This window comes from Crotalus tigris, unplaced genomic scaffold (assembly GCF_016545835.1).
Source record: "Crotalus tigris isolate CLP2741 ecotype Arizona unplaced genomic scaffold, ASM1654583v1 scf7180000024508.2633422, whole genome shotgun sequence".
Lineage (NCBI taxonomy): Eukaryota > Metazoa > Chordata > Lepidosauria > Squamata > Viperidae > Crotalus > Crotalus tigris.
In genome coordinates this window covers 181,911-758,626 of record NW_024100680.1, presented here as the reverse complement: position 1 = coordinate 758,626, position 576,716 = coordinate 181,911, and the positions used below count along the sequence as shown (strand labels likewise).

Here is a 576,716-nt window from a genome sequence, read left to right as displayed (position 1 = left end):
AGCCAGGGGTTTAAATGTCGTATGTGTTATCTGTGCACTGGGAAATTTTGCACTGGGAAATCTTAGACCATTGCACTGGGAAGTCTTAGACAAAAGTATCTGAATAGGCAATTCGTTTGTCTATTTTAATTTTATTGAGTAGTTCTGTAATCATAGCCCCTTCCAGGAATCAGATCAGTAGAAAAAAGCTAAATAAAATGATGAGACTGTGATGGCTAATCACCAATAATGAGTTAGAAAAGTAAAAGAGACAGTTGGGTAGCTTGGTAGGTTGGAGAAGGGGCAATGATTAGGCAATTGCTATTAGATTTAATATTTTAGGTCCTGCATGTTCAAGACTATTTTGCCTGCCTGCACAGCTGTCCTCTTAAAAATATATTTGGGGACACTTGACTGTAAGGCTCATTTAAGAGTAGACCTATACACCCAGTGTATATTTGGAAGAAGAAAAGTATCATAGGCTTCCTAACATAGCCACCTAATTCCTATGGATTCAGTCTTTTTTCTTGACGCGGGATCATTTCTGGTTTTGTTACTGTTCATGTGTAATGGAGCCTTCTGTATTACATAGATGTAAAGAACATGGGTAAACATTGAAAACACTGGCAATTCACTTTGGGTTAAAGGAAACTTTTGTTAGATGAGGAATGTAAGATTTGTGAGAACCATGACAATTTTAATATTTTGGATTGGTCTTTACATGCTTTAAATTGGGATGATTTTTTTTAAATAGCCTGAATTATTTTTAATATAGATTATATGAGTGTCTTTCACAATAGCTACCATGAGACCCTTGAATATTTGTAATAGGTGGAAGCATTCTTCATTTAATTCAGCTACTTCTGCTTGTGTGAAATCATGTTATTTATAGTTTCTATCCTCTTCAAATGGAACTATCTCACTGAATTGTCTGAGAATGAAATTCTTGCAAAAGGATTGTGTATTTTGTTTTAAAGTATTAGTTCACTGTTCATGAAAACTAATCCTAAATGGAATGAACATATGTAATAATAAAATAGTTCCTTATACATTGAATGTGTTAAGCATACATTATACTTATTTTTCATTTAGGAAGCTCATCCTCTATGCTGTTCATGATGTTACACTCCTCCCATTGCTGATAGCGATGGGGGTCTTCAATTCAAAATGGCCTCCATATGCAGCAGACGTGACTCTGGAACTCTATCAGTATTCCAAGGATTGGTTTATACGACTGATCTATAATGGAGAGGTACAAATTCTGGGCCACTTCTACTACTATTACTACGTGGCTATCCTTAGCAAATGTCAGTTTGCATGTTTCATATGAATATTTGAGCAATATAACAGATCATATCACTTTCTAAAAATGGCATATTGGATCTTTGCCATCATGGCTTGTTCTTATCTCTGCCTTTTTAAAAATTGAAGCAATCAGTACTATTCCTGTACTACAATGCTTTTGAAGAAATAACTAAGAATGATATGCCCTATAAATTACAGGTATCAATCTCCCCTAAATGCCATTTGGGCTCTGTGCCTCATTAGATTATTGTTTTCATAGGGCAATTGTTTTAAGAATGGGCAAGCTGCTTTTCCTCCCATGCAACTAACACATCCATGTAATGCATTCAAAATTTGAAATGAACCCATTTACCAAAAAGTTGGGAGTTGTCCTCAAAAATGTATCCAATGGCAATTCAAAGTACCAATTATCATCTTTATATGGCATGGGACCAGATCACCCATGGAACTGCTTTTCCCTATGCACATCTGTCTGTCCCACTAGTTTGGTAGATGCTTATTCCAGGTCCCCTCTTTTAAATGTTGCCATTTAGTGGGGTCTAGGAAGCAGGCCTCTTCCATAGCTTCTTCCACAGCCTTCCTCTTGAGTTGCAGAGTCTCTTTCCTCCTCACATTCTGGGTAGCTGTTAAGACTTGGATTTTACTTCAGGAGCTAGATCAGGAGGGGATGAGAGCCCAATATTTGTGATTCTGCAGTGAGATTATTATAGGGCTTGGTGGTTTGAGTTTAATTAGTCTTTTGTTATTTGTTAGCCATCCAAGGTTATTTTATATAAGGATTGCCATTTAAATCTCTTTTTGAAAAATATTTTTTTTTTATAGGAGCTGATTCCAAGAGGATGTAAAGATGGCTTGTGTCCACTAGAAGACTTTTTAAATGCTCTTTCAGTATATAGCACAAAGCCACTGGTGTATAAAATGATTTGTTCCCAAACAGAAGAGGCAGTTTTGCAACACAATTGATCAGGAAAGCACATTACTTTTTCTAAATATTGTAAAAATAATGTATTAATCACTGTTATAATTTAGTAGCTGAAACAGCAAGAAAAAGCTTGTTATTTATAGAACAGGGAAAAAAAAGAAATGGAGTTGTTCTTCAAAGAAAACAAAAAAGATATAACATTATAAAATGTATTGGATACAGCCAAAGCATACTTTACAATATGTACTATTAAAAGAAAAAATTGAAAAATTAGAATCAGAACTGCAAATGAATCCGCAAAAGAAGATTCTGAAAAGAGAAATGGAAACAATAAAACACAAACTAAATCTGTTGGATTCAGAAAAAATAGCACAGCAAATAAAAAGAGCAAAACAATTTTTTTTGAAAATGCAAATAAACCAGGAAGATGGTTAGCATATAAACTTAAAAAACAGAAAGAGAAGAAAATGATAAATAAGTTAGTAGATGAAAAGGTTGCCTACAATTTAAAAATGAAGAAATAAAAAAGATAATCAAAAAATATTACCAGAAACTATGATATAGAAGAAATTCCAAGAGAGAGAATGATCCAGTATCTAGAAGAAAATAACCTTCCAAAAATTTCAGAAACCTGTAAGAGTATGTTAGAGGAAAAAATAACAATGAAGGAAATAACACAGGCCATAAGACAAAAAAAAATGAGAAAACACAGATGGACTACCGGCGGAGTTGTATAAAGCTTTACAAGATATACTAAGTGAACCGCTGAAAGATGTTTGCAATGAACTTTTGTTGGAGGCTAAACTCCTAAATTGAGGGCAATAGAAGAAGGGGACGACAGAGAATGAGATGGCTGGATGGAGTCACTGAAGCAGTAGGTGTGAACTTAAATGGACTCCAGAAGATGGTAGAGGACAGGAAGACCTGGAGGAACGTTGTCCATGGGGTCGCGATGGGTCGGACACGACTTCGCAATTAACAACAACAACAAACTCCCAAATACATGTATTGAAGCAAATATTACCTTAATACCAAAAGAAGACTCAGATTTGATACAGATAAAAAATTATAGACCGATACCGTTACTGAATGTGGATTATAAAATTTTTACTTCAATAATGGTAGAGACTGAAAAAATTCTTAACTGACTTTATACATTCAGACCAAAATGGTTTCTTGCCAAAGAGACAAATTAAAAATAATTTAAGAGTGATAATGGATGTATTGGAATATTATGAATTACATCCAGGGAAACAACTGGGCACTAATATTTCTAGATGCCCAAAATAATGTTTTCTGGGAATTTATGATTCAGCAATTACAAATAATGGACTTTGGACAGAACTTTATAAACATGATGAAAACAATATACAAAAAACAAACAGCAAAAGTGATTGTGAACAAAGACTATACTGAGAACTTTGAGATAAGAAAAGGCACAAGGTAAGGATGTCCATTATCTCCATTGTTATTATTTTCACTCTGGAATTGCTGATGATTTGGTATTTATTTTAAAAGAACCTTTGGAGATGATTCCTAAACTATTGGGAAAGATATTATGGAGAAATGGCAGGACTGAAAATAAACAGAAAAAACCAAAGTAATATTTCAAAACCTTACAGATAAACAAAAAAAAAATGTCGGAAAAAACAGAATTGCAGATAGTTAAAAAGGTCAAATATCTGGGAATATAACAGCAAGATGTTCAATGATAAAAAGATAATTACACAAAATTATTTAATCAAATAAGACTGGATCTGGAAAAATGGAAAAACTTGCAATTGTCAATATTAGGAAGAATTGCTACAGTGAAAATGAACATACTACCGAAAATCTTATTCCAAATAATACCTATAAAACTTGAGAAAAAATTCTTAGAAGATTTAAATTTACTAATATTGAAATTTATTTGGCAAGGAAAGAAAGCTAGAATTAAGATGAAAATGTTACAAGATGCCAAGGAAAATGGAGGTCTTGGTCTACTGGAGTGGGTTTTATATTATCAAGCATCTGTATTAACATGGGCAAAAGAATGGATAACTCTTAGAAATAAAAGGTTGTTATATCTGGAGGGGCATGATTTACAATTGGGATGGCACGGAAAAAATAAAGTCCATAAAAATTTCCAAAATCATTATATAAGAAATGCATTATTTACAACGTGGGAAAAAATAAAATGTAAAATATATTTGAAAATTTCAGGGTGGTTGTCAACAATGAAAGCATTTGTACACCCAAATTTAGTGAACTTTGAAAAAAATCTGTACATATATAGTCTAAACTCTTGTTTAAAATCTAAACAAGAAATGGAAAATCAGGGTATCAATCCATCATGGTAGGCACATTTACAAATGAAAACTAGATAGGATAAAGATGTTAAACTTTGTCAGAAAAAGAAATTTGGATTTGTAATGTTTCGCAGTTGCGACTTGAGCCTGCTTAACGCCCCTAGTTGGGGGCTGCAAGGCAAAAGAGATTGTAAAAAGTAAAACTGCAGTATAGCAGTTAAAAAAAATGTCAAGGTGTAATCAATTAGACATCTGTCTGAAAAACTTCCTGCATATACTCCCTTGACTCATCTGGCAAAGAGGGAGGAGAGCCTGTGGCTTGGTGGTTAAATCACTGCCTAGTATGTAAACTGCCCAGGTTCGAATCCCATAAAGGGTGTGGCTAACTGACGAGAGCAGAATGAGCTCGAAATGGCCATCTTAGTCTCCCAATTTAATTCTTTAATTCTTTGTCAGAAAAAGAAATTTGGAGATGTTAAACTGTATGGATTTTATAAGGAACAAACTTTGATAAGATTGTTAACTTCTGATGAGAAACTAATTAAGAAAATGTATAATTTTCTATTAACTTTGAAAATGGAAAGCGAACAAGTTAAAGAAACAATGATAAGATGGGCAAAAAAAATTGGATATAATATAGAATTAGAAAAATGGCAAAATCTATGGGAAAGAAATTACACACTGACAATGTCAACTTCCTACAAAGAAAATTTATATAAAATGTTCTATAGATGGCACTTGCCACCAGCAAGACTAGCAAAAATGTTTAAAAACATGTCAGAGATGTTGGAAATGTAAACATAAGTCAGGCACTTATTACCATATTTGGAGGACATGTGACAAAGAGTTATTGGAAAAAGATACATACCTGGCTAGAAAAGATGTTAAAAGAACATTTAGATTTTAAACCTGAACTTTTTTTATTAAGTATAATGCCAAAAAAGACTAGCAAACAAAGCTTATATTTGATTTTGCATTTCACAACAGCGGCAAGAATTATATTTGCGCAATACTGGAAAAATGAAAGAATACCATCAGATGAAGAAATAATTAAAAAAATACTAGAATGCGCAGAGATGGATAGACTGACTATGAGACTGAAAGAAAAAGAAACAGAATATTATCAAACTTGGGACTTATTTTATCAATGGCTAGAGGAAAGAATAAAGGATTAGGAAGTAAATATGTATTTGCGAATGTAAACTCAGCATGTTTGTTGAAAAATTATTACTGAATGTAGGGGGGAAATCAAAAACTTACAAAAAGCTTGTTATAATGGTGAAAATGGATCATGGTTTCCTATTTTGGAAATGAGCATTAGTAGTAGAATGTAAATTATTTTAGATGGTATATACTACTTGCAGACAATATTAATGTCAAAAAGCAATTAGCTTTTTAAATTCCCTTTTGGTCTGCTTTTTAAAGTTTGAATCTCTTACTAAACGTTTTAACTTAGAGCTGAATATAATCTTTCTAGACAATTTTTAAAGTTAAGGTATAATCACAGGACTAATTTTTCCTACATATTTTAATTAACGTTAATTTAATGAAGAGCCTGCCTAAAAGTATAGCTTTTAGAAACTACTTGCATTATCGATAATAAAGTTTCCTTTTAATAGACATGTTATCCTTATTACATCAGTCAATAATAAAGCAGTTAAGGCTGAAAAATAATTTCTCATTTGAAATGGGAAAGAGCTTATTAGGTACTGTACTTAGGGGAAATGGTTAAAAAATTAGCTGTGTGTATCATTGAGCCAGGAAACATATTTTGAGCATTTTTACTGTTATTAAGAATGCAGACAATATTAATGTTGCTGAAGTAATGAATCAATGAATATTCCATGTGGCTCTTAACTGTATTAGTATTTGTGTATAGTATTTACTATAATAATAGCATTAGTATCTGATTGTGCAGTAGTATCTGATTGTGATTTATGTTATGGGTTATAGCAAAACTAGGCTACGTAAATTCACTATCTATAGATATTCTTCAACTATTATGACTTTCTAGTTGGTAAAATCTTAATTCCAGGCCCGCTCCATTGCTGAGTAGGGAAAGAATTTACATCTGATCTACAGATCTGCATAGATCAGTTAAGATGATGGAATAGGGAAGAATATTTTTGTGTTAAATTTAGGGGTGCAGATTAGTCATATCCACTACTCTTATGCAATTCACTGTATTTTTAACTTCGATCAATTTAGCCCATGGCTGAAAATATTGTTCAGTCCTGGTTAAATGTATCTTTCAAAGTGATGTCAGTTAGGCAGAAACACATGGCACAGGGTGACTTAATAAAGATTCCTCTGCAAGGAAAAAAGAATAATCACTGTGAACATTTAACCTGACATCTGTCAGCAAGACAGTAGTAATAAATCTAGATTTATTAATAGTTACTCCAAGTGCATGAAATACATGTTTTTTGGAGAAAACAGATCATTTATTTTATTAATATCCTGCCTTTACCACTTTTATAAATAGCTCAATGCAGCTATTTCTTCCCCTTCCTCTTCCTCCTTTCCCAACAGTAACCCTGTGAGGTGGATTGGGCTGAGATGTTTCCCAACCAGCTTTCAGACCTAAGACAGGACTAGACGTCAGTCTCCTGCTTTTTAGCTTCATGTGTTAAAACATTAGAGCAGTGGTTCTCAACCTGTGGGTCGGGACCCCATTTGGGGTCGAACGACCATTTCACGGGGGTCGCCAAACAACGCAGTCCACCATTTTTCCCTTTTCCTTAGCTGTGCTACTCCCTTTTATTCTATTGGCTTTTGAAAGCCAATAGAATAGACTCTCTTGAATAGAGTCTAATTCTATTGGCTTTCAAAGCCAATAGGAATTGTCCAGGCTGTCTCTGCCCTGCTGAGCCCGCCAAAAGTCCCATTCTGCAAATGGTGCTGCACCAGTTGAGTAGTCCTCGACTTACGACCAGTTGAGTAGCCCTCGACTTACGACCGGTTGGGGGTCGCGGCATTAAAAAGGTTGAGAACCACTGCATTAAAGGGAACTGTCCCATCTCCAGACGCATAAGTTTCAGTTTCCAGAATCCCTCAAGCCACATGGCAATTGGTGAGATTTCTTAAGAGAAGTCTGTACATTTGGAAGACCAAATATGTGGGAAGTCTGCTCATATTTAGGAAGGTTACACCGCTAACAGTGATATGCATACATTCAAAATATAGTTGCCTACAAATTTAAGTACCTCTAATCAATATTTCAGTGAATATTAAGTAAACAGCTGACACAATTTCTACATAATGCAGATTTGAACTTGAATCTTTCTGCAAACATGAATGTGTTATGATTTATATTCAGCTTATAAATTCAAAATAAAGTAACGCATACAGAAGACATTTACATTTGGACATCTTCTCATTCAGGCTTTGTAACACCTTTGACTTCAAATGTTAGCAGTAGTGATCTAGGAATCTCGGTATTGCTTTTCAGATTTTTCCGCACTCTTATCTTACCTAAGTCTTGTAGCTCAGAAATACTCTTCCAAGAGATATCCATTGAAAAAACTTGGTATATATTTCATTGTTAATTTTGAGGCATATTTTGGATCATTCTTTTTGAAATATCCAACCTCTCTTCAGTCTCATTTGTCCACTGACTATAGGACATTAGCTTCTGATAAGAGGAAAATGTTTGCAACTCAGGGATGAAATGAGGGGTCCTTGAAGCTCTCTGGGCTTGGTTGCTTTCTTAACTAATGTTTCATTTCCCAAACTAGATAACATCAGTGATGGTAGCAAGTGGGGTTCGCTCTCAATTTATATTTTAGTGGCTTGCCCCTCACCAACACTGACAGGCAGTTGTTTCAAATGGTTAGAGGAGCCGAAACTTCCTGAAAGAAGAACACAATTTGAGAGGTTTGCCAACTTAGGTGTTTGGCATCATAGAATTGGAAAGGTCCTTCAAGGTCTTCTAATCCACCCTGCTGCCCCAGTGCAGGCATCATCAAGCCATCTCAAAAATAATTGCCCAATTTTTTGCTTAAAAACCTTCAGCTCAAGGAGGCAGAGTAACTCTTATGTCAGAAAATTGTACCTTATTGTGAGTTTGGATTTCTGTAAGGATTCTTGTCCTATCCTTGGGCACTGGTAAATAAATCCACACCTCTTCCCTATAGCAGCCTTTCAAATACTGGAAGACTATTGCTGCTGCTTAGTTTTCACTTCTCTAGGCTGAACATTCCTAGTTCCTTTAATAGATCTTTGTAGGATTTAAAGTTCAAATCTCTCTTTGCTTTCAAACAATCTTTGTTTCTTTGTAGGGATTCCAATACATTTTTCCTTCCGTGTCGATATATTAAAGACCATGCACTGTATTTAATTTGTACCAAGCAGAGGCTGCTTTGTCAGTTTGTTTGCTTAGGCAAGCTTAATTGCTTCTGTTTGCTTAGGAATTCACTGGAAAGTTCAATGAATTCGTAAGTTTTTGCATGCCATGGTAGCTCTTCAAGAACCTTTTGAGGCCACAATATTGTTTCTGTTACTTTGCATGGTAAACTGGTCTATAGTTTTAAGATGAAATATGTATTTTAAATAAATCTTTACTCAAGTTAGTAACTATTCCAGAAGTACAAAAACTTTACTATACAAAGCAAATTTGTAAATAAGTGAAAATACAAGGCAGCTATAGACTGTAGCGGAATATTATGAAACTGATTCATATTTTTTTTTTTGTAAGAAACAATATATTTTATTTTTCTGACACCACAGCCCTGGCAAGTGGTTTTGTACCAAATTTAATGGAGGTTACACAGAACGTTTTACGCTGGGGACAAAGAAAAAAAGCCACAAAAAAGTCAGGATAACTTTTAGTGTCTGTTCCACTCCCACATTAATGTCACGGGGGGGGGGGAGGAGGCAGGGGTGCTGAGAAAATAAGAAATAGTAAGACTACTTTCAAGTGTAACAGTGTCCAAGTCCAGCCTCTTCCTGAAAGTGGTACACTCTCAGCACAAGAAGGGGCTCTCCTAGATATGCTCCCCAAAATAATACAATGTATTGCAGCTGCCAGAGGAGGAGACAGTAAAGGGGTGGGAGGGAGAGACAAAGTGCTGGACAGCACTCATAATCTGAAAAATATGTCCTTAACTTATTTTTTTTTAAGTTTACCCCCCTCACTGAACTTCAGTTCCTTTTGTGCTTTTCATTAATACTCTGCTCTGAGGTTGTAGTTTGGTTTTTCTATAGATTGAGTTGAAGGAAAATAGTCCAAAGTTCTGAAGATGGATTTTCCACCTAAAAGTAAACAGCCTTTCACCCCCAAGACTAAAGTCTCTGCTAAAATCCCTTTTACAATATAGTACAGTACACAAAAATAATCCCCAAAGATAAGTGAGTCCTGGGAGAAGCCAGTCCGAAGGACGTAAACATACAGAGAATGGTGCAACTCGTGACAAATGGCAATTCTCAAAATACAGCTACAGATTTTCAAAGCAGGTGCCATCACAGGATATCCAAGTACACAAAAATAATTTTTAAAAAATAAATTTTAAAAAAACAACCTGTTAAAATGAATTCATTTGTTTTCAGGAAATTCCATACATTCGAGATTTTCCAAAGCATCCTCTGGTCTGTTTTCACCTATTGCATGATCAAACTGTGCTCCTGGAATCTCATCTCAACAAGGATTGGAACAATCCAGTCTTTATGTAGCAGCTTAAAACATTAAATTCCCTGGATTTCCAGGGCCTTGGCTAAATCCTCCCATTCCTACATCAGCAGCCATGCCCCTTGGCCTCATCTGTGGAGGAATCATGATGTTCTGTTGAGGTGCTATCATGCCCTGCATTGACATCATCATACCAGGTGAACCTACAGGTCCTGGATGGCTGTATAGCCCAGCAGCCGCTCGATCCTTGCCTGGAATCATGCCTACTGGGTTGCTCATTAGAGTGGGTTGGCCAGGCATTGCCGTTTGTGCTGGTGACATCATCCGGTGGTGAGGTCCCATCATTCCTTGTTGAAGAAAGGCAGGGGGTCTCATAGGATTATGGCCTGGCATTGAGGATGCTGTGCCAAGAGGAATATCAGGTGTTCCACCAGGGCCTCCCATACCAGGTAATGCCAGCCCCATTCTTGGATTCTGTTCTCCCATCATTCCCTGCATATGAGAATAGCCAGGCCCAACATTCTGTGGCTGTTTGCGGCCTGGTACTTCTCCACGAGGGAAATACTGTAATGTCTGGCTTGGCTTCTCGGATGGAATTATCCTGGACAGATCAAATTCTGGTATTCCAGTGGCTCCAGGACGAATCACTTCTTGTAGCTCTGGATCAGAAAAAACTGAAGGCATACTGTTTCCTAGAACTGTAAAAGAGTCTGGTCCCCCTGGACCTCCAGACTTACAAAGTGCTGGATCGGTTGAACTTTGGGGCATGCTGGTGGGTCGCCCCAGAGGTCCTTCCCCATGGAAGCTCATTCCAGCTGGGAAGTTGCCTTGTCCTCCACCAGGACCATTATGAGGAAATGGCACTTGCTGGGGAGGAGATTGTACTGGAGGAAATCCCTGTGGGAAGCCCAGCCGTCCTTGAGGTACCATTGGTGGGTCTTGGGAACCATGGCCCATCATTGGATTGTGTGACATCAAACCAGGTCCTACAGGAACCCCATGAGGAGGTATATTGGCTCCCATAGCATTCGGAGAGGGCAACTGATTACTATGAGTTAGTGGCTGTGTCATTCCCATTGGGCTAAGAGTTGCCATTGAGCCTGCTTGGTTGGGACCAGAAAGACGAGGATTCTGGGGATTAATGCCCATTCCTGGAGAAAACAAGGGAAAAGCACATTAGAACAAAATAAGTAAAAACATAAAATCATTTAATAGACACAAAACCACTTTTCTTCATTACTATATTATAGAGTTTCATGCAGGATATTTCTATATACCCAGTTTTTCAAATATTTGTTTCTTCCATATTATCTATTATTAGAGAAACATTTCTCTCCTAAGGAAAACACAGATGTAGAAAACACAAATATAGAAAAACATAGATGTAGATCCATATTGATCATGCTCACAACGGTCTAAATCAGGGGTGTCAAACTGCCGGCCTGTGGGCCGGACGCATCATCCGGAAGCTGCGCCCACCCCATTGCCGGCATTAGCAAAACCATCCCGATACGTTGCGCGACGTCGTGTGACGTCGCGAGTTTGACATGTCTGGTCTAAATGATTGAATTTTTTAAACTTTGGCTTCTCTGCCAAAGCAAGGATGCTACACTATAAGGGATTCTAAGGCATAAAATCTAGGCTATATATCACTTACACAAAACCAGTATTTTCAATACCACTTACAATCTCATCAGTATTTTCACAGGAGAAACCCAAACTCAATACATTTCAGAAAATATCAATACAATAATTAAATTATGCTCTAGAAATAAATGTAATGTTTCTCATACTGTTTCAGGAAGCTATAACAATTACAAGCAAAATTTCCTAAAGTAACATAAATAAGAAATCCAGACAGCTACAGCCAACCTGCTGTTGTATTGTTTTTTTTCTAAGCATTAATAACCATTGGGGGTTTCTGGATGAACCAAGATATAAGTAAAATTTAATGACTATAGATTTTGAGCTGAAACTGTTATTCAAGATTTGAACCAATTTGATCTGATAAGCAAAATTCAACAATAAACTATAATGGGAAAATACAGGATGAAAACAGGTATAGACCTCCAGAACAGTATTTCTTAAAAGTATGTTCCTCAGAAAACCATTCTTCTGAAAACAACGTGCAGGTATGCTACATAAGCATGCTTGATCCTAAGCATATAGCCTGAAGTAGCATCCAACTTCTGCTTGTGCCTACAATGTTCTTACTCCCGAGATTTATCCTTTCTTGTTTTACAGATAATTGTCTATCTCCATTACGCACCTCAGCTCCTTTCTCATTGCTGAGCCCAGACTTGAGTTGTATGCCTTGCTTTGCTATGGATAGTTTGGTTGGTGAGCCATCACCTTCTAGGGGATGTTCAATAAAAAAATATCCCGTGTATATAAAGGAAAGGTGGAGCTGCTAGCTATGCTTTAAACATTATGGCTTAACTCACCTGCCAGGAACAAGATATAAACACTATACAATGAATAAGATGGGAAATCCAGCAAAACAACACATAAAAACCCATCCAACAAAGGGCTTTATCCAGCCTAGCCTAGAAACACAGGAGATGTACATAGCACCTCATATACTGCTGATAAAATAGCTGGAAAGATTTCAAAAAGCCATGTTCTCTTGGTTTCGCTAATTTGCTCTTTCAAGTTCTACAGAATGCTGGGCAGAGATTAGATAAAGGAACTTGGAACTTTCTTCATCAGCAGAATAACTTTCTAAAAACCAAACAGAATTGGATCAAGTTTTTGTTTGGGAGAAACCAACAACAACAAAATGTTCAAAATTGGGCCAGATCAGCTAGAAACTGTAGAGAGAAAAAATTCAGAAACTGGACAGCAATCAAGAGTGGAAAGAATTATGGAAAAAAAATACTCTATTCTTTCTCTATCTTGCCTAGTCTTTCCAACCCAGTATGATATAGGTAGTCCTTGGCTAATAACTTAACTCATTCAGCGACTGTTCAAAATGATGACACCAATGAAAATAAAGATTTATGACTTGTCCTTGACTTACGACTCCTGCAGCATTCCTGCATCACATGATTGTGACTTGAGTACTTGTCAATTGGTACTAATTTAGGACAGTCATAGCTTCTCTCTCTCCTTTCCTGTCATCAGAGTGGAGTGTATGCCAGTTTGGTCTAATCGTTAAGGCACCAGGCTAGAAACCAGGAAACTCTGAGATCTAATCCCATTTCAGGCATGAAAGCCAGCTAAGTGACTTTGGGCTAGTCACTTTCTCTCAGCCCAATTCACCTCAGGGTTGTTGTTTTGGGGAAAATAGGAGGAGGAAGGAGTACTAAGTACATTCAGTGCCTTGAGTTATTTATAAAAATATAAAGTTGGGATAAAAACATCTAAAAAATGCTCTCTGTTTTCCAATGTGATGTACTCATGCACACACGGCATGAGGGAAGAGAAGAAACATACACACAGAAATATACCATATTACTTTATCACTAGGAGAAAATACAGATGCCTCCTATAGCCACTGCCAGTAAAAGGGTTGGAAAAATTCCAGATGATGCTCTGCATGCTTTTCCTGGCCTTATCTTTAAAAGAAAGGAGCATAGGATAAAAAATTAATCCTGCAGATTTTGATCAGACAAGTTTGTAATAAGTTCTGGAGCATAATTTTTAATAGTCACCAGCACCAGATTCCAAATTTCTCCATAGAGCTTATAAAAACTGCTGAAACAATGCTGGAAAACTCTCAACTTATATATAAAACTCTTCTAAAATTGTTTTAAAGAATAAAATCTTACAACAGTTTAATAATCTCACTCTCAAGAATGCCTTGTTTTTCTAGATCAGACATGTCAAACACGGGCCGGATGCGGCCCGCGAAGCCATCCTGGAAACAGTGAGGGAACGGCCCCCGCTGCCTTGGCCTTGGCCGGCCAGGAGCCAATATACAATTTTGTGGTGGCCATCTATGCTGAAACGCATTCAATCTTAGCTCCACAAGGCTGACTAGAAACACCGAGGAACCAGCCCCTGCTGTGTCGGCCCCGTCCCCTGGGTGCATGCTGGGGAGGTGTCACCCTTTGTGATGGAATGAAGAAATGGACCATGCCTTGGCGCTTGCCCCGGTTCCACCCCCTTCTGCCAGAGACCCTCAGATCTGTCCCACTCCTGCCCATGCTCCCACAGGCACCCTTGATGCGAACAATGTAGAGCTGGCCATGCCCACCCATGCCCACCCAATGTAGAGCTGGCACCCACCCTGGCCACACCCACCCGGTCCCCCAAGGGCAACCGCAATGCTGATGCGGCCCTCAATGAAATTGAGTTTGACAACCCCTGTTCTAGATGCATAAGCCTAGCTATTGGCAAAGCAAATTCTTCTATAAAAAATGTGCTTGTACGCTGCAACTTAATTTCTAGTGACATATTTTTCAGACTTTTTAAAATCTGAATTATATAGAAAATAGTCCAACAGCAAGGATGCCGTCTCAAACTCACTCAGGCAATGAAAAGAATTCATTCAGAACCAGATAAGACATACACATTACAAACAGAGAAAAAGTTTTTTTAAAAAAAATAGGTATGATTGAAGGACACTAAAAGTGCTAATGCATGCCAGACAGGCAGTACAGAGACCGATAGGCACTACAATACATGTAGTGAGAAGTGAACTAGAGTAAGGATAAAAGATTCAAGCCTATAGAAGAAAATGCAAACTATATAAGGAAGACAAACAGAATAAATCTGAATTATTTTTCTTCTTCCAAGCAAATCTGCCTACACAAATTCCAGCTAAAAACTGACACACAAAAAGCAGGATGCACTTCAGTATTCCTATTTTCAGAAATAATACAATCTTTCTTATATATCAAAGAACCTTCACACTTTCAACTTTCATAGCCTTACCTCAATCCCTTTTTACCTCAAGTCTGAGGAAATAGACAAAAATGATTGAAAATCTCTGGTCAGAAAATCCATTATTTGAATGCTCTCCAAAGTATTCTGAAACTTTCACTTGATACTTTTGATAAATTTGAACATTTGATTCAATGATTTAATTCAGTCTAATCTCCAAATCAAGTTACTTATTTAAAGTTCTGCACAACCTTATTAGCAACACTAGTCTCTCTGAACCACCAGGCTTTAAATATTTTTTTAAAAAAGTTTGGATTCTACCATTGACACTCACCAGGCTGGACATTTAAAAAAAACACACATTTGGAGTCTACCAGTTCACTGTCAGCAGATCATATACAAACAGAAGCAATTCAACACCATTGTTACCCTAGCCAAGAGTAGCTCACCAATTAAGAACAAGGGGCCTAATACTCTGTTGGTCTCAGAGAAACTAAAAGAAAAGAAAAGAAAAGAAAAGCCTCTCTTTCATTGGCAAATGTCAATATTCATAAAATCTCCATCAATAGATTACTGAACAACCATGGTACACCTGTTAGGATTTCAAGGAAAAAGACATCACCATCAAAAAAGAACACTGATAACCATCTACAGATTGTAATGGGCAATGGCTATAAGGATAAGTAGAACAATGGTTCTCAACCTGTGGTCCACAGACTTCTGGGGGGGCTGCAGTGTCATCACAGGGTGTCCTCGTAGGATTGAAGAAATGTTATGATTTGAATCTTGAGTTAAATCTTGGGGTCCGTCGTCATAAAAGATATTTAAAGGGAGTTCATAGTGAAGAAAAGATTGAGAACCACTAAGCTAAAAGGTTACTGAAGAGTATTCATGGATAGATGAAACCAAAATAGAAGCTTTGGCTTATGAAAAGCATTTTGTTTGGAATTGTACCAGCAAATTCTACAGGAAAATGTCACAGTAGCTGTCCATTAATAGAAGCTCAAGAAAAAGTTGGCTATGCAGCAAAACAACCCAAGCATACAAGTCATCCAAACAAATAGCGAATAAAGCAAAATAAAGTTACAGTATTTGGGAATGGCCAAATCACAAAGTCTGATTTTCATCCCACAGAAATATTGTGGAAGGTTTGTAAGTGGGCATTTCATGAAAGGAATCCCACAAAAATCCCTGAGTTGTTTTGTAAGGAGGAATGGGCTGAAATTCCTCCAAGTCAATACGCAAGACAGTTAATGGAAATGTTTAGTTCCAACTATTGCTGCCCACGAGACACATCAGTTACAGAAAAATATATTTGCCATACACAAATATATCACTTTTACTTTTCTCAGTGAACAAATGAACAAGCAAAATGTTTTTGACCCATTTGTTTAACTGGATTTTCTTTATCTAGTTTGACGACTTATGTGGATCTATATATGTATGCAGAAATACTAAAAATTCCAAATGTTCATAACCCTTTACTGTATAATTTAAAGCAACCTGGAAGTCACAGTGCTCCATTTTAAATATAAAGAAATATATTCAGAGAAGTACTGATGGTAGAAAAGTAAGGCAGAAAAAGAAAGGGCCAGTAAGGGGAAAGCCCTTGCATATATGCTTATAAGGAGAGTGTCCCACGAAACATATTATTAAAATACCCCTAGTATATGCCTTTTACTACACTCACTGTGAATTCATGTCTGGCTAATCATAGTCAATTCTTTGCTCTCAAACCACACTTTTTATTGTTATAACCTTAGTGAGCAAAATCCACAAATTCATATATTTTCCCACATCATAATTGTATTTTTATTTATATTATCTCGAGGCAGAACTGTATGTGATCAGGATTCTTGCTATTTACCTGAAAGATTGTTAATTGATGGTAAATTTGGGGAACGTGCTGGAGGAGAGTCATCATCTGATGAGGCTACAGTCTTGATAGCATCATGATAGAGCGGTGTTGAACTGGGCATAGCAAACTTGGACATCCGGGACATCATAATAGAAAGAGGATTTTGAGACAGGGTAGGTTCTGGAGGAATTGTATAAGGACTGCTGGAAGGAAGATTTCCAGAAAGAGTCACAGGAACATTCTGACTAACTGTTGAAGGCGGTGCACCACCTGGAAACAAATACATACAAGTTAATAAAAAAAAAATTTTTTTTAAAGTACATTGCTTAATAAACTTTATTAGAAATATATGCATTGCCAAAAGTTCCTGGGTTCTAACTTAGAAGCTCCTGCAGCCATTTGAAATTACTTAATAACATTTTTGTTTGTTCTAATCTTGCTTTATCATATAGAATTTCCCCTCAGCAGAAAAAGGCATTCCTCATCACTTCTATTGCTAGATCTTTTAAACTGAACATGCGAGGGATGAACTTAGAATCTGCTATATGCAAGGCGCACGATCTTCCATTGAGCTATTATCAGGAAAACTGTTCTACAATTTGTCTACCAAAAAACAACTGAAACAATAGTCATTCTCTCCAAAGGCCATCCTTTGGACACACTGTGTTTCAGAATAAATGATTATAGGAGACTACAAGATCTAACTATTCAAGGCTAATTAAGCTTTAAAGTGTTCTAGAATTCTGATGATGGATAGAGAAAGATGCTGTAATTTAATTTAATTGACCTTTAGCTAATTTGTAAAAATAGGATCTTCCCAATATTAGCCCATCAATCTTCAAATTAAAAAAGGACATAACCCTTGAAGAGACATATTCTGTCCTTGTTGCTTGTTTTGTTTTTTGTGATAGCTAGGTTTGTCTTCAACACAGTCATACCGAGTCTATGAGTGCCTAAATGAAAGGAAGAAAGATGGGCTACGTCTCAGCTTTTCATGATATTTTTGTTACAAGAAATGCACCATAAGAATCAAGAATTATATTATATATATGTACTACATAGGATTATGCAGCAGTTTGAAAGCAAGCATTTATCTATTAAATTTGTTTGCTGCCCATCTCACAACAAGGTGGCATTAATGAATATGGTGGTAGTAGTCACCATCTGTTTTGGTAAGTCAGGGCAAGAGGTATTGTACTTGTAGGTGGCTCTGGAAGAAAATGAATGCTTACAAAATACCACTTTCACAATCTTCTCTATTTTAATTAAACATTTATTTTGAATATTAGTTACCTTACCAGCGGAAATTCCAATGCAAGCATTACAGTTCCTTTTCGGAGGACATGGGAAGTAAAGCCGAACAAGCAGGAAGCACTTCAAAGTTCACACGCTGTTATAAACTATTTTTAATGCAAAAGGCTAACTAGCTTGTAATTTTTCTCTAATATTCTAATTTGATAGTAATTAGTGATCATAGCAAAAAATTCTAGACAAAATTGTTTTAGAATTTAAACCACATCCTGTATATATAGTAAAGCACTATATTTTAATAACTCTAGAATTAAATCTGGTTAGTATTCAGATATGACAAATAAAAGGATAAGGACTATGTGTTGGTTGAAAACATTACTACCGTCAGATTAATAATTAGAAAGTGAACCTTATTTCAGAGGGTGACTTTTGAATTTCAGAAATAACTTCTAATTCACATTCAAATGAAATCTGAGCATTTTGCTTCATCAAAGAGGTATACCATCAAATAGCTATTTGCAGAAAGTTATAAAAGCTTAAGCATAAAGGGAAAATAGGCGAGCTAAAGACATCAATGCAGCTTTTTTGCCATGTTAGTAGTAAAAGAAAGAAAGAAAAACTGCTTGTATAATGTCAGATAGTAACAGGTGATAAGAAAAGGCATGACTCCTGATTTCCTTTGAGTCTTCTCCCCAAAGGGAATTGTGTTTAAATGGAATGAAACAGAAAAGACAATGTGACACTCAAGATATATGGGTAGAGAACCCCTGATTACTATAAATTAGTTAAATCTGTAGAACCAGGTCAATCACATCTATGAATCTTGAAAAAGCTTGCTGATATCATTCCAAAGTCCCCCTGCCTGAAACATATAGTCCCAGATGACTAGAAAAGGGCAAATCTTCAAAAGAGAAAAACAGAAGTACATCCCTGATAACTACAGATGAGCTGGCTTAACTCTGATATTAGACAAAAGTCTTTATTAATTTCACTTTGCGAGCATTGGGAATACAATGGCTGCTTAACAGAAGCCAACATGGGTTTATCATGAACAAACCATGCTAAATCAACATGATCTCCTTTTTGTTAGGGTGACCAGCTTAAGTGATTGTGGTAGTGCAGTGGGCGTAGTACCTTGACTTAAACATTTGACATGGTCTCCCAGGAAATTCTAGCAGAGAAGATGCAAAAATGCAGGCTGTGCCATACTACACTAGCCGGATATACATCTAAATGAACAATATTTCCCAGTAAGTATACATCAGTGATACAATTATTTAGATGAGAAGCTAGAAGGTCACCAAATGTGCAGGTTACAAAAGATAAGAGAGACTTCTTAAAGAATACCTAAATTCAGAAATATTTTGACAAACTGGAAAAATGGGCAGAAATAAAGAATATAGCAACATCAACTTCAAAAAGGGCAAATGCAAAGTAACATATTTGGGTAAGAAAAAAACAGAAATATGAATATAAGATTGGATAACCACACTGGGCCTCAATACATATGAGAAGGATCTGGATGTCTTGGAGGATCACATATTGGACAAGAGCTAACACTGTGTTGCTGCTACGAACAACCACCACCATCAAATGCAATCAGACTACAATAACAAAAATGTAATTTCAGGATCAATTTCTGTAATTTTATCTTCATCCTACTACTTCTAGTATATAGCATCCAATTCTGGGCTCTGAATTTTTGTAAGAACATTGATAAACTTAAGGATGTCAAGAGGAAACCAATCAAGATTAGAAGAATCCCAGAAAAAGGAACAGTTGGAAAAATATACTACTATTTACTGCTGTTTATTAGAGGAGAAGATTTCCATTGAGAAATGGTGGCTTCTCCTTCATCAGCAATATCTGAACAGAGCAGAAACATAGAAAACTAACAGCAGAAAAAGATCTAGTGGTCCATCAAGTTTGCCCTTTTGAGATTTTATTTTTTAATTTTTTTGTCAGATGATGAATATGTATTTATCCCAAGCATGTTTAAACTCAGTTACTGATGATTGACCCATCACCTCCATTGGAAATTGGTTCCAAGTTTCCACTCCTCTTTCCGTGAAGTAATACTTTCTAGGGTTATTTTTGAACTTCATTTCTGTTGGTTTGAGGTTATGCCCCGGGCTCTTGATTTTTGCTTAACACTGAAAATACTGCCTTCTACAACCTTATTAACATTGTTGATATATTTAAAGGTTCCCTATTTCCCTTCTGTCCTCCAGGTTGTGCATATTCAGTTCCTCCAATCTCTCCTGATATGTGTTCGTCTCTGGATTAGTTCAATCTTATCAATATTTTAAATATCAGGAGGTCACCAGAACTGAACATAGTATTCCAAATGGGGTGTGACTAAAGCCCTATATAGAGGTATTAGGACAGTGGTGGTGAACCTAGGGCACGCATGTCAGAGGCGGCACTCAGAGCCCTCTCTGTGGGCATGCGCACCATGCCCTGGAGATGGCAACCGTCCCTCTTCAACCAGCCGCCTGCTAACTCACCAAGGTCCCACGTGGCCAGATGCATTCCAGCATAGCTGGTTTCCCTCGCCCCCCCCCCCCTCGTCCCATCCCTCCTGGCCTCGCATGCTCTCCTTTTCCTGGGTATGACCCACTGCATCACCTCCTCAGCTGTCGGTTGTCCATCCAGCTCAGAGGCGGCTTCTCTGAACTGCTGGTGGCGGGCTGCGGAGCCCCAGAGTTCACCAGTCGAGGGGCCAGCAGGCTGTGGCTGCTGATTGACAATGTCAGCCTCCATGCGCTTGCTGGCCTCTGTGTGCGGGGGCCAATGGTGTCAGGCAGCAGCCGCCCTGGCCCCTGCCTCTCCTCACCCCACTGGACGAGCCTCCTGCCCACCGCCCCACCTGCCAGAGACCCCCTGGATGTCCCCCAACCCTGCCTGACCCCCACAGGCGTCCCCACCTTGGCCCACCCAGTCTGCCATGACCACAGCCACGCCCACCCAGTGGGCCACACCCACCTGGCACCCGGCGATAAATAAGTGGGTTTTGGGTTGCAGTTTGGGAACTCCATCTCTAAAATCACTGGATTAGGACTTCTTTTTCCCCACTAGTGATGCATTCCAGAATTTTGTTTGCTTTCATAGCCGCCTGCCCACACTGCTTACTTGTTATACAGTCATCTGCTATGGGTGTACCTAAATCCTTTTCTTCTATTGTTCTGTTCAATACCGTACCCTATTCTGGCAGAGTATTCTTTTTCGCTAAGTGCATGATCTTACATTTAGAAACATTGAACTGCAGTTTTCACATTTTTTGATCAATTTTTCAGCAATGCCAAATCATTTGCCTTGTTACAAATATCCCTAGGAACGTCAACTCTATTATACACCTTTGTGTGTCATACACAGTGCTTTTTTTCTTTAAAAAAAAAAAAGGTGCCAGAACTCACACACTTCATACAACCTGCCTTGCTTACCCTACAAGGTTCCATCCAAAAAAGGTGCCGGAACTTCGTTCTGGGAGTTCTATGAGAAAAAAAGCCCTGGTCATACATGAAGGAATTCATTTTCTACACTGGGCAGGGGATTGAACTAGATGGTCTCCAAGAACTTCTCCTACACTTACATTCCATAATTTTATAAAACTTTATTCCCTTTCCTGGGTTACTTAAATAAAGTGGAAAGTGTTTAGGAGTTGGAAAGATCTATGTACGGCTGTGGTCTCACCTTTTTCATGTTGAAGATTGATAGGAAACTAGCAACACTTTCATAAATTTAAAAAAGTTTGACCACTACTCAAGTAAAAATTCTGCTGGCTTCAGAAGTACAAGAGATCCCTGCTATTAACAAAATCAGATCACTGCTCCATTGCAATGATTTCTCTGAAACACTAGAGGACAGTGTACCCAAATAATTGTCTTGGTTGCCTTCCTAATTCCTGGAATAACATGATTTCATAGACTGAATTGCTCCCAAGGCTGGATCTATCAAACAACTGCATGCAAACATTGCACATTTGAGACTTGTTTTATTACAACCTTACAGGGTGAGAATAGTCTGTTGCCTTTAACCCAGGGGTACCCAATCCCTGATCCACGGACCAGTACCAGGCTGTGGCATGCCAGCAACTGGCCCTCACAAACAAGGAAAGTCCCATCCGCGAGATGCAGGCAGCACACAAAAGCACGCACCCTCCGGTCCGCAGAAAAACCTCTCTCCACAAAACCGGTCCCTGGTGCCCAAAAGGTTGGGGCCTCTGCTTTAAACTATAAGTCTGGAAGATTAAATGGCACTTACAATTCTTCAGGGAAAATAAAGCCATGTGACTCAAGACCAAGGAATTCCATTTTGTGGAATGGTAAAATCCATGAAAATTTCAACTGCCATTTCTCTGACAATTCACAATAGCCAAATCTAAACTAAGTTCCATGTGAATGTATAGTGAGAGCGAGCATTTGTGTGAAATCTCTAAAATCCACTAAAATACAGAGAGTTTACCAAATGGTGGTTACTATCCAAACACCCACACCTGAAGCCCTTATAAACTGAAGAGCACTGAAACAGACATCCCCTAAACGCCACTGAAGATGTTACCTAGCCTGGTAATGAAACATTTGGAAACCAACCCACAAGTTCACCCTCATATTACACCATATCATCATTTATTTTACACCATATCATCATTTATTTTACAAAAAGAAAGCCAAAATGGAGAAGTCATGTGTGAAAAAACGAAGTTATATCCTTACTGCTTCCACACGTATGCAGGGGCTAAATAGCAGCCAGGTGCTGCTAATCAAGTACTCTTGATCAATTGATCATCAGCAAGTGTGACTACCGGTACCTCTATAAAAGCTGAAGTTTTAGAAGTTTGCTGGTCTCTAGCATTGAGGTGTGTGTTAACAGATTGACAAAGAGGAAAGACCTTAGCAACGATCTTGTTGCTGCTCATAAATCTGGGAAGGGTGTTAGGCCATTTCTGAACAATTTAAAGTCCATCATTCTACAGTGAGGAAGATCATTCACAAGTGGAACATTCAAGACAGTTGCCAATCTTCCCAGCAAATTCACCCCAAGATCAGATCGTGCAAATATTCAGAAAAATTGCCCCCCCAAAAATCAAGAGTTACATCTCAGACTTACAAGAATCAGTTAGCATGTTAAATGGTGAAGTTCATGACAGTATAATTAGAAAAATACTGAACAAGTATGGTTTGTTTGGAAAGGTTGTCAGGAGAAAGCCTTCTCTCTAAAAAGAAGATGACAGCACAGCTTTGATTTGCGAAGTTGCATCTGAACAAATCACAACACTGTTCTTTGGACAGATGATACCAAAATGAAGATGTTTGGCCATAATGCACAGTGCCATGTTTGGTGAAAACCAAACACAGAAAATGAGCACAAACATCTCACATCAAGCACAGTGGTGGAGAGGTAATGATTTGGGCTTGTTTTGCAGCCTCAGGACCTGGGCACTTTTCAGTCATTGAGACGAACATGAACTCCACTGTACCCAAAGTATTCTAGAGGCAAACACGAGGACATCTGTCTAACAGCTAAAGACTGGCTGACACAGGGTCATGCAACAGAACAATGACCCAAAGCACACCAGCAAATCTACAATAGAATGGCTGAAAAAAAAAAAGAATCAAGGTGTTGCATGGCCCAGTCAAAGTCCAGACCTCAACCCAATTGGCAGGATCTTAAGAGAGCTGTTCATAAATAAGTGCCCACAAACCTCAATGAACTGAAAAGAAACTGTGAAGAAGAGTGGGCCAAAATTCCTCCACAAAGATGTGAGAGACTGATAAAGTCATACATGGTGTAATATATCATGTGTTGTTCATCTGAGATTGTATTTACCTACTTTTAAGAACTGCTAAAGACCAGATGATTTTTACTATGTCCTGATACATAAAACCATAGAACTCAAACAGTGTACTTTCTGTTTCACATAACTGTATGTTCACAACTAAATTCTCAAGAGAAACAAATTGACCTGCTCAACTGCTGAGCAATTGTTTACTAGTATGAGAGCAAAACAATCTAGAAACAAGCAAGGGACACTACTGATCAAAAAGACGTAAGAAAAAAAATAAGCCTGACCTGATTCAACATTTCCCATCATGGCTGGTGAAGACATAGCAAGAGATGCTTTGTGGTTTGGTGGGATTCCAGGGCTCTGCAATGGGGGCTTTGGAGATGAAGTCCATCCAGGAGAAGGTGCAGGGAGGGATGGAGATTTGAGGTGGACCGGTGAAGCAGCAGCAGAACCCATAACTGGGGGAGATTTGATTGAAGCAGCTGCGGCTACGGTAGTTGGACCTGCAAGGATCCCTGCCAGCTGTGACGGAGTCTGGGGAGACTTGAGGTTTCCAGAAGGAGAACCCAGCATGGGAGACTGAACCTGGCGCATTGTGGGAGATTTAAGTGGATTTATGCCTGGAGAATGAACTTGGCTGGCACCAACAGAGACATCCAAGGGCTTGCGTCCAAGATTGCGTTGAACTGGAGGAGTTGTGTTGAGGCTGTTTGGGTTACTGGAGGTGTTCAGAGGTAGTGGTGGCATGTGGCTAAGACGATTGTTAGTCCTTTGGTCAGGCCCTATTTGCTCTCTATGATTCCGGAGACCAATAACTGGGCCCTGAGACATAGGATGAAAAGGTCTTGGGCCAATCCCATAGTCCTGTTGAGGATGCTCACCAAATGGCAAGGGAACCATTTTCTGCTGAGAGGGGAGCATTTCTGAGACACCTGTGCGCATCTTCATAATTTCTTCTGGACCCATTCCAGCTTCCCTCATTTTCTGAGGTAACATTGATGGATTGGAAGTCATGTTGACGTTCAGATTCACATCCCCTTTCATGCTGCTGGGGCCTATCCCAAATTCCAACTCTCTGCTAGTTGCCATCTGAGGTGGTATTCCTTTCGGAAATTCCCCCCGAGAAGGGCTCATGGGTCCCTCAACTGGCATACGTGGAAAGATGGGGTTATTGCCAGGCTCCATGTGTCTTTGAGGGGGAATCATCCGGTTCAACTCCATGCCAGGCCTAATTCCTTCTATGCTCATGCCAGAAGGAAGTCCTAGTTGTTTTTCTGCTAACTGCTGCTGGAACAAATCTTCGGCTAAACCTTGTGGATTTGGAAACCTCTCCCCTCGTCCAGGACCACTGAACACACCTGGCCCAGGAGGAAAATTGCGGCCATCTGAAATTTTTGGCACTTCATCTGGCCAAGGAACACCTGAAAGCCCAGGTCTACCTGGGGTGTTTGGGACATTGGGACCTTCTATGTCAGGGTTTATCATTCCAGAAAATCCAGGCAGTCGCATCTGACTGCTAGGTACACTGGGATGGGGGGCCATGCCTCTTGGAGGTAGTGAGTGAGGCATTGCTATGCTTTCAGGAAAGGGTTCAGGGCCTCCAGGCCCCCAGCCATCACCTGGGGTCATCTGATATGGAGGTGGGGGGCCTCTAACTAATCCTCGTGGCCCATGCTGGTGAACTATCATGTCCTGTAAGGAACACTGCTGTACAACTTGCTCTTGTTTTCTCCTTTTCTCTTCATAGAACTCCTGCTGCAATTTCAGCCAGGCTACTTGTTCAGGGGTCATGTGTTCCAGATGGTCTGGTCCTATAGGACCAGATTGTGAATTAATGGATGGTGGTCCAACTTCATCCGGTGAAAATGGCATGTCTCTGTGCCCTTGGGAACCAAATGCAGCCCCTCCTTCTGTCCGGGGTCCTGGCCCTTTACCTAAACTTTGAGATTGGGCCATCATTGCCTGTATTGGCCCTTCAGACTTCTTTTGGGAACCATCCAGAACCACAGAATTTGGCTGGGCCCCCCCAGTTTGGCCTCCAGCAAATTCTTTTTCATCTGGGAAAAGCATTCGCTGAATATCACGCAAAGTTTGTAAAGAACGTTCTCTATGCTCCAGTTGTTCCTGGGATAGCCCATCTGGATTTTCACCCATGTTTGGCGGATCTCCTCCAGATACTTGCTGGTTGGGACCTTTAGGATCTGAAGTGGAACTATTGCTCCCTTGGGAAACTGGACTAACTGCTCGATTATTGGGAGTTGAAGTTTGCCCAAATCCTTCAGCTTGTAGAGGAGTGGCATTAGCAGGACTTCCTGCAGGCATCACATTACTTTCTAGGCCAGGATTGTCTTGGTCAATAGGGCAAGAAGAGCTAGTAGATTTAGGTGCTGGTGCTGGAACTGGAATGGGAGGAGTCTGCTGCATTTTTGCATTCTGGGGAGGAGTTTGTTCTTGTGAAATAGGGAGCTGTGATGGAACTTGAGGCTTTGAATCATTTCGGAGAGGCGGAAGCTGAGTGTTCTGAAGAAAACAGAGAATTTCATATGGTTCTTGTTAAGAAGAAATTGATCAAAGATGGCTTTCACAAACATAAGATTTTATCATCTGATCTTGTTCAAGTTCTGAAGGTGAAGAATTTGTTTTGGGCTACAACATTTTTATGCAAGCCGTAAAAGCCTCCTGTTTGCCAGAACCTTCTGTCTACGTGAACCAAAACCAAAACTCACCACCCAAGTCAAGCTACAGAAAGCAAGCCTGACTCTTTTGGCAAATGAGGACAAAACTTCTCATACCTGGAAAAAATGCACGGTAATACAAATAATATAACAAATTTCTGCCCAGCTTTCTGTCTTCCATTCTCTTTTCCATTTATCAAGCTACTTACCAAGGATACACTGTTTCGTTCTGCCTTGTTGGAGATGTTCTGAATGTGAAAAGAGACAATGGTTTCTACTTGTCCCTTCAATACAGCTTCTGCAGCCCTGAGGAAAACAAAACAGATGCATCTAAGACATCATTTAGCATATTCTTCTCTGCCATAAAAATTCCAGTTCCCTTCTGTAACTGAATTCTCATTGCCCAAAAGAACAGTTGATAAATATATATATATATATAAACATGTTTTGCTTTATTTACAACTACTGCTTCAATTGAATAGATTCTAGCGGCTAATGTCAGACAAAGCAATATATACTTATAATCAAATTATTCTACAAATCCAGTGCCGTAACTTGTGTTTTTCCTCATACAGACTCTTGGCAGTTTCCCAGTCAGGTCAAGACTTCTATCACATCTTTTACTGGGCAATTCAGAACAATACTATAGTCAATGGTACTGAAGGATGATGAAAGAAGCATCAGGACAAGAGACATGTTCCCTGCATCCAATCCTGCCATAGACAGCAGCCAGTATCCATGACTAGAACTTAACAGGTGTAGATCAGGGATCCCCAACCTTGACCACTTTATGACTTGTGGACTGCTGGCTGAGGAATTCTGGGAGTTGAAGTCCACAAGTCATAAAGTGACCAAGGTTGGGAACCCCTGGTGTAGATAATCTGCTTGCTCCAAAATCCTTTCTCACAAACTTCTGTAAAAAGGAAAGGATGGTGACTAGGCAATAGTCATTTAACATGGGTGAGTTCAGGAAAGTCCTTTTAAGCAGGAGTCATACCAGCACATCTTTCAAGAAATGTCTTTAAAAGACATTTGCTGACATTCAGACTTCCTACTAGCCACACAGACCTAGATGGGATCAAGTTCACAATTGACCTTACCAAGGATTCTAATCAATTGGAGATTCACAATTTCAAGGACATCACCTTGGTCAGACTGGTTCCCAACTGAACTCTGTGCAAAAATGAGTAACTCTATCCACAAATGCCTTCACAGTAGCTCATTCCTGGTTCTGACCCAGCCTTACTCAACAAGATTCAGGTCATTTTAAAAATGCAGAATGGTAGAAGTAACAACATTTAATCTCTCTAGTCCTGTAATGATGGCTCAGAGCTAAGTTTGTATCCACATTCAATTATATTCACCTTCCCCCCCCCCATATTATCATTCTAGGTATCTTTTCTGCCATTTCATCTCAGGGAATTCCTTAAAGTACAAAGCAGAAGAAGTCATTCAGGAGCAATCCTATCAAGCATTTTTATTGTTTCAGTATTCCAAAGTTTAACTACATGCCCAACAGAACTTCCCATTCAATCATTCAAAAATTTTCATATGCTCTTTATAAGCCTGTGAGGAATTTGGAGAAACCATCTTAATTGGTCCATTCTCTATGCAGGAAATGTTGGGCCTCATTAACCCCAGAGTTATTGGAATTGACAAACTGTTAAAGGAAATGCTTTCCACCAATACGTTATCTGTTCTGAGTTGAAGACCAAATCTAACATATCTCTTTGATTAGACCCATGATAATCTCAGACCAGTCTAAGGCCATGAATTTCAGAGTCTAGCTTCATTGACAGTAGAATGGAACTCAATCAGAATCAGAAGGACAAGGGAATCAACAATCAATATACTGCTAAATGCTAGCAACTTGAACTGGAATTCAACTGTAGAACAGTAGCATTCCTAGCTTCTCCTACAAACCTTACCATACAAACAAGGCCTTACTTCCAGTCACATACAAAATAGCGCTTCTCACAAGGACTCACAGAAAATGACTGCCACTCCTCCTTCCTTGCCTAAGTATGAAGGCTAATGTAGCACCAGAAACTCAAGTGAATACATCTCAGATACAGAATACACTCATCCTTACCAATCAGTTATCAGTAATATATACCAGTATCTGTCCTCTTGTTCACAATGAGATCATGGATAGTGATAGATTTATTGCAAGTGGACCTGGCATTTGGCTTGATCCCAAGTTCTAACCATTTTGACTTAAGATTTGGGGAAGAAATCACAGAAGTAGAAAGTGGACCATAATTTTCCAATGCTGTGTAAAACTCATTTTGCCCATATCCTACCAAACTTGTCTCTTTGCTATAATTTCCCCTGACCATTCTCTTCCATCCATCTCTCATGCAGGTTGAGATTAACCTCCATATTATCTCAATCCAATGGGAAAATCTTTGTTTTCTACTTCCACTCAGAGAGTTACCACTCTTCCTCTCCTTTCCACTAATCTTTCTCTCAGCAGTTCAAGCTGCAGTACTTGAACAAAACCAGGCTGAACCAGTCCTTGCCTGGTAACTCCCATTGTTTCCCTGTGTGTCTGGTACAACCCTGGCCATACTCCTCCACTTCCTGATCCTTCCATGCTGCTTTGCCTTTGAAGTTTTTCGTGTGGTTTCTTTTGCTACATCCTCTAGCCTTCCTGCTGAATAGTGGTAAGAGTAACTCTTTATTCCTGCCACTGTATCTGCTGCTTCTCATGCTGACTGCTAATCAACCTCTGAATCCTGGCATCTGCAGATGCAAAGATTGACTGCTTCACTCACCTTGAAGACAACATTCATAATAACTGAAACCTTAATTCTTGATTTTTCAATCCATGATGGTAGGACATTCAACTGACACAACACAATTTTGGATGTGCTGGCCTTCCTCCCATTTAGAGTACAGGTCTTAAGTCTTCTTTTCACTAATTCCATTTTCTTCAGAAGTCTCCATTCTTTAGGCTTTCTTCCCTTTTCCATTTGTGCCTCCATCCTCTACCAGTTCTCTTCCTCATCCACCCACACATTCCTCAGTCACTGAAGTTCTACAATAAATGATAATCTAAACTGATACTGCCCTTCCCTGGTAGATTATCTTTTTAAATCCTGAACTGAAATATAGAGGGAGATCATCAAATATTGCACTATCATAGGTTCAGTATTTTTCGCTTTCTTACATTAAACCTATTTCAACTCAGACAAAAACATGTATCACACATATGATCTGATTGATTTATAGATAATAATTACATCAGATGTATTTATAATAGGAAGCTATGACTGGCTGTCACTTCTCCTAAGAACAATATTCAAAAAGATACATCTGGCATTATTCTACACGATGGCAATAATAAAATATGAAGATAATCCTATGTAAAGAAACCTGTGATGGAATGTGTACTGGGGGGGGGGGGGAGAGAGATCTCAATAGCACCATGGTTTCCCAGGGAGGAGCAGCACATTCCAGAGAGAAGCCCAAATTAAGAGACTGTGCAGTCCTGAGCTGAATGGAGAGAGGAAAAAGTTTAGGGTATTCCAGAATCCCTCAGGATATAGCTATAAGTTTAGAAGGTTATAGCAATTTTCTGTCCAAAAGGTATAAACAAATAAAGAATAGAATTCAACTGGATTTCACTGCCATATTCGACATTGGGCATGACAAAGACCTTAATAATTTTCCTCTACTGAATTTACAAAGGAGACTTGTCAAAGCTGTGAAAAGGGACAAAAAAAAAATGAAAAGAAATCCAGATTGCTGAAAGTAAAAGGAAAGAATATAAAATTGATTTACTTGATCAAGGTTAAAATAGATATGTTATCTCTAGTAACATTTAATGTTTTGCTGATCAGGTTTTGATGATGAGATATTAAAGATTTGTTAATAGATAAGAGATGGGATATGGGAAACAGAGATCATTTGTTGTATTTTAAGATAAGCCACTAAAATTGTTTATATTTGTTGGGACGAAGGGGGAAGTAATTTATTTATATTTTTTTCTTTGTCTTTACCATATTATTTTTTCTTCTTTTTCCATTATCTTTTCTTTTCTTTTTCTTTTCTGCAGCTTCTATATTTTTTCTTTTTATACTATTTTTTAGTTTAATTTTTTACCATTATAATTTTAATTTTTAATAAAATTATTAATAAAATTATTTAAAAATGGATCCACTTACTTGTTAGCCATGTCTGTTGAAAAAACATAGACTACTTTGGATGGAGTCTTCTGTATGCTTCCTGGTTCTGAAGTTGTAGTCTGACCATGGGAAGGTGTGGAAGACCGTGGAACTGAACTATTTGAAGGAACCATGGAGTGTGTTGTATGCGATGCATCTTGTGATTTTGTATGTTCAGCAGAACCAAGTTCTAGAGAGAAACAAGTGAAGAAAGTTCTATTTTGAAGAGTAGAATGTAGGTTTTAATTTCTTCAACAGTCCACTTTTTAATTTAAGTGAAACAGAATTTGGGGGGGGGGACTGTTCTCCATCTACAAAATAATTTATTCATGTTACTTATTAGAAGCCTTGAAGCATGGGAACATCCCAAGCAATAGGGCATCTAGCTGAAAGCTTTGGAAGAAATAACTATTTCATAAAACATTTGGGATAGGTAACACACAAAACAAGTTTCATGGTTCAGCAAACATACCAGCTGCTTCAGCTCCTTGTACTCTGCACATATATAACGAATATCATTTATAATCAACAGGATTTTAAAAAAAAAAGTTTAAGTACAAAAGAGATTCCTGGCTCACTTAAAAACTGAATACTGATATTGTGTAGGAATCAAAACTGTCCCAATATTCAGCTATTATTAAAGCAAGGAGGGTATAAAACACTGCAAAAAATTAAGTATACAACATGGTTCTTGTCTCCGGCTTACAAAGTGGCAAAATAAAGAGAATAAAGCAAGCAGGTCAATGGAGAAAATGCAGCCTCAAAATATAAAGTTCTGGTTTCCTTTACTGGTTCCTAAAGCTGTGGGGCATTTGTGTCAAAGCTTGTTTGTGTTTGTTTATTTTTATTAAATTTATTTGCCGCCCATCTCACAATTCAGGCAACTCTGAGCTGCTTACATCAGGATAAAACAAGATATAATAACAATTATAAATAAATTTATAAATTATAAAAAAATTACAAAAGCTACAAAAAAATAAAACAAACTAAAAACAAAGGTTTGGAGGAGAGAGTTCTCTGTTAGTATACCAACCCCTTCAGCCAGTAGTTTTTCCTTCAGGATCCCATGTCAGCTGGCATAGCCAGGTTTTAAGGGCTTTCCTGAAGGCTAAAAGAGGGGGCGGATCTTACCTCCTGTAGCAAGATGTTCCAAAGGGCAGAAGCTGTGGTAGAGAAAGCTATTCTCCTGAATCCCACAGCTGACACTCCTTGGCTAATGGGATCCACAGTAGGCCCCTCTGCCAGCACAAGTGAGATGGGCCAATCCCACTGGGCAAAGATGATTCCATAGTCTTAACATGCTTGTGACTAGCTGACACTTAAGCAAATTACAGGCAGTCATTGACTTACAACCATTAGTTTAGTGACCATTACACTGGCACTGAAAAAAAGTGACTTATGACTAGTTTTCACACTTAATGACCATTGCAGCAGTCCATTGTCACATGATTAAAATTTAGGAGCTTGGCAACTGGCATGTATATATATGACAGTTGCACTATCCCAGGATCTTATGATTACCATTTGCAACATTCCAGGCTGGCTTCCAACAAGCAAAATCAATGGGGGAAGCCAGATTCACTGAACAACCACATGATTCACTTAACAACTGCAGTTATTTATTTAACTGTGGCAAAAAAGGCACAAAATGGGACAAAACTCACTTAACAACTGCCTTGATTAGCAATGGAAATTTTGAGCTCAATTGGGGTTGTAAGTTGAAGACTACCTGTAATTAATTAATATTAAAAATTCAACTCATTCTAATGCATACATTATTAAAAACAGCTTTCAATATTTAAAATGGGTACAAAATTTAAAATGTTCAAATAAACCAAAAATAAGATTTATAAACAACATGTCAGCCCTTCCAGGTAAACCAGACAAGAAACATAACCAGATGAGCTAATTCAATTTTATTCTAAGGCTACCCTAGCAGAATCCTGCAAGTCTGACATTAGAAATCGCCTCTGCTCAATTTTAACCACCTGATCTATTAAAGTGGGTCTTTCCCAAGATTCTTTCTGCATATTACACAACTCTGGGGTCTCCCCTATCTTTTTTGATCATTTCCTAGGCAGCATCTCTTCACCCTGTCCCTCAAGATCATTCTCACATCCATTACACAATAAGAAAAAATTAACTAGAAACCTAATAGAAGGTAAAATCTTCTAAAATATTAATTTAAAGTGAAATACAAGTGTTTCAAGAACTTAGAAATTTACCATATATTCATAAAAATAATTCAACCTTGTCCATTTACTCTGTACATAGTTAAACATATCTTGTCTTGGTGATTCAATGTACACTATAGTTAGTACCAAGCCTCAAACAGGCAAAGTGGTTCAAAACAATGCAATCTGGAGTCATCAAAATAGAAACAACTTCCCAATGTGCGATGTAGGATGTCCTGTGTAGGACTTGAGAGAACCAGATTCAAGTCTACTGCAGTAGTTCGTTGACTTTGGGCTATTTGTTTATATTTATTTATTTATTTAGTATGGCGCCCATCTCAGCAAATAATTCTGAGTGCAGAACAACCTTAAATAAATTAAAAACAAATTCTCATCAGAGATACAAAAATTAAACTAGACAGCACCCAAGGAAAATATCACTATTAATGGTTGTTACATTATCAATTATCCCAACCTATTCTAATAGAAGGAAAAACTGGAAAAGAAAATGAGTATATGACTTCCAGGATTTAAATCTAACAAATATATATATTTGATATCGTTAAAGAAATACCCCTACACACATGAATAATATTTTAAAGAGTTGGACACTGGCCAAGCCTATTTGTACTGCAATTATAGAATTTATACTGGTTTTATGCTGCTATTATATAAATTTCCATAGCTCACACAGTTCTACAGAGGAACTGGAAGCCACCAAATAGCAATGAAAGAGCCAACAGAAAAAACATTGTTAATGGGAGTATAATTAGTCCCATCAACCAAACTTGTATTGTTTAATTACTAGGCATGCCTATCCCAAGCAGACAAATAGCATCTGAAGTCACTCAACGTACGTTATGCAGTCATTTCCTAAAGAACAATCCTTCATTTAAAAAACTCTACCAGTTAAGTTTTCTGGAGCTGGGAATTATGAGAATATAATTTACCCTATAGTAATAAAACATGTGGAAAGATCTCTCCATTAGAACTTAAGGAAACTGTAGTCTAGAATGAAAGGGGACAAGCCTTTAAGTATTCTGGCCCTATGCCCTTTAGGATTTTAAAGATCAGCACCAACATTCTTAATTGGGCTAATTGTGTGATTGCAGACTGTTATTGGTGGAGAGCAGTAACAAACAGGTTATACTGGGTTAAAAATAATTCCACACAAAAAGCTATGGGATTCGCAGGATTGAACTACTACAAATTCAGCAGCATCATTCCAGAGATAAATATAAATTCCTATAAAATGAATTTCTTACATCTGTAAAGATGTATATTAGTTCTGAATTCTGCTCCTTATGAAATGCTTATAAAATGAAGGTTTTCTCTTTAAACCTATGGAAGGAACATTCCTCCCTCACATATGCAGAAAGATAGTCCTTTCCTTTTTTGAGACAAAAGAGTCCTCTGGTAGGAAGCCACTGAGACTCTCTGCATTATGTTACTGGCCAAGAGAATCTGCCTTCCAAACAAGTATATTGAAAAAGAAAAAGACTGTTAAGAAATTTAAACATTTGTCTTGTCAGGTGTGTATGTGTGTGTGTGTGTGTGTGTGTGTGTGTGTGTGTGTGTGTGTGTATACACTTTTAGGATCCTTAATCTATGAAACAATCTACCTTCTAACTAATACATATTCTTATTAATTTACTCTGCTTTTACAGCTCATGGCTAATACATTGTTAAAGCAAAGGAAGAGAATCAATTACAGAAGCTCTCAATCAAAATCAAAAGTCATCCATATTTCTGTACTTTTGCATATTAACATACCTTTCATTTCTGATTCATCACTGGGAGTTCCAGCATCTCTCTGTTCAAACGAGTCGGCTGAAATGCTCCTTTCTCTCTTTCCTTTCCCTTTTGACCCATTGCCAGCCCCATTCTTCAACCCCATGTTTCCTCCTTGTCCTGGAAGCACTTTTGGTGTATGGGCCCCACTCTTGGGATCGCATGGAGAAGGCTGGGATTGGCCTGTTGAACCCCCCTGTTTACCCTGATTGGAGAATTTAGAGTCCAGTTGCGGGTTGCCGGATGGGGACATCACTGTAGGGGGACGGACCATCACCTCCTGTTTTGACTTAGGACTACTGGCAAGGAGAGATGAAGAGAATAATATACAACACAATGCATAATAATACACAAACCGATTTACTCAGCAATTGCTTCTAACTCAGTCTTATTATATAGTGTGGGAACTCCAAGAAATTAATTCATTATATGCTTATTGTTCAGCTCCTATTTTAAAAAGTGCTTTGAAAGAGTTACTAAGTTGTTTGAGGCATTATTACTTTAGTGAAGAGAGCAAGATAGCAACCTCCCAGATCCTAGGAACCAGTCAGTCACATGAGGATGTACCTCTTTGACTTCTGTCAATAAAGACAATGGTTTCTATGTACAAAGACGTGCCTCACGTTAAGATCAACACAAAGTAAATAACAAGACACCATAAAATTCACAAAACCACCCCTCTGGATTCAAACAGCTCAACTGTCAGAAAGTAGAAATGATTGTTCTAGTTAGAAAATTACATTAATTATAAACTTTTGTCTTAAATTACTTTTTAACTGATAGATGCAAATATATCACACCATAATAATTACTTTATATACTCTGCATGGAACTAATGTATAAATTGTTTCAAAACTATACCCAATAGCCAATATATTTAATATTTTTTGCAGAGATATATTCCAGATTGGGGAAAACTTCACTGATAACGGAAATTAATCTGGAACATCATTTTAAGTTCTCTTAAAATTTTAGTTTTCATAGAAGTACAATACTTTTGGAGTTATAAAATGCAGTCTGCCACTGCATATCATATCAACTAATCAACTAATTCTCAGATATGATGAAATTAGAATCAGCAATAAGACAGAGAAGGTTCTCTGCACTCACATCTACATGGCTTTTCATTAAAAAAATTGTTACTTCAGCTGAATAGCATCATCTAACCAAATTACTTGTGGTTTACTATTCTCCTAATAAATTTAAAATAAAGTTCAGTCATGAACAGACTGTGCTTTTACAAATATCTATGCATATAAATATAAATGCTTCCTTGGAATTTATTCTGTCCTTCCACTCTCCCCCAAATAAAGAATAGAATGGCATGATGTCCAGCAGAGTGATTAGATCTATCATTTATCCTAACATGTACCTAGCAAAAATTATGCTAAGATTCTCAATGAAGACTAAAAGAAAAATCAAGTATTAGGCCTGAATAACTTTCTCCAAGTGAAATTCAAAACAAAAGCAGAAAGCCCTGGAGAAGAAACGAACATAGATTTCAGTAAAATTTAAGAGTACTCAGTAGATAAAACATATATAGAAATATTCAAGAATTCATATTTATTTAGCAGTTATATAGCATAACCATGTCCTATCTAAAAGTCAATGAACATTTCTTACCTCTGGGCATTTCCTGATGGGGAATTTCTCACTTTGGGGTTACTGGAATGCATTGACAGAAATCCTAAGCACACAATTACACACACTGACAGGCTCTTGTCAAGTCCTTCTGTTGCTTCTGGCTGTTGTGAAACACTTTCTGCCACGTGCTTTCCTCAATGCCACTGGCCTACTTGTCTTTCTCCTCCGTGCTTCTCTTTTCTGCTGCACTGGACCTGTTCCTCTTGCAAATCCAACATTCTCCAAATGAGTGACTCCTGCTTTTGTAAGGAAGTCTCTCATCTCCAGGGCAAACTACGCAAACCAGTCAAAAGCAAACAGTTAAAAAATAATCTAGAACTATTTGAGATCAATACATGGCCATTTCTCTTATCTTTCAAATGAAAGGGAGAAATGAAAGATTTTAATCAGATCAAACATGATCACATATTCCATCATTAAGTGACACGCTCATATATTTAAAAGCAACAAACAGGTGTGCCCTATCTAACAAAGAAGGAAGAGTTTCTCTGCAATCAAATGTAAGTTTTTGGAAAAAATACATTATCTATACCTTGTTTCGAATCAACTTGAGCCTTCAAAAAATTCTATGTACCCTACAATACTAATATAACTATAGATTTTCAAGTGCCTTCCTGAATCAGACACCCTCTCAGTGCACTGGAACTACAATTTATCAAAATCCAAACAAGCACATTCAGATGACCTGGTGTCATGGCCAGTTCAGACTCAGTACTAACTGTGAGCAGCCAGTCCCAGCATTGCCAGATAAACTGCTGCCTGAGCGGCTGCAGGCAAAGACGGCTGCACCACTCACTAACCAGCTCCATTAGTCTCAGAAGGTGAGGCGTCTGAGTAGCCAGCCTCTCTAAATATAAGCGTTGCTGTGCAGAGAGGACAACAAAGAGGATGGCCAGTTTCTTCTCAAGAAAGGAACTTTGCCTTTCCAAATAAGCAACACCGGCTTTGTAAGGACAGCAATGAGCTCAAACCTTTCCATTGGCAATATTAACTTAGGCTCTGTTGTCTCTCAACTTGAAATTCTGTGATCATGATTTTGGATCTGGACTGGCTGATGTCTCTGCTACAACATTAGGACTCTTGGGACTTCAACTAATCACTTTGTGCCTGCTGTTTTGGATTTGGACTCTCTCTCAAGGTGAGCTTGTTGGACTTCAGGGGACCTGATTTTTCCGGTGCGTGTGCACGCACATGTACATTTCCACACACATTTCCTTTGTCACTTTATTTACTTGAAAACCTCCTAGCAAAGTTTGCAATTCTCTGCATGTTTGTGAGCATGTGTTCTGAGGCAGGACACTGGAGTTCCAACACATTTGGAAGATTGATTTACAAGATTTAAAATTGGACCATACTACCTCAAAAGATGTACTCATTACTTTAGAAAAACTTACATGGCAAAAGAGGAAGAGAAAGGGAGAACCTGTGTAGGGACATTTCCTAATTGCTTCTTAATAATCAAAACCAGCCTTAACCATAGTACTAATTTCTCTGATATCGTTCAAATGTGTATAATTTTGACTGAAATTGCCAAGTTTAGAGTTGCAGCACCAACTTTTGTAAGCTAGTACAGAAATTTAGACACACTATGCATGATAATATTTGAGCAGATTTTGAAACAAAGATATTGCTACTGCATTATTGTCATTATAATTACTAAATAGATACTAGTATTTGTCCCTTCAGGTTACATAATGTGTGTGCGTACATACATACATACATACATACATACACACACACAATTTACACACACATCTACACATCTCACATCTATACACAATGATGATTTTGTGCCATCAAGTCACTTTCGACTTCATACAGATTTTCTACATGATGATTGTCCCTAGCGTGTTCTTTCAGGTCTCCCAACAGTGCATATTTGTACCCAGTATAACATTAATTAAATATATGATTTAAGAAAAAATGTTCATTCCAATGCCAATTTGGCATGTTTGTACATGCAATCAAGAATCATATATCTTAAATAATATTTAGGGAGGCATGATTCATTCTTATCAAAATACCAACTTAAAACATCTCTGTGAGAACAGATACAAATATTTGTTTGATGACGGTTAATCGTTAATACTGAATTTTGTTATACTTTATAACACTGTATCAATATATTATTACAAGGCAGCATAGAAACTTCATATCATGATTGTAGTAGTTTTCAACACATTGTTCTTTCTTCTAATGCTTCCGAGTGTCTTTCTTCATAAACCTATCCCTTATCCCCTCCATTTTTGACAAAGAATCATCATATGAAATGTAGGTAAAGCATTACGATTCAGCTGTTGATTACAGTATGAGAAAAGAAATGTAAGTTAGGGCCATTTATTTTTATTGTTTAAGACAGTACAAGATATGCAATCTCATTTTCAGTGTATAGAAATGCTTTAAATTAAATGACATACAGTTAATCCTAGTGGGATCAGCAGCTACTTCCCTAAGCAATGTGGTTGTAAAGCAGAAGTCACATGACCACATCAAGTTACAATGACAGTTGTGGCAATCCTACAGGTTTGTGATAGTCACTTGCAATCTCCTATAGCTTTTCATTTGACTTTGCTTGTTGAAAGCCAACAGTGAAGATCACAAATGACAATCAGAAGACCACAGGAGTACTACAAAGGCTACAAGTACAAGGACCTATTGTAAAACTCCTTGTTTGCCACTATTGTAACCTCAAATAGTCACTGAACAAGTGGTTGTTCAATGAGGACTATTTGTCCTGGAATTGTTCTCTTTCTTTTTCCAAGGCCAGATATGTTCTCACATCACTTTCACTCAATATATTTGGCAAAATATATTAATATCCACCAATGTAAGGCATGAAAAGCCAGGTCCACCTATGAAGGTTATTAACTGATTTGATTCTAAAAGCCTATGCCCAGGATTCTTCCCAACTAATGATCAGCACCTGGTTAGAGTTAGATAAGGATCACCGGCATTCAAGGTTCTTAATTTGCTTGTGGCTGGGTAACAAATCTAAACTGAGCCCTCTTTTAACTCTTCTCTCTGGCTTTGCCAGTCCTTCTCTTATAACTAATTAGACTAGTAAAGATTATTTAGAACACAAAGTATCAAGATTATCAAGTCAAAATGGGCATATACAGTTTTTTTTCCTGGATATGTTCTGCCTACATTTATTATATGCTTTGTTACATTGCCACTGGAATGAAACCAAAGCAGGTTATAAAGATTATGATGCAGACAACTGTGACAATTATTAGAAATGCTAACCAAAGCATAATATAGGGCATCACTTCCCATTTCACCAGTTATTTGATGAAATATACAGCTTTCCTACCCATGAAACTAAGTCCCTCTAATGTAATTGTTGTATTCTGCCTGACTCCTAGAGATACTGGGCTGAAGTGACAATAAAAGTAAGAATTATATTATTGTTCAATATTCTTCTACTTTGACACAATAGTTAAGAATACTAGTTGGACTTGGTATTTCTGCCATTCTTTCAATCACTTCCCTTAGTTCTAGGAAGCTCACCAAAACTCCAGTGTCACGACATTGTGCTGATCAACCAGGAGATGGGTTCAGAATCCCTCTGCATATATATAAAGATTCTCTGAAAGGAGACAAAAAGAATACACAGTAAAAAAATATTTTAATATAATCTTAGCAACAACGTAACAGCAGGATGCACTACTTGACAAATTATCCACCCTGCAATTAAAAAACCTAAACAAACTTGTAGGCATGTTAAGAACAAAGAATACAGTTATCTTGTGTTCTAAAAAAAAACATCTCACTCAATTAAAAAAGGGAGGAATAAAAGAAAAAAAGCAATATAAAGGATCTTTTTGACATGCATACTGATTGGATTGAGAAACTTAACAAAATTAAATTAAAACTCAAAATATTAAATAGGGATGAACTCCAAATAATACACATTTGAAGACAAAACATTCACACTCCAAAAAGATAACCTGCGATAGCCAGACGCACAAACCATCTTTATTTCAGCAACAAATACATACAGCACAATGCTAGACGGTCCTGATTCAAACACCAAGTAGAAATACAGAATGTGATTGAGTTTTAGAAAACCAAAGTTTTCTAACATATAAAATGTGAAGGGGGGGTGAATAGACAAATTGGTGAGACCAGTCTGTCCCATTATGTTTATTATCTATGATGTCTTTATCATCTCAGCTTGTTCTGGGTTTTTCCCCCAAAGCACTGAATTACCAATACCCACTAATTTTACTTTCTAAAAACGCCTTTGGACCTGGATGAGGAATCTTCCTGTATTGGTCTTCAAGGAAAACTGAGAAGAAAGCATGACACTGCGTCAGAATTAAGTATGTAAAGATTGGGATCTTGACTAGATCCACTTGGTGCTTTGTGTCTGCTACATTCCATTTAATGAGTGCTTTGGCATGATTATACCTATCTAGAGTAGAAGACTTGGAAAGAAGCTCAAGGATGGCCTCTTAGATGCCACTGCCTGTTTCCATGTAAATTAAAAATCGTCTCTCATATTCAACACGGCAAAGCCAAGTGGAGAAAAAAATAACCTGAGCAAATAGTTAAGTATGACCATCCACAGTCTTGCCTCCATTTTCATCAGTCCTGTCTCTAATTGCAAGACAGCGCTAGAGACATACTTTGGGACCTGTCAGGTTGATCTTACAAATTTGGATTGTACAAGTTCTAATGGTAAAAAATTGTAAAGGCACCCACCTGGATACCATAAAAACATGTGCTATTGATTTGGTTTTGAATAATTTGAGTATAATACATCTCTTGTATTAAAGAACTTAAGGATGGTAGAAGAGTTCCTCTGGGCATTCTCATTACTTTATCAGAGTACAGTATTAAATAGAAATTTTGGATCAGGGCAAATGTCTAAATATAACCTGTAAGAGGTGTTATAGAATTCTTTTCAGATCTTCATATGGAAAGTATATTAGGTATTGCCACAAAACTGAGGGGTGGAAGTTATGTGATAAAAGTTAGCCTCCATCCCTTAGTGTTGTGGCAATACCCGATAAACTTTCCATATGAAGATCTGAAAAGAGTTCTATAAGATCATTCAGCTAAACACATTTGTTGGATCTGTGCAATCACACATTTTTATAAGGTGGAACTCCTAACTATGGTTCTGTTGAAGCTATACAAGTTGAACATGTTTAAATAACCTTTTCAATTTTTACAATAAATGTATAAAAATCTGACAGTTGGCCACACAAAGAAGGGACACTGGGAATGTCAGGGCTTATAGGCTCACTAATATATCCCAAAATGCTTTCTATATTTGCATCCACATGAATGCTTACTTACAAAATGAGATCATGTCTTATCCATAGAAATCCCAAAGGATCATCAATTCTGGATTTAAGCTGATTACATAATAGACATTGAGATTTGTAAGATACTGTCTTGGTGGCTTTTCACAATCACAAATTACAGAGTGGATTTGCCTATGAAAGCCATTCCATTAATGAAGCATATTAATATTGCTAGCAAGGAGAAAATTGCTACATTCTTATTTAAAGCACACTGCAGTTATTTTCTACTCTGTTGATATGGTAAACATAAAAAAGCAAGTTAGAATGCAGTAGTATATTTTAGCTGATCATCAGCACAGACCACAGTTCAAAGAAACTAAAACAACTAAGTATGAATAATAAATTTTTTGTACTCATGTATTCCAAACTTTAAAGTTATTTATTTTAAAATAACTTTTTTTTAAAGATACAGACTTATAGTCCCAGTTTCCCATGTGACCCCTTGGAAAAATAAATTGCCCATCCCTGTTCTAAGGTAAGGTTCTGCCTCCCCTTTCAACTCCTCCCAACTGCCTATTCCACACACACCCACACACAGACCTCTGCTCTTTTGGCTGCTTTGCACTGCCTTGAGAGATAGCAAGCAATCCCAGAACTGTGCAGCTCTGAGGCTGCTTGCTCCATTGTGCCTTAGGACAGGGGTCCACAACCCCTGGTCCATGAACCGGTTCCAGGCCACAGCATGCCAGCAAATTTTGATCACGGTACCACTAAGCCACAGTGGTTTTATTTTTTTTTCTGTGAAGTCAAGTAGAGTGGTTTATAAACCACAGTTTGTTGCTTAGTAACTGTCTTATTAAAATAACAATGTGAGAACCTACTCAAATTATATCAAAATGAGAGATTCTGCAGAATTAAAAAAGTGCTATTTTGAAACTGCAGAGTTTCCAAAGAGCTATGAAATAGAGATAACCGGGGATTTTAATTACCTAAACATTGTTGGGAGATTATCCCTATCAAACAAACATGAGTCTTCCCAAAAGTGAAACTGCCAGCAGCTTTTGTAAAAAAAATAACCATATAATTCTGGAATTCTTGATTTTAAGAAAGTATAGTCGAGTGTGCATCTTGGACTTCAATAATGTAAATAATGTTCCATGATGGAGAAGATAACGGAAAATGGAATTGAAGATGGGCAAGAGATTTTAGAAAGACAGATACTAAAAGCACAACTACAAGCAATTCAATGAAGTAAAAATATAAAATACGCGAAAAATACAATGAAGCTGCACAAAATGCTTAGTGAAAATCTGAAAAATGAAAGGCACGTAAGAAGTAGAAACGGAGACAAGTAGGGTTATGAAGAGTTTCATAGTCAAAAATACTTCAATGTGTATGCAGATATACATATAGCAGAAAGTTCTTATATCTGTGATTGGATCTTGGGAAAATATGGAACTGCATTAAGGACTTGCCAGTACAGTAAGTGCTATTAGAAAGCTGTCATACATTTTGAAGCAACATTCTCCCTTTAAATCTGAAGTTACCAAAGTCAGAATATTTATTTGAGTAACCTTTGGCACCATTTGCCTCCAAACAAACTCCATACTAAGATCAATACAAGATTAACCTAAAACTATTTCAATAATACTAGAAAGACCAAAGACTATTTTTATGAGTAAAAATATTTACAAAATATTTATTTTGTTCAAAATAAAAAGAAAAGTATCATAACATCAGCTTCCTGAGTGAAATAAAGAATACCTGAGGATAATAAATGCTGTTCCGATCATTAAAAAGGGGAGACAAAGAACTAGAAAGATAAATTTAGACCAATAACTGGAAGAATTCTAAAGATCAGAGTAAGTCACCTTCAGGAAAAAAAAACTTAGATTCATTTATTTTACTTGGACACTAGTAAAACTACCAATAGCATAAAATGTTAAATAAATTAAATGATTTGGAGTATAAGATACTGCAGCAAATGCTAAAGGTACAATAAAAAGGTCAGAAACAAATAATAATAATTAATCATAGTCATTAAAGATGACTTGCTGACCATTCAAGATCTTTTTGAAGATAAAAAATTGAAATTAAAATAATTAAAATGTGAAAAAATATAAACGGTGAATAAGAAATTTACTATTATTCCAAATATTGTCTTATTGCAAAGTTTGCAAATGTACATGAAAAGTTTTTTATTGTAATTTCAGTTATTTCCACTAGTCTCACCACAACATGATAATGCTGGAGATGCATTCAAGAGCTTCCATACCAAACTAAGTTAGTATCAAAGATGAAGGAATTCACATCAGGGAACTGGTTTATGCAACAATTATTTGGGAAGCTATAGATGAAACCCTACCGATATACCAATATAACCAATTCCCAGCTTACTAATTTACTTACTAACTTATTTGTTGTTATTGTTGTTGTTTGTATTGTGGGAAATTGGATACACTTAATCAGCATGGCTGACAACCAAAAATAAGACAGAAGAACTGGAAGGAACCAATTTTCAGCCAAAAATATGTGTAGATGCAACATATGCATCAGTTTTATTTTGTATGTCATTTATACAATTTACAGAAATTGGAAAACGAAAATGGAGACCACTACAAAATTCACCCAAGCTATATATGAACAAGTGTTATTTGATAGAATTCCTATTTCCTATCTGGAGGGCCAAACTTTGAATTAATAATATATCAATACCAAAGATTAAATTAATACCAAAGATGAAAACACATAGAACTAATATCATGGGTGATATTAATAAGCAAAATATTTGCTAAAGAAAATACTATCTTTGACTAATTTTGAATTTTTAGTAAAGTATTGAAACTCAGTTATAAAATGTTGTTAAATCATTAAGTATTTAATAATTTCTTTATTGAAAAAATAGAACTACATTAATCAAGCAGTACTTTTGCAATCACAGATTGAGCCATGTGCACTTTTCACATTAACTTCTGCTACTGCCATCTAATCCTTAAATGCATTTGCAAATATCTTTGAATAAGACTGTGTTTGGAAATACATATTTTCATGCTATAAGCCTGTCCTATTTAGAAACAAGTTTTTAAACAATAAGTTTAAGATAGAGATGGGGGAAATTATCATTTCAAGACCCTTCTAATTAATTTATTGAGGGGAGAGTAGCTGCCTTTCAGTCCACAATCATGGTATTTTTCTGGCCTGAATTTAGGAGTTGAGGATTGGCAGCGGGGGCAGGGTGGGGAGTTTGTTTTTTATCCCCCCCCCCCGTCTGCTGGGTGGTTGCAGCAGGTTTTGGTCACTTCACATGACCCAGGACACTGTGACTGTCATAAATATGAATCAGTTGCCAAGCACCTGAATGTAAATCACAAGACCCTGGAGATGCTGCAACATTCCAGCTGATCGGCGCTTCTTTTGGGCTCAGCAGAAGTGCCAGGATCAGTGCTATTTTCTAGCTGATTGGTGCTTCTTCAGGGCTCAGCAGAAGCACCAGGATCAGTGTCGAGCTCCAGCTGGAGCCTGGAGCTGATCCTGGCACTTCCACTGAGCCCTGACAGCCCTGCAGATCCAGCCATCTCTTGCTCAGGCTTGTGCAGTGCTGCCACCGGTTCAGCTCATTCCCCTCCCCCGCTACCACTTTATTAGGATGGTTGCGTACCACCTGCCAGGTGCCAATGTATCACAGGTGGTACCTGTACCACTGGTTGAAAAGCCCTGCACCACATGATGCATGAATAACAGCTGAATGCAACATCACTTACTTCTAAGTTAAATGCTGTAGCATGTTTTACATGCAAATCAGAATGTCTGGCCACAACTGATCTGGAACCAATAGATTTCTTAGTCTATGAATTAATTCTAACTTGATCTGAAGCCACTTTAGTCTTTTAAATATTTGAAGAGTGCCTTAATTCATGACTTCATTAAACTTTATTTTAGAACTTGTTATTAAATGTTCACCATTAGAAATGTTTGATTGAAATAGATCAGTGGTTCTCAACCTTTCTAATGCCGTGACCCCATAATACAGCTCCCCATGTTGTGGTGACCCCAGGGGCGTGGCCGAGTGGGTGTGGCCACCGAGTGGGTGTGGCCACTGACTGGGCGTGGCCAAGTGGCCGTGGCCACCGCCGCAGCAGATGCACAGCTGCCCTTCCTTTTCCTCGACGCAACCTTTCGCCTGCCCCAGTGACTCCCTCCCCTTTCCGGGGTCCAGGCATACCCTCTGGAGCCCTGGCGTTTACCGACTGCAGGAAGCGCAAGGTGCCCACGTAATCCTGTTCGGTTGAGGACACAGAGGCGAAGACGTAGCTGGTGGTCCGTATCCTTAGCCAGTTCCAAAGGGAGAGCACTGGTGCGGGGGGCCACTGCCCCGCCGCCGCTGCCACCGACGGCTCAGATACCGACTGCACTTCCATGGCTCCTGCCTGCCTCAGCTTCCAGAAGATCATTCCGACCCCGCTTTCCTCACTCTGTGGCTGGCTTTAGGTGCCCTCCATCTCCGAGGCGCACGCCAAACGCACCACAAGGATGGAGTCTCTTGAGCTCGACCTACCAGCAGGAGAGCCGCGCTGGGACATGGCGAGGAGGCGGCGGCGGCGGCTAGGAGGAGCAGAGCACAAACAGCGCTGAATGGAGAGAAGTGTTTCTCTCCATTCAGCGCTGTTTGCGCTCTGTTCCTCGTAGCCACCGACGCCGCCTCCTCGCCATGTGCCAGCGCAGCTCTCCTGCTGGTAAGTCAAGCTCAAGAGACTCCATCCTTGTGGTACGTTTGGCGCCCTCCATCCCCGAGGCGCACGCCAAATGCACCGCAAGGATCGAGTCTCTCGAGCTCGACCTACCAGCAGGAGCACCGTGCTGGGACATGGCGAGGAGGCGGCGTCGGTGGCTACGAGGAGCAGAGCGCAAACAGCGCTGAATGGAGAGAAAAAACGCCGCCTCGCCATGTCCCAGTGCGGCGCTCCTGCTGGTAGGTCGAGCTCGAGAGATTCGATCCTTGTGGTGCGTTTGGCGTGCGCCTCGGGGATGGAGGGCGCCTAAAGTCGAGCGGGGAGTGGAGCGTGCACCAGCAGGAGCGCCACACTGGGACATGGCGAGGAGGCGGCGTCGGTGGCTACGAGGAGCAGAGCGCAAACAGCGCTGAATGGAGAGAAGCGAGTGGTGAGTGGAGCACGCGAAGGGACTTGACCAGGGCAGTGGGTGGAGGGGAGGGTCGGCTCCAGAGGCGGAGGTGGCGCTCAGAAGTGAGGGAGGGGGTGGTGGTGAGATGAGCCCAAAACAGTAGTCTGGAGAGCGCAGCAGGCGGCAAGGGGAGAGGCCGGAACAAAGAGAGAAGCAGCTGGGAAGCCGGAGAAGCAGGGAAGATGCAGGGATTTCTGCGATAGGATGCAAAAAAAAAAAAAAAAAAACCCTTGCTTTGGCACGTTGGTGTGCCTTTGCCCTTCCGCCCCTAGGAGAAGTTGGCTTGCAAACTTGTTTGCGGTCGGTTTCTCAGTTTGGGAGATTGCGTGCGTGTAGAATGCCATGCAGTACAAAAACAGTAAGCTTTTTGTCCGCTTTATTGGATAAGAGGGGGAAGCCATTCTCTTGCGGGATGTTTCTTGCATGATTGGTTGCTGCATTTTGCTGCACGGAACTCTTGTTCCGCAAAGGCTTGCATGGAGAAGCAGTGGCTGCTTCCTTTGCAGCCAGCCACGCTAAAAAATCTGGGAGTCCCACCATTTTTCTGCAAGCAACGGACAAAATCCTTCTCACCTGGAACCTACAAATTCGGGACATGTTTAGCACAATGGGAAATAGTGAGAAATTGATGCACAAAAGTAATTTGGGGCTCATGTTGCTTTGCGATCCTTGACGCTTAGAGAGATAAGTAAGCAAGGATTTTTGATTCATTTGTTTAACTTTAACAAAACAAACTACAAACTTAAACTCCACTGAAATAATTAGAGAGTACCCGTATACGCCGGAAAATATGGTACATATATTCCTCTGCCAAGCAGAGGAAGCTCAGCGGCAGGCCAGAGAGGAAACTTACTGTTTTTAGTTGTTTTCTCTCTTGCTTTCCGCTGCTTGCTCTCTCTCGCTTGTCCTCTGTATTGCTTTCCTCCATGTGCTCTGAAACCGAAACTTCCTAACTTTAAATAGAAAAAAGCTGCGCATGCGCAAAGAGGAGGGAGGCAGGAACAGCACTTTCTATAGCCAAATAAGAGGAAGTAGAACAGTTAGAGAAAAGGGGAAAAAATGGCGGACAGCGTGGTTTGGCGACCCCCGTGAAATGGTCGATCGACCCCAAATGGGGTCGCGACCCATAGGTTGAGAACCGCTGAAATAGATAATACTTAGAATGAGTTACTGAAAGGTGTGACAGTATTTAAGGCTAGAGCACAAAACATTTTGAATTTGAAACATTTGAATTTCAATGTTTGAAATCTCCCTTATGTTTGGATCTGAAATGTTCTATGCTGTTCCAAACATTTCAGAAGTATCCTGAGCTAAAAACAATCCTCTTTCAAACTCCAAACATGTTTCAAAGTCAAAACAGTGTTAAAACACTTCTAATACAATTAGAATAACCTGCTTGAAAACAGAAATATTTTAAATTTGAAACATTTGATGCACTCTTGAGTATTCTTAGATATGTCATTTGGTATTAAAAAAAGAAATATTGGAAGCATTGTTATATACTTGTATCTAAATCACAATTTAAAAACTATTTATCTCACACACAGAGAGACATATATACTTCTGTAGCAGAGATAACTACCTATATTGATAGAGTGTTACAATTTTTTCATACTCTTAGAACAGAGGTCTCCAATCTTTTGGGCACCAGGGACCAGTTCCATGGAGGTTTTTCTGTGGACCAGAGGGGGCGTGGTTTCATGTACTGTTTGCATCCTGCGGTTGGGGCTTGTTTGCGCGGACCGGTTTCTGCCATGCCGCAGCCCAGTGCCAGTTTACGGACCAGGGGTTGGGGACCCCAGGTCTAGTGGTTAGGCACCACGCTAGGGCCAGGAAAATGTGAGTTCTAGTCCTGCTTTAGGCATGAAAGCCTGCTGGGAGATTTTGGGTCAGTCCCCTTCTTTCAGCCCAACTCACATCACAGGGTTATTGTTGTTGAGAAAAAAGGAACAGGAAGGATTATTAGGCAAGTCTGTAGCCATGATTTATTTGTAAAAATAATAAAGTGGAATAGGGTATGCAGTAAAGCCACCCTAGTAGTTAGTTGTTTTTTTTTAAGGGATGCCACAACAGAAAATGTTATCTTAATGAAACACTTTAGTTTAACGTGGCCATCCTGGCCTTGATGCCTTTCAGAAAGATTGCACTACATTTCCATTATTAGCGGGCTGTGTTGATTATGGATAATGAGAGTTGTAATTCAATACACTTGAAGAGTACTAGTTTGGGAAAGGCTGATGAGCTGATTGGGTAGTTTGCTTGTTTTTCTTAGTTTTTATAACCTACCCAAATCAAAGACTCTGGGCAGGTTATTGCACATTAAAGAATTTTAAAAACTGATAAATCAATCCTCCTCCAGGACAGAGGCCAGTAAATTTAATTAAGGTTGAAGATTCAGTAAAATGATGTTCTACATGTAAAGGAGAAGGCTTTAGGAATCTCTCAGAATAGGGAGTTCCACAGTGTGGGGCTGCCACAGAGGCCTGCCACGTCATCTATGCTCACCTAGTGTATTTCAGAAGGGGATGTCATCAGTTCTTAGGAGTTGATCAGACAAAATATTTCATACAAGATATTTCTTATGGATTATTTCAGTGGGTCTATTTATTCCTCCTATTATAAGGATAAAAAACCAAATTCCATGAGATTGACTCTTGCAGCTAGAAAAATTTGCAAGGGACAAAGGTAATGCATAACAACAGAGTTCAGCTCCTCCTTCTAGCATCTGCCTTCTGAGAAGATTGGAATGTAGTGATTGTTTGCGTGTACTGTTTTCTTGCATGCCACAGCCCGGTGCCGGTCCACGGACCAGGGGTTGGGGACCCCTGTCTTAGAACACCTTTTCCAATACAGAAGGCTTAAAATGTGTGAGGATTCTAATTCTCAAAATTCTCAACCAGGCAGTAGTTTCCATAAGTTATAATCCCAAAATAGCTGGTGGGTATCAAGTTAGAAAAATCTGCCTTATAATTTAAGACCATAAGGCAAAACAGTTTTATTATATCATTTCAAAAAACTATTACACCAATCACAGCACCAATAGTATAACCAATTACTTCTAAGAAAGACTTTCCAATGACTTCAGGTTAACAGAACTTTTACATGTTTTTCTTCTGTTTTACAATGTATTTCTGATACTTTTTATGTGTAGTGCATGCTCTCCACCAGTGAACATAATACAATTCTGCTAACAAAAAGACGAACAAAATGCATAGCTCAACTATTTTTGATACTATCTAGGGATTTGCAAACTATAATGGTTAAGATATTAGACTAGGAATAGAGAGCAGCAGTTAAAAATCATTCAGTGACTCTGAGCCAGTTACTGTCAACTCTGTCAACTCAAGCTATCTCACAGGGTTATTGCCAAACGGAAAAACAGGGTGAGGAAAAGTTGCTTGAGCAACTAATGAAAGATAAACTATCAATCTAATATATAATATTAACATACTACTCATAACGTTAACATGCTAATGAACAATATACTGAAAAAAAAATGTGTTCTTACCATGATCAGAGTATTAGACAAGTTACAGCATCAGTTCTGGATTTCTTTGGATAGTTCATCTAACAAATTCCAGAATTCAGTAGTCTATGAGGAAAAAGATGGGGGGGGAGGTTGTTTGGTTTGTTGGTTGTTTACAAGTCTAGGAACAATGGATACAAAGTCTTCTGAAGCAGCACACTTTGCTTGTTGTTTTATGTTTAAAAAAGGTTTATTAAGATCAGTTTGAACAGATTAAAAAAAGTAATTTGGTTAGTTTTTCACATGTATAAAAAGAAATGGATTTTTCCCTTCATAACAAATTTGAATAGTTAAAAACAGCAAGCATTTTTGATTTCTGGGTAACATGTATCTCAGCTATCATATAAAACTATATGTATATTTCTAGACCTATTTTTAAGAGAAAGTACTTTGAAGGTAGTAAATTCCGAACAACTGAAATTCAGAATGGAACCGGCACTGACTTCAGAGATATATAAAATATTCTAAAAATTTAACACATGCTGTAGAATAACAATGTTCCCTTCTTAAAGATAATGAAAGTTTGGTTAGAGTGATAGTAAAATAAGCAGATAGAGGCTTAACTCCTTACTCAACCCTGAGTTTAACAGATGATAACATTTCCCAGGCTAATCTTCCTTAACACAAGGAAAAAGGCAGTGAAAACATATTCAGATATTTCTCCTTGACCTCTTTATAGTAGTACATAAACAGCATGACATAAATTAGCTGAGGATGATAACATTTTGTCTAATCATGAATATTATTCATATTTCCCCTCATAGACACAGTACACTAGAGCTTTCAATGTGTCTTTTCTAATCCCAAGAATGAAGACATACCATAATTCCATGCCCCATTCCGTAAACAAAAATAACTTCAGTATTTCTTTTTTAAGTATATTTCTTATAGGGTCAATCCAACAATAATATTTCACAAGAAAAGTGGGCAACCAATGCAACTGACACTGGAACTTTTGCAAATAGAAGATTATTACTAATCCTTAATCTATCAAGGATTAAGCATGAAATTTGCTGACATATTTCAAAGTCATACAGGGAAGTAGACACCAAACACTTAGGCTTTACAGCAAATGCTTACTAATGTATAATATTAACATGTTTAAATCATAGTAAAACTGATGAACTATTTGCAGCAACTATGGCATACAGCCAGATGGACCATCCATCTCCTGCTTGTCTGGTAAGATCAGAGAAAATTGGTGCCCTTTATTCCCCCTGATCCAGCAATACCATCTATCATGATCAGGAAATCTCCTTTCACTGTTGTGAGCACCTGCCACCTGAAATGATGTCTCCCAGATCCATTTAGCTCTTTACCTAATGGTATTCAACAAATCTTTAAAATCTAGGGTTGTTCTGTAGTTTATTCCTTAGCTTCTCTGTTCTCTCTTCTCCTACTTTAAGGGTAAGCCACCCAGTCATTCTGGAGCCAGGCAGTTTATAAATATAATAAACTTTCATTAATAATTGGACAAACATTCTAATAATTTAATCAGAAAATTCCTATGTGTGAATAAAATAACTACAAAAGCATGGATGCTTACGAACATTACTAGAGGCTACAACTTATACCTGAAAATCCAGAAGCCATCTTTAGTAGTACTGTGTAATATTCAGATTCCTTTTTTAGAAAAAAAGAGCAAGGTGCCTTGGATCTGGTTTGGAAATCATTTACTCTGTCACTTATTCCTTCAATAAGCAGTGTTTCTTCTCCCCGCCTCCACTCATAGACTTAGAAAAAATTTTGAGTTAAGGTATTGGCGATAGGATGTCAGACACAACAAAGCTACACCCTACTGCCACTTCATTTACTAAATGAGTTTCTTGAGCACATGTGGTCATCATATGAATCCAGAAAAAAAAAATTATGGCCAACAATGAAGAAAGAATACCCACATTGGATATAAAGTCCCCTTTCCCTACTTTGGATCTAACTCAATTGGAGTTGGACAGCTAATAGCTAATAACTCAATTGGAGTTGGACAGCTAATAAATACTGCACACTATTTACGCTGAATTGAAAGTTAACATTAAATAATCTATTTTTTTCAGCAATGTTTCAGATTTCTCCAAATACCTTACCAGCACTTTCAAGAAATATTAAAAAGGTTCATCCATAAAGTCCAAATTCAGACGGCCAAGGAAATATGAGGATAGTTCCTACACCATGGTACCAAGGTTGGCCATGATCTACGTAATTTTGTGGAAAGTGTAAGTTGTAGGATTTGGAGAGATTTTACTTGTTGTACAAATGTAGTTTTAGCAAAGAATTTAGATTTTCATTGCTATTGCCACTGCCTTTATTCATATATAAACCATATTTGATGATAAAACTTTCTATATCATTTCTATATCATTCAGACCTCTCATCACTGTTGTCAGCAGTTCAGTCATGTCCAATCCTCAGCCACTCTATGGATAAGCACTTTCCATGCCCCTCTGTCTCGTACTGCCTCCTTCAAATCTGCTACGGTCATCCCCTGGTCAGACCTCTATATAAAATCAAATAGGTGGTCACCAGTTTTTGAAAGAGGTAACTCAGAATTATTCTGGACCTTTTTTCATCAGATTTTTAACTGTCTGACTTGTGTCAGCTTTTTTCCAGGAAGTGACCAAAGCAATAACATAAGTTGTCTATAAAAATCCTAAACATAAAGTGAAAGCCCATAGTATTAACAGTGTCTGTTTCCACTGTAAATCAAAACGGCCAAAATAATTAGTGAACTTTCTTCTCATTCAATGTAACGGACTATGATCTCTTACTCAGAAAACTGATCTGAAAGCTCAGGACACAACCAAATTGCTGATGCTAAGCCGATTCTAGGTCTGGTCAGTTCTTCACAAAAGAAAGATAGAGAAATTTATTATTGTTCCAGGTTTTCCTTCTGAGTAACAAAGATGTACAGGACCTCCACTGGTATTTTTTGCAAGAAAAAATAACACCATGCTTGCTGTGTGTGTGTGTGTGTGTGTGTGTGTGTGTGTGTGTGTGTGAACCTTAATTCTTAAAACCTAGCCCATGACAATAATATTAAAAACTTGTATTGGATTAAGATTTTCAGGAAGGCTGCTTCGTTCATTGGAACCTGCCAATAAAAAGCTCTCTTCCAACAACTAGTTTCAAATATGAAAGAATTGAAGGGCTATAGGTCTTCAGATGACAAGGAATAAAAGATTATAACAAATATGAATGGCAGGACAACATATTTAAAATACAATACACTGGGATTTTAATAGTAATGTAAAACCATGTAGTTCAGAGTACATGGAATCCTTTGTATATTTAGCTGAGCAATCAATAAAACAGCCAGGGGGTAGTTTATTAACAGAATCCTTACTCCAGCAATTGGCAATCTAATGTTATCTAAATGTTTTCTCTTATAATACCTACAATTTCTTATCACTAGCTATGCTGGCTAGGGCTGATATAATCAAGACCAGCCCATCAGGAGGTTATCTTTAATCTATCCTTGGAAGAAAATTTTAGCTATGCAAGCTGTAATCACAAAATATGCAAATTTGTGGTTAGCTAAAAAAAAAAAAGTATTTGCCTACATTCACTAGTCTTAAGCTGTTGTTCATAGCTAGGTTCCCCCAATAAGTCACAAACAAGTAAATCCTATTTATTCAGGATGTTGTGTGAATCTAAGCCCTTCAATGCAAGAAAATTTCTCAAATAAGTCACAGGGTGAAAAAAGTGGTATCAAGTAATTCTGCTTCTTCATGAATTCCATCTTCCCTCAGTGATAAGTACTCAGCAATTCACAAACAGTTGGCTTCATTGAGTCATAATGGCAATATAAACCATAATGACTATTTCATCCAGTTCCTAGATTACAGACATTATACTGAAACCATCTTACCATTAATAAATATATAAGTACAGGAAATTGGAAATCAGTATTTTTTGTGAACTGGGGTGGCAGAACGAGATAGGGCCTAGTCCTCCTTCCTTCTTATGCAGTCTACCCATTTCCTCCCCCTCAAGTGATTGTAATTGTGACTCACAAATCAATTTGCTCTTTTACAAAAACTAAATAAATCAGCTTTATTTTTCTCATTCAAATTATCCAACATTCTCCAACATCCTCTTCCTTTGAAAAAAAGGGAAGTACAGCCAATATTCATCTTTTCTCTCAAATATCCTGCAAATTAATGAATAAAACCTTTTCTTACTGATTACAGTCTCTTAGCACAAACATTGTCAATATTCCATATGACTTTTATGCTTAAACATTTGGTCTGCTGACTATTTAGAATAAAATTCTTGCAAAAGGTTGAGTTCAGCAGTTGTTATTATTGGATTTACTTCCATTTTTTTAAGATAAGAGAAGGATCACTCAGTGATTTACGAATTTACATAAACTCAAATACTTTTTAGAAATTAACACTATGCCTTGGAATTAATAAGGTAAATACCATATTCTTCTGGCTAAAGAGCTGAAAAGAGAAAAAATATCTCCATTGTTTTGTTTGTTTCTCAGATTTATGTGGCCAACTATGTTAAACAACTCTAGGCAGCTCAGAATAATAGTAAAATCAATAAATAAAACAAAGTTAAAACAATAAAAGCAGTGAAACAATAAACCAAAACCATTTGCAGTAATTGTTTCCTTTGGGATGCACCCCAACAATTTATCTGTTCTCATTCCATACCTGCTCCCTATACAATCTCAGCACCTCAATAAAAAGCTGGGTCTTGGGTCTTAACAGTTTTCCAAAAGGCTAGAAAAGTGGGTGCATGTCAAATCACCAGTAGCAGGGTGTTCCACGTAAGGGGAGGCCACAGAAGACATGATTCTGAGGTCCCACCACAGTAGATGACAAGATTCAAGGGAAGGGATCTGGAGCATGCCCATCTTATCTGATCTAGTGGAATAGACTATATTCTTAAGATAAGGCAGTCTGACAAATAACCAGGTCCTGTGTCATGTAAGGCTTTAAATGTGATAACCAGCACTTTGACTTGCAGCTGGAAGAAATCTGGAGCCAGTGCTATTTGCACAATAAAGGTTTAAATGAGTAAACCTATGGGCACCCATTAGTCTGTGCATTATAGTATCCTGGACCTCTTGCAATTATCGATATGCCTCATAAATGCTTTGACCATAGTCACATGTTTGTGCTTCAACTCCAATTTATAGTGATCCTACGTGTTCAAAAACTGGCCTTGCAAATAGTGAAAGTTCTTACATCAACTCAAATTCACAACGTAACACACTAGTTGTCTCTTGTTTCTAGGCATAAAGTTCTATAATTACCTATAAATACCTCAATGGTTCTTCATAAATCTGTTTGGCAATCATCATCCTTTAATCTGTTTGCATAAAGTTTTCAATAATAATTGACAGCAGTTGCATACTATATCCTTTATCTGCAGAGGATTATGTATCTTAAATACAGGGGAGGCTCTTTTTAGTTGCAATTTCAACATTTTAGAATACTGGTCCTTTAGACCTCAGCTGACTTCCTCACAATTTTCAAGTTAATTACAACAGCCATATATCATCTGTCAGTTTCCCCCACTCCATAAATATAAACATGGTTTAGTGTTGCTGTTTTTGTTAATAACTACCAATTTTATATTGTAATATTGCATAAATTTATAATCTATCTCATAAGCCAACTGGCAAGCTTCTTCAGCTAAAAGATAGATATGAATTTTCTAAATTAATAAATGTTGCAGACCACAAAGTAGTCCCTTGTTCAAGAGGGAGAAGTAAAGAGGTGACAATGAATTGTTCTTGCACTGCAGAGTTTCTAGAAATGCTTCTTTTCTCAGCTCCAAGGGGAACAAGGTATTTTAACCTTGTACTCAGTTTGAAGCATGTTGTCAAGATCCAAACTTGGCTTTTTCATGGTATATTTGGAAGTGTATTTCAAAATGTCATCAAGAAATCAAAAATGAATTATGAAATTGAACTAAAAGTATATCAATACATTTATGCCAAATCTCTCTACAAATCTAATGATTTTCTAGTTTCAGTGTGTACAACTATTGCAGATGTTCCAATAAGCTGTGCATTCCCACACTATAATTTGTCACAACTTCATTAAAGTGACCAAAATATGACCTGGGACCATCCTAATGCCTGATCCATGAATCAGCAGACTACATAAAAGTAGACAGTGAGTTTGTAAAATCTCCATTCGTAATTTTTGCTTCCCCATAAAGTACCACAGCCAGGACTGTGAACTTGAGTAGTCCTTGTCAGGTCTACTTCAATAGTTTATCAGAGACTCTTTAGTAAACTGAGCAGCTTTCTTAGACAAAATATCTCTACAGTGACTTCAGTTTTCATCATAAAATGTATAAAAATCTGTGTACTTAGTAGACTGTCTGATGGGGTATTGTGTGAAATGAAATTCACAGTGATCATGCTGACATATATGCTTAATCATCATTCTTATATTTTAATGTAGATGTAATGATCTTCAGCTAAGAAAAAAGGAGAATCAGTATTGGCTTTTCTCCTCCCCCCCTTATCAGTATCTATTGTTCTTAGGTCATAGAAGCTGATCCAAATATCCTTCTGGATTATGACTTTCCAGACTTTTGCTGCAAAAATGTCACTGGCTTCATTAAGGTGTCAGTGTTCTAACATGCTCAATCTGTGATCGTATTCTGTTTGTATCAGTACAGAATAAATGTAACATAGCTGAATTTGACTTTACACCTAAATTACATGACAAATTACACTAATTTCATTTAACTTACACAGACAGTTAAATGAAAACCTTTTGATATATGGCACAGAGAGCCCAGTTATGGACTTTTCATCAAATTAGTGAGGCTAAATAGATATACAGCACATATAATGTAATCTTGTGGACTGCATACTATATTTACCTTATATTCCAAATCTATTAAATTTATCTGAGAGCTATGAACAAAATTCATTTGTTAAATTATCTTAACATATTTTTATACAACTGCATGTTAAATGGGAGATTCTACTAATTATAAAATATTGCCTTGTAATACACAGGTTTGCCTTGTGTTAAGATTTTAAGCACAGACAACAATATTCAAAATGATCTGTAAAACCATACTTAGTATTGATTACAATCCTGAAATGTTCTCTACTGGAAGATATTGCATTTCCTCTCAGAATTGTAGTAAAAATTGTAAACAGAAGACACCTGAAGAATTATATAAATTAAAACTGAAATCAAATGGGACAATGTGATACGTCCCAGCCATCCACCAATTCACTTTCTACACTACCGCTACATACATGTTCTCTATTTTGTAATTAAATTACAATCTTAAAATAATTTAAAATGCCAACATTCAGTAGACATGTTGCTTCATTTTTTAATCCCATATTTGTCAGTGGAACAGAAAAGGACCGGCCAATCTAGGTAAAGTTTGATTAATTTGAAGTATCCAATACTTCAAAAAAATCAAAATTGCATTCATGTTTTTTTTCCTTCCATTTTATACCATCCATGTAGAGTATATTGTATTCAAAATAGCCAAGTAAAAAAACATACACTGTTTTATATGAAATCTCTTCTACATAATTAAGCACTAAAACTAGTTAACTCTATAATAAAATGACTGCTTACAAGACAAAACTTAGGAGCAATTTTGTCTTTCACAAAACTTGTTACTGCAGGAATGAGCATATTACCTTAAAAGCAACTGTGATGTAGTATTAGCGCATTAATTGCAGAAATAAATATTACATCCAAATCTACAATATATCTACACATGCAAATATTTATGCAATCTATTTATCATTTATAATAGAATTAACAACTATTGAGTAATGAATTGGCAACATGCCAATCTTCTAGGGGAGACCCAGGTTCCTTTCAGCCAGTCTAACCAGATGACTTTTGACCAATGACTCTCCTAGGCCAGCCACATGATTGTTATGGGGGAAAATAGGAGTAAGGAGTGCTCTACATGGCAGCTTGGGCCCTTGAATGAAAAGGTAGGTATAAACCTAATAAGTACATTAAAATATATTACTCCCTTTAGCACCATACTGACTATTCACTGTATGTATGCCTCCTTTTATGCCAATACTCTGACCTGCACTGGGGAAACAAAAAGAATTTGTTTTCCTAAGAAATTAATACAGTGGCATCAATTAATCCAACATTTTCATCCTTACCCATAAAAACTCAAACATATTTATACACTACTATATTTTTATTCTTCCAACCGGTTTACAGCTGACTGTAGCTTAAAACAGACATTCCTCTCCACCACAGAATTATGGAGCTCAGCACCTCCAAACCATGAATTAGATGCTCTTCATTCCCTATTCCATAACTACAAATCACCTCGTCCAATGATAGTTAAGAAGAGAAGACCGGAATGCAGAAAGGATCCTCATCTCCAGTTCTCAGGCACACTTCAGGTATGCTGTTTCTTGCACTTTTCCACCAATAATCGCCTCCCCCCTTTTGTATCCCCATCGCCAATATCTTTCGCCTTTTAACTACCCAAATCTCCTTCCAGTCTCCTAAACATACACAAACTCAATCACAGACAACACCACCTCTTTCCCAGGATTAACGCTCACCCCCCCCCCCGCCCGTTTGTTCTTCCCTCACATCCAGTGGTCACGCCTTCTCCCTTCGGCCTCCTCCAAAGCCTGTTTTCCTTCCTTCCTTCCTTCCTTCCTTCCTCTCCTCCCCCCCCCCCCCAGCGCTCTGGGAGAGTAATCGGAATTACCCCCACCCCAGCCTCGCTTTACCTAACACCGACCCCTCCCGCCTTATGGAGTCTTCTTTCTTCCATCCCCCACGCGCTTTCCGCGCTAGCTCGCCCGCCCGCCCCGGGTTTTTGATCAGCCCCCTAACTCTGAAACTTTCCCCCGAACAGGTCCGCAGTTATTCAGAGTCCGCCCCCCCCCACACACACACCCATTATCACCGTGTTGCCCCCTCCCTTCTCACCTCCCATGGCCCGCAGTTTCCAGGGGAGCTGGCACCATGCAGAGCCTCCTCTGTTTCTCCTCTTCACACTCACTGCTCTCCTGAACAAGGGCGGAGGTGGCCTGGCCTGGCCCGGCCAGGGGGTACCCCTCACCCCCGGGCAGGAGGGGGCGGCGCTGTGACTCTCCCCGGCGAGGGTGAATTCGCTCCCTTCCCATAAACACACACAGGCTCCATTGTCCGCCAGTCAGTCTCCCTCCTCCTCTTCCACATGGTACCGCCCATCTCCCCTCTACCTCTTCCCCCCATCGAATAAAACCGCCTCTCGTCACTCCCCCGCCGTATCCAATCAATGGAACGTCCCCTTCTTACTCACTTTCACTCCTCAACCCATAGGGCCTTTTCTCCCAGCAATGGGAATGGTATTGTCTCAAAGCAGGAGAACAGGGGAAAAGACCTGCTCCCCCTTTTTTTTCCTGTAATGGTATCAACTGGTTCCTTAAAGCAAAATACACAGGCCCTTCCTCGCCTGTAAACTGTACCGCCCTGACCTCCCTCCATTCATCCTGGCACCGCCTCTCCAATTAGCATAGACCAACCCCATACTTCAAGGTAGTTTTCGTTCCACCGCCTCTTCCTTTTAAAGATACAACCACCCAATCGCATTCTTTAAAGCAACACACAGCCTTTTCTATTCCTCTCGTCCGCCGCCAATCTTCTCCTGGAACTCCTCAAAATCACCCTAAATGCAGCACGTTCGTTGTAAACGATCGAAAGACGTAAAAGTCTCTTGTGATACCCAAAGCAGATTTTTCTGTTAAGAGTTCCTGGTTGTCTCCGTAGAAGGACCCGAGGCAAGTAGGCTAACACTTCCCAAGCCTAAAGCTCCTTCAATAGGAGAGGCATCCGAGGTTGGGAAGCACCTTCCCACCTAAACCACACCCAGCCGGGGCACACAGCATGCCCGGTTCCCACACCTCAAAGCTTCCCAACTCAGGTAAGACAACCCCATCGCTAATTGCTACCGCAAAAGGAGAGTTCCCAGAGTTAGAGCGAAAAAATCAGAAAGCAGCAGTGCAGCACAGTGTGAGCACGCGTTCTCTTCCTGGGGTTCCCCGCCTCAGTAAAGCAGACCTGGATGAAAAAAGGTTCGCGTCACTTATCTCAACGGCAGACAGACTGGAATGTGCAGAACTTAAAAAGCTATGGCCTTCTCAGGGGAAAAAGAAGTAGTCCTCGCTTCATTCCGGACTTGCTTCCCATATATTCGATCCCACCCCTCCCACTACTCCCATTTCCGAACCGGTTTCCCTTCTCTTGCGCCTCACCCGCTGATACACTCACCAATCTCTTGTGCCCTACCGCATAATCCTGCGACAATACAAATCTTTAAAATGTCCATTTCACTCAGTTCATTTAAAATTATGAGAATGGTGACATTCGTTTCGACAGACATGCGGACCTCACCCATTGTTATTATAAGTGAAACCACTACGGAAAAGCTGAAAAGGGGGGGAGATCCTATTCACATTGATTTAATACGCCAGCTTCTAGCTTGATAATTGAATAGAGTGATCCATAAACTACAGTTGTTGTTATGTCCCGAGCCTTGCAAACGGCTCGGGCGTTTGCAGGCAGTCCCGGGCAGGTGCAAAGCTGCCCGGGACCAGACAGGCTGTCGCCAGCGCCGTGCGCATGCGCGGGTGCTGGCGCAGGAAAAGTAACCCATTTACCCGGGAGTTGCCTATATAAGAGGCTGCGAGGCGTTTGGGCGAGGCTGAAGCCATCTTCCTGTAAGCTGAACGCTGAATAAATGAAACTGAGAACTCCAGCTGCTTCTTGTGTCTGTTTTCCCGCCATGGACTCAACACTGGCGACGAAGGTGGGATGCCTTGCACTACCTGGAAAGGAAGAAGTGTAAGCTTACCCAAGGAGTCCTGAGCGGCGAAAGAGGAACGGCGTCGACTCGGCAGCTGCCCGCCAATACGGTGCGCATTCGGGGGTAGGCTGGCTGATAGACCCGTCTCCTGAAGATCCGAAGATGGCGAAAATCGGAAGGCTTTCGGAATTCGACGTCTCACATCCAGAGCGGTGGGAGTCCTACGTATCCAGAATGGAGAACTACTTCAAGGCAAACCAAGTGAGGGAAGATAGCTTGAAGGCAGCCACCCTGCTTTGCGTTTGCGGCCAAGACGCCTTCAAAATCGCAGAAAACCTTGCAGCACCTGTCCCAGTAGAGTCTGTAAGCTACGCAGACCTGAAGAAGCTGCTGAAGGAGCACTTCCATCCCAAGGTGTCCGTTATCTCATGGCGCCACACCTTCAAACAAAGGGATCAACGGTCCGGTGAGTCAGCCAAGGAATACATCGCCGCGTTACGGAAGGCCGCCAAGCCCTGCGAGTTCAAGGACCTCGAGGAACGACTGAGGGACCGATTCGTGTGCGGGTTAAGGCATCGCGAGCTACAACAGAGACTTTTCGCAAAGGAAGAATTATCCTTCAAAGACGCCTTAAGGGAAGTCACCGCAGAAGAAGCAGCAGGCGGCGCCGTCAAAAACATGCGGCCGATCAGAAACAGTGCAGAGGGTGCGTCCGTGCACCAGGAAGACGTCCGACGAAACTCCGAGGAGGATCCGGACGAGGAAGTCGACCGTCTACACCCCGCGAAGGAAGAGAACCAGAAGGGAAGCTCGTCGGCTCCGCTCAAGTGCATCGGCTGTGGAGGTCGCCACAGGAGAACCGACTGCAAGTTCCGCTCCGCTACCTGCCGGGCATGCGGTAAACAAGGGCACATTGCAGCGGTGTGCCTGGGCCGACGAAAGGCACAACCCCAAGAAGAACGCCTGAAGGGTACCAGATTCCCCAGCCAGAATAGGGTAGGTTTTTGCGCTTCGCGAAGAAGCATCTGTAGAACAGGCACACACAAGCCCATGAAGAAAAAGCTGTCACTCAACGTGAAGCTACAAGGGGTTCCATTATCTATGGAACTAGACACAGGGTCTGCCCTGTCCATCATTTCATTGCATACATTTAGGAAGATTTGTTCCAGAAGTGGGTCTAAGGCCAAGTTAAGGCCTTCTGATATTGTATTAACAGATTTTCAGAACTCAAGAGTGTGTGTTAAGGGGGAGGCCACCCTTAACGTGCAATACAAGAGTTTTGAAGGTCCACTAGACTTATTAGTAGTAGGGGGTGAACGAACGAGTCTCATAGGACTCGATTGGTTTGAGGCCCTGGGGATACACGTCACAGGACTCAATAGCTTACAAACACTCGACCTACAGGAAGTCTGCAAAGAATTTGCAGATGTTTTCAGCCCCCAGCTGGGCACATTCAAAGGACCACCTGTGTCCTTAAAGCTAGACCCCACTGTCACTCCCATTAGGATTAAAGCAAGAAGGGTCCCTTTTGCTTTAAAAAGTAAGATTGACACTGAACTAGACAAACTAATCCAACAGGGAATCCTAGAACCTGTTGATTCCAGCCCGTGGGAGACCCCCATTGTCACGCCTCTAAAGGCAAATGGGGACATTCGCATTTGTGCTGATTACAAATGCACACTCAATAAGGCATTGCAGCAACATGCCTATCCTGTTCCTGTGGTCAGTCACATCCTGGCCTCTCTCAAGGGGGGGCGTGTTTTTGCAAAGCTTGACCTAGCTCAAGCATATCAACAGCTGCCTGTTGATGATGATGCTGCCATAGCTCAGACCATTGTGACCCACAGGGGAGCCTTTAAAGTAAAAAGGCTACAGTTTGGAGTGAATGTCGCTCCTGGGATTTTCCAAAGCGTTATGGAAAACACACTACGAGGTATACCAGGGGTCTGCCCCTACTTTGACGATGTCTTGATTGCAGGAGACTCCACACACATTCTAGCTGAAAGGCTTAGGGCTGTCCTGTTAAGATTCAGGAAATCAGGCCTCAAGCTCAGAAAAGACAAATGCCAGATTGGGGTGCCTTCTACTGAATTTCTGGGATTCAAAATTGATGCTGCTGGGATTCATCCTGCTGAATCCAAACTAACTGCTATTTTAGATGCACCCAGGCCAAAGTCTAAGGCCGAACTTCAGGCCTTTCTAGGCCTCCTGAATTTCTACAATTCTTTTCTTCCACATAAAGCTAGTGTAGCTGAGCCTCTTCACAGGCTACTAGACAAACAGGCTGTGTGGCTGTGGTCACAAGCGCATGAGGCTTGCTTTAAAGAAGTCAAGGCCTTGCTCACTTCTAACAGTGTTCTTGCACATTTCAACGAGTCTCTCCCTGTGTGCATCGCTTGTGATGCGTCCCCCTACGGGGTTGGAGCTGTCCTGAGTCACCTCAGGTCTGATGGAACTCAGGTTCCTATTGCATACTACTCCAGAACACTGTCTTCTGCCGAGCGCAACTACGCTCAGATAGACAGGGAGGCTCTGGCTGTTGTTGCTGGAATTAAAAAATTCCACGATTTTCTATATGGCAGGCATTTCACGGTCTTCACTGACCATAAGCCTCTGCTGGGACTGTTTACCACACGTAAGCAGACTCCCCACATCATTTCCCCTAGAATGCTTAGGTGGTCTATTTTCTTGTCTGCATATGATTTTTCATTACTCCACAAGCCTGGGAAAGAAATGGGCCATGCTGATGGCCTCAGTAGGTTGCCTCTGCCAGTAGTAGAAGCTGACCCCGCGCCAGCTGTCAACATTCTATCAATCCAAGCCTTGCCCGAGCTCCCTCTTAGTGCCAGGGATGTTACCGCTGAAACAGGTACAGATCACACACTTTCACGTGTCCGCTCCTGGGTCCTGTCCGGGTGGCCTGAGCACTGCCCTAGTCCTGAGTTTCAGAGTTTCTGGTCCAAAAGGAACGAACTGTCCCTTTCTCAGGGTTGTCTGCTTTGGGGAAACAGAGTTGTCATTCCCACCTCAATGAGGACTAGGGTCTTAGAATCCCTCCACGAGGGTCATCCTGGCATTGTTCGTATGAAGGCTCTTGCACGCAGCCACTTGTGGTGGCCTGCTTTAGATAAAGATATTGAGGCTAAGGTACACGCATGCCACCTGTGCCAACGATCTCGCCCAGAGATGCCCCAAGCTCCTGTGCATAGATGGGAGGAAACACAGTCCCCATGGTCTAGGGTGCACATTGACTACGCTGGGCCCTTTCAGGGCCAGTTCTTCTTGGTCCTTGTTGACAGCCATTCAAAATGGCTTGAGGTTGTGCCTGTCTCATCCACCACCACTGCAAAGACTATTCAGGTACTGAGGGGGATTTTTGCTGCACACGGGCTGCCAGATGTCATTGTGTCCGACAACGGCCCTCAATTCACCTCCTCCGAATTCCAAGCTTTCTTACAGGCAAACCTGATTCGTCATGCCACGTCTGCGCCTTTTCACCCGTCCACCAACGGTATGGCTGAACGCATGGTGCGCATCGCAAAGGACGCCTTGAAGAGACTCACCTACGGGGACTGGCATCACAGGTTGGCTGACTTTCTCCTTTCTTATCGCACCACACCGTCCACTTCTACAGGGAGAAGTCCAGCTGAACTTCGTTGGGGGCGCCAACTTACTACTAGACTTGACCGGTTGCATCCGGACAGACTGCCTTCATCTACCTCACATCCTAGGGCACCTAGACAACTACTTGTGGGTGCCCCGGTTTGGGCTCGCAATTACGGGCCTGGTCATACATGGGTCCCCGCTTCTGTGTCCAGGATCACAGGTCCTCTCTCCTACGAGGTTGCCCTGGACAACGGTCGTGTCCTGCGTCGGCACATCGACCAACTTCGCTCTAGGCGAGACTTTTCTGCTGAGACTCCTGGGTCTTTTCCAGGGGGGGAGGGGGACCCTTTGGAGCAAAGGGAAGGGCAAGAGCTACTGCCCATCTCCACTGAGGGAGCCACAAACGGCTCGTCCCAAGGTTCTGCAATTGCTCCGAAAAGAAAGTCATGGAGCTTACCCACACAACAGGCACTCACGCCTACTCCAGCCAGGGAGTCACCCCGGGGGCATACTCACTTTCCACACACATCACACAGCACTCCAGCAACGGAGGATACCCGGGGGCATCCCAACAAATCATTCCCCGCAAGAGAGCTGGCACACAATTCCCAAGGTTGGCCTGACCTTACCCCAAATCCTACAGGGGGTCAAACATACACAGAGCTAGTCGAGGAACCAAGTCCCGACTACAACACCCCTAGCACAAATCAGGGAACACCTGAGTTTTGGGAAAGTACAGAAACCCACACGAGCCCGAACACAGAATGGGGTTCAGGGAATGGACAGCCTCCTGACAGGTCTTGGACTGACCTAGGAGGTTCTACAGAGACGCCCAGCAGTGGCTATCACTTCAAGGGGCCTGAGGGTCTACAGCTAGGTAGGACAACCAGGTCACAAAGCAACAGAAGCCCTGGCCTGATGAGCCCGGTGGGCAAGCAAGCAGGCCAGGCATCGGGGCACAGTCCTTGGAAGACACCAGGGCACAATAGAGAGAACAGGCTCACGCCTCCCTCCAGTCAGGGGACTTATGCCAGTAACCCAGAGCTAAGAAGGTCACAGAGAGCAAAGAAATCTCCTAAGTATCTAGAAGATTACATAACATTGCTGGCAAGGCAAAAGCCAGTAATCAGTGGGAGCACTGGGGAGCAAAATGTCATATAAAATAAATGTTGTATGTTGGTAGTAGTTTTAGCCCGGGGGAAAGGGGTGTTATGTCCCGAGCCTTTGCAAACGGCTCGGGCGTTTGCAGGCAGTCCCGGGCAGGTGCAAAGCTGCCCGGGACCAGACAGGCTGTCGCCAGCGCCGTGCGCATGCGCGGGTGCTGGCGCGGGAAAAGTAACCCATTTACCCGGGAGTTGCCTATATAAGAGGCTGCGAGGCGTTTGGGCGAGGCTGAAGCCATCTTCCTGTAAGCTGAACGCTGAATAAATGAAACTGAGAACTCCAGCTGCTTCTCGTGTCTGTTTTCCCGCCACGGACTCAACAGTTGTCATAATGGATTTACAAGAGCTACCTTTCATCCTTTATATTTTTTATGCATCTTGCCACTTAAATGGCAAGACATTGAACTGAAATATTGTTCAACTCTACAGTCTAACTTGAATGTCTATCGTATATGCAAGACTACAATTACTGTTAGCCTTTTTAGGCAGACCAAATCAGGAAACTGACTCTACAGGAAGATTAGAACTATATTTTATTGTGATCCACCATAACAACAAAACCTTGCCAGCTTGGTTGTGCTTTATACTTCTTCCCCTTTATACCATATTCAATTAATCAGATAGGACCTTCCTAAGTCTTTTCTGAATAGTATCTTGTTTCCCAGGACTTAGGGAATGTTCTTCCCTCTTTTGCTCAAGGTCATGTCCCTGATTCTCTAAATCTAGCTAGGTTGCAAAAGGCCATGCTGATTGAAGTTAGCAGGGATTATTATCCAATATATTTGGTAGCCCCAAATTGGAAAACACTGCATTATATATTTCCCTAATTCCTTGTCTCACTTTCATCTTCTAGAGGTAATTTTCCTTTTACCATAACCTACAGCATAATTTTGAGGGTAGGATTTGCAAATATAAGCATCCTCCAAATGACTTGGACAACTTTTGCATCCTGTGCTGATAAGATTTGATATAAAATGCCAGAAGGACATTTTTTAGTAAATATATGCATGCTTCTTCAGTACTATTATGATGATACCTGGCAGTATATTTCTCAAGCTTCTCAACCTTGTATCCAGGCTGGTGCTGATTCTTACCCAGTTACAGCTGCTGGAGGCTCCCCATCTCTGTATCTTGGCACCAGGTTCAAGAATGGTGTTCACAGCCATCATGGTATCATGGGATTCTCTAGCCCACAGGTCGGCAACCTGCGGCTCCGGAGCCGCATGTGGCTCTTTGAGCCTTCCCCTGCAGCTCCCAGCCTCCTCTGCCATTTGCAGAAATAGAGACAGAGAGAGGAATTTGCGCTTCTCTCTCTCTCTCTCTCTCTCTCTCTCTCTCTCTCTCTCTCTCTCTCTCTCTCTCTCTCTGTGTGTGTGTGTGTGTGTGTAAAAAAAAGAAAGGGGACTCACGGTGTTCTCCAAGAGCTGAAAAGCTTACTGGGCGGAGCTCCTCCCTTTGCTGCATCTCTGCAGGAAGGAGGAAGGGTAGGAGAGAGCTAGCTAGCCCAGCTATGCTGGCTCAGGAATTCTGGGAGTTGAAATCCATGAGTCATAAAAGAGCCAGGGTTGCCTACCCCTGAACTTGTTGGAGAACAGCTTGAAGCCAGCTTGCCAGGTGAGCAGAAGATTGGAGAGAGGGGGGGAGAGAGAGAAAGAGAGAGAGAGAAAGAGAGAGAGAGGGAGGAAAGAGAGAGAGAGAAAGAGAGTGGGGGAAGAGGACTGGCAGACCAAGGGCAGAAAGAGAGAGAGAGAGAGGAAAAAGAGAGGGAGAGAAAAGAGAGAAGGAGAAAGAGGGAGGGAGAGAGGGGGAAGAGACACATCTAAAATGAAGATAACACTGCATATACCCTTTTTTACCTTTATGATATATATATATACATTCAATGATGCAATCTTCGATCTCGGGAAGAGTATACATATGGACTTAATCTAGTTTTTAGTTTGGAGAAATTTGTTTATAATCTGAAAACTAGATAACATTTCCACCTAACTTATATCACCATTCAATAATTTTCACGTTGCTATGAAGCTTGACTTTCTGACCTCCACAGAGAAGTAGTATCAGGCCTCATTGACCTCTGGAATTCAGTCAACTAGATGTTGGATGTGATGGATCCTGAACAAATCAAGGAACTCTGGAAAAGGAAGTAACTGAATATATGTTTCGAACAAGAATGATATAAAAAGAGTTGGTACTCTTTGAATGACTATACACAATAAGCCATATTTGGGTCCACATTACGGAGATAAAAATGTTAGTAGAAGTAGAGTATATCTTTTTTAATGAAAATTATCAGCACTTTTGATCAGTGATGTCATCAAAGTAAACAAACCCACATGCTGATTATGTCAGCAGGTCATGGCCCTAAACGGAAGTGATGTGCTCAGCCCCCATCCTCCGGATGTGACGTGTTGGCCTAATCCCATCGAGAGAGAGAGAGAGAAGGGAAGCACAAGTGCTTCTCTCTGTTTCTATCTCTGCAAATGGCAGAGGAGGCTGGGAGCTCCGGAGCCGCAGGTTGCCGACCTGTGGAATAAATGAACCTGGTCAGAAAAAAACCATGAAAAAATTTCTGCATTGTAAGAAGTGTTGGCAAAAAGGTAAAAAAAAATGGAAGCAAAATGGTTTCATCCTACTAGTTGAGGGTCGTGGTACAAGAAGAAAAAAGAGGATCCTGAAAGTCAGTAACTGGCTATATAAATGACTTGGATTTATAACAGTGACCCATGCTACCTTCACAAAGGTCTCCTGGAAAGAGACTGGATATATGTTATAAAATCTAGGAAGGAAATGTTTGGCAAATGTCTCACCAATATTTTCAGGAGAATGTTAAACTAGAACTAAATGGGGAAGGCAGCTAAAGCTCAGGATCAAATATGGAGCCAAGAGTGGGACCAAAAAGGCAGAACACAAAACAAGAAACAAAAAGAATGGAGATTCAAAATTTTGCAGGACAGTACAAGATAGATACCAGGAGCGTTCAAAATCTCAGGTATTTCTTCTTTCCCCTTGGATTTCATTTTATTTCTAAGATACCCTAAGAACTAAAGCTCCTAAATCAGGAAGACAAATATGGTGAAGGAGGAAATTTGGTAGAATGATGCTCTCACATACACCATTAGAAGGCTACAAGGAAAAAAAGAGAGAGTGAGGGATATTGTATTAGATATAAAGAAATATTTATATTTCTTGCAAACTTTCAAAAGTATTAATCAGAACATGGAAACCCTACTGAAAGTATTTGGGTAAGAATAGGGGAAACAAAACAGATATAAGGATGGGAGATTCTACAAAATGAGATTTTGAAGACATAACTGGGAGGAATACATGAAGAGCTTTCTAAACTTCTAAGGGAGAACGAGGAATTTGGTTAGGAAATAAAGGAAGGGGAACATAACTGAAGAAACATATTCTGTAGTATCTCTAACAGAAAAGCTAAAGCAAAGAATGATCTGAGGCTTGCAAGAAATATCAAAACTAGCAACAACAATAATAACAAAGTTCTTAAGTTATGTTGGAAATAAAAGGAAAGCCACAGGAAGTATAGATGTATTGCTAGGAAAATATGATGAAGCAAAAAAGTGAGAAGGCAGACCTATGTTGAGTCTGTTGAAGGAAGAAGATGGTTATGCCACTAGGGAAGAAGGGAAAGAAGTGTAGCTTAGGATGGATAAGAAGATAGTGAGAAAGATCTTACCATTAGCTAATTTTAATTAGTTAAAGTTTCTAAGCCAGGTAGACTACTTCCCAAGATAACTGAAAGAACTAACATAGGTAACAGTAGAAGTAGTGTATATCTTTTTTTAATGAAAATTATCAGCACTTTTATCAGTGACGTCATCAAAGTAAACAAACCCACGTGCTGATTACGTCAGCAGGTCATGGCCCTAAACGGAAGTGACGTGCTCAGCCCCCACCCTCCGGATGTGACGTGTTGGCCTAATCCCATCAAGTTTGGCAGTCAATCCTCTGGGTACATGATTAGGTTAATCCTAGACTAATTCTATGGACATTCAAAACCAAAAAGAGCTAAGTAAAGTGAATAATTAGCAGAGGCCTGTGTTTTTTTGGAAACAAGCCCTACTTTGGGGAGCTGTGAAATAAAAAATAAAAAAGGCTTTTTATTTCTAATCATTGTAGCCTAACGATGCTTTTAATTTTTGTGGCGTTTTAAAAATCAGTGCCTCAAAACCTGGGGGGAAAGGAAGCCCCTGAAAGGCAGCCAGAGCCTGCATTTAACCCCTTTTTTCTAAAAGGTATTTTTTCTAAAAGGTATTTATTTCTAGGTGGCTTTAAAATCATTTCCTCAAATGCAGGGGAAAAAAACAAACAAACCATAGCCCCTTTTAAAACCCACAGCTGGTTTTTACCTTTATAAAAATCTAAAGACACATATTTTGCCATTTGCACCCTGAATAAAACTTTTTCTGCTCCTCCCTATAGCAAAAGACAAGGAATATTAGCAGGAATTAAAATGCTCACAAGAGGCAAGCAGCCAGGCGGCAAGTAGGGGTTTAAAACTTGTTCAGGCATGTCAGGACCGCAATTCCAGGCATGTGTGTTTCTGTCTGCTAGTAAAAAAGGGGGTTAGGCTTTGTTTGGGACATGCCTGGGCATGTCATACTCCCCGTGATCTGGGCATGCGCAATGCTCAAGGGCGTGGCATTGCAAGGGGCAGGGGAGTGTGTGCGGGCAGGCCTGAACAGCTAGCGATTTAATTCCAGCAGTCTTTTGAAGATGGCAATCTCTGATGGAGATTTGTTTGATGTAAATTTGACCCACAAACCTCCCAAGTGTGAGCGCAGAATAAGAAAAGTACCTGAGTTATACAGTTTCATTGAAGAGAACAAACTTATAAAGTCTTGTTATTGCAGATTCTGCAAAACATCAAATGGTAAGTAAATATATAAAAAAATAAGAAAACAGTATTTTGATTGGTTGAAACAGCTAGCCCAGGGGTAGGCAACCCAAAACACTGAAAGAGTCACTTGGACCCGTTTCCCACCAAAAACAAAACACTGGGAGCCGCAAAACCCTTTTGATATCTAAAATGAAGATAACACTGCATCTATCCTTTTTTACCTTTATTTTTTTTTATTGTATATATATATATATATATATACACACACACAAAAAAAACACATACATCGGACAAACACATATATCGGACAAACATACATCAGACAAACCAACAGAAGAATAAGTGCACGCACTGAAGAACACAAGAACTCAGTTAAAAAAGAGGAACCAATATCTTCCCTGGTCCAACACCTTAAAGCCACAGGACATGAAATTGACTTTAAAAATACCAGAACTATCGCCAAAACTGAACATTTTAATAACAGAATAATCAGAGAAGCCATCGAGATAGAAAAATGCCCACACAGCATGAACAAACGAGATGATACCTCCCGCCTACCAGCCATTTGGAAACCCGCCCTTATTGACAAACGACTCCCTAACACAAAAAAAGACACCAGACCCACACTCACAAAAACCACACAGGATGTCACCACCACACATCCACGCAAAAAGCAAACCCAAAGCCACACCGATGATGAGGCACGACCACAAACCAGAAGCCAGACCACAGCTGCATCATTAGCCACTTTAAACCCCTCCAATCCATACATGAAGCAAACTGACACCCACCATGAAGATGAGGCACAATCACGAACGCGAAGCCAAAAAATAGCAAGGCAGCCCACCATCTTAAATCCCCCTGAAACTCAGACTAACCTGAGCACAACAAAGCCCCCACCCAAATCAGAACACAACTCCACCCAATCAGAACACAGCCAAGCTCCCACCCAATCAGTTCATGCCCCCACTGGCAGTTAAAAGGAAGAAACAGCTAAGACCACACATTGCTCCTTGAAGCACGAAGCTGAAAACACCAGCCTGAAGATGACAAATGGGACTTCGTCGAAACGTCGCCAAGACACTTCCAATTTTATGCAGGAGAAAACCCAAAGCTTTTGCTGGCATCTGCCAGCATCATCAGGGTAGTCTCCAGTCGATGGGAGAAGCTATTTATAAGTGTGGCGTTCTTTACGCCCGGCTTCTTGACCTCGTCATGGGTCCCAGCCAATCCACCTGCGTTTTGATCGTAGTTTCTGTGTTGCAAGCTGTAATTTCCTCACCTTCCTTACTTGTGCTGGTACCGCAGCTCTTCCTCTCTTCTTTGCATAACTGTAAGTCGGGGGGACTCCTTAATTCCACGTAATTAGATGTGCACTGTCTGTGTTTATGTTGTTTATTCACCTCATCCTCCTTCTTGGTACTCTCTATTTCTCTTCTCCTCCCCCTGTTTCTCTGTTTACGATCCTCTTTCAAAACTATACCCTCATTGTTTGTCTCTGTAGCCCATGATTCCATTGTGTTTACATCATCCTGTTTCCCGATCCTTCGTATCACTTTATTAACTCCCCTTTCTATTTTCTCTTCAATGGGGGTGATTTTAACACCCTCTCCAGAATTCGTGGCACCCACAAATTGATTGCTGACCCCTTTTTCCGAGGGAGCTGTCCCTTCACTGTTGTTTGTGTATTCGCTCATTACTTGGGGGTATGCAATCTTCCTTAAAAGGAGAGGGGCGGAATCCTTACGGTCGTGACTTGCATCTCCTTGTGCATTCCTACGGGGAGTCGTACCTCTCAAATGTCTGTAGGAGCGTGTGGAAGCTCTAAGATTATAGCGAACAGGCTTCTCATCTCCCCGTTGTTCTCCTGCGTTCCCAAGGCAATAACAATTCAAATGGGAAATGTCATTAGTAAAGTTAGTTGCAGGATCGCCGGTGGAATTACACGTGGCACTCCAATCCTTCGAATCATGATTGTTTAATAACCCAAAGTCTATACCAGATCGCTTTTTTGTCAAACTCCTCGCTGTTCCCGAGGAGACCCTCAATTCATCGGCACTTGGCTCTTGGTTGTCAATCCACTCCTGTATCCATGAGGGAGGGGCATATGTTTCAGCAGGTGGAGAGTTACTCTGCTGCTGGTTATTCCCTGTCTGGGTGTTTCCAAGGCCCGTCTCCTCCGTCAACCCTCTTTGCCGAAGGCACGTAATGTTACATTCGTTTTTCTCCGGAGGGACGGTCACGCATTGCCCATGCTCTTAATATTACATGTGCTGGGCATAGGTCCACATGTCTGTTGATGGATTCTTCGTTAGAGAGCCACGCCTCTTTAAGGAGCCGGCCCCCCTTCGTGCTGTCACTGGCCATCACCTGCACGTTGCTAAAATCGAACCTATGCCCAGATTCTAGCATATGCGTCCCGATTTGGGAATACTGGTCGCCTCTCCTTACTGCCAACTTATGCTCGTGAATTCTAGTTTTGACACGTTTGGAGGTCTCCCCCACGTAATTATCAGAGCAACCTTCACAGTTGATCCTGTAAATGACATTGGACTTCTCTATGGTGGGGAGTGGATCTTTCAATCTCATCACCTTAGATCGCAGCGTCTGGTTGGGGTTATGTGCCACCCTCACATCATAGGGTGCCAATATCCTAGCCGTGGCTTCTGAGACAGTTAATATACGGGAGAGTGATACGAAGTCTCTGTGATGTATGTTCTTCTGTATGGGACCTGATGGGGAGGGAGGGTCTGGATGATAGTCCATGGCGCCTGATGAACTTCATAGGGTAACCATTGTGCCTGCACACCTTAAAAAGGTGCTTCTTTTCTTCCGTCCTAGCCTTGGCAGTGCTGCAGTGGGAGCCTACTCTCTTGAAGAGTGTTCTAATACAGCTGGCTTTGTGGGCCACTGGATGGTTGCTATCATAGTGTAGAATTCTATCTGTGTGCGTGGACTTGCGGTAGACCCTGGTCTTCAGGGTTCCATTAGGTTGGTGGTGGACCAGGACATCAAGAAATGCCAACTCACCCTGGTGCTCTTCCTCTTCCGTAAACTGCAAATCCATGCACACCGAATTGAGTATGCCCACAAAGCCAGCTTTTTGGCTCCTCTTGATGATGACAAATGTATCGTCTACGTAGCGAGCCCAGAATTTAGGACAACACTGGGTCATCGCTACATGCTCCAATTGCTGCAGCACTGCCTCTGCTATGATGCTGGATAATGGTGACCCTATGGGGGTGCCCTTAACCTGCTCAAAGGTAGTGCCCTGGAATGTGAAGTATGTTCCTAAGGTCCATAAGGAATGCACAAGGAGATGCAAGTCACGACTGTAAGGATTCCGCCCCTCTCCTTTTAAGGAAGATTGCATACCCCCAAGTAATGAGTGAATACACGAACAACAGTGAAGGGACAGCTCCCTCGGAAAAAGGGGTCAGCAATCAATTTGTGGGTGCCACGAATTCTGGAGAGGGTGTTAAAATCACCCCCATTGAAGAGAAAATAGAAAGGGGAGTTAATAAAGTGATACGAAGGATCGGGAAACAGGATGATGTAAACACAATGGAATCATGGGCTACAGAGACAAACAATGAGGGTATAGTTTTAAAAGAGGATCGTAAACAGAGAAACGGGGAGGAGAAGAGAAATAGAGAGTACCAAGAAGGAGGATGAGGTGAATAAACAACATAAACACAGACAGTGCACATCTAATTACGTGGAATTAAGGAGTCCCCCCGACTTACAGTTATGCAAAGAAGGGAGGAAGAGCTGCGGTACCAGCACAAGTAAGGAAGGTGAGGAAATTACAACTTCCAACACAGAAACTACGATCAAAACGCAGGTGGATTGGCTGGGACCCATGATGAGGTCAAGAAGCCGGGCGCAAAGAACGCCACACTTATAAATAGCTTCTCCCATCGACTGGAGACTACCCTGATGATGCTGGCAGATGCCAGCGAAAGCTTGGTTTTATTCTGGTTTTATTAAAACTTTTTATAGTTTTATAACTTCCTGGTGTTCGTATATTTTATTGTTTAATATGAGTCTACCCAGGAATCACTGTTTTGTTTTTAATAATATATATATATATATATATATATATATATATATATATATATATATATATATATATATATATTCAATAATGATGGTGAAAATGCGACTCCCGGGCATAATTATAAAGGGAATGAATAAAGCGCGTTCACCAGGAGAGTTTAAAGTTAAAATACTTCAATTAAAGTATTTTACTATATTAAAAGGTTGCCAAGCTTTCGTTGGGAAAACTCCCCAACATCTTCAGGGCTGAGAGACCGTTTCTAACAAGGTGATTTAAACGGGTTCCATAGACGTCTGCGCTTGGTTCCTAGACCGTGCCAGCATTCCCCGCTGAACAGCTGATAGGTGGGAGGGGGAATCGGAGTAAAGATTTCTTCCGTCGTTCTCTCGAGCACTTGTGTTCACATCTCCATTTGAATTATCCTCCTCCATCATGGTGTCCTCCACGCTCATCTTCCCTTGTAGGTCAATATTCAAGTTAAATCCCCCCCATTTCTGTGAGCAAAAGTCTGTTGGTATTTGGGCAGATTCCCCGCTCATGTTACTTTCCCTTTTATCAAGCGAACAGGTTGTCATCACATGTTTTTTCTCCCCTCTCTGTATGGGATATTCACTTTTTTTTTTAATTGAAAATTTTTAAAAGCTTTTACAAAAACAAAAAACAATAACAATAACAACCACAACAACAAAAAATCAAAACAATACAACCCTCCCCCAACCCCTCCCAATCCACCCCCTCCCTCCCCCCCCGAGCTTCCCAGAGCAGAATATAGGCTTAATTAAAAGAAATTAAAGAAATTATAAAATGATTGACAATAAGATATATATAGAAAAGGAAATATAAACCTTAGAAAAGAAAAGGTGTTTAAAAAAAAAAGCAAAGAAAAAAGAAAAGCAGAGTTTATATACCGGTTATAAAAAAGCTAAATAATATTTTTTCATATCCAATTTAAATTGTATAAAATTTATCCATTTTTCCCATACAACATAAAATTTCTCTTGCGATTGCTCTTTTAGGAAAGCCGAAATCTTTGCCATTTCCGCCAAGTAAGATACTTTAAAAAACCACTCTTGCAAAGTAGGCAAAGATTCCTTCTTCCAATATTGACCTACTAACAGCCTTGCGGCTGTAATCAAATTCAATTCTATTATTATTATGGGTAGTGCTAAATTTAGTGGTTCTATCCTCAAATTTCTTAAGCGCTCCAATGTCATTATTGTTGTTTTCTCCAATTAAAGGGGGTGTGGTTTCCCCTTGATGTTGTTGGGAGGTTTCTGGGTAGTCTATATCAGATTGTTTCTGGTAGGGGGGAGGTGTAGCTCCTGGTTTAGAATGTTGTGGATGTTGATTGTAAGGTTTGTGATATAAAGGATGATGGTTTGAGTTCCATTTTCGTAGCGCTTGTTGTGCTGGGTGCAAGTCAATGTGACGATTGATTGAGTTGTTATTCGAGAACCAGGCTTCTTTTAGCAGCCGACCTCCCTTCGTGGCATCACTGGCTACGATAAGGGTGTTATTGAAGTCAAACTGATGGCCTTGTTGTGCCATATGCATCCAAAGTTGTGAGTGTGGTTCGCCTCGTTTTATGGCCAGTTTGTGTTCGTGGAGGCGAGTTTTCAAGCGTTTGGCTGTTTCTCCCACATAGTTGCCTTCGCAGTTTTTGCAGTTGATCTTATAAACAATAGCAGATTTCTCCATGGTAGGTAGGGGGTCATTTGGACGCATAATTTTTGATCGTAGGGTTTGGTTAGGTCTGTGAGCTACTTCTATACCATGGGGTGCTAGTAGTCTGGCTGTGGCCTCTGAGATGTTACTTATGTATGAGACGGAGATGCGTGTTTTTTGTAGGGGGGAATCCCTTCTTCGTTGGGTGGTCCGGTGCTGGAAAGTTGTACAATGTCGTTTGATAAATTTTAATGGATAACCGTTATACATGCACGTACGGAAGAGGTGTCTCCTCTCTTCTTTCTTATATTCATCCATGCTGCAGTGGGAGTCAACGCGTTTAAATAACGTTTTAATGCAGCTGATTTTATGGGAAACAGGATGATTACTCTGGTAATGGAGGACTCTATCCGTGTGGGTTGGTTTACGGAATACCTTCGTATGTAGGTATCCATCTGGTTGACGGTGGATGGAAACATCTAAGAAGGCAAGAGAATTGTGTCTTTCTTCCTCTACAGTAAACCTTACGTCAGAGTAGATGGAATTTAATATTCCCATAAATGTAGTTATATGTTGTCTTTTGACAATAGTAAATGTATCGTCCACGTATCGAACCCAAAATTTGGGTTGGTATACCTATATATACTTTATATATAGAAGGACTACCTCAGCTATAATACTGGAGATGGGGGAGCCCATCGGGGTTCCTTTTATCTGTTCATAGATGGTACCTTGGAATGTGAAATAAGTCTGGAGACATATTTCTATCAATTTCACAAGGTCTTCCGTCTGAAGGGAATCTTGGTGATGACCTTCTCTCATAGATGTCAAACGTTCTTTCAGGACAGAGATGGCTAAGTCCTGGGGAATGGACTATATATATGTAGGTCTTTGATTGTTCGGGTTTTCTCCTGCGTAAAATTGGAAGTGTCTTGGTGACGTTTCGACGAAGTCCCATTCATCATCTTCAGGCTGGTGTTTTCAGCTTCGTGCTGCAATGTGTGGTCTTAGCTGTTTCTTCCTTTTAACCCGCCAGTGGGGGTATGAACTGATTGGGTGGGAGCTTGGCTGTGTTCTGATTGGGTGGAGGTGTGTTCTGATTGGTTAGGGGCTTGGCTGTGCTCTGATTGGCTGGGGGGTTGGCTGTGCTCTGATTGGCTGGGGGATTGGCTGTGCTCTGATTGGCTGGAGGAGTGTTCTGTTTGGTTGTGCTCAGGTTAGTCTGAGTTGCAGGGGGATTTAAGATTTTGGGCTGCCTTGCTATTTTTTGGCTTCGCGTTCGTGGTCGTGCCTCATCTTCATGGAGGGTGTCAGTTTGCTTCATGTATGGATTGGAGGGGTTTAAAGTGGTTAATGATGCAGCTGTGGTCTGGCTTCTGGTTTGTGGTCGTGCCTCATCATCGGTGTGGCTTTGGGTTTGCTTTTTGCGTGGATGTGTGGTGATGACATCCTGTGTGGTTTTCGTGAGTGTGGGTCTGGTATCATTTTTTGTGTTAGGAAGTCGTTTGTCAATAAGGGTGGGTTTCCAAATGGCTGGTAGGTGGGAGGTATCATCTCGCTTATTCATGCTGGATCTGGTGTATTTATCTAAATACAGATCCCACCACCTACCTGGAAAAAACCACCAGATCCAAAATAAAAGCCTCCTCCATTAGCGAAGAGATCCAGCAAAGAATCATTCCCAGAGAGAAATCATCCAGATGCCCCAAACTCTATGGTCTCCCTAAGATACACAAAGAAGGAACCCCACTCAGACCTATAGTCAGCTCCATAGGCTCACCTCTACAAAACCTAGCCAAATTTCTCGCCAAACAACTACAGCCCTATGCAGAATCCATCACCTCACATGTAAAAAACTCATTCCAGTTTATAGAGATCATAAAGAAACAAAACTTACAGCCCAGCGACCTACTCATGAGCTTCGATGTCATATCCCTCTTCACCCAAGTGCCTATCAAAGAAGCCTTGACAGCTATCCAAAACAAATATAACCCCCCCAAACACATCTTAGATCTGACCAACCACTGCCTATCCAACACATACTTCATCTATAATGGACAAAAATACAAACAAACAGAAGGAGCACCCATGGGATCACCCCTCTCACCTGTCATTGCAAATCTCTACATGGAACATTTTGAAACCCAAGCTCTAGAAAAATCGGATCACAAACCCAAACTCTGGCTCAGATACGTAGACGACACCTTCATAATCTGGCCACGTGGGAAAGAAAAACTGGACAACTTCCTCACACACCTCAACAGCCTACACCCCAAAATATAGTTCACCATGGAAACAGAAGCTAACAACCAACTTCCCGTCCTGGATGTCTTAGTCTACAAGAAATCCAATGGCTCCCTAGGACACACCATCTACCAGAAGAAAACACACACAAACCGCTATCTGCACGCTCTCTCACACCACCACCCAGCACAGATCAACTCTGTGGCCAAGACACTCATCTCCAGAACAAAACGCTTAGCTGACGAACAACACCTAAAAACCGAACTACACACTCTCATCAATGTACTAACATCGAATGGATTCCATAGAAATAAGATTACAAACCTAATCCAAAAAGAAACCCCCACTAAAATCCAAGACAAAGAACAAGAAAACGGCAAAGCCCTCCTCCCATGCATAAAAGGCACCACAGACAGAATCAGTAAGATCCTCCATAAACACAAAATCAAAACAGCATTCTGCACAAACAGAAAAATATCCACCATCCTTAGAAACCCCAAAGATAAAATTGAATTAGAAAAGCAAGGAGTATACGAAATCCCATGCACCACTTGTCCCACCACATACATTGGACAAACCAACAGAAGAATAAGTGCACGCATTGAAGAACATAAGAACTCAGTCAAAAAAGAGGAACCAACATCTTCCCTGGTCCAACACCTTAAAGCTACAGGACATGAAATTGACTTTAAAAATACCCGAACCATTGCCCAAAGTGAACATTTTAATAACAGAATAATCAGAGAAGCCATCGAGATAGAAAAACGCCCACACAGCATGAACAAGCGAGATGATACCTCCCGCCTACCAGCCATTTGGACACCCGCCCTTATTGACAAATGACTCCCTAACACAAAAAATGATACCAGACCCACACTCACGAAAACCACACAGGATGTCACCACCACACATCCACGCAAAAAGCAAACCCAAAGCCACACCGATGATGAGGCACGACCACAAACCAGAAGCCAGACCACAACTACATCATTAACCACTTTAAACCCCTCCAATCCATACATGAAGCAAACTGACACCCTCCATGAAGATGAGGCACGACCACGAACGCGAAGCCAAAAAATAGCAAGGCAGCCCAAAATCTTAAACCCCCCTGCAACTCAGACTAACCTGAGCACAACCAAACAGAACACTCCTCCAGCCAGAGCACAGCCAACCCCCCAGCCAATCAGAGCACAGCCAATCCCCCAGCCAATCAGAGCACAGCCAAGCCCCTAACCAATCAGAACACACCTCCACCCAATCAGAACACAGCCAAGCTCCCACCCAATCAGTTCATACCCCCACTGGCAGTTAAAAGGAAGAAACAGCTAAGACCACACGTTGCTGCTCGAAGCACGAAGCTGAAAACACCAGCCTGAAGATGACGAATGGGACTTCGTCGAAACGTCGCCAAGACACTTCCAATTTTACGCAGGAGAAAACCCGAACAACCAAAGACCTACATACAAACACCCGCGAAAACCTCAGAAAACATATACATACATACATACATACATACATACATACACACACACATACACACACACACATATATATACACACAGACATACATACATATATACAGATACCTATAATAAAGGTAAAAAAGGATATATGCAGTGTTATCTTCATTTTAGAAGTCAAAAGGGTCTCTGTCTCTCTCCCTCCCTCCCTCTTTCTCTTTTTATTTTTTTCTCTTTCTTTCTTTCCTCTCCCTCTCCCTCTTTCTCTCCTCTCCCTCTTTCTCTCTCTCTTTCTCTCTCCCTCTCTTTCTCTCCCCCCCTCTCCCTTTCTCCGATCTTCTGCTCACCTGGCAAGCTGGCTTCAAGCTGTTTTCCAACCTCAGCTCTTTTATGACTCATGGACTTCAACTCCCAGAATTCCTGAGTCAGCATAGCTGGGCTAGCTAGCTCTCTCCTGCTTCCTGCAGAGACGCAGCAGGGGGAGGAGCTCCGCCCAAATAAGCTTTTCAGCTCGTCGGAGAATACTGTGAGTCCACTCTTTTTTACACACACAGAGAGAGAGAGAGAGAGAGAGAGAGAGAGAGAGAGAGAGAGAGAGAGAGAGAGAGAGAGAGAGAGAGAGAGAGAGAGAGAGAGAGCAAGTTCCTCTCTCTGTCTCTCTCTGCAAATGGCAGAGGAGGCTGGGAGCCATAGGGGAAGGCTCAAAGAGCCGCATGCGGCTCCAGAGCCGCAGGTTGCCGGCCTGTGAGCTAGCCTAAATCTACCTTATTTCCTACTTTAGAAACAGCGGAGTCTCAAAATGTCAGCATGCCTCAGATTCTGAAAGCGTGTATTATTAAAATATTACACCACTGCTTAATGGGATGTCTACAATCAGATGAAGACCATGTGGATGGTACCAGTGAAACAGAACATATTAACAGCTTATGCTTTAGACTTTCTATGCCTCATGTACTCAGGTTCATCATCAGTATTTCTGACAAAATGAATAACTTACATTTCAGCATATCGAAAAGAGCCGTAAACCACTGTCATTAATGTCAAAGACTGAATCTGAATTGCCATTATCTCTGAAGAGGTTCATATGCCAAAATGTAACAGAAATTAATTACAAGAAGCTGTTAATGCTATGAAATTTATAATAAAATGTGCTTTACAAATCACATGAAAGATGTATTATGTTTTTTCTTTTGATGACCCCTGTTTAACCTTGGCAGATGTTAAACACAATTTAATCAAAGCTCATGGGATATTATTCAATTGGGTTTTCCTGATGGGGGGGCTGGCCAGTTTTGCAAAAGTTGTGAAGAACACACCTCCTCTGATGTGATTAATTTGTGACATCACCAGCATATACAAAAGCAGGGTCCATACTGGTCTAGTCACATTTGCTGTTTTCTGGCATATCTGTACCTCCAGAGCCATTTGATCTGCTAAGAAGACGCTTTTCAGAATGGAAGCCACTATTGTAAGTAATTTTATAGCTAATTTTTGAAACACTTAGATGCAAAATGGAGTTTTGTAATATTCTTGTCTGCTTGTTTGTTTGACTGATTGGTTGTTTTATTTTACTAGAATGAATTGACAGATTCAGAATGTTTGAGGGCATGTGAAGGTATTTGTCTTTCATGCTTTCATACATTTAGATCAGTGGTTCTCAACCTGTGGGTCGGGACCCCATTTGGGGTCAAACGACCATTTCACGGGGGTCGCCAAACAACGCAGTCTGCCATTTTTTCCCCTTTTCCTTAGCTGTTCTACTCCCTTTTATTCTATTGGCTTTTGAAAGCCAGTAGAATAGACTCTCTTGAATAGAGTCTAATTCTATTGGCTTTCAAAAGCCAATAGGAATTGTCCAGGCTGTCTCTGCCCTGCTGAGCCCGCCAAAAGTCCTATTCTGCTAACGGTGCTACAAGTTGTCTGCAGCGAAGGCGAGCTGTCTGGAAGCTTCCACCCCTCCCTGCTGAGCAACTACTAAAAATGTAAGTAAAAGAGAGCCAGGGGTGGGAGGTGGGAGGCCGGCGGGCGCAGGGAGGGTTGCTGGCACGCGTGGGGCCCAGCGGGTGCCTTACTTCCCTTGGGCTGGGCCAGCTGATGGCCCAGCCAGTGGTCAGCCTGCGACATCTCTGCTGCTTGCCACCTACGCCTCGGCCGGCACAAGGGGCGGCACAACGCATGTGCGGCGCTCCTGGGCAGGGAAAGTCCTCGACTTATGACCAGTTGGGTAGTCCTCGACTTACGACCGGTTGGGGGTCGCGGCATTAAAAAGGTTGAGAACCACTTATTTAGATTCTGGTAAACACTTTTGCAACAATTCTGACCATTGGGATTTTTCTTTTCCTTCAGAATGGGAGGATGATCAGCCATATGCAGACCTCATAATTCCTACAGACCACCAATTGACAGACTCAGAATGTTTGAGGGCATATGAAGGTATTTGTCTTTCATACTTTCATACATTTAGATTCTGGTAAACATTTCTGCAACAATTCTGACCATTTGGATTTTTCTTTTCCTTCAGAATGGGAGGATGACCAGCCATATGTGGACCTTACAATACCCCAGGAGCCCCAAGGGGCCCAGCATGACATGAGCCCTCAGCCTTCCACAAGCTACACAACACGAATGCTGTTAGGAGGTATAATATCTAGCATTTTATCCAACTACAAAACCATTAGTATTATTTTTTAGAAACTAAAGGGGGGTATTACATTATTAGGAATGTTGGTGATAGCCTTTTGTTTGTTTGTTTAACCAGAGCCAATATAAACACTATTTTTCTTGCTGGGGGCTACCTGTGACAAAAAACCGCCAACCGTCCTGCATATAAAACAAGATCTTTATAGTGACCCTTAAATCTTCTTCAAAGAGGTGTATATGAGAAAAGTCAATTCTGTTTTCTGTGGAAGCCCCCAGTCTATTGTGAAGTTCCCTGGCCCTGGTAATAATTTCTTGATTTCTAACATCCCCACCAATCAGCCAGAGCAAACAGCTAGCAAAACACAGAAATTCCCCTCCCACATTGAAATCTACTAGGTGCTGTCTTTTTTCTCCAGTACTCTGGTGAGCAGCACAGTGTTTAACTTCCTAAGACTTCCCCTCTCCTTATTCTTCACGATAGTAACCACTAATTGTAAATTACCCCGCCCCCCACAATATCTCTGCCTTACTTTGAAGCAGATTTTCAACACTGGTCAGAAAATCATCAGCATTTAAATCATTCATATACTTCCTAAGAGAAAAGAGAGGATGATTTAACCCCTCTGCATCCAACCGGAGTTGAATAAAATCATTTGGACCTATGTTCTTAGCAACATTATTCAAAAGAGTCTGTATCGCATTATGAATAGCCTCTATAGCCTCTACAAAAGACTGGATTCAGTCAAGATTAACAAATCTATGGCGATGATAATATTCCACAGCCCTGAAATTTCGGATAGTCTTCTCCAATTCCTGTACCATATCCAGATAAACATTGTTCATATTCTGAGAGTTTGCAGAGTTAGGGGCTTGTAGCTGTGGCATAGAGTGACATATCTCCCCTTCTGATTGAGATACAGGCATGGAATCACATTTATGACTGTCTGCTGGGGATGCGGGAAGTCCACCTCCATGCATTTTTGCTTTTTTGCAGGCCAGCTCTGGTTAAACAAACAAACAAACAAAAGGCTATCATCAACATTCCTAATAATGTAATACCCCCCTTTAGTTTCTAAAAAATAATACTAATGGTTTTGTAATTGGATGAAATGCTAGATATTATACTTCCTAACAGCATTCGTGTTGTGTAGCTTGTGGAAGGCTGAGGGCTCATGTCATGCTGGGCCCCTTGGGGCTCCTGGGGTATTGTAAGGTCCACATATGGCTGGTCATCCTCCCATTCTGAAGGAAAAGAAAAATCCAAAGGTCAGAATTGTTGCAGAAATGTTTACCAGAATCTAAATGTATGAAAGTATAAAAGACAAATACCTTCATATGCCCTCAAACATTCTGAATCTGTCAATTCATTCTAGTAAAATAAAACAATCAATCAGTCAAACAAGCAAGCAGACAAGAATATTATAAAACTCTATTTTGCATCTAAGTGTTTCAAAAATTAGCTATAAAATTACTTACAATAGTGGCTTCCATTCTGAAAAGGTCTTCTTAGCAAATCAAATGGCTCCGGAGGTACAGATATGCCAGAAACCAGCAAATGTGACTAGACCAGTATGGACCCTGCTTTTGTATATGCTGGTGATGTCACAAATTAATCACATCAGAGGAGGTGTGTTCTTCACAACTTTTGCAAAACTGGCCAGCCCCCCCCCCATCAGGAAAACCTAATTGAATAATATCCCATGAGCTTTGATTAAATTGTGTTTAACATCTGCCAAGGTTAAACAGGGGTCATCAAACGAAAAAACAATACATCTTTCATGTGATTTGTAAAGCACATTTTATTATAAATTTCATAGCATTAACCGCTTCTTGTAATTAATTTCTGTTACATTTTGGCATATGAACCTCTTCAGAGATAATGGCAATTCAGATTCAATCTTTGACATTAATGACAGTGGTTTACGGCTCTTTTCGATATGCTGTATGAATGTCTTGAGCTCACCAAGGGAATCCTGGGTGAAATATAAGTTATTCATTTTGTCAGAAATACTGATGATGATCCAGAGTACATGAGGCATAGAAAGTCTAAAGCATAAGCTGTTAATATGTTCTGTTTCACTGGTACCATCCACATGGTCTTTATCTGATTGTAGACATCCCATTAAGCAGTGGTGTAATATTTTAATAATACACGCTTTCAGAATCTGAGGCATGCTGACATTTTGAGACTCCGCCGTTTCTAAGGTAGGAAATAAGGTAGATTTAGGCTAGCTGTTTCAACCAATCAAAATACTGTTTTCTTATTTTTTTATATATTTACTTACCATTTGATGTTTTGCAGAATCTGCAATAACAAGACTTTATAAGTTTGTTCTCTTCAATGAATCCATATAACTCTGGTCCTTTTCTTATTCTGCGCCCACGCTTGGGAGGTTTGTGCGTCAAATTTACATCAAACAAATCTCCATCAGAGGTTGCCATCTTCAAAAGACTGTTGGAATTAACTCGCTAGCTGTTCAGGCCTGCCCGCACAAACTCCCCTGCCCCTTGCAATGCCACGCCCTTGAGTATTGCGCATGCCCAGATCACGGGGAGTATGACATGCCCAGGCATGTCCCAAACAAGGCCTAACCCCCTTTTTTACTAGCAGACAGAAACACCCATGCCCGGAATCGTGGTCCTGACATTCCTGAACAAGTTTTAAACCCCTGCTTGCCGCCTGGCTGCTTGCCTCTTGTGAGCATTTTAATTCCTGCTAATATTCCTTGTCTTTTGCTATAGGGAGGAGCAGAATATGTTTTATTCAGAGTGCAAATGGCAAAATATGTGCCTTTAGATTTTTACAAAGGTAAAAACTAGCTGTGGGTTTTAAAAGGGGCTGTGGTTTGTTTGTTTTTTCCCCTGCATTTGAGGAAATGATTTTAAAGCCACCTAGAAATAAATACCTTTTAGAAAAAATACCTTTTAGAAAAAAGGGGTTAAATGCAGGCTCTGACTGCTTTTCAGGGGCTTCTTTTTCCCCAGGTTTTGAGGCACTGATTTTTAAAACTCCACAAAAATTAAAAGCATCGTTAGGCTACAATGATTAGAAATAAAAAGCCTTTTTTATTTTTTTTTTCAAAGCTCCCCAAAGTAGGGCTTGTTTCCAAAAAATGCAGGCCTCTGCTAATTATTCACTTTACTTAGCTCATTTTGGTTTTGAATGTCCATAGAATTAGTCTAGGGTTAACCTAATCATGTACCCAGAGGATTGACTTCCAAACTTGATGGGATTAGGCCAACACGTCACATCCAGAGGGTGGGGGCTGAGCACGTCACTTCCGTTTAGGGCCATGACCTGCTGACGTAATCAGCACGTGGGTTTGTTTACTTTGATGATGTCACTGATCAAAAGTGCTGATAATTTTCATTTAAAAAGGTATACACTACTTCTACTGGTAACTGCAGGGATATGCAGTTACAGCCACAATTGAGACAAGCATTTCAGCTGCTAAGCAAGGCAGTTGATACATGAGTTACACCCAATTTTGCAATCTCTTTTACTATGGTGGCTAAGTGAATCACAGCAGTTAAGTGAATTGTGGTTATTAAGTGAATCTGGGTTCCCCCATTACTTTGCTTGTCGGAAGCAAATGACGATCGTGGGAATCCAGGATTCATTCTCTCTCTCTCTCTCTCTTCTCTCTCTCTCTCTCTCTTTGTAGTTTCACTATTGTTTTGAGAATTTTAATCACATTAGATTACTAATAATGTAAACCACTATGAAGACACTTGAAGAAAAGATGGGACCAATAGCAAAACTTGTTTGAAAAAAATATACAATCAAGGTTTTTGAATAGACAAAAATTATGCCTGAAGAAGATTTAAATCAAATGAACTACCAAAAGGCAAGTCCAAAACCTATTTCAGAATATAAGAATGAGGGGAAATCCACTCCTGGATAATGTCCCAAGTACTGTATGCTAATATTTGACAGATGGAAATCTGCTGATGATTCAGAAAATAAAGCAAAAAGTAGTCTTGAATTTTCCAAAAGAATTGTATTGAAAAATGCATATGTAACTTCTTTGCTTATTTTAGAAATCCAGCCCATAGACAAAAATTACTGTAAAGTGCCAGATTATTACTTTTAATATTATCTTATGGACAGGAGCCTTTTATAAATACATGGATGTTCATTTATGCAAAGAAGTAATTATAACGTACAAAAGGGCATGAATATTTTATATAACAATTCAAGATAATTATCATCCAGTCTCCAACCTTCCCTTTCTAGAGAGGAAGATGTTAGACAACAATCACAGAGGACTTTGGAAGTATAATATCTGGATCCATTTCAATCAGCCAAAGTGGTTTACATTCATAAAACAAATTATATTTGTTGCTTTTTGAAGCAATTCTTTGGTTTTGAATCAGACCTACATACTATATTGATGTTGACCCAAGCTGCTTTTTCCAGTGCTCTCCTCCATTCTGCCTTACACACACACACACACACACACACACACACACACACACACACACAGTATACAGACACAACACACAAACATACATCAGAACTATATTTCTCCTTTAGGTTCAAAACACTTGTGGAGACAGAGGTCCAAATAAATCTATTATTTGTTTTGTTTTCTTATTTTCTTCTATATTGTCCTTATATTTAGATGCTCCTAAGATTTTACAACACTTGCTTCTTTTTTGAAGTTCTGTTGGTATTCAGCCTTGTCAACTGTGGGAATCTGTTGTAGCAACTGCCTGAGGAAAATGAATTCCCAAGGCAGGTATTCTCATACAAGAAATCCATACTGAGAGATTTCACAAACAGTAGTACATCTCAGCTAAACTAAATTGCTGCTTGACAGGCAGAATGCTGAGAACCAGGCTTAGATGAAAAGATCCTAGTCTATTTGGGTTTTTAGCAACCACTGCCAACAACTTAAACTGAGCATCAATAAACAATTACCTATTGCAAATAATATAAAAATCCCATTTCTTTTACTAAAATAAGGCTATAATTATATAGAAACACCATTAGTACTGAGGTAGCATTGTACATAAGAACTGAGATGGCATTAAATTTATCATCAGTTGTTTAGGTCTTTAGGTGCTAGCTAATTAAATATTATTAAAATGAAATAACAGCTTACCATTTCATTGTATTCTGCAGTACTTAAGCCTTTTCTTACCCATTGTCTTAATAATTCCAACTTTTAAAATCCATCAGCACATCAGATTTTCCATATATTTATCCCACAAGAAGAGATAGTACTTATCCTAATTCCTTCTGACCATTTTTCCCAATCCAGTTCCCAACTGTCCTTTTCCCATATTGGAAAAAACATGAATATCTAGAGGTAAAAGCGGAATAGAAGAGGAATTTGAGCAGAAGACAGAATATAGGGGAAGCCATGATATTTAGACAAAGTATTCTAAATGGGTATAACAAAATTCTATTTTTAAATAATTAAAACAGCTTTGTTTGCAAGATCTGCAAGACTGCTTTGGAAGCTGCTCTTGGCTGTTTCTCAATGTATGTGTATCGAAAGTGTAGTGGCCATGCATGAATACGTATATCGAAACAGCCAGAGGCAATTTCCGAAGCAGCAACAGTTGCACAAGCTTTGTACATGATATGTCTGTTCTAATAATTATATAAAAATAATCCTTTATACACATTCCTGCAAGTTCAGAAGCATTTCTGTCACACTTTTTCCAACAGTATAATATAACATACTATTGTACCTGGTAGAATACAACATAACTGAGAAAGATTTCGGCATCTGCGGCCTTTCTATAGTAGACATAATGCAGCAATTGCTAAAATGGGCCAGTGCAAATGCTCTGAAAACATCACAGAGGAAGCATAATAGTCTGATAGTATGGAGAGTTTCCATAGGATGGTGCTGCTGATCCACATGCAACATCTAAGCACCTTTAGAAAATATATAGGGGGGAAGGGAAGAACCATACTGTGGCTATAAAGTTAGTATAAAAGAACTTTGGAGGAGTTAACATGTACAGTTTGAAGTGGAGTAACAATGTTAAAGAATCTCACTATCTCACCAAACTGATAAATGAAGGTGTACAATTTAATATGACTGATACTCAGTTTTCAGAGTTGTTCTGAAAACTACAGAAAATGGTCAGCAAAGTCTACAGCTGAAACAAAGGCTTTGTTTTAATGGCATGTCAATTCAATAATAAAAGTAATATTGGTGTTTTTATGGCTTTATTGATATATTGAAAACTGCCTAGAAATACAGATTTTCCATTAAGAAAATAAATTGATAATAAATTCAACAACACACTGCATGTGTGCACATGACACATTAAGCCATGTTTGGAACTAAGGGTACATTTATTTCCTATGATAATGTACAAAAAGACCCAGCAACATATACTCAGCAGTGGTTTTCTAATTGTTTTCAATATTGGCAATAATTCAACCACTTCTGCTACATTTGGCTAGGCCAATATTTTCTGCATATTTTTTGAAAGTAGCTCCAAAGTTACTGTGTATGAAGACTGTCAAATTTATTTATTTTATTTTTTTAATGCCACCTTTATTTTTTATTATAAATCCTAATCCACTCTCATACCCTTGTTTCATGAGCCATTGTGGGGCAGTGGTTAGAATGCAGTATTGCAGGCTAATTCTGCCAAATGCCAGCAGTTCAATTCTGACCGGCTCAAGGTTGACTCAGCCTTCCATCCTTCCAATGTTGGTGAAATGAGGACCCAGATTCTATGCTGAATCTATAAAGTGCTTAGAGAGTAGTGTAAAGTGTTATGGGGTGATATATAAGTCTAAGTGCTATTGCTATTGCTTTCCCAGTTCATATATACAATTTCACATGCCTATAAGGAGGGGTGTGTATGGTGTATGTATGTATATGTATGTTTGTGCATGAAAGAAGCAATCCAGATCTTCTGCTTCATGTCTGTTCTCCTTCTCTTCTCTTTGTCCATTGGCCAAAAGGGATAAGTAGTACATGAGACCATTGTTAATCTTGCCATGCTATAGTTTAGCATTTTCTATGAATTAGATCATAATATTTAAGTTGCACATTCCTTCATGATGAACATGTAACGTGATTCCTAACTTATACACTGGAGCAACTGCATTACAGACTTATAGGCAAAATGAAAAGTATTTCTTTTAAACTATAATCTCCTAATTTGTCTAACATTGGCCCATTTGACAGATTTTTTTCTTACAGAGTATTGTTCAGAGGAAAAAGGAATATATACTCCCTTTTGATTTCGTTTTCTTAGAATTGAAGTATTTTCTATATTGATTCAGTATATATGGTAACCTGTTGCATTTTTTCTCAACCTATTTATAAGGTTTTATAGAAAAAAATAATATAGATTGAGATATATGAGCGAAGGGACCTCAGCAAGCAATTAAAAACCCTCTAGTGTTTTAGTCTGTGGATACTTGTTAAAGGTTTTCATTAATAAAAGAATTACACTGTTTTTCACTATATAGAGAAACAAATTCAGAATAATTTCTAAATTTCGCTTAAAAACCTTAGTGTACTATATACATGATTAAATTATTAAATCATTAAAATTTAGAAACTGGTCACTAGTTTGGTCTATTGACCAGTTTCTTAATTTTATTTATTTTAATGATCTAGTCACTCTAGTCTAGTGGCTAAAGCAGAAGGCTAGAAACTTGAAGACTGTGATCCTGGCTTAGGCATGAAAGCTGTCTGGATAACTTTGAGCCAGTCACTCTCTCTCAGTCCAACTCATTTCACAAGGTGGTTGTTGTGGGGAAAATTAGAGAAAGAAGGAGTACTAGGTATTTTCACTGCTTGGAGTTTCACTACTAAAGGCTGGAAACAAACAAATCTTCCAAATAATTAAAATTTCCTTTCTTTATTAAATCTTCACACTTTCCTACAGTACAACATATTCAGGACACCCAAATTGTAAGCAAATATTTTTGTATGGCTTTTGAATGAAGTAAGCATAAACAAAAAATTAAAACAAAAACAATGTTATTGTATGGACAACAACTACATATCTTAGTTTATGGTGATTAAATAGTGAAATTCGCCATCTCAGAGATGATAATCCATATATTATTTGGTCTTCAGTGACAAAGCAAAGAAAAACTGAAATACTACAAAGGAGAACCATGTAAAGTGCATGTGTTAGGTTGAAGTTGGCAGAAAAATAACTTCCGAACTTACTGATCAGGGCTAGGAATAAAAAAGATGATTGTGGAAGATATAACAATATACCATAGACTTCAATTTAGTCCTTTGAATTAGATAAAGCTATGTCCAAACTTTACAGTGCTTTATCAAAATTCTGGAAGCCATTAAAAATGCTGGTTACTTATCTATTAATGAAACTGAGTGCTCTGCTATAAATTCACACAGTAATCTAACCAAGTGTTTTGGTAGGAACATTCAAAACTCAGATTTTTTTTTCTCCCACCACTTAGTTGCAATTTCCTACCATTCCTATGATTCTGATTATCTCCAGAGTGATCCCAGAAACCAAGAAGCTAAAGTGATCAACTGATATGGAGAAATTTGTAGGTTAAATGGAATATCCAAGAATCTCAGTTATGGGTAAGCAATAGTTTATTTTAGATTGTGATCTTATGCGACATATTGCAAATACTAAGCTGAATTATCTGAAGCATTTCCTCTATTATTTTCTGCCTCCATTTGAATAAAACCCATGACAAATCAGTGTATATTTTGCTTTTGACAGAGCTTGTAGGACATACCTTTAAAAATTCTCATATATACATGTATTATACTACAGATTTTAGTTTCAACTACTTCTATGGAAATGAAGAAGTGAACTGTGACATTAGGGAAGCATAATGGGTTTCATAAGAATGCAGTGTGTTTTATGCCATGGGCACAACTGTCAATTCACAATATCACCTTGACTGGGACTGGGAGATGACTGTGATGGTTTGTGAGATCTTAATGTTAGTGAGTAACATTGCTTGGAAAGCAAGTATTTTTAAATGAAACAGGACTATAAGGATATGCTACTGCTGCTGTATTGATTGTCTAACAGTCCAAATAAAAGTGTTGGTAATGTCCTACAATGCTCTACATTGCATAGCACTGGTTACATCAGTGGTTCTCAACCTGTGGGTCGGGACCCCATTTGGGGTCAAACGACCATTTCACGGGGGTTGCCAAACAACGCAGTCCGCCATTTTTTCCCCCTTTTCCTTAGCTGTGCTACTCCCTTTTATTCTATTGGCTTTTGAAAGCCAATAGAATAGACTCTCTTGAATAGAGTCTAATCTATTGGCTTTCAAAAGCCAATAGGAATTGTCCAGGCTGTCTCTGCCCTGCTGAGCCCGCCAAAAGTCCCATTCTGCAAACGGTGCTGCACCAGTTGAGTAGTCCTCGACTTACGACCGGTTGAGTAGTCCTCGACTTACGACCGGTTGGGGGTCGCGGCATTAAAAAGGTTGAGAACCACTAGGTTACATCAAGCATTACTTTGCAGAACTGAATCTGCCTGTCCAGTGAGAACAACTCAAGAAAGCCTGTTAAACACATCAATAAACACAGACATTAATAATATCTATAGGTTTGCAAAAGTGACGATCAGCCAGCCCAACAAAAAGACCCAATCATCTCTCCACCTGCAATCAGCACCCAGATCAACATATATTAACTCCAAGGTTAACATCAGACCAACAATCAAGTAAACAATATCCCAATCAAGAAAGGTCCAAAGAAGCCAATAGCAAACAACCCAATCAAAGAATCTCTAAGATTATCCCCACTAACCCAACTATCCCCACCAACACAGGCAAGCCACTAGAATATAAAGTGACAGCAAACTGAACTCCATACTAGCACTGATGATGTTACCTAGTTTGGGTAATGAAATGTCTGCAAGAAAACAAAATCAGAGAGCATCAAGGACCCCTTCATGTCAATCCCAAGCTACAAATATTCTCCTTTATTAAAGTCTGTTAGAGAAGATAAACATTTGCCATCTTACCATGTGATTTCCCAGACATATAAACTGTACTTGTGGTGATAACATGAAGTTATGCGGCATGCGGCATGATTGTATTATTTTATTGTATTATTGTTAGATGATTGTTTTAATTTTGTACGCCGCCCTGAGTCCTTTGGGATTGGGCGGCATATAAATAAAATTAAATAAATAAATAAATAAAGTTGGGAAACAGTAGAAAAAAACAGAATATGTTTTTCATACACGTGGAGGCTCTCATGGGGTATAGATTAGAAATAGTCAAAATAACTGGTACTGATAGGAAATTTATACTGTTGAAAATAGAGTCAGAGAAGAAAAATGGCAAGTGAACAAAGATGGGATTGTGCAGTTGAATTGTGAAGAGATGCAAGTTTCAGGTGATTCAAGATCATTGAAGAGTAGCTGGAATAGAAATTGCTATGTAGGAAAAAGATGTGGCATGTTTATCTGGTGCAAATTTCCAGAGGGAGAAATTACTGAAAAGAACACAGGGATTGAAGTAACTGTAAGGATGGCCAGGTAAATTTTAATTGAAGTCCTTGATTTACTCTTTGGGGAATTAATCACAGCTGCGCTATTAGCTACAATTTAAGATAAGCATAGTATTATATTAGCAGAAGCAATACTATTACAGGCCAGGAGACAGTTAATCATGAAACGGTAGAGCAAATAGGCCATCACTACATTCCAATCTTCTTGGAAGGCAAATGCCAGGAGGAGGAGCTCAACTCTGTTGCTATGCATTACCTTTTCCCCTTGCAAATTTTTCTAGCTGAAAAAGTCAATCTCATGGAATTTGTTTTTTATCCTTATAATAGGAGGAATAAATAGACCCACTGAAATAATTCATAAGAAATATCTTGTATGCAATATTTTTTTCTGATCAACTCCTAAGAACTAATGACATCCCCTTCTGAAATAGATGAGCATAGGTGACAAGGCAGGCCTTCTCATTCTCACTTAAATGTAGAACATTATTTTACTGAGCCTTCAACTTTAATTCAATTTTCTGGCATCTGTCCTGGAGGAGGATTGATTTATCAGTTTTTAAAATTCTTTAATGTGAGATAACCTGCCCAGAGTCTTTAATTTGGGCAGGTTATAAAAACTAAGAAAAAACAAGCAAACTACCCAACCAGCTCATCAGCTTTTCCCAAACTAGTACTCTTCAAATGTGTTCAATTACAGCTCTCATTATCCATAATCAACATAGCCCGCTAATAATGGAAATGTAGTGCAACTTTTCTGGAAGGCATCAAGGCCAGGATGGCCAAGTTAAACTAAAGTGTTTCATTAAGATAACATTTTCTGTTATGGCATCCCTTAAAAAAAACTAACTACTAGGGTGGCTTTACTGCATACCCTATTCCACTTTATTATTTTTATAAATAAATCATGGCTACAGACTTACCTAATAATCCTTCCTACGTTCCTTTTTTCTCAACAACAATAACTCTGTGATGTGAGTTGGGCTGAGAGAAGGAGACTGGCCCAAAATCTCCCAGCAGGCTTTCATGCCTAAAGCAGGACTAGAATTTACATTTTCCTGGCCCTAGCATATGCCTAACCACTAGAGAAGGGGTCCCCAACCCCTGGTCCGTGGACTGGCACTAGGCTGCAGCATGCCAGAAACCGCTCCTCTCAAACAATCAAAGCCCCATCAACGGGATGCAGACAGTACATGAAACCACGCCCCCTTTGGTCTACAGAAAAACCTCTCTCCACGTAACCGGTCCCTGGTGCCCAAAAAGTTGGGGACCTCTGCACTAGACCAATGAAAGGAAAACAGTTGCAAAGTTAATAGATAGCAATTTGTGAATAATCTTTAGCAGTTTTTGGCAAACTTTTTGGTAATAATTCTTGGTGTGAAAATAAGGAATTAAATATTTGATATGTGTAATTCTAAGCAGGTTGTATGTACTCTTCTGTGCTCTGAAATATTTTCCATCAGTTTGCACAGTGCTAAGCAGAATACGTTTTGCTCAAATATGAAAAAACACATCATGATTAACATATTCCTTTTTCTAGTAAAATAATGTGGCTTCATATAGCATAATGTTACATACAATAGCATCTCAAAACATAAAATACAAAAATTCAGACAAATGATATGATGAGTTTAACTGATCCCCAATTAAAAAGAATTTTAAAAAATGGGTGATTAATATTTACATAATTTAAACAATTATACAAAAAAATCAGCATTTTTGACTAATTAAAATCTGCATTAATATCTTTCAACATAACTGGTTTATACTTATTGACCAAAATTGGAGTAGCTTAGATTGACATACTGTAATGAGCAACATTTCAATATAAATCATTGGTTTATGCCCCCAAACAAATATCTCATATTTATTCATTAGTGCATTTTTATTGCACTAGGAGGGTAATAATAAAATACAATGTCTAGGACCCTATAAATTATGTTAAATGAGGCAGGATGGTTACCAAAAAATGTTAAAACAATTAAAACTGAAGCCAGTAGAAGACTTGGAGAATTGTTTTCCTATTGTTTTCTAGTTCTACAATAAAAGCACTGAATATGATTTTGACTAATTCTGAAACTAATCCTAATATTCTTTCAGGTGTATTAAGAGCTAGAATTCGGACATATGTCTCATAGATTTAAAAATTTGGCCCCAGTATTTCTGAACAGAAAAGAGAACACAAGTGATGAGATATATTGCACCGAGGCAGCAAATTGCAGACAGAAAAAATACTCAACAAGGAAGAACAATTTTAAAGCACAATAGAAGAGATATCAAGCATGAACAAAAAGCGTATACTGTAAATTGGCTGATGTAGGAACAAAGATTGAGGTAGAAGCTGTTGTACTATATGTTGCTTTGAAGCACCTAGAGCAGTGATGGAGAACCTTTTAGAGACCGAGTGCCCAAAACTGGCCCCGCCCCCGCTCCACCCCCTACCCCGCCCCTGCCCTGCCCCCCATCTCCTGCGCCGCCTGCCCGCAGGGCCACTCACCGCCTCCAGGCCCTGCGCAGATCGCCCAGGCAGCCCAGCAGCACTATGGCGGTCATACCCTCTGCCCATGCCTACAGCATCAACTGTGCACAATGGGTGTAAGGGCACTCTTGTCTACGCTGCCTGGCTGCCATGTCCTTGGCTGCGCTGTTCTGCATGGGCCATGCTCAGGGGTGACTCTCCTTCAGGGGGCTGCTGGAGAGGAAGGAATCGCGGGGGAGGCAAGGCTGAGGCAACAGCATGTGTACCCACAGAGAGGGCTCCAAGTGCCACCTCTGGCACCCATGCCATAGGTTCGCCACCACTGATCTAGAGTATTTGACAGAAAGGCTTTAGCATATATTCATCCTTGCATTTAATTTGAAGCAGGTTTGGTTGATTTTTAGAAATTATTTACATATGTATTCATATTGCTCTATGAATATATATTCATTTATTTTTTTAAAAAAAATCATTTAGATGTTTTAATTAGATTTTAAATTGGATTGCTTAAATCAAAATAATTGGTAAAAATCATATGCCCAGCTCAAATACTGTATGCTGCCACAAACAGTAATCATAACTTTTATTTTAAAAAAATAATTATTGTTAATAGCAATACATAGGTAAATAATACATTTGATCTGCACTTTGGGTTGTATACACATGCACATATGAAGTCAAACACTTATTTCTTTCTATAAATGAAAAGACAAAGATCAGTGAATCAATGAACCGGAATGGAATTGAATGGGTCATGTCACATTGGACAAGCATCAGACCATCTACTGGTCTGATGGAACATGCGTGGATGACCATTGGGAAGGAGAGGAAGAGATGATGCCTAGGAAACAATCAGAAACCACTAGTGGATTATCAGTCACAGAAAGAAACTTAGGAAGGACTTTCCATAATGAGTTAAGCATTAAAAGTATCAGCAGGAAATTTGAATCTTCAGACTTGTAAGATTCTGTTAATGTACTTTCAAAAAAGTACAATAATTCATCTAGTCTTGTTCTCTGATTTACCTGCAGGATAGACAACTGCAGACAGGAAAATTATAGAAGAAACAAATAGCAATTTTTAAAACAAAAGGATATCAAAGTGAGTGTTTGGATATATCCCCCAAAATGACAGAATGACCTTAATCCTAATACAAGTACGTTCTAAAAATTGCTATACAGAGGGGGGAAAGCATTCCTTCCTCCCTCCCTCCCTTCCTTCCTTCCTTCTCCCACTGCAATCAAATATGACTGTTTGTAGCATATACTGAAAATAACTAAAGGGGTCATGATAAATCTGACTAAAAATGGGTAAAATCAATAAAACTATGAGGCAATCAAAAGCAAATCAATCAAAATAATTATACATACTAAACCAAAAACATCCAACATATTCGTTTCAGGCTAATACTGGATTATAAGCAGTTTACAAAACAGCTGAGTTCTAATATTTACCTAAATGCAATCAAGAGAAGACCAATCTAATCTCCATTAGAAGGTTGTTCCGAAGATCTAATGCTATTACTGAGAAGCAGCATCTTCTAGCTTCAATCATATTTAGCTCCTGTAAGCAAACTATTAATTATATGGCTAGAATGCTAGAGTTGGAAACAGCATCTGAAATAACAGGAAATTTACTTTTGTTGTGTGACACAAATCAAGAGATAGACTATGGAATTTTCCCAAGATAATTCAGTGTTTGTAGCAAACACCTTTTCCCACAACCTAAAAGATCTTTCTACACCTGGACTTTGCTGGATGGACAACATTGAGATCAAACTGAATGCATACTATGCAAATAACGGTGGGGAAGCATTAGTCATCCAGCAAAAAAAAAAAAAAAGACCTGGTTTTAATTGTGGCTCAGAGCATGAGCTTTTTCTTCCAATTTATAACTTAAGAAAACAAACAAAACTATCAGTGTAAAGGCATATGATTTTAGCAATATTCCTCGTGGTTTTGCAGTTAAAGATAGCTTTAATTGATTAGATTTTACCTGAAGAACTCTGCTTCAACTTTAATGATGCAAAAAAAAATTTTCTGCAAATAAAAATATCCCAAAATGAAAAAAGCAAAAACAAAGGATATATGGTTGGCTTTGATATCTGTTATTACTGAAAAAAGTCAGAAAACTAAAGACAACAGACAGATAAAAAAATGACCTGAGGAATCCCTGAGTTACAAAAAACAGCAAAGGGATATATAATTTAAATAGGCAATAAAATGAAAATGACGATAACAACTGAACGAAAAGGCTATGAAATTTATTAAAGTAAAAAACAAATCAGGGAAACCTTTTATGCAAACATAAGCATGATTAAGGTCAAATAAGGTAAATGTCTCCTGGAAAAAGAAGATACCAATAAGAAATTGCATGATTATATGGAAAAAGTGTACAAAATTATATAGAACTGTACAAAAAAAAGATTTGAACATTGATGATGCAGATGAAAGTCTGATTAATGAGCTGGCACTAAATATTACAAAAAATGAAATAAAATAGATCCTAGAAAATATTGGTAACAATGAAGTTGTTGATGAACACTAGCCAAACTGTTCAAAACTTTGCAAGATGATACAGTTAAAGGATAAGTTTGCAGTTGCAAGCAGGTAGGAAAAACACAATAAATCGTCAATGTACTGGAAATTTATATACCAATAATAAAAAAGGGCAGTGCTAAAACAATTCTCAAATGCACTTATCTCACATAGTACAGGTAGCCTTTGACTTACGACCATAATTGAGGCCAACATTTGTAAGACATTTGTTAAGTGAGTTTTACCCCATTTTACAATTTTCCTTGCGCCGGTGGTGAAGTGAATCAACTGCAGTTGTTAAATTAGTAACACGGTTGTTAAGTGAACATGGCTTCCCCATTGACTTTGCTTGCAAGAAGGTCACAAAAAATGATCCCATGACCCCGAGACAATGCAACTGTCATAAATACGAGGAAGTTGCCAAGTATTTTGATCACGCGACTACGGGGATCCTGAAACAGTTATGAAGTGTGAAAAATGGTCATAAGTCACTTTTTTTCAGTACCGTTGAACGGTCACTAAATGAACTGTTGCAAGTCGAGGACTACCAGTATTAGATAATGTTCTGGATTTGTAATCTCGATCTAAACAATGCATAATGTAAGTGCTGTCTGATATATAAGATGGATTCAGAAGATGCATAAGAAATTGTTAATAGCCCTTAAAAATATGAATGTATTGGTCTATCTAATTTTTCTATTGCTCAGGGAATCAAACAGCCTTGCACTGATTTATACTTCTACAGTATTTGAATAGCTCCTCTTTGAAGATTTGAAGGTAATTGGGCATGAGGACATAGAAGAAATATCAAATTTCTTTGATATTTCTTTGCTACCAAAATATTATTTCCATTATTTGGACATGGAAAAAAGGTAAAAGAGTTGCTGCTCTGCTGATTTGTCAGTCCTGGCTCCAGCATATATAAATTGCTACCCCATCACCAGCATTTTCTTCTTGGGAAAAATCACTGAGAAACTGAGGGGACTACAATTTTTGAAAGCTCTCTAGAAAATGGATTAAATGGACCCATAGCAGTCTAGTGCATGCTTAGCATAGATTGGAAACTGTTATGGATAACCTGTAGAACAGCGGGGTCCTTTTTGGCACCAGGTTCAGGTTTTGTGAAATACACGAACTTGGAGGGTGGGGAGATGGTTTCAGTTTCACTTACTCACCTGTTGTTCATCTCCAGCTGTGCAGCCTGGTTCCTAACAGGCCACGGACCAGTACCGGTCCATAGCACTATCACTAAATTTAAAATGTTTGTATTATTTAAAAATGAGTTCTTACTGAATTTGTCAGTCATATACTATAATATAGAAATGTGTTCACTGTTTTGATAAAAACTGGTGATAGCAGTTTACTTTCTTGAGTCTGACAGAAAAGATTTAAGAAAATGCATGTTGTGGTGTATATTTGCATTATTTGAAAACAAGGATTTTTTTAGGAGACACCTAAAATTCTTCTCCCTTCCGTTCATTTGAATTTCATCTTCTGGCCCAGCCAGGGAAAAAAATAAGATTTTCAGTGAGAAAAAGTGGGATTATTTGACATTTAGGTTAGGGCAGGGGTAGGCAACCTTGGCTCTTTTATGACTCGTGGACTTCAACTCCCAGAATTCCTGGTCCAGCCATGCTGGCTCAGGAATTCTGGGAATTGAAGTCCACGAGTCATAAAAGAGCCAAGGTTGCCTACCCCTGGGTTAGGGGAATTGGTTTTCTTCGCACTTTGAAAATACTAATTCAATTTTCAAAACAGTGACTTTGCTGAGAGATATGATTCATAATTGATATTTTGAAAATTAGTCCAAGAAGAAATGGGTATTATTTCACCTCTTTTTTTCAGAAAAGCAAACTTACTGAATGCTAATCTGAGTATCCACCAGACATAAACACACACAAAAAATTACCTCCTAGGACGAAAGGGTCTTGCGCTCCACAAAACTTATAACTGTCAAAGCATCATTTGCTGCATAAAAATTACTATTGGGTAGAGCAAACTGAATCATTTTAGATTGATTGTGATCATACACAGATTTATGCAGGTTTAAATAATGGATTCATGAATATAAACTATAGTCCTGAATCTGTATGCTATGAAATAAATTCCATCCTAATGTATTTACTCCCTAATAAGTTTGAGTCAATTTGCATCGAGACCTCACAATTAATAGAGACAGAACTATAGGCAGAAGCCAGCATTATATCCCATTTTACCAGGCTGGGAACAAAAAGCCTATCTATATTCCACTAAAGGCTTTTGGTCTTGCTGCTCCTTATTGGTACATTGAGTTCTGCTATCCTTCCCAAGCATTTGTAAGATTGGATGGATGGGGAAAAAAACCCCACTCATCTTGATTTTTTTTCTTTGTTAATTAAACTGACTTCAAATAAAGAAGATAAATCAAAAAGCAATGGTGTGAGTGGAAAAAAGTAGGTGAAATGTCAATGGAACAAGAAACAAACTACAGCTACTAACTCTGAAGTTATTACGGAACTGACAGGTATATAGTTCAGGAACAACATGGTTGTCTACTAAGGTGCTTACTATATTATTGAATATGTACTCCATTTTGCCATTTAATTTCTGTGAAGTTTTCACTCTCAGAGAAATAAAGCTTGCCACATAATAGCTTCAGGTCAATTTGCATATTATTTTGAGCGCTGAAGATAGAGCATTGCAGCTACAGAATTGCTGTCTATGAACCACATTTGTGTTTTATATATCCTTAAGATCCAGAATACAGCTAATCCTCAAGTTACAACAGTTCATTTAATGACCGCTACAAAGTTACAACAGCGCTAAAAAAAGTAATTTATGACCATTTTTCACACTTACAACTATAGCAGTATCTCCATAGTCACATGATCAAAATTCGGACGCTTGGCAACTGGTTCATATTTATGACAGTTGCAGCGTCCAAGGGATCAGCTTTTGTGACCTTCTGACAAGCAAAGTCAATGGGGAAGCCAGATTCATTTAACAACTGTGCTACAAACTTAACAACTGCAATGATTCACTTATGGCAAGAAAGGTCATAAAATGGGGCAAAACTCATTTAACAAATGTTTCACTTAGCAACATAAATTCTGGGCTCGTTTGTGATCATAAGTCGAGGACTATTTGTATGAGAAAAACAGTATTTCTTATCCTTGAAGCAAGAATAGGTTAGTTTATACTCCTGCAGCTTAAAACATCACAATTACAGAGCTAATAAATAATAAATAAATAATAAAATATTACAATAGAAAAAAATACAAGGCACTCAGAAGGATAAGTCCCTAAAAATCTGGGTGGATGTAACTTTTTCCTTCCAGCCCATAACACAGTTTTGCTTTCTCTTCCAAATGTTATTTGGTTTTCCCACATAGGTCGTAGCATACAAATCTGTTCCACCCAAAACTGTTTTGAAACAATTTGTTGTTGAAACACTCATTCTAGAACAACGTAAAAAATCAAAACATTATATTATTTGTGGCATAAATATTATACTAAAATCATAGATCAATTCAACTGAAGTGTTTGTATAGTGGAATCGGGGAAACGGTATGCAGTCTATCTTACACAGAGAGAGTCTATGGCAGCCAGTTTAGTTTAGTGAATGGATGTCCAGCCTTTTGGCCTCAGCCATACTGAGTGAAGAAGAACTGTCTTAGGCTGCATATAAAATATATAATATACCTAATGTATATAAATCACATAATAATGTTTACAATTTAGTGGGGCCACATTACTAGCTGTCCACGGCCACCTTGAATTTATAAAAAAATAATAAAGGCAGGATAAATATAGAGAAATAACCATTCTATAAAACATCTATGTTAATTGACTGGACTAAATGCAACAAAGAATCTTTCAGTACTTTAAATACTATTTTTTATCATTCATTTCCTTAGATGAATAAAGTATGTTATCCATAATTATCACATACACATACACACAGAGAGAGATAAATATAGCTGAATGGCAGTGCAATAAACACTTGTACTCTGTGACAATTCACAACTAAATTATACTAAAATAGAGCTTGGTTGTAATTGCATTATTCAACATACTATACTAATTAACAATATAACAAACTTCAGGATCACCTCCAGATGACAGTAAATCAGTTTTTATCCAGATTGAAGCATAACCATGTTACCAAAAATAGAGCCAAGTGCAAGGTGCATGGACCACCCACAATATTCAAATGTAGTATTTGAGAATTACATACACAGATTTTTCTCCCCACATAAAAAAGTGTGTTGCCTAAGGCCAATGAAATCTTGGAAAATGCCCTCTTGAAGTAGACCATTATATTTTTTGTTTTGAAAGCAATGGCAAAAGAAATTATTCACCAAAACTTATACATTTCTCAACATTTTTTTAAAAAAGACAGATCGTTCTCGATTTATGACTATTCATTTAGTGACCACTAAAAGTTACAATGGACTCCCAAAAGCTACTTACAATCCTATTTCAGAGTTATGACCGCCCCAAGGTTTCATGACTACATTTTGGGCACTTGGCAACCAACTCTTTTTATGGACATTTTCACCATTTTCACATGGCCACAATTTCTTTTTTACTTCTGTTGCCAGTTTACATCATTTATTTCTGGTTTCCAGAAAAAAAATCCCATTGAGTATAATGGATTCACTTAATAATGTCATAAAATTGGGTCTGGTCACATGGTAACCCCCTTAATAGCTGCAACCACTTATTACCGTAATTCTGGGCTCAGTTACTGTTGTACGTCAAGGACCAGGGCTTTTTTTCTCATAGAACGTCCAGAACGGAGTTCCGGCACCTTTTTGGGATGGAACCGTGTAGAATAGGCAAGGTGGGTTGTATGATGTGTGTGAGTTCCAGCACCTTTTTTTTTTTTTTAAGAAAAAAAGCACTGTCAAGGACTATTTGTATTGTGTTTATAGAAGTCTTCCTCAACACTCCCTCGGTTGAAGAATCTGCAGTAAGAATGAAAACTCAAATTTAGGATTGAAACCTGAATACAAATAGATACCAAGCAGAACTGAACTTAGGGCAAGAGTTAACTTAATTTTAGAAAAAGTAAAAATGGTAATATATTGCAGAGTGGGAAGAGCTAGAATAGGATTAAATATCAGGCAACAGTACACTTCCTAGTTGTTTCTACATTTGGTTGAAATTATTCAGGAGTAACCGATCTCAAAGAAAATCAGCCTCTAAGATCCTAAAATATAAACTGTTTTGCTCATCTCAGAGTCACTGAGCTGGAAAGCCAAGTTACTGTCTCCCACCCTATCCATTCTCATTTATAACCCCTCATCACTGACATTATTGAATCCATACTGTACCACAAAGCAGCCTCCCAAAATGAACTTATTTCAGCTGTCTTCAAATAAGTGCTTGGCCCAACAAAACTATCACGGAAGCTAGAATGTTATACTTAAATATTTACTCCAGATTATCAACAATATTCCTGATTCTTGACTGTGGCCAAAAAAACTTTTTGCTGAATGTACTTTTCTTATTTTGTAGGAAAATAGGATAATTTTTAAAGGCCACTTTTTTTTCAAAATAAATCTTTGTTTATTTTTAAGCAATTCATTTAGCATTTTTCCTATTTTTTTCTTCACACCCATGTATATACACTAGTCTTGAACAATAATAACTCAACAGAGAATGATGATTTGAACCGCTCATGTGGATATATATTATACCTACTGGCACCTCCTTAAATCAAATGCATCTTTTTCTGAGTGCATGGCATCATAAAAGTAGTTCAGAAGAATATGCAACTACCTTAAAGAATTTTAGATAAATGTGGCATGCATATCCATGCACACTCCAAATCACTGTTATTTTCAATAATCAGACTGTATAACAGATTTGATACATAAACATAAAGCTTTAAAAGACAGATTTGACTTGAAGGAGTTTAGATCAAATTAGCTTTTCTAATCAAATTCTGGTTCTGCACAATTTCCATACAGGCTTAGTGGTTAGCAATTTGGAGTTAGCTATATGGTGGTGATGGTAGTGGTGGTGGTGGTGGTGGTGGTGGTAGTAGTAGTAGTAGTAGTAGTAGTAGTAGTAGTAGCAGCAGCAGCAATAGTAGTAGTGTTCTTTTCTATCGGCTTTAAATGAAGAACAAGGAAATAATAAATAGATTGATCGATCTATTGATTCATAGCCTTATATGTTGTTTTCTGTCCAAATCCTACAAATTCAGGCATTAAACAAACGCACACACACCTGTCCAAAAGTAACTAAAGATGAAAAGAACAGGAAAGTTTAAAGAGTGAGCCTTATTCTAAAATATTCTGCAAATGGTTAAAAATATTCCGAGGGCTGCAGCAGGGTTGTATTGCTTCATCAAACTGCTAGTAGTGACTATAGATAAAGAGAAATTTCTAGACAGTGTTTCTAACATTAGCAAGATGATTACAAATATATGGTATGTGTTTTTTGTTACAATCTCCTATCCCCTATAAATGTGAGTAAATGAGCCATAGATGAACATACAATAAATGCCTCATATGAAAGCAAGTTCTGACATCATAATCATTACTGCAACCAACATGGAATCCAGTTGATGCATGCTAGATCAGTATTTCCCAAACTTGACAATTTTAAGGCATGAGGACTTCAACTCCCAGAATTCCACAGCAACGCTGGCTGTGGAATTCTGGGAGTTGAAGTCCTCATGCCTTAAAATTGTCAAGTTTGGGAAACACTGTAGCTAGATCAATTGATTTCCTATGGTTTCCTTCCTGCAGTAATTACAAAGACCACAATGTAGTAAGCAACTACTATTATATCATGGAAAAATCTGAATCACCAAAAAAGCAAAAGACTGAAAGCTGATCAGAATAAATGATAGTGAAAGTCAGAAGAGATATTACCACAGCTGGTTAATCCCCAAACATTCATAACAGTGTGAAGTCTGCATCAGCGACACACTCAATTTTGCAATAGCTATTTCATAACAAAGAAGTTGTAATATGCATCTTTACAGAAAACAAATGAAAAATCTTTCGAAATGTAACATTTTTACACCAAAATGAGGATTGTATCTTTTGAAACTGCAGATATATTTCAAGAAAGAAAGCTCATCGGTTTTTAATGAGCCCATATAAAATTTCCAGTAAATCAAGCTGGGAGGTACACTGCTATTTCCCATTAGAAATCCTAGTAAGTAAAGTAGTCGGGAAGCTTTTCACACAGAAGAACATTTGCAAATGCAACTTACCTACATATTTAGTATAAAGTGGCACAATTCCAAATTCCACTTCACTGTAAGATAACAGTCTATTGCAGACAGTCCTCGCTTAACTCCTAGAATTGGGACAAGCAGTGCAGTTGCTAAGTGGAAAATCAAGGCTTACAATCTTACTCCCCCTTTAGTAATTAAGCGAAACACTGCAATCAACTAAATAAAACATCACATGACTGCAAATTACAATTTTACTTCTGCCATATCAACTCTATTGTCATAGTTTGTGAACAGTGTAAATGTGGTCATGTGACCATAGGATTCTGCAACAGCTGTAAACGCAAGGTTGAGGTTGCAAATCTTTATTTACTGAGCTCATAACTTCAAATAATCACTAAAGAGGCAGCCAGTAAACACGAACTACCTGTAATGCCTTATATTAAGTCGAATTCACAGAAAACTGGGTACTACAGCCTTATTTTTCCTGATATGTATCTAAGTTCTAAAATGAGATGCCTATAAAATGAGAAGGCATTAAATAATTCACAACTATACTTTTTGTTAAAAATAATAACAACAATAATAACAATAATAATAATAACGTAGCCTCTTCCCTGACAATTTGTGGAGAAATTCAAAAACATTCTCATGTTCTTACAGGAATGACTAAGGATGGCCCAAGATCAGCAGAAGTAAAACCAAAGCTGAAAGAATTGTAATGAAATGAAACTAGCTGATTATGGGTTCATTATCACCTCCTTATGCCTTTTCACCTACAGTAGACTTAGACCACAGTAAATTGTAGACTATACTAAATTGTTGGTAGACTTACCATGTTTCCCAAAAATAAGACCTACCCTGAAAATAAGCTCTAGCTTGATTTTTGGGGGTGGGCCTAATATAATCCCTACTCCCAAAATGAGTCCTAGTTTTGGGGCGAGGCGCACACCTAAAAATCAAAAAGTTTTTTTCTTTCCTTTTTCTTCGGGAAAGGAAATAGCTGGGCCCAGCCAAATTATCAAAAAATGCACAGTAAAGAAACACTACAAATTATGTCAAATTTTCACACTACTGAAATTCAGATAGCTGGGTGGAAAGCTGCTGGGGTAAAGTCTATTTTACTGTCCACTACCCAGCCCACCATTAGCTGTTGGATAGTGTCAATCTTCCCAGGTAGATGAGGCAGAAAATACAACCAGATGAACTAATTCTACTTTTTTGTAAGACAATACAGTATTAACAGATTAACAGAATCTTGCAATTCTGAAAGTACAAATCTCCCACTGTCTCTTTTTACCATCTGATTAGTTAGGGCAGATCCTTTCTATTTTTTTTCTCTGCCCATTACTCAGTTTCAAGTCCTCTCTTTTATCTGATTGTTCCCTAGGCAACATCTCCCTGTCTTCCAATGTTATTCTCAGATTCAATTACACATCTTACTTTGAACCAAAGATAGCTGATCTACAGATTTCACACAGGTGGGACAAGTAACTCCAGCCACCTCATCCCAGCCAACTCACCATGGGACAATTCAATGTAGGATAAGTCAAGAGAGGGAAAATAATTCCTAACTGGTAGAGTGGTATTTTCCTAGCTGGTTAACCTACTTGCACAGAAAGGAAAAGGCAGCTTTGGAGCCAAGACCAAGAGAGGAGAGAAGGGGAACATGGGGGAGAGAAAAAGCAGACATGCTGGTACTCTCCCCGAAGGCTGCTGCTTCAGTCAGTTTTTCTGCATTTGATTCCTTGTGGCAGAGTGGGAACCAATGGGCTGATCCCATGAACCTTTTATTCACCGGCTAGAAAAATGCCACTGGACCAATTAGGAATTCTTTCTAGCTGAGTAAATAGCCCTGGAGAAATCTGCGATCCCTTTTAAAATGAAGTTGACAAAGAGTCCTGAGCCCACAGCTTGCCCTTCCCTTCCAGCCCTGTGCATTTGGTAAGACTGGAATCATAGGACCAGTATATGGAGGTCAGCAGAACAGCTGACCCTCAGAGCAGGCATGCCAGGAAAATGCCACTGTACCAATTAGAAATTCTTATCCCTTTCTTGAGTTATCATACATTGAATTGTCCCGTGGCAAGCTGTCCAGGCTGGGACAGTGAGCCTCCTCTCACAGACACACTGTGCCCTCAGCCTGGATCAGCACAAGGACTACTCAGGCGGGCCACGCTTGCTCCATGGTTGCTGAGCCTCAAACCTAAAGGAAAACAAAGCCTGCTGCAATTCACTTGTCCCTCTCTTGAGTTATTCTATGTTGAATTGTTCCATGGCAAGTTGTTACAGGGCAACTTAGTTGTGGCGAGTTGTCCTGCAGTGAGTTGGCTGGGGTGAGATGGCTGGGGTTCATAGAATAGAATAGAGCTGGAAGGGACCTTGGAGGTCTTCTAGTCCAGCCCTCTGCTCAAGCAGGAGAACCTACACCATCTCAGACAAGTGACTGCCCAGTCTCTTCTTAAAAACCTCCAGTGGTGGAGCACCCACCATTTCTGAAGGCAAGCTGTTCAACTGGTTAATTGTCCTCACTGTTAGGAACTTTCTCCTTAATTCCAGGTTGTCAAGATTATGATTTAAGAGCTAAACAGCTTATGTAATGATGTAATGTAAGATGGATGATGCAATAATAGAATGACTTAGCAGGTGTCTGTATCCCTTTATGAGCCTGAGTATAAAAGGGAAGGCTCCGCTGCTGTGTTCTCTCTCTTGTCCATTTCCTGCTGTAATTGCTGTGTATTGGAGTTTGCTGAATTATCACGTGTATTTTGTTTCCAATATATTTGTAGATAGATTGTAACATAAACCACCGTTTAATACAGACCACTGTTTACTGTATTTACTCCTGGGTTACCTCAGCGCAATAAGTGTGCATGCTTTGACACAGGTTGCTTCTCTCATTGATCAGTTTCCAACCATTGTTTCTTGTCTTGCCCTCTGGTGCTTTGGAGAATAATTTGACCCCCTCTTCTTTGTGGCAGTCTCTCAAATACTGGAATACGACTATCACCCCTATTTCTTCTTTTCTGTAGACTAGCGAAACCCAAATCCTACAACCGTTCTTCATATGTTTTAGTCTCCAGGACTTTGATCATTTTATTGCTCTTCTCTGAACTTTTTCCAAGGTCTCAACATCTTTTTCGTAGAATCATGACCAAAATTGGTTGCAGTATTCCAGGTGTGGTCTCACTAAGGATTTATAAAGCGGTACTAATACTTCGCATGAACTTGATTCTATGCCTCTGTTTATACAACCCAGGATTGTATTAGCTTTTTTTGCTACTGCTGCACATTGCTGGCTCATAGTCAAGTGATTGTCCACTAGGACTCCAAGGTCCTCTCACAGTTACTGTTTTTAAGCCAGGTCTTGCCCTATCTATACTCATATCTTTGATTTTTCATGCCTAAATGTAAAACATTGCTTTTCTCCACATTGAAACTCATTTTGTTGGATAGGGACCATTGTTCCAATTTGTCAAAAACTTTTTGAATCCTGAGCTTGTCTTCTGGGTGTTGGCTATTCCTGCCAGTTTAGTGTCATCTGCAAATTTGACGAGTTCCCCTTCTATTCCCTCATCTAAGTCATTGATGAAGATATTGAAGAGTACTGGGCCTAAGAGGGAGCCTTGTGGTACCCCATTGCTTATTTCTCTCCATGTGGATGTAGTACCATTGAGGACTACTCGTTGAGTACAGTTTGTCAACCAGCTACAAATCCATCTGGTGGTGATGTCTACTCCACCTTTTTCTAGCTTACCAAGCAGTAGATTGTGGTCTACTTGTCGAATGCCTTACTGAAATCTAAGTATACTATGTCCACAGTGTTTTGCTGGTCTACTAATTTGGTCACTTTATCAAAGGGGTGAGTCGACCAAGGCGAAACGGCTGTGGAACAAGTCGGAACAAGTTGTCCTAGAGCCACGGGAAGTTGCCCAGTAAAACAGCCTCTATCCAACCCAAGAATCAGATACAAACCCAATACTTGATCTTTAAGTGGTAATGAGGCTTTCCTAATATCAGCTTTCTCAAGTCAATTTTTCACAGAAGACAATCTGTAGATGTAGTCTTCTGTCAAAGCAATCTACCAATCACAACAGTATTGTTATTAAGTAAAGACATCAAAGCCAATGGGTTTAACTAAAACTTTGGTAAACATGTTAAAACATGAATGTTTTAAATCAGGACATCACTACTTGGCATTAAGCCAGATCAGAGATTATAATATTAGGAGTTTTTGTTCTTTTTAAGTATGAGTATAGGTGCTTTGGTGGCAAAGCAAGAACCAGAGACACACAAGCCAGACAGAAACATGGTACACGTATAGGCCAGGTATTTCTAGTCTAAAACTGGATAAAGGTTTGTGACTTAAAAGAGAAAAAAAAATAGTAAAAGAGAAACAGAAAAAGGGATTACCTTTGATTTTTGCAGCTTGCAATAGACATATATTATACATACATACATACATACATACATACATACTACATACGGTACATACATATTGCTTCCAATAAAGCAATACCTTTAAGCTAAGTCAAGCTATGGAGCTCCTTCTGTCAGCAAGCTAGTGAATATGGGCATAGGTTCGTGGAGAATAGAGATTTATATTCATATTTGGTGTGAAGTTTAACAGCTGTGGGAAAAGGTCCTCAAAATACCAGTAAAACATAATTCATTTTACATATGGAATCATCTTATTGTTGCACCAGTTTTACTAAACATGGGAAAAAAAGAGCATTTTAATACTGTATAAGAAATATCAAGCTGTTTGTATGTAGGTTCTGTAGAAATGAGAGTTGGGATTTAGAAAAAAAACAAGATGTTGTTAGACTAAGACATAATCATTTATTTTTCACAAAAAAATAGCATGTTATTATTAGCTAATGCTGATGGAACCACAATAGATGAGGAAACAAGAGCGGGAGAGGGCAATTCATTAGATGGCATTGCATCCTGCTCCTTTTACAAAACAATTATTATAACTAGACATAATTTATGGGTTCTTTAAAAAAATAGATTAAATAAAAAGTACATTCATATACCTGTTTGTCTAGCAATATGTCCTAATGAGTTCAAAATATCCTATTTTTGTCTGAATGGCCATGAAATTGCAGCCTTACAGGCTGACGAAAAAGTACAGATAGTATTAATAATATATAACCCAGTACTTGCTTAGAACAAGGCGATGTTATTGTCCTCAGAATTGCTATAAGCTACTCCTACAGTATAATCAGCAATTAAATTGTCTTCTATAGTTGAACAGTAGTGTCACAATTATGAAATTGAATCCAGGTTGAGATTCACCATGTTTTGAATAAATGACCTGTTATTTTATAATGCTTTACTTATTTTAACCTTTTGCTCTTATTTTTAACAATTATGTTTATTATATTACTTATTACTATTTTTATTGTTTGATTTTATTAAATTAATGGATATTACCTATATTGTTTCACTGTTATATTGTATTATGTAACTTTTTATAGTAAGCCATTTCATAGAATTAATCAGAATGAATAGAATACTTAACTATATGTATATAAGTATAACTATGTACCGCTATATGGAACAGTATGCATATGTTTGTTTCTAAAAGCTCAAGGCATATTAACATGCAATCCAACATTCAACCCACGATTTGTTTAATTATCATTGCTATTTTATGGTTTTGCGTACATATTCAAACAAAATCTTTCTACATGATGGAATTCACATGGTATGGTAGCTAAAATCTGATTGGTTGATTCAGCCACAAAACAATTATATTGTCTAGTTGACTAATCAAACTGAAGCTTTTAAGCCTCCTCAGCTATGAATTTCTTCTTTGGAGACATTTTCATAGAATCATAAAATAATATGGTTGGAAGATCTTAAAGGTTTTCTAGCCCAACCCCTTGCTCAATGCAGGAATCCTCAAACATCCCAAATGACTGTCCAACCTTTTTTTAAAAAAAAATCCAGTTATAAAACAAGGCAGGCTGTTCTATTATGTAACAGGTCTCACATTCAGGAAATTCCTCCTTCCATTTGCATGTCCTTGTCATCATCTCAGATACTCTGGAGAATAAATTGAAATCCTCTTCCTGGTGAAATCCCTTAATGTGATAAAAGATTGCTATTGTCTCTTGCCTCTTCTTTAGGTTAAATGTAGTAAGTTTCTTCAAGAGCTCTTTGTAGGATTTAGTTTTCAAGCCTTTTAGCATCTTTATCACTCTTCGCTGCATTTTCCAATTCTTCATCATCCATTTTGTACTGTGGCAACCAGAACTGGATACAGTAGTAATCCAAGCATAATCTGATTAATGTAGCATAGAGCAGCACTATCATTTCCATGATCTTGGGCATTATTGATGCAACTCAAAAATATATTGGCTACTTAGGAAATTGTAACATATTCCTGGCTCATGCTTAATCTTCTCTCAAGTACTACAGGTAAGCCAGGTAATGCCTATTGTTATAGCTGTGCATCTGTGCCTAAGTGCAGCATCTTACATTTTTCATCATTGAACAACATTTTGTTGAACAATGTTTCTTTCTAATTTTGACCTTGTCTTCTGGGATGTTCGCAAACCTCCTCCCCTCTCCTGCCAGCTTTGGGACATCCACAACTTTATAAGCATGCTTTCTATCCCCTTATTTAAGCCCTTTATAAAGATGAATTGGGGCCAGGACAGAACCCTGAAGCATATCCTGCATACCTCCCACCAGACGGACATATACTTGCTAAGGATTACACATTGATTATGGTTGTTCAGCCAACTGAATCCATAGTGGGACCATCCATCCCACATTGGTCCTGTTTATGAAGAGACCATGTTCTACTTGCTTACTGAAGTCTACATACACTACATCCACAGCATTCCCTCAATCCACCCATCTAGTCACACTGCAAAAGAAAGCAGTGAGATATGTCTGGGATGACCTATTTTTAACAGATATATACTGGCTTCAGGTAATCACCCAGTTCAGTTATAAATGTTTACAGATCCACTGTTTGATTGTTTTTCCTAGGGTTTTCTCAGGGATTCTGATTAATCTATAGTTTCCTTTTATTTTTCCCTTTCTTCCAGCACTTCCCCTGTGTCCAAGATTTCTCAAATTCTTCAGCAAGTAGCTTTGAGATGACACCCACAGTCTTTAATAATAATCCATCTGTCCCAAGAAATTTAAATTCACTCAGAGTTACTATGTGTTATCTCACCAAATCCTTACTCTTTATACGGCCCTGTAATCCCTTAATTCGGGGTAGAGTCAGGACATTTTTCTTCTGTTCCCTACAGTACTCCTTCTGACAAGTTGGAAAATACTTTTTGTGAAAAGACAGATGTAAGATTAGGCAACTCAGCTTTTGCCCTGCTGCCTGTTAAGATTTTCTGTTGCAGTGGGCCAATCATTTCCTTGTCTTTCCTCTTGTTCTAGGCGTATCCAAAAAAACCTGTTGTTGTTGTTACTGTTGTTTTAGCATTTATAGCAAGTTTTAACATGCTAAGCCTTAAACTTCCTTAATCCTTCTTTACTGATTTGGGATACTTCCTAATATTCTGCTTTTGTTACATGTTTCTCTTTCCTTTTTGAAATATGTCCTTTTTGTTTTCCATTTTGTTCAGCAGAATGTTTCCAGTGTAGCCACACCCATCTCATCAAATGACTTCCTGTTTCTTCTCTATAATACAGACATCTAAGTTTTCAGAATTTTCCAACTTTGCTGAACTATTTTTTCCCATCAAGGCTTCCATCCATGCAATTTGTGTTACTTTTCCTCTTAGCTCGTTAAAATCAGCTCTCTTAAAATCTAGGACACTGATTTAGCTACCTTCAGTTCATTCTGCTTACAATGTGGTGAATAGTAGGATTTTATTGTCATTCTCTTCCAAGATTCCTGCCACTACCACTTCTTTAACTATTTTTTCCCTATTGGTGAATATTAAGTCCAACATAACTGATTCTCTGACTCCCTTCTTCACCTTTTGAATAATGAAATTGTCTGCAAGGCATGTCAACAATCTACTGGATCTTCTGCTTGCTACAATTTGACTCACAGTTGATGTCAGGGCAATTGAAATCCCCCATTATCACAGTATATATACCTGTATATCTTGGCCATCTGGCATGTAAAGACTTCATCTGTATCTTTTTTCCCCCATATATTTTATTGATTTTTTAAAAACATAAATCACTTAATAGTTGGTAAACAGTGTGTTTGCTGGGTTTACATTTGTAAAGAAAAATCATTAACAATTGGTTTCTATAGTCCATAATCCATATAATACATTTAGTTGATTTCCCCTTTTCCCCAAAATGTCTTCTTTGCAAACCTTGAATTAATACAGTTCTTATTATTTTGATAAATAACAGTTACATATGTGATTTTCCCAATATTCCTAGAAATAATGATCACATAATATAATATTTCTTTTCTATCTAATCATTCTGGTTGCCTCATCTTATATCCTGTTACAATCCTTATTTAAATTTGTTTCTCCCATAAAGTTCAAAGTATTATTTGCTGGTTAAGATTTTCTCAACAGTTAATTACATTTAAAGATCTAAATCCATTTTTCCCATATAAACCATCTCAACACTTTTACATTTCTTAAATAGGTAAAAACAGTAAACAAAAGAAAAAGAGAGCAAGAGAAGAAACATAAAAAGTAAAATACTATTTAAAATATATATTCCTCCTAAGCTAATATATATTCATTCCCAAAATTTCTCATTTTAAATATTTTAATTAAAAATATATTTAATCTTTAAATATTCCATTTAATGTGTCTAGTCATCTAATTCTTTAACTCTTATTCAAAACATTTTTTCTTTTTTATACATTATAATTTCCCTAAATTCAAATACATTTAATTATCTAAAACATTTCCTTCATCTAAGCCATTTCAATAGTATTATATTACTTATATCAGTGATGGCGAACCTTTTAGAGACTGAGTGCCCCAAAACTGCCCCACCCCTGCCCTTCCACTCCTGCCCCACCCCATCCACCCGCAGGGCCACCCACCACTCCATGGCCCGCCGCAGATTGCCCAGGTGGCCCAGCAGCGCCATGGCAGTCACACCCTCCACCCATGCCCCACAGCACCATCTGTTTGCGATGGGGCGTAAGGGCGGAGTCTTGTCCCCACTGCCCAGCTGCTATGTCCTTGGCTGCGCTGCTCCAGGCAGGCCATGCCTGGGGCGATGGCATGTGTGCCCACAGAGAGGGCTCCGAGTGCCAACTCTGGCACTCATGCCATAGGTTCACCACCACTGACTTATATCAAGAAATAAAATAAAAAAGGGGGAGGAAAGCATACAGTATTATTTAAGGAATTCATCCCTCTTAGAATGACGTATGTATTCAAAATCTTTTCTATTTCTTTAACCATATTCAAACAAATGTTTCTTTTTTAAATATTCTCTCTGGTAGATCCCATCATCTATTTTCTTAATTTTCACTTTAATCTTTTTCCTTTGATCAGTATCTTTCTTGATCAATATGGTTTGCCAAATCAAAATGTTTTTCCATATATTCATGACTGTTGCTATAGGTACAAGAAGTAAATTGGATAAAGTGTCTTTATATGAGGCTTTTGCCTTTCCATGTTTCTTGAAAATCTTTTTCTTCTTCTCTGCTTTTCTTATCACTTCCTTTCTCTCTGATGTTTTCAACATCTCTACATTTCATTTTATGCAATCTGTTTTTTTATCCTCAGATTTATTTTGTAGTCTTAAGGGATGAGTTGTTTTTTCCATTTCTTGTGAATTTTTCCCATTAAGATTAAATCATAGTTTCTTGCTTTGTTAAGCCTCTATTTTCAATGTTATGTCCACTTATTTGTTTTGTCTGCTCCTTCTCTGTTGTTGTTTCCTGGAAGTTTTTTTGTTGTAGAGTTAACTTAGAAATAGATTAATTTATATTTTCAAATTTATTTTGGATTTCTTTGTGATTTGAACTCGTTGTTTGAATTAATTGCAGTATACTATATAGCTCCTCCTGAAAGGTATTTATGTTTTCTTGGTGTGTTCTATCTAAGTGTCTCTGATCCATGATGGCCAAAAGTTGACGTTTTCCCTCTTTTCTGCAAATAGCTTTAGAATCCCGGTTAAATAGATATTTGTAATCCAAAGAGTTCAAAAAAGATTTTTTTCTAAAGTTTATAATTCTCTCTTTGTCTGCAGCACAGATTGTTGTCTTTTTTGTCACAGCTGTTCTTTGTTATTAAAGCTTTGAAGGTCACAAACACAGATTAACTTTTCACAGGTTTTGGCAAGTTCTGTATGGACATCATAACTGTCATAATCTTCATCCACCACTAGGTGTCAGCATCTATTTAGTTTTCAATATGAACAATGGTCTTTAAAATGAGAGTCTTAACCATTCAACAATTTTAAACTTCTCCAAAATTAAATTTTAGCTTTCAAGTTTATAAATTTATTTCACTACCATATATTTTGATCCTCCATGGAAATTTTAATTCACCACTTCTGTTAGTATAAGGGTGGGGCAGAAGTCTCCCTCCTTTACTTTTGGAGGTATTTTGCTTCTTGGGAATCTTTTCCAGGAAATTAAGTGTAGAATAGAAAAGTGAAAATCAGATTCCTCACCCAGTTTCAAGCATGCTGTTTACTGTTGTGCTGGTTAGTTCTTTTGGACTTCAGTTGCAAGTAACTTGAGCTGATCGGTGAAATACAGCCTATCTTCTATCAGATTAGAAGGCTTTCCCCAAGATGAACAGAATGACCACTGTCATTCCAGAGTCGCTGGGGCACCCTTCTTTCTTCGCCACCTCTCCAGGGCGGCTTGGACCCATTAGGGTCTCCAGGCAGGATGAAAATTAGCCGCGGGGGTGCGGCAGTCCACAAGCCCATGACCAGTCGCTACCGTGGAGGACCAGAAGTCCAAGACTTCATCTGTATCTTCTGGCATGTATTATATACCCACAATAATGTCATTTTTATTTTTTTTCCTCTTAATATATGCACAGATACTTTCAGCGGTGTTTTAATCAGATCATGATTTTCATACAGATGTAGTCATTCTTTACATATAACGCAACTTCACTTCCTCTTTTTCTGGGTCTGTTTCATTCAAAAAATATATATCCTTTCAGTACTCTATTACAGTTATGAGATCTATCCCAAGTTTCATTTATACCTAAAACATCATATTTGCCCTCTTGTACTATCCTTCAGGTTCTGCCTATTTATTGCCCCTACCCTGTTCATTGGCATACAAGCATTTGAGTCTTTTAGTAATATCCTCCTGATGCAGTGATGCTTAAAAGTTTGTAATCCTTCTTAAATTGTCAATGTTTATCCATAAATGTGACCTAAAAGGTGATCTATTCTCCAGATAAGTCCTAAAACTAGAAAAAAAAACCCAATTAAATGCTTGTTCATTGATTTATTGAAGAAAATGATCTAAAGCTACATATTTGTGTCTGGCAAAAGTAGGCAAACTTCTAGGATTATCAGTTCATTTCAACTAGAAATTAGAGTTGAGTGTTCAATGAATAGGATGATAATCAGTTTGAATGTAGTAGGTCCTATCTTATTTAAAGAACAGAATTGTAGTATTTACTATCATCATCTGATCTTCACAATACAGATATCTGGGTCATGGCTAAAACAAAGGAGATTTCTGAAGAATTCAAAAAAAAATGTTGATGCTTACTAGGTTGGAAAAGGTTAAAACTCCACCAATTTACTATCAGGAGAATCGTGTACAAATCGAGTCAAGTCAACACCATTGTCACCCTCTTCTGAAGTGGTCAATCAACCAAGATCACACCAAAACGAAGGCTTGTACTAGTTTGGGAATCTCAAAGAAGTTCAAGGCGATGTTTAATAAATGAAAGACTTCTCTTGAATTAGTGAATGTAATGAACAAATATAATATTTTTGACTCATTTGTTTAACTCAGTTTTATATTTGGTTTTATGACCTGGGTGGAAACAGATCACAAATCCTGAAAAGGGGTGTTGTCTTATCTGAACGCCTTTTCTCAGCATGGAGATGGATAATCCACCAATGGGTTTAGACTGTGTTCCTGCCCAATCAGATCAGTCAGCCAAAGCTGCAATGCCTGTCCTGGGCTAGCGTCTCCCAGTCTCGACGCAGGCAAAGCCATGACTGACAGCAAGACGTGTTGGCTCATAAATCTAGCCCTAGGCCTAAGCAACCTACAAGGTTGTTTTATAGATGGCATCTGGATCCTAAAAAGTTGTCTTGTATGTATCCTAATTTACAGCCCAAATGTTGGATATGTGGTAATTTGGAAGCCACTTATTTTCATATATGGTGGACTTGTAGAAATATAAAAGCCTTTTTAATTAAGATCTGGTGGAACATTCAACAGATTTTTAAGAGAAAGATAAAGTTTACCCCACAATTATTTTTATTGGGTGTTATTACAGATTATGATGTTAAAGAAATTAATTTGATGTTGAAATTGATAACAGCTGCAAGGTTATTAGTAGGGCAATATTGGAAGAAGGATTGCTTGCCTACTATAGAAAAATACACGATTAAAGTGTCAAATTTAGCAGAAATGGCTAAGATTTCTGCTTATTTGAAGGATCATTCACAAAAAGATACATTTCGGTCTGGAGAAGATGGATAAATTATATTCAGAATAAATATAGGACTAAAAAGTTTCATTTAGCCTATGAGTGAATTTTAGAATATTATTATGAAATTATTATTATTTTTAGTATTAGTATTGTTTAACTATTTGGGGACTGTATTGTTTAATAATTAGGATATTAATTTGTTTATGTTCTCATTATTATTATGTTCATTTTTAATTTGCTTATATTTATGTTAAAGGGGAATTAAAGTGCATTATGGATTTGGTTATTTATATAGTTGGTAATGTTAGTTAGATTATGATTATAATATTTGTAACCCTGTATTCAGCTCTGGGAAGTGGGGGAGGGAGGGGGGGTTGGGTGGATTAATATTGTAATTTTTATAAAAAAATTTAATTAAAAAAAAGAATTCACGAGATCGGGTGCCCCCTTGCCAGTTCACATGTGGCTTGGCCGCCATGTTGTCCATGAGGACCAACACATGATGCTTCGCCACTGTGCTGCGAAAGTACGGCCCTGAGCTCCAGCCAGTTGATATTGTGCTGAAGGTCAGAGCAGGACCAATGGCCTTGGGCCCACTGTGAGCGAAGGTGCACTTCCCAGCCGAACAGGCTAGCGTCAGTCGTAAGGGTGAGTTGATCGGGCTCCTTGAAGTAAGACCCCTTAAGCATGGCCGACGAGAGCCACCATGTAAGGGATTGCGAGACATGGAGCGGAAGTCTCACCCTTCAATTGGAGGAACTGATGTTCAGTCTCTGGAAGGGGAGCAGGAACCACTGAAGGTTCCTGGAATGGAGCCAGGCCCAAGGTACAATCGCAAAGGCCGAGATCATTTCCCCCAATAATTGGGAGAGGCTGGCCAACGTTACCGTTTGACCCCTGCGCAATTGAAGAATTGACTCCCTGATGCTGTCCCGGTGTTCCTGGAATAAATAGACCCGGCATTCCACCGTGTCTATGATGGCCCTTAGGTGCAACACCCTTCTTGTGGGGATCAAATGGCTCTTGGAGAAGTTCACCAAGAACCTATGATTCTGGAGCAGCATTATCACTAGTTCGTGAGCGGCCTGGATCGATCATAACTGGATTAAAATGTCGTCCAGGTAGCACTGGACTCTGACTAGCACCATTCTCAGGCGAGCTGGTAGAACCGCCAGGATCTTGGTAAAGACCCTCGGAGCTGAGGATAGGCCGAACGGGAGTGCCCTGTACTGATAATGGGGCAAATCATAGAAACCATCGGTGGGTGAGAGAGATACGGATGTGGAGGTATGCCTCCGTGAGGTCGATAGACGTCAGGAAGTCCCCGCTTCTTATGCTTCCCAAGATGGACTGGAGCGTTTGCATCTTGAATTTGCGGTATGCAAGATGATAGTTTAATCCTTTTAGATCCAGGATGGCTCTCCATCCCCCCGACACCTTGGGGACGACGAAGAGGATGGAATAAAATCCCCGATCTTTCTGATCCAATGGCACCGGTTCTATGGCCTGCATGCTTAAGAGGTGAGCAATGGCCTCTCGCATTAGTTTTTTCTTTGTTGGATTTCTTAGTTGGGAACAAGAAATGAAGCAATTCAGGGGATTGGAGATGAACTCCAGGGACATTGTTTAGGACCCATGCATCCGTGGCTTCCCACTTGCGGGCAAAGAGAGAGAGTCTGCCCCCGATGGGAGGATCCACCTGAGAGTCACCCGGATCGGCGGAACGGGCGGCCGCTCCCGCGAAAGGGCTGTTTGCCCTGAAATTGTTGTCTGGCTCTGGAAGTCTGTCTATCAGACTGTCTGTCCTGTCTGATAGGGAAAGAACAGTTGGGCTGGGAGTAGTTGGACCCGATTCCAGCGCGAAAGGGCTGCCTCCGTGAGTAGGTATTGGGACGTTTGTCCGACCATTTAAGGAGGTGGTTAAGCACCTTATGTTTGTCCTTATTTTCAGTGAGGTAAGGATTCAGAGCTTCACCAAACAATTTCCCTCCCTGATAAGGAGCTGCTGACAAGCGCCATTTGGACTTGGCGTCAGCGTGCCAGTATTTCAACAGAGCATACAGCAACCAGTGACATTGGATGCCATGGCTCTGGAGGAAAATCTGGCGGCCTGGAGGGTGGCGTTGGACGCATATTCTGTAGCCATCTTACTTGGATCTTGATGTGTGTAGATGTCATCTGCCGGTATCCTGGCCTGAAGCTGTCTAAGCCAGCGGAGAGCAGACCTGTTAAAAAAGGATGCAGAGGTAGCTCCTCTGATAGCCCATGCCGCGGCTTGATGCGTTCTATGGTAAGAAAGTTCACATTTACAGTCCTCCGCCTTGAGGGCCTCAGACACGTCACCAGGAATGGCGGTTGGCAACACAAGGGGCCCTAACGGTTCATCTACCACGGGCACCTCCAGAGCCACCTCCAAGTCCTGGGCCACGTTATAAAGTTTTTTCTCGTTGCTACTTGGAAGGGGAAGGGAGGCCGGGGATACCCATTGCTTTTGGACGCGTTGAGGATCATGGGAGGACAGGGAATCCGGTGTTGTGTCATTACCAGTTCGGTGAAATTCGGATCCGCCTCCGAGTCTGAAGTTGCTGGGGTGGAAGGATCGGGTCCAAGATGTGCTGTGGAAGTGGCTTTGCGAAGCAGGGGAACAAAAAAGGCAGTGTTAAAGAGACCACTAAGTGATGGTGTCTCAGGGGGTTCCTCCTCAGACATCGTAATCTCCGGGTCAGCCTCATATTCACGAGATGACAAGTCCTCCGAGTAAATAGACTGCAAAGGAGAAGAAGGCGCGTGATAGGACTCAGTAGCCGGCTGGTGAGTGGGTTGAAAGGTGACCGCGGCAGATCTAGCCTCTTGCGACTTGGCCTCAAGAGTGTGCTCTACCACCTGTGCGATCATCTGAGCCAGGCGGTCCTCTGTGCGGAGGGGGACCGGTTCACTTGGTCTAAGCCCAGCTGCAGTGGGAGTGAAAGTAGCTTCAGGGACCACACGTTCAGCCCGTGAAGTGGGGGGGGGCTGGGTGATGGGATGAACCCTGTGTTCCCCGGTGCGGGAGATGGGATAAGTTCCTCTGTTGACCATATCGCCAGTGAAGAAGCAGAGGGCTCCAGGGGCAAATCAAAAGAAGACACTTCGGCTTGTGAGGTCTCCAGCCTGGCTAGCTTCTGTGTTTTAGAGAATTCCTTCTCTAGGGCTTGGTGTCTCCTGGTGGCCTGTTTTGGGCTCCCTTGGAGGTCTTTGGGGTAGACCGTCCCTGGGCCTTGGCCGAAATCTTACCTGCACTCTCTTGAATAGCGAATTTATGGTGTCTGGCAGTCGAGGACGGTGCAACGTTCTTTGTGGGGGGCCTAGTATCCTCCATCTTCGGGTAACGCAGGAGCATGATGGGGGACCCCTGATATCCGGAGACTGCTATTGGTTGGATAAGAACAGGCAACTATAGGGGACACCTGGTATCCAGACCAAGCTATTTGTGTGGATAAGAACAGACGCATGATAGGGGGCGCCTGGAATCCAGACAGAGCTGTTTGTGTGGATAAGAACAGACGCACAATAAGGAGCACCTGGAATCCAGCTAGAGCTAATTGTGTGGATAAGAACAGGCGCACACTAGAGGACACCTGGTATCCAGACAGAGCTGTTTGTGTGGATAAGAACAGACACACAATAGGGGACGCCTGGAATCCAAATAGAGTTGCCGTGTGGATAAGAATAGGTGCACGACAGGGGACGCCTGGAATCCAATTAGAGCTATTAATATGAGTGGACCTAGGATCCCAATGGGGTAATCCTGGTTTTCAGGAAGACCTGGAGACACCAAAACACCCAGAAACTGAATCCAAGGAAGTTAAGTGCACTTGAAAGAATGAACAACCATATAGAGTCAAACCAGCTAAGAAGGCTGAGAAATGGGTATAGCACAGACCAGAGTGGCTGTGGAGGTGAATATTAACTGAGGCCTGAGAGTCCTGAAATGGAGTTTAAGGCAAGAATCAGAAATGGGATCCTACATAGGGAATAGAAGCCCTGTGCGAGGCACAAAATGGCCACCCCTGAGGAAAAAGGAAAGCCTGAAAAGTATATAAAATGGCGGCCGCTATGAAAATGGCGACCATACACTCCCTGAAAATCTCTCCTAGATTTCAGCCCTCTGAATATTTTATCCTGTAGTCTCTTGGGATGCAAAAGAAAATGAACTGGAATGCGTTGGGGGAATGGAGGAAGGAACTCCTTCCTCCGTTGAGTTCATTTGCAAGCTCCTCAAAATGGCGGCCACATGAGGGAACTGAGGCAAGGCCCGAGCGCAGGAGTAAGGCCCTGTGGCCCAGAATACAACCAGCAGCGAGCTTGGGGCAATCAGTTACTAACAATCTCTCCGTGCCGTTCCTTGGCGAAGGAGACTGCAAACCCCCTATTTTTCGGCGTGCCTCTTCAAACGGCTGCTGCACAGCTGATTTGCGGCCACCTGAGGGAAGCCGCGATCTCGCTTAGGAGACTGTAGTCAGTAACTCCTACCAGCGAGGCAGCAAACAAATGGGCTGTTCCGATCCCCAGAGCTGCAGATGCAGCTCTGGAAAACCGAAAAAGAGGAAAAAATCGAAAACGGAGCTCCCGGACGGGGACGGCTCCAAAGGACTTCCCTCGCCTGCATGCACGTGTGGGGACCGGAGCTGCAGCCGCAGACTCCAGTAGGATTAAGGAAAGCAGAGGAATGAGTAACAAAAGAAAAAAATCTTTTGGGGACCTGGATCAGCCCTGATCCCAGACCTGTTCAGGAATAAGCAGGGAATGAGGGGGTGGGGGGTGGGGAATATCTTTCCTCCATTTCCAAATGGCACGAAAGGGAAAAGGAGAGAAATTGTCCCTCAATCAGGATAAATAATAATAATAATGAAATGGGAAAAAGGGAACAGAAGACTGAATACCAGCGCTGAGTTCAGCGCTGCTCAGAAAACTGTGGTCTATAATGGAAAAATCCACCAATGGAGACTGTACCTGCCTAAGAGCCAAACTTGCACGTCTGTTCTGGGCAAGATCAGTCGAGATTGGGAGACACTAACCCAGGACAGGCGTTGCAACTTTGGCTGACTGATCTGATTGGGCAGGAACACAGTCTAAACCCATTGGTGGATTATCCATCTCCAGTGCTGGAGAATTCAAAAGGATTCACAAACTTTAAAGACCACTATATATTCTTGATGGATCTTGGTGGCTCAACAGTTAAAGACACTGAATATCAGCTGGAAAGCTGACATACTGGATTTGAGACCTGAGTGCTGCATGACAAGGTGAGCTCCCGTCCCCTGCCCCTGCTCCTGTCTACCTAGCAGTTTGAAGGCATGCAAAAATGAGTAGATAAAATAGATACAACTTTGATGGGAAGGTGACAGAGTTCCATGTGCCTCGGCATATAGTCATGATGGCCACATGACCACTGAAATGTCTTCGGATGCTCCCTCTACTTTAAGAAATGGAGATGATCCCTAGAACCAGACACAACTGGACAGGGAAAACCTTTAGGCACATTCCCCTTTAAGAATTAGCTACTGGCTAGAAAGGAAAGTTAAGGAGCACAGCCGGCACTTAAGGAAGAAAAAAACAAATGTAGTTAAGTACTTGCTGCCGGCTAAGGCAGCCTCCCCAAATGGCTCCATTCATAAGTAAAGGAATGCTACCGGCAAAATCCATTCAGGAGAAAAATACTTCAAAATCCCTTGCAGCAAAACCTACAGCTAACAATAGCAGAGCAATAGAAGCTAACATGAGACATCAGCCATCAGCCAAATAGAAATTGCCAAACACTCCTTAAGAACACAAAGCCCTCATTGCACAAATCCCAAAACTTCAAAGTCACAAAGAACATAAGAATCCTTCCACTCTCCATCCCCTTCCCTCCTCTGTGCCTCACCTCTAGCCATTGCGGCCTTTTTTCATTCCTCTTGGAGGGTGACCCCTCCCCCACTACATTTCTTGCCTGTTTGCTGCTGCCAACACAGGTGGCTGCCACAGCAGTTGTAGATTGGCTCACGGCCAACTGGCCTGCTTGATCTCCTCTCCTTTCCCTCCGCCCTCCTCTTTTCCCTTCAGTGCAGCTAGAGCTGACTCCGCATCCTCCCAAGACTGCTTCTTTTTCTCTCTCTCCCTCTCCTGCCTGAACTGCCTCCTTTTATAGCCTCTCCTCCCCCTCCTCCTCCTTTCTCATGGGGGAGGGTGAGCCAGAAGTGAGCCTGGGGCCTTTGCCTCACCCAGCCACTCTGCAGCTCCAGAGGACTCTCTCACAGTAAGTCCTTGCCTTGCTGGCTATTTCTCTCCCCCACTACACTTGGCTAGGCAGGGCTGTGTACCACCTGCCACTCGTTAATGTACCACAAGTGATACGCGTACCACCGGTTAAAAAGCCCTGTCTTAGACCATTAGTTCAGCAGTTTAAGACCCAAGTGCCATGAGATGGAGTGAGTTTCTGTCATTTGTCCCAACTCCTTCCACCCTAGTAGTTCAGAAGCATGTAAAAGCAAGTAGATGAATAGGTACCACATATAAACATGCAGGAAGGTGACAGCATTCCATGTTTCGCCTCATGCTCTGTGCTGCAGTGTGATGTCATTCTGGTCACATGACTGCAGAAATGTCTCTGGACAATGCTGCTGTTTGGCTTAAGAAATGGAGAAGAGGCTCACCCCCTAAAGTTGTTCACAACTAGCAGTGTAAAACCCGCAGGGATACTTTTATCAGTTAAGAGCCATATTGTAGGCATGGATGTTCAGTCAACTGTAAATTCAACTGGTAGTAGAATCATTCACCCCACATTTTATCATGAAGGAGGTTATCATCAATTTTATCAAATACATCCACAGCATTCTCTTGATTTACTAGTCACTTTGTAGTTTAGTCACTTTGGCTAAAGCAGTAAGATTTCTCTGGTATAATTATGATCTGTTTTAAACAACGCATGCTGGCTTCTAATAATCATTTTGTTTCTTTCTTAGTGTTTGCAAGTTCACTGCTTGATTACTTTTTCCACAAATTTCCCAAGTATTGGTGTCAAGTAGTGGAAAAAGAAAACCTTAGGTGAAATGATTTTAGTCCAAATTCATAAGTAAAATGTTTTTACATATAACGGAGGTAGAGTTCTTCCTACCTTCTATGGTTTGAGTCACGCAGAATCCCAATGCAGTTTATCTGCTATTTACTTAACATTATATGGTATGATATTGGCTTCTGTTTCAAGGAAAAGGACTGCAATAGCTGCTAACAGAGGCAGCAAAATTGTGAATCCTTATATTCATACCTAGGTAAAAATCAGTTGGGTAACTTTTTGGTGGTTAAGGTAATGCTTAATATTTTTGAGGTACCAAATGTCACAATTAATAATTCAAAATGTATATGGCATATCTCGTATGTATCCTAATTTACAGCCTAAATGTTGGAGATGCGGTAGTTCTGACGCAACTTATTTTCATGTTTGGTGGACTTGTAAAAATATTAAGGCTTTTTGGATTATGATTTCGCGGAACATTCAAAAGTTTGGGTTTGGGGGTTAAAAATTTTTTTGTTAATTGTTAATAAACCTTTTTCAATAAAAAAAATGTATATGGCATATATAGAATTGGGAGAAGAATTTTGGTTTTTTGTTTCAATTATGTTGAGTCTATTTTTGGAATTATATAAACATTCTAGGGTATTTCTCCATTCAAAGTAATAGATGGAACTAAAGTAATTCAATCTTAAAATAGACATGTACATTTTTTAAAAATGTAGACTTTAATAAGCATTATAAAAATTACTTGTGCTAGGTCAAATAATATTGTACTATAAATTCATAATTACTTGCAACAAAGAAAGGGAGGGTGATATAAATCTAATAAACTAACAAAAATTAATTGCACATCTCTGTATCACTTTAAAGCATTTTTGGATCTTAACAATCCTATAATATGTTAGAAAGCTAAGCTGATTTATTTCTAGTTCACCCATAATGTAGCTTAAACTATTGTAAAAGGGGTGGGGAGGATGAGGAGTCTATTGATGCCTTTAGTTGGTAGTTTGCTTGCTTTTCTGGCTATGGTGTCATAGGAAATGTTTCCTTCTCCTTCTCCTAGTCCCCAGCCTTATTTCCCATTTAAAAGAAGAGCCAAACAAAGCAAGGGTGAAACTGACAACTGTTTCATCCTGCTTCTCTCTTCAGCAGAAGATACTTTAAAACTGAAGCCAATGAAATGACTTTTTTGAGTTTTTTTGCTTTCCTTTCCTAAGGAATGGGCAAAGGAAGCAAATTTTGTTGCTCCAAAACCTGCTGCCGTAACAATGATTTTCACTCTTTGTTCTCAGAATTTCATATAAATTTCATATAAAATAAATTTTCTATACTGCTTCAGTTTACTGCTTCTGTCCTTAAGTAGCTTACAAAATAACATAATACAATACCAAACAATACATTAAAAAAATAAACAACTTGCTATAATACTTTGAAAGTTTACAAACTGGCAGAAGTAAAGACAATTGTGGATACCCTAAGGTTTCGGGGAATGAAGATGGACTGTGTGGAATACTCATAGATTTTTTATATTTATATTCCACCTCTACTATCTATAAATAATTCAAAGCAATGAGCCTACCTAATCCTCCTCCTCCTATTTTCCCCACAACAGCAACTCTGTGAGTTGAGTTGGCTTAAAAATAATGACTGGCTCAAAGTCACCCAGCCAGCTTTCACGCCTAAGAGAGAACTAGAATTCACTGCCTCCTGATTTCTAGTCTGGTACTTTAATCACTAGACTAAACTGGTTTAAAATTAAAATTAAAAACTGTACAATTTTTATACATATCTAATTATACATATCTAATCATAGACAGCACACTATTTTCTGAATCAGTGTTCAATGATCTCCTTGAGGCTGCTGGACTCCCTGTTTAATCAGACATAAAACAAATCACTTGCTGAGGCAGAGGAGTATAAACTGGCTTTAATTACAATATTGTAAGACCAATTAGAGATAGATCTATTCAAGGAATGAGTAGTTCTTACTTCAGTATTACTCCCATGTTGGGATAATTGCTACTAATTAAGCTTAGAACTAATTAAGCCAAGTGATCTTATTTATATCCTCAAATATGACTTCCTAGTCCAGCAGAAATACCAGGATGATTAAAAAATAAAATATATATATTATTTGAATGTTTGCTCTTACATTTTGCTTTCACAGGGCACATTTCTTCTGAACATTTTCCTCCACTATGTTCTTCTTAGTCTCCAAGTTCTAATCTCTTTTTCAATTACTGCTCCAATAATGCCATTTATAAAAGTACATTCACTGAAAGTTGTAATATCTGTCATTCATTTTAGCTGAACCAAAATTTCGGTTCTTGTGAATGTGAAAAGGTGATATTATAAGAAATTATACAAAATTAATCCAGTATTCTATGTGTTATCCAGTCATGCTTTGGAGAGAATTCTTCATTTGGCAAACAAAGCTTAAAAGGACGAGATATGTATTTTGTATCCTAGACAAATACTTCAACAATGGACTAAGAGAAAATTGGGCAGAATCCATAAACTAGTTCACTAGAGAACGGAACCAATGCTAAATATTTCCAAATGTAATATTTTTATCTCCTTAAAATCAACTGTTTTAAATGAATAACATTAATTCAGGTATAATATGATTTAGTCATTCCTCACGGCTACAGCTTTCACATTTTGCTAGAATTATACAACTATATTTTTTAATCTTTTTAATTATTTATTTACAAATGTCTGTAAGCCTGAAATCCAATGTACATTAACCAGTGATAATTGATTAAACAGTGGCGATTTCTTCTGAGCAGCTATGGACAGAATTCGACTACACAAAAAAGATCGTACTGTGGTTGACCTGGATTGCTACTTTGAACCTGATCTTCACGGACTTTTCTTAGTAAATTTATCTCTTACATGAAATAGGAACTTAAAACTTACTAGACCTATACTGGTGGAAACTTACACCTCTAATACTTTATTCCCTGAACAGGAATAATAGAGTTTAACATAAAATGAATATCATCAAAAAAAAGCAAAAAGCAAAACAGCAAAAACGTTTCTGTAAAATGCTTCTTCATTAAATGGTAATACCTGTATAAATTACACAGAAGTGTTGCTCATTTTGTTAGTGTATTTATTAGATACAAAAATCTTCTTTAACATTATTTTAATCAAATAAAAATTCTACAATAAAAATTCACAGCCTATATCTATAAGACATGGTGGACTGTTATTTATAATATGTGCATTTTTTTAAAGAGCATTAAAAATGGACATATTTACAAAACTCTCACAGAAAGAACAAAGGAAAACCCCAAGTTCTCCCTCCTTTATGCAGCCTCCAGTTAAGAGCAACTGACTGAAGTGTCACAGCTTTAGTCTTGCCTTCTTCTCTAAGGACAGATAACTGCATATTTCAGGATTGCCGTTCCAGGGTTTGTGCTCAGTTTTACATTCATGCATAAGCACATTTAAATTCCATTCAGGATTTTCAAAAGCAGCATAATCTCCAAAAGTCAGAGCTTTCAAAATCTTCCTTCTGCTCACTGCATTTAACGTTACTTAATTGCATTTAATGTCAGAGTAAGCACTGAGTATCAATATATTCCATTTCTGAAATAACCACCATTGTTTCTCCTTTCTCATTAAAATGCACCAGGACAAAGAGCACAAATCCTGGGAAAATATTTGGCAGATATTTTCCTTCAAAATGTGACTGACCGTAGGCAATGCATCTGAATAAATTTTCCTTTGAAGAAACAGATTTACAACACACACATAGAGCTTCCTTGATAATCACTCAATATATCATTCCACAAGAATCACGTGAAATTTTACATCCACTTAATCTACACTAATAATATTTCAAATTGCTAGCAAAGGAACTGCTGAAATATCTCCCGCAGATGAGTGACAAAAGTCTATCTGTTATAAAATGCAGTTAATAACAAGGTGTGTATCTTGTTTGTTTATTCCTAAGGAGCAATGTTTATCATGGCTGTCAGGGATTATAAAAATATTTCCATGTCTTGAGACAGCTTGATGGTATGGTGTGTAACTCAATGTGTAGGCAAATATGCAGGTGGAACACTGAAATAAACAAGAAATCTTCAGTAAGAAGCTTAATTAATGCTTTCCAAGGATGACAGAGAAAGTAAGTTAAAGCCAGGAAGAGAGTGCAAAGCATGAGACAGGGACATTTCTATTTCTATTAGCATAATGATACACATAGCTGTGCCTGTATGTCATCCAGCATCATAACAAAAATGAGCATTTTACTTTTTATGCTGTCCAGATATATGTTCCCAGCCTTCTTGTTGCATCTAGCTTTGTAATACTAAAACTACTTAGAAGGGGCGTTGTCTTACCTGAACACCTTTTCTCAGCACGGACATGGAAAATCCACCAATGGGTTTAGAAGGTGTTCCTGCCCAATCAGATCAAGTCAGCCAAAGTTGCAACGCCTGTCCTGTGCTAGAGTGTCCCAGTCTCGACGCAGGCGAAGCCATGACTGACAGCAAGGCGTGTTGGCTCATAAATCTAGCCCTAGGCCTAAATCACTTGTGAGGGCGGGAGTGGATTCTCCATCTCTGTGCTGAGAAAAGGTGTTCAGGTAAGACAACGCCCCTTCTACAGCACTGGAGATGGAGAATCCACCAATGGGACATACCAAAGCCTACTGTCCCTGAGGGAGGGGAGCAGGCCGGTACGGAGTGGCACTTTGAGGTACGACCTGTTGGAGAACCCTGCTACCAAAGGAGGCCTCCGCCAAGGCGAACCTGTCAATCTTATAATGTCTTGGGAGATGGTGAAGACCATGCGGCAGCTTTGCAAACGTCCTTGAAGGACGCCTGAGTGGTCCAGGCTGCGGAAATAGCCGCACTACGGGTTGAGTGGGCCATGACCCGTCGTGGAACCGGCAATGACTCAGCCTGATACGCCCCTGCTATACATGCCCTAATCCACCTGCCAATCGTGGAAGAAGACACCTTCCAACCCTTGGAAGAAGGATGGAAGGAGACAAAGAGGGCCTCAGAGTTGCGAAAGGCAGCTGTCCGTGAGATGTAGTAAAGGAGTGCTCTGCGGACGTCCAGAAGGTGCCATTGCCATTCCAGGGCATGAGATGGGAGAGGACAGAAATCTGGGAGTACGATTTCTTGAGCCCTATGGAAAAGAGAATTGACTATAGGTAGGAAGGTAAGGCCCAGACAAAGGAGCACCCAGTCCTGGTGAAAAAAGCACAAGTCATCTCTGATTGAAAGTGCCGCCAATTCTGATATTCGTCACGCAGAGGTGATTGCCATCAGGACCTTGTGCGATACGTAACGTATATCACATGTCTTGAGTGGCTCAAAAGGCGGTCTGGTTAGAGCCCGAAGAACTCGCGGCAGGTCCCAAGAGGGATACCTGTGCACTACAGGGGGCTTGGTGTTAGTAGCACAAGCGGATCAAGGGATGATGACCTAGGGAAACCGCTGAGTCACAGGTAAGTACAGTGGAGAGAGCGGCGACTTGTCTGAGCAATGTGTTTGGAGACAAGCCCCTCTCCAGACCCTGTAAAAGGTAATCCAATATATGTGGAATTGTCAAGTCTGGAAAGATCAAGTGGTGGTTCGAGCACCACGAACAGAAGTTCCTCCATGTGGCCTCATAAATACGGTTGGTAGAGGACCGACGGGAGGCCTGGATTACGGTAATGACCCCCAGCGAGCAGGACTCCTGGGACAAGATTGGGCGCTCAAGTGCCAGACAACTAACTGGAGCCATTGGGGATCTGGATGAAGAAGGGTCCCCTGGCTGAGTGAGACCCAATCTAGGGGAATCCTCCATGGGGCCGCTAGAGAGAGGTTCACGAAGTCGGAGAACCATGGTCTCAATGGCCAATATGGCCACTAGAAGAACCTCCGCCTGTTCCCGAAGAAGCTTGCAGGAAACCGCCGGAAGAAGAGGAGGGAAGGCGTAAAGCAGTCCCTCCATCCACAGGCTCTGAAAAGCATCCGCCCGTTCCACTCCTGGAGACGGAAAGCGGGAAAAGAATCGCTGGAGATGAGCATTTGTCGGGGAGGCAAAAAGGTCTAGAACTGGCAATCCGAAGCGGTGGCAGATCTCCCTGAAGATCCTCAGGTGCAGGCGCCATTCCAAATGGTCCACTGTCGCCCGGCTCAGGAAGACAGCCTGAGTGTTTGCCTCCCCTGAAATGTGGTCGGCCTTGATGGAGGCTAGGTTGGCTTCTGCCCAGGAGCCCAGCAGGAGTGCCTCGCAATGGCCGAGATCATCTTCCCCATAAATTGGGAGAGGCTGGCCAACGTTACCGTTCGACCCCTGTGCAATTGGAGAATTGACTCCCTGATGCTGTCCCGGCATTCTTGGGATAAATAGACCCAGCATTCCACCATGTCTACGATGGCCCCTAGGTGTAATAACCTTGTTGCAGGGATCATATGGCTCTTGGAGAAGTTTACTGAGAACCCGTGATTCTGGAGCAGCATTATCACCAGTTCGAGATCTGCCTGAGCGGCCTGGATCGACGACTGGATTAGAATGTTGTTCAGGTAGCACTGGATTCTTACTGGTACCATTCTCAGGTGAGCTGCTAGAACCGCCAGGATCTTGGTAAAGACTCTCGGAACCAAGGATAGGCTGAACGGGAGTGCCCTGTACTGATAATGGTGTCCCCTGTGGGCAAATCATAGAAACCGGCAGTGGATGAGAGATGGGGATGTGAAGGTACATTTCCGTGAGGTTGATGGATGTCAGGAAGTCCCCCCTTCTTACGCTTCCCAAGATGGACTGGAGCGTTTGCATCTTGAATTTGCGGTATGCAAGATGATAGTTTAATCCTTTTAGATCCAGGATGGCTCTCCATCCCCCCGACGCCTTGGGGACAACGAAGAGGATGGAGTAAAACCCTGACCTCTCTGATCCAATGGCTCCGGTTCTATGGCCTTATGTTTAAGAGGTGACGAATGGCCTCTCGCATGAGTCTTTTCTTTGTTGGATGACAAGAAATGAAGCGATTCGGGGGATTGGAGATGAACTCCAGGGACAGTGTTTAGGACCCATGCATCCATGGTGGTGGCTTCCCACTGGCAGGCAAAGAGAGAGTCTGCCCCCAATGGGAGGATCTGCCTGAGAGTCACCCGGATCGGCGGAACGGGCGGCCGCTCCTGCAAAAGGGCTGTTTGCCCTGAAATTGTTGTCTGGGTCTGGAAGTCTGTCTATCAGACTGTCTGTCCTGTCTGATAGGGAAAGAACAGTTGGGCTGGGAGTAGTTGGACCCGATTCCAGCGCGAAAGGGCTGCCTCTGTGAGTAGGTATAGGGACGTTTGTCCGACCATTTAAGGAGGTGGTTAAGCACTTTACGTTTATCCTTATTTTCAGTGAGGTAAAGATTCAGAGCTTCACCAAACAATTTCCCTCTCTGATAAGGAGCTGCTGACAAGCGCCATTTGGACTTGGCGTCAGCGTGCCAGTGTTTCAACCAGAGCATACGGCGGCCAGTGACATTGGATGCCATGGCTCTGGAGGAAAATCTGGCGGCCTGGAGGGTGGTATCGGAAGCATTCTCTGTAGCCGCCACCATCTTACTCAGATCTTGATTCGTGCGGATATCCTCCATCGGTATCCTGACCTGAAGCTGTCTAAGCCAGCGGAGAGCAGACCTGTTAAAAAAGAATGCAGAGGTAGCTGCTCTGATAGCCCACGCCGCAGCTTGATGTGTTCTGTGGTTAGAGAGCTCACATTTATGGTCCTCAGCCTTGAGGGGCTCAGAAACGTCGCCAAGAATGACGGTTGGAGAAACAAGGGGACCTAAAGGTTCATCTACTGCGGGCACCTCCAGAGCCTCCTCCGGGTCATGGGCCACATTATAAAGCCTTTTCTCATTGCTACTTGGAAGGGGAAAAGAGGCCAGAGATACCCACTGCTTTCAGATGGCATTGAGGAAAATGGGTGGGCAAGGAATGCGGTATTGTATTATTACCGGTTCGGTGAAATTCGGATCCACCTCCAAGTCTGGAGTAACTGAAGTTGCCGGCGTGGAAGGATTGGGTCCGAGATGTGCCATGGAAATGGCCTTGCGAAGCAGGGGGACAAAAAAAGAAGGGTTAAAGAGACCACTAAGTGATGGTGTCTCAGGGGGAGGTTCCTCCACCTCAGACATCGGAATCTCCAGATCAGCCTCGTACTTGCGAGATGACAAGTCCCCGGAGTGAGTAGGGGAAGAAGGCGCACGATAGTACTCAGTGGCCGGCTGGTGAGAGGGTAGAAAGTTGACCGCAGCTGACCTAGTCGCTTGCGATGTGGCCTCAAGGGCGCGCTCTACCACCTGTGCAATCATCTTAGCTAGGTGGTCCTCCGTGGGAAGGGAGACCGGTTCACTCGGCCTGAGCCCGGCCACAGTAGGGGTGAAAGTAGCTTCAGGGGCCACGTGTTGAGCCCATGAAGCGGAGGGCTGAGCGATGGGATGAACCCAGTCCATGTCCCCTAGTGCAGGAGACAGGAGAGGTTCCTCTGTCGACCATATCCCCAGGGAAGAAGCGAAAGGCTTCAGGGGTAGATCAAAGGAAGGCACTTTGAGGTCTCCAACCTGGCTAGTTTCTGTGCGTTAGAAAATTCCTTCTCTAGGGCTTGGTGTCTCCTGCTGGTCTGTTTTTCAGCTCCCTTGGAGGTCTTTGAGGTACACCTAGCCTTGGCCTTGGCCGAGATCTTACCTGCGGCCTCTTAATTAGAGGATTTATGGCATTTTGCAGTCGAGGAGGATGGCAAGACATCCTTTGTGGAGGGCCTAGAATTCCTCCACTCTCGGGTAACACAGAAGCACGATAAGGGACCCCTGGTATCTGGAGACAGCTATTGGTTGGATAAGAACAGGCGCACTATAATGGATGCCTGGAATCCAGATAGAGCTGATTATGTGGATAAGAACAAGCGCACGGTAGGGGACGCCTGGTATCCAGACAGAGCTGTTTGTGTGGATAAGAACAGACGCACGATAGGGGGTGCCTGGAATCCAGATAGAGCTGTTCTTGTGGATAAGAACAGGCGCACGTTAGGGGACACCTGGAATCCAGATAGAGCTGATTGTGTGGATAAGAACAGGCGCACAGTAGGGGACGCCTGGTATCCAGACAGAGCTGTTTGTGTGGATAAGAACAGACACACGATAGGGGGTGCCTGGTATCCAGACAGAGCTGTTTGTGTGGATAAGAACAGGCGCACGATAGGGGACGCCTGGAACCCAGATAGAGCTGTTAATATGATTAGGCCCAGGATCACAATAGGGTAATCCTGGTTTTCAGGGAGACTTGGAGAAATTGAATCCAAGGAGGTTAAATGCACAGGAAAGAAGGAGCAGACCAGATAGAACCAGTCCTGTTAAGCAGGCTGTGAAATGGATATATTACGGACCTGAGTGGCTGTGGAGATCTAATACTGACTGAGGTCTGACAGAGCTTGGAATGGAGTTGAGGGAAAGATCTCAAATGACTGCCCGTCTCTAGGAGACCAGGTTTGGAGACACCACTGATTAGCCAGATAAGGTTGTATTTAGAGCAAATGAAGGAAGAAGGCCTGAGGAGTCTAGCAGGCCTGATCTGAGGCAACAGTGGCCGTGCAGGGTCCCTGTGCAAAGTGAGGCTCCAGGGGCCTCAAATGGTGGCCGCAGGGGGGAAAAGAGCACAGAGCAGGCCCCAAGATGGCGGCTCCAAGAAAGACCTAGTCCCAATAAGGGACACAAAAAGGCGGCCACACCCAAAAAGGCCGCCACACTCCGAATGGCAGCTTAAAATGGCGGCCACACTCAAAATGACCACAACCAAAATGGCGGCCACACTCAAAATGGCGGCCGCACAAGGCCTGGGGGTATTGCTGCCGGTACCCCCTTCCACCTTCAAGAAGAAAGGCTGGAAAAGAGGTAATCAGCCTTCCGAACACGCGCCAGCTGCAAACAGCTGTTTTTAGCCTTCGTGCGTGTCCGGGGGCTTTTCCAGGCAATAGGGAACTATGGAGGGCTGAGGAGCAGCACTGAGCCCAGTGCTGTCCAACAGGAGAAAGAGGACTGTGTTACAGAGGGGAAGCAAGTCCCCTCAGCCTCAAGCCTTTATGGTTGGAAGCGGGGGGGAGGGGAGGAACAAAAGCCTCCGTTCTAGTTAAAGGCAAACAGTTCAGCCAACTGAGAGAAAAAACACAGTGCTGAATACAGCACTATCTCAGAATACTGAAAAGAATAGAGAATAAAGAATCTACCAATGGAAACTGTACCTGCCTAAAACCCGACTTGCTACATCTGTCTTGGGCAAGATCAAGTCGAGACTGGGACACTCTAGCCCAGTGGTTCTCAACCTGTGGGTCGGGACCCCATTTGGGGTCAAACGACCATTTCACAGGGGTCGCCAAACAACGCAGTCCGCCATTTTTTCCCCCTTTTCCTTAGCTGTGCTACTCCCTTTTATTCTGTTGGCTTTTGAAAGCCAATAGAATAGACTCTCTTGAATAGAGTCTAATTCTATTGGCTTTCAAAAGCCAATAGGAATTGTTCAGGCTGCCTCTGCCCTGCTGAGCCCGTCAAAAGTCCCATTCTGCAAACGGTGCTGCACCAGTTGAGTAGTCCCCGACTTACGACCGGTTGAGTAGTCCTCGACTTACGACCGGTTGGGGGTCACGGCATTTAAAAGGTTGAGAACCACTGCTCTAGCCCAGGACAGGCGCTGCAACTTTGGCTGACTTGATCTGATTGGGCAGGAACACAGTATAAACCCATTGGTGGATTCTCCATCTCCAGTGCTGGAGAACTCAAAAATATATAGCTGATTAAGAACTACATAAATTAATAGCATATTGAATCCCATATGTAAGCACCATGATAGTAAAAACAGATGGACAGAGGCACACAGACAAATAATAGATAGATAGATAGATAGATAGATAGATAGATAGATAGATAGATAGATAGATAGACAGATAGAATAATGATAGATAGATAGATAGAGAGAGAGAGAGAGAGACAGACAGACAGACAGACAGACAGACAGACAGATGCCTACATAAATTTGTTTGCCTATTCAATTGCTGTAACTCCTAGATTTGCAGAGTATGTTAATTCAGGATAGTTATATTTTCAGGCTATGTTTTTTAAAACTATAAACAATCTGAAGTCTCGGGACTATATGTGGCTCCCTAGATATCTTCCACAAGTTGCTCCAAAATTAATAACATGACAAATTAAGGAAAACTATTATATGTATTCAATATACATGTTGATTGTATTTCATTCATTAATGTAATTTCAATGAGATTTAGAATTAATTTAAAAATAGGAGTTTTTTCCTGCCCCGGTCCACTTGGACATACTCATTTGTGCATGCTGGCATTTCACTTAAAGCTTAATGTAACCCTCAGATCACAAGAACTTGAACATCTATTTAAAAAATAGATATTTCAAATGGAGAATGTGGATCAAATATTCACCAAATTGGTCTGATATTAATAAGATATCATTGTTTGTTGATTGGTTGGTCTCATACATGCAATTAAGTTGTGACCTGGATTTAGTACATTTCATGCATCAATTTTAAGTTTTTAATTCAGCATCCTCAAATATATGTGCTACACAGGATTAGTTGTCTACCTCACAGGGTAGCCAAAGACACCAACTATAGTAGAATAATCTTTTCAGGCTACTTTTTCTTTCCTTTTTTTACTGTGATCAAATTTCATGAATCCCATACATCTTGGAAAACCTGTGATGCACCTAATGTGCAATTCCATCACTAGAAGTAAAAATATTTTGAAGATGCAAGTGTATCAGATTACAAGCTGATAAAGTTCCCTAAAATACAGCATAGCACTGCTACAGGTTCTGGGATAAATCTCACTACAAAATTATAACAGTTATTAGCAGTGTCTATCAGAGCTTGCTTAAATAGCAATAGCACTTAGACTTATATACCTCTTCACAGTGCTGTAAAGCACTCCCTAAGTGGTTTATAGAGTCAGCAGATTGCCCCCAACATTCTTGGTCCTCATTTTACCCACGCTGGAAGGATAGCAGGCTGAGTCAACCTTGAGCCAGTGAGAATCGAACTGCCAAACTGCTGACAGCCGGCAGTCAGCAGAAGTAGCCTGCAGTACTGCATTCCAACCACTGCCCCGCCATGGTTCCTCTCCATTAAAGCAGGGGTGTCAAACTGCCGGCCCATGGGCTAGTTGCATCATATGGAGGCCGCGCCCTCCTGGACAATAACAAAAAAAGCTGCGATATGTCACAACACGTCATGTGACGCAGTGAGTTTGACACCTGAGCATTAAAGCAAAGGATATGGCTGGAACATGGATTTTACTAAAAACTAAACACCCTTTGACCTGTTGGGCCATCAGTTCAGACACATTTTCCTCACCTCAACAGAGAAACAGAATAATCAAGGACAAAATAGCAGTGGGAGCAGGAGTGACTTCTGACTTCCTGCCAGCCTGACCGTGGCTGACCGCTCTCTGGCAGCCTACAGAGAGCTAGTGTAGAATTAGTCTACCTCACCTACAGTGACTGAAGGAGACTGGTCTTCCCAGGCTAGTGCAAAACTGTTACTGAACCTCCAGGCACTAGCGCAGCAGCACAGTAACAGTAAAATAAGAAATTTGCCAAATTTCAACCCCATGGGAGCCATGGGTCCAGATTTTGAACAAATTCCATTTGTGATATCTTGGTTCAAAAAATTTTGCCCTATGATAACTGTTTCATCCAGCTAAAGGTTACATGAGAGTTTTGGTAGTATATAAAGAATCTATGGCACATAATGCAAAATTATTTTCTGTAACATGCTAAAAACATGCAGAATTAGGAAAAAAGTTTTCATGATTCCTACCATTGGACCTAACACTTCCATATTTAGAAAATAAATATTGGATAGTGGTTTTAATTACTACACATTAATTAGAAGAATTTTTTCAGCTACAGATGGCCAGTTCTCTGGATGTTTTCATTTGCCCATCATCATGGTTTGAAGGAAAATTATTAGCTCAGAATAGGGTTGGTTTTCTAAATCTGTGAAATCTCATTATTTCACTTGTGAAACTGGCTGGAACTGGTATTATTGTGCTTTGCTTCTTTTTTGCAAGACCTGAAGGAAAGTAGATTGGACTTTGTTTTCAGTCACTGTTTGATTTTAGTTTCTTGTTTTCTTAATATTATCTATCTGCATTTTCACCAGTTGTAAACTAAACTGGTCCACTAGAAAAATGATATATGAATCCCTATTACTATTTTTTCTTATTTAATTCAAGAAATGGAAAACTTTAATACAATGATTATATAAGGAAATAATGTACCTTGAAAGGCTACTGTATTTCTTGAAATGCATTATTAAACATGCATTCTAATATCTGGAACACTCTTCTACACATTACCAAATGCAGAAGAAAACATGAAGAACTTTTGCTGTATTAGTCCCTTGTGTAGATGTGTCCTTAGAGGAGAATGTTGCTACTACCTGTTGCTAAGGGTTATATGAAATAAATAAGATCAAGTAGCATTTGTTTAAACACTGAATCTATGATGCAACTAGCCTTTAAAAAGCTTTAATAGCAGCAAGATTGTATTAGCCAGGGACAAAATAATCAAGGAACTATATTCTCTTAGTGTAGAGTAGATCTATTTGTTGCAAAATAAATCTTCTGTTTATCTTTACTAGTAAAGATAGGGAAGAACAATTGTAAGAAAGAATTATCAGATGGTTAGGAAAGGTTTAACTTATCTTACCACTTTTAAATATTCATAGTAAGACTATGCAGATTGAAGTCAGATTAATTATCCTTAGGAATGAAGCCCAATTTTGTGTTATCTTCCCGATCCTGATTTGCTCCAGTCAAACTACTGAAATTTTATTTTTTTTGTTTTTATTAACTGTCAGAAATAAGTACTCAAGGGAAATTTCATGCTTATTATTTGTGTACACACACTCACGCCACATATTAAATCTACCATTTAAAAAATATGCTGTCCCATCCTGGTACATCTATCCTTTTTGAAAAATGTAGTTAGATATCAAAATATAGGACAAAGATAATAAAGACATATTCTCTCAGAAAATAGTTATGAAATCTGGTTCTTAGAACTTCTATTTATTCCATATTTTACTTCTTCAAATTAGTACACTTTTAACAACACATTTAGACACAGAAAATACAGCTAATAGATATATCAAAAACATTTCATTTAGGAAAGAATGCACACAGAGCACATTTGTCTAAATGTGTTGTTAAAAGTGTACTAACTAGGGTTAAATAACTTATACGTGACCCAGTTTTCCTTCATTTTCCTTTCTCATATCCTGACAAACTGTGTGAAGCTAACCTCGATCATCTTCACTTCTGCTGGTTAGTAATGCAGCAGGAATCACCACACACTAATCTGTCTGCTTTTTGGCACAAATTACAGGATTCAGACATTGCACTGTGCCCTGACCTGCTGTAGTTCCTGGTGTAACAAAAATCATTTCATGCTATATACTGCATACAAAAGAAAAAGAAAACACATTGGTAACACTTTTTCATGCATGGTCACTGTCAGAAAGGTAGGCAAGCAAAGTATTTGTTATTTCTTCTGCTAATAATGAGCTTCTTATACTAGTATTTTTGCAACCCGAAACTTTTCATAACTTGGAAACTGTAGTAAGCAGCTTCTAAGAGACTAGAGGAGCTCAGCTTTGCTTTACTTACAAATTATCAGTAGTAAGCCTCAAAACCACCAGCAAATCTCTGAAAAAAAGCTATAACTTTAGGGAAGTGCACATCCAGAGTGCATCGAAGAACAATGTAAATCAGTGGTTCTCAACCTTTTTAATGCCGTGACCCCCAACCGGTCGTAAGTCAAGGCCTACCCAACTGGTCGTAAGTCGAGGACTACCCAACCGGTCGTAAGGCAAGGACTTTTCCTGCCCGGGAGCGCTGCGCATGCGTGGTGCCGCCCCCTGCACCGGCCGAGGCGTAGCTGGCAAGCGGCAGAGACGGAGCAGGCCGACCACCGGCTAGGCCACCAGCTGGCCCAGCCCAAGGGAGGTAAGGCACCCTCTGGGCCCCACGCGCGCCAGCAACCCTCCCTGCGCCCGCCGGCCTCCCACCTCCCACCCCTGGTCCTCTTTTACTTACATTTTTAGTAGTTGCTCAGCAGGGAGTGGTGAAAACTTCCAAACAGATTGCCTTCGCTGCAGACAACTTGCAGCACCATTTGCAGAATGGGACTTTTGGCGGGCTTAGCAGGGCAGAGACAGCCTGGACAATTCCTATTGGCTTTTGAAAACCAATAGAATTAGACTCTATTCAAGAGAGTCTATTCTATTGGCTTTCAAAAGCCAATAGAATAAAAGGGAGTAGCACAGCTAAGGAAAAGGGGGAAAAAATGGCGGACTGCGTTGTTTGGCAACCCCTGTGAAATGGTTGTTTGACCCCAAATGGGGTCGTGACCCACAGGTTGAGAACCGCTGGTGTAAATAGTGCATATGGAGAATCCTTTCAGTCTATCCAGTTCAAAGAATGCATATAAGATGAATGCAGTTGGTTTGGAAGGAGTAATTCAAAAGAATGTGTCAGTTCAGGCAAATATCGGACAGAGTTTTAAAAAATTCAAGAAAATTGACTGCTATTTTGCATTGGTTTCATCATTTCCTGTACTCAACTTTTGAGGAGTTTTATTAAAACAACTTCAATAAACAATATTTAACTGTTAAACATTTATCTGGAAATTTGATTATATTCTTGTTGTGAGGATATGGACTTAGACACATGGCATCAGAAATGCTTATCTAAATAAATATAGGTAGTCTTCAACTTACAACCACAATTGAGCCCAAAAATTCTGTTTGCTAAGCAAGAAATTTGTTAAGTGAGTTTTGCCCCATTTTATCACTTTTCTTGACACAGTTGTTAAGTGAACTATTGCAGTTGTTCAGTTACTGTGCATTGTTAAGTGAATCTGGCTTCCCTATTGACTTTGCTTATCAGAAGGTTGCAAAAGGTGATCACATGACCCTGGAACACTACAACCTTCATAAACATGAACCAGTTGCCAAGTGTCTGAATTTTGATCACGTGACCACGGGCATAATGCAATGGTTGTTAAGTGTGAAAAACAGTCCCATCTTCAAGAAAGGGAAAAAAACGGACCCAGAAAACTACAGACCAATCAGTCTAACATCAATACCTGGGAAGATCCTGGAAAAGATAATCAAAGAAACAGATCTGCGAACAACTAGAAGCAAACAAAGTTATAACCAGTAGCCAGCACAGGTTTGTCAAAAACAGATCATGCCAAACCAATCTTATTTCATTATTTGTTAAAGTGACTAAACTAGTAGACCAGCGAAATGCTGTGGACATAGTATACTTAGATTTCAGTGAGGCATTTGACAAAGTAGACCACAACCTGCTGCCTAGTAAGCTAGAAAAAGGTGGGATAGACAACAACACCATCAGATATATTTGTAGCTGGCTGACAAACCATAATCAGCAAGTAGTCCTCAATGGTACTACATCCATATGGAGAGAAGTAAGCAGTGGGGTACCACAAGGCTCTGTCTTAGGCCCAGTACTCTTCAATATCTTCATTAATGACTTAGAAGAGGGAATACAAAGGGAACTCATCAAATTTGCAGAAGACACTAAATTGGCAGGAATAGCCAACACCCCAGAAGACAAGCTCAGGATCCAAAAAGATCTTGACAAACTGGAACAATGAGCCCTATCCAACAAAATGAATTTTAATGTGGAGAAAAGCAAAGTTTTACATTTAGGCATGAAAAATCAAAGATATAAGTACAGATTGGGCAAGACCTGTCTTAAAAACAGTAACTGTGAGAGGGACCTCGAAGTCCTAGTGGACAATCACCAGTGAATCAAGATCACACAAAGTATTAGTACCGCCGCTTTATAAAACCCTAGTGAGACCACACCTGGAATATTGCAACCAATTTTGGTCACCATATTACAAAAAAGATGTTGAAACCTTAGAAAAAGTTCAGAGAAGATCAACTAAAATGATCAAAGGCCTGGAGACTAAAACATAGGAAGAATGGCTGCAGGACTTAGGTTTGGCTAGTCTAAAGAAAAGAATAAACAGGGGTGACATGATAGCAGTATTCCAGTATTTGAGGGGCTGCCACAAAGAAGAGGGGGTCAAATTATTATCCAAAGCACCAGAGGACAGGACAAGAAACAATGGTTGGAAACTGACCAAAGAGAGAAGTCACCTAAAATTAAGGAGAAAGTTCCTAACAGGACAATTAACCAGTGGAACAGCTTACCACCAGATGTTGTGAGTACTCCATCACTGGAGGTTTATAAGAAGAGACTAGACAGGCACTTGTATGAAATAGTATAGGTTCTCCTTTTCAAGCAGGGGACTGGACTAGAAGACCTCCAAGGTCCCTTCCAGCTCTCTATCCTATCCTACCCTACCCTACTCTACTCTACTCAATTCTATTCTATTCTTATTTTTTTCAGTGCTGTTGCAACTTTGAACAGTCACTAAATGAATGGTTGTAAGTCAAGGACTACCTATCTAACTGTTTAAAAATGAATTGTGGTCACAAAGAACATTTCCAGCACAAACCACCACTATATAAAATGAGAGCATTTTATAGTCTCTTCTAACACTAATGATATTATCTAGTTTGATAATGAAACATCTGCAAGAAAACAACCAAAAACAATCAGGCTCAGAGAACACCAAGAACCCCACAGTTCAACTCTGAGCTACAAATATTCAAACAAGACCCATCTTACATTACTAATCCTAACATTCAAAGAAGAAAACACATAATTGAGAAATAGTGTTTTTATCCATATGCAAATTTAGATGGTGCTAGGGAACCACAATTCAACTGTCAAGCACAGAAGATCAGGAGTCAAGGCAGTTCAAACGAATAGATAGGTTTATTGCAAGTTTACATTCTCCACAAGAATCTGAACTATTATCAAAGCAAATTGGTGGTAGATAAGAGCCAACAGAATTCAAGTAGGCAGGACTTAGATCTCTTATGGGTGCAAAGGGACTCAAGACTTATGGTGTGTTTGACCCCTCCTCAGGCTCAGCTTGGTCATCTCCTATATCAACAACTAGACCATTGATCAACAAGGTACTAGAAGTTTCTATCTTACTTTGCATGCTGTTTCTACATAAACTGGGACAGCTGATGGCATCCATCTCTAGTTCTAAGGAAGGAAGGAAGTAATCACTAGCCTTAAACATTATCTGATAATAGAATGAATAATAGAAAATTACCTAAAATTAAATTCATACGAAGTAGATACAGAGTTAGTAATTCTGGGGAGATTGTTAACTAAATAGGAAAGCCAGACGTAAGGATCAAGGTTCAACTTTGGTTTTCAATAGGATTACATTCTCTCTGCCAGATTCTTATTATTGGAATGCCTTTTTGATCCTCAATTATCACTGATCAAGGAGAGAAGCAGCCTAGAACTAAGGAGAAACTTCCTGACAGTTAGAACAATTAACCAATGGAACAACCTGCCTCCAGAAGCGGTGAATGCTCCAACATTGGAAGTCTTTAAGAAGAGAGTGGACAGCCATTTGTCCAAAATGGTATAGGGTTTCCTGCCTGAGCAGGGGGTTGGACTCGATGACCTCCAAGGTCCCTTCCAACTGGAGGAGCAACTTTGCACAATTATTGGTAGACTAGCTACATCACTTTTCAACTGGATTTGATGGTGACTATCTTTGTCCTTGTTACATCTTGATTATTGCATGCTCTCCATGGGGCTTTCCATGAAAAGGGTCCAAAAGTTGCAGTTAGTGCAAAATTCAGCAACAAGGCTTGTAACTGACACAAGATATAGGTATTGCATGTTGTCTGCAAAGAAATATCTATAGTGGTTACTTATTTGCTTACAGAGACAATTTAAGATGCTATTGCTGACTTTAAACGCCAACTGTTAAAACTGTTAAGATGGGCAGGAAATTTCTCCTTAAGATGTCTTGGGTTGTTATATTCATCTTTCTGCCTTTATATACTGCTCAAAAAAATAAAGGGAACACAAACGTATAGGATCCTATACGTTTCTGTTCCCTTTATTTTTTTGAGCAGTATAGAAGGCATTCTACTGCATTGCTTCTGACTACTGAATATATCACCTCTGGAGTTGCCTTTAGCCTCCATTCTCAGTGTTTAGGAAAATCTGCAAAGATATCTCTCTTTTTAACAGGTTAAGAGCTGTGGTGGTGATTAGAATGCTAATTCTGCTTACTGCACACTGCCAGAAGTTTGGCAGTTCGAATTTCACCAGCTCATGGTTGACTCAGCCTTCTATCCTTCCCAGGTCAGTAAAATGAGGATCTAGATTGTTTGTTGGCAATATGCTGATTCTTTAAACTACTTAGAGAGGTCTGTAAAGCACTGTGAAGTAGTATATAAGTCTAAGCACTATTGCTATCACCATTCATAGAAATATAATTTTATTTATTCCATTAAAAACTCAGTTTATTTTAAACTTTAAATGAATAAAATAAATAGTAATCTACCATGCATCCCTCCACAATGGCCTGTTTATGGCGGAACACTAGAATACAATAATCAATAAGAGTTAACAACAAATATATTTTTAATATTTAATAATTCTGTACAGGGGAACTAAATAATACTATTTTATATTTCTTCCTCCTATTTTCCTCACAACAACAGTGACTGGCCCAATTCACCCAGCCAACATAATAGATTAAAACTCAGTCTATTGCTTTCTAGGCCAACTCCTTAACCTCCATACCAAATTGGTTTGATATAATATACATATTTTATATTCAAATGCACATATTGTGTGATAGATTAGCCTCTATCTTGAAAAAAAGGTTTGAAATGATGAAGGAAAGAGTTAATCTTATACTACTAAATTGCCTCAGGTTATACCTCAAGTCAGCAAAATGCTTCTGACTAACCCTCATCCACTAGAACATACTGTCTCTCCAACAGGCCCAGTGAAGCAGAAAACAAGAACACTGTTTTAGCAGAGATATCTGAGTACATATACTATCCACATGGTGCAGCAAACATCAACAATAATAATCTTTTTTCCTGTATATGTATATGCATATTCATAAACAAAAATATCAAGAGCAAATAGAAGATGAGCAAAATAACTGTCGTGGTCTATCCATTTTTTATAAATTTGCAACACATGAATATTCTATACAGTATAACAATCTTTGTGGCTTGAATGTCTGCTAGACAGGAACTATGTTGGTGGAGCAGTCTGGTTAAAAAGAAAAAAAAAGCCCTGTTGACTGTTAACCCTAGTCTGTCCAGAATACTAATCAGAGACTTGCAGATGAATTTTTTAAAATTATTAGGCAAATGACAATCAGCACTGTTCCTGCAAATTTTTAAAAATAGTATTCAGTTTGTTTATTACATTTATCCAATATAACCTGATGACTCTAGGCAGTGTACATATGTACAATGTACAACATTGTACATATTTAGCTTCTCTTTTTTTATTTCCAATTATAAAATTGCCACGAGTGAATAACAATTGCATCAGGATATTTTGTTGGTTTGGTTTTTCCTTTAAAATCTTATCTGTAATCTTTACAAAATGTCAGGCAGTCTTCTACAAACAAGTATATTCACAATATGGGATGTTGGCAGTCTCTGCAAACCAGCATTTTCCAGGTGTGTTGATCTGAAATTTCCCTCATCCCAAGCAGTAAGGCCCATGCTGGCTGAGAATGACAGGTATTATGACAGGAATTATGGTTATCTGGAGACAATGAAAATGGAGAAAGCCACTTTATAAGATACACTTCATTCTAACAATCTGGACTACAATTTGTCAAAGAGCTGGTCTATTGCAATAGTTAAGGTAATATAGGAACATCAATTTAAGTCAACTTGCAGCAACAGACACTCACCAGGTGATTTTGAGCAATCATTTCCTCTTACAGGAGCCTAACCTATGTTATGGTGGTGCTGAAGAAAGAAAGAGGAAGGCTATCTAGATTGTCTTTTGCTTCTGAATAAAAGACAGGATATAAATCAAATAAAGTAGAAAGGAAGTACCTGTTCTACCATACTTCAGTTGACTAATCAGTGAATTTATTATTTTTAAAGGGAAGAGCTAATCAGAACAATCACTTTGAAAGAGTAAGGAGACATAAAATCTAGTACAAGGGTTTCCATTTATTTCCCTTCAAATCTATCTCTTTTAAGAAAACAGCAATACTATCCTGATGTCCTTTCTGGAAGTGAAACTTTTAGCATTCAAATGGTATCAGTTTATGACCTTGCTAACTTCAACATACTATGCAGGATTTCTTTCCTATGTTAGAGAAACTGCCACCCCATTTTTATTCTCTTAACACTTCTTGGCAACATTTATTTTCATTCTGCTACCTAGGGGCCAATTAGTACATTACTGTTGTTGAGCTTTGTGATTTATCTAGATTGAAATTAAATAGGGCATCAAAGAGCCATGAGTAGATACCAGCATTATAGGCTACATTCAAACAGGTGGGAATTCTTAATGGGAAACAATAATATGTGCAACAGACTTAGCTAAGAAGGTTTTTAATTTTTAAAAAAAACCCACATTTTAGGCATTTTAATCACTGTAAAAGAAATAAATGAAGTTATGAATGCTTTCATCAAAATACAATCAGTCTGAGATCAACATCCATTCTGTTTTTAGTTTTACGTATACAGTACATGTTTAATTGGAAAACAGAAATAATGTGGTGAATTGCTGAGAATTGTTGCCTGGAGAGAGAAAAAACAGAAAAAGCTAATAAAAGTAAAATATCTCAATCCATTTGATCAAAAGTAAGAGAAAACAGCATTTCTGGAAATGTTTTGTGTAGGTATGTGAGTGTGCATGTGCCGCTGGTGACTGCCTGGACAAGTCCCTGCAGTTTTCTTGGCAAGATTTCAGAAGTGGTGTGTCAGTCCCGCTTCTAGGTTGAGAGGATATGTCTGACTCAGGGTCACCTAGCTCAGGGGCCTGCAACCTTGACAACTGGCTGAAGAATTCTGGAAGTCCATAAGTCTTAAAGTCATCAAGGTTGCAGACCCCTGAGCTAGCTGGCTTTGTGTCTAAGGCAGGAACAGAACTCAAGGTTTCTTGATTTCTAGGATGGTGCCTGAAGCAGTACACCAAATTGGCTGTCTATTTCCGGTGAAACAGTTTTTTATCCGGTTGAACAAATTCATGGACCAAAAAGTACATTGTACTATAAGAAGCATACAAGATATACTGTACCAATACTCAACATTCCACACTATTTTACTGAATTATAAAGTTACTTTCTCCAATATGTAAATTATACATGTTTACATTTTTCTAAGGTATTTATGTAAAATATTGCCATGTACATTAATATTCCCTATTAATAATGTCTGTATCATGGAAGAAGTGTACTTTTGGAAAATGTACCTCTAAAGTCTTAGAAATGAAATATTTCACATTTGAGGATTGCTTATTCTGACACAAATCATATCTCTGAGAAACACTTAAAATTAGATGCACTTTTAATAGTATTATCAATATGAGAAAAGTGTACACAAGTATCAAACAAAATACAACAATATCTAGAAATGTTATGAGCAACAACAGGTTGCTAACATAAGAGGCAGAGATTGAGGATTATTGCTTGTTCATTACATTATTTATGCCAGTTTCTTCTGAAGTCTTCACTCATGTTCTGTAAACACTACCTTCCCAGTTCTCTTCATTTGTTAAATGTACCAATGCCTTTTCACAAACAGTAGTGTAACTCTTATTGTCAACAAGTGAAAAATGAGCCTCTTTTATGTCAACATTTATATTTAATAATGGTCATGAAGTTAGCTGAGCCTATACTGAAGTCACCCACTCATCTTATATTCAAACTCCCATTGTGTCTTGTCTTCTTCATAATGTATAATTTTGCAGAGCATATTTTAACCTATGTAATTTCACCTCTATTTCTTCATATAAATAGTTGAAGCTTCTTGATAAATGTGTACTTGTACAATGAAAAATATACAACCTTTACAATCTTTACACTTAATAGCACAGATAAATGTGCAGTTTTGCTGCCAGAGATATAGATAAAGCATCACATTTAAGGCCATTGTATAGTGCAAACATATTCACCTCTGCAGGTCTTCTATTCAGGTAAACTGCTCCCTTCTCCTCTATTGTTAAATCTATTTCCCCTCAAAATGCACTCCTTCAAATATTCCAAGTTTCTTCTACTTCTACTTAAAAATTTAAATTTATCATTAACATTATTTATAACTCTGCCTTGCCTCACTTTAGGATGTTATTGATCACCTTCTAACCATATTGTAAAGTTTCCTAAAAATATGTGGGCTACATCTAATAATAACACATATTGTATCAAAGAAAGTATACATGTGGAAGAACACTAGGAGCAAAGCTGGACATGACTGCTGCTTTACACTTTGCAGAAAGAGAAGGAGCCTCCATTTTCTTTGCTAGACTGAGGAGGGTCTCAGGGCAATTTAATCTCCCTCCCCCTCTCTCCCATCCTGCTTAGATTCTTTAACACACACACAAACAATGTTCTCCTTCAGGCCTTGGCTGGAAAAGCATGATCTCCCCCCCCACACACACACATACACAATTTTTTTTCTCTGAGTGCTTCTGTATGGCTCATGTTGTGTTAGCCTTCTGAACATCTGTACCATTCAAGACTTTTTTTATGCATTTCCAAATTCTTGTTATTTGTCCCCAAATAGAACATACTACAATGATGGCATGTGATAAAAGCAAAGAGACTTTAGGAAATTCACTTCAAGCTTCAGTTAAATGTTATCACGATTTTAAATGGACTGAAAATCCACAAAAAATAAGGGTAGTTTTTTTAAGGGAGTGGCAATGCCCTTTTAGCTTTTTAAAGACTACCTTAAAAGCACAAAGTTTGATCCAAAAAAGCATTAGTACAGTATGAATAAACAGTTTTGTTACACTGTGACCATAACATTTGGGAAGCAGTTTATTAAGTCAAAAATAACCTCATTTCTTAAATAAATGTTTTTTTTTATCTCCCAGATTCATAACTGTTCTTTTCCTCCTCTTTTCCACAAAATAAAGCTTCCTTGCAAAATTATTTATGCTTCCACTATATTCAAAAACACACAATCTGTATGTAACAATGACAAAAGATTCATGATCTCTTTTTTCCTGGCATCCCCTTTTTTTTAACATATATACAATTAGAGAGGCGGGTGAAAAATTCCAATTTCTCCTCCCACCTCATTCTCAGTATTAATCGCCTGGTAAAGCTTCAAAAAGACACAGCCGACAAGACAAGAAGCCAACAGGTGGGGGGGGGGGAAATTGCAATAATAATTTTAAAAAAGCTTTGTGTCCTTTATACAAGCGATGTACTTGAGCTATACGCCTTCCTCTTTTCATTAAAGACAGTGAACGTGCTTTCTGATGTGCGATTTTAAACACATTCGCGAAAAACCGTGACAAGTTGGGTCTTTCCGAGAACATAAAAACAAAACGACACCACGTTAACAATTTACATGGGTGGGCGTGATCCTTTATTCTTTGAAACGCGCACATAAGGGAAACCGAGGCACGCCATCGCTATTGGGAAAAGTTTCGGACTGCCTCCTCCTTTTCTGTCCTCCCGCCCTCGTTCTACCCTCCTTTCCTGCCCCGACACTCCAGTCGGAGCGCTCACGCCGTGGGGCATCTCCCAGCTTTTAGCAGCCGAGGCAAGCAACAGCAGCAGCCATACAGGCGGCGGACTGGGCTGGGTCTGGGGTAAAGACGCCACACGCGCCCAAAGCTAGGAAGGCTGTTGCTCGCGGTGCAATCACCGCTGCCAGCCCAGCAACCTCGTCCTCTGTCTGGAGCTGTGAACACACACACACACACACACACACACACCGGCCGGGGGGGGGCCGGGAAAGGGAGAATCTTTAAGCGCGGAAGCTGCGAGGCAGAAGCCTGCTGCTTTTCCGCGCGCCCCTTTCCCCCCAACAGTCCCCCGCACCCCTTTCTTTTCCCCCTGGGCTTTGCCCAACGACGTGGCCAGGGAGAAGGTGGGGAATGGGGCGAGAGAAGCGCAACTGCAAGTAATAAACAGCACCAACCCTAAACTACTTCTATCCATAGACAGACGAGCGCGCAAGGAGGGAAGAGGGCCACGCAATCCTGGGCTCCCTTCCGAGAGAGACTCTGAAACGACCGGCCGCCTGCACCAGCCACCAAGCCAGTTCTTTAGAAGGAGTGTGCCCTCTCCCGCCCCTCTCCCCATGCCAAGCATGGGGAGCTCAAGGCTGCCTGCAAAGAAACCCAGCTTTGTGCTTGTGTCTCTGTTGTTGTGGCTGCTGCTCCTGTTGCCATCGAAGGAAAAATTGTAGCCTCTCTCTTACCTTTGCCTCTTTCTCTCACACAATCTTTCTCTTTTTCCCTCTCCCCCTCTCCCTCTCTCTCAATTTCTCTCTCTCTCTCTCTCTTTTTTAAATTGTGTGTTATGAGGAGAATTTCTGGAGAATCATTCCGCCAAGGCGAATGAGGGGGGGGGAGGGAAGTGAAGAGAAATAAACAGAAAAGGCAACAGACACCCTTTCCCTGAAGTCCTTTGGTCTCCTGGCACCAAGACACCAGGACAACATCAAAGCAACTTGGGGGGAATAGTTTAAGGTCCTTTTGTCTGCGCCAGACTGCTCTGTATTTTCTTCTGCCTCCCCCTCTTGCTGCTGTAAGACTTGGTATGGTCCATGCATTCATGCCAAGTAGCTTTCACACATGGAAGCTTGTCTCAAGCAATTGCTGACAAGCCACAAACAAGACATTCTCCCTCCTTTCTCCCTCCTCCTTCCCCTTCCTCCTTTCTTCAGAATGCAAACTAAAACTCCAGCGACAGGCAGGCTTCGCCTACACGCCGCCGCCGCCCCTCCTTTACGAGCACACAGATACACATGCTCGGATCACTGCTATACTGGTGGAGTTAAGAGACAGGAAAAAGCCCAGGCTGAGTTGGGGGCAGGGAGAGAAATGTCTGCCTGCGTCCCAATAAAATGGCAGAGAAAAACAGAAGCTATGCACACGATGTTGCATACCATTTTCTTGATTCAGTTGTGATGGAGAGATTAAAGAATTAGCAACTGGAGTGGGGATAAGGAAAGCAAACTCTTCGTATTGTGGATATGGAAGAGTAATAGCTGCAAAATTTGTGTTTCAACCTCGCTTGAATGAAAGTGTGTGTGTATATATATATATATATATATATATATATATATATATGTATATGCTGTAGATTTTATTTATGCATACGTGCTCAGAAAAACAGATTAAATAGGCTAATATGAATCACCCATGTTCAGAATACTACTACTACTAGTAGTAGTAGTCTTGATATCCACAACATTCAGAAATTTTCTTTGCGTATTCACAAACATTTTTACGTTATGTCAAAGTACAAATGTTCATACCATGGTTCTGAGTTCATTTACATGTCTTCATAAGAACTTGGAGAGAGATGGGTGCAGTATTAAGAAACAGTGATTTAGAAAAACTGCCCAGTGAGCTTTAGAGACAAAAATAGCTCCCAGCCTGTCGTATATTGATCCTGAGGCTACACATTGTGCAACAGAAACTCCTACAAAAACTGTCAACTGTTCACATTACATTGTTCTAATGAAATGAAATCATACAAGAGAAAGAGGTCACTCAAGGTCATGTACAACACTACTGTAGAAAAAGGGCTAAAGTTAGCATGCAGAATTCAAATAGGATATAATCCAGATCACATCTAATCTGTCTCATAGAACTGCTTTGATTTTAAAAAATGGAGAGAACCATGCACAGTGTTCCAAGCTCTTTGGAAGGAGAAAATGACAGTTGGATAAAAGTGCAGTAAAATTTATGAAAGGTACTTTCAGAAAAAGGATTTTATTTAAAATATTGTGCTTCCATAACTGAGCCCTGTGAGATTTCTAGAAAAATAGAGCTAGAAATTATGCACCATGAAATTAAGAATAGTAATGTTCTTAGTCAATGGTCACACTCATAAAGAAAAGAATGTCTACTTCTCAAACGATCACTTGAATCCAAATACAAGTTTGTGACAGAATTGTATGTTTTCTTAAATCCTCCTATTAAGTCCCACAATATGATATTCTAAAATGAACTTTGCTAAAATTGCATAGGTATCATTGTCTGACTGGGTTTTAATTCTACAGCTCAGAATAAAGACACATTAGTTAATAACATGAATATGTCATATAATATCAAAGGTCTGAACAACAGAATAAGATGCGTTGATGCATTTCCATGTCATGTAAAGCTTTGTAAAGGGCAATAGATAAAATTATATGGTCAATTTTTATAGATTAGTAGGGGTAATATAAAAACTTTTTCCCCCAAAGGTTTTGCCATTAAAAGGTACAGTAATAAGCTACCACCAGTTTTCCTGAACTTTCTGGTAGCCAAAGTTTGTTCATAGAAACTTTTAACCTTCTACTTGCCATTCAGCCCCAAGAAAATTCATGAAATTAAAATACCTTAGCTGGTCCTGCTCAAAACCCATGTAAGAAATCTTGCGAACATCCTGGAACACAAGGGGTAGCTGTGGAACTATGCAGTCCTGCATAAGTTTAAGATTTGAAGGAGAATTTTTATACCCAATGTGGCCAAAAGTCTAGATAGAATCCCTCAATATATAAAAAGAGTTTATTAGGAAAAGGGAAACACAAGGAGTGGCAGGAAGTAACAATCACAGAAACAAACTTGCAAATAGAATCTAAACAGCATAGTTCAGTGGTGGCGAACCTATGGCACAGGTGCCAGAGGAGGCATTCAGAGCTCTCTCTGTGAGCACGCGCGCCGTCGCCCCAGTCCTAGGCCTTCAGCTGGGTTTTATAAAACCTTTTCGCTTTAGGCCTCTGCTGCTTGTGCAAAAAAAAAAAAAAGGTTCAATCAATCAGTCAATTTCAACTTCTCGTGGGGAAAAAAAAAGATCTTGCAAAGTTGGAATTGATTGATTTAACTTTTTAGTCCTACCCAGTCTGCCGTTACCACCGCAGCCATGCCCACCCAATGGCCACACCCAGCTAATGGGCCACACCTAGCCAATGGGCCACACCCAGCCAATGGGCCACACCCAGCCAATGGGCCACACCCAGCCAGCACCCGACGATGCATAAGTGGGTTTGGATTGCAGTTTGGGCATTCGATATCTAAAAGGTTCACCGTCACTGGCCTAGTTAAACTGCCTACTTAATGATTCCCTGAAGGTGATCCTGCATTTCAGCCTATGTTCAGAGTTCACTGCAGAGTAGTGTTTCTTAACATTGGCAGTTTGAAGACGTGGGGACTTCAACTCGCAGAATTCGCCAGTCATCTTCAAGCTACCAAGGTTGAGAAATACTGGTATAGTTGGAGACAGATCCTCCAGCTCTTGTGCTTGAGTATTTATAGATAGCACCTCTCCCTAAACACAATTCCTCTTCCTGTTCCTTTCCTTTTTCCATTTTAAATTTTACATAATATCTACAAATTTGAAGCAAAATATTTTGAGGCAGTAGGCTGTTCTTTTTCCCAACAAGGAAAATACTCTACTTATGATATCCTGGATCTAGAACAGTGGTGGCGAACCTATGGCACGGTTGTCAGAGGCGGCACTCAGAGCCCTCTCTGTGGGCATGCGCACCGTCGCCCCAGTCCTAGGCCTTCAACTGGATTTTATAAAACCTTTTTGCTTTAGGCCTCCGCCGCCGTGTGCAAAAAAAAAGAAAAAAGGTTCAATCAATCAGTCAATTTCAACTTCTCGCGGGAAAAAAAAAGATCTTGCAAAGTTGGAATTGATTGATTGAATTTTTTAGTCCCACCCAGTCTGCCGTTACCACTGCAGCCACGCCCACCCATTGGGCCACACCCACCCAATGGGCCAACACCCACCCAATTGGACACACCCAGCCAATGGACCACACCTACCCGGCACCCGACGATGCATAAGTGGTTTTGGGTTGCAGTTTGGGCACTCGGTCTCTAAAAGGTTCGCCATCACTGGTCTAGAATTTGATTTCCAATAAATCTGGAATCATCTGTTAGTTATATTCAACTTTAATAGATTCCTTTCATGAAATAATAAGAGTGCAGTTCAGTTTTGCACATTGTATTGGATAGGCTATTTTTGGGAGAACCAGAAGCAAGCATTACATAATTGGGCCTCTAAACATGTTTAGGAGTATTGTTATCCTATATCCTCCATCCCCACCCTACCCCCCAAAAAACTAGGAATTTGTCCTACTAGGCTAGTTGGGAACTTCCACTGTTCTATGACTTTGCCTTTTGAAAATCTGCTAATGTCATCCCCACACAATTTTACTATATTAGATATAAAATGTGACTGTTAATGAGCATACAGCACTTGTAATCATGTCAGTCCAGTACTGAAGGATCTATTCTCATGATACTCTATATTGTTTTTAAGGCTCAATTCAAGATGGTGGTTTTACTCTGGGAAGCACTGAGTGATTTAGAGCTTTTCTTCTTTGAGAGAAAGTTTGATTGTTATAAACCTGCCCAGACAGCCTCATTTATTCAGATGATTGTCTTCACAGATATGCCTGCCTTTCCAAAGCTATCATTTGCTTCTATTCTCTTGACATTTCGGAGATAAGTGAACACAGATGTTTTAATTTACCTTTTAAGGACTGTTAGTGAGTTTCAAAATCCTTTCTCTGTGACTATTACTTTTAAATGTTTTTTTTCCTTATAAAAGTTTTGTGGTGCACTACTTGTCAAAAAAACCAAAATACAATATAATACAGGTAGTCCTCGACTTACAATCACAACTGAACCCAAAATTTCTGTTGGTGAGACATTTTTTAAGTGAGTTTTGCCCATTTTATGACCTTTCTTGCCACAGTTGCTAAGTGAATCACTGCTGTTGTTAAATTAGTAACACGGTTGTTAAGTGAATCTAGCTTCCCCCTTGACTTTGCTTATTAGAAGGTTGCAAAAAGGTGATCAGATGACCCCAGGACATTGCAACCGTGTGTTAAATATGAGTCGGTTGCCAAGCATCTGAATTTTGATCACCTGATCATGGGGATACTACAATGGTCATAAGTGTAAAAAACGGCCATAAGTACTTTTTTCAGTGCTGTTGTAACTTCAAACACTCACTAAATGAACTATTGTAAGTTGAGGAGTACCTGTACAATAAATGCAGCTATGTAATATGTTGAATTTTCATAAGAAAATCTTGCAATTAGGAAATGTTTAAACTTTCAGTAGAGGACCTGCAGCTATCATATGACAAATTTTTTTTGTTGTTAATTTCGAAGTCGTGTCCGACCCGTCGTGACCCCATGGACAATGTTCCTCCAGGTCTTCCTGTCCTCTACCATCTTCTGGAGTCCATTTAAATTCACACCTACTGCTTCAGTGACTCCATCCAGCCATCTCATTCTCTGTCGTCCCCTTCTTCTATTGCCCTCAATCTTTCCCACCATTAGGCTCTTCTCCAGTGATCCTTCCTTCTCATTAGGTGGCCAAAGTACTTGAGTTTCAACTTCAGGATCTGGCCTTCTAAAGAGCAGTCGGGGTTGATCTCTTCTAGGACTGACCCGTTTGAACGCCTTGCAGTCCAAGGGACTCGCAGGAGTCTTCTCCAGCACCATAGTTCAAAGGCCTCAATTCTTTGGCGCTCAGCCTTTCTTATGGTCCAACTTTCACAGCCATACATTGCAACTGGGAAAACCATGGCCTTGACTATATGCACTTTTGTTGGCAGGGTGACGTCTCTGCTTTTTAGTATGCTGTCTAGATTTGCCATAGCTTTCCTCCCCAGGAGCAAGCGTCTTTTAATTTCTTGGCTGCAGTCCCCATCTGAGGTGATCTTTGAGCCCAGAAAAATAAAATCTGTCACTACCTCCATTTCTTCCCCATCTATTTGCCATGAATTGAGAGGGCCAGATGCCATGATTTTGGTTTTCTTAATGTTGAGTTTCAAGCCAACTTTTGCACTCTCCTTCTTCACCCGCATCAAGAGGCTCTTTAGTTCCTCTTCACTTTCTGACATTAGAGTGGTATCATCTGCATATCTTAAGTTGTTGATATTTCTCCCGGCACTCTTAATTCCAACTTTTGATTCATCTAGCCCTGCCTTTCTCATGATGTGCTCTGCATATAAGTTAAATAGGCAGGGTGAAAGTATACAGCCTTGCCGGACTCCTTTTCCAATTTTGAACCAATCAGTGGTTCCGTGTTCGGTTCTCACTGTTGCTTCTTGACCCGCATATAGGTTTCTCAGGAGACAAATGAGATGGTCTGGTATTCCCATCTCTTTAAGAACTTGCCACAATTTGTTGTGATCCACACAATCAAAGGCTTTTAGCATAGTCAATGAAGCAGAAGTAGATGTTTTTCTGGAACTCCCTAGCTTTCTCCATGATCCAGCGTATGTTGGCAATTTGATCTCTAGTTCCTCTGCCTCTTCGAAATCCTGCCTGTACTTCTGGTAGTTCTCGATCCACATACTGCTGGAGTCTAGCTTGTAGGATTTTAAGCATAACTTTACTAGCATGTGAAATGAGTGCAATGGTGCGATAGTTTGAACATTCTTTGGCATTGCCTTTCTTTGGAATTGGAATGTAAACTGACCTTTTCCAATCCTGTGGCCACTGTTGAGTTTTCCAAATTTGCTGGCAAATTGAGTGTAGCACTTTTACTGCATCGTCTTTTAAGATTTTGAATAGCTCAAATTTTAGAAAGCTATTAAATGCCATTATATTCCTTTATTGCTAGATCTATTTCTCGGATGTGTGGCCAAAGAAGACAATACAGTACAGGAATCCAGAACAAAGGGGGTAAATGATCTGCATAACATGATGGGGATTGAATGACTTACTACTACTGTAAGACATGAAATGCATACATTATTATATCATTTAGGGAATGACATATTGCATGTATTGTCATTCTAACATCATTGCACTTATAGTTGACACCATTATTTAGATTTAAACCAGGAAAGGTGCTTTAAATCCAACTTAGGCATACTCACCCTACTTGTCATTGGCTCGTTATAGAATCCATACCTTTTCCTAGTCTTGTACAGTAGACACAGATTCCAAAATACCTATTTGATTTAAGAAGACATAAAAGAAACCTGGACAGTGTGTTGTCACCACATGCCACCAAACTGTCATTGTCTCTGTGATGCCTATTTAACCCAAATCAAACCCACTCAAGTAAATGCACAACTTCCTTAATCTGCAGCTGATAGGTACAGTGAAGACACACAAACCTGACCACCCCCACCCCAAATAACCCCATTTCGGGTCCAAACGGTTGCATATCCCATGGCAGAAAAATGAAGCAAAGTAAGGTAGGATTGAATCTTTGGAGATTGGGTCTTGGATTTTTGAAGTTCACCTTATGATTTTCTTTGCTTTCTACACAATGTTAAAACTGTATGTAGGCTTACACTGCAATGTTTGAAAGTTATTCATTAGAAAGTGGATAAAATATGCCAACATTTTTTCAACAGTAATGGAACAAATTGTTTCAACAGTATAGAAAATAGGGACCACATATGACTCTGGGGACTCCAGATGTTAATTCCTAATGTATATTCATAATTAAAATTATTTTATTTGTCCTGCATGAACACATGGGTTTCCTAGTCATCAGAAATGTAGGTATATAGAGATATATAGATTATACTGTGCTATTTGTGAAAATAAATGCAGAATAAAACAATCCACAATTACTGTGAATAGATTATTTGGCATATATTTAAGCTTTAACTGAACTGTAATATATTATTCTTATTATACTGATTTGAATTTGACCACACATTTTGCAATCTTTTTCCTCCTTTACACAATGTGTTTGTATGTCTAATAACTGAAAATGATATTTGATGCATCTGATGAAATAGATTCTCATCCATTAAAAATTATGCCATATTCATGGTATAAAAGCATTTGTTAATTTAAAATGTAGGCATTCCCAAACATGCCAAAATCATCTACACCTCCTCCTCATGTGTCCCAACCCCAGTATAAACATACTCCAGTAACCATGTTTATAACTACCTCCTCATGAGGTTGCCTTTGTCTGATGCCCAGTCCATGGCTTAGTCATGTTTAGCTGCCAATATAATGTTTTCCTTGCTTTACCAACAAATATTTATTGTGGAGGCAGTTTAAGGCTCTTCATCAATCTCTGTTAGAGGTTGGGATCTGCCCAGTCTCTATTTGAGCACTTTATATTGTTGTGTCTCCTTTCCTCTAATCCCTGCATCACCTGTCTTACTTGCACAGAGATTGATTTAAATGGGGAAAGACCCTTTGTTATTTCTCTTAATGATGAGTGCATCACAGATTTATAGTGCTTCTGCTGACAAACATTTTCTACTGCAGTTATTAATTCCGTCGGTACATAATAGTACAGGTAGTCCTCAATGTACAACCACAATTGAACCCAAAATTTCTGTTGTTAAGTGAAACATTTATTAAGTGAGGTTTGCCACATTTTACGACTTTTCTTGCCACAGTTGTTAAGTGAATCCCTGCAGTTGATAAGTTAGTAACCCAGTTGTTGAACCTGGCTTCCCCAATGACATTGCTTGTGAGAAGGTCGCAAAAGGTGATCACATCACCTTGGCACACAGCAACGGTCATAAATATGAACCCATTGCTGAGCATCTGAATTTTGATCACATGATCATGGGGATGCTGCAATGATCATAACTGTGAAAAACAGTCATAAGTCACATTTTTCAGTGCCATTGTAACTTGGAATAATCCTTAAATGAACTGTTGTAAGTCGAAGACTACCTGTACTGTTTCTCTGCTCCTACACCATTTTGCCTACTCCACATGGACTACTTCTGACTGCTGCCAGCCACAGTAGCACCGTCCTTTCCTTGAAGCACTAAGAGAAACTCACTCATTATTAATCACTCTCTCAAACATCACTATACACTCCTGTTCTGTACCTGGTAGCTTTAATGATAGGCAGCAAGTTGGCAGGTGGAAGTAGACATGGAAAGGAATTGTACTGCACCCTGTGCTTCCTCTACTGGTAAGCTGTCATTGGGCTAATTCTGAACATAGATTTAACTCTCTTCTGAAAGAGACCACATTCCAAAATAGTCGACACGGTACACGGTGTACTCCACACTTGCAACATTTTAATTCAGACATCTTGAAAGTGGCTAAAAATACTTATTCTCAGGCATCTGCCTATACTTGTCCAGCCTCACATTGAGAACAGCAATTAGCTATTGATTTTCCCATGGGCAATAATGCTCTGTGGGAAAAGAAATAAAGCCAGGGGAATCCACCAATTACTTATGTTCAATCTGTAAGGACAGCACTATTCACTAAGCATAATAATGCTTAGCAGTTGGGCAATGTAATTTATGTCAACATACATTTTTGCCAACTTAACGACTGGAGAATATGAAGTTAATGTCATCTGGCTGTGCCTTAATTGCATTGAAATGAAAGCTGAGTCTATAAAGTGTATTTGTAGTTTGTCTTGTGGTGGGGTGTTTTTGGGGGGGATTTCATATTGGGGGGATTGGAATCATGATAATGTTTAGAATTTCAACACTGAACAAAACCTTCATAAATTTTGGATATCATATATGAATTTTCAGGGGCTCATTTAGCCACAAAGTTCTATGTCTTTATAAGAGAAAATGGCAATACTCTACCTTTGAAATATATAAAATGCTTAAAGCAAACAAAAGTTTCTGATCCGTAGCTTTTCAAAATTATTATGTATTTATGTATTTACTTATATTTCATGTTTCTAGACCACACATCTCCCTCAATGTTTAAAAGGATATGCTATGAAATTTCATGCAAACATCAGCTGAATTTGTGTAGGTAACAGTTTCCATTCAAGGATGTTAGTATGATTTTATAAACAGGTGTATATGTTCTTATCTCTGGTTTTGTAGAGGGGAAACACGCAACTGATTAAGTACTTTGCCATCTAGAGGAGAATGGTACCCATATCTCCTTACTGAGTGTTGATTAAATTAATGAAGCCATGAAACATGCTGCTTACTTTAAGCCTCATTCAGAAAGGGTCTGTTTTGAAGCTCCACTATTATTAGACAGATCATGCTACTACATCATGACTTAGAATTTGGCAGAAAAGAAAAAAATGTCAATCAGAAGCATGAACAATTTGGGGTGGTTATATTTCTATCTTTCAAAGGTATATGAAAAATGGAATATAAAGAGAACATTACAAAATTCCAGGTGGCATTAAAAACTCACATGAATAGGAAACCTGTATCTGAAGAAGCAATATGAAATGTTTGCAAATAAAAGATATCTTTTATTTTTATTTTATCTTTTATCTTCACGACCTGTTTTCCTTGTTACCTTCTGGGAGGAGGCTTCATGGTATCCGAAGCAGAACATCCAGATTCAGCCAGAGTTTCATTCCATCCAGCATTAACCTTGTGAACTCTCAAGCTTCCTCCTTCCGTTATATATTCAGGATGGACAATATTTAATATTTATTTGCTACGTATATGTAGGGATGTGGGTCTATATATATGTTGTTCATAGTATGTTTAGGTGTGTGTCATGTATTTGAGAACGGGCAACTAAATTTCATTTTTGATGTGTGCCATTGTGCCCACAGTATAAAAATGACAATAAAGGTTATCTTATCTTATCTTATAATCAGTTAGAATTTGTTAATAGCCAAGTGACTTGAATTTTAACCAATCTTTTTCACCATAAGCATAGTATGTAAACAAAAAGAATAATGCCATCTGAATTAGAGATATCCAATAGGTACTCTGTTTATTTTTTTTAAAATAACTTGGAAGATGTGCTTTTCTGATTTACACATGCATTACATTTTACTACATTTCTCTATAAGGTCCTTTTGAATAACCTATTGATCATTTTATGAGTTTATAATTCTGGCTCACAGTGTAATCTTAACTCAATAAAATGATCAAATCCTAATTCTTACAATTTAGATCTAGATAAATGGAAGACAGAGGGAATGCTAGAAAGAGCACCACAGAAATATTTAGAACCACAAGATTAGTCAGACTTTGAATTCCAAAATCCAGAGATGTGTTTGTACAAGACCTGGAATGTCAGGAAAGCTAGCTTGCAAAACAACTTAGAAAAAATATTCAAAATGAATAAATCATATTGTTATAGTTGCTAGGATTACTTCATACAAACATTTTGGCATAAGGAACTATATTTTAAATAAAAGAATTATCTATGAAGATTTGTTGAGAATTGTTTGAATGCACACTTATCTCTCTTGACACAGCCAGAACCAGATAAATGATTTTGTAACTCTACAGCTCTGATCTACTAGAGCAGGGCATTCTATTCACAAAGAAAACATTTCTTCCGTTGGCAGACATTTAATTTACTGAAATTACTTTCATTTTAAATTCTGGATACCATTTTACTTCTGGGCAAGTGGTCTGTTGGGACTATTAATTTTCAATCATGCTGTCATGTTGTGGCAAAAATGAACAAACAACATATTCCCTTCTCATTTTACTTATATACTAATGGATTTTAAGTTGTGATGGCTAACCAATATAATTTGATTGCTGGTCCAATAAAACAATACTATTAGTTTCCAACTTTACACACATTAGATCGAAACCCTGATGTGCTTACATTGCAGGACTAAGACTATATAGGCTGACATATAGGCAGTCACACATTACCCTAAGAAAGGCTAAGCCCCAGAACTCAAGATGACTATCCTTTTTGTGGCTTCATCTCTCCCTCCCCCCCCCTCTCTCTCTCACACACACACACACACACACACACACACACACACACGCTATACAATATTCAAATTAGAGAGCCAGCTTGATTGGTGGTTATAGTGTTGGCCTACAAACCAACACTAGTCCTGTCTAAGGCATGAAAAGTCAGCTGAACTGACTTTGGGCCAATCATTCTCCTCAACCCAGCTGCCTCACAGAGTGTTGTTAAATGAAAATAGGAGGAAAGAATATGAAGTACGTCAATTGCCTTGAGTTACAAATAACAAAAAACGAGATGATAATAATACTATTCCAGGTCCTTGGGAAGGATTTGACAGTGAATAAAAATCTAGTCTAGACATCTGGCTGACTGTGAGACCAACCATAATAATAGTGTGGATAATTGATGTCACAACACCAAGGGATAGTAGAATTGAAAACAAAGAACTGAAGAAAGTTACAAAATATTAAGATCTAAAAATCAAAGTTGAAAGATTATGGCATAAACTGGTGGTCCCAATGGTTAGTGGCACACTGGATGGCATACCCCAAAATCTTGCCTTGCACTAAGAAAATATGCACATTAACAAAATTTCTATCTGTCGATTAAAATGGTACATTGCTGGGATCTGCACATGTATTACATTGATCCATTGTGACATCCTATGTTCTTGGGAAGAACTTGATGAGAATAAAGGCCAACAGAAGCTGAAGAATTGGCAGCTGTTATTTCATGCTGTTTTATATATAATAATAATATTGCAATCCACATCAGCTTATCCCCTCCTTGGAAAGGACTCAACAGGTAGACAAAAATGCCAAATTCAGTCTGAAGGGATTGGTTGAATATGCGATGAACCATAATATTTATTTATTTATTTGTTAAATGTATTTGCTGTCTGTCTCACCATGGGACTACTCTAGGTGGCCTACAACAATAAAAAGGAAGAAATGAAAAGATTATAATCAGAAGTAAAATAATGGAACAATAAAATAAACAATGAAAAAACCCCACATCAATATGATAACCAAAATGATGGATGGGTAGAGAGTATAGAGCAAGTGGGGGAGGTAGAGTCTGCCATCAATCCAGCAGCCACCTCCAGTGTGGAACTGCCCCATTTGGTTTCCAGGACAAGCCCTTGTGGAAGGATAGGAGGGTAGGGCCAGACCTTACTTTAGAGCAGAGGTGGGGAGTTGAACTTCACAAGCCATAAAAGGGCTATAGTTTCCCATCCCTGCCTTAGAGGGTAAGATAAGCCAAAGGGCAGGCACTATAGCAGAGAAGGCTTTTCTTCTGACTATCCCAATAGTCAGACTTCTTTGACTGACAGTAGACCTTCTCTGGTGGCATGACTAGGACTGGCTTTGTCCTAGGGGACAAGCTACACTTACAGCATAAGTGTAAAGCACAGGTTCCCAACCAGGGGGGTGCAAGACAATATTCCAGGGGGTGCGAAAACTTAGGTTTTCAAAATTATAGTGTATATGCATAATTCGTTGCCGTTACTTTGGACTTTTGTAAAGGGTGCGAGAATATATCAGAAGCATTCTAGGGGTGCGGGGTATTAGAAAAGGTTGGGAACCACTAGTGAAGGGATAGGTGGGGAGAGTTATTCTTTTTTTTAATTATTTTTTTCTATACTGTGTTTTTATCTTTTGTAAGCTGCCTAGAGTTGCTGTGAGCGAGTAGGCAGCTATATAAATCTTCTAAATGAATAAATAAATACAGCATCACTATTTAACTACAAAGCAAATATATGCTCTTCATTACCAAAAATTAAGTTAAATAGCATTATCTACATTTACTGGTGACTGGAAAAAATTTATATATTTTTGGTGCACAAATGAAAAAAAATATTATTTATGCTTTGATAATTAGATACTATGTACAGGTAGTCCTCGACTTACAACAGTTTGTTTAGTGACCGTTCGAAGTTACAACGGCACTGAAAAAAGTTACTTATGACCATTTTTCACACTTATGACCATTGCATCTTCTCCATGGTCATGTGATTTACATTCAGAAGCTTGACAGCTGGTTCATATTTATGATGGTTGCAATGTCCCAGGGTCATGTGATCCTCTTTTGTGACCTTCTGACAAGCAAAGTCAATGGGAAAACCAGAGTCATTTAACAAACGTGTTCACTAATTTAACAACTGCAGTGATTCACTTAATAAATATGGCAAGAAAGGTATAAAATGGGGCAAAATTCACTTAACACATTTCTCACTTAGCAACATAAATTTTGGGCTCAGTTGTGGTCGTAAATTGAGGATTACCTGTTTTATAGAATGAAGTATGTTTAACTTTAGAGAGAGAGGTTAAATATATTTGTACTTAGAACTGCTGTGAAGAGTATTGGAAGCCACTTTATGTATTTTTTTCTTTTCTATTTTTTTCTTTCACTTTTTGTTTTTTGTTTGATTACTTTTTCTTTTTTCTACTTTGTTTCAGTTTTTAATTGTTTTTCTCTTTTTGATTTAAAGTTTTAATAAAACATATGCATATAAAAAGGAAACTCTTCAAATTGGATTAAATGTCACACTAAATGTCACAAACATACAGGTGGGGTGGGAGAGACAGCAAGAAAGTACAGTACAAACATTTGTAGTTCCTCTGCTTTTAAGAAGTCAAATAATTGACAGAAAAACTGTTAATTAACAGTATAGGAATTAATAGTCAAGTAGTACTCAAATGTAATCAATTAACTTCAAGCATCAGTTTCTTAATCCCAGAATATTCATATCACAAAAATAGCAACAAATAAAATATGAATAGAAGATGAGAGTATAATGTTTATTATGCATTCATAATAGTTTTCAAATTGGTTTAATATTTTGCTCATGTTTTCAAACTTAAGTTGCCTTTCAGAAAACACCAAAATAAATTTTCATTTAAATCAATAATTTATACAGGTAATCTTATTTTTAAAAAAAATATTAAAGAAAATATGGCATAAATAAAAAATAGAATCAGAAAATATGACACATGCCTTTACATCATATGTTAGATGTGATAGTTCAATCATATTGCACATGAATAGAATAGGAGGGTTGCTAAGGACCCCATGCATACATAGAAACAAAGGATTATGGATTCAGAAGCAGTCATTTTCTATGGGCATCTCCAAGTTTTAGAACACTTTAGCCCCTGTATCCCATGGGCTACCTGGAACCACACTTATTTTATTTATTTATTTATTATATGTCTGAACCGCCTATCTCCCTCAAAGAGAGACCCTGGGCGGTGTACAATAAAACGTTAACATATAAAACAGTATATTAAAAGTTAAAAATTTAGGAGCAGGCAAGAGTAATTAAGTACTATTAAAATTAGTTAAAAGAGGAGGGGAGGGCTTTCAGAGGATTAACCAGCCCCACAGCTGTGTGCTCCCAGAACCATGTTTAAACTCTTTTTCGAAAGGTAGGAGAGTAGGAGGGGAAAGTGTTCCACAGGGTGGGGACAAAACAGAGAAGACTCTCTTTCTGGACTCCCCCAGTTGGAATTCTTTGACGGGGTCTGCAATATATTTTCCATGCCTGGCCAGATGGAACAAGCTGATATAATGGGACAAAGATGGTTCCATAGCTTAGCCCCATGCCATGTAGGGCTTTATAAGTCACAACCAACTCCTTGAATTGGACCTTGAAGCAAACTGGTACCCAATGCATCTTGAGGAGCAGAGGTGTTACATGTGCCCTTCTTTGGGTGCCAAAAATTGAATGCATGGCTCCATTTTGTACCAGGTGAAACTTCCGGATACTTCTCAAGGATAATCTCATGTAGAGCATGTTGCAATAGTCCTAAGAGGAGATGATCAGGGTGTGAGTGATTGAATGGAGATTCTCCCTATTCAGGAAAGGATGTAACTGGCACATAATACAAACCTGAGCAAAGACCCTCCTAGCCACAGCTGCAATCTGCTCTTCAAATAGGAGTATGAGTCCAGGAGAACACACAGGTTACGTACTGGATCTGTCTGGGGTAGTGCAGCCCCATCCAAGATCAAAGTGATAAACTCCTGAACACAGAGAGGCCCACCCATAACCACTACATTTTACTATGATTCAACTGAAGTCTGTTTCCCATCCAGACCCCACAACCTCCAGGCACCACTGAATCACTCACTTCACCCAGGACAGAGATATATAATTGGGTATCATCAGCATACTGTTGTTAATTTCTGCAACCAAATGAAATGTTATTTGGTAAAATTTGGAATATAGATGAATATGAAGCTTTCTCCCTCCCTCCCTCCCTTCTGTGGGTATAAAAATACTGCATGGGCAATGAATAAATCTCAGACCGTTTATTTTGATGAGTTGTGTTTAGCAGTTCTTTTGGAAGGATTGGAGTAAAGCTGACTTTATTTATTTTCCCTGTTCCTTATGGCTTTTTAGGGTCTTTTTCTGTTCTTCTATTACACAACTGCAATCACATTGCAACAGATAATCAAACTTGTAGAGTTGTGCTGACTTATCTATCTGCGTGGTAGTCAAAAAGCCCTTTAAGATGATGTATGCATGATTCATTTCCTAATTTTTCTCATAGCCTGTCTGTCTTGTCTGACTGGTTGCATTGTATTAACTGGTTGCTTGATGCTTCTTTCCATTCTATAATGCTGGAGGAGACATTCCTAGAGCAGCCCAGGAAAGCCCATTGTTGCAAGATGTAACAGTGTTTCTAGCAGTGTGTGTAATATAAATTTTAGAAAGAATCTTTCAAAATCTTCTCTAGCTGTACATTTTACATTGATGTAGCTATCACCATGTTCCATTATTATGGCATTAGTGAGTTCATATTTTTAAAAATATTACAATTGCAATCTATTTTTAATTTGAATGTATAAATATTTTTTGATTTCTTATAAATGGAAAAATTCTGTGGGAATATTTTAGTTGCTCAAAAATTTCTTATGTTTTCACTTACTGTAAAGAATGTTGGTTCTACCAGGAATATGTCTTTTGAGAAGCTAATGCATTATTTTGTCTTGCCTGCACTCTTTTCTGTAGTTTTGCAGACTTGCATCTTCTTCTCTCTTGCACTTTGGATGCAGTTGGCTATTATTTCTTATTGTTTGACTGGGAAAGAAGAATCTGTTTGGAAGCTGAGCATTCCACGGCTTTGAAACATTATGTTCCATTTGCTTAGTTGGAAACCTTGAGACTTTCTCCCCCCAAAACTGTCAGAAGATGACTTACCTTGAAGTTGCTGCAGCACACTCATTTTTAATTGGGATTTGCAATACATTCAACAGCTATCCATAAGTTTCTTGGCAGTTTAGAAGATTGATGTTCAAAAAAGAAAGCCATGGTAGATTCATGCTTAGTAGTAGATCTCATTGTATTCAATATGAAATATTTCTTTAAATGGAAATTGCTTAATTAAATAAATAAAGAAAAATGAATTGAATGGAAAAATGTATTAATGTTCATTCATGCAGATAGATGCCAAACCTGTTGCTTACAAATCAGATCAGCAGATCTGAGTGAATCACTGAACTATAATTTCTCATCTTTAAAAGAGAAATGATTATGATCAACAGGATTGCATTGTATGGATGTTTTCAGGTTAAACTAAATAAATATTGTAAAGTGTTTTGTACATTGAAATGGCTACATGCATGAATCAGATTAGAGAGAATGCTATTTATTCAAGCTAACCTTGTGCTGATGTGACTTACAAACTTGGCCCTTATTTGCTGTCAGATTATGACTTCTTTCAGTTGTGCATACATGCTGCACTCGTGATGTGCAAAAATTTTCAGACCAACTGTGCTGTCCTGCTGCTTTAACAGGTGATGTGAAAATATCCACCTCACTTAGCAACTACTGGCTTATTTGGGACACATCTATTGATATGGATTGTTAAAAAGAAATTAAAAAGGAAAGGGGAAAAGAATATCAGTATTCTGAATATCAGTATTCTGAACAAGAATGCAGTTGAGCAAAACCTGAAGGCAGGCATGGAAGAATATAGAAGACAAGTCTGCTGTCCTTTGATGCTGCATGTAGTAAGAACAAAGACGTAGCATTATGATCACATGTAAAGATGGTGATGAAAACGGAGGCAGAGAAAGCTATTACAACCTGGGTTGTTTCTTTATCAATAATGAGCGCATTCAGATCAATCGCAAGAGAAGTATCTCTTGGTGTGGAAAAGATGGATAAATTTTATACAATATAAGTATGATATAAGAAAATACCATCTAGCTTTTGAATAATTTATATTTAAAGTTTAAGATATTTATGTAGAAGTGTAATTATTATCATTTTTTTAATTTATTTTATTTTTTTATTTTCTTTTCTGTTTTTTATATATAATGGAGTTAAAGTATGTCATAATCTGTTTATTGAGTGTAATGATATTGGTTTAAGGTTTATTTGGGTTTAAAAAAAAATTTCTTTTAAGTTCTAGTTAAGCCTGTATTCAGCTCTGGGAAGAATGGGGGAGGGTTTTGGGAAGGGTTGGGAGGGATTGGGGAAAGGGTTTTTATTGTAAAATTTTTTTAAAAAATTAATAATAATAATAATAAAAAATAATGAGCGCATTCAGCTGAAAGCTTCAGAAGGCCAAGTGGCAACCAATGTGCTAGGGCCAGCTGTTGTTGTGCCAGAAAAGATGGTTTCCCTAATGCTTTGAAGTGTTCTCTAGAGTGGATCAGATACTTCAGTTTTTATTGTCTTGAAGAGAGACTGTCCTGACAACAGCACTTTTGTTTCTCTGTAGTAGAATGGAGTGATTGCTTTGATGTGATATCCTCTGAAATTCCGGTATGCTGGACATAGTGTATACTCATAGGAACTTGTGACTTTTGTTTCTTCCTTTTCCTTTTCCTTTTGACTGGGAGTCTGACCAAGTGGGTAGGTATAAACATGTTGCATAGTCAGCAAATCCCAAATTGTTTATTTTGATGAGTTGTGTTTATCAGTTTCTTTGGAGGGTTGATCTTTGGGATTTAATGGGACAATGGATGCAGCGTCCCAGTCAAGGGATTATAGTTATAGTTCTTAGCTCTGTAGCTGGCCTGGACTGTTGTTTTCTTAGGCACTACTAGCTATTGTTTCAGTGGTGGTTGTTACAGTCAGACTACTTTAACTTTTTGTCTTGTCCTTATGTTCAAGAATTAGGGGTGTAGCGTGGTTGGTTTCACCTACCACCTTTAATGGACTGGTTCTGCTGGGAATCCTGAGGGTGGGATTAAAATAGCAGGGAGATCGTTGGTAGTTACAGTGAGTGGATATTTGTGATCTAGAGCAGTAGACTTCTTATAGGTTGCCGAGTGCTAGATGAAGGAATAACCAGGGTGGGGGGGGGATGAGTTATTGGGATGGTGCTAAGTTTGAATGTGGGGTGAGTGGATATGTTACTAGGCCTGGGCACTGAGATGGATGAAGAGAAGCCCAGGCAGAGCTGGGGACAGGGTAGGTTCTTCCATTATGATTGTGATCATCTGAAGAAGATATGGCAGAAAGCTGAGGATGGACCACTCATGTGAGCAACAGAAACAGTAGTTAAAATGTCCCATCTTCAAGCTGTCAGCATTCCCTATGGAGGTCAGGTTATTAGATCTTTCATGCTCCAGGTTATGTAATAAGAATTACATAATGAATCAGGTTATGTAATAAGACCTTCCTGTGCATGACTTAATGAAGCATCAGATCTGGCATGTATAACCAAGAACTGGGAAGGTGTCAGTTGTTATATAGAAAGTCCAGAGGCTCTTCTCTGTAGATAGCTGTGTGCAAATCTATTGTTGGTTTTCAGAGAACAATTGAACTTTCAGGGAAGGTTGTTTCCTCCCCACCTCAGGTATCTCAGGAGTAGTTCATTTGTGACCCTGATCACAGCCTGGAATGAGCAGTGATGAAGATTAGATTGCTTCCATTCAGCCTCTCACTGTTTGTCCATCCCAAGATGTTCATGGTTTTGTAAGCAAGTGCCTAGGATGGAATGCAAATAGCATTATTGAAGGAAAACAAAGAATTAATCCAGCCAAATAAATTGTCTTGGCTAGTTCATTATTTTCAATTTTTTAAGGAAAGTTGCAAGAAGAAAGTGGGGTTGTGATTAAAGTAAATCTACTCAGAGTTCTCATTCAAGACATCAGATTCAAATTATCCTCATTTGGGCATAATATGTGAAGGCCCAACTTGCTGGAAATGCTGGAAAAGATGGGAAAGAAAAGAAGAGGATAACTAGCAGCAAGGTGGAAGGTCTCAGTTTCAGTGGCGATGAGTACACCATTGGGAGACTTGAAAGAACTGGTTAGGGATAGATCATCATGAAGAAAATTTATCTGTGTGCTTGCTAGGAGTTGAAAATTACTTAATGACACTTAATCAATTAACCAGTAATGCTATTTGAAATTATATATATTTAACCCAGGCAAGCCAATTAAGGCTGTGCCAATATGGATAGGAAGAAATTGTCTCCAACTCAGTCCTACCAAGATTGAGCGACTGTAGTTTTTTAAACCTCTCAGATCTGGGGCTATTCCTTCTTTGACCTTTGGTACACAATTGGAGGACCTTCATGGGCTTGCAGTGTATGCCTGAAGAGCAGATATAGCTAGGATGGCCTTTGTACAACTTCATCTGTTATGATAGGTGCACCCTTCAGTTAGTCATACATGCCTAATCATCTTGTGACTTGAGAGCTGCAATGGGTTGCTCTTCAAGACAACTCAGAAGCTTCAACTGCTCCAAAATGTGGCAGCAGTGATGGCCATGCCTGAGTATGCCCATATAACACCCCTATCTTATAATTTTTTTTTCCCCAATAGGTCCACATTTACCCTGGAAGAGAAAAGGCAGAATCTACATTTAACTTACTGTGTATACCTGAAACACAAAACGTATTATTTACTAAAGGAGAGAACATTTATAATAATTAAGCTGCAGTATTTTATGATCATGTATTGTACAAAGCAGCATAATAAAATCATGTAAATTCTAATTGGATTTTGCAGGTAAACCTGGGCTGAATCTATAACAGTCATTATGCCAAGACCTACCCACCTTCCTTCCTTCCTTCCTTCCTTCCTTCCTTCCTTCCTTCCTTCCTTCCTTCCTTCCTTCCTTCCTTCCTTCCTTCCTTCTCCTCCTTCTCCTTCTCCTAGCAACACAAATTGGCATAGGGAATAGAGCTATATCAACATGAGGGGAAATAGTCAAACAAGATGCTTCCCTTCTGTTCTGGTTATTCTGATTCTGTTTTCTATGAATATTCCAGAAGGCTGTCATCAATTGCTTCAATGATTCATATGCAAACTGCTTGATCAAATCATTGCCTCCTGTAAAATTTTCAGTGAAGACTATTTTTGGGATTTCTATCCATCAAATTCCTAGAAACAAACAGAATTTACAAGAATTCTTACATGGTAATACATAGAACATGTACTGCTCTTACCTTGTAATCCCTTATGGGGAAATACAAGGAAGAACATAGAACACAGAAAAAATCTGTTTCAACTCTCTTTTCATTTTCAAAGCACCACTACTGCAGTCTTTTTTCCTTTGTTGTTACTGCTCCTTGTTAAGACTTTTAAAATACACCACTGCGTTTATAAGGCTATCAAATGTCACATACTATTGCTAATGTGTTATATAGTAATTCTTGAAGAAATAGATCTTTAAAAGTCATATGTGCTTTAACATATGTATATGGTATATGACACAAATCACAATCAACGGAGCTATAATTATGAAAGAAATAGGACTCTATTGCTGTTCAAATACATGCACATAGGAATAGCTATATAGGAATTTATATTTTAAAAATAAAATAGTGAACAGCTGTGCAACAATGAGATGTATTTTTAAGTCTTCCTCTCTGTTCCCATCATAAACAAGAACAGAATCAAAAGACAAATTTTCTTCCTGTAAATTTTTGGCCTCCATACAAAGATCAAAGGTGAAAACAGGAGAAAATGTTGCAAAATGTTACAAAACTGGTTCTAAAGCAGGGGTCTTCAAACTTGGCAACTTTAAGACTAGTGGACTTCAACTCCCAGAATTCCTCAGCCAGCCCAATTCTGGGAGTTGAAGTCCACAAATCTTAAAGTTGCCAAGTTTGAAGACGACTATTCTAAAGCTTTAAAGCAATACCATCAGTAGAAGTTAAAATAGTGCATAGCTACTATATACATATATAAATTACCATGTGGACACTGCATAAGAATTGCAATAAAAGTAGTTTGAAAAACCCCAAGGCAGAGAGCAGCAATGGGCAAAAGGATGCTGCACGAGTGAACAAATGCTATAGTGATGGAGAAAAAATATATATAAATTGGACTATAATGATGTAGAATTTCATTCTGCATAATATATTATTCAAAGCAAGTTTGAAGGTATTCATTCTGAGGTAGATAATGGTCAGAATCACAAATAATGGAAATATTTTCTGCTGTACATGAATCTCACATATATTTCTTATACTTTCTTGCATTTTCCCCAAAAAATTAAAGCTGAAAAATATGTGTTCTAAATATATTTCTTTACACTCTGAATCTTTTACACTGGACACTGTGGTGGCCTTAGTCATACTGTTCTGATTCATGAACTGTTCATCTTGAATCATTACAGGTAGTCCTTGAATTACAACAGTTTGTTTAGTGACCGTTTGAAGTTACAAGGGCACTGAAAAAAGTGACTTATGACTGTTTTTCACATTTATGACATTGAAGCATGCCCATGGTCATAAGATCAAAATTCAGGTACTTGGCAACTGGTTCATATTTATGATGATTGCAGTGTCCCAGGGTCACAGGATCACCCTTTTACAATCTTCTGACAAGCAAAGTCAATGGGGAAGCCAGATTCATTTAACAACCATGTTACTAACAACTGCAGTGATTCACTTAACAACTGTGGCAAGAAAGGTCATAAAATGAGGCAAAACTCACTTAACAAATTTCTCACTTAGCAACAGAAATTTTGGGCTCAATGGTTGTCATAAATCGAGGACTATCTGTATTGTTCTTGTTTGGCCTTCAAGATGCTCCCGTAAACATCTGGCAACTCTACTGGTGTAAATGGTTCTGCTGTGGCATTTCTAGACTGCCATCTTTTTGACAATCTGGGAACAGCCCGTGGAATATCTGGAAGTGATGTGCTGATGCATCAAAAAGGTAAGACTCTTTTTAAGCCCTCAGAATATTTTTTCCCCCTGACATTGGGCAGGCCACAGCACTATAACAATACAGCACAGGCTATTATTCTTATGGTTTGTCACACAGATATTTATTCATATATTTACACTAGATTTGACCATTTTGTTCACCTGTTGAGTTCTTCCTAAGGACTTGGGATAGCAAATGTTGTTACTGATGGTCTTACAAGTATCATTGCAGAATATAAGCTGTAAATACAGGTATAAGAGATAAGCTATAAGCAGGTAGTCCTCAACCTATGACCGCAATTGGGATCAGAATCTCCCTTGCTAGGCAAAGTGGATGTTAAAAAAGTCATGCCCAATTTTAATACCTTTTTTTGCCACTGTTGTTAAGCAAATCACACAGTCATTAAGCACATTTGGCTTTTCCATTGACTTTATTTGTTGGAAGTTAGCTGGGAAATCACAAATGGCTATCACATGATCCCGGGATGTTGCAACCGTTGCAAATACATGCTGTGACTGTCTTAAGTGTGAGGACCAATCATCATCTTTTTTTAATGCTGTTGTAACTTTGAACAGTCATTAAACAAATGGTTGTAAGTCAAGAACTACCTGTAAAGCTGCCTATTGCAATTGACTAAAGGTGATTTTGTCAATGCAAACAGTTTGTGGATGCATTCCAAATAATACAAGCAACAGAAGCATCAAGATGGAGAAATTCTTATATTTTTCCTGTCCTTTGTATGCCCTAACATTAATTTTTATTTTTGTGCAAGCTTTTAAGTTACTAGAATTTATTCCAGATACCAAATTAAATAACAAGGCCAAATATATAATTGAAACATGCATATATTATTAAATCTTAGATACAAATCAGCTTTTCTATTTTATCTTCACATTTAAAAAACCTTGCTCCTTTTCTCTCCTTCCAGAAACATTCATAAAATCTTAAACTAAAGAATCATAAGAAAATGCATGGATGGTGAATTCAAGTCCCACAGCTACCTCAGGCTTCTAAAATAACTTACTGTCTTTGTAAACCAGCTGCGCCAGGGGAACTTGACACTCAATTTGTCAATGTTTTATAAATTGTTTGCTAGACAGCAATAGAACTCTGGAGAATAAGGTCACAATCCATTGGGAACATCTCTTATACAAACCCAGTGGATTTCAAAAAAGTTCTTGGAAAAATTCATTTTAATCTGCCCACTGCTAAGTTTATAAATAAATTCTAACTAGTCTTGCATTGGAAAAATTACTGGCGTAGACACCCTTCCAGGAGTATTTCACAAATGACATTTAAAATAATGTGTGTGTGAATGGTAATGTTTTAATCACTGGTGCAAGTTACACTTTCATTTAAATAATAAACATGGCAATATATTTTTTCCATTATAAGCACCCTGGAATCTTTTGAAATAAAGTTACTGCTCTCCAAGATGAAAATATCAGGTACTGTTTATTTTACAATACCTACATTGTGATATTTTTCTGAAATCATTAGACTTCCCAGAAGGAATCCACAACTATTTAGTTCCTGTTCTCTTCTGAAAAAATATTTGAATTGTACTACAGGTAGTCTTCAACTTATGACTGGTCACCCAGGGACCGGCCAAAGTTATAATGGATCCCAAAAAAGCTACTTATGACCTGGATTCAAAGTTCCAATTAGTTTCCCCTCGTGATCACATGACCATGTTTTAAGCATCTGGCAATAAAACCCGCTTTTATGGCCATCTCCAGTGTCCTGTGGTCATGTGACTGTGAGTTCCAATGTTTTTGCCAAAAACCAGCATTTATACAAAAATAGCTCATAGCAAACAATGGGTTCATTTAACAACTATGGCATTAGCTTAATGACTGTGGTGCTTGTTTAATGGCAGCTTTGTTCACTAATGACTGCTACAAGAAAGGTCCTAGAATCAAGTATGATCACGTGGTGACCTACTTAATGACCGTCCCTAATTATGTCTGAAACTGTGGGCTCAACTACAGTCTTAAGTGAAGAATGTCCTGTACTGTGTTTGAGAGTGTAGGATGGATCAGTAGATGTTTTCATGGCTGCAGAGATGGATATTGCAACAAATGTTGAGGATAGCATTGTTTCCTTGCAGAGGAAAAATTAGTAGTTTAATATTAAAATTTATGAGTTAAGAGATTCTACAGCACATAACTAATTGAATTAGTTGATGAAACATTATTTTCAAAGTGTCCATATCCTAGAATGACAATTCCCTGCAATTGTTCACATTTTCCTGGTAATTTCCATTTTTCTGCTTATACCTTAAAATCTGCTTCTTTTCATTTTTCATTTTCTAAAATTGTATACAAAAGATGTCTGATCACTTTTAACTTTTGTTACCAACACGAGACAAGCCCAGGACTTTCTGAAATATATTAATCTGTGTTTAATTTTTCAATATTTGCCTGAACCCTAACCTATTGGCTGGAATTTGTATCATGTGGGAGAAACTGCACAGTTGGACAAAGTACCAGTTGTTTTTTGAATCATGAAATACTATCTTTGCAGTTAGCAATCTCTGTTAACTATTCTGCCAGTCTGGCATGTAAAAAAGGTGATTATGTCTTCTTGAATACTGAGCTACATAATCTAACAAAACTAGAATTCCACATATGGAATCTCTTAACTCATAAAAACATGTCACCAGAGTTTGTCAACGGAATCACAATATCAGCAAATGAATGAACTAGATTGCTTATATATTATTTGATATTCTTTTCTTCATTCATTATAATGCCTGGAGCAACATATAAATTCCTTTATGCCCAAATGCAGTAAGAATCTACTGAGTTAGCCATTCACAGCAGCTAGTCTTACAATTCCTATATTTCTATAGGCTGACTATTTGCTGTTGGTCATGTAGCAGGAAAGGGATCTGAAAGGAAGGTCTTCTTGAGTCTCACTTAGCATTCTGTACATTACAGTCTTTATATACACGTTGGTGAGAAAATAATGGACACATCTTTAAGGCATATCAGAAACAAAAAGCAAGACATTTCAAAAATTTCCTTCATTATCTGAAAGTTACCACTTGTAATTGATTAAATTCCTACTTTGGCAAAAGATTGTTTTTGTTCCATGAATAGAATATATAAATGGACAGTGAAGAGAAAATAATAATTATGAAGTTGAAAATTTGGTTCAAAGAAGATGAAGGAGACAACTAAAAGGGAAAACAGATAATTTTGAGAGCAAAAGAATGGGTGGTCATGAGCAAAACTGATAGGTGATCATAGTTATGCATGTTTTTGAAGAGAATGTTCACATTATATAATTCAAAACAAAGGAAATAAGGGAAAAATAAAGCAAACAAAAGAAACAATGTTTCCACTGAATAATGTTTAATGGGGGAATGTCACAACAGAGGGAACAGAAATCATGCATATATGTAACTGTCAACTACTGTACCGAGCAGCTCATAAGTACTTAGTCAAAATAGCTCAATTTTCAGAAAAAGCTGTGTACTCTAGAAACATCATCTGAAATGGAAGACAATATACAAATGCAGAGATTTTCTGCGTTTTTAAATGACTATTGACATATCTACTTCTAGACATTTATTTAGAAATCATCACCTACAATGGAATATCTCTAGGATATCCATCTGTGATTTGTTAACAGCATCTCTTGTAAATCCAACCTCTTTTATGATTTACTACACTCTTTAAGTGTAATGGAAGGGATGGTTAATCCTGTGTGATGGAACCATGTCTGAGAAGGCTGATTATGTACACAAACAGATGGTTCTAGAAGTTGGTTTTAATAGATAGTCTAAACAAAGAGGATAAGTTAATATTACATCTAGGCAATGCTGAAGCTCAAAATAAGAAACAAAAAAGGATCTAGAAAGCCAACAAGCTCTGAAAGCACAGAATACTTCTTTTGTCTTTTATTTAAAATAAAACATTTAGATGTTATAAGTTTTAATCAGTAGATTCTGTCATAGGTATTTCATCTCTATGTCAGAAAAAAAATTTTGGCTGCAAATGTAGTTAGTCTCAATTTGTGTAACATCTGAACAGTAGTACTAATGATGATATATTTTTTATAAATTTTACATTTTTATAAACTTCTTCAAACTTTTGTTTGAAATATGAACAACTAGAAGGATTATTTTATCTTGCCTGATGGGCTTGTCAAAAAATAAACCCAGTAATTTCTGGGTTCAGATATATATATAAATATATCAAAAAGGATTGAAAGCATGTTTTTTCTTTTTTGATTCTATTTGTTTTTTTCTATTACCTTTGTTACTTATTCACCACTCTTTCTTATTTCCTTTGTTTCTTTTCTAATATTTGCATTATTTTTATCGTAAAAATTTCTTCAAAAAGTCATATTAAAATAATAATGATTAATTTAAAAAACTGGTTGTCAAAAGCAGAGGATGAGCTTTGTTATACAAATATAGTTTGGGTGCAAGGGGAAAGAGAGTATTAACAATATAGACTCACACAGAACAGCCAAGAGATTATTAATTGAATTTATGAAATTAACTTCAGTTTATGAACCCACTCCCACATGATCCAGGTTCCTTCTTTTAAATCTTGTAATCTTAAGGACCTGGGAAATGAGACTTTTCTGTGGTTATCCCTGTTCTTTGATATATACAACAGGCCCCAATTTTGTTAACTTTTAAGAAAGGTTTAGGAATTATGGACAAGTTGAATGGAGTCCCCTTTTGGTTGTTATGGAGCCTGATCATGATTTGATATTTGGGATTTTATATTTATATGTCTAAATATTATGTGATTTGATTTGATTTGTTTATTGTTTGTTTTCATGCTATAAGTTGACCATAATCATATTTTTATTTGAATAGTCTTATAAATCAAATGAGTGAGTGAGTGTGTGAGTGAGTGAGTGAGTGAATGAATGAAGGCTATTAAAAAAAAACCCTTTATTCGGCTTCAGAAGCAATCAAATTTATAATTTTTCAGTAACAACTTTGTTTATCAATTCTGGTTCTCTAAACATTCTTAAGAAAAGCGCTGCCAGAAAACTTTCAGTTGCAGGTACAGACTTTTAAAGCTGCCTCCTTACTATTGCAACAATACACTTGGCATAGCGCTGAGTTATTTTTTCTTCCACCCAGTTCTTTAAAATTTTCAAGCAGATATGTTTTAGCTCAAAGATTTTGCTTAACTATAAATATCTTTTGACTAGTTAATTGGAACCATCTGCTTGCAGAACATGTATGCCAATTCTAGGCCATGGTCCCGCCTCAATTTTGATAACGGAGTAACCTGCATCATTCCTTCTATTTCAACTTTTTTTTTTTCTAACAAATGTTGCTATGGTGCTAGGTTCCCAGCTTTATCATTGCTTTTGTCTGAAATAGCAATGGTTCTCCAAGAAAGTTAACTTGATAAAATGTTTAAAATTTCTGTGAAACAAGTCATCAGAATCCCAGTCCAAGTATATTTGGCTAAGGATGATCCCAAATATTATCAACAGATGAGTATGCTTATCCAACATTTTGCTTTATTTCATATACTTTTCTCCACATTTCTTCCATATTATTAGTTGTTACCAGCTAAAGCAGCGATCCCCAAGCCCTGGGCCGTGGTCTATTCAAAACTGGGCCACACGAGTGGTGAGCCAGCGTGCACACACACGGTTTGACTTACGCAAACAGTGGGCTGGTAGCATGCTAATGCGCAATCAGCTCAACTCGCGCAAGTCTAACTGTGTGTACATGTATGGGTGAGGCTGCTTGCACAAATTAAGCTGCACATGGGTGCGTGCTGGCCTGCCACTTGCACAGCCTGGTTACACCCCCCCCCCCAAGCCAGGCTGCCAAGCCGCAAAGATTGGGGACCTCTGAGCTAAAGCAGAAAGATGCACGATGTCCTGTCATATTTCGCTATAGCAGATATTAAAGAGAAAAACTAGTTGACTAGTATCTAGTTCTACCAGCCATCAGGATATAGCATGTTAGTTCAAATATTTATTTTTTAAAATTTTTTAAAATTAGCCCATATTTATGTCAGCCACTTTTGAACAGAAATGCTCAAGAAAAGATAGAAGAGTAATTAGAATATAAATAATAATAGGTCAGGCATGATGACCCAAGTAGAAATCAGCCGAAATGCCATAATTTGGTCATTGATATGATATTTTCAAGTTTGTGGTTGCATTCCAAATAATGTACCCAAGTAGCATCTCAGCATATGCATAATTACTCAAATTGTGTTCTACAAGGATGACTCAGAGAGAGTGCTGCATAGCAGAGACAATATAAGAAAATACATGGGACTACATGAAGTCGTGTTTGGCAAAGCAAGTTGAATGTTGGCAGGCAGGCAAGGAAGATATACTATGTAAAAGAATAAAGTTGGAGAAAGCTGCAACAAATGGGATACAATTTATAGGAAGTGGTATTTTGCTAGGGCTTTGTTGTTTATGGAGTAGATGTTTGGAGACAGTTATAGGATCAAAACCAATATAAAAATCTGTTTCCATTTGCTTTATTTTAGCTACCTACTTAATAGAGTAATTTTAAACATGTATTTATTTACTACCAGGCTCTGCTGCCCTCTTGTGAGGAGGAGGAAAATATCTAAAAGAATAATCCAATTTCTTTCTTTATGGAGATTTTCATCATTTTTAAAGGCAATGCATCATAAAAATAGAATTCTCAAGTTCCATACATTTTAATTTTTAAAAAAACTACTGTTTTGTCATATGATTGGTTTCTGACATTGCCTAATAACATTCAATTCCCTTTCTCTATTTTCTGCCTGTACAGTAACCTTCCCCAATATGAAGCCTTGCAGTTATGTTGAGGTAAAAGCACTTGAATTTACAGTTTATAATTTAAGAAGCTGTATTCCCAGAATATCTGGAGAGTTCTCTTTTGAAGAAGGCTGACGCAGAGACTGACCAATGTTTTAAACCGTGAAGCCATTATCGAAGGCTGAAACTGAGGAAGATGAAATCTGTGACCATCTATCATAAGCTGTACAACAGCACAGAAATGAGAAACTTTTTAAAATTCATGGACACATTAGGAATTTTGAGAATATATTACAGGTGTTTTTATTAAACGGTTACCCTAGGAGACAAACCTGCCTATTCATAAAATGGTGGTTATGGGTGGGTATAGCCCACCACAAAACACCTAATTATTTCCAGATAAATTGATGAGACTTGTTTCCTGCCATAATGCACTCTATCCCACAATTTGCTTTTGTCTATGTTTTGATAGATGTGGTCTGCGTTCTTAATTTTCTAACATAAATATGGGCCACCTGGACATATTCCAAATATTTATGACTGTATTAGCTGATGCTTTGCTCTACCACATGCCATTTTCCAGTTTTTATTTAATTACTAAGATCTAAACATCTTTCAACTGAGGCAAGTAAATGGAGGATACTGTTTTCCCTAACAAAAGAAAGCTATCATTCCCTAATATATCTGTTCAAAATAGCTAAAAACTCCCTCCCAGTAGCAAGTGAAATATATGAGAATAGTTCTGAAAGATTGAAATCACTAGGTGTTTAAAAACTGTCTTTAATAACAAGCTTACAGTCTTTGTGATTCTATATGTTTGCAGAAAACAAAGCATCTTGCTAAAAATTGTAGGATTAGATGGGGAGGAAAGAAATTATAGTGTGAAATATAAATACCTAAGTCTAAAATGCTAAATAAACATCCCCATTGCCTATAAAGTGTCTTGGGAATAATAACATTAGCATAACATTTTGAAAAATGTCTTTTTCACATGTTATGTATAATAAAGATTTTTTTGTAAATATTCAGAGAGACATTTAATAATCTCACTCTTTGAAAATAGAGCAGGGGTAAGCCAAATGTATATGCTCTACATTGGGTGAAAGATGGAAAGTATATCAAAAATTCATAAATAAATATATACTTGTTTATTTATTAAATTTCTATGCTGCCCATCTCCCCTACAAGGTGATGTGCTTATTTTATTAAAAACGAAAAAGAAAATAAAATGCTTAGTATATTCCTTTTTAGATTTTAAGTAGGATGTTTAGGTTTTTCCCTAGGGGCAGTTATGGAACTTCAAAGAAAAGGCATATTTGTTGTTGTTAGTTGCGAAGTTGTGTCCGATCCATCGCGAACCATGGACAATGTTCCTCCAGATTTTCCTGTCCTCTACCATCTTCTGGAGTCCATTTAAGCTCATGCCTACTGCTTCAGTGACTCCATCCAGCCACCTCATTCTCTGTTGTCCCTTTCTTCTATTGCCCTCAATCTTTCCCAGCATTAGGCTCTTCTCCATTGAGTCCTTTCTTCTTATTAGGTGGCCAAAGTATTTGAGTTTTAACTTCAGGATCTGGCCTTCTAAGGAGTAGTCATGGTTGATCTCCTCTAGGACTGACCGGTTTGATCGCCTTGCAGTCCAGGGACTCGCAGGAGTCTTCTCCAGCACCATAGTTCAAAGGCCTCAATTCTTTCGCACTCAGCCTTTCTTATGGTCCAACTTTCACATCCATACATTGCAACTGGGAAAACCATGGCCTTGACTATACACACTTTTGTTGGCAGGGTGATGTCTGTGCTTTTTAGTATGCTGTCTAGATTTGCCATAGCTTTCCTCCCCAAGAGCAAGCATCTTTTAATTTCTTGGCTGCAGTCCCCATCTGCGGTGATCTTGGAGCCCAGGAAAATAAAATCTGTCACTACCTCCATTTCTTCCCCATTTATTTGCCAGGAATTGAGAGGGCCGGATGGTTTTCTTAATGTTGAGTTTCAAGCCAATTTTTGCACATCAAGAGGCTCTTTAGTTCCTCTTCACTTTGTGCCATTAGAGTGGTATCATCTGCATATCTTAGGTTGTTGATATTTCTCCCAGAAATCTTAATTCCAACTTTTGATTCATCTAGCCCTGCCTTTCTCATGATGTGCTCTGCATATAAGTTAAATAGGCAGGGTGACAGTATACAGCCTTGCCGGACTCCTTTCCCAATTTTGAACCAATCAGTGGTTCCATGTCCAGTTCTCACTGTTGCTTCTTGACCTACATATAGTTTTCTCAAGAGACAAATAAGATGGTCTGGTACTTCCATCTCTTTAAGAACTTGCCACAATTTGTTGTGATCCATACAATCAAAGGCTTTAGCATAGTCAATGAGGCAGAAGTAGATGTTTTTCTGGAACTCCCTAGCTTTCTCCATGATCCAACGTATGTTGGTAATTTGATCTCTAATTCCTCTGCCTCTTCGAAATCCTGCCTGTACTTCTGGTAGTTCTCAATCCACATACTGCTGAAGTCTAGCTTGTAGGATTTTAAGCATAACTTTATTAGTATGTGAAATGAGTGCAATGGTGCGATAGTTTGAACATTCTTTGGCATTACCTTTCTTTGGAATTGAAATGTAAACTGACCTTTTCCAATCCTGTGGCCACTGTTGAGTTTTCCAAATTTGCTGGCAAATTGAATATAGCACTTTTACTGCATCGTCTTTTAAGATTTTGAATAGCTCAGCTGGAATAATGTCACCTCCACTCACTTTGTTGTTGCTCGGATTTCCTAAGGCCTATTTCACTTCACATTCTAGACGTCTGGCTCGAGGTCAGTGACCACTGCATCGTGGTTATCTGGGACATTAAGTTCATTCTTATATAGTTTTTCTTTGGGATGATTTTAGTTGCTACCTCTTGTACAATGTTGCAAACCTCCGTCCATAGTTCTTCAGGCACTCTGTCTATCAGATTTAATTCCTTAAATCTATTTGTCACCTCTACTGTATATTCTCAGGAATATGATTTAGTTCATACCTGAGTTGCCTAGTGCTTTTCCCTACTTTCTTCAATTTAAGCCTAAATTTTGCAACGAGAAGCTCATGATCTGAGCCACAGTCAGCTCCTGGTCTTGTTTTTACTGACTCTATAGAGCTTCTCCATCTTTGGCTACAGAGCACATAGTCAATCTGATTTCTGTGTTGACCGTCTGGTGATGTCCATGTGTAGACCTGTCTACACATTGGAAAAAGAGTGGAAAAGAGTGTTTGCTATGACCATTGTATTCTCTTGACAAAATTCTATCAGCCTGTGCCCTGCTTCATTTTGTACTCCAAGGCTAAACTTGCCTGTTATTCCGGTTATTTTTTGGCTTCCTACTTTAGCATTCCAATTCCTCATGATGATAAGGACATCATTTTTTGGTGTTAATTCTATAATGTGCTGTAGGGCTTCATAGAACTGATCAATTTCATCCTTTTCAGCACCAGTGGTTGGGCCATAGACTTGGACTACTGTGATATTGAATGGTTTGCCTTGGATTCGAACTGAGATCATCCTGTCATTTTGGGGATTGTATCCCAGTATTGCTTCTCCTACTCTTTCATTGACTATGAAGGATACTCTATTTCTTCCGAGGGATTCTTGCCCACAGTAGTATACCTGATGGTCATCTGAGTTAAATTCATCATTCCTGTCCATTTTAGTTTGCTGATTCCTAAGATGTAAATGTTTAGTCTTGTCATCTCTTGTTTGACCACATCTAGCTTGCCTTAATTCATGGATCTTACATTCCAGGTTCCTATGGAGAAAATATCTTTACAGCATCGGACTTTCCTTTCACCACCAGATGCATCCACAGCTGAGCGTCCTTTCAGTTTTGACCCAGTCACTTCACTCTTTCTGCTCTTCCCCAGTAGCATATTGGACACCTTCCGACCTGAGGGGCTCATCTTCCAGCATCATATCTTTTTGCCTTTTGATATTGTCCATGGGATTTTCATAGGAAAGATACTGTAGTGGGTTGCCATTTCCTTCTCCAGTGGATCACATTTTGTCAGAACTCTCTGCTATGACCTGTCCGTCTTGGTGGCCCTGCATGGCATAGCTCATAGCTTCATTGAGTTACACGAGCCCCTTCGCCACGACAAGGCAGTAATCCATGAAGGAGAAAAGGCATATACTTTTCTTCAAATAAAAAAAATATTATGGTTAACTACTTTTCCATAAGAAATTACAATTAGTAACATTATTTCTTTTCTGAATGTCAAGTTGAAGAACAGTTGGTTCTTACAAATCAATAAAAAAGAAGGCTTCACGTTTCTTGTCAGTCTTGCAATTGCTATATATTTTCCATGAGTTTTCTATTGCTAAGGATACCACATTTTTTACCGTTGAAACAAAAATAGATATTTCTACTTGATACAAAGTGCTGTTCCTATTGCTTTAATGGAACAAAGCTATACAAGATAATCTAAATCTTAACTTGGAGAATTGAGTTACCTTATAATTGAACTTTCTATGTTTGAGCCAAGTAGTAGAGTATACACAATGCCCTCTGTTCATCTAATTGCATCTAATTGATCCAGTAAAAGGTACATTGAACTCCGCAGTTGACTTCTCAGCCAGGCATAATGAAATGAAAACATCTTCACAAAAGTGAGCCAATGATCACAACAAAGACTGAAGAACTGGTAAGTAGACCAATTCTTTGAAACTCAGTTGGGTGAAACAATATGTCACAGAGGAAGGATTATTAGAAACATAGAAAACTGACAGCAGAAATAGACCTAGTAGTCCACTGTGTCTGCCCTTTGAGGGTTGGTTTTTTTGTGGAACCATTTGTTGAATTATTGAACAAGGTACATCAGCTAACGTACAGAATACTGGAACACAATACTCCACATGAATGAAATTTGGGAGACTTGTGGTCATCTTAATGCTCCCGTGCTGCTGCTACTTCAGTGCCACTATGCTGCTACAGTCAGACACAGTCATGGTATCCTCATTTCCAGCATTTCCTGACAATTTCCAACAAGTCAACAAATCAGGTCAATGGAGAAGCCAACAGGGAAGGTAACATCCATACCTCAGCTACCTTGTGCTTGAGCCACAACAGCCAATCAAACACCACCATGCACCCTTCCTGACCCTTGCCATCCTTGACCTGCACAGAACCTCTTGTGCATTCCCACACAAAGGGAGGGAGGGACGGAGGGAGGGAGGAAGATACATTTGTAAGCTCCTGGTCAGCTTCCCACAAGGAAACTCAATGGTGAAGCCAGCAGGAAGTCAATAGTCAAATCCACTTTCACTTTCTCAAAAATCTTGAGAAACATTATTTCAAGAAAATGCTGCTTCAGCTGTCTGGTTTCCAAATGCTCAGTCTTTGTAGTTTCTTGTGATAAAAGCACAGAACATATGGATAGCATGACCTTTGCCATTGCTATAGTCAGAAATTCATGTTTTATCACCCTCCATTCACTTATTTTAAACATAAAAAATCCATTAAAATTGGCATACAACTGCATATTTGCACTATTTTGCATCCAAAAGTTTTCCTAGATGTCTTTGACAATAGCAGCAACATTCATTGCTTCTCTTCCTTTCTTTGAATACCCAAGTTATTTTGGGCATATATACTCCAACATTTTACAGTTCCAAGATTATTTTGAAGCTACTTTCATAACTTTCTTCTGGGATCCAGAATACAAGAACTGTTTGATGTACAAAAGTGGCCCTTTTACCTCCAAAGGTAAAAAGGCCATAAAATAAACATAGAATTCTGTCAGATAATGCTTGAACCATTTATTGCTCTGGGGATAATTCCTTTAAAAATGCGAAATGTTGATAATTTCTTTGCAAATTAATTTCCCTTATGTTGTATCCTGAGCCTGCAAAGGCAGGCTCAGAACATTGCAATGGTCCCGGGCTGTTGCAAGCTGCCCAGGACCAGACTGAGTGGCGCCGGCCTTGCGTGCATGCGCGAGGCGCGGAAGCACGCCAGATTGTTACCTTCTTGCCCGGGGATTCTATTAAAAGAGACAGAGAGGCCTGCGAGCCTCAGAGTTATGTCGGAGAGAGAACTACTGAGAATAAAAGGCTGTTGGAATTAACAGAATGTGTGCTCTTCTTTCGCCGTTGACTCGAGGACTCAACACTAGTGACGAGGGTGGGATCGCTTGCAAGATCAAAGAAGAAGATTTGTAAGCTTACCCCAAGAATCCTGGAGAGAGGAAGACGGTGTTAAACTCAGCACCTGAGCGCTGGAGGTAAGCTGGCTGATAGATCCCTTCCTAGAATAAGAAGCAAGAATGGCGAAGATAGGGAGATTGTCTGATTTCGACGTTACTCACCCAGAAAGGTGGGATCTTATGTTGCTAGAGTAGAAAATTACTTTAGAGTGAATCATGTTAGAGAAGATGGCTTGAAGGCCGCTACTTTGCTGTGTGTCTGTGGTCAAGATGCATTTGAAATTGCAGAAAATTTGGCAGCCCCTGCTCCTCTTGAATCTGTCACTTACAAAGATTTAAAGAAGTTATTGAAGGAACATTTTCAGACAAGTTGTTTGTTATTGCATGGAGACACACATTTGAACAAAGGGATCAAAGAGCTGGTGAATCAGCCAAAGAATACATTGCAGCCTTGAGAAGAGCAGCTAAGCCTTGTGACTTTAAAGATTTAGAAGAAAGGCTAAGAGACCGATTTGTATGCGGGCTTAGGAACAGAGACTTGCAACAGAGACTCTTTGCAAAAGAAGACATTTCCTTCCAAGATGCCTTGAGAGAGGTCACTGCAGAAGAGGCAGCAGGTGGGGCGGTCAAGAATATGAGACCTATCAGGAACAACCCAGAAGCAGTCTCCATGCACCATGAGGGAGTCCAGGAGAGCTCGGAGGAAGATCCTGAAGATGAGGTGGATCATCTCTACCCATCCAGAGAAAGGAAGCAGAAGGAAGGCAAAGAAAAGTCTTCAGCTGTGCCCAAGTGTTTCGGGTGTGGAGGTCCCCACAAGAGGACCGACTGCAGGTTCCGTTCTGCAATCTGTAGAGCATGTGGTAAGCAAGGCCACATAGCAGCTGTGTGTCTGGGCCGTCAGAAGGTACAACCTCGAGAAGAATTGCGCCTGAAAGGTACCAGGATCCCCAGCCAAAACAGGGTGGGTTTCTGTGCATCACGTAGAAGCATCTATAGAACAGGCACACACAGGCCACTTAAAAAGAAACTGTCACTTAAGGTGAGGTTGCAAGGAGTTCCATTGGTTATGGAACTGGACACTGGGTCTGCCCTTTCAATCATTTCTATCCACACTTTCAGAAAGATTTGCTCTAGCAGTGGGTTCCAGGCCAAGCTTAGGCCATCCAATATAGTCTTAATAGACTTCCAAAATTCCAAGGTGTGTATAAAGGGGGAGGCCACCCTTACAGTACAATACAAGGATTTTGAAGGTCCATTAGATGGACAATACAGGCACCAGTGCTTACTCCAGTCAGGGAGTCACCCAGGGGGCATACTCATCATTCACAACCACAATTCAGCACTCCAAGCAGGGAGAATAACTGGGAGCATCCAAACAACCCAAACAATACAAGAGAACTGGCACACAAACAAATAAGCTGGCCCAGTACCGCTACTGCTTCCAAAAGGAAGTCTACACACAGGGAGGTAGTCAGAGAGGCAAATCCTGATTCTGGTACCTCCAGCATAGAATGGGGGGCAACCGAGTATTGGGGCACTGCAGAAACCCCGGACAATCCTGTTACGGGGCTTGGGAGTGAAGGGATGCGTTCCTTTGAAAGGTCCATTGTGGACTTGGAGAGTACTACAGAAATGCCAAATACTGGCGGGCACTTAGAGGGGCCCAAGAGTCTGCAGTTAGGCAGGTCAACCAAGTACAGTGGGGAATACAGTACAATAGTCTGTACTTCAGCAGCAGCTTCATCAACAGGTAACTGTTGATAAGCCTGTGCCAAATCTAGCTTTGCAAAAACATGCCCCCCTTTGAGGGAAGCCAAAATATGGCTGACTACAGGTACAGGATATGCATGCTGTTGCAATGCCTTATTTAGTGTGCATTTGTAGTCTGCACAGATGCGAATGTCCCCATTAGCCTTGAGAGGCGTAACTATGGGGGTTTCCCATGGACTTGAGTCAACAAGTTCTAAAACACCTTGCTGGATCAATTTGTCCAATTCAGCATCAATTTTCCCTTTTAAAGCAAAGGGTACTCTCCTTGCTTTCACCCTAATGGGAGTGACAGTGGGGTCCAGTTTCAAAGAAACTGGGGGGCCTTTGTAAGCTCCCAGCTGGGGGCTGAAGACATCTGCAAACTCTTTGCAGACTTCTTGTAGGCCTAGCGTTTGCAAATTGTGTAGCCCTGTAACTTGGATTCCCAAGGCCTCAAACCAATCAAGTCCAATAAGACTCGTTCGTTCATTCCCCTGAATTCCTGTTAGGGATACTTGCAGAACCTTGGAACAGGCCTTCTTCAGCCTCTCCATTTGGCTCCGGCTGCTGCCAACACCCTTCCCTTTGCCCACAGTGGTCCCCCTCCCCCCCTGGAGAAAGCCCAGGAGTTGCAGAGGGTGTGTCCAGTCTCGTACGCAGCTGATCAATATGTCGCCGAAGGACACGACCGTCATCCAGGGAAACCTTGTAGCACAATGGACCAGTGACCTTGCATACTACCGTAGGAACCCACAGGTGACCGGGCCCATAGTTCCAGGTCCATACTGGGGCACCCACTTGCAGACATCGTGGTGCCCTGGGTTGGGTGACCCTAGGAGCCAGTCTGTCCGGATGCAACCTGTCAAGTTTGGTGATCAGTTTGCGCCCCCAGCGAAGTTCAGCCGGGCTCTTCCCAGTGGAAGTGGAAGGTATGGTGCGGTAAGCAAGAAGAAAGTCTGCCAATCTGTGGTGCCAGTCCCCGTAGGTCAGTTTCTTTAAAACATCCTTGGTGATGCGAACCATCCGCTCAGCGATACCGTTGGTGGAAGGGTGGAATGGGGCCGAAGTTGCATGACGAATCATGTTGGCCTGCAAGAAAGCCTGAAACTCAAAAGAAGTGAATTGAGGACCATTGTCAGAAACCAGAACATCTGGGAGGCCATGTGCAGCAAAAATCTCTCTCAGTATTTGAATGGTCTTGGCAGCAGTGGTGGAAGAGACAGGAACAACCTCAAGCCACTTTGAATGGCTGTCAACAAGGACCAAGAAGAATTGTCCCTGAAAGGGCCCAGCGTAATCTACATGCACCCTAGACCAAGGGGACCACCAGGGTTTAAAAGAGGGGGCAACTCTACTCCAATCTCTGCACAAGAGGAATTAGGAAGTTCTCAACACCTGAGGAGATCACAGAGAGTAAAAAGATCTCCCAAATACCTTGAAGATTTTGTAACTTTGCTGTCAAAGCAAGGAAGGTGAAGAGGGTGCCTGCTGTTGTTAGGGGAACTTGGAAGTGCAGGTGTTGGGCACTTAATTCCAAAACAATAGCCTGGTACCATGCTGTAGTGTGGCTAGTGAGTAGCTGCAACAAATGTGCAGGTTCCATGGGTTGGCACACCACGCTCGTGTTGAGGTCACGTATAACTACCCATGTGGTTTAATAAGTTTCATCCGGGGGGAAAGGGGTGTTATGTCCTGAGCCTGCAAAGGCAGACTCGGGACATTGCAATGGTCCCGGGCTGTTGCAAGCTGCCCGGGACCAGACTGAGTGGCACCGGCCTTGCGCACATGTGCAAGGCACGGAAGCGTGCCAGATTGTTACCTTTTTGCCCGGGGATTCTATTAAAGGAGACAGAGAGGCCTGCAAGCCTCAGAGTTGTGTCGGAGAGAGAACTACTGAGAATAAAAGGCTGTTGGAATTAACAGAATGTGTGCTCTTCTTTCGCCGTTGACTCAAGGTCTCAACACCTTAAATGACCACAGGAATGTTTTTATTAAAGGTTTCATTGTAAGCTACAGCTTCCTTAATTAGAAACCATAGGAAAACTAATAGTATAAAATTATTTTAAGCAAGTATTTATGAATTAACAATAGAATTGTCTTAATAATAAGACAATAATTATTAACAACAATTATAAAAAATAAAATGTAACTCATTCTAAAAAACACACAATATATAAGTGTAAATTGCAGCCTAATCTTGGATCTGTTAGTCTTTTCAAAATGGATGAATAAAAAGATTTATCTTCAGTGTAAAATACAAACAAGGAGAGGGCAGTTTAATTTATCTTGGGAAGTGTTCCATAACTGGGGCGCTAAAGCTTTAGGTGGGTGAATCATCCAATGAAATGATAAACAGAGCCTTCACAGTTGATATTAATGTCTAGGTTGAGTGGTATATATTTTAGGCACCTGGGTCCTAAATATTGGTAATGTTGTAGACTTTTTTTTCTCTGCTCAAGTTCTAACTGCCAAAGAAAAATATTTTTCTCATTTTCATTAGACTGGCCCTTACCTCTTTATTCCTAAGACTATAAATAATTGGATTTAACATGGGTGTCACAATACAATATAGAGAGGAAATCAAAGTATCAATATCCAGAGAGTATCCTGAACTAGGCCTGTTATAATTGAAGTTAGCAGTACCATAAAATACTATAACCACAACCAGATGTGAAGCACAGGTAGAGAAAGCCTTAGCTCTGCCCTTGGAGGTCTTGATCTTCAGAATGGTGCCAATGATGCGGATGTAGGAGATAAGTGTAAAGAGGCAGGGGGTGAGTCCTATCAAAGCACTGGCTAGATGGAGTACAGCTTCATTGACTGATGTATCTGAGCAAGAGAGCTTCAGAAGCAAAGGGACATCACAGAAGAAGTGGCTGAACTGATTTGACTTGCAGATGGTTAACGATGAAGCAAGAAGAGTGTGCACCAGTGAGTTTGCTAAACCACACAACCAGGAGAACCCTGCCATCTTCCTGCAAGCAATATGGTTCATGATGCTAGAATAATGTAAAGGACTACAAATAGCCACATATCGATCATATGCCATGACAGCCAACAGTACACATTCTGTTCCTGCACAAGTAACGAGGAAAAACAATTGGGCAATGCATCCTATATATGAGATAGTTTTCCTCAGTCGAAAAAAATTAATGAGCATAACGGGGATTGTGGCAGAAATATAACAAATGTCTAGAAAGGACAAATTTGTCAAGAAATAGTACATAGGTGCATGCAGAGTCACATCAGTTTTGATCAAGATAATGATCAGAGTATTTCCCACTAAAGTTATTACGTAGATTGCTAAGAACATAAAGAAGAATAGAATATAGAGATCAGGATGGTTTGAAAAACCCAAGAAAATAAACTCCTTTATAAAAGTTTGGTTTCTCATGACAACAGGATTGTTTCTGAAAAGGTAAAGAAAAAAGTCTCAAAGACCAATACAATACTCAGTTGATATAAGACATTCAAAAAATATACTGGCTGGATTCATATATCACCATTAATCTATAATATTGTTTATCTGGGTATTGTGTGAATCCAGCCTCTGTATTTCAAAAAGCATTGTTTAATTGCTTTTATTATTAATTATTTACTCTAAATAAGTATTAACTACAATTAATAATTTAACTGATTATAAAGTTACATTATAAGTATGTAAATGCACATACATATGATAGATAATAAATAAATAGATCAAGAATTATTTCCATAACTGCTTGAATATAAAGCATAAACTAGATTTAAGTTCTTTATTGTATGCATTATACACATTCTACATTCCAGTATGTCCCTAAATAGCATCGCTTTCATTTTTGCAATATATTTATTTTGATCTCTTGTAATAAAAATACATCTGCTACTATTGATTTTTTTACTATTTTAGGTTTTACAATATTTTTGCTCACTAGAAACTAAATATCCAAAATGTTTCTGTCTTTGTTTTGTTTACACGGAATACCTTCAAAGTCTTTATGTAATCTCAGTTTCATTCCTGATTTCTAATTGCCTGCTAGGAATAAAAGAAAATTGCAATGACTGAAGGAGAAATGGATTCATCAACGTAATCAATAGGTAATAATACTTATAACTATAGACATTTTTAGGGATTTGGATGGATGAGCCTTTATAAAAGATTGAAAGGGCATGTGAAAGCATTTTTAAAATGCCTTAAAATGATGGGATCTATTATTAAATAATGGATTCAGGCTATACAATCTTATGAAAAAATTCCTATCAGCCAGAGGAGATCATAGAATCAATTCCTGTGTTCAAGGAAAGCCTGGCAGCCATCTATCAGGATGCCTTAATTTGGGTCTCCTTATGGAGCAGGACCATTACAATTCTGTCAGTCTGGTACAGTGAAATATACAGCAAGAATTGTACACAGCAAAATGATTTATAAATTCTGGATATATTTATTTGTATTATAGGCTATGCCACTCTCACCCCTACTGCATTGCTTACCAAGATACAGTGAAAATATCCACAAAAATTAACAATAAGAGAATAAACACAGATGTAATAGTAACAGTAATAAATTGGGTATATAACAAATATTTAAATGTTCTCCTAACACAGGGATAGGCAACCTTGGCTCTTTTATGAGCCAAGGTTGCCTACCCCCTAACGTGTCACAGGAAGGCCTCCCTCGCCTCCAGGGAGAGTTTATGTTGGCTCTCCTCTTTGATATGCTTCAAAAGTAATCTTTCCTTCTTTTCCTTTTCCTTGTCATCAGGCTAGAAAGGGTAAGGATGCATAAGATTTCTCTTGAGGGATCTCTCAGTGTACAGGATCCTACTGTATTTCCTATTTAGTACTGCTAAGGATGAGACATTGAACTGAGTCAAAGAAAAGCTCTACATTGTGCAGGGCAGATGAGGTTAAATAACTAACCTGAGGGCATAAAAGGGTTTCAGATTGGAACCCGCCACTGAAAATTGTACACAAATCCACCTGCTGCAGTATCAAAAACTCTTTGACAGGTTTTAGCTTTAGTGCACCCAAAACTGGGGCAGCGGGGAGTAGATAGAAAGGTATTAATAAAACAGATTGTGTATTTTTTTTCTTTCTACCTTGATGAAAAGCCATTAAACAGAATTAATGAATGTTTGAGCTATTGGAAAACAGGAGTTTAAGCTAGTAGGAAGTTCAACAGATTCTGTGACTTTGTAAATTTTTAATGGACTATGGGATAGGTGAGCCTTGAGTCATGTTTGAAACTGCCAGGGATATATTCAGTTCTCCCAAGGGATAACACTACATCTAGGACAATGCACACAGAAATTAAAATATTATGTATGAGATACTCATGAAGGGGGACTCATTGAACTGAAATTTTCCTCAGAAGGGATGCTAGCAAATAGAATCATTAAGTACATGTCCAGAATTTGAAAGAGTCTGATAGCAGTTATAGATCAGTAACTGACTCTGTGAAAAAGGAAATTAAATTATGGCTTCAAATACACTGCTTTCAGAACATGACAGCCCTACTGATGGGAGTGGGTTAGAGCAATCCCTCCATATTGTGTATTTGTTAGTTTGCCTGCTTTTTGTTTATGATATTGTTAATCTCAATCTCTTCCTTTCTGCCTTAGTTCCTTAGATATGCATTTACAAAATCTCCCCTTGTAGTTCTCCTTCTGATAGGATTTAGCTAGCCAGGTGCTCTTCTTCTCTGCTTATATGGTTTCTGTAAATAAATCTTTACATCAACATTACAAAAGCTGCTTCACTAATTCTTGTTCACATTATATTCCTGCTTTACAGGAATAGAAATTCTCTCCAACATTAAATTTTCACTCTCCAAATAGAGCAAAGTTGGTTTATTGCTAAACTTGACAAAGGTATTGCTTGCTAGATATATTATTAGTAATATTGATATATTATTAATGCTAAATCCAGCAGAATTTCAGAATCATGCTTCTATAGCAGTGTTTCTCAACCTTGACAATTTTAAGGCATGTGGACTTCAACTCCTGGGAGTTGAAGTCCACATGCCTTAAAATTGTCAAGGTTGAGAAACACTGTTCTATAGCAACAACTCCATTTTATTTGCATTCAGCTTCAGTTGGTCCTTCACATCTCTTACAATTTAAGAGACACAGAGGATCTTAACACATCTAATCCAGGGCTGGCAGGAATGAGGTTTACCGTTGAATAGCAGTATAAGCCTATGTATGATCGTTTCATGCAGATATTACATAACGTGAGTTACAAAAAGAATCACCTAGAGCAATTTCTAAGGATTCAAGTGGATGTCTCCAATATTTGACAATATCTAATTGGTAAGATAAAATCTACCACAAAGTACAGTCTGATGCAACTCTCAAATTCTTCAGGCACTCTTAACGTAGCCATGGCATTCCTTTTACACTCTATGGAAATGAACGTTGAACTTTACTTAAACAGGGTAGGAGACATATTGATGCTCTTGAACTTTGGTGAGAACACTATAGACAGCCAAGAAAATAAACAAATGGATCACTAAACAAATCAACCTAGAGGACAAATGTCCAGGCTGAAATTATCCTACTTTAGTACATTACACAGAGACTGGTCTCTCTGGAAAAGGCTCTAATGTTGGGAAAGGTGGAAGGAAAGGAAAGGAGAACATGACAACCAGCAGTAAACTGGATGGGCTCAGTTAAAGTTGTGATGAGTGGTCCATTGGAAGATTGAAAGAAGAGGTTAGAGGTAGATGGTCATGGGGAAAATCTATGTAGTCTCTAAGAATTTAAGAAACTTAATAATATAATGTAATGGGGAAAAGATCATCCAAAAGACCAATTAAGGCAATCGTTCTGTCAAATCTGAACAGTTTTAGATAATCTGTTTCCTCTTATTCAATGCACAAAGGCATAAATTTGAAGTATCAACAGGAATGAAACTGTTTCTTCCAAATCAGTTTAATTTCTTCTATTTCTTTATCTACAGTATAGGATTTTAGAATATTTGACTTCTGGCATAAAATACAAAGCAAGCGATGCAAAAACAGAATACCTTATTGCTTGCCATCCTCTTTTTCTCTTTCTTTCCATCTTTCTCAGCATTGTTGATTTTTCCAGAGAGCTAGGTCTTTCCATAATGTATCCCAAACTGAACCAATTAGAATTAAGGTACAAACGTAATTCTGTTTGGATTTAGCACAAAAGTTTAAAGCAATTCATAATCAACTATGTTTAATGGAAATAAACAAGATGCAACAGACTGACCTTTGTCAAGCAGAAATATCTGAATAAGATAACATCAGATAAATTGCTGGGTTACCATCTGGAAAAGGAACAAGACAAAACAACTATTCTGCTCGAGATGCAATGAACATGCTTCCACAGTGAAGGATATAATGGAGCAAATATTATGTTATGTCATGCCATGCCATGCAATGCCATGCCATGCTATGCTATGCTATGCATTGCATTATATTATCATAATATTTGGTTTCCATAATATATCCAAAATATGATAATTTGAGCCTGGCCATTTGTTTTCCAAGTGAGAACTCTGATTTGTTCCATGATCCATTTGTTTGATTTCTCAAGGAGAAGATATCTACCACAGGTTCTGGTCAAGTGGTGACCAGAACCTGCATACAATTTTCCAGATGCTGATCAGCCATTGGTTTATTGTGATATTTGCATCTCTGAGTGCACATTGTGGCAACACCTTAATTGAACTATTTTACCATTACTACAAGATCCAAGATCTCTTTCCTGATCATCCACTCCTAACTCTTATCCCGCTCATCCCATAGCATGCTTCAGTAAGAAATAGCCCCAACTGACTCTAAAGACTAATAATTGAAGACAGTCATGTTCATAATATACTGTTACAGTTTATATTCTACAGAGTGGCTGAGGAGATCAGTTAAAAATTCCCATAAAGAAAGCAAAATTTCTAAGTTACAGTTGCCTCAAACTAGCAATTCTAAGATGCTGGATGAGAAGGGAAAATTCTTCTCAAGCATTGCACTAATATTTATTTATTTTGATATGCAACTTTGAATTCGCAAAAACAGTTATGCATCATCTAGGAATTTTCCATTTTAAAAATGTCAAGATTCATTTTTTATCATTCTTAGCATACTTGCTTCCATGCAATAAATCCCTGGCAGATAATGTTGTTTTTTGATACAAGAATAAAATAATTTATTTTCCAGATACCCACAGACTGCAATCTCAAAACAAGATGAAGTTTTAAAAATATATTATTGCATTAATAAGCATCAGGACCATTGTATACTAAATCTTTATTTTCCTTTTATTTTTCTTAATAGTGTACAACTTGACCTTATTTTGTAGTTTTCTTTCATATCGTGCAAGGTGCATATTTTTCTCATAAAAATGGCAAATTCTTTTTTTAAAAAATAAACTTTTTGTAGTGGAAATATATACAAAAATAGACATAACTTCCATCTGGACATTTTCATGAAAATTCCTCTGTTTATTCTGAATAAAATAATCACAAATCTTCTAGATGAGATAATTCTGTTTTTTGTCATACAGGACCAAATTAGATAATCCCCAAACCAAATTCATTCTAGCAGACTAAGTATATAAGTATTTGTTGTATATTTTATTATATTTTTATGTGGTATAATCTGTCCAGGAATGCAATAATGAAAAGCAAAATACTGATGCCATACAAAGATAAATACATTTAGATGATTTGACATGTGTTTCTATCATTTATTAGATGTTCAGTTGTGAGCAGACATCCCCAACCAAGTGGGTATGTGTGTAATGGTGACATGAAGAGGAGGGAGTAAGTTACAGAAGACTGATACATACTGATTTATAGAAAGTGTTAATGATTTCAGATATGCCCTATTAGTATTGCATATTAAGGGTTGTTTGTAAGATTATTATGGTTCTTTTAACTTTTCAACCAGTCGTTGTGCAGGGTACTCTTATTTTTTCTCCCATTCTCCATCCTAAGATATTTCTTCTGAAACCAACCATGCCTAGAAGAGGGACGCAATCTTTCACACAGTGAGTCCCAAGCTTCTTTGGAGCTTCAAAATTAATATCAGCAGCAATGTCAATCAAACTAGTTGCTAATACAATTGATACAATAAAAAAGCCAAAAATTCAGAATGGGGAAGTTAAGCAACTATTATTTTAATTACGTAGTTTTAGTTCGCATTGCAAATGCATTTTTATTTGTAAATAAGTCCCATCATGTTCAGGGCTGCTTTTCCTAAGAAACTCCATATTGGATTGAAGTCTGATTCATTTTTTTTGGGGGGGGGGAATTGAAAAAAAAAAACCTGGAGTAGAATCTTGCATTTCTCATGTAAAATGAAAAGAGACTTTTACTACAAGATGGATCATACAGAACTGCCCATGCTTTCCTTGAAACAGACATTTGGAAGGAATTGCATAATTTTCTAAGAAGCTGCAATCATTATTCGCTAAACAGCTTTTAGGACTCATCTAATATTATACCAGGTAATGTTTAGATCATCTGTTAAGAATTTTTTGATTTTTCTGTGTTAATTCTGCTGCAAAAATTTGGATATTGGAGGACAATGCTAAAATGGCATTTTTCTCATTTGATATCAAGAAGTAAAATAGAATAGAAGTAACTCTTACACAATAGATACTTGTTTCTAATCACATCTGAGGATAGATGGCTATTGGGTGTAGGGCAAACTGGTGTTCGTGCAGCTGAAACATATGCTCAGCATCAATTATCTGACATGGTTACATTGCTGTCTAAATGACAGAGTCATTTTACATGATGACTCCCAGTGAGTAGGCTTCTTAGTAAGCAATTTATTGTGAATGAGAGAAAAGTAATTTCCTCTATGTAGAGACTGAGTTTTTAAAAGAAATTGTATATATAGGATGTATTTGAAGTAGAATATATTAATGCCTGGTTATGATTCCATATGCAAAGTCATAGTTATAAACGTATTAAGAATAGTCAAGCTCAAAATAATATTTTACACTTGTGCTCAAAGAAAGCAGAATTAATCGTTCACATATATTACTCTGTTACTTTCTTTCTTGAATACGTCAACAGTATTCATTCAAAGGTACTATATTTGGATTATATTAATATTCCTCTTGTTGCAGTGGCGATAGAAGTTTCACACATACCACTTAGTATGAAATTTTATTTGTGCTGAAAAATTTAGTGAAGTCACACGATAGTATAAAATCTTTTGAATATTTCACAAATAAATCAATTATTATCTCCAAAATGTATATCTCATTTCTAACAATCTGCCCCTAATAAAACTTTATTTGTTTTATTATAGTTTAGGGCTCTACAGGTAAGGGAGTGTTACTTACCAGTTTCACAATCTAACATGTTCAGAAAGAATATTGCACCTACCTGCAATTGCTGTATTTACAACAGCATTGCTTCCTCTATGACTCCTATAGATTAATTCAGGAAGCATTATTTAACTATTGGGACAAGACCTGGGGGACATATTGTATTGAGAGAAGCATCTTAGGAAAACATACAAAGAACCAGTAATTAAACTGATTCTATATGCACTTGATGAAAACTATGTTCTAATAACTCCAATAGGACATAGAAGTATTGTAAACTGTTTATTATTTTTATTAGGAAAAATTATGCCATATTAAATCATACAGTATACGGATGTATTTTAATTGGTATTTAGCTATCCTATTTTCATGAAATATATATTAATAAATATCCTATACAGAATATAAACTGGATTTTATTTTAAGATCTAATATTGAGTAAAATGTTTATAATAAATCATTTTTTGCAATATTAATTGACAGTACTTCCAACATGGGTAACTTATTTTACAAAATCATTCTTTGATTTTTTTTCCCCAGTTTTTCAATTAGCCCTGATGGATAGAGGAGAAGAGTGTGGATGCAGGAGGAATAGTTTCTCCTTTATTTTGATGTTGACCATAGAATCATAACGCAGGAAGGGATCTTGGAGGCCTTCTAGTTCAACCCCCTGCTCAAGGAAGGAACCTTATAACACCCCAATCAAACTTATGCCCAGTCTATTTTTGAAAACCTGCAGTGATGGAGCAGCCATAACTTCAAGAGGCAAGCTATTCCATTGATTAATTGTTCTCACTGTCAGAAAATTTCTCCTTACTTCTAGGTTGGATCTCTTTTTAAGAAGCTTCCACCTATTACTTGTTCTCCCTTAAGAATAAGTCAATCTTGACTTCCGGTTCCTGAACACGGCGATGTCGGTCGCGCCTGGAAATTTCTCTCCAGGCTGTCTGGAGTTTCCTTCACCGATAGACCCCCCTAGGGGGTTGAAAGTCGCCCTGGAGGGGCAACCACCGAGGAGGCCTGCTGGTAGATAGGGGAGGGTGGCAGCTTCCCCCGAGTCTCCAGCTTCTGCTTAGGGCTGACGGAGCAAAGATCGACCTGCAAGATGGCCGATCACCCTGCTGCACCAGCCAAAAGTCACATCATCATCTAAGCGTTAAAGACCCACCATGCATGATCCGGGTGAGACCCCTTTTGTTCCTCTCCATACCCCTGCTGTTTTTGCCTGTAGAAACTGTTTGTGGTATTATTTCCCCGTCTGGAGAAAGCGTCTTTAGTAAACGTGGGAACAAACACGTTTTACAAAAAGAACAGAAAAAATAAATATTCATTTAAAGACTATATTCTATTCCTACTTACATTGTGCTGTAGAAAAAAATGTTTTTTGTGTTTTTTGGAGCGGTATTATATCGGCCGAGTATTTCTTTTTCTATTCTCCCTTTAAAAGATAGAAAAAAGGAAAAAATGGCGTTTGAAGAAGTCTTTTTAGCTCACTGAGGACACCTACTGGTCAAAAGTTAATATTGGATTGTTGTTTTTTGGAGATGAGAGAGTTTTGGCCTTCAAACTGCTTTTCAAGAAAAAAGATAATTTGAGCTAGCTGTATGATCTGTGGGGGTAGATAATATTCAATTGTAACCTTCACTAAAAAAGGAAAAGTATTCGTCTTCAACTATTGCTAAAATGGAGAAGCCTCAATCACATTTAAACTGTAAACTTATACTGAAAAAGATCTATGAGGCTAAAGAAGAAATATGTACTACAATAAAAGAGGCTACTACAGAACTAAGAGCCAGAATCTCTACTTTAAAATTTAAAACTGACTCCCAGATTACACCTGACTATTCTACAACACAGATTATACAAGAAGAGGTTTTAACTGAGGATAAGGAGAATCTTATTTTGTCTTACAAACAAGACCAGGAAAAGCAAAGACTGAACTTTGGACTTCTGAAGGAACAAGGCTTTATGGACAAGAGAAACAGAGGATTAAATCAGAGATCAAGACAGTCTGTATCGAATCAAGTGACACTACAAGCAACAAAAAGAGACCTATTATCTGGAAGGGAAGCTTGGTTATGGAAACCTACCTGGCAAAAGAGGAAAGCTAGAATAAGATTGAAAAATGAAATTTAAAATTTCTTAAATTGGATTAAAGGCAACCTAGAACAATGGACTGATGTAAGGATTGAGATTTTGAGTTTGAAGTAAAAAGATGTTTTAGAGTTGGAGTGAACCAATAATTAATTGAATGCTAATTAAATAAGATGACTTGTTTGTCCTATAACATGTGAAATTTAAACTCTACTTAAAAGGTTGAAATGATTTAAGGTTTGATGTTAATTTGTTAACTCAAAGAGATTGATTAAGTGAAGGATTAGATATCTATAGAATAGTTTGATAAATACATACATTTAGAAGTGTCTAGGATACATTAATATTTTTGTTTAAAAATGAGATATCTTTTTGTATAAGGGATTAAAGACAATTTAGAATACTAGGAATGTTCTTTTTAGAATGTTAGGTTTATTTCTATGAAAATTATGATGTAATGGAATGATGAAAATTGAAGAGATGTTTCAGATTTGAAGTGAACTAATAGTTAATTGAAATTTAATACGATGATATGATTTTCTGATGATATGGATGTTATTAGTCATGATAATTAACTGGAGACTTGAATTTTGTTTAATGGAATGACATGATTTAAGGTATGATGTTGGGTTTTTTTAGTTTGAAGAGATAGATCAATTGATAGATTTGATAGGTACAGGATAGATTAATATTTTACTCTAAATAAGGGAGATTAATGGAAGAAGAAACAAATAAGATTTTGATAAAATTAAGAAAGTAGAAAATATGTGGAAGGGATATTTGAACTGAAAATGTTTTTACTTAAAGTTAATTTAATTACAATAGAAATTGATGAAGCTTGAAAACAGGTTCAGGTTGAATAAATTTAAGCTAGAATTGGATATTCTAAATATAGTATGCTATTTGAGGGAAAAAGAGAAGGAATATTTGATGTATTGATTATATTATGTATATATGTCTTGTTTTAAGACGTTTGATTACCCCAGCACCACAGTATATCCTGAATATGTTGCTTTAAGAACTTAAAAAACCAATAAAATTTGTTTTTTTTTTTAAAAAAAGAATAAGTCAATCTCCTCTTCTTTATGACAGTCCCTCAAATACTGGAAAACAGTTATCATCTCCCCTCAATCCTTCTCTTTGTCAAGCTAACTTCCTCTAGCTTCCTCAACTGTTCATTGTACAATTTAGCCTCCAGAATCTTTATCGTCTTTGTTGCTCTTCTCTGCACATTTTCTAGACCTTCAACATCTTTTTTGTATTGTGGTGATCCAAAACTTGAGGCAGTATTCTAAATGTGATCTCACCAGTGCAGTGTGAAGTGATTATTTAGACATTATCCCACTGTTGATACAGCCTAGGGCTGCATTGTTGTTGTTGTTGTTGTTGTTGTTTTGGCAACTGAGGCACATTACTGGCTCATATTTAAGTGGTGGTCCACTAAGACACATAGATCCCTCTCACAATCACTACTATTGAGCCAGGTACTGCCTATTCTGTATTTATGCATTTGGTTTTTCCTGCCTAAGTGTAGCACCTTACCTTTCTCACTATTGAACTGCATCTTATTGGATAGGGCTCAATGTTGAAGTCTGTCAAGATCCTTCTGAATCTTGAGTCTATCTTTCAAAGTGTTAACAATTCCCAGGCTTGTAACATCTGCAAATTTGATGAAATCCCTTGCATCCCTTCATCTAGATCATTTATGAAGATGTTGAAGAGTACTTGGCCCAAGATTGAACCTTGAGGTACCCAACTGCATGCTTCCCTCCATGTAGATGAAGTTCCATTGAGGACTACCTGCTGAGTGCAGTTGGTGCTCAATGTGGTTGACCCATGAATCAAAATATAATAAAAGCCTTCCCTAAGCAGTACAAATATGCCTGCATCCATGATGGAGACAGCTATAAATCCTCCTGTGCTAAATATTCTTCTGATATCTCAAAGGAGCTATTTTCATGAACCTAGATGACTGAGAATCTCCATAGACATATTCTTCTGATTCCAATCAAATGCAGTGTTTGTTAGACTTTGTTATACATTAACGTGGAGGAGAATCAAGCAACTAGCAAGAGACAGTTAGAGAAAGGATAGAAATTGGCAATTGGAGCAGCAAATTCCAGACTGGTGCAGTTTTCTTATTATTTAAGTATAATAGATAGCACTTCAATGCAGCAGTGGGGGAAACAAAATGCTTCCAGATGTTTTATTGTGCAATTGTTCTGTCCTATTCATGGCATCTCACAGTGCTGCAGATAACCGTATATGCATCCTCTAGGTAACCTCCATGCATTTTCCCTGCCAATTCTTCCACATTGTTTATTTTCAGAAAAATTCTTAAAGCAGAGAAAAAAGATATTTGTAACATAACACCTTATGATTGTTAGTATTATATCTTCTGCGCAGCAAAGTTTTATTTTCCCAGAGTGGCTTGAATGTTGTTAGTTCAGGAAGTAGAATAGCATTCATATATATATATGAATATATATATATATATATATATATATATATATATATATATATATATATATGTAGGTCTTTGGTTGTTCGGGTTTTCTCCCGCGTAAAATTGGAAGTGTCTTGGCGACGTTTCGATGAAGTCACATTCGTCATCTTCAGGCTGGTGTTTTCAGCTTCTTGCTTTGAGCAGCAATGTGTGGTCTTAGCTGTTTCTTCCTTTTAACTGCCAGTGGGGGTATGAACTGATTGGGTGGGAGCTTGGCTGTGTTCTGATTGGGTGGAGGTGTGTTCTGAATGGTTAGGGGCTTGGCTGTGCTCTGATTGGCTGGGGGAGTGATTTATATATATATATATATATATATATATATATATATATATATATATATAATTATTAACCATATATATATATATTAACCATATATATATATATGGTTAATAATGCTAAAAATATGAACCCTGGGAGTATTCATATCGAAAAATAAAATGAACACCAGGGTAGTAAAACTATAAAAGTTTAATTAAAAAGCGCCAAGCTTTCGCCGTCCCTGCCGGCATCATCAGGGCTAGAGCGCCAGAAAGTGTGAGAATCATAACTAAGAGGAATAGGAAGAAGCAAACCAATCAAGCGCAGTTGAATCAATTAGGCCTGGTGACAAGATCGAGGAGCCGGGCGCAGACTCTAACTTGCCTATAAAAAACTCTCACACTTTCTGGCGCTCTAGCCCTGATGATGCCGGCAGGGACGGCGAAAGCTTGGCGCTTTTTAATTAAACTTTTATAGTTTTACTACCCTGGTGTTCATTTTATTTTTCGATATATATATATATATATATATATATATATATATATATATATATGCATAATGCTATATACTTTGGAATGAGTGACATTATGAAAAGTGTAGAAAAAGAGTAAAAAATAGTAAACCAGAGATATCAAGAGCATGAAATTAGTAAAATAAATAAAAACTCTATAAATAGAAACTCTAGTTTGTACCAAAACTGTTCACTTTCCATTCCTTTTTATTAGGAATGTGCAAAAGGTTCAATGGATAACCCATTCAATGTATGTAGCAACCTGGTTTGGCCTTTCTGTGCAGAGACAAAGTATCTGTGTCCCACTTTCTACATTTTGGATCTGGGCAAGGATTTAGAAAATGCTTGTTCCAGATACAGGTATTTTGGGTGGGTATCAGCAAGAAAAAGACAAAATCACCAGCAACAAACAGCATTTGAAACAGTGAAGGGAAGGAAAAGAGATGATCAAGAGAGGAGGTGGATGGACTGGTTAAATTTTGCATGTAAATGCTATGTTGTCAGCCCAGAGAACAGAAATGAACTCACTAGTTAGTACAACTGATTGATAGGCTGGTCTACCGGCCACGTAGAAAACAGGACCTATCAGGGATTTATTTCAATCTATATCCAGAAATCTTTGGTTTTATTTCAGCTGGATCATGACCTCTTTAGAATGAAAACAGCTGAACCCTCAAGCCACAATATATTATTTCATACATGGAACCAACATGTTTTTCATAATATACGTCTCATGATTCCCCATTTCCGTATCTAACTTCACTGCCTTTATTCCTTTAAACTACTCACTGCTATTTGAGAAGTTGCTAAATAACTTATTTTTTCAGATGTCTTTTTTTCCATTTCAATCTTCCAAGCTAGAAGTAAGGAGAAATTTTTGGACAGTGAGAATAATTAATCAATGGAATAGCTTGTGTCCTGGAATTGTGGTATAAGGTCTACTGCCTTAAGTAGGGATTTGCACTAGAAATCCAAGGTTCCTTCCAGCCCTATGATTATATGTTCTACATTCTTTTACATATTTACTTTGTGAATCAATGCTCATTCATTCTCTCAAGTAATTTGCAAAAAAGATTACCATCTTTAATCTTGGCATCAGTTATTCTTGGAAACATCTGTCTCAAATAACAAAAATCTTCACTTTCTTTGTTCATGATTTACACAATTCTTTTCATCAGTCTGGGTTTTATGTAAAGTGGAGGCAAAAATATATTTGTCTGGTCAACAAGTGATTCATGTACTATGATTTTCTATCGTGGAATGAAATTCTTTCAGAGTGATCATTTCTTTGTAATGTAAAGAAAGCTGTGTTTGCATATGTAACAACAGTATTTCCTATATCCGAGCTGCATTCTAAGCAGCAAAACTACAGATATTTCAATTGTACTTGGTGTACTGGATATGCTTCAACAACAGTTCCACATTTTCCTATGTTTCTTTCATGTGTGCAGCATGACCAACAGGTACTACTGTAAAAAACAGACATTTTTTACAAAACAGTATGCAATAGGTTAAATTACAGATTATTTTGTGATTAGCAGCCAAAAATCTATACAATATACCTTAAAATTTACAGGAAGAAAAATCTTTGTTATCCAGTGTTATATTGGTATTGACTCTTAACTACTACATAGATAGATTTGTCCATGATGATCCGTCCCTAACCTGGTCTTTCAAATCTTCCAACAATGCACCTAAAACCGCTGTAATGGAGTCGATCCAACATGTTGCTGGTTGTCCTCTTCTCTTTCCTTTTATCTTTTCCTGCTTTCGAGTCTTCTTTACAGAACTAGGCCTTTTCATAATGTGTCTAAAGTAGGATAATTTGAGGCTGGTCGCTTGTGGCTTGAGTGAGAATTCTAGGTTGATTTATTTGATGATCCAATTGTTTTCTTCATGATATTCTCAGGAGTCTTCTCCAACAGTGAAGTTCAAAAACCCTTCCTATTCACTTTTCTAAAGCCCAGGTTTTGCTTCCATAGTCCTGATCATGTTATCATAAGAGAGAAAAAAGGGACCATGGATTGGTTGCCTTTAGAGGTGGAGTCTTAAAAAAAATAGAGAGGACTCTGGGAAGAACAAAAATAGGAGAACAAGATAATTGCTGGCAATTAAAATGGATCCAGACACCTTTGGCTAATTTAGAACTTGATTTCTTAGAAAGGCTGGCTTGTGAATCTAAAGAGAAGTGGGCCATATTAGATTGATGAAGGTTTATTAATGGATTTGGAAAGCCATATATGCAATGAAGAATTACCTGAAGAAATGTGCTGAATACCAGAAGATGAGTTGTCCTGGAGATGAATCGTTCCACTACCTAAGGCTAGATCTGTTATGTATGAATTCAGCTCTAATGGAGAAGTGGTGTGCCTCTGCCTTAAGAAGGACCAAGCAATTCTGGACAACTTTCATATAGTCTCCAACCTTTCCTTTTTAGGAAAGATTGTTAAGAAAATGGCCAGTCAACAGCTCCAGGATCCTATAGGAAATGGATTATTTGGATCTTTTCCAATCATGTTTCAGGATTGGTTACAATATTGAGTTGGCATTGGTCACATTTGCAATAAGGCTTAATGAAGCCAATATGTGGGTACACTTCCCTGGTCAGAGTTGGTGTACACTTTTGATGAACTCTTGAACTGAAACTCTTTTATGAAAAGCAGATGGCAGTTGTGGAGATGTGGAGTTTTTGCACAGGCTCATCTTCTGCACCAACTGTGCCTATTGCTGGAGCAGGGGACCTGCTCATGGTGCTTATATCTTAGTTCATCTCCTGTTTGGATTACTATGCTCTATATGGCATAGAGTAAAAGATGGCAGCTGTGGATAGGAGAGCTGTTATGCAGCTGTATGTTGCTACCAGTTGCACCCATTCCTGGACCAAGAAGCTTTATACAGTTACTTACACCATGGCCAGTGTGGTTTTGGTGCAATTCAAGGTGCTGGTAGTAAATTATAAAGCTCTTCATGACATGAAACCAGTTTCTTATGGAGCAGTCTTTCCCCAGTTTTTTTTTTTTTTTTTTTACACATAATGTAGGATTCAGCAAGAGGACATGGTCTAGATCTTATCAGTTAGTCAACCTATGAGAGTCAGGAAAGCTTTTTCTGTCATGGTGCCTGCCCTCTGAAATATAATTCCTCCAGAGATGGATTTGACCCAACTCTGCTGAATTTCTGTAAGGCCTTGAAGGCCTAGTTTTGTTCTGAGCTATGGCTCTGGCTGTTTCATTCAGCCGATATCACCATTATATTAATTATTTGGGTTTTTTCCTTGGCTTCTGTATGTTATTTATCAAAGCATGTATTTGAAATGGTTGTTTATCCTCTGTGCCATTGTTTGTCCTTCTCTATTTTCCTTTCACTTTTCCAGCATTAGAACCTTCTTCAGAGAGTTACACTAGAGCTTCTCATAATGTACCCAATGTACAATAATTTGAACCTGGTTATCTGTGCTTCAAGTGAGAATTTTGGGTTTGTCTGTTCAATGATCTATTGGTTTTCTTGATTGTTTATTCTCAGTTTTTCCAACACCACATTTTGAAGGCACCAATATACTGTATGTTGTGTCTTGCTCCAGGCCAATATTTGTCTTTCTTTGGGACAAAGATTGGCCTCTTAAAAGTCATAATTATGTTGCATAAACAAATAAAAATAATTTATGAGAAAAAAATATGAGAGCTCAGAACAATAGATTAAATCTGTACCTTTTTGATTTTGCCATTTTAGATGTACTTATTTATTTAGATCAGTGGTTCTCAACCTGTGGGTCGGGACCCCATTTGGGGTCAAATGACCATTTCACGGGGGTTGCCAAATAACGCAGTCTGCCATTTCCCCCCCTTTTCCTTAGCTGTGCTACTCCCTTTTATTCTATTGGCTTTTGAAAGCCAGTAGAATAGACTCTCTTGAATAGAGTCTAATTCTATTGGCTTTCAAAAGCCAATAGGAATTGTCCAGGCTGTCTCTGCCCTGCTGAGCCCGCCAAAAGTCCCATTCTGCAAATGGTGCTGCACCAGTTGAGTAGTCCTCGACTTACGACAGGTTGAGTAGTCCTCGACTTACGACCAGTTGGGGATCACGGCATTAAAAAGGTTGAGAACCACTGATTTAGATGTACGTGTTTATATCATATTATGTTGATATTGTTGATTGCTCAAATCTTAGGAATGGGTAGAATATAAATGTAACAAACAAATAAACAAATAAAGCATAGATATTGACTTAAGACTAAAATAAATGATTCTCCAAATATTGTATTTGACCGTATGTGTTTAAAACATGTTGACCATATCCTAAAATATAACTTGTGAAGGATTCCCAAGAAGCTAAACAGTTCTTTAATTTTCCAGAGTACCTACATTTAAATAGAATATTGAATATTCTAATTATATTTCATCATGCCTTCAAATTGAGAGCAATTACTGTTACCAAAATAGCTGGTATTTTATAATATATTTAAACATTAATCTTTGAAATAATTTAACCCTATGGACTAATTCTGCATATAATTATATATGCAGGAGAATACAAATATTTTATAAAATATTAGCACATATTACAGCATACATATCAGTACCAAATATTTGACTTGAATGAGGCATACTTGAAAAGTTTTCTCCAGGGACAAATGGTAGCATTAACCTATAATATTTATATTTCAATGAAATAATTTCAGTAATGAAGAAAAATGCTAAATATATGATGTATATTTATTTATAGGTGTATATTATATGAATATCAGTCTTTTCAAGCACTAGCTCTTTTATTTAGTTCAGAAAAAGTTTTTACTGGTTTTCAATTTCTTTTGCATTTTATTATTAAGTGAATCATCTTGTCTGTGAGAAAGGCAGTTTGTCTCTGGAGTTCTGCCCTGATGCATCTGTCTGATGAGCAACAGCATCCTTAATGAATGCTCAGGGCTCTGTTTCTAATTTTGGAATAGATTAAAATGAATTTGCTGCAATTTTCAGCCAATGGAGAATATGTTTAATGTACATCCTTCTCCTGTTTATTTCTTATGCAAACAGTATCTTCTTAACAATGCCCACTGCAGCTAATTTGCAAGTATAGATCTCAAAAATATTGTCTCGTAAAGTTTTAATAGAGTCCCATGCAACTTAATTATCCGTTATTGGCAGTTTATCTCCCGGGATGATTAGTTGGAGAAAGCTATTGAACTCTGAAATCACAAAACCTCAGATGGAAGTTTGATGAGTTACTTAACAAGAGACTGCAATAGGAGGGCATGGGGGGATTCCCCAGACACTTATATTTTCTCTACGGCAATATATTTTTCTGCATTGAATAATCTCATTTAAACTTTTTGTTGAATTTTATGTAACTGGAACAGTTATATTTAAAGTACACACAGATATCAACAAAAATGAATTCCTTCACTGATGAAGACAGTGATGAGATTTGGAAGAAATTCTCCAATCCATCTAAGTAAGTCTCCTTTGTGACAGTACTGAAATTCATTCTGAATGTTCTGCAAGAATTCCTTTCTTTTTAAGTTCCTGCTATCTACAGATGTTGAGTCTTATAGTAATAGTAATAGTAGTAAAGTTGGAAGGGACCTTGGAGGTCATCTAGTCCAACCCCCTGCTCGGGCAGGAAACCCTACACCATTTCGGACAAATGGCTGTCCAGTCTCTTCTTAAAAACTTCCAGTGTTGGAGCATTTACTGTTCTGGAGGCAGGCTGTTCCACTGATTAATTGTTCTAACTGTCAGGAAGTTTCTCCTTAGTTCTAGGTTGCTTCTCTCCTTGATTAGTTTCCACCCGTTGCTTCTTGTCCTGCCTTCAGGTGCTTTGGAAAATAGATTAATTCCCTCTTCTTTATGGCAGCCCCTGAGATATTGGAATACTGCTATCATGTCCCCCCTTGTCCGTCTCTTCGTTAAACTAGACATACCCAATTCTAGCAACCGTTCCTTATATGTTTTAGCCTCCAGTCCCCTAATCATCTTTGTTGCTCTTCTCTGTACTCTTTCTAGAGTCTCAACATCTTTTTTACATTGTGGTGACCAAAACTGGATGCAGTTATTCCAAGTGTGGCCTTACCAAGGCATTGTAAAGTGGTATTAATACTTCACGTGATCTTGATTCTATCCCTCTGTTAATGCAGCCCAGCACTGTGTTGGCCTTTTTGGCAGCTGCAGCACACTGCTGGCTCATATTTAAGTGATTGTCTACTAGGACTCCGAGGTCCCTCTCACAGTTACTACTATTGAGCATTGTGCCACCTATGCTGTACTTGTGCATTTGGTTTTTCTTGCCTAAATGTAGAACCTTGCTTTTTTCACCATTGAATTTCATTTTGTTAGTTAGTGCCCAGTGTTCAAGTCTGTCCAGATCCTTCTGTATCTGAAGCCTGTCTTCTGGAGTGTTGGCTATTCCTGCCAGCTTGGTGTCGTCTGCAAATTTGATGAGTTACCCATCTATCCCTTCATCCAAATCGTTGATGAAGATGTTGAAGAGTACTGGGCCCAGAACAGAGCCCTGGGGCACCCCACTACACACTTACCTCCATATAGATGCAGTTCCATTGAGGACCACTCGCTGAGTACGGCCGGTCAGCCAGCTACGGATCCATCTGGTGGTGGTTCTGTCTACCCCACATTTTTCTATCTTGTCAAGTAGTAGGTTGTGATCTACTTTATCAAATCCCTTACTGAAGTCCAAGTAAATTATGTCCACAGCATTCCTCTGATCCATGAAGCAACTGAATCTGCTCTTGTTGTCAGGACAAAAAAGATAACTGAAAATCAATATGGAGTCCCACCAGGACAATTATGAACATTACAATATTGCAATGAATTTTACTCAGGTATGAATGACAATCACGAATTATAAATTAATTTCTTGCAATATTACATATTTACAGTAAAAATATCAGGGCTATAAAGAAGGTAAAAGAATAAGGACACAGCATGATGACCAGCAAGTACAGGTAGTCCTTGACTTACAACAATTCACCTAGTGACAGTTCGAAGTTACAACTGAAAAAAGTTGCTTATGACCATTTTTCACACTTATGACCATTGCAGCAACCTCATAGTCTTATGATTTACATTTGGATGCTTGACAACTGGCTCACATTTATGATGGTTGCAATGTCCTGGGGTCATGTGATCATCTTTTGCAATCTTCTAACACAGAGGTCCCCAACCTTTTGAGCACCAGGGACGGGTTCCATGGACAGAGGTTTTTCTGCAGACCGGAGGAGGCGTGGTTTCATGTACTGCCTGCATTCCGCGGATGGAGTTTTGCTTGTTTTGGTGCCAGTCCACGGACCAGGAGTTCGGGACCCCCGTTTTAACAAAGTCAACGGGGAAGCCAGATTCACTTAACAACAACAACTAATTCAACAACTGCAGTGATTCACTTAACAACGTGGCAAGAAAAGTCATATAATGGTGCAAAACTCACTTAACAAATTTCTCAGTTAGCAACACAAAATTTGGGCACAATTATGGTTGTAGGTTGAGGACTATCTGTATAAGACTCAAAATATATTAAATTCTTCTGATTTTTCAACCCATTCCAAACTACTTTTTAAAAACAATCCACTGAATTTAGTGAATACTTATTGTCATGTATGAGTATGTACAAAAGCCTAGTTTAAATACAAATACTTCTCCATTCTCCTATTTTTTTCTCCATTTTCTCTGTTTTATGTTACCAAGAAATATTTAAGAAGTTTTACTTAGAAATAAATATGAATAACTCAGATCTGAGCAAATACTAACATTTTAATTTATTAAAAGCGTGTGAGACTAAATTCTGAGAAGCTATGGAAAAGATAGTTTTAGCTAATATTTAGCACTTTCAATAAATACATACATTGTACTAAATTGTACTAGCAAAGCAAAAAGAGAAAGCCCAACAATTTTACCTAAGCATTTTAACTATTTGAGTGTGACGCCGTTCTCACATAACCTGATGCAGACTTTCAGTTTGGCAATAAACTGCAAAAGCGTTTCCTTTCTAATGTTCATCTACTTTGCAAAATTAAAAGTTTCCTGAATCTGAGAAATAAGAATGAAGAATATTAATGAGACATCTGCTAGTTATGTCCCTTGCTGTATCAAGCAGTTCTTCTTCAGTCACTCATGTCTTTATAATCTCTCAGATGGACCACTGCAATGTGCTCTACATGGGGCTACCCTTGAAGAATATCCAGAAGCTGCAGCCGGTGCAGAATGTGGCATTGTAAGCAATTTGGGGCACCGCTAGGATTGCAAATGTAACATCCCTGCTATGTGAGTTGCATTTAATGCCAGTTTGCTTCCAGGTCCAATTCAAAGTGGTGGTTACCTTTTAAGTTCTAAATGGCATGGGACCAGATTAACTGTGAACCATCGTGTCCCAATTATAACAACTCATTCCTCCCAATCAGGCTGGGAGGATATGTTCTGGATCCTGTAGATTAAAGAATTTTGATTGGCAGGGCTTAGGAAAGGTGCCTTTTCTGCTGTTGCCCTGCCCTATGGAATATCTTGTTCTCAGATTAGATGTTAGCTGTTATGTCCTGGGCTGGCAGGCACAGGCTGCAGTGATTGGCCCGGGCAGACCATGTGGATGCCCAGGACAAGAAAGGCCGCTTCCAGCCTTTGCAATGATTGGCCAGCAAGGTATTGTGCTGCCTGGGACAAGAAAGGCTGCTTCCAGCCTTTGCAATGATTGGCCAGCAAGGTATTGTGCAGGGGGGCTATAAAAGGGGGCCGCACCATTTTAAAACCTGTTCTGTTGGTTTTGCAATAAAGGAGACTGTTGGAACTCGTTAGTTCGTCTCAATGCCTCTTTTCCTGAAACAGAACATTGGCGATGAGGGTGGGATGCCTGCAAGGCAAACAGATTAAGAAGCCAAGCTGACTCACCACAGGGGGCTTGCAGCTCGGAGAAGTATGGCTCCTGGAGATTGACTTAGCCTGCCAGCACTGAGACACTGGAGGTGAGTTCAGAAAAGGGGGCCCCTTCTCAATCCTTGCAGCAAGAGGCATGGACGAAGTTCCTGGGCTGAAACGATGGCAAAGATAGGCCGGCTTTCAGAATTTGACACAGCTCACCCAGAACGCTGGAGCTCATTGTGGCCCGGGTGGAGAACTACCTCCGGATGAATCAAATTCGTGAAGATGACCTCAAAGCTGCCACGCTGCTGTGTGTGTGTGGGCAAGAGGCCTTCGAGATTGCGGAGAATCTGGTTGCCCCAGCACCACTGGAATCAATCACCTACACAGAATTGAAGAGGATGCTTCAAGAGCATTTTGAACCCAAGCGCTCAGTGATTGTCTGGCGACATGTGTTCAAGCAGAGGGACCAGAGGCCTGGTGAGTCTGCAGCAGAGTTTGTTGCGGCCTTGCGACAAGCAGCTAGGCCCTGCGAATTCAAAGACTTGTAGGAGAGACTGAGGGATCAGCTGGTCTGTGGCCTGCAAAGCCGGGAGTTGCAGCAGAAGCTCTTCGCGAAGGAAGGCCTCACGTTCCAAGATGCCCTGAGGGAAGTTTCAGCCGAAGAAGCAGCAGGCATTGCTGTGAAGGCCTTGTGGCTTTCCAAGCTCCCTCAAGTTCCAGCCACCATCCACCAAGAGGTTGCTCACGAAGAATCCAAACAGGATCCAGAATTAGAAGTGGACCGGCTGCATCAGACTCCAGGGAGAAGGCCTCACGGAGGGAAGGCCTAGCCAGCATCATCCCCTTGGTGCATCGGGTGTGGAAGCCACCATCGCTGCGCAGGCTGCCATTTCCGCTCCGCCATCTGCAGGACCTGTGGGAAGCAAGGCCACATTGCCTCCGTCTGTTTGGGTCGCCATAAGGAACGTTACCCATAAGAATTGCTTCAGAAAGGTACCAGGGTCCCCAGCCAGAACAGGGTGGGCTTCTGCATGTCATGTAGGAGCGTTTTTAGAACAGGGGTCCACAGGCCACTTAGGAAGAAGCTTCACATCAATGTGAAGTTGCAAGGGGTCCCCTTGTCGATGGAGCTGGGCACTGGGTCGGCTCTATCGATCATCTCCCTAGACACCTTTAACAAGGTCTGCAGCAGAAGCGGTCTACAGGTGAAACTCAGGCTGTCAAACCTCATCCTCACAGATTTCCAAAATTCCAGAGTCAACGTGAGGGGAGAGGCCACACTCAAGGTGCAGCGTAGGAATTTTGAGGGGCTACTGGATGTAGTTGTGGTTGGGGGAGACCGTACGAGTCTCATTGGACTCGACTGGTTTGAGGCCCTGGGAATTCAGGTGACTGGAATACACAGCGTGCAAGCAACAGGCCTGGCTGGGGTCTGCAAGGAGTTTGCAGATGTGTGTAGTCCAGAACTTGGCTCCTACAAAGGCCTTCCTATTTCTCTGAAGCTAGACCCAGCCATAGGCCCCATTAGAATCAAGTCACGCAGGGTGCCCTTTGCCTTAAAGGGAAAAATAGATGCAGAGCTGGATAAACTGATTCAGCAGGGTATCTTAGAGCCTGTGGACAGTAGTCCATGGGAAACGCCCATAGTTACGCCACTGAAGGCCAATGGTGAAGTCCGAATCTGTGCGAATTACAAGTGCACGCTTAACAAAGCGCTGCAGCAGCATTTGTACCCAGTACCAGTGGTCAGTCACATTCTAGCCTCCCTCAAGCGGGGCCAGATCTTTGCTAAGCTTGACCTGGCTCAGGCCTATCAACAATTGCCAGTTGATGAGGAAACAGCCGAGGAATTGCAAAAGATTCCAAGATTGCAATTTGGAGTAAGCGTGGCCCCTGGCATCTTCCAGAGTGTAATGGAGCGAACGCTCCGAAATATCCATGGCGTTTGCCCATACTTTGACAATATCCTCATCACTGGGGACTCAGCTGACAATTTAGCCGAAAGGCTGAGAGCTGTTTTGCTACGTTTCCGCCAAGCGGGGCTGAAGCTTAAGCAAGACAAGTGCAAGATTGGGGTTACCTCCACGGAGTTTCTAGGATTCTGCATTGATGCTCAGGGCATCCATCCTTCTGAATCCAAGCTGCAAGCAATTCAGCAGGCCCCAAGTCCCAAATCCAAGGGCGAACTTCAGGCCTTTCTGGGACTGCTAAATTTTTACCATTCATTCCTTCCTCACAAGGCTGCAGTGGCTGAGCTGTTACACCAGCTCTTGGACAAACAGGCCCCGTGGCAGTGGACACAAGCACATGAAAAGAGCTTCAAAGAGGTCAAGGCCTTGCTCTCTTCAAATGCGGTCCTCACGCACTTCAATGAGAACTTGCCAGTGTGCATCGCCTGTGATGCGTCCCCTTATGGGATTGGGGCTGTATTAAGTCACTTGAAGGCTGATGGAATGCAAGTCCCAATAGCATACTACTCTAGAACCCTATCATCAGCTGAACGCAATTATGCACAGATAGATAGGGAAGCCTTAGCCATAGTGGCTGGCATAAAGAAGTTCCATGACTTCTTTACAGACCATAAGCCATTGCTGGGGTTGTTCACAATGAACAAACAAACCCCACACATAATATCCCCCTGAATGCTGAAGTGGTCTATCTTCCTGTCTGCATATGACCATACACTGGTTCACAAGCCAGGCAAAGAAATGGGTCATGCAGATGGTCTCAGCAGGTCGCCATTACAGCAGATAGAGGCAGATCCAGCACCTGCCAATCGCATCCTGTCTATTCAGGACTTGCCTGAATCTCCCCTCAGTGCTAGGGATGTGGCTGCAGAAACAGCCACTGATCACACGCTAACATACGTGCTGACTTGGGCATTGTCTGGATGGCCTGACACATGTCCAGGCTCAGAATTCCAGAGCTTCTGGCAGAGGAAGCACGAGATTTCCACCTTCAAGGGGTGTGTCCTATGGGGTAGCTGGGTAGTAATCCCAACCTCATTGAGGACTAGAGTCCTGCAGTCTCTGCATGAGGGACATCCGGGAATAGTCTGGATGAAGGCGTTAGTGTGCAGCCATCTTTGGTGGCCTGGGCTCGACAAAGATGTCGAGGCCCAGGTCCATGGGTGCACTGTTTGTCAACAGTCAAGGCCAGAGATGCCCCAGGCCCCAGTTCATAGGTGGGAAGAGATTCATACCCCATGGTCAAGGGTCCATATCGACTACGCTGGGCCCTTTCGGGGCAATTCTTCTTAATTCTCATGGACAGCCATTCCAAGTGGCTAGAGGTCGTGCCTGTCTCCTCCACTACCACTGCTAGGACCATCCAGGTGCTGAGAGGCATCTTCATCGAACATGGACTTCCAGATGTCCTTGTCTCCGACAACGGGCCCCAATTCACGTCGTTTGAGTTCAAGGCATTCCTCCAGGCCAGTGGTTCTCAACCTTTTTAATGCCGCGACCCCCAACCGGTTGTAAGTCGAAGACCACTCAACCGGTCGTAAGTCGAGGACTACTCAACTGGTGCAGCACTGATTGCAGAATGGGACTTTTGGCGGGCTCAGCAGGGCAGAGACAGCTTGGACAACTCCTATTGGCTTTTGAAAGCCAATAGAATTAGATTCTATTCAAGAGAGTCTATTCTATTGGCTTTCAAAAGCGAATAGAATAAAAGGGAGTAGCACAGCTAAGGAAAAGGGAAAAAAATGGTGGACTGCGTTGTTTGGTGACCCCTGTGAAATGGTCGTTCGACCCCAAATGGGGTCCGACCCACAGGTTGAGAACCACTGCTCCAGGCCAACATGATCCGGCATGCCACATCTGCACCATTCCATCCAGCTTCCAACGGCCAGGATGAACGAATGGTATGCACAACCAAGGATGCCTTAAAGAGGATCACTCACGGGATCTGGCATCACAGGCTAGCGGACTTTCTTCTGTGCCACCGCACCACACCTTGCACAGCTACTGGAAAGAGCCCAGCTGGACTCTGCTGGGGTCGCTGCCTCATCACGAAACTGGACAGATTGCACCCAGACCGGGTGGCTTCACAGGTGTCACAGTCGAGGGCACCTAGGAGACTACAAGTGGGAGATCCGGTCTGGGCAAGGAACTATGGACCAGGACATCTCTGGGTCACAGCAGTGGTATGCAAGATCTCTGGGCCGCTGTCATACAAAGTGGCCTTGGACGATGGTCGTGTGATCCGATGTCACATTGACCAACCGCGCTGGAGGCTTCCCAGCAACTCTTCCGCTCCTAGCTCTGCTCTCAGGGGGGAGGAGGACCACAATTACGATTGTGGACCACGGTCTGTCCAACATCCCCAGGCTTTAACTATTGCTCCAAACAGGGAGTCCACAGAAAGGGGGTTCGCCATGGTGGCAGCTCTGATCTCTGACACTCAGGCCACTCCAGCTGATGGTCTAGGGCTCAAGTGGCAGTGCTCCCAAGAGGAGTCCAGTGGGGACTTGGGGAATTCCACCCCACCACTGGACTTGGGGAATTCCACCCCTCCCCCAAGGAACCCTGGCTTGGATTTAGTAGATCCAGCCAGGGAGCAGCTGGGTGGGTCCCCTGGGTCTTTGGGGCAACAAAGTCCTGGTCTGCCTAGCCTGGCAGGCGAGCTGGCAGGCCAGGCACACACACCGGCCATGAGAAGATCAGGACGGGCTAGAGGTCCTTCCAAATACTTACAAGGCTATGTACGGTCCTTGTCAGTTCATGGGCAGGCCTGGTATCTGGGTTAAGTAATGCAGCTCAAGGAGAGTGGGGAGCATGGCGATAGCAAGACTGTAGTATTGTGTATATATAGATGCAACGTACACAATGTAATGGAGTGTTGGAGTATTTAAAATAATAAGTGTGCTTTATTATTTTAGCCAAGGGGGGAGGGGTGTTATGTCCTGGACTGGCAGGCACAGGCTGCAGCGATTGGCCTGGGCAGACCATGTGGATGCCCAGGACAAGAAAGGCTGCTTCCAGCCTTTGCAATGATTGGCCAGCAAGGTATTGTGCAGGGGAGCTATAAAAGGGTGCCGCACCATTTTAAAACCTGTTCTGTTGGTGTTGCAATAAAAGAGACTGTTGGAACTCATTGCTTCGTCTCAATGCCTCTTTTCCTGAAACAGAACACTAGCCTTCTTGAACAGCATCAAGATCAATTCTGCCACTGACCTGGGGATCTAAGAGTGACATGTAATCCTGAGGATTGATTGGTGGCTTGATGATATTCTGCCTTTTAAAATTTGTAACTTTTTAACCTCTTTTTATTTGTTTCACTTTGTTTCTATGTTTCTTTTATATGACTGTATGACTTTTATTTGTAAACCATCCAGACTCACTTAGGCAAGAAGAGCCGCATATAAATTTGATAAATAAATAAATGGTGGTGCATTGTAGTGAATATAATAATATTGTCAATCTGTTTGCACAGGATTCACATCTGACCCATTTCAAAATTCCTGAAGATTTGGGATGCTTCTATATTGTGTTTCCAATATATTCTGAATCAGCTTCCTACTTAGATAATTGCATTCTTTATCTTCGTGGGGAAACAGTTTTATTTTTGTTTATTCTAAAATAACTGCAGTGCATAGGAAGTCACAGTAAAGACAATCTTCTCATTTGAAATGCTGGCTGCAACTGATGAATGTACATCTACTATAGGGATATTGTTTGAAAATCTTCCCAGAAAATAAAACAGAGGCATATCTTATGCTATTTCTTTTTCTTCTATTGTTACATAACCGAGTGCATTTCTCATCAACTAAAACAAGCTTTAGCCTGTTAAAAGAGACTTTCATCTGGCAATCTATTTGAGCAGAATGGCAGAGAGATTAAATATGTGCTATTTTTCCTCAGATCAAGGTTTTGAGTCATTGGGAGATCACTCACTTTAAACAATGCTGCCAATTTTCCTCTCTACGTATTTTATTATTATAATAATAATAATCATGCTTCAGAGCTTTCTCTTCATTGTTTAATGCAACGACCAACAATTTATGTTTTTGTTTTGCAAGGACTACCTACGAAAAAAGAGTCTTGATTATTTTAATCCCGTTTTGTTCTCACTAACCCATATCCTTCCAGTCTGTGTACAAACCGCATTGTCTTAACTGCACAAAGAAAACGGGCAACTTGATGTACTATATTTGCAAGACAACTCACCCATGATTAACAGAATCTTGATTTTTTTTTTCAAAATTTTTCGAGTTCACATAATACGTTGCAAATCAGCTAACCCGTACAGTAGGCTAAAATAGGATGTTTAATATTCTGCATGGATGTGACCCTGCAAATTTCTTAGGCTCCGGACAGTGATTAACAAACACTGAATTAGGTTTCCATACAAGTTTTCCAATGCAAATTGTAAGTTCACCCCTGCCATTTACGACAAATAGCCAAGAACATCTGAATCTTCCAGAGGTATCTTCTCGCAGTTGGCCGCGCCTATGCCTTTAGTGGATGAGGTCCTCCAGCAGTTTAGACCGCGTGGAGCTGCGGAGCGCAGCACAGATGGAAGAAAGCTCGGGTGCTGAGGGACAATGAACGGCGTCATTGGGCCGGGGCAGGAGGCCATTTTCTAACAGGCGGTTCCAATGCAATCGTGCATTAACTCCTCCCACGGTTTCTCCCTACATTGGACTTGACTTGAGCTTTCAAAGCTCAAGTAGCCAATCGTTGAGCCCAAAGGGTCGATTTTCCAGCAAAAACTGTCTGGATATCAACAAGTTTTTGTATTTGGAGAGAGCACCGAGTCTGTTTACAATTAGATGACTGTCAGTGGGGCATAATCTACATCTTCATATATTAGAATGTGGTATTAACCTGGTTCTGTTGTCAATGCGCGAAGACGCGCAACACAAAACAGCTTTTCCTGTTAATAAACTACAAACCCCATAAACCAAGGCGGCAGCGGCGGGACACCACTTCTGAGCTTGCGTGTTAACTAAGTGGAGGTGGGGCTAATGCAATCAGCTTTTCCTTTTTTCAATGAATGGTTCGGGAAGATGTGTGGGCGCATGTGTTAAAGTTGTAGTTTGGTGTTCGGCGCCATGCGGTGTCTGCAGTTGTCTCTTGGGATTTTACATGTTTTTATTCTGTTTCTGTTTACTGTGTGCTGGGGCGGTAGCTCAGCAGGTGAGTGTTGTTAGGATGATTTTTCACTGATTGGAAGCAAATAGGACAGAAATATATCTCGATACAATTTTGCTGATCTATGAGATCCAGGAGTTCTTTCTACACCATCTCATTCTTGACTCTCTGGAATCAGTCATTCATTGTTCAGAGGCCAAATATCATATTGTATTCCTTTATAGGTTTCCTTTTTATTTGCCAGAGATTTGAACATTCATCTAGAGCTTGTTTCCTAACGCGTTTAACTATTCTCAATATTATACTGTTTTGCAAATAATTAAAAATACATTTACCGAGCTAAATCACTAAATTAAGATTTTTCTACGATCTGATATCCTACAGTTTATCAGATATCTTTGGCATCACGACGAATTCTAGGAGTTTTTCTCACACATCTGGAAGCATTGCTTTTTGTATATTAGAAAACAGACTGAGGAATCTTAATCATAAAAACAATATGATAGCATTTGCTTTTGTAATTTATTAGGACTGTGTAGCAATTTGACTCAATTCCAAAATAAGTGTTTTGACATAACTCGTCTAGGTCCATTTTGCGTAGCTGCATCTTTTCCTGTGCTTGCTCTTTACCTCTGAACAACTTTTTCCGAATCAAGCGTGGAGTGCTGCTAATCCCTTAAATCTACTTTTACATTTTCTGCAGATTAATTAATGAAAAAGAAAAGTTTATCCAGATAAAATTGCATCTGCAGTTTGTTTAAGCAGTAATTTAATTATTGTTGGAGTATATCCCCCCTCCCTTTGAACATTGGAGAATAGAGCTGAAGCTATTTCTGCTCACTTGTTGCCTTTAATATCTGATAACTATTGGTCCCAGCTCCTGTTGACCATGCTGACTCCGGACTATATAGTCCCACATGTCAGAAGACTCTAGAATAATGTAATGCAGCATTATTTGTAATATAAATATGTCACCACAAAAGTTTTATTCACGATTAAATGCTACTTGAGTGCTATTGCATTTAAAACCACATCATTCTGTGGGCATAAATGTAGATGCCAGAAAGGAATTTGTGTCTTGGCATGGTCACTGTGTAAATGAAGAACTTAAAAAATACATTGGTTACTCCTACATCTTATCTACTTATGCCATACGTTGAACTTTTTAATCAAAACAATACTGCGCAAATAAATTATCATTAATGCAGGTGAATTAAACCATAATTTAGAGGCAAATTTTTATAACTTTATGACTTTTATAACTTTGTCTCTAGTTTGCAAGTCCCTTTTTTTTCAGATCCAATTAATGTACCACCATTAATCTACACATCAGCTAACTCATGTTTAGCAGAACTCAGAGCAGTTTGTATGAAAAACAATACATTATTAGTCAAGGAAAAAAGAGTGAAAATAATATCCAATGTGCTAAAGATTCAAAGGAAATTAAAGAGATACAGTGATACACGAATTTTAACTACCGTAAAAATATTGCAAGACAAACATTTTAATATACTTAGCTGATATATTTAACAAGAAGTTCATAATGTATTTCCTGCAGTTACTTAATTGTATAATTTAAGGGAAAAGACTTTAATTATTTTGGGGGTTTTTGTATGCTTTCCTATCTTTCGAACAAGTAGTATTAGAGGAAAACGTGAATACTTTTATTATAAAAGTGTAAAATCCAATTCCATTCATGTTGCAAGCACAGCATTCACAGAACATACTGTATATGAAAACCTTGTAGTACTTGCATCAACAACACAGTGGAAATAATAATAACATTTGCAAAATTGTCTGTTTAAATTTTAGATGCACGCTGGAAAAAAATCCTTGTTCAAATTGATGAGGCGGTGAAGAACTACAGGCCTTGCGTGAAAGATAACTGTGAGTGCTATCAAAGGTAAGGCAAAGGTATCTTTGATGGTTCCATCCATGACTTATGTTCTGATTACCTATTTAGTCATTAAGAACTTCATTTATTTATTTATCAAATTAGATGAATCTTCTGAGTTTGTAGGCAACTATTAGCCCTGGCTGGGTTTATATAAAATGTATATTTTAACACAGTGGAAATGGTCTGGTTACTTTGTAATTCTGTAAATTACATGAATATAGAGTTCTCATATGCTGCTATGTCATAATTGATTTTTGGTTTAGTATCTTTTACAAATCTTGCTCAGAGTCAAGTAAACTTTAGTTATATCATATCTTAGTGGAATATCAGTGCAGTTGTGATCTCCAGTCCTTCCATTTATAGCATGGTTTTATGCAATATGCTAACTGTAACATGATTCACTTAGAATTTTGTGTGAATCCAGCAATTATGATGTAAACAAACAATTATGATTTTGTCAACAAGTTAAATCATGATTTAGTATTTAAGATTTACTTTCCCTTTTCCCCGTGTAATTGTGAGGAAGAATTCAGAGGCATTTGCTTCCATCTCAGTTAAATCATTTTTATCATGTTTAATTTGAAGAAATAATCTTCAAAAACCATATTTGCAGAAGCTCACCATATTTGGGCAACCCTTGAATTTATTATATCTCTCCCTGCTGTGCAGAGGGTCAAGATTCTGTGACTTTCTAGACTTTATTAGCATATGTGATGCTAAACAAGTAAAATATATTCTTGAAATCATAGACTCCAAGGGCTTCCCCAGGCCACAGATTTAGAATAAGATAATCATTTCTTTTCCAAGCTTTTAATTGTTAATTACTGATTTAACTTTTATTGTATTAATTGTATTATATTTTATACTTCACATTTTTATTTGTTAAAGTTACTTTGTATTGGAATAAACAGAAAATTGAGGTGTATATTCAATAATAACAGAATAAAATATTTTCATTGTATTTATTGCAAATGTTTTAATTTATTTAAAACTCACAGATAAAATAAAATATTGCACTTTCTTTTAATAATCTATTCTGTATCATACTCATTTTGAATACTTTTTCCTTAAAGATAAATTATACCTTTATTAATTATACCTTAGTAAGTTATTTTGAGATTGTACTACACAATTGCTTTAATTTTATATTATTTTCTATAAACTGTCCCAAAGAGGTTCTCTAGAAAGCATAAAAACATATTTAAATACATCAACTGTACATATTATCTATAGCATTTTGCTATAAAAGATAATATAATTTCATAATGGAAACTTTCTTTAAAAAATAGTTCAGTACACAAATATTTTAGAATGAATAGAAAGAGAGCAAAATAGAACAGCAGTAAAATAAATCATTTTAAGTGAGCCTCAAGGGATCAGTGGGTCCCAACCACTGCTCATATAGGATGAAAAATGCTTAGTTATCCTAAGCCAGGATTTTATTAAATCAGTAATAGTTTTTTGGTTCAGTTAATATTAAGCAAAATCAAAGAAGCATTGAAAGTTTCTTTATACCATGTTTCTCTTGGTTACAAAATCTACAGTAGAATGGCTGAAGTAGAAGAAATTTTGTATTTTGGAGCAGATACCAGTCCTTAATCCAATTAAGATATTTTGGCATGATTTGAAATATGCAGCTGTGGAATGCCTTCCCCAAATATTAATGAGTTTAAGCAGTTTCATGAATAGAAATGGGCTAAAGGAGAGGTCCCTAACCTTTTGGGCACCAGGGATCAGTTCTGTGGAGAGACGTTTTTCCATGGACAGAAGGGGCGTGGTTTTGTGTGCTGCCTGCATCCCACAAATGGGGCTTTGCTTCTTTGTGCGGACTGGTTTCTGGCATGCCGCGGACTGGTACTGGTCCACGGATTGGGGGTTGGGGACCTCTGGGCTAAAATAATGCTGGTCTAATGTGTACGAATAATGAACAGATGTAGAAAACATTTGGTTGAAGTCATTGCTACTGAAGGAGGTGCCACCAGTTTCAAAACCTAAAGTTTAAAAAAAGAATTTCCCAGCAAAAACATGATGGTGGTTCACTGTGGAGACATGATGATATACTACTTTGTATTTGTTTATCTATACTAGCATTTAGCTGAAGGTACCATTGAGCCTTCTCTGCCTCATTTGCTACTTCATCTTGCCCACTAGTAGGGCTGGTTTCAAATCTGCACTGAATCTTCACTAGGTAAAACTATATTCCTAATCTTCTTGTTAACTGTTGTTACACTAACCTCAAGTATGTTTAGCAATGTTTAACAATCTCTCTCTCACTTTAGAGTTAGGGAACAAGATTTGGCTCCTTTTCAAAATGGAATCTCTGAGGTGTTGCTGTCAGAAGCAATCAGTCGAAAGCTTGGGACGCACTACCAGATCATTGAGAAGAAGTTGTACCGGGAGCATGATTGCATGTTCCCTGCAAGGTGAGATATAAAATCTGTCAATCATGTACACAAAAAGAGAAAGAGAGATAAACAGAAAATCTGCCTGCCCCATTAATTTATGGGTCATTGAACAGAAAGTGTTCAAAAGGGCTGAACTCTAATGTAAGGGAACTAACCAATTTTGTATTGTCTTGCTTGAAATGTGGAAATTGGATTTGCTTTTGTGAGAATATTGACACTGCACTTTAGTTGTGCAGGGAGATGATATAGGTTAAAAACTAAAAAAAAATCAGGAATAAATACCTCTGAGGGAAAAGGATAATTGTAAAGTATGACTAGTTGTAGTTGTTTGATTGTCAGACAGGCCTGTGACTTTATTTTATGTGCTCTATGATGGAGTAAAAGAAAAAGCACTCTTTATACTATCAGTTAATAGTGTGCTGCTTCCCCGTTGTTTTTTCTGTTCAGGCCAGGTTCTGATCTCTTTGCAATGATTCCATCCTATTCCTATCACTGGAATAGTGTATTTTTTATCCTAATCTCAGTCTAGTTGTTCAGTCCATTTTAACATTTTCTTTTAATCACTTTGGCTTCATCCTACTTTTGATGAATCATTTTGCCTCTTATGGAACGTCCTACCATAGGATAGGAGGTCTGTACCTCTTCTGATATTTAACAACATGTGAAAATCTTGACTCTTTGAAAGATTATTTAGGACTGCAAATTGAGTGGGTTATGTTTTTTAGATCAGTGGCCACCAACCTTTCTGGTTCTGTGGATAGTAATGATAGTGAGGGGGGAGAGGGGATAGTTTTGCATGCACCCGCCACTTGTGTAAATGGAACTTCACATACCCACCTACTGCTTGCACGGCCCTGTTCCCAAGAAGCCTTAACCCCGGTATTGGGCTGTGGCCTGGGAGTTTGGGCCCCTGTGTTAGATGAATGATGGTACGTTTAATATGTTATGAAAAAAAAATGAGCAGTAATCTTTAAAGAATAAATATTTGTATAATAACATGGAACCTCTAAATAAAGAACAAATAGAGCAGCAATCAGCAATTTTTCTAATAACCGCTTTAACCATTATTTGCTAATAAGAAGATTAGAATTTTAGCAATTCACCCTTATAGCACTTTTGAAAATACAAGAGTTAACTGTTTAGAACAACCTAAGGGGGAAATAGAACAACCAAAGGTTGTTTAGAACCTATTTAGAACAACAAAAGGTCAAAAACTTATAACCTATTGCAATTAAGAAATACACACTTTGGCTGTAAAAGAAGCTTAAAATAGTGATTTTAGTAAAGCTGTAAAGGAAAAGAAAAGGGAGGCATGGAAATCAGATAGATTTACTTTAGTTTTTATACAAGAGCTTCAGTGGAAGAACTTAAATTAGTGATATTTGACACTGGTTAGATTAGTATGTGCACTATATACATGGGCACTGTTCCAAATTCTGAAGAGAATGTTCAAAAAGAAGGTATTTTTAAGTATACACATTTTAAATAAATGTGATAAATTTATCTCCTTTTGAAAAACATTTTTTCTTTTTTCCCAAGCATTATGGATGTTATTGAGTAAATGCTTGTTAACTACTATTCAACAAAAATAAAATAAAAACATAATCTAATGTGCTTAGATTCATGCTAATTGAAATGACATAAAAACAGCATGAATAAATTGGCCACCATTTGTTTACCTTTGTCAAGCCTTGGGGATAGATCAGATCAGGAGACAGCACCACCAGAAATACTGGAACTCTACTTTGTGACATTGTGTCAGCCCCTCATGGTAGATCAGACTAAGAAACCAATGCCTTATAGGTCAATACTACCGTATCTTTATTGTAAAGCTATAATAATAGACTGATGATTCCCCTCCCCTCTTCTTTATTCTTGTGTGAACAAGGGAGAGATTTGTCTGAGAAATTTAATCATGTTACTTTCTTGCTCTGGTCTAGGGGCTTCCTGGTTTATTCTGGGTTCTGTCCAAACCTCTTTCAGAAAGAACATTTTAAAAAAGGAAAGGAAAAAAAAACAATAGTTCAAGTGATCTCCTTTGCTTGCTTTGGTCATCTGTGATGCAGACTTTGTCTTTTTTAAAAAAATGTGGTTGAAATAATCCATGGCTCAATATAATGGGTAAACACAGCTAGTCTACTCTACTCATAGATACCTTTTTGATATTTGATTGCCTACAGATGTAGTGGAGTTGAGCACTTCATTTTAGAAATTATTCAGAACCTTCCTGATATGGAGATGGTCATCAATGTGAGGGATTACCCCCAGGTGCCCAAATTTATGAAACCAAGAGTGCCTGTTTTATCTTTTAGCAAGGTGAGTGAACAGAGAGCTATTATCCATCAGTCACGTTAGACAGGACAAATATCATGTTTTATTGAATCTCTTGTATGAATGAAACATTTTGCTAGAACTAACATGCTTTGCTCTCCTTTTTCTCTCAAAGACTTCAGAATACTATGATATTATGTACCCTGCCTGGACATTTTGGGAAGGGGGGCCAGCTGTTTGGCCAATATATCCTACAGGCCTTGGGCGTTGGGACCTAATGAGAGAAAGCCTCCAAAGGTAATCTGAGGAGAGAATAATTTTGTTGTATTCTTTTTTAAATAAAAGAGAATCCAAATTTGCATTTAATAGGGCCATGTGCACCAGTTCCTCATTCTGAAGAGATTTCATTGAGCAATAATTTATACTTTGTTAAATGAAAGCTGCAGGCATTTAGTTATAGACTGTATAATTCAGAAGAAATGCATGTTGTTCAAGTTCATCTAAGGGGATATAATTGTGCTTCAGATTGAGAGAAATCCATGCAGAGGTTAGCACATGGGGAGTGGAAAGAAAACTTTAGAAAGTCAGTAGGAAATTCAGATGCAGAGATTTTAAGATGAAGATCTGTTTTTCTTTGGTGGATGCATTTCCTTGGTAGATGATGCTGGAAATTTGATTCTAGGACCGAATGCAGCAACCTACGCTTTCTTTCTCTTTTTGCCATTCTATTTAATCTCCACCCAATGAGCTATAAGTAAACAGAAAAGCAATATCAAGAGTTACAACGGTGCTTAAAAGTTTGCGATCCCTTTTTATTTTTCAATATTTCTGCATAAATATAACCTAAAGTATGATTTGTTCACCACTTTTGTTCACCACAGAAGTCCTGCAACTAGATCAAGAGAATCAAGTAAATGAATAAAAAACAGTATGTTTTTTAATTTTAATTCTGTGTACTTATCAAAATATTCTTAGCTCAGCAGAAAAATGGCCCTGGAAGAAAAAAAAATCCAAAGCCTATTTTCGAGGATCCCGGTGAGCATTTTTTTTCTCTTTCAAGTGCTTTGATACTTTGATAGTCCTAATCTTGTAAATAATTATTCTACTATATGCTTTGCTCAGGGAAATTCAATTGGTCTAATTGAAATATATGCATTTAAAGGTAATGTTTTCCTTGAGTTGATATCAGCTCCTGGGGAGTACCTGGACTTACCTCTGTTATTTTTTTGGCATCAGTGCTTTGCTACTGCTATATTCAGGAATGCTTTTACTACATAATACTATGATGCCTAGTTTAATAACTCTGGGAATTATTAGTGTTTCTAATCCAAATAGTAACCAAATCTACTTAATTTTTTCTAAAAGCAGCCAAGGCCTGCTATGTATTATTAACTCAGTATTTAGGTTACTATGTTGAATGTTATGTGTGGGTGATATCATTTTGTTTTAGAAGTAGTGGGTGATATTTTGTTTTAGAAGCCATTGAAATGCACTAGAATTTTCTCCAGATTCCAGAGAACTGTAAAATGTTTTCATGTCGCTTTATACATTTTGTTACTTAGCAAATGCTACTTAAAAAAGGGGGGAGAGCAGTAGAAATAGTAGTAGAATCAATCATATTTATTTATTTGTATTATTAGATCATGAGAGAAAAATACAATATAACAAAATTCCATCCAATAGAATTGACTTACAATTTAGAAGTCAAGCCAGTAAACAGATATTAAAAGAGCAAACCAAACACTGCAACCATACATATTTTTGTAATATGCCCTGTGATGCCATTGAGCAACCCATCTGTAATTAAAATAAAACAGGTGTGATGACTTCCAGTTTGCGTCCTGGTGAGACGGGATGCAGGAAGGCAAGGCTCTGCCTTCCACACCCGATTTTGCCCTACTGGGGGCCCTAAAAAGGGCCTAAAATCTCCACAAAGAAGCGATGAAGAGGAGGGGTGGCTTGTTGATCACGGAGAGATGGATGTTTTTCTATTCCATCCAAGGAAAGCCCTCCAAACTGGCAGGGAAAAGACTGGCTACTTTCCTGTGGCCGGACATTAGCTGCTGACAACCGAAGAAGAAAAAAGCACTAATTAATACATCGTACCAGCATGTTTGGAATTGGGTGAGAATATTGATCCTTTCTTTACTATTTTACAACTGAATTTCCTGGGAAAGGGTCTCAAGAAGCTAAAAAACTCCGAATATAAATTGAAGCAGTGTTTTAATTTTATGGGGGACAGAAACATAGAATACTGAAGTGGAAGTAATATAAAGCTACAGTTTTGATAAATTTGAGAACTGAAATAACTGTTAAGATTTTCTCTTTAAAAAAAACATTGAGGCGAAATATAAGAAATCAATCCTTTGTTTTAAGAGTGGAAAATGGACTTTGAATGACATCTAGTGGTGGATTATCACTATAATTTGCTTCCTGGCTGCTTGGTGATTCTTAGCTCGGGAGAACAGTTGGCAATAAAGTAAAATATTTTGGCATATTTATCACCCTGACCTTCTTGGATTATAAATATCTACTGAGCTTGGACTTTTAACTTTAAGAGCTAGTGGGAGACAAAGAAAAATTTGACCTTGGACTAAACCTGGCTGGGAGAGACTTTTGAGCTGCTTTCAGAGAGGTTGAACATTTTGAACACTTCGAGCATTGTGGATTACAACCTTGCCTGACTGACAGTTTTTGGATACTTGAGACAAGGATTACTATAAAATATTGCTTTCAGGACTGAACCTATACTTTGGAATCTATTGGATTATAAAGGATACATATAAAGACCAGAAAACTAGAAGAAACTTTGATCTACTCTTACTGAGACTGGTGATACTAGAGGATCTCCAGGAATGATGCCTCAAGAAAAAACAACATCTTTCAGAAAGAAATATATTATATGCTACAACTAATTCACCAAACAATTGTTGAATGCAAAGAGGACATAAAAGAAATCATAATTAGACTAAAAACAATATAGACAATATAAACGAGCAAATCTCCAAATTAAATCTACAGCTAGAAAGTTCCCAGATAATGACTACAAAGTATCAACAAATAATCCAGAAATCAGAAGACGAAACAGAGGAAATGGATTTAGAGATGGAAGAGATAAAAGAAGGGAAATATAAACAACTATATATAAACAAAATACTGCAAGACTTAGCTATAACAATGAAAATGCAAAAGACCTTTTACCCCTTAGGTCTGCAATATATATCTGATGGCAAGGGAGAAGATTTTAAAAAATGGAATATAGAGTTGTTAGGGGAAATCTCACAATTTTGGATACAGGGAATGAAAAGAGAAATGGAGAGAGAAAGTAACTGGGAGTAGTTAGGAATATAAATGGCCGGAATTACCCCCCCCCCCAAAAAAATACCGTACCTAAATTTAAATTGTCTTCCTCATGCTAAGCAATTTTTACAAAAATAGAAAAATCCTGGGCGATGTAATTGCATGGCTTGGAAAGCTACTTGGCAAAGAAAGAAAGCGAGAGTCAGATTTAAAAAACAGAAGATTTGACCTTTTAGAGGGAGCATTAACATATTTAAATATTTGTTTGAATAAGATTAAAAGAACGGATGACCCTTAGATATAATTAGACTTTTATAATGAAAGATATGATTTAGAACTAAGATAGCATTTTTTTCTTTTTTTTTGATATGGGAAATATGAAGATAGGAGGAGGATTGATTTGAATAAACCTTTAGCTATATAAATGTAATTAATATTGAGAAAGTCATAACTGATAAAGATATTTTAAATACTGATGGGAAATCAAACCTTAACAAGAGCACAAAAACAGGATATTGATTAATGAATTGACATTATTTTTTAATTGATAGTATTGTTATTTGTATGATATTAGTAAACTATGATGAAGATGCTTATATTTAACTCTGTATACATTAACAGTAGCAAAAATTGTAATGGTGTCATGAGGGGAAAATGGAAAAAATATGGAGAAGAAAGGAGGATCAGGAAAAAAATACTGGATTGTGTACTATTGAACAGATTTATATTGAAGAAGTTAATGTTAAATATTTGAACCCAGACAATATGTTGCTTACTAAGCACTAAAAACTGTAATGTTTTAAAAATTAATAAAACTTTTATAAAAAAATAAAATGGGTGTTAGCGTAGGACCTGCCAAGATTTGGGAGCCAATTAATAGTGCGAGACACTAATACTAGTCAAATAAAGAGATTTTGACATTCTGATCTCTCCAAGCAGAGTCCCAGAAAACCAGTGGATGGTGGTTATAATTTTCACTTGCTCACTTTAGAATTATATGATTTATTGACCAATGTATTTGAAAAGTGCCAGGTTGGAGAAAGCCAATCTAACAGAGTTCTGTGTAATTTCTTGGTAGGACAAGTGCAGAGCGGGATCCTCTCATTCTTCTTTCTCGGGAGAATCCAGATCTTGTTGATGCAGAGTACACTAAGAACCAAGCTTGGAAATCTGAAAAAGTAAATACTATTGAATACTATTAAAATACTATTATTACTGTTAGTATTAATACTATTATTTTTTCCTTTCTCTTAATAATTAGACAGTGAAACAGCTTGCCTTCAGATGTTATGGGTGCTTCATCACTCAAGTTTTTTTTTTTTTACTTAAAAAGTTTTATAAAAATTATAATATTAACCCACCCAAACCCCCCCCTCTCCCTCCCCCACTTCCCAGAGCTGAATACAGGGTTACAAATATGATAATCATATTTTTTAAGGTTTTTAAGAAGAGACTGGACAGCCACTTGTCTGAAATGATATAGGGACTCTTGCTTGAGCAGGGGGCTGGACTAGAAGACCTCCAAGGTCCCTTCCAGCTCTATTCTATTCTGATTATTCTGATAAAATAATCCCATTATGAAATGAGATAAAGTTTCTAATATTGATAATTGTTAGTACATTTCAAGATTTTCTATTTAAAAGGAAAGAAAATGTATATTTTAGCTATATTTTACTCTACTCCCACTGGACTTGTAAGACTTTAATATGTGGTATACAACTGATTTTATATTTAAATGTGAAAGCTTCTTTAAATACAGCATTATGCTCTTGATACATGTATAGCAGGGTACATGTTTTTAATGATTTTTTTCTGCTGTTAGTTGTTTCTTTGTTGTATTATACTTTTTTCCCAAACGAAGAGAAAATGTAAGCTATTCAGAGTCCTTTTTGATTAGGGTAGTATATAAGCTTCAGTAAATAAATAAGTAAATCAATAAATTGTATCACTCTCTTCCAATTTGATTATTCCAGCAGCCACTGTATAGTTGATTAAGCTGAGCAATTATTGTGATTATAAGAGCCGTGATGGCGCAGTGTTTAGAATGCAGTACTGCAGGCTAATTCACTACTCACTCCAGGAGTTAGATTCTGAGCAGCTCAAGGTTGACTCAGTCATCCATCCTACCGAGGTGGGTAAAATGAGGAACCAGATTGTTGGGGGCAATATGCTGACTCTATAAACTGCTTAGAGAGGGCTATAAAGCACTGTGAAGCAGTATATAAGTCTAAGTGCTAATGCAGTTATGGAACAGGGGGCTTGATATGATGGAATGTGGGAAAGACCCTGGAAATCTCTGAAACCTTAATGTTAGCCAATACTTCTACATCATGCTAGCCCACATACCAACCTGGATTTCATTAGTCCAGCATAGACCTGTCCAGTGTGTTTGAATTGCTTGTGGACTGGTTTCAAATCATACTTTCAAGAAATAAGCCTCAAAGGAAGTTTTTTAAAGATGTTTTATATGACAAGGGGTAAACATTGTTGTAAGAGATTGCTATGAGCATAGTATATTCAAACAGTTTATGCATACAGTATATTGGTGCTAATGGCATCATATCAAAGCCAGCATGGACAAATTTGCAGCCGCTTGTAACAACTTTGGCCTCTTCTGAAGTGATGTACCAGCCAGTTCCAAAAGCCCAATATCAAGAGCCTACCATCACAGTAAAGGGACAAAAACTGCAAGCAGTGAACCAATTTACATATCTTGGTAGTACCCTCTCCCGTGCAGTGACAATTGACATCGAGGTCAACTGTAGAATTGCCAAGGCTAGTTCTGCATTTGGCAGATTGCGGACTAACGTGTGGGACCGCCGTGGAATAAGTCTTGCTACCAAGCTTAATGTTTACCAGGCAGCAATGCTAACTACCCTGTTGTATGCTAGTGAGACCTGGACAGTGTACAGGAGGCACGTTAGGCAACTGAACTACTTCCACATGACTTGCCTTCATAGAATTCTGAGGATCCGGTGTCAGGATAAGATACCAGACACAGATGTCCTCTCCAGAGCAGGCCTATCATCAGTTTACACTCTGTTGATGAAAGCCCAGATGCGCTGGGCAGGCCATGTTGTAAGGATGCCAGATCATCGCATCCCTAAACAGCTCTTCTATGGTGAGCTGTCTCAAGGAAAGCGATCACACGGGGGACAAAAGAAGCGATACAAAGACATGTTGAAAGCCTCTCTTAAGTCCCTGAATATTAACACCATCTCTTGGGAACTTCTGGTGCATGATCGACCGACATGGTGCACCTTGGTGTACCAGGGTTGCCAGACATATGAACACAGTTGGCACAAGAGAAGTGAGCACTCCGCAAAGCCAGAGCTGTAAATGCTGAAGTAACATTGTCTACATTTCTTTGTTCAGTATATGGCAGAACATTCCGTGCTAACATCGGTCTTATTAGCCATCTACGGACACATCGTTGATGGCCCATAACCCACAAGATGTCAAGGTCTTTATCGAAATCGATGGACGAACAACTCATCACATCAAATAGATTATTCCACTTCTCTTTTTTATCTCTTGCTGATTGAATTTTAGTCTATTTTCCCCCCAAATCAGCATGCCTGATTTGGCACAATGGGGGGTAAATTAAATAACAATAATAATCCCTCTGATTTGTAAAAACAGAAGTTGTTTTCCTAGTGTGTTTTACTGAGCATGCTTACTCCATAGTCATGGAGTTTTATCTCTATAGTAGTGCCTATTATGTAGACAAAATGATGTAGCATGGGGCAGAAGTCTTTTCAGGTTCCAGTACTGCCACGTGATCTCATTCAGTGATGTGTTTCCATCTCCTAGATCACAAAATTACTTTAAATCTAGTAAGGTTTTGGTGGTCCTGCCTCACAATTTCAAGTCTATGAAATGTATTTTTAGAGACACACATAGTGAAAGCTTACAGTATTCATTTTTTCCTCACCAGCCCCAAGCTTCCGCTATGTATGTCTCTAAAAATACATTTCATGGACTAAATATATTGGCATCTGCTATTTTTGTCTACTAATCCATGAAGCTGATTGGAACTATTGTATATGTTCACCTGTAAGCCCATGTACGTATAAGCTGACCCTCCATTTTTAACTAAAATACCATGAAAAATGTGTTGCCCATCAATATATCAACCACATATTTATGGTATTTTTAATCAAAAGTTTTAATCAAAATTCTTTGATCCACTGATTCATGGATGGGCTTATGCATGAATATATATATAGCAAATATGGGTACTTTAAAAAGTTATTGCTATTTATATTTGTGAATAAGCCCATCTGCAAATAAGCCAAAGCTATTTTTGGAGATGCATTTTGGCATCTATAGTAAAATTCTCAGTTTATTTGCAAATTTGTACTGTACTCTACTAAAGTGTTAGTACTGGAGCTCATCATATAAAAGAAAGACGACCAGTATCAGAACTAACATTTAGGTCAAGAGGAATTCTGCATAGTTTAAGAACCTAAGGGTTTATAATTATTTCTGTATTCTGAAATATTCTATATTGAAAATAACAGTTCACAGCTGCAGTTATTTATATGGAAAATGATGAAAAGATTTGGGGCATGTAGACTCAGAGTCTACAAAAATGGATTAGCATATAAATTGAATAAATAAGCAACCTATATTAAATATGGCAGTTCTAATCAGTGCAAGACAGGAAAATGGATTAAAGAAAACCACAGCTTGTTGCATATGTGAAATAAAAATACTACACAGCATTTGTGTGTGTGAACAAATGTTTATTTGAAAGGAAAAAAAATCAATGAACATTCTAAGAAAACTTGTATATGACTGCAGTCTAAGAAAATTAATGAGCTGAATATTTAGCTAGTTAGTCTTTAGATTCTCTGGCTTATAGTAAGAGAACTTTAACTTTAATTATATATTCTATTGAAAAAAATTAGGAATAATGTGTATTACTGCATCTTTTTGTATAGCATTTCTGTTATAGTTATTAGGAAGGTGATTAGAAACAGTTCTTTAAGAAATCTTTTTTTAAAGGATACTCTTGGGAGACCACCTGCAACAGAAGTTCCACTAGCAGACCATTGTAAATTCAAGTAAGTAGTTGATTCAATCTCAATAAATATCTAATGCATGTCAGTTCAGTGTAAATATGTGAAAGCAAGTGTCATGGAATTCATGGGGCACATGTCAGTATAGCCTTGAATTCAGAAGATCTAGTGTTTACATTGGCATTGAGGGCCAGGATTCCCATCCATTAACCCTTAGCTGCTAGTGCTATTTTAATTGTTTGCCTTAACTTGAGCTTCATAGTGAAAGCTGGACAATTAGTTGTGTCCTGATTCTTTTTATAAGTAGGAACATATAAATGCTATTGGTATTAGGCAAACTTAACTTTTTCTAAATATTCTACTTCTGTATTTGGATTTTGTGCTATGAATTTCCACCATCCCCAGTTTACCGCTGTGTTACTGTATTTCAAGGAGTGCATTCCAGGAGTCTCTAAAACTCTGTATCTCCTGTGTGCCATTTGGCATTAATAAGTAATTGATATGATTAAACTCCTTAGATTGCCTGTAGTTGCTGTGATATTCAGAACCAAAGGATTTTGTCATCTCAGGCCCCTGGAGTTTTGCACCAAGAATTTTCACTTATCATGTTTACATGATAAAAGGATGCTATTGAGAGGCTGGTATTTTAAATGACTTGACATCTCTTGAAAGGAGGAAAACATTGCTAAGAATAGAAATTGGGAATTCTTTCATTTGGAGATTGTTTCCTTTCCTCGTGCTGACAGAATGTAGCCTCCATTTCTTATGGCTCCACTGTGGTTATTAAGATGTTAGTGAATATTTAGCTGAAATATACATGTTTTATGGTGTGTTCATTTATATGAACTCAGTAGGAGCAAAGATTAGACCAGATAGAAGAGTGCAGAAGATGCAACAATTTAGATTCCTGAACTTTGGATTTACTGCTTCTAATTTTGGCCTCTGTGTGGCAATATTTGAATGGAATATCTTTATCATATAGCATTAAGATTATACTCCAAACTTTCACTTTGTAGAAGAGTAAAATAAATTTACCTTTCTATAATGTAAATATAAATATGCTCATTATTGGAGAGGAGTCGTATTTTAAGGCAGGTGTTTGTGTTTTTTTTTCCCCTTTCCTTTTCTTTAAATACAAGATACCTCTTCAATTTTCGAGGAGTAGCAGCCAGTTTTCGCTTCAAACACCTTTTCCTGTGTGGCTCTTTGATTTTTCATGTTGGAGAAGACTGGCAAGAATTCTTCTATCCACAACTGAAACCTTGGGTTCACTATATCCCAGTTCAGTCTGATCTTTCTAATGTGAGGTGAGATGTTAAAACTGCTGTGGCTTAATTATTTGTGTGTATTAGTAACTTTTATGTAAAATATTAATATTACAAAACTATTTAGGATTGTGCATCATATCTGACAAAGTCATCCATAATGAGGCAGAGATAGCTGAATTAAAATACATGGGTTGCCTTCAAAGGTAGAATCATACAGAATGCATTGCATGGTTTAGTCTGGATTAAATTGTTTTTTATATGATTGAGTCTAGGTCAGGGGTAGGCAACCTTGGCTCTTTTATGACTCGTGGACTTCAACTCCCAGAATTCCTGAGTCCACAAGTCATAAATGAGCCAAGGTTGCGTACACCTGGTCTAGGTGAAATCTATTTTTATAGATGGATGTTTAATTTCTATAAAAGGGATTTCCAGTTAAAGGTGGTCCTCATTTAACCAGCGTTTGTTCAGCAACCGTTCAAACTTAAATTGCATTGAATAAGTGGTAATTTCAACTGGTCCTTGGAATTCTAGACATTGCGACATCTCCATAATTACGTGATTGTGATCTGGGCACTCAGCACCCAGCTCACAATAACAACATTTCAGCAAGCCACAGTCACAACTTCCAGTGTTCCCTTCCCACAGGCAAAGTCAATGGGGTAGCTGGCAGGGAGTCAGAAGTTGCAGTCATGTGAGGTCCTTGCTTAATGATCTCATCTTTACAGTTCTTGCTTAACAATGGCACCCAGGATGGCCAGAACCAGTCACTAAGCTGCAGTCACATGACATTGCACTTTATGACGTTGTATGGTGATGCCAATTCCTATTATTGGCCTAACTATTTTATTCCTGTTTTTAACTTAATTTATTATAATATTTATATATTGTTTTTATTTATTTGTATATATGTTTATATATAAAATATATACATAAATCCCGATTAATTGCCATCATGAACAATATATTGTACATCTCCCCCAAAAATGACCTATATTGGCAGATGTTTTGATACCTTGATTTGGACCATCAGCATTTTCAGCTTCAAACACACCTAAATTATTAGAAGTAATCAAAAAATATAATGAGACAGAAAATCCATAGTTATTTTTTATAAACCTTCTTACTGATCAATCATTTTGTCTGGCATATTTTAAAAACTGATTGGAATAAGGAATTGGCAATTTCCATGTTTAAATAATGTAAAAATGTCTTAATGTCCATATGAAATTTAGATATTTAGGTTAATTTAATTTTTAAAAATAAAACTAAAGCTTAATTGTTATTAAAAATCAATATTTCAGACAGAAAAGAAATTAGTAAATCATATTTTTGTTGGAGATCAGTTGGGAATAAACATGCCGTTAAATCGTTGTACTCTGGAAAAATTCTACAATACAATAATAAAATATTAAGAAGGTTTAATATTTTTATGCATGCATATTTTTTAAATTAAATACCTACTGCTGGAAAATGATGGCTAGATAACAAAATGAATTCTCCGCTGCCTTATTACTGCTAAGACATTTATTTGATTGGTTGTTGGTTTTCATAGCTGCCCAATTCTACTTGACTGACCTTCATATTGGAATGATAAATTTATGGTTCCAATTGCTCAGTGGATTGAAGAGCTGATATTACTTGTGACTTATGAATGAGTTGTTTATAGACACAGATTATGTAGGGATGATCATAATGGAATATCTTTCACTGAAACTGTTGTATGAGATTTTGTATGTTTACTCATAAACATGAGTATACATATACATATATAGTTGTTTTGCTTCCTTTTCCCCTTTATTTTTGTACTCTACAAATTATATTTATTTTTTTTAATTAAAGACAAATTAAAAAAAAAACATATATATGCAGGAGGCCAAATGTCTGTATGGATTGTGATTGATATTTTATTCTTGATGCCCTTCTTTTTTTTTTTAGTAACACAATTATTTGTTTATTTAACTTCATTATTTAATTATTTATTGCATTATTCTTATTTTATGTTGTATTTTATTGTACTGTTGTTGTATTGTAATGCTTTTGCTGAAGGAAGGTTTAGAGTTCTGTTGAATTAAAGCTCCAACAAATGAACAAGCACATAAATAGCAAGTTAAAAAAAAAAACACCAAAGCCAACCAATTAAACATAACAGATTTCCCCTGCTGAGATTGGTCGTATTTATTCTGCCTAAAATTAGTCTTAAGAAACTAACATTTTCTGATTTGTATCCAAAAAATAATAAAATACCAAATATATGTTTCAGAGAGCTATTGGAATTTGTAAGAGAAAATGATGATGTTGCTCAAAGTATTTCCGAGAGGTAAGCTCTTACTACTGCTATGCTTTGTCTTAATTATAGGAATTCCTTGGTATAAAATCGATTTGATCATGAAGTCCATAAGACTTTCCCAAGATTATATTTAGTAATTTGTTTAAACATTGAAAAATGTCTACAGATAGTCCTTCCTTAATATCTATTTGTTCGGTAACAGCTCAAAGTTATAGGAGAAAGAAAGGAACTTATGACCAGTCCCCAAAGTTATGGCCTTTGAAGCGCCCCTATGATCACATGATCAAAACTCAGGTACTCTGCAGTCTGCTTGCACTTACATGTGCAGGGGACCAGCCTATCTCCCCCATCTACCCTTTTGGGCCCCTGCGTTCCACAGTCGTTGCCACCCTAGCTGACATCCACTGTCTTCTTGCTCCTGCTACTGATGAAGCATGCTCCTTCACAAGACAATTGCTGGCTACACAAGGCTTTCTTTCCTAGATCATGCATCATGCACTTCCTCCAGAGACCAGGGGAAATTGGCCTTCTATAGCCAGCAGCTGCCCCACAAAGATATAGGGCAGGAACCCTTCAGCAGCAGCAGGAGCAAGAAGATTGTGAAGGTCATCTATGGCAGCAGAGCGCAAGACAGTAGAGTACCTCAGAGCACATGTTGGCAAGGGCTGGGCTGACAAGAGGCTTCATGGGTGGTTTTAGCTTTGTGCTGCTGGGCCAAGCTGGGGATGATTGCCACCTTGTAAAGCAAAGTGTAGAGTGACAAAAAGGGCAGAGGTGGTAGGGAATAGTAGTTAGGGGAAGTTGAAGAAGAGGCAGTCTCTTACTTTGGAAGAACTGAGGCTCAGGGCTAAGAGAATCAGAATGACTTGGATTTGAGAGTGCCCTTGCCTAACAACCTGAGGAATTCTGTTGACAATGGCAGTGGAGAGCTAAGTAATGTGTACATGTTGCTCAAGTACTACCTGCATTTGTATGGCATATAAATTTAGAAATAATTGCTAGGATGTGTTTATGTCTTGCAGGAGGAAGACCTTTAAATGATATTTAGTTCTAATACTGATAATTATACATCATTTAATGTTTACTTCCACAATTGGAAAAGGTTTGTTCTGTTTTCTTTACAGCAGCTGGCACTTCCAAGACTACATCAATTCAAGTTATATGTATAAGTCTGGCTTTGATTTTTAAATAAGCACTCAAATTTTAGGAATAAGTCATTAAATTATAGTTTAAGGACTTATTACTACTATTATTACTACTATGCCCCAGGGCTGTGTTCTGGGCCCAGTGCTCTTCAAAATCTTCATCAGTGATTTGGATGAGGGGATAAATGGGGAACTCATCAAATTTGCAGGCGACACCAAGCTGGCAGGAATAGCCAATATTCCAGAAGATAGGCTTAAGATACAGAAGGATCTTGACACACTTGAACGTTGAATGCTATCTTAAAAAATGAAATTCAATAGTGAAAAAGTAAGGTTATATATTTAGGCAAGAAAAGCCAAATGCACAGGTATAGTATAAGTGGTACCTTGCTCAATAGTAATAATGTGAGAGAGATCTCGGAGTCCTAGTGGACAATCGATAAATATGAGCGAGCAGTGTGCTGCAGCTGCCAAAAAAAAAAAACACAGTGCTAGGCTGCATTAACAGAAGGATAGAATCAAAATCACGTGAAGTGTTAATACCACTTTACAATGCCTTAGTAAGGCCACACTTGGAATACTACATCCAGTTTTGGTCATTACGATGTAAAAAAGATGTTGAGACTCTAGAAAGAATACAGAGAAGAGCAACAAAGATGATCAGGGGACTAGAAGCTAAAACATAAGGAATGGTTGCTGGGATTGGGTATGTCTAGTTTAATGAAGAGAAGGGCAAGGGGTGACATGCTAGCAATGTTTCAATATCTCAGGGGCTTGCCACAAAGAAGAGGGAGTCAAGCTATTCTCCAAAGCACCTGAAGGCAAGACAAGAAGTAACAGATGGAAATTAACCAGAGAGAAGCAACCTAGAACTAAGGAGAAATTTCCTGACAATTAGAACAATTAATCAGTGGAATAACCTGCTTCCAGAAGCTGTGAATGCTCCAACAGTGGAATTTTTAAGAGACTGGACAGCCATTTGTCTGAAATGATATAGGGTTTTCTGCCTAAGCAGAGAGTTGGACTAGATGACCTGCAAGGTCCCTTCCAACTTTATTTTTTTTTTTTTATTATTAAATTTTTTCAGAAATTTTACAAATAAACATCCACCCCCCCCTCCCAAACCACCCCGCCCTCCCCCCCCCGACTTCCCAGAACTGAATATAGGATTATTTAACAAATTTTAAAAATAACGTTTACAATTTATAAGATAATTAATAATAATAATAAAAATCGTAATCATAATATATATAATAATAGTATACATAACATAAGCTTTAAAGTGAATAATATATACTAAAAAAAAAAAAGAGGAAAAAAGGAAAAAGAAAAGAGAGAGAGAAAGAAAAAAAGAAAAAGGTAGACGAAAAATAAAACATATATAAAAAAGTATATGAATAATAATACATAAAGCGTAAAAAAAAAAGAAGAAAGAAAGAAAAAAAAAACAATCATTACAAGTTATAGAAAAGCTAAATAATATTTTTCCATATCCAAATTATGTTGTATAAAATTTATCCATTTTTCCCATACCGCAAAAAATTTCTCTTGAGATTGCTCCTTTAAAAAAGCCGAAATCTTTGCCATTTCTGCCAAATACGAAACTTTATAAAACCACTCTTGTAAAGTAGGCAAGGATTCCTTCTTCCAATATTGTCCTATTAACAGCCTAGCGGCTGTAATCAAATTTAACATCAATATAACCTCCTTAGCATCACAATCAATAACAATACCTAATAAAAATAATTGCGGAGTAAATTTTACCCTCTTTCTAAAAATTCTTTGAATATTCCACCATATCTTAATCCAAAAAGCTTTTATATGCTTACACGTCCACCAGATATGATAATAAGTAGCATCCAAGTGTCCACATCTCCAGCATTTCGGCTGTAAATTAGGGTACATAATGGACATTTTCTTTGGATCAAGGTGCCATCTATAAAACATCTTATAAAAATTCTCTCTTAAATTTTGCGCTTGTGTGAATTTAACATTTCTTATCCAAATAAGTTCCCAAGTATCCATTGAAATCGATTCACCAATATTCTGTGCCCATTTAATCATACAATCTTTAACTAATTCAGATTCTGAATCCAATTCCACTAAAACCCCGTAAACTCTCTTTATATGGGTTGGCCTTTGATCTCTTACTTGTTTTAGAAGAATTTCATCTTCTCTGAGCCAGCCCATTTTACAATCCATCTTCCATCTATCCACTATTTGTCTATATTGGAACCATGAATAAATTAGATTTTCATGTGTTAATTCTTCCAAAGATTTTAACTGCCAGTCTTGGCCATCCCATCTAAGTAACTGTGCATAAGAGACCATATCCATATTAACCCCTTTCCTTATGCCTTCTATGGCATGCCGAGGTATAGCCCATAATGGTATTTTAAAATCACATTTATAATACTTCCTCCACACTCTAAGCAAAGAGATTCTTATAATATGAGACTTAAAAACCCAATCCACTTTTTTATTAAATATTAAATAGGCATGCCATCCAAAAAGTAAGTCCCAACCTTCCAAATGAAGTATTTCTATATTTGTTAAATTCACCCAATCGCTGATCAATGTTAATACTACAGCATCATAATACAATTTCATATTTGGTACCTTGAGTCCACCTCTCTCACGAAAATCTTGCATTATTTTAAGTTTCACCCTTGGTTTTTTCCCTGCCCAAACAAATTTATTAATACCTTTTTGCCATTCATCTAAATTACGTTCACTCTTTAAAATAGGTAACATTTGAAACAGAAAAATAAACTTTGGCAGGACATTCATTTTAATAACTGCAATTCTACCCATAAGGGATAACTGTAAATTGTTCCAATTTTTTAAATCCTTCTGTACCTCCGTCCACAGCTTTTCATAATTATTTTTATACAATTTTACATTGGAAGCAGATAATATAACCCCCAAATATTTTACCTTATCAACAATTTCAAAGTCTGTTAACTTAACTAGAACCTGTTTATCACCATTAGTCATATTTTTAGCTAATATTTTAGTCTTATTATTATTAATTTTAAAACCAGAAACACGTCCATATTGTTGGATCAATTGTAATAATTTTACCACCGAACAAGTAGGTTGAGACAAAGTAACAACCAAGTCATCTGCAAAGGCTCTTAATTTATATTCTTTTTTATTAATTTCTATTCCTTTTATTTCTTGAGACTCCCGAATTTTAATCAACAAAATTTCCAATGTTAAAACAAACAATAACGGAGATAACGGGCATCCCTGTCTTGTACCTTTTTCTATTACAAAAGCCTCTGACAAACCCCCATTTACAATAAGTTGAGCAGTCTGTTTTTGATATATATTAGATAATACTTGTAATATATTTTGTCCAAAATTCATCTCCTTAATTAAACATAACATAAACTGCCAATTCACTTGGTCAAAGGCTTTTTCAGCATCCAAAAATATCAGGCCTGCAGAGACTTGGTTATTCTTTTCTAAATACTCTAATAAGTTAATGATTTGTCTGACATTATTTTTCATATACCTTCCAGTTATAAAACCCGATTGATCCTTATGTATAAGCTGCTGCAAGATCCCCATAAGCCTGTTGGCTAAAATTTTTGCAAAAATTTTATAATCCACATTTAAAAGAGATATAGGCCTATAATTTTTAGGCAATGTAAGATCTTGATTGTCTTTTGGAATCAGTGATATAAATGCATTACGCCAAGATGGAGGGATCTCTAACCCCTGTAATAAGTTATTAAACAATTCACACAACGGTTGAGTCATCTCTTCTACTAGAGTTTTATAATAAATAGATGTCAACCCATCCGTACCCGGCGCTTTGCCCAATTTCAATTGTTTAATAGCTGTAACAATTTCTTCCTTAGTAATTAAACCATTAATCTCTTTTTCCTGATCTTCTGTTAATTTAGAAAAATTAACTTTACCTAAATAATTGTTTATATCTGTAGTTTGAATATTAGTACTCTTGTATAATTTTTGGTAGTATTCTAAAAAAGATTTCTTAATCAATTCTTTCTGATAAACCAATTTACCATTATAATTTATTTTATCTATATTCCTCTGTTTCTGTTTCTTTCTTAACTGATAAGCCAACCATCTCCCTGGTTTATTAGCATTACAAAATGTATTTTGTTTCATAAATAGTAAATTGGTTGCAGCTTGATCAGCCATCAACATGTTAAATTGTGTTTTTAACAGTTTTATAGCTCCTTTCACCTTTTCATCTAAAGGATTTGAAATTAGGAGTTTCTCTTTTAATTTAATCTCCTCTTCTAAATCTTTACGTTTCTGAATCTGTTTCTGTCTATGCAAGTTATTCATTTTTATCAAAATACCACGCATAAAAGCTTTACTTGCATCCCACACCATTGACATTGATGTTCCCTTATTCATATTTAAAGCAAAATATTCCTTTAAACATTCCTTTAGTTTGTGAACATTTTTTTCTTGTTTAAATAAATTCTCATTCACCCTCCAGGATCTCCTGTCTTCTTTCTCAGCAAACAGTTCCATCCAAACTGGACTATGATCAGACAATGTCCTAGGAAAAATTTTTACATTCTTCACCCTGTTGTATAAATCTGTTGTGATCAAAAAAAAAATCAATTCTTGAGAAAGATTGGTGTCTATCTGAGAAGAAGGTAAAGTCCCTTTCTTCTTGGTTACGTTCACGCCAATAGTCTCTCAATTCCCAATCTTCTTTCATGTCAAAGAAGGCTTTAGGTAGTTTAGCCTGTTTAAAAAAAGTAGAAGAGCCTTTTTTGTCCTTTTGTATATCTAAGACACCATTCCAGTCTCCCATTAAAATCACAGATCTATAGTCCAACAAGGTTATTTTCTGATGTAGCAACCTGTAGAATTGCTCCTGTTGCTGGTTTGGTGCATACAGCCCCACAATAAGAATTTTCTTGCCATATAAACCAAGTTCAAGCATAACATATCTTCCATGAGGATCTGATTCTAACAGGATAGCAGATAAATTCTGCTTAACATAAATTACCACACCCCCTTTTTTCCCAGGGGCGGGAGATACAAAATGAGATCCCAAACGAGGATTGTTTAAGTATTTTTGGTCTTTAGATGTAATATGAGTTTCTTGCAAGCAGATAATATCATTGTTGTGTTGCTTTAAATAATGGTAGATTTTTTTTCTCTTTTGAGGAATATTTAATCCATTAACATTCCAGGTCAGGAGCTTTGCCATCTCCCTTGGCTTTGAGCCTGGAGAAGATCCCCTCAAATTCTGCTACTGAAGAGTATGTTGCAGAGCTTTTGGGTGTTGCTCCTCCCACCGGCATTGAGACAATTTGCTGAGTAGATTCTTTAATTTCTTTTTCTTTTTTCTGTTGTTCTTTTTCTTTATGTTTATGTGCTGCACGGGTCATTCTCTGTTCTTTAACCTCTGCTTGAGACATCCATACCACCTGTCCAGCAGTCATCGCATCTGTACCTTCAGGTTTCTGTTCCATCTCTTTATCACTCAGGACTTTGTGCATCATGGGCAAAGGTGAGCCTGCACCCAGGACCGTTTTGTAAAATTCCTTAGCTTTAACAACTGTATTAAGTCTATAACGTGTCCCCGCATGGCTCAAAACAATACCCATCGGAATCTCCCATCTAAATGGCATCAGTCTTGCTTTAAGTTCATTTGCTAGAAAAGCAAAATCTTTTCTGCTTCTTAAAATTTTAGGTGGAATTTCCTTTAAAATAATAATATCTTGGGCAGCAATCTGAAATCTTTTATTGTAAAAAATTTGCAGAATCTGATTTCTCAAAGACTTCTTAGCAAAATATATCACCACATCTCTAGGCAGATTCTTCTGTTTTGCAATCCAAGAATTAACTCTATAAATTCTTTCCACTTCCCCACGTAACTCATCTTTATCTATATTCAAAATAACAGCCCAGTCATTAATCACCATTTCCATCAAGTCTTGGGTTTTATCTTCTTTCAGGCCTCTTATTCTCAAAGCATATTCCATCTGTCTGTACTGGAACATGAGAATATCATCTTGTGAAGTTTCCACTTTTTTCTGCATATCTTGGAATTTATAATCCAAAAGTTCTACTGTTTCTTCAATTTCCTCCACTCTAGAATCCAGCTTCACGACCACTGAGGCCACTCCAGATAAAGCTAAAAGTATATCATCCCTCAAAATAGTATTATTTTGTTCTAAAAGCTCCTTCATCTCTTTCTTCATTTCTTCCTTGCTTTCAGATTTATTCTGTTCCAAAAGTTGCTTCATTTCCTCCCTAAACTGTGACACAGCATTTACCATTATTTCTTTAATGTCTTGTGCTGATGTGCCAGATGGGGGAGGTGAAGGTGGAGTAGTTTTAGGTTGCTGCACTGAGGGTATTATTTTAAGTTGTTGTTGCACAGTAGAAGTAGCAGGAGAAGAAGTTGCCTTAGGAGCTGTAGTAGCTGGTTGTCGTTTTGAAGCCATTTTAATTTATCTTTCTTTCTTCATAAAAATACCAATAGAAAATAAAAAATCCAGAAAATTAAAAATAAGGTAAAATAAAATAAAATAGAATCAATTTAAAAACTCCCAAAAAATAATAAAAAAAATAAAAAGGAAAGCAGTATTAAGCAACAGTTCAGCCAGTCCGTCTTTCAAAGGAAAAAAAAACTTTCAAAACGCCATTTTACTTTCACTCTCACTTTTCCGCCCGCGAGAAAAAAAAGAAAGCTCAAAAAATGAAAAAAAATCAGCACATACTAAATAAACTAAGTAAACTAAAAAAAAATAAAATAAAGCTAAACTATAAATAAAATCCTTTAAACAGTTCTGTCCGGTTTAAAATTACTCACGGTTACTTTAAATACGGAGATGGTAGCGGCGTTTCGCTTTGTTTCCGAAGAAACAAAGACAGCTGAGAGGCGGAGAAGGCAATGAACTCCGAGGGAGCACTCTTTCTACCCCCCTAAAATAAAAATCCAGGGAAGGTTAAGAGGTTCTACCTCTATTCATGCGATCTCTACCCCTTCCCTTCGCCCGGGAAGAGGATTGCGAGCCGCGGGCCAGCTGATGAACGCTGTGCTCCGCGGATCTGACACCGTCTCAGGAGGGCGGCTACAAAGTAGCCGCCATCTCCGCTGCCTTAACCACCGGAAGTTCCCCTTCCAACTTTATTATTATAGTTTCCTGAAGAGGCATATTGATTTGCTAAGCTTTTTTTTCTTTTTTATAGCCCAGATATGTATTTAAGCTTTTGAACTAGAAAAACAATTGACTGTATTGACTTTTGAATTAGAATTTAAAATTGAGTTTTGAATTAGAAAAGCAATTGATTTCTTTGCTTGATTGTTTGGTCCCTAGGGGTCGCCAGTTCATCATGGACCACTTGCAAATGGAGGATATCTCTTGTTACTGGGAACAACTTCTAAAGGAGTATTCTAAAGCCTTGACATATAAAGTAAAACGGAAAAGCAACTATAATGAAATACTGCCCAAACCTTTGAAAACTGAACTGTAAAAAAAAAACCCACTTCCAACCAGGGCTTATGGACATTTTGATATTAGGAAAGCAGGATTGTTCCTCTGACCAATGGAAGTTCTCTCTTTGTGTTGTCAAACTAAAAAGAGAAACATATTGTTGCTACTTACTGCAGTATAGTAAGTGATAATGGCAGACTGAATTCTATTTTATATTGTGGTCAGTAAAATTCTATTAAGAAGGGGATGGAAATTTTGCTGAGTCCTAGCATTTTAAAAAATGTCTTGATAATTGTTACTCATGTCTACTTACCACAACAATGTCATATTGACCTCATGGTGTGGGTTATAATTGCTAAGCAAATCATTAATCAATTATTAATGAAATCATCCTGAATTGTTGTGCAAAATTGAATTTCATGTTGACTAATGGACTGATATATCCCTGATACAGCTTAATTCATGAGGAAGCCCATCATTCTAAAATAAGCTACTGAAGACTTCTGGAAAGCTTGTAATCAAATACAGGTAGTCCTCGATTTACAACAGTTCTTTTAGTGACTGTTAGAAGTCACAACAGCACTGAAAAAAGTGACTTATGACCATTTTTCACATTATAACCATTGCAGCATCTCTATGGTTACATAATCAAAATTTAGATGCTTGGCAGCTGACATGACAGTTGCAGTGTCCCAGGGTCATGTGATCACCTTTTGAGATCTTCTGACAAAGTCAATGGGGAAGCCAGATTCACTTAACAACCATGTTACTAACAATTGTAGGGGTTCATTTAATAACTGGCAAGAAGTTGTAAAATGGGGCAAAACTCACTTAACAGCTGTCTTGCTTAGCAACAGAAATTTTGAGTTCAATTGTTGTAAATTGAGGATTACTTTAATTCTTCCTTATTTTGTCATTATTATTAAATACAACCTACTAACTGTATTTAAACAATTTGTAATAAGTCGTAAGTTTCTTGTCATACATGCTGTTTAATCAATTACTGATTTAATAATAATGTGAGCAGGGAGCAGTGTATAAGTCAGTAGGGATACTTTACTTGTAATCCCAGATGTAAAATATAGCAACTTTTGCAAAAGAAAAGTTATTTTTTTTCTGGGATGGGGACGTTGGCTTGAACTGTACTTACGTCTTCATGTTCTATTTTCTCCATATTAATTTCTTAATGGTTGCGACATTATGAATGTCCACAAGATTAATTCAAATTAAAAAATCAATCAATTTATAGGTTTGTGTTTTCTGAATGCATTATCTCTTTAAATGTCAGATTCATATTAGGTAGGTTTCATAAATATGCCATCTTGGATCCCTTTAGTCATATTTTATAACAAAACAGATCTGGGTTAAAAAGAACCAAAATCCAGTCCCATTTACATCTACACAATACGATAAACCTAAAATGTCACTTAAAAGAACTATTCATCGGGATTCAAATGCTATGAATTTCTTGCTGAGTCTTTTGTTTGCACATAGCCTAAACATCTTTTCCAGCTTTCATCTTCCACCTTTATATAGAGCACGGGTCGGCAACCTGCGGCTCCGGAGCCGCATGCGGCTCTTTGAGCCTTCCCATGTGGCTCCCAGCCTCCTCTGCCTTTGCAGAGAGAGACAGAGACAGAGAGAGGCAATTGCGATTCCCTGCTTCTCTCTCTCTCTCTCTTTCTCTCTGTGTGTGTGTGTTTGTGTGTGTGTGTGTATGTTTGTGTGTGTGTGTGTAAAAGAGAGTGCACTCACAGTGTTCTCCGAGGAGCTGAAAAGCTTTCTGGACGGAGCTCCTCCCTTTCCTGCGTCTCTGCAGGAAACAGGAAGCAGGAAGGGCAGGAGAGAGCTAGCTAGCCCAGCTAGGCTGTCTCAGGAATTCTGGGAGTTGAAGTCCATGAGTCATAAAAGAGACGAGGTTTTCTACCCCTGAGCTTGTTGGACAACAGCTTGAAGCTTGCCAGGTGAGCAGCAGATAGGAGGGGGGGAGAAAGAGAGAGGGAGGGAGGGAGAGAGAGTGTGTGTGTGTGTGGGGGGGAAGAAGAGTGGTAAACCAAGGGCAGATAGGGAGGGAGGGAGAGAGACAGAGAGAGACCCTTTTGACATCTAAAATGAAGATAACACTGCATATATCCTTTTTTTCCCTCTGTGTGTATGTAATTTTATTCTCTTAAAGCATTCTCTTGGTGATCATTGTTTTAATAGTATGGATATTCCCAAGAGTCATATTTTTACTTTCATTTTTAATGTGTGTGTGTGTGTGTGTGTGTATACATACACACACACACACACACACACAAACACACACACACACCTATAATAAAGGTAAAAAAGGATATATGCAGTGTTATCTTCATTTTAGATATCAAAAGGGTTTTGCGGCTCCCGGTGTTTTGTTTTTGGTGGGAAATGGGTCCAAGTGGCTCTTTGAGTGTTTTGGGTTGCCTACCCCTGATATAGAGGTTGCTTCAAGCTACTACTATGCTAATGATTGAAAGTATATTAATCAAAAGAACTATTCTGTTTTGAACTTGTATGAGTTCTGGATTCCTATGTTACATTTCCTGCATTAATCAAGCACTAGCATATTTAGGAGAATTTTTAATAATTTAAAATAGGACAGGCAATCTTCTCGGAGTGGTGAGCTATCAGTTCCCTGGCAAATGGAGTGCTCAGAATTGAACTGTGGGATTCTTGGTGCTCTGTGATCTTGGTTGTTTCCTTGCCAAACAAGGTAACAGCTTTGCAATCATACAGATCAACACATTTTGAAGGATGCAGTACTGATCAGAAGCACATGCTGTCCACCTGTATTGGAGTGGGATTAAAAATCAAAACATGCCTTGCAATTCTCACAAACTGTTCAACAACAGATCTTTGCCTATTGAGTCTTACTTAAGTACAGAATGTTTCGAAAGACGTTCTGGATTCCCGTCTCATAAGTGAGACGTGGAAGGGGAAAACGCAGGGTCAAGCCAGTAACAAACGTAACCAGTAGATCTCAGAAAAGTTAAAAGGCGGCAAGAAATGCAACTGCGGATATCACGGATGCAAGGAGGGAGCTTCGAGATGTTGGACAGAAAAAAATTGAAAGGCTAAGAAGCAAGACCTGGCTGGTGAGGAAAGGAAGAATCAAGGGTATTTTGTTTTGCCTTTTCCTGATTAAAAAGAATAAAGGAGATAACACCGAATGACGTATTTCTAACCGTAGGTAGACAGAGAGGGGAAGTAGGAGAGGGAAAGGAGGACGGAAGGTCTTTCATCTTGTTTTTTTTTTAAAGAGTCATGCTATTTCTAAAGAAAGAAAAAAAATACCGCCCGCTTTCAGCGTCGGTTCTATTTCACGCTTCTCCTAGGCGGGGGTACGAAGAGGGTGCGCTACATCCTCCAAGGCGACAGAGTGGCGCTCTTTTCAGTGCATTAATGTTTACAAGGGAAGTTCCCATAAAGACTTCCCGGGCAGGTGTCGGCAAATATGGAGCGACCGGGAGTGAGGACGGCACGGCCGCTCACAGTATTGGGTGAAGAATGCGCCGCTCCGGTCCCTGAGGTGCTCGGAGCGCTGGAGGGCTCGCCACCTTGGCTGCAGCCCCCGGTCTCGGGCTGGGAACGAGTTCGGGAGCTCTTTCGGCGAAAGTAAGTGAATAGCTAAGAGCCTTATCCTTGGAGCGACAGTGGGTGGCCGGGAGGGAACGTGTGTAGTAATTCAGGAATGAAATGCTTTTTCGAAATCCGACCTCAGCCTTGTTCTTCCCTGCATATCCCAACAATTATTATTCAAAAGGATATGGAGAATTTCATAAAACAGTTTCTGAATATGTTTCCTGAAACATTTTCTTTTTCAGTGAACAAAAGGCATACCCAGAAGAAACGATGTATATAACTAAAGCAACATTTACAGGGGGTCTTGTTGGCTTTGTCTATGGCGGTATACCTGGATATCTAAATGCCAAAAAACAGTACATTGAGCAATGTGGAGGAGAACTCTACCATAATCGGCTGGATGCTGTGGTATGGACAGATATTTGATAAAATTTGAACATGCAACAGTTGGGGGAGTTTTTTTTTTGTTGTTGTTACTTGCTGTCTTGTAAATGAGAAACAAAAATCAGAAATCAAGCACCACAGAGAGACATGCTATGTAATATATATTCACTGACAACATTTTTGAATGAAATATTGCAAATCACATATTAAAATAATATATTATTTGCATCCATGTACAAAATATAGCTCATTTATGGTATTAAATAGTTCAGTTGAACTATTTTCAGTGATGAGATTTAATCTGTAATGGAAGTTTGGATGGGTATACCTTACTTTTACAAAACAAAGTTGTATAAGAAATTTATGGAGCTTTTATAGGGTTTTTATTATCACATTTTCAGTTTGCATTAGTAATAGAAAAACAGTGCCTTGATATATAATTTTGCTTACCTTCTCCAAAGCAATCTATGCAACGTATAGCAATGAGGGGATTCATCCGATATGGCTGGCGGTGGAGCTGGAGAGTTGCTGCTTTTGTAGCAATATTCAAGTAAGTGTATTTCTTGTTATTTATGGGAGATAAACAGGGTGCTGTGCTCATGATACATGGTCCTACAATTCAACAGTAACCTACAATTCTAGGATAATATTGTAACTTATGAATATTAGATGCAAAATGAGACTACTTTGGTCATTGTGCCCCTTCTACTGTTTCCTCCATTTCTAATAGTGCATTTTCTGCATTTTTAATTCTCTCTTATTTTCTCAGTGGAGTATCTCTATTCTCAAGCAGTAAGCTGATCTAAGTAAAAGTCAGGGCTTGGTTATGTTTTCTACTTCCAAGAAGAATTGTATATTAGACCAGATGTTCCTTTACCCAAAAATAAAACAAGATTGTCAAAATTGAGAGATTTTCAAAAATTTAAATTTTGTGATGACATAGAGGCCATTTGGAGATCTGACTGGCACTGTTATTGATCCTTCATAAAAACCATTTTTCTGTTTCTGCAAACCTAGAATGTTAGCTTTCTAAAAACAGTGGTTACATTTCAAATTGGTCCTAGGTCTGTGGTGGCGAACCTATGGCACGCATGCCACAGGTGGCACTCAGAGCCCTCTCTGTGAGCACGCACGCCATCGCCCCAGTCCTAGGCCTTCAGCTGGGTTTTATAAAACCTTTTCGCTTTAGGCCTCTGCCATCGTGTGCAAAAAAAAGGTTCAATCAATCAATCAATTTCAACTTCTCACGGGAAAAAAAGGTCTCGCAAAGTTGGAATTGATTGATTGAACTTTTTAGTCCCACCCAGTCTGCCGTTACGACCAAAGCCACACCCACCCAATGGGCCATGCCCACCCAATTGGTCACACCCACTCAATGGGACACACCCATCCAATGGGCCACATCTACCCGGCACCTGACAATATATAAGTGGGTTTTGGATTGCAGTTTGGGCATTCGGTCTCTAAAAGGTTTGCCATCACTGTCCTAGGTCATTTGCTCCCTTGATGTTAGCTCAGTTTCTTCCCAATGCAAATACTTGTTTGCAAGTGGCCTCATTATTTAAGTTCTTTTCCAGCTTGGCAATTATGGGTGCCAGGACCTTAAATAAAAAGTATCATATACACACAAATATACTTGGGGGTGGGGAGGGCAGATGTGCAAGCTGGTGAAGAATCTTTAAGATTGAATTTAGGAGGAACTGACAATATTGGAAATCTGGGTTTGTACAGGATTTGTTAATATATAACCTTTTTTCTATCTAATATTTCTTTGAAATTAGGATCATCTTAAGTACAAGTTAGTGTTTCTTTTCAGAAATAAAAATTCAATGCATTATTAAACAGTAAAAACATTATCAAAATTTAATATTCCTATCTCATTTTGCTAAATTACTCTAAATTCATACAGTAGAACTGTACATTCATTATCACAAATAAGACCTACATTATATATGACCTTCCCTCTGGATAGATATTCATGAAGATAAAAAATACAGTTGCTATATCTTGTGAATTATGCTTCAAGCCATAAATATCTTCACTGAGAAAAAGATTTTTTATTGATATGTGAACTCTGATGTAAAACATTTGACAGTATATAATTATCCCATCCCATTTAAGAAAATATGTATTTTATGTGCAGATTACAAAAATATCTAGGCAGAAAAATAATGTTTGACTTTTCAGAATTTCTTCCTAAAGTTCTTGTTAATTCTTGCTTATTATTTCTCTTCTTGCAGCACAGTGAATACTGGCTTGTCTGTATATCGTGATAAAAGTACCCTTGGTCACTATACCATTGCTGGAGGTAAGACTATTTATTAGAGAAAATTAGCATCAGAGTTACTTTTTGATCTGGATTATATTTTGAGTTATTCAGATACTCAAAAATATATATCCCATGGATCCTGATCTAAATGTTCTGTGGCTATAAACTGGCTGTTTGGAAACTGCATCAGCCCTTTGATATAGCAAGGCTTTGCTGAATACTGCTGAAGTTCCCTAAAAGCCCCTGTAACTAATAAGATAAATCGAATATTTTATTGTGGCATTCTCCATAATCTGCTTTTATTTCAGCTAGAGTTGTGCAAGTATCCTGTAATAACTTATATGCTGAAATAGTGTTTTCTTATTTTTTTTTTACTTACTGCTTTGTAAATTGAAGTAACATTGCTTCCAGATATTGTTAATTACAACTTTAAATTTTTGAAATTATTCACTACAACTTCCAGTTTCAATGTTCAAGGATACTGGATGCTGAAAAACCATAAATCCTCCATACTGTTGCTGCTCTCATACATAGGCACAGCACATACACAGTATACCAGAAGATATAAGATATTACAGTTTTCCTTGGCTCTTTTTTCATATTTTTTCAGGTCTCTGAAAAAGAAAGACTAACACTTACAGTTACCAATGAAGGAGAATATTTGTAGCTCAGGATTGAAATGAGGGGTGCTTGGTGCTCTCTGAGTTTGCTTGTTTTCTTGCAAATGTTTCATAACCCTAACTAGATAAGATCATCAGTGCTAGTCTGTTGATATTGCCTAGTTTGGTTAATGAAATGTGTGCAAGAAAACAAGCAAGCTCAGGGAGCACCAAGGATCCCTCATTTACAGTTACCTTCTCTAATCCCCAACTACAATAATGAACTGAGTTGCAATTTAGGCTTGTTTATTATTCCTGCTACCGTATGTACCTATTGAGCCCAGAATTTTCCTAACACAGAATGAACCATCAAATTGATCCTGGAATCTGCTGCTTCATATATACGTCTGGAAGGAAGTGCTATTTTCCTTTTCACCGAAATGAGGTCTGCTAGCCGTTTCACTTGAATATGCTGTTGGAGGCAACTTTTTAGTAGTCGTTAATATGGGTAGTAATATTAGGAAAGAATAACTTGGAAACAATATAATTGTTTATACTATATAAACATTGTATAGATTTTTAAAAGAAGCTTGGTAGGAGAGCCATGTTCTAAATTATTTAAATAATGGCCTCATTCTTGAATTATATACTGAGATAGGACATCTATATGCACACACCAACATTCTGATATTTCCTCCATATGCATCCAGTTATAGACAGACGGATGTTTTATATATGTATGTATGTATGTATGTGAGAAAGAGTTTTAAAGATATACGTACTGCTCTACAGATGTGTATGGGTGCACACTGTCTGTACTTTATGTCTTTGCTGCAGAAGATGTTGGCCTGACTTGTGTAAAATAGATATTTGGGGTTGAATTTATGATATGTACGGCCTTGAAATTATATTTCACTAGACTAGATGAGGAAAAGGAGAAAGTTGAAATAACTTAACAGGCACTTTGGAGTACTGAGATTGAGCTTGCTTCGTCTGATTGTATTCTATTTCTAGCTTGTACCGGCAGCTTGTTCAGAATGCACTTGGGCTTGAGAGGTCTGATTGGAGGCAGTGTTATTGGAGGACTCTTGGGGTAGGTTGCTCAAATAGTGCACACATTGAACCATAGCCATTATCTGTATTGCTATCTTTTAATTGATTTGTTTGGATGACATCGAGACCTCCATATAACAATTTGCTGAATTTTGCAAAGATGTTTTTTCTTTCTTTTTCATAAACATCCTGGCCATTCATTCTGAGACAGCCTTTTAGCTTAGAAAGTTCATTATTTAATGGGCTAATTTCAATATTTTAGGCAGAGATTTAGGAGAAATAGATAATTTCAACCATTTCCAGTAAGCTACTGTCTTTTTCTTCTGAAGTATCTGATGCCTCTATTATTCTTTTCATGATGGAAGAATGAGAAAAGCTGCTGTGTTTTCCTCAAAGTACCTTAAGATAGATGTGAGTTTTAGATCTTCTGTTTTGTGGTGAACTTGTAATCCTTTAGAAGGTCCACATGAGTATATCCCTAAAGTAATATACTTTTACATAGTAAAGGAAACTAAATATGAAAAGCAACATTTATAGTAAGACTCAAACCACTGCAAAATCTGTACTTTGTACTTTGGTGAAGAAGCTGCTACAATATAACTCAGAAATAAAACAATTTAACTGTAGTTTTGAACATGGTTATTTGGAAATTAGTTTTCACTTTCTTCATTCACTGACATTGTAAAGGGAGAAATTTGAAAAATGTACATTCTTGAGTGCTTTCATTTGAAAAATACTCTATATTAGGACAGAAGGATTTTAGACTACCAAACTTAATACATTACTACATAAAAATTGTACTGTATCTTAATAATAATAAACATGTGCCTATTTGTTTTCCTACTTAAAACATTGTATACGAAGATGATTTCTTCATTTTTTTAAATGATGGATTATAAAATTCAGTTCCTCTCCCCAAATTCCTCTTAAAAGGAAAAGGTTTAAGAAAGAGGTAGAGATATAAGTGCTAGCATTTATTGTCTGAGCCTTTCATTGTCATAATTCCTGCTTGGTTGTGTTCCACATAACTACATTTATTTCCCGTGATGTTTTTCTGCAGTGGCTCTCTGGGAACATTACTAATGGGACTGCAAAAAGTCACTGGCGAAACCTTTCTTGAGAGAAAGAAAAGAAAGCAAAGTGAGCTACATGCACTTAAGATGGAAAAGTGGTAAGAAATCAGAGTTATTCCATTATACAAGAAAAAGCTGGGTCTCAGTCTGCATAACTCATAGGTCCTTGCTACTTCCACAATAATGTGACTTGATATTTGTATGCAGTCAGGTATGCAATTTGATACTATGTATAGCATGACTTTGTTAAAGAATTCATACATTTTGAGTCCTGCGACTCCTTTTATTCAGTAGATAAAAATATTTTACAAAGTAAATTATGCTAGACCATTTGTTTGTCCTTAATAGAATAAGTATAGTATATCAGGGCAGGCACAGTCAAGTTATTTTAAGGAACCCAATTCATGGTTATTTTTACTTAAATAATAGCTTGTATAGATAGTTACTTTTTAAAGTGAAATAAGTCTTCTTGATAGTTAACATTAAGTAGTACAGCTGGCAATGGAAATAAATAGCCTAATAGTTTTATCCAGCGATTCTCAACCTTGGCTTGAGTTTAAGATATCTGAACTTCAAATCCCAGCATGCCCCAGCCAGCCAGGAGGAATTTCGGGAGTTGAAGACCATGCATCTTAAACTTGCCAAACTTGCCAAAAACTAGTCTTATCAGTACAGGTACCCATGGTTTAACATTCCTAATTGGGTCCAGAATTTCCATCACTAAACAAAATGGTTGTTAGGCGAAATATCATAAGACTGTACCACTTAGCAATGGTAGTTCTGGTGATGTCAGTTCTGTGTTTAGACGAGGACTGCACTGTTGAGGATCTCATGCTTCTCCAGTTCTGCCACATTACTTTCACTCCAACTCCCCACCCTCCATCTCCACCCATCTCTACCCTCTTGACTTCTCTGTACTCTACTGCTCCTGCCACCCCAAGCTGATCTTCGCTGCTGCTGACTTATGCCCAGAAAGCAGCTGCTGGCCTTTCACAAGGTTTCCTGAGGGCTTTCTGACCTCATTCAGCAGATCATATAAAGCCTCCACAGTGCCTTGCGAAGCTGAACAAAATCCCTAGGAGGCCTTACAGAGGGACAGCAGCTGCGCATGCCTTGGCTGCGCATACCTCTTCAGAAGAATGTAGTACTACTAGTGTCGACAGTTTAAAAAGAGGGTTCTTTGGGAACAAAATCTACTCTTCATTTTGAGTTTTGTGTGAAAGGAGTGGCTTTTTTGAAGACAGGTTTTAGATTCTATTCTAATTGCAATATCAGACATTAAAAAGTTATATATGTACAATTCTGTTTGTTATTATCCAGAAATATTGAAGCCTTTTTCTTGGTTTAGGAAAGCTACTCTTGATATCCATGAAGATAGTTCAGAAGAAACAGATGATGTCCTACAGGAAAAAGATGGTAGATAATCTTGGAAATTCAAGTTTAAAAATTGACTAAAAGCCGTTTGTTGGACGAGGAGAAATTTGAATGTCTCTGGATACATAATTAAATATGTGCAGGTGACAACAGAACTTCTTGTGGCAAAAACAGTAACTTTTAATTTTTTTTAAAAAAAAAAGTTGTATAAAAATAATTTCTGGGAATATTCATGTAAAACACATTCTTAAATATAGCATTACTGCTTCCTTAAAATATATAAAAAAATCAGTAAATATTTTTGAAAAACTGTGGCTTTTATTTAGTTTAGAACCCATAACTTAAAATAAGTTTTATATCTCAATGCGTACCCTATATCAAATCCTTATAGAAAGCCAGTACCTCATATTTCCAACAATTCTTTCCAGAGTTCTCTCAAACTCCTTTATTCCTTAATGCCACTCTCCTGCCACCAGTGATAATTAGCTGAGTTTACCCTGAAATTATTAGTAAATAATTATCTCATTTGAATGAATGTTAAGAGAAAGAAAAGAAAATATTTTTATGTCCGAGCAATCTCACATCCAGCTCTATTTTGACTTTCACATTCTAGCAAACAAGATAAAAATGAGATAAAAATGAATAAAAAAGATATTTCTCTCAAATATATAAACAGGTACTGGCATCTAATTAATGCATCAACTGATTTTTTTGTCATAAATATGGCAAGAAAGGAAATTATGTACTACAGTTAGTAATTATGTGAATTAATTCATGAAGAATTATGGTTGTTAAGGATTTAAATCATTCTTTGAACCTAGTTCAACTGACCAATCATATTTTCTTTGCAAGACAATAATTTCAATGATGTTTTCAGTGTTTAAGAATAATGCATAAAAAATTTAAAACTTATATGTCAGCCATTTTTATACATTACACCGAGGAACAGAACTAGATCACTTTATATTTCCTATATAATTTATAAAATGTATTTGAAGATTTTTGTCTCAGCACAGGTTTTAGTCATGTGCCATTACAGTATTTAAGAAGCTAATGTGAAAATGAGAGAAAAGAGGTTAGAAAATATTTGGGGCAGCAATTGTTGTCAGAAAGAGTCAGTGTCTCCTGACTGAATTATCAAATTATTGATTGGGTGAGACTATTCATAAAGGGAAGTATAAAAGCTTAATGGGAGAAAAATTATGGGATACAGTTGACAGTTGAAAAGCAAAGCCTTTGAGAAAGTATCTACAGGGAGATGTGAAATCAAGAGCCATTTTCAAATGAGACTGGAATGTGCTATTTGCTACAACTCACTTGAATTAAAGTGTAAGAATTACTGAGTGTTTTGAATAATTTATGTTCACATTTTTACTTTTTAGCATACCCCTCTCTCAATTTATATTTTTTCTCTATTTTCTGCTTATTTAAATGATTTTTATGACCATCCATCTTGAAACAATGACTGGGTAACATACAGGGTAAAAACAGCAACTTACTGATAATCTGTGCCACTTAAGATAAATAATACATCTCACTCCAACAAATCCAAGCCAATTTATCCAGCACTTGCCTAGAATAGTCCTTACATCAGTCCTGCAAAAATTCCCATGACTATTCCTTACCTTGAAGATAACAAGTTATCATGTTAGTCCATTAGTTGACATTCTGCAAAACAAAACAAAAAAGTGGGGGGCAAAGAAATTACAGTTCACTGCCTTTATTAGGTATTAATAAAACCTGTTATCTGTGTTCATTTGAGTTTACTCTTCATTTTTCTCCATGTTGCTCTGGAGCTTCTGAAAACCAGGTGGTTCTCTGGGATCCATGTCCATAGATCAGGGCTTTTGAACCGGTGGTATGCGTACCACCAGTGGTACTTTGGCACATGGCAGGTGGTACAAGATCCTCCTAAACAAGTGTAGCGGGGGAGGGGAATGAGCTGAAGTGACCCAAACCTGAGAGAGAGGCAGCTGGAGCTGTAGGATTGTCGGGGCCCAGCAGAAGCCCCAGGATTTCTGCAGGGCTCCAGTGGATTGGCACTTCCGGAAGCAGTGCGTAGCTAGAGGAGAGAAGATATAAAAGGAGGTGGTTTTGGCGGGAAAGGGGAAAAAAAAGACAACAGGGAAAGAGAAGAGGACAGAGAAGAAGCTGTGGAAGGACAGCTCAATAGGCAGGGAGGAAAAAAGGACAGGGGAGAGGAAGCTGTTGCTGGAAGAAAAGGTCCCCTGGTTCATTTTCTCCAGCTAGAAGAATGCAATCAGCGCTGATGAAAAGCCGGGAGACGAGCATGTCGGAAAGGAGATTGGTTTATTTCGGAAGCCAGGGAGTTCCAGATCAGCTGGCAGCTTGATTGGGTTACCATAAGGATTTTTACACAGTTTTTACAGCGTTTTGTAATTCAGAGGCTCGGTTTGTGTGCTTTGGTTAGTGGAATATTTTACTCTGTTTCACAAAGACTAGCAATGAGTCCAAAATGTTGGCTTCCTTAGGTTTAATCCCTTTAAACAAATGTAATTAGTTTTACTCCCTTATCTTTAGTCTGTCTATGGCTTTTAGCAAGTTTTCTTTGTAGGTAAATAGGCTTAATTTAAGGTTATCGCTTTACCACAATTGCTGGAGCCTTTCAGGCTCCAGTTGCTACATTGCTTAAACTGAGACATGCCTGAAGCTATTTAGCAGTTTGAAGGGGAAAAAAACCAGAGTTAGCGCTTCTTTATTCTGGAGGGTTTTGTGAGCCTTTCTTGCTTTGTGTTTGATTCCTGTGTCTTTAGGGGCACAGTGAATGGTCTGAGGGGTTGCATTCTTACTACACTGGAAAGAGAGCTCAGAAGGCAGGGAGGAAGAAGAGGAGAGGGAGAGAGAAAGAATGACCAACCAGCCAGCTGGTAGTGGTGAATATTAATAAATATGGATAAATTCATCATACATTTGTCAGTGCAAAGAGAAAGTGATTCAGCAAAGGAACTGCCACCGAAGAAATTAAAACCGGTACTTTTTTCCTGTTTTTTTTTTTTTTTTACAGTTTGTAACATTTTATTAGATCAGTGGTTCTCAACCTGTGGGCCGGGACCCCATTTGGGGTCGAATGATCATTTCACGGGGGTCGCCAAACAACGCAGTCCGCCATTTTTTCCCCCTTTTCCTTAGCTGTGCTACTCCATTTTATTCTATTAGCTTTTGAAAGCCAATAGAATAAACTCTCTTGAATAGAGTCTAATTCCATTGGCTTTCAAAAGCCAATAGGAATTGTCCAGGCTGTCTCTGCTCTGCTGAGCCCGCCAAAAGTCCCATTCTGCAAATGGTGCTGCACCAGTTGAGTAGTTCTCAACTTATGACCGGTTGAGTAGTCCTCGACTTACGACCGGTTGGGGGTTGCGGCATTAAAAAGGTTGAGAACCACTGTATTAGATTATAGAAAAAAATACAAAAGCAAATAGTAGGACACAGTGGGGAGGAAAAAGGGGGGAAGTGGTACAATCTGTGAAAAGGTTGAAAAGCTTTGCCATAGATGACCCAATCCCTATCATCTAAGACAGTTTAGCATTTTCTAATTTTGTTGCATATCAAGGTATGATACAAGACACTGTTTTAGCTCATTAAAATCTTGTCACATAAGCCTGAGATACATATTTAAAACAGCAATAGATTGATTATTCAAATGACCAATAAGCTATGGCTATATCAATACCCAATAGCACAACTTTAAATGAATTTTTAGAAGGTTTTATTAATTAAATACAAAAAAATGAATACACACAATTATAAAAGAAAAAACTTTTTAAAAAATACAGAATGTACACTGACACATATATGTAGTATATAAATGTACATAAGCATTTCATTGCAATTATTTATGTGTAATCTATGCTAGTAAATGATGCATTCATAAGTTACCAACATCATTTCTGTAGCTCATTCCATAATTGGGCCCATATATTTATTTTTGTAAAGTTGGAAAAACAGCCAAAATTGTCAGTATGGCATGGAGAGTCTACTTTCTTCATCTAACTGTCAATTTCCATGTGATAAAGACCACAGTTAAAAAGAATTTGTCTCAAAATTGAATAATGTGTTATTTACTGTTTCTAAAATGGACTTGTTATAAGATAATATACAAACATTTCAATGAAACATTCTGAGAGCATGATGAAATTTCTTCAAAAATGCAATGAAATTCAATAGTCTGAAATATTTTTGTTGTATAAAATGTAATCTAAGGTGTACAGATATTTTTAGAATTTGTGTCAACAATATTTTCCATTATATAGACAAATAGGAATCTGTATCTATCCTGTTGCTCTATTTAAACTATTCAGCTACTATCTTCCATTGGAATTAGCTACTTAACTTTGCATTTTGTCAGATGCAAAGAATCAGGACCATTCATAAGGTTGCATCATAGAAGATTTATTCCAGCCTATATACAAGAATCTAGTCAATGGTCAGCACTAAATTAGCACTAGATAAGGGTGAACGGAATTCAAGAGGAACTGGTCTTGGATCTTTGTGGCAATGCATTCAACTCCCAGCTCTGCTTTTTTCCTATTCATACTGAATTGGTTAATCACCAACGGAATATTATAGTTGTTCTTTAAAATGGAAACAAATTCATTGTTTTCATTATTAATTGATCTAAAATATAAGCTCTGGCTTCTATACAAAGTTTGCATGTCATTCATTAATTCTAGATTATTTTATAGCACCATGTTAAGTTACATAATTTCCATAAATTATAATTTCCGTTATAAATGAGCAGGGTTATTTATGTTCAAGATCCATTTAAGGGAAATTTCCAAAATGAAAAGCTACATTTACCTACGTAGTAGGTGTACTATTATTCCTAGGAATCACCAAGTTTCAGAACAATATTAATAGCCTGCAATTTTTTTTGCTATTAAATGCATGGAATGACTAGGAAATAAGAGAACATCTCTTTATTATGCTAAAATCATACCTTGCAAGGATCAGTTCACAAAGATTAATAAATTTTGGACTAATTGTAGATTTTTTCAGGGCATTACTTTTACAGTACAGGAAGTTTAAAAAAAAGTTTCCCAGGTTGCACTGTACCCTGATGATTATATGAGTACAACATAACATTTTGATCATTATTTTTGTTGTGTTTACATGCTTCTCCAATTGTTATTTACACCAAGCTTCCATACCACCTTTTATAAATAAGACCAAAAACAGTTCATAATAATAAAAGAATCATAATAATACCATAGCATAAATGACAGACAAAACCCCACTGCAAAAGAGAACACCTCCGTTTTCTTCACAATAGTTTAAAAGTCCACACAAAGTTATCACCCATCTTCTTCATGTATGTAAAGGGAAATCTTCAAATATGTTTGTGGTTTATAGTAACCATTAAATTCTGTTAGGACAGTTCTTCATCCTGGCTGAATTATCTTATCAAAATAAGACTGGGAGCTGCAACTCAAAATCAGAGTGGAGATCTGAAAACAAACAAACAAGGTAAAATGTGAGCAGAAAGGCTCAACTTCCCCCATGGCTTCTGCCGAGCAATAATAAAACAGTGGAATGCCTCACTTTAGACAGCAGATGGGAAATGCCATTTTCAAAAAACTATTATATTATTATGGAAGAAACAAAGATTAATCTATCCTGTTTTCTGCTATGCTTCTTTGGTAGTTTTTCTACCAAAAAGTGTTAAGTGCGTTTTGCCCCATTTTACTACCTTTCTTGTCATGGTTGATAAGTGAATCATCATGAAGTTAGTAACACAGTTGTGAAGTGAATCTGGCTTTCTCCAGCATGATTGGATGGAGAACCCACGCATGGGTTGTCTTAATCTATCTGCTCCAATTAGACTAAGTCTGAAATTTAGTACCGCCCCCTCTGTGCCAACTGCACCCCAGTTTTAGACTTAGTCTCTTTGCTCTAAGATGCGTTTTTTCTTCGCTCCTGGAGCAGAAGACTGTATTCCTATTTTATTTCATCCCAACCTGTAGCCTAGCAGGCTGACAGGCTGACAAAACCTCCCTTTGGGGGGGGGGAAACTTTCCCTTTCTCCCTTTGAGAGCCTTTCAGCTTCACAATCAGCTTGAAAATTGGATTCCCAGAAGCAAGAGAAATCTCCTACCAGGGGCCGTTCCTCTGCATCAGAGGCTCCATTCTTCTAACCAGAGCCTGGAGGCCTTAGAGGCAGGGGTAAGCTTGCCAATTGACTGGGGGGCTCCGCAAGGGACGACGAGGCTCATCAGGCCTGGAGGGAGCCTTTTCTAGGTCCCTCAGCCTCAGCAGACCGCCCCAGCAGCAGGAGAAAGTTTTTGGCACCGATCCAATTTTCAGAGCCTGGAGGCCTTACTAGGCCTCGGCCTGCCTCAGCCTCTCTTAGCTCACCTAATTGTAATCCATTCGCTGCGTTAGGAGCCCAAGCGATTCCTCGGAACGAGGGCTCATTGCAGCTTAGGCCACAGGCCTCAAAGCCTTCTTCTTCTAATGGCCTTTTTTTTGGGGGGGAATCCATTCACTGCGTTAGGAGCCCAAGCGATTCCTCAGAACGAGGGCTCATCGCAGCTTAGGCCACAGGCCTCAAGGCCTTCTTCTTCTAATGGCCTTTTTTTTTTTTTGGAATCCATTCGCTGCGTTAGGAGCCCAAGCGATTCCTCGGAACGAGGGCTCATCGCAGCTTAGGCCTCAGGCCTCAAGGCCTTCTTCTAGCTGCCGTTTTTTGGTGTGAACTCTGCAGCCGCCATTTTGAATTGACTCACGGCGGCCATTTTGTGTGTGACTGAGGCCCAGACTGCCTGGAGTTTCTCCTGAAGGCAGTGTTCATCACCGGTGACAGAGGCTTCGAGACTACAGCATTGAACCGGGGAGGGCCTGTTCGCTCCCAAGGGACGCGGTGCCCATTAATTCCCCGCCCACCCCCCTCAAGGGCTGAATCATCTCTGCAGGCTCCCTTGGTGAGTTACAGCGCCGAGGGGGGGCGTTTTGCCAAGGTTGAGCCCAGAGCAACTCATCATGGCAGAGAAAATCAGCGAGCCAGCCAAGAGGAAACGCCAAACAGAGGCAAGTGGAAAGAACACCACCAAGCGAGCCCGGCCAAGCAGGGAGCCACAGAGGGAGGAGGAGTCCCAAAGACTGAGAGCGGCCTCCCCAGATCTGACAGGCACGATGGGAAGGTCCATTTTTGAACCCCTTTCCTCACATTGTGCCTCAGCCCAGGGGCCTGGTCTTCCCCCAGGGGAATTCCCCAATTAGATTTAACCACAAGAGTGGACCCAGGGAGGGGCACAACCAACCAGGACACCCTAGGACCCCAGGCCACGTTCACCCCCACTGCAGCAGGGCTTCGCCCTCCTGAGAACCAAGGCCTTGAACCCGGACCTCCTTCAGTCCACGATAGCCCAGGCTGTGGCTCAGTATGGCCTCCAACACCCCACAGCCACCCCCCCAGGCCATGTATCATCCACAATCTCCAGATTTGATGGAGGATCCCTCATCGGATTTGGAATCTACAGGGATGAACAATCTGGCCTGATTTTGTTTGAGGACGAGGGCATCATTCCCTCTGACCCCACCCCTCCTGTCGGTCTCTTTGACCATTCATTCTTTGATTCCCTGCTACTCAGGGCCTGCACTACTGCAAACCTCCCCCAAGAACAGGAGACCCCACCTACAATGTCCAAGGGTCCCCACGCCATATACACCGAGCCCTCAGTCTCGCAGAACAATATTCCCTGCCCTCCCCTTTTTCTGAATATAGTTCAAGAACAATGGGAGAACTTAGGATCCTTCTTAAGCCCCGGTGCAGTAGAGGGAACATTATTCAATGTTGCCCGTTCTCTGGCCTCCCTATTGGAGATTCCTGAGATTGATGAGCCTTGAACTCATTGTTTCCCAATGCTAACATCCCTGGGGACATAAATGAGGCACTTAGGGCGGAGGATAAAAAGATTGACTCCGCATTGCGTAATTCCCATCTGGCATCAGCCTGGGCAACAAAGGTGGCAACGTCCATGGCCTTCTTCGCCAGGGCTTCAGCCCTTGGATTACGTGAGCTCCAGGACAGGATCCCTCCAGACCAGCTCAGAGCTCACCAAAATCTGGGTAAGTTAGTGGCTACATCCCAGTACCTAGCCGACGCTTCTCTGCACATGGCTAGATACACTGCCAGACCATCGCTGCAGACATCTCAGCACGAAGGCTCCTTTGGCCCAGGAATTGGCGAGCAGACACCAAGACCAAGTGGCGTCTGGCCTCTAAACCTTACACAGGTGGACATCTCTTTGGTAAGGCACTAGAACCATACTTAACTGAAGGTAAGGACAAATGTAAAACTCTGGTTAACTCATGTCACAGAGCAGTTACAGGAGGCTGCCTTTCGACCAGCTCCATCCTGGGACTGGGCCCAGGCATCCCTCTATTCCTTTCAGAGACAAGAACGACAGCAGGATCGTTCAGCATGCAGAAGCAGACCACAGATCCAGGCCAAGCGGCCCCTTCAAGGCCGAGGGGCCGTTCCTCTAAACGAGGCAAGTGATCTCACAGTCTCACTTCCCATAGGAAGCCAGCTGGCCCCTTATTCCAGCACTTGGGCAGTCACCACTACAGATGCCGGCTGGCCCCTTATTCCAGCACTTGGACAGCCATCACTACAGATGCATGGGTGTTAGACACTGTCACGCAAGGTTTGAGACTAGAATTTTGTTCTCAACCACCTGACAAATTCCGCTCTTGCCCTATCCCAACGAGCAGGTCCAGGGCTGACTTTATGTCAGAGGCCATAGCTCATTTATTACAAATACGAGCAATTGAACCAGTACACAAGACCAAGAAGGACGAAGGTTTTACTCAAACCTCTTCGTCATCCCTAAGACTTGGGGGGCTGGAGGGCAATCTTAGACTTGAAAGATCTAAACCTTACTTGAGGTATAAGAAGTTTAAGATGCAACCACTTCAATCAATCCTGGCCAGCAAGGCAAGGTGACTTTCTTACCTCAATAGACCTAATTGAGACGTATTTCCTAACCACCGCAAATTCCTCAGATTCAGCTATGCCCACTACCAGTACAGAACCCTACCTGAGGGTATTACAAGGTACTGGCAGTGCTTGCAGCCCACCTTAGACAAATTCCAATCAGAATTCAATGCTATTTAGATGACATACTAATTCAGTCATCATCATTCCGAAACGCTCAGTCAGACCTCGCCCTAGCCATCAAGGTCTTTCAGGAGCACGGGTTTTCTGTTAATTTCCAGAAAAGTCATACAACAACCCGGCTCCTCCATTTGGGCGCTGTTATAGACATGGACAATTGTACGGTCTACCTATTTCAGGACCGAAGGAACTCTATTCAGACTCTTGTACGTCGGATCCAAAGGGCCAGAGTAGTCACATTGGCCTCCCTATCACAGCTACTGGGGAAGACGGTGTCCTGCGTGCAAATTGTGCCATGGGCACGCGTCCACGCCAGAGAATTACATGGCTTCTCCTTCCATTTCAGAGACTTGAACTCCCTTCAATGGTGGGACTCCCCGGCGCTGTCACGGGGAGCAGTATTAGAACCAGACAGGATTACCATTACCACAGATGCAAGCCTGTTTGGGTGGGGGGCACACCTCCACACGCACTGGGCTCAAGGTCGGTGGTCCAAACAGGACCTAAAGAACAATATAAACTGGCTGGAACTCAGAGCCATACATATGGCCCTAAAGGGATTCACCGATATAGTACAGGGCCAACATGTCCTGATTTTAACCGACAACATTACAGCCAAGGCCCACGTCAACAGACAAGGGGGGACAAGGTCCAGGCCTCTCATGCAGGAGGCCAAATTGCTGGGGTCCTGGGCGGAACTGAATCTTGCCTCCATCAGGGCGGAGCACATATCCGGAGTGACCAACCAGCAGGCGGACTCACTGAACTGAGCAACCATGGACCATTCCGAATGGCAGCTGGATCCGAAGGTGTTCAGAGAGATCGTGGACAGGTTTGGTTCCCCAACCTTAGACCTTTTGCCTCCCCCACCAACTCACAACTTCCCAGATTCCTTTCCGGGTTCCCACCTCCATCAGCGGAGGGAACAGATGCGCTCCGCAGTCCCTGGCCCAGGGAACTGCTCTATGCCTTCCCTCCTCTGCCGTTTCTTCCTGCCACGATCAGGAAGATCCTTCGCGAACGAGCAGAGGTCCTCCTGGTTGCGCCGCATTGGCCGAGACGCTCTTGGTCGCCGACCTGATGGAGCTCTCCGCATCATCTCCATGGAGGATCCCAGCAAATCGCATCTCCCACATTCAGGGGGAACTACGCCATCCAGACCCTCAATGACTCCAGTTAACCGTCTGGCACTTGAGAGGCAGGCCTTAGGCTGAGACTCATATTCATCAAGGGTCATAGCTATGATTCAGCAATCCAGGCGACCCTCGACGAATAGAATATACGATGCCACATGGAGAGACTCCTGTAATTGGTGTTCAGTTCGAAAAATTGACCTTTTGGCGGTTTCAATGCCAGTTATCTTGGAGTTCCTGAGGGATGGTCTAGACAAAGGGCTTTCCACAAGCACCATCCGCAGGCAGGTAGCAGCACTTGCCACAGTTATTTCCTGTGGCAATGAATCCTTAACACATTACCCTATGATACGCTCCTTCCTAAAAGGAGCTAACAACGTCAGACCATCAACTGTACATAGATACCCCTCGTGGGATCTTCATCAGGTTTATAGGCTCTTGTTTCGCACCCTTTGAACTATTGACACTGGTTTGTTTAAACAGTTATCGATGAAGGTGGAATTTCTTGTTGCTGTAACTTCAGCGAGAAGGATATCTGAACTGGCTACTCTTCAGTGAGGAAGGACCTGTGTACGTTCCATAAGGACAGGGTAACCCTTAGGCTAGGCCCCTCCTTCGTGCCTAAGGTCAAGTCCTTGTATCCTAGATCTCAGGAAATAGTTTTGCCGGACTTCTGTCCTAACCCATCTAATGACATAGAGGTTCAGTGGAACAAATTGGATGTGCGCAGGGCTTATATTGTTATATACAGAGAACCTCATCTTTCCACAGAACAGAGGCTCTGTTTGTGTCCTATCACCCTTCATCACTAGGTCAGAAGGTTTCTTCAACCACAATACGCAGGTGGATTAGAGTTTGTATTTCTCTGGCATACCAGTCTCAGTCACTGCGAGATCCCAGGCATATCACGGCCCATTCAACCGGGGCGCAGCTACTACAGCTGCCTGGTCTACTCAGGCCTCCGTAGAGGGAATTTGTAGAGCAGCAACATGGGCATCGCCCTCTTCCTTTGTCTGTCACTACAAGAGGGATGTATATGCATCTTCTACGGCTTCATTTGGCCGCAAGGTTCTAGAACACGCATTAACGTTGGATGGGACCCAGGCCCAATCTAATTCCCCACCCTAGGGACACAGGGCTTTGGTATGTCCCATCCGTGGGTTCTCCATCCAATCATGCTGGAGAAAGGGGCGTTGTCTTACCTGAACGCCTTTTCTCAGCATGATGATGGAGAATCCACTCCCTCCCATTAGGTCAGTTGGCCTGGTTCCCATATTGTTCAGACGCGTCGGACTAAAGTCTGAGTATCGCCTCAGCCTAAAACTGGGGTGCAGTTGGCACAGAGGGGGCGGTACTAAATTTCAGACTTAGTCTAATTGGAGCAGATAGATTAAGACAACCCATCCGTGGATTCTCCATCATCATGCTGAGAAAAGGCATTCAGGTAAGACAACGCCCCTTTCCCATTGACTTTGCTTATCAGAAGGTTGCAAAAGATGATCACATGACCCCAGGTCATTGCAACCACAATAAATATGAGTCAGTTGCCAAGCGTCTGACTTTTGATCACGTGACCATGGCAATGCTGCAATGGTCGTTAAGTGTAAAAAGTAGTCATAAGTTACTTTTTCCAATGCTGTTGTAACTGAATTGTAAGCCAAGGAGTATCTGTAATCTAACAAATGTAATATTATGTGCTGATAGGAAAATCATTCTCAGCCAAGGAAATTTGCTGTCTCTCCTATTCCACTAAATCAGGGGTGTCAAACTCAATTTCATTGAGGGCCGCATCAGCATTGCAGTTGTCCTTGGGGGGCTGGGTAGGTGTGACCAGGTCAGGCGTGGCCTACTGGGTGGGCATGGCTGGAGTGGGTGTGGCCTACTGGGTGGGCGTGGCCAGCTCTACATCGTTCGCGTCAAGGGTGCCTGTGGGGGCCTGGGCAGGAGTGGGCCAGATCTGAGGGTCTCTGGCAGAAGGGGGTGGGACCAGGGCAAGTGCCAAAGCATGGTCCACTGAAAGAACCTGCTGAAACCCTTCCTCCGGAGCCCATCAAGCTGGATATGTGAAGTAAGTGAGGGCCATTTGCTGGCCATTTCCAGGCGATGGTGCATTTCTTCATTCCTCACAAAGGTGACACCTCCCCAGCATGCACCCAAGAGACGGGGCCGATGCGGCAGGGGCTGGTTCCTCACTGTTTTCAGACGGCTTTGTGGAGCTAAGACCGATTGCATTTCAGCATAGATGGCCACCACAAAATTGTACATTGGCTCCCGGCCGGCCTGAGCCGGGGCCAAGGCGGTGGGGGCCATTCCCTCACTTTCCAGGATGGCTTCGCGGGCTAAATAAAACCACGTTGCGGGCCGCATCCGGCCCTGGGCCATGTGTTTGACATGTTTGTGGAAAACACTAGAGGCAGGATATTAAACAAATTGATGTCTGCACTTTATAATTTAAATCCATTTTTCTATATTGCGTATTGTATTATAGTGGTAGGTTACCATTAACCTACAAAGTCTGGAATAATGTAAGAAATATAATACTGTGGAAAACTTTAATGAATCTGCCCTTTCCTAAATTGTCACTAATCAATTAAAAACTGGGAAGAAGGAAAGATCTACAAGTGAACCAAAACTCATTTCTCTATTTATTTATTTTTACTTGGCTCTGTTTTTATTGGAAATGAAACAGATCATTTGGGCGTATTGTGGAATTCAGATTGTTTTTCTTTTAAATGAATTTTAAAATATTGCTACTGTTGGAAATGGAAATATTGAAAAAGATGTCTATTTCTTTCTTCCTACGTGTGTTTTTGTGTTAAAAATTAATTCTTAATAAAACTGTTCATAGACGGGTAAAAGCTATGTGTATATATAAAAGCAGGATATAAATGAATAAATAAAATAAAAATATAACTACAGAGCTGAAGAGAGCAAAATTCTAAGATTTACACTACTATGGTTAGCAGTACACTCAGGCACCTGGTGTACAAACTATGGATAAATGTCAGCTGGATCCTCAGTAAGATTCAAATATTCTTCTCATTTAGCCAAATCTCATAAAAATTATCCAGAAAGATTTTGGTTCAATCTATTTAGGTATTCAGTACCTGAAAATATAAATTTAATAGAATATGAAATTTTAGCCAATTATTTCATATTCCATTAAATAATTGGTAACCAAAGGCTGACTTGCTTGTTACAGTTTAGGAGAAGGTATAAAATGTATTTTTTTATCCAAGGCTTTTACTTTAGAACTTTTATGCTGCAAGTTTTAAATAATTTTAATTGCTATATGAAATTCTGAATTACACTGTAGATAGTAGGTAGGTGTACAAGATTTGAATGAAAGGCATATAAAAGATCTAATAAATAAAATGCCATTAGACTCCCATATCTTGCCAACATTTAATATACAAAAGAGAGCTTTTTTATCTGCAAATTAAACAAAATTGGCTGGGAGAGCTAAATAAAATTTTTAAAATGATCTTAATAGAATTCAGCTAATTTAGATAAATCTGAAAATGATTTAATGGTATTTAATAGACAAATCCAACATTCCTTTCAGAAATAAAAATCAGGTTTTGTGTGGTTTGGTAAACGTGCAATTCCAACAGCCATGGATTGCATGTGTTTGAGGCAACAGAAAACATAATTTTAGACTGCAACAAAAGACGTATAATCTCTAAATGATAAGAAATAACATTTGTTTTGCTTTGGTAGGACAAAATATGGCATTCTACTGAAGCACTGCATTCAATTCATCAGTTTAAGAAAGATTTAGATAAACAAATTTAGGGAGGAACTATGAGGAAGATCAGGAAGTAGAAACTAATCTTTATAAAAAGAGATTGGAGAACCTGGGCTTACCTTTCAGAACACTGAAAAATACATGATAGCAGTTAATATCCAAAAGAAGATGCCTAAAATATGTTCTCTACCACTATAATACAATATGATATACAATATGGAAAATGGATTTAAATTATGCAGTGCAGATGTCAATTAGTTTAATGTTCTGCCTCTAGTGTTTTCCCACAACAATCTAGTGGGGTAGATTTGGGAGATAGCAAATTTTCTTGGCTGAGAATGATCTTGAACTTCAGTTAACACCTACTCCCACACATTAACTATTATACTGTATTGGCTTGCCTGGTGTTGGATTTGAATATTAAAATAAACTTCTAAAAGCCGTTTGACAATAGTTACCAAGAGTGATGGTGGGTCCCTTTCCACTGAATGTGTTTATAGAGACTGGGAGCAACTTCTGTGAAGATCTTACAGGCACAAAGGGAAATGGAAATTGGTAGCTTATATGCCTACTTCCAACTCTGATTCTATTTTCATTTTTTTAAGAGGGCAATGCAGAGCACCAAACTTACCTCCCCAGCCCTGACAGTGTCTGCCTAGTAGATTGCTCCTGAAGTATTGTTTCATCTGTTGCCAGTGACTGATGTGTGGTGGAGGATCTTGGATGCTTGTGAACTAGTGTAATAACAATGACAACAACAAAATTAAATCACAGATTTTTCTCTTATTTTAGTAAAACACAAAGAACTAAATCAGCCATTTGGATAAAAGCTAAGTCTTATTTGAGCAGACAAGTAGTTTTATCAGTTTCAACATTATCTTACATTCTTTAACAGACAATTTCCCTCTTCCAGAATGAGAGGCTGTCATAGTCTAGAATCTAGACTCTAGATCTATGTGTGCTATCAAAGCACTTTAAGAAAGCAATTCTAGACACAATATGATGTGGTCTTAATATATGTGCGCCATCTACCGACCTTACTTTTCGCACTATTACTATTTTACCAGTCTAAGGAAAGAGCTTAAGTAATAGTACCAACCAGTCTCAAGCTATAGGGATGATGGGAGAGTATCTGGCAGGCAAAGCTTTGCTCTTGTTTGTGCTCTGTCCCTCCAACTACAAATAAATGTTTGGGTTATCTAACTGGATTTTCCATAGTACTTTTCTTCGTCAACGTATTTCCTTCTTCTCCCTTAAACATTCCATGTGTTTTCTTCTGGCCTCACGCAGGATCCCATAAAACTTAATTAGTGGAAATTGATTACTTCATTTGAGATTTATCGATTAATTCTACTCTGGATGTAAACCAATAATATATGGTCCATCTTCAACAGCTCTCAGAGCTGTTTAATCCATTTTAACCATGGTAACACTTTGATTTCATTCAGATAGTTTTAAAACTTGTTAATTTCTGATCAATCTGCAACTAATTTTTTTGTTTATGAAACAAAATACATTTTGTAATGCCAATAAACCAGGGAGATGGTTGGCCTATCAATTAAGAAAGAAACAGAGACAGAGAACAATAGATAAAATAAATTATAATGGTAAATTAGTGTATCAGAAGGAATTGATTAAGAAATCTTTTTTAGATTATTATCAAAAATTATATAAGACTACTAATGTACAATTTTTAGATATAAATAAATATTTAAGGGAGGCTAACTTTCCTAAATTGACAGAAGATCAGAAGCAAGAAATTAATGGTCCAATTACTAATGAGGAAATTGTGACAGTTATTAAGCAATTAAAATTAGGTAAAGCGCCAGGTACGGATGGTTTGACACCTATTTATTATAAAACTTTAGTAGAAGAGATGATTCAGCCTTTAGGTGAGCTTTTTAATAACATATTGCAGGGTTCAGAGATCCCTCCGTCATGGCGCAGTGCTTTCATATCCTTGATTCCAAAAGAGGATCAAGATCTTACTTTACCAAAGAATTATAGACCTATATCTCTTTTAAATGTAGACTATAAGATTTTTGCAAAAATTTTAGCTAATAGGCTTATGACGGTTGTGCATCAGCTTATACATAAGGACCAATCGGGTTTTATAACTGGCAGGTACATGAAAAATAATGTTAGACAAATTATTAATATATTAGAATATTTAGATAAGAACAACCAAGTCCCTGCAGGGCTGATATTTTTAGATGCTGAAAAAGCTTTTGATCAATTGAACTGGCATTTTATGTTAAGAGCAATTGAGGAGATGAATTTTGGAGAAAAAATATTACAAGCTGTTACTGCTATATATCAAAAACAAACGGCACAACTTATTGTTAATGGGGGTTTGTCAGAGGTTTTTACAATAGAAAAAGGTACTAGACAGGGATGTCCTTTGTCACCGTTGCTGTTTGTTTTAACATTGGAAATTTTGTTGATTAAAATCCAAGAGTCGCAGGAAATAAGAAGAATAGAAGTTAACAAAAAAGAATATAAGTTAAGAGCTTTTGCAGATGACTTGGTGGTTACTTTGTCTCAACCTACTTATTCTGTAGTGAAGTTATTACAGCTGATATATCAATATGGATTAGTTTCGGGTTTCAAAATTAATAATAATAAGACTAAAATATTATGTAAAAATATGACTACTTGTGATAAACAGATTTTGGCTAATTTGACTGGTTTTGAAATTGTTGATAAGATAAAATATCTGGGGGTTATTTTATCTGTTTCTAATGTAAAATTGTTTAAGAATAACTATGAAAGGTTGTGGGTCAGGGTACAAAAAGACTTGAAAAATTGGGAGAACTTACAGCTATCTCTCATGGGAAGAATTGCAGTGATTAAAATGAATATCCTGCCAAAATTTCTCTTTTTATTTCAAATGTTACGTATTTTAAAGAATGAGGTTAATTTAAATGAATGGCAGAAAGGCATTAATAAATTTATTTGGACAGGGAAAAAACCAAGGGTAAAGTTTAAAATTATGCAGGACTTCCGTGAGAGAGGTGGACTCAAGGTACCGAATTTGAAATTATATTATGATGCTGTGGTCTTAACATTAATTAGTGATTGGGTAAATTTAACAAATTCAGAGATACTCCATTTGGAGGGATGGGATTTACTTTTTGGTTGGCATGCCTATTTAATATTTAATAAAAAAAGTGGATTGGGCCTATATATAGATTTCTTGTTAACATGTTTTTTCTAAGATATATGCAGAGTTTATTTATATTTGACACCAATTCCTATTTATAGAAATTAAAATGAAGAAAACAGTGTTTTGTTGCATCTGCTTCCATATATTAAAAAAATGCCTTTGCATAACATTAGGAAACACAAAGAATATCTGCCTACATTATATATTCCAAAACAGAAATCCAGGAGAATTTCCCTCTTTAACCGCTACCCCAGTAGAGATTCCAAAGCCAACGTTCTCTGAAATCCAGAGCTACATCAAGAACAAATAATACTTCACTCTTAAAGACCAAGTTTTATTTTCAAAATTCAGATTAGTGGTTAAAGGGGATTTTTAAAAGCTTGTTTACTTTCTGATACATAGGAAGAGAAGTTCCTAGAAGCAGAGATTTCCAGAAAGATCTCAGTCATTTTCTGCAAAAATTAGAGATTTGTGGTACCATAAACACATATACACATAATTATTATGTCCTGAACTTTGATGAACTGAAATACATAATCTATCAGATGTAATGGGCAATAGAGAAAAAACTGTATTATAATAATATTATGCTGTTTTTGAGCTTTAAATGCCCTGTGGTGAGACAGAGTATTTAAAAATAATAATTTTTTTTGCAGCCCAGATCCTGTAACCTTATTTTCACAAAACCTGTGTGAATAGTCTATAGCCGAATGAATTCACCATGTAACCTAGCAAAAACAGATTATACCATAATGATAGAAATTCAAGAACCAAATTTCTGCAGAAAATGCAGGCATCAATGATAGCTCTACATCTAGAGATAATGCTATTATCCCCCAAAAAGGATTAATTCTCCTGTTCAGTTTCTGACGTGAAACATGCCTTCTAGACAATGTCCTACTGAAAACTGGCCAATCACTATATGGGATGTTTGAAATCAGACATATAAATTGTATATAATTTATCCATACAAACTGGACAAATAAATAAAATATCTGAAATATGCCAGGGATTAATTTCTTGGACAGATTAATGTTGCTAAATTTGAGTGAAGAGTAATGGCAAAGACTAATTTAATAGCAAAACTGATAAGCTAGGATTCATAAAATGCTCCAACTCTGTTTCTTTGAGGATAAAACACAAACAAACCTTTCCAACTATTCTATATGTATCACAGTAGGAATGTCTAAAGTACCCTGCCCCTAATCTCTACTCTTCAACCTTGGTTGAAAACATCAGAAATTAAGCTGTATGTCTATGTGTGCTTTATTAGAAGGTCTAGAAAAGATGGACATCTATATTGATAATGTAGTCAATATATGCAAGTAAAGATGAGCATAACTAGTTTCATACTTTCTGGTTGTTGGTACATAGTTGTCAATGTATTTCACGTTTTATTTCCATAGCTATGTACATAGCTATGTAACCTTGTGAACTCTCAAGTTTCCTCTTTCTGCAACAGAATTTCATTTTTAATATGGGCAAGTGTGCTCATAGTAAAAAATGACAATAAAGGTTATCATCTCATCATCTTATCATATCATATATCTATCTTATATCTTGTATTTTATCATCAGAAGAATCAGAAATACGATACTTGTGGCATTGAACGCTCTGATGTTCACCAAACTGACAGTTACAATCATTTAAAAGGAAAGGCCCAAATCTTGCAAAAATACCAATTGTCATGAGAACATTATGATCTCTTGTGATATATCATAAGCTTTCATCATTCTCACTTGGGATCTCATAATATTCCTGGGTAAGGTTGCTGAAAGCTGATGAGCTTTCAGAAAATGGGGAAGGGGAAATTGTACAAGACTGCATATTCTCAGAATCTATTGTGGCCCTGTGCCCTCACTGATAATTATTTTAACATTTCATATTGGATCTCAACAGTGCATCAGCTAGTGAGAGAGACATCAGTACTTACAATAGTATTGGAGTATTACAGACATTACCACAACTAGAAGGAAAATCAGGATCACCGTTGAAGGAATGATGATCCCAAAAGGTGAAGAAATCAATGGTGGCAATGGTGGCAATGTAATATTAGAACAGTTCTTTGTCAGATCTGAAATAAAAGTTGGAAGTATTATGGAAAAAACCCAGCCCCGCAGTGAAGAAATAATTACTTCTATGATACAGCAGAATAATATGAACCTTATGAAGCTTAAAGTGCTATGTGAATTTAAACAAGAAGAATTTTTGAAAAAAGGATTAAGAAGCAAAAAATAAAAGGAAGGGGGAATCTGAGAAGGTAGTATTTGTATAACCAAAAAGAAAGAAGAGAAAAGCTTAAAAAAAAACAAAAGATAACATGAAGTAGCATAGCCATATAGTGAAAACAAGGTTAGAAACCTATGCAGGGTATAAGTAAATGGTGTAAACTACTGTTAGCTATATATGGATTTGCATTAGTAGATTGCCCCCATACAAGTATAGGCTGCTAAATGTTTCTCAGCTACAGGAACACAAAACATAGTCCTCTATTTGTCCCCCAACACAATGAAAGCATTCTTTTCTCTCTTAATGTTTTTTTTCCAATTAATGCTGAAACAATGGTGCCATCTTGTCCTCCTGCTATATTTTCCTTTATCTGTTCACTGTTCACTGTGGCTGGAACCCCTCCTTTGCAATCACTGGTCACTTTTTCCATAGCATTTTGGCTGGGCTGCAGAACTGCCTTCCCCTTTCTGAAAAATGCTTGATTGGTGAGCTCTCTCCCCCTTCTCCAGTGACTGGTGAAACACAGAGCTGTGGAATAGTGAAAGGTTGTCCCTACCTCCCTTCCTTTTCACTGATGGAACCAGTTGAGATTAGAACAAATACGGTATGTTCCATATACTGCATGCTAAGCAAAATGGTAACATACTGCAAGCTGAAACTCAGGAAGAATATTAGCTATATCCCTACATCAAAAGGGCACAGTATTCAAATTGACTTCAAGCTCATTCAATACTGTTTTCACTAGTTTAATTAATAGTTATAACTACTAATGTTTGCTAGCATTTCTACTGCCTCTCAAAGATTTAATAAAGTGCAGAAGCGACTCTTTAACTGATCAAATAGGAAATAATAAATGGGTAGTAATGAATGGTTAGAAAGAAGAATGGCAATATACAATTGAGCCAGGCTTACCTTTATCTAGAATAAATCAATTTAAATCAATGCACTGTGAATCATTTATTATTTACTAAAATGAGTAATTCTCGATCCAATTCATTTTTTTCCTAACCACAGTAGCAATTTTCATACAAAAATAAGATTTTTATTTAATTATTATTAATTCAAATACTTTTGTGTTTTGTCATTTACTCAATTATTATGTTATACAATCAAATAAGATTGCCTTTACATAAAATGGAGGGAACTTACTCAAGCTATAGTTGGTTGACACATGGAAATCTGAAAAACGAACTAAGCATTCGACCAACATGTTTTCTGTCATGTTTAAATGCAAAGTGCCAGTAATATTAAACAATGTTTTGTTGCTTGTGACAGTTGAGGTCCAATTCACTGCCTTTTTATTGATAAATCCAAACATCTCTGGCCTTGAAGAACCTCCATGAGACAAACATCTCAGTGTCAAATTTGTTGAGTCACAACGTTCACTGGACCAATTGTCCAGGATGATAGGCTTACTGAATGGAGCTGGAAGACACAGAAAAGATAATAAGATATTACAGAATATGATTTATATGGAAAAAGGATTTTGATATTATTGGAATTTGTTCAAGCAGACCTGTACACATGAAGACTTTCCCTCTAAATTTCCTGTCATTATCCTGAATTTAAGAAAATTCTCTTAAACATTTCAGGCATCCTCATTATTAATCTTTATTGAACAGCAGTGAAAACTTATTTAATTAGTTACTTGGTAATAATAATAATAATAATAATAATAATAATAATAAGAAGAAGAAGAAGAAGAAGAAGAAACAACTATACAGCCATTTGTCCGAAATGGTATAGGGTTTCCTGCCTGAGCAGGGGGTTGGATTAGATGACCTCCAAAGTACCTTCCAAATTTATCATAATAATAATAATAATAATAATAATAATAATAATAATAATGTTGGGAGGGATCTTGGAGGTCACCTAGTCCAACCCCCTTCTCAGGCAGGAAACCCTATACCATTTCAGACAAATGGCTGTCCAGTCTCTTCTTAAAACTTTCAATGTTGGAGCATTCACATGAAATATGTACTGAGAATATATGTGTATACTGCAAAGGATGGTGTTAATATTGTGATTTTATAGTGATTGTTTCAGTTACCCAGCTGGCTTTGTGCCTATGATGGCACTAGAACTCATGGCCTACCCGGTCTCTAATACACATTTTATAATTTATTGTATACTGCATTCCAAGTTTTTTCTCTTGCATTTTTAGCTTTCTCTTTAATTCTTTTTCTTTCTTTTTCCTATTTTTCTTATATTAGTTTGTATTAGTTTTATCTTCCTTTTAAAAACTCTTTAATAAAATTATACAAACACACACACACAAATTAAAGAAGTTGTGTCAGTAGATTAACACTTACTTATCACAGATAAATCGATAGATGCTTCCCCTTCTCTGTGATTTTGTAATATGGCAATACATTTATATGTTCCACTATCGTTTATTGTCACTGAGGAGATTGAAAGTGTAAGATTCTGATTATCTATCTTTGATCTGTTCTTGTAAGATTTGTCCTTCTCCGATTCAAATTCTTTACCATTCTTGAATGAAATCACAACCATGTCTGAGTTACCAGGGATAGTAGGCTTTTGCCAGTAGATGTAGTAAGATTCTAGAGATGCGCCTATAGTGATTTTGCAAGGAAGCCTGGCTTCATCTCCTGCTTGGACTGCAACTTTGGTTAATTCTTGACTGAGAATGCCTAAGAAGAAAAAAACATACACACATAAATGGAAACAAAAAAAATATGACCTATGTCTGTTCTTCAAGGTTCTTCTTACAAATATATTTTGAAATAATGTGGGAGAAAAGAGAGGAGATTGAATTAACCAATATATTGAGATATCATCATGTAATAGAATCAAATGAATAAAACTGTAAGTCCACTCCGTGATGACTGCCTTTATTGATTTACTTATTAGATTTATTTGCCAACCATCTTGTTTCAAAAAGGCTCTGGGTGGCGTACCGCATGAAAACCATAGAAGATAAATTATTCTAAAATGATAAAAATGGAATTAGAAACAAAGTATGGTTAACAAGTATGGTTAAAAGATGGGGAGGGAGAGAGGTGAAATTGCCTCTTAATTCATCAACCACCTCCAGTGTGATACTCTGCTGCTGGGCCCCCAAACCATTTGGGAGAGCCAGGTCTTTGGCTCTTATGGAAGGTCAGAAGGGTGGGAGCCAATCTTACCTCGGGGGGGAGGAGATGTTCCACAGAGCAGATGTATCTTGTATTTTCCCCCTTAATACAATGTAGTGTGAAGGAAAGCTTTCAGTAAGTACAGGCAGTCTTCAACTTACAAATAACTGAGCCCAAAATTTCTCTTGCTAAGCGAGACATTTGTTGAGTTTTGCCCCAACCTTCCTTGACACAATTCTTAAGTGAATCAATGCAGTTGTTAAATTAACAACATGGTTGTAAACTGAATCTAGCTCCCCACTGACTTTGCATGTCAGAAGGTTGCAAAAGGTGATTATTTAAAAAAAAATCCACATTTACAGAGCTTGCAATTTAGCTGTTTTTCTTAGATAAAACAATCTATATGGGTCTTGATGATATGCAGAAATGATATCTCCATGTGCTCAACTATAGTCTCCCATGGAAAACCTCTATGATGGACATTAGTAGGCAGAGTACTCATGTTGGTTAAATCGAAGGATAGAGCATACAGTATGTATCTACACACATGCATGCATGGTCTGATAGGAACCATATTAAATATATGTGGGGTCCTTGGTGCTCTCTGAGCTTGGTTGTTTTCTTGCAAACTTTTCATTACCAAACTAGGTAACAACATCTAACTTTCCACAAGAGAAGTCCAATAAGAACACTATTTAGACAAGTATAAGCATACTGCAGCAAGCCTGAATATCAGAAAAAGGAGACAGGTCATCTACACATCTTCTAACAAAACGTATATTCACTCAGCCTTAACAAAAAGTGCCTGACCACTCAACCCAATATATACAACCAACACAAGCTGTGAAAAGGATAACACTGTTATACATCAAAAACATCTCAGAAACTACCTAACCTTTCCACCTTGGTGGCCCTTCCCAGCGTGGGATGTGTGTGGGAGCGGCAGGTGTACACGTGCACACACAGCTCCATTGGTGCAAGTGGTGGGAGTGCCCTCCACTCATGAAAGGGGAGCTTTGAATGCATGCATGCATTTGCCCATCGCTTGTGTGGCCTGGTACTTGGCTGCGACCCAGGGGTTGGGGAGCCCTGATCTGCAACATACAGTGTTAAGGACTACAACATCAATGTTGTACAATGTTTTGCATTTCTATATTGCTTACTGTCTCTTGCCTTTTTTTCAGCTGCCAAAGACCAACTCAAACTCCAAAGTGATACTAGAATTCAAGAAAAAAATAAGAATTCTACTCACTTGCTTTTTCCTATATCTTCTCTTTTTCTATGTTAGACTTACCATACTTACTGAGAGGCCACTAAAGCTTCTTTTGACTAATATGGATTTTGGTTTGCATTCCAACACCCAACTATTCAGCTTACAACTTGTTTCAAAGTCCCTAGATCATTTTGCTACAATATCAGGGCATCTGAGAAGGTTTAAGCCCAGCCAATGTCCTTTCTATAATTCATCTGTCCTCTTTACGTATTTCACAAAACACCATTTCTCTCAATATAAACTATGAGTGATAATTTTATTTTCTGTAGAATTCTATGGGGGCGGTGTGGTCAGCTGTGAACGGTAACCATACCAATATAGGAAATCAGCAAAGAATAACTCTGGATGTAGTTGTCTCAAAAGTATTTTTTCAAAAGGCAACTGGACTATGTTTTTTTCCTTGAGAAAGAAGACATTTCGCTTCTCACCCAAGAAATTTCATCAAGGGTGGGTACAGTTGTGTCAGAGAACCTTGTCTCTCCACTGTTCAGAAAAAGAGAACAAAAACCTTCTCGGCAAAACACACATAAGCTTGAATAGAGATACTGGAATTTTTTGGGGGTTAATGTCACTCCTATCTTTATAGACCATGAAAGTGTAACTTGAATGTGTTTAAAGCACAGAAGAAGTTTTCCAAAACACCAGAAGACAAGACAAGATCCATGGATGGAAACTAATCAAGGAGAGAAGCAATCTGGAATTAAGGAAAAACTTCCTAACAGTGAGAACAATTAACCAGTGAAACAGCTTGCCATTAAAAGCTGTGGATGCTTCATCACTGGAGGTTTTTAAGAAGAGACTGGACAGCCACTTGTCTAAAATGGTATAGAACAGGGGTGTCAAACTGCTGGCCCACGGGCCGGATGTGTCATGCCAAAACTGCGCCCACCCCATTGCCGACAATGGAAAAAAAGTCACGATATGGTCACGACACATCACGTGACGTTGCGAGTTTGACACCCCTGGTATAGAATCTCCTGCTTGAGCAGGGGGTTGGACTAGAAGACCTCCAAGGTCCTTTTCACCTCTATTCTGATTAATTAATATGTGTGGAGGGGGAGAAGGATGTGCCCACAGTTATTCAGCAAGTCCAATTACTTCTTGCTAAAGATGAAATACTTCAGCTGCATAGAAATTAATAGTAATCTAGATTACTTCTAGATCTTCTAAAAGCTCAATAAACATAGAAGGCTAAACATATGCTTGTATAAAAGCAATTGGGAAATACAAAAATAATGGAAATCGAATGGCATCATTGACTTTAACCCCAAAACTTAGAAACATGTGAACAATTGGCCCTGATAATTATAAACTGAACAAAACTGGCTGTGTACTTTAGCTACCTTTCAATGAAAGGGAACAAGATTGGTTTTCCTATTGATTTGTGCGCATCAAATTATACAAAAAAGATAGCATAAAGGAAACAATGTGATGTATGGTGGCCAAGGATTTGAACCTGGTGTCCTTGATGTACAGTATGTCCATCATTATAATCACTGTGTTCTCAATGTTATCATCTCTTTTACTTTTTCACTGCAAACAAACAGCATTACAGTTTTTTTGTGACTGCGTGTTATATTGCAACCAAAAGAAAGGAAATGAAAATATGTTTGGCCGCTGTACGTCTTTGCTGTCATCTCAAGGGAGAGCATGATATGTCATTACTCATCATAGTCAGCTTTAATTTTCAATAGGGGATTCCCTGAAAAAGTGAACTTCTGATATTTAAAAACACACCACAAAGAAAGAAGAAGTGCAGCCTACACTAGAAAGTAGTTTGGCACAGCAATGACTTCAGAATTGACATTTCTAGTGAAGGTACTCAAGTACAGAGATGTAAGGTCCATTTTAAACAAAGGCTATTTTTTTTTTTAAAAAAAGATCACCTCAAGTTTGTTTCTTGTATTAACATAACCATGTATCCAATTAATGCACAGGATTGACTACCTCTGCCTCCTCTCCAAAATCCCTGTGCTAGGATTATCATTCAATACTAAAATATCTACAGTACTATGTAGGGAATTACATTGTTGTAAACAACAAACATTCATATTTTTCATATAGCCTGGTTCTGTAGGACAACTGGCATCTGTAAGTAGCATTTTTGTTCATTCTCACTGATTTCCACTTCACTTGTATAGAAAAGTACCCATGATCGAGCTTTTCCATTGATACTAAAAGTAAACTATATCACTTTAAAAAATGCAAGTAACATATTTAGAAGCCTACACTTCATCTGATCACATTACTTGAAAAAAAATGGACACGTTTGCAGTGTATTTATTTTAGGTAAACAAAGAACAGTCCAAAATAGGATTATGCAAAACAAGTTAAAATTATATTCACTTAAACACAAGACACACACAAAGATAAATAAAACAAAACAATTCTGAGGTATATTAAAAATATCCAAAAAGCAAAATATGAATAATTCCTTACTGTATCTAAATTTCTTCAGCAGAAAACACAACTATTGACAAATATTACTTTAGCTATAGACCCCATACACTTGATATTCATAATAATTCTTCTACTGTGCTAGAGATCTTGATTAACAAAATGATGTGAGAGACTGTGGGGAAAGGGTGAGCAAAGGAAGAATGGCTGTAGGTGGGTATGAAAAGAGGAACCAGAATCCAGTGGTGAGTCCATGGCAAATAAACACTTTAAAGAGATTTTTCCATTAATTGGCTTGCTATGTGCTTCAGTTTTTATGATCATTAAAGATGCCTTTCTGAAATTCATATAGTTTTTGGTTTTTGAGTTTGTTAGCTATGTGAGTTTAGCACCACTGGTGATACCACTTCATTACCAGGCATGTCCCTTCAGAAGTGTGTGTGTATATTCATTCTCTGTCCAAGCTAAAAAAAGTAGCTCGTTAAAATGTTATTATTGCAAGAATTTGCCCAACTTTGCAACAGTATGGTTTATGTAAGACCTGTGATGTTAGCATTTTTGTTAATGTTAATATATAAATATACCAAAATTAATATTTTGCTACATATATTAAAAGAGGAGACGCGGTGGCTCAGTGGTTAAGACGCCGAGCTTGTCTGCGTAAAAGCTGAAAACCCAGGTTTGAGATCTGAGCGCTGAGTAGTGGGATGAGCTCCCATTGTTGCTTCAGTTCCTGCCCATCTAGCAGTTTGAAAGCAGGCAAATGTGAGTAGATAAATAAATAACACTTTGGTGGGAAGGTAATGGCGTTCCATGCATCTTAGTGTATAATGATGCTGGCCAATAATCATAGAAGTGTCTTCAAATGGACAATGCTGGCTCCCTTGGCTAAAAAACGGAGATGAACACTGTCTCCTAATGTTGGAAATGATTGAACAGAGGAAAACTTTACCTTTACCTTTATATGTTAAAATGGTTAAATTGGCTACTTGTTTCCAGCATATGTAGAATTAAGCAGTTTGTCAAGTAAATGAGAGTTAGGATAGATGTTGTTTTGCAGGATCACATATAGTACTGTAGTTTTCCCCCAAGAATTATATGCTGTTGACAGCTATATTCGAGGCAAAGAAAAATTCTAGAGTCCCATTCTAAATTACATCAGTAGGAAAAGATAAAGAGTTTGATGTCTACTCCAGAGAACCATTGCAGACTTAAGTGTAATAATACCCACCATGGCTTCTATTTTTTAAGTGGGACAGAAGCAAAACATTTCACACAATATGTAGTTTTGTAAAAGGTGAGAAATATAGCATACTACTCATGGTAGCTTTATTTTTATTTTTTTTCTCTTTAAGCAAAGGGAAATTGAATCTGACAAAGTATATTATTTTAAAGGTTTCTCCTACACAGGAGTAATTTTACACCCCCGCCCTCCAGCCCCCCATGCTTCTTCAGTATCCCTCTGGTGGAGGGAAGGAGACTGTTAATTCTTAATCTGGAAACCTCAAAAAGTGATTTAAAAGTAGGCTGGACAAAAATAAACATCCATTGCATCCTAAATCACTGCTCCTCCTTCCATAGTCTCAACCTTAAATTAGTTCAGTAACTGTCCTAAATGCATTTTCTCCTATAATAGGAGGGAGGGGGGATTGTTAAAAAAGAAATTCGGTCTAATGGTTAAGGCACCAGGCTAGAAACCAGAAGACTGTGAGTTATATATAGCCCTGCTTTAGGCATGAAAGCTGCCTGGATGACTTTGGGCCAACCTTTCTCTTTCAGCCCAATTCATCTCACAGGGTTCTGATAGGGGCGAATAGATGGAGGAAGGAGTATTAGATATATTTCCTACCTTTAGTTATTTATAAAAATAATAAAGGCAAGATATTAAATAGATAGATATATAAATAAAATGAAGATGCTGGTAAGGGAAAGCGTCTTCATTCCAACAAGTGCTTGTCAACATTCTTAGAATGATTGAAATTGGAGCCTCTGGGCAAAATACAAGATTACTCTTGTGATTAATTTGTGTATTTCCTATGTATGTAGCTATGTATGTTTGTGTATACACACACACACACACACACACACACACACACACACACAGACAGCATTATTTGAACTTTTGGGGAATTAGCTGAAGCTAATTCTAGTTAATCTAGAAGTTCCTTAAAAAACTGAATTCTTTGAGATATTCCTTCTCGAGTTTTGAATCCTCCAGATGTGTTCACTGTGAATACTACTATTGCCAACTAGTACAAGAAATTAAATTTGTACTCTAGTAGAGCTGGATGCCTGAAAAAAAAGTTAAGATTGTTCTAAGCTGTATCAGCTGTCTATCCAGTATAGCATTTTGTCTTACATAATTATTAAACATTTTTTAAAATTAACTCAGAAGAAAGATCTGAAAGCAAAAGCCCTTTCCCATCGCTGGCCCCACCACAAGTGATACAGAAGATACGGGTAAACCATATTCTGCTATCAAGACCAGCACCCAATATATCATAGCAAAACCTCTTAAATAATGACCATTATAATATATAAGGACTTTGGGCAATAACCAAAAAGCAACATCAAATCACATTATTTAAAATCTTAAAAATAAACAAAATAAGTATAATCATATTGTCTATAATTAAATACAATGGACCCCGGAGTCTATCAGTCTAACATGGAGAATAAAGCTACATTCTATAGTAATTAATTCAGGCTAAAAGGCTGTCTGAATAAATAACATTCATAATAACCAAATGGATCACTAGTATTAGTTGAAAAACACTATTTTTGATATATGGCAGGGAAAGCAGATTGTCTTGATAGTGATATGGGGGCAGTAGAGGACAACATCTTGTGTTCCTGTCCTTGAAAAACACTGAATAGATCATGCTCATGCTAGGAAAAACTACTTAATCAACCTAAGCGAGATACGATCTAAACAAATAAAACAATGGCCAGATTTTTTTTTTCCAGGAAAGGTTGTATCTTTCTACGAGCAAACTTGGATCAAGAAGCAATGCTAAATTGTGGAACTGATTCTTCTGAGAAAATGCTAACCATCACAAGCAAGCAACATTTTCTTCTTGTCCAGATGAAGTCCAGATACCAAGTACAGGAAGTCATTAATTTTCCAATTGCCACCCCTGAATATGAAGCAGCAGAAGAAAGATAAACCTGGCTCAGATATAATATTAAGCTATCATTCAGTATTATGGGAATGAACTGCAGTTTGCCTTTAACAGACAAAAGGCTATCATACAATTGTGAGAGGAGAAATCAAAAAGCTTTGAGTTTTAATGAAACTTTGTTTTTCAACTGCATCTGAATTAGGGAAAGCACTACCATTATCCTACTAGTGGTAGTGAATAAAATAGCATATGACACTAAAGTTGGAGTCTAATAAAATATACATTACTTTATACTTTTGCTCATTGATGCTTATTTGGAAAGACTCTTTCGGCATTCTTTGCAATCCTCATGGCATTACTGCAAACTTTAGTACATCACATATTATTCCTACCTAAAGTTATGATTAGAAAAATGTCCTCTTTAAGTAGATCTCACAGTTCAATTTCTTCTATTGTACAAACTTTCCAATAATGTGTTGTACGCCTTCATTCTAACCAGTTATCAATCCATAATTCTTGTTACTTCTCCTACTAATTTAATTCAGAAGGCCTTGATGAACTGCTTTATCAAAAATTTTAATAATTCCAAATATAATAATATCCCCAGCACCGTCTATCTGTAAATTTGTTGTTTGACTTTCCTTTTCAGAATTCATACATTCCTTCCAAGCAAATCTTGATTTTCTATATCATTTTATCATTTGTATATTCTCTATCAACCCACCTGAAACACACATCAACTTAAAGAAACAGAAATTAGTCTCCCCTACCAAGCTTACTTTAAAAAAAAATTACATTGTTTACTTTCCAGGCACCCAATGTGAAGGGAAAAGTTATACAAAGAGAAGCAATTTCACATTTCAGTTGCTTTTTAAAATTGGATTTTATTTTTAAAACAAAATATAGGGCAGTTTAGGTTAGCTTATAGGACACCAAAATTAAATTTTATTGTCTTAAAAGGTATTTTAAAAAATCCTGGTGATTGCAATCAATTATTTGGACATGACTTTGGAAGTAGTTTGCCATTGTTTGCTTCCTATGACTGAGAGTGTATGACTGGCTTTGTGCTTAAAACAGGAATTTATGGTCTCAAGAGTTCCTAGTAACTACTACACTGAACTGGTTCTTATAATATTCACTGGCACCCAGTTTTTTCTGGATCCAATTCAAGATGCTGCATTTAACCTAGGTAAGCCTTCAAGGCCTAGCATTGTGACATCTGAAGCAATGCTTCTTCCTACATTTCAGCCCCCCCTTTCAGAGGTGTAATGAGTGCTATCCAAATGTTAGCTTTTACAGCGGTAGCCTCTGACTTAAGGATGCTGCCCCCAGGAAGATATGATCTATCATCTGTTCTGTCTTTTGCTTGTTATGCAAATATATTTTATTCCCATTAAGCTTTTTAATAATAATGCTGTTGGGGTTATTGTGTTTATAATCTCTTTCCTTATTTTATTCTATATAATTTATGTGACATTTTAATGTACATTCAGTGGTGGAAAATTATAATTGCAATTACTGAATAAATTATTTGATTTTTTTTAAAAAATAAGAAGTGTTATATAAATATTTTAAATAAAGCAATGTATGTCATCAAACTATTTGATTGGCTAACTGGTTGGTTTCTTGCTTTTGATTTACCAAAGCAAGTATTTGTTGTATGGTTTTTCCCATTTTTATTTTGCTTTCCCTTTTGTTAAGTTTATTTGCTTTGCCAGAGTTTCTGTTCTTTCTGGACCATTTCATATTGTAAGTTCTTTCACTTTTCATTAGTGATCATTTAACTTTTAAATCACTGTGCTGGATTAGTTCCTGTGCTATCACCCACTCAGACCTTTATGTAACATTCTGAATCTGTTGTAGAATTTCCAAAGAGTTTTTCTTATTGATCAATCCCACCAAAAATTCATAACAACTCCACATGTCTCAGATGAGACATTTCAGACTACTGTTAATTATTTCCCTGATTTTTCTGAGCAATGAATTTAAATATGTTGATATGCCGGACTTTCTATGAGAAATCTTCCACTTATATAACAACTTGATAACTATGGATTCCACCCCCCACCAAGTGAATTAGTTTTGGAATATTTTAATAACTGAATAAGGAAGGAATGAATGAATGAATATAAAACACTTTCAAAAATTCTATAGAAAGTAATGTTCTAAAGAAATATTAAACATTATTTTCAAGAGCCCTTTGGTAACTTTAGTGTGAGATGTCAGAAATGGGTAATTTTGTAAAAAACTGGGGGAAGCCCATAAGGAGATAAATCATGGCGTGGGAGAATCCCTATGCTGGAAGGGAAACAACAAGAGTTGTTACAATGTTTTTGTTCCCATGAGACGTTAATTGCTATTCTTTGCTGACCGTATCATTAAACAGTTTTTGGTCACTGTTTCAGATAGTGGGGATGATGGCAATTGATTGTTCAACTCATCTTTCTTCTGAGACTCCTCTTGTACCAATGATTCATTTTATGACTAGATAAAGAGAATTAATCTATAAACAATATATTGGAGATAAAGGTAGAACCATTTCTTGTTTTTTTTTTCATAGTGAGAACTGACTAGTCAGTCTTCTTTCCATATCTTGGATATAAAGGCATATTCTCACATTCCCCTATACCATATGAACCATAGTGCAATAACTTGGTGACATATCAAGGCAACTTAAAGCCATCTTCAATTGTTCCAATTTTAAAGGAATGTCACCCCTCGTTTCCTGAAATCAGTTTTACTGTGGACATGATGTAAAATAATATGGTTGACAATGTGATCAGGGATTGGGATCTGCCCACTTCCTGTTATTCAATTATGGCTACTACACACATGCTGCCCCCTTCCTTTGGCACTGTTTTCCAAGGTCATTCTATTTTGGTCAGAAGTAGCATCTGCTTCTCTCTCTCTCTCTCTCTGCCCATGAGTGTCCTTTTTCTGTTGCTTCAAGGTACATCGTGTTTGTAAGCTGTTTATATTAAATGTAGATATTAAGATATGTTAATAGCATGGCAAACTGTCAGACTCAGGAAAATCTGGGAAAACAGCTTCCCCCCCCCCAAGTTGTTCCATGAATACAAAGACTTGGTGAGTAAAGAATTGGCATGTCTCTTTCTACTTTTCCTGAGAGTATTTCATGTAATGAACCATCACATTGTCTTAACTTACCAGCACATTTTAACTTTAAAATATGAGTTCAGCATTTTTTCAGAAGAGTTGTAAAGTCTTATTTAAAAATAAGTTTAAAAAAGCTTTTGTACATTATATTAGTGTGTTTATACAGTTTTAATAATACTATTAATGTTAATAGGGGTTTTACAGAACTGATTATGTGCATAATTTAATTACTACTTCATCTGATCAGTTCTTTCTTTGATGAACCTTTTTTTCTCTTTTTTCCTTTTCTTTTTACTTCCCTATCTTGATCCATAAAGGTAATCTGAGTTACATACTAACAGTTTTGTGTGTACAATTGGTAATATTTATAAAATATTAGAATGGGAAATAACCATTTGAATCACTGTTTCCTTCAGAATTATGTAGGCTTAAATTACAGAGTTATTTTCATATTGAAAACAAAAACAGATCTGTCCAATTTTCTTGCTTCCCCAACTAGACAAAATTAAGGTAATGAGAAAATTGTTTAATTACATTGGTCCTTTAGAGATATTATTATTAAAAATAATTTAGATTGCAACGACAAAGTAGTTACAAACCATTAATCTTTATAATCTTTAATCTTTATAAGAAGTTACTGGAGGAAGTTCTTTAAGTTCATCCCAAGAAAAGAACAATGACAAAATATAACCATTTTGAAACTCTGAAGAGGGGTAAATGATACTAATTTGTTAAGGTTATTCAATGAACTGGGATATGCACAATTTTATAAGATCCACCCACATAGGTTTGCTACTCCTACATCTTTGAGTTAATGAGAGAAAAGATCCATATTTTCTAAATCATCTCTTCATGTTCCCTCTTGTAATTTCTCTATTCTTACAAGTTTGTTCATTTGAGGCTTTTCATTGTATATTACAAGAACTGGAAAAGTCTGTTCAATTCTTTCTCCCTATCATGCATAGATAATTCCTATCATGTTCTATCTCAGTCATCTTTTTTTTACATTAAAAGACCAAATATTTTTAAATTTCCGTCTGGGAAATGTCTGAAGCTCTTGATCTTTTTAGCTACAGAATGTTTCTAGCCCTATGGTTTCCTTTTAAGGGCTGAAAGCTAGAACATTGTACTATGGTAGGATGCACACTACCATCACGAGATAACGTAAATAGGTAATTACTGACATTGTCAGTTAATTGGATGAATCCAAAAGAAACTGGTGGGAATTCCAAATTCTACTGTATCCATCCACACAAAAGGCTTTACAAGCAGTTTTATTTTTAATCTGTTTCCTGTTCATTCTGCCACAGAATCTGATTCTTCCCCAAGGCTGTTAACAAGTGATTTGAGGAGGATGGCTTTAAAGAGGGTGGGGTAGGTTCATATTACCCAAGTAGGAGGCACTGTGATTTACAGGAATTTTTGTGTGTTTTCTTGATTTTTTAAAAAAATCTTAATGTGTTTACTTTATAGCTCCCATTTCAGTTTTTCTCCGCTTCCTATTCTCATTGTGGTGGAAAACTCTATCTTCAGATTTCAGCATTCATGATGAAGGACCAAGGATCTCAAAGAATAGAGTCACAGACCACAGTTTGCCTATCTCTGTTTCATACTATCAAAACCTCCAGTATATTAATGAGGTAAGACATCTTTCAAGACCATTGCAAATTATCCTTCTGCTAAAATTGGCAACCTATAGTCCCCATCTTCCCCCCTCCCCCACTGTACTCAGAATGCCTCTCAGGAAAATAATTAATTTCAATAATATAATTGTTCCCTAGTTTGTGGAAGTGAGAAATTCAACTGAAAGGTAGTGTATGCCTTCAAACACCTTTTGCATGGTTGAAAAAGATAATCACAATCAAATATACACTATTCTTTTCAAAGGGGACAAAAACAGATAATCCTGATCCTGTCAATACATGGTGCAATCTTACACCCTGTGAATTTCAACTCCCCTGCATTCATTCATTCATTCATTCATTCATTCATTCATTCATTCATTCATTTAATCATTCATTCATTCAAATTTATCTGTTGCCCATCTCATATCCAATGACTCTTACATCATAACAATAAGAATCTCAATGATGCAATTAGTGGAGGTGATGCTTCTAGACATTATTTGTTGTAACCTTCTGCATGTTCTTATTGCTTCTTCAATCTTTTTTCTTTACATAAAAAAAATAATTACAGAGGAAAGTGTAGGAGAAGAGAGACACAGCTGGGGTCAGAGTCAAGAGAGGAATGCAATGGTTGTGTTCCCATAGGCAGTCCAAGTCCAGCCCCTCTTGAATTTCATTAACTCTTATCTTGCACCAGTTTAGTGCTGACTAGATTCTTGTGAATAGGTATGAGTTTTATTGGATCTTAAAGTGTGGTTCCCATTTTTTGTCCCTGACAGAATGGCAAATCATTTGAGAAAATATTTTTTATCAAAGAATTTTATTTGTATATAAAAGATAAAAGATGAGCACCAGGAAATAAAACAATTAAATGTTTAATAAATAGAAAACCTAGCTTTCGATGGCTGTATTGCTGTCATCATCGTCAGGGTGTAAAAAACCAGAGGGTGGGGGAGCTTGCTTATAAGCACAAACGTGCCTGCACACGGCTCATAGACCTCGTTACGGGGCCTGGTCGATTGATCCTTCTATCACTCATATATCATATATGGGAGGATCAATCGACCAGGCCCCGTAATGAGGTCTATGAGCCGTGTGCAGGTGCGTTTGTGCTTATAAGCAAGCTCTCCCACCCTCTGGTTTTTTACACCCTGACGATGATGGCAGCAATACAGCCATCGAAAGCTAGGTTTTCTATTTATTAAACATTTAATTATTTATTTCCTGGTGCTCATCTTTTATCTTTTAAATATGCATACATCCAGGAAGCTACGTTCTTCAATTTTTAGTCTAATTCTTAATATATATATATTCATAGCTATATTTAATGTAGCAAACCAACCAATAAAGAACAAATAAACAAACCATAATTACCATGACTCTTTTTCAAACCTCTTGTACTATGGCTGATATTTTTGAGGCACTGCATTTCTCACATAAATGAAATATTATTTAAGAACCTGGGAAAGTCCCCAAATCCCATCCCTACCTGTAAGTGGAAGCTGAAAGAGATTGGCTTAGCTAGCACATGATGTCAGTTTATGCCTAGTCCTGTTCATTAGGCAGTTTCACAGCAAAGGTGAAATTCAGACAGGTACCTTCTGACTCTAGAAGTGATTCCTCTGTCTAGTCCTTAGATGTTCATTGCTAAGTGGTAATGAATTACTGCTGTGAAGAAAAGCTGAGGCCATTTCTAAATGTATATAGCCATTCTATATTTTATATAGAATTCTATATACCATTCTAATTGTAACAAGCAAGGTAGATCAAGAGATGGTCTTCTATGTTTAAGGATGTACACTGACTTACCTGAATCACTATGCAGAAGCTTAAAGAGACAAAGCCAGAAAAATCCCTTTAAGCTGAACAATTTTGGCTCAGTCTTTGGCGTATGCATCATTTCTTCAGTTTACCTGAACAGAAGCAACAAAAGAGCAAGAAGTTACAAAAAGCAAAATAAAAGCAAAAGTAAAAATGGTATAATTCACCCTTTCCTAATGTCATTATCCTTGTAAAAAGCAAAAGTAAAAATGGTATAATTCACCCTTTCCTAATGTCATTATCCTTGTGACATCTGGATTTGTAGTCTGCATTTCCTATAAATCTCAAATTTGGTCATGCTGGTTGGGAATTTTAGAAGATACAGTTTAATACATGCAGAGAACACAAGAATGCACAAGGCTAATTTGGATAAGATTATAGACAAATATACCAATTGTTGCAGCCTAATAATGTAGCCCCCCTCCCTCAATTATTATTTTTTCACCTCTGTAGAAATACTCTGTATTGAATGTGTTTAGTTAATGGTTAATTAAAATATTGGTGAAACATAGACTTCAAAGATATAAAATTACTGTTTGAAAGATATTATGTAATTGACATAGAAATAGCAAATAAGTGTTAAATCAAATTTCAAGAATCAGACCTAGATTTATCTACAGTAATCCACAAATTCATCACTATACTGTGGGTTAAAAGATGAAAAATACATGTAAAAACATACAAAATATATATTTTGGAATATATGTTTGTATGCACAGAAAAATGCAGTTCTCTCTCTCTCTCTCACACACACACACACAGAGAGACACACACACACAGACAGACAGACAGACAGACACACACACACACACACACACACACACACACACACAAAGACATACAATCAGAATCAGTCCTAAAACAAATACTTTGGAGCCTGGTCTGAAAACAGACCAAAAATTAATAGAATGATACCTGTAATATGAAGAACTTGAGCAAATATACAATACTGAGGAAAAAAAACAGGTAACAATGAATTTAGAGGCAATGGGAAATGGGAAAAATTAGGATAGATTATAGAAATTCAGATTTAAATAGGAACTGAGGTAAAATTAAATTGTGTTAATGTAGTGCTGTATGTGATTTGAATTCAAGATTCTATAAATACCCAGAAACAGGTAAGAACCATTTTAATTTCCGTATGTTTTAGGAGAGGTTATTAAGAGGTCAGAAAGAAGACATCAGTAATATTGGGATGGTAAAGGTTCAAAAATGAAAAACTTATGTGGAAATATGAAAGAAATAACATTAAGATTGAAGTAGCGTATCAGTCGTCATCAAGTGTACAATAAAAAGTTGTATCAGGAAGAAAAAGAAAACTAAATATTTGTTGTTTCCAGTGGAAATTAATTATTAGAATGGATTGATTAAAATATTTAGGAACAAACAAACAGCTATGGCTGGATCTCAATAATGAGTTCCAAGCCCCTCTCTGCAAATCAGGCAGTCACCAGGTGAGTAGAGGGTAACTAGTGGCCTAGATCAGAAGTCCCCAACCTAGGCTGGCTGAGGAATTCTGGAAGTTGAAGTCCACAAAGTCTTAAAGTTGCCAAGGTTGGAGACCACTGGCCTAGATAACAGCAGTGATTTCAGCAATAAGAACCTTTGTTAGCATAGGAATATGGATAAACTGCTAATGGTCACTGCAGCATCTTATCTTTCTTATTTTTAAACAATGAAAGTTTTTCCACATTGCTGAAATAAAGTGCTATCCACCCCTGCTTGAATTAGCAGAAATCTACTTGACTCAGAATCTGCTCATTTCTCATTCTTAAACACCTCTATTTTCAGTACCGCTCAACTCATGTTCTTTCAGGATAATCCATTACAAAATGTGAAAGATTTGACCCAGCTTGAGGCTGTCCTTAGATGGAATCAATTTAAGCCTATTTCACTCATAGGTGCTTGGCAAGTTGAAGTCAACATCATAGCGATATTGCAGAAACATATCTTTCCAGTGCATGTTTTTCTAAGGCTTAATAAATTCATTCATTCATTCATTCATTCATTCATTCATTCATTCATTCATTCATCCATTCAATTAATTTCAGGATCACATGACTTCTGGAAGGCTTCAAGTGGTTCATAATTAGGTGTTGTTTGCATGTATCTACACGTACTTATGGCTGTTTATTAAATTGGTTGTTTTTCTTCTTCCAAATATATAATCTATAACAAATGGTTCTTATTCCCAAGTTATTTTAATGCTATACAACTAAAATAATTACGTATTTAGAAGGAACCCTTGGAAAACCATTAAATCCAAGGCTAATATTATCTAGGTGCTATTTTTGTGAAAGTGGTTGGAGGAAAAAATTGCTAGGTACATTTCCTTTCATATTTTAAAATGTTCCTAACAAAGAAAGGAATTGAAAAGGGGAAGGAAAATTCTAAATTTTGATGAAATAATAGATTAAATGGACCTTAGTTCTCCATAAATAATCAGTTCTGAATTATCTATTTGGAGTACAGCAAAAGATAGCAAGGATAAGGAAGCAAGAAAATCCTTTATAATCAACTTACAGTAAGCAGAATCTGTGATTAGTCGCTTGCACTACAAATCAACACTCTTCTTTCAGCTGTCTGATTTACAAAGTCCCAAGTCACTAATTCTTTAAATGATCATAGCAAAAGGTTAAAAAAAAACTAAATGTACCACCCACACAACTTCTCTTTTTCGATGTCTGAAATATTGCAGCTTTCATCAACACTTTCCATTTCATGAGAGACAGGCTGATAAATCTAGCAATTGTACTAATCAGCAATATGATCCTTAAGGAAGTGTTTCTGAGTTATAAATACAAATTAGTAAATGTAACCTTGATGTACTAACTGCAACCTTGTTGCACTTCTATATCGCAAATATCTCACGTTATACAGACAACTTCCTAAATTGTATTGTTTTCCATTTAGTTTTCAGTGTTATGTCATTAAGTCACATGCACATAAACTTCCTTGTTAATTTTCCAGAGGGGATTATACGCATTTTAAATTCCATGCATTTTATGAACTCCTTAAGAGTCAAAATTGCTGGCTATTTATTTAGTCAGGACTATGTACAGTACACTGTATGTAAATGCTGCTTTAGGTAGAATGAAAATAAAATTACGTAGTCCAAAAGAGCCAGTGGTATACCTATTAGATTTCAGTTTTAATTATATAATGGGGAGGGGAAGCCCACTTTTTAGACCAGATGTCTCCAACCCAATTTTTCCAAAAATGTTGCAGTTACAAACTTCTGAGGACTGGCTATACTGATTGGATATTCTGAGAGTTATAATAAGGCTATTTGGAAATCATTAGATTGGGGAAATGATTCCTACTACATTTTGGTGTCCTTCCTAAGTATTCTACTAAAAGGGCTCCAAAATCTAAAATCATTAGCACCACCGAAAATGCCCCTTAAATATATTTGGAAAAAAACAAGAATGATGTGAGTAATAAATGAAAACATTTATTTATTGAAAATATATATCACTACCGATCTACTCTGGGTGGTAAGCAATCTATTTGCTTATATAGACACATATAATTTTTAATGTTGATAACATGTATCTCACAATTCTAAGACCAACATTAAAATGATTCGGGACAATAAAGAAAAACCAAGACACTGTATCAATTTCAGAACTGATAACTGATATATAACTGATATATATAACTGAAACAGATATATTGGGCACCTTTAACATCCTGACACTAATATCTGGAGAAAAAGCCATCTTTTAATCACCTTCCAGGAGGCTAAGAAGGTCAGAACCTTCAGATCTTAAAATCCATAATCAAGACAAGACAACAATACTCTACTAGTATTCTTTTTAATATTTGCTATGTATTAGATAAAAAGGAATCCCAGTAACGCATAAACTTTTATGACAGATTGTATCTTCTTGTTTGGTGTGAAAAGGTAGCATTATGATGTGATTTGAGGACTGTTTGTGTTTTCATCTACTTGAATAACGGAAATGTTATCTGTCTGTGGAGATTTTCAGTCATCTAGATCTTAGTTGTCTCAAGAGTGTTTTTTCAAAAGGCAACTGGACTGTTCTTTTCCCTGATTTCTTTTTTACTGATAGATACCTATCTTTCCATCCCTCCATCATCAGAACCAATGAAGTTTCTTGGATGAGAAGTAAAACGTTTTCTTCTTCCTCAAGGAAAAAAAATAAATAAAACAGTCCAGTTGCCTTTTAAAAAAACATCTTTGAGAAAAAAAAGTTATCTGTTTAAATAATGTGATAAATTGTGCCTGGGCAGGTTTTCCTCTGTAAACTATAAAGCTCAGAATGGTTTTTCTGAGCATTTTTGTTTTCAAAAACTGAGAGATTGGTTAGTCTTTTGTCTAAACTCTTTTCATTTCCTTTATCTAAACTTATATATTGTATGGATTGTTTTTAATAGATTGACAGGACAGTAGAACATGTATTTGTATTAACTACAGACAAAGGGAGGATTTTTAGAAACCAGATTTACCATAAGTTCTGAGAGTACTGAATACAATGGACCAGAGCATTTTCAGTATTTTACAAGAGAGACAGGGTTAGGGATGAGTCAGTAAAGTATTGAGAATGTATAAGATTGTGACTTTGAAGCATTAACCTTAAAGTCCATTAGATCCTCCTTAAAATCTGATCAATTGTTTTCAGAATAAACTTATTTTCCGTGAAGCTAACACATATTGTAGCTGAAAGGGGAAGCATGCCTTATAAGAATATTCGTACAGAAAGAGGAAGATTCTCAGCATCAGGCACATTTAAGAACATTATTAACAGTAATAATGATAAACTCAAAGAACTCTAGAGGAAAATAATGAAATAATTATGCAAGCATAAAAATAAAATTAAACCAATACAGTTCCAACAACCAGAAATGAAACATGCAGGAAAAAAACACAATAGCAATAATACTGAAAACTAAATAAAAATATGAAAAATAAAGGCAAACAATTAGTTGATGACTTGTAAGCTTCCAACATATTTCTCTAGGAGAGAGTAATATATCAGGATATTCTCAAGCGTTATAGAAAGATACAAATCTTTTAAAGAAAACCCTAAATGGTTGAGACACACATACACACACACAATTATTCAGCAGGCTATTAAGAATATTTTGCCTCATGTTTTGCAGAATTAAAAAGATTTTTTTTTAAAAAAAAAAGGAGCAAATTTTGCAAAATGACCACTAAAGACACTTGAATTAGAAGTGCAGAACTGCAGAACATTAAGCGGGAGAATATGACATCCTGGAAGGAAGTATGGTTATTGTGCCAGAGTAGGAAATAAGATATCACTCTAACATATTATATCACTGTGTATGGGGGGGGGATTTCCTGCTCCCTGTGTTTTCCCATAATAATTCCATCCAGAGCTATTAACTTGAGATGAACGGCCATATAAATTGAATAAATAAATACATACATAAATAAAACTCCATGCTTTTCTTTGTTGTTACCAAAATCTATACAGAAACCTCATTTGCTTTTTCAAGTGCATCCCTAGAGCAGGGAAAGGGTTGCCTCAGATTGGATGAGATTGAATCTAACCACTGGAGATGTGGGTGTGAGATTAGCTTTCCTTTCCCATGCAACACAACAGTTAAGGGGCTGTCCTAATACCAGAGGAAATCATCAGGTGCCTTGAGCAGTCATGATGTCTCAGCCTCATTTGCATCACAGGGGAGTTCTTTAACAGGAGATTGTTCTACAAAATATTTCTAAAGGAAAGCAGGGAGTCAAAGTTGACAAGTAAGCAACTAAATATAAAAAGAGATAGGGATGATTTGCACGCACCTTACCATGTGTGCCTCCATAGAATGATTATATGTCATCAAAGTATTTTTAATCCTTAGTGACCATATAGACTTTTTCCCCAAGAGCTTGTTGCAGATGAGCCCTGGAGCCTTGCAGACTGATATCACTGCCCATAATCAGATGGCATAAAAGCATGTCTTGTTCCTTGCTTACTGGCAAAAAAACAAAAAAACAAAAACCCAAGTCAGCTACCCTGTCCATTTGGCTTGTGGTCTGTCATTAAATTGCCAACTATCATCCAGGAACTGACTAGCTGCATTTGGCCTGGTTCTCTTTTTGCTGGCAAGCAATAAGTACTATAAGTTTGTATTGTACACAGAGGTAAAGGTTTCCCCTGTCCAGTTGTGTTTGATTCTAAGGAGTGGTGCACACCTCTGTTTCTTGGCAGAGGGAGCCAGCGTTGTCCAAAGACATTTCTGTGGTCATGTGGCCAACATGATTATATGCTGAGCCGCACAGAACACTGTTACCTTCCCACCAAAGTGGTGTCTATTTATATAGTCACATTTGCATGCTTTTGAACTGTTAGGTGGACAGGAGCTGGGGAAAATAACAGAAACTCACCCTGTCGAATGACATGCTCAGATCTTGAACCTGGGCTGTTGACTTTCCAGCAGGCAAGCCCAGTATCTTAACCAGTGAGCAATTCATTTGGAATAGCTGAAAATGGTAAAAACTTCTGTACTTTACCAGAATTTCATGCTATATATTAAGCAAAACAGGAACAATGGCAGCTGGGAAAAGAAAATGTTATGGCAGGAATGATGACAATATTATTCTCTGCAAGGGTTAGAAACTTTTCAGGTTATGGAACTTGTTAAAAATGTTCTGGAATCTTTAATCAAGAGGTAAATCACTAGTGATTAAAAATAGCAATAAAATAAAACTTGCGCTATTTTGTGTAAATAAATTTAACTGATATTAAAGCTATCAGTTTCACAAAACAAATGCTTCAATTATTGTCCCAGATAGTAATTTTAAGTAAATTGTTTATTGTAAATGCAAAATTAACATTTCCAATATACAAAATTTAAAACTTGACTCTCACAATTATTTCAGTAACTAATGTTTTAATCAAACATATCAATGTTCAGTGACTCAGATGTAAGATGTAGAGTTTGAAAACTCTACAGAATGTAACAGTGAAAAGATATTTTATAAGCTTAAAGTTAGTCCACTAATGAACAACTATGCAGATCATTCACAGTTTTCAGTCATTTTATATATCATACTTAGATTCTATTCACTTTTTACATTTTTATCGCATCTATTTCTTTTGTAAACAATTCAGGGTAGCTATTCCTATTTCTATTTTCCCACAACAACCCTGTCTGAGAGAGATTAGTCAAAGTCACTCAGTGACTGGGATCAAATTTGTTCTTTTCCACTACAATACTATTAGCTGTGAGAAATCAGGATGGCGGTGTGTGTTTAGTCCCACTGATAACTGGAAAAATCAAAACCTTTCCTGCTTCCCCAGAAAGCTCTGCAGGTAAACAGTGATCTTGATCAGAAAGGGGAGGGGATGAAAGTAAAGACTCCCTACCAACGGTCCCTGCAGGGAAGATTGCTTTTGCCATCAATGGCAGAAGAAAACATCTTTTGATCTAGACAGGTGGTGGAAGAGATTAGAATTGACCATTACTGATGTGAGGGTGTATGTTGTGTATAGGTGAGGCAGAGAAAGTGCAAAAGATCAAGATCTTCTACAACCGTTAATTTAGTTCTTTACCCTGCCTAGACAGGTTACTCACCCATGATCTACCCCAAATTGAGGGAAAGTAGATTCTGAATGGCAATGAGGACACAAGTAACACTTAGTCCAGACTGCAATGTTTTCTGGAACAGTTAATTTCAAGAAAAAAAAATCTTTCTACCACATATTAATGCATATGAAAGGGATATTAAAATTAATTAAGGTATGTGGGGAACTTCTGCTGGTTGCTGCTCACAAGTTGTCTATTCAAGCTCTGGGAAGTCCACAAGCAACTGGGATAGGTAATTAAAATTTCAAGGAAAATTCCCCTCATCACAGGTTATGTGTGTGTGTGTGTGTATGTGAGAGAGAGAGAGAGAGAGACAGACAGACAGACAGACAGACAGACAGACAGACAGACAGACAGACAGACAGACAGGAGTATCTGCAGTTTAGGGATTGGTATGTAGCACTGCAGTTTTTCAAGTTTGTTTTCTGGATGCAGATCCTTCATTACCTTTCATTCAGATCAAATCATCAGTGCAGAAACTTTGGAGAAATGAGGTTCACTAGTTGGAAAAAATTTAGATGAAATAATTTTGTAGGCTGGTCTTGCTGGTGATAGATTATCTGTTTGGCTAATAAGGATATGGTTCTGTATTGGTTGTTTTCTATATGACCAGTACTGTTGATATCTTTGTGCTGGGATTGTTGGCGGTTGTTGTTCTTTTCTGGTGTTTACTGAATTTTAGTTTGATGATGATTATTAGATAATAAATATTATTTTTCTATTTAAATCACTAATATGGTGACCATATTAGCAGCTAACATTTTTAAAATATAAAATGAATATTAACAATAGGTTAAAAAAACTCTGTTCCTGACAAAATAATTGACAAAGACCTGTCAATGTCAATATCAAATGTGAATATCCAGACTCACATACAGAGTTCCAGCTAACTACTTTATTATGTTCTGCCTACAATATAGGAATCTCCTTAGTCTGGCAGCATTCTCTTGGCAACAATTAAATAAGCCTCCAAAGAATTTAGGGAGGATCGGTCCTAGCTCTTTTGCAGTTGCACAGTGACTCCAGGCTAACCCCATGCTTGATTTCTTCTAACTGCTAGGTTGGTGCTTCCCAACAGTTAACTAACATTCCAACCCTGCAGGTCCTAGGATGATTCATTCATTTAGAAAATTTGTATCTTATATGTGATAATTCTAGGGAGCTCACAATGAAATTCATTAAAAACAGAATAACTATAACCAATTGAACTCCATAGCCCCTATATCCCATCCACAGCATCCTACATTTGCTAGGATCACTTCTATCTAGCCCAATGCTTGATGTTTTTTATACTCTATTCACATCCTTCTGGAAGGCTAATAGGGTGGGAGCCCTCCAAATATCAGGGAGACATTGTTCCATAGGTTCAGGATAGCCATAGACAATGTGCATCTGCTAGGTTGCGTCAGATGGCAATATTTAAAGGAAGGGACCTGGAACATACCCACTCTGACAGGATGGATAGTTACTCTCAAGGAGAAGCAGTCCTGCAGATAATCTGGCTTTGTGCCATTTAGAACTTTAATGGTGAATACTAGCAGTTTGAATTGCACCTGGAAAGCAACTAGAAGCCAAACAGCATCAATGTAACATGGGAAAAACATGAAATGCCCTGAACAGTACACCACCACATGCAGGTTCAATTGTAAGTTCCAAGTAGTCTTCAAAGACAACCCTAAATAGAGGACATATCAGTAATCCAATCAAGAGATAATTAAGGTGTGAGTAATAGCTAGTAATGCTACTCAGTCGAGAAAAAGGCACAATTTATGCACAAGTTGAATCTGGAAAAAGCTGCCCCCCCAGCCATGATTGCCATATGCTACTTGAGCAGGAACCATGATTCCAAGAAGACCCTCAAATTGCCCTCCACCTTTCTATGAAGAAGTGCTAACCTATAGAAAATCGAGGATGACAATTCACTGGATCCGGGTTGGGTGGGTGGCAAGGATGCAAAGCCACTGCATTCCAGAGTTGAGTCGAAGCTGGTTCTTTCCACCCAGACCTTCAGTCTCCAGGTACTGGATAAACACCTGAATGCCATCATCTGCCTGGCATGCCTGCCTGAGATGTATAATTGACTATTATCCACATACTGATGGTACTGCACTTCATGCTGTTGAATGACTTATTCAGAGGCCTCATGTAGATGATAAATAGGAAAGGGAAGAGGCCAGAGCCCTGAGGCATCCCACATATAAGAAGCATATCACCACCAACTCTATTACTAGCCACAACTGGAACATTGTGTACTATTCTGACCCATATACTTCTCAAGCATCTTGCACAGCTAGGGAAAAATGCAAATAAGAACAACCAAAAGGTCTAGAGCAGGATAGGCAACCTTGGCTCTATTTATGACTCGTGGACTTCAACTCCCAGAATTCCTGAGCCAGCATGGCTCAGCTTGGAAACCTCTCCCTTTCCCCTCAGCATGGCTGGCTCAGGAATTCTGGGAGTTGAGGTCCACGAGTCATAAAAGAGTCAAGGTTATCTACCCGTGGTCTAGAGCAAGTCTGTGAGGAAAGTTTGCAAAATGTAGTGTTTTAGTGTAGGGAAAGAAAAGTAACTAAAGTGATTATGATGTAAATATACAAACTGATACACACAGCAGGAAAATGGGCTACAATACATTCTGTTCTTCTTCTTGAAGCTCTGAGGTTGAATAGCAGAAAATTTAAAACACCTAAAAGCGATATTAGATTGTATGGATCTGGTTAATTTACTATCACAAGATGTAGTAATTAGCAAGTTGGACAAAGGATCAAACACATTTATAGAGAATAAGGCTACTGTGAGTTATTAATCCCTATGGTTGTATATTAGCATTAGGGTCATATCAATATGACCTTGTGCTCATATTGTGCTTATGGGTTTCCCAGATCCTATTCTAAGAACAGAATTATAGAATAGATGGGCTTGACATAATCCAAACCAACTTTCTTATGATATTTTTGGGTCAGTTTGAGCCTTGTCCTAAGGGTTGCTTCAAGGGTTTGAATGACACAGAGGCATGAAAAGTTAAATCTCATTCACAAGTTATTAAACATCATACCAAAGGTGAACTTCAGGGGATGTATTTTGCATATAGTGGAGTTTGGCTCATAAAGAATATTTAAATCTCTATCTCTGAAATTTAGCAGTGGTATATTCTGGTTTGAATGGTAGTTTTTGAGAATGTCTAACCTGTATCTGTTCCTCTTATGCTATGTACCAATATTTCTCAGTTCTCAAAAATATAGAATATAGAACACATGTCCAAAAATAAAGAAGTTGCTGGTTCATAGTTTATACTTTTGACCATTTTTTTCTTACCATAAACTATTTCAAGAGGAAACAGCCAATGAGGTGCATGTTATTCAGCAGGATGCTTCTTCTGGATAAGGGGGTTGTGACAATAATTGGAAAGGGAGAAATTATAGTATTTTAACTCATGTCACTACTCAATATTGCTTTTTCCCATAAGTTGCGAAGAAAATAACTATATGACAATGCACATGCATTGAGAGAAAAACTGCATTGTCAGCAAGTTATTGAAAGAACGGTTTAAAACTAGAGCAGCAGCAAGACTGAGTCTATTGGGAAAGAATTTCAAATCTTGTTCCTGTAAGTCCTTTGGGCCTCTATTCCCAGCTATCCCTCCTATTTGGGTATAGTGGCTAGGTAGTTCCTGCTACCAATAACTCATTTGATATCCTTCCACTAATTCCTGCGTATAAGAGGCAGGGCACCCATAACTTGTTTTACTTTTCTGGCAAATTTAAAAGAATGCAATGAGCAAAAAAATCTATAGCGTCTCCTTCTGACCTTGTATCACTGAGGCAGGTAGCTAGGGAAATCAGCCCCTTTCCTTCTCCCCTTTGGGAGAGAGACTATCTCAGAAGAACTGAATAATAAGTTAGGATAATTTTAATATAAAGGAAAAGAGAGAATGTAAAAATCCATTTTAACTTTATATATTAGATAGTGGAAAAATTAAAAATGCATAACTATTCACGTAACATAAACCATCTCAAAATAACCTTCTATGGAAAAATGTAAGGCTCTAGGCCAGGGGTTCTCAACCTTGGCAACTTTAAGACTTGTGGACTTCAACTCCCAGAATTCCTCAGCCAGCTTTGCTGGCTGAGGAATTCTGGGAGTTGAAGTCCACAAGTCTTAAAGTTGCCAAGGTTGAGAACCCCTGCTCTAGGCAGACCATAAGATAATGCTGGCCTATTCCTATTTAGAGAAATCCCGATTTTAAAAAGTTCAGTGGTGATTGAATAACATTAAGCATAATATTGAGCTCACAGAGAAAAAATTAACGTTAGAGACAAAAATAATAAGGTGAGAGACAATTTGATAAAGGTGCAATTTGGTATAATGATTAAATGCGAGGAGACCGTGAGTTCGAGTTCTGCTTAGGCACAAAGCCAGCTGGTGATTTTAGGCCAGAAAGAAGGTGCTGGCAGGCTACTCTGAAAATGTTGCCAAGAAAATTATATGGACTTGTTCTGCAGTCATTAAGGAATCACAGCATTTGATTTGCTGGAAAGGCTACTTTGACACAAAGTAATCCAGTGAAGTGGTAGAAGACACCCATACACCAAACTTGTCCACCACCTGCCTCTGAAATATCCTTGCAAGCCCTGTCCCTCAGAACTGTTTCTAGGCAATGATGACCAAAAAGACTACTCAGTTCCTGCCACCAGTTCCTGTTGCTAGGATACAAGAGTGGTGGAGCGCATTGCAGTTTCCTCTAAATCTTCCATCTCAGACTTATTCACTGATATTGGACAGGAAGCAGAAGAGATTCTGGTGGGAAAAGTAATGTTTTGGAGAAGGGGGAGCTGTTATACAGAAAAAAGATGTTGGGAGTCCTAGGAAAGCATAAACATGTGAAAGAAACTCTAAACATCTCTATCTGGACTGTGTTAAGACATAAATTGAAGTAAAAAGGGGATTTGACAGGTTTTCAAAAGTCTGTTTATGATATCCTTAACTGTAGAAAAGTCCAAGACTCTGCCAGTTTTTTTTAAACCTGACCTCTTGACATCACCCAAGGATTGGTTTCTTCCTATGATAGTATCTCTTTTATCCTCAAAATGATGTCAACAAGAGCCTCAGTTTCCTTGACAGTAAAGAATTGATTATCCTGTATGTGGGACCAAGCTATTCCATTCTGAAAAGTCTTAATTTACATATTTCTCTTTCTGCCAAAAAGTCTCTGCTTCAAGTACCATGGTTCCAGAGAAACAAGATTTTCTTTATGAAAGATAGAGGAAAATATAAACTATGCCTAACAGGCAGATAACCATACAGTTCTTATGCTAGCAATAACCTGGAAAGTAACTTACTGGTAACTAGAGTTTTGTATTCCAAACTCTGTGACCAAAACAAAAGATGCCATGCTATATATTTTTTTTCTTCAGAGTTAAGAGTCCTGACTTTCTTACATACTAAATTTACATTGAATTTACGGAAGTGGAAGATTAATGTACCCAAGTTCCTCCTCCTTCTCCTCCTCCTCTCCTTTTGGTAAAAAGAACACACGTTCATAAATACTCCTGTTTGCTAATTGCAATAACACATTCCCAACTGCCTCTCCTTTTTATGAAGGGTACTTTCCTCTATCTATAGATCGTGGGATCAGCAAGCAAGCACTTCATTCAACGTGATAAAGCAAACATGCACAACCTGACCCAGAAACCAAGCAACCTTCTTAAAGCAGCTGATCATGATTATTCACTCATTCCAACTAGATATAACTATTGTTCCACTACAAATCTCTGTGAAAATTTACTCTCATACAACTCTAATCTCAGGATATTGCTTCACATACATGATAAAACAAACTATGATCCTCAAAAACTTGTAACAATAACAACATACAATAACATACAACAGCTGCTCTTCTGGAAATATTTAAAATTTTAAATTGTACAAAATGTGATTAATGATACTTTTGGAGATTTATTCTTCACATCTGAATGTATAGACTGAAGCCTGTTCTTTATTGGGTAGGCTCATTGTTGATAAGAATAGTGGAAGTCTTGTGGATCTGGTCCAGTCATGATATACAATATTAATAAATGCATGTTCAATATATCCACTACAGTTAATAGACTAAAAAAGTAGCTCTGATCATATTTAAACTTCTTCTCAAGAAAGGTAAATGATCTAATCCTGAAAATATACATTCCACAGTGCAAAATAATCTCATTTAATCAAACCATATTCTGCTGAAAATGTATTTAAGTCTAATGATTTCTCTTTGATATTATTAATGTACCAGTTTCTTTCTTTATATGGCTCTTCCTTTTTAAAACAAAAAATAACCTCAAATATGACATATCATAAAAATGTACAACTACAGCTACAGTCTTTAATCTAAAGAATCCTGAGGTGGTCAGAGCAGAGTCTTCAGAATTAATAATAATAATAATAATAATAATAATAATAATAATAATAATAATAATAATAATGTTGGAAGCATCCAAGGAATTTGTTAGAAAAAGAGAAGATTAAGGATATCCTTACCAAGTATAATGTTTCCTACCCAAACTAGAAACGATTTCCAGAACCGCTAGATTCTTCAAAGTGTTTTGAAGTATCTTCCAGAATCACAGGGTACTTTGATATCTAGCTGGAGAAAGGGGCAACAGAAATTCCCTTTGATATATCAGATAAGCCTGAAGTAAGCCAGGGCGTGTTCAGTTTCTTTCAAAGTTAAATCCTTTGGGGATTCCCTGTTAAGTAGAATGGAGGGAAAAGAGAAACTGCAAGCTTCCTCTGAGAAATGTTTCTTTTTGCTCATCCCCACCCTCAAGCCAATATGAAAGAAAGAAAAAAAGAGGCCTGGAAGAGTAGCAATAACAATAGCACTTAGACTTATATACCACTTCACAGTGCTTTACAGCTCTCTCTAAGTGGTTTACAGGGTCAGCATATTGTCCCCTACAATCTGGGTTCTCATTTTACCAATCGTGGAAGGACGGAAGGCTGAATCAATCTGGAGCCGGTGAGAATCAAACTGCTGATAAATATACATCAATATGATAAATCTTCAGTCAGTTAAAAATACAATACAATGGAAACTAATAGAAAAAAATACAGATGGTGAGAGTCAGAAAGAGATAACATTAAGGAAGTAAGATAACCATATAGGCAAAAATAGCTGGGTCTGAGAAAGGAAGAGGGAAGTAATAAAATAGATAAATAGTTGTTTTTTTTAAGGAAATGGCTAGCCAGGAAGTATAGGAAAGCAGGAAGCCATGCCAAATAAGATAAGAAGAGAGACACAATGAATAGAAAAGCAGGAAAAGAGCTTATTGTGGAGACATAAATATATTGAGTTTAAAATAACCATAAGAAAATATTTTTTTCTTATTCTTATTGTATATGTGAATATGATTTAGTGTGTTATCAGGAAATGTGTATAGGCAGACGGAAAGAGTGTAACCTCATACTACCTGAGCCAATGGGGAAAGAGGAGGGCTGTAGCGGCCGGTGATAGGGATGAATAAAAGAAGGAGATATTTTGGGTTAAAACTTTGGAGAGAACCAAGCTTTGAAAGCTTCTCTCCCCGCTTATTGCAATAAACGAAACAAAAGGCCTTCACTGTGTCTTGGCTGGTTATTGGTCAGGCGAGCTTGCCTCTGGTCACGAAGGAAAGTAGCCAGGAGCACATAACACTGCCAAACTGCCGGCAGTCAACAGAATTAGCCTGCAGTACTGCATTATAACCTCTGCACCACCACACCTTTTAACACTCATTCACACATACACTTAGATTTAAAGTATACAAATTATGAGAGCTGGTTCAGCAGGAATCCCATTCAGCCTATTCTCAACCTTTTGAATCTTTGAACATTTCCACAATTATTTCTGCAAGCTACGACCTTTTCTGATCCAGTCAAGTTTGATAGCAGTCAATTATGTCTTGATCACATCCTACGTTTGCAAAACCTTTGAAATCTCTAGAAGTTGCAAGTGGCTTTCAATATACCGTTAACGCAGGTGTGTCAAACTCAATTTCATTGAGGGCCACATCAGCATTGCGGTTGCCCTCGGGGGGTGTGTGTGGCCAGGGTGGGTGCGGCCTACTAGGTGGGCATGGATGGAGTGGGTGTGGCCTACTGGGTGGGCGTGGTTTCAGCAGGCAGCAAGGTGCTCTCCTCACAGCGCTGAGAGGTTGAGCCAGGCAGTGCGAAGCTCGCCAACTTTGCACCTTGCTGCCTGCTGAAACTGGGCAGGCTGGGGGCTAGGCAGCATTGCACTTCTCATCAGATTCGCGCCACCGAGCTCAGCTCTTGGCGCTGTGAGGAGAGTGCCCCACTGCCTGCTAAAACTGGGCAGGCTGGGAGCTGGGCAGCCTCGTGTTTCTTTTTGGATTTCTGCTGCCCGGCTCAGCCTCTCGGCACTGTGAGGAGAGCGCCCCGCTGCCTGCCGAAACCCCTCCCCCAGAGCCCATCAAGCCGGATAGGTGAAGTAGGTGAGGGCCATCTGCTGGCCACTTCCAGGTGACAGTGCATTTCTTCATTCCTCACAAAGGGTGACACCTCCCCAGCATGCACCCAGGGGGTGGGGCTGACCCGGCAGGGGCTGGTTCCTCACTGTTTCCAGACAGCCTTGTGGAGCTAAGACTGAATGAGTTTCAGCATAGATGCCCACCACAAATTGTACATTGGCTCCCAGCCGGCCTGGGCCAGGGCCAAGGCAGCGGGGGCTGTTCCCTTACTGTTTCCAGGATGGCTTCACGGGCCACATGAAGCCACTTTGCGGGCCACATCCAGCCCCCGGGCCTTGTGTTTGACATATCTGCACTAACCTATGCAAAGAATCAAGATGACATGGTGTCTGTACTGGTTACTAGTTGTTTAGCAGGTCAAATTTAAGCTGTGATAATATTTTTCCTAAAGCCCATAATGGTTTAGGCCAGAGCCTAATAATCTGAAGGATTTTATCATCAGTAAACTATTCAAATCTGTGGGAAAAGCCTGTCTCACCCTTGTGATATAACTGCTATCAGGGATTTGTATATCTGGCACTTGGGGGGTGATCAGTATGCAATCTATTTGTCAAAGGGACCAGGGCTTTAAAATGAAGTTACCTTATTTGTGGTTTAATTTTATTTTATCCTTCATTTTCATTTGTGTGTGCATCTATGCTGTAAACTAATTAGAGCATTCTCTATGAAGGGGGGCAGCATACCGTTGTTTTTAGATTAAAAATTAAATTTTAATCTAAATGTTTACGTTTGATTTTAAATTATTTGTTACATCATTATATTGTTAGATAAAAAATAAATTTTAAAGTTTTAGATTAGAAGTAGGGAAAGTTGCTCTATTAGCACTTCCCTAGGATTTCCCAGAGGGCTTTCTGTGCTGTTGTTCCTGCCCTCTGGATCATCTTGTTCCCCCCATGTGAGGTTGGCCCGTGCCCTATTTTTTCGAAATCGCCCAAAGACGTGGCTTTGCCACTCAGTTTGGGGCCCCAGTGGGGGAGCAATGCAGTGGAGGTAGTTGATTAATAACAGATCCCACCTCCCTGTTCTCCCCATGTGTCTTTAGTTTTAATGTTTGTTTTTAACTTTTTATATTTTAGCTTAGATGTAACTGTAAGCCGCCCAGAGTTACCTTATGGTAAGATGGGCAGCCAATAAATTTTATAACTAAATAAATTTCCTGAAAAGGCTTTTATTGCCCACCTCATTCAGAGGAATCTACTTAGACCCGGATAGGAAGGAGGATGGGAGGATGCTCCACATATTTGTTTCCGTGTTCTGCTTAGCTGAGAAAAACGGAAGTTTTCCACCAACGTCCCATCCGCTTGGCTACTTCTCAGTCTTATATATATACATAGGGCCCATAGGGCGGAAACTTTACTGTTGGGTGTTGCTTTCTGCCACCCAGACGACGTCCAGACAAAACTTCCTGAGAAGCAACAGCAACGATCGTTTGAGCGGGAGACGCTTCTTTCGGCGCTTTCCCTCAAACTCCGTTCCCCAAGAACCGGCTGCAACTTTGGCTTACAGCCACTCGCGGCAGTAGATTAGCCGCCGCCGCTTCTCGCTCCTGTTTTCTTGGGAGTTTCAGGTGCGAAACCGCGATCGCTGTCATTCGCAGAGCGTCATTGTAAGTATGGCTGAGTCATTTATTTAAAATAACCTAAGGTAGGGCCCGGTTGTAACCAAGATACCGGGCGTGGTCCTGCTCCCTCCACTACTTTTCCCGAATTTCTGTATTTTTCCGGTTAAAGTAATAATACACAGCCTTGTGCATTCAGAAGTGACCGCCCCTCACTTGCTCCTAAAACGAACAGACATTGGGTGATAGCCTAAACAGGGACTCCCCGAACTCTTGAAGCGTGTCCCGCTGTCTTACTTAATGGACTCTAGTCCTTAATAAGCAAGGGCGATTATTAGTATTGCAGCAATCGAATCCTGTGGATTTTTATTAAATAAAAAGAATCACGTGTATTCGGAAACATACCCTCCCCCTCCGGGGTTTTTAAGGGTTTGCTCGTAGCGATTGTGACACAAGACTGCAGCCACGATTAAGGCTGAGAGAAAGCGGAAGAACGAGATATAAAATCCAGTCTGTGGTTTGCGCAACCCGCTGACAGCGGAGCCCGCCCCACTTACCCCTTCAGGAGCTTTTCGCGAAGAAACACCCCTCCCCCTCGGAGTGGGGGGGCGGCCAAGAGCCACTTTCTCTGCAAGCCCAGACACGGCTCCGTCGGAGGCGCTTGGGCCTCAACCACTGCTAGCAAGAACCCGGAGTGGCTAGCAGGGGAAATCTTTATTCGGTTTAACGAAAGTCATAATGTGCTGTAGCGGACTTTCGACGAGACTGGGAAGATTGTCTAATTCAATGCGCCTGGTTTCCGAAACTATTGCTTAATTCTGTCCGTCCCTTGCCTTGTGGCTTAGTGGCAAGCTAAATGCGACGAGCCTCGAGGTGCTGATAGATCAATTGAATTGATCTCTTCCCTTCCCTCCCCTCCCCCCCTAACAACGCCTTTTCATAAACTTGACATCTTCCCTTGTTGAGGGTTCCTTCTCGGAGCACTAGTTCTCTTAGTAGCTTCCGCTGCACAGCTTGCTTAACTTGGTTACTGAATTAGCCTGTCTTCATATTGTGTACACAGTACCTAAACTCATAAAAGAGCTGGGTTGATATTGCCTTTGCTCCAAGTCTGTTTTTTTTAAAACCACCAGAATATTCTGCAGTGTTGCTGTATACCAGTGGTTCTCAACCTTTTTAATTCTGCGACCCCCAACCGGTCGTAAGTCGAGGACTACTCAACTGGTGCAGCACCGTTTGCAGAATGGGACTTTTGGCGGGCTCAGCAGGGCAGAGACAGCCTGGACAATTCCTATTGACTTTTGAAAGCCAATAGAATTAGACTCTATTCAAGAGAGTCTATTCTATTGGCTTTCAAAAGCCAATAGAATAAAAGGGAGTAGCACACCTAAGAAAAAGGGGAAAAAATGGCGGATTGCGTTGTTTGGCGACCCCCCGTGAAATGGTCGTTTGACCCCAAATGGGGTCATGACCCACAGGTTGAAAACCGCTGCTGTATACCAATCTTCCTTCCCTAATGAACATAACAATCCTAGTATTGTTTTGCAACCTGAATTTCATCATGTGTGTGTGTGTGTGTGTGTGTGTGCGTGCTTTTTTTTGTAAAAAAAAAAAGTGCCGCAATTCACACGTCATACAACCCGCCTTGCCTACCCTACAAGTTTTATCTTTGTAGTTGAAAAAAAAACCTTCAGTTTTTAGTGTATTTACAAGACTAGGATTTTGTTCAACGTGAGTTAATACTATTAATGTTACCATGCACTGTGTGGCTTTAAATTACAAGAAGGCATTTTATTAATCTTTTGGGACATTTACCACTGGCATACCCATTTAGTTTAATGAGTGGAAATGTCAGCTTTCTATGTGGAATGAAATTGGCCCAATAAAACAAAATTTGGTTGCTTGTAAAAGACTGAATTATTTTTAAGAAGTTGTCAAACAAGGTGGAAAAATTTATATTTGGAGTTTAATATGGATATTGACTAGAAACAAATTAAAGTTGAAACTTTTGTCAGTGAACAGATTACTTTTAATTTACCTTTAAGTTAAACCTAATTTAATAAATAGATCTAATTAAATCTTATACTGTAGGTCTACCTTTACATCTGACCAATACATAATATATATTATTATTAATAATATCTCCAAGTCATAAGACATAGGCTTTATTCTTATTCTTCCCCTCTGCAGTTTGAATATAAACTATAAAAGACTAAAAAGAGATTTTCGTAGACATCCCAGCCTTTCAACTACCCAAGGAACTGAAACAGCAAAGTTTCACTGTCAGGCAAGCTTCCACGCTAGCCATCTTTCTTTCCTCTCGCTTTCCTCTTTTTAACCTCACCCCCCCCCCCCATATTCTGTAAGGGAAGGCAAAAGGCCCACTCACCCTCTCATGAAAGATGGCCTCCATGTTTATGTGTCTCTCAGTGCCACCATCGGCTTCCATACCACATGGTCCGACCCAGCCAATCAAGCCATGCTCTCTCTGTGATGTCCTGGCACCTCATGGCTCCTCCTAGAGGAGGCAGACAGCACCAGAGGGGATTCCGCTCACACTGTACTGCAAGCAGGGCATTTTCAAAAACAAACGAGGATAGGAAGGGAAACAATAGGAAAAGAACGCAACTCTGGAAAATCCGTCAAAAAAGGTGCCGGAACTCTGTTCCGGTGCATTCTATGACAAAAAAGTCATATATATATATGTGGATGCCGCTTCCGGAAGTCCGTTCTGGGCCTAGGCAACAAAAAATTAGCTACTGGTTCTGCCAAAGTGGTGCGAACTGGCTGAATCCCACCAACACACACACACACACACACACACACACACACACACACACACACACATACAAAAATCATTCATATATATAGCAAAATTGACTATGGTACTATTGACTCTTGTGTCTGCTCCTGGCTTTTAGATTTGTTTTGTTTTGCTTTGGGGGCTAAATGTATGCAACGCACAAAAAAAAATAGGGGAAAACTTTGTTAAATGGACCAACAACCATTTTTCATTTGGATAAAATGAACCAGGAATTTATTTCAGGATTTAGTCAGTGTTAGAACTTTTCATTCATTGACTAAATTGAAAAGACGGAGCAGAGTTTTTCCACAATAAAAGTGGCAGGAAGGAGATGATTTATCTCCAGTGTCAGGCTCTAGAAAGAATTGAAATAAAGTCCTTGTTTTAAATGGTCTCGCTTAAAAGCTACCTTTTATTTTTTTTAGTTTTGTTTCATACATGAGAAAGTATGTGTTAAACAATACATACTTTTTCCCCATTGGTTGTGGATAACACCTGTACTCAATAACTGAGAATGAGTATTATTTGGTCTTCATACCTCCTGAGAGCAGAATGTTTATATTATTCATTAAAGCAGCCTATACTTTTTTAGGTTTCTACACGAGTTGACTCTTTTTTTCTTTCAAATTCATGCAGAAATCTAAAAACATCTGTATGCTGCTTTAGTGAACAGCATACAGGAGCTTTGTTTATATCTTTTTTTTCTTAAGTTCTGAAGCACTTTTTAAAAATCATTTTTAAGTGTTGTTTGTCCAAGTAATTATATTAAAAAAGATAATGCATAGAATAAAGCAGTTGAAATTTATGGAATTGAGATGTCGTGGTAAATCATTTTTAACTTGTATTTATTTCAGATTTTCTTGATTATAATCTTACTGTGGCAACACAACATGTGCTCTGGCCTGATGGAGAACTATGTGGCTGCCATGGTGTTGAGTGCAGCTGGAGATGCCCTAGGCTTTTGTAATGCAAAATGGGAATTCCAACGCAGTGGTGAAAAAATTCACAACGAAGTAGCCAAAATGGGTGGCGTGGACCATCTTAACATAAAAGGTTGGAAGGTCAGTGATGACACCATTATGCACTTGGCTACTGCTGAAGCCTTGGCTGCTGCTGGCAAAAACCCAGAATTATTCCACTTGTATAAACTCCTTGCAACAAACTACAGGGATTGTATGAGTGACATGGCTGGACGAGCTCCAGGTATGTTTTCAAAATGTTTCCATAGGAATGAATAAAATAGTATTTCTCAAATATCATGCTTTACCAGGTGTATTCTGCTTCACTGTTGGAAAAGTTCCATTTTACAGCTTTGTTTATTGGCCTTTTTTATGATTCCTGCTTTAAAGTAGGCCCTAATACTGCTGGTAAACCTACTTTTTGTGACCTCCAGAGCCATTTCTGGCTACAATTGCTGAAAATTATTGGATGCTTTAGTAGCCACAGTCCATACTCAATTTATTTTTTCCCAGTCAGATCTTATTAGAGAGATAACACTATATGGTTCCAGATGGAATAAACACCCCCACTTTCTCAGGGCACCGGGTATGTTGATTGGGAATGATGGGACCTATCTGGAAAATCACAGTGTGTAGAACGTTAGCAGAAATGTAAGAAAGAATGAAATGAACTCAAAACAAAATTGTAAAATTGTAGGCTAAGGCGAGATCTATCCAAATATTTACTTCATTACTCAATTCTTTCTCCTAGTACAGTTAGCAACTTCTCTTCCCTGCATAATAATTCATTTTCTTAATCAGGACACAGCATCCTCTTCAAGCACCTAAAGAAACATACCAACATCTGGTTCAAGTATATTGTGGTATTTTCCTTTCCCATCAAATATATTGCAGACTCTTGAAAGCTTTGACTGGTCCAGAATGCAGTGGTTTGTATAGTGATGGGAGTCGCTGGGTTTTCTCATGCAAAGCCTCTATTGTGAGAATTGCACTGTTTATCAGTTCTCTTCCAGATGCAATTCCAGATGTGGTAATTCAAACTTGGCTTAGGATAACTAATGGGCCATCTTTTCTCAGTGTGATTGGAAAGAGGGTAGTTTCTGTGTTCATTTGACCACCATAGAAACAGATTTTCTTAGCTGTGATTCCTCCTTTTCTGGAACAGCCTTCTTTCCAAGATCAGATAGTTTCTAACTGATTTTTCAGAAAACAACTAAAAGCTGACTATTCTGGAATGCCTTGGGACCAGATTTGTGATGAGGATTACTATATTACTGGTTAAATTCCCATTTATTTAAGGCTACAGTAATATATTTTGCTAGCTGACAAATCATGGTTCATCTGCCATTATTTAATTTCCATAGCCATCTATCTCAACCAAGTGACTCTGGCTGAACAATACAAAATAAATATATACTGTACAGCCGAGAAAATCTTTTAACAATTGCCAGTAAAGCCAAGATATGGCATCCTTAATACATTTAAGGGCCCAGGCACATAGCCAGGTTTTTAAAGCCTCATGAAAGGCTAACAGGGTCAGGATCATTCTAATCTCTGAAGGAAGGATGTTCCAAGGAGCAGGAGCTATGGCTGAGAAGTCATGTCCTCTGGTTCCTGTTAGTTGACATTTCTTGGCTGGCGGAATATACCCCATGCCCAGCCTGCTGGATCAGATTGGAGTGGTAGAAACTATTGGGAAAAGATAGTCCCTTAGGTAACCCAGTCCCAAGCCATGTAGGGTTTTATAGGTGATAGGCTGGACCATGAATTATACCCTGAAACACATTGCTAGCTAATGCAGTTCACACAGTAGTGGTATTATATGTGACACACTATTTATTATGCAGCCACATTCTCTACCAGTTGAAACTTTCAAATGCTCTTCAAGGACAGGTCAATGTAGAGTGCATTGCACAAAGAACATTACCCAAACCCAAGAACCCATAGTTTGGCTTTATGTGTGAACCTAATATCCCAAAGGTGCTTTTTCAAGAAGCAACTGGACTTTCTTATTTTTCTTTGAAAACATTTCATTTCTCATCCAAGAAGCTTCTTAGATGAGAAGCGAAATGTCTTTAAAAAAAAAAAAAGGAAGTCCAGTTGCCTCTTAAAAAAAGCACCTTTAGGACAACCATGATCTGGATGACTGAGAATATCCATAGACATGTGAACCTAATAGTTAACTTTCGAATTTTACTGAGTAGGAAAATTTATTTAAATTTATAAATCTCTTTTTTCCAGACAAATTTTAATCAGCTTATAAAACAGAGTAAATAACCCTCTAAAAAGCAAGGGTTATACCACGAGAAAATAAAGTCAGGAGAAATGAGAAGTGCAAAGAGAATCAAATGAATAAAATGCAATTAATCTGATATGTTTCTATATTATTTAAATGTTTCTCTTCTATTCTGCTCATGTCTCATTAAAATACAAAACCCGGCGACTATTTGTGAAGGGATTCTGGGAACACCTAAAATCTGTTAGCTCCAGGTTGTGCACCACAGCTATGGTACTCAGATAAGGAGTATCTCTGAAAAATATAACTGAGGATGGGTTGTGTGCAAAGTATGCATGCTGTACCATCATTCCCCTGAAAACTTCCAAATTAAGCTGAAATACAGTTTTAAATGACTTTTAGAAAAGTCCATGTCTATGGTTTGGGCTTCTTGCAGCTCCTTGTACAGCAGCTTGCGGGCTTTCTGTTCTTGAGAAATTTATACATCTGTAAACTACCTTGTTTTTACAAGCCTGAAACTCTGCAAATCATAGGGATTTTCCCTTTCTGGAGAAGGCATAGGGAAATTCCTCCTATTGCCCTGATCTTCAGAAAAGTTTGCAAAGTAACCTTGCTTTATAAATTCTTGGTAGCTAGGTAGAAATGTTTCTCCAGGATCAGATTACATTAATGAAGATAATTTGCCTAAAGAAGTATTTTTTCAACTTAAATTGGTTTTTTTTTCTTTTTTAACTATAGAAGACTACATGTCATTAAATTAATTCACATTCTCCTTCTTTACAAAAATACATCTTATATACCTTTCAGCTCTTAAAGGGTTATAGAACTGGCAGTGGTCACATAATATAGAGATAGTGAATCTGATTGTCTGTTTAATGCAAACAACTACATTAAAATGCTTCCAGCTGATGCCTGCCCAGACTTTGTTTAAACTTATTCAGTTATGCGAAGCCTACCATCTCTCTGAGTAAGTAGTTCCACTGTTAAACAGTTCTCTAATTTTTATGCGTTTCTGTAATTTACACCATTCTCTGTTCTGTTCTCTAAGATGATGGGGAACAAGTTTTAGTTTTCTTCTGTGCAAACCACATTGCCCTATGATTTTGAAAGCTAGATGTCCACTGTAGATCATTAAGCTCTAACCATTTAAGTACTACATTCTATTTCCATCATTGCTAACGAAAGCCTGTCAAAAGTCCAATAGCACTCTCCCATGCAGATTTTTAGCAGCTGATATTGGGAGAGTGACTGCCTCTGCTCCCAAAATATACTTTGGACTTCTCTCTAGTTCCTTGCTGTAGAACCTTAAAACATGTTCATTAAAAATACAGAAGAAGTTGTCAAATAATCCTTTCATTATTTTTCAGTAGGGTTAGCTTTCTTACCCTTTCACCATGGAATACATTGTGAGCTATTTAAAAACTATTCTGCTTGATTCATGGAATCATAAGGTTGGAAGAGACCTTTGAATCCCTGGTCAAAGCAGGATCCTCAAGCAATCAGAGATAAACTTCAAACAATGAAGCACCTGTAACTCCAAGATGGCAGGCCATTCCATCATAATAGTTCTCTCCCTCCTTGCAATTAGAAGATGTGTAATAATTCTCTGAATTTTCATTTAAGACATATAAAGAGTATTGCAGATGTTGCACAACTTTGGAAAAAGTTTAGAAAAGTAAATTCTTCTAGGTGAAATATATGCATACTTTGGTATAAATTTAAAGGGTTTCCCATTCACTTACATCTTATATACTCTATATTCTTTATTCAGTGGGACCTAATTCCATATAAATGTACATCTAATTACATACTTAGATGTTTTATTATTTTAATTATCTGCTTCTTCAACCAATATTGTTAAGGCTGTTCAGATTTATGAACAGCATTAAGAATTTTCAGTTTCACAGTGGTAAAACAAGCTTTTATACACGAGTAGATTTGTATTGAAGTGGGATTGCTAGTTTTGACCTCCTTTTTGCCAACAGTTTTGTGATAGTTTAGTAGTATCATTATCACTAACTACTAATTTTGTAAACTAGGCTTCCCTATTCTGTGTTCTTAAAATGTATCAGGAGTGCAAACCGCATCGTCAGGCAACGTTGGCCAGGTTGATTAAGGATGACGGGTCTTATAAGAAAACATGTTCAGAGATATTCAGTGAAGGTTATTTTACATTGTGTAAGAAGACAGGCATAGCAAAAAGTTATTCAGAGAAGATTTTTCTGATAATGGTATTAAGTCATTTGGAGCTATGTTTTTGGAAAAGTTTGGGCTAAATTCTATTTGCAGTGTTTTATTGTTTTTGTTGCCTGCTTATAATGAACATGTTCTGATACAATATTCCATCTTTCATAGGTGATACTTGCATGCATTATGCTATGAATTTGGATCCAGATGACTCAGATAGCTGGATACCTAATTTCTGTAAAAGGGGAGGAGGATGTGGAGCTGCTATGAGGTCGATGTGCATTGGACTAAGATTTTGTCATCCAGAAGACCTGGAAAAATTAATTGCGGTCAGTGTTGAGAGTGGACGAATGACTCATCATCATCCTACTGGTTATCTTGGATCCCTTGCATCTGCTCTTTTTACTTCTTATGCTGTGAATCACAAACCACCACAGGAATGGGGAAGAGGGCTAATGGAGGTGATCCCTAAAGCAAAGGCCTATATCCAGAAGTCTGGCTGCTTTGTAGATAAAAATTTGGAGCATTGGTAAGTATGGGTATTTGGGTTGTTAATAGTTTAAAGGTAAGCATAACTGATATTTTTGTAACTATATAGTGCTGAGCAAGCATTAAATATATTGTACTCAGAGAACCCACATAGATACTTTGGAACAAAAGAATAATCTATGAGTAGTATACATACCTTCCTTATTTGAGCTCTCAACTGGAGAACACAGAGTCCCAGAATGGAGGGGAGAAGGTAACAATAACAGAATTGGAAGGCACCTTGGAAGTTTTCTAACCCCCTGCTCAAGCAGGTAACCCTATCATTTCAGACAAATGGTTGTCCAATCTCTTCTTTAAAACCTCTAGTGTTGGAGCACTCATAGCTTCTGAAGTCAAGTCATTCCACTGATCAATTGTTCTAAAAGGAAGATTTTAGCAGATTTTACTCCACTACGGAGCGGTGCTCATCTCCATTTCAGGGCCATTGAGTCAATGCTGTCTGAAGACATTTCTGTGGCCAGTATGATGTCACAGTCCTGTTACTTCCCACCGGTTACCTATTTATCTACTAGCATTTGCATACTTTCAAACTGCTATGTTGGCAGGAGCTGGCACGAGGATGGGTGCTCACCCAGTCGCATGGTGCTCGGGTCTTGAATCTGGGCTGTCGGCTTTCCAGTCGACAAGCCTAGTGTCTTAACCGCTGAGCTACCATGCCACGTTTTAACTAAGTAAATTTCTCCTTAGTTCTAGATTGCTTCTCTCCTTGATTAGTTTCCAACCATTGCTTCTTCTTCTTTTAGGTGCTTTGGAGAATAGGTTGACCCCCCCCCTTCTTTGTGGCAGCCCCCTAAATATTGGAACACTACTATATCACCCCTATTCCTTCTTTTCATTAAACTAGACATTCCCAATTGCTGTAACTGTTCAAATTATTTGATAATTTATACTTCAAGCCTTCTAATTATATTGGTTCCATTTTTATACTTTGTACATCTAAGGCAACATCTTCTAACTAAAGTTTTATTGTTATGTTGGACTTTAACTTTCCTCCATAATCTTCCAAATATTAAGTAGGGAGTGTGGAGTGGTTAGATTTTTTTAATGAAATTCATTAATTTACATAAATCTAGCATATCAATAGAAACTTTGCATTTCTATTTCACAGGAACTACTTTGAAGGCCAGTGGAAGAGATACCTGGAAATCAGAGGCATCTCAGATGGAAACTCTCCTCCTTCCTTCCCTAAAATATTTGGTGTGAAAGAGAGAGATGAATTCTACACTTCCTTGAGTTTCTCAGGGTGGGGAGGTAGTAGTGGCCATGATGCGCCCATGATTGCCTATGATGCTCTCCTGGGTTCTGAGAATTGGACTGAGTTGGCTCTGCGGGGTTTCTTTCATGGTGGGGACAGTGACTCCACTGGGGCGATTGCTGCATGCTGGTGGGGAGCAATGTATGGCTTCAAAGGGGTTAGTGAAAAAAACTATAAACACATTGAATACAGAGACCGACTGGAAAAAGTAGCTGAGGAACTCTATCATCTCAGTTTGACTACCTAAAAGTCCTACTGCTAGAGATGAAGTAACTGTTAAAATCCAGCAAAATAAAATATTTACCTATAAACTGTAACTATGAATAGTGCATACATATAGCGATTTAAATTATGCAGTAAATACTACTGAAAAATCTACCACCATCTGTCCCTAAAATGTTAAAAAAATTAAGAATTTATTTGAGTGTAATATAAAATTTAGCTGGAAGGGGGAGAGGAGAAGATACATTTCATTTTATGTGTAAAACTAGTTGGGATCTCTAATCTTCTGTGTTTTGTATTTAGAAATGTAGCAGAAGGATCTGAAACAAGGGAAACTTTTTGATACGTGCATTAGGCTTTCTAGGGAGTGTGTAGGCAGAAACAGCCATTAGTCCTCTAGCTGCAACTGGGCTGTTCTCATCCATTATTTCAAATTGCTGTCATTAATATAAGCAATTCAAGTCCTGCCTTAGCCATGAAAGCCAGCTGGGTGACTAGTCTCAGCCCAACTCACCTCACAGGGTTGTTGTTGGGAAAATAGAGGAGGAAGGTGTGCTGAATTTAGTGGCTGCCTTGAGTTATTTGTATACAATGTATATAAAAATAATAAAGGTGGGATATACATACAAACATACCTACCTACATTCTACGTGTATTTTTGACTAATATCTTTGCAGGCAGTGAGCTATACTTTGGCCTTAGGAATTACAATATAAAGTTTTGCTTAGCATCTTGCAAACTTTGCTCATTCAATCCAATAGTTTCGAAATAGGCCCAGTTGGATTGGGCCTATTAGATCACTAATATTTTTATTTGTATCCTGCCTTTATTATTTTTAGAAATAACTTAAGGTGGTGAACATATCTAATATTCCCTCCTCCTCTTTTCCTCAAACCCTGTGACGTGAGTTGGTCTGAGAAAGAATGACTGGCCTAAGGTCACCCAGCATGGTCAAAGTGGGATTTGTACTCATGGTCTCATGGCTTCTAGCCTGGTGTCTTAATTACTAGAACAAACTGGCTCTGAGACTGAAAAAGTCTATGCGCTGAAAGATAATCTCTTAAGGAATAAAAAATGATAAACAATTGCTAAGCATGGAGATATTTTGTATAACTCCAGTAATATACTGCAATATTAGCTTAGTTCCCCATTCCTTCCTCAGCACTGTTGAGTTTTTATAGAAGAGCAGGTCTCTCTTTGCCATTATAGCTAAGCCCCAGCGAAGTTATATATTCATAGTCTTAGCTTTCAGAATGAAAGGAGAACAGACCAGTGAAATCCGTTCTTCTGCACAGTTGAGTCATTGTAGGCATTTGTTCAATGCTTATGATGTGTGCCCATGGCAGTGACGCCAAGCCATGGTAAGAGCAAGAATGTTGTGGCTTGCTACAGTTGAACACCCAACTTGACATAAGCAGCACATTGATAGCTGAATTGTATTAATAAAAAAGCTTTGTTAACAGTTCAAAACCATTAACACAGGACATTAAATCACAATTTTAACACAGTTTACTACAGCTTGCATGTGTGTTGTATAAAACATTTAGTGCAACATGGTACAAAGTTCTCTTTAATAATAATAATAATAAAAAAACACATTTTCTCATATCATGCAAAGGTAGCTTGTTCCTTTTTCTCTGGGTAGAGAAAGGTGGTCCAAAAAGCTTTGTGAAAGCTTTTTGCAGGCGGTGTCCATGTTTTAAAAAGAAAGCCCATTCTAACTAGTAATCAGTTTGGCAGCACAATGGACAAGTCATTTGCAAGTGATCCTTGGTGCTGCTTGTGGGACAATTCTTCCACTATTTAGAGGCTTTATGACATCCATATACTTTCCCAAGAGTCCACAGTCCACAGATGGGAGAGCTAGCCACTGGATGTCGCTGTGGGATAACTTTCCATAAGCAGGCGTGCAGAGGAGGATTGCTGGCAGGGAAGCATTGATACTACTAGGTCAGTTTAAAACATTTCCAATGCAAAGATAAGGAGCAATGTTGTTTAGGGCAGGGACTGTCCCACTACCTCCTTTCCTTTGTAAGACCTTAACTCAATTACAACTCCTGCCCTCCAGCAGAATATGTACAAGACGTTTTAAATTAACCGTACAGAGAAGCTAGAAATTTTTGTGTGTGTTGTGTAGGTGTCTCATTTTCTTAAATCCCCTCTCTTCTGAATAGACAACAGTATAGGCAGGCAGACTAAAACTATGTTTTTTTTCAAATTGCACATTATATAAGATTAAGGTTTTGCAGAGGCAGATTTGGTTCTGGGAACTTTCCGGGTGCTTTATTAGAATGTTACAAGGATGGGAGACTCTTCAAAATCTCAGAGCTTAGATCAATAATGTTGAGCACCTGCCTCAACTTCAGGTCCTTTAGATGTGTTTTATTACAAATCTGTTATTTCTAACCAGCATAACCAAAGGCCCTGCTGGCTGGGAATTATGCAAAGTGTAGTCTCCACCCATCTCAGAGACACCAGATTGAGAAAGACTGCTCTAATATTAGCTCTAATATTAGTATAGCAGGCACGTCTTTCTCTTGACATAAGGAAAACCTTTGCGCTGGTGTTAAAGCCCCATTCATCAAGTTTGTTATTCCCACAAATTGCTTTAATAAGGACGAATTAGCAAAACTATTAGTTTTCACTCTTCAGGAAGGAAAAACCTGCTGTATTGCTATCTTCTTACCACTGATCACCACCTTCAGGTCAAGGCAGCAGAACATGCTGGCATATATCGCTGACACTATGAATCACACAGATTCACTTGTTTTATGAAAATTAGCAACCAGCTGTGCCAGGAAGACTTTTAGGAAGACAGTAAACACACTTTTTTTGTAAAGTTTTAAAATTTCCCTGTCTCTGCAGCTAGAATCAGGGCACAAGAGATCTGTTCCATCACGTATAATAAACATTTTCCTGGACAGCACATGGAACGAGCTCTTGACTTGAAGTAGGAATTCCACCTGAACTGAACCAAGGTCTCTTAATGCTGTGCCTTTCATAGAAAGAACAACAGTTCTTAGCCCAGCATACTTTCACTTATTGTGGCTTATGCAAGGCTGGTGGAATGAAGATGAAGGATAGTAAAAATAAAGCTGAAATAACAAAGCAGCATATACATATATGGGAGGGAAGGAACAACATTCATACCCCTTCTTGCCTGATGTAAACTTCTTTGTGTAGACAGTGCATTTGTTTCTTACAACATTTGTAAGAAACAAAAGTTGGTCACTATGTCAGCCCTTTCTCTGCTCTGTTTCAACATTCCAGAGTTATTATAGTGCCAGGCCACACAAGGAGGCAGTTACTCCTGCACTGCTTCCTAAACTTTGGTCAAGATTAGGATCTATTTTTTTCTGCTGCAGACGCTAAATGTGATAGTGGAGGATATTTAAACCAGAGCTTTTTTGGTCATTAGAATTAGACAGGCAATTGTACTTGGGGAAGTCAAAGTTTTCCTTTGATGGACTGTAATTTCTTTTTGAAGCTAAAAACAAAGCTACTCTCCCTCCCCCATATGCATTTTCAGTCCTCAATAATAAGAAACATCCAGACCAATATGGCAGAAACAATGCCACTTAATATGTAGTATGGAGTGATCCTAGGTTCATTTCTCAAAAGCAATATGCAGTTTTTCTGGTCCACTCCAAGGACATTAGCTGCTGAAACAAGCCCATTTGATAAAACAAGCTTACTCAAAATAAAGTGCCCCACTTTGGCACAACCAGGGCCCAACTTAATCAATACATTCTGGAGTCTGTCCTCTGCATAATACAAGAATACATATTTGAGCAACAGAATTACAGCCCAGAAGACAAATGATGACACTGGATGAAAAGGAAACAGTATGAAAATTCATTATATACAGTGAACAAATGGACATTCCATCCCCCTTAGCAATTGGCTGGTTCTTCATAGGCATTCTGGAGTGTTCAGGTTCTTCTAGCCCCAAAGATGATAGAATAGTGTAGCAGAGGTAAGCTGGTATCCAAAAGTTCAGATGGTGAATAAAAATTCAACAAAATAGACCTCCTTTGGGTTTCAGATGCAGCCTTACCTCTCTTAGGACTCTGCCATTTAATCTATAGTTCCTGGATGAATGCTGAGAACAGGAGGCTCCAGACAAGTGGGGGAATAGTTTAGGTGTGGCTCTTTGATCCATAACAAGGGGACCCCGTTCTTTCCTTCGGAATTCTTGCTGGAATTTCGGCTTTTGAATCGCACCAGCAGAATGGTGATGATGAGAATGCCAAAAATGGGAAAGGGATAAAAAAATACGAAGTAGAACAGAGAGTCATTGGTGCAGATAACAGATTGCAGAGAGGAACCTAAAAAAGAGTGACAAAGGATAGTAATAAACTTTCAGATCAATACATTTCTTTTTTTCTGTATATATCAAACATTTGTGTCTATGAGTCTGTGTGTGTATGTGTGTGCCTGCATCTTGTTTGTTAAGTCAATCTTGATTTCTGGTACCTACATGGGCAAACTCCAGTTCAATTCTAATATCCACACAATTTTCTTGGCAACATCTTCAAACGAAAGCTATTATTGTCTTCCTAGCATGAGAGACAACAACTGGCCCAAAATCATCCAACTGGCTTCTGTGCCAAACACAGGATTAGAACGAATCTTCCTGCACCTAATCCAGAGCCTTCACTAGACCAAACCACCTCTTGTAAACAATTATTAAAAAGCAATATACCAAGTGAGGCTAAAATCAGTCCTGTGTAAGTAGAACTTTTTAACCAAAAGGTTTTGTTTACTATAATTTTCAAATTTGGCTACTGTGTTCCCCAATCACTAAAAATTAGTATAAATGGCCATATGTACAGATCATAGATTGGCAATCAAAGGGAAAATAATTTTTAGATCTTTGTTTCCTTTTGCTCTCATAGCTATAAGCTTTCAAAAGAAGAGTACTGTCTTTGAGAAAGTACCATACCTGTAATTTTAAGAAAATAAAATATGAGACTGTGGAGAATAAAGATAGTACAGTGAACTAAGACCTGAGAGATCCAGATTCTGTTACAATTAGATCTCTTAAGTTTTGGATTTCTTCAGAAATTCCTCTTGGCCTCAGAAAAAGTTCCTTCTGTTTCAAATCCAATAATAGCAAATGTGAATGAAAAGAATCCAACCTTGTACCTATCTTATCTAATCTGATCTGTGTATTTTTAATGTCTTCTTTGGTTTGTTTTAACTTTGTTATTAATAATTCAAACTTTTTATCAGATTTTTTATTCATCTCTTGCTAGATGTCATATAACATAGAAAACTTTTTCTCAAATACTTCCATAAGAAGCTTGGCACTGGGTTCATCTGACATCTTTACTTCTCTCTTAGGAGGCATTTTATAAATGTACACAATTCTTCTCTTACAGCCAGTTGCTGGCAGCAGAGAAGCAAACAAGAATACACAGTTCTTTTTTTAAGGTCACGGGAAAAATTCCAAGTGCAAAGCAGCTGGCAAGGAGAATAATGTTGATATGCAAATTCCTGAAGTGCAGAGAAAAACAAATTCTAAACTTTTAGCATAGAAAGCTGAGAGTTGTATACAAAATGCAATAAAAATACAATGAAGGTAAAAAAAAAAATCTTCAAAGTGATACTATGTAGTCTTTTTGGTAAAAGTTCTATATGATTAGATCATTCAATTATTCTCTCAGTAGCCTAAGAAGACTTGTTGCCATTTGCTTTTTCCATAAGGAGAGATAAGCTATTTCCACTCATACCCCCGGTGCTATTAAATCAATTAACAGTCCACGAGGAGGGAGTATTAAAAGTCCAGCACACAGCCAGCAACCAACATGCAGAAAGAAAAGAAAAAAGAAAATGCTTTGCAAAAAAGCGGGGTTAAAAGCAGAGGCATTCTTTGAGAACAAAGACTGAGCGGACTGGATGTGAGCTTTGGTTGAGCTTACCAGGGAGATGAAACCCTCCAAATCTCACCTCCCCAAGCCAGGCATGGACCATCCAAGGAGTTTCATGTGGATTCCATGTCACTCCTCTTCTAATTCAGGAGTTAATAAGCTATAGAGACGAGCTCCTAACTACCACACCAGCCATTTGTCTAGCAGAGCAAAAAAAAAAACCCCACTGCTAGTTCAGAACACCATTTTCCGGGTGGAGTCCTGAGAGACCGAGATTCAACTCCACCCCTATTATAATAAAAACTCACTAGCTGATTTTAAATCAGTCATTTTCTTACACAGTTGGTTTAAGGAAGAGAGATCTCCATGGAAGCTGCCCTGAATTCCTTAGTAAGGCAGTTAATATGTATGTGCAATTATTTTTTCATATCAAAAAAATTAAGTTGGTGGCAAAACAAAAGTTTGGTCTTATTTAATGCTTTTGGCATCTGCATCTTAGGTTGCATAGCTCTGCATTATAACGGGGAAGATTCTAAGTTAGGGAATCCTAATTTGCATGACATTTGATGCAGAAAAGTAGCTATTCAGGTAATATGCAACAGGTATAAGATTGCTAGAAACATGTCATGACAGAGATTCTTCAATTTGTTTCAGAGAGAAAATCTAAAACACATTTAGATTACCCAGAGTGAATAACTTGTAGGTTGCTCCTATATTACACTCAGCATAACTTGTATCTTCCACCAATATTTTTAGGCTATATTATTTGGTTATTTTTCTTACTTGCAATACTCAGCATGGCATACATCAATTGCAATCAACACGGAAACAATGAGCAGTTCCTACCGGGTTGGAAATAACTGTGATATGCAATCATCATTTTCATTAATTAATATTCTGAAAACACTTTATTTAGTATAGACCCCGCAAAATATTCTCAGGTTACATTCTCACTAAATTTTTACAAGCCCCATTCCTGTCCATTAAATATCATAATTACCTTACCTGTATCTTGCACATACACAGTTATAAGACCAGAATCTTCTTCTGTAAGTTTGTACCAGACTCCCTTGGGGTCAGGTAGCCACTCTTCCACATGGCATGAGTAATTGCCAGCATCAGAAGTAGCTGCCTGCAATACAGTCAGTCGATAAAACATGGCTGAAAGTCTTTGAAAATGTAGTCTCCCTTCCCAAGGACTGGCCTCTCGGCTGAAGACGAAATCCTGGCCTACTCTTAACAAGGTCTCTTTATCTTCTTCGTTCTTGTGACCAGTTTGTCCACTTCTGACTTTATTTTTCATGATGAACCATGTCACAGCAAAACGGGAATCCTGCCTGGTAGCTGACAAAATGTTGCAATCCAAATGGAAATGGTCCTGTTCTGGCACTGTGAGGTTGGCTACTGTTGCATCCACTTGCAGTGAGGCATCTGAATATATTGAAAATATACAAAGGCCAATTAGTTTTTCTAATTGTACAGAACATGTGCCAATGCTGAAAATCAAAATTTGGAATTTCTTGATTGAATGGCCCTCCCTTCAGAATACAGTTTCCTGAAATGAGACACAAAATTACGGTATTTTTCTGTCTATAAGACGCACCCTTGTATAAGATGCTCTGGCATGTGAGTTTAAGATGAGGGAGGGAGAAAAACAGGCAAGAAACGCAGCTGGGGAGATGTCACCCTTCTTTTTGAATTTGCACTGCCCAGTTCAGCCTCTTGGTGCTGTGAGGAAAGTCTCATAAATAAAATAAATAAATAAAAATAAGTGCCCCATTGCCTGCTGAAACTGGGCAGGCTGGGGGCTGGGTGGCATTGCGCAGGTAACATTGACTCTCACGCTGCTCATGGCATCCCCTCCCCCAGAGCCTACCAAGCCAGATATGTGAAGTAGGTGAGGGCCATGTGCTGGCCACTTCCAGGCGATGGTGTATTTCTTCATTCCTCATGAAGGGTGACATCTCCCCAGCTGCGTTTCTTGCCTGTTTTTCTCCCTCCCTCATCTTAAATATTTTCCCACCACTCTGTACTTAGGAAGGAAGGAAGGAAAGAAGGAGAGGGAGGGTATGAAGGAAGTCTTGCCTTAATCCTGCCCTGCTGCTCTTTCACCATCCCCTTGCCCCCTCCTCCTGGCCTATCCTGGGGGTCTCCCATCCTATTGCTAAGGAAACTGGATACAAAGCCAGGTCTCCTCCCATGGAGAGGGAATGGCCCTCCTTCTGACTTTGCCTTCGTACTCATCATGAGCAACCTGGGTAAGGAGAGCAAGCACAGCAGCAGCAGCCTTGAGGAGGAGGTAAGTGCAGCTGGGCGCCCCCTTGGGGAAGCGGGGCTGGGCTTGGTGCTGCAGGTGCCAGGCTGGGCATTTGACCTCTGCTGTCCAGGGCTCCTGGCAGCCCGCACCACCATCCAGCCCTCCTGCATGACCTGAGAGGAACAGTGAAGCTCCTCCAGTGGACCATGCCTTGGCACTTGCCCTGGTCCCACCCCCTTCTGCCAGAGACCCTCAGATCTGTCCCACTCCTGCCCAGGCCCTCACAGGCACCCTTGACGTGAATGATGTAAAGCTGGCCACGCACACCCCGTAGGCCACACCCACTCCATCCACGCCCACCCAGTAGGCCGTACCCACCCTGGCCACACACACCTGCCCTCCCCGAGGGCAACAGCAATGCTGATGCAGCCCTCAGTGAAATTGAGTTTGACACCCCTGATTTAGTTGCTGACTAAAATACATTCAGTGCAACCAGATAGTTCACAGAGTAATTTGCAGTGGGCAGAGATAAAGCTGTTTTCTCCATCTGTGATGCAACCTTTCAAGTAAATGAATAATCTACCTGGCTTCTTCACCAAAACTGTTGTCAGTCCAGACAGATCTTCTGCTCGTTTGTACCAGGTATTCGTAGGATTCAGCAGCCACTCCTCCACTCGACAATCATAGGTCCCATTGTCCTGCAGTGTCATGTTCTGGATAGTAAGAAGATACAGGCCTGGCAAAGGACTTTCCAGGTGCAGCCTGCTCTTCAAACCATTTAGAGTTGCTAACTCTCCATATAAAAGAGTGGCCTGCCTTGTCAGCTTTATAACTGCTGCTTTCTCTGGGTCACCAGATTTCCACACATACCATTCCACAGACAACTGGGAAGCTTGACTGCTCCGGTTAGTAACTAGACACTCTAGTGTTACCCAATCGTTTTCTAAAATAGTTAGGTTCTTTTGGCTCTTGTTGACTTCCAACAGATTATCTAGGAAAATACAAAAAAAAATAATTATTAACTGAGGAAAAACTGCCTAAACACTAGTTATACTTCTACAGTTTCAACTTTGCTCTGATATACTTTATGTATTATCTGTAACTACAGGGAATATAGAAAGTCTATGTATCCTGTTAAAATGCCAGTTTTTTGAGATGTAAAAATCAGATCAAGATAGAGCACTTCAGAGTTCTTTCAAACTGTGACATAGAACATAAGCTGTACAATTCAACTGAAAAACTGAAATATTTTGAAGAGAAAAAATAACAATAAAAATGTACAATACCATGGTTGCATAAAAATGCACACCCTTAAACTTGTTGAAGCACCTTTTGATTTTATGATAGCTTTCAATATTTTAGGGTAGGAGCCTATGAGCATGGCACATCTTACTTTGGGAATCTCTGCTCATTCTTCCTTAGAAAAGCATTCCCAATCTATCAGCTGTGTACAGCTTTCTTCAGTTCACCCTGCAGATTTTCAATTGGATTTAGGTCCAGGCTCTGGCTACACCATTCCAAAACTATGATCTTCTAATGAAGTAATTCTTTTGTTAATTTGGAGTACACTTTGGGTCGTAGTCATGTTGAAAATTATTCATCTTCAGCATTTCAACAAATGCCTTAAGATTTTGTACCAAAATGCACTGATATTTAGAACTCTTCATAATTCCCTCCATCTTAACTAAAGCACCAGTTTCAGCTGAAAAAACGCAGCCCCAAAGCATAATGCTGCCACCACTATGCCTCACTGTGTGCATGCTGTACTTTTGGTATACAGTGTTGTTTTTGCACCAAACTTGCTTTTTGGAATTATGGCCAAAAAATTCAATCTTGATCTCATCAGACCATAACACATTTTCCATGTTCTTTTGTCAAACTTGATAGTTTTTTGCAAAATGTAGCTGGGCTTGGATATTTTTCTTTATGACACAAGGTTTCTACCCTACAGCCCAGAATAAAGAATAAGGGAGATCACTTGCCAGAAATTCCTGCAGGTCCTTTAATGTTTCTGTAGGCAGCCTTTAGGAACAGTTTTCTTCTTGTTCGATCCTAAGTTTTGGATGGACATCCAGTTCTTGGTAATGTCACTACTGTGTCATATTTTCTCCACTTGTTAATTATTGTCCATGGTATAGTATAGTCAATGTCTTGGTAATTTTTGTGTACCCTTCTTCTAAGTCACATCTTCCAACAATGAGATCCCTTTCATGCTTTGTAAGTTCTTTGCAGGTCATGTCTTTTGCTCTAAGAGGCAACTGAGTAAATGTCAGAAGAATCCTACTAGAAGAGCTGAACTTTATGTGGGCTTGATCAGAGGCATTTTATTTGATGAAAGGTATGTACTGAGTATTTAATATCAGTTTGGATGTGATTGGCTAATTCTTAGCTATCTCCTTACTTATAAGAGGGTGTGAACATTATTCAAGTTTCTTACTGTTATTTTCCCCCCTAAGAGATTTCAGTTTGTTTGGCGATTGAATTGTTTACAGCTTATATATTATATTAAAGGTGGCAAGAATTCCGAACGGATTTATTCTGGTCTGAGTTTTTTACATCTCAAAAACCTGGCATTTTTACAGGGGTGTGTAGACTTTCTATATCCACTATATTCATTTTGACTTAGGCTCCACCTGTGAACTTATACTGGGAGCCTGGATTCAAATATTTTTTTAAACATAACTAGACCCTTGAATCATCATTCCAGAGATATTTTCTTTCCATATTCCTCAGTGCTTTCAACAATGGCAAAGTTTCTAATCTATGTGAAAATTAAAGGAAATATTCAGAGAGGTCTCTGTCTTGAAATTAGCCTCAGTTGAACAGCAGAGCAGTTAAACACCAGGAGTTGGCCATAGGATATGTTTTATGACATTTTGTATTATGTCATAAAATGTTTTGTAAATGCTTTATACAATTGTCAAATTTCAGTTCCACAGAAGTCATAGGTTCCGGAGTTTGGATGCATTCTGTAAGTTACCCTATTTGTGCTACACACATACACACACACACACACACACACACACACACACACACACGTAATCAATCACACCAGTCTGTCTGAAAAACTTCCTGTATATACTCCCTTGACTTGGCTACCAAAGAGGGGAGGAAAGCTTGTGGCTTGGTGGTTAAATCACTGCCTAGTATGTAAACTGCCCAGGTTCGAATCCCATAAAGGGTATGGCTAACTAAAGAGAGCAGAATGAGCTCGAAATGGCCATCTTAGTCTCCCAATTTAATTCTTTAACTCTTTGTCAGAAAAAGAAATTTGTATTTGTAAATGTTTCGCAGTTGTGACTTGAGCCTGCTTAACAGCCCTAGTTGGGAGGGCTGCAAGGCAAAAGAGATTGTAAAAAGTATAACTGCAGTATAGCAGTTAAAAGTGTCAAGGTGTAATCAATCAGACCAGTCTGTCTGAAAAACTTCCTGAACGTACGTGTGTGTGTGTGTGTGTGTGTGTGTGTGTGTGTGCGCGTGCGCGCTATATATATATATATCTCCTTGATAGTATTAAAAATACGGGTATATACATAATGTGAAGTAAAATAAGGTGAATACCAGGATAAAATCATAAACATAAATGTTTAATCTACAAAACCAAGCTTTCGTCAGCCACACTACCGACATCGTCAGGGTATAAAATGCTGGATCCGGGAGTTCATTTTTATGTGGCTGACTACCTCTGCTCTTTGACCCTGGATCGGGTCATAGGTCCATCCATTAGTATTGTGTTATGCAAGGATTGCCCCTGCAATTATGTTGGTGAAACCTCCAAGAGACTTAAGACCAGGGTCCATGAGCATGAGCTGGCAGTTAAGAGAAGAGAGCAATATTCATAGGTATGGACCCACATGGCCAATTACGGCCATGGATTCAACCTCACCAACGTCGAGGCCATATCCCAAGATAACACCAAGGGATGCCTCCCCCTCAAAGAAGCCTGGCTGTCAGACAAACACTCCATCAATCGCCATATAGAGCTCCCTCCAGCATATCATATACTAAGGGGATGGGAAGGGCGGGATGCCAATTGGAAAAACAGGCAACCAACTCACTCCGTACAAGACCAGAAAGAGGGGAGGATAGGGGAGGTGATCACAACCCTGAGAGAGAGCGATGAACTGGGGATACACTCCACAAGTAAAATGACGTCTCTAACCCATTTAAACATGGAAGAGGAGAGGAAGGATGACACAACGCCGGCAGACAACCCACTCCCAGGAGCTGATGTTCAGATCCATGGAAGAACAAGGAGGATGAGAAGAAAAAACATGAGAGAAATATATCCCACAGGCATCCAAAGCACAAACAACTCAATCCAGTCAGGACGAGGGAAGGAGAACAATGAACAGGTACCACTGGATGCCTTCCCCCGAGGGGCATACACACATACCGGGGAGAAGGGAAAAGCTCTGATATACCCCGTTGATGATACTTGGCCAGACAGACGAGCACACCCGCTAACGAGGAAAGCAGCAAATGAGAGGCAAAAACACCCGGACACCCCCTCCCCTCCGAATGACTACAGATGCAGGGGAGAGGCAATAGAACTTAAGAATGGGAGAAATGCACTGGAGGTGTGCCTTGTGAATGACTCAGCAATAGAATTACAGCCCTGATCAACGGGAGAACAGACGAGTAAGAGCAAGCGCAAACAGGATGGGTATCCCCTGTGCTCTCATATATGTACCGAGGGGGCAATGAGGGCAACAAGTAGTAGAGCCATTCCAAAGACACGCCTGGTTAGCAACCCATTAACACACACAGGAGCTCACCCGTCAGTGAGAGAGAAAGGGGGCGACAAGAAACAGGAACAACGAGACGACCAACCCCCAGGAGTTTACACACAGGCAAGGAAAGGTAGGTCTGGCAAACAGAAGAACAGAGCTTGAACCACACACACTAGATAGCACAGCAATACAGAGGCAAACTAAGATGAATGAGGGGGTAGGAAGTGACAACTGGGAATGGATGAACAGCGGATCTCCAGGCACCCACACACGCATAAAGAAAACAACAGCAATTGGAGAGGACAACTTTAGAAATGGCCCCTTTAAGAATTACACAGCCGATGCTAATGGGCGGACCTATGACCCGATCCAGGGTCAAAGCGCAGAGGCAGCCAGCCACATAAAAATGGACTCCCGGATCCAGCATTTCATACCCTGACAATGTCGGTAGTGTGGCCGACAAAAGCTTGGTTTTGTAGATTAAACATTCATGTTTATGATTTTATCCTGGTGTTCACCTTATTTTACTTCACATATGTATGTATGTATGTATGTATGTTTGTATGTATGTATGTACTGTATGTATATGCTTTTGTATATGTATGTTTGTATATCCATATATGCACCATGGAATAGGAAAGATACTGCAGGCAATATGGAGTCTTATGCAATAGCACATGGGAATGCTGCAGATACAACATCCACTAATATAACTGAGGGTCTGCAAATGTACCAGTCAGAATATCTGGAGCAGCTGGCATTCACCAGAGATTAAGAACTTTCCCTATAGTTGTCTTTATTAGGACATACTGTAACTCCCTTCTTAGAATTTAAAATTTTATAATTTCTGTTTAGTATTGTGTTACGGTTTTATTAAATAGTAAGCTGCCATGGAATCAGGGAAAGATAAATAAATTAACAGATTGGCATTCTACACTTTGAGGCATAGGAGAAGTGAAGTTTATTACAAGACAAAACTTGACAGTACTGGTCAATTATGCATTGGTCCAGAAAGTTGCTTGGTATTTGAACTTTCAATGCTGCTAAGGACAACAAATGCCAGCCAGTAGAAAGTAAGAATATCCCTTTAATTTATTGGAAGCTTTCATGAATAAATATTGGAGTTGGTGGCATATAAACAAAAAAAAATTAACCAGAAAAGGAAAAGAGGAACCAATCTACTTACATGCAAGGATTTCAGAGCCCCCCATTCCCATCTATTTATGCATAGTCTGCCACCACTTGAGAAATATTACCTGGTAACTTGACAGTGACTTCAGTCCGGCCAGAAACCTCCTCTGCCAATTTATACCAGGCATGATTAGGATTGAGCAGCCATTCTTCCACATGGCAATAGTAGCTACCGCTGTCACTGACTTGTGCCCTCTGCACCGTCAGACTGAAGAGCCCCCCCGAGAGTGACCTCTCAAATTGCAATCTTCCCTTTAGCCCTTCTTCTTCCGCGTAAGTGCCATATTCAAATACAGAGCTGTGAGTGGTCTTCAGAATGAGCTTCCCATCTGCGTCTGAGGGTCTATGAACATACCATAGGACTGCAAAATGAGAATCTGGGCTGGTTTGAGACTTGACAGAGCAATTCAGAGGGATAGGCTTATTTGCCACAAGAACTATACTCCTCTTTGATTTGCTGACCTGTAGCTTTGTTACTTGGAGGTGGGGTAATGGAGGAGAAGAGAGAGAAATGCATGGATCAATTAATTATAGTGAAGACTTTACTATTTACTAGAGCGTATGATACTAACTGTTATTATACAAGAAAATAATTTAATGCACTTTGCAGCTGTTTATCAATGCTATACTCAGCAACCTTATGTTTCTTAACAGTAATCTTTTAGGAACCATAGTTAATATTTATATAAACATTTTTCCCTATCTTTAAATGTTTGTTACCTAAATCATCAGTTAATAATCTCTAGTTAACACAATACACAAATAATATATTACTTGTTTTACAATAAACATTTTTTAAAAATGTATCAAATAAAGCAAAACCTCCCAAATATTTTAGGACAATATATATGCAGGGCATCAAATATATTGGGAGTTCAAGAAGATATCATTTTGTATTTCATTCTGCATTATTTGCATGCCATTTAAGAAAAAAGTTAATTTCTTATATTACTCAAACTCTTTTCTTTAACTTGCTTTAATTTTACCCCAATAAAATGTAAACAAACAGAATTTTGCTTCAGGATAGTCAATCATGTAAATAAATTTTCTTTAACGCAATTTATAGCAAGGTTATAATGAAGAAAATCAGTTATAATGAAAAAATTTAGAGATTCCAATAAAATTAGAGATTCCAATATAAATTAGAGATTCCAATATAATTCTAATCCTCAAGCCATTTTCTAGATTACAATAATCACTTTTATAAACTATCAGATAACTTGTGACCTGTTGTTCATACTTTCAGGTATATTTCCTCATCTAAACAGAGAACGCAAGTCCAAATTCCTTGCCATAGTCCCACTGTCAGCCATGGTCACATGACCCCCACTGACTTTCTCCCTACAAGCTTCCCAAGCTTCCCCAAGGTATCAAGGAACATTGTAAATGAGGATCACATGACTGCAGAAGCATGGTGGTGGTGCAAAATGGCAGCACTACAGTGCTACTGAAATGGCAAGAATTTCTTAAATTTCATTTTTACTGACATAATGAGTTTTGATATTATATAAATTATCCCATTTGAGGTACCTTGACTGAAAAAGTTTTGATCTATGATATAGTAGTAGTAGAAACAGTAGTAGTAGTAGTAGTAGTAGTAGTAGTAGTAATAATAATAATAATAATAATAATAATAATAATAATAATAATAATAATAATAATAATACAGTTGGAAGGGATCTTTGAGATCTTCTAGTCCAACCCCCTTAGGCAGGAAACCGTATACCATTTCAGACAAATGGTTGTCCAGTCTCTTCTTAAAAACTTCCAGTGTTGGAGCATTCATGTACATTTTGCCTCGTTAAAGCTTATAGTCAGGAGAGTTTTAGTAGTATATATATAAGAACTACTTTACAACATCCCAAGGTGTTTTACAGTTGTAACACAATGTTACACTTATAACACAGCAGGTAATAATATCGTGACTGTTCTCTGACTTGTGACAACTGGTAAAATATTTTTTACATATAATGTAAAAATAAAAAGTCCCCTGGAATACTAATCCAGAAACTTCCCCAATGTCTTCATTGAAGGCAAAATACACCTATACAATGACCTAAGTATATTTCTGTTGATTTTTAAAACAATCACACATCTCCACCTTTGCATTAAAAGCCCCCACTCTATTAATCCTTGCTTGCTTATCTGCTATAAAGGTAGCAATAGAGAAGAATAGAGCAATGGAGAGGGGAATGGGAAGAGGCAGTTCTCATGATACAGTAATAGGAGTTTGTCTTTCTAATATAGGTTTATGCATCTCGGCAACACATTAGGAAGTTCCCCTGGAGCCTATATTGCTACTGGCTTTAATCAGTATGCTAATAAAGACTAGAAAGCTGTGGTACGCAATGATGTGACATACTGAGGAGTGAAGACCTCCTCACTTCTCTCTAGGGAATTTACTTTTCAGGGAGGCTGAGGCTGAGCAGATACTTTCTAACTTACCAATTTAGGAGAATAATGTCAGCTACCAAGCTCAAAAGAAAAAGGGTTATTCTTCCTGGCCCTGCCAGTGCTCCAAGTCTCAGGATGAAAAAGCAACCAATTCACAAAAAAAGAAAAAACAAAACCTTACTTCTCCCATTGCTGTTCCTACTCCCCTAGCTAACAGTTTATTTTTAATTGGTACTGGATTATTTCCTGGCACTGTTGCTAAGGGAGCATCAGTTGCTATAACCTCAGTTGCTATAGTAACTATATGTTAAGTGTGGAGCTGTAACACTGCTATTAAAGCAGTACACATACAATTCCAAGCTTGCAGTCTCTTCACATATGTGTAGATCTAACATATCAGTTCCCATAACTGTGGGAGTATGCTGCAATCGCATGTAGCAATACAGGAGCGATACAAATCCCCCATTCCCTCCTTTATTCTTTTTTTTCCTTAAATTCATAGGAAGATAGAAAAATTAAGAGGCCCTTTAATATAAGCCCATGAACTGAAAAAAGAAGAATCACAGTTCCCCAGCTGGCATCATGTTGTGATAGCTTTGCACCACCCTGTGGCCCATTATTGAAAAATTAAATGTTTTTGCTTTTGAATGACAATTGCCATTATGTTGCCTAGAAAACTATGGAAATAATTTTGAAGGTAACAATTTTAATCAGGCTTGGGTTCAGTAGATGGTGAAATTTTACACAATTCACTTCAAATTGTTCACTGGGAAAACCTTGTAAGCTGATTACCAAAGTTTTCCAAGGGCTCTAATTTGAAGGCTGTGTTCTAAAGGGTCTGCTTTCCATTTCCAATCGCTATAGTGCTGCTCAGTGTCTCTGGTTCTTTTTTCTGCACATTGTAATGCTAAGAAACACTATATCATATGAAAGGATAGGATCTCAATACAGCACACCAGCTTTACATTTTTAATATTTCTTTGAAGGGAGCAGGCAATTTTTTTTAGCCTAAAATATTAATTTTTGCCTTTTGAGTGTTGCATTTCTGTATTGAAATGCACACACGCACACACACAAATACACACACAGAGCACCAAAATATCAGTCCAATTTTTCATAGCATTGTAAGGTGTAAAAATGGATCATTAAGCCTCTGAAAGCCTTAGGCACCCTTTCATATTTTAAAATCTCTCGGTCTTGCAACAAAGAAAGAAACATATCCATTGTAGGGGGTACAATAGGATGCTGGCAAGCTGATATGACCTGGAAGCTACAGATTATATATTCTTGCATTTAAAAAAGTTCATTCTTCCACAATCTGACAGAGAAATCATTTGCATTTATCATGGTATTAGCACATCACAACATTATGGATAACTTTCTTGGAAGAGAGTATATATGCTGCCAGGCAGGTACAATTTACCATTTGTGCTTGCCTGGAAAAAGTGAAGGCAACTATATCAGGATATTAAATGACAGAAATCAAAGATAAATTGGCATATCTATTATTGGCCACAACTGGACCAAATCATATTCAATGAAAAATACTACAGTAGTATAAAGTTTACACAAAAAGCTATTGAAATTCTATTACTGGTGGTCAAAGAGATGCATATTCCTTTAAGTAGATACATAATGCATTTGAATCCATATAAAAAGCTACAGCTGATTTCCAATGTTCAGTAGCTCAGTTACCCTCTTGCAAGAAAATTAATTAGTTGCAATCTCTCTACCAGCAGATCAATACAGGAGGTAGATAAATGTTGGCCCTGCATATGCTGTCAGTAACATTAAGAAACCAAGTCCTCATACAGCAATATCTCAATAAACAATGGGAAAAAGACAAATATCTCAAGAAAATAATGACTGTTTTCATCCAATTATTTAATGAATATTCAGTCACAGGAAAAAGTAAGCAAAGAATTAAAAAGGGAAAAGAGGACATATATTGGCATCTGAGTCATGAGATCAAATTATGATTCTTTGTGGTCTTTATACATTTTTAACTTAAATATTATTAAATGAAACTGCTCATTCTTGAATTCATGGCTAGGAAAATCTCAATCGCTATTCCTGTTGTTACCAAAGTAGGGAATTTCCCTCTTTGTCCAAAAGAAAATGAATAAAATGAACAAATCCATTGATCCAACTACGATCTCAACACACACAAACCTCAACTGATTTGGGGTACTGAAGGTTATAAGACAGAAGAATTTTAATAGTATATAGTTTCTGCAGCTGAGGAAGACAAGTGGGAGAACCTGAAACATTTCATGCTGCATGGGCAACCCTGATTAGACAACTCTCTATGGACAGTCAAAATAAATATGCAGATGTAAAATGTGCCCTCTATTTCCTTCCCGATAATACTAATGGATTCTTTTAAAATTCTTGAATTTGCATAATAGAAGTCTTATACCTGACACAGGTTATTAAATATTTGTCTGTTATTTTTTAATGCATATTCTCTCAAGAGTCAGTTTGGTCTAGTGATTAAGGGACTAGGCTAGAAACTAGGAGACTAAGTTCAAATCTAACTTTAGCTATGAAAGTCAGCTGAGTAACCTTTGGCCAGCTATTTTCTCTCATTCCACTCTACCCCACTGTGATGTTTTGGGGAAAATAAGAGAAGCAGTACTAGGTATGCTTGCTAACTTGAATATCTGTAAAAATAATAAAGGCGGGGATATGTGTTTGTGTGTGTGTGTGTGTGTGTGTGTGTATATGAATGATAAAAAGAAAAAAAACATGACTGTACCCTAATTAACCATCCATTATTGTCCTCTAATTAATCTAGCTAAACTACTAGCAAAATGTTCCATATACAGTGTTTTCCCAAAAGTAAGAACCTGTCTTATATTATTTTTGTCTCCAAAAGAAGCATTAGGTCTTAATTTTGGGGTGTCTTATATTTTTTGTGACACTTGACTCGCCTTGCGGTGGCGGCACCAACAGCCCCATCCAGCAGCCCATGTGGCTTCCAGCCCACTTCTGCTACGGCTGCTCGCGGCAGGTGGCCGCACAGCACATCGCGCCTCTGCCACCAGAATGAGACAAGATAGGTGGGGGAGGGGGAAAAGCTGCCCCATGCGCCGCAAAGTCGCTTACTGGTACTTCAGCCTCCCCTGCCAGGCCATTCCTTGATCAGCAACCTTTCACTCCCCTCCTAGCTGAACTGCCATGCTACGGCCGGGCAGGTGATCTGCAGGGCGAAACTTACAAGCCCTCCAACGGCACACATTGGCAGCGGAGCCATTCACTGTCACTCCCCCCTGGCTCCAAAATGGCGGAAGGGGACTGGGCCTACCCCGCCCATCACATCTGCCGTAGCATGGGGAGTGAAAGGTCACCAATCAAGGAATGGCCTGGCAGAGGGGCCCTGAAGTACCGGTAAGTGGGTGCAGGGCAAGTGGGACAGCTCCACCTCTCCCCCACCCACCTCACCTCATTCTGGTGGCAGCGGCATGATGTGCTGCGCAGCCTCCTGCCTCATTGTGGCAGCGAGCTGGGATAGAGTGGGCAGGGTCCTAACTGGGGCTTATTTTGGGGGTAGGGTTTATATTAGCCCCCCCAAATCAGGGTAGGTCTTAGTTTAGGGGAGGGACTTATTTCCGGGGAAAGCTGGTAGTGGTGAAAGAATAATTGTTCAAGAACTCAAAGAGAGGTGGAGGAGAAGATGAGAAAAATGCTGATATATAGACATAGCAATACTAAAGCTTGATACAGAATGCCATGGGAAACCACTATGTAATAAAGAGAGTCAAAGTCTGTTTTGTCCTACTTTGAAGGTACTCTTCCCTGGAGGCTAGCAATCTTCAAAGACAGCTTTCTCTTACAGAGAACTTATGAAATATTACAAAGTTTCCCTGTACTTGCCCTAGTTTTATAGTCTCTGACAGAATTTGGTGGTTTTAATATAGGAGAATGAAGGGCAACGGGATATACAACAACAAAAAGTTGAAAAGACCTTTTATGAAGAATTCTCATTTGTATATTCATGACATATGTTTATAGTTTAAATCAGGGGAAAGGGAGAGGTTTCCAAGCTGAGCCATGCTGGCTCAGGAATTCTGGGAGTTGAAGTCCATGAGTCATAAAAGAGCCAAGGTTGCCTATCCCTGGTTTAAATGAATTTCGAAAATAGTCAAATTACTTTCCTCTCTAATTTCAAAGTTATAGCTGAAAACATGACATCATGTTTACTTTCACTCAATTCTTCTGGGGAAGTACTACACAAAATGAACTTTGAATCTGGGCAATTCATGTTTGTCCCAAGCACAGTGAAGAAAATTTGTGTAAAAAATGCTTCCCCATATGTATGTTATGAACATACAAATGAGCTCTCATTCATAAGAGCTCTTCTCAACTTTTTGTTGTTTCATACTCTGTTGCCCTTCATTTTCCTGCATCAAGAACATAAAATTCTGCTTGGGAAGGTTGGAGTCTTCAAGTCAGTGTTGATTCCTAGACAGTCTTTGGCAAGTTCCTGCAGTTTTCTTGACAAGAGGTTTGTTTTTGCGGGGGGGGGGGGGGGGAATGGCTTGCCATGTCTCCTTCCTAAAGTTGAAGGAGAGTGAGTGATCACCCAATTGGCTTTTATGGCTAAGGTGGACCTTAGAATTTAGGATCTGCTGGTTTCTAATCTGGTGCCTTAACCATTACATTAAATTGGCTCCTGATGTATATGTATGTTAAGATTATTTTCATTGTTATACATGTTTGTAAGAATTCTGCTATCTGGGAGATTACTTCTTTATTCATGCCTTAAAACAGTATTTTCTATGTGTCTTTACCAGCGGCTCCCAACCTTTTCTATACCCCACACCCCTAGAATGTTTCTAATACATTCTCGCATCCCTTACAAAAGTTTGAAATAACAGCAACGAATTATGCATATGCACTATAATTTTGAAAACCCAAGTTTTTGCACCCCCTGGAATATCATCTTGCACCCCCAGGGGGTGTGAGGACCCCGAACTGGGAACCCCTGATTTTTATTGTATTTTGATATTTATAATAATTAGCAAGGACTTTGTGAAGCTCCTTCCAAACGTGCATAACTTCATAATGTCAAACTTTAGGGAAATATATTTGGTCTTGTAAAAGTTACTGCCAACAAAGGAGAAAATATCTAACCCAGTATCCATGGAATGTTAGAGTTTCCCTGACAAAGGTTTCATCTTTAGAAAGCAGATAATTTTAAAAACTTATACAAAGAATCTTGACAGTGTTGGAAATTTCCATCACCATATCACATAGTGAGGCATCCTCACATTGAAATTCATTTTCTTATAAGCAGTTATCTGTTTACAATTGACATTAAGAAGAGTGTCTGAAAGGACATTGGCAAATGAAGGTGCAGCTTGGGAATCATTAAATTGAAAGAGGAGCACGAATTATATTGGGAAATTCTTTCCACCAGTGGAAAATAACAGGAAAGGAGGAACGGTTCACAATGATTAATTTACTCTCTTGGAGAAAACGATAACCAAACAAAAATAATAGAATTAAAAGATATATGAATAAATCCCTAAGATATGCAATAGTCTGACTATTGTATGCACTATCCTCTGGCATAGAAAAAAAAATTGCAACTCAAATTGCATTAACCGTGCCAGAAATTGCATTAGGAAGCTGGATGATACAATGAGAATATGAGCAAGAAATGCAGCGTTAGGTTGTGAAAGTATTATTAGTGTAGTTATTAACTTGTCATTTCACTCTAGTGTTCGGGTAACAATGAATTATTGCCTGAAAGCAGGCCAACATGATTGAATTACTATAGAGGAAGGCTTCTAGATAAATGAGCATTAACTCTTTCTGTAAGAGCTCTCAATATCTCTCAAGAACTATGTCTTGCATTTAAATGTTCATATCAGAAACTATCTCATTTTCCACTGAAATTGGAAGTCAGCATCATGTCTATTTCTTTCCTATATTAGGTTAAAAAAGAGGATTTTACAAAAAAATCATCCCGAAAATTACACTGTGCTCCCTGAACACTGAGGGGGTGTTCAACACTGTTGCCTTTTAAAGTAAAGCTGCAAAACCCTTCACATTTTATCAAACTTTAAGTAGAGATTATTATAGGAGAGAACTCCTAAATTTCACTGCATATGCACAGACTCAAACTTAGCTTTAACTGTGAGCATCCTGGACCAAGGTAAATCCAAAAGCACTATGGGATTCTTGGAAATTTCACATTCAGAAAAAAATCAGCCATCAATAAATACATAGAAATAAGCCACATTTACACAATTCTAAAGATAAATGAAAAAGCTAAGAAGGAAACAAAAAGATCAGAACACATGCTTTCCAGGAGCCAACAGCCACTTAAGCAGGAATCAACACCAGGCAAACAATCAAGTGGAAAACAATATTGTACTCAAGGAACTTTAAAGGAGAAACCACCCCAACACTGGCAGGGCAAGATACTGGATGTAAACAGAGGGCAAACCTCACATTCACTTGCACCATGATGTTACCTAGTCAGTTAATAAAACCTCTGTAAAAAACCAACCAAACATAGAGAACATCAGAAACTGGAGATTTTTATTTCCATGATTACTGTCGTACTTTGTGCATGATATAAGTGAATAAATGTATATATTTCTGTGTGGAACCATAATAAATCTGATTAAACGCCAACAAAAATATAAGATATAAATAGGATATAAATTATATCCTTTTAAAGATAAAAAATACTGTTGCCAGATGGCAGCGAACCCCTGGATATTTAGATATCACCAATCCTGTTCTATTCCAGTCATATTACCAAGAATATAAATATTGATTCTGACCAGTCATATATGAGCCAAAACAATTTATACAAAAATAATCATATCACTTAAAGCAGACATGAGGAAATAACATATTTTACAATATATCAGATGAATTGGCTGTCCTTATTTCTATATAACACCAATATGTTTTAAAATAACTTGTCACATTACAATCAATTTATAACCATTTAGCATTTGGGATCTATTCTAAACAAGCAGATAGTTGCTGGTGAGTACATTATAGCATAGTTCATTGGGGCTTCTACAGTTCTGTGAAAAACTGTGATGCCTTCTGGACTATCCTCCCTGCTATAGTGAGGCTAGCTCTATCCTTGTTGGTTTTAGGCCTGAAGCCCCAGAAGATCAGTGAGGTAATGAGATTGCTCCATTGATGTTTAATATCGCCTGCCCCTTCCTAGCCTTTAATTACAATTTCTAATTTTTTAAACGAATAATATGTTTTTACAAGTTAACTGTTTTACAGTTTTATTGTACATCACTCAAGAGTCACGTTTTCATAAGATAGGTGGCCATGGAAATTTGATGAATAAATAAATAAAATGTGAGCCTTTTCAGATTTTCTAAATCTTTGCATATCATTGTCACTGAATATTATCAATGGCTCAAGCTGAACCTACTGATGTATAAAAAGAAGACTGCTTGCCTACAGGTAATCCTTGAGATATAACTCAAATAGGACCTATTACTGTCATGGCAAGTGAAATGTGTCAATTAATGACAAACACCCCATCCCTACTCTCCCCAATGAAACATTAAATGAACTTGAAAGTTGTTAAGTGGAGAGTGGGGTGCCTCCTGGGTGGGAGAGACCATTGGAAATCTAATACAAGCCCAAGCCCACCTGTGCTGGCCTTCCCGAGGCCTCCTCCACCTTCAAGATGCCTCATGCTCCATTTCCTGTGCCTTGAGGCCCAACAGTCCTTTTCCTACTCCCACTGTATCCTCACAGGCTTTCGGCCTGATTCCCACCTCACCAGGACAAATACCCTTCTTCTCACTTATCTTTTGAAGAACTCCAAGGCCTTCCAAAGAGCTGGAATGACTTGCTTGTTTGCGTGGCTACATGGCACAGTTCCAAAAGTGGCTATTTTGTCCAGTTCACAAAATGGCACTCACATTCGTGTTACTGATGTGTGGTCCAAGGACAAACTATTTCATTTTGCTGCCTTAACAAGATCTGCACAGTGCTGCAGCTTTTTGCAGCATTCAGAAGCTTTGACAGACTTCTCAAAGCCATTAAAATGAAACAGAGACCGCCTACTACCTCATAGTTCCCTACGTCCGGTTAGATCCCACAGGCTGGGCCTCCTTCAGGCCCCGTCGGCCAAGCAGTGCCATTTGGCAGGGCCGCGGAGGAGGGCCTTCTCTGTGATGGTGCCCATGCTTTGGAATCAGCTCCCCCCGGAGATTAGGACCGCTCCCACCCTGTTGGTCTTCCGTAAGCTACTTAAGACCTGGCTTTTCCGGCAGGCCTGGGGTTTATAAAACCTTACCCCTGGATGATTGTTTTTGTATTGTTGTTTGTTATGTTTTATGTGTTTTTATTGTTAGCCACCCAGAGTCCTTCGGGAGTGGGGCGGCTTATACATTTTAAAAATAAAATAAATAAACAGTTTGTCTGGAAGCCACCATTTTGTCCTTGCCCACAAACAAGCATACAAAATGGTGGCTGCATTTGGATCACCTCCATGCAGCCCAGGGACACATGGCCTGTCCTCCTTCCATAACTTGAAATCACTAGAGCTTTAACAAGTGTGGTGTGTGATGGGTGTGTGGGGAGCAAGCCCAAGCTCTGCAGGGATCTGGCAGGATGGGATGGGGGGAAAGAGGTGGGGGAGCGCTGCAATAATCTTGTGATGGGTTGTAAGGGCAAATGACTGCAGAGCTGTCATAGCCATCATAACTTTGAAATGGGGTTCTATTTAGCTTTTTTGGAAGGGGGTCTGTTGTAACTTTGAACATTCATTAAATGGTCTATCATACCTCAAGGATTACCTGTACTTAATTTATTTCATACACAAAAGTAATAATCCTTTATATTCAATTAAAATCTTTACCTAGAGTAACTGTAAACTAAATACTACTACCTGTTTCACATCACTATTTAGGAATTTTGAAACATTGTTTTTCATAACAAGCCAACTTTTTGTCATGAACTATTCATTTCAAGTCCCCTTCCATGGGGTTTACACCTAGACTTTGATGCTGCCATTTCAAAATGGTGAACTTATTCTTCTTTAACTATTATCTTATATATTTGCATGTATAATTCAGATCAATGTCTTGTAATATAATCTGCTTGCATTTCACTTGACAGTTTGAGAGTCTAATATTCTTCTGTAGAATTCTTTGCCACAAAGTAAAATTCATGTTTCCTTCAATGATAGCAAGTTGTCCAAATTCTGACCGCAAAGCATTCACAAACTATGTTTCTGTCACCTACCTGTTAGACACCGCAATGAGTTTTATATTGAGAAATGCACTGTTTTGGCATCAAAAAACCCCATGCAGCCTGAAAACTTGTATTTTTGACTCATCTTTCCATAGAACATTTCTCCAGAAGTTCACAGAACATTCTGTCCACAGAACATATCTCTAAGAACTGAAGCCAAGAAAGCAGAACTCAAAGTGAGAAGCAGGATGTTAGCAATGGGGGCAGATTTTAGAAGACAGTACAACAGATATACTAGGAAGTGATATTTAGAACTTTAGATAATTCTAAACCAACACAAAGTGCATGGGAAATAAACAGAAGAAGAGATTCTCCCTCAGGAGGACAAATACGAAAGAAACATGGTGGGATTCTACTCATGATTGGCACATAGAATTGGAAGATTACAATTTATTGAAAAGGAACTGTGATGGCCCCATTGGGAAGCTAGTTTGGAAGAGAAAGATGAGCTGCAACCAGAACCATCAGATGGGTAGTTAAGCATGAGCCAGCCATCCACATTAGCAGAAGCAGGGGAGGATCAGCTGCCAATAGGCTGCTGAATGGTCAGCTGCCTATACTAGCAGAAGCAGGGGAGGATCAATGTGTCAATGAGCGGCAACAGATCACCTCTAAATGAGGAATAGCTATTACCTGTGCCTGATTCATGGGTGCGAAGAGCAGAGCGTAGAGAAATACAGAGGAGGTTGGCAAGGCTACTTGTAAAGAAGCAGCCACCCCCCCCCCCTCCTAGTGAGAAACACTGGGCTTGGGTGGATTCAACCAGGTGCAGGGGAAAGTTTGTTTATCAGAAATATAAGGCACAAGTCTAGAGGGAGATGTGGTTTGGCAACTGTATAGTATATGTGAAAATAATCTGAGATTCTGTATTAAGCATGAGCCAATGAGTGGTGCAGGCTGCTAAAAGGGCAAATGCTATCTTGGATTAGCATAGAGTCCAGATCACAGGAAGTAATGGAACTGCTTCTATATGGAGGGAAGTGTGTAGTGGGGTGCCACAGGGCTCTGTTCTGGGCCCAGTACTCTTCAACATCTTCATCAACGATTTGGATGAAGGAATAGATGGGGAACTCATCAAATCTGCAGATGACACCAAGCTGGCAGGAATAGCCAACACTCCAGAAGACAGGCTTAAGATACAGAAGGATCTGGACAGACTTGAACACTGGGCACTAACTAACAAAATAAAATTCAATGGTGAAAAAAGCAAGGTTCTACATTTAGGCAAGAAAAACCAAATGCACAAGTACAGCATAGGTGGCACCTTGCTCAATAGTAGTAACTGTGAGAGGGACCTCGGAGTCCTAGTAGACAATCACCTAAATATGAGCCAGCAGTGTGCTGCAGCTGCCAAAAATGCCAACACAGTGCTAGGCTGCATTAACAGAGGGATAGAATCAAGATCACGTGAAGTATTAATACCACTCTTCAATGCCTTGGTAAGGCCACACTTGGAATACTGCATCCAGTTTTGGTCACACGATGTAAAAAAGATGTTGAGACTCTAGAAAGAGTACAGAGAAGAGCAACAAAGATGATTAGGGGACTGGAGGCTAAAACATATAAGGAACGGTTGCGAGAATTGGGTATGTCTAGTTTAACGAAGAGAAGGACAAGGGGGGACATGATAGCAGTATTCCAATATCTCAGGGTCTGCCATAAAGAAGAGGGAATTAAGCTATTTTCCAAAGCACCTGAAGGCAGGACAAGAAGCAATGGGTGGAAACTAATCAAGGAGAGAAGCAACCTAGAACTACGGAGAAACTTCCTGACAGTGAGAACAATTAATCAGTGGAACAACCTGCCTCCAGAAGCAGTAAATGCTCCAACAATGGAAGTTTTTAAGAAGAGACTGGACAGCCATTTGTCCAAAATGGTGTAGGGTTTCCTGCCTGAGCAGGGGGTTGGACTAGATGACCTCCAAGGTCCCTTCCAACTTTACTACTATTACTATTATTATTACTAATTGTTCTATTCGCTACTGCTCAGTCCCCATTTGGAGTACTGTGTCCAATTCTGGGCACCACATTTTTAAACGGAGAGAGGCAAATTTGAGCCCAGAGGATGGCTAACAGACAGTGAAAGTTCAAAAAATCAAGCCCTATAAGGAATGATTAAAGGATGTGGGTATGATTAGCCTACAGAAAATATCACTGGGGAAGATATGATAACATTCTTCAAATATCTGAAGGGTAGTTGGAGAACAATATCTTCTCAATTTCTTCAGAGAATGACTTAGATCTACAAGGAAGGCTCAGGAGATATTTTGTGATTGTATAAGCTGTCAGTCAGAGAAAAAGATATGACAGAAGTTCTCCGTGGTGAGAGATGTTCAAATGGAAGCTGAATGGCCCATCTGCTAGAGAAACTGTACTGTAATGGATCCTGCAATGAACAAGGGGTTGGATTAGATAAGGGGACAAAAGGAGAACTCATCAAATTTGCAGACAACACTAAGTTAAAGGGAATAGCTTTGGACAATAAACTCAACACTCAGAATGATTTTGACAAGACTTGAATACTGGGCTTTATACAACAAAATGTAATTCAGTGATGAGGAAAGTAAGATCCTATACTTAGATAAGAAAAACCATATGCACAAGTACAGAGTAGATAGAACAGTAGTAACTGTGAGAAAGACCTAGATGTCCTTGGGGGGGGGGGCGCTACTTAAGTATGAGCCAAGCAGTGTACTGCAGCTGCCAAAAAGTCAATGCAGTCCTAGACTGCATCAATAGAGGGATAGTATCAAGATCATGAGAAGTGATAGTACCACTTTATACTGCACTACTGAGGCCACGCTTGGAATATTGATCATCAAAATACAAAAGAGTTTGAGGATATATGATAGAATACTGATCAAATGAATCACATATCAAAGGAAAAAGGCTTTTTAATTCATTAATATACTAGTAATGTCTAATCGTTTCATCAAACCCTTATATTCTCCAAGAAGTTAAAGGCGATGCTGCATTAGCAGCCCAGTAATAAAACTTTAATCTTAAGAAACTGAATAGAAATCTATATTATATAATATAATATACATATATACTGTACAGTATATTATTTTAAATATAATATAATTATACATAATATTTATATATATATAGATTCCTACATACATGACCATTACATAATTGCCTTTCAGGGTTAGCAACATTACATAGAGTGCAAAATGAATAAAAAAATAAGAAACCAGAGAAGTTAAATATATGAGATAAGAAAATGAAAATCAAACATAGCTAGCTAAAAGCAGATTACATTAATGCACCATTCACTTTATCTTTATGTCTCTATACATTTCTTTCCTTATAAACTGTTTTTACTTCCACCCACTATTTCTATTTCCTACTTTATAAATCTTATGTTTAAATGTCTCATCTCATTTTCAGGCCCTCATCAGCTCCACATAATCATAACTTTTTCGGATATCCTTTCTGTCAACTTCTCATATATTTGTTTTGCAGTTAATCCTCATTCATTTTTACATAACTAAATCATTTCAACATGTTTTTTCATACTTAATCAGAACTTTTTATTCTATTTTTATTCATTCAATATCCATTCATTCTTGACCCTATCTTTTCTTGTTTTACTACAAACATTTCTTAAAGAACCCATTCCTATTACACTAACCTGTATATTTTTTCCTGACATAACCAATTCTCACTTTTATGTGACAGAATGATTGAATACATGGACATTTTTGGGTCTTTCAACATACTTTCTTTTCTTTACTATAAATTACTGAGCACCTTTTATAAGTATTTGCATGTTTCAATTTTTGTCACCACCACCCCTCATTAGTAAACATTTTATCAATTTACACAAAATAATTTCCTTGCTATAGTTTATACATTCACATTGTTAATTTGCAACTACTTCTCCTTCCCAATACTTTGGTTTTCATACATTATTCAATTATTTTGGTCTATGACATTCCTCGTTGCACCATGCAATCTACATAACGTTCACCGCAAATCATTAGACAACATAATATTATCTGCATACAAAAACACATATCTATTTATTTTCCCAACCAGCACACTTTTAATGTCAAACATTATAATACATGTTTTTCTTTCTTTCTGCCAAAACATATTTTCTTTTCAACCTTAATTATAATATTCCAGTTTATCTATATTGAGATGTTAAAAAATAAAATTTAAATTCTTGATCTCACATTTTCCTGTCACAAAAATAAAATGTTTTTACTTACTCTACAATTTTGTTTCAAAATATTCCAGAATAGATTTGCTTTTTGAGTTACGCTTCCCACAGAACTGGCAGAATCAAGAAAAACTCTCCTGAGAGGATTTTGCTATGTATGCATGAACTGACCTGGAGAAAAGGAGCAATCTATATTTTACAAATGCAGACAGAATGATATACTCAGAAGGGTTTACACATCTTTCTAGATGTAGTTCATTATCCAGAAGAATAATTCTATTCTGTATAAAGTAGATGACCTGCTTCTTCCTTCTCCAAGAACAAATATAATAGACTAACAGAGAAGGTACCTCACCTCTCCCTTTCAAACCTTTGTTTTTATAGTTTGTTTTAATTTTGCAATTTTAAAACATTTTATATTTATAACCATTATTATATGTTGTTTTATTCTGATGTAAACAGCTCAGAGTTGCCTGAATTGCTGGACGGGCAGCAAATAAGTTTGATAAATAAATATGAAGTTGTTTCAAGTCTGACTATTCTAATTAATCATTTTTTTATTGATCATTTGGTTTACATTTTTTTAGTTCTACTGAGTACATTTATACCATTTTAACTTGCAGCAAGAAGTATTATAACCTGACTGGATTGTGATTTAAGAACACTAGGGCAATGACTCCCACACAGATAAATGTCTGACCTACAAACATTAGAAACTAATTACTCCAAAAATTGAGCTACCTGGGAAAATAAAACTATCTTCTGAGTCAAAAGTTCTAGGTAAACCACCAAAGAGCTGCTGATCTTATCTAATGTACAGCATCTAACTGTTTTGCTCTTTATTTCAGCTTTAATCAATTTGCCTGTTCATTGGCCCATGGCTTTCAATGCCACCTTTATAGATTGAGCAGTCTTTCCATTAGCTATAATCCACATCCTGATGTAGAAACTGAATTTAGTGATTAATTAAGTACCGCTCTTGGCTGTTTTTCAATTATGTCTGGTTTCCTTATAGATACAGTACCTCATTTTTCTCCACGTATCCAAAACTGGAAAGCTTTTATATGTCTTCCAGCAGGAACTACTACAATTGGATGAGTTAGTGTGTATATATGGATGTTTACATTTGGAAAGCAAAAGGGCTTCATGACATTTCTGTTCAATGAATTCCAGGAATATTTAAATATTTATCAAATACAAGTACTTGTCAACTTATAATAATGGGTGGGAACATTATTAATTCTGGAATGAATGATGGGAGATACTTTACTTATCCTGTTACAGTTCTCTGTTCAGATGTATCAAAACATTAGTTAATGGAATACTTAAAAGTTAGTTTTCTAAATTACAAATCTAGAAATAGATTTTATTCTTACATTTAATTCACTAATGCTAGTTTAGCTTGGGATCTGAGAAACTAGTAGCTGATTATTATATTGTGTTACCGATGCACACATTGCCATCTCTGGCCTTTCCTCTTCATTATAATGGGCAGCATTTATATTTTTAGGTCACTGAGCACACTACTTTATTTCCACCAAAGCTGATTTAATTTAAATAGCTGTCTGTAAATTAGAAAGGAAGCCACAAGACTATTTCTCCTAATTAATGTTCTCATGGGGGGGGGGGAAGTCTTTTTGGAGGCACTAACGTAAACCACTTGTGGGGCCAGATCTGAAAATGTAGCAAGCAGTGTGAGATTTTGGGAACAGGTTTCTCAAGGTTTCTCTGCTACTTGTATTCTATCTTTTGCTTTAAATCAATCAAATAGTAATAAAGCACATTAAATTTATAAACCAATTGCAGTTTAATCTAGTGTGCTTCTTTCAAAGTTAGTTAATTCAGCTATTGCTTAAGTATCAGATATTTTAGAAGTATAAGACAGAAGAGATTTCTTGATCAAATAGATTATTAATATTTAGCAGACATATTTTATACTACACAAACTATGTTGTGGGTTTCTACTCATAATCTGAAGGGGCTTATAGGTTTTCTTATAAAGGATAGGAACATCTACAGGAGCAAAATCAACATCATTCAAGTAAAAAAACAAGGGCCACAAAAGTTCAAAATGGAAACATTTCTTATTTGCCAATGTAATACTTTTTTCAGCACTTAATGCAGATCATGTTTGAAAATGTAACTGCACTAATATACCTCAAGCCTGTAGCAATCTGATATATGCAGAAAGTCAGTAAAGTTCTTTGTTAGAGGTCATGCATAAATATTTCTACTCAGTAGTCTGCAATACAGCCATCTGTCATGTGACAGTAGGACCAGGAGTAAGTTTGCTGTCTTTGTTTGAGGCCCTCAGACATATTTACTTCAGCTTGTGTCATGGATCTCAAAATATATTTCAAGAGAGTGAGGTAATCAACAGAACTAATAAATATGGAAAGTGCCATCCTACAATTTCTTCCAAAAATGTTTTGCATGTCTTAATATGACTTCTATTACAAATTCATCATCCTATCTGAATAACTTCAGATTTATTTTTTTTTTAAGAATGAAGCTGGGGAAGTTTAGACTACTTTATTAACACAGTTGGCTTCCTGGAAAGCAAGAAGATTTAATTTCCTTTGCTTTCAGTAAATGATGTCAGACATTTTGGATCCCTTTATCAAGAGAAATGGTGATCTCATTTAAATGCAAAGTTGAATTGCTATTGAATGTTACTAACATTATTTTTTCTGTACAGCATTACTTTCAGGGGATCAAAAACTTTCACTTACAGTATGTGTAACTGTAGTTTATCATTTTAATCGAACAGAGAAAATACAGTTAGTAGAGGTTGGATTAGAAAATCTCCAAGATCCCTTTTATATTTTGTTATTTTGTATTCTGTATTCAGAAAAAAAGGTTATGGAGTATCATATTAAGTTTGCTCATGTTTTTACACCATATTTTTTTTTCTTATATTATATTTAAGAAGTCATTTCACTGGATTTAGACACTACAAAAAAATAGGAAATACTTCCAATTTTGCGTTTGTGGCCACACCTGAGGTAAGAGGGAAGAACATTAGCCAAAGACTTTTGCATTGCTAATATTACATTCAACAAGGTGGTTTTCCTTCTGATTTCAATTCTGTAGAGACTATTCCTCATATCCCATTATAGCAGGATCTATTAATATGGTAGATCAGCAAAACATTCTGATTGCCATCTATTTAACAATAGCAAGAACTGAGTCCAATCCTTTTATCTTCTGTAACTTGAATTGCTGAAAAAGGCACCTTGGTAGGCATGAGGGAGCTTTCATGAGAAAGTACTATGAATTTAGCTGAAACACTGAACACAAATTATTGGTCTTAACACTCTTAAAATATCTATTTGTTAATTACAACTCAGCATATATTGTTTTGGACTCCTTGGTGCTTTACTGAGCTTAGTGGTTTTCCAAAAAATGTTTTGTTAACCGATTATGTATCCTCTTTAGTGCTAGAAGGATTTTCTCTCTATTTATATACAGTTGTTTGCTCTGGCAAGGTTTTCTTCATCATCTGCACTATCACTATCATTACTTTTTTCACTATCCTCAAAGGCCTGTCATATCAATCTATAGTCAGCAGACTTTGGGATTCTGTTTTCACTAGCATAACCAGTGGTGGGATTCAGCTGGTTCATACCACTTCGGCAGAACCAGTAGCTAATTTTTTGTTGTTCAGGGTCAGAATGGACTTCCGGAAGCGCCATACACGCAGAGACCCAGTTGTTCACATATTTGAATCCCACCACTGAGCACAACCCTTTATAACATAGCTCAGTCATCATAGCATGTAACAGGACTCAGGACTCTGGAGATTGAAACTGACTAGATATAAGTTCTACCCTACATTATTTATAGTCCTGTACAAAATACAGCACTTGCCTCTTTGAATTTAAGAACTGTTTGCCAATTACATCTACAACTAGCAATGAAAACTGTGCTAAGCTAAAGAGACAAATGTCTATGCTGTTTTAGAAGTGTTAACATCAAGCTCCATTTACAAAATTATACAGTGATTTTAACATCCAACCCTTCTTAGATTCTCCAAGGAGACTGAAAATGGTGTATAAATAGAAGGTAACAGCATCATGAGATTACATACTGAAGAAATACTGAAGTAAAGCATTTGTTTTTGCAACTAAATGACAAAAAGTATATGTACCAGACACACATATCAGTCTGAGACCCAGAAATGAGATTACTATAGCAGATATAATATACTAAAACATTATCCAATTTAAATTAGATGGAATGAGCTAGATAAATAGAATTACTGATTGATGTTGGAATTTAGCCAACATTTTATGCTTGAAGAAATCTTTGAATGACATACTTGTGCATCTTTGTTGAGCATAATAACTACAATTTTGCTCTATAATCTTGTTTACATTTTTGTAAACATACAGATACTTTCTATAATTCCAAACACTAATTTCAGTCTGAATTATTCCCCATGCAAGGATTTTTTTTTGCTGATTTATATTTTTATATAGGGACCATTCAAATGTGATCTTGCATTTTCTTTTTTAAAATAAAGTTCTATAAGGAAGCTATATAGCAATGCTTTTCTATGACTATGGTCTCAGTATGTTTTGTGACGTTTTGAGATTTTTTAAAGAAGATAATTTTTTAATCATTATGCAATGCCCCTTAACTGCAAAAATAAGATGCATGAAATACATGTATTCACAAGTGCAAGTATATATGTATGTAGAAGTAGTATTTGGGTAACAATTGCAATTGGGACCAAGATTGCTGCTGATAAACAACACGAGCATAAAGTGCAATTGCACATAATGACAGCAATCCTGATTGCTGTTATAATCCAACGCTGCATAAGTCATTAAATGGGAAGAGACGGGCGTCTCAGGCAAGAAGTGGGTGTGTGCAAGCAGGCACTATGGAGTGCAGGTGGGCTGGCAGAAGCCATGTGTGGATTAGAGAAGGCCTGGGAGAGCCATTGGGGGCTGAGGGTGGACAGGAGAGATACTACCGAATACAAGATCCCGGACTTCATGCAAGAAAAGATAGCAAAGGTGATTTGCAACCTTCTTTGCCAGTTTCCCTACTGTGTTTGCTTCTAGGAAGCTGGCAGGGAAGGTCACCAATACCAATCAATCACATGATCACAGCTCAATGCTGTAAATGCAAGACAGCCACCTGAACACCTGATTATAATCATGTGACTGCAGGCGTTTGCAACAATCAGAACTTTGAGGACAGGTCATAAGTTATTTTTTTCAGCCTTTGAACTAACTTTGAATAGTCATTGAACAAATGGATATAAGCCAACACCATCTGTACTCAATAATTTATCTTCAGCTTTACACTGAGGGGATGTTTTTCTTCAAAAAAAAAACCTGGTCTGAGATATACACTACAGCAAAAGTTGATAAACAGCTGTGAACTAAAAACATAGCTTCAATTCTTTTGAATGCTTTACCTTTAGTTTAATAGAACTTTCTCTGCTAATTCTAGCGTGCTCTGGAACCCTACTTCCTCATAAAGGAGAAAGTGACTAATTCCCTTTAATGGTATCTTCATGGAATTTGAAACAGATTTCTCTTAGATCTCTGAAAGTATATACACTCTTGAGAACACATGAATTTAAGCCAATACCAAGAAATTTAAAAATTTCCACCTTCCATTGATCCACAGGAAAAAACATTTAGAAGCACAAACCTTAAAAATGATGAGTAATTTCAGCCTCTACAATAGCAAGCTTTCATCCTTAAATCCTTCCAATACTGCCAACATACTTACTAGGTCGTAAGACCCTGATCTCCAACAGGTTGGAGGTTCTATCTGCCAATCGGGTCCAGCTGCTATTGTAGTTCTTGCGCCACAGCTCGGCCACACACTGGTATTTGCCTGCTTCCGTGTCACTGGCCCTGCTGATGCTCAGGCGTACATTGTTGCTGGACTCTGCTTTTTCAATGGCTGTTCGGGTTCGGAATCCAACATATCTATCGCCCCATTGAACTCCTCCATCACGAGTAAAAGTGACCAAATCATGAAATTCAGTGCTGCCAGCTGGTTGAAAACGCCAAGTCACCGAAACTGGCACCCAGGAAGGATAGTGTGGCTTGATAATGCATTGTAAGTCAAATGATTCATTATAGGTCACTCCAGGTGTGCGGGAGATGGCTGTAACTGCAAAACCAGCATCTGCCAAAAAATACAATAAAAAACACCATTTAAAACATTAATGAAGTTGATTTAATCTATACATGTTAAGAAACAACTAATTGTCTAACTATAATTCACAGAAAACTGCTGTAACATATTAGTTACAGTTAACATTTAAAAACTCCAATAGGAAAAGTTGATTTCTAGTATTACAGAAAGTAATCTCATTCCTGAAATTTAAATGGAGAAAAATTGGGCTGGTAGTATTTCAAATGATCTGTAATGAAGCACAACATATTTTGTTTCCAAGTACACTGAAGTTTACATTAAAAATGAAACTTAGTTTTGTTACTTGTAAAACTGTACAGTACTTCTAGATGTGTTGCTTGCACCAAAAAGCGTACCTCAGATGTTGGTATTTGTTGTTTTTAAATCTACATTATTCTCTAATATGCAACTCATGGCTATAGATACTATGACATCTTTTAACACAACTCTTGAGTATACTGAATATATATTGAGTATATAGGGCTTGATGAAGTGGTGTAATAAAAGCAGCCTGGTTTTAAATGTAGAAAAAACAAAAATAATCATTGTCAATTTCAGAAAAGGCAGACACAGCCATATACCTCTGTGTATTAACAATTCAACTGTGGACACGGTTAGTAGTATCAAGCTTTTGGATGTGCAACTGGTTGCTCAACAGTGAGGCACTGGTGAAGCAGGCAGAACAGCACTTGGATTTTCTGCATCCTATGAGAAGAGCACATCTTCCTTCCCGTATCCTTACCACTTTCTACAGAGGGATGACTGAAAGCCTCCTGTCGTATTGTATTACTGTGTGGTTTGGAGGTATTACTGTTTTGGTCAGGAAAGCTGTGCAGAGAGTGGTGAGGATGGCAAAAAAGATTATTGGGAATTCACTTCCTTTTATCCCGAACATAGCATATAAGTAATGCTTGACCAGGATCTGCAATATTGTTTGGGACACTATCCATCCTCTCCGTGACCGGTTTTCTTTGTTACCTTCTGGGAAGAGGCTTTGCAGTATCAGAAGCAGAATAACTAGATTATGTAATAGCTTTATAACTTACAGTGTCAATCTTGTTAACTTTCAAGACTCTTTGGTAACCCCTCTGTTTGTACTAACTTTGTACTGAAACACTTTTTGAAACATCTGATTTTACATTTTTTGTGCTTGCTTGCTTTATACTAGGAAGTAAATAGTACAGATAGTCCTCCCCTACCAACCACAAATGGGGGTGGCAACTTTGTTGCTATGAACAATATCAAGTGACTGCACCAAACCTAGGCCAGTTCCATTGCAGTAGTTAAGCAAATTACCATGTGTCATTAAGCATGATCTCCACATGACCATAACTTGCAATTTCTTAACAGCTCCCCCATTGACTTTGTTGGAAGCTGGTTGTGAAGGCTGAAGATGGTGGCTCTTGACAGTTGTAAACTTAATTTTTTGGTGCTGTTATAACTTTGAATGCTCAGCAGAAGCAGAGCTAGATACCAAATGAGCATAAACTTTTGCTTCTCTCCCAGCTATGGATTTAATTTTTCTGGAAAACTCTGTGGCACGTAAATAATTTCCCTATGCCTCTCTAGGAATCGAAGCATCACTTCACTAGAAATTCCTTAACGCTATGTTGTATTGTCTTTCTCTTCTCCAGCTATCTTGGATTCTGAGCTTTACAAGATTAACATTATTTAATTTTTTATCTTCTGCCTTAACTTTTTCCTCACTGGGTAACGTAATATATTCTCAATGGCTAGTCAATCTTGCTAGCTGTAAATTATGTAATTTATTGATAAAATAACATAGTATAGACTTGATAATTCCCATACATAGGAGAAAGCTCATATTTTGGAATGATGCTGAATTTGGAGATAACTTTTTGGAATTAGAATTGATAAAATAAATTAATAAATTTTAACCAACTCAGATAGGTTGAGCATACCATTTTGGTAGCTGAATGTAAAGAAAACTTATGTAACCTTTTGCTGAAGATGGAAGATGAGGATGCAAAATGTGGTCTGATACTTAGTATTAAAAACAGACAAAACCAACCCAATGCATAGTAGTGAGGTAATAGTAGAAATAATAACAGCTTTTTTTCCTGTCTCAACAATGCATAAGAATCATGATTTTATATTAGTAAAATAAATAAAACTTGCTTTTTGAGACAAAGGTTACACAGATATAAACAAAACAAAATTTGTACAGAACACTACCAAGTTACACGATATTAAGGTCACAGTCTTCTAAGACACAACAAATGTTGTGAAAGTCAGGACTATCAGAAAATCTGGATAAAGAAAAATTATTTCCTTTAAATTGGTTCAGGAGAAAATTGTTGGAAATATAGCCTGGCAGTAATTATTGAACAGCAAGAAAAAACATTCAATATTAAATAAGGCAAAGGCAGAAACCAGACTAGAAGCACCAATAATGAAGCATAAGCGTAAGTTTTTTGGCCATAGAATGTAGAAGCAAATCTTTGAAAAAGACCCCAATGGTTGAAAAAGATATAAGGCAATAGAAAAAAAAAGACTGGCAGAAATGCTACATATTGATAATAAAAATGATGACAGAAAAAATGGTTAATGTCATGAGCTTACCTGAAGTCAAAGAAAAGGTTACTGATAGACAATTCTGTTGCCCATCAAGTTATGAAGATTTATAAATATTTGAACAACTGAACTAATTTTGGATAACACAGTAAGACTGGAGTCATTCCAAAACAATACAAGCACTTACAAGGAAACAGGATAAAAAAAGAGGGGAGGTGACTTAAAACTCTTACAATCCCTGTGAGGTTGTGCAAATGCCAGATAGTCCAGCTTCTCAGTTTTTCTATGCCTGTCTAGGAATCAAAAGTTAAGTATAGCATTAGAGATTAAGGTCAAGGAAAACCAGCTTATGGAACAAGGATTCTGCATCAGTATCTTCTATTAATTCTCACTTGTCTCTATCATCTGTCCTACCATTATAAAAGAAACGTGGGTTGGGAGTTACGCTCTTTCACACCTGCGAGTAAGCATGATCTAGAAATGTAAAATCCTCTAAGAATATTCAGACAAAAAATCTAACTTAGATTTTTACAAGAAAATATCACTCAAATAATTTATAAGACATTACTTTCCTATAAATACTTAATCACCAACACATGGTAAGGACAATTCTACTAGGACTTAAGAAAACTCATGACCAATAAACTTGGCCCTATCTGCCACAGAAAATAAGATGGTTAAACATTGAAAAAGTACCAGAACAAATAGACTATTATCTATTTTTAAGACAAACTTCCATCTCTTTCCCCAAGTATACTAGCAAGCAATTGTGACATATGTGCTTAAAAGAACCATGAGTTATTGTAACATTTTTTGCTTTAGAACTTGTTATCTGAAATAACTATTTTAAGCATTTAAGAGTAATGTATATATAGTTTGGAGCATACAAAAATGAAGGTTTACTGGGTTATTTTCCCCTGAAGATTAAAACAGATGATGCAAAAATGATAACACTGAGTTTTATGTTAACTGCCTGTGTATGTCCTAAACAAAACCATATAGTTACTAAATGATTTGGGGACAAATAGTTATAGTTTTAACAATAAAATGAAAGATCATTATATATGTTGCCTTAAACTCCTTAGCGGGAAGGGAGGATTTAAATGCAGTGATAAAAAATAGAGTTGAATAATCTTTTCAGTCCATTCTTGATTGTTAAGGGGCATGCCTGGAGGTTCTTAGCCATTCTAGGTAGATCAGATCCAAGAAATCAATTCCACAGGAAAGCTAAAACTGCTTGTATTGAGACTGGCTACAATAACAGAATCTTGCCAAGTCCAATTATGTTGTATTTCCTCTGCCTACTAACAGTTCAGTAAATTAGGGAAGTGCTGCTAAGCTACTTCCAAATCTTATTTGACTGTTGCAGATTTAAAATATGCTTTTTTCCCTTTTGATTGGCACCAACTTCTATATCTCTACCAAAGTCATGTTTCTTACTTTCTTTACTCTACAATCCACAAAAGTAGAAAGTGCCAGAATGAAAACTAAATTTGATTTCACTGAACTGATATTAAGTCAAAGCAATTATTAGATAGTTAATATTAGTTTTCATATATGCAATCAATTTCCCTTTTAAATTTCCCTTTTAAAACACTGGAAGTCACAACGTAACAGCATATTTGTAACAACTCCAAGGCTGCACACAAAGTTTTGGGGGAATGTTGATTAGATACATCTGACTTAAGCTGATGACTGTTATGTAATAACTGGTGGCACTGTTATACTTACCTAGTGCAGTGATAGCTACTGTTGAGCCATTATGCCGCTCTCCAATCATCTGCCATTCCCCATCCAGCCTACGTGTCCATTCTGTAATACGACACTCATATTGGCCCTCATCTGCCTTGATGCTGTTAAAGATCTCAAGCGTGAAGGATCCAGGCCGTATCTGCTCCATTTGGATCCCCCCATAGCTACTGCGCTCGACATAAGAGGGACCAGGACGAAGGGTTCCATCCCGGTCAAGTTGTATAATGTCACTGCGACGGTTCTGCTTATCCACAAGTTGCCAAGTGACAGATAATCGGTTTTGGGGTCTAAACCCAGTGCGAACAGTGCAACCAAATCTCAGACTCTCCCCTTCTAGAACGTTTGTGGCATTGTTGGATACTTCTATTGAAATATTGGTTTCTGCAGTAAAGGAGAACATATGTGATTACAATCAGGACTATGTGGGAATAACCCATACATGCATATTTCTTCATACAGAAATATAACATGTGACCCAACAATAAGACGATATATTTGGAAAATTATTTCAAAACTGAGCTAATTGAAAAAAATCACTTTAATGCTGGAAACAGCTTTTGAATTTTAAACTGCGTATCCTTGTATTATCCCCCAGTAGAGGGATTTATTTTATTCTTATTATTAAGTAAAATAATTGTATAATATCTGTCCTGCATCTCTTATTTCCCTTTTCAACTACTTAAGATAAGAAGAATCCATCTTATGAACATCCTTACTACCTGAGAGCTAAGAATGGCAAATGCACAAACTTGTTTAAACCAGTCAGCACAACTCCTGCTTTTCCACATTTCACTGGGTTTTAAAATGTTCAAGTTACAATAGAAAAGATATTTCTTCAGTTTTCAAACTCCAGATTTATTTGCCCTTCAGGAATCCTATTATTTCCACTGCAAACATAGACCTCAAAAGTGAGCTAAAGTGGAGTAAGTGAAAAGAAGAATGAAGCTAAGGGAAGTGTTCAGTTCTGTTTACCAATGAGAGACAATTTTATCAACTGTTTTAGGGAAGGATATGTAATAAAACAAAATAATAAAAGCTGGTTATTGTTTTTCACTGCTGTGTAAATCTATTCTCTTTTAAGAGGAATAATACAGAAAGAACAGGGTAGACTAGAAATTAGTGTCTATTGCTTCTGTGGTATTTCTTCAATTAAAAGACAAACCATTTTCTAAAATTGTTCTAAAATCATGTCTGTCCTGTATAAGTTATCAGATATAATTTCCATTCATATAACATCCAGATTCATATTACAGTAATAATTGTAAGCATTATTTACAGTACTGAATAAATTTATGAATATATTGATACTAAGTACTAAATCTATTTAAACCCGATACTATATTGCTATAGAGAGATAGATAGATAGAGATAGAGATAGATAGATAGATAGATAGATAGATAGAGAGAGAGAGAGAGAGAGAGAGAGAGAGAGATAGACAGACAGACAGGCAGACAGGCAGACAGACAGTGTCTGTGTATGACCAACTTACAAATACCATTGTTAATTAAAGAAATACATTACTGATATAAATGTTTTATCTTCAAAGCACTTTAGTAGGATAAAATGGTCCAAGTAAATTTAAAATATGTGGGACACAGCATTTACTTGAAACTAGTTTTTTTGAAAGTAAAGTTTTCAGAAAAGTACACATTATGCCTTCAAATTCAGAAAAGATCAAACTTAGATTTATTTACTAATTTTCTTGTATAATCAGGGAAAGAAGCCAAAGCATCAGAAAAAGGAGAGGGAGAGTCTGCTTTGGATCTAAACAAAAATATGATGCTTGTGACTTAGGGACAAAAGAATTCTAAGTCAAGGTTCCAAAGAGAATCTTTCTTCTATACATATTTCAAAAATTAAATTCTGGAGACATGTGAAAGGAACAGAAGATGGAGTTCAATAATTAATCAGTGCCAACCTAATATCCTTAAGAATACAATAACCTTACTATATTATACCAAAAGCTCATCAAGTCCAACATAAACTAAGACAGGGATCACACAGATGCATTCAGGAACTTATACAAGTTCAGATGGCTCTTTTCCATTATTATACAAGTCTGAGATAATTCTGATTTGCTTCCAAAAAGTTTGTTTGGAAGAGCACCATAAGTCTTCTACTCTTTCAAAAACAATATAGAATGCAGGAACAAAAATACTCTTTGTATGTACTAAATGGATATGCTACAGTCTGAAATATTTTTCTGAAGCATGGATTACTCTGCAAATAAATTTATAATTTGATGGTACAAAGCACTATTACACAGGTAATCCTCAGTTAACAGCCATTATTAGGACCAGCAACTCCATTGCTAACAATGGGATTATAAAGCAAAAACAAAATGTGACTGCACTGACCTATGACAGCAGTTGTGACAATTCCAATTGTGGTTGTTAAGCGATCCCTGCAAGAGGGATCTTGGAGTCCTGGTGGACATTCGTTTAAATATGAGCCAGCAGTGTGCTGCAGCTGCCAAAAAAATCAACACAGTACTAGGCTGCATTAACAGAGGGATGGAATCAATATCATGTGAAGTGTTAGTACCACTTTCTAATGCCTTGGTAAGACCATACTTGGAATATTGCATCCAGTTTTGGTTGCCACAATATAAAAAAGATGTTGAGTCTAGAAAGAATGCAGAAAAGAGCAAGAAAGATGATTAGGGGACTGGAAGCTAAAGTATATGAAGAATGATTGCAGGAATTGGGTATGTCTAGTTTAAAGGTCATAGGGTTGAAAAGGACTTGGGGTGACATGATAGCACAAAGAAGAGGGGTTCAACTTATTCTCCAAAGCACCGAAGGCAGGATAAGAAGCAACGGATGGAAACCAATCAAAGAGCAAAGCAACCTAGAACTAAGGAGAAATTTCCTGACAGTTAGAACAATTAATCAGTGGAACAACTTGCCTCCAAATGTTGTGGGTGTTCCAACACTTGAGATTATTAAGAAGGTATTGGACAACTGTTTGTATGAAATGTTATAAGCTCTCCTGCTTGAGCAGGAGGTTGGACTAGAAGACCTCCAAGGTTCCTTCCAATTCTGTTATTCATGAATGGACATTGAATGTCATATCACATGACTATGATTTGCTAATTCTCGCCAATTTCCTCATTAACTTTGCTTGTTGGCAGTGAAAGTCACAAATGGCTATCTTGTAACCACAGGATGCTATGACATAATTTTACACCAGGTGCTAAGTATCCAAATTTAAAAACTATCCATACGTCTCCTCATTCACAGCCATGGGTAACTTTGAATGGTTGCTGAATGAGTGGTTGCTAAGCGATGTCTACTTGATTTATGAATTTATTTGCTATAAAATGCTTGGAGCTTTGTAGGCAAAGTGGCATATATATTTTCTCAGTTAAAATGAATCTCGGTTCCTTTGCAGATTGTACTCAACATAAGCTAAGAAATCAGCCCATTAGCTGCTTGTGTCATAATCATCATAAACCTACTCAGGTCCCAGAACCCATACAATCAATAGGAGCAAAAAGGATTTCTGCTTACTAAGAGGCAGCACTGTAATAGGTGTGTTCTTTGGCCGTTTGCTTTCTCCATCAATAAATTCACCAGTTGTCGTCTTCAATCGCTCTGTCACTCGACAATTGTATTTGCCGCTGTCTTCCAATCGGAGTCGATAGATTTTTAGGATATAGATGCTGTCACTTTCTTTGGCCACTTTCAGTTGTCCCAAGGCTTCTCTCTGGGCAAATTCATTGTTAAGAACTGGCACAGCATTAGCAGCAAAAGTAGCAATGAGAGAACTATTGAAGGCCCAAGAGATGGAGAAATACCTCTTTGCAACATTTTGTACTTCCAAAATGCATCTGAACTCCACAGGTTCCCCCACTATGTATGTCCGCTTCTCTGTTTCTAGTCGAACGTTGATATCCATATCTAGAAGAAATAGAACAAACAATACATACACATAACACACATACAAACCAATGAAACTGTATCACAGCCTAAACAAATATGAAAGAGCTAACAAACTTAGATTAATAATATTAAGAAATTATTATTTGAGGATGGTTTTAAACATACTATACATATTAACAATTCTGCCTCTTCCTGGATTTTAACTTCATTTCCAAAAGCTATGTTTTTGTTTTCTCTTTCATCTTTATTATCCATAGAAAAGCACTGTATGTATGTATGTATGTATGTAGGTAGGTAGGTAGATCTTTGGTTATTCGGGTTTTCTCCCGCGTAAAATTGGAAGTATCTTGGCGACTTTTCGATGAAGTCCCATTTGTCATCTTCAGGCTGGTGTTTTCAGCTTCGTGCTCCTAGAAGCACAAAGCCGAAAACACCAGCCTGAAGATGACGAATGGGACTTCGTTGAAATGTCGCCAAGACACTTCTAATTTTACGCGGGAGAAATCCCGAATAACCAAAGACCTACATACAAACATCTGTGAAAACCTCAGAAAATATATATATATATATATATATATATATATATATATATATATATATATATATATATATATATATATATATGTATGTAGGTCTGTGGTTGTTCGGGTTTTCTCCCGCGTAAAATTGGAAGTGTCTTGGCGACGTTTCGACGAAGTCCCATTCGTCATCTTCAGGCTGGTGTTTTCAGCTTCGTGCTTCGAGCAGCAATGTGACATGTGTCGCCAAGACACTTCCAATTTTACGCGGGAGAAAACCCGAACAACCAAAGACCTACAAACAAACACCCGCGAAAACCTCAGAAAACATATATATATATATATATATATATGTGTGTGTGTGTGTGTGTGTGTGTGTGTGTGTGTGTGTTACAGTTAGATACTAATTTTTTTGCAAAATAATCTGCTAGCTACTTACATACTAACAGATTGAAGGACTATACCAATTTATATTGTATCAATTCAAGAATTGAATTGTATAATACCTGTGTTTTCCCCAAAATAACCCCAGTTCTTGTATTTATTTTTGTCCAAAAGACCCTTTAGGGCTTATTTTCAGGGGTGCTTTATTTTGCAGGCAAAGGCAGAGGTGAGAAAGAAGGGGGCAGGGACATCGTGGGTGGGGTGGCAGACGGCAGGCCCGCTGGAGGACCAGGTTGGAAGGCGGGACTGAGCATAGGAGCTACAGAGTTTTGCATGGTATAAATGAGGTAGAAGATACTGTTACCACACCAAAACCATTTAGTCCGAGGTGAGCAGTGAATGTGGTTTCAGCTTTTACACTATCCCTTGACTAGAAAGGTGGAAATAGGTAAATGAGGAGGTGGTAGTTGAAGGAAGGGGGGGGTAGGTTTGCATGCCGGGAAGGCCGGGAGAGAACTGAATCGCTGAGGCTTTGAGCCAGAATTGGAAAGAAGCGCGGGGAGCTTGGGCTGTGCTGAAAAGGGGTGTTGGTCTTACCTGAACGCCTTTTCTCAGTACGGAGATGGATAATCCACGGATGGGTTTTCTCTGTCTGCCTGCTCTTGAGACCAAGTAGCCAAAGCTTGACACGCCCCCACTTCCTGTGGAGTCCATTCTTAACGAGGGCGAATTGGCTGATGATTGACGAGGTATTGGCTCTCAGCTCCCTACTAGCGGCCTGCTGGCCTTGGGGTGGGTGTGGATTATCCATCTCCGTACTGAGAAAAGGCGTTCAGGTAAGACCAACGCCCCTTCTCCAGTACAGGAGATGGATAATCCACGGATGGGACGTACCAAAGCCTCACTGTCCCAAGGGGTGGGAAACAGATAAGGCCGGTAGATTGATCTCTGAGACAACTTGCTGGAGGACCCTCCTACCAAAGGAGGCGTCCGCCGATGCAAAGCGGTCTATCTTGTAGTGTCGTATAAACGGGGAAGGCGAGGACCATGTTGCGGCCCTGCAAACTTCCTCGATTGACGCCTGGGTAACCCATGCCGCCGAAGTTGCAGCGCTTCGGGTGTAATGGGCTGTGAGATGACTTGGGGGCGGCAGGGATGATACATTGTAAGCTTCTGCGATACAGCTTCAGATCCACCTTCCAATGGTGCCCGCGGAAACTTTCCGTCCCAAGGTGCCCGCTTGGAAGGACACAAATAGGGCCTCCGATTTGCGGAAGGGTTCTGTACGCTTTATATAACGCCGCAAGGCTCTGCGGACGTCCAATGTATGCCACTGCCGCTCCCGGTCATGTGTTGGATTTGGACAGAAGTTTGGGAGAATTACTTCCTGTGTCCTGTGAAAGAGTGAATTCACCTTCGGTATGAAGGCAGGATCTAACCTAAGGACCACCCTGTCCTTGTGGAAAATGCATAGGTCGTTTCTGACTGACAGTGCGGCCAGTTCCGAAATTCGTCTGGCCGATGTGATGGCAATCAGGAACGCCACCTTTAGCGACAGGTGTCGCAAGGAAACGGTCGCCAATGGTTCAAATGGTGACCGAGTGAGTGCGTGAAGGACTCGCGGTAGTTCCCAGGACGGGTACCTGTGAATTACTGGAGGTCTGGTGTTATAGGCGCCCTTGATAAAGGCGCGGATCCTGGGGTGGTGAGCTAAGGGAACCGAATCCGTGCAGGTGAGGAGGGTGGACAAGGCCGCCACTTGCCTGCGGATGGTCGCGGGGGCGAGGCCTCTGTCTAGTCCCTCCAAGAGGTAATCTACTATCTGAGGGATGTAGAGTTTGTGTAAGTCAAACTGCCGTTCCCTGCACCAAAGGCAAAAATTTTTCCAAGTGGAGTCATAAATGCAGTTTGTTGCCGGACGGCGTGAAGCTTGAATTATGGTAATGGCCCCGGGAGAGAATAGTTCCTGTGCCATTATCTGGCGCTCAAGTGCCAGGCGGTCAGTTGTAACCATTGGGGTTCCGGGTGACTGATGGTTCCCTGGTGTAGGGACACTTGATGAGGGGGACTGTTCCATGGGGGCGACTGAGACAGGTTCATCAGGTCGGCGAACCACGGTCTCTGTGGCCAATATGGTGCTACTAGGATCACTTCTGCCCGCTCCTGAATCAGCTTTCGGATGACCGCCGGTATGAGTGGTAGTGGGGGAAAGGCATAAAGCAGACCCTGAGGCCACTGAGTTCTCAGAGCGTCCGTCCCCTCTGTTCGCGGGTTGAAGTAACGAGAGTAAAATCTGGGGAGCTGGGCATTGTCTGATGATGCGAACAGATCGAGGATCGGGTACCCGAACTTGCGGGAGATGTCTAGGAACAAGTTTGGGTGTAGCCCCCACTCCAAAGGGTCCACTGTGGTGCGGCTTAGGAAGTCCGCTTGCTGGTTGTTGACCCCCGATATGTGTTCCGCTTTTAGTGACTTCAGATTGGGCTCTACCCAGCTGAATAGGAGTCGTGACTCTGTCATCAGGGTTTTTGATCTGGTCCCCCCCTGCCGATTGATGTGCGCCTTGGCTGCTACGTTGTCTGTTAGGACTAGAACGTGGTGGCCTCTGATTCTGTCTTTGAATTGTTGCAAGGCTAGGTGGATAGCCCTGAGTTCTAGCCAGTTGATGTTGTTTCTCAGATCCGTGGCGGACCAACGTCCCTGTACAAACTGGGAGTCCAGATGGGCTCCCCAACCATACAGACTGGCGTCTGTAGTGATGGTAACTCTGACTGGTTCCTTGAAGGGTGACCCCTTGGTCACGGCCCGAGAGCACCACCAGCGTAGCGCCCTGCGGATTTGTGCCGTGACCCTGACTAGGTGGTTGGATGCGCTGGTGTTCTGCCGTTGGTACGGGAGCAGAAACCACTGTAGTTCCCGTAGGTGGAGCCTGGCCCAGGGTACAATGGCTATGGCCGATACCATCTTGCCCAATAATTGGGAAAGTGTTAGTATCGGAACTGAACGTTGCCTGTGAACCCAGCGAGCCAGTTCCCTGATGCCGGCCACCCGGTCTTGGGAGAGATAGACCATACAGTTGGTTGTGTCTATCATGGCCCCCAGATGCAGCAGCCTGGACGAGGGAACTGTCTGGCTCTTCTGAAAGTTTACTGAGAATCCGTGTAATTGGAGGACGCGAATGACGGTCCTTACGTCCGCCTGAGCTGTCTGTAGGGATGTTGCTTGGATTAGTATGTCGTCTAGGTAACATTGGACGCGTATTGGGATTTTTCTCAGTTTGGCGGCTACCGCTGCTAGTATCTTGGTAAATACCCTGGGTGCCGAAGATAGACCGAAGGGGAGAGCTCTGTATTGGAAGTGTTTTCCCCCGTAACAGAAACGTAGGAACCGGCGGTGGTTTGGGTGGATGGGGATGTGAAGGTAGGCTTCCGTGAGGTCTATCGATGCCAGGAAGTCTCCTTCTCTGATGCTTCCCAGGATGGACTGAAGGGATTGCATCTTGAATTTTTTGTATGTGATGTAGCGGTTGAGGTTTTTTAGGTCCAGGATTGCCCTCCATCCTCCTGAAGTCTTTGGAACCACGAAGAGGATGGAGTAAAATCCTCTGCCTCTGTATTCCGCTGGGACCGGTTCTATTGCTTGAATGTCCAACAGGTGTTGGATGGCCTCCTGCATGAGTTTGCGTTTGGTGGGGTTCCTGGAGACCGAGCAGTTGATGAGTCGGTCTGGGGGTGTGACCAGGAACTCCAGGGACAGCCCGGACTGGATGGTTTGTAGTACCCAGTTGTCCGTGGAGGTCTGCTCCCACTGGTGGAAGAAGTGAGCTAGTCTTCCTCCAATGGATAGGTCTATGTAGGAGTCATTTTGTCTTCCGGTACGGACGACCCGTTCCACGGAAAGGTCGTCTCGACTGGTTTTGTTGTCTGGGCTGGAACCCCGGTCTGTCGTAGGGGCGGCCGTACGGTTTGTTCTGCCTGGGAGTGAATGGCTTGGGTGCCTGACTGATAGGCGTGGTTGTCGGTTGGCGAAAGGACTGCCTACGAAAGTAAGGTGTGGTACGTTTGTCTGACCTTTTGTTCAAGTGTGCCATGACCTTCCGCTTGTCTTTGTTCTCTACAAGATAGGGGTCCAAGGCCTCCCCAAACAGACCGTTGCTTGAGTAAGGGGCGGTCGCTAGCCGCCACTTAGCCTTGGTGTCAGCTTGCCAGTGTTTTAGCCATAGCATTCTCCTGGCAATTATGTTGGATGCTATGGATCTGGATGAAAAAATGGCCGATTGGAACGTTGCGTCTGCAGCGTATTCCGTGGCTGCTACCATCTTAGCCAGGTCCTGGTGTGTTCGTATGTCCTCCATAGGAACTATGGTTTGTAGTTGTTGCAACCAGATGAGGGTGGCCCGGACAAAAAAGGAGGCCAAGGTGGCTGCTTTGATGGCCCATGGCGCTGTCTGGTGGGTTTTACGAAAGGCTTGTTCCCACTTTTTGTCATCTGCCTTAAGAGCCTCCACTAGGTCCCCAGCCGTGGCTGTCTGGGAGACCAAGGGGGTCCAGGCTTCATCTACTTTAGGAATTTCTAAGGCCTCATTGAGGTCTGTGGCAGTGCTGTATAATTTTTTGTCCGTACCACTCACTGATGGGAAGGAAGCGGGAGAGTCCCATGGCTTCTTGATCCCTTTCAGGAAAATGGCGGGGCAAGGTATATGGTGTTGCGTTGTCACCTTTTCTACGAATACGGGTCTGGATGTGGTGGCCGGTGTCGCTTGCGGCTGAGAAAACTGATCCGTCCCCATGTCCGCAATGGCTGTGGCCTTGCGTAGTATCGTGAGGAAGCGGTTGGGATTAAATAATCCCCCTGAGGGGGGGGCTCAGGGGGAAGTTCCTCATCCTCTTACATAGAGATCCCAGGTTGATCCTCCTCTTGTGGTGAAGAATAAGCACTCATGGAGGACTGGGCCGGGGAGACGGGTTCCTGAATGCCTGAGGACTCTGAGGGGAGTTCCGAGTGTGGCATGGCTGAGATGGAGGGCCCCTGGTCGTGGTGGGCGGAGCGCTGTGCTAGGGCTCGGTCCACCACTTTGGTTAATAGGGCCTCTAGCCGTCCATCTGCCCAGATGTCCCCTATGTCATTACCTTTGGGTGTGGTGACCGCAGGTGGAGAGTTGGACTCAGTGGTTGTGCCTGCCGCCGTGGTTGTTTGTTGGGCTGATGTAGATGGCGGGTCCAGTGGTTGCGGTGTTCCTGGAATGGACCACGCGCTCTGGGTTGATGTGGATGGACCCAATGGTAATTCCATCTCGGTGGCCGCTATTTGAACCAATTCCAATTGGGCCTGCCTCTGCGCTCTGGAGAACTCCTTCTCCAGGGCCTGGTGCCTACGGCTGGCTTGCTTTTCCGCCAACTTGGAGGGCCTCTTGAGCGAGTGTTTTGTCTTCGCTTTGCACTTGCCTGCCGCCTTCTGGTCAGAAGGTGTGTTGCAGCCGTAATTGGGAGGTGGAGGGGTCGTGCTCATGGATTGAGGCAACGAGGGTCCCTCCATTCCGCTTGAGCAGTCCCAGAAAAACTGAGAAGACGCTCAGGCAGGCAAGTATTGGCGGGAGCGAAATTGGAACAAGTACCAGGACTGTTCCCCTGATCACCCGACCACAACAAAAATATTCTCTCTGGGCTAAGGTCACGGTAGCTGAGGGAGGTACCGAAGGCACGTTTGGAACCATTCTTTGGGTTCCACCCGGAGGCCTTAGGTGACCAGGCAACGTGCACCAGTAGAAAAAGGAAAAGGGAGGCAAAAAATATCAGTGGCGACCTCAAAAGGGTCTGTAGGCCTGACTTAATACACAGCAGGTATCAAATGGCGGTCACCTAGAGCGGAATTTATTCTTATTAATACTATTACTATTATACTAATAATAGGAACAACAATAATAATAAAATAATAATAATAATAACAACAACAACAATAATGGTGATGATGATAATATTGTGTGTTCTGTCTTTAGGCCTGTTGGCCCTGCAGTCGCTTAATTTTTAGCTTTAAAAAAAATTTTTTTTAATTATTATTATTATTATTATTTTTAAAATTTATGTATCTATTTTTATTATTATTATATTTTGTCCTATTATTATATGTGTGTATCGGGGGTGGAGCGCTGGTTGTGTGCTCCTATTCCGCCTCTATCAGTGATTCCAGATATGATGTAGAACTTCCTTAAGCTCGGTTTACCTTTCTCTGGCAAGAGATGGCAGCCACAGCTCGTTTCTCCCTGAAAAAGGGCTTTGCAGATCCCAGGAGGGTTCTCTAGCCTCCGTTTCTTGGTTGGCTTACTCCCTTCCTGTGCTTCGTTTCCCTCTGAAGATAAGCTCCGCAGCCTCCCAGAAGCTGCTTGTGCCTGGGGATTTAAATTTGGCGCGCTGTGACGTTTTAAGGGAATCCCAGTCAGGGATTGCCTTTGTTGTCTGAAAACGGCAACTAAAATGGCGCCCGCGGTTGCCCTGGGCTGCTAGGGAATCTCCGATGATCCGAATTCAAGTTTGAATCCGGACCTGGAGATTGTTATTTTTTCCCCCAATTTGAGGAAAAAATCCCTTGGAAGGTTGGGGAGAAAAGCTCAGCAAGTGGTCTCTGCTGATGCCTTTGTTCCCCCCCCTTTTTCACCTCCAGAGCCCTGGGGCTGACTGGGATCCGTGGGGAGTTTTCCCCCCCCACACCCCCTTTTTCAATTTTAATATAGGATCAGGGATGATCCCAAGGAAAACTTAGTGGTTGGGGAAAAGGTTCAGCAAGTAGTCTCTGCTGATGCCTTCTTCCCCCCCTTTTCACCCCCCAGAGCCCTGGGGCTGGCTGATATCTGTGGGGAAATTTCCCTCCCCACCAATCCCCTTTTTAATTTTAGGTTTGAGATCAGGACTGATCCCCAGAAAATTTTGTGGTTAAATTCCTATAGGTGGAAATTTTTTGGGAAGGGGAAGCCAATTATCAAGGGATAATCAATCAATGGATTTCTTGTCTAACCTGATAAGCTGAGAGCCACGCCAAAACGAGTCTTCTCCGAGCAGAGACCAAGTTAAGAATGGGCTCCACAGGAAGTGGGGGCGTGTCAAGCTTTGGCTACTTGGTCTCAAGAGCAGGCAGACAGAGAAAACCCATCCGTGGATTATCCATCTCCTGTACTGGAGAAAAAAGGGGAGCAATCCCTGAATTATACCCTTTCTAGTCAAGGGACAGTGTAAAAGCTGAAACCACATCTGCTAGCTACTTACATGCTAACAGATTGACTAAATGGCTTTGGTGTGGTAACAATATCTTCTACCTCATTTGTACCATGCAAAACGCTGTAGTTCCTGTCCCTCCTCCTCCAGCCCCCCCCCCGGGCTCCCTCAGTTCCTACACAAGAGACGTCAAATTGGCCACTCCTACCCCCCATCCCCCGGGCAACCACAAAGCTAGAGCTTACTTTTGGGGTCGGACTTATATTAGGCCCACCCTCAAAAATGAAGCTACGGCTTATTTTTGGGGTAGGTCTTATTTTCAGGGAACATGCTCTCTTCAAAGAGTTTTTATTAGCAGTGTTCTCTACTTCAAAATTTTGGCTTGTTACATAAGTAAACAGTTTGTATTAATTTATGTACTGAATACATCAAAAGACTAGAAACAACTGCTGTGATTTATTCTAAATAAGCAATTCCTACCAAAACTACTGACTGATAAGCCAAAAACAGGACATCACCATTTAAAAAGGACCACAACATAGGACAACAACAACACAGGGTAAAACATAACTTAATAAAGGCACTGAAAAGAGTAAATGAACATTTTATATGAATATTAAGGTATTTTCATTTATATGAAAAATAATCATAAAAAAGCTATGAACCCCTTTAATATATAGAAACTGTATATAGAATATAGAAATGTTAACTGCAAAGAAAAGAAAAAAGGTGCATGTACAATATACAATAAATAATACTCCCCATTTTGTAGGTTTTAATAAACTGTGTTATACAGAAATTTAAAGCAAGGCAATATATTTTGTAACACAATGAGGTAACCTGAGACTTATCAGATGTTTTGGATTTCAATAGCAATTAGCTCCTGAGGTCCTACGCTATAAACCTGCTAGCAAACTATTAATGGGCTTTTGCAAGTGTCATTAATTAGCATCAACCAGAGCTAGTCCATCTTAAACAATCTCTTTATGCTTTTACTTGATTTGACATTGTTATATTAAGTCAGCAGGTAGCTAACACCTACTCTGACACTTACCAGAGGAAATCAAAGAGGCTGATCAAATGCTCCAGTTAAAGGAAGTGTTAGTGTAGCTGACCACTGTGGCTTTGTAATTGCTGCAAAATTTTGCAAGTGAGCCCATTATTGGAACAAGGAAAGGCAAAGTGGCATTTAGCTTAAGCTACGGTCAAGAATGCTCAGGTAAAGGTGCAGAGGTAAAAAATTCATCATTGGCATGTTAAAAAAACACACCCAGAAGTGGAGACTTTAGCTAAATAAGTGCTTATTATGGGTTGCTAGCCTAAATTGTGCATGTCTTCAATAAATCAAGAACAAATGAAGAAATGTCAGGAAATTATGATATACTTATATGGTTTAATGGTATAAAAACAGCTTGTTAAATATCAGCAGACTTGCTTGATTTGGACTTGGATCCCAAACATTATTTCTGCACAGAAATAGTATTGAACCCCAAATTCCTCTCTCAGAATGATTACTGGCTCGAATTGTGCTAGGTAAAATGAACCCAGTATGGGACTAAGCCATCACTCCAACCAGTATGTTCATTTGCAAGAAATTATGGAAGTTATAATCAAAAACATTTGAAGAATTAAGTTGTACTCCAATTTTACAATAAATAAAAAAATATTCTATCTTTGATATAAAATATTCTATATATGCAAGAACATATTCATACGAATAAGGTTTATATACTTGCATTGCCAAATCATTTTCTATAAAACTTTCTCTAAAGAACTACATTTTATTTTCAGTCAAACAAAAGTTCTCTTACAGTATTCCTGCTTATCATTTAGTGCTAGGCTACCTTCAGCTGAAGAGGATTTTGGGAGTATCAAAATGTAAAAATACACCTTCATTCCCAACAGTAATGGTCACAGAAATTTCTAAGGGGTTTCTGACCAGATGGTGGTACAGTAATATTGTAGAAATGGAAGGCCTCATGAATTACTTTTCTAAGTAGCACTAGAGGAAGATGTGAAATGGAGTTATAGAAAGAATGAAAAGAAAGTCAGGAGAAGAAAAAAGTAAAAGGGAAAGAGAAAAAAAATAAAAGAATACTATAAAGACAGTACTGAGGAAAATGGAAATACTGTAACTAAACTTTGGGTTATGGCTTACAAAATGGAAAATATTTTAACCACTCTGATATACATACAACACTAAGAGGTTAAACTAAATACACCGGTGGATGCCGTTCTAGCTAAAGCCACTGTCGAAGCAAGGATTCAGTTCTACATTGGCAATTATGGAGAGAAGAACAACGGCTATTATTCCACCGTTTCTTGCACATGAACATCTTCCTTGCCAACAGCTACTTAAATGTCTTTTTTGAAAGAAAGGAACCAATAGCCATATGATAAAGATTCTTCAGACACATCCCAGATGAACTAAATAAGCAAATCTGTAACTAATGGACCAATGAAAGAACAGGAAATTATTTGATGCACTAACAATTAAGATAAATCATTCTATACTAATACAAGAATGTCTGATTTGGTTTCAAGTTTTCACTTGCATCTGCTAATTAAATGATTAATCTATCAATCAATATATTTAAAAAGTGAAACTTGGGACCATTAATTTGTAGTCCAAATGTTAAAAGTACTGCAGTTGCTATATATGCATACACATATGTACATACAAACATATATATGTACATTATCAAAATCTTGAGAAATTGCCAATCCTCATTAGATTTAGGCATTGTCACTAATACTGTTGAGAATCTGGGGGAAATAGAAATGTATGAGAGACTTTATAATTGCATAAGATTACAGCCATTTAAAAATTTAAAATATGTATTTTAATTTCTTCTAAGAAATATCTACTGTGGTACCATATAGAATAGGTTCTACGCTTCCAACCACTACTTTATGTAACAGTCCTGAAAACCTTTTGGTAGTAATATAGTGGTCAACATTAAAGAAGGATGCAAAGTCTGTGAAGCTCCTCCTAATAAAATTACACTGTCTAACTTGAATCCCCTGATCTCAAAAATGAAATCACAAGAGTACATGCAAGACTATGAGAGAAGTAAAAAAAATTTTTTGGCACACTAACCTGTTCCTTCCACATAGACCATAGTGCTCTCCGACTGCTTGCGTGTCACAGCGTACCAAGTGCCATCAGGATCCTGAATCCATTCGGCTGCCTCACAATAAAACTCGCCTTCATCAGAGGACTGAAGATTGTAGATAGTAAGCTTAGATTCAGTCTCGCCTACTTTATCAAGACGGACATCTCCACTTGCATGGCGTTGGATGTATTCACTTCCTGCACGCAGTACAAAATCTTTACTGAGAGAAATAACTTCCACAAGAGGCTCATCTGCTTTCTGACGATACCAGGCAATGGAAATGTGGCTGTGCTGTTCAGTATTCTTGGTAATCTCACACTTTAGCTCCAGAGAATCATGTTGTACTTTCTTTAGAGTCTGGGTTTCTGAAGTTACTCGTAGGGAGTCAGGAATAACTGCAGTGAAGAAATGAAAGAAAGGAATATAAATACATGCATATTGATAATATTTGCTTTGTTTGATCATGCAAAGCAGCATTAGTTGATTCGAAAAGTAGATTCTGCACCTGCAGGAAAACACTAGAATAATAAAGGTGATGAAGAAGATATTCATAGTTGTATTTATGTTCCAACCAATATTGCAGAATAGATCAAAGAGAAATTAGAAACAAATAGTATTGTTACTTTTTGCAGTATAGAGTGCAAAGCCTCCTTGATGGTCTCTGAGCATGGTTGTTTTCTCGCAAAACCGATCTACAAATCTGCCAATGTCTTCTTTCAATTTGCAGTGTCCAAGGATTTATCACAAAGAGAGCTTGGTCTAGTGGTTAAGGCACCAAGCTAGAAAATGGTCTAGTCCCACCTTAGCCATGAAAGCCAGCTGGGTGACCTTGGGTTTTCACTCTCTCTCAGCTCAACCCATCTCCCAGGGTGGTGATTGTTTTGGGAAAACAAGAAGACAGTGGGATACAAACAAACAAATCAAACATCACCTGGATGTAAGTTGCCCTTCTAACAGCAATGCTATAATGTGATTTTCAGTGAAACTGTCAGGAAAACCAATGCTAAAATCACAATTAATTCTACCACGGAAGGAGGATGACATTATTATTCCTTCTCTGCTAGATGAGTATCAGTCCTGCCTCACAGAACAACATAGATCAACACAGAGTACTTCGTCACAGATGCATACAAACCCAAAAGCTCTGTGAATATGATTCAAGTGAAACGATGTATCACAAAAACTCAATAATTACTATTTACATTAAACTTTAACAGATGGTGAAAATACACTCTTGCAACCTGACCAAGGAGAGTGGGCACATCAGCAGCAGCTGCCTCAAGGAGGAGGTAAGCGCAGCCGGCTTCCCCCTCAGGGAAGTGGGGTTGGACTGGTTGGGCTGCAGGGTCCTGGTGCCCTGCGAATTCGAGAGCTGGGTGTTTACCTTCTGCTTCCCAGGACTCTGGACAGCCGCCACTGTCCGGGAGTCTCTCGCGTGGCCCAAGAGGTACAGCGAGGCTCCTCTGGTGGACCATGTTCTGGTGCCTACCCCAGTCCCACCCTCCTCCACCAGCGACCAATGGATCCCCCCCACAGCCCCGCCTGCACCCCCCACAGGCACCCCACAACCTGAGTGACATTGCGCCTGGCCATTGACTTCACCTGTCAAAAGATTGCAGAAGGGGATCACACGATTCTGAGATACTGTGACCGTCATAAGTATGAATCAGTTGCCAAGAATCCGACTGTAAATCACATTATCCTGTTAATGCTGCAACAGTCATAAGTGTGAAAAATGGTCATAAGTCACTTTTTTCAATGCCATTGTAACTTTGAAAAGTTATTAAGCAAACTGTTGTAAGTTGAAGACTACCTATACTTTATCACTTTTTTCCTTTTTTCCCCAGTCATCAAGTTTTGATACCTTGCTAGGTGACTGGGGGCAATCGAATATTGCCATACCCTAAAAGTGGTACAATCTGTGAAAAGGCTGAAAAGCCCTGTTCTAGATATGTCAGAGAAAGACCACTCAAACTCTCCACCAAGTGGAAGTTTTACATCACTTCCTTAGAGAATTAACTGAGGAGAAGGACGATTCCTGCTTCCTTAGACTTACCTTTGTAAAATTAAATTAAATTAAATGTACACATGGTTTTCTGTTAGCTACCAATATAGCAGATCTAAGTTTAAACAAATTGATTTCATCTAATCTAATACACCACCATCTGTTTCTAGGAATGTTTATAATGCATTACATTCTGAACTCAAAAACTGGCTTCTTAAATTCTTGAAAATGTTACTGAAATATAAAAATAAAGAATATCAAAGAAATATAAAAATATAAAAAAGAAGAAACTTGAGTACTATGTGAACATGAGTTGGGATTTTTCTTTCTTTAATGGTGGCTTAACAGTTTTTTATTATCCTTTATTTAAAAAGTTAAACTGTTTAAACTAAATAATCTCTGATAAAAATCAGTGACATAATATGCTTTTTAGCAAAACTTTCAGTTAATTTTCTCAATTATAAAAATATTTATAGCAGAGATTGTGTAATGCATAACAAGAGTGAGATGAATTTCACAGCTATTGTTACTGGGGAGAGAAACTCTTTTATCTTTATGAAATGAGTTATAATTCTCAATTATTTCTATGGTTCTTATAAATGATACTAGAACACTCATTATTTATTAGATTTTCAATGAAGAATAAAATGGGGTTTTGTTGGCTGCTGCAGAATAATACCACAGATCTATCCGCTGGTTATAACAGCATCCTAGTTTGTGTTTATTAATTGTGTCAAATGATTAGGATGAAAGAAGTACATCTGTCAAAGTAATTGGATATGGTCAAGCAACTGAGGAAAAGGGGCTGGTGGCATGTACTGAACATTTATTTTCAAGATAGGAAACTAGGTCAGCTTTCTGACTCAAGGCCATAAATCCTCCTCACATGATATTAAAAGGCATTTGCCATGATTCACAAACTCACTTAAGACAGTTAACTAACTATATAGTATATTGTTCACAAGAATGAACAAGAATCTGATCCTGTTTTAAATACATACACACATTTACACACACGCGCATGAACACACACACACACACACACACAGAGAGGGAGGAATGAAAGAGGAGGAAACATACAGTAGCTTCTCTGAAATAATTTAGTTTCAGATCATACAGAGAAAGAAGGAACAACACGACTGTATACTGTATATCATCATTAAGCTACACCTGCTGAAAAACTGGCTAACACTGCCAAATTCAAAAACCAAATACGTTTTTTGGAAACTAGTGTAAAAAATTTGGAGATACTTTCTTTCAAATAAAAAAATAGTTATTTGGAGAACAAGACTAGAAATATAGGTGTTCTCAACTTACAACCATTCATTTCAGATGATGCCAATCACCTGGAATCTTTTGCAGCCTTAGAAGGAGCAATTAAAAGTACTGACTTCCCACAAAGGTCCAAGAAAACATCAGACAAATCATCATTCTACAGAACAGAAGAAGACAAGGAGAGAGTGGTCCTCAGAAATTTAAAAAAGGATCAGACTATCATCATACTAGAACAGTGGTTCTCAACCTTTTTAATGCCGCGACCCCCAACTGGTCGTAAGTCGAGGACTACTCAACCGGTTGTAAGTCGAGGACTACTCAACTGGTGCAGCACCGTTTGCAGAATGGGACTTTTGGCGGGCTCAGCAGGGCAGAGACAGCCTGGACAATTCCTATTGGCTTTTGAAAGCCAATAAAATTAGACTCTATTGAAGAGAGTCTATTCTATTGGCTTTCAAAAGCCAATAGAATAAAAGGGAGTAGCACAGCTAAGGAAAAGGGGGAAAAAAATGGCGGACTGCGTTGTTTGGCGACCCCCGTGAAATGGTCGTTCGACCCCAAATGGGGTCCTGACTCACAGGTTGAGAACCGCTGTACTAGAAGAAGACAAAGGCTGAACCATGATTATTATGAACATATCACAGTATTTGCAAAAAGCAAAGGAATTATTCCTGAGAATGCATTTGTTCATTTAACTGAATGTTTCAATAAAATAGTCAAAGTTTAAAACAAATTATTAGCAGAAGTAAAATATTTCATCAAGCTTCAGGGACACAGATGTCCATTTTGCAATTATGCAAGTTAGCTTATTCTTACTAAGTTTAACATATTCTGCAAATATTATATTTATATGGGTTTTAAGTGCATTGTTGTCTTTCATTCATTTTTCTAGGATCTTTACTGAATATTTTAAATAGTTATGACTATTTAATCGCAATATAGTTATTTATTGCTGGAAACAAATCAAAAAGAAGGGATTTCTTTTATGAGCAAGACTGCTTTACTAAGCAAATATATTGATTAGAGAAAATGATTTAGCAATAATAATTGTGTAAGAAAATATTTCAATTATTTGGATATTATGAATAAAATTCATAGCAAGTATCTTGAGAATATTTATTCTCAATTACAGTTTTCTCATTCTGTGTTAGAAGCATGAGGGCCAGTTTGATATAGTGGTTAAGGCACTAGGGTAGAAAGTGAGAGATTGAGAGTTTAGTCCCATCCAGCCATGAAAGCCAGCAGAGTGACTTTGGGCCAGTCAACCCCTTAGCCTAACTCACCTCACAGGGTTGTTGTGTAGAAAACAGGAGGAGGAAGGTGTGTTGAATATTTTCACTGCCTTGAGCTATTTGTAAAAATAATAAAGGCAAGATACAAACAACAAAAATCTTCACGCCCACTGCTAATTTAAGAAGCTCACAAAAAATCTTGTCTTTGGGTACTGATTAAATCATTCATCCTCTTCCTCATCATTGAGGAAATATAGAACAGTATTATTATGTCATTACTTCCTCTAAACATACAATCAAAATATAAGACAGTGAAACATAGGAGACTACAATAAGCAAATCTTTATATTATGGCAAATGTAAGTCAGTGTAATGTTTGTTTCAATCAGAAAGAGATGAAAAGATTAAGTCAAGGCACATAGGGAATAAATCATTCGAGATATGATTCAATGAAACAAATGTGACAAGAGGAGGTGGCAGCTGTGGCTGAAAGGGGGTGGCTTTACATCCAATTGTACCAATTTCTTAATCAGGAGGTCCTTCCGACCAATAGTCCCCAAACTTTCTGGCTTTGCAGTCCACCGGCAGCAATGGGGTGGTGGTGGAGAGGAGATGATTACGCACAAGCAACGGCCAAGTGTGCATGCAGCTCCATTTGCACAAGCAATGGGTGAGCTGCATACATGTTTGCCTGCCACTTGCACAAGTGGAGCTATGTGCACACGCGCACCGCCCCCTGCTTGTGCGGCCCGTTCTTAATCACCTCATGACTGGATTATTGCAATGTGCTTTCTATCTGGAGATGCCCTTGAAAATCACCCAGAAGATACAGATGGTCCAAAATGCAGCAATGCAAGAAGCCACAGGAGTATTTTGATATACTCATGGACATCTTGCTGCGTGGGGTCCTTTGGTTGCTGGTTGGTTTCAGGTACAGGTAGTCCTTGACTCACAACCATTCATTTACTGACTGTTCAAAGTTACAATGGCACTGAAAAAAGTGACTTATGACCATTTTCACACTTTTGACCATTGCAGCATCCCCATGGTCAGCTGATCAAAATTGGGACACTTGGCAACTAGCATATATTGCAGTATCCTGGGATCAAGTGACCATCTTTTGAGATCTTCTAACAGAGTTAATGGGGAAAACAGATTCACTTAACAACCATGTTATTAACATAACAACTGCAGTGACTCACTTAACAACTGTAGCATGAAAGGTCGTAAAATGGGGCAAAACTCATTTAACAGCTGTCTTGCTTAGCAATGGAAATTGCCCAATTGAGGTTGTAAGTTGAAGATAAAACTATATACAAGCACTGGCTATCATTTATAAAATCCTTCATAGGGTGTGTGTGTGTGTGTGTGTGTGTGTGTGTGTGTGAGAGAGAGAGAGAGAGAGAGAGAGAGAGAGAGAGAGAGAGAGAGAGAGAGATTGGTTGGTTGAGATTTCAAGTCAGCGCTGATTCTTGGTGATTGCCTGGACCCTGCAGTTTTTCTTGGCAACATTTTCAGAAGTGTTATGCCATTGCCTCCTTCCAAGGGTTGAGCAACAATGATTAGAAATCAATCTGCTAGCTTGGAGTTTTAACCACTACATCAAACTGGCTCTTGTTTCATAGGATAGAGTTGAAATATTTGAGGGACTACCCTCAACTGAAACCAAGTCCAGTAGTTTCTTCAAGTCGATTATAATTAAGGGTAGTGAGAGTGCTCCGGATCCTCTCAATTGAACAATGGAATTTAATGAAACCCTGGAAAACACCTTATCTGTCATCAGACTTGTCTTTTGGAACAGGAGTCCCCAACCCCCAGCCATGGCCCACTGCCAGGCTGTGGAAGTGGCGGGCGAACATTCACACATATCCCCACTTGCACAAGCAGTGGGTGAGTATGTGCATTTCATTTGCTCCATTCATGCAAATGGAGCTGCGTGCACTTGCCAGCTGCTCAAATGTAATCATTCCCCCCCCCCCACTGGTCAGCAAAGCTGAAAAGTTGAGGAACACTGTTTTGGAAGAACATTCTCCTCCCCCAGATATTTCCCTGGCTTCCACTGTACAAAGGTTCTTATTTCCCAGTCCTGGGATTAGGCTGTCTATCAGCCCCCTAGTAGTTTTTATGTACACTATTGCTTGATTATTATTATTATTTGCCTTTTGGTACTGTCCATGGGGTTTTCATGGCAAAGATACTGGAGTGGATTGCCATTTCCTTCTCCAGTATTTTGTTTTTTTTAGCAGAAAGTGAAGAGGAACTAAAGAGCCTCTTGATGCAGGTGAAGGAGAGTGCAAAAGTTGGCTTGAAACTCAACATTAAGAAAACCAAAATCATGGCATCCGGCCCTCTCAATTCCTGGCAAACAGATGGGGAAGAAATTGAGGTAGTGACAGATTTTATCTTCCTGGGCTCCAAGATCACCACAGATGGGGACTGCAGCCAAGAAATTAAAAGACACTTGCTCCTGGGGAGGAAAGCTATGGCAAATCTAGACAGCATACTAAAAAGCAGAGACATCACCCTGCCAACAAAAGTACTTGTAGTCAAGACCATAGTTGCAATGTATGGTTATGAAAGTTGGACCATAAGAAAGGCTGAGTGCCAAAGAATTGAGGCCTTTGAACTATGGTGCTGGAGAAGACTCCTGCAAGGCGATCAAACCAGTCAGTCCTAGAGCAGATCAACCATGACTGCTCCTTAGAAGGCCAGATCCTGAAGTTGAAACTCAAATACTTTGGCCACCTAATGAGAAGCAAGGACTCACTGGAGAAGAGCCTAATGCTGGGAAAGATTGAGGGCAAGAGAAGAAAGGGACAACAGAGAATGAGGTGGCTGGATGGAGTCACTGAAGCAGTAGGAGTGAGCTTAAATGGACTCCAGAAGATTGCAGAGGACAGTTGTCCATGAGGTCGTGATGGGTCGGACACAACTTTGCAACTAACAACAACAATAATTGCTTGATTTTTGTCTAGGTACACATGCATTTTCTCCTTTCCCCTTATCTTTCTCTTTTTCTTTCTGTTAACTATGTTAAGTCACCCAAAGACACTTTGCAGTTGGGCAGATTTCCAAATGTAGTAAAACAAATCTAATAAAATTAAATATTTAAGTATTTAGAAAGGAATAACTAAAACAAAAGATATAATAGTAGAATCCTATAAGAAATCAAAAGACAGAGAAATAATTATAGTTGAAAAACAGGTAACGAGTGATTGAATATGCAAGGTGATTGAGTATTTTAAAACAAAGGGAAAATGATAGGGATGATCACACATGGATTTTGAGCAGACCAAAATTACATTTTAATAACATGTTTATTATTCCTATAGCAACTGAATTTTGAAATACTCTCTAAATGGGGGCTCAGCATAATATATTTTAATAGCCATTTGTTAAAGGCCACAAAATTGTCATTTGTACATGGCTTCTTTTTAAAGAAAGCTTAGGGTTAAATGTGTTTAATTCTGGTAAAAGTTGATTATATTGATTAAATTTACTCATTTAGCTTCTACTGCCTTTAATTTTTGTAGCTTTTTAAAAGGTGGTACTTAGAACAAAGAAAAGAGAGAAATAAGAATATTCAGTCAATGGAAAGGGGTTGGAACACTTTTACTAGTGTCTCACTATCCAAAATTCAATAATTTAAGTAAAAAATATTAGAAAGTGATAAAAAAATATGATTAGAGTACATAAGTTGTCAGTATGTGGTTAATACTGAAAAACAGAATTCATTGATATTCTATAGGCAATATGTAGCTTGGATAGAGAAAGCATCTGTGCCCCTACATATTACAATATTTCAATTTCCATCAGTCCTAGCCAGCACAAAAATAATCTGGGATTATGGGAATTATATCTGCAATGCCCAAAGGTTCTACCCCTCCTGCTATAAATATGAATGGTTCTTATTATTGTCATACGGTAGTAGCTAAACCAGGACAGAGAAGAGAAAAATACCAGGAAATCTGTTCATAATAAACATCTCTGAGGTACATCTCTGTACCTGAAAGTCAAATATTTTCAGATTTGCAGACTGATATATCAGTATCACTTATTTCCCTTTTGCTGTTTAAAAAATGCATTCACTGAGATGAAAAAAAATTAATCCTGGCATGAAAAAAAACAAAGCAATCCCACTTTTAAAAGAATGATCTTTCACCTCTTTCTGGAATAACACTTCTCCTTTAATTTACACCAAAAGTCTAGATTTTGAAGGCTTTTAAGAGGACAGGGGCAGAGAAGAGTATAACGGATATTTCCCTTTCTGACACAGTCACTCCAATTATATGGCCCTCACCATACTTTCTCTTTTAAAATTCAATGTGTAAAAGAGCAGAGAAGAGTTAATCATACATTTATACATTATACATTTATTGGTTTTAGAGGTTGTTCAAAAGAATTCACCCAGCTTCTCTTATTTTTCTTCTTAAGAAACCTGTATTTAAAGAGAAATTTTTATACTAACCAAGTTTTAAAGAAGAGCAAAATGGGGCATGGTGCTTCTGACTGCACAGGTCTAATCCAAAGCAATAGTTTTGAGCTTCACAGAGAACCCATGGGATGGTAAAAAACATCCTGGAAAGTTAGTTCACTTTTTTGGTGATAAATATCTGTGACTCCAGAAGATGGAGGACAGGAAGGCCTGGAGGAACATTGTCCATGGGGTCGCGATAGGTCGGACACGACTTCGCAACTAACAACAACATCTGTGATACTCGAGCATAGAAACCATTTTGTACATCAAAATGCCAATGCCATGAAAGTTAAAATGCCAATGCCCATTTTAGAATTTGTCCTGTTTACTAAAATATAAAAGATTTTTTTTTCCTGCAGTGGTGTTATCAAGTTTTTTTAAAGAAAGGAAAGCTGGCACAACAAAACTAAACAATGTTTCGGTATTCATTTTCAAAATTTAAATATATACTTCAGTAATAGTAGTAAAGTTGGAAGGGATCTTGGAGGTCATCTAGTCCAACCCCCTGCTCAGGCAGGAAACCCTACACCATTTCGGACAAATGGCTGTCCAGTCTCTTCTTAAAAACTTCCAGTGTTGGAGCGTTTACTGCTTCTGCAGGCAGGCTGTTCCACTGATTAATTGTTCTCACTGTCAGGAAGTTTCTCCTTAGTTCTAGGTTGCTTCTCTCCTTGATTAGTTTCCACCCGTTGCTTCTTGTCCTGCCTTCAGGTGCTTTGGAAAATAGCTTAATTCCCTCTTCTTTATGGCAGCCCCTGAGATATTGGAATGCTGCTATCATGTCCCCCCTTGTCCTTCTCTTCATTAAACTAGACATACCCAATTCCAGCAACCGTTCCTTATATGTTTTAGCCTCCAGTCCCCTAATCATCTTTGTTGCTCTTCTCTGTACTCTTTCTAGAGTCTCAACATCTTTTTTACATCGTGGTGACCAAAACTGGATGCAGTATTCCAAGTGTGGCCTTACCACGGCATTGAAGAGTGGTATTAATACTTCACGTGATCTTGATTCTATCCCTCTGTTAATGCAGCCTAGCACTGTGTTGGCCTTTTTGGCAGCTGCAGCACAATGCTGGCTCATATTTAGGTGATTGTCTACTAGGACTCCGAGGTCCCTCTCACAGTTACTACTATTGAGCAAGGTGCCACCTATGCTGTACTTGTGCATTTGGTTTTTCTTGCCTAAATGTATAACCTTGCTTTTTTCACCATTGAATTTCATTTTGTTAGTTAGTGCCCAGTGTTCAAGTCTGTCCAGATCCTTCTGTATCTTAAGCCTGTCTTCTGGAGTGTTGGCTATTCCTGCCAGCTTGGTGTCGTCTGCACATTTGATGAGTTCCCCATCTATCCCTTCATCCAAATCGTTGATGAAGATGTTGAAGAGTACTGGACCCATAACAGAGCCCTGGGGCACCCCACTACACACTTCCCTCCATATAGATGCAGTTCCATTGAGGACCACTCGCTGAGTACGGCCGGTCAGCCAGCTACGGATCCATCTGGTGGTGATTCTGTCTACCCCACATTTTTCTATCTTATCAAGTAGTAGGTTGTGATCTACTTTATCAAATGCCTTACTGAAGTCCAAGTAAATTATGTCCCCAGCATTCCTCTGATCCACTAATTTTGTCACTTGGTCAAAGAATGCAATAAGATTTGTCTGGCATGATCTATTTTTGACAAACCCATGTTGGCTTTTAGTAATGACTTTGTTTGCCTCTAGGTGTTCGTTGATTCGTTGTTTGATTATCTTTTCCAGGATCTTCCCAGGTATTGAGGTCAGGCTGATAGGTCTGTAATTTCCTGGATCCCTTTTTTTTTTCCTTTTTTGAGGATGGGAACTACATCAGCTCTTTTCCAGTCCTCTGGTAGTTCCCCTGTGTTCCAGGATCTTTGAAAAATATAGTTCAGTGGCTCCGATATCACATCTGCCAGTTCCTTGAGAACTCTGTGGTGTAATCCATCTGGTCCTGGCGATTTGAACTCATCTAGGCTGGACAGGTGCTCCCTAACCATTTTCTTGCCTATCTTAACTTGTGTTTCTGTTTTGTTTTTTATGGCACTATTTTTGATAGGTTGGTCTGTTTTTTCCCTTTGTGTAAAGACAGATGCAAAAAATGAGTTAAATAGTTCTGCTTTCTCTCTGTTGCTTGTCACCTTCTTGCCACTTCCACCCACTAATGGACCAATCATTTCCTTCACTTTTTTCTTGTTTTTTACATGTTGAAAGAAGCCTTTTTTGTTATTTTTGACTTTGGTCGCAAGCCTTAGTTCATTTTGAGCCTTGGCTTTCTTCACTTCATCTTTGCAGGCTCGGGCTATTTGCTGATATTCTGACTTAGTTATGTTCCCCTCTTTCCACTTTCTATACTTGTCCTTTTTATCTTTCAATTTGTCAGAGAGTTCTTTATGCAGCCATGCTGGTTTTTTTTGAGAGCTGTTTTTTTTCCTCTTTGTTGATATTGTGCTAGACTGTGCTTTTATTATCTCATTTTTCAAAATTTCCCAAGCTTCTTGAGTTGTTTTCCCCTTGAGGATTCTCATCCATGGAATCCTTCCCAAGCCCTCTCTAAGTTTATTGAAATTATCTCTCTTGAAGTCCAAGACTCTAGTTTGACTGTGTTCTATTGCTTGTGCTTCTATAATGTTGAATTCTAATATTGCATGATCACTTCCTCCCAGGGTTCCTATGGCTTCAACACCGTCTATCATTTCATCTCTATTAGTGAGAATTAGATCCAAAATGGCTAATCCCCTAGTTCCCTTCTCTACTTTTTGGGAGACAAAGTTGTCTGCTAGGTTTGCCAGGAACCTGTTTGATCTTCCACTTGGTGCGGAGTTTGTCTCCCAGTTGATGTCATGGTAGTTAAAGTCCCCCATTACTATTGTGGTGTGCTTCCTACATACCTTAGTTAGCTGACTAGCAAAAAGTTCATCTATTTCCTCTGTTTGGTTGGGTGGTCTGTAGTATACACCTATGGCAATGTCATTTCCCCCCCCCCTTTTATATTGATCCAAATGCATTCAAGACAGTTTTTATCATTATTGTGCTCTATTTCTGTGGAGATGTAGTTATTTCTTATATAGAGAGCAACTCCGCCTCCTCTTTTATTTGGTCTGTTTCTTTTAAATAGTTTAAATCCCTCTAGCTGTGTGTTCCATGCGTGGGTTTCATCATTTATTTTGACTTTCACTATTTCTACAAGTTACTATGATTCCCACTGTTAATAATACTTGCCACATTTATGACAGCAATTCCAAAGAATAGTAAAAAAGGGAATTTTTGTTAATGTTGAAAAAGAACAAAGAAGATTGCATTTCATTAGTTCTAAATTCTGTGAAAAAATATTAAATCTACTTCTGCAGTGAAGCAAAGAAAAAAACTGAATCTCTGAAGATAGAAAGTTTGCAAGTTCTGTGCTAGATACTAGTATGAAAGGAATTGTAATTGCAAGATATATGTGGCCATAGAGAGCAACTAATAATGAAACTACTCTTTGCATAATGTTGATTTGTGATAGAGACATCTGTCCCTGAGTTGAAGTAAACTATCAAATTATAATTTGCCATGCTTCCAGTATTTCAAAGACAGAATTTCAATTTTAACACTGCTCCTATATTAATATAAGTTCTACACATTTGTTTAAAACGATTTTGTAGGATAAAAAAGCTATTTTGGTGAAGTGATTAAGCTAACAGGTTAGAAACTCGGAGATGGTGAGTTCCAGTCCCATCTCAGGCACAAAGACAGGTACAAGGAAAGCAGGCATTGGCAAACCCCTTCCAAAATCTTGACAAGAAAAGTACAGGGACTTATGCAGGTAGCTGTTAAGAGACAAAAATGCAACCCTCCCCCCAAAAGTAAGTTGAGATCCTAGAAGATTTCAAATTAGATTTTGGATGACATGGTCAATGTCATTTAACTGACAAAATCTGAAGGCACTCTTGTGAATTGTACCACAAATCTGCCTATATCTATCTCTTTTTGCTGCTTAAGAAACCCAATATCACTTTAAATCTAATATCTGGTTGTCAGTCTGAAGCATGCCCTTTTGAGGCATGTTGTTTGACTACAACTTCACACAAGACATGAATTAGCAACAAAAATATCAGTTTCAAAATTATTTATTTATTAAAGTATCTAAAGTATCAAGAAAGAAAAAATGGATGAATATTAAGCTTAAAAATAAGGACTAACTACATTTCAAATAGGAAAGATGAACAAAAGCCCATTTAGGAAAGTTTTTTTTTCTTTTAGGTTTAAATTAATTTTGAAAAAAACTGGCCAAGGCTTGCCTTGAACACATGCAAAATAAAATCAGACTCTACAGTTATATTTAAAATTAATGAACAGCTTTCCCTTGAACATATACTAAATCCAGACATTAGTTTTATAACCTAGAACTATATTCTGTTGTTTCACACATAATTCATAACTTCTTCCAAAGTATTTTTGTTTTTCATTTCAAGCAATTCAATCAATGGAAATCTACTGCAAAACACCCAGACATACATCTTTCAGTAGATCCTAATATATCACCTGCAGAATCTTGTTTGACATGATGAGCAGCTAAGTATGCTTCTGTCTATATCTATACAATTAAACAGGTGGAAGCTTTGTTTTCCTATTTTTATTCCTTCACACGATTTTAAGTAAATTTATAGAATGCTAAATAATTTCTCTCAGCAAGATATAATTTACAATTACCTATTAGGAAATATTTTACATATTTTCCCTATTAAACGGTATAAGGAAGTAGAGAAATTAGCTCTTTTTAAAGCTCAATTTGAAAGTTATTGTTTGATCCCATTGGAATCTTTCTTTATTCAGGGATCAGTTTTATTAGCTGTACTTAATAATGTTAGATACATATGGAAGCATTGGATCATAGGTTTAATTCTGACCCTTTAAATATATTCAATAAAGCCACTTTGCACATAAACTGGGCTGATTTAATTCCAACACAATTCTTTTTAAACCTTTGTAAAACAGAATTTTATTAACCTAAGAAGGATTATGCATATGTTTTCAAGCTTGTTTTTCAACGACCTGGCATCTGCCTATTGCACTGCTCCAAATTACCTAATAATACAGCTTTATTCTTTTTTGTTCGCAAACTTATTTACTTTCTTTCTTTTCCTTCCTTCCCTCCTGCCTTCCTTTCATTTTCAGCTGTCCTATAGATTCAGTCAAGAGTCATACCACAAATAATTCTACCCACATTAGCATTCCCATTGTGAACTATATTCCTTCCGGATGAATTATTCTGGGTTAAAAACAATTTGTGTTGTTGTTATCCGGCTATAGTCATTTAAATTTACAGAGTCAACTGAAAGAACAACAATATCAAAAAATGACATTTTTGTATTTAATTTAAAAACAGAGTGATGAATATAGAATGCCAAAATTTCAAAGAAGTAAAAAATGTAGAAATATTAATTATCACCCAAGGGAAATTACATGCTATTCAAATTGTCTTAAACACTTTCTTCTCACACACAAGAAGCCAGCTAAAAAAATATTTGTTTCATGCAGCAGCAAATTAATGCTTCTGCAAACAATGGTTCCAACGTGTGCTATCTCATTATTTTACATTTCTTTTCATGTCCCTTATCTTCCAGGGAACTAAAGGAATTGAGTATTTAAAGCTTGTATCTCACAGTAATCAGTCACTGCTGGTAAAGAAAACTTGTACTATAATTATGTCCTTTCAGAGATCTGTCCTAGCTAAACAGTTTAGCTTGGCTTCCTTCTCCTCACTTGTCTGCCTAAATTTAGCAAAAAATAAAATAAAAAAATTCTTACACAGATCTGAACAGAGGAGAGATATCAAAGTCTAAATTTGATGGTAGAGAATCATTTACATGTACACATTTTTCTGAAGTATAACACTTCATATATTATATTATAAAAATGTGTTTTGTTCTGAAAAAACAATATAAGTCCTGTCAAAACTAATGCCTAAGCTGAAAAAACCTTGGTTTTAATTACAAAAAATATATTCCTCTCAGAACAGGTTTCATATTTATTTTACCAAGCATGGGTCCTTGACACAGAAACAAGTACAGAAGATAAAAGAGGAAAAATACTACTGAAAAAGATGTATTAAATTTCCTTTCCTTCCCAGACAGCATATCCAAAGGCTTACCACTCTGTGTAGACATTATACCATAGAACACCATTTTAGTCTGTTTCATGATAGGTCAGTTTCAGCTATCCCTTACTATTTTTACAAGTAGTCCAAATGGAAGGACTGCTGGAGATGTCTTCTCTGAAGAGAGACTTATCAATACAATTTTCCTAAGCTACATACAAAAGTGAATGAGAGAAGTGTTCATCTTTGCCCACAAATTCAATCACTGTTGTCACTGAGAAACAATGTGGGTGGTAGACCTCCTAGGCAAGATCTCAAAGGTACATAATAATATTATGTAAGATATATATAGTTCTCTTTACTACAAACATCAATTATAGCTTGGGAAAGTGGAGAAAAAGAACTCTATAAGTCAGACTAATTTTTCTCTCACATTTCCAGTTACTTTTGTATTTTATTTATGTTCAAGGGATTATACTATACATCCTTGGGATGCTTGGATATTGGTTGGGTTTCTGATTACATATAGAGTTCACAGGGAATAACTGGGAACATGAGAATAGGAACAGATAGAGCAGGTATTACTCCTGCTAGCCTACAATTTCAAAGCCACATGGAAAGAAATAAGATGACAATTCACATGATGACATACAATTGACTAAAACTGTTTTAGTTATTGAAAGTTCATATTCCATCAATATTCGGAATCTCATCAAATTACAAATTTTAAACAGAGATTACTAAGTGTATACAGTGGGGCAAAAAAGTATTTAGTCAGCCACCAATTGTGCAAGTTCTCCCACTTAAAAAGATGAGAGAGGCCTGTAATTGTCATCAAAGGTAGACCTCAACTATCAGAGACAAAATCAGAAAACAAATCCAGACAATCACATTGTCTGATCTGGAAAGAATTTATTTGCAAACTATGGTGGAAAATAAGTATTTGGTCACCTACAAGCAAGCAAGATTTCTGGCTCTCACAGACCTGTAACTTCTTCTTTAAGAGGCTCCTCTGTCCTCCACTTATTATCTGTATTAATGGCACCTGTTTGAACTTGTTATCAGTATAAAAGACACCTGTCCACAACCTCAAAGAGTCACACTCCAAATTCCACTATGGTGAAGACCAAAGAGCTGTTGAAGGACACCAGAAACAAAATTGTAGACTTGCACCAGGCTGGGAAGACTGAATCTGCAATAGGCAATCTGCAATTGGTGTGAAGAAATCAACTGTGGGAGCAATAATTAGAAAATGAAAGACATACAAGACCACTGATAATCTCCCTCGATCTGGGGCTCCATGCCAGATCTCACCCCGTGGGGTCAATATGATCACAAGAACGGTGAGCAAAAATCCCAGAACCACATGGGAGGACCTAGTGAATGACCTGCAGAGAGCTGGGACCAACGTAACAAAGGCAACCATCAGTAACACACTACGCCGCCAGGGACTCAGATCCTGCAGTGCCAGACGTGTCCCCCTGCTTAAGCCAGTACATGTCCGGGCCTGTCTGAAGTTTGCTAGAGAGCATTTGGATGATCCAGAAGAGGATTGGGAGAATGTCATATGATCAGATGAAACCAAAGTAGAACTGTTTGGCAGAAACACAACTCGGTCGTGTTTGGAGGAGAGAGAATGCTGAGTTGCATCCAAAGAACACCATACCTACTGTGAAGCATGGGGGTGGCAACATCATGCTTTGGGGCTGTTTCTCTGCAAAGGGACCAGGAAGACTGATCCGTGTACAGGAAAGAATGAATGGGGCCATGTATCGTGAGATTTTGAGTGCAAACCTCCTTCCATCAGCAAGGGCATTGAAGATGAAACATGGCTGGGTCTTTCAGCATGACAATGATCCCAAACACACTGCCCGAGCAATGAAGGAGTGGCTTCGTAAGAAGCATTTCAAGGTCCTGGAGTGGCCTAGCCAGTCTCCAGATCTCAACCCCATAGAAAACCTTTGGAGGGAGGTGAAAGTCCGTGTTGCCCAGCGACAGCCCCAAAACATCACTGCTCTAGAGGAGATCTGCATGGAGGAATGGGCCAACATACCAGCAACAGTGTGTGCCAACCTTGTGAAGACTTACAGAAAACGTTTGACCTCTGTCATTGCCAACAAAGGATATATAACAAAGTATTGAGATGAACTTTTGATATTGACCAAATACTTATTTTCCACCATAATTTGCAAATAAATTCTTTCCAAATCAGACACTGTGATTGTCTGGATTTGTTTTCTGATTTTGTCTCTGATAGTTGAGGTCTACCTATGATGACAATTACAGGCCTCTCTCATCCTTTTAAGTGGGAGAACTTGCACAATTGGTGGCTGACTAAATACTTTTTTGCCCCACTGTATAAGTAAATCTGCCTGATTTGAAAAGTGCAAGAACAAAGCACTTACAAGAACAAGATGACAACTAAGTTAATTTTAAATTAATTCACTATGCACAAAATTCCACTAATTTATGTTTTTTATAAAACATGGGAAAAAAGTTGTCTAGCTGGAGAAATATCAAAATCCAATTATTGTTTTTGTAATCATTTTTTTATTTTATTCAAAACATTAAAATACAAACTTCAAAAAAGAAAAAAAAATACAAAAAACACAACTAAATAAGACTACACAAACAAGTGCATAAAATAAAAAAAAACCCTCACAAGTATAAGCATACAAGTGCCTGACCAATGTGACTCTATGGTATCAGTAACTGAGATAGCAATATTTGTAACTGAGTAATTTTTATAGCATTATTTTCAAGATCAGAAATTTAGAGGATGCAGGAAAAGCTTCTGCATGCTGATTTCTCGTCTGTAACATGTAGGATTAAGACCTCACATGCTACTACAGAAAAGGAAGGAAGGAAGGAAGGAAGGAAGGAAGGAAGGAAGGAAGGAAGGAAGGAAGGAAGGAAGGAAGGAAGGAAGGAAGGGGAAGGAAGGTAGGTAGGTAGGTTTAATTTCAGGGGCATCCTTTAACCTAAATAGTTAGAAGATTTATAGCCTAAATATTTAAGAAACACTAGATTGCAATGAATTAAAAGACAGTACCTTAGGCCTTCTGAATATCTTCTCTCAATCCTCAGGTGGTATTTATATAATAGGACTGTAAGCAGGCTCTAATAATGAAATAAAGATTCTAATATTGTTCACACTTTTTTGATGAAATTATTAACAGCTATGCTGAAGGAATGTTTTTATAATCATGGTGGAATTTTTTGTCATTGTATAAAACTAACAGTTTTATAAAAGAAGTTGTTCTGTGGCTTCTATGATGACCTATAATTTACTATACCTACTGCACACAATTTGTTCTGTGGAGCATACACATTTTGCTACTAAAACAAAAGATAACATGGCATTTCCGTGCTATCTAGCATGACAATTTAATTTTATTTCAACAGCAATAACAGAAAAACTAGTTAAATAGTTTAGGAGATGAAATAGCAAGTTACAAAATATAACTCTGTCGTGCATCTATTATTGCCCCTATCATCTGCCCCCAGAGCATCTACCTAACTTTTTGCCCAATGGTAGGGCCCACCTTAGCTATATATTCCCATGGCCTCTTCCAATATAAAGCAGGGGCATCGAGAGCTCTAATGTTTCCTACAACCATGGAGAAGTTCATTATGATTGCCAAAATAAACTGTGGTATTAGCTCTGCCAAAGCTGACCTATTCCCCAAACACAGCAGATAAAGAAGGATAGCGAGCCAGTTCCATGGAGACCTGAATCCCGGAGTGAGAAGAAGCGTTGGCTTACCTGAACACCTGTTCTCAGCATGATGATGAAGAATCCACCAATGGGTTATTTCAGACCTCCTGCCCAATCAGACTAAGTTATCAAGTTGTCACGCCTCCTCATTATCTGGGAGTTCCCAGTTTTCATTGACAGCGTAGCCAATGACAACGATTCGACGTGATGACTCTCAAGCAGGTATTAGGAAAAAAAAACTACAATAACAAGTGCCTAACCCGGCCCTGACTGACTCCTAAAAGGGAGGGCGTGGATTCTTCATTATCATGTTGAGAACAGGCTTTCAGGTAAGCCAACGCTCCTTCTCCAGCATGATGACTGAAGAATCCACCAATGGGATGTATCAAAGCTTCCAGAGTCCCTAATGGTGAGAGACAGTTGGGGCCAGACCCCCAGATAGTGTGACTACTTGTTGTAAAATACGCCTACCAAAAGCGGCCTCAGCCGACACAAATTTGTCTAAACGGTAATGCCTAATGAAAGGTGACGGGGAAGACCATGTCGCCGCCCTGAAAATGTCCTCAATGGATGCCTGGGTTGCAGTTGTGGCAGCACTGCGTGTGGAGTGGGCCGTTACATGAGAAGGAACAGGCAAGGCCAGAGAAACATAGGCGCTTGCAATGCAGGCCCTGATCCACCTGCCTATGGTGGAGGCTGATACCTTTTGACCCATCGAAGAAGGCTGAAAGGACACAAACAGGGCCTCAGATTTACGGAAAGGCGCCGTGCGCTTGATATAGCAATGTAAGGCTCTCCTTACATCAAGGGTGTGCCATTGCCGTTCCAAGTCATGTGACGGATGAGGACAGAAATCAGGAAGAATGACCTCTTGTGCTCTATGGAACACTGTGTTTATTTTTGGAATAAAGGAAGGGTCTAACTGGAGAACCACCCTGTCTTCATGAAGCGTGTACAGATCCTTCCTGACCGACAAGGTTGCCAATTCCGAAATGCGTCTAGCCGAGGTAATTGCAATAAGGAATGAGACTTTGAGCCACAAGTGTCGTAATGAACATGATGTAAGTGGTTCAAAGGGAGGTGATGTAAGTGGTTCAAAGGAACCCGAGGTAAATTCCAAGAAGGGTATCTATGAACCACGGGAGGCTTACTATTAGTGACTCCCTTGAGAAATGACCGTACGTTAGGGTGTCTTGATAAGGACTCGGAGGAGTCCCATGAGATCACTGAGGAAAGTGCCGCTAACTGTCTGCTGATAGTGTTGGGTGCCAACCCCTTTCTGACGCCCTCCATCAAATATTCTAGTACCCTAGGAATGGTTACCTGTGACAGACTCACGTGATTCTTGTCACACCACCGACAGAAGTTATTCCACGTATGGTCATAAATACGGTTAGTCGCCAGTCTCCTAGCTGCCTGGATCATATCTATCACCTCCGCTGAATATGAACCCCTGGTCAGGGTGCGGCGTTCAAGTGCCAGGCGGTCAATTGAAGCCATTGGGGGTCTGGATGCAGGAGATCCCCCTGCGTCAGACGTACCTGGTCGTCTGGAATCCTCCAAGGGGCTGAGAATGAGAGACTCACCAGATCTGCGAACCACAGTCTCCTGGGCCAGTGAGGAGCTATAAAGATCACTTCTGCCTGTTCCTCCAGGATCCTCCTGGTAACTGCTGGAAGTAGAGGCAGTGAGAGAAAGGCGTACAACAGGCCTCGTGGCCACCGGCTGCACAGGACATCCGCCCCCTCTGCTCCCCGGGAGAGGAACCGAGAAAAGAATCTTGGCAGCTGGTTGTTCCCCGGTGAGGCAAACAGGCCCACTATCAGACGACCATACTGTCCGAGATCTCCTTGAAGATATCTGGATGTAACATCCACTCCAAATGGTCCACTATTGACCTGCTGAGGAAGTCTGCCTGCCGATTTGCCTCTCCCGAAATGTGCTCAACCCTGATAGAGAGCAGATGTTTCTCTGCCCAGGAGCTCAAGGCTTGAGTCTCTGTCATGAGGGACTTGGACCGGGTACCCCCTTGCCGATTTACATGAGCTTTTGCAGCCACGTTGTCCGTCAGGACCAGCACATGTTGACTACTGTGTGGAAGTGTTTGAGGGCTAGGTGGATCGCCCTGAGCTCCAAACAATTTATGCTGTGCCTGAGATCTGTCTGTGACCACTGACCCTGAGCCATCTGGGATTGGAGATGTGCCCCCCAACCGAAGAGACTTGCGTCCGTGGTCACCTTGACTCGATTGGGCTCTTTGAATAGAGTCCCCCTGTGAATGGCTGATGACATCCACCAGCTGAGAGAGTGCCGTACCTGATGAGGAACACGCACCAATTGGTTGGATGTACTGGTGCGCTGTCTGATATGGGAGCAAGAACCACTGAAGGTCCCGTGCATGTAACCGGGCCCACGGTACTATGGCTATACATGATATTAACTTCCCCAGGAGTTGAGAAAGAGCGGCCAATGATACAGTCCTGTTTCTGCATACCCTGAGTGCCAGGTCTCTGATGCTCCTGTGCCACTCCTCTGATAGGTACACATGACAAGTTTCCGTGTCTATCACCGCGCCCAGATATAACAGGTGGGTAGAGGGCATCAGTTGGCTCTTTTTGAAATTTATCAAGAACCCGTGGTTCTGTAGGGTTCTTATTGTGAGGGCCAAATCCAACTGGGCAGTTGAAACTGACAGGGACTGGATCAGGATGTCGTCCAGATAGCACTGGATCCGAACAGGGACTAACCTTAAATGAGCTGCCAACACTGCCAGGATCTTGGTAAAGACTCTGGGTGCTGAGGACAGGCCAAATGGAAGAGCCCTGTATTGAAAGTGGCGGTTGAGATAGCAGAATCGCAGATACCTGCGATGGTCCGGAAGGATGGGGATGTGCAGGTAAGCCTCCTTTAGATCTATTGAAGTCAATAGATCCCCCCGTCTTATGCTGGATAAGATGGAGTGTAACGTCTGCATTTTGAACCTCCGGTATTGCAGGTGAAGGTTCAGGCTGTTGAGATCGAGGATTGCCCTCCATCCCCCTGAAGATTTCGGGACCACAAATAGAATGGAGTAATACCCTCGTCCCGCCTGATTCAGAGGAACCTCTTCTATAGCCTTGATGGTGAGTAAGTGTTGGATGGCGTCCTCCATGAGCCTCCTTTTTACAGGGTTTCTCATGGCTGGACAAGACACGAAATGATCTACTGGTCTGGATTTGAACTCCAGGGACAGGCCCTCTCTTATGGTGCGCAGAACCCAGGAGTCTGTGGTCGTGTTTTCCCATTGGCAGATAAAAAGAGTGAGCCTGCCGCCAATGGGGGGAGTCGCCTCTGAGTCACTTGGAGCGACGGAAAGGGCGACTCCCTCTGCCACGAAAGGACTGCTTGTTTTGGGGTTGGTACCGGGTTCTGTCCCTATAGTTTGTCCTGTCAAAGGAGCGCTTGAACTTAGGGGATGGGGGTCGGTATGATTGTGCAGACTCTGTCACGGTCCCAGTCCGAAAGGACTGCCGGCGACTGTAAGGGAGGAAGCATCTGTTAGATCTCCTTGCCAAGTGAGAAATAACCTTTTGCTTTTGTTTATTTTCTATGAGGTATGGCGTTAGGGCCTCCCCAAATAATCTGCCACCTTTGAAGGGGGCAGTGGCCACCTGCCACTTATGTTTGCTCTCAGCCCTCCAGTTTTTGAGCCAAAGGAGCCTCCTAGCAACTACGCTGGAAGCCATTGCTCGGGCTGAGTGTTTAGCCGAATACAGGGAGACATCCGCCATATACTCAGATGTGGCTATTAACTTAGTTAAATCTTGATGGATTCTGAACTCTTCCAGCGGAACCCTGTCGTGCAACTGATGAAGCCAGGTAATTGAAATCCTGGCAAAGAAAGAAGTGGCTGTTGCCGCCTTAGTCGCCCATGGAGATGCCAAGTGGACCTTGCGTAAGGCCATCTCAGATTTTTTATCTTCTGCCTTAAGGGCATCTGAGACATCTGCCGGGAGTCTGGCAGTCGAAAAAAATGAAGCTAATGACTCATCTACTTTTGGTACGTCCAATAAATCTGCCAAATTCTTAGCCACGTCCACTATTTTGCGCTTCACCGTTCCCTGGGTCAGTTGAGCGGCCGGTGATTCCCACTGTCCCTGAATATTTTTGAGGAATAATAGGGGACAGGGAATTTGTAGGTGTTCGTCTACTGGCACTGTAAACAGGGGATTAGCGATAGCTTCTTGATCAGAGGAAGGCTGAGGGGTTGGGACCGGATTGGAGGAAAGCAGTACAGGTTCTGCGCAGCAAAGAAAGAAACAGCGAGGCGTTGAAGAGCTCCACCATGGGCTGAGATTCATGGGTAGGTTCCTCACAATCCAATCAACCGTCCCTACCTCCCTCATAATCTGAAGCGTTTGAAGAGTCGGATTCAGGGGAATGGGATGGGGAGACCATACCTGACCGATCTAGTGTAGTTCGTCTGGAGGTGGTGGGTGCTAAAGACGACCCCAGAATGGGAGAAGCCTGCTGTCACCCCGCAGATGCCATGGCTTGGCACACAGCCTGCGATATCCATCCTTGGAGCAGGTCAGAGAAGGGCTGCTCTAGCGGAAGCCGTAACCCCATAGCAGCTGGTGCGATGGCAGCAGTAAGTGCAGTTGACGGGCCGGGCAATTCAAGGTCCTCCCCCCCTGCTTCTCCAGGGCTCTGTGTGTACGTTCGGCTTATCACTTGCCTTCCCAGCCTTCCTGCCGTACTTCGACTTGGCTTTGGCCTTACCTCCAGGCGCCTCGGGTGCCGGCTCAGCTTGGACGGGGTTGTTGTCAGTGTCCAAGTGTTGTGGCTCAGTGGTTTCTGCCATATCAGTCGAGATGCAACCCAGAGGTAACTCTGGGACTGACTCGTTCTGCAAGGGATGTCAGGAACCCCCTTGAAGAGGGACTGACTTCACGTGGATTAGCGTGAGTCGGCCCACTGGGTAACCTGAGCTCACGCTTGGTGCAGTAGCATTTGTCACCCGGCAATGGACCTGGATCAGGTTGGTGACAAAATCACACATGTCCCACAATAGTGGCAATGGTCAGGATCTTGTAGCAACCACTAAATGCAGAGGGGCAGATATAGGCAATATGGTGAGCAGGGCCTGAAGGAACGTTGCTTCTGCTGATTCCACACTTTGGTTGATAATAGATTTCCTCAATAGGAATGTTGAAATCTGAAACACTTAATCTCAAACGCAAAATTAGTGCAAATGATACAAGGTCAATGCAAAGCTATGCAATTAGATCACTGAAATTATATAGAACAATTATAAATAACTGAATTAGTTGTTTAACCTCACAAAATGGTGTCAGGCCAGGGTGTGAATGGGCGTTTTCCTATGGAAATGGCCCTAAAATGGCGGACGCCTAGAGTTCCCTGAGCCAGGAAGGGGAGGGGGGGTAGATGAGGAGAATGAAGAGAATTTAGGCTCCTAAAATAAGCAAAACATGCCCAAAATGTAAAGAAACAAGCTTCCAGGCTCTTCTAAAGTGAGTAGAGCGGTTTTGGAAATTGTGCCTAACAGCTGTTAGGCGCGAAAATGGAGCGCTGCTGAAGCGAGGCTTCCTCCTCTTCAGTTTCAGCCAGAAGGCAAACAAACCAAAAAAATAGTCAAATTCCCCCTGGCGCTTGCTCCAAACGACGCAACAGCTGTACTTTGGCCAAAAAAAAAACAACTTTGGCAAAGTTGTGCTAATTAATTCAAAATGGCGGCTGCTACAGAAATCCCTGACCGAGCCCAGTCAGAGAAGAAGCCACAAGGCTTCAAAATGGCAGCCACCACCTAGGAAACACGCGCACTTGCTAGGGGAGTATGAATATTCAATTCCCCCCACTCTGCAACGAAGGAAAAAACTCCCCCCGTTTGTATTCAAAAGTTTTTAGAGAGTTCAGAAGGTTGAACTCAGGGAAGGAAAAACCACCCACCCCCAGTCCTGGAGAGGAGCGCTACTCTATCCCTACAAGGAAAGGAAAGGGATTCAGATATTCTTTCAAGGAAATGATCTCCACTAAATCTTTCTTCCAAAGTAAAAAAAGAGACAAAAAGAATCCACCAATGGTGTAATAAAGTCTAGTCTGACCTGCTCCAAACGACTGAGTCAAGAAATCACAATCTCATGGGAGAAGACCAAGATGAAAACTGGGAAATCCCAGATAATGAGGAGGCATAACAACTTGACAACTTGGTCTGATTGGGTAGGAGGACTGAAATAACCTATTGGTGGATTCTTCAGTCATCATGCTGGAGAAATAGTGGAATACAGGAGTAGAAAACAATAGGAAAACTTCATCAGAGGAACATCAGGAAAATGGCAAAGATAAGAAATGGATTATTTCATTGGGTAATTGAATCTTTCTTTCCTAAAGTTTATCCAAAATGCATCTGGCTGAAACAAGAGGAATTATAGGCTGCTTCAGAATTATGGTGCAATTGCTAAGGTAAGAGATGGGTGCTCTATGTTACCAGCTGCACTTATGGTTTTCATCTTTCCCACTTAACATTGTTTACTGAGGCACTGAACCAAAAAGCCTGCATGACCCTATTTTCTTTTTTGGTTTAGACAAGGCATTATTCTTGCTTAACTTGCATGAACAACAGGATTTTCCAGAAAGAGATACAGAGGGATACCAAACCACTGCAACCACTCATTAAGAGAAGGAAAGGAGAAGAGATTAACTACTTTTTGCCTCCCCTTTGACTACCAAAAGTATAGAAGAAGAAACACTATGAGAACTTCACATAGCAAGGCAAAAGTTTGAAGTAATCATATTGAAATTAGTATTCAAAGAAAATATTACTTTAGCCCTGCATTATACTTGTTTAGCTACGTTAGCTGTGGTTGTATTATTGTTGCTGAAAGCCAGAAATAATAAATAATAAAGGTTCAGCAACTGTAGAGTACTTCTAAAACAGACATGTCAAACACAAGACCCGGGAGCTGGATGCAGCCCACAAAATGGTTTCATGTGGCCCGCGAAGCCATCCTGGAAACAGTGAGGGAACGGTCCCTGTTGCCTTGTCCCTGGCCCAGGCTGGCCGGGAGCCAATGTACAATTTTGTGGTGGCCATCTATGCTGAAACGCATTCAGTCTTAGCTCCACAAGGCCGTCTGGAAACAGCGAGAAATCAGCCCCTGCCGTGTCAGCCCCGCCCCCTGGGTGCATGCTGGGCAGGTGTCACCCTTTGTGAGGAATGAAGAAATGCATCATCACCTGGAAGAGGTCCTGGTCCCACCCCCTTCTGCCAGAGACCCTCAGATCTGTCCCACTCCTGCCCAGACCCCCACAGACACCATTGACGCGAACGATGTAGAGCTGGCCACGCCCACCCAGTAGGCCACACCCACTCCATCCATGCCCACTCAGTAGGCTGCACCCACCCTGGCCACACCCACCCGGCCCCCTGAGGGCAACCGCAATGCTGATGCAGCCCTCAATGAAATTGAGTTTGACACCCCTGTTCTAAAATAAAGGAAGTACAGTACTGCATATCAAGGAGTAACACTGTTTACTTCTCTGACTTCAGGCTCTAAGGTTCTGCTCTGGCTATCCAGATTAACTATTCTGGGAGTTGTCACAGATCCAATAGAGTGGGAGGGCACCAAGTTGGAAAAGACTGTTCTGTGACTTCCTGGTAATTTATGTACAACAATAGAGGAATATTGCACAATACAATGGAAAAAAACACATACAGTTCAAAATTAGATATATACCAGGTGACACACTTTATTGAAAGATAAATACTGTAACTATGTTTGTCTTAGATCAGTTAAGCAACGAATGATCGATCTAAAAACTAGGTTGACTGGAAATTTGGCAATTACAGTGTACAACAGGGGTAGTCAACCTTTTTATACCTACCGCCCACTTTTGTATCTCTGTTAGTAGTAAAATTTTCTAACCGCCCACCAGTTCCACAGTAATGGTGATTTATAAAGTAGGGAAATAACTTTACTTTATAAAATTTATAAAGCAGAGTTATAGCAAGTTAAAGCATATAATAATAATTACTTACCAAACACGACGAGTTGTGTTTCTACCAAACAGTTCTACTTTGGTTTCATCTGACCATATGACATTCTCCCAGTCCTCTTCTGGATCATCCAAATGCTCTCTAGCAAACTTCAGACGGGCCCGGACATGTACTGGCTTAAGCAGGGGGACACTTCTGGTACTGCAGGATCTGAGTCCCTGGCAGCGTAGTGTGTTACCGATGGTTGCCTTTGTTACGTTGGTCCCAGCTCTCTGCAGGTCATTCACTAGGTCCCCCTGTGTGGTTCTGGGATTTTTGCTCACCGTTCTTGTGATCATGTTGACCCCACGGGGTGAGATCTTGCGTGGAGCCTCAGATCGAGGGAGATTATCAGTGGTCTTGTATGTCTTCCATTTTCTAATTATTGCTCCCACAGTTGATTTCTTCACACCAAGCTGCTTGCCTATTGCAGATTCGGTCTTCCCAGCCTGGTGCAGGTCTACAATTTTGTTTCTGGTATCCTTTGACAGCTCTTTGGTCTTCACCATAGTGGAGTTTGGAGTGTGACTGAGGTTGTGGACAGGTGTCTTTTATACTGATAACCAGTTCAAACAGGTGCCATTAATACAGGTAATGAGTGGAGGACAGAGGAGCCTCTTAAAGAAGAAGTTACAGGTCTGTGAGAGCCAGAAATCTTGCTTGTTTGCAGGTGACCACATACTTATTTTCCACCATAATTTGCAAATAAATTCTTTCCAAATCAGACAATGTGATTGTCTGGATTTGTTTTCTCGTTTTGTCTCTCATAGTTGAGGTCTACCTATGATGACAATTACAGGCCTCTCTCATCTTTTTAAGTGGGAGAACTTGCACAATTGGTAGCTGACTAAATACTTTTTTGCCCCACTGTAGAAACAGGAAGTCTGATGAAATTACATTTAATTAATTAAATTATTAATAAGATCCCTGAGGCTGATGCTGCGAAACTAAATACTGGATATCTGGCTCAATTTTTGTAAGGAACAAACGAAGGTCTCCTCTTTCGGAAATATTCAGGCAGTTTCTTTCTTTGGTCATAATATGATTAACAGCACTAAAGCCTGATTCCACAAGATATGAGGTAGGGAAAGGTATCAATAAACTGAATATCATTTTCCACATATTTGGATATAAGGCAGGCATTTTTTTTACTTTGCCATAGGTTTTCATATCCACCACTTTCAAATTTATGTTTACTTTCTTCATCATATCTAATTTCTAACAGTTCTTCTTGGCAAGTTATATCAGCCTCTTCAATATTTATGGTAAAAGGATTTTTCATCCAGTCATACACCTTCAATTTCAAAATATCTTCAAATCGTTTTTCCATGTCCAATTTAAGTCCTGGGCAAGCAGGAATGAAGAGAAAGCCTTTATGGCCTCTACCTTGGTATTGAGGGAATGCCCAGTGGAGTCTGGTTTGCCCCCAATCCGTGCCTGTCACAGCAGGATGAAGAGAGAGCCTGGTTTTTGTCAGAGATGCCTGAAATCTCTATGACTGAGGGCTCTGTGCGGCTCTCAAAATGGCGGCCGCACCAAAATTAGCAGCCGCTTGTATTTCGGCTGGGCCTTCCCAGCCATGAGGGGCTCTAAGAGGAAGCTTGTTGTTCGTTGTGCCTTTAATTTCCACCCCCCGAAGCGGAAAATGAGGCACTTGCAGTTTTATCTCGTTGCGCAGCCTCTGCTGCGATCCGGATTGTCGAGAAAGTTGACGGGAGCCTCGCGATGATGGCGCACTTCAGCGAGGCTCTCTGGCCTCCAAGAGCTCCGTGGGGGGTCACACAGCTGAGGCTAACACCCCACGCCTGCTGGAAAGCTCTGTGAGCCGATCGGAGGGCTCAATGGATCCAAAAATTTAAACGGCTCGATTGAACCCCTACCGCCCACCAAAAAAGCTGGAACGCCCACTAGTGGGCGGTAGGGACCAGGTTGACTACCACTGGTGTACAATATATCTGTAGGCTACCAGATTAGGCAACAGTAGAATAAGGTATGCAAATTAAGGACATGAAGAGAAAACACATCTTAATTGAGCATTACCTACTGGAATTATCCTGTCTCCACATCCATAAAATATCATGTATACTTTGTGTTATTAGACAATCAAGAAAATAGAACTGAATAAACAAACAGAGAAATACATTTGGCAATAACATAAAAATTTCTAATCCTTAAAACTGTAAAAGATATTTTCGCTTTCTCTGTTGTAGGGCAATTTAATGCATTTCTCTGAACCAATATCAGCTAAAACATTAAACTACTAGATGGATCATTGCTTACAACTGCTGTAGCAAGCCATACACTTTCAGCAAAATGTCTGGTATACTTAAGTATTATATGCAGTTTCAACAAAACAAAAATCAAAGCAAAGGAATTTGGATGAAGAAAATCATTTAGTTGGATTCCATTTAGCCATTTGAGTGAGTAAATGAATATAGTGCACAAAATCATTTACTCTGCTACTTTTAAGACAGAGAATTTAGCAGTATGCTGAGTATACTTACACCATGATCACTCCGTTCTTTGTACACAGATAAATAACATCAATAATTTTCCTCTCTCCTACCTTTAATATTACAAAAGGGAGGAGGTAAGGCAAAGCATACAGATTTTGCAAACACTACTTTTCTAGACAGTCCCTGATACCGGTTACCTAGAACCATGATTATAGATTTTGCTATTCCTTTCAGGTCAGATATATCTGCTAATAAAAAAAACTAAGGGAAATGGTGTTAGATACCTTTCCAAGACACAAGGATTCAAAGAAGCCCATTCCTACCAGTATGAACCAAAACTCTTATTTCTCTTCATGCCAATGCTATTTAAACTCTGTACAATGTAAACACATTTTCAGAATATAAATCCATTCCCACAACCCCAAGAAAGACAGAGAGCATACATTCATAATTGTACAGGACCAATTTCCACTACAATAAGTGGTGTGGAACTTGTAATTATATAAAATGCCCATTTATATCGCTTGTATTATATTGTAAGTAAAATTTATGCAGTTTCGGTCAATTTGAGAGTTGCATAAGGTTTCATATTTTAAAAGTTGTACTTTCGTTTTATTTATTCAAGTGTTTATTAACGTTATATGTTCTCCAGTCAAATTACTCTGCTTATATTCCTTATTTACATAAATAATATTAAAAAGTACATAACGGCCCATAAATATTATTTACTTTATTAATAATTCATATTCTTAAGGTCATCCATTTGGCTATCAGAACTGGGTATTTAGTCCATTTTCCTATATCTCTCTTAAAATAGAGAGATACAGATGTTACATTATATCATGCCCCCATACACAAAGTTGTATATAATTTCCATCTCTCTGATTGGAGCGAGGGATTTTTCAAAGACATAGCCTAGTACTGGAGTTACTCAGAGTAAGTTTTACTAAGCAAAGCTGAGGGCCAGGTCTATTAATTAATAGCAAACAATTAGCAAACTACCATTAGCAAACTTTTGCAGCCATGAATTAGCTTTCACCAGGGCTACTCCTTCTATCTGTCCTATTGCTGAAATTACTTATCGGTCAGCATCTGCTTTAGCATCTCTAGCAAAGAGCGAAGGGACTGACCACAAATGTTTCATCTGTAAGAAGTGTTTGTCTAACTGGCAGGATGTGGCTTTGTAACTACTGAAAAATTTTTGCAATGGGACCTGTTACTGGAACAGGAAAATGTAACGTGGCATTTAGCTCAAATTACGGTCAAGAATGTCTAGACAAAGATCTAGAGGTAAAAAGTTCATTATTAGCATGTTAAAAACACAACTGATTTGCTAATGTCATGCACCCCCATGTTTATTATGGGATATGAGCTCAAACTAATAAATCAGTACAAGTAAAGAAATGTCAGGAAATTCTCATGTTTATATGTGTTTTTATGGTATTAAAAAGAGTTTGCTGAATATGAGCAGGTATACTTGATTTAGACTTGGATCCCAGGTGTACAATTTTACTTTTAATAGCTGATAAATAAGTATGAATAATAAATATATTTAATTGGCTTAATTAGAACATGAATAACTGTAACAATCCAAAAATAGGACTTGAAGGCATAAGCCTCTTTCTAGACCTAATTCTAGGAAAGTATTGTGCACCAATTAGTACAATCTGGGGAATGTTCACTGTTACCTCCAATGAAGATGAGTTCCCTAAAGTCAAAGAAATATGAGATTTCTATATTCATGTTGCTCTACTGAATATTGCCATCAGAGAAGAGCAACTTAGATGATCAAAGGCCTGGAGACAAAAATATATGAAAAACAGCTGCAGGATTTAAATTTGGCTAGTCTAAAGAAAAGAAATAGGGGTGACATGATAGCAGTATTCCGGTATTTGAGGGGCTGTCACAAAGAAGAGGGTTAGAGTTGGGGTTAAGGGTCAAATTATTCTCCAAAGCACCAGAGGGCAAGACAAGAAACAATGATTGGCAATTAATCAAAGAGAGAAGCAACCTGGAATTAAGGAGAAACTTCCTAATTGAGGACAATTAACCATTGGAACAGCTTGCCTCTAGAAATCATGGGGCGCTCCATCACTGGAAGTTTTTAAGAAACGGCTAGACAGCCACTTATCTGAGATGGTATAGGTTCTCCTGCTTGACAAGGGGCTGAACTAGAAGACCTCCTTCCAGCTCTATTCTATTCATTTCTATGACTACCGTATTTCCATATTGCCTTGTCTATGTCTATTTCTTTCTACATTACGTGTTGCAATTTTAAGTGTATTCTTTTCCTTCTTTTCATTTCATTTAATAACGGTTTCAAATTCTTTGAAATCCTTGTTCATTCAAAAAAGATCAAATTGGCATCAGCATGTTTATTTTTTCACTTTTTTATGCTTATTTGTTATTGAATAGGTAGGTTACAATTTGGGGAATTATGTTTGGTATAGCTTGACTCTAAGCAAAAGTAATTAACTTTCTCCTAAGTATATGCTATACTGCCAAGCCTCACGTTAATGACACAGTTGTTTTCCAGAATTAGAGGAACTTTCATAGTTACAATTATTATTTAAAATTTTCTGGGAATTACGTTTTCTAGCATTGATGATGTTATCTAGTTTGGGTAATGAAACGCTTGCAAGAAAACAATATCAGATAGCACCAAGGACATCTCATATTAATTTTCTAATTACTGAATATTCCAAGTCTGACAGGATAGATTAGGTGGCTGACAGCTTTAGGCCATCTTAAGTATCGCTACAGAATTTAGAATGAAATTAATGGAAAACTAAAATAACAGTCATTTCAGTCTAATGGCTACCAAAGAAACCAGCTTATGCTTTTGCAAATTCTATTACAGGTAATTCAGTTACATATAATGCCTTGTTCAAAGTTCCAAACAATGTACTTTGGTACTAATCAATCTGATTAGCACGGAAATATTGGCCTATCTTCTAATACTTTTTCATACAGTGCTTTCCCTTTCTGCAATTGTTTTACTCTCATTCTACTTCTTATACCTTATACTGTTTCTCAGAATCAACTCTTGACACTTCCAAACTGATTCCTCTGCTATATCACATAGAAACAGACTTACAATTAATCATGTAATTGAAATAGACTTTTATAGCCTAATACTCACCAATCATCAATCTAACTCATTCTGAATCTCTGAGCAGCCTAATCATTTTCTGCACTTTGTTGTCCCATTCCCTCTCATCCATTTATATTACTAACAGAATAACATTTTTTTCTGCATTCATTCAGAATGTTGTACAGTACTTTCATTATTACCATTAATATGTTCACTAGCATATGCATGCAACTAACACCCACCTACAATTTTCTATTTTCCAAAGTATCTGTAACACCACAGATCAGAATTTGGCATTTTACAGCCTCTGGGCAACTTCTGGCTCTTTGGCTGTCCCTCTCCAGCCCATCTGACGTCAATCAAATGTCATTTTATTTATAATTAAACCTACAACTTCATTTCCATGCATAGATTCACCATCCTCACACACAGCAACAGATCACCTTCGTTCTTACAGTTAGTCCTTGACTTACAACAGTTCAAAGTTACAATGGTACAGAAAAAAGTGACATGATCGTTTTTCACACTTACGATGGTTGCAGCATCCCCATGGTCACATGATCAAAATTCAGACTCCTGCCAACTGACTGATATTTATGACAGTTGCAGTATCCCAAGGTCATGGGATCAACTTTTGCAACCTTTGACTAAGGCAATGGGGAAGCCAGATTTACTTTACAACCATGTTACTAACTTAACAAATATGCCAAAGAAGGTCGTAAAAATGGGGCAAAACTCATTGTCTAGCTTAGCAACAATATTGTGATTGTCAAGTCAAGGACTAGCTATATCTATTACATCCATATGCTTTGTCTTTATTTCATAAACATGGAATATTTCTATTTTCCCCCTTTTTTAAGTATATTCATTAATTTGCACACTTTATCAAACTGCAATTCCAAATTCTAGTTTTTTACACACTACAATTGTTAACTGATGAATGTTACTGTCTATCAAGACTTATCAACCAATATCTTTGCAGAGGACTTTTTAGGAACACATGAAGAATATACTAGTTACCAATCTTAGTTGTACTACGTCATTTTCAGCATTTCCTGTTAATGATAATGACACAGTCCTGCTTAACTGACCCCTGAATTATACTCATTCTATTTTATTTGTTTGGTTGTCATTAAAAATTGTTTTAAGCCATTATTGGTTCACTTTCCTAGTAATTTTAAAAGTAATTTTCCTATCAATATTTCTACATGGAAGCAAGTTAACCTCCCCTTAAAGCTATTCTGTGCATCAGTATGATAGCATTGATCATTCCAATAGTTAATAGATCGGACATGTCAAACTCATGACATCACATGACATTGCGCAACGTATCGGGACAGTTTTGCCATTGCCAGCAATGGGCGGGCGTGGCTTCCGGATAACGCGTCTGGCCTGCAGGCCAGCAGTTTGACACCCGTTATAGATGCTTCATTAATATTATTTCAAGAATTTTTTTTGTTAAAACAAGTAGCATCAACTTATTTTTGCTTTTCCAGTATTATAAGCATTAGTATGAGAGCTCCAAAGATTATTTCTTTAAAATAACAACAAACAATGAAAAAATGATCCATTAATGCTCATTATGTGGGCTAAGTAGTACAATCCATTTTATACATTCTTTATACACATTTCATAGCACTCAGAAACAATAAAAATTCCCTCTACTCCATATTCCCTAGGACTAGTCTGAAGCCAAATAAGTGCAGTTGGACTAATGTGATGATAAAAAATTCATAACTTGATGAAAATTTTGTTTCACTTCTTAGAAAAATAGTAACTCACCCATATTTCTCACATTTTTAGTATGTTATTCAATGCCAGTTAAAAAAACAAAGCATCAAAATCCTAACTGCAAACTGAGATAACATTTGTATTGGGTGTTCTAAGCAACATTTTCAGGATGGATTAAAAAATGAATTCAGATTTTTAAAAATCAGGCTTAGTTTTCTTGTGACTCCATCTTTAATTAGTGACTGTTCAATTAGTGACATTATGGTACAGTATAGATTGATAACCTGTGAGTTTGGACATCATGATTAATAAGCTTCAAGATGTATTTATATAAATGTGCACAATCCTGAAGTAGGAATAGTAAATGAGTTCTCTACATGTTAGTTAGCTAAACTTTGCAAAGTTTCCCCTTCCAGGCTGATAAAACCAGAAAATGATATGATTATAAAAGATAGCATCATTCTCTTGTCTCTGAAGTGGGAGGCCATAGTCTTACATTTGAAAGTCACCCTTAAAGATATTTTTGTAATGTATCTGTGTAATTATTTTAAAATGTTTCTATTTGCTTTCATCTCCGCAGCTAACTTATGTAAACCTCTAAAATTAAAATCTCATCCTTCCAAAGCATTTCTATAAATTTATTTTGATTTGCAAATGTTTTCATATTAGTTTTTGGGTTCCTTTGAATCAGGTGTTTCGGTTTTTTCTTTTATTCCCGGTAACTATGGAAAAAGTTCCTGCAGCTTTCTTAGCAAGATTTTTTGAAACAGCAGAAACTGGCAATACTTTGATCACTTAAGAGTGCCCTTGGTGGTGGCTACTATTAACTTAGTTTTAGTAATGCAAAACCTCTCTGAAACTTTACCTTTCCTGTAAAAATGTAAAATGTATCTTACATGTAGAAGAAAACAAATGATACTAGAAGACAACAATCTGGTATCTTAAGGAACTTCATGACAAAAAAAAAAATCCATCAACTAACCACAAAACACATCATCTTCAAAAAAATTGTACATTCTGTTTTATCTCATCATTCATTGTAATAAAAACATATTATCTGTTATATTCATGCAACATGCACATTCTTAATACTTTTTTACATGTTTAGAGATGTTTATAAACTAAAAGAAATCAAATATGAAGAGCCTAGTAGCATCTTTTCAAACTATAGTAACAATGTTAATTTAAAGGCATTAGCTCTAATGTTATTACCTTTAAAATCCTACATTGCTTGGGGTCAAGTTATTTGAAAGACTGCCTCTCCAAAATTATATCTACATGATCCACCAAGGGCAGGAAGGAAAGGCATGTTGTGGGCCTTATCCATTAAGGTGGTACACATACCTGGTGGGATCAAGAAAGGGGCGTTGTCTTACCTGAACGCCTTTTCTCAGCAGGATGATGTAGAGTCCAAATGGATGGGTTCTATGACGGCCTTCCTGCCTGGCAGACTGGGTAAAAACTTCGGCCACACCCCTTCCTTTGGGCGTGACCCCAGTTTTGACTTAGGCGAGAAACTTTGTTGGAATTAACCTTGCAGCTCTTTATTATATCTTTATTATAACCCTGCCTAGACCTATCCTCTGGGTGGGCTTGGACTCTACATCATCCTGCTGAGAAAAGGCGTTCAGGTAAGACAACGCCCCTTCTCCAGCAGGATGGCTGTAGAGTCCAAATGGATGGGACATACCAAAGCCCTCATGTCCCCCTGGGAGGGAATGTCTAGGCTACCGAACTCTGAGCAGATACGACTTGTTGAAGAACTCTTCTGCCAAAAGCCGCGTCTGCTGCTGCTAGGGAGTCTAAACGGTAATGTCGAATAAAAACCGAAGGTGAGGACCAGGTTGCGGCCCTGCAAATCTCTTCCACCGGAGCTTGCGTTAGCCACGCCGCAGATGTAGCTGCGCTCCGAGTTGAGTGAGCAGTCACCTGAGTGGGTGCTGGCAAATCCTGTGAGACGTAGGCCTGCGCTATGCAGGCTCTGATCCACCTGCCTATGGTGGAAGGAGATACCTTCTTTCCCATAGTTGCTGGTTGAAAGGACACAAATAATGCTTCAGTCTTTCGGAAAGCCGAGGTGCGTTTCACGTAGAAACACAGCGCTCTCCGCACGTCCAGCTTGTGCCATCTGTGTTCTAGTCTATGTTTGGGTCTTGGACAGAAATCAGGAAGCGAAAGTTCCTGAGATCTGTGAAAGATGCTATTTACCTTCGGAATGAAGGTCGGGTCTGGTCTAAGAACGACCCTGTCTTTGAAAAAGGTACACAGATCCTTCCTTACTGACAGTGCTGCTAGTTCTGAGATTCTTCTTGCTGAAGTAATTGCCACAAGGAAAGCTACCTTCAGTGATAGGTGATGGAGTGAGCATGTTTCAAGAGGTTCGAAGGGTGCAGATGTCAAGGCTAGAAGGACCCTAGGCAGGTTCCAGGACGGGTACCTGTGTATGACTGGGGGCTTTGTGTTAGACGCCCCTTTTAAAAAGGCATTAATCGCTGGATGTTGTGCTAGGGAAGTTAAGTTGTCGCAGGAGAGTACAGTTGAGAGGGCCGATATCTGTCTGCGGATAGTATTGACTGACAGGCCCTTATTAAGACCCTCCAGTAGGTAATCTAGGATATTGGGAATAGATACTGCGGTCGGGTCTAGGTGAAGCGAAGCGCACCACCTACAAAATCCCTTCCACGTAGCGTCATAAATCCTATTAGTGGACGCTCTTCGTGATGCCTGTATGATCGATATCACCCCTGCAGAATAAGATTGTTTAGTTAAGCTTTGCCGCTCAAATGCCAAGCGGCTAGTTGTAGCCACTGGGGATCTGGGTGTACAAGCTTGCCCTGACTGAGTTTTACCTTGTCCGGGGGGATCCTCCACGGAGGTGATATCGAAAGGTCCACGAGGTCGGCAAACCACGGGCGCCGTGGCCAGTGAGGGGCAATGCAGACCATTTCTGCGCCCTCCAGGATCATCTTGCGTATGGTTGCCGGTATTAATGGCAGTGGTGGGAAGGCGTACAGGAGTTGCGCCGGCCACCGGCACCTGAGAGCATCCGTTCCCTCCGATCCCGGGGACGGGAATCTGGAGAAGAACCTGGGGAGCTGTGTGTTCTTGTGGTTGGCAAATAGATCTAGGTGCGGTTGTCCGAACCTCCGGGAGATCTCCTCGAAGAGAGCCGGGTCCAGACGCCATTCCGACTGGTCCACCTTGGCTCTGCTCAGGGAGTCTGCCTGGGTGTTTGTCTCCCCTGAGATGTGTTCCGCTCTGATGGAACTCACATTGGCTTCTGCCCACCGAGACAGAGCCAATGCTTCCTTCATTAGTTCCACTGATTTCGTTCCTCCCTCCTTGTTTACATGCGCCTTGGCTGCTACATTGTCTGTAAGCACGAGGACGTGCCTCCTCGTTACTAGGTGTGAGAAATGACGGAGGGCCAGGTGTATGGCCCGGAGCTCTAGCCAGTTGATGCTGTGTGACAGGTCCTTCTGACCCCACTGGCCCTGTGCTATCTGGGTCCCCAGATGGGCTCCCCATCCGAACAGGCTCGCATCTGTCGTGAGCGTGACCCTGTTCGGTTCCCTGAATATGCTCCCCTTGAGTGTCATGGGGGATAGCCACCATTTTAGTGATTTCATCACCTGTGCTGGTACCGGCACTCTCCTGCTGGAGGTGCTGAGGTTCCTCCTCTGGTAGGGTAGGAGGAACCACTGCAACTCCCTCGAGTGGAGCCTTGCCCATGGGATGATGCCCATGCAAGATATCATCTTCCCCAGGAGCTTCGAGAGTTGTAGCAAGGGCACTCTCCTGATCTTTTGAATTTGGTGGATTAGCTTGGATATGCTGATCAGTCGCTCCTGGGAAAGGAATACCCTGCACTGTGACGTGTCTATCACCGCGCCCAGGTGTTGCAGTCTCCTTGAGGGAATGAGGTGGCTCTTGTTTAGATTGACCGAGAATCCGTGCCCCTGTAGGGTTCGGATCGTGGTCTTGAGATCTGCCCTTGCTTGTTCCTGAGATCTGGACTGAATCAAGATGTCGTCCAGATAAAACTGTACGCGAACCGGCATCAGCCTGAGATGGGCTGCTATTACAGCTAGGATTTTGGTAAATACCCTTGGTGCTGAAGATAGTCCGAAGGGTAAGGCCCTGTATTGGTAATGCCGGCCCGCGTAGGTAAATCTGAGGAATTTCCGGTAGCTGGGATGGATGGGAATGTGTAGGTACGCCTCTGTGAGATCTATTGAGGATAATAGATCGTCTTCCCTGACGCTGGCTAGGATGGACTTCAATGAGTGCATCTTGAACTTCCTGTACTTTATGAAATGATTCAGGCCCTTCAGGTCCAATATTGCTCTCCACCCTCCTGATGTCTTTGGAATAACGAAGAGGATGGAATAAAATCCTCTTCCCTCCTCTTCCTTTGGTACCCTCTCTATGGCTTGAATTGACAGGAGGTGAGCTATGGCCGAAGTTATCAGCCTCGTCTTGTGTACCTTTCTGGAGATGGGGCATCTGATGAACCGGCTTGGTGGGGGAGAACAAAAGTCTAAGGTCAGGCCATGCCTGATCGTTTCCAAGACCCAGGCGTCGGTGGTGGTCTGCTCCCAGACCTCGATGAAGTTTCCTAACCGACCCCCGATGGGAGTGTCCTGTTTGGCGTCACTTGGTACGCTTAAAGGATCTGCCTCCCGCTCCCCTATATGGGCGTCTGGACTGGAACTGGCCTCTGGCTCCCGGGCTTTGGCGATCCTGGGTTCGATCCTGTCTCGGATAGAAGGATCGTGAGCCTCTGGGCCAGTCCCAGGATTGCCCTGATCGAAAGGGCTGTCTCCATTCCCAGGGGCTTCCTGGGCGGGAGCCCTGTCTCCGGAAGTCCTGACTGCCTCTCCTGTCTAACTTCTTTGATGGATGCACTAGGATTTTTTTCTTGTCTCTGCCTTCGCTGACGTGTGGGTCCAGAATGGAACCAAACAGGGCTTCTCCACTGTATTTGGACGTCGAAAGACGCCATTTGGACCTCAGGTCTGTCTTCCAAATTTTTGAGCCACAGTAGCCTTCGCGAGGCCACTGTGGCCGCAATGGACCTTGCCGCATACTTTGTTGCGTACAGTGAAGCGTCAGACACGAATTGAGAGGCCGCGAGGAGCTTGGCCAATGTTTGGTGTACTCTGACCTGGTCTGGAGGCACCGTGCCTTGCAGTTCCCTCAGCCACATGATACTGGCCCTCGCGAAGAATGATGATGAAGTGGCTGCTCTGGCCGCCCAGGCTGCGGCCATATGGGAACGCCGGAGGGAGTGTTCAAATTTCTTCTCCTCAGGTCTCAAGACCTCCGCCATGTCTCCTGGAATCGCGGAGGTAGAAAATAATGAGATCAAGGGGTTATCTACAGTGGGAACCTCTAACATGTTAGAGAAGGAGGGAGATAGGTTGAAAAGCTTTCTTTCCGCGCTGTTAGGTGCCGGTGGGCTCGCAAGTGAGGACCATTGTTCCTCCAGCGTGGTCATAAAGACCTCCGCACATGGGATGTACTTATCCTGTGGAACCTTTTTGGCAAATAGAGGATTGGCCTCCTTGCTTGTTGAGGGCTTCTCATCCTGTACTGATGTTAGGTTGACTGTGGAAACTGCCTTTATCAGGAGTGATTTTAGGAGCGCTGGGTTAAAGAGGCCAGAGCTTGTCGCCTGCTCAGGTGCGGTCTCCTCGTCCTCCGAGAGGGGCATGTCTGACATGTCCAGGTCTACTGAGTCACCCTCTCCCAATTGAGAGGAAGTTTCAGAGATGCTGGTAGGGGGCGGCCTAGCCCGTCCCTTACGGGGTGTGTGAAAGGCCACTTGCCCCTTAGAAGCCATGAACTGGGAGAATGCATCCTGCATGAATGCATGAAATTGTGCCGACCATATGTTCTCCTGCGCCTTGTCGTTGGGGTGAGGCGCTGGAGTGTGGTCGGGTGAAGAAGCTGGTGAGGAGGGATTGGAGGAATCTAACTGTTCAGTTTCCCCAGGAGGAGACCAAGTCTTGAGCACTTCCTCGGCAGTAGGTTCTGTGCTGGGTGCCACCCCTGGGACAGGGGAAACCAAATTTGTCCCATTGACATTGGTTCTCTGTGCTCTGCTAATTTGCCTTTCTAAAGCCAAATGTCTCCTCAAAGCCTCTCGCTCAGCCGTTTTGGACTGTCCCTTCTGAGAAAGGTGCTTTGTTTTAGCTTTCTTCTTCCCCCCCACCTCTGATTCAGAAGATCTGCGTTTTTGTTGTTGCTGTGGGGGGGACAATTGAGGGACCTGTGTGACTGAATACGAGACATTGTCTGCCATTGTGCCAGACACCCCGAGTAGGCAATGCCTGGAAAGGGGGAATGAGATACGCAGATCAGATGCAGATGCTTGGGGCTGTGCCCTCTTCTGCCTATACAAACAATGGCCGGACAGACAGGAATCTTTGGACAGAAGATCCTGCAAGGCAGTGACTAAAGGTCACTATAGGAACAGCTAGGAAAAGAAAAAATATTCCTCCTCACCTCCTCACCTAGTCCAGACAAAAGTACAGTTTATATCTCTCTCTCCCCCGGTCTGTGGCTGTGGTAGCAGACCACGCTCAGAACTGATAGAGGTTCTAATCTTTTATTCCTCTTCCTTCCTCTTGCCCAAGTGTCTTAATGTAAAGGAAAAAAAAGCGGCGGCTAAACTGCTTGTTTAAAATGGCGAATGGGAGGAAGCCCCGCCTCCCAATAGTAGCCGGATGAGCCACGAGGCTCCAACAATGGCGGGTCTTTAATAGCCAGCAATAGGGTAATTAACCGGCTTGAATGGCTCTTTTGTCCTTAAGGGGGCTGTGCCTCTCCGCTGGGGGAGAAAAAACGGCGCTGAGGCTCTGCCGGTCGGTTTGGGCGCGCTGCGCTTCTCGCGCCGCTCAGCTGATCAGCGCTCTGTTTTCCCGCGCCGCTCAGCTGTTTGGCGCTGAACGGCGCCTCAGCTCCTCCGCCGGACCGAGTGGCCTCCGTGCCACTCAGCTGCCCGGCGGGTGGTCCGGGAAATGTCCCCGCGCCAAACAGCTGTTTGGCGGGATCCGCGGAAGATCCACTGACCGGCCCGAGCCCCCCTGGCTAACCGCCCTGGCGATCCTCTCACCACTCCGACGATCCTGGCTGGGAGGCGTCGGTGTTCTATTCCTCTGCCCGGGATCCCTGCCTGCTGCAAAAAGGGGAGGAAAAAAAAAAAAAAAACTGGAAGAGGATATTCTTTTCTTTGTGAAAACTCTTCTTTCCTAAGAGCTGCTTCTCGCACTTCTACCAGGCTTCGAGACTGAGTCAAAACTGGGGTCACGCCCAAAGGAAGGGGTGTGGCCGAAGTTTTTACCCAGTCTGCCAGGCAGGAAGGCCGTCATAGAACCCATCCATTTGGACTCTACAGCCATCCTGCTGGAGAAAAGGGCCTTCTCAGTTGTGGCCCCTTCCCTATGGAATATCATTCCCCCCAGAGATAAAATTGATGCCACCTTGTCACTTTTCTATAAAGCTTGAAGACATAGTTCTGTCTGCGGGCCTCTGGACCACCCACTGATATAGAGCCAATCAAATGGCTAATGTCGTGTATGTGTGAGGTTTTATGTTATGGTTTTTAATGCATTAATCTGCCCTTGAGTCACCATGTGTGAATTGGGCAGCCGTATACATTGTTTAATAAGTAATAATTAATAAATAACACCTTGTCAGTCTGAAAGGGTATGACCAATCTCCTCATAATTATTGATTATTATAGACTGGCATTCCTGTTATCTTAAAATATCAATAGGATTTTAAAATCAATGCAGATTTTTATAAGTCAATAAAAAAATAAGTAAGCAACAGAAGCGATTTCTTAATGAAGGTTTCCGCAATATAGCAACACCTCTGTAAAATCCCTCTTCTTCACTGAACCAGCTTCACTTATAGTGGTACTCATAAAAACCCAATCAGATGACTGAAGCATATTCGGAAGCTAGTAAGTGTGGTTTAAATTTCTGGGACCCAAACCATTTAGTTCTTGGAAAGAAGTCCTAGTACTTGAAATAGATAAAAAGAACAAAGAAACAGTAAAATGATTTGAAAACTGGCAATATATATTATTCAATAATTATGTCATAGTTAAAAACTTTGCAGTTTTGTTTCATGGAAGTTCATTAATCTCAATAAAATTTATACGATGACTGTACAAATTGCTTTGTGATCATTAAACAAAACATTATCTCAGCTACGGTATTTTTTTTTGAAAAATAAAGTTACAGAATAAATTTAGTTACAGTTAAATTAATATAATTTGCAATTAATTTTATTTTAATTGACTATATTAATCTTTGAGAGAGAGAATATTCAAGATGTTTAGGGTGAGATACCAAAAAAATATATATTACTAGAACCATAGGCTGAACAGAGTCATGGATCTCGCACCCCAAAATGCTCTGAGGACAGGATGATGCATATAGGGCAACATCTTGAAGTAGCCACTTAAAGTCTGTCTTAAAGTCTGTCTATTCTAAAAATGATAACATGATGTAATATGGTCCAGTCTGAATAAGCTTTAAAAATTTAATTAATTTTAATTGTTAGCTATGGTTATTATAAATGTTTTTGTTAATTTGTAATAATAATAATAATAATAATCATCACCATCATCATCATCATCATCATCATCTTGGGTAAGGACTCGATAGGTAGACAAAATGCCAAATCCAGTCTGAACCTCTGGCTGACTGTGCGATGATCCATAATAATAATAGAAAGACTGTGGCAAAAGCAAGCAAGGGTAGTACCAATAGTCATAGGTGCCTTGGGTGCAATCCCAAAACAACTGGAGCACCATTTGAACACCATTGGCATTGACAAATTCGCTATTAGTCAATTGCAAAAGGCAGCCTTATTAGGAACTGCTTCCATCCTGCGACGATATCTGTAATACCATCAAACATCCACATCTGCCTATCCCAGGTCCTGTGTAAGGACTCGATAGGTAGACAAAATGCCAAATCCAGTCTGAACATCTGGCTGACTGTGCGATGATCCATAATAATAATAATAATAATAATAATAATAATAATAATAATAATAATAATAATGTTGGAAGGGACCTTGGAGGTCATATTTTGGTAACATTTTAATCAGTATCATTATTTTTTACTATATAATTACTATTTTTTCGGATGCTGCTGTAATTTTTTGTCTTTCATCAATTAGTAAAAAATTAAAATTTATGTGTGTCACAGAAAGATACTACTACATTCTCAACAATTTATAATTATGCTCTATTTTTTTGTCAAAATAGCACAATGTACTTTACCAATTAGCTTCATCTTGGCACTGTAGCTTCCAAAATATCTTTCATCAGTTGTTGGAGTATGACATTCATACTCGCCAGCATCCCTGTCTTGGAGCTGTGTTATGTGCAACAGAGCATAATCCCCTTCAACTCTCTCCACATAGATTTCTCCACTCCTAACACGTTGAGTATAGATTGCATAAGGGAAGGATGGGTCCATGGTGCTGACAATCTGTACTTCCCTTTCTGGAGAAGATGGAAGATATATGGACCACTGAAAATTCTGTTGTGATGGTCCTTGATAACCGCTGACCTTGCACCAAATGGTGATGTGAGAATTTTCTGTGCGGTATAGAGGCCCTTCTTGAACAGTGACTTGACGCTGTGCAAATGACCACCCTAAGAAGAAAAAAAGAAGTTAAATTTATTAACTGCAGTATATTCCGTTTTGGTTTATAGTTTCAAAGTACACCACTCATATTTTTCAAAAGAAGAGAAACAATAATATATAATCACTTGTAAAGACAAATGATGATATTTTGTCAAGACCAGGATTGGAAATAGCTCTATTTCCAATTAAGTCATAAAATAACATCAAAGTATATTCTTACTCAGAAAAAGATATTAAACACATATCTGAATACAATGTTTTCCCATTCCCTCTACAATGTTGAATTGTTTAATATATCTGAATCTTTAATTTTTTTTAATGGAAAGTGTAGTAAGATTTAACAGAAGAAATAATCCTCAATGGACCACCAAGATGCTTCTGGACAGTTTATAATGCTACTAATCAAGATACATTTCCTCCAGTTTAATGGATTTTATTTGTTAAAATGTAAGGGGAAAAATGGGGAAAGAACTCTGCATCTTGGCCTAAATGCTTGAAGGAAAAAAACAGTTCTTACCAGTCTTTGGGAAAACCAAGATGATTGGGAGGAGGTGTTTCGTAAGACAGGCACTGCAATAGGAGTCACACATTCAATTCCCCACACTGTTTAATAGAGGGGACCAGGAACACATCCACCATTGTGAGTCTGCGGGAATAGGCAGAAATCTTTGGGAAGAGAGATGGTCCTGGAAGTAACCTGGCCTCATGCAATGCATGGCTTTAAAGGAGAGTGTTGACCCCGAGCCATCTCACCTAAGAGTGGCCTAGTGTCACTCATCTCCCCTGCTATCAATATTAACTGGGACTCAGAAGAAAGAGGAGAACCTCTGCAAAACAGTGCCCTCCACTTCTAACCCCTAAAACTGGTCCCAAATGTCATCATGGCTATTGAAAGATCTGGGGGACACCACCTACATATAGCCCTCTGAGCTCTTCCAAAGTTATCCAAAAGCATAACCAATCCTATTTCAGCCTGAAACTCAACTGAAAAGAGTCCAGGTAATCCACTTCTTACAAGCCCTTCAGAATCTAGCTACCCACCATTATTAATGCCTAATAAAATGTGGACCAGTTTCACCTGAAAAGCAATTCTTGGTTGTTCATACTTCTGATCCCTTTAAGAGAACTATGCGAGCATAAGGTTATGCATATTTTCAATGAAATAGCAGAAAAAGAAAATGTAACATTTATGGACATAGTTGCTAATACCAGTAGTTTATACATGACTTTTTTCCAGAAACAAGTTAGGACTACAGACTAAAACATATTTGTTTCTATTAATCACATTTTATGTCCTTGAGAGTAAGTCTCCTGAATTACTTTTTAATAGAAACATTGGAATAAGACGGTTTTGTATTTTTTAAAAACACAACTACTGTTTGGACATGCCAGAGATTGCACATGACAGCTTAAGCTTTGTTATAAAAGCTAGAATTAAAACTGGAGATTTACATTAAATAGATTTCCCCATGATTTGCAACAAGCAAAAAGCTTGAAAGAATCTGGCAGATCTGATAGACTTCCCTCTTGGCAATCAGGATATGAAACAATCTCTTGGAGCTCTGATTAGTAGCATTTATTAGAAAGATTAAGGTTACACACAAAAAGATCTATTGTTAAATGGAAATCTATATATAGGCAATGTAAGGCACAAGACTGGTGTTTCTCACACTTTTTAATGCAAAGGGAATGGAAGGAGTTTGTGACAGTTGGAACACTTTGTATTTGTCAATTGTTTTGGCAATTGTTACTGCTAGACTTATCAGTGTAAGATATTATTCTCATATTCCCTTCCTACTAGCCTAATCCCAACTCCATATTCTGACTCATTTCCCCTAAAAAATGTTAAAGATCAGGAATATTTAGCCATTTTTAAAGGTGATGTGTTTGCTTTAATCTGCAAAAGAAAATAATGGAAATCCAGAAATGGCAACAAGTATTGTCATCTCTTTAGACTACACTTCGTCAAGAATTAGACTCTCCAGGAATGTTACTTCACTCTTATAAAATATAATAACAGAATCTTGAGTGCCTGTTCAAGTTTCTTTCAATCCAACTAAACAAAATCAAGGTCAAGTTATTTTGAGTTTATTTCCTCTCACTTGCTTCAATGTCTGAAGTATATGCAGCAATCTACTTTTTAAATGTTTATTTCTTTCTCATCTCTTCCACTTAATAGTTCATTCCACCATTTCCCCCCTTAAAAGCTCTTTCATAACTTTCCAAGGTCAGCTTTAAACGCCTTTACACTAACCCACAACTGTGTTTATGGTGAATTTAACATAAAAAAACACTAATTTCGCACAGCCAATAAATGCAGTGCATAGTTACCATGACCATCTGTCATGTTGAAAAGCCAGCACCCTTCACTTAATTGGAAATGGTTCTGCTCAGTTTGTTATTTTTTATACAGCGCAATAGTTTATGAAGTAAAAAAACCTCCATTTCTTAGCACAAGAAATTTGTAAACTAAGCATATAAATACTATGCTAAAGTCAGCTCCTCTTTTACCCTTATTAAGAAAACTCCAGTCTGTCTTATCAGCTAAAACTATATTTAATTAAAAAAACATTTTCTCTGTGAATTGAAACTTTAATGTGATGGGAGAGCCTAGTAGTTTTAATGACCCTGAAAACATTGATGATCAGAGGGTGTTGCCCTGATAGTGTTATCTTTTCCTGCTAAATTACAAGAGGTGTGTGAAACTGAAGGTAATCCACACAGCAGGGGTGCAGGTAGATGTGACAGCAACTAATCTATTTAGGAAAAATTAAATCCAGAAAATACAACAGCAAGCCATTTCTGCGGATGTTCAGAAAATTGTACAACTATGGGCAAAACATTTAGTTACAATATGCTAAAGTGCCAAATAATGAAATCTTCTAATTAATGGAAAAGAACACTAAACTTGCACAGATAAATCTGAAAGAGATGATGTCATCAAACTAAAGACAGCATAATGTTATTTTTAGAACTCAGGAAAGAATCAAATTCTTATCAATGGACATTCTTTTGCTATCTGTTAATGGAACAGCCTCCTCACCAGTCTTTATAGCTATAAGTAAGAAACTGAGATAGTTTTTGCCTTAAGAATCTAAGAGGGAAACTGAATTCTAAAGGGAAAAAAATCCATTTACGGAGAGTTCTATAATCTTATCCTACCCTCTTTCAATAAATCTTAGTTGTTAAGAATAATCAAAAACTTTATAGTTGCAAGGAAGATTGATAATTGAAATTTCAACATAGAGCTCTAATCTACATGGATGATCCAATGATTTTTTTGCTCAATGTGAAATTAATTCTCTATATTTTGCACAGTCTGAAAACCCCCTTTCTTTGGTACTGGCATGTAAACTGATCTTGCTTTGCCATGAATTATTGTTGAAATATATTCAGTACAGATATCTTATATGAAAAATAATCAAAGAATCCATGTAAAGGGATGAAACAATTATGAAAACGAAAAGAGAAAAATATCCACAATTTTATAAATAAAAAGATCAAGCAAGTTGTATACAGAGTTATCATGCAGTGAAAGCAGAGGATGAAACCTTACAACTGACTATTGATCAGGCAGACCAGGAGTCCCTAACCCCTGTGTGCAGGCAGCACACAAAACCATGCACCCGCCGGTCCGCCAAAAAACCTCTCTCCACAGAACCGGTCCTGGGTACCAAAAGGTTGGGGATCTATGAGGGAGATCATACTAGGAATTAACTCCATGGAAGACTAAACTACTTATATGAGAGTAAGTAGTTATAATAGAATCTAGTAAGTCAGATTGTGATATACCTCCTACCCTTCTTATGTGAATTACGAAGTTCTCTGGCTGAGCTTCCTCCACATATTTTCTGCTTGTTGTGGACGCAAAGCATGTTTTTTTCTCCCCACTGTGGCTTTGGTAATGGATCTTTCCTACTGTATATTTATCAAGGTAATCTTTCTTATCTTCTACACTGGAGCTAAATTTCAAGTAAGAAAGAACAAGGAAAAGTATGATAATCAAGAATGTCAACAAGCAGAGCTCCACTAGAAAGTGAAATACAAAAGACAAATGACCACTTATTAAACAGAAAAGTACCTAAGGTAGATGAAATCTCCATCAAATTATGTAAAGAAGCAGGATTGTTAAATGTACAATTACAAGCAAAAATCTGGAATTAGAACTGGACAACTCAATATTAATAGTTTGAGAAATGCAGATATCTAAATGGAAAACAAACATCTAGATTAATGTTAAATAATAAGAAGGTAACGTCAAGCAATATGCTTAGTAAATTTATAGTTGACAGTTCAAAGCTAAGAAGTGAAGATGATAAAGATCTTTACACATTTGTTTTCTTGAGCTCAAAAATAAAGATGAATGTGCCAAGGAAGGAGTAGATTAATTCTTAAAAGGAGGGCAATAATAATCTTAGATAAAACAATGAAGTAGAAATATTTCTGTGACACTATCAGAATAATTAAAGCAATGCTCGTTCTAATGGTAATGTTATAAAGCTATACTATGTGAAAGAGTAATATATAAAAAAGCAGATTTTTTTTAAAGTTGTAGATTTGGAGACAGCTGCTGAGTGTCATGGAAAGAAATGCTAAAAGAACCAATCAATCAGTTACAGATTAGCAAAAACAGACTGGTTTGTAAAGCAACCATCAGCAAACAGAAACTTATTTTGGCATGTGATGTAAGCCAAGTGATGAGACTAGGAAAACCAAAATTGACAAGGTTAAAATAAACAGAAAAGTGGAAAGACTACAAATAAGGTGGATAGATAGAAGCAAAATAGCACCGGAAAGTATCTTGTATGTTTGGCTGACAGGGACACTTCAAGATAATGGTTATTTGTCTATGTAGTCTTCCCAGAATTGGACTCTACTTGAGAGTGCAGAACTGAAATATTTTGGTCCTATTATTAAGTTCAGATTTGTACATTTTATGTTTTGAATAAGTTCATGTCTTTTCTAGTTACACAAAAAGGGGGACCTTTGTCTGCTGACTTGGCCTGCTCAAAACTGTACTTCAACAATATCTGGAGTGCTCATGTTTTTAACCATGAAAAATGGAAAAAATTTCCATAGAACAAAAACAATTTCAAAAACTGCCATTTTTTTCTATCATGGGTCAAAATGGACATAATTTCATTAACCATGAAAGATTATATTAAAAAGCAGATTCTATGTCACAACATAGCTCTTCAGTACAGCAGAATTTCTAATTCCTATGCTGCATGACTTCAAGTAAAATTTCTACATGGCTTTTATTACATATAGTTTTTTCTTACCTTCTAATCAATGGCAATATTTCATTTATAACTATGGAAAAAATATAGTACTTACTAAAGCAATACTAATTAATTTAGTACAAAGGGATATGCACTTTTCACTGAAAAGGAAAACAAGCACTCACAAATAAAAATGATGCCCCATAACAAGATGATTTGTTCCAGATTAAATTCCTCTAGTATTGAGCCTTTTGAGTAAGCCTGATCAGAAAACAAACTACACAAAGATTATTGGAATTTTACTTTACTGACAGAGGTTATATTAACAGAATCTAGAAAGTTTGATAAACAGACTCTTTCCCTCCTTATTCCAGGATTAAGATGGCCTTTATCTAATAACTTCTTCCTTCTTCATGTCGATCTCTGTACCGTATACTTACAGTAGTGGCCAAAATTGTGGAAACCTTTTGGGAAAAGTGTATTTTTGAGGTTTGATGGCTAATAACACCACTTTTTTTGAGTAATACCATAAAATTATATATCAATGGAAAGATAATTTAATCAAGAATGTAATGCAACAAAAGTTATTCAATTATCTGTACTGTATTCTATGAAGTTATAGCCAAATAACCAGAAAAAGGAAGCACCACTTGCTTAGGTTGATATCAGGTAGCTTTCCTTCATCTGATTGTAGCCAATGAGCGTGAGTGTTTAGAGAGCCAATCATCTTGTGTGTCATCTTGTTTTGGCAATGAGTCAATCAGATCACAGTAGGATTCAGTTATTGATGTCATGTATTGCAGCTGAGAGGAGGACATTTGTCAGTGTGTTATGTGATTGCTATCAAGTTGGTTGGATTTTTTTGTGTGTTCTTTCATTTAGTGAGCTTATAAAATGTAATAAAATTAAAGTAATTGTGCAAAGAGTTGACTAGTCACCCAGAAAGTGATGTAAAATAGTATTATTAAGTGAACAAGGTTACAGTTATAAAAAAATTAGAAGAAAAATTGGTGGAAACTTAACCAAAGGTGGCATTTCTATTGTACACTTTTCCCAAAAGGTTTCTACAATTTTGGCCACTACTGTAGTTAAATTAAACATTCATAAGCTCTGATCTACCTTTTGTATCTTTACACATTCCATATGCTCAACAATTAAAAAGGCAAATATTACATAATTAACAATGCATAGAAATTTTATCTAATTATTTCAATATATCCAAGATATCTGGATTTAAATGACCACAGTTAATGAATAAAAAAATGTTGACTGACTCAATGAAAAAACATTATTTTTAAGTATTTCTACCAGACTGACAAAAAGTACTCTAAAGTGCATAAAGATCAGAAACAGTAGAAATGGCTTTTCAGAATTACAGTACTGATTTTCTCAGTGAAAAATCCTAGCAAATTCACTTGTTGATTATCATACACATACTAGCCTGTATACAAAATAAATTGTGTGCTTTTCTAGCAACTGACTAGAAAATATATACAGCACTGACAGCTTTCTTTCACTGGAGTAATGCATTCTAAGCTTTTATTTCTGACCACACTTGAAGATTTATAAGCTTTCTAGATAAGAAGCAGGTGACGGTAGGTAAAATTAAATCAAATATTTGTTCAATTAGCACCCCCCTCGACTCTGTGCTTTCTCCATTACCCTTTTCTTTCTATACCGGTGACTGTATCTCAAAGGATCCCTCTGAAGTTTGCAGATGATACAAGTCGTTGGTCTCATTCAAGACAATGATGAGTCTGCATATAGGCGGGAGGTAGATCAACTGGCCCCATGGTGCAGCCAGAACAATCTGGAGCTGAACACTTTTAAAACTGTAGAAATGACAGTAGATTTTAGAAGCAGCTCTCCTATTCTACCACCTCTTACAATATTTGGCAATACAATAACAACAGTAGAAACTGTCAAGTTTCTAGGTTCTATTATCTCCAAGGACTTGAAATGGACACTTAACATTAGAACCATCATTAAAAATGTACAACAAAGAATGTTCTTCCTGTGACAACTCAGAAAGCTTAGATTGCCCAAGGATCTGCTGATACAGTTCTATAGAGGAATTATTGAGCCTGTCATTTGTGCCAAACTCTCTGGTTTGGCACAGCAACCGAACAGGACAGACTTCAATGGATAGTTAAAATTGCAAAACAAGCAACTGGAACCAGCCTGCCTTCCATTGAAGACCTATATACTGTATGAACCAGAAAAAGGACTGAGGAAATATCTACAGACCCCTCTCATCCTGGACATAAACTGTTTCAACTTCTTCCCTCTGAACGCTACTGTAGGGCATTGCATGCCAAAACAAATAAGACACAAAGATAGTTTTTCCTCGTGCAATCACTCTGCTGAACCCCTAATTCCCACAGCATTGTCTTTACCCATATAGTAGGACTGTACTGATATTATAATTCTTATCTTTTCATCTTTCTCATCTTCTTATCTTTCCTACTACCTTCTCCTACTGGTATCTATGATTTATCACTTGGTGTATATTATGATTAATGATTGCAATTATGATCTATGATACATGACCTATCACTTTGTTGTTCGTTATGTACACTGAGAGCTTATGCACCGAAGACAAATTCTTTGTTTGTCCTATCACATTTGGTCAGTAAAGAATTGTATTCTATTCTATATCCACAGATGGGAAGAACACTGCATTGGAAACTACCCTATTATTGCAAGTTGAGTTATAAACATAAAAATAGCAAGGTCAGGCATGTTAGAAAGTGAGGACAAAAGATAAAAGCAGACTTAAGAACTGCCTTTATAAGATATGGCTCACAAAATCTCTTGTAAAGAATATTAAAGTCACTTTTGTGGTAGCTTGTATTCCTTTTTCTTCTTGTTTAGGCAACATTTTCATTTGCTAAGAGAGATCTTCTTTTTTATTATTATTATAAATTTTTACAATTTTACAATAAAAAAAAACCCTTCCCCAATCCCTCCCAACCCTCCCCAAAACCTTCCCCCCTTCTTCCCAGAGCTGAATACAGGATTAACTAGAACTTAAAAGGAAAAACTTTTAAACTCAAATAAACCTCAAACAAATATAATTACATTCAATAAACGAATTATTAAGTACTTTAACTCCATTATGTATGAAAAACAGAAAGAGAAAAAGAAGAAAAAAATTAACATTAAAATAATTTCTTTGTCATTACAATCCTACCAATTTACCATTATAATTTATTTTATCTATAATTCACAACTTCTGTTTCTTTCACAATTAATAAACCAATCATCTCCCTAATTTAATAACATTACAAAATATCATATTTCATATAAAGTAAATTAATTGGAATCTAGTCCGCCATTAAAATATTATAAACTTTAAGTATAAATTTAAATATAAATTATTCAAAAAGCTAAACAATATTTTCTAATATCATACTTATATTATATAAAGTTTATCCATCTTTCTTTGTCATCACAATCAACACACATATAAGCGTTACTTATACCACTGAAATCCCCTTAAACATATTTAAAACAAAATATTCCTTCAAATGCTCCTTAAGTTTCTAAGCATACACTTCTTATCCAAAGTTTTCATTCAGTCTCCATAATCTTCTCTCCTCTTTTCCAATAACCAGTTCCATCCGCAATGAGCTATAATCTGTCAATAACCTTGGAACAATCTTTACATTCTTTACCCATCTCTCTTATCCAATAACCTCGAGAAAGCTGCTTGAAGATCTGCCATTGAAGATTGCACCAAAGAACTCTTAGGTCTTGCTTCTCCCACAGACTCAGAAACAAATTCTTATAATACTTCTTTAACCTCCTTTTTCTGTTTCTTTTCCTTGCATTTGTATACTGCCTGAGTCATTCTCTGCTCCTTCATCTCGACTTGTTGAGACCCCTCAGTCTGTAATTTTCCAACTTTCATCAATACAGCTTCTTCAGATTGCTGTTCTACCTTCTTCTCTTCCGAAACTTTAAACATTATAGGTGGTGATGAGCGTATTAAGTCTATGACGTATCCCCGCATAGCTCACCACTATTCCAATCGGAATATCCCATCTAAACGGCATCTGCCTCTTTTTAAATTCATCTGCTAAAAAAGCAAACTCCTTTCTTCTTCTTAAAATTTTAGATGGGATCTCCTTTAAAATTATAACATCTTGTGCAGCAATCTGAAACCTCTTATTGTAAAAAGCTTGTATAATTTCATTGCGCAGGGATCTTTTCTTCTTAACAAGGTTACTAATTATCATGGTATTCTTCTGTAATCTACATTCAAGGTAAACTCTAGGTGACAAATAGAAGTCTTCATCTCCAACTGTGTGAAGTAGAATAAGTTTGATATACTGTATGAACAGTACTGTATAAAATAAGGCTTAATAGTGTAGGGCTTAAAAAAAGATAAGCAACTACACAAGCAAATGTATTTGGTTGTGGCAGCCAGGTCTCAATATACTTCCAAATCTTTGGGCAAACCTTTTAAGGGGGTCCTCTGCATACTCCTATCCTAACCTCAGAATTACATTGGCTGAGAAAATGTAGCATTTTAGGTTATCATACAATGTGTTACCCCAAGTTGAAACAAAGAGATCAAATAAAATCAGAGATGTCAAACTCATGGGAAATAATTTTAGCTAATAGGAAAGGATGCATGTCCAAACAGGAGCTTCTATTGCAGTCAGCATCCTTCATGATGCAGGACTGTGTAAAGAACTGTCATTTGTGGATTTACAATATATTCTTCAAGAATGTAGACTGCACTCTTTCTAATGGAGTAAAGAAGCTATATGGTCCCAGTTGAGCTATGAACATTAATCCAGTTGCAACAAGACTTTAGCTGAAAATATTTTTAGCACAACAAGTACTAATAATGCATCTCTAGTAAACAGGCTGCAGGGAAACAAAAAATAAGATGTTTCCAGTATCATGTGTTAGTTGAGCAGTGAAAACTCTGGACTGAAAGCCAGTGATTGACAGAAGAGAGAATGAGATGGAATTAAGTAAACAAATTCTACCTATTTCCTTGAATGCATGCTTCATTTTTCACCTTGTCTCTATTACTAAGAGACTTTCTCCCAGGACAAGTAAAGATTACATATGATGTGCCAGCTCCCTATTTGAGAAAGAACCTGGCAGAAATAGTGCTCTTGAATCAACAGATTCATGAGGAACATCTTTTCTACAGGTAGTCTGCTTCTGTACATGGAAGCAGCTGACATTTTTCCCGTCTATATAAGCAATTCAATGTAAGCTGGAATGCAAAAGTATCAGAATTTCAGCTCACATGGAAGCTTCTAAACAGAGATGCCCTGCTGCAGACAACTGCACTGCAGCTATGGAGACTGACTGTTCAATTATGTCACCAGAATAACTTGAAAACAAGATAAGCTGCTCACCACTTATGAATGTTATAGGTCAATATGTCTTCTGAACAGGGTTTCTGTCACTAAAATATAGGATAATCCTTCTAAACTAAGAAAATAAATAGCAATCAACAGGGTTGAATTTACCAATAATTTTAATGGTTAAGGCAAAATTCTGTCTAGCACTTATCTTTACATCTAAAATCATGTATTTTATGTAAATATAAATATTTTAAACTGTGGATCTCAGAAAATAAAGTTTTCACCTTTGGGGATAAATTTGGTAAATATTTTATTTTGTATTGGGCAAAACATCTGTGTGGTACGGTACTATCTACCATTAGTTTATAAATTAATACTGTACTATATATCCATGGAAATGTAATAATTTTAAGCCTAAATATGTCACTGCCTTTCCCTTTGATAGAAAGATACATTGCAAGCCATAGTATATTTGTTAAAGCCAACTATCTGAAATTCAGTCTACCTATGAAAATAGGAGTGTGTCATATTCTCCTATAAAATTCTGATACAAAGTAGCATTCAGTGAGCTACTGAGCAAAGCATCCATTATATACCCTTAAATACCAAAAAGTTCTAGTTCTGATTCAACTGTCCATAAACCATTCTTTAAGAAGAACGATTTTGTTCTTCAACCTTAATAATTACTTGGAGATGTTTTTTCCTGTATTCCTGGAGTGGTTCCAGATGATGGCTGTTACTATTCCCAATCTTCTCCATATGAAAATTATGTCTCTGATTGGAGATCAGTGGAGACCAAGAGTTATAAAGTGGTTTTATGACCCTTTTCAGATTAATTGGGATGAGCGACATTTTAAGGTCTTTAGATCTTTTCTTTTGAGCAGATCATATATTTCTAGAACAGTGGTTCTCAACCTGTGGATCGGGACCACATTTGGGGTCGAACGACCATTTCACGGGGGTTGCCAAACAAGGCTGTCCGCCATTTTTCCCCCTTTTCTTTGGCCACGCCCCTGGCACCCGGTGATGTATAAGTGGTTGGGGGTCACCACAACATGGGGAACTGTATTATGGGGTCGCGGCATTAGAAAGGTTGAGAACCACTGTTCTAGAATCTGCTTAGTGAGAAATGTATTGTGACAAGGAGAACCAAAGCTTTTGAGATTTATACAGGGCTATTCCAGATCAGCCCAAGAAGTTTAATGAAGTGCTCAGTCTTACCGCATCAACTCAATTAACTTAAATAGGGGCACAATTACTTTTTCACATTCCAGTGTCACATAATAAATAGATTTTGTTTATGAGGTAAATAAAACAAGCATTATACTTTGGTATTATTTATTCACACATACACCATTTATATACCAATAGGTTCCACTTGAATTTCCAATAACAGTGGCAAAAGATGCAAACATTTAGAAGACTGGAAAAGGACAGGCCTTTTGTAATGGAATTGTATTTGCATTCAAACTATTTTTTTTAAATTTAAAAAGTATTCAAACAGAAAATACTTGAAATTGTTAAAAAACATCAACTATTATATAGAAACAAGAAAAAGCACTCCAAGAATGTCAATATCAATTCATGAAAAAATAACCGCTAATGCATTTATATGCCCAACATTAGACAATGTCTCACAGCCTAACAATCCATTACTGTTAAAAAGAACAAACCAAAAAATCTAGCTTGCTGGAAATATATTCATATTTTCCATTGAAACATGTATATATCAGTTTATAGAGAAGTAACATATTTATAGAATATTTTTTAAACATTTAACATTTTAATATTAAAAGATGCTTTCAATCATACATAAAATGTGTTTGTAGGTAGTATAATCTGTATTGAACTATCCTTACTTATATAAAAATATAATCAGTAGACTCCAAAATAATTTTCTTTATGTTTGTTTTAATATTGTACTGTACACCAAGGGTCCCCAACCACCGGGCTGCAGGTCACTATCAGGGCTCACAACTCCACTTGGGTAAGTTGGCAGGCGCTTGCTCACCCCTGCTATTCACATGGAACCATCCCCTCTACCCTCCCACTGGTCCAAGCTAGAAGATTGGGGACTGCTACTGTACAGTATTATCATTTTTTATTGTTATTGCTAAAATAATAAAAGGGACATAGTAACAAGTATCTTTTTCCTTTTTCATACTGTACAGCAGCATACTTTTCTTACTTCTATGACATTGCAATTTAATGTTCTTTTTCTTCCTAACATTTTTTAAAAAAAATAAAATAATTTTTATCCCACCTTTATTATTTTTATAAATAATTCAAGGCAGCGAACATAGCTAATACTCCTTCTTCCTATTTTCTCCACAACCACTCTGTGAGATAGGTTGAGCTGAGAGAGAGAGAGACTGACTCAAAGTTACCCAGCCAGCTTTCATGGCTAAGATGAGACTAAAACGTACAGTCTCCTGGTTTCTAGCTTGGGTGAGTTAAATATCAGACCAAACCACCTATCTTAATTTAATGTATATTAAGTTTCATTTAATTTATCCAGATTACATGAATTGTTTGTTTCTTTTACAAATAGAGGTTTCATTACCCATACATTTACAAATGATGTAAATACCATATCATTTGAAAAGCCAAATCTTATTTCATACACAGTTTGTGGATGTCACCAGCACTATCTGTATCCTCTATTTAGTTTTTTTAAATTATATTTTTCTAGGTCAATAATCCATTATTTTTGTAATATTAACAGGATTTCCCTTAAAGCAATCTTTTTTTTTATTGAATTTTTGAAATTTTACAGAAACAAAACAACCCATCCCCAAACCTCCCCAACCCTCCCATTCCCTCCCCCGACCTTCCCAGAGCTGAACATAGGCTTAATTGAAATTTCTTCAAAAAATCTTTAAAAAAAAATATAAACCATATTAAATACATTAAACAAATTATAAGATAATTAACAATAATATATATATATAAAAAAACATAAATACCAAAAGAATAATACTTAAAAGAAAAAAGAATAAAGAGGAAAAAAGAAAAAGATAAAAGAAAGTATAATAAAAATAAAAGATAAAAATACAAAAAAGGAATAAAATCTATAAGATGTTTTAAATTTTAAATATAAGTTATTGAAAAGCTAAATATTTTTTAATATCCAACTTATATTGTATAAAATCTATCCATTTTTTCCATACCGCAAAATACTTCTCCTGCGATTGATCCTTCAAAAAAGCCGAAATCTTTGCCATTTCCGCCAAATAAGAAACTTTAAAAAACCACTCTTGCAAAGTAGGCAAAGATTCCTTCTTCCAACATTGCCCTACTAGCAGCCAAAGTTTCTTTTTTTATTTCAAATGATACCTATCTTAAAGAATGAGATGAATTTAAATGAATGGCAGAAAGGTATCAATAAATTTATTTGGGCGGGGAAAAAACCAAGAGTAAAGCTTAAAATAATACAAGACACTCATGAGAGAGGTGGACTCAAGGTACCGAATTTGAAATTGTACTATGATGCGGTGGTCTTAACATTAATTAGTGATTGGGTTAATTTAACAAATGTAGAAATACTCCTCTTGGAGGGTTGGGATTTACTTTTTGGATGGCATGCCTATTTAATTTTTAATTTAAAAAGTTGACAGGGTTTTTAAATCTCATATTATAAGGATTTCTTTATTTCGGGTTTGGAGGAAATATTATAGAAGTGATTTTAAAATCCCATTATGGGCTATACCTTGGCATGCGATAGAGGGGATAAGGAGACGAGTCAAGATGGATGGTGTTTCTTATGCACAATTACTTAGATGGGATGGTAAAAATTGGCAGTTAAAATCTTTGAAAGATCTAGCACAAGAAAATATTATATATTCATGGTTTCAGTATAGACAAATAGTGGATAGATGGAAGTTAGATCGTAATGTGGGTTTACTTAGAGAAGATGAAAATTTTCTTAAACAAGTAAAAGACCAAAGACGAACTCATATTAAGAGAATTTATGGGGTGCTAGTAGAATTGGATTCAGAGGCAGAATTAATTAAAGAATGTATGATTAAATGGGCACAAAATTTTGGTGAACCAGTTCTACTAGATGCCTGGGAAATTATTTGGGTGAGGAATGTCAAATTTACACAAGCTCAGAACTTAAGGGAGAATTTTTATAAAATGTTTTACAGATGGCACCTTGATCCACAAAAAATGTCTCGTATGTATCCTGACTTACAGCCTAAATGTTGGAGATGTGGTTGTTTGGATGCTACTTACTATCATATTTGGTGGTCGTGTAAAAATATAAAAGCCTTTTGGATTAAGATATGGTGGAATATTCAAAGAATTTTTAGAAGAAGGGTAAAATTTACCCCACAATTGTTTTTGTTAGGTATTGTTACTGATTGTGATACTAAAGAGACCACATTGATGTTAAATTTAATTATAGCCGCAAGGCTGCTAGTAGGGCAATGTTGGAAGAAGGAATCTTTGCCTACTTTGCAAGAGTGGTTTTTTAAAGTTTCTTATTTGGCGGAAATGGCAAAGATTTCGGCTTTCTTGAAGGATCAATCGCAGGAGAAGTATTTTGCGGTATGGAAAAAATGGATAGATTTTATACAATATAAGTTGGATATTAAAAAATATTATTTAGTTTTTCAATAACTTATATTTAAAATTTAAAACATCTTATAGATTTTATTCCTTTTTTTATTTTTATCTTTTATTTTTATTATACTTTCTTTTATCTTTTTCTTTTTTCCTTTTCTTTATTCTTTTTTCTTTCAAGTATTATTCTTTTGGTATTTATGTTTTTATATATATATATATTATTGTTAATTATCTTATAATTTGTTTAATTAATGTATTTAATATGGTTTATATTTTTTTTTAAAGATTTTTTGAAGAAATTTCAATTAAGCCTATGTTCAGCTCTGGAAAGGTCGGGGGAGGGAATGGGAGGGTTGGGGAGGTTTGGGGATGGGTTGTTTTGTTTCTGTAAAATTTCAAAAATTCAATAAAAAAAAAGATTGCTTTAAGGGAAATCCTGTTAATATTACAAAAATAATGGATTATTGACCTAGAAAAATATAATTTAAAAAAACTGTGTTTTGGTCTTTTGTTGGTGCCGTGTGTAACAGCTGTATAGTAGTGTGTGCAAAACAAAGTTAGCACGTGTAATATGCTAATATGCTGTGTCGTAACAAATGTGGTTGGTGTAAGGTGGTCACCAGGTGCATATAAACCCGCCTTCTGATAACACAATAAAAGGGATGCTTCATCTTTGTTCGAGGCTCCCATCCCGAGGAAACCACGTGTACGTGTCTGTTCTTCAACACCCATGGGAGACCGCTGGGCGCGAGAAAACCCACAAATGGTGACCCCGACGTGATTCAAGTTTCTGAGCACGTCTCTTGGTACTGCAACTCAGGGCCGGTCGTCAGAATAGACGAAGCACCCTCCCAAAATATTACATCTCTTGGTACCCTCTTACTCACTCAGCGGAAGAGCTTACTGCAACTCAAGGCCGGTCGTCAGAGCTAGATGAAGCACCCTCCCAAAACATTACCGTGAGTATGGGGACAGGATTCTCTAAGCCTCAGGTTGCGCACCTCTCAGAACTTAGGGAATTGACCAAGTCATCAATAATTAAATTAGGAAAAACAATGGGAAAGATTTGCTGCTTCCCACTAAAAGGGATTTGATCCTCCTCTTAAAATATGTATATCTAAATTGCCTTGCATATCCCGAAGGAGGATCCCTAAAAATGTCTGTGTGGGTTAAATTAGGAAAGTATTTTCATGAATGACCAGGATGTGTAAAACTAAGACTTCTGTTCGCTTGTCTTTGTGTATATATGTTTGTCAAAGTCTGTGTGTGAGAGGTAAATGTGACTGTTAACTGTTTCAAATCCAAAGGAAAAAGAATTTTAAAGTCTGCTAGAAATTCTGCTTAAAATAAGCCACAAAAAGGAAAAACCCCACTCTGTTTGTCTGGCCAACAAACAGAGTGAAGAAAAAAAAAAAAATTGTGTTTGTTTGTTTGTTTGTTTGTATTCCTCTTTCTCTCTGTGTACACTCAAGAACAGCCTTAAGTTACCAGGAGGGATTGTTTTAAGTTTTATCTGTTGGAAAAGTTTCACTTGCATTTACTGTATTTGTTTTATCTATCCTTTTCCTGAAAAATGTGTGTCTATCTACAAGAGCCTTTTGAAACTCAAGTCTGCTTGTGTGGGAAAATAATTTTTTTAAGTTACTTTTCGTATCCTATCACTTATTGGTGATGCTACTATGAAACTTTTCTTATCCCAAATATATAAGCATTTCTCAATCTCTAAAACGATGTGGTCTATTTTAGAATAAATGTTCTCCTACCCTTGGCAAGTTGCACACCTTAAAATATTAGGCTTTTAAAATTATTTGGAGTTTTCAGCATTTTCAAACTGCCTGCAAGCTACCCCCCTTCCAATTCTTTTCCTGTCCTTTGTTCTCCATACCTTTTGTCTGCCTCTCCTGGTAGAGTCCACCCAGAAAGGGGGGGGGAGACCTTGTTCTTGTATCTTTCAGCCCTGAAACCCTCTCCCAAGCCTTTGGAAGCAGAACACACAGACCCAGATGCTGCCTCCATCCATTTGAGCCATGGAATTGAGTTTTGAATCCAGCCATCCACTAAAAAGCCACCATGCAATCTGAGTGGAACATCTTCCCAAGTCCTACCATTTCCCCAGATGCCTGTGAGAGCTGCAGAAGGAAGGTGGTGCCATGTGAAGCCTCAGAAGAGAAAATTAAGACTGTGGGGGGAGGGTGGAAACTCATTGTAAACTTTTCTTTCTTGCCCCATTTGTATTGTAACAAGCCAGTTGAATGTATTAATGGAGAGATGGCATTTAGGAATAGGTGGCAGAACAAGTACTGAACACCTTGGACTTCTATCTGGTGGGAGGGAAAATTTATCCAGAATGTTTGTATTGACTATTTGTAAAAGTGCACACACACACACCATTCAGAATCATACTTGAGTCTATCCCCTCCACCTACCTTTAGTAAAGTTCCCCCCAGGCTGATTTTTGCTCTATTGCACCAAAGCTTTGTGGGACCAACTTCCAACAGATACCAAGGGGGAGGGAACTAGGCCCCCTCAGGTGATTTGCAATTCATATGCCCTGACTAAGGAAGCAACAGGAAAAATCCCAAACTTCAGCCCTGAATATCTTGCACTGGTGAGCTCAGATTGGGATTCCTAGAACTCATTATGTGCAATTTAAAGAAAATTTAATAGACTGGCATATTGGACATTACAAACCTGGATGCACTGAATTAAGAGCTAAGGCAGGAAACAACCCTTGAAATTGGGCAGCCAGTGGTCATGTACTAAGGAAAACCATGGCTGTGAAGAATTTTGGGAGGTATGCAAACCTGACTGGAAGCTAAAGGTGACATCCAACATTTGAAAATGATTGGCACAGAATATTGGATACTATAAATTTCTTTTCCACCTAACAAAATTTTGCCCTGACTTTTAGAACTTTATGGGTGCAAGCTCCCCTTTTGGGAGCCACTAAAGGGATCTTTTTCTGCTGCCTCCATTAATGTCTTATTTTTCTTTTTCTTTTTTTTGCTTAACAGTTTAAAAGCTTGCCTACCAAGTTTCCCTGACCAGATCAATTTTAATGTCATACATTTACACACTTAAGGCACAAAGTGGGGATATTGATGGAAGTTAGCCCCCCCAGAAGGAAATATTAAAAAGGGCAGAAAAATATATTTTTTCCTCAAAAGGACTTTTTAAAACCAAACCTGGCCCCAAATCTATCTCTCTGCCCCAAGCAAGAGCTAGGCCCATACAAATGCAAATGTAAAACCATCAGAAAGTTGAAGCCAGAGCAATCAAGAAGACAAAAGAGAAGATCTGCATACCCCACCCAAACTCTAGGAGTCAGCCCCATCACCTGGGAAGCAGGATATGATAATAGAATTAAACCACAGATATCAAGGCCTAGACAAACACTCAGAAACAGCCTCAAGGTTCATGCAACAGGAACAGGAAACTATTCCAAACAAGGCTAGAGGGGGTATCCCCCCATGTGCTCTCTCTCTCTCTCTGCCCTTCTCTCTCCTCTGCACTTTCCTGAAGAACCATCTTTCTGCAATAAACTGTAATCTTCAGGAACTGTCACCCACCAACAGGTCAATTTAGTAACTACACCTATCACTGCAGTTCAGCAACCCCTGCTAACCAAACCAGCCTTCACTTTGCCAAGCGACACTGAGGATGACTTCCTATAAAGTGCTACCTCCTTATTTTAAATAAAACAGAAAAGTAGGAGATGTTGGAATTATCTGGATTATCTGGCCTGTTGGCTGAGTCATCAGCTGCAGTAGGCCAAGGTATGAGGAAGTCAGAAGTAAAAAAGATTTTGTTGGTGCCGTAACAGCTGTATAGTAGCGTGTGCAAAACAAAGTTAGCACGTGTAATATGCTAATATGCTGTGTCATAACAAATGTGGTTGGTGTAAGGTGGTCACCAGGTGCATATAAATCCGCCTTCTGATAACACAATAAAAGGGATGCTTCATCTTTGTTCGAGGCTCCCATCCCGAGGAAACCACGTGTAAGTGTCTGTTCTTCAACACCCATGGGAGACCGCTGGGCGCGTGAAAACCCAAAAAAAGGAATAAAATCTATAAGATGTTTTAAATTTTAAATATAAGTTATTGAAAAGCTAAATAATATTTTTTAATATCCAACTTATATTGTATAAAATCTATCCATTTTTTCCATACCGCAAAATACTTCTCCTGCGATTGATCCTTCAAAAAAGCCGAAATCTTTGCCATTTCCACCAAATAAGAAACTTTAAAAAACCACTCTTGCAAAGTAGGCAAAGATTCCTTCTTCCAACATTGCCCTAGTAGCAGCCTTGCGGCTATAATTAAATTTAACATCAATGTGGTCTCTTTAGTATCACAATCAGTAACAATACCTAACAAAAACAATTGTGGGGTAAATTTTACCCTTCTTCTAAAAATTCTTTGAATATTCCACCATATCTTAATCCAAAAGGCTTTTATATTTTTACACGACCACCAAATATGATAGTAAGTAGCATCCAAACAACCACATCTCCAACATTTAGGCTGTAAGTCAGGATACATACGAGACATTTTTTGTGGATCAAGGTGCCATCTGTAAAACATTTTATAAAAATTCTCCCTTAAGTTCTGAGCTTGTGTAAATTTGACATTCCTCACCCAAATAATTTCCCAGGCATCTAGTAGAACTGGTTCACCAAAATTTTGTGCCCATTTAATCATACATTCTTTAATTAATTCTGCCTCTGAATCCAATTCTACTAGCACCCCATAAATTCTCTTAATATGAGTTTGTCTTTGGTCTTTTACTTGTTTAAGAAAACTTTCATCTTCTCTAAGTAAACCCACATTACGATCTAACTTCCATCTATCCACTATTTGTCTATACTGAAACCATGAATATATAATATTTTCTTGTGCTAGATCTTTCAAAGATTTTAACTGCCAATTTTTACCATCCCATCTAAGTAATTGTGCATAAGAAACACCATCCATCTTGACTCGTCTCCTTATCCCCTCTATCGCATGCCAAGGTATAGCCCATAATGGGATTTTAAAATCACTTCTATAATATTTCCTCCAAACCCGAAATAAAGAAATCCTTATAATATGAGATTTAAAAAACCCTGTCAACTTTTTTATTAAAAATTAAATAGGCATGCCATCCAAAAAGTAAATCCCAACCCTCCAAGAGGAGTATTTCTACATTTGTTAAATTAACCCAATCACTAATTAATGTTAAGACCACCGCATCATACTACAATTTCAAATTCGGTACCTTGAGTCCACCTCTCTCATGAGTGTCTTGTATTATTTTAAGCTTTACTCTTGGTTTTTTCCCCGCCCAAATAAATTTATTGATACCTTTCTGCCATTCATTTAAATTCATCTCATTCTTTAAGATAGGTATCATTTGAAATAAAAAAAGAAACTTTGGCAGAACATTCATTTTGATCACCGCAATTCTTCCCAAAAGAGATCATTGCAATTTCTCCCAATTTTTCAAGTCTCTTTGTATCCTGACCCACAACCTTTCATAATTATTTTTGTACAATTTTACATTAGAAACAGATAAAGTAACCCCCAAATATTTTACCTTATCAACAACCTCAAAATCTGTCAACTTAACCAAAGTCTGCTTATCCAAATTGGTCATATTCTTGGGTAATATTTTAGTCTTGTTGTTATTAATTTTAAAACCCGAAACCCGTCCATATTGGTATATCAATTGTAATAACTCTATTACCGAATAAGTAGGTTGGGACAGGGTAACCACCAAGTCATCTGCAAAAGCTCTTAATTTATATTCTTTTTTATTAACTTCTATTCCTTTTATTTCCTGTGATTCTCGAATTTTAATCAACAATATTTCCAAAGTTAAAACAAACAGCAGTGGTGACAATGGACATCCCTGTCTAGTTCCCTTTTCTATTGTAAAAACCTCTGATAAACCCCCATTAACAATAAGTTGTGCCATTTGTTTTTGATAAATAAGACCAAGAGCTTGTAAAAATTTTTCTCCAAAATTCATTTTCTCAATTAATCTTAACATAAATTGCCAATTCAATTGATCAAAAGCTTTTTCAGCATCTAGACATATCAATCCTGCAGGAACTTGATTATTTTTATCTAAATATTCTAATAAATTAATAATTTGTCTAACATTATTCTTCATGTACCTTCCAGTTATGAAACCCGTTTGATCCTTATGTATAACCTGATGCAAAACCCTCATAAGCCTATTAGCTAAGATTTTTGCAAAAATCTTATAATCTACATTTAAAAGAGATATAGGTCTATAATTCTTTGGTAAAGTAAGATCTTGATCTTCTTTTGGGATTAAAGATATAAAAGCTCTACCCCATGACGGGGGAATCTCTAAACCCTGTAGTATATTGTTGAAAAGCTCTCTTAAAGGTTGAATCATCTCTTGTACCAAAGTTTTATAATAAATAGATGACAGACCATCCATATCCGGTGCTTTACCTAATTTTAATTCTTTAATCACTATCTCAATTTCCTCACTAGTAATTAAACCATTAATTTCTTGTTTCTGATCTTCTGTTAATTTAGGGAAGTTGGCTTCATTTAAATAATTATCTATATCTAAAACCTGTATTTTAGTACTCTTATATAATTTTTGATAATAATCTAAAAAAGATTTCTTAATCAAATCCTTATGGTATACCAATTTACCATTATAATTTATTTTATCTATAATTCTCTGTTTCTTTCTTAATTGATAAGCCAACCATCTCCCTGCCATCTCCCTGGTTTATTAGCATTACAAAATGTATTTTGTTTCACATACAGTAAGTTAGTTATAGTTTGATCAGCCATCAACATATTAAATTGTGTTTTAAGCAATTTTATAGATTCTTTAACCTTTTCATCTGTAGGATTTGAGATCAAAAATTTTTCTTTTAATTTAATCTCATCTTCCAATTCCTTACGTTTCTGAATCTGCTTTTGTCTATGAACATTATTCATTTGTATCAAAATCCCACGCATGAAGGCTTTACCTGCATCCCATACAATTGACATTGAAGTTCCCTTATGCATATTTAAGACAAAATAATCCTTTAAGTGCTCCTTTAATTTTTGAACATTCTTTTCTTGTCTAAATAAATTTTCATTCATCCTCCACGATCTCCTCTCCTCTCTTTCATCAACCAGCTCCATCCAAACTGGACTATGATCCGTCAATGTCCTAGGAAAAATTTTAACATTCTTTACCCTAAAATATAAATCAGTTGTAATAAAAAAAAGTCAATTCTTGAGAAGGATTGATGTCTATCTGAGAAGAAAGTAAAGTCGCTCTCCTCCTGATTGCGTTCATGCCAGTAGTCTCGTAGCTCCCAGTCCTCTTTCAAATCAAAAAAGGCTTTAGGTAATTTAGCCTGTCTAAAAGAAATAGAAGATCCTTTTTTGTCTCTTTGTGTATCTAACACACCATTCCAGTCACCCATTAATATCACGGATCTATAATCCAACAAAGTTAATTTCTGATGTAACAATCTATAAAATTGTTCCTGTTGTTGGTTTGGTGTGTACAGTCCCACTATAAGTATTTTCTTACCATATAAACCAACTTCAATCATAACATATCTCCCTTGAAGATCAGATTCTACCAAACAGGCTGATAAGTTTTGCTTAACATAAATAACTACGCCCCCTTTTTTCCCAGGAGCAGAAGATACAAAGTGAGATCCCAAACGAGCATTGACTAAATATTTTTGATCTTTAGCTATAATATGTGTTTCCTGCAAACAAATAATATCATTGTTATGTTGCTTTAAATAATGAAAGATTTTCTTTCTCTTCTGAGGGGAATTAAGGCCATTAGCATTCCAAGTCAGGAGCTTTACCATCTCCCTTAACCAGAAGCCTGGAGAAGACTGCTTGAAGATCTGCCATTGAAGAATGTGCTGCAGAACTCTTGGGTCTTGCTCCTCCCACCGGCAACAAAGCACTTTCTTGAAGAGATTCTTTAACTTCTTTCCTCTGTTGTTCCTTTTCCTTGCGTCTATGCACTGCACGGGTCATTCTTTGCTCTTTAATCTCTGCTTGTCGCGACCACTCCGACTGTAATTCTCCAACCACCATCACACCTGGTCCTTCAGACTGCTGTTCCACCTCTTTACCATCCAGAACTTTCTGCATCATAGATGATGGTGAGCCTGCTCCCAGGACCGAACTGTAAAACTCCTTTGCTTTAGGGACTGTATTAAGTCTATAACGCGTCCCCGCATGGCTCAGAACAATACCCATCGGAATCTCCCATCTGAATGGCATCATTCTTTTTTTAAGTTCATTAGCTAAGAAAGCAAAATCTTTTCTCTTTCTTAGAATTTTAGATGGGATCTCCTTTAAAATAATGACATCTTGAGCAGCAATCTGAAACCTCTTGTTATAGAAAGATTGTTTAATTTCATTACGCAGAGATCTCTTTGCAAAATAAATCACCACATCTCTTGGTAAATTTTTCTGTTTTGCGACGCTGTATACTTTTTCCACTTCTCTAAGTATTCCCTCTTTCTCCCTCTTCAAAATGAAAGCAAAGTCATTCACCACAATCTCTGTCAGATCTTGATGCATATCCTCTTTCAGACCTCTGATTCTTAAAGCATATTCCATTTCCCTATACTGAGACATAACAATGTCATCTTGTGAAATTTCCATCTTTTTTTCCATGCCTTCAAATTTATCTTCCAAGATGTCAACCTTATCTGCAACCTCTTCGACTCTAGAGTCAAGCTTCTCAACCACAGAAGCAAGTCCTGATAGGGCCATAACTATATCTTGCCTCAAAATAGTGTTATTCTGCTCTAACAGGTTCTTCACTTCCCCTCTAATTTCAGTTTTATTCTGATCTAGAAGCTCCTTCATTTCCCCTCTGATTTGAGTTACTGCATTTCCCATTATATCTTTCATGTCTTGTACAGATATTACTGGCAGAGGAGGAGAAGATGGTGGTGTAGCTTTAGGTTGTTGCACCGGTAAAATCGCAGGAGAAGAAGCCACCTTAGGAACTGTAGAAGCTGCTTGCCTTTTTGAAGCCATTTTTTTTTAAAAAAATTCTTATTTCCTCTTTCTTCCTTCTTAAAAAAAATAAAAATAAAAAAATCCTCAAAGAATAAAAAAAACAAAGGAGAGTTTGAAAGATATTTCAAAAACACAAAACCACCTTCAGAAAAAGAGGAAAAGTTTAAAAAGTTTAAAAAGAAAAAGCTATATAGTCCGTAACGTTCCGTTTGACTCACTCTTTTTTCCCCGGAAAAAAAAAACTTTCAAATCGCCATTTTACTTTCACTCTCCACACACAAAAAAAAAAAAAGATCAGCCTAAACTAAAAAGCAAATAAAACTCAATAAATCCAATCCTTTATCCAGCTCTGTCCACTTTTTAAAAAAAAATCACTCACCCGATCCCTTTAAGCGCGGAGATGGTAGCGGCGTTTCACTTTGTTCCCAAAGGAAACAAAGACAGCTGGGAGGCGGAGGCAACCCGAACTCAGAGGGAGCTCTCTTTCCACCCCCCCCAAAAAAATCCCTGGGGGGTTTGAGATGCTCTACCTCTATTCGGGTGGTTCTCTCCCCCCTCCCTTCGCCCGGGAGATTTTGAGCCGTGGGACAGCTGGTGAGTGCTGTGCTCCGCGGTTCTCACGCTGTCCCAGGAGGACGGCTACAATGTAGCCGCCATCATCAACGCTAACCACCGGAAGTCCATCCCCTTAAAGCAATCTTGCAGCTATAGCAAATTGTAATACAGGATCCACCCAGGTAGGGTGAAGATTACCTTATATCCATTTAGAAGATCCATATGGCAACAAACTTCACTGAAAAATATCAAACATTGATTCATTTTTTTCTGTACATTTAAAGTTGTTTTTATAAAGCACTACTTTATTTTCAATGTAAATTCATCCTTCACCACTTGGTGGATAATAACATTATTTTGTAATATTTATTTAATTTATACCACCCATCTCTTTTAAAGTTGATCAAAGATGCAGCACGAGTCTCACATATTTAAGCCACATCAACTGAGATGAGTTCAAAATTTTCCATAAAGATTTTGGTAGAGCAATAATTGATTCTGAGAATTCACAGGACTTGTGCTGCAAGATATAGTAGTGGGCACATAGATTAGCTGCTCGTCTGAAAGGATTTAGGTAATTCACAGAGCAAAAGTATGCCAATAGCTTTTCTGAAGTATTTTGTTTCTGGGACAACTGCATTATTTGTCCTGGGAACAATAATCTATAAGCTGTATTTTCAGCAATGGCAAGTGTGTTTATAGGCTACAGCTTGCAGATCTGGGGACTCAATGTCTTCAAGTATGGATGCAGATTATGAATATTTGACCTGTTCTTAAATATCATATAACTCCTATTCCAGCTTAGATTGTTTCAATGTGAAATTAAGCAACATATTCATATTATGTAGTATATTAAGTAAAGTCTTAGCACAAAATATTCAGACTAGTTAGGAAATAATTTAAGCGGTCAACTTATAGAACCATGAAACTTCTTTTCAAATCTCATTGCTCTTCCCAGGATAACCAATCTGATTCAGGCAAGAAGTTTTCCTAGGATCAGTCCAGCTGACAATAGGTCTCCTCACAAAATATTGTAACGTATTTGCAATATTTAATACCAGTTTTGTAGGATGTAAACAGGAGTGAAAAAATCTTAGGACTTAACAGATATTATGAACAGTATATGCTGAAACAATATTCTAGCATTTCATTTTTCAATGAAAGAAGCTACAAAAGAATATATTACATTGTTATATTATAGTACTTCATAGCCCCATATTACCCTATCATTATTTCAATCTAAACTAATTTGATTATATTCATATAAATACATGATTGATCATATACATACATACATATATACATTTAACTTCTTGTTACTCTCTCCTGCTCATAGAAACAAGTACAGCAACAGCTTATTCTTAATTGAAAGGCATGTAGGCGATCAAGATGGCTGCCAAATGTTTTTCAACCGAGACTGATGGTCCACCACACTTGGCTTCCTCTTTTCTCACATGCTTTGCTAGCTAGTTTTTCTATTTCTTAGATTATGTTTTATCCTAAATTCTTTATGCAGTGTTTTGATGATTAACAGCATTTTTCTTTATAAGGAAAATGAGTATAGAATCCGCAGCATTTGCATTACTTTTCTTTAGATCAGAATTGGTTTCTCTAAATATAGCCCTCCAAATTTTGTTGGACTGCAGCTTCTTCAAGACTGCTAATGCAGGATAGAACTGATGAGCACCAAAATTCAACAGGTTACAGATCTGCTATAGATTATAGCAGTGATGGCGAACCTTTTAGAGACTGAGTGCCCAAACTGCAACCCAAAACCCACTTACGTATCGTCAGGTGCCGGGTGGGCATGGCTACGGTGGTAACGGCAGACTGGGTAGGACTAAAAAGTTCAATCAATTCCAACTTTTTGAGATCTTTCTTTCCCCACAAGAAGTTGAAATTGCCATAGGTTCGTCACCACCGGATTATATCATCAATCATCCAGTACTACCCTTTAATTCTACTGTGAAACTAATTAAGCTTCTGTATAAATATTTTACTTGCATCCATGTCCACATCCAAAGCTGCAGGAACAGAATGCAAGAAACAAGCATATGTAAACCTATGGTTTAACTTAATTTTGTATTTTGTGTTTTCCTATGTACATAAAAGCAGAATGAGTAAAGGAATGAGATGCCTAATTTCTTTTAGAACTTTGATTTGCATATTTTAATGTTAATTAATTTTGCAACAGTATCCTTGAATACGTTTCAGACAAACAACATTTGAGAATCTTTTCAATTTCATTCACTAGGTTTGCAATCTTAAGAACAGAATATTTTGACAAAAAATGGCCAAAAGAAATAACAGATATATTCAGCAATATCATGAAAAAAGAAATATTCTTTAAACGTCAATACTTTTCAGAGGAACATCAACCTCAGTTTTGCCTTAAGAAACATTTGTTCTTCCTTCCTATATCCGATAAACTTTTACTCTTACCTAGAAAGAGCAAAGGCATAGAAGCACAAAGGGATCAAGACACCAGTGCAAAGATAAGAGTGAAAACACACCCCAAGATTATTAAAAAGGGCTTTTAGCAATTTAGAGAAGAAAAACAGTCATACTGTTGCAATTCAGGCTAGGTAATGCCTCGGGGCCATATATAGTTTTGGTGACAAGAAGCAGGTCAATCATCATACAGCAGTTGTATCTGGGAAATTTATTCTCCTCCCAGAAAATGTAGAAATCTTACACAAGAAAGAGGAAAATAGTTTGCAACCTTGATTTTTGGTAACACCTTGAGTGTGCCTTGTGCCACAGAGATTACGTTAGAATGCATTAAATTACTTTTAGGTTTGTCAACTTTCCTTTCCAGGAAGTTGTTTTTTATATAATTTATAGAAATATGCAATGGCAGTCAACAGAATATATCTTCTGAAACATTCTTATTTCTGATCACGATCTTTTCAGACAGAATAGTATTTCTAAAAAGTTCAAATCACTACTTTTCTGCACATAAGCACAAATATGCTTTTCTCAAGACTTTATTCAACCTACATATTATCACAGAAAACAGAGGAATTCAGACACAAGATCTGAAATTGCCTGTGCAAGCTGTTCTTATACTTAACAGAGAATCAAGTAACAATATTCTCATAAAACATCTAATAGTAGACAATTTCAACTGTGGTAGGCATGCTGAAACCTTATGACTGCTTGTCATCCTTAAAACTCTTTTTACAGTGGTTTCAATCCCTCCTCAATGAAGCTGTTGAACATTTGCAACAAATTAATAGTGCAGTACCGAGTTACAAGTTGTATCCTCTAACAATAATGAAAACTCATTATAAGTTTCCCAGAAATAGAAATTGTTGTGTATGTGCATATTGTATATTTCTGAGTATATATAGAAACTATGGCTAAGGGTTCTGCTATCTTTTCTAAAAAATATTTTTAAGTTCTCCTCCCATATCTATTTGCCAAAATTTGGAAAAATGTAAGATTTATTATGGGTTCGGCATTTTTGCAGTTACCAATTGTGAGGAGACAATGATCTGACCAATATAAGTAAGTTTTTAATCCAACTCTCCATATAAATTGGCACTATTTATTAAGGGTCAGTGACTGATTTATTAAGGGTTTATTATTTATTAAGGGTCAGTGAAGCAGCTATTGACATAGTTCTGTGAGCATAATATAGAAACAGATGGATAGAAAGATTATGCATATAAATTCAGAGAATCCCCACAATTTATACTATATTTTATAAATATAGTGTTAGCTACTGGTGGGAGCCTAAAGAAATGCAAAACCTACTCAAAATCCAAGGAGAAAATGAATTCTTTAACTTTTAAGCTTATTGTGTTTTATTTTCTATATATTACTCTACATGTATTAGTATCAGACTCTCTGTTATGGGAAGAAGTCAATCTTAGAAACACATATAGGCCTGACAGAGACACGTACAGTCTCATTACTATGCAAGGGTTATTTACAATATTATACCTCATTTCTCCCCATTATATACTCAGTATGATGAAGTGCCACTTTCTTAAAGCCTTGGAATTGAAGCACTGCTGTGCAAGCAAAAGAAAATCAGCAGTATCCTCTGTAAAACACCCACATGCCAGATGAGACTTTTCAATCCACTGCACTATGGGGAATGAGAGGGAAGAGCTGCAATTTCCCCATAATTACACCATCATCTTTCATTGCTTTCAGAACTCACAATTTCACTTCCAATTTACAGAGGCTTACAAAATCATAAGCAAATATTATAATAGGTTTTATGGCCATTTTTCTAAGTTCTGTGAGATGTAATTAACACTCTGGACAAAGTCATCTTTCTGAATCATTAGAAAATGCAAGCAACAGAAGAAGTTATGAAGTTTTGATCTCATATTATGCCATCTTCTGTCTTTAAGAAAGCAAATCAAATTCATCCCAAATCTTAAGTTTTCTAGGGACATGAATATAGCAAGTCCTTCAGACCACATGAAATTCTTTTATATATTATATCATCAGTTTAATATGCTGACTGAAGATGTCTGAAGAATTAGCTATCCTTCACAGAGATTATCTCTTATATCTGCCCTATATAGATCACCATCACTTTTTTTTTATCAAGTAGAAGGAACTAAGATTTACGCAGACATACTTTAATGTAGCCATACAATTTGCTATTCAAGAGGGACAGTTAATTTAAACTGAACTATAGTACTATTAAAAGACGCTTAAAGGCTGACATTTAGCCTTAAAGTTGAAACTAATTTATATTTGTCTTTTGTTTTAAAGCCATTGCCAGAACCCTGAATTTTCTGATCATTTGAAAAGCTAGGTAAGTCTTCTAGTAATACAGAGCCCTCTGCTGTTTTGCTGTAACACCAGCGTTAAGGACAGAACAAATATCTGACATTAGACGGCATTAGTTATGATAATATTGTTCTTAAACCAGAAAGATTTAATGTTCAAACTTACTGTATGTGTTTAATAAACAACTCTGATTTATTCATGTCAGTTTTCAGAATACAATAGACTTGTCTGCAGGCTACAACTTTAGGCACTATTCTATGGAAAACATTCCAGCACTGGAATGTAAGATTGTTTTACTCTTTAATAAAAATAAGCCTAAAGATTGTGGCTCAAGCAGAACATCTGTTGAATATTATTTATTTTTAAAGCAATATAGCAATAATAATGCAATTATTTCCACAAGATTAAAATTCCCTACCACGCAGAACCAAAGAGGCTTCTTGGATGAGAAGCAAAACATTTTCCAGGAAAAAAATAAGGAAGTCTAGTTGCCTTTTGAAAAAGCGCCTTTGGGACAACCATGATCTGGATGATTAAGAGTCTCAACAGACATATTCCCAGAAGAGTTTACCAGCTCACGTAGGCATCTATAATACTAGACAAGGAAGGGCATAGGATGAGATGTACATTGCAACTTCATGATGCAAACCCTGTAACCCTGTGCAAGTCTAGGAGGGTAGGATTTGCATTGTGATGTTACTGTGCATGTGTCAGAATTTGTACCTATCATCATCTGTAGTCACTTATACTCAATAGTAATAAATTGGGTTGAACAGTTTAGAAAACAAATCACTACTCATAAACAATTTCTTAAAACAAGTTCACCAACTGTACCGTAGTTACTAGATTTATTCAGAAGGAATTTTTAAATGCTTTATTGGTGGGACTTTATTATCTTCATTTTGCAATATCCCATTTTATTCAACAAGCCACATGTATCTAGTTGGAACACTATGTACGTGAACTTTGGAAAATGTGGATATAATTTTTTTCACCACTTATACTGCCTCCATAAAGTAAATATAAGGACAAATCTATCTCCTGGCCATAAAAATTCTAGTACTTTATAGAACTACATGAATTTTCACTTTGTCCATTTTCAAGAGACGCAGTTCTTTAAAACACTTGACAACAACACTACAAATCACTTGATGGCAGACAGAGACTGCCATACTGAGTATTCAGATAACATTCTCCTAGTTTTAATTTAGCCAGATCTCTATCTTTTTGCAAAAAGAAAAGCGTAGCTTTTTTTTTTCTTCAGAAACAAAGGCTTCAATGCTACACACTTTTACCTGGAAGTAAATATTACAGAAATTAGCAGAACTTTTCTTTGGATAAGATTTTTAGCACTTTAAAAATTAAATATATATCATAATATACATTTCTGTCATACATTTCATGCATCTTGTCCAGCAATCTTTATGCCATAGCTAATATTGGGTTTTACTATTTTGCAAGATACTTAGTTGTTCTCACTGAAAAAAATATACTGACAAGCCACATTAGCATGAACAAAAAAAAATCTAGCTTCAACAATCTCCTGTCTTCTGTTTCATTTCTATAATTGTTTTCAAACATAAGGTGGTACTTCTTACCTCCTAAATGCACTGCTAGCTGAATTTGCAGCTGATCCTGATATTAGATACCCAGATTCAAAAGTCAGACAGAAATCTGCTTGAGGCACAGCAGAAAAGGCCAAGACACTGCTTTCAATATCCTCACCAAACTTTATATGCTTACCCAGAAAGAGTTACAGAACACTGTACTAGCTATAATCTCATTAAATCCATTGTGTTAAATAAGTTCCTTTTCTTCCTCTGATTCCAGCATTATCCCAATAATAGAATTGTTCAATCATATAAGAAAACACAGTTGGAAAAAAAAAAAAGCTAATGATGAGTTAAAACCTGCCAGATTTTTGACAGAGATAAGCAATTTCTTACCCAGAAGCATGAGAGATGTCAGCTCCAGCAGAAGGTACCTCATCTTTGTAGCAAAGAGAAGATAAAAAGGCATCACTCTTTCCCACTAGCACTCTTCCTTATTCTTTTATCTTCTGCTATCAAAAATACCAACTGGTTTATATTTCCAAAGTCAAATATTCTGGTATAGTAGAAAGACAGGAAACAGGACTAAAAAGGAGGAAAAATCAGTGAAGTCCAGGCTCAGTGGAAGATGTAGAACTGCCTTCAGAGGCTAAATCTTTGTTCCAAAAGGACTCCTTTGCCTTTCTAAATCCTGACACATTACGTTTTGCAGCACCTACTTTTTATTTTCCCTCTACTGCACCTTTTGGCATACACCTCCCTTTCTTGATCTATCCTCCTGGAAACAAGAAAAGTGCACAAAATGTGTTTATCTATTCCATTTTACAAGACAGAGTAACCTCTCAACTCAGGTGGTACTTGATAAAAACTAGGCGATTAAGCAAGTTTTTTTGACATTTTTGGAAGTCCCCAAAGAACCAATCATTGCATATAGAAATTTGAGTCTGTCAATTTTCCTTCAGGGGAGACATAGCAAGGTCTGATAACTAAAGCTTGAAAGATCTTTTCCCTTATGTTTGCAAATAAGGGGCAAATAAGTAACCAAAAGATGCCACTTCAGCTGCTGGTTTTCTTCAGTCTGGATTCCTTTCTTAGGTGCCAAGAGTTGATATCTGTTTCTTCCTAAAAAAAGGAAAGGGGGGGGGGAGAGATGAAAACTTATACAGCAGAAAAAAAGAATAAACTGAACTCTTGCTATGAATTTTCCTTCTTTGGACCGTGAATGCAGAGATTTGAAAGGGACTGTCGAGGGAACTGAAGAAATGGAGCTCATCAAAGCGACGGCCCGCCCTCTCTCCCCCCCCCCCCACAGGAGCATCAGCATAACGAGGAAAGACCAGCCCGCTATTGTTTCAACCTCTTACTCAAGAGAGCCGCCTCCCATTTTCTCAAACTGGAGAGAAGGGTTTAACAGGGCGCCCTCTGCAAGAACGGATTATTGGCAAGAGCAGGGGCGGAGGTGGAGTCTGGGACCAGCCGGGGAAATGCCAGAGAGCAAACAAGACGCAGTTAACTGCCTAGATTACATCTGCTGGAGTCCGGCAGATTGCGAGCCACGGGGTGCCCTCCGAAGCCCCAGCGCAGTCGGCGGTCCGTGCATCCAGAAGACCGCACCAAGGGAAAAAACACGCGCCGTCCAGGCTAAGCTTCGCCACTTATCCAAAGAAACCTGATTGTTCGCTCTCCCCGGCTACTCCCTTACCCACGGCTTCGCCACTCCACGTGCCCTGCTTCTTTTCGCCCCTCACATCGGCAGCCAAGACTTCGCCAGCGGTGGCTCGCCCCGCGCTTGGCGCTACTTCAACTAACCTGTCCGCTCTGGATTCTTCCCCTCAGCCCGCTGCCACCGCCTTCTCGGCGTCTCCGTTCCAGTTTCATTCTCTATTCAACGCTGCTGCAGGGGGTGCAGAGCGTTTCCTCCCGGCTTGGAAGCTCCGCCTCTTCAGTACCTCCCTGTCCTGCCCTTTTTCCCAGCGTCCGCCTCCCATTTCTCCCTCGCGTTTCCCTTTGTACCTTTCTCGTTCAGTGTTTCCTCCTGCAAAGTAAGATAAACTGCTGAAAAGAGAAGGAGGAGCGGGAGAGGCCTTTTTGGACAGGCTAAGAGAAGTTTGAGGACTATGCCGTTCAAGCTGGAGTAGGCTTAATTTTCAGTCCCAGCCCTCTTTCCAACAGGCAGCGAAGAAAGTCAAAACGGGGCTGGTATGGGTTCCCGTTGAATCGTTAATCGTTGCGATCCTGCAAAAGCTAAGCCTTGCTGCGTGTCCGCAGAGTTAGATCAGCCTAGCGTTGGGCTACTGTATATTAATCGTTACTAAATCGGGAATTTATCGAAGGATGGCACTGAAAACCGACCGTGTTTATAATGCCACAAGTTTAGAGAGCAAACACTCAGCGATTAGAACAAATGTTTCCATGTGTCTAAGAGCAAACAAAATGCAATGCCTATAATTATTTCAGCTGTGATTTTGGAGCAATCCCAATCGGCTGCTTCAGTCTACAATAGATTGTTTGAAGATTAAAACCATAATATACAAAGTTTGCGGAAGATGTATCCAACATGAAAAACCCAAAGTATGCAGTTTTACACACTTTAAAGAAGAAAGATATGGATCACATTTGCCAAACAAATTTGTTTCGTCTTTATGCTTTAAGAGCAATACAATATATTTTGAATGCATTGTTGCATGCTGCAAAGGTGACGGTATATATAAACATGTTGCAGCAGGACCCGGAAAACGGCAGAAGCTTCCTTATCTGTTTCTGCTTGCAAGGCAGTGAAAATGGGCAATTCTGCGTGTTATTAATGAATAGACTTAACGTGCTTTAATCCATTAAGCATACCGCGCACGTTTTTTTTTTACCAAATACGTTTTGATTCTTTTTAGTTTAATGCTGTAGGAGAGACTCTGTACTTTATAGATTGGGAGGAGGGGGGAAGAAAATAACTGCTCCATGATGCAAATAAAACATATCTTACTTTGACTTAGCAATTTGGCACTGGTCTTTTTTTCCGTCTGACCTTTGCTCACTTACAGACTTTATAAGCTGACTAAATAATATTGAAGTGACGTAGGGAAGGGATGGGCTATGTAGAAATGCACAAAATTGGGATTTTCTCAATATTTCTAAGAAACAGCTTGCACCCTCCATTACTCATCCTTTCAAAGCTTCATGATTCAGTTTACAAAAGACAAGTTGAAACAGATGACAATGAAAGGGAAATTAACAGTGAACTTATTGCCCTCATTTATAGGCTGGATTTATATATTGTGTTAGGCTAGGTAATAATATGTTTTGTTTGATTCTCAGTAATGCAGCCCCCACCTCAGTAAACCCTTGGTATACCCAGAGATAGGCAACCTTGGCTCTTTTATGACTTGTGGACTTCAACTCCCAGAATTCCTGAGGCAGCCATGCTGAGGGGAAAGGGAGAGTTTCCAAGTTAAGCGTGCTGGCTCAGGAATTCTGGGAGTTGAAGTCCATAAAAGAGCCAAGGTTGCCTACCCCTGGTATAACCCTTGGTATAGCCCAAATTTTGTTGCCAAACTTTACTTTTTAATGTGATAAAAATTCATAAATATATATGGAACAATCTAAATTGTATTGTATTCTGTTTAAGTGAAATGAAATTTATTTTTTGTCCATTCTCAGCTCACTTTCCATAGACCAGTGATGGCGAACTTTTTAGAGACCGAGTGCCCAAAAACTGGCCCTGCTCCCACTCCACCCCCTGTCCCGCCCCTGCTTCGCCCACCCATCCCCCGCCCCGCCTGCCTGCAGGGCCACTCACTGCCTCTAGGGCCTGCCACAGATCGCCCAGGCAGCCCTGCAGCGCTATGGCGGTCACGCCCTCTGCCCGTGCCCTGTAGCATCAATTGTGCATGATGGGCTGTGAGGGCAGAGCCTTGTCTACGCTGCCTGGCTGCCATGTCCTTGGCTGCGCTGCTCCAGGTGGCCATGCTCAGAGGCGATTTGCCTTCAAGGTGGCTGCTGGAGAGGAGGGGGTCACGGGGGGAGGCAAGACTGGGACAACGGCATGTGTGCCCACAGAGAGGGCTCCGAGTGCCGCCTCTGGCATTTGTGCTATAGGTTCGCCACCACTGCCCTAGACCAATTGTTTAGAATGCAGTCCTTGACACACGCCTTCTCCAGAAATAGTACACTCTTGCTTTATGAGTTAGCAAGAAACAAAAAACCACCAGCAATGCTTTAGTTAATAAGCACCAATTTAAAATATGTAGCTTATTAGGATAAGTAAATCAATACAGTTTTGAAACTGGTAGTGCTGTTTTTTTCTCTTCAGATTGTCAGCAGTATAAATCCCTGCCTCCCAAAACAAAATCAAGATTTCTTGAGTAGGAGAATAGTTGTTTTCAGTGAGAGTAGTTGTTTATCTGAGCTTTGAGAGCAGAAGAGCTGTTTGTGTTAAATACTGGAATATGTATTTTCCTTTGAGGACGAACAAAGCAATTTGAAATGCATCAGATACTCATGTAGTCATGTAGTGTTTTAGCAATATATTTTATTCAGCACTCCCAATTTTTCACCATTTCTATTTATTTTTTCAGAATTGATACCGATTTCAGACTAGGATAGGAAAGAAGAGGAAGGCTAAAGAATATTTCTAAGAGATTTTTAAGGGAATGATGGAAGCTCCAGCCAGGAAGGGATTCTAATTCTAACATTTGATAATATTACTACCTTATTTACACACTGAACTCTGGGAAGTAATTGTCATGGCCTCATTGGAGCCCAGTTCGGAGGAGGAGTTGGAACTGGGACTATCTGACAGGGATGGCACATCTCCCTTGGCATGTTTAGAGAGGCCAGGGACTGAGGACGAAGCTGTCCCGGGCCCCTCAGTCATTGTGGGAGGTAGAACTGCTGGCCTTCACAGATATAGGGGAGGATCTGATGAAAAACAGTTGCCTCCTCCACTCAATCCAAGGGCATGGAGAGCTGAACGTAGCAAGCTTAGAGAAGGGCTGTTAGGGAGAAGGTCGCCCCATCCTTTCTGACAAGGAACACCTGGAGTGGAGTGACTTAAGGAGAAGCCGTGGGGAGTTAGCTTTTGCCAGGAAGCCATGGGGACCGCCTTCTGCCTTTTGTCTTGGACTTTGCCCGTGTCTTGTGGACTGCTGTTTGCTCTTTGCTTTGCCTTTGGAACTGCCTCTTGCCTTGTACCTTGTCTTTTTCCCTGAGGACTGACATTTGTCTTGTGCCTGGATTCTGCCTTGTGGACTCACTCAGCCAGGTGGATTGGATTTGGAATCCTAAACTTTTCCCTGTGAGCATGCTCCTACTCTGTGGACTATATTTGTACTCTACAAGCTATTGTTTGGGGAACTGAGGGTGGCTGCCTTCAGGGTAGCGTGAGAGTAGAGCCTTACCAGTCGCTGGAGGGCCATTTGCTGGAACATTTATGGAAAGCAATAAAGGAATCTCTAGAGGCCTGCCTTGCCTTGATCACCTGGATCGTAACAGTAATTTGATAAATTAGTTTTTCTACATTCCCGTGTTATTTATTTATCAAATATACATGGCTACCCATTTGTCAAGAATCTTCACTGAAATATTCTTGTCTATATAAACTCTTCTTTGAATGTAATTTCTGGAATTAGCTTATCTGTTTGTAAGTATGTGAACTTAATAAGAATCGGATCTTATACTGAGATCCGTATTGCTTTTTATTGTATTTTATTATTCAATACTTATTTTATTGTCTATCAATGATAGTGATATCATATAATGGCGGCATACAATAACACTTGATGTTTTGGTGCCTTTGAGCCAGGCTTCGCTTCTCATAACTGCCTGGACAAGTCCCTGTAGTTTTCTTGATAAGATTTTGTAAGTGGTTTGCTCCTTTTCTCCTTTCTAGGGCTGAGAGAGAACGTGTTGCCCAAAGCAAGTTAGAACTCATGGTCTCTAGCCTGATGCCTTAACCACTATACCAATCTGAATTTCAATCAAACATAAACCGCTTAAAGTGCCTCAAAAGTAGGCAACATATAAATTTAATAATAAATAAATCATCAAAATATTAGAATGTCAAAAAATAAATTAAAACTTCAATTAAAAGTTAAATAAGATGTCAGCCTGGGGATCAGTTCTCTTAATTTAACAATGAATTTATCCCAGAGACAGGACACTATAGATAAGGCTCAGCACTCAAGTTATCGTATCTGTAGACAGGCTCACCCACACACATGTACTCAATGAGCATAAGTAGTCCATGCTACAAACTTCTATCCATGGCATGGTCATCTCTCAATGTGCATAAGATTGCAACCATAAACAGACAAATTACTTAACAGAATGATTGAAACTAGAAAAAAAGTACACTAAACTTGATCCAATTCACAATTTCCCTTTTCCAGTTTTTTTGTCATCAAAATTTTCAGTGCGTACTTGAGCAGTATTTGAAAATTCACTAGAGAAGTGGCTCGGAAGCTGGATTTTACTACAAGCATTGGGCTTAGTAAAAATATAATGCAGCTTCAGTTAGAAAATACCTTATTGAGCTGTCCTCACATTTACACATGCAATGTATATAGTTGCATTGTAATTAAACTACATGTAGTATTTGAGAGAAATGTGAAAATTCAAAGCAAGGATTTACTAGTAATGTCAGTAACTGATCGGTTGCAGAGCCTAAGTGAAAATTATGGGAGTGGGGGGGACATATATAACAAAAAAAAAAAAAAATAGTCTTGCGTGAGTTTTATATTTTTTATAGCATGTTCCTATACTATTTAAATGAACATTGGATATTTTTAGCAGAGAGTTACCATAGAAATATATATTATAGAAGTTTTGAAAGAACCAGATAATTAGTAAATGCTACTTAATGCTACGGAAGACTTACTTAATATTCTCACTCTTAATCTTATTTGACAATATTATAATATTTCATACTAACAATATAATATATTAAAAACCATGGAATGATTTTATAACATTATAATACTAATCCATTTAAATTAAATTAAACCTTAATACTACAGCATGCTGAAGGCTGGTAAGAACTACCTGTGTGCTCTTTCCTTGTATCAATCTCTACCTATCTTAGCAATAACTATAACTGTTCATGCTTAAAATTTTGGAAAAAGTATATTGGAACTCTTTAAAATTTAATTTAATATGTGGAAGCATGAATGCAGCTGCTTTAATTGGTAATGCAGAGGTGTTGTCTGAATTTATAGTAGTTACTCTAAAATATTTTCAAAGAATGTCCAGTCCTAATTATTATGTAAAAATAACTTAGCTGCCTATTCCATGGTGGCACAATACTTAGAATGCAGTATTGTGGGCTAATTCTGCCCACAGCCAGGAGTTTGATCCTGACCAGCTCAAGGTTGACTTAACCTTCCCTTCTTCCGCAATCAATAAAATGAGGATCCAGATCGTTGGGGACAATATGCTGACACTGTAAACTGCTCAGAGAATGCTGAAAAGCACTATGGAGCGGTATATAAGTCTAAGTGCTCTTGCTATTTTATTCCTATTATTGCCAAATTTTTAAAAAAGTATTTACTGAACTTTCAATATTTTTTTTTATCTTTTATCTTCTGGTGATGTTTCATGGTGATTTAGGCATCTTTGAAGGAGTAAAGACAGTATTGTGGTGAGATCAACAATCAGGAGGTAGTTTCTGGCCATCTTAAATCTCTCCAGATAAAGGAGTGATTGTGAGAACCCCTATTTGTACTTCAGACAACTGCTTATATAAGTAAACTGCAGAAACTGGATGAAACTGGAGAGATTTTCACTAAGCTGCAATGTAATCAATACACATAAAGTTCTGCCAGACCTCACCTCTTAAACTCTTTTGGAATTTGCCTTTTAACTGCTTTTCAATGATTCAGAATCTTTTGATTGACAAAGTTTGTAACATATACCATATTTTCTGGCGTATAAGACGACTTTCTAAACCCTGAAAATCTTCTCAAAAGTCGGGGGTTGTCTTATACGCCGGAATATACGGGTAGCTGTTCTCTGAATTTAAAACCAATCTGCCCCATAGTGGCCAGCCCTATTTTTTTTTACAGAAATAAGCACTAACAGGACAAAGCTTTCTAGCAGCAAAGGAATGGAGCTCCTATTGTGCTCATCTATAAACAGAAATTCAATATTGTACTGTTTTTTCTGGCGTATAAGACGACTTTCTAAACCCTGAAATTCTTCTCAAAAGTTGGGGGTCGTCTTATACGCCCAGTCACCTTATACGCCGGAATATACGGTACTGGAAGAGTTTTCTTTCACCTTTAGTGAAAAATTTGTTCTTTACCCTTGTCTAATACAATTGCTACTATGTTTGTAGTCATCATTTTAAATCAATCTCATATTATCAAAGAATTTATATTGAAAGTTATTTCTAGAATTTATATTTTTTTGTTCATATGTATTTCTAATTAATCTTTTCTGGATCCATTTAAACTGAATTAACCTGTAAAAATCTCGGATGAATTCATTCTTGTTTCTATAATGATAAATCATCCTGTTCCTAAGGCAGCAAAATATCCCCAAGCATAACACTACCACCTTGATGCTTAACAGTTGGTATGAAATTACGGAACATAGTGTTTGATTTCTGCAGATACCATGACACCCACAGAGCCCCCAAATTTTTACTCTTGGTTTATCTGTCTGTACAACATTTCTCCAGAAGTCTGGAGATAATCCACATGCATTTTGGGAAACTTGAAATGAATATGTTCTTAGTGAGCAATGGTTTCTCCATTTTCTCAGTGAAATCTTATTTCCACCCAGTGATGGTGTAGTCATCATTTTAAATTAATCTCATATTATCAAAGAATTGATAATAACTGACTTTAGCTAGCACATGAGAAACATATAGATACCTAAATAACTGTTCTGGGATTCTTTATGACTTCCTGAACAATTTATGCTGTACTTTTTAATTGAATTTAATAGTCAGCGGCACTCTTAGAATAATTAGTATAATCCCAGATCATATCCATTTCTAGTTTATATCTTTGTGGATTAGTGAAGTCCAAGAACTTTTGAAATAATTTTGTGAATTTCTTCTGGCTGATTCTCATCAATAGTTTTTAATGGAGATCTTCAAAAAATTATTTTGGGCATGAAGAATAATGAACATGCAAGCTTTGATTTACTGAAAAATCTGTTACACATAGTTCACAAAGGCAGTACTACAAAGCAAGTATGCCACAGCAGACGATAAAACCAAAGGGAAACTATAGAAGCAAGGGGAGGACTTTTCCCCATCTCCACTATTTCCTGTCCCTTTCTTCTCACTACTGTATTTCTCACTACATCTCTAGGATCTGTGTGTCACCCATTATCAATGTTAGGGTGATAAGCACAGCTAAAGATTTATATAGGGTATGGATGGCCTAAATTAGCCCTGTTTGTCTATTGACATACATAACTGCCCATAATTATCCATTTAATTCTATTGATTGAATTAAGGGGACAATTATTTTCTTTTTCACATTGGTATATTTATTGCACAATAAAACAAGATCACATGTTGGTGTTATTTGTTCATTCTGAATCGATGTATATTTCCATAGGACTCATTTGCAGTTCTGATAACATTCAATAACAAGATATTGTAGATAAAATTTCAGAAATTGGTAAGGGGTTAATTTATTTTCATAGAACTATTTATGTATCTAATGGGAATATGAGGTAATATAGTTTCATTTTTAAATGTAAATTAGAACATTACATATTGATGTGATTTAATATTTGTAAACAATCAAATTCTGGTTTTCCTATGTGTACTTTTCATCCCTTAGCACACAGGTCGGCAACCTGCGGCTCCAGAGCCGCATGCGGCTCTTTGAGCCTTCCCCTGCGGCTCCCAGCCTCCTCTGCCTTTGCAGAGAGAGACAGAGACAGAGAGAGGCAATTGCGCTTCCCTGCTTCTCTCTCTCTCTCTCTCTCTCTCTCTCTCTCTCTCTCTCTCTCTCTCTGTGTGTGTGTGTGTGTGTAAAAGAGGTGCACTCACATTGTTCTCCGAGGAGCTGAAAAGCTTTCTGGGCGGAGCTCTTCCCTTTGCTGCTTCTCAGCAGGAAGCAGGAAGGGCAGGAGAGAGCTAGCTAGCCCAGCTAGGCTGACTCAGGAATTCTGGGAGTTGAAGTCCATGAGTCATAAAAGAGACGAGGTTGCCTACTCCTGAGATTGTTGGAGAACAACTTGAAGCTTGCCAGGTGAGCAGCAGATTGGGGGGGGGAGAAAGAGAGACAGAGAAAGAGAGAAAGAGGGAGGGGGAGAGAGAGAAGAAAGAGAGAGAAAGAAAGAGAGTGGGGGAAGAGGAGTGGCAGACCAAGGGCAGAGAGGGAGGAGGGAGAGAGACAGAGAGAGAGAGACCCTTTTGACATCTAAAATGAAGATAACACTGCATATATCCTTTTTTTACCTGTGTGTGTATGTAATTTTATTCTCTTAAAGCATTCTCTCGGTGATCATTGTTTTAATAGTATGGATATTCCCAAGAGTCATATTTTTACTTTTATTTTTAATGTGTGTGTGTGTGTGTGTGTGTATACACACACACATACACAAACACACACTCTCTCTCTCTCTCTCTCTCTCTCACACACACACACACCTATAATAAAGATAAAAAAGGATATATGCAGTGTTATCTTCATTTTAGATTTCAAAAGGGTTTTGCGGCTTCCGGTGTTTTGTTTTTGGTGGGAAACGGGTTCAAGTGGCTCTTTGAGTGTTTGGGTTGCCTATCCCTGCCTTAGCATCTTCTGCTAAGATTTTATTATTTTAATGTCATTAAAAATGGTTCCAGTGAATAATCACATTTTAAAATGCACCACTTCCTAGAGTTGTGCTGTGGGCCCAACAGTGATGGGAGAAAGTTAGCATTTATAATTACTTAGCATGTCTGTGTTATTTATGCCTACAGTGCACTAATGGATTAGAAACCCTTTTGCAACATGTAGCAAAATAACAGAGCAATAGAGTTGGAAGGGACTATGAAGGTCTACTAGTCCAACCCCCTACTCAGGCAGGAAACCCTATATACGATTTCAGACAAATGATTGTCCAGTCACGTCTTAAAAACCTCCAGTATTGGATCACCCACAGCTTCTGGAGGCAGGTGATTCCACTCAATTGTTCTAACTGTCAGGATCTTTCTCCTTAGTTCTTCTCCTACCCTCAGGTATTTTGGAGAATAGGTTGACCCCCCCTTCTTTGTGACAGCCCCTTAGATATTGGAACACAGCTATCATGTCACCCCTAGCCCTTCTTTTCATTAAATTAGATATACTCAATTTATGTAACTGTTCTTCATATGTTTTAGCCTGCAGTCCCCCTAATGTTGCACAATTGATGCCACAGAAATTTCATAAACTACCAAAACAGATCGGAGAAGGGCTAAAAGTATTTTAAGAAAAACTGACATGTTTCCAGATTTTCAGGACATCTGTCATTAAGCTGTATTAGGCACATGGTGACTAATCTTAAAGCTATTTTTCTTTTAACAATTACTGGACATAAATATTTTTTAATATGTATATCCCAGTTTCTTGTGCATGTTCTAACATTATCATGCCTATACTCATGTATGGATTCTAATAGCCTTCTCTACTTGCCTTACAAACACTACAGTTCAGTTCTTATAATCCCTACTATCAGTTGAAGCCCAAAATACCATCTCACTGATATATATAATTATACAGTAACAGATAACTCTAGAGCAGGGGTGTCAAACTCGCAATGTCACGTGATGTGTCATGACGTATCATGACTTGTTTTCCATTGCCAGCAATGGGGTGGGCGTGGTTTCGCCATGACTCATCTGGCCCGCGGGCCAGCAGTTTGATACCCCTGCTCTAGAGGAGACCAATTAAGGTCAGTCTGGGTATGAGATGGAAAATGCATTGGTCATTCTTGTTGAATACCGTCTAGTAGTTATGATGTCTCCACAACAGCTTCTCCAGGCTGAATCTGGCCATCTAGAAAGATGAAGAAGAGAAAACTTTCTGAAATCTCTCCACCAAAGTAATGCCATCTTCACAAAGGATGCCACTGATCTTTTCTGTGATGACCTTTTCACCCAGAAATTACAACCAACGCAGTGGTGGAATTCAGCCAGTTCGCACCACTTTGGCAGAACCGGTAGCTAATTTTTTGTTGCCCAGGCCCAGAATGGACTTCCAGAAGCGGCATCCACACAGAGAACCAGTTGTTCACATATTTGAATCCCACCACTAAACCAATGCCTTCTGAGGAGACTTCTGGAGAGTAACGGTAGAATAAGATGTGTTCACTTTTAGCAGAGCTGATGATCACAGAAGAAACAAGAACTGATGAAGAAACCAGCTTTCTCTGTTCCTCTTTGGAGAAGGAAAGGAGGGGACTTGGGACAGATAGTCCAGAGGGCTCCTACATATGTTCCCTGTGATGGGACTGTAAAGTAGCTCTCCAGTGGTCTCTAGTAGTTTTTAGAGTACTGGGAGTCAGAAGATACAGCTTTGCTCAAGCAATGACCAGAGGTTTCCAGGGGGACGCTGGGTTCACTTGCTTTCTCTCTTAATTGCTTTGATTGAAGACGGCTTATAAATTGCTTTCTGGACATTAAAAACTCCAGAAGGACAAACCTAATACACAAGATGATTTTCTTCCAACCCACAACACAAGAAGATTTATATATAGTAAGTCTAAAACTTAAAGAAAAACTTTTTTTATTTAGAAATAGGCAGCAGAAGAGCAATTAGAATATTGATTTTAGAAAGATTTTAGATGGATTAAGGGGTAAAATTGACTGGAAATAAGACTTTGAAAAGTGATATGAATATTTCTTCTGGTTTGTTTAAAATCCTGTTAAAAATATATGAAGATCTGACTTTTAAGTGGAAGAAATCATTTTCTGGAAATGTTCTGGATGGGAGAAAAACATGATAAGAGGAGATCTTAAAGGCTGGTTACCAGAGGCAACCAGAAAGAATTAAACATTATAATTAAAGGAGAACTCCCAGTAATAAATAAACAATAGAGAGCCGGATTGGTTTACTGATTTGAGCATTAGGCTAGAAACCTGAATTCCAGTCCTGGCTTAGGCATGAACGATAAATAGGTGACTGGGCGAGTCATTCTCAACCCAACTCATCTCGCTTGAACAATAGGAAGAGAAAGGAATATTATGTTCACCGCTTTGAGTTATTTATAAAAATAAGAAAGATGGAATTAAATAAATCTTTAAAAAACAGAATGGAGAAAAACATTGTAACTGGAAGAATTTGAGGATGCTTGGCAGCCGTGTACCTAGATCTTACTTTTTAGACTGTCTGATGCAATAAAATGTGTTTAAAAGAGGAGATAGAATGTAGCTTAAAAATCAGGTTGTTTTGGATATGGGTTTAAAATTGTCGAGACATAGAAATGACAATGACAAAAGTGTTATACAAAAAGACCAACAAGTGAAACTGTCATCATTTCATTTCAATAATTAAAAGAGACACCCAAAGAGTAAAGCAGAATAATGACTTGGACACATGAATTGGACAATTTTCTTATTAATTACAAAGAAATTTCTGAGAAAAGCAAAAGTGAAAAAAAAAGCTTTTGGAATATTACGTAAAAAGAATAATCAAGACCCTTCAAACTAAAATTAAAGTTTACAAAGTGGGCCTATTTATCAAAGTTAAACTGTATGTGATCCCCTCTTTTTAAAAAATCTTTTAATTGTTTTTTGTTGACTAGGACTGAATGATGAAGCTTTAGATTAGTTTATGGGTAAAATATGGAAAGAAGAAAAATTAGGTTTTTTTAAAAAAAATGATATAATTGAGAAGAGATGAAGAGAAGATAATAATAAATTAATTTCTGGGACATTTAAAGGGATTCAAGATTAATATTTTCAATTTCTTGGTTCTAGTACAGTGATGGCGAACCTTTTAGAGACCGAGTGCCCAAACTGCAACCCAAAACTCATTTACACATCGTCGGGTGCTGGCTGGGCGTGGCCCATTGGCTGGGCGTGGCCCATTGGCTGGGTGTGGCAGCAGTGATAACGGCAGACTGGGTGGGACTAAAAAGTTCAATCAATCAATTCTAACTTCGCAAGATTTTTTTTCCCGCTAGAAGTTGAAATTGACTGATTGATTGAACCTTTTTTTTTTTTTTTGCACACAGCGGTGGAGGCCTGAAACAAAAAGGTTTTATAAAATCCAGCTGAAAGCCTAGGACTGGGGTGACAGCGCACGTGCCCATAGAGAGAGCTCTGCGTGCCACAGGTTTGCCACCACGGTTCTAGTAGCTCTTAATGGAATTTTTCTTGATTAAGTTTGATCAGGTTTTAAAGATTTGTTTATAGATATAAGAGATGGTAAGAAGAGTTTTAGAGGAAATAACAAGGTATTGTATAATGTACAGAAAATAATTTCTTTCTATGTTTTTTGTTTCTTTTCTTTATTTTTTCTCCTTTCCCCTCCTTCTTTTTCCTCCTTTTTGTACTTCTTTTCTTGTTTATATTTTCCTTAGTTTGTATTAGTTTTTTATCTTCGTAATTTTAAACTTCAGTAGAAATTACGATTAAAAAAAATCAATGCCTTCTTACACTTACTTCTGCAGGGTAGTGAAAAATAACTGTTCAGAAGTACATTTGAGTATTTTTCCACTCTTGAATTAGTGTTAGTGGTTAGTATTGTCTTTAATTTTAATCCTATGTTATGTTGGTTGCCACATACTGGATCTATGAAAACTCAATAGCATTTAAATTGAAATAAAGAAATGATTAATAATAGTAACTGCAATAGGATTATTATTCAATCTGCTTTGTTCATAACCAAAGAAGCAACAGTGTTGTAAAAGGTAGAATATGTAACTAGCAACAAAAATCTGGGTGTTTTGACAAATGAAGTTCTTTTCCAATATCTTGGCTTCTCTTGAGGTTAAAAAGTGTTTGTAGTCCCTTTTTAAAAGTCACTGTCATCTTCCCATTCTGTCAAGGTCTGAAGAAAGTTGAATGAACACCAAACAATGACACATTTCTTTCCTATTATATATGTCCAGCATATAGCAGAAACATCTCAACATTTTCTTATTATTCAGGGCAACACCAGCTACACAGTAAGAGACCATTGATAAATTATGTGACATGTCAAAGAGGAGATAGTTATGATAACAAAGGTAAAAGTAATTGTTATGTAATATGAAACTCTATTTATATTACATATATGGCACATATAATGGTCATGACTGATTATAGTATTCACTGTTCTGTACATTTTTCATTCTCACAAGTTATGTCTAATTTTCATAAAAGTTACAACCTTTTTACAACTTTTTACAAAAGTTACAAGTACTGATAGCAAGGACAGGTAACACATATCAAGCAGGAGTATAAAGTTCTATAATAAATTATATCCAGATCATCCACACTTAATTCCATGAGCTGTTGACAGCCCCTGAACCTCTCAAAACAATGCCATCAAAACATTAATAGGAAATTTCTAACTTTCAGCAATTTATTATCATTATTTTAACAAAATGACACTCTAAAATTAAATGTTAAATATCTGATACTTAAGGTGACCAATGGTCCTCCTTTTGGAAGGACAGTTCTCCTTTTTTGAGTTCTGTCCTCCTTCAAAAAGTGTCCTCCTAAATGTCCTCCTTTTCCATATACCGTCCTCCTTTTGTGAGTTCTGTCCTCCCTCGAAAATGTCCTCCTAAATGTCCTCTTTTTCTATATTTGAAGACTTATCTGCAGGGCTTTTTTGTCCTCATAAAATGCTCAGAAGGCGCTGCAAGACCTTTTTTTGATGTTTTTTTTCAACTTTTGCCTAAGCTGTGCTACTCCCCCTAGCTGGAGGAGACTGGGGTGGTAAGTTTCTTTTGATCTTCCCTGTTCGGTTATACACGGGGATGCGCAGGGTAGGCGGTGGTGCTGGGGGGCGGCTGGGGCGGCGGCTGCAGGGCCTGAGCCGGGGCGGCTGGTGCTCTGCAATTGCGAGCCACGGGGCCGGCTCTACGGTGATACGCAGGGTGGGCGATGGTGCTGGGGGGGCGGCTAGGGGGGGCGGCTGCAGGGCCAGAGCCGGCGCAGCTGGTGCTTTGCCATTGCGAGCCATGGGGCCGGCTCTACCGGGATGCACAGGGTGAGCGGTGGTGCTGGGGGTTGGCTGGGGGGGGGGGTTGGCTGCAGGGCTGGAGCCAGCGTGGCTGGTGCTTTGCCTTTGAGAGCCGTGGGGCCAGCTCTACGGGGATGCGCAGGGTGGGCAGTGGTGTTGGGGGGCGGCTGCAGAGCTGGAGCTGGCTCGTCTGGTGCTTTGCGAGCCTCGGGGCCAGCTCTCCACGGCAGGGCAGCGGTGCTGGTGGGGCAGCTGTGGGCAGGGGCGCAGCAGGCAGTTGACCTTCCATAGGCCGAGCCAGCTGGTGGTCTACGCAGTGCTGACCTGTGCTGCCACCACCTCACCCTGCGCACCTATGTGGCCGTCCTGGAGCACCTGGCTCACAACACCTGCCTCCGCCGCCCAACCCCACACAGTCCAGCCATGTAGATTTTTGGATAAGTGAGAAATCAAGATTGAATGTTGATACTCTAGCTGCAGCACTTGCCATAAAATTCAATATGAAGGATATTTCTTGTTCAAATATTTCCAATATATTGTTAGAAAATGATACATTGACAAAAATATTCATTCAATGGAAAAGTACTCATTTAAATAATTAATAGGCATGTAAGCATAATTGCAATATAAAATGTTATTGTTACAAATGTTTTTTATTATGCATTTACCATATTATAGTGTATTCTGTATTATTGTTGCAATAAATACAATGTTTCTTTTATTTACGATATTTTTTTCTTCAATTTATTCATGTCCTCCTTTTTGCTGTAAAAAAGTTGGTCACCTTATGATATTGATTCAATGCACTTACTTTGTATGAGCCATTCTAATAGTTTTTCAGGGAAGAGAAAATTTCATCTTTGTCCTTTTCTGTGATATCATTGTGGACCTGCTTAGCCCTGTTTTCCTCAGAAGCTGAAAGCAAAGTTAAACTCCTTGATTCATGGTTACTTCCTATGGGTTTTCTTACTTTTAGCCTCCTCCTCCTCCTCCTCCTCCTCCTCCTCCTCCTCCTCCTCCTCCTCCTCCTCACCATCATGCTCTTATGGTCTGCAGTCCTTCCTTGAGCTGAAACTTCTTCTTCACTGCTAACTCTTAGTAGTCCTTATTCATTAGTTCTCAATTTCCCCCTTCCCCTTTACAGAAAGATGGTTGTCTGTGTATCATATTGCATGTATTCCTATTGGGGACATTCACAGATGCCTGACCTTGATGAAAGCAGTCAGAATTATACTGAATTCCTGATATAAGGAATGTTAAACTATTTGGTGTCTGCTGCAATCCTAACTCAAAGTCGGTGCTATCAACAATATTGCAATTTAAATATGTGATTCCTTAGTGATCTCAGAAAGGCAACAAAATTCTTTTTAAACTGATATGTCATTGTTGATTGCTATTCAGTATTTCACTAAATGATTGTACTACAGGCAATATGGACTCCTAGTTGTTTGAAGCAGGCTAAAGAACTGAGAACAGTACTGGTTTGCATCTCTTTTGAAACTCACTGCATTTGGGCTCTTAGAAATTATTTTTATAAACCAACTTATAAAAATACTGCTGTTTATTTTGAAGTCTATGATGGGTTTGAAGAAGCTGAAGAGATAGGACAGCCTGTCCATGCTTTAACTACTAATCTGCAGTTTTTATTCAAAATTTTATTCTATTGTGCATCTATCAGTTGTACCTGTTACTTTGTTCTTTTAATAACTATGCTGATTAACTGGTAGAATAAGCTACACTTTCAAAATTTATGTTTTTTTAATGAAACATATCAGGTAGAATCTAAGTATAAGCTGTCTCTCTCACACACAGACTATTTCCCTTTCATTCTCATCTATAGCATTTGAGCATCTCATAAATGAATCATAATTATTTTGGTCTAAGAACAGCACATGAATAATATTAAACTACGCTACATGGCTTGCATTCATAAAATGCATATTAAATTAGTGCCAAATTTACATCCATTTCTAGCTCAAGCTACTTTCTCTTTCTATAGTTTTTTATTACTGAGAGAAAACTAAGGAAGCTGAGGATAAAGTAGAAGTCTTTTTAATAACATACAGAAGGGGATGATTAGCTACTCTTGAGAGGCTGCCAATGTAGATGGCATAAATTAAATTTATTCTTATAAAATTATTAGTTAAAACAATAGTATGCACTGCAGACACAACTTTTCTACTAGAAACAGAGCAGACAATATGCCAATATAAACTCATAATGAGATGTTCAATTTCTTTAGTTACTTGGAATTTCCAGATAAGTGTCATGAAATCAGTACCTTTCTGCTCCATGCCATTAATGAATATGAGCAGCAGCTATTGGAATCAAGCAGGCTAAGCTAAATTCAGTGACATCTTCTTTCTTCCATGATGAGTATCTACTAGATGTTTGTCAGACGTTTGCTCAAAGAGCTCCTACACTTAACTAAAAGGAGAATTTTGCTGGGAATGGCCCTTCTAGTCTAGCATTCTGTGACACGCAGGAGGCAAAGGAATGCATTTGAAATATCAATAGAATAGATTGAAAGATGATTATTGTCTTCTATTATTTGTTTTCCAACTGCTGCTATTTAGTTCAGAAGTTTCAGTAAGTTTCATAGTCCAATTTACTATAGATCCATTAGGCTCTTTTTTAAACTGTTTAAATTGGGGGCCATTATTACATCTGAAGGTAGCAGATTTCATATATTAATTATGCATTGTGTAAAGGAGGTACTCTTTTTTATTAGTCTGAAATCTTCCCATGTTTGTTTTCAGTAGATGTCATATTAAGAAGGGATCCCAACTCACCCTTGTCCCCACTTCAGTAAAGCAAGTTTTAACATGTAAATCCCCAAATAATTCCTTCATGAGAAAACTTCTGCAACACATTTTTTTCCCCATTCCGATCAGTCCTTGTAAATAACCAGGGAAGTTACAGGGTGATAGAGATATATGCAACGCTCACAAACCCATTCTTAATATATAATTTTTTATTGAAACTTTTAAACAAGAAGATACAAACTATAGTATTGCAAACTAATATGAAGTAAAAATGTAAAAAAGAAAAAGATAAAAGCAAATAGTGCAACAAAGAAAAAAGTTGAAGAAAAATAAAAAAGATAGAAAAGAAGCAACTTCTGATATTTTTCACAGCAGTTATCAGTTCAAATATATTTTAACATCTGTCTCTAAAATTACATCATATTACTCTTCTTTCTACAATTTGTCCTAATTATCAAAACCATAAATCAGAAGTTCATTTTTTATTTTTATACAAAAAAGTCCATAAGAGACTTTTAGTCACCAGTAAATATAGATACTATCTTTTCTCTAATAGGAAAAGTCAATTTATCCATTTCAGTAAAATCTATCAACTTCAATAGTCATTCCTTTATAGTTAATAATGTCAAATCTTTCCATCTCTGTGCATATAGTAATCTCACTGCAATAATCACATACTGAAATAATATTCTATGGCTTTTTCTATTTATCAATTAATCCTAAAAGGAAACAGATAGACACACACAGAGACACAGACACAAAACCCTAAAGCTACATCATAACAATAGAGGACATCTCACAGACTGCCTCTTCCTGATCACATCTATCCGTCACATCGGATCAGGCAGTAAAGGCATTCTTCAAGTCCCATCAGCAAACAAGTTTCATTTGATGGAACCTAAGAGGCCAGTCTTTTCTCCCACAACATCTGCTCTCTGGAACATTATCCCTCCCAAGATATGGTTAACCCCAATCCATATGGCCTTCTGGAAAGGGCTCAGAATATGGCTTTTCCAGTAAGCCTTTGGATCCCCTGATAGGGAGCCAATGTACTGGCTGAATTATATATATAATATCTTCCCTCTCATGATCTTGTTTTATCTATGGTTACTGCTTTAATTAATTTTGTAAAATGCTTAAAATTATTACTATATTTAAAACAAATTAAACAATTATTTCATTGTTTGCTGTCCATTGTCATTTCACTTGAGATAGGCAGCATGTAAAATTTACAAGTAAATAAACAAACTTAAAAAAAACTAACAAAAAAGAAAAAGAAATTCCCCTGTATGCAAAGATTTTTGCAGCTCTGTTACAGTCTATATGTTTCTTTCACCTAGGAAATAAAACACAGCGCTGTTGTGGAAAGAAACAGCTTTTCTTACCTATTCTGGATTTAGTGCTGTAACTTATCCTTGGCTCAGCTTCAGTTGTTACATTATAACAAACTTTCTCTTAGGTTATTACCCTATTATTGTATTTCCTACCTCTAATAGCAAATTCATCTGGTTAATACTGCCAGAATTGCAACTAAAACTATTTCACTAGAGTCCACGTATTGGAGTGTGTGTGTCCAACTATCTTAGTGAAAACTGGGCACACTCACTTGCACAGTGTTAATTGGGGGAGAAAGAAATGGACATTAGATTTGCCAGGAATGAAATGGAGAATTGTGGCTGTTTGGAACTTGGGAGCATTTCAAAGTGTAATATTGTGTTGTCATTTGCATTTATTTGCTCCTGTTTTACCAAGTATAATTGGTAAAAACTCTTTTAGTAGAATAATCAAAGAAAAGTACAATTCCCTGTGAAATTAATAGTTTCAAACAGAATAGTTGACTTCTGGAAATATTTGATGATAAAACTGAAACATTAGCCTATAAATCCAACATGCAATTGATATTACTATTAAATACAGTAGCAGCAGGAACAAAAAAAACCCCAGTTTATTCAGTGACTCTGATCTCATCTGTACATGTGGTAAGATTAGGAATGCGTTTTTTTGAAAATTTATCATGAGGAGCTTAAAATAGTACACATGGTGCTGGCTCCCATTTTTTTCCAGCAACTCTTTGAGGTAGATGTGACTAATCATTATTTCTGTATTACTATATAATCAACTGATTGACTTTTAAGGATGAGGGTGGATTTTGAACATGGACCTTCATTTGTCCTAGTCCATCGCTATTATTGTTACATACCACATTGATTGCTAAATATCAGAGGTACAACTGTAAAGGACTTTAAAGCAAAGGTTTAAAAAAATGTGATGCTCAACCTACTTTTTATATTTCGGACATATTTACTAATTTTCTATAAAGTTTGTTCTCAGAATTGTATAACTCTGCTCATCCTTATATTCTTTTATATAAGACTCATGGAATCAGTTCCTTGTGTTCTTTTTAATGTAGCTAGCCCAATAGTATGGTTTTGAATTCTGTGGGTGTAAGAAATTTTTTTTTTCTGCTGCTTTTTTCTTTTTGCCAGGCTGCCATGCTTCTTTCAGTTCTAGGCTTTTTTTCTCTTTTGCAGTATGTGCCATTTTAAGAAGGATAATTTGCTCTGTGTGTTTCCACCGATAGGGTGCTTCTCTATTGTTTAGGGAATAAATACTGAACACTAGAATCATAAAGAGAAAAGCTGTGTTCTCCATTCTCAAAAAGTATGAACTAAAAATACACAGAAAGCAACTCAGCTGTTTTTTAACCTTTTGGCTGCTCCCCCCTCCCTCAATTATGTCTTGCTGTTTTAAGAAAGGCCTTCAACAGTTATTTGTAATAGAAATCTTATTCTGATCCAGCAAGATAGTACGTGTCTGGAAATAGGTTTCCATGCATTTTATCTGAAACAGAGCTTACTGGAAAAGAAAAAAACCCAGAAAATTCTCCTATGCAGATTAATATAATTCCAGTTATCATATTCACATCGTATTTGTCTTTCATTTCTCTACAACTTCTCTAATTGCCTCTTCTTCTTTTTTTCACAATGATTGGAACAGTCATAGAAAGACATGAAATCCCTGCTTTTCAATATTTAAGAACAATCATTTGAGAAGCAAGCATAAAACAACTTTTGAACATTCCAAACTTCCCCAAAGTAGAAAAATTTAATTGCAGAAAATGTTCTGCCCCTTAATCCTGACTTAGATTAGGAACAGAATATGCAATGGGAAATGGGTCTACGTTCTTTCTCTTAATCACACAGTTATATATGTCAGCTAAAATTCCAACTAAAATTACATTGGTTAGTTTTAGTCATGAAACACTAACACTAACATTTGTGTTTATTGAAATTTAATTAGATGATGAATGCAAATGAGCAGTGTGTTGTAACAGACATAAATTAATAAGCATATATTGGTTATTCATTAATGTGAAATAGGAGCAAGGATATTGTGACATTTTGTGTTCATGAATTAGTGTACTATAGAAATATATGGAATAATCCAGTTGTTTGAAAACCTACTCTTAGAATAGTAGTAACTTTTTTGTTAAATTCTTGGTTAAACAAAAAAAAGTATTCCAGCAAGAAAGCTATCCATGGCTTAATTTATCTTCTTTTTTTAAAAAAATGTTAACATTCCATATTTTAAAAATATGGTTACATTTCATATCTCAATTGGACGTGGAAAGTTGGACTTTAAAGAAGCAGGCTAGGAAGAATATTGATGCCATTGATGCTGGTGTTAAGAAAGAAGAATCCTGAGTATATCGTGGACAGCCAAGAAAACAAACTGATGGTTCATTAAACAAATCAACCCAGAGTTCTTACTTAAGACCCAAATGGCTATCCTACTATGGTCATGTTATGCAAAGATCTACCTGTTGAGAAAAGGCTCTAATGCTGGGAACGGTGGGAGAAAAGGGAAAAAGAGGATGATCAGCAACAAAATTGATGGACTCAGTTATAATGCTGAAGAGTGCACCATTGGGATCATGCCAGGGATGGATCATCATTGGGAAAATCTACCTACGTGGTCACTAGAGAACAACACTGAATGCGTGCAATCTATACATTGACTTGCTAATAATATTGTATGTAACATGTTTTGCAGTTCTTTGCTTATTCCTTACTAAGAAATTTATTCATTTTTTTTGGTTAAGGAAAAGTTGTATCTGGTATCTCAAGTCCAAATTCAATGTCATTTAGACTTCAGTTAGGTCTCATGTTGGCCTTTAGCTACATTAACATTTGATATTTTCTTTTGAAATTAATGGAATGAAAAAGGACCATTCATTATGTACAAAAAACTATGCTAAAATCCTCCAGTACATCAGTTTCTCAAAATAAAGAATTTCTAGTTCTGTTTGCCCCTGAAGAGTAGATGAAATTATCAATATTCTTCCAAGTGTCTCAAGGAAGAGCCAGTTGTTCAGTATACACAAAATCAAGATTTTATTTTTTCTAAGCATCTAGTATATCTAATCTTGCAGAAATCCATTGCAGCATGAAATGGAATAATTACTAAGATTATTGTGAGCCTTCTTAAAATAACCTCCAAATTTCTTTTTATATCAGTGATTTGATACAAAGAAAAGATTTGTAATCATTGGTTTAAGAAGGGAATTTCTCATTAGAGCATTTCTCATGCGTAAGATGCTTAGTTAAAAAGCTACCCTTACATTTTTGGGATGGTCACATGGTTTTCTTAAGTTCCATATCAGAACTTGGGACAGAAAGTTCTATTTGCTTTACAGCTTAGTTGGAAAGATAAAGGGGTAAGAAAAACTCAGTTTCCCTTAAAAAACATTCTGTAGAACAGTGGTTCTCAACCTGTGGGTCAGGACCCCATTTGGGGTCGAACGACCATTTCACGGGGGTCGCCAAACAACGCAGTCTGCCATTTTTTCCCCCTTTTCCTTAGCTGTGCTACTCCCTTTTATTCTATTGGCTTTTGAAAGCCAATAGAATAGACTCTCTTGAATAGAGTCTAATTCTATTGGCTTTCAAAAGCCAATAGGAATTGTCCAGGCTGTCTCTGCCCTGCTGAGCCCGCCAAAAGTCCCATTCTGCAAACGGTGCTGCACCAGTTGAGTAGTCCTCGACTTACGACCAGTTGAGTAGTCCTCAACTTACGACCGGTTGGGGGTCGCAGCATTAAAAAGGTTGAGAACTACTGCTGTAGAACAAGAATAAAGCAATGTGTTAAATCTAACATGACAAAGAAACTAGGAATTGAAGCAGGGAAAGAGAGGGGAAATTATACTTTTGTTTTTTAATTTTTTTTAAATAAAACTATTACAGATAATTAACAGTTGCAGATAATTATAATTGACAGTGATAAGCTAACTGTAAATGACAGTGATTTTTTTTAAAAAAAATCCTCACAGTTATAGTTATCTTTTCAGATTGATGCAAAAACAAGAAAATCATAAAATTTAAACATGCAGGCTTTTTAAAATTTAGCTCTTATGCTTGTGAAATCAATTGCACACATAGGGAGGACTATGATCATTCATAGTAAAGGAATTGTATCTCTACTCTTTTTGTAGAAATTTCACCTGACCTGTATTCTTAGGTCTGTGGGAAGTCTGATGATGAATTCAGTCTCTTGAATTCAAGACAAAATGTACCTGTGACAAACCCTTACATTCCAATGTGGTCAACAGTACTTCCTGTTGTGTCTGCTAAATAGGTATCACTATGCCAGGAAACCCAAATAAACCAGGTCCGGTATTTTTTTCTCCAGTGTAACATTGCATTCAACAATAGAAATGGCAACTATTTTATAAATCAAGAGTTACACTGACCAAATTGGTAGGTTTAGCTGTTAAAAATTTTAATTTGTTGGTCAGACCATTGAAAACAAAATACAATGAACAAAATACTATTTAATCCCTGTTATTAGATAAGAGTTATTTCATTCATATTCTTATAAAATAAGAAGTTGTTCTCAAACTCCTCCAAGTAACATTTTATTAGCAAGTTAAAATGCTGCTGATATTGCAGGAAAACAAAACAAGATAGCATAGCACTTAATGAACAAAGGTGTTAATTGCATGAAATGTACTTTCTGCTGAGTGCACTTGATAGAGAAAAATGTTAGAACAAATTTTGCTGCCTAGGATGATTCTTTACCTTGCCACACCTGACCCCAAGCTTGGCTAGGAAGAATTCCAAGGCTACAGTTACCCATATTTGGAAGAGAAAAAGGTTTATTCTCACCAACCCAAAGGGGGACTGGATTATCTTGCAATGAGCCAAGGCAAGTCCATTGGTTGCCCCCAGGTGAGTTCCAAAGACACAATCACTGACAAATACAATGTCATTCAGACAATTCCCTGCATACAACACTGTCTCAAACTATTCACTCACCACTGAATTCTGCATATATGCTAAAAACCAACATCCCACTCCAAAGGCCCACAAGTGTCTAGCTATTCTGGAATTGCCGCGATATGCCTTGTTATAGCCAAACTATTTTTCTGTACCACATTTTTTAATAGAAATTTTGTATTTTCGTGTTATAGTTCTTGCATTACAGCTGTACTCAGCTTGTTTTAAATAAATGTTTTTAAAAGGTCTCCCAAAACCTTCATAAATTGTATATCACTGTGAAATTGCACCATTGCCTTTTATGTTCTTAGTATTTTCACATCACTTCTTAAAAAATAATTGTATTCTCAGTTTAGAGAAAAGAACTTGGTTTTGATCCCCCCCCAGAATTTTATTGAAGGGAGAAGTTTTTGTCAGAATAGATTAGGGCAGGGGTGTCAAACTCGCAATGTCACATGACGTGTTGCAATGTATCACAACTTTTTTCCCATTTACAATGGGGTGGGCATGATTTTGGCATGACACATCAGGCCCGCAGGTTGGCAGTGTGACACCTCTGGATTAGGACATATCAGGAGGGTCATCTGCTTGTTATAGACTGGAAAGACAGACAAACCTTGGAATGTAAAGGTGTTGGGAAAATTAATTTCTTTTCTTAATTCCATAAGAGCAAATTAATCTTGGAAGTTTGGTTTTTAATCTTTTTCCATAAATATGTTGAGACAAATCTAGTCCAATATTTAAGAAAGGAGGTGAAGTCTCAAATCAAAGTCAATGCTTTATCTTCAATTGGGAATTTTTCCCACAAAACTAATATTGGAAGGAAAAAATGCGGAGAACGTAATGATATTACAGATTGCAAGGAAAGAGTGAGAAATAGAAAGCCAAATGCAGAGAGGAGGTGAAAACAAGATAAGGTAGCTTGTTTCTGTTTATATAGTATACTTTCTTATTTATCAATCAGTGCTATTGCTTGCTTAATTTGACCACTAACCAGTTTACAATAAAGCTTAGTCTTTAGCCATGTATTAATTTTTAGGAAAGCAACTGCATCTCACTTCCTCAACAAGTTAGTCTAACACCTAATCATCTAGTACTGTATCAGACCAAGTGAAGTCACATATACAATAGACCAATTAAAATCAGTGGAATTTAGTCATTTTGATCTGCCCCATCTTTCATGCAGCAGTGAAAATGTGCTATATGACCTTTCACGGGTGATTTGGATTATGGTGATACTCGTATTTCCTAGTCAGGGCAAGCAAACTTCCCGTTTGCACAAGGGGTTTCTGTGAGCGCTAATGTAATATTTTTGTATGTTTTTATGTGTGTTTATGGGTAGATTGAGGAGGTAGCTGCTGGGTATCCTAATGGCACTGAGAACCAATACAGACTTGGTTGAGCCCTGAAGGGAGTGTGACACTTTTGGAGATATGCCCAGCAGTTTTTCAGGTATGGCAACAGCCTAAAACCTGAGGCAGGAGCAGTAGCATGGCGATTGTTGTCAGACACTAGCTTACAGTTTTCAGGGGTACTGTCCCATAGATCTATTCATTAAGTTGGGCTCTAGGAATCAGTTTGAATTGCTGCTGTTTTACCAGCCTCCTTGCTGCATAGCAGCCTTCCTACTTGAACAACTTGATCCCATTTCTGGATTGGCAATGGAGTTTCCTACATTTATGATCTGGGGGTTATTTAATCTATCTTTCCAGGGTGTAGGCTCTCTCTCAACCCTAGGAAGTAGGAAATGGTAAACCACTTCTGAAAAACCTTGTCAAAAAAACTCCAGGGACTTGTCCAAGCAGTCACCTAGAATCAAAAACTCACTCGAAAGCCCCAAAAGAAATCCAGCACAGATTAACCAATTAATCATGCTCTTATTTGTACAACTGTAGATATACTTCAAAACTACAAACTGGCTCTTCCAGGAAAATAACAATACCACTGGGACAGACTGAAAAAGAGATAAGGTAAAATGTCATGATACTAAAAGTGATGACAGATTATATATCTTTTTAAAAGGTTATGTTTTTGTTTTCTTTAGCAAAAGCTTTCAGCGGTTATTAAAAATGTATTGTTTATTTTTTTAAAGGAGCAAATCTATTTTCTTCTTCTAAATGAGAGAAAGTCATTTTGACTTCATGCAAACTTTTTTATGACATTGTCATGTAGCCAGTATTTCTGATAATGCAGCACATTTGCTCATTTGATTGAATTATATTCTGAGCAAGAATATGAGGAGCCATAAATATGTGCTTTTAAGGATTCAAAACACTGCTGATTGCAAAATATCCCTTTATAGCCAATGAAAAGTATAGTGGGTTTGAGGAAACATTATCTTTTGAAAATTATCTTGAAATTTCAAATAATACAACATTCAGTAGACCCCCTACTAAAAGTAGACCCCTACTAAAAGTCTTCTACTTTTGCTATTACATGCAGTTATTATTAACATAATATGGCTCAACTGGGGTACTTAAGCCTCCAGAGCAGAGAATGCCAATATTTTCACGCTTCTAGCAATGGTACAGATATTATTAGAAAAGGAAATTTTGCTGGGTTTAGAATATAGAACATATAGTTAATTCGGTATTGCACGTTATTTATGAGTTTTATCTGAGCAATATAGTTAATGTGAAAGCAAATATAAAACATGTGTTTATTGCTCATAAGATACTAAACTGGTGTGATAACAATCCAAATATTAACTGTACTACAAAGGCACCTTAAAATGTAGGGGATCCACTATTGTTCTCATGGCTTTCTACAAGAACTTGGACAAAATACATCAAAGATGTATTTCTACCTGATATAATGCTTCCTACATGTATTATTTATTTCAGGTTATTATTTTTAAAAAATCAAATGGAAGAAAAGGTAATGTTTCAGCAGTAAATAAAGCATTACATGGAATAGGGTTTTTATCATAGTGTTCTTACCTGTTTTAACCACAGGTTTGGTAGATATTGAAAATACATGATATATCTTTGAGACTTTAGCTCCAGATTAAATAATATCCAAGCTTGACAATAAAGATTAATTCATACAGTAATTTTATCCCCATTGTGTCCATAGTTTATAATCACATGATTAGAGGGAAATTGCATTTTGAAATGTGCTTTTAATTCAACCTACATTGTACTATGACATTCCACCGAGTAAACAGCTTCATTTCTGACATTATGCTGTTAGACTGTTCAGCATTTAGCAGCAGACGGACTATCTCCTTAGATGGAAAAATTATGTGGGGAAAAAAAAACCAGAATTGCAGAAATAGCAAAACTGACTTATTTTCTGAGAAAATCATTTCTTTTCTTAAAGACTGGAAACCTAATTTGAATGTTTTGCTGAAGGAATTAAAAAAATGACATAATGACTTATGTTTTCAAAATCCTTTAAAGATGTGAATTAAACAAGGAGCTAAAGGGACCTGTGTAGTTTAGTGATCATTATAAGCTACAGTGAAACTAAAAAAAAAAAAAAAGACTGGTCCCCACAGTCACATGACTGTGGGCGTGCATTTATGACGTTGCAGCATTCCAGGTCATGTGATTGCCTTTTCTGACCTCCCACTTGGCTTCTGACAAGCAAAATCAATGGGGGAAGCTGGGTTTGCTTAGCAACTTCATGAATCACTTATCAACTGTGGCAAAAATCAGTTGTAAAATCAGACTTAACTCACTTAACATTTCCTTTGCTTTGCAATAGAAATTCTGGTCCCAACTGAGTCATAAGCTGAGGACCAGCTGTGATATCTAACAGAGAGAAGATTATAAGATTGTAACTATCTGCTGAAAATAATTTGAAAGCCACATTTCATAATTGTAGTTTCTTTCCTTTGTTTGCTTTTCTCGAACTTTTTTTCCCTTTTAATCTAGATTTGTTTTTACTGTATATAAAATTCTTAATAAACATAAAGAAAAAAGAAAAAAATATGTTAATAGAATCTGATTTTCTACAGTTTATAAAGGTTAGTTGCAGTAGTATATTTTCCATCTAGCGTTACAGAAAAGGAATAGTTAGTCTTAGTGTTATTACAAATATATTCTTTCAGAGTAAAACACACTTTCTAATTTTTCTCATTATTGCAATGCTCTATTAATGCAACAAGGCCAAGGTTATGACTCTAAATTGGAATTAGATATTATTATAAATGTCCTGGGTCAATAATCTGCCCAGATGCTCCAATCTGTATGTTATACATGTGTGTGTGTGTGTGTGTGTGTGTGTGTGTGTGTGTGTGTGTGTGAATGAGAGAGAGAGAGAGAGAGAGAGAATTTATTCTTTATTTTTATCCCTTAAATTGATACTAAACATAAGATGAAAGGATTTCCTGATAGATTTCTGATCATTTAGAGGTCAGAGATTATCTACAGATCAATTCTGTATCCCAGGCTATCTACAATCCAACTTAGAGATAAGATTGTAGAAGCAACCAAAGTGATTCTCAGCTCCTGGGGAAACTGATTTTAGATTAATAAGAGCAGTGTTTATTTATAACTGCAACATGAAAACTATTATGAGTTTTATTTCAGATAGGCACTTTTTGGAGCACTGAACTGTGAAAATCCCCATTTGAACTTTTAGAAGTTCAAATGATACTGCTGAACAGAGTGACCACTTCATGAAACCCCCATTCAAATTATCTCTTTTCCCTTGATACATTTGTCCTGTTTTTGACTGAGAGTTGCTGTTACACTGCAGAAAATAACCCTATGGATATGATATACGTATTGTTCAGTAACAAGTAAAGGAAGTATTTTGTCAATTTGTTTGTTACAAGAGTCAAGAGAAACTTTGGTACTTATTTTAACAGATGCTGTGTATATGCATATACAAATATAGACATAGACACAGATAAACACATTAGATTGCATACTTACATACTTCATATATTAACTATTTTAAAAATAATTCTAAAATTTAATTTGATTTATTTAATACAATTCCCATCCAAAAACCATAAGCAACACAAAAAAATCTGTTATCTGAGGTAGAGGGCAAATACTTGTATAAAAACAGAAGCCAACTGAACTAACAGTTTAATTATGTTAAGAGAAAAAAATACTTTTAAAAGCTGTAAACCTTGTTCATAGTTCTAACTGTCTTTCTCTTTCTTTCTTTCTTTCTTTCTTTCTTTCTTTCTCTCTCTCTCTCTCTCTCTCTCTCTCTCTCTCTCTCTCTCTCTCTCTCTCTCTCTCTCTATCTATCTATCTATCTGTGTGTGTGTGTGTGTTGTTATCTTACTTATTACTCAAATCCCGTAAGGCTGGCTTCTTAAAAGTATCATAATTTCCTAGCACTTAAAAAAAGATGAATAACATTTCTGTTCTTTGTCACCATTTTCTCTCTTTTTCTCTTCTGTCTCACACAAATACACATTCCTTTAAAATTACTGAAGAAAAGATTACTGGAAAAATTAAACTGTTTTTAATTTTAAGACATAATTTAAACATCAAGTTGTGTTTTAAAAGTGATCAACAGTGGGAGAAACAAGGAATAACATAGTGGTACTTTAATTATACACAGGTAAGAGACTAAATAAAATATGTGCATTATAGTCTAAGCCAGAATTTTTGCTGTTTTCTTAAATAAGGTTATTTTAACATTTAATTAACCTCACTTTTTTTTACCCCATTTCAGCCAAGCATTTTAGTTGGATTTTATGTTTTGTATACAGGTAATTCTCGAGTTGCGACCACAATTGAGCCCAAAATTTCAGTTGCTAAGCGAGACAGTTGTTAAGTGAATTTTGCTCTATTTTACGACACTTCTTGCCACAGTTGTTAAGTGAATCACTGCAGGTTAATTAATAATACTGTTGTTAAGTGCATCTGGCTTCCCCATTGACTTTGCTTCTCAGAAGGTTGCAAAAGGTGATTTCATGATCTCATAAATGTGAACCAATTGCCTTTTTTTCTTTTTTCTTGTGCCATATCCATTATCAGATGTTGGCGATCCTGTTGGCAATCCTGTTTTTATCAGCAGCTGCACGAAAAAAATGCTGCTGAGTTTTGTCCAAACCAGTCCCTTAGATTTTGAAGCCATGATGTTCTTCTTCTGCCTGGACCTCGTTTGCCTTCAATCTTTCCCTGGAGGGTTAAATGGAGTATGCCATATTTTTCTGGGTGTCGCATCACATGTCCAAAATACTCTAATTTTAGTTTTTTAATTGTTTTGATGATTTCCCTTGGCTTTCCCAGGTAGCTTATCACCTCCTCATTTCTGATCTTGTCAACCCAGCTTATACGTAACAGCCACCTGTAAATCCACGTTTCAAATGCTTCTAGTCTCTTCTAGTGGCCTTCTGTCAGAGACCAACTCTCTACTCCATAGAGCAGGATAGAAAAAATATAACATCTGACAAGCCTGATTTTCAATCTTAGGCTTATGTCATGACTGCAGAAGACCTTTTTCATTTCGAAGAATGCTGTTCGAGCTTTCTCTATCCTTTCTCTATCCAATTGTCAAGCATCCGAATTTTGATCATGTGACAATGGGGATACTGTAACAGTTGTAAATATGAAAAACTTTTTTCAGTGCCGTTGTAACTTGTCACTAAATGAACTGTTGTAAGCTGAAGACTATCTGTAAACATCCTGGGTCCCTAATAACTTCTAAACTACATTTGACAATGGCATGCTCTTTTCCAGTTATAAATGTATGTTCTATTTGATTGTTTGGAATATCATGGTAGGATTATTTTTTCTTTTTTATTGGAAATAGTTATATGAAAATTAGGGAGCCAAACTTCATTAATTTCTCAAATTGCATAAAGGATAAATGATTTTGGCTGAATTCACAGGCTGATATTTTTCTTGACAAATAGCCAATTCCAAACTAAAGATCACAAAATACTGACCCAGAATTTATTATTCATATTTAAAATGATCATTTGTAACAGGCAATTTAGCAAGAAAAGTGTCATGGTTCCAACAGACAGAGACGAATAAAGCAGAACTCCAAGGCTTGCAAATTCCCCAAAGAACATGTTTATTAGTTACAAAGTATAGGCATGGTCAAGAGTGAAGCCAAGTCTGGATACACAAGTAACAATTTTCCAATACAAAGTTAAATGTCCCATGCAAGCAACTATGTTTCCCAATATGATTATTTGGCGGGCTTTTTATGCAAAACCCAGTCCCTAGTCTTGGGAGTAGCCGATGACCTTTGTTTCCACGGGACAAAAGATTATTTTGACTAGCAAAGCACCTGGGTAACAATCCCCCCTCCCTCTATTCTATGTGGCAACCTAGAATGAGAAGGAAAATGGCTGCAACCATGCTCATTTGTAAAGTTAACAAAAAGCTTTCTTATTTTCCACTTCTATTATATTATATGTAGAGCTTTTTTCTAAATAAAAATGACTAGAAAAATAATCTATTATTAAATTAAGCTGATAAATGCATTTCATAAATAATAGTGATAAATTTATCAAAAATTAAGCAGTTCTATGTCCCACTAATTTCAGCAAGAAAGCTAAGAATATGTATATATATAAAATCCATACAAATTAAAAGATCTTCTTTTTATGTTTAGATCAACTTTCTTATCCATTGACTTCTGAATAGATTAAACTTTGATTTCCATAATTTTAACCAGAAAAAGAATTAAAATATAATTGTATCAAAACTTGTATCAAGCAAGTTTCTTTCTTTTTTTAAAGTTTTTATTTTCTATTTTTCATTACACTCATACAAAATACTTCAGATAAAGAGTAAAATAAATGTATACACACAACTTTCGGTATTGCTCACTCATTTCCCCCTAAACTGCATCCTCCCTCTGATTTCCTCCCTTACTTCCCTCTTCCTCCCTCTTCTTCCTCACCATTCTCCTCTCTCCTCTTTCTCCTCCACCTTCCTACTTGCTTCTCCCCTTCCTCCTACCTTCTCATCCCACTCCGGATGCAGTCCAGGGAAAATGCCCGAGCAATTCCTCTCTCCAAATTACCACATCAATATTATATACAATAAAACTATTTCTACTTATCTGACCTATTTAACCTCCATCCCACCCCCCTCCCCCCACCCCCTCCCCCCAACTTCCCAGAACCAAGTACAGGGTTATACAAACATATTAAACATAATCTACTTAACTAATTATACAATAACCAAAATCATACTAACCCTTAACTCCCTTCAAACTTTAACATCATAATTTTATAAACAAATCCATTATTCATAAAATAAATGAAACTTTGTAGTTCCATATTTCTTCTGAACATATTCTATCCATCTTCTCCATACAATAACATATCTCTCTTGTGAATGATCCTTTAAATAAGCAGAAATTTTGGCCATTTCTGCTAAATTAGAAACCTTAAATACCCATTCTTCTAAAGTAGGCAGAGAGTCCTTCTTCCAATATTGACCAACCAATAATCTTGCTGCTGTTATTAAATTCAACATTAAAATAGTTTCTTTAGCATCAAAATCCACAAAAATACCCCAAAGAAATAATTGGGGAGTAAAATTAATTTTCCTTTTAAAAACCTTTTGAATGTTCCACCAAATCATAATCCAAAAAGCTTTAATATTTTTACAAGTCCACCAAAATAAGTTGAAAATAAGTTGCTTCAGAACTACCACATCTCCAGCATTTGGGCTGCAAGTTCAAATACATACAAGACAACTTTTTAGGATCCAAATGCCATCTATAAAACATTTTATAAAAATTTTCCCTCAAATTTTGAGCCTGTGTAAATTTAACATTTCTAGTCCAAATCATCTCCCATAAATCCAATGAGATCGGTTCCTGGATATTCTGGGCCCACTTAACCATACAATCCTTTACCAGGTCCCTTTCCGAACCCAACTCTATTAACACATTATAAATTCTTTTTATATGGGCCTGGTTCTGATTTTTAATCTGAATTACTAAATTTTCATCTCCTAAAGTTATTCCAACTTTGTTATCTAAGGTCCACCTATCCACTATTTGTAAATACTGAAACCATGATTGTAAAATATTTTCTTGCCTTAACAAATCTAAAGACTTTAATTGCCAATCAGTGCCCGACCAAATAAGTAATTCTTTATATGAAATATTATCAAAATTCACCCCCTTAGAAACCCCCTGAATTGCTTGTCCAGGAATCCCCCAAATAGGTATTTTATAATTTAACTTATAATAATACTTCTTCCAAACTTGAAGTAAGGCATTTCTTAAAATATGCGACTTAAAAACCAAATCTACTTTCTTATTAAAAATTAAATATGCATGCCAGCCATATAATAAATCCCAACCTTCAAGAGCAAGAATATATTCATTTGTTAAATTAAGCCAATCACTTATCAAAGTTAAAGTGGCCGCATCATAATATAATTTCAAATTGGGTGCTTTAAGTCCACCTCTTTCTCGAGTGTCTTGTAAAATCTTAAACTTTACCTTTGGTTTCTTCCCGCCTCAGATAAATTTATTGATACCCTTCTGCCACTCATCCAAATTTGCATTTTTTTAAAAAATAGGTATCATTTGAAACAAAAAAAGAAACTTTGGTAGAACATTCATTTTTACTACTGAAATTCTTCCCAACAACGATAATTGTAATTTTTTCCAATCATTTAAATCCTTTTGTACTTTTACCCATAAATATTCATAATTATTCTTATACAATTTTCCATTAGATGTTGTAATATATACTCCTAAATACTTAACCTTATTGACTACTTCAAAATCTGTTACTTTGACTATAATATCCTTTGCCTTCATAGACATATTTTTCGCTATTATTTTAGTTTTATTCTTATTCACCTTAAAACCAGAGACCTGTCCATACTGCGTTAAAATTTCAACCAAGTCCCTGACCAAATGGATGGGATAACGTCACAACCAAATCATCAGCAAAAGCTCTCAACCTATAATCATTCTTACTTACTTTTATTCCTTTTAATTTAGATGAATCTCGAATTTTAATGAGTAAAATCTCCATTGTTAATACAAATAACAAGGGGGATAAGGGACAATCCTGTCTTGTACCCTTTTCAATCTTAAATGCATCTGTTAGTCCCCCATTGATTATAATTTGTGCAGATTGTTGCTGATATATGACCTTGAGAGCACACAAAAATTTATCTCCAAAATTCATTTCCTCTACAACTTTCAATAAAAATTTCTAATCTAATTGATCAAAAGCTTTTTCAGCATCTACAAATATTAAAGCAGCAGGGACTTGGTTGTTCTTATCCAAATACTCTATTAAATTAACAATTTGCCTTACATTATATTTCATATATCTTCCCATTATGAATCCAGATTGGTCAGTATGAATCAATTGTTTCAAGACCCCCATTAATCTATTTGCCAATATCTTTGCAAAGATCTTATAATCTGTATTTAAAAGAGATATAGGCCTATAATTTTTAGGTTGGGACAGATCCTGGGTATCAAGCAAGTTTCATAGGACAGAGATGATGAATAAACAAAACAAGGACTATTTTTCTTCTTCACAAGCTTTTCATGCTATGTATTTCAAGGAGAACTTTTTATACTAATAGTTTCTTCTACAAAGTCTGGGTATATAATAGGAGTTGACAATCTTATCTAGGCTCTGAGGATAAGTTGGATGGAATCTATTTAACATGAAGATGGCAACCTGGCAGAAAATGCTTGGCCTATAGACCAGAATGGGAAGTAAAAAAGAAGATTTAAAAAATACAGTGACAAATTACTTCTTGCTTTCCAAAGAATATATGCTTTAACTCAAAGAAGACTATATTTATTCTCTCTGAAGCCATTTTGGTTTATAACAGTCAGAGATAACATTTCTATCTTTTTGTCCTTATTAAAAAGATTTAAAGTTGATAGCCATGCTGTCTCAAGCATGCATCACAGCTAGTTTCGTGGGTTAAAAAAGACCATTCACTTGTCATACTGGTATTTCTCTGGGTCTCTTTAAATATGCCACTCCACAGTTGAATAAGTTATTTCTGGATTCCCTAGCCAGTTTGTGTTTTTATGTCACATCAGCTCAAGTAATAGTTTTCTGTACATGCTGTGCCAATTTCTTTTTTTAATCATGGTTTCTGTAACAAGCTGTAAGGTCCGTTTCATATAAAATATTAAGTTTAACTTATGTAAATTAACACACCATGTTAAATCCAGATCAACAGAACACTGCACTTGTGAGAAGAAGACACCATTTCCCCTTCACCTACTATGTAATGGCTCACATCCTTCCTAATAAAACTTTCTAAATGATTAACTAGTCTCTAGTTAGATATTGAGAGAAAGAATGGTCAGCCCATCACCACCGAGAAAATCTGACATACCAATTTCAGTGAAGGTAAGCAGTTATTTTTGATCAATGTCTGGATGGGGTATCATTTGGGCATTGTTTTTGCTACCAAATATCTCCTTAGATAGAGTTGAATAAGAATATATGGTCCAAGATACCTTCTTGTGGCTTGACCATTAGTGATCTCTCTGTCAATCCACCTGGATTTTTACATGTCTTGCTTTGTCTGGTTGAAATTGAACAGAATTAGGTGTGATACTGGAAGAAGTGTCTCTGCCCTGTCTCAGTGAGGAAGCAAAAATCCCCAACCATGTGGCTAAGAATCTAACCATGTGGCTGAGAACCTAACCAAAATAATTAGGCCTACAAATTACTACCCCTTCTTCTTCCACCACATTGGGACAAACGACACAACAAACAACCTGAGTACAATAGTGAGAGATTACAAACAACTAGGCAATAAAGTTAAAAAGCTAGGAGCACAAGTAGTGTTCTCATCAGTACTCCTAATGAAAGGCCAACACACATTGAGGGAATTTTTTTTTTTTAGAAATAAACCATTGGCTAAAGGGTTGGTGTCACCAAAAAAACTTTGGTTTCCTGGATCATGGACTGCATTTCCTATGCAAAGGACTCTTGGAAATGAATGGGCTGCACCTCACAAAACCAGGCAAAAATGTACTTGGAAAAAGACTGGCCCAACTCATCAGGAGGCTTTAAACTAAAACTGAGGGTGAAGGGTGACTAATCTCTCTAGAACCCAAAGCCAATCACAAATCCCAAGAGAACAAATCAAACAATGAGGCAGGCAGTGATGAGAAAAAAGAAAAACTCAAACAATAATCAGGAGATGAAGGAAACATACCCATGGACAGACATAGAAGTCTTAAATGCTTATAAACAAATGCTCAAAGCTTGGGGAACAAACAGAGCAGACTAAAAGGAATAGTACATGTGGGAGGCATAGTTGGCATAACAGAAACTTGGTGGGATGAAGCCCATGAATGGAATGGACTGATAGATGGATACAAATTATTCAATTATTCTTTTTGTAGAACAGGTCTACAAAAAGAGGAGGCAGAGTTGTACTATATGTAAGAGAACACTACATATCTACAGAAATGCACATGATCAAAGATGAAATTTCTCCAGAATGTATATGGGTCAATATAAAAGAGAAAAAAAATGGCATTGCCATAGGTGTATATTACAAGCCACCCAACCAATCAGAAGAAATAGATGAACTCTTTGCCAACCAGCTAGCAAACATATGTAGGAAACATACCTCAGCAGTAATAGGAGACTTCAACTATCCAGATATCAACTGGGAGACAAACTCTGCAATGAGCGGGAGATCAAACAGATTCCTAACCAACCTAGCTGACAACTTTGTCACCCAAAAGGTGGAGGAAGGAACTAGACGTAAAGCTATACTGGACTTAATCCTTACAAATAGAGAAGAAATGATAGAGGGAATTGAAATTGCCAGAACCTTGGGTAAAACTGACCACATCATACTGGAATTTAATATAATGCAAACACTAGCAATAGAAAATAATCCAACCAGTGTCTTAAACTTCAAAGAGCTGACTTTAACAAACTCAGAAAGAACCTAGAAAAGATACCAATCCTAAAGGGGAAAACAACCCAAGAAGTGTAGGAAATCCTGAAAAATGTGATCATAAAAGCCCAGACTAGCACATTACCACTGAAAAAGAAAAAGAAGAAATTCAAGAAGAAACCAACTTGGCCGCACAAAAATCTCTCTGACAAACTGAAAGACAAAAAGGACAAATACAAAAATGGAAAGAGAGGCACATAACTAAGGCTGCTTATCAGCAGACAGCCAGAACATGCAAAGATGAAGTCAGGAAAGCAAAGGCTCAAAATAAACAAAGACTGGCAACAGAAATTAAGGACAATAAAAATGTTTTTTCCAACATATTAACAACAAGAAAAAAAATCAAGGAAACTGTAGTCCCACTAAAGAGAGAAGATGGCAAGGAAATAACAGGCAACAGGGACAAAGCAGAGCTGCCTCACTCAAACTTTGCATCAGTCTTCACACAAAAAGAAACTATAGCCCAACATACCAAAAAAGCCACTGCAAAAGATATACTAGAACCAAAAATTAAAATAAGCAAGAAAATGGTAAAAGAACACCTATCTGACCTTGACAAATATAAATCACCGGGACCTGACAGATTACATCCCAAAGTTCTGAAAGAGCTGGCAGATGTTATCTCAGAACCATTGCACCACATCGTTCATAAATCCTGGAGCACTGGGCAAGTACCTGAGGATTGGAAAAGGGCTGATGTGGTTCCCATCTTTAAGAAAGGCAAAAAAACGGATCCAGGAAACTAAAGACCAATCAGTTTAACATCAATACCTGGGAAGATCCTAGAAAAGATAATAAAACAGATCTGTAAACAACTAGAAGCAAACAAAGTCATAACCAGTAGCCAGCATGGGTTTGTTAAAAACAGATCATGACAAACTAATCTTATTTCATTCTTTGATAAAGTGACCAAACTAGTAGACCAACGAAATGCTGTGGACATAGTATACTTAGATTTCAGTAAGGCATTTCATAAAGTAGACTACAACCTACTCTTTGGTAAGCTAGAAAAGGTGGAATAGATAACATCACCACCAGATGGATCTGTAGCTGGCTGACTGTACTTAACGAGTAGTCCTCAATGGCACTACATCCACATGGAGAGAAGTAAGCAGTGGAGTACCACAAGGTTCCATCTTAGGCCTAGTACTCTTCAATATATTCATCAATGACTTAGATGAAGGAATTGAAGGGGAACTCATCAAATTTGTAGATGATGCCAAACTGACAGGAGTAGCCAACACTCCAGAAGACAAACTCAGGATCCAAAACGAACTACACAAACTTGAACAATGGGCCATGTCCAACAAAATGAGTTTTAATGTGGAGAAAAGCAAAGTTTTACATTTAGGCAGGAAAAATCAAAGGTACAGGTACAGACTGGGCAAGACCTGGCTTAAAAACAGTAACTGTAAGAGCGACCTTGGAGTCCTAGTGGACGATCACTTGACTCTAAGCCAGCAGTATGCAGCAGCAACCAAAAAAGCTAATACAATCCTGGGTTCTATAAACAGAGGCATAGAATCAAGATCACGTGAGGTATTAGTACTGCTTTATAAAATCCTAGTAAGAAGAGCAACTAAGATGATGAAAGGTCTGGAGACTAAAACATATGAAGAATGGATGCGGGACTTGGGTTTGGCTAGTCCAGGGGTAGGCAACGTTGGCTCTTTTATGACTCATGGAAGTCCATGAGTCATAAAAGAGCCGAGGTTGCCTACCCCTGGGCTAGTCTAAAGAAAAGAAGAAATAGGGGAGACACGATAGCAGTATTCCAATATCTGAGGGGCTCCACAAGGAAGAGGGGGTCATGTTGTTACACCAGAGCACCAGAAAGAAGGACGAGAAACAATGGTTGGAAATTGATCAGAGAGAAGCAACTTGGAATCAAGGAGAAATTTCCTGACAGTGAGGACAATTAGCCAGTGGAACAGCTTGCCTCCAGAAATTGTGGGCGCTCCATTATTGGAGACTTTTAAGAAGAGACTAGATAATCACTAGTCTGAGTGGACTAGAAGACCTCCAAGGTACCTTCCAGCTCTATTCTATTCTATTCTATTCTATTCTATTCTATTCTATTCTATTCTATTCTATTCTATTTTGCCATGATGTACTTTCTCTGATTTCCTAGAAGATCTGCATGAAGCAATGGCAGAGGCGATCACCTGGATAGCTGAATTAGACATCTAGTTATGAAGCCCCTGCCATACACCCATAGAAGTTTTACTTTAATTATGTGGAATATATATATATATATATATATATATATATATATATATATATATATATATATATATATATATATATATATCTTTGTGTGTGTGTGTGTACTTTTTTCTGTCCTGTTCTCATTATATGCTAAATAAATAAATAATAAGAATATATAAATATGACTAATTTGGATAAGCAGATTTTGGTTAATCTGACAGACTTTGAAGTTGTTGATAAGATAAAATATCTGGGGGTTACCCTATCTGTTTCTAATGTAAAATTGTATAAAAACAATTATGAAAGGCTGTGGGTCAGGGTATAAGAAGATTTGAAAAATTGGGAGAAGTTACAGTTATCTCTTATGGGAAGAATTGCAGTGATTAAAATGAATGTCCTGCCAAAATTTCTCTTTTTATTTCAAATGTTACCTATTTTAAAGAATGAGGTTAACTTAAATGAATGGCAGAAAGGGATCAACAAATTTATTTGGGCAGGGAAAAAACCAAGGGTAAAGCTTAAAATTATGCAAGACTTCCGTGAGAGAGGTGGACTCAAGGTACCGAATCTGAAATTATATTATGATGCTGTGGCTTTAACACTAATTAGTGATTGGGTTGATTTAACAAATGTAGAAATACTCCATTTGGAGGGTTGGGATTTACTTTTTGGATGGCATGCCTATCTAATTTTTAATAAAAAAAAGTGGATCGGGTTTTTAAATCTCATATTATAAAGATTTCTTTACTTCGGGTTAGGAGGAAATATTATAAAAGTGAGTTTAAAATACCATTATGGGCTATACCTTGGCATGCGATAGAGGGGATAAGAAGAGGAGTTAAGATGGATAGTGTTTCTTATGCGCAATTACTCAGGTGGGATGGTAAAAATTGGCAGTTAAAATCTTTGGAAGATTTAGCACATGAAAATATTATATATTCATGGTTTCAGTATAGACAAATAGCTGATAGATGGAAGATAGATCGTAATGTGGGTCTGCTCAGAGAAGATGAAAATCTTTTTAAACAAGTAAAAGATCAAAGGCGAACTCACATTAAGAGAATTTATAGGGTGCTAGTAGAACTGGACTCAGAATCAGAACTAGTTAAAGAATGTATGATTAAATGGGCACAAAATTTTGGTGAACCAGTTCTACTAGAAACCTGGGAAACCATCTGGGTGAGGAATGTTAAATTTATACAAGCCCAGAACTTAAGGGAGAATTTTTACAAAATGTTTTATAGATGGCACCTTGATCCACAAAAAATGTCTCGTATGTATCCTGACTTACAGCCTAAATGTTGGAGATGTGGTTGTTTGGATGCTACTTATTATCATATTTGGTGGTCGTGTAAAAATATAAAAGTCTTTTGGATTAAGATATGGTGGAATATTCAAAGAATTTTTAGAAAGAGGGTAAAATTTACTCCACAATTGTTTTTGTTAGGTATTGTTACTGATTGTGATGCTAAGGAAGTTATATTGATGTTAAATTTGATTACGGCCGCTAGGCTGTTAGTAGGGCAATATTGGAAGAAGGAATCTTTGCCTACCTTGCAAGAGTGGTTTTTTAAAGTTTCTTATTTGGCGGAAATGGCAAAGATTTCGGCTTTCTTAAAGGAGAAATCGCAAGAGAAATTCTTTGCGGTATGGGAAAAATGGATAAATTTTATACAATATAAATTGGATATTAAAAATATCATTTAGCTTTCTAATAATTTGTATATAAATTTTAATATTTTATATATTGTACTTTTTATATCTCTTTTCTTCTTTCTCTTTTTTTTCTTTTTTATTATCTTTTTTTCTTTCAAGTACTTTTTCTTTTTAATACGTATGCTTTTTTTACATATATTTTATTGTTAATTACTTTATAAATTGTTTATGTAAGGTATTTAGATATACTTATGATTTATATTTTTTCAATTTTTTGAAGATTCTTAAAATTTTTAATTAAGCCTATACTCAGCTCTGGGAAGATCGGGGGGGGGGGATGGAGAGGGAGGGTTGGGGTGGGTGGGTGAGGGTTGTTTTTTTTTTTTTTTTGCTTTTTGTAAAAATATCTAAAAATTTTCAATTAAAAAAAAAGAATATATGAAATAAATTCAGATTAGTTCTTTCAAGCAACAGGAAAACCGGGAAAGGTTTAGGTAGAACAGAAAGATTTCAAAATGGGCTGAATATAAAAGATTTTGGTCCAGCGAATTATCTACTATTCATATTAGTTCTCTAGTGTGCTGTTTTTATACTATAACAATGACAGAGATATTTTTCAAATAATTATGGATATATAGAGATAATATAATTGAAATATATATGTATAAACTAATCACATTAGATTGGCTGATTGTATTTTTTAAAAATTGGACTGCATTAAAAATACAGAAAAATACTAAGATAAAAGGTATTTTTAGCTAATAATCACCAATACATTCAAGAGGAATTTATGCTACAATTTTAAATTTATATTCTGTTTATATAATAAAGCAATGGTTATTACTTTATCTTTTGAAGAAATATGTATATTTATGCCCTCAACAATGAGTCTAATGGATTGCGGAAAATGTTTTCTGATAATAACAAGGTCATAGCAATAAGCTATGCTCCTTTTTAACCATGATTGTGTTATTTTTTGTTTGTACTTAAAACAGCTGCTGCTTATCTTCTTTTATTTATCTACTGTATATAATTCATTTTGGCACACACTAAGAAGCAATGAGAACAAGTGATAGGCAATCTTAGCTATATTATTACCGATCACAGAAAATTATTGGGTTTGTGTTTGTAATTGCATACACTGTTCCTTCCTCCATCTTATGTTCGTATCAAAGAAAAATGCAACACAAATGCTACTTCAGATGCAATGTGATCATTTTAAGCAAGACAGTCAAACAGTGAAAGAACTTCTTGAACTGATAGAACTAAATAGTTCCTTCCTTGATTAGAAAGGGTTAGTAAGAACAATGTTTAATATTATTTTGTGAGTGGCAAATCAACTCACAATTAACTCTTAGGATAATTTGGGATATATCAGATGCAGTACTAAATTTTCTATGAGTTGATTACAATAGCAGTTTGTTAACAGAGGGTTTTGAAACATTAATCCTGCCTTTTTTACTTTATTGTTCCTATTGTTAACTATTTTGTCAGTATAGTATATAGATGATAAAGTAATAATCTGAAAATAGATATAGCAGTTTAAAGCTGTGGGGGTGCAGTGGTTACAATGCAGTATTGCAGGCTGACTGATGAATGCCAGGAGTTTAATCCTGACTAACTCAAGGTTGACTCAGCCTTTCATCATTTCTAGATTAGTAAAACGAGGACCCAAATTGTTGGGAGCAATATGCTGACTCTGTAAACCGCTAAGAAAGTTCTGTAGACTACTATTTAGTGGTATATAAGTCTAAGTGCTATTGTTATTACTAATAAAAAAATTGGGGCCATTTTGCAAGGGTTGGGAAACTAATATTGTAGCAATGTATTAATCAGTATTCAGCTAGGGGGAATAATATGTGTTAGGTTTTTTTATAATGCACTTTTTTATAATGCTTTGTTTGTTTTGTGTTTTTCTTCACTTGTTTTTTAATTTTTGGAATTTTGTATTTTAACTTTTTTTTTAATAAAATAAAAATAGAACTGCATATCTAATATTATGTAGTGCACAAGCTCACCTAACATGGAAACTTGGTGAAAGGAATGCCCAAAGTATTTCATAGTTGTACTACTAATACAATTTGAAGAAAAACTGTATGCTAAAGAAGATTTTCATTTTTTGAGTTAGAATATTTAAATACGGTCTACTTTTGTATTGAAATTGTCAATATTCCCACAACTTTTTCCACTTGGAATTTCTCATAAAACTATTTACACTATATTATGTCACTACTAGCAATTATTGCAAACCAGGACATAAATAGCTGAAGATTTTTGACCAAAAGAGCCCTTTTTTTCCAAGGGTTCTCCAGTAAAATACATTTCTGATAGACTGCCATCAATTTTCCTGAATCTTCTGACATGCCCCATTCTGACCAATATGGATGTTTGTAGTCTTTCTATCAAGAACCTTTCTTTTTAGCTCAGCTCTAAGAAAAATACAAAGAAAAATTATTTGTAAATCTCTGCCCAAAGCCAGTAATATAGAAGTTAGCTATTTAGTTCTAGCTGTGGAGCATAAGAGGAGGCTGTGCAACTAAGCAGCTTTGCTAAGGATTAATATATTTTTTAAAGAATATCATTTTGAATCAATGGCACCAAATCTCTGGATATAAAAAAAGAGTTTATTGGGGAAAGGGAAATATAAGGAATTAGATTTGGAGTTCCAGATATTTCATTACCTGTTAGGAAACATTTGGCAAATTGTGATATGTTGGTTAGTGGGATTATGTAGCCTTTTGTCTTTTGCATGCTTTGTCTGGTTGTGGTAGCCCTGTGTAAGGATGATGTTTTGCAAATTATTAATGCCTTTTTATTCATTATTTATTTTGATAATTTGGTGATGATTCTGTCTTATAATAGTATTTACTGCTACCTGTGTAAAGTGAATGATGGAATGGAAGGTATCTTTTCTTGTGCTTGTTGTAGTTCATTTTGGTTATTAGATTGATAAGATAGCTCTAGTTTAGCTGGTTTGATTGTTGTGATAGGGCAATGCTGTTATGAGTTGAGATGATGCACAAGTATTGCGTCTTTAAATACATATTTTGATATGTCCTTAGAATTTAAGACTATATATGTCTACTGGTGCTGCTTGTTCAGAGGACTATGTTTCTTACATTTGTTTATCTTTAGAAATTATTCTAAAATTTCTACTGTTTACTAGTTGAGCTTTGCCCAATTAGTTAAGTCATGTCATGTCTAATGATGTTACCAAGTAGACTAATAAAACATCTATAATTCAAAACAAAGCTTAGGCCCTCAAACAGAGAGATATGCTGACCTGGAGCTATTAGACTACTGAAAAGAATTTACTCAAAGGTCCTTCATCCTAGTACAGTCCATCAGTCTTTCACTATAATAATGAGAATCTTTCTAAATGGCTTAAAAATGGGACCTCAAATGGTTAATTTAGATTGTAATTTTCATTTAAAAAGCAATTTTTATTGGAAGCTGCCATCATTCAGTTCCATAATCACAGACAGAATGAAGAATCAATCACTTGTGATGACTCATAACATCAGAAATAAATTCCATGCTACTTAACCAGTGATAACTTCAATGCTTTCATAGGAATAATCAAATCATAAACTCTGAAGCAATCTAGTTCTGGTATATTCATTGGTGTATCTGAGGGAAATGCATATATGATTACAAGAAAACAGCTGACATCGGTTCTATGTAAATGGTTCCAAGTTCCCTTAATATTGTAGCTTTTATATCTTTTTCATGGATGGGTAATTTATAGCATTTTCTTCTGCAATATGAATATAATGTTTTGGAGTTGCTTATGTCAGCTAGACTCATTGATCTAAATATAACCAGACAACTAGTTATTCCTATATCTCATGGGAGTTCCCAGTGCCTGTAATTGTTTTTTTTTTTCTGTTGATTGACAGCTCTATTATTTTCAGTAGCAAGTGGTTTTTACAGTGAGATCTGATACTGGAATTAAAATGGATTTGCCAAGTATTAATCTCTTACAAAGCTTATATTAATCTCATACAATGGGGATTATGTGAATGTGGGAAAGTGATCAATGCAAAGAGCAGAATAATGTGTGTGTGAAGTCTGCAGTGTTACCCTCTTTGCAAAGCAACTTTATAAAGGAGGTAGAATTTCATCCTTTCAAGTGCCAGCCTGTGCAGAAAGTATCTGAAACCATGTTTAAAAGTCAGTGTGACTTAAAAAAAAAAGAGCAAACACATCCATTTTTCCTCCAGTTATTGCTATAATAATAGTATACCACTTTATAGCGAACCATATAATTAAGAGATTGTATCTGTTCAGTATAGTCTCGTTTCTGGGTAATTGTCTCTCATTGCTACAGATAGGGAAAGTATTAATGGTTATTTGCACAACAGAAGACTCTGTTCTTGAGACAGATTCTAAGATGACAAATTGGTCTGGTACAAGAACTATAATTAATAAGACTGCTATAATTTTTTATCCAATGCATAAATGTTAAGTTACTCATAGATTACACTGCATTCTTACTGTATTAAATACCCGTGTATGTGATACACATTTATGAAGATTTTTCAAGGAAGAGATAAGTGTATTCATTTCTTATATGCAATTAAATAAGGAATTATCCACCTGACTGGTAATCATGTGGATTCTATGTGCATATATATGGGGATAATTGGTGGATCCCTGAGCTAAATCAGGAATACAAGATGGCAATAGATTTGGCTTTGTAGTTTTTCCTCCAGTCCAAATATTAGAATAGAATAGAATAGAATAGAATAGAATAGAATAGAATAGAATAGAATAGAATAGAATAGAATAGAATAGAAGCTGGAAGGGACCTTGGAGGCCTTCTAGTCCAGCCCCCTGCTCAAGCAGGAGAATCTATACCATCTCAGACAAGTGACTGTCTAGCCTCTTTTTAAAAATCTCCAGTGATGGAGCACCCACTATTTCTGGGGGTAAGCTGTTTCACTGGTTAACTGTCCTCACTGTCAGGAAGTTTCTCCTTAATTCCAGGATGCTTCTCTCTTTGATCAGTTTCCAACCATTGTTTCTTGTCCTGCCCTCTGGTGCTTTGGTGAATAATGTTACCCCCTCTTCTTTGTGGCAGCCTCTCAAATACTGGAATACTGTTATCATGTCTCCATTATTTTTTCTTTTCTTTAGACTAGCCAAACCCAAGTACCGCAGCCGTTCTTCGTTCTCCAGGCCTTTGATCATCTTAGTTGCTCCTCTGAATTTTTTCCAAACTCTCAACATCTTTTTTGTGATATGGTGACCAAAACTGGCTGCAGTATTCCAGGTGTGGTTTTACTAGGGTTTTATAAAGCGGTACTAATACCTTGCGTGATCTTGATTCTATGCCTCTGTTTATACAACTCAGGATTATATTAGCATTTTTGGCTGCTGCTGTACGCTGCTGGCTCATGATTGTCCACTAGGACTCCAAGGTCCCTCTCACAATTACTGTTTTTAAGCCAGGTCTTGCTCAACCTTTGATTTTTCCTGCCTAAATGTAAAACTTTATTTTTCTCCACATTGAAACTCATTTTGTTAGATAAGGAAGCTTCTATCTAGATTGGAAGAACAACAATGAACAAAGGTTAAACCTACTTTTATACACTGTAATTCTATAATGCTCTTAGTGAAATACTGCAAGATCAGAATGAGATCAGTCAACATCAACTAAAATTCATATGTTTAATAATACTTGTTAATAATAAAATTATTAATAATTTTGATTACTTCTATTAGGGTTTAACTGTATCTCATTTTGTTTTGTTTTTGACTATTAACCAAAGGCCAGGAATAAATTGAAATAATAAAGAATAATGTACATACATTTTCTCCAAATGTAGGAAATTCTGTCAATATGACCCATTGTGCCTTCTCTCTCTCTTATGTTCTGTAATTTACAGAGCATTCACCTGTCTGACTTCTATAGCTGCTTCATTTTTTTGAACCAGCTTCATTGTCTTGGGAAGTTTTACTATCTATTTTAGACCAGTATTTCCTGTTTACCTTCATAACTAACACATCGTAACTGAATTATTGCAGCCCATAAGAATGTCGCTTTGTTCTTTAATATATTTATTCTTAACACAAGTAGCGAGAAAGAAACCTATTTTCCTTCAATTCTTTCAAGGGAAAAAGAAGTACTAGGAAAAGAAATGATTTGCCCAAGGGCAGCCTAGATACCCATGTTAGAATTGATAATAAAAGTAAAGATTCCACAAGGTTATCTGTAGATAAGTCCTATAGGATCCCTGATAGTCTTTGGTAACCTTCTTCAAGCTGTGCCTGTCTAGATGGGTTGAACTATAACTGTAATTATTTTATGGTGAGAGGGAAAACTTCATAGATAATCAGGCACTAAACCATTTAGGCTTTTAAAAGTCAATACTAACAGTGTACATTGTGCCTAGTAGGCAACTAATAGCTGGCATAAGTCTTTTACTACAGGCATCATGTTATACCATGCACCATTTAGGAATCTGGCCACCACATTTTGCACCAATTGCATTTTTTTCACCTATTTTTCAATAAAGGTTTGCCCAATGGACTCCAAATTGAGGTGAATCTGATTGTCTGAAAAAAACAATGGAAATTGCTGACAGTGAATCTTTGGCTCTCTTTCCCTAACCTTTTGATGGATGAGATGTTGCACTGTTACAGAAAACCAATGATTCTAAGCAAATGCAATAGGGACAGAAAACCAAGCCCTCTTTGCTGCACTCGTTGGATTTCAAATAGGCCTGAAAGAGGCTCATTCCATGCTTGGGCTGCTTTCACAAAACAAGACAAGACACTATAAGGTAAGATAAGATGAGGTGAGGTAAGATAAGGTAAGATAAGGCAAGGTGAGGCAAGGCAAGGCAAGAGAAGATAAGATGAGGTGAGGTGAGGCAAGGCAAAGTTAAGATAAGATAAAATGAGATGAGATGAGATGACATAAGATATAAGATAGATATAAGATATAAGGTGAGGTGAGATAAAGTAAGGTGAGGTAAGATGAGGTGAGGCAATGCAAGGCGAGGCGAGATAAGGTAAGGTGAGATGAGATGAGGCGAGGTAGGCGAGATGAGATGAGACAAGACAAGACAAGACAGGACAAGATAAGATAAGATAAGATAAGATAAGATAAGATAAGATGATAAGATAAGGTAAGATAAGATAAGGTAAGATAACCTTTATTGTCATTTTTTTTACTGTGGGCACAATGGCACACATCAAAAATGAAATTTAGTTGCCCGCTCTCAAAATGAACACATACTTGACACATACCTAACATACTATATACAACATATGTACAGACCCATACCCCTACATATAAATAAAAAATAAATATTAAACACTGTCCATCTTGAAAATATAACGGAAGGAGGAAGCTTGAGAGTTCACGAGGTTAATACTGTGTGGAATGAAACTATGGCTGAATCTGGATGTTCAGCTACGGATACCACAAATCCTCCTCCCAGAAGGTAACAAGGAAAACAGGCCGTGAAGAAGATGTGTAATGTCCCCGACAATCTTGCGGACCCTGCTTAAACAATGTTTTTGTGCTATGTCCTGGATGGGAGGGAGGGAACTGCCAATGATCTTTTTGGCCATCCTCACCACTCTCTGCACCGCCTTCCTATCTGAAGCAGTAATACTACCAAACCAGGTAGTAATATGACAAGATGATCTCAATCGTCCTTCTATAGAAGTGGTTAGGATAGGAGAAGGAATATGTGCTTTTCTCATGCGATGCAGAAAATGCAGCTGCTGCTATGCCCACTTCACTAGTGTCTCGCTGTTGAGCGACCAAGCCAGTCTATTCGTTAGCTGCACACCCAGGAATTTGATGCTGGTAACCATCTCTACAGGTGAATCATTAATGCACAGAGAAGTGTGGCTGTGCCTGCCTTTTCTGAAATCGAAAATGATTTCTTTGGTTTTTCCAGTATTTAAAACTACGGTGTTTTCCTTACACCAGTTCACCAACCCCTCAACCTCCTTGGGGTAAGCGCCCTCATTGTCATCATGAATAAACCAGCAACTTGAAAGTATTAGATTCAACTTACATAGCAGTGTTCAACCCTTACAACTCTTTCTTTTTGTGTACCTTTATGGATTAGGAGCCCATCATTTCTCTATGAGAGGAAGAGTTGGCATCGCTATTGTTATTATTTTGTACTTTATTATTGGTTTCAGGCATTTTGATTCTGACCCTGACTGTTAAACCAACGTGCCAGCTGAGCTCTGCATGAGAGAAAAGGATGCCAGCCCTTTTAGACAGAAAAAAGCATGGCAGGGATTCCAGGAAGGGAATCTCATAGGGGAGAATAATAGAATATAGAAAATCTGTTAGTGTTTGTCTCTGCCCTGTTATTCCAAACAAAATCTATACCAACATTTCTTATTTTCCTCTTTTTAAGGATTGTGTTAACTTTTCTGAAGTTCACTCATTCTTTCTTTATTGCCAGGGCCAGGTCTATATTCCTTCACATTATATTCTAATATAATTCCTTTGTTATATTTTTAATTTAGGTTTAATTATCTTGCTTTTTGTGAATCAGTTGTTAATCACCCAGAGTTATTTTTAAAGATGAATGGCTATATATACATTTTACAAATATATACACTCTTTTACTTAGTAAGATACTATTAACTGTTGAAATTATCTCTATGTTCCACAGATCAGCCAGACTTCAACAGGACTGCCAACAGTTTAGGCAGAAAATTTTCCAAATGCATTCAGAAAACCATCTGGATTCATCAGGCACCTGGATTTTAATTGGTCCATGACCACTGCAAAGATATATAGCAATTGCCAGCCTAAGACTGATGAGAGAGTAATGTGTCCATGACAACAATTTTATAGAAACCTCTTTCATTTTTTATCACTGATTTCAGCAAAATTGAACACTGAGTTCAGTGTGCCCTACTATATGCCTGGGTTAGATCACCAAACACTCTCAAGACAAAAGGTTTAGGATAATTCAGTGTGATGCCAAAGATAACACTCAGCTACAGTAGCTTAGGAAAAGACTGCTTTGCAGGGGAGTGAATAGTACACTATTCTGACTCAATTCCAGTAATCCAATAATTTAACAAATCAGCAAACACTCAAAATGGGCAGATTATTAGACAGAGCTTTTGTCAGTGAACAATTCCTGTGTAGTCTAAAACTATATCAATTTCCTACCATGCAACTCTAGTCTGCTGCATCATGGAGTATCTAAGTAAACTGAGAAGTAGGGCTTGACTCCTCCCTTCTATTTCAACCAAGTCTCTATAAGCCAAGTCAATACTTTCAAATGGGGCTTTACATTTTTTAGCAAGATGCAGTAATCTGCATTTGAGCAAGATGCATGTAATCAAAAGGTTTCAGGCAATCTTGTTAACTGATAGGCATTTATAGTATGCCTAACATATATCCTGCCTCATCATAATAACCAGTCTTCTCCCTTCCTCAGCCTTGCCTTAGGCTTAGCCCAATTTGAATCTTACATCAGTCTGACCATGCTGTGCAGTTGATGAACTGAACTGTACCTCATGAAAGCTTATGCTTTTTAATAACATTTGTTACTCAGAAAATGTTTTGCCAGATGCCTGATTGGTTGGTTGATTGATTGATTTTCCACCACAGACTAACACAGTTCTCCTCCTACTTATTTTTTTTTTTTAAATCTAATTTAGAAACTGCCCATCTCCCTCACAGAGGGACTCTGGGCTCGCACAAGTAACATATTACAACATAAAACTGTATATAAAATTTATATTAGAGGCACAGGTAGTTAAACTTCAATATTAAAAATTAATTAGATTAATTAAAAGGCGAGGGAGGTCCTTTGGGATATTAACCAGCCCCACAGCTGCATTCTCCTCTATAAGCTCCAAGCGAGCCAGATCTTTAGACTTTTGTGAAAGGCCAGGAAAGTGGGAGCCTACCTTGCCTCTGGAAGAAGAATGTTGACTGCCAATTTGCTTCCGGCTGCAATTCAAGGTGCTAGTTATCAATTTTAGAGTGTTTCACGGCTTGGGGCCAGGTTATCCGAAGGACCATCTCTTCCTGATTACATCCACCTGACCTACTGTCGGGCTTTAAAGATCATAACAAACACCTTGAATTGGACCCCAGAAGCAAACTGGCACTAGTCCAAATGGGAGATGACCAGGACATGAGTGGCCAAGTGGAGCCCCTCTTTCTCCAGAAATGCTGTAACAAGCGCACAACATAAAGTTGAATAAAGTGTATCTACATAGTTGAAGCAAGAATAGTTTTTAAGAACAAAAAAATATGTAAAGGCATAGCAAGTGGTCTTGTATAAATTACGTTGAAGAATAATTTCTTCTCATTTCTTTTGCTTATTATTTATTGGCACCTGCTCTATGCTTTATATAATTGTTGCTTGCTCTGGAATGGAATAGACATGTAATTGCTATATAGTGGTTAGGGCATCTAGCTAGAAACTGGGAGACAGTTCTAATCCCACCTTAGGCACAGCTGGGTGACCTGTCATTTTCTCTCAGATGTAGAAAGAGGCAATGGCAAATAACTTCTGAAAAATATTGCCAAGAAAACTTTGGGGACTTGTCCAGGTTGTCTCTAAGAACCGGACACAAATAAACAGAATAAAAAAAAAGTTATGTACAAGTGCCTGCATATTGATTAAGACTTTATGCACTCTTCAACACTCAGAATAGACCCATTACAGAGCAGAGAACAGGAAGGACAACTTAGAATCCATTTTGCCATTTGAACATACCCACATTTAGAATCAAATGACAAAGAAAGAGGATGGTAAGTACGAATGACTCCATTTAATGAAATGAAAAGCTGCTATAGGTTGGTGGATGTGTTAGATAGATTTGAAGGAGCAATAATGTTTCCCTGCCCTTCCCCATTCACACATCCTCCCCCCCCCCCATTGCTTAAATAAACTCCCTAGCACTGTGATAAAACTAGACAGTGTGAATTGCAGTTTCACTGATGGTTGCCATGGGTTACCTTCCTGTGCTGCAGATATTCCCTTCAAAAATAGTAACATGAATGTTAAAACAGGGCCCCAGGACTGTCATTGCAGGGATTGCCTGCTAACTGATCACACTTACTGAAAGTGCAATTCAGTCTATAGTAACCAATCATATGCAAATAATTTTCATCTCAACCTGAATAGGAATAACCTCTTTTACACATGCTCTCTGCCTTTCACAATGAAAAGGTAGAAAACAGTCTTTTAATAGATCATTCAAACTACGTTCGTGAAAGAATAACAATATCTCAGGAGCTCTATAATTTTTTTAAAAAAAGAAAAAAAAAAGCTAAAGCAGAAAAAAGCAAGCATAATTTTTTACAGACATGGTACCATCAAGGTGAATTTAACCACAGCTCTCATCATGCTTAAGATGTCACAATTAAAGCTGAACTAGATAAAGAAAATGCAATAGTAATATAAGTCTAATGCCAGAAAAATGAGATCAAATAAGCTATACTCAAGGTGACATTAGCGAGCATTAAATGCTTGAAGGAAAGACTCTATATAAATGAAATATATTAAAACAAATTCAACTATTTATACATACTTTCAGATCAATTAAATTGAAACCATGCACAAAATAATATACATGTCTACACCCAGATACAGAGATTAGTTCAAAACATATTTGAAATTAAGGGGCTTACAGGAAACATAGATCCACACATATGGAACTTATTTCAATATTGTTAAACATTTCAACGACATTCTATAAAATAATTTTTATTTTCTACAGATGTATAAACAGTAAAATGAATATCCTGATTCAAATAATATCGTATTGCAAGAGGCAATGCACACAAGAATTGGAGCATCGAAGGAGGAAAAAAAAAAAAAAAAGCTAATCACACACCAAGCGAGCCCATGGCAGAAAATGCAAAGCCAAAGTTGCATCTCTGTGATTGTTAGACTTTTACTAATTTCAGAGTACTTAACCACAGGAAGGAAAACAAAAAGGGGTAATTTCACAGGTTTCTATTATAGCTGTGAAGAGACTGAAGATCAGATTGTGTGCCCTAGAAATTGAATTGTCTGACTCCTGCCTCATTCTCGTTTCCCCAATTTATCAAGAATTTCTGGGAGGATTCATCTTGTACTCTAAACAAACAGAAAAAACAAAACTAAAATCTCATTCCTTTGATGAGTACAGATGTTTTCTTGCTATGGGGTTTCAGAATATGTTTGATACACAGCTACTGCCTTGTAGATTTTTTTTATCTTTTCATTATAAGCATCCAATTGCCCAGACTTTTTCTAGAGAATTCTACATAGATAAGTTCAAACTAAAAGCACAAAGGCCATTACACTGTACTTTAGAACTTGAGAGAGAAATGGTCATTTAAAGAACTAAAATTGCTATTTCCCTCCAAAGCTCCATCTTCAAGTTCAGCCAATAATTTCTTCGGGAAATGGAAATTCTGATATTTCCCAAGCCAAATTGCAATCCTTGTTTCTGTCATGTGTTATCATAACCACCCCTTTCCCTTTTCCCTTTCCCTTTCTAGCAAGTATATTTTCAAACCACTTTCATAATAAACCCGAACTCATTTTAAACTTCGTGAATTAATTTGCTCAATACCTAATCCATCCTGCCCTTCCATTACCCAACAGTGATCCTGCTACCTGTCCAAACATTGTAGCTAACAGTGATCTACTTGCGAAGGAATATAGTTCTAATACTTCTTTTTCCTAGCAGGTTGTTATGCAAAGGAGTGTCAAAAGGTTCTTAAATTCCCCTCTACCATTTTGAATAGGCTTAGGTAGAGCCTCCCAATTTGACAAATCAGAGCCAGAGGGGTTCAAAACTGGAAAATAACATGTTGAAATTATCTACTTTGCCTCAGATCCGTAAAAATTCATCTAAATTATCCTGCTGTGCCCTGGGTTCTATCTTTGCCTCCAATCAAAACACAACTGTACGTTTTCAATCACCAATCAACACAAAAATAGGAAGGAAAGTATTCACTCTGTTGCTAGGATAATCTTATATAGGATGTTCTAAAATAAGTCCCATTGTGTTTAATAAACTGGAAGCCTATGTTCAGTTACTATGAAGAAAGGTCCATTGAACAAAATAAAAGTTTTGAATAAGAAAAAACAGAATGAGTTGGATGTTTTTTATGACTGAAAACAATATGAATAGACAGATCTTTATTCCAACTAGTAAGCTTATACCAAGAAATTTTTTTTGATAAGAGTGACAGCAGTCAGCATTTTAAGTCTCATTTTCTTCAGCTGGTTTCATTAAGTATTCCATGGAGAGATATCTGTTCACTTTACAGAGAATGACCTAAAGCCATATACTGGGAATCTTTTTATTCAGAACATTTTTATTCCTAATTCACATTACATAGATTTCTATCAAAATAATGAGATTTTTTTAATTATTTACAAAGACTTTACATTCCCAGCTTTCTTCCCCTGCCCCAGTCTTTATTTATTTATACTTTTCCTTTTCAATAGCCAGTTGGTATTCCAAGAATAGCTTACAAAATATCTGAAAAAGATAAAAGAATATCCTATGATGTTTTATAATATTACAAAACGTCTAAAAATATGATGAGATAAAAGAAGGATGGTGGAGGATAAAAGCCCTGGATAATAAAAGTAAATTAAGAGGGCTAAAGATTAATGCTTATCATTGTCTAAAATTCTGAAAGAATAAAAGGCCTGTACCTGAATATTAGGAGTCCTTCAGGGAGAAGGTACTCCGAAGGACAGTAAATAACACCCAAAGGGGTGACATCTCAATTATTCTAAATTTCACTTCAGTGGCTAACTTAGTGCAGGCAGACAAAATAAACAGGGTGAGAATATTTGGATGGCAAACTCTCATGCAATATAAGATTATAGGCTAGATTGGGAAGTTTTAAAAAGCTCCTGAAAACACAGAGGGAATTTCTTCCATGCTATTGTCAAGAAAACTACATAGGCACATCCATTAATCAATCAGGAATAAAAATCAACTCAAAGAAGATAAGATCTTAATTTTATATTATCAGCAATCTTGGTTAGGCCAGTCTACCCACATCTAGGTTAATGTTTATAATATTGGTGTTTCAAGTCCACACATTCCTGAAAATATAATAATTGCACAAGGCCACCATCTGACTTTAAGAAAGATCTTAATTTCCAATGTCTAGATTAAACTATCCATCCACTATCTGACCTTGAGATTTATTTGTCCAAACAACAAATTAAGTTAGATCTCAATAAATTAAGCTTGTAGCATTTGCATTAAACTAAATTTTTAGAAGGCTAGTATAGCAAAATAAACATTTGTTTTCTTTGAGGTGGAAAAATTAGCCATCTTGTTAAAAAGTTTAAAAAGTGAGGGTAATAAATCCTTTCAACCCTTCTACTTTGGCCATTTTTGGAAAACCCTCTCCATTTCCTGTAATTTCCCTTGATGTAAAATAAATATCCATTCCTATCAATGTGTATACTTGCTCTTATTTGTCATCTAAACAATAGAATGGATTTGCAGCAAGAGTTTGTAATGATAGATTTGTTGTAATAGTCCAAGAATAAGCTACTATTTTAAAACAAAAAATGGGTGACAATTAAACAAGCCCTGCTCATATATTTCTTTACTTAAAGATCCCTGGGGATGCCTTTTAATGGTTTGTCAGAATAGAGAGAAGGTAGCTGCTAACTTTAAGGGAAAACAATCAGACTCAGAAGCAGAGAAGCAGCACCATAGATAAGGGAGACATACAACATAAAGTTTTCACACAATCACATCAAACTTGATTTGCATGGAATTTGCAAGAGAACTTAAAATTCCCAATCCTAAAATGAAATAATGGCCACTGTTGGATTACTTTTACAGAGAATGACAAGGCTGTCAAATAGCTATCACTACAATAGTAATATTGCTTCTTGATGTTTTTGAACACTAGTTACTTGTTGACAGATATTGGGAAAATCTTAATTTTTGTATTAGGTGGATGCAGAATTTCTATTTCAATACTAGTTCCTGAACCTGACCTGAAAATATAATATAGAAATTATTATTTTGCCTACCAATATTAATGATGCATTTGCATTACTCATCCATACCTATTTTCTAACTGTATATTTTTTCTAAAATTCTGCTAGAAAAAACTAATAACTTGTTTCTTTGTTAAACTTTTAAACTGCTCAATAATTGGTCAGTTAAAATTAATCATGCTATACATATCAGTTAAGTAACAAATAGATAATGAAGCTTTGAAAACATTTAGTGTTTTAAAATTATAAAAATGTAAATAAAAATAAAATAAAACTGTAGCAAACTGTTTCACAATACTGGTAGGTAATTCACAACACTTGAAATCATCTTCCATTGCCATAAAAATAATCATAGTCTAAGATGTTCTGATCAAGCTTGCAGGCATTTCACTTGGAGAAAGCACTGAGAGAGATGAGATTATACAACTGCATGGGCCAGCCCCATGTGCCAAATAAGGCCCAACTTCTGGCAAAGCACATCTATACAGGTGTAGAACAATAATCCTTGAATCATCCTTTGGAAATAGTCATCAAGGAGGCATATTTACTGTAAAGAAGAACCACCAGGATAAACTACTCAAAAGGATACCATGTAAATGACACTGAAACCTTGGGACCTACTATCACTTTCCAGGTTACTTTTTAAGCAGACTGTACAGTACATATACAATACATCTAGTTCAGGCTTGCTATAGGAATGCAAAATCCATGATAATCAGTAGATGACCTCTAAAATTATATATAATTGAAATTAAAATGAAAACAATTTTTGAACATTTTAATTTTCGATAATAGTATTGGATAAAATATGAGTATTTCTACCTTAGAACATTTGTTCCTGATCCATATTCTGTTGGCAGTCAGGCTGGGTTGCTTTTCTCTTCCGCATAAAGCAGAGGTTCCCAACCTCCGGTCTGTGAACCAGCACTGGGCCGCGGCATGCTAGCAACTAGTCTGCATAAACAAGCAAAGCCCCATCCATGAGATGCAGGCAGCCCCCAAAATCGCGCATCCTCCGGTCTGTGGAAAAATCTCTCTCCACGGAACCGGTCCCTGGACCTCTGACATAAAGCACCCTAAAAAGGGAAGTTCTGTGAACCTCCTCTAGAGGGCAATATGTTTTTCACCTGGCTTCTTTTCTTTCCCTTTAAATCAATATTAGATAACCCATGATCTTTTGGATCATCCTTTGGAAGTATGGAAATGGTATTCAACTACTTTTTTTCAACTTTTCAGTTTAGCTGTAACATATATTGTTCACTTTGTATATTCCCACAATTGTTTCTTAATATATTCTACATACTGGGCTGACATGTATCTGACTGAAATGTAATTAACATTGCTGTCTTAGTGGCAATATAAACGGAGAGAGACATCAATGGCACTTGATAAAACAAGTCTAGTTCATAACTGATAATAAAAGAGGCATTAGCTATGTAGGGATGTTTTTATTTACTTTGCAGTACCTGCTGACTGTCTAGCTGAAGGAGGGCATTAGCCTTATTAACAAGGCTTCATCAGGGACCTTTGAATGCAGAAAGCATTTGTCTTCAGGGATAATCCATGCATATTTCATACATAGCCACAATGTTTCATATATGAATATTTACTGATGGTGAATTAGATAGTGGAACAAAAACCATTTTGGGAAGGCTCCTTTTAATAACTTGCATAATAATATGCCAATCTGCATATTTTGAATTGCTTATGTTACAGATGTTTAATTATCACTTATATTGCTAGCCTTCAGGTTAAGCTTTAAAGAAAAAGCTGGCTTTAGTACACAACTGCAATAAGGTAATACAGTATAAAATGCCTGTAAGTGGCAAGTAAGTGGAGGCAAGAATTTATTTGAAGTTTCCTTTATTTCTTCCTGCCACAAATTCTTAATTGTGGGCATGATTTGTAGCACGGGCGTCAAACTCGCCATGTCACGTGACGTGTCGTGATGTATCGTGACTCTTTTTGCATTGCCGGCAATGGGGTGGGCGCGACTGTGGTATGATGAAACCGGCCCGTGGGCTGGCAGTTAGACACCCCTGATGTATAGGGTCTCCTTAAGCATCTGGTATGCTGATCTATTCTAAGAGGCTGGGAGAGATCGAATTCATCTATTATTTTCCAAAGCATTATCTTTCATTTAATCTGTTTAATACCAAAACATAACTGATGAAAACTAGTCCATGATTTATCAATCAACTACACATTAGAAAGATGGGTCAGTTGCCAGACAATTTTCTGAATTATTGGCTAGGCCCATGTAGATGGAAATTGTCTGTTTTGGCTAACTAGACTGAGCTATTTTCATTCTTTCCAAAAAGTTTGGATTTCATTCCCCCCCCCCCCCGCAGGATATAAAACCAAAAGTATTTCCTGAGAGGAAGGGGGAAAAAGGATAAGAGGAACTATCAACGATGATATTATTCTGGACCATCTATGGGGGCTGTGGATGGATGGTATTATTTCAGAGAGTTTTGGCGGGATTTCAGAGATACAACTCTTGGCCATTATTTTGAAGTGCACCACAGGGCACAGTTGTCTTCCAACGTTATTCAACACTTTTCTAAAAGTGGTAGGAAAGGTCATAGTTAGGCTGGGGTGAAAGACTGTGTAGGGATTAGGTAGAAGGAAACAAACTGGCTGAATCCTTGCAAGATGGAATTAGTGTTGATCAAAAATAATCTGGTTTAGTACTTGCTCTACAAATACTCTAGGTGAGGTCACAGTCCCTCTAAAGCAGAAGTACTGTACCTGCATGGTTTCCAATTCATCAAGAAGTATAGACCCTAGTTGGGGGTGGGGTCCTTGTCCAACTTAAGTTCGTGCTTGGAGCATTTCTGGAGAACGAATGCTTAGTAATTATTACTTAATTACTCAATTTATCACCATAAACTTGGATCAGTATAACAAATTTTATTTAAGTCTGCCTATGAAAACTAATTGGAATCTTCAGTCAAGACATAATTCAGTAGAAGCTTTCTGGCAAATTTTACATTCTGTGTTGCTGCATTGCCAGAGTACCATTTAAGGTGCAGATTGTGAGTTATAAAAAGCCTTATGAATTGGGTGGTGTGTTCTAAACATATTTTGCAAGTAGGACATGCATCCCTTCTTGAATAGCTTACTACATTGCTTGGTTTCATAAAGGCAGCAAAAGGTAATTCTTTTTGAGAAGTATGAGGTTATCTGCTGGGTGGCTATTTTGCTGATTATATACTTTTATGCCTGTGTGATTTTAAATGATTTGTACAAATAGATATTGCTTAAAGGATTGTATTTGTCAGTTTGTCATAGAGCTAAGATAGGAAATCAGTTAATTTTTTTTACTGATTTTAAAATAGCAACAGAAAAAGGAAAGGAACAAAGCACAAATATAATTAGAGTAAAAATACGTACATTGTCAAAAATAAGAAAAACACATAAAAAGTACTTAAAAGTGAAAAAAATAGCAAAGAAAAAGAAAAACGTGTTATTGTAATAGTAAATAATTGCAATTCTATATATACTTATCTAATGAAATATTATTTGAGTATTTCTAACACTTATATAACTATCATGTTTAACCGACTGTATTTTGTGATAAATAAGTGTCATATTTCATTATTCATTATTTATTTGGACTTCAGTAAGGCATTTGATAAAGTAAATCACAATCTACTACTTGATAAGATAGAAAAATGTGGGTTAGACAGCATCACCACCAGATGAATTCGTAGCTGGCTGACCGGCAGTACTCAGCATGTGGTCCTCAATGTAACTGCATCTACATGGAGGGAAGTGAATAGTGGGGTGCCCCAGGGCTCTGTCCTGGGCCCAGTGCTCTTCAACATCTTCATCAATGATTTGGATGAGGGGATAGATGGGGAACTCATCAAATTTGCAGACGGCACCAAGCTGGCAGGAATAGCCAACACTCCAGATGACAGGCTTAAGATACAGAAGGATCTTGACAGACTTGAACACTGGGTGTTATCTAACAAAATGAAATTCAGTGGTAAAGAAAGTAAGGTTCTACATTTAGGCAAGAAAAGTCAAATGCATAGGTATAGTATAGTGGGTACCTTGCTCAATAGTAGTAACTGCGAGAGGGATTTCGGACTCCTAGTGAACAATCGCTTAAATATGAGCCAGCAGTGTGCTGCAGCTGCCAAAAAAGCCAACACAGTGCTAGGCTGATTATTAGAGGGATAGAATCAAGATCACGTGACGTGTTAATACCACTTTACAATGCCTTGTTAAGGCCACACTTGGAATACTATATCCAGTTTTGGTCACCACGATGTAAAAAGATGTTGAAATTCTAGAAAGAATACAGAGAAGAGCAACAAAGTTGATTAGGGGACTGGAGGCTAAAACATACAAGGAACGGTTGCTGGAATTGGGTATGTCTAGTTTAATGAAGAGAAGGATGAGGGGGGACATGATAGCAGTGTTCCAATATCTCAGGGGTTGCCACAAAGTAGAGGGAGTCAAGCTATTCTCCAAAGCACCTGAAAGCAAGACAAGAAGCAACGGATGGAAACTAACCAAAGAGAGAAGCAACTTAGAACTAAGGAGAAACTTCCTGACAGAACAATTAACCAGTGGAACAACCTGTCTCCAGAAGCGGTGAATGCTCCAACACTGGAAGTTTTTAAGAAGAAACTGGACAGCCATTTGTCCGAAATGGTGTAGGGTTTCCTGCCTGAGCAGGGGGTTGGACTAGATGACCTCCAAGGTCCGTTCCAACTCATCATCATCATCATCATCATCATCATCATCATCATCATCATCATTATGGATCATCGCACAGTCAGCCAGATGTTCAGACTGGATTTGGCATTTTGTCTACCTATCGAGTCCTTACCCAGGACCTGGGATAGGCAGATGTGGATGTTTGATGGTATTACAGTATCGTCGCAGGATGGAAGCAGTTCCTAGTAAGGCCACCTTTTGCAATTGACTAATAGCGAATTTGTCAATGCCAATGGTGTTCAAGTGGTGCTCCAGTTGTTTTGGGATTGCACCCAAGGAGCCTATGACTATTGGTACTACCCTTGCTTGCTTTTGCCATAGTCTTTCTATTTCTATTTGTAGGTCTTTGTATTTTGTTATCTTCTCCAGTTCTTTCTCGTCTATTCTGCTGTCTCCAGGCACTGCCATGTCCACTATCCAGTGCCTGGAGACAGCCGAATAGATGAGATGATGATGATGATGATGATTGTCATCCATACAAAGTCTAGGTCTGTAGGCAGTCCACTAATAGGTGGTAAGTACAATCGAGTCATCAATCATTCAGTGAATGAGACCATACATTTAACTTTCTAATGTTGCAATATCGGTCTTTGGCCAGGAAATCAGTTAATTTAAGAAACAATCCCAGCTTAAAAGTTTGAATGGTGATACTTATTAGAGAAAAAGATACAGTGCATGCACTTTTAAATGAAGCCCCTATATATAGTTAATTCAAAAGAAAGATTTCTTAACTGTTTTCATATATTCTTACATTAGAAAGGGTTGGAAAATGGGGAGGATTCTTCATTTATAAAAATAGGCCAAAATGTACTTCCCGATTATTTTGAGGATTGCTCATCTCTTTATCTCTGTAAGAATTAATTCTCGCAGACTTAAATAACCCAATCTCTTCAGACTGAGTTGGGATAGGATTGTTGTGAATAAATGAATAAGTACAAAAAAGGAGGCCTAGATTATCTTTCTTCAACCATATGTTCTGTAATTAATTTTGAATAAGTCTTCTTTTATCCTTATACCAGTAAATATATAATTAATAGTTCCATCTCAGAGAAACATAATAATGCTAACACAAAAAAATCATCATGTAATCTGTACCATATAATAAATAATTAATAGTATTAGTCAGTAATCTGACTCTCTCTAGTCTTACTATATTGCTTTCTGTGTGTTTGTTTGTGTGTGTATCTGTCTGTCTTTTTAAAAATCTGTGTACGTATTCCTGGGAAAGATGAATGAAGAGTACTAAGAGTTCTTCCAAAGTATCTCCAACCTCAGAAGAAGTTCCAGCTTCAAACTATATGCCAAAACCTATCCACGGACAGATAAAAACCAATTCAAAGATCAAACAATGAAAGGGATGTAATATAACAACAACAATAAGAATAAAGTTGGAAGGGACCTTGGAGGTCATCAAGTCCAACCCCCTGCTCAGGCAGGTAACCCTATACCATTTTGAACAAATGGCTGTCCAGTCTCTTCTTAAAAACTTCCAGTGTTGGAGCATTCACCACTTCTGGAGGCAGGTTGTTCCACTGGATAATTGTTAATTGTTAGAAATGTCAACATCCAAAATACTTTAAAACAGTGCTTCTCAACTTTTTTTTTTTAACCACTGACCCCCTTTAAATACCTTTTGTAACCATGGACCCATAGACCCCCTCAAGACTTAAGATTTAAATCATAACATTTCTTCAAGACTTCATTTGAGAACCTCTGCTTGAAAGATATTCTCTATAAGAACCTCTACTACTAAACACTTTAATTATATCAGCATTCTGGTCATTACCAAATTGAAAAGTTACAGGTATTGATGGAATATCAGTACCTGTGTTGAGTATTGAGGGTGCTTACCCCAAGGAAGTAGAGTGTTTGATGAACTGGTGCAACAAAAACAGCCTCGTTTTAAATATAGGAAGAATTAAAGAGATCATTGTCGATTTCAGAAAAGGTAGGCACAACCACAAACCTCCATGTATTAATGATTCACCTGTGGAGGTGGTTAGCAGCATCAAATTTCTTGGTGTGCAGCGAACAAATAGGCTAGCTTGGTCACTCAACAGTGAGACACTGGTAAAGTAGGCACAACAGTACCTGCAGTTTCTGCATTGCATGAGAAAAGTACATCTTCCTTCCCCTGTCCTTACCACTTCTATAGAAGGACGATTGAGATCATCCTGTCATATTGCATTAGTGTATTACTGCAGACAGGAAGGCAGTGCAGAGAGTGGGGAGGATAGCAGAAAAGATTATTGGTAGTTTACTTCTTTCTGTCAAGGACATAGCATATAAGCGATGCTTGAGCAGGGTCCGCCGGATTGTGTGGGATACTACACATCCTCTTTACAACCTGTTTTCCTTGTTAGATTCTGGGAAGAGGCTTCATGGTATACAAAGCAGAACATCTAGATTCAGCCACAGTTTTGTTCCATATAGCATCAACCTTGAAAACTCTCACGTTTTCTCTTTCCTCTATGTATTCAAAATGGACGGTAATTAATATTTATATGTATATATATATGTATGAGTGTAGGTATATATATTTAGGTATGTATATAGCATGTGTATATGTGTGTTATGTATGTGTATGAGTAGATACTGTATATACACTTTCTTTTGAGAACAGGCGACAGAATTTAGTTTTTAATGTGGATCAGTGTGCTCACAGTAAAAAAAATGACAATAAAGGTTATGTTATGTTATCTCATCAGCTCATCTCATCTTATCTTATCTTTAGAAATATAGCAAGTATGAAATGTAAAGATTCTAACCAAACTATGCCAGCAAAACTGGAGAACGACAAAATGGCCTACAGATTAGAAGAGGCCATCGTACATAACAATTCCAAAGAAACGAGGCTTAATTGTGCAAACTATTCTACAATATCCTTAATTTCATATGCTAGCAAATTAATTCTGCAGTGCAAAATAGAGTTCTTTGTGGAATGGGTCTTCCAATTCTGCGCAATTCAAACAGAACCATCAATATTAAATGGGAATACCAATTATTGTATTAGCTTGATCTTTATAGCCTTGTTTCCAATTGTTTGTTACAAAATAAATCCTAATGAAAATATCTAAACTCAGAGTGTTTTATTTGTTTTATAGTCAGTTTGCTAAAAGATTATACATAATGTCTGATGTCTTGGTTGTCGTTGCAACATATTATTTAAACATTTCTGCTAATTTTTCCCAACAGGATTTCTGAAGTCTCCTCCAAAGTGAAGCACTCTCCCTGGAATACACAATATCATTATATTTGGAGTTTCTGACCTCTGTTCAGCAGCAATCAGTACTGCAAAGCAAGGGCAAGTGAGATCACAATATAATGGTGCATATTGTTCTGATTATTCTTCGATGTCACAGCAAGGAGGTAGAGACCTTGCCGTAGAGATTTTGTTCTTGACTGAATTCCTGATATAGAAACTGTATTAAGTGGCAGCTTAAAAAGTTAATTAAATCTTAAAGGAAATTTAACACCCAGATAATGAGAAACAATAGTTTTACCTTAGTCTATGCTGGTGTGCAAGTTGGAAGGGACCTTGGAGGTCATCTAGTCCAACCCCCTGCTCAGGCAGGAAACCCTACACCATTTCGGACAAATGGCTGTCCAGTTTCTTCTTAAAAACTTCCAGTGTTGGAGCATTCACCGCTTCTGGAGACAGGTTGTTCCACTGGTTAATTGTTCTAACTGTCAGGAAGTTTCTCCTTAGTTCTAAGTTGCTTCTCTCTTTGGTTAGTTTCCACCCATTGCTTCTTGTCCTGCCTTCAGGTGCTTTGGAAAATAGCTTGACTCCCTCTTCTTTGTGGCAGCCCCTGAGATATTGGAACACTGCTATCATGTTCCCCCCTCGTCCTTCTCTTCGTTAAACTAGACATACCCAATTCCAGCAACCGTTCCTTATATGTTTTAGCCTCCAGTCCCCTAATCATCTTTGTTGCTCTTCTCTGTACTCTTTCTAGAGTCTCAAGATCTTTTTTACATCGTGGTGACCAAAACTGGATGCAGTATTCCAAGTGTGGCCTTACCAAGGCATTGTAAAGTAGTATTAATACTTCACGTGATCTTGATTGTATCCTTCTGTTAATGCAGCCTAGCACTGTGTTGGTTTTTTTGGCAGCTGTAGCACACTGCTGGCTCATATTTAAATGATTGTCCACTAGGACTCCGAGATCCCTCTCACAGTTACTACTATTGAGCAAGGTATCCCCTATACTATACCTATGCATTTGGTTTTTCTTGCCTAAATGTAGAACCTTACTTTTTTCACCATTGAATTTCATTTTGTTAGATAGCGCCCAGTGTTCAAGTCTGTTCAGATCCTCCTGTATCCTAAGCCTGTCTTCTGTAGTGTTGGCTATTCCTGCCAGCTTGGTGTCGTCTGCAAATTTGATAAGTTCCCCATCTATCCCCTCGTCCAGATCGTTGATGAAGATGTTGAAGAGCACTGGGCCCAGAACAGAGCCCTGGGGCACCCCACTATTCACTTCCCTCCATGTAGATGCAGTTACATTGAGGACCACATGCTGAGTACGGCCAGTCAGCCAGCTACAGATCCATCTGATGGTGATGCTGTCTAACCCGCATTTTTCTATCTTCTCAAGTAGTAGATTGTGATTTATTTTATCAAATGCCTTACTGATGTCCAAGTAAATTATATCCACAGCATTCCTCTGGTCCACTAATTTTATCACTTGGTCAAAGAATGCAATAAGGTTTGTCTGGCATGATCTGTTTTTGACAAACCCGTGTTGGCTTTTAGTAATGACTGTGTTTGCTGCTAGATATTTGCTGATTCATTGTTTATCTTTACCAGAATCTTCCCAGGTATTGAGGTCAGGCTGATAAGTCTGTAATTTCCTGGATCCATTTTTCTCCCTTTTTTTTGAAGATGGGAACTACATCAGCTCTTTTCTGGTTCTCTGGTAGTTCCCCAGTACTCCAGGATCTTTGAAAAATATAGTTCAGTGGTTCTGAGATCACATCTGCCAGTTCCTTGAGAACCTTGGGGTGTAATCCATCTGGTCCTGGTGATTTGAACACGTCTAGGCTGGACAGGTGTTCACTTACCATTTTCTTGCCTATTTTAACTTGTATTTCGATTTTGTTTTTTATGACACTATTTTTGATAGGTTGGTCTGTTTTTTCCCTTTGTGTAAGGACAGATGCAAAAAACGAGTTAAATAGTTCTGCTTTCTCCCTGTTGCTTGTCACCTTCTTGCCACTTTCACCCACTAATGGACCAATTGTTTTCTTCCTTTTTTCTTGTTTTTTACATGTTGAAAGAAGCTTTTTTGTTATTTTTGACTTTGGTTGCAAGCCTTAGTTCATTTTGAGCCTTAGGTTTCCTCACTTCGTCTTTGCAGGCTCGGGCTATCTGCTGATATTCTGCCTTAGTTATGTGTCCCTCTTTCCACTTTCTATACTTCTCCTTTTTATCTTTCAATTGATCAGAGAGTTCTTTATGCAGCCATGCTGGTTTCTTTTGAGAGCTGTTATTTTTCTTCTTTGTTGGTATTGTGCTAGACTGGGCCTTTATTATCTCACTTTTCAAAATTTCCCAAGCTTCTTGAGTTGTTTTCCCCTGGAGGATTCTCATCCATGGAATCCTTCCCAAACCTTCTCTAAGTTTATTGAAATTAGGTCTCTTGAAATCCAAGACTCTAGTTTGACTGTGTTCTATTGCTTGTGCTTCCATAATGTTGAATTCCAATATTGCATGATCACTTCTTCCCAAGGTTCCTTTGGCTTCAACCCCTTATACTATTTCATCTCTGTTAGTGAGAATTAGGTCCAAAATGGCTAATCCCCTAGTTCCCTTCTCTACTTTTTGGGAGACAAAGTTGTCTGCTAGGTTTGTCAGGAATCTGTTTGATCTTCCATGTGGTGCAGAGTTTGTCTTCCAGTTGATGTCAGGGTAGTTAAAGTCCCCCATTACTATTGTGATGTGCTTCCTACATAGTTAGTTAGCTGACTAGCAAAAAGTTCATCTATTTCCTCTGTTTGGTTGGGTGGTCTGTAGTGTACACCTATGACAATGTCGTTTCCCCCCCCTTTTATATTGACCCATATGCATTCAGGACAGGTTTCATCCATTGTTGTGCTCTATTTCTGTAGAGATGTAGTTATTTCTTATATAGAGAGCTATATAACTCCACCTCCTCTTTTATTTGGTCTGTTTCTTTTAAATAATTTAAATTCCTCTAGCTGTGTGTTCCATGTGTGGGTTTCATCCCACCATGTTTCCATTATGGCAACAAAATCATATCTGCCCTCATTAACCTGAATTTCTAGTTCACCCTGTTTGCTGTTCATACTCTGTGCATTTGTGTATAGACATTTGAGTTCTTTATGACTGACCCTGTGTTTACTTCCTACATAACCTATGTGGTGCCTGAGTTCCCCTAATGTCTTACCACCTATTTGGTTAGTGCACTTTGTGTGGCACTCACTATTAAGAGCTTGATTTTGCTTGACAGCAAAGTTGATGTTCTTGTCCACACACACATCTATGTTACATGCACTGATAGCCCTATAATTTTTAGATTGCCGGGGACAGGATGTTCTGTATCAGTTAGCTCACTGTCCCCGCTATTTAGTTTAAATATTCCTCCAGAAAATCTGTGAATTTATAGCCAAGTAACTCAGTCCCTTTCTTTGATGGATGCAAACCATCTCTTTTGTACATTTCTTCATTGGACCAGCTGCTGACATCGTGACTAATATATCCAAAGCCTCCCCCTTTACTCCACTCCTTTAGCCACATATTAAATTGTGCGATACACTGGCCTTTTCCATTTTGGTCTTTATACACTGGTAAGACCTCTGAAAAAATAAGCCTACAGCCTATTCTGCTAAGTTCCTCCCCCAGGCTCTGAAAGTCATTCTGCACAGTGAGTACATCTTTTTGGGACAGATCGTTAGTGCCAAGATATACAATAGCCTCCACATCATAGTCCTCGCTGGCATTCTTGATTATTTCACAAATATTAAAGTATCTCTTGATATTGGTGTGAATATTCTCAGTTTTATCCCTACGGAATTGGAAAAAGATGCTTCAGGTTCCTTAGGAGTTTTGAAAGGCTTCTGTTAATGTCTGTGGTTTTTTTCTGAGTTAGAATGGAACAAAACAAATACTTTCCATGCAGAAAATAAAAAGGAGATAGCAGGAAGAGCTTTAGATCTAAAGGGGAAAAGCCATGGTCAGTGACTTATATTTATTTTTTTTCCTTGACTGAAACTATGAAATGAGGAAGAAAATGATGGATCGTAGCAAATAGCACTTGTTGTCCTTTGATCTATGACATTTACTCTTTTTCAAGCAGGGCTTTTTACACTAAATAGCCAATGGCCTTGAAGGATGCTTTTTGATAAGACTGTTCATTCTGTGCTTCTATTACATGGAGATAATTCTGAATAGTTCTTATAAGAGATGCATGGATACTTGATTAATGAATACATTAATTGAGGCAGTTTATACCTAAATTGCATACTATAAGTTTTTGGAGCAATAATCTCTCTCAGGGGCATTAATTAACTATCTTTTGAGGCATCATCAAAATTATGAAGATATTTTAGGCAGGGCACCACTGTGTGGCAACGAGATGACAGTGTAGATAAATTAATCTTGACAGGACACTGATCAAAGAGAATAGCAACATGGTGATTGTTGCAATGGAAGAAAGAAAAAGAGAAAGGGAATAAGAAAAGAGAAAGAAAGAAAGAAAGAAAGAAAGAAAGAAAGAAAGAAAGAAAGAAAGAAGGAAAGAAAGAAAGAAAGAAAGAAAGAAAGAAGAAAGACTTGCTAATGAACATTTGAATTGCCAGAAAACTAATTAAACATTTGAATTGCCAGAAAGCTAATTAAACTTTTCTGCAACCAAAATACAGGCATAATGTTATAACATGTTCCCTTACCTACTTTCAATATAATAATTTTACCAGGACAAAGTTTGCAAAGGTGCTTTTAAAAAAAAGTAAAATTGGCAACCGTTTGTAGAGCAGGACTAACTGAACTACAAGTCCCAGCATTCATTGCTATCTCCGGGTGGATTGTTGGTAACCTCAGCCCAGTCAATGTAGCTACAGTCAGTAATTCTTATATAGGGCATATTTTTGAATTAATAAACCTGAAATATCAACATTTCCTATAGAGTACAATCTCCATGTAAATGCTTGCATGAAAAGTTGTAAAAAATAATGACCCCCCAATTTAATTTAATTTTATAAAATGAAATGGACATCGATCTAAGCTGACTGATATTTTATACTCCTTTAATATTAAGGAGTATTAATATTAAGAAAAGTAATGCTTAATACTGTACAACAATCTTTAATCCTCAAAGTAATAAACATCATACGTTTCCTAAAAACATTTCAATGGTTTCTTTATTATAACACTACTTCAGAACATTCCAAGTACCCCTCCCTCCATTTAGCTGCTAATTGTACTCAGGCAGGGGATTCTCAGTATTTATATATATTTATTAACCTACTTTTACAAGCTCCAGTAGTTCCTTCAATGTTAAAATGAGCAACACAGATCATAAGAAGTGGTCCCTCCTGCAGGGACTAGACACAACTGAAATAGGAATAATTTAAATATGTAATATTATGTACCAGAAGAATTTGGAATAATAGAAGAGGTTGTAAAACTAGCTTTCTAACTGAGGAAGGTAGCTTAATAATTTCAAAAACATATTTGAATATTCCCTTTGTGCTATTAATAATTGTGTGAAGGGAGATTACAGCCATCTCAGTTTATCCCTCTCCCAAACTAGGGATGGGAGAGACAATTTGTAGGTGCAAATGTTGTGGACAAGCTCCACATTAAGACATTTCTCTCCTACATAATAAGAAGAGCATAAAACAAATCATTAAGAAATAGAGCACTGATATCTTGGCTCATGAACAATAATGTAGAAGAAATGTGGAGCAGAAAACTGTTAGTTCTTAGTAAGACTAAAAATGCAAGTAGAGAAATGAACTAACATTAGTGATTTAAAACTCAAAGTTTGAGTAAGTAGGTGATATTATAGAAATTTGTTTTTTAACAATTAATTTTAAGTAGTCTACATGAGTCGGGGGGGAAGAGACTAACTCCCAAAAAATATATATTAGAGAAATAAACTTAATTGACAATTTAGCCTAAACTGTTCTGCCTAGAGATGGTCTTGCAGCTCAAGTATATCAGTTGCCAGGGCCTTAATAAACCTACCACCCTTTATTCCTATACCACCTACTTTCTGAAGATTTGAGACAATTTGCAATATTAAAATAAATGAAATGGAGGTTACCAAGGCATGAATGACCATATAATGGAATGTAGGAATTTCCTTCCTACATGGATGACAAGGATCTAACACACAGGTGGCACAACTCAACATTCCAAAGAATATTGTCAACTTTCTAAGGAAGCACTGGATTGAGCAGCTCAGATAACTGGACAAACTGGGCCAAGGTCCTCTCCTCCGAACTAGGATACCCAGTGTCAACTCTACAATGAACCTGGCTGCAGCCATCTTGCTTGTTGTACATTGCCACAAAGATGGGAGGGGGTGCGAAGGATTTCTGCTAGTCCAGGGGTCAGCAACCTGCAACAGTGAAAGAGCCACTTGGATCCATTTCCCTCACAAAAAAAAAATCCTGGGAGCCGCAAAATGTGCGCGCGCGCACGCGCGCGCACGCGCACAGAACACAGGGCTTGATTGAAGAGAGGAGCTTAAGGCGAAACGTGCGCCTGCCCTGCCCCCCATCCAGCTCTGGTATGAACGGCTCTGCAGTCCTGGCTTCTCTTCCCTTCGGAAAAGACTGCTCTCCCCTCACCCCGCGCTCTCCCTCTCTGGGACTTTCTTCTTGCTGCCTTTTGGCACGAAGGTTCCCAGGGAGCGGAGGAGGAAGCCGACGGGGAGAAAGAGCTGCTGCAGTGAATGTTCTGAGGCAGCAGAAGACAGTTGCTCGGGCTCGCCTATCTCAGCCTGCTGCAGGAGGCTGGAGTTGAGGCTTCTGGTTTGCTCTGGGAGGGGTGCTTGGAAAAGGGAGGATGGGAAGCGGAAAGTGGGAGAAAGGACGCCTTCCAGCTCTCTGGGGTTCTTTCGCTGGGAGGTGAGGAAGCAGCAGTTCTGCTCCGTGGGAGGTGGGAGCAGGCAGCCTCTCCTTCAAACTTTGCCAAGTGACTCCAGGAGCGAAGCGAGCTACGAGTCCTAGGAATGTCAACTTTGCGAAAGAGGGAGGCGATGGTGGGATTAAAATAAAACGGGGGGGGGGAGGTTGAGGAAACCCAGCAGATGCTTACATCAGAGGGCCAGCAAGAAAGGCAGGGAGAGGAAGAAAGCTTTCGGGGCTTGTGCACAGACATAGCGGACTCTTTCTCGTCTCCTGCCCTTGCTGCATCTCCTGTGGAGATCATTTGCAGCTCTCTGTGTCTCTGCAGCTTGCTTCTTGAAGCGATTTCAATCAGCCCCATTCATTGCCAAGAATCCCCATGGAAGTCAATGGAGGTCTGCGGCGAATCAAAAAGCCAGCTGCAGTACCTCCACGTCCGTTGATTTGACCGGCTCAGCGGCCCGGGGACGAGCAGGAACCGATGCCCCCACTGCCCGCCGGGCTTGCTGCCTGGCCTGGGGAAACACAAGGCAGGCTCAGCGCCCCGGGGATGGCCAAAACCCAATGCCCCTGTCGGCCACACTGCCGCCCAGCCCGGGGAGACGCGAGGCAGGCTCAGCGCCCCGGGGACGGCCAAAATCCAATGCCCCTGCCGGCCGCCACTGCCGCCCAGCCCGGGGAGACGCGAGGCAGGCTCAGCGCCCCGGGGACGGCTACAAACAAATGTCCCCGCCACTTGCTGCCTGGCCCGGGAAAAAACAAGGCTGGCTCAGCGGCCCGGGGACGGCTACAAACCAATGCCCCCGCCGCCTGCCGCACGGCCCGGGAAGATGCAAGGCTGGCTCAGTGGCCCGGGGACGGCCAAAACCCAATGCCCCTGCCGGCCGCCACTGCTGCCCAGCCCGGGAAGATGCGAGGCTTGCTCAGCGGCCTGGGGACGGCTACAAACCAATGCCCCCGCCGCCTGCCGCACGGCCCGGGAAGATGCGAGGCTGGCTCAGCGCCCCGGGGACAGCCAAAAACCAATGCCCCTGCCGGCCGCCACTGCCGCCCAGCCCGGGGAGGCGCGAGGCAGGCTCAGCGCCCCGGGGACGGCCAGAAACCAATATCCCCGCCGTCTGCCGCCCGGGGAGACACGAGGCCGGCTCAGCGGCCCGGGGACGGCTACAAACCAATGCCCCTGCCGCCCAGCTCAGGAAGATGCGAGGTCAGCTCAGCGGCCCGGGGACGGCCAAAACCAATGCCTCTGCCAGCCGCCACTGCCGCCCAGCCCGGGAAGACGCGAGGCTGGCTCAGCGGCCCGGGGAGGGGCAGGAACCGATGCCCCCGCCGGCTGCTGCCCCCGCTGGGCCTACCGCCTGGCCCGGGGAAGGGCAGGAACCAATGCCCCTGCCGGCCGCTGGCCCCGCCAGGCCTGCTGCCCAGCCCGGGGAGACACGAGGCCGGCTCGGCTGCCCCTCCGCCTGGTGCAGGTAAGCCCCCTCCCTCCTCCCCACTCACCCTCCATCTCCGGGTCTGCTCCTGCTTGGCCCACTAGGGCCGCAGCTTGCGGGAGGGCTGGCCCTTTCAACGGAGGCTCTGCTGGGCCGCTCCCAGCATCGATCCTGGGGCTTCCCCGCGCGGCTCTCTGGCCACATGCACCTCGGACTGGGCCAGCCCCGGAAAGGCCCTTCCTGGCCACCAGGGGGCAGGGCATCCGGCTGCAGGGCCAATCGGGAGCAAGGGGCAAATCTGCATGTGTGTGTGAGAGAGAGAGATAGAGAGAAGGGAAGCACAAGTGCCTCTCTGTCTCTGTCTGTCTCTCTCTCTCTATGAAAATGGCGGAGAAGGCTCCGGAGCCGCAGGAGGTGGCTCAAAGAGCCGCATGCGGCTCCGGAGCCGCGGGTTGCCGACCCGTGTGCTAGTCTAAACAATTCAATGTCCTGTGGGAACCAAGGTCATTTCTGCCGGTTAGATTGGGAGGGGGAGCAGTTGGGTAGAAAGCCTGCCAAACCATTCTATTGGGAAACATAGCTGATTGCATAGCACTGGGGTGGGAAGTTTAATTTTTGTAATAGTGTAAATCTTTGGTGAGAATTTCAGACTTGGTTTCACTTTTGACCCTGCCGATACTATGTAACCAATAAACATGTTCTTTGAGGAAACCTCTAGCCTCGGAGTCTCATCTATTGAAACTATGACACCCAGAATCTATTTCCAAGCTAATCTAAGCAACTATATCCAACAGATTCTCAATGTATTCCTCACAATAGCCAGAAGGCATCAAGTCACCTGAACTATAGTTACTGGGTAGCTCTCCATTAATGCAATAAAAGTGAGAAATAAACACATTTTGTTCTGTCCTTATTATCCCAGGGTAATTCCTACAACAGACTCTTATTTGATTTTGACTTGCTTTTAGTTTTCCTCCAGTAGCATTCTAAGCATCAATTAAGTCACCATCGCCTTAAGTTCATCTCAAAACCAGGAGGTTCTTCAGGATCTATGGACATAAAGAGAACACATAGGTGTGATATGATCCAAAACTGACATCATTTGCTGATTCTAAGCAATAATTAAAGCCTTAGTTGAATTGTTTCCCGAGCTTCAAGAACTATTCCAATTTTGCTCTGCAAACAAAGGATCTATCAGATATCTGAAGCAAAATGGACTTCTGGTTCCGGGTTGTGGCACTGGCGATCGTGCACAGAGACTTCTCTCTTCACCGGCCAGTTTCCCTCCGCTGGTAGACCCTTAATAGGGTCAAAAAGTCACCCTGGAGGGGCGACTACCATTGAGGAGGCCCTCATCTGACTGCAGAAGGGCAACAGCTCCTTCCACAGTCCGAGCCAGCTCCTTAGGGCCGATTGAGAAAAGATCGGCCAGTAAAATGGCTGATCTTTTTGCCGCTCCAGCCGAAAGTCAGAAGAACAGCTAAGCGACAAAGAATCACTGTGGAGGATCTGGGTGAGACCTTTCCTTCCCTCTCTTTGCCCTAATTATCTTTCCTGTAAAAAGCTTTTGAACTACTTCCCTGTTTTAAGAGAGCTGCATCTGTTTACTGGAGAAAAAGAGCTTTGGAACAAAAGAAACAAAATAGCTAACTTTTACTGACTATTCAATTTTTTGGATACCTAGGGGTCCTGGAAAAAATCCTATTACAGAACATTATTATTACTTTACTTAGGATGCTGGAAATATCTGTCATTTTTTTATTCTCTATTTTCCTAATGAGATAAAATTTTAGTAACTTGGGGGAAAAAGGGATCCTACAGTCTACTGAGGACATCTTGTGGTGAAAACTGTTACTGCAACTTTATTTCCTCCTGCTGTTTGAAGATGGATTAGACCTTCAAATGATAATAAAAGGGAAAAGATAAAGAACTTGCAACAGCTGGGTGGTAAGTTTGTTTACTATTGTGGAGGTGGATACCTGTTGACTTTTAGCAAATACAGCCTCCACCAAAAGATTAAAAGACTATTTCACCACTGAAATGGAGGAAGTTTACCCACAGCTTGATTATGAGCTTATATTGGAAAAAATTTTGGAAGCTACAGAGTACATGAAATCTTGGAGAAAAATTAAAGATGAAATTTTAGAACCACAAATTGAACCTCAAATTTTAGCAGATCAATCTATAGGCCAAGGAACAATAGAGAAGGAATAGATCATGGAATCTACTGAGCAAATCAACTTTAGAAAAACTTTTGCTCTAAAACTTCAAACTGACTTTCAGACTCCAATTGATTACACCACAAGTCAAGAAACAACAGAAAAGGAAGCAATTAACACAGATGAGGATACTATACAACCCTATATACAATCTATGGAGAACCTTGACGATCAAAGAATGACTTTAATTGAGATACCTGCAGTGCCAAAAACAACAGGAATTGATATCCAGACACAAGTTCCTGAAAACTGTGACAATGTGGATAATCAACTAGTAATTACACATGGAATACAACTGATTACACTACCCAGATGATACTGGAAAAAGGGGACGAGAACTTTGACCAGACTGAAGTGTCAATAAACACCCCTACTCAAATATTGAGATTTAATGATACAGATGCTTTACAATGGAAATCGGTTTGGCACAGAAAGAAAGCCAGAATTAGATTTAAAAATGTGATTTAAAATTTCACGTATTGGATTAAAATGGCTGAAGAGACCCTGATTGATTTAATAATTAACGGAATATGTGAATTCAATAAGAAGATATTTTCTGTAATAATATGCTTATTTTAGATGTGATAACTACCTGGAGGGGATTTAAACTTTACCTAATGGGTTTAAAATATTTTTTTTATATATAGATTGATTGATAGAATATATATTTAAAATAGAGTAGAAATGTATTTTTTGGAATAATATTTTTACTTAGGTAGGATAACTATTTTGTAATGGAAGAAGAACAGGAGGGATTTGTGACAAGAGAAGAAATGGTACTAATAAATGACTTATTAGATTAAGAAATAGAATATATCTGGAAATTACAAGAATGTTATTGTTAAAGGGATACCTGAAGTGTTAATAATATGTTTATTTAAGGTTAAAATGGAATATGGTAATAGTAAATTAGTAAAGCTTAAAACAGGATTTGGATCTTTATAGATGAAATGTTATTGATGACTGCTTTGATTGATTGAATTCTATTTTGAAATCTATTAATTTGAATATGTTATATTATATGAGGGAAATAGAGAGGGAACTTTTGATGAATTAACCTGAGTTATATATGTATGATTTTGTTTTTGGATGATTGATTCCCCTACCACTATGTTGTTTCTTAAGCACTTCGATGTAAAAATTAAAAAACCAATAAAACTTGTTTTAAAAAAAAGATATCTGGAGCAAAACAATCAAATAGGTCATTTCTTCTTGTGGGGGATGGGAAGGTAGCCACAGAAAACTTCAAGGTTAAGACAGAGTGATCAGTCCAGGATAAAGGATTGATGACAACATCTCCCAATTTCAGATCATATTTCCAGTGTCCTGAGATAAAAGCTCAATGTGGTGTGTGATGCCCATTACAAGTCAAGATATCAATTGCCTGGATGAGGTCCAAAGTGGCCGGGAACTATTTAACAGCTTCTGACTTTGGACCAAGTAAAGGCAGGTTAGTGTTATCCATAACCATAGGCCTGGGAATTTCTATTTCCACCCCAGCCTTCCTTTCAAGTGGCTCAGGCAGCAAAGTTGCTGTGTAGTTGGAAGGTTGATACACAAACAGCAATCTCATATTTTCCAGTATTCCAGCTTCACAAATATGGTATCAGATATGCTTACCAATGGACAAGTGATCTTGGAAGCCACCAGAGTAGCTGTATAGATACAACCCTATCCTCACCTCTGAGTCTATGGAAGAACATTTTGAGGGGAATCTTATCAGCCCCAACCAAGTCTCAGTAATGCATGCCAGATCTGCCCTCTCATCATTGGTTACCATTTTGAAAATTCAAAAATAAGACATTCTGTGAAATATCCATCTCATATAGCAGTTTTTTTTAAAAATCAGGTTTGAAATATAGTCCAATCTAAATCAAACTCTTATGGACTGATTATTGTTACCAATAGACTTCAAATATTCTTCCATCCTCATATTGTGAATGTCATTATAGGAAAAAGGTAGCAAACTCTCAAAAAAGTTTCGGGAGAGAAAATAATACATGGATTTTCTCTAAACAGAGAATACCTTGTTTTCCAATTTTGCTTTTGAGATAGCATACTTATAAGATAAAAAAACAGAATGATTGCCATCTTTGTTCATTTAGTAAATCCTTGTAGGCAGGCAGGGTGAACTGAGTGGAACATTTGGGAATAAACCTGTCAATCACTGACAGGCATGACTTCATTTGATATGGTTATTATTAGATGACAAATTTATTCGGGTTCTGAGATATATTAATAAATTATACTGTATGAGCATCTGTTGATTTCAGAAATTCAGTCCATTATTGCAGAATTCCTTCTCCTTCTTTCAAACAACTTTATTTTTATTTAAATATAAATGATTTGGTAAATATTACCTGTGCTTTTATATTTAAAATGTTTCACTGTTTGCCATAGAAAGACTGTTTTTGTAAACAACACAGCCATGCTATTGCTATATTAAAAGAATTTCATCTGAAGTTTTTAAAAATCTCTCAAATTAGATTTCACTTCAAATTTGCCTTTCTGGGCTCATAATTATAGAAGCAATATGACTTAAATTTTCTCATCTTATTATCATTTGTATGTACATGTGGGAGAAACAAAGATATATTGAATTATAAGCTCCATATATTTTTGTTTAAAAAAGTTTTAACACTAGGAAATCATTCTGAAAATTGAAAAGACGATATTTATGTAAAACATTAAATCACAAAAGAAACATATATTTCCTGAGAATGAGTGATGCTTTAGAAACAATGGAAGAAAAAATGGTGAAATATATTTCTGTTAAGTGGCCAGCCTTCCCCAGCCTGGTATTCTTCAAATATGCTGGCCTGGAGATTCATTCTGCCCAGCCAAATGTGATGAGTTGAGAAGATTGTCTTAGAAGGGCAAGCAATTTTCTGCAGTATGACTACTTTTAAGATCCTTAATTAAGAATCTGAAGATCATATTTGTTATGTCCCGAGCCTTGCAAACGGGCTCGGGACGTTTGCAGGCAGTCCCGGGCAGGTGCAAGCTGCCCGGGACCAGACAGGCTGTTGCCAGCGCCTGTGCGCATGCGCGGGTGCTGGCACGGAAAAAGTAACACATTGACCCGGGGATTGCCTATATAAGAGGCTGGGAGGTTTTGGGCGTTGCTGAAGCCTTCACCTGTAAGCTGAACACAGAATAAAAGAAAACCTGAGAACTACAACTGCTTCTTGTGTCTGCTTTTCGCCAAGGACTCGACAATATTTACCTCTCAGCCCAAGTCATTATGCATTAGATCCCCCAAAACATTTGCCTAAAGAAATACAGAGGAACATCTCATACATTTTTCAGGTTAACAATAAATTTATTCCATTGCAAAATCAGCACTCCTCATTCTTATATAAAAACATCTTGTTAGTTTGGTATTTTCAGAGGCAAATATACCAAATATATTTGTATGTACTAAATGAATATCTTAACTCACTTTCTAACACTTTTCTTTTGCTGCTTTAGTAGATTAGTAATATCGAGTTATATGAAATTTATACTTACTTTAACCTTTCTTAATCTGCTACTGTACAGACTTCCCAGTCAGCATGACAACTAGCTACAGATCTGGTGGCAACTAGCTTGGGAAGGTTAGAGAATTGATCCCATCACCCACTGACAATAATGGAATGTTAACAATTACATTACATTATAGGACCATCCTAAGGCCTTATTATAGAGTTGGAAGGAACATAAGATTATTCTTCAGATATTTGAAGTCATCTATTATATGCCCTCTTAAGTGTCTCTTCTATATATATATATATATATATTATTTTTTATTTTATGAGACTTATATACGCTTTAAGTGCAAGCACTCTCTAAGCGGTGTACACCAGTAAGCAATGTATATATATATTTACATTGCCCCCAACAATCTGGGTCCTCATTTTATCTACCTTGGAAGGATGGAAGGCTGAGTCAACCTTGAGCCGGTGAGATTTGAACCGCTGACCTGCTGAACACAGTCAGCTAAAGTGGCCTGCAGTACTGCACTCTAACTGCTGCGCCACCTCGGCTCTTCTATAGCCTTCTTTGACTCGGTCTCATACATATCCCTAATAATAGAAGAATAGTATTAAAAAACATTGCAAGGTTTTTTATTAATAGTGATATTTTCAGGTTCTGCAGCCCATACCACCCGGTCAGTATGAATACAGGTAGTCCTTGACTTACAACAGTTCATTTAGTGACCATTCAAAGTTACAAATGCAATGACAAAAGTGACTCACTGTATGACCATTTGTCACAGTTACAACCTTTGTAGCATCCCCATGATCATGTGATAAAAATTCAGATGCTTGGCAACTGAATTTTATGACCGTTGCTGTGTCCCAAGGTCATCGTGAACCCCTTTTGCGACCTTTGGACAAGTAGTCAATGAGGAAGCCAGATTCACTTACAACCTTGTGACTAACTTAAGAACTGCAGTGGTTCACTTAACAACTTTGGTAAAAAAGGTCGTAAAATGGGGCAAAACTCACTTAACAAATGTCTCATTTAGTAACAGAAATGTTGGGCTCAATTGTGGTCGTAAGTCGAGGACTACCTGTACAGTATAACAAGACTAGATACAATAGTTCTCCAATTTTAGTGCAAACATCTGTGAGAGTGTTTACATTTAAAATTTTACATTTTTATGTTTTAGAATCTCACAATATATATGCACTTTCTTCCTATCCTCCCCTTATACCTTGTAACAATAAAGTCTCCACATTGTCTCCTAAGAGTAACTGTCATTGTTGCTACTCTAATGTGAGCTAGTTAAGCCTGAGAATTAACAGGAAATAAAGTTTTGCAGACAAAAGAAATTAGGAAGAAAAGAGAAGAAAAGTGTTAAGTTTAGCACTTTCTTATGCCTATGGTCAAGATTAACAGTCAGTATGTCTCTTACCCCTCCTCTCTTCACAATAAAACTGCAGAATGGCAGAAAAATGTACTAATGAGGGAGAGCCTCTGAGGGACCTATGCAAATGCAGAGGCAGATAGTTAAATTATGAATTGTAGTGTTTCACAACTCAGACAATGGGTTATTATCTCAGCTGGTCTATTCTCACCTCAATTCCTGTGAAAGACAATCAAGAACATTTTGCTGCCTGAGATAGAAGACCAAGTGCTCCTGCTCTTCCAAGAATTGCCGAGTTATTTGGCTGCAGAGGAAAAAAAGATCAATTCTTCATAAACATTTTTCCTTGACAATATTAATAAAGGCTTTAATCCTATGCTCACTTAAAAATAAGGTTCTGGTATTTGAGTGGAATAGGCTTTCAAGCAGATTGTACAGAACTGTAATCATTTACTGCATATATATATTCATTCTTTTATTTTTAACATCATTTATATTTATATATATATGTCTGTCTGTCTGTGTGTGTATGTATATATATATATGTATGTGTGTGTGTATGTATGTATATATGTGTGTGTGTGTGTGTGTGTGTGTGTGTGTATTCAAAAACTAAAACACAGATCACTGAGACTAAAAATTTATTTAAAAACTTAGCTTTCATCAGCATCTGCTGATATCGTCAGAATTCTAGCCAGGATTGAGAATCGCTTTATTATAGTCTTTGTGACACCAAGAGTTTGGCTAATGACCATGTTACCGATCTATTTCAGCACCCTCCCCCCTGTAGTTAATTGCTGTGTTGTTTCCGTCGCACTTGTTGATGGCTGTTTAAATTTAGGCACCCTGCTCCTCTCCTCATGTCCCGCCCATGTGGAGTGTGTATTCTGCCGTGAGCAGTCATCTCGCTGCTTTTCTGGTGTTTGCATATGCGATGCTGCTGTTTCAGCTGTCTGTTCCTTATCACTATCATCATCCCTGTTTGTGTTGGCACACCAATTAACTACAGGGGGGAGGGAGCTGAATAGACCGGTAACACGGTCATTAGCCAAACTCTTGGCATCACAAAGATGATAATAATGTGATTCTCAATCCTGGCTAGAACTCTGACAATGTCAGCAGATACTGACGAAAGCTAAGTTTTTAAATAAACTTTTAGTCTCAGTGATCTGTGTTTTAGTTTTTGAATATGAGTATACCTGAGACTTGTATCTTCAAAACTCATATATATATATATATATATATATATATATATATATATATATATATGTTTTCTGAGGTTTTCGCGGGTATTTGTATATAGGTCTTTGGTTGTTCGGGTTTTCTCCCGCGTAAAATTGGAAGTGTCTTGGCAACGTTTCGACGAAGTCACATTCGTCATCTTCAGGCTGGTGTTTTTAGCTTCTTGCTTTGAGCAGCAATGTGTGGTTTTAGCTGTTTCTTCCTTTTAACTGCCAGTGAGGGTATGAACTGATTGGATGGGAGCTTGGCTGTGTTCTGATTGGGTGGAGGTGTGTTCTGAATGGTTAGGGGCTTGGCTGTGCTCTGATTGGCTGGGGGAGTGTTCTGTTTGGTTGTGCTCAGGTTAGTCTGAGTTGCAGAGGGGTTTAAGATTTTGGGGTTAGGGAGTCGTTTGTCAATAAGGGCAGGTTTCCAAATGGCTGGTAGGCGGGAGGTATCATCTCGCTTGTTCATGCTGTGTGGGCGTTTTTCTATCTCGATGGCTTCTCTGATTATTCTGTTATTAAAATGTTCACTTTTGGCAATGGTTCTGGTATTTTTAAAGTCAATTTCATGTCCTGTGGCTTTAAGGTGTTGGACCAGGGAAGATGTTGGTTCCTCTTTTTTGACTGAGTTCTTATGTTCTTCAATGCGTGCACTTATTCTTCTGTTGGTTTGTCCGATGTATGTGGTGGGACAAGTGGTGCATGGGATTTCGTATACTCCTTGATTTTCTAATTCAATTTTATCTTTGGGGTTTCTAAGGATGGTGGATATTTTTCTGTTTGTGCAGAATGCTGTTTTGATGTTGTGTTTATGGAGGATCTTACTGATTCTGTCTGTGGTGCCTTTTATGTATGGGAGGAGGGCTTTGCCGTTTTCTTGTTCTTTGTCTTGGATTTTAGTGGGGGTTTCTTTTTGGATTAGGTTTGTAATCTTATTTCTATGGAATCCATTGGATGTTAGTACATTGGTGAGAGTGTGTAGTTCGGGTTTTAGGTGTTGTTCGTCAGCTAAGCGTTTTGTTCTGGAGATGAGTGTCTTGGCTACAGAGTTGATCTGTGCTGGGTGGTGGTGTGAGAGAGCGTGCAGATAGCGGTTTGTGTGTGTTTTCTTCTGGTAGATGGTGTGTCCTAGGGAGCCATTGGATTTCTTGTAGACTAAGACATCCAGGAAGGGAAGTTGGTTGTTAGCTTCTGTTTCCATGGTGAACTGTATTTTGGGGTGTAGGCTGTTGAGGTGTGTGAGGAAGTTGTCCAGTTTTTCTTTCCCATGTGGCCAGATTATGAAGGTGTCGTCTACATATCTGAGCCAGAGTTTGGGTTTGTGATCCGATTTTTCTAGAGCTTGGGTTTCAAAGTGTTCCATGTAGAGGTTGGCAATGACAGGTGAGAGGGGTGATCCCATGGGTGCTCCTTCTGTTTGTTTGTATTTTTGTCCATTATAGATGAAGTATGTGTTGGATAGGCAGTGGTTGGTCAGATCTAAGATGTGTTTGGGGGGGTTATATTTGTTTTGAATAGCTGTCAAGGCTTCTTTGATAGGCACTTGGGTGAAGAGGGATATGACATCGAAGCTCACTAGTAGGTCGCTGGGCTGTAAGCTTTGTTTCTTTATGATCTCTATAAACTGGAATGAGTTTTTTACGTGTGAGGTGATGGATTCTGCATAGGGCTGTAGTTGTTTGGCGAGAAATTTGGCTAGGTTTTGTAGAGGTGAGCCTATGGAGCTGACTATAGGTCTGAGTGGGGTTCCTTCTTTGTGTATCTTGGGGAGACCATAGAGTTTAGGGCATCTGGATGATTTCTCTCTGGGAATGATTCTTTGCTGGATCTCTTCGCTAATGGGGGAGGCTTTTATCTTGGTTCTGGTGGTTTTTTCCAGGTAGGTGGTGGGATCTGTATTTAGGGGTTTGTATGTGGAGTCTTGGAGTAGGTTGGTTAATTTGGTTTGGTAGTCAGATGTGTTCATAACCACCGTGGCGTTGCCCTTGTCTGCTGGTAGGATTATTATGCTGGTGTCTTCTTTCAGGTTACGTAGTGCTGTCTGTTCCTCTTTGGGTAAGTTGCTTTTGGGTGGCTTGCTGGTGCAGAGGATGTTGGTGATTTTGAGTCTGATTTTGTTAGCGTCATCGGGGTTGATTTTGGTCAGGCTGGTTTCAACTCCACATATAATGGTTTCAGTGGGGATGTGTTTGGGAGCGACTGCAAAGTTGAATCCTTTGGAAAGGACATTGGTTTCGGCTTTGGTGAGGATCCTATCTGAGATGTTATGCACTGTTTGTTTCATGTGTGGCTGTGAGGGAGGAGGGGTTTGTTTCTGGCGTTCTTGTAGTCTTCGGAGTTTGTTGGTGTGTGTATCTGTCTTGAGGGTGGTCTGTGTTTCGGCTCTCCAGACGGCGAGTTGTTTGGATTTGTCCCAAAGTGCGGGGTGGATCTTGTTGCTGAGTTTGAGGTGGAGTGTGAGGAGATCTTTGTTAATTCGGTCTAGGAGGAATCTTTTTGTGTGAAGTTCATTTCTGATTAGGGCCAATTCTGTTCTTTTCAGGATCCGTTTGGTGGCTGCAGAGTTGGAGTGGAATTTCAGTTGGAAACATGTGGGGATTAGATTTTGATCTCGGCAGTTACGTAGGAATGCGAGGTCACATAAAATGGAAGCTCTTTGGACTTCAAGTTTTTCATAGGTCCTGGTCAGATGGTGGATTTCCTCCCCGTAGAGGTTCGATATTTGTTTTCTGAGGTTTTCGCGGGTATTTGTATATAGGTCTTTGGTTGTTCGGGTTTTCTCCCGCGTAAAATTGGAAGTGTCTTGGCAACGTTTCGACGAAGTCACATTCGTCATCTTCAGGCTGGTGTTTTTAGCTTCTTGCTTTGAGCAGCTAACCCCAAATCTTAAACCCCTCTGCAACTCAGACTAACCTGAGCACAACCAAACAGAACACTCCCCGCCAATCAGAGCACAGCCAGCCCCTAACCATTCAGAACACACCTCCACCCAATCAGAACACAGCCAAGCTCCCATCCAATCAGTTCATACCCTCACTGGCAGTTAAAAGGAAGAAACAGCTAAAACCACACATTGCTGCTCAAAGCAAGAAGCTAAAAACACCAGCCTGAAGATGACGAATGGGACTTCGTCGAAACGTCGCCAAGACACTTCCAATTTTACGTGGGAGAAAAAACACGAACAACCAAAGACATATATATATATATATATATATATATATATATATATATATATATATATATATATGTTTGTTTTCCCCAATTTATTTCAAAAGCACAGCATATTAGCTGCAGCCAAAACATGGCTATGGAAAGACAATGTTTATGTTTATTTTGTTTGTTGGATTTATATTTTGCTATTCTTTCAGAAAGTTATAATAAATATTATATGAGCAAGTGGTGCACAGTTTAAATGCACTAACTGGCATACAATAGTGGGAATTCAAATGGAAGAATATGAAATATATACCAAATATTATACTCGATGAAAATTAGTACATAATATTTTATTTTGCATTCTTTCTTCTGCAAAATAATTACTAATGGAAGTCTAAAACAATCTTGCATTTAAAAAAATAACCTGTTTAACTCCACTTGGAAACCATTTTGAGATTATAACCTTATACATGGGATTGCACCATATTTGAAAGGTGGGTTTCTTCTAATATAAAATTGTTATTGTTTGAACCATAATTACTGTAATTCTTCATCTCATTTTATTATTTATAATAAACTGTTGGATATTCATATATTAATTGGATTTTAACATGATTTATTTTAAAACAATATAGTACATTTATTTACTTAAGCTAATTAATTGAATATTAAAACTTTAAAGTAATTCTATACTTATACTCAGTTTATCTGATTTGTGCTTTCCTTTTCATGCATTTTCTTTTTCTTAAAAATGCTTAATAAAATAAACAATAAGATAATTATTATTATAAAATAACCAAAACAACAGCTTCCTATGGCACTTTCTCAGTATAATGTAAAGTCAGCATACTATATCAGTTAAGACAGTGGTTCTCAGCCTGTGGTCTGCAGACCTCTGGGAGGCTGTGATGTCATCACAGGGGGTCCACGGAGGCTTGAAGAAATATTATGAAATAACTCTTAAGTCTTGTTAGTCCATGGCCACAAAAGGTATTTAAAGGGGTCCATGGTGAAGAAAAGATTGAGAACCAGAGTTAATATGTTGGTTTTGGAACAGGAAGTTCTAGATCTAAGTCCCCACTTGACCATAGAGCTCATTGAGTGACTTTGGTTCAGATACTTGCTGAAAGCATAACCATGTATGATTCCATGAAGCTGCCTTGAGCTCCCAAAGATGACATATAAATATAGTTATTGCTAATTGCTCTATCTGTTCAACTGCTTTCCTATAGATATTGAGACCCATCCTGAAACCAATGCTAAGGATAATATTGGTGGTCATAACTATCTACCTGACAATGCCCTAGAGCAGAGAAATAGATTTCCAAGAAAATATGTCAGCTGTAAGCATGTAACTTCTAGAACTTCATGAAAATATTTGAAGAGCCTTTAATGTTCCAAATAACTTCTTATCAGTGATGATCCTATTATTCAGCAACTTATTTACGAAAGCATGAACAAATAAGTAAAATAGAATGATGGCAGAGAGAAATAAATATCCTCAAAATATGTAGATAATGCCTTTCTTAGCTCAGAAATTTTAAAAATTTAATTCCACAAATTCAGCATAGAGAACACATTTGAGAAATTCTGGTTGGACTTATGCATTATGCAAAGGTAGACCTCAATTCATTCAGTGAGATTTACATTTAGCATGGCATGAGCATGTGAGTAAAATTAAGTTCATGAAGAATGTTCAGAAACAGATATGCAAATATTTAGTATTAAAGTTGCAGGCTCCAGTAGGAAGCTTGCTTTTTGAGCTTTTTGTCCTCATTGGTTGGATAAAGGAATGGATAGAAGCAAACACTCTATTTGTCCCCTAAAAAGTAGGTTGAAGGAGTCAGTCTAAGAGTTTAAGTCTTTCAATCAGGGAAGCAGAGAAGAGACAAAGAGGAGCCTCTTGTTTTACTCCTAATACTTTTGGTGGTCAATAGGATGAAAGATGTAAAAAGTTGATGATTCATCTGGAACTGCATTCCAATGTTAGAGAACTCCCAGGTTGAGGTAATGCAGTATAGATGAAAGTAGAAACCTTGTGGGAACAATGCTAAAAAGCTTATTAAAGTATTGTTGTAATGGCAATGAGAGCCTTGGGTCAGCAGCAACTGCAACACAGATTTCTTTCAATGGTGCAATTCTAATTACAAAAAAGCAGCAGGCTGACATGAGAAAAGAAGAGATACTAAATTATGACAAAACAAAGTTTGAGCTTTAGGCAGAAAAATATATGGGTTATATGGCATAAGTTGAACTCTGACAAGTGATCAATCGCTGAAGTTATCACATATTACAAAGCTTCTCTGCAGGAAGGAAAAAGTAAACAAACAAGCATATGGAGCTGGCCACCCATGAAGATCTAGCTGGTTGTCATTTTTTGATTTTAATTTTCTTCCATTGGAGCACTTTTTGATGAATTTAGCAACATTTGTACTCAGAGAAGGAGTAGCTTTCTCCTCTTCCAATTTTCTAGCTAAAAGCATTTTTAAAATTAAAAGGGCACTTCAAGGCAAATAATAAGCAGTGTCCTGGCCTAGTGAGAAGATGCTCATCTCCCATTCTGAAGGTTGAGAGTTCACTCCTAGGTAATGGCAGATGTTTCTCTCATAGGGCACAAAGAAAAAAAAATCTGCTGCAAACTCCACATAGGTAGCAGGAAGGGCATCTGGTTAGTAAGTGTTCAGCTCTATCCAGTCACTCCGACTCTTATCTCAAATAGTGACTATAGGGTCATAAAAAAAGGAATTTACTTCAAGACAAATAATTGTTGTTAATTGCGAAGTCGTGTCCGACCTGTCGCGACCCCATGGACAATGTTCCTCCAGGTCTTCCTGTCCTCTACCATCTTCTGGAGTCCATTTAAATTCACACCTACTGCTTCAGTGACTCCATCCAGCCATCTCATTCTCTGTCGTCACCTTCTTCTATTGCCCTCAATCTTTCCCAACATTAGGCTCTTCTCCAGTGAATCCTTCCTTCTCATTAGGTGGCCAAAGTACTTGAGTTTCAACTTCAGGATCTGGCCTTCTAAAGAGCAGTTGGGGTTGATCTCTTCTAGGACTGACCGGTTTGAACGCCTTGCAGTATATGCCAACAATGCTGGTCTTGCATGAGAATTAGAGGTGAGTTGCTCTTGAATTTTAAGCAACCTTCATTTCACCTGGATTATATGTGTTAACACATGTTGAACTATTAAACCTAGCACTCTGATACTGAACTCTTTCATTTCCTTTAAATAAAACTTCTAAATACAATTTATTTTGCTAGATAGGTTCACCTGGCTCAGTGTTCCTAAACATTTTAGTTTTCATTTAATATTTTAGAGAATATTAAAGCCATTCTTGATTTAATGTTACTAATTAACTTGGATTGAGTTGTAATTTGAATTACATTTTGATTTTGCAGGAGGAATTAACTCTTTTCTTTATAAGTTATTAACCCAAGTTAGAAGAATTGCCATGTTATCCAATAAGCTATAACACAGAAGAGGACAAAAACAACATCTAGGAAATTGTAAGGAGTTATCAAAATTCCTAGATATTGTACTTACAGATTTAGCTTTCACAGTGATATCTCCATGCCCAAACACTTTGGCTGAAAAAGGTACAGGCATCATCAGTCTTTTCCATCTGTAATCCTCCAATATTTATTTTTATTAATAAAATATGTTAAGGAGGAAAAATGGAATAGCCATGCAATGTATTTTTGATTTATAGCAATATTTATAGTTGAGCACACAATCAGCCAGATGATTAAAACTGGATTTGGCATTTCTTTTTATTTTATACATTTTATCTCTTGTTACATGTTGAGTTTTTGCCTTCATCCAATCAGTTGGCAAAGCTTGTTCTTGAACTGCTAAAATAAAACCTTTAGTTTCTTTCTCTAATATTCCTGACCTTAACAAATTCCATGTGTTTTTTTAATCAGATTTTTCTTTTATATCCTTCAAGTGTTGGCCATGCATTGGCTTGTTCTTACATTTAACAAATCATTTTTCAATTGTTTCCTTTCTATATTCAGCCAAGAGATTTCCTTGTTTCACTGTCTTCAGCAAGGTTGGTTTTTCTTAGTGTTGACTTTGTCAATGCTGATGATTTTCAAATGGTGCTCCAGATGATGATTATGATGATTAATCTGGTGCTGCTCAACTGCAAATAACTGTGTGATACATAATACACAAAACAAAATAAAAACAATATAATAAGAAACAATAAAACTGAATAGAGGAGTTGAAAAAGAAAGAGGAACAAAAGCTTTCTAGCAGATGTCTCAAAACCTGCCAATATCTAACCCATCCATCCACTGTTGCCTATGGCTTAGAGCAAGCATGTCAAACTGCCAGCCCATGGGCCAGATGCATCATACTGAAACCGCACCCACCCCATTGCCGGCAATGGGGAAACAGTCGCGATACGTCATGCGATGTCATGTGATGTTGTGAGTTTGACATGCCTGGCTTAGAGAACGCCAACTGGTGAAAGCCATTTTGATTTTGGAGGAACTTCTTTGCAGGATGCAGATACTTGAACCAAGAAGGCATGTTTCCTGGGTCCTGAAAGTTAACATTGTTCAGTTGCAGAAACCTAGAGCTCACCAATCTTGTCAGTTTGAATGGCTGGAACTTTTGTGTCCCTCCCTCAAATAATTGGGCTCTCTGCCATGTAGGGCTTTACAGGTCATAACAAATACCTTACTTCACACCTGGAAGCAACAAGTGCAAGTTGTGGAGCAGAGGTATCACATAGATATACTGAAGTATGTCCATTGCTTCTCCTGCATTCTTCCAAGTGGTCTTCAAGGGCACCTTCATGTACAGCATATTGCAATAGTCAAATCACACAGACTAGAGTTTGAATGAATGTTTGAAGGACCTCTTGGCCAGGAAAGGGCATAACTGGCAAACAGTTTAAGCTATGCAAAGGCCTTATTGGCCCCAACTGTCACCAGCTTATCAAGCAGGAGATGTGAATGCATCTGAAACCGCACACCAATCTTGAATGGGAAGTGCAGCTCTCTCCAAGGTTAAATATGCAATATATTTCTAAGTAGGTAGTCTCAATATCCACAGGCAGGAGTTGTTGCTAGGAGTTGTCTGCCTGAAGTCTCCTGAGTAACTGATCTCTGCCCTGATTTCATACATATGTATAATATGAATGAATATGAAAGAGCTATAGTAACCATTCATAGCGCTCTACTACTTCATTATAATCTGACATCAAATGAATATACAGTTTGGCCCGTTCATTTCAGAGCTAATGAGTTGCTTGAATTACTTCTTCAGGTTTTGTAACATGCAGTTTCTGGCAACCTATTTATTTTTAGCTCTGTGATTACGGACTCTGGTGATGATATAAAAGGCAGCCAGTCTCAGTATAATATATAACATAATGAAATCTTGCATCATATAATACAGTGTGTGATCAGAGTTCTAATTCTTGCACAGCTACCGAACTCAATGAATAATTTTGAACCAATCATTGTAGCTCAAACTAATCTACCTCCCAGGGTTTTTGCAAAGACAAAAATAGGAAAGAGGAAAAAAAACCCCTCTTATATGTAAATGTTTGGGGAAGAGGAAGAAGTAATAATACCACAATAAGCATGCATTGTAACTTATGCATTTGATAAAGACGCATTTGATAAATCTTGGGTGGAAAAATATGAAAGCAAATATGAAAGCAAAATCAGTGATAGCAAGATGCTAATGAAGGAAGGCCAAGAATTGGAATCTAAGGATTAAATGATATATGCTATCAGTTTGTTTGCTTATCATAAATAGGAAAAACTGTTAGGATAAGAAAACTTCTCCCCTCTCTCTGTCTGTCTGACACACACACACACACACACACACACACACACACACACACACACACAGGAAGAGACATATGCCTTTTAAGTGGAAAGTTCACCACTGCTGGAACTGGAGAAGGGCTGAACTGGAACATCTAGCACAGGCTACAGCTTTTTTTCTAATTATTATTCAAAGATAACAAAAGAGTGATCTTTGCACACCCTGAACCAATAATATATCCCCTGACATATTTTAGGGTTCCTGGCATTAAAATAGATTCCACTCTGAGCCTGGATCAGTTAATCAGCAGCTCACAGATAATCTCCCCTTTCCTTTTCTGTGTTGCCATCCTCTGGCTGAAACAAAGCATCGGGACAACCTGCAGAGACCTTAAAAAGTGGGCTTCTCCACTGGAACTTTGCACAACCAGAGCTTTGGCAGGCTTCATTTTGCAGGATCTTTGCCTGCTCCAATTGACTTTTGCCTATTAATTATTTTATTTTATGTAAATCCAATTCAACAGCAGAAATCAGTTCTTGACATATTCAAACATCTTCTTGTTGGAATCTGGCAATCCATTGGTCCTGAATTTTAGGAGGAAAAACCCCATTGTCATCATTATTAATAGCTTATATTAAAATGTTTTGTAAGTGCAAAATCCTTTCTTGTCTTTCTTATCCTTAAACTTGCCTATCCATCATCCAGTTTAAAAAAAGTACATTTTGATTTCTTTATATTAAGTATATTCCTCTGGTAGAAATAAAAAAAACAGCTTTAAAACTGCTTCTTCATGGCACTGCCACAATAAACTGATCTATTTGATTCCTAAAGTACCTTCTTAAAAGATTGGTAGGTTTTCTTAACAAACTAACTTCATGCCATTCTAATACAAGTGATCCTCCTCACCTGGAAAGAGTAATACAGATGGTTGTTAACAAATTCAATATATATTTAACAAAAGACTTTTAAGACAGTGGGTACATTTGACAAATGTACCCATGTATGCAAAGAAAATACCTATGAGAGGGATCTAGGTATTTTGGTGGATTATGATTTAAGCATGAGTTAGCTGTGTGCTGCAACTGCTAAAAAAACAACATGGTCCTGAGCTGCATCAACAGAAAGATCAAGGAAACTGATAGCATCACTGTATACTGCACTGGTGAGGCCACATTTGGAATACTGCATCCAGTTCTAGCCATCATAATTCAAATAAGATGGTGGGGCCCTAGAAAGAATGGAGAAAAAGGCAACAAAGATGATAAGGAGTATGGAGGCTACAGTACATCCTATGAAGAATGACTAAAGAACTAGGTATGTTTAATTTAACAAAGAGAAGATTGAAGGGAGATGTAATAACAGTCTTCCAATACTTGAAGGATTGCTGGAGAGAAGGCGGCTTCGATTTATTCTCCATAGCACCTGAAGGCAGGACAAGAAGTAATAGGTAGAAGCTTATCAGAGGGAACTCCAATCTGTAAATAGGGAATAATTTCCTGATAGTGAGAACTATTAAAGAGTGGAACAGCTTTCCGCCCAAAGCTGTGGGTGCTCCACTGTTGGAAGTTTTCAAGAAAAGATTGGACAACCATTTGTCCCAAATGGTTTTATGCGGATTTCTGCTTTAGGCAGGGGATTCGATTAGAAGACCCCCAAGGCTCCCTTTCAGCCCTCTGATTCTATGATTCTAAGATGGAAAGAATTATGTTTTATTTCAGCTTTAGAGCAGGTTGAAGAAGAGAATAAAGCATGTAAGTCTTCCAAACAGAAGGAAAAAATCCTGCAGCATGGCAAGTAGAGAAACAAAGAGCAAGTCCCTTGCTTGCTATTTTTATTCATATGTTCCAGGGGTCAATAGACTAAACAATGCAAAGTCAAAATGTATAGTGTTGCATCTCCAGCATAAACTGAAAATAGCAGAAACACAATAATACAAGATTACAAGATTTTAAAAAATCCTAGAGAGGAAAACAAAAAATAGGAGAAACTGCATAGAAAAATCACCATTGTAACAATAATACGAAGATTTAGAATTCAGATTAACATTCAAAATGCTGGCAGATTAAAAAGATGATTGCTTAGCCCCAGACTAAGCTTTAGCAAAGACAATAGACTGCTTTTCTGGAGAAAATGTTTCAAGGATACAGACTACCAATGCCAATGCTCCATTCATAACAAACTGTCTATTGCTGTTCATTATTTAGGAGTGGGTAAATCATCGGTGAGCCATCTTATAGATTAGGTATGAATATATGATAGATGTACCCTGAGATACGGGATCTAAAAACACAAATGGGGTTAGAAAATATTAGCAATTTGAACTTACCCATAAACAAATTGGTAAGGTGACCAACTTTTTTACAACAAAAAGGAGGACACGAATAAATTGAAGAAAAAAAATATCGTAAATAAAAGAAACATTGTATTTATTGCAACAATAATACAGAATACACTATAAAATGATCAATGCATAATAAAAAACATTTATAACAATAACATTTTATATTGTACTTATGCTTACATGCCTATTAATTATTTAAATGAGTACTTTTCCATTGAATGAATATTTTTTGTCAATGTATCATCTTCTAACAATATATTGGAAATATCTGAACAAGAAATGTCCTTCATATTGAATTTTACGGCAAGTGCTGCAGCTAGAGTATCAATATTCAATCTCTATTTCTTACTTGTCCAAAAATCTACATGGCTGGACTGCGCAGGGGTGGGCGGCGGAGGCAGGTGTTGTGAGCCAGGCGCTCCAGGATGGCCACGTAGATGCGCAGGGTGCGGTGGTGGCAGTGCAGGTCAGCACTGCGTAGACCACCAGCTGGCGTGGCCCATGGAAGGTCAACTGCCCACAGCTGCCCTGCCAGCACCGCTGCCCTGCCATGGAGAGCCAGCCCCGCGGCTCGCAAAGCACCAGCCGAGCCAGCTCCAGCCCTGAGCCACCCCCCAACACCACTGCCCACCCTGCGCATCCCCGTAGAGTTGGTCCCACAGCTCGCAAGGCAAAGCACCAGCCGCGCCAGCTCTGGCCCTGCAGCCGCCCCCCCAGCTGCCCCCCAGCACCACCGCCTATCCTGCGCATCCCCGTAGAGCCGGCCCCATGGCTCGCAAAGGCAAAGCACGAGCTGCTCCGGCTCCGGCCCTGCAGCTTTCCCTCCAGCCGCCCCCCAGCACCACTGCCCACCCTGCACATCCCCATAGAGCCATCCCCGTGGCTTGCAAAGCACCAGCCGCGCTGGCTCCGGCCCTGCAGCCATCCCCCAGCACCACCGCCTACCCTGTGCATCCCCTTGTAGAACCGAACAGGGAAGATCAAGAGAAACTTACCACTCCAGTCTCCCCCAGCTATCTGCGGAACTAATTAAGAGATGGTATAGTTGGGTAGCAGTGAGGGGTGCAAAGTTCCTGCAACTTGCACATGCAAAGTTTGCTGCCTGGGTGTTTTGGCGTGCTCAGCAGCAATTCCTATTGGCTTTCGAAAGCCAATAGGGGGAGTAGCACAGCTGAGGCAAAAGTTGAAAAAAACCATCAAAAAAAGGTCCTGGAATGTCTTCTGGGCACTCTATGAGGGAAAAAAAGCCCTGCAGATAAGTCTTCAAATATAGAAAAAGAGGACATTTAGGAGGACATTTTCGAGGGAGGACAGAACTCACAAAAGGAGGACTGTCTTCCTAAAAGGAAGACGGTATATGGAAAAGGAGGACATTTAGGAGGACACTTTTTGAGGGAGGACAGAACTCAAAAAAGGAGGACTGTCCTCCCAAAAGGAGGACGGTTGGTCACCTTAAAATTGGGAGTCACTGGATGTGATTTAAAGATAATATGACAATTATGCCTAATTCTTATAGTTGTTCTATCTGCCATATTTTTGTACTAAATCAACTTTTAAGAGCTGGTAAAAGATGCTTTGTGACACAAAAGACACTTAATGCTTCTAATACCGTGTTTCCCTGAAAAGAAGACTGGGTCTTATTTTACTTTATTTTTTTTGTCTCCAAAAGAGGCACCAGGTCTTATTTTGGGGGGATGTCTTACTTCCAGCACCGACAGCCCCACCCAGCCAGTCAACTTCTTCTGGGGCCAAAGAAGCAGCTTCATTCTGCAGCTGCATTCTGGCCTGCATTTTGCAGTCAGGCCTTTCCAGAAGGCCTCTGCAGCCAAGTACAAAGCTATGGATTGAATCCATAGCTCAGTCCTGGCTGCATAGGTCTTGCAGAACTGAGCTATGGATTGAATCCATAGCTCAGTTCTTGGCTGCACAGACCTTCCGGAAAGGCCTATGACTGAGAAATGCAGGCCTGGCTACAGAAGATGCCTCAGAAGAAGTGGGCCGGCAGAGAGGCCAGGCTGCAATTTAAGTGGGTGCAGGGCACATGGGGCAGGTCCACACCCCTACCCCTGCTCTAGCTTGATGTTTAAGTGTGTGCCTCACTCCAAAACTGGGGCATATTTTTGGGGTAGGGCTTATATTAGGCCCACCTCAAAAATCAACCTAGGGCTTATTTTTGGAGTAGGCCTTACTTTTGGAGAAACATGGTAACCAAGATTGATCTAGACCAGTGGTTCTCAACCTTTTTAATGCCATGACCCCCAACCGGTCGTAAGTCGAGGACTACTCAACCGGTCGTAAGTCGAGGACTACTCAACTGGTGCAGCACCGTTTGCAGAATGGGACTTTTGGCGGGCTCAGCAGGGCAGAGACAGCCTGGTCAATTCCTATTGGCTTTTGAAAGCCAATAGAATTAGACTCTATTCAAGAGAGTTTATTCTATTGGCTTTCAAAAGCCAATAGAATAAAAGGGAGTAGCACAGTTAAGGAAAAGGGGGAAAAAATGGCGGACTGTGTTGTTTGGCAACCCTTGTGAAATGGTCGTTCGACCCCAAATGGGGTTCCGACCCACAGGTTGAGAACCACTGATCTAGACTGAGGCACATGCAAGATATAAGGGTACAATCCTTTCCAGAACTGACTGAACCTTACTCATGCAATTATACGGTATACTATTAGACAATATTTCTGTCTTGTTGAATGGAGCTTCAGCTTACTGGCTTTCATCCAATCCATTATCACATTATTGCCAGATAATGATTAACCTACTCCATTGACTTACCTAACTCTAATGAGGAAAAAAAGATATCAAAGGCCATCTACTCTAAATGTCTGAATACTCTAAACTTCTGCTCTAAATCTCTGAATGACTTCATTCAACATGTAAATATTAAATGGAATGCAGTTAACAAAGAGCACTATTGAACCTCATATATATATTCCCTGTGTTTGAAGAGAAAACCCTTGGTAATATATTCTTGGATGGTCATCTATCCAAGCAGAATCACTACAAGTTCAAATCTTCATTTTTTTAAAATAACAATACAATACAGTAATCAATAGCTGCTGAATGGTTAAATAGAATAAATAGAGACTCATCCTGCTCTTCTCCTTAAAAAAAAGATAATCTCACAGAGCAACCAAGCAGTTTAATCTGCTTTAAAATGCAATTATAGATCTAGAAAATTCACTTCATCAAAGATTATTAGGCTTCAATCCAGCACCTTACTCAAAAACCAAATACTAGCCCAGATATCCACAATTAGCTACAATGATACAAAACAAACAAAACAAAAACAGAGCATCAGTTGTATATTAAACAACACTGTATAAGTATAATAACCCACCTTATCTAGCAGGATTCTATCAGGAAGCCAGTTTATCCACTATAGAAAAAGTCACTGCTTTAGTGATAATTCTTGTTGTGTCTCTGTTGTTTTGCTTCCTCAACATCTTTGAAGGCAGAACACTTTTGAATTGGGGATGTAGGGGGTCAGCAGTCCCTTCCTCCATTCCATGTTCAGGCTGACTGGGAAGGCGAGAGTTAATATTTCACCCTGTTTTTCAGTTGGGCTGTTACAAACTTCAGAATCACCCTTCCCCTCCCCCCACTTATTTTACCCTGATGGGGGAAGGGAGAAAATGAAGGTGATCAGTTCCATCTTGATATAATTATGATTATGATCATCATCTTCCCTTCTATGACTGTCAATAAATTTCATTTATCAAGAGAACCAGTTTCAAAGCCATTTGACATACAGAATACAGTGATTTTTCTTTTAGAACATCTGCTCCTCCCTTCTCCCTCTTTCACTGTCCTACAATATACTACCTTGAAATATTTTTAGGCTTACAGAAAGTACTTTTAAATGAAGCAACATTTGGGGTAGAGTACTTTTGTTTTATTTTTTATTTATTTATTAATTTGGTATGAAAAAAGCTTTCACACGTAGGTGAAAAAAGGGGTAGGCAAATGTACACACAGTTGGCAATTGTGGCTTTTGATTTTTCTTTTTCTTCATGGGAACAGAGTTCTAGATTATGTTTAAAGATGTTAGAGAGAGAGAGAGAGAGAGAGAGAGAGAGAGAGAGAGAGAGAGAGAGCAGTGTTTAGCTATGGTTTAAGGCCTATATTTATTTTAAATTTGGTGTCTGTATATCTTTATGTATTTTGGGGCATGACCAAAAGATGATGCTGGATTATTCTCTTTTGACACCTAAACCACTGGGCCATGGTCTCTCATCGACGACAATATGTATGTTAAAGTGAGATGATCTTAATATACTGATAATACCTGGTTCTGTTGTTACTTGTTATCTACCTTGTGTCTACCAAGCAAAGTAAAGTCACCTTTTCTGTCACTCAAGCAAAATAATACACTCCTTCTGGAACCTCATCAACTCTTCTTATTTATGCTTTTAGGAGATAAGACCATCTCATTCAACCAGAACCTCCGTAATACTGTGATATTTTTCAACTGTTTTGTTCAGCTTTTAATTATCTGTATTTTACTTTAGATTGCTAGTTGCCTTGAGTGTCCTATGGGAGAAAGGTATTGATCAAAATAACGACAAGCCAGGCAACTAGTTCATGTGGCTCAGTAGTATTTACCATGACAATTGAGTTATTTCCAGTCATTTGGAGATGTCACAACTTTAGCATGAAAACCTTTTTAACAGTGACACTTTAGCCTGTTAAAGTTGGGTTCTTAAATTCTTATAAGTTGTTAAATGGCCTTTTCATGGGTGCAAAAATAAATGGTTGATTTAGCTTTTTCTATTTCTTATATATGAGTGCGGGACAAATACAAGAGTATTTGGAACTTTTTCTGAAAAATAGTTAAACAGTTAAGAGGAATGAAGAAGAATGAGGCATTTGAGCTGGCATCTTTCTTTAATACATTTTTTTAAAGAAAATAAGTTAATTAATCTATGGTCACTGCACTTAGTTCTATGTCTCAACAGAGATGGGAAAGATACAGCTTAATCATTTATTTATTTAGTACATTGATTTAAACCTAGATTTGAAGAAAAAACCAGCACAAAATCCCCTACTTGTGAGAATGAAACACCCTGAAATTAAATTAAACTAACTGATAAAAATATGTTTATCAAAATCAAATATTAAACATTCAATATTACCACACAAAAAAGAATAATTTAGGGAGAAGTGGTAAATCACTCCTGTATTTTCCCAGGCAAACTACATGGATAAAAATATAATATGATGGATGATAGTGTGCCATATAATGGGTCCTTCAGGTCAGATGGCACATCACATACTTATGAGGAAAAGCTAAAATCTTTCAGATTACTAATTGTATTTATAATATGGTGACACTAAAGCCTTTGGGATGTCTAGTTTCTGATGTTGCCCTGCAGACAAAGAAAATCTGAAACTGCAAAAACAGAAGTAGTGGGAATATGGAATGTAAGAAGCACTAACACAGGAAAGCTCAACCCAGCTAAGTAGGAAATAAATTGATTATGCATTTATATTTTAAGCATTGGCAAATTGAGATGGACTGCAATTGGACAGTTCCAGTCAGAAGATCACATTGTTTACTCTTCAAGCCATGGAAAAAAAATGGAATAGTATTGTTTTCACAGTCAGGAAAGATATAGCAAGTCCAATATAACTAATTACTGAATAATATAATCAGATATCAACAATTCTTCAATATAACAGTTATCCAAGTTTATATTCTAAACATTGATACAAAAGAAGAGAATTTTGATGAATATAATGGCCAAGTTCAATCTGAAATCAAGAGAACAAGCAAGATGTGCTGCTGTTAGTAAAGATTGGAATGCTAAAGTTGGAAATAATAAAGCAGAATATGTAATTGGATTTCATGGACTAGGAAACAGAAATGGAACAGGAAAAGAACATTGATTTCTGTCAATCCAATGATTTATTTATTGCTAGCATAGTCTTTCAACAATTGAAACAATGCTTGTAAAGCATTCTGTATACACGCTAGATGGAGTATACAGAAATCAAACTGACTATATTGTTGGAACAGGAGTTAGAAGAGCTAATTTATAATAGAAAAGATGTGGCAAAGGGCTGTCCAAAAAAAATCATAAATTGTGCAAGTTCACATGCAAGTTCCAAGTCAGCCTGAAGCACCAGAAGCAAGCTAACTGATTCCCATGCTATGATTTTTAATATACACTATTTTTGAGGAGAACATCAGGAATCATTTGAAGTTATGAAATCCATGGATAGGTAATCAGCAGAGCATTGAATGAATTAAAAGAAATTGTTGTGGTTTAATGTAAAAAAGTGAAAGGAGGAATAAATAGTAAAAAAGGAGGCAGAGGGAATGATTTCCCTAGACACGTGTCTCAAATTGTAGGGCCAGAGGATAGGAAAATAAAAATGATTTCTTTTTTATCATTTTTTTTTCTTTTATTAGCTATTCAAGCAATAGGATTCCTATTTGTCTGATAAACTGATGATAGCTGGAGATACCAGGTGAAGGCATATCTCTGTAAATACAAAGCAGCTACACCTAAGTAGAAATGCAACCAGGTAACAATGATGTAGACATAATTTCAAATAAAACCAGTAGTTTCATCATACCTAAGCTCATTACTTATTATCTCCTTGAATGAGATTATGAGTTTCAGCCCTTGTTCAGCTTTTGTAAGGTGCTGGAAAGAAAGATGCCTACATAACATGGTTATTTGAGGAACTGCCTTTACCTAATTACCTGTACTAGTACCTGACTCATCAAGTCTGGCAGGAAGCTCTGGTGTGCTAAGACTTTTCATCTAAGAAGTGATTCTTCTCTGCCATGGCAGCCACCCTGTGGAGCATCATCTCACCTCTCCTTGGCTCTAACTCTACTGATTTTATAGAAATCTCTTAAAACTTGGTTTCATCAGTAGGCTTGGTGATCCCATGGCTACTTTGTAGGCTGGATCTTGAAGGCATTCTCCTGTGATTTTAGTTATATTTAGTTTATTATTGTTTAATTGTTTTATATATTTTTTAAATTGTTCTGTTTTAGTGTACTCTGCTTGGAGTCAGATGATATGTGATACGAGGTGGCTAAATAAATAAATACATCTTCTTGTTCAAAACACAGATAATATTTTTCTTATTCCCTTTATTTCAATATTTATTCTCAGTTTTATAGAATGCAAGGAATAAATACAATTGATTGTCCTTGTGGTGGCTGGCTATTGTTTTACAGAAAAAGTAGCAGCAAAAACAAATTTATATCTCTTCTCATGGCATCTCACCATGAGATTAATAAAAATGGCTTTAAGGGACTCTAAGAGTTCTTTTATTTAGAAACAGAAGCCAAGTGGCATGCTCTGTTAGAACATTGTATATCTCCACCCTGAACATACTTCAATGTCTCGTTCCTGTCTGTTGGTAGAAAAATGAAATATAAATTCCACAAATGAATAGATAATGCTGAAAAACATTAGGACATAGCTATTGTTCAATTACATAGTTATTCTTAATGCTGAGCTGAGCTTCAGTTACTGTAACTAAGAAGATCCCTTCCTGCATTCTCATGTCACATAGGCTTGAAGCATCTATGACAGTTCCAGTATATCCTTCCTTCCACCAGCAACATTCTGGATTCATCTCCTTTTCTTCTTTTCACCATTCAAGTTAGTGTCTTTCTTGTTTCAGTGAACCATGCCCTGAAGAGATAATTCTATACATTATTCAGTTGTATCATGGTTTATTTAACTCTAGAGATACACCACAAACTAACATTCTAGTGTAAAAGCCTTATTCAACATGACACACTAGGAGTATTGAACTATAATTTTTATCATTCCCAGATGGAATAACCATTGTTCAAGAAAATGGACTAAAAATTATAGCTTTCTGGGAAATGAGGGAAACTATAAGGTCAGAAGACTGTCAGAGGAAACATGGGAGATAACTTGAAGATGACGATATGGAAGGGATGCATAAGGAAAGATGAATCTGTAAAACATGTAAGAAAATGGGACACATAGTATAGAAGAAATATGTGCCCATTAACTAGAGATACAGGATGACACTCAAAAGACAAGGTCAGTCAGATTATTATTAATTTGAGTGACCTATAAGCATTCTCTTCTTGAACTCATGTCAAAAGGTGAAGCTTGTTTGTGCTATTCCAAACAAAGGAATAATCTTTCACATTAAAATGATCTAAAATAAGCCTGAATAAAATGGTGCAGGCAAGTAAACTTTAGAAAGGTCCCCTATGATAAGAAAATGAATTTAATTACAAGTGAAGAGTTACCTCTCCTGTCTTCCCTGCCCAAAAGATTAAGGGCACAATCAAATGCATATTTCCCAGTAACAAATTCCTATGAATTAAATGAATTTTATTTTAAAATTATAAATTTTAATTATAGCTGACCAGGTTATGAACAAAAAAAAATGGAGGGCCTTTACACTATTGAGGATTAATATCTTACTGTCAGCAGTGTTGGATGGTAAATACTGCAGAATCCCCTATGATGACAGGCTTTGTCTTTCTAAAGCTGGGAGCTTGATTGAATTATGGGATCATGTCCTGCCTTTCAGTAATTTTTACTAGAACACTTGCAGTGAGTTACTAACATCTCTCCTTAATCAATTTCCAGGTTGGACAGAAGAATTCTATGTGTAGCTTCTTTTGGAAGATAAATTTCCCAAGATAATGTTTGCTGTTGCAAAGTTTGTATTTGTAACCTGTACAATTCGGTGTTCTTGACAGCAAAGTAAAATAAGCATGTCTACCGGCCATTTTATTATGTATGGTACTATATATTACTGTATATACTTTGTTTTGTTTTATGAGGTCTGGGTCTGTGAGCCTTACCAAGCAAATTCTGCTTTTGCAGACAGGAGTTTGTCTGCCATTATTCAATCATTAGTTAATAAGAAATATGAAATATAAAGCTAAAGGTTTCCCTTTCAGTTGTGTCCAATTAATAAATATAATAAAAAAATTAGTCACTTTTGATCCTTCATGATCCAGGGGACATAATTTTGCCCAAATTGTCAGTCAAGTAACTGCTTCTTGAGTTCTTGTAAATTCATACTTGTGACATCTTTGATAGAACACACCATCTTCTCTTCTCTTAGTTTCTTTTTAAATTGTTTTTTTTTTTTGGTTTTGCCAAGCATCCAGGTATTTTTCTTCCAATAGCTCTGCCTATCCAAAATATTATGCAACCAAAGCATTAAACCTGTAACTACATTATTAATATTGCTAATGAGCAGCCTGGTTTTATTATTTAGTAGTCAGTAAATTTTTATTCTTGTGATCCAAGGTATTCTCAACCATTTTCTCCAGCACCACCACTCAAGGGCATTATTTTTTCAATGGTTGGCTTTTCTTATGTTCTAGATATCCAAGCCATGTTTTACACTTAGAAAAAATTTGACCATGGCAGTGTTCAAACTTTGTTGTCAATGTGATTTCATATATTTTAATGCTTGGCCTACAACTGTCATAATTTTTCTATCAAGTAGGAGATTTCTGTTCATTTTATAGCTACTATCACCATCTTTCTGAATTTTTTAGCCTAGTTAAATAGTCTGAGCTAACTTTAGCTTTTTTTTTTCACCAATTTCATTGGGTCAGCATTGCCTGATGACATTATCTTGGCTTTTTAATATTAAGCAGAATTCTAGCATTGCTCTCTGTTCTTTCATCTCTGGTAAAAGTTATCTTAAGTCTTCCTTGCCTTTAGCAATCAAAGTGGTACCATTAGCATATTAATTAATTATAATTTTATCAAGTTTTAAAGGTATTTTTGTTGACTATGATTTTTAAAGTTTAGGCATTTGTTTTATACATAAGCTAAATAGCATTGTAACTACATAAGTATTACTTTTATGTTTAACTTATCTACTTTAAAAGGAAATCCAACATATCATATAGAAGAATGAAAAGGGTTTTTTTTTTTCATTTTTCTATAGAATGTAAAAGAAAACAAAATCTTATCTGCATTAAACCATCAGGGGAGAAATAGAACAAAAAGTCCCATGTAAAACTTTTCAAGAGAAAGGGAAGGTCGGGGGAGGGCATGGGAGGGTTGGGGGGGTTTGGGGAAGGGAACCATATTGTTTTGTAAAATTTAAAAATTTTCAATAAAAAAAAACTTTTCAAGAGAAAAAATAAAACTTAAAAAAATAATTAAAACAATAAGCTAAACTATACACTGAAAACCTCATCCCTAAATTATATCTAATTCTGAATATATATTTTGAAAATCAATGAAAATAATATAAAGACTGTTAAAATTAGATAACTTTCTTTTACTTCATTAGTATGTTTAGTCATTAAACTTACATACAGAATCATATTTGTGGCATTGTATCTCTTTTGCTACAAAACTAATTTGAAAACTCAGAGTTGACAAATTTCATTAACCTAACTTTATTGTATGCAAATCTTCAGTGATTGCATAATCACCTTTTTCTCAATAGTTTATTTTGATGCTAAGAAAAAGTTGAATATAGATTGAATATAGTTGTTGGAATATAGTTCAATAAAATAATATAGTTATTCCTAAGAACTTGATTTATTATTGTAATAATATCTTTTCCAATAAGGAATGTTTATGTTTGGTTAATTTTTTTAATGGAAAGAGTAAATAACTAAGATTACCTTCAGATGATTGTAATTCCAATTTTCAGTTTCTATTTATTATAGTACAGTATTTCTTATTATATATATGCATATTAATTAAGTATATAGTATGCCAAGATACCATATTGGCACATTTTGTTCTTTGTTCTAAATTTGTGTGATTTGTGACCATCATAAAAGAAATCTTCAAAAGGGTCAGTACATCCAAATTTGCAGGGGCTATGCACATTTGTTGCTATATGCACACTAAAAGGCCTTAGTAGAATCAATAAAGGAAAAATTGAAGTCCTTTGAAATTTATTTGCTTTTTTTCATTATCCATCACATTTTAGCAATTTGATCTTCAATGCTTCTGCTTCATTTTAATCCAGCATGTGTATCCAGCAACTATTATTTGATGCATTCTTTTTGTTCTTCATGCATTAATTTCAAATGGTATCAATCCTTTTGACTTTAAGTGACTCATAATCAGCAACAGACAAAACCTGACTCTAAGGGCTCACAAGCAGTAACAGACAAGACACAATAATACAATGATATAAAAGTCAAATACATCAGCAATAAAAAAGCTCTGCAATCAACAGTTAAAATATTACATTCATAAACCAAGCACTATGTATCATCAGACAATAAAATATTCATCACATAGTCAGGTACTTCTGCCCATTCCCACCTCAATCCCCAAATGTATATTGTAAAAGGCATGTTTTTGCAGTTCCTTAAATTTACAAGTACAGGTATTTGGGAATGGCAACTTGGTCATTAAATACAACTGCAATTGTGCTTGTAATCTTACTTCAGCTTTCTTTTCGTGTACAGTTCTGTGAAAATTGGAAAATTGGAAATGTGAGGACATAAAGTTACTTTTCCATCACTGTCGTAACTGCAGATACTTGCTAAACAAGGCAGCCATTCGTCAAGGACTAACTGTAAAGGCAAGGATCTTGCAGAAAGATCTTCACAGGAGAGTTCTTGCTCAGAATGTGTCCATTGCTGAAGTGTAGATTGTAAGGTACTGAGTAAATTATTACTGGAATGTAAGATAAATACAATTATTACTTTCTTTTGAGTATTTTAACTCTTGCTTCTTTCCCAGAAATCTTTTAAATAAACAAATTAACAAACAAGCTTTCATACATATCATTGATATGGTAGTATTTTCTCTGCAGTTATTCGGTACATTCATGCCATATCTGTGTTATATCTTATTTCTCCAATAAATCTTTCTCTTTTCTGTCTTTTTTTATTCCATCTTTGCATAAAGGTTATTCCTTGATTTCTATACTTTTTAACATAAATGTCTTGTTATTCTCAATTTTGGTGCACTGCTTATTTAGCTCTAATATCTTGTCTCTTTTCTTTTATCCTTTTTTCTTTTTCTTTTTTCTTTCTAGGGAGAGACTCAACATTAGTTGGCGTATTTTTTTTCTCTGTGGCTTTTCAGGGTTTTTTTTTCAACATATCAGCAGATAGCCATTTGCTCTTTGCATTTTGTAGCCAGCTCTATTGTTAACGATGCCACCAGTCCAGAATTCTTCCGGCATTCTCTTTATCAAATCAGTCAATTAAATTCATTTTTACATTCCCTGTGTACTTTTACGGGCTGTTATAATGGTTATATCTTATTGAATTAATTATTTTGTTCTTTAGTTTATTAGTTATTACTTTGTATAAAATTGTGATCAGAGTTACAGTTAATACTAGGTCTTATTTTTTCTGACTGAATCATCTTTTTAAGTTTTTCTTGCAGAATATATGGTCAATTTAATTTCTGAATTATCTGTCCCATAATGTCTATGTGTCTGTGTGTTTTTTAGGTTGCTGCAATCCTGAATTTTCATAGAAATTTTTTTCTTTTCCATTAGTGTATATTTTGCTTCTCTTTGTTCACACAGGCCAGATTTCCCATGCATCCAGATATTATTTTACTTCCAGTTTAAACATTTCAGTGTCCTCTTATTTGCATGACATCTTTTTTGTTGTTGTGTTAACAAGATGTTGTAAGTTGCTACAGAACTGTTTGACTTTAGGTTATAATATAGACTTGGATAATCATAATGTTGATTGGCTTGCTTTCCATTCCAACTGAGATCATTCTATTATTATATGTTTAAGAACATGTAATTTCAGTATACAAATGTACAGAACAAAATCCATCAACAGATAGGGGTTAATAAAAGAGCGTTATGTTTTCCATTCAGCTGTATTTCAGATGACTATGCTTGCTTAAATGAGGCTGTTTTAGATTAAATTATGGAGTGTTCTTACTGGGGATGCTCCTTGGCTAAGTAGGGTGGAACACTAAAGGCCAGCTCTTTGAAGAATTACAGCCAGCAGCTGCCAGTTTTCTCTAACAGCCCTAAAGCACTTTATGTGATAGGAAGTCATTTCCCTGAAGCCTGTTACAATCAAAAGCCAGGCATTTGGACTGATTTGCAAATTTGACAAGCAGTGTTTTTCAATCTCTTGTTGTTCAGGGATGAAAGAGATAACTCAGCTTTTGCATTTGCCTCTCTAGACTTAAGCAGGGCATTGCCTGCCTTCTGCTGCAGAATAACACATGTTGGCTTGTTCTTATGAAGCGTGAGTAGAAAATCAGTAACAGATTGTGTGTAGGCTTCCTATTTGGGTTTACATCAGTTTATGCAGTGTTCTGGTAGCACAGAAAAGGGTTTTGCTGAAAGTTTAAAGGAAAACAAATTGAACCAAACCGGATAAAAAATGGCTATAAGATCATATACGTTTTAGTTATGAGGCAAAATAATTCCAAGTTTATGTTAAATATTGGACCAACACTTATCGTGACAGAGTCCCAAGCTATCCATTTGTACTAAACCTAGTTTGCAGAATAAGAATTGTATTCAATGCAAATGTTTGTTATTCTTCTATACTACAGAAGTACACTTATATGTTTATAGTATCAGATGCACTAATTACAAATATATGTGTAGCATTCTTCTGGGTGTGAGAAATTGGAGAAATAGTTTTCAGCAGAAGACAGTTTTGCTGAGGGGGTGATTATGATGCAAGTTCTGAAATGCTTCTTTTCTTCCTTACATAGTGTAAAAGATCAGGAAAATCAAAGATAAAATGGTTAATAATGCCTTCCTGCAATAATATTTCCTACCTTTCACAGCTATTTAGGTTCCAAATTACCTTCATTGTTAGATGATGATGATAATGTATGATCAAGTTGTCACCTCTTAGCAACAACATAAATAAGTTTCTACATGATGATCTGTCCCCAACCTGGCTCTTTAGCTCTACCAATGGTGCATTGATTGTTAGTATAACTGACTCTAACCATCTTGTTCTGAAAATCTTCTTTCTTTCCATCTTTCCCAACTTTAGAATCTTCTTCAGAAAAATAGGACTTAACATGCAGGTAGACTTTGTTTAGTAATTGCCTTGTTTAGCAGTTGTTACATTGTGACAGAAAAAGTAACTTTGGGATAATGATTGTATTCACGACTTTTGCAGGTCTGTCAAGCAAAGGAAAATTGAAGTAAGATCATAAGCACAGTCACAATTTCACTGAGTGATCACTTCACTTAAAAACCAAGTTATCAGTCCCAATCCTGGTTGCTAAATGAAAACTACCTTGTAATGTGCTTGAAGTGGGCTAATTTGAGTCTGGTCATTTTGTGCTTTGAGTGAATACTTGATGTTTGATGATTCATTTGTTTGTTTTCTGGGCTGTTCATGGTATTTTCAGGAGTCTTCTCCAATAGCAGAAGTTCAAAAGCATTAATACTCTTCTTATCTTACCTCTTCAAAATCCATCTTTCACTTCTATAGATTTTCACAGGGAACATCTTGGCTTGCATGATTCTGATCTTTGTAACACACCATGGCATTTTCATATCATCATGGCATTTTTTCCAAGGCCTTCATGGCTGCTTTACCAACTGTTAGACTGCAGTGTATTTCTTGACTGCTTATTCCTTTACTGCTGATGGTTTATTCTAAAATGCAAAGCTATTCAGAATCTTCATTGTTAATTTTAAGTCTGGTTATTATAATTTAGATAGAGGGAAAAATATGAAATTCTTTGTCTCATCTCTCTCTGTCATTGTGGATGAAAGTATTCTGAGAAACCATGCATAGTCCCAGTAGATCTTGATCAGGGGTGTCAAACTCGCAACATCACATGATGTGTCATGACGTATCGTGACTTTTTTTCCATTGCCAGCAATGGGGTGGGCACAGTTTTGCCATGATGCATCCGGCCTGCGGGCTGGCAGTTTGACACCCCTGATCTAGATCATAAAGTGGAAGAAAAATACAGGATATGGGTCTTGCACTTGTCTTTCCTGCACGTAATAGTTTAGATAGCAAGCCATTAGGGCCAGATTGTGTTATTGTTTTGTTGTAGTTGTTTTGGATGTACACAGTAGAATCAAGATTCAATAAATAATAGTGTTGGAAGACAACTCACATCCCCTTTAGATATTCCATTCTGCCAATTATGAATCTGCCTAACAGATATGGTTGTATCCTGAGCCATATTTATCATTTTATTAATGAAGACATCGTGAGAAATTGTGTATGATACTTTGCATGGCATACTGGGTATATGACATTCCCCGAAACTTCAAAGCTTATCAAGACTGCAACAATGTGGGACAGAAAATTCAAATCTTTTTTCTTTATGTTTACTCAAAGAAAATCCTTGTTTTGAAGATGATTTTCTCCTCCTCTGAGAGGAAGGAAATCTATTAGTTCTTATTCTTAAAATAACCCAAATTTGATCTTGTTTTTCTGCAACTGCTGGCTTTCTTTTTACAACTGCTAGAAATATAAGATGGGATAACAATAAAATATTTGAGAGTGAAGGTTTGTTTTCCGAGCTTGTGGGTTGGTTTCCGAATGTTTCCTTACCAGGCTAGGTAACATCTTCAGTGGTGTTTCTGGTCATGGCAAAATAGTCTACTTATGCAATAACTTCTAATGTTTTATCATGTCTTAAATGAGCTGACATGATTTCAAAATGCAAATAAGGTTGAATAAAAAGGCATCATGCTTACATAAGGCCAACTTAACTTCTGATCGTCATAGGTTATCTTTATACATATTGCTGCAGAAATCTTCGGGAATGCAGGAAGATATTATAGGCATGATGAGATACATCATTGGTTAATATCACACAATCCCATCCATCCCACTGATATCCATCTATCCTGTTTATTGTCCCAAATTTCTGTTAGCAGTAGAATAACTTCAGAATTAGGGGAAATCAATGTTAATTGTTTAATTGCAATAATGTTTTGATGCTTATTTGAATATATAGTTGAACAGATAGCTGTCAATCTGATGCATCTTCTATTATAGTGTGCTAGGGTAATCAATACAGTAGGATACTAGTAATCAAGGAAATTATTTTATTTTGGAATTATAATATTTCAGCTATTGGGAACAGCAGTGTACATACACAGTATCAATAGCAATTTAGCAGTTTTTAAGAAATAAACAGATATGTATTCCATGGAACTATCCCAGCTGATGCTTATAACATCATGTAAAACTATCCAACCAATGAATGACTAATGTGAGCAAGCATACACACTACATATTCCTTCAGCAATGATGCCATAAAATGATAAGGTGGGTTAATTGCCAAAGATGGGATAAAAACATTTTTACTGATAATGGTAGAGAGATAGGCACTATACAAATTTAATAAATAAATAATTACTAACTTTATATATGATGCTAAGACATGGTTTGCATAACCTTACTTTAGTTTCATAAACTATCACATGCTAGATTCACACATTGCAATAAGCCCAAAACTAAGGATTACATCTAAGTTTATATATCACATCAAACCTAAACCAAGCAAACCACATTATGGCTTATTCTGAAGGGTGACTCTGTCTGTGAATTACTAGCTTTTTCCCCTTACTCTTTTAAGGCCTGGGCAGACTACAGGAACATGCAAACAATAATCCTAGAAATGACAAATAAAGTATGCTTTCATATGTACAGTACCTCCTAAGCTGTAGTTACATCAGCAAGCCAAAAAAACTATTTTTTCAAGTTAGTTTATTGGTTTAAAACAAACCATGATTTATGCAATGAGCCTATTTACATATCATAATGGGCCAAAAGTAAGGAAATCACATTAAGCTTAGTGTGATGTGTAAATCAAATCATTCTTTCCCGCTTCTGGTAATCCAGGAAGGAAAAACATTTATAAAATAACATAGTTTATTTCAGATTCTACCCAGTAAACTTTCTGAAAAATAATAGCCTGCATGAGATTTTACCCACCCACTGTTAATCATGGTATCTGAGCCCTCTCCAAATATACCCACATTAAAATTATGCATATTCTAAAGCTACCATCAGGTATAATGCATACTCTATATGAACATGTTTTCAGTGTATTCATTACTGCTATAATACTAAACAGAGCATTTGGAAGGTACAGTATATTAGAAAAACTTCTCAAAAAAGAATATGGACCTTAAGCTTCCAAATTGGAATGAGAAAACCATCAACTGCACAGATGGTGCAGAGTTAGTTTGTGGCACAGATTACTAAAAACAAAAGTCACTCCATATTGCCTGTGTGCATTTACTGCAAGATTTTAGAAATATAATTTTTCAGCCTCTTTACAGATGTGGTCTCCACAGCAATCTTTTTATGGTTTTGTGGTAAATCCCATCTTCATCTCAAGAATGGAAGGAATGTAGAATACTGCCTTTGCAGCACATAAATACAAGTAACACTTACACTTTGCTGCTGTCTGGAAGTTATTCAGATTTTTGTAGATTAAATCATCTAGCCTAATATGTATGATGTGATTTGTACTATCTCTCTACAGTAAGGTTCCAGGCAAAGACCTCATGTCCTTTGATCTCATTGGAAATGAAAAGCATTGGATCAAGAAGCATTTGCATACAAAAATAAATATTTTGCACTGAGCTATGATTCTAACCTTCTCTGTTTCTCACAGAATTATACTGTGAGTATAAAACTGGTAGAAGCTTGATTAATTCTTATTTTTGTAGTATGTATTGACTGGGATCATATCACTTGCTATGGTATGATAACATGAGATTGGGTAGTTTGTGGGGATAGTGTGTTGTTTCTGTATATTTGTGAAGCACATCATAATACAAATAGTTCTAACTTACTGACAGCAATTGGTCTCACAATTCAATCACTAAGTAACATGATTGTAAAGTGAAAAATCACATGATCAGACATGATCACACCTGACTTGCAATGACAGTTCATTAGTTTTGGCTGCAGTCATTAAGCAAATAAGCATTAAATGGTTATTTAGTGTGATCTTTCATGACCGTGATTTGCAGCTTACTGCTAGCTTCCTTTTGGTTTTACTTGTTGGAAGCTGGTTGTGAAGGTCCCAAATGGTGATCATATGACTGTGGCCTCTTTGCAATAGCCACAACTTCAAGGACTAGTCACAAGTCTCTTTATTCAGTGCTGTCACAACTTTGAATAGCTACGAAATGGTTGGTGAAGTTTATCTGTATTAAGTCATAATATGGTTTATCTAATTAGGCATAACATATATAAACACAACAATTGTGTTTTGCTAATTCAGGTTTTGGTTTAGAGTGCTGAGTGAGCCCACTTCTGCAAACACTCAAAATCCATGAACAATTACTTTTGAGGACAACTTTACTCAGATACATTAATGCACATACAATTTATTCTGCAACTGGAATAGTTTGTTACAGCAATAAACCAGCTTCTGGAACTAGAAGTGAAAAAAATACACCCTAATAATTGTAATGCTTACCATTTATTTCCAATGTTACCTTTAATCAGTCTAACTCAAATTTTGCTATAGCTTTCTTCCAGATACTAATTCTAATCAAGGTTTCTTCAGTCTCACTCTATCATCTCCTGCTAAAAAACAGCAGTGTTTTGCAGTAGCATTGTCTGTTGATCTATATGGAAGTAGAACCCCACCTTCAGTACAGATAAGGTTTATGGCAAGGGTCTTCAAACTTGGGCCTTTTATGACTTGTGGACTTCAACTCCCAGAGTTGGAGGAGGAATTCTGGGAGTTGAAGTCCACAAGTCATAACAGTGCCAAGTTTGAAGACCCCTGGTTTATAGTGTTCAGGAGTGCTTCAAAAATTCTTTCCAGCTTATTTGTGCTTATGAAGCCATTTGCACTGCTTCACAACAAGGCAAGATACAAATTCACTATTTCATTTTGCATGATGCAAACCTCTACATCTGTTTTTTGAAATGGAATAAAATCTTGAAGATTGAAACTCCCATAGCATGTATTTGTTGATGCTATTTTTCTTTGCACCTGCAAGCAGAATGGAGAAGAGAGCCTCCAAACATCTGCATGTGCATTTTGCTCATAAATGAGCAATCACATTGGTCTGGGATTAGGGGGTAACATCTGTTAATTAGTGATATTAGGAGGAGCTATAATTGCACAGAATTTACATTTCATCTCAAAATGCTACCAGTTCTAATATTAAGACACTGAACTCTTATCTAAATGGTCAACCAGTTATTAAATGCACATACAAAGAAGTAAACAAGCTGCAGCAGAACCTTCCTTTCAGGGACCAGAATGAAGACTATAATTTAAAGCATCCCTTTGAGGTTAGTCAAAGTTAACCAATAACTTTTGTTCTTAGTTGCCCAATAATATATGAATTATACATTTGAATAATTAAAACGTGATCTGCAAGGTTTATAGAAATGCAGACCAAAGATTAGACAACACTGCAATTTAGATCACAATTTCAAAGGCAATACATCACAATTGTCAATATAACAGAAACTGAAATATAAAATAACTGGAACTATTTTGTGAAATTAAGATAATAACAAACTTGTTTGCTCATGCACAAAAGATATTGTTTTAATTGCTGAGCCCTAGTGCCATCACAGAAAGGTGCCTGTCTATTATCCTACACACATCAGACAGATGATACAACTGGTGAAGGACCTCTGATAAAGATCTATGAGTTGATGATAAATAGATGATAGATAGATAATAGACAGACAGAAATACATAAAACATACACACATTAGAATGGCGAATTATTTACATATTAAACTGTGCAACATTATGTAGAACAAAATCAATATTAATCCACATTCTTAGGTCTCATAAACTCAACATGATTCCAAACAACTGACCTAGATTGCACAAGTCTTCCAATAACTTTTACAAGTGAAGGTGCACTTGCATGTGAGTCATCTCAGTTCTGCTCCTCATTTGCATCATGCTGGCTATCCATGTAACAACCCAGATAACCTCTCCCAGAGGGCATCTCTATGAACTAAAATTACAGCTGCAGTTTGACTCATATAAATCCATTTATTGAGCCCATTTAAAGAGACAGAATTACACTGCAAATGGAAGATAGAGGAGTATTTTTAAGAACAAATATGTATATGTGAATAATTATAAGATTCTATATACTCTCAATAAGTTTAGAATAACATCCAATTAGGTATTGTTGGAAATAGCAATCTAAAATATTCATATTCTTTGACGTTGTAGCATTCTTAACTGAATTTAATAATAATATATACTATTTTTATTTCCGTATCTTTATTTCTTGATGGTGGCCATTAGATTATGGAATGCATTGCCCACATTTGTTACACTCCTGCCCTTTCAGAGCCTGTTAAAAGCATACATTTGAAACTGGATTTTTAACCATTTAATCATCTAATACCTAGGGAGGATAAAGGTGATCATCTGTTTATTTTGGAGTTGTACTGAGACTATATTTTACAACTCTCATATAATTATGTTGAGTTGTGTTCATGTGCTGGCATACAACAGTTGTTAAATAAATAAATTAAGAAACAATATTTAAGAGAAAGGACCGATAAGCTATGAAAGGAAAGCGAAGATATTTGTAGTGCTTTAGAGCTGCACATCAACTTGGTGTTTTTCAGTACGCCTGCACAATTCCAGAAAAGCCAGTATTATTGGGCCAAAGCAGAGGACGCATTCAGGCTGAGCATCGTCTTCAATAGTAGAGACGATGAGCTGTCTAAAAATGCTTTTAGAATTCTTCCATATTTATAATGAGTATTGTAGATACCTTCAAGCCCTTAAAATGTAGAATACATTAGCAAATTAGTGAGTTGTCCCCCAATGCAGATGTCTCGAAGCTTCAAGCAGTTGACATCCAACAGATGTCCTTAGGAAGTTAATAAATGGAATCCAGACCAATTTGCCAGCTTCATCTTGCAAGAAGACTCTTAAAATAATAATCTTAAAATAATAATAATATATGGACATTGGTTCTGTTGAGTCCGTGGCGGGAAGCAGACACGAGACGCAGTTGAAGTTCTCAGTTTCCTTTATTCTGCGTTCAGCTTACAAGTAGATGGCTTCTGCAGCTCCCAAAACCTCCCAACTTCTTATATAGACATTTCCCGGGTAAATGCGATACTTTTCCCGCGCCAGCACCCGCGCATGCGCACGGCGCTGGCGACAGCCTGTCTGGTCCCGGGCAGCTTTGCACCTGCCCGGGACTGCCTGCAAACGCCCCGAGCCGTTTGCAAGGCTCGGGACATAACACCCCTTTCCCCCGGGCTAAAACTACTACCAACATATAATCATTTATTTTATGCAGTGTTCTGCTTCTCAGTGCTCCTATCGTTACCTGGCTTTTGTTTAGCCAGCAATGTTATGTAATCCTCTAAGTATTTAGGAGACTTCTTTGCTCTCTGTGACCTTCTCAGCTCTGGGTTACTAGCATGAGTTCCCTGACTGGAGGGAGATGTGAGCCTGTTCTCCTTATTTTGCCTTGGTGCCTTCCAAGGACTGTGCCCCGCTGCCTGGCCTGCTTGCTCGCCCACCGGGCTCGTCAGGCCAGGGCTTCTGTCACTTTGTGACCTGGTTGACCTGCCTAGCTGTAGACCCTCGGGCCCCTTGAAGTGATAGCCACTGCTGGGCGTCTCTGTTGAACCTCCTAGGTCCATCCAAGACCTGTCAGGAGGCTGTCCATTCCCTGAACCCCGTTCTGTGTCCGGGCTTGTGTGGGTTTCTGTACTTTCCCAAAACTCAGTTACTCCCTGATTTGGGCTAGAGGTGTTGTAGTCGGGACTTGGTTCCTCGACCACCTCCCTGTATGTTTGACCCCCTGTAGGATTTGGGGTAAGGTCAGGCCAACCTTGGGAATTGTGTGCCAGCTCTCTTGCGGGGAATGATTTGTTGGGATGCCCCCGGGTATCCTCCGTGACTGAAGTGCTGTGTGATGTGTGTGGAAAGTGAGTATGCCCCCGGGGTGACTCCCTGGCTGGAGTAGGCGTGGATGCCTGGTAATTAGGTAGGCTCGTAGAAATCTTGTTCGGAGCTCTCGCGGAACCCTGGGATGGGCCGTTTGTAGCTCCATCAGTGGAGATGGGCAGCAGCTCGTGCCCTTCCCTTTGCTCCAAAGGGTCCCCCTCCCCCCCTGGAAAAGACCCAGGAGTCTCATCTGAAAAGTCCCGCCGAGGCGGAGTTGGTCGATGTGCCGACGCAGGACACGACCGTTGTCCAGGGCTACCTCGTAGGAGAGAGGACCTGTGACCCTGGAAATAGAAGCGGGGACCCATGTATGACCAGGCCCGTAATTGCGAGCCCAAACCGGGGCACCCACAAGTAGTTGTCTAGGTGCCCTAGGATGTGAGGTAGATGAAGGCAGTCTGTCCGGATGCAACCGGTCAAGTTTAGTAGTAAGTTGACGCCCCCAACGAAGTTCAGCTGGGCTTCTCCCTGTAGAAGTGGACGGTGTGGTGCGATAAGAAAGGAGAAAGTCAGCCAACCTGTGATGCCAGTCCCCGTAGGTGAGCTTTTCAATGCGTCCTTTGTGATGCGCACCATACGTTCAGCCATACCATTGGTGGACGGGTGGAAGGGTGCAGACGTGGCATGACGAATCATGTTTGCCTGTAAGAAAGCTTGGAATTCAGAGGAAGTGAATTGAGGGCCGTTGTCGGACACAATGACATCTGGCAGCCCGTGTGCAGCAAAAATCCCCCTCAGTACCTGAATAGTCTTTGCAGTGGTGGTGGATGAGACAGGTACAACCTCAAGCCATTTCGAATGGCTGTCAACAAGGACCAAGAAGAACTGGCCCTGAAAGGGCCCAGCGTAGTCAATGTGCACCCTAGACCATGGGGACTGTGTTTCCTCCCATCTATGCACGGGAGCTTGGGGCATCTCTGGGCGAGATCGTTGGCACAGGTGGCATGCATGCACCTTAGCCTCAATATCTTTATCTAAACCAGGCCACCACAAGTGGCTGCGTGCAAGAGCCTTCATACGAACAATGCCAGGATGACCCTCGTGGAGGGATTCTAAGACCCTAGTCCTCATTGAGGTGGGAATGACAACTCTGTTTCCCCAAAGCAGACAACCCTGAGAAAGGGACAGCTCATTCCTTTTGGACCAGAAACTCTGAAACTCAGGACTAGGGCAGTGCTCAGGCCAACCGGACAAAACCCAGGAACGGACACGTGAAAGTGTGTGATCTGTACCTGTTTCAGCGGCAACATCCCTGGCACTAAGAGGGAGCTCGGGCAAGGCTTGGATTGATAGAATGTTGACAGCTGGCGCAGGGTCAGCTTCTACTACTGGCAGAGGCAATCTACTGAGGCCATCAGCATGGCCCATTTCTTTTCCAGGCTTGTGGAGTAAGGAAAAATCATATGCAGACAAAAAGATAGACCACCTAAGCATTCTAGGGGAAATGATTTGGGGAGTCTGCTTACGTGTGGTAAACAGTCCCAGCAGAGGCTTATGGTCAGTGAAGACCGTGAAGTGCCTGCCATATAGAAAGTCATGGAATTTTTTAATTCCAGCAACAACAGCCAGAGCCTCCCTGTCTATCTGAGCGTAGTTGCGCTCAGCAGAAGACAATGTTCTGGAGTAATATGCAACAGGAACCTGAGTTCCATCAGACCTGAGGTGGCTCAGGACAGCTCCAACCCCGTAAGGGGACGCATCACAAGCGATGCACACAGGAAGAGACTCGTTGAAATGTGCAAGTACACTGTTAGAAGTGAGCAAAGCCTTGACTTTGTTAAAACAACCCTCATGCGTTTGTGACCACTGCCACACTGCTTGCTTGTCTAGTAGCCTGTGAAGAGGCTCAGCTACACTAGCTTTTTGTGGAAGAAAAGAATTGTAGAAATTCAGGAGGCCCAGGAAGGCCTGAAGTTCGGCCTTGGACTTTGGCCTAGGTGCTTCTAAAATAGCAGTCAGTTTGGATTCAGCAGGGTGAATCCCAGCAGCATCAATTTTGAACCCCAGAAATTCAGTAGAAGGCACCCCAATCTTGCATTTGTCTTTTTTGAGCTTGAGGCCTGATTTCCTGAATCTTAACAGAACAGCTCTTAGCCTTTCAGCTAGAATGTGTGTGGAGTCTCCTGCAATTAAGACATCATCAAAGTAGGGGCAAACCCCCGGTATGCCCCGCAGTGTGTTTTCCATTACGCTTTGGAAAATCCCAGGAGCGACATTCACTCCAAACTGCAGCCTTTTTACCTTAAAGGCTCCCCTGTGGGTCACAATAGTCTGAGCTATAGCAGCATCATCATCAACAGGCAGCTGTTGATACGCTTGAGCTAGGTCAAGCTTTGCAAAAACGCGCCCCCCCTTGAGGGAGGCCAGAATATGACTGACCACAGGAACAGGATAGGCATGTTGCTGCAATGCCTTATTCAGAGTGCATTTGTAGTCAGCACAAATGCGAATGTCCCCATTTGCCTTTAGAGGCGTGACAATGGGGGTCTCCCAAGGACTGGAATCAACAGGTTCTAGGATTCCCTGTTGGATCAGTTTGTCTAACTCAGTGTCAATTTTACTCTTTAAAGCAAAAGGGACCCTTCTTGCTTTAATTCTAATGGGAGTGACAGTGGGGTCTAGCTTTAAGGACACAGGGGGTCCTTTGAATGTGCCCAGCTGGGGGCTGAAAACATCTGCAAATTCTTTGCAGACTTCCTGTAGGTCGAGTGTTTGTAACTGTTGAGTCCTGTGACGTGTATCCCCAGGGCCTCAAACCAATCGAGTCCTATGAGACTCGTTCGTTCACCCCCTACTACTAATAAGTCTAGTGGACCTTCAAAACTCTTGTATTGCACGTTAAGGGTGGCCTCCCCCTTAACACACACTCTTGAATTTTGAAAATCTGTTAACACAATGTCAGAAGGCCTTAACTTGGCCTGAGTTCCACTACCGGAACAAATCTTCCTAAATGTATGCAAGGAGATAATTGAAAAGGCAGACCCTGTGTCTAGTTCCATAGATAATGGAACCCCTTGTAGCTTCACCTTGAGTGACAGCTTTTTCTTAATGGGCTTGTGTGTGCCTGTCCTAAGGATGCTTCTTCGCGAAGCGCAAAACCCTACCCTATTCTGGCTGGGGAATCTGGTACCTTTCAGGCGCAGTTCTTCCTGAGGTTGTACCTTTCGTCGGCCCAGACACACAGCTGCAATGTGTCCTTGTTTGCCGCATGCCCGGCAGGTAGCGGAGCGGAACTTGCAGTCGGTTCTCCTGTGGCGACCTCCACAGCCGATGCACTTGAGCGGAGCTGGAGAGCTTCCCTTTTGTTTTTCTTCCTTCGTGGGGTGGAGACGGTCGACTTCCTCGTCCGGATCCTCCTCGGAGTTTCTTTGGACGTCTTCCTGGTGCACGGATGCAACCTCTGGACTGTTTCTGATTGGCCGCATGTTCTTGACAGCGCCGCCTGCTGCTTCTTCTGCAGTGACTTCCCTTAAGGCATCTTGGTAGGACAATTCTTCTTTAGCGAAAAGTCTTGTTGTAGATCTCGATGCCTTAACCCGCACACGAATCGGTCCCTCAGTCGTTCTTCGAGGTCTTTGAACTCGCAGTGCTTGGCGGCCTTCCGTAATGCGGCGATGAATTCTTTGGCCGACTCACCGGGCCGTTGATCCCTCTGCTCGAAGGTGTGGCGCCATGCGATGACGGACATCTTGGGGTGGAAGTGCTCCTTCAGTAGCTTCTTCAGATCTGCGTAGCTTACAGACTCTACTGGAACAGGTGCTGCAAGGTTTTCTGCGATGTCGAAGGCGTCTTGGCCGCAAACACAAAGCAGGGTGGCAGCCTTCAAGCTCTCTTCCCTCACTTGGTTTGCCTTGAAGTAATTCTCCACCCTGGCTACGTATGACTCCCACTGCTCTGGATGTGAGACGTCGAATTCCGAAAGCCTTCCAATTTTTGCCATCTTCAGGAGACGGGTCTATCAGCCAGCCTACCCCCGAATGCGCACTGGATTGGCGGGTAGCTGCCGAGTCGACGCCGTTCCGCCGCTCAGGACTCACTTGGGTAAGCTTACACTTCTTCCTTTCCAGGCGGTGTAAGGCAATCCCACCTTCGTCGCCAGTGTTGAGTCCGTGGCGGGAAGCAGACACGAGAAGCAGTTGAAGTTCTCAGTTTTCTTTATTCTGCGTTCAGCTTACAAGTAGATGGCTTCTGCAGCTCCCAAAACCTCCCAACTTCTTATATAGACATTTCCCGGGTAAATGCGATACTTTTCCCGCGCCAGCACCCGCGCATGCGCACGGCGCTGGCGACAGCCTGTCTGGTCCCGGGCAGCGTTGCACCTGCCCGGGACTGCCTGCAAACGCCCGAGCCGTTTGCAAGGCTCGGGACATAACAGGTTCATTTCTTTCCATGTCTTAAAATCCACTACCAAAAAGCAATCATACAAATGAAAAAAGTTGCAAGTTGACATTAGCATTTTCTTTTCAGTTCCTTGAACCCCCGTGGATTTTTGAACTTTTCAATGGGGATTAAAAGGCAAAATGGATATCTTCAGCCTTGCAAAACCCTGAGGAATATATTTAATTCCTGAATCCTGCTTCCACCCACTTTTAGAATACTGTCTTTATCATGAAGGACAATACCAGATGTAGCTTACAGTCATAGAATTCTTACTGGAGTATTATATCCTTCTCCACTTTGGAGCCCTTTGTGTATTGGATTACAGTATCCATTATCAGACACCAGCCTCTTTTTGCAAGGAGATTATGAAAGCTTTTATCAAATACGTCTGGAAAATATCAGGTTGGAAAAGGCTGATCTACACCTGGCTGGTGATTATATAGATTGCAACATGGGATTCAGTAATGACAGACAAATTGATTATAGATTATGAAACTGTAGAAAATTAATAAAAACAATAATGTTTTGCTATAAAGGAATTTAATTCAAACGCTGTTAGTTTCCCTTGGCTTTTAAAGAAATGGAATGGGGTTGGTTTTTTTTTTTTTTTTTGCTTTTCCTACTATACACACTTTTCTTATCAGACTTGTTAACCGTCCTTAGTAATAAACATCCTTCTTAATTGAATGTGGCACAACACATTTTAAAGTCATTATACAATTGCACAGGGCACAGAAGAACACAGGTTCAATGGCATGTTGCAACAACCTTAATTTTTGGCATTATACAAGTGTTCACTAAAGCATCTGATAAATTGATCTATTGCCCAAAGGCCTTAATTTAGCTTTTGTTTCCCCCCCCAAATCCTGTCTCATTTATAAATTTTTATAAAATTACACAACTGGTGAAAGCAAGTTTGTATATTTGTCATTTTGCCAAAGTCACCAGGAAGGTGGGTTTAGCCAAAAAATGATTTCTGAGATGCTGATTAGATCCAGCACATTAGAATATGAAAACGCATATTATTTGAAATGGACCAAACAACATTCAGTGTAACTAAAGAGACAGGTTTTTACATAGCCTTTGTATTCTATACCTTCTTTCATAATTTGTCCTATAAAATGGAAGGAAGGAAGGAAGGAAGGAAGGAAGGAAGGAAGGAAGGAAGGAAGGAAGGAAGGAAGGAAGGAAGGAAGGAAGAAAGGAAGGAAGGAAGGAAGGTTCTGCATATAGGAAGCCTAGATTATCTCTTTTCTGCTACCTCATATCCTCTCTGAAATGCATTTGGAATTGTGGGAAGTCAGCCCCCCCCCCGAAAGAAATATTTTTGGGAATATTAAAAGGCAGAATATTATATTTCCCCAAAGGATCTTAAAGGCAGAACCCCCACCCCCCAAGTCTTTCTGCCCCAAACAGAAACAAGGTCTACAGCAGTGGTTCTCAACCTTTTTAATGCTGCGACCCCCAACCGGTCTACTCAACCGGTCATAAGCCGAGGACTACTCAACTGGTGCAGCACTGTTTGCAGAATGGGACTTTTGGCGGGCTCAGTAGGGCAGAGACAGCCTGGACAATTCCTATTGGCTTTTGAAAGCCAATAGAATTAGACTCTATTCAAGAGAGTCTATTCTATTGGCTTTCAAACGCCAATAGAATAAAAGGGAGTAGCACAGCTAAGGAAAAGGGGAAAAATGGCGGACTGTGTTGTTTGGCGACCCCCGTGAAATGGTCGTTCGACCCCAAATGGGGTCCCGACCCACAGGTTGAGAACCACTGGTCTACAGAAATGCAGATGTGATAGTCTTCTCAGAAAGATTGGAGCCAGGAAGCTGGGATTAGAAAGACAAAAATCTCTAGAATCAACAATCCCTCACACCAAAAAAATCCAACACTCATCAGCCACAGCCCCAGGGAAGCAGAATATGGCCTTTGGGACATAATAGGATTAATCCACCACCATCAGAATACCAGAAAGGCACACTCAGCCTCAGGTCAAAGTTCATGCCATAGGAACAACTCATAACAAAAGCCCAACAAGGTATAAAAACCCCACTCCCTACTTCATTGGTCAGTTTTTCACAGACCCATCTTTCTGTCTGGCTCTCCTCTTCAATAAACTGCAACTTTCTTTCTAAAGCAGTCTCCATTTTGTTTATTCCCAGCTTAGACTGGACCTTGATGAAGGTTTTTCTTTCAACAGAATGTATCTTAAACCCTAACATTTTCTTGAAGGAGATTATAGGCTAGGCAGGTTGCATTAGATTAAGAAACAAGCTGTGCTGATTGTATTCATATTATTTGCAATTCTCTGTGTGTGATTGCCTTTTCTTGGTTTTCCTGCATGCTTTTTTCCTAATTAAACTATTTTACAGCAGTATACAAAATCTGCCTTCCTTGCCTTTAAAGGGGGCATTCTCATTAAAAGTGTCTGCATATGCCAGGTTGCATAGTTATAGAGCTACTTTTGTGTTTCAGGAAGCTTCTAGAGTTGACTGAAGGGAAAAGTAAAAGAGCTAAGAGCTCCTCACCAAGGCAAACTAGGGTAAGTCGACAATGTCAGTCTGACTGATTGAAGTATATTATAATTAACATTTACTGAAGAGCCATTGAAAGAGGGGGTCTGCCAGTGCGGTTTTAAATTAACCCTCTCTCAGTTTGTAAGACATGTCCAAATCACAAAGTAATTGGTATCTAACCAACCACAAATGATTGTGTCTCTGCAGATCTGAAGGAGATTGTTCATGAATTATTTATGTAGGAAGAGAGATTGTGAGCATTTGTAGAAGGATATAAACAGGATTTAAGTTGAGACAAACATCTTATTTCTGTGAGTATCACATTTACCTTTTTGCAGAGTTTTTCAGGGAATTATCTGAAACAGCAGAGGAAAGCAGCAGCAGATGCTTCCCAAGTCTTGATGAAAATACCCCAGGTAGCACTGGTTTAAAGTGCGGATAGTCCAGGCCATGGTTTTCCCAGTTGCAATGTATGGCTGTGAAAGTTGGACCATAAGAAAGGCTGAGCGCCAAAGAATTGAGGCCTTTGAACTATGGTGCTGGAGAAGACTCTTGCGAGTCCCTTGGACTGCAAAGCGTTCAAATCGGTCAGTCCTAGAAGAGATCAACCCCGACTGCTCTTTAGAAGGCCAGATCCTGAAGTTGAAACTCAAATACTTTGGCCACCTAATGAGAAGGAAGGACTCACTGGAGAAGGGCCTAATGCTGGGAAAAATTGAGGGCAATAGAAGAAGAGGACGACAGAGAATGAGATGGCTGGATGGAGTCACTGAAGCAGTAGGTGTGAACTTAAATGGACTCCAGAAGATGGTAGAGGACAGGAAGACCTGGAGGAACGTTGTCCATGGGGTCACGATGGGTCAGACATGACTTCGCAATTAACAACAACAACAAGCACTGGTTTCTGAGTGAGGTTTCTGAAACCCAATCTCAGCCCCAGTAATAAATGATAGAGGGCATAAAGATATCTCCCTCCCATAGCTACTTCCATATGTTGTCCAAGAGGATTTTATGTAACCTAAATTTTAGTGACAATAGTAGAAATATTTCACATCCTTGAGATCTTCAGATTTTAGTAACCCAAGTAGTAATTTATAGGGGATCCAAATATGGGTCCAGTATTTTGGTGCAGGATAGTCAGAGCGATCCAGAGACAAAGTTGGAACTCTCCCACAAGAGCTTTCTCAAGAACAAAATATGCTCAATTTCCTGCACTTAAAAAAAATATTATTGCTATTATTTTAAAAAAATTCAGGCAATAAGATGGAATGCATTGTACCATTTCAAAATTAGATTTAAATATTGGGTGCATTTGAATACATGGTAGATGGTTGGGAAATCTCCAGTTTTCACCAAACCCTCTTTCAGGCCTTTCAAAGCCTTGCAATGGGTCATGGAGAGTTGAAAGAATGAATCTAATATTAGATATCCCCTCTGGGGTCAGAACATATTTTCTGACCATGCAATGAACATCCGTCCCAATCCAGAAACCCAGAAATGTCAAAGTGGAGGCTACAAATTGCTCTGCAGCTTAAATGTTTCAAAATCACTATTTTGCCACAGACATTTTCTCTAACCTGAAAATTATGGACCATAATACAAGTGATTTCAAAACTATTTATGCACTTAGAATAGCATTTGCAATTAGAAATGGATTTTATCTTACAGATACCTTTGGGAAAAATTGAAGTGGCAGTTACCACTTTATTGTGTATACTTAGGCTCCTACCTGTATACAGAAGAGATGTTTGTTCCATCAAGAGGTAAATGCATACATGCATAAAATTAGGCGCATCTCATTAACCTCAGATCAGCAGCTCACAAATTCTATTTATTTTATTTAGTTAGTATATACCTTTACTTCCTCTATAACAGACATTTTGAGGTGGTTTACAGTCATAAAATAACATGTATTAAAATGTCAAAACAATGAAAAAAACATAATGGAAGAGGAAAACAACCGAGTATTTGTAAAGAGACACTAAAAGAGCAGGAAAAAATCCAGCATAAAAGAGTAAAACAAACAAAATTCCAAAATCTTCAACAAATAAAAGAATATAATTAAAAAATATGGATAAAGTAAACCAATTTTACCTTGCCCCAATTTAAGGAAAGGCATTGGGAATACGGACCTATGGAGGGCATTGTAGCAAGGCAGTACAATGATTAAAGATACTACTTATCATTCAATTAAAATTCAGTAAAAGAGGGTATCTGCAAAAAAAAGGTCATGTTTATTATAATATATGGGGGTATATATATATAAATATATATGGGGTAACCAGTCAAATCATTTAGATGCATACGGGCAAGTAGGTAACAATATTTTGAATTTTGTCTAGTTAGGGTTCTTATTTTAGTTCTTGTTAGCATTGTTTCACAAAAACTAGATTACCAAGGTCTATTGCTAAAGAAGTTGAAAAAAAGAGATTTCAATAGTAGTCACTGCTGAATACCTAGAGCAGTGATAGTGAACATTTTAGAGACCAAGTGCCCAGACTGAAACCCAAAACCCACTTATGTATCGTTGGTGTCAGGTGGGCATGGCCCATTGGGTGGGTGTGGCCCATTAGGTGGGCATGGCTGCGGTAGTAACGGCAGACTGGGTGGGACTAAAAAGTTAAAACAATTAATTCAAACTTTGCGAGATCTCTTCTTTTCTCGCGAGAAGTTGAAATTAATTGATTGATTGAACCTTTTTATTTTTGCACACAGTGGTGGGGGCCGAAAGGAAAAAGGTTTTATAAAACACAGCTGAAGGCCTAGAACTGCGGCGACGGCCCGCGTGCCCACAGAGAGAACTCTGCGTACCAAATGTGGCATGCGTGCATTAGTTTGCCACCACAGACATAGGGTTAGGATTACATCACCATGAACACATGGAGCAAAATGGATATCACCAAAAAAATTCAGAGTGTTTGGATATGGTTTGGAGGGCACTTACTTTTCTAGGCTGCCTTATCTATGTTTCCTGGTAAAATACATGGGAAAATGCTATAGGAGGAAAATTCCACTTAGGGTTAGGGTTAGATCACCATGAATTCATAGAGCAAAATGGACACCGTCAAAAAACTCGGAGTGTTTGGTTATGGATAGGAGGGCAATGACTATTCTAGGCTGCCCTATCTATGTTTCTTGGTAAAATACATGGGAAAATCCCATTGGAGGAAAATTCCACTTAGTGTTAGGGTAAGGTCACAATGAACTCATGGAGAAAAATGGATATCGCCAACAAATACGGAGTGCTTAGGTATGGTTAGGAGGGCACTTACTTTTCTAGGCTTCCCTATCTATGTTTCTTGGTAAAATACATGGGAAAATCCCATAGGAGGAAAATTCCATTTAGGGTTAGGGTTAGGTCACCATGAACTCATAGAGCAAAATGGACACCGCCAACAAACTCCGAGTGCTTGGGTATGGTTAGGAAGGCACTGACCTTTCTAGCCTGCCCTAGCTATATTACTTGGTAAAATAAATGGGAAAATCCAATAGGAGGAAAATTCCACTTAGGGTTAGGGTTAGGTCACCATGAACTCATAGAGCAAAATGGACACCGCCAACAAACTCGGAGTATTTGGGTATGGTTTGGAGGGCACTTACTTTTCTAGGCTGCCCTATCTATGTTTTCTGGTAAAATACATGGGAAAATTCCATAGGAGGAAAATTCCACTTAGGGTTAGGGTAGGTCACCATGAACACATAGAGCAAAATGGACACCACTAAAAAACTCGGAGTGCTTGGGTATGGTTAGGAGGGCACTTACCTTTGTAGGCTTCCCTATCTAGGTATCCTGATAAAATACATGGGAAAATCCCATAGAAGGAAAATTCAACTTAGGGTGAGGGTTAGCTCAACATGAACTCACAGAGCAAAATGGACACCGCCTACAAACTCGGAGTGCTTGGGTTTGGTTAGGAGGGCAATGACTTTTCTAGGCTGCCCTATCTATGTTTCTTGGTAAAATACATGGGAAAATCCCATTGGAGGAAAATTCCACTGAGTGTTAAGGTAAGGTCACCATGAACTCATGGAGAAAAATGGATATCGCCAACAAATACGGAGTGCTTGGGTATGGTTAGGAGGGCACTTACTTTTCTAGGCTTCCCTATCTATGTTTCTTGGTAAAATACATGGGAAAATCCCATAGGAGGAAAATTCCATTTAGGGTTAGGGTTAGGTCACCATGAACTCATAGAGCAAAATGGACACCGCCAACAAATACGGAGTGCTTAGGTATGGTTAGGAGGGCACTAACTTTTCTAGGCTTCCCTATCTATGTTTCTTGCTAAAATACATGGGAAAATCCCATAGGAGGAAAATTCCACTTAGGGTTAGGGTTAGGTCACCATGAACTCATAAAGCAAAATGGACACCGCCAACAAACTCGGAGTATTTGGGTATGGTTTGGAGGGCACTTACTTTTCTAGGCTGCCCTATCTATGTTTTCTGGTAAAATACATGGGAAAATTCCATAGGAGGAAAATTCCACTTAGGGTTAGGGTAGGTCACCATGAACACATAGAGCAAAATGGACACCACCAAAAAACTCGGAGTGCTTGGGTATGGTTAGGAGGGCACTTAACTTTGTAGGCTTCCCTATCTAGGTATCCCGATAAAATACATGGGAAAATCCCATAGAAGGAAAATTCAACTTAGGGTGAGGGTTAGCTCAACATGAACTCACAGACCAAAATGGACACCGCCTACAAACTCAGAGTGCTTGGGTTTGGTTAGGAGGGCAATGACTTTTCTAGGCTGCCCTATCTATGT

The 576,716-nt window shown here is 38.5% G+C and overlaps 8 protein-coding genes across 24 annotated transcripts in view; 4 read left to right on the top strand and 4 right to left on the bottom strand.

The window, feature by feature from the left end:
- Positions 1–2,475, top strand: part of ACP6 (acid phosphatase 6, lysophosphatidic) — a 10,457-nt gene extending 7,982 nt beyond the window's left edge. The window contains exons 9-10 of the mRNA XM_039333802.1: positions 1,072–1,231; positions 2,107–2,475. Coding sequence (XP_039189736.1) covers positions 1,072–1,231; positions 2,107–2,247 — 301 coding nt within the window. The 3' untranslated portion in view covers positions 2,248–2,475. The remainder of the gene's footprint in view (positions 1–1,071; positions 1,232–2,106) is intronic.
- A 6,699-nt stretch (positions 2,476–9,174) lies between these two features.
- BCL9 (BCL9 transcription coactivator) lies at positions 9,175–139,222 on the bottom strand. 5 transcript variants are annotated; one of them, XM_039333763.1, is made up of 10 exons: positions 138,280–139,222; positions 50,242–50,325; positions 39,808–39,886; positions 36,277–36,570; positions 34,636–34,952; positions 30,689–30,878; positions 26,729–26,825; positions 24,129–26,364; positions 16,815–17,075; positions 9,175–11,271 (listed from the first exon to the last, which is right to left on the bottom strand). In XM_039333763.1, the coding sequence occupies exons 4-10, from the start codon at positions 36,327–36,329 to the stop codon at positions 10,169–10,171; spliced, it is 4,257 nt and encodes a 1,418-aa protein (XP_039189697.1). In that variant the 5' UTR covers positions 36,330–36,570; positions 39,808–39,886; positions 50,242–50,325; positions 138,280–139,222; the 3' UTR covers positions 9,175–10,168. The 5 variants fall into 5 exon arrangements, with proteins under 5 accessions (XP_039189697.1, XP_039189695.1, XP_039189699.1 ...); XM_039333761.1 differs by lacking the exon at positions 138,280–139,222 and adding an exon at positions 59,533–60,434; XM_039333765.1 differs by lacking the exon at positions 138,280–139,222 and adding an exon at positions 59,178–59,473 and having other exon boundaries at positions 34,858–34,952.
- A 50,313-nt stretch (positions 139,223–189,535) lies between these two features.
- On the bottom strand, positions 189,536–197,898 carry LOC120303891 (olfactory receptor 5V1-like). Of its 5 annotated transcripts, none has more exons than XM_039333791.1 (3): positions 197,867–197,898; positions 191,487–191,537; positions 189,536–190,932 (listed from the first exon to the last, which is right to left on the bottom strand). In XM_039333791.1, the coding sequence occupies exon 3, from the start codon at positions 190,914–190,916 to the stop codon at positions 189,984–189,986; it is 933 nt and encodes a 310-aa protein (XP_039189725.1). In that variant the 5' UTR covers positions 190,917–190,932; positions 191,487–191,537; positions 197,867–197,898; the 3' UTR covers positions 189,536–189,983. The 5 variants fall into 5 exon arrangements, with proteins under 5 accessions (XP_039189725.1, XP_039189726.1, XP_039189728.1 ...); XM_039333792.1 differs by having other exon boundaries at positions 191,487–191,534; positions 197,867–197,895; XM_039333794.1 differs by lacking the exon at positions 197,867–197,898 and adding an exon at positions 194,740–194,768.
- A 21,105-nt stretch (positions 197,899–219,003) lies between these two features.
- On the top strand, positions 219,004–246,225 carry POGLUT1 (protein O-glucosyltransferase 1). Of its 2 annotated transcripts, none has more exons than XM_039333790.1 (11): positions 219,004–219,180; positions 220,948–221,038; positions 223,312–223,455; positions 225,618–225,753; positions 225,884–226,005; positions 226,684–226,743; positions 230,087–230,186; positions 234,019–234,077; positions 235,172–235,339; positions 237,561–237,617; positions 238,712–239,148. In XM_039333790.1, exons 1-11 carry the CDS (start codon positions 219,096–219,098, stop codon positions 238,773–238,775), a joined length of 1,086 nt encoding a protein of 361 aa, XP_039189724.1. In that variant the 5' UTR covers positions 219,004–219,095; the 3' UTR covers positions 238,776–239,148. The 2 variants fall into 2 exon arrangements, with proteins under 2 accessions (XP_039189724.1, XP_039189723.1); XM_039333789.1 differs by lacking the exon at positions 238,712–239,148 and adding an exon at positions 246,061–246,225 and having other exon boundaries at positions 219,007–219,180.
- Positions 246,226–249,551: 3,326 nt separating this feature from the next.
- On the top strand, positions 249,552–258,288 carry TIMMDC1 (translocase of inner mitochondrial membrane domain containing 1). Its single transcript, XM_039333796.1, has 7 exons — positions 249,552–249,813; positions 250,023–250,188; positions 250,626–250,714; positions 252,405–252,472; positions 254,047–254,125; positions 255,146–255,256; positions 256,507–258,288. The coding sequence occupies exons 1-7, from the start codon at positions 249,653–249,655 to the stop codon at positions 256,580–256,582; spliced, it is 750 nt and encodes a 249-aa protein (XP_039189730.1). The 5' UTR covers positions 249,552–249,652; the 3' UTR covers positions 256,583–258,288.
- Positions 258,289–259,970: 1,682 nt separating this feature from the next.
- LOC120303883 (T-lymphocyte activation antigen CD80-like) lies at positions 259,971–310,904 on the bottom strand. Of its 5 annotated transcripts, XM_039333774.1 has the most exons (8): positions 310,601–310,904; positions 306,495–306,596; positions 292,386–292,489; positions 278,257–278,598; positions 277,094–277,369; positions 275,649–275,789; positions 271,181–271,283; positions 259,971–261,997 (listed from the first exon to the last, which is right to left on the bottom strand). In XM_039333774.1, exons 3-8 carry the CDS (start codon positions 292,474–292,476, stop codon positions 261,985–261,987), a joined length of 966 nt encoding a protein of 321 aa, XP_039189708.1. In that variant the 5' UTR covers positions 292,477–292,489; positions 306,495–306,596; positions 310,601–310,904; the 3' UTR covers positions 259,971–261,984. The 5 variants fall into 5 exon arrangements, with proteins under 5 accessions (XP_039189708.1, XP_039189707.1, XP_039189706.1 ...); XM_039333773.1 differs by lacking the exon at positions 306,495–306,596 and having other exon boundaries at positions 310,601–310,903; XM_039333772.1 differs by lacking the exon at positions 310,601–310,904 and having other exon boundaries at positions 306,495–306,817.
- Positions 288,751–321,761, top strand: ADPRH (ADP-ribosylarginine hydrolase). Of its 2 annotated transcripts, XM_039333770.1 has the most exons (5): positions 288,751–288,921; positions 290,425–290,591; positions 313,701–314,049; positions 318,397–318,757; positions 319,886–321,761. In XM_039333770.1, exons 3-5 carry the CDS (start codon positions 313,737–313,739, stop codon positions 320,277–320,279), a joined length of 1,068 nt encoding a protein of 355 aa, XP_039189704.1. In that variant the 5' UTR covers positions 288,751–288,921; positions 290,425–290,591; positions 313,701–313,736; the 3' UTR covers positions 320,280–321,761. The 2 variants fall into 2 exon arrangements, with proteins under 2 accessions (XP_039189704.1, XP_039189703.1); XM_039333769.1 differs by lacking the exons at positions 288,751–288,921; positions 290,425–290,591 and adding an exon at positions 309,785–310,091.
- IGSF3 (immunoglobulin superfamily member 3) lies at positions 321,746–452,435 on the bottom strand. Of its 3 annotated transcripts, none has more exons than XM_039333766.1 (11): positions 452,298–452,435; positions 450,885–451,610; positions 419,110–419,487; positions 375,672–376,082; positions 364,093–364,482; positions 360,559–360,960; positions 355,879–356,283; positions 334,374–334,784; positions 328,968–329,375; positions 327,133–327,558; positions 321,746–324,582 (listed from the first exon to the last, which is right to left on the bottom strand). In XM_039333766.1, the coding sequence occupies exons 2-11, from the start codon at positions 450,955–450,957 to the stop codon at positions 324,332–324,334; spliced, it is 3,555 nt and encodes a 1,184-aa protein (XP_039189700.1). In that variant the 5' UTR covers positions 450,958–451,610; positions 452,298–452,435; the 3' UTR covers positions 321,746–324,331. The 3 variants fall into 3 exon arrangements, with proteins under 3 accessions (XP_039189700.1, XP_039189701.1, XP_039189702.1); XM_039333767.1 differs by lacking the exon at positions 452,298–452,435 and adding an exon at positions 452,191–452,287; XM_039333768.1 differs by lacking the exon at positions 360,559–360,960.
- Between the last annotated feature and the right edge of the window lie 124,281 nt (positions 452,436–576,716).

Coding starts and splice junctions, on each gene's coding strand:
- LOC120303883 (XM_039333774.1), bottom strand. CDS start 292,476: ATGATGCATACGCCAAAGACTGAGCCAAAATTGTTCAGCTTAAAGGGA. Junction 278,599..292,385: donor GCTTCTGCATAGTGATTCAG/GTAAGTCAGTGT, acceptor TTTTCTTCTTAG/GCATTCTCAGTCAAGAATTA. Junction 271,284..275,648: donor TGTAATACTCCAATACTATT/GTAAGTACTGAT, acceptor TTATTACACTAG/TTCACAAGCATCCAAGATCC.
- IGSF3 (XM_039333766.1), bottom strand. CDS start 450,957: ATGCCTTTTTATCTTCTCTTTGCTACAAAGATGAGGTACCTTCTGCTG. Junction 364,483..375,671: donor GGTCTATGTGGAAGGAACAG/GTTAGTGTGCCA, acceptor TATTTCTTCTAG/ATATGGATATCAACGTTCGA. Junction 356,284..360,558: donor AGTAGCTATCACTGCACTAG/GTAAGTATAACA, acceptor ATTTTTTGGCAG/ATGCTGGTTTTGCAGTTACA.
- LOC120303891 (XM_039333791.1), bottom strand. CDS start 190,916: ATGAGAAACCAAACTTTTATAAAGGAGTTTATTTTCTTGGGTTTTTCA.
- ADPRH (XM_039333770.1), top strand. CDS start 313,737: ATGTGCTCTGGCCTGATGGAGAACTATGTGGCTGCCATGGTGTTGAGT. Junction 314,050..318,396: donor CATGGCTGGACGAGCTCCAG/GTATGTTTTCAA, acceptor CATCTTTCATAG/GTGATACTTGCATGCATTAT. Junction 318,758..319,885: donor GATAAAAATTTGGAGCATTG/GTAAGTATGGGT, acceptor TCTATTTCACAG/GAACTACTTTGAAGGCCAGT.
- TIMMDC1 (XM_039333796.1), top strand. CDS start 249,653: ATGGAGCGACCGGGAGTGAGGACGGCACGGCCGCTCACAGTATTGGGT. Junction 252,473..254,046: donor TCACTATACCATTGCTGGAG/GTAAGACTATTT, acceptor TTCTATTTCTAG/CTTGTACCGGCAGCTTGTTC. Junction 255,257..256,506: donor GCACTTAAGATGGAAAAGTG/GTAAGAAATCAG, acceptor TTCTTGGTTTAG/GAAAGCTACTCTTGATATCC.
- POGLUT1 (XM_039333789.1), top strand. CDS start 219,096: ATGCGGTGTCTGCAGTTGTCTCTTGGGATTTTACATGTTTTTATTCTG. Junction 226,744..230,086: donor GCCTATTTTCGAGGATCCCG/GTGAGCATTTTT, acceptor ATTTCTTGGTAG/GACAAGTGCAGAGCGGGATC. Junction 235,340..237,560: donor TCTGATCTTTCTAATGTGAG/GTGAGATGTTAA, acceptor TATATGTTTCAG/AGAGCTATTGGAATTTGTAA.
- BCL9 (XM_039333763.1), bottom strand. CDS start 36,329: ATGCATTCCAGTAACCCCAAAGTGAGAAATTCCCCATCAGGAAATGCC. Junction 26,365..26,728: donor AACGAAACAGTGTATCCTTG/GTAAGTAGCTTG, acceptor TGTTTTCTTCAG/AACACTCAGCTTCCGCCTCT. Junction 11,272..16,814: donor ATCAATTAACAATCTTTCAG/GTAAATAGCAAG, acceptor TGTTTTCTCCAG/GAATGGGCATTAATCCCCAG.